Source organism: Platichthys flesus, chromosome 7, assembly GCF_949316205.1.
Source record: "Platichthys flesus chromosome 7, fPlaFle2.1, whole genome shotgun sequence".
NCBI lineage: Eukaryota > Metazoa > Chordata > Actinopteri > Pleuronectiformes > Pleuronectidae > Platichthys > Platichthys flesus.
The window spans coordinates 19,344,401-19,919,656 of NC_084951.1; the positions used below are offsets into that span (position 1 = coordinate 19,344,401).

At 42.4% G+C, this 575,256-nt stretch overlaps 28 protein-coding genes, 2 long non-coding RNA genes and 1 pseudogene across 60 annotated transcripts; 16 read left to right on the forward strand and 15 right to left on the reverse strand.

Annotated features, from left to right (window-relative positions):
- The first annotated feature begins 4,702 nt into the window (after nt 1-4,702).
- Nucleotides 4,703-66,633, forward strand: LOC133957365 (metabotropic glutamate receptor 7-like). 2 transcript variants are annotated; one of them, XM_062392908.1, is made up of 10 exons: nt 4,703-6,113; nt 28,421-28,637; nt 34,260-34,395; nt 35,031-35,185; nt 39,667-39,804; nt 41,715-41,915; nt 48,715-48,854; nt 52,605-53,540; nt 62,253-62,505; nt 65,533-66,633. In XM_062392908.1, exons 1-10 carry the CDS (start codon nt 5,610-5,612, stop codon nt 65,580-65,582), a joined length of 2,730 nt encoding a protein of 909 aa, XP_062248892.1. In that variant the 5' UTR covers nt 4,703-5,609; the 3' UTR covers nt 65,583-66,633. The 2 variants fall into 2 exon arrangements, with proteins under 2 accessions (XP_062248892.1, XP_062248891.1); XM_062392907.1 differs by having other exon boundaries at nt 65,631-66,633.
- Nucleotides 66,634-76,941: 10,308 nt separating this feature from the next.
- On the reverse strand, nt 76,942-89,370 carry LOC133956700 (dystroglycan 1-like). The gene is made up of 3 exons (XM_062391963.1): nt 89,073-89,370; nt 82,453-83,021; nt 76,942-80,916 (listed from the first exon to the last, which is right to left on the reverse strand). The coding sequence occupies exons 2-3, from the start codon at nt 82,873-82,875 to the stop codon at nt 78,622-78,624; spliced, it is 2,718 nt and encodes a 905-aa protein (XP_062247947.1). The 5' UTR covers nt 82,876-83,021; nt 89,073-89,370; the 3' UTR covers nt 76,942-78,621.
- Nucleotides 89,371-103,372: 14,002 nt separating this feature from the next.
- Nucleotides 103,373-134,618, forward strand: LOC133957284 (poly(rC)-binding protein 4-like). Of its 5 annotated transcripts, none has more exons than XM_062392784.1 (14): nt 103,373-103,544; nt 114,875-115,064; nt 115,256-115,279; nt 116,593-116,625; nt 118,401-118,517; nt 121,961-122,092; nt 123,647-123,775; nt 124,962-125,036; nt 126,289-126,360; nt 128,372-128,428; nt 128,538-128,613; nt 129,140-129,189; nt 132,552-132,721; nt 133,629-134,618. In XM_062392784.1, exons 2-14 carry the CDS (start codon nt 114,957-114,959, stop codon nt 133,963-133,965), a joined length of 1,380 nt encoding a protein of 459 aa, XP_062248768.1. In that variant the 5' UTR covers nt 103,373-103,544; nt 114,875-114,956; the 3' UTR covers nt 133,966-134,618. The 5 variants fall into 5 exon arrangements, with proteins under 5 accessions (XP_062248768.1, XP_062248767.1, XP_062248769.1 ...); XM_062392783.1 differs by having other exon boundaries at nt 128,387-128,428; nt 128,538-128,634; XM_062392785.1 differs by having other exon boundaries at nt 128,387-128,428.
- A 2,262-nt stretch (nt 134,619-136,880) lies between these two features.
- Nucleotides 136,881-180,680, reverse strand: LOC133957123 (dedicator of cytokinesis protein 3-like). Its single transcript, XM_062392565.1, has 54 exons — nt 180,584-180,680; nt 174,940-175,023; nt 174,035-174,075; nt 171,409-171,464; nt 169,199-169,295; nt 167,648-167,796; nt 166,014-166,098; nt 164,684-164,725; nt 163,473-163,627; nt 163,226-163,307; nt 163,068-163,128; nt 162,811-162,958; nt 161,801-161,889; nt 159,620-159,745; nt 158,151-158,275; nt 157,840-158,002; nt 157,592-157,698; nt 156,491-156,662; nt 156,296-156,393; nt 155,812-155,895; nt 155,600-155,700; nt 155,427-155,508; nt 154,864-155,034; nt 154,359-154,551; nt 154,101-154,228; nt 153,772-153,918; nt 153,574-153,672; nt 153,391-153,485; nt 153,123-153,198; nt 152,867-152,967; nt 152,713-152,771; nt 152,091-152,239; nt 151,864-151,949; nt 151,729-151,755; nt 151,521-151,616; nt 151,379-151,439; nt 151,174-151,267; nt 148,389-148,537; nt 146,554-146,640; nt 146,217-146,321; nt 145,134-145,275; nt 144,556-144,722; nt 143,357-143,443; nt 143,047-143,226; nt 142,829-142,912; nt 142,617-142,733; nt 142,312-142,454; nt 142,074-142,209; nt 141,441-141,522; nt 141,119-141,234; nt 140,957-141,041; nt 140,753-140,875; nt 140,549-140,631; nt 136,881-139,732 (listed from the first exon to the last, which is right to left on the reverse strand). The coding sequence occupies exons 1-54, from the start codon at nt 180,678-180,680 to the stop codon at nt 139,124-139,126; spliced, it is 6,321 nt and encodes a 2,106-aa protein (XP_062248549.1). The 3' UTR covers nt 136,881-139,123.
- Nucleotides 180,681-185,893: 5,213 nt separating this feature from the next.
- Nucleotides 185,894-199,629, reverse strand: LOC133957230 (DDB1- and CUL4-associated factor 1-like). Its single transcript, XM_062392705.1, has 25 exons — nt 199,436-199,629; nt 198,401-198,521; nt 198,230-198,306; nt 198,072-198,145; nt 197,845-197,958; nt 196,938-197,075; nt 196,163-196,759; nt 195,485-195,586; nt 195,225-195,383; nt 194,732-194,911; nt 194,342-194,551; nt 194,041-194,210; nt 193,794-193,918; nt 193,137-193,372; nt 191,264-192,339; nt 190,979-191,177; nt 190,665-190,747; nt 190,072-190,156; nt 189,748-189,981; nt 189,167-189,260; nt 188,678-188,782; nt 188,417-188,490; nt 188,194-188,289; nt 187,854-188,100; nt 185,894-187,236 (listed from the first exon to the last, which is right to left on the reverse strand). The coding sequence occupies exons 2-25, from the start codon at nt 198,511-198,513 to the stop codon at nt 187,184-187,186; spliced, it is 4,641 nt and encodes a 1,546-aa protein (XP_062248689.1). The 5' UTR covers nt 198,514-198,521; nt 199,436-199,629; the 3' UTR covers nt 185,894-187,183.
- A 54-nt stretch (nt 199,630-199,683) lies between these two features.
- Nucleotides 199,684-205,635, reverse strand: ssuh2rs1 (ssu-2 homolog, related sequence 1). Of its 3 annotated transcripts, none has more exons than XM_062392706.1 (14): nt 205,427-205,635; nt 205,301-205,323; nt 205,133-205,194; nt 204,492-204,614; nt 202,840-202,915; nt 202,551-202,680; nt 202,363-202,423; nt 202,001-202,122; nt 201,847-201,909; nt 201,668-201,750; nt 201,490-201,582; nt 201,207-201,312; nt 200,524-200,631; nt 199,684-200,410 (listed from the first exon to the last, which is right to left on the reverse strand). In XM_062392706.1, the coding sequence occupies exons 2-14, from the start codon at nt 205,321-205,323 to the stop codon at nt 200,270-200,272; spliced, it is 1,191 nt and encodes a 396-aa protein (XP_062248690.1). In that variant the 5' UTR covers nt 205,427-205,635; the 3' UTR covers nt 199,684-200,269. The 3 variants fall into 3 exon arrangements, with proteins under 3 accessions (XP_062248690.1, XP_062248691.1, XP_062248692.1); XM_062392707.1 differs by having other exon boundaries at nt 205,410-205,635; XM_062392708.1 differs by lacking the exons at nt 205,133-205,194; nt 205,301-205,323; nt 205,427-205,635 and adding an exon at nt 204,824-205,070.
- Nucleotides 205,636-205,786: 151 nt separating this feature from the next.
- Nucleotides 205,787-208,831, forward strand: rpl32 (ribosomal protein L32). Its single transcript, XM_062392709.1, has 4 exons — nt 205,787-205,925; nt 206,566-206,666; nt 206,785-206,966; nt 208,667-208,831. The coding sequence occupies exons 2-4, from the start codon at nt 206,571-206,573 to the stop codon at nt 208,794-208,796; spliced, it is 408 nt and encodes a 135-aa protein (XP_062248693.1). The 5' UTR covers nt 205,787-205,925; nt 206,566-206,570; the 3' UTR covers nt 208,797-208,831.
- A 4,788-nt stretch (nt 208,832-213,619) lies between these two features.
- On the forward strand, nt 213,620-242,351 carry LOC133957299 (glutamate receptor-interacting protein 2-like). Of its 2 annotated transcripts, none has more exons than XM_062392807.1 (24): nt 213,620-214,112; nt 217,416-217,496; nt 218,222-218,357; nt 220,791-220,936; nt 222,532-222,615; nt 222,715-222,790; nt 223,590-223,735; nt 224,685-224,832; nt 224,907-225,076; nt 228,585-228,713; nt 228,922-229,083; nt 229,785-229,971; nt 231,897-232,042; nt 232,144-232,224; nt 232,582-232,645; nt 233,049-233,194; nt 233,816-233,960; nt 234,211-234,350; nt 234,871-235,053; nt 235,146-235,305; nt 237,505-237,619; nt 237,935-238,165; nt 238,965-239,111; nt 240,313-242,351. In XM_062392807.1, the coding sequence occupies exons 1-24, from the start codon at nt 214,073-214,075 to the stop codon at nt 240,508-240,510; spliced, it is 3,261 nt and encodes a 1,086-aa protein (XP_062248791.1). In that variant the 5' UTR covers nt 213,620-214,072; the 3' UTR covers nt 240,511-242,351. The 2 variants fall into 2 exon arrangements, with proteins under 2 accessions (XP_062248791.1, XP_062248792.1); XM_062392808.1 differs by having other exon boundaries at nt 213,623-214,112; nt 237,935-238,162.
- Nucleotides 242,352-243,256: 905 nt separating this feature from the next.
- LOC133956267 (sodium- and chloride-dependent taurine transporter-like) lies at nt 243,257-259,546 on the reverse strand. The gene is made up of 14 exons (XM_062391181.1): nt 259,369-259,546; nt 257,013-257,242; nt 256,774-256,908; nt 254,415-254,649; nt 253,389-253,521; nt 252,636-252,770; nt 251,741-251,844; nt 251,476-251,600; nt 249,893-250,005; nt 248,765-248,902; nt 248,237-248,339; nt 246,457-246,557; nt 246,139-246,309; nt 243,257-244,989 (listed from the first exon to the last, which is right to left on the reverse strand). Exons 1-14 carry the CDS (start codon nt 259,377-259,379, stop codon nt 244,837-244,839), a joined length of 1,887 nt encoding a protein of 628 aa, XP_062247165.1. The 5' UTR covers nt 259,380-259,546; the 3' UTR covers nt 243,257-244,836.
- A 10,393-nt stretch (nt 259,547-269,939) lies between these two features.
- Nucleotides 269,940-275,884, reverse strand: abtb1 (ankyrin repeat and BTB (POZ) domain containing 1). The gene is made up of 12 exons (XM_062392140.1): nt 275,625-275,884; nt 274,441-274,503; nt 274,302-274,357; nt 274,066-274,210; nt 273,735-273,894; nt 273,566-273,611; nt 273,031-273,147; nt 272,750-272,862; nt 272,562-272,660; nt 272,311-272,478; nt 271,734-271,934; nt 269,940-271,325 (listed from the first exon to the last, which is right to left on the reverse strand). The coding sequence occupies exons 1-12, from the start codon at nt 275,678-275,680 to the stop codon at nt 271,119-271,121; spliced, it is 1,431 nt and encodes a 476-aa protein (XP_062248124.1). The 5' UTR covers nt 275,681-275,884; the 3' UTR covers nt 269,940-271,118.
- Nucleotides 275,885-277,589: 1,705 nt separating this feature from the next.
- Nucleotides 277,590-281,313, reverse strand: LOC133956822 (deoxyribonuclease-1-like). The gene is made up of 10 exons (XM_062392150.1): nt 281,225-281,313; nt 281,049-281,130; nt 280,651-280,739; nt 280,464-280,550; nt 280,269-280,381; nt 279,911-280,023; nt 279,023-279,180; nt 278,789-278,885; nt 278,566-278,692; nt 277,590-277,768 (listed from the first exon to the last, which is right to left on the reverse strand). Exons 2-10 carry the CDS (start codon nt 281,127-281,129, stop codon nt 277,647-277,649), a joined length of 987 nt encoding a protein of 328 aa, XP_062248134.1. The 5' UTR covers nt 281,130; nt 281,225-281,313; the 3' UTR covers nt 277,590-277,646.
- A 1,483-nt stretch (nt 281,314-282,796) lies between these two features.
- Nucleotides 282,797-286,231, forward strand: LOC133956349 (keratin, type II cytoskeletal 8-like; annotated as a pseudogene).
- Nucleotides 286,232-286,802: 571 nt separating this feature from the next.
- Nucleotides 286,803-291,646, forward strand: si:ch73-233m11.2 (NACHT, LRR and PYD domains-containing protein 3). Of its 2 annotated transcripts, XM_062391312.1 has the most exons (9): nt 286,803-287,025; nt 287,510-289,093; nt 289,179-289,340; nt 289,445-289,618; nt 289,732-289,905; nt 290,302-290,475; nt 290,581-290,754; nt 290,840-291,007; nt 291,476-291,646. In XM_062391312.1, exons 2-9 carry the CDS (start codon nt 287,517-287,519, stop codon nt 291,543-291,545), a joined length of 2,673 nt encoding a protein of 890 aa, XP_062247296.1. In that variant the 5' UTR covers nt 286,803-287,025; nt 287,510-287,516; the 3' UTR covers nt 291,546-291,646. The 2 variants fall into 2 exon arrangements, with proteins under 2 accessions (XP_062247296.1, XP_062247295.1); XM_062391311.1 differs by having other exon boundaries at nt 290,302-290,754.
- Nucleotides 291,095-300,231, reverse strand: LOC133956350 (ceramide synthase 5-like). Its single transcript, XM_062391313.1, has 10 exons — nt 299,740-300,231; nt 297,416-297,518; nt 297,067-297,197; nt 296,877-296,934; nt 295,404-295,454; nt 295,161-295,253; nt 294,525-294,653; nt 293,580-293,686; nt 292,966-293,122; nt 291,095-292,586 (listed from the first exon to the last, which is right to left on the reverse strand). The coding sequence occupies exons 1-10, from the start codon at nt 299,913-299,915 to the stop codon at nt 292,443-292,445; spliced, it is 1,149 nt and encodes a 382-aa protein (XP_062247297.1). The 5' UTR covers nt 299,916-300,231; the 3' UTR covers nt 291,095-292,442.
- A 3,607-nt stretch (nt 300,232-303,838) lies between these two features.
- Nucleotides 303,839-306,996, forward strand: LOC133956351 (uncharacterized). The gene is made up of 4 exons (XR_009921136.1): nt 303,839-303,974; nt 304,132-304,199; nt 305,587-305,719; nt 306,570-306,996. It is a non-coding gene; the product is annotated as an uncharacterized LOC133956351 (long non-coding RNA).
- A 1,691-nt stretch (nt 306,997-308,687) lies between these two features.
- abhd6b (abhydrolase domain containing 6, acylglycerol lipase b) lies at nt 308,688-314,650 on the forward strand. 2 transcript variants are annotated; one of them, XM_062391768.1, is made up of 10 exons: nt 308,688-308,836; nt 309,727-309,812; nt 310,086-310,212; nt 310,621-310,777; nt 311,319-311,432; nt 311,542-311,674; nt 312,621-312,778; nt 312,926-312,980; nt 313,075-313,175; nt 314,278-314,650. In XM_062391768.1, exons 3-10 carry the CDS (start codon nt 310,088-310,090, stop codon nt 314,455-314,457), a joined length of 1,023 nt encoding a protein of 340 aa, XP_062247752.1. In that variant the 5' UTR covers nt 308,688-308,836; nt 309,727-309,812; nt 310,086-310,087; the 3' UTR covers nt 314,458-314,650. The 2 variants fall into 2 exon arrangements, with proteins under 2 accessions (XP_062247752.1, XP_062247751.1); XM_062391767.1 differs by lacking the exon at nt 309,727-309,812.
- A 112-nt stretch (nt 314,651-314,762) lies between these two features.
- kctd6b (potassium channel tetramerization domain containing 6b) lies at nt 314,763-318,891 on the forward strand. Its single transcript, XM_062391770.1, has 3 exons — nt 314,763-314,898; nt 316,817-316,918; nt 317,459-318,891. Exons 2-3 carry the CDS (start codon nt 316,892-316,894, stop codon nt 318,143-318,145), a joined length of 714 nt encoding a protein of 237 aa, XP_062247754.1. The 5' UTR covers nt 314,763-314,898; nt 316,817-316,891; the 3' UTR covers nt 318,146-318,891.
- Nucleotides 318,892-319,616: 725 nt separating this feature from the next.
- On the forward strand, nt 319,617-322,547 carry LOC133956598 (ubiquinol-cytochrome c reductase complex assembly factor 5). Its single transcript, XM_062391771.1, has 2 exons — nt 319,617-319,966; nt 321,923-322,547. Exons 1-2 carry the CDS (start codon nt 319,813-319,815, stop codon nt 322,012-322,014), a joined length of 246 nt encoding a protein of 81 aa, XP_062247755.1. The 5' UTR covers nt 319,617-319,812; the 3' UTR covers nt 322,015-322,547.
- ognb (osteoglycin, paralog b) lies at nt 322,212-325,511 on the reverse strand. The gene is made up of 7 exons (XM_062391769.1): nt 325,417-325,511; nt 324,015-324,204; nt 323,851-323,926; nt 323,410-323,574; nt 323,119-323,321; nt 322,920-323,012; nt 322,212-322,821 (listed from the first exon to the last, which is right to left on the reverse strand). Exons 2-7 carry the CDS (start codon nt 324,111-324,113, stop codon nt 322,654-322,656), a joined length of 804 nt encoding a protein of 267 aa, XP_062247753.1. The 5' UTR covers nt 324,114-324,204; nt 325,417-325,511; the 3' UTR covers nt 322,212-322,653.
- A 901-nt stretch (nt 325,512-326,412) lies between these two features.
- On the forward strand, nt 326,413-330,730 carry LOC133956472 (14-3-3 protein beta/alpha-1-like). Of its 2 annotated transcripts, none has more exons than XM_062391540.1 (6): nt 326,413-326,571; nt 327,678-327,979; nt 328,103-328,226; nt 328,406-328,569; nt 328,721-328,816; nt 328,909-330,730. In XM_062391540.1, the coding sequence occupies exons 2-6, from the start codon at nt 327,686-327,688 to the stop codon at nt 328,963-328,965; spliced, it is 735 nt and encodes a 244-aa protein (XP_062247524.1). In that variant the 5' UTR covers nt 326,413-326,571; nt 327,678-327,685; the 3' UTR covers nt 328,966-330,730. The 2 variants fall into 2 exon arrangements, with proteins under 2 accessions (XP_062247524.1, XP_062247525.1); XM_062391541.1 differs by having other exon boundaries at nt 326,415-326,571; nt 327,683-327,979.
- A 189-nt stretch (nt 330,731-330,919) lies between these two features.
- pabpc1l (poly(A) binding protein, cytoplasmic 1-like) lies at nt 330,920-341,770 on the forward strand. Of its 4 annotated transcripts, XM_062391537.1 has the most exons (17): nt 330,920-331,047; nt 333,792-333,996; nt 335,503-335,696; nt 336,007-336,122; nt 336,275-336,358; nt 336,679-336,818; nt 336,902-336,996; nt 337,495-337,632; nt 338,105-338,200; nt 338,605-338,865; nt 339,366-339,453; nt 339,540-339,659; nt 339,751-339,887; nt 340,529-340,637; nt 340,736-340,866; nt 341,143-341,218; nt 341,641-341,764. In XM_062391537.1, exons 2-16 carry the CDS (start codon nt 333,804-333,806, stop codon nt 341,203-341,205), a joined length of 1,965 nt encoding a protein of 654 aa, XP_062247521.1. In that variant the 5' UTR covers nt 330,920-331,047; nt 333,792-333,803; the 3' UTR covers nt 341,206-341,218; nt 341,641-341,764. The 4 variants fall into 4 exon arrangements, with proteins under 4 accessions (XP_062247521.1, XP_062247520.1, XP_062247523.1 ...); XM_062391536.1 differs by having other exon boundaries at nt 341,143-341,767; XM_062391539.1 differs by lacking the exon at nt 339,540-339,659 and having other exon boundaries at nt 341,143-341,770.
- A 750-nt stretch (nt 341,771-342,520) lies between these two features.
- rbm39b (RNA binding motif protein 39b) lies at nt 342,521-352,147 on the reverse strand. 6 transcript variants are annotated; one of them, XM_062391295.1, is made up of 17 exons: nt 351,882-352,093; nt 351,153-351,220; nt 350,494-350,551; nt 348,921-348,970; nt 348,637-348,828; nt 347,685-347,738; nt 345,788-345,853; nt 345,573-345,690; nt 345,333-345,485; nt 344,867-345,004; nt 344,711-344,776; nt 344,425-344,629; nt 344,014-344,100; nt 343,846-343,942; nt 343,395-343,500; nt 343,151-343,229; nt 342,521-343,044 (listed from the first exon to the last, which is right to left on the reverse strand). In XM_062391295.1, exons 3-17 carry the CDS (start codon nt 350,542-350,544, stop codon nt 342,944-342,946), a joined length of 1,563 nt encoding a protein of 520 aa, XP_062247279.1. In that variant the 5' UTR covers nt 350,545-350,551; nt 351,153-351,220; nt 351,882-352,093; the 3' UTR covers nt 342,521-342,943. The 6 variants fall into 6 exon arrangements, with proteins under 6 accessions (XP_062247279.1, XP_062247281.1, XP_062247280.1 ...); XM_062391297.1 differs by having other exon boundaries at nt 352,021-352,078; XM_062391296.1 differs by lacking the exon at nt 351,153-351,220 and having other exon boundaries at nt 352,021-352,147.
- An 874-nt stretch (nt 352,148-353,021) lies between these two features.
- On the reverse strand, nt 353,022-388,386 carry LOC133956607 (solute carrier family 12 member 5-like). The gene is made up of 26 exons (XM_062391799.1): nt 388,278-388,386; nt 370,283-370,386; nt 370,043-370,183; nt 368,746-368,892; nt 367,343-367,397; nt 367,011-367,141; nt 366,450-366,697; nt 365,795-366,006; nt 365,544-365,711; nt 365,115-365,213; nt 364,941-364,998; nt 364,429-364,603; nt 363,821-363,939; nt 363,594-363,692; nt 363,002-363,121; nt 362,724-362,828; nt 361,975-362,143; nt 361,662-361,857; nt 361,138-361,307; nt 360,846-360,977; nt 360,568-360,675; nt 360,262-360,378; nt 359,409-359,620; nt 359,155-359,169; nt 358,954-359,071; nt 353,022-354,729 (listed from the first exon to the last, which is right to left on the reverse strand). The coding sequence occupies exons 1-26, from the start codon at nt 388,330-388,332 to the stop codon at nt 353,431-353,433; spliced, it is 4,572 nt and encodes a 1,523-aa protein (XP_062247783.1). The 5' UTR covers nt 388,333-388,386; the 3' UTR covers nt 353,022-353,430.
- Nucleotides 363,815-366,765, forward strand: LOC133956608 (uncharacterized). The gene is made up of 3 exons (XR_009921164.1): nt 363,815-364,578; nt 365,093-365,691; nt 365,798-366,765. It is a non-coding gene; the product is annotated as an uncharacterized LOC133956608 (long non-coding RNA).
- A 12,164-nt stretch (nt 388,387-400,550) lies between the features above and the next one.
- Nucleotides 400,551-410,514, reverse strand: eif2d (eukaryotic translation initiation factor 2D). Its single transcript, XM_062392448.1, has 15 exons — nt 410,283-410,514; nt 408,709-408,899; nt 408,537-408,620; nt 408,352-408,442; nt 408,165-408,272; nt 406,694-406,971; nt 406,274-406,391; nt 406,106-406,151; nt 405,908-406,014; nt 405,647-405,805; nt 404,792-404,881; nt 403,263-403,358; nt 402,151-402,271; nt 400,808-400,982; nt 400,551-400,721 (listed from the first exon to the last, which is right to left on the reverse strand). The coding sequence occupies exons 1-15, from the start codon at nt 410,336-410,338 to the stop codon at nt 400,651-400,653; spliced, it is 1,791 nt and encodes a 596-aa protein (XP_062248432.1). The 5' UTR covers nt 410,339-410,514; the 3' UTR covers nt 400,551-400,650.
- Nucleotides 410,515-415,842: 5,328 nt separating this feature from the next.
- On the forward strand, nt 415,843-418,162 carry LOC133957142 (fibromodulin-like). Its single transcript, XM_062392583.1, has 2 exons — nt 415,843-416,731; nt 418,011-418,162. Exons 1-2 carry the CDS (start codon nt 415,843-415,845, stop codon nt 418,160-418,162), a joined length of 1,041 nt encoding a protein of 346 aa, XP_062248567.1.
- Nucleotides 418,163-420,231: 2,069 nt separating this feature from the next.
- csf1b (colony stimulating factor 1b (macrophage)) lies at nt 420,232-428,965 on the reverse strand. 6 transcript variants are annotated; one of them, XM_062391121.1, is made up of 9 exons: nt 428,746-428,965; nt 424,830-424,949; nt 424,681-424,743; nt 424,408-424,578; nt 424,031-424,229; nt 423,803-423,939; nt 420,953-420,993; nt 420,824-420,861; nt 420,242-420,692 (listed from the first exon to the last, which is right to left on the reverse strand). In XM_062391121.1, the coding sequence occupies exons 1-8, from the start codon at nt 428,914-428,916 to the stop codon at nt 420,825-420,827; spliced, it is 939 nt and encodes a 312-aa protein (XP_062247105.1). In that variant the 5' UTR covers nt 428,917-428,965; the 3' UTR covers nt 420,242-420,692; nt 420,824. The 6 variants fall into 6 exon arrangements, with proteins under 6 accessions (XP_062247108.1, XP_062247109.1, XP_062247105.1 ...); XM_062391122.1 differs by having other exon boundaries at nt 420,243-420,692; nt 420,824-420,858; XM_062391126.1 differs by lacking the exon at nt 428,746-428,965 and adding an exon at nt 426,933-427,060 and having other exon boundaries at nt 420,249-420,692.
- A 4,067-nt stretch (nt 428,966-433,032) lies between these two features.
- Nucleotides 433,033-437,771, reverse strand: ren (renin). Its single transcript, XM_062391103.1, has 9 exons — nt 437,496-437,771; nt 436,958-437,108; nt 436,386-436,509; nt 435,496-435,614; nt 435,190-435,386; nt 434,573-434,695; nt 434,320-434,461; nt 434,122-434,220; nt 433,033-433,569 (listed from the first exon to the last, which is right to left on the reverse strand). The coding sequence occupies exons 1-9, from the start codon at nt 437,567-437,569 to the stop codon at nt 433,408-433,410; spliced, it is 1,191 nt and encodes a 396-aa protein (XP_062247087.1). The 5' UTR covers nt 437,570-437,771; the 3' UTR covers nt 433,033-433,407.
- Nucleotides 437,772-450,806: 13,035 nt separating this feature from the next.
- LOC133957246 (membrane-associated guanylate kinase, WW and PDZ domain-containing protein 1-like) lies at nt 450,807-537,854 on the forward strand. 7 transcript variants are annotated; one of them, XM_062392725.1, is made up of 24 exons: nt 450,807-451,589; nt 476,485-476,601; nt 501,048-501,167; nt 503,027-503,215; nt 504,400-504,622; nt 504,922-504,969; nt 505,231-505,313; nt 505,924-505,962; nt 508,022-508,079; nt 508,216-508,340; nt 509,863-509,982; nt 510,435-510,620; nt 510,860-511,471; nt 519,039-519,073; nt 522,058-522,313; nt 524,877-524,968; nt 525,618-525,813; nt 525,910-526,212; nt 528,601-528,804; nt 530,830-530,917; nt 531,008-531,065; nt 532,341-532,484; nt 532,693-532,831; nt 534,343-537,854. In XM_062392725.1, exons 1-24 carry the CDS (start codon nt 451,292-451,294, stop codon nt 535,452-535,454), a joined length of 4,845 nt encoding a protein of 1,614 aa, XP_062248709.1. In that variant the 5' UTR covers nt 450,807-451,291; the 3' UTR covers nt 535,455-537,854. The 7 variants fall into 7 exon arrangements, with proteins under 7 accessions (XP_062248709.1, XP_062248711.1, XP_062248710.1 ...); XM_062392727.1 differs by having other exon boundaries at nt 528,637-528,804; XM_062392726.1 differs by having other exon boundaries at nt 508,216-508,322.
- A 1,502-nt stretch (nt 537,855-539,356) lies between these two features.
- LOC133957249 (rhodopsin) lies at nt 539,357-540,851 on the reverse strand. The gene has a single exon (XM_062392733.1). It carries the CDS (start codon nt 540,754-540,756, stop codon nt 539,698-539,700), a length of 1,059 nt encoding a protein of 352 aa, XP_062248717.1. The 5' UTR covers nt 540,757-540,851; the 3' UTR covers nt 539,357-539,697.
- A 2,721-nt stretch (nt 540,852-543,572) lies between these two features.
- LOC133957248 (kinesin-like protein KIF3A) lies at nt 543,573-545,684 on the forward strand. The gene has a single exon (XM_062392732.1). It carries the CDS (start codon nt 543,573-543,575, stop codon nt 545,682-545,684), a length of 2,112 nt encoding a protein of 703 aa, XP_062248716.1.
- Nucleotides 545,685-575,256: the final 29,572 nt, after the last annotated feature.

Genomic DNA, 575,256 nt, shown 5'->3' on the forward strand with positions numbered 1-575,256 from the left:
TTTCTGTCAGGCAACTCGTCAAACCTACACGTGTTTGGCGTCTAGGCTCTGACTTCATCACTCCTTCAGACATGATTACATAGATATAATGAGAGTGAGTATTTATAACACCCCCCTCGGAGCCTACAGGCGGATGCTGGGGTGGTGCAGGGGTCGAATCGACCGGCGGCAATACTGACGCGGTAGCAGCAGGGGGGGCCGAGCGAAGGGAGTGACGGGAAATGTTTGCCGCTTAAATAGAGGGTGTCAGGGTGTCGTAAATTGTGGAGAATGAGACACATCACATAATCTGAGCGGTGAGGTGGGGAGTGAAGCAGATCAGCAGCGCAGCTCGGGTCGCCTGCCTGAACTAGCTTGCAAGCATTCGCTCTGTATAATTTGTTGGTTTGTGAGTTTGTTTGCGCTGCTGGTTGTCACATTTAGTTACAGTGTTCATGCTTCATCAAACTCACGTTCACCTGCTGGAGCTACCGGCGCCAAGGAGGTTATGCTTTTACCGCTGTCCATTTGTCTGTTGTTTCTGCAAGATCACACAGAAACTGCTGGTCGGTAAAGAACCTGTTATATATAAGTGCAGATCAGGCTTTAGGGGCTCTAACATTGCGAAAAAATTGTGTTTTTTCAACAAGATTTATTCTTGGTTATCGACAAAAAAAAAAAATGGAACTGATATCTGTGTCTGTGTGGGATTTGCTGCTGTGGGAAAAAACAGGGGGATGTTAGGTCTTGACGGAATAGTTGCTCTTCTAAGCTCCATTCAAGTTTCATGTCGTATACAAACATGAGAGTAGTATCAATCTTTCAGAACGCTGTGCAAAATAAGGGAATCAACATAGTTCCTGAAATGTCAAACTGTTCCTTTTACCTACACTCGGTTCCCTTAACATACGCTGAAGCTTGCCCGAGAGTAATTTGTCATTATTTTATGTGTAGTCCTGGAATAATTCAGGGGCTACTTAATGAGTTTTATATCTCCATTAAATTCTCCATTGGTTACTCACTTGTTTTCGCGTAACTGTTCTTGTATCCCACTGAAAAACGTCAGAGAACTAGAAATACCATTCCTTTATTGGAGCTAACACTAATGAAAGGTGAACTGGTCATCTGCACCTGTCTCTTCATCCTCACACAGACGTGTCACATCACTGCCGCCCACACATGAGGCACACACACACACACACACACACACACACACACGTGCGCGCGCGCCGAGAGGCAATGCTATGAGTCATTCCCAGAGGCTGTGGATAAAATCTCGTCCATCACAATGCACCATGAAGACACTTGCGATAGAATCATCCACGCCGGTCCAGAGCGGCTCAGCCGGTCGGCTAATTAACAGACACCAGGCGTGAGGCTCTTGCTATCCCAATCAAATTGGGAGCTAAAGTCCTCCTGGCTGGCTATCGCAGCTGCACCCACTTATCACAAGGATCCATTGGACCGTGTGGCCAGCTATCACAACAGAGGCCCCGGTCACACACTAATGGGGTCTCGGGAAGATTCCAGGACTGTGGGGGTGGGAGGTCAGCACCTTTGGAGCCATTACTGCCACATACCATGTAGACCCTCTGATCATTATCGCCACGCGGCTGGTTCCCAATCAGGAGCAGGTACCTGACACATCTGCGAGACACAGGAACAGCGGCAGCCGTAGGTTGACCTTCTTGGAGTTCTACTTTATCACATACGTTTTTCTTTTTTTGCTTATCTCAAAGGCCACACGCTCACATGTCCTCCTGATGCAGATTTGCCGTCGTATAACCGGTGAGTTTCAGAGATGCTCCAGGGACAAATCCTCCCGTTACTATGTGCTATTCGCTCAACTTATGTATTCCACAGGTCACTTGTGCATTATCCGTCTATCTTTCACATTTAAGGTTGGGAATGGTGACTAGGCTCACGGCAGCAGCTTTAGAGAGACATAATTAGAAGTGAGCAGGTATGACAGATGGATTAGGGTCATAATTGAAAGTGTGGTGAGTCTATCGTCCGGGCTGCGGTGCACCTGCATCGTCTTTGGAAATAAACAGCAGCAGAGGCAAGAATTTGTCGTCTCTCTCTTACAGCATGCCTGTGGAATTACAACACACAGGGTTTTTTTCTCCTCGCAGGAGCTGATGCTGCTTACAGTGATACAGAAAACCATAGATAGCCTGGTTTTATTATTCCAAAAGCAGATGGTACAAAATGAGACATGGGGTCCCAGCAGCTCAGTGACCTTCATGTTGCTAATCTAACATTGCCCCAACATTGATCTAACATTAACACCTCACCCCTCGCCGAATATGCATGACTCCAAACAGGCTGGTCGCTTCTGTGCTTTCGTACAAATCACCCCGACATGCAATTACCTCCTGCTCCGGAGTTATTCCTTTCCTGTGTATACGATGGGCCCCTCTCATTTGAGTCTGGGAATTAAAGAGGTTTCTAGGTTAATTAATGTGACGGACAGACCCCAATTGTGCCTCGTGTCAGCCCAAAAGGAAACCTTATTGCCTCTTGTCCTGAAGGTTGACTTTTTATTGTTCTTTGATTTGTCATTCTCTAAAGGAGCAGGCAGTGCCAGCCCTGTAATTGACTCGGAGAAGACTGCATCGAGCGGACATGCTACTGAAGGCTTGAAACCAAAGCTGTGGTTTCTCGTAGGAGCCCGGAAAATGTGTCGAGTAATTTTGTGCACCTCTGCCTTATGGAAACCATGGCTGTATTTGTTTGGTCAGCTATACTTCAAACCTACACCACATACAGGATACATTCTCACTCCTCCTTGCTTGTTGCTTCCCACTTCATCTCATGATGAAATTGAATTGGAATTTATCCCAGTGTGTGCGTGTGTGTGTGTGTGTGTGTGTGTGCGTGTGTGTGCACCCAATCCCATTGACAGTGTGTCTGCGTGAAAGTGAGGAACGAGGGAAAGAGAAGATCCAAACCGAAACGAAGCGTAATCTCGGTCTAGATCACACCACCACCCCCGGGGGAGAAGCCCCTTCTTCCTGGGGTTAGTCAGTGAATTAAATCGCAGTGAGGGCCCCATTTTTCAAAAGTAACCTTTCCATTGACAGTGTAAGTGGGAGTCAGGCGCTCAACGTGGAGTCCAGGCAGTGGAATTAGTGTCGTGCGTTGCGACACCAGTCTCTCAGGGTGTCATTTGTGGGGACTATTGCTGCATTTTTCCATTGCCTGCCTGCCTGTCTCAGTGTGCACAGAGTGGAGGAGGCCATCTGCCCACCTCCCCTTTCACGTTCCTCATTTCTCCCTTCAGCAGTCTCTTCCTAGCAGTTCCCACACAGTTTCCTTTAATGTATTTTTGGTGCATCTCATAAATTCCACAGCATGTGCACGCAGAACCATATTATCACCCTCGGATTTTTGGACATGCATGATTTCCCGATTGGAAGACATTCCTGCCATCGGTGCGGCGGATGGCGATAAACACGCTACATGGCAGGACTAGGCTGGAATTAATTTCTATGCAACTTAATTAGAAATTTGTCCATCCAAGTTTGTGATGTCAATAGGACACAATTCAATAAGCGGCACATTGCCCTTTCTAATCTTTTAATTGAACAGAAATTAATGAAACGGACATGTTCATAAAATTGAATTCCGTTCCTCATATTTTACCGATAAAGGAACTCTCTGATCAAGCGGCTTCACTGATTTATCCTATATCGTCCCTTCGCTGTTTCCTGTTACACACGATTTCCCATAGTGCCGCTGTAATTTTTCAACTCTGGCAGCCCTGCGGAGACTATTGTTATGGTGGCTGGTCCAGTCAGTTCTTTAGGTTACTTGGAAATGAAGGCGAAATGAATTATGTATCTACAGAGTGCTCAGCGGGCACCTCCTCTCACACTGTCAGCCTCCAAATGAACACAGCAGTCACTCATTCAGAGCCTGACCATCACTTCATTCTTAAAAAATGACAATTTGCTTTAAATCATCTCCCTGTTCAAAAAATTATATAAAATGATTGCCACAAATTGGCAAGTGAGTCCCTGGCTGGTGCGTGCACACGAAAACGAATTATCATAATCTGCTTGTTTGTAAACGCACCATCTGTGCAGTTAAATAGTTTGGTGATGATAGTGTTATGTTAAGAAGATGTGAGGGCTCCTTGCTGCTAAAGATGTGGTTAATTATCACCAGTTCGTGTGCCAGTATGTTGCCTGCATAGTGTGTGTGTGTGTGTGTTTGTGTGTGTCTGTGTGCGTGCGTGCACAGGATGAATCAGGAGTGTCTTCTGAAGAAGGGTTGCCTGGGAGACCAGCCTGGACCCCTACAAACGTGTCTGTGCTGCTCTCCTCCCCCTCTCCTCCCCCTCTCCTCCCCTCGCTTCCGTTTTTTTTAAAGGTGCATCAGTGATGGATCCAAAACAATTTAAGGAAAAAGGCACTTTTTAGTCGTCGGGTGCAGGTTCTTAATATACCTCCAGCCACTGATCTCCGTTTCATGCCTTCCACCGTCAGCGTTAGAAGAAGAAAAAAAACGCTGTTAGACTTTGTGAGTGCGTTTGCGCGTGTGTGTGCGTGCGTGTGCGCGTTTGATGGGGGAATAAAGGAGGGGATGGGAAACAGCGAGAGAGGGAGAGAGAGAGAGAGAGAGAGATTATATGGAGGCTGAGACGCAGCGCGCAGAGAAGAACAATTGTCTTATTTAAGTCCGTAAGTGCATGTGTTCGTCTTGTTTACCTTCTCGCTCGCACTGACGTGTGAAGACACTAAAGCTCCAACTTCCTGAAAATCCCGAAGTGATGCTACTTTTGTTGTTTTTCATTTTTTCTCTCCACCCAGCCAGCTGAGTGACGTCTCGCAAGGAGAAAGGGGGCTGAAAACTCGGCGCACGCAGTGAATCCCTCGCTGTGACTCATTCATTTTGTATAAACGCGACCGGTTGCGGAGACCGATAGAGCCCCGGCTGTAATGAGCTGGATCTCCTCCGTGCAGGCGTCTCAGTGAAGGCACGCTGCAGCTCCTCGCGGTATAGACGCGTTTTCTTTCCCCTTCTCTCCATCCATTTTTTCCGTGAGACCGTGGAGATGATATGCGCCCCTGGGAGACGAACACCACAGCCGAGCGAGCCATCCCTGCGCTCCCGTGGAGTTGGTCTGAGCGAGGAGAATGTCTCCCACTTCTGCTGGTTCTAACATCTAAGTGCTGGATTTGAGAGAAATCTGCTTTTTGAAACCACTACGCGTTAATCGTTAGGTTTCTGCCGCTCCGGGCTGTGAAGATATGCCAGTTATTAGCGGAGGCTTCGCTGTGTTTCAATAAGGCGCTTTGGTTTCGGCGTAAACGGACAAAATTAGGCCAGTTCTTCCGCGGCGGCTGTTCGTGCTCCTTCACTGATATTTTTATTTCTCATGGATGTTTCCTTCCTTATCGCGAAGGGACTGATTTCACCGTCTCTATTCAACAAGCTGCACTCGCGCCTGGCTGCAAAGCGATGGGCGCAGTTCGTCTGAGCCATCCACAGCGTCTTGGTTCCCCAGCTCCGCTTGTTGAATCTCCTCCCTGGTGACAGGAATGGGTTCGTATTAACAAAACTTAACTCTGGTTCTATCATCGGCGGATTGCAGACCCCATCCTTCCCTTAAAAAGTTCGCCATGGCTCGTCCCGGGGTGTGCGTGAAGCTGAGCACCGTGTGGAGAGCGCTTTGGCTCATCGGGACCGTGGTGGATTTCGCGCTGCCACAGGAGACTTACGCGCCGCATTCAATTCGGACTGAGGGCCACCTGACCCTCGGCGGACTCTTCCCGGTGCACGCCCGCGGGGCCGACGGCACACCGTGCGGGGACCTCAAGAAGGAGAACGGCATCCAGCGGCTTGAGGCCATGATGTACGCTTTGGACCAAATCAACCAGGACGATCAACTCCTACCCAACATTACCTTAGGCGCCCGGGTGCTGGACACTTGTTCGAGGGATACCTACGCGCTGGAGCAGTCTTTAACTTTCGTCCAAGCCCTGATCACGAAGGACACCTCCGACGTCAGGTGCACCAACGGGGAACCACCGGTGTTCGTGAAGCCTGAAAAAGTGGTGGGAGTCATCGGCGCCTCTGCGAGTTCAGTATCGATTATGGTCGCCAACATCCTACGCCTCTTCCAGGTAAAGTCTTTGAGCGTGTGCAATACTTTTCGCGTGGACACTGAGGATAGTCTTATAGCTGAAAAATGTTTTTTCGTGATCTATAATCAGCTTTAATGGGAAGCGAGTGACAGTGATGCGCCTCCTCACTGCTTCCAGTAACGGGAGGCAGAATAATGGGGATGCCAAGTGGTAAACCACCCAAAACCTTTTCTTAAATAGAAGAAGATTGTTGCTACAATAAACACAAATCTGCTGTTCGAGCCGATAACATGCATTTATTTTAACTTTTTTTCCATTTTTAATTCATATTACGCAATGGCAAATCCTCACAAAGAATTCTCTCCATGTAAATAAATGGAAACAAGAGGATTGCAAGGGCATTTCTTTTTATGTTACCCTCTTATAGTCTATGTGGATGAGACGGCTGAATGTGCTGCTGCGTGTTCCCGGTGGTGCTGAAAGAACAGCTCCCGTCTGTTCCAGCCTCACTCTGGAGTCTGGATGAGTGGGCACAGGCAGCCTGACACAATCACACCCAAACTCCACAAACCCCTCCTGAGAATAACAGGCCTTTTCCGTGTGATTGCACATGATTATATGAGCCTCCTACATGGCAAGACTGCAGGCATTTTATGAATTGTTTGGAACCTGAAAGCCGGGATTTATGGACTCGTTGGCTTGTTTTTTTATCTACGGGGTTCCCATGGTGCAATGAGGTGCTTTCAAACTGTCTGCGCCCTAATTGAGCTCGATGACTGCAAAGTAAATGAAATGAATCTGCACCACTAATTTCAAAATGAGTTAGCTCAGGGTTTATGGGAAAACACATCTCTATTCCTGTTGGCTGCGAGTCAACTAATGGAGTCGGCCCACTGCTGGCGCTGCAGTGGAATGGGAAACGCAGCAGGGTACCAGTGCAACAGATTAATTATTTATCGTGCATCTCCATAGCAAAATATCTATTAACTTGAAAATGTGGACACTTTTGCAAACATACACACTCCCCATCCGTTTGACTCGTGTGAAGAGAGCGGTGTTCGGTGGAGGAGGGTTACCTGAGCTGGAGCATCGGTGTTGATGCCAAAGCTTTGTGTTTGCAGATTGTAACTCGCCATCAAGTCATTTTGTTTCAGTTCAATCAGACAAACCATGGGCCTGGCTCCAAGGAGCTGTTCAAATGCCACTGTAAAACCTAAAAAATATTTAACATGCTTTTAGGAACCATCCCCAATGACTCCATTGGCCCCATTGGCTCTACAGACTGAGGGCCTTGACTGCAACCCTCAGCCTGCCTGTGGTTCTTCTTTATTCTTTGAAGACTGAGTTTAAATATTTAATTCTTTTATCATACCAAGTTAGTAAAAGCCTCCAGTCATGCTTTGAAGCATCCTCACCATACACTCCTAAGTTTGTTTCAGAATGCTTGTGTTGTAATTCTTCCTTTTTCAGGGCAAGCATGTGAAATTGGGAGGGTTTAACGGGAGAAAAAAACATCTTGTAATGCCCACTTCTCTTGCCTCCTCACAACAGGTGTAGCAGGATTTCTGTGAGTGTCAAGCTGTGGGAGTGGAGGTGTAGTCCATGTGTGATGTTGCACTGCAGCTCAGACTTTTTTAATCAAGCGTGAGGATTGTGTGGACTGACAGCGGTTGTCATGCGGCTCTGTCCATCACTCTGTGTTTCTTCGCGTTTCTTCTGATGCCAGGAAAGTGGATTAATCACCACGGCCAAATCTGCACACTCCAGGAAAGAAAAATTCGGTCTACCTCTGAATCTGTTTGCCCTTCAGCACACTCGTTTTTCTCCCTCCTCTGGTCCCAGTTGTGATGATAGGACGGATAATAACGATGATCAATTAAACATGAAGCAGCGTGATACTGTATAATCAATACATACCAGGAGTGAAAGCTCCCTGCCCATTTACTCTCATTAGTCTAACAGCATTTGATTAGTGTGTGGTCGCAATTACAAGTCTCTGAGATTGCTTTGAACTGCAATCCATCAAGTATCAAATGATTCCAGTCAAAAGTGTCAAAAGCTTGAGAGAACACCTGTTCAGGGATAATCAAAGAACCAAAGCTGATTTTTTTTTTTCTCCAATCAAAGTGAAAGAAACATCAAATGGGCTCAGTGCAGTGTTCAGCATCATGTCTTAGCTGATTCAAATTAGGATTGATTATTGGACACGCTGCATAACTAAGCAGTCTAATGAACTTTGCATTCATTCTTGTCCACTTGAAGCCTGCGGACAGTGACCTCTCCCTGAGCTCTCCTCCCACCTACTTGTCGCTTTGTTCTCCGTGAAGCTCATCAGGTCATTTTCTGTTCCACCCCTGTGATAAATGAATCATCTGGGAGGCTAAATAGTGATTGTAGATTTTATAGCCAGACGCTAAATATCATGGCTGTCTATTCAGGACATGAGTAGCTGCTCAACTGTTAATGCTGGGAAATTGACATGAGGGATAGATTTTTCTGAGGACCCGGGAGGGTTGATCAATACAGTTGCCATGGTGAGGCCGATTTGCTGCTAAGATGTTTTTATTTCACTGCCTTTCATGCTGTGTTGGAAATGAGAGGCAACAATGCCACAGGAGGAAAAAAAAAAATCAATCAGCCAAACTTTTGGATTGTTACCAGGAGCTATGATGTCTTGCGACTTTTGAAAAATCGTCCGATCCTTTGCCCTCTGCACCCGGCCGTGCTCGGGGAGAACAACGCTGCACCAGAGCAGACAGGGCAACTTTATCCATTTGTAAGTCCTGGCCTCTTGAATGAATCATGAAATAGATTTTTATCCAGATGACATTTACATCAGGGAATGCAGCTTGCTATCCTCTGTCACATCTCTTCTAAGACCAAGACAAAACTTTGTTTTGAATGCAGGTGAGCTCCGTCTCGCCCCCCTGTCTGGTGCAGCAGGCCCTTCAGATGAGCTGTCTAAGTGAGGCATTGACGTTGTCGGCCCTCATAGCCCTGACAGGCTCCGGCCGGATTTTTATCTTCTTTTCTTTCACAGAATCATATCTGTGATTGATTTGAAGGAGATTGAAGCCTTGCAGTGTGATCTGCGCAGCTGACACTGGTAAAGAGGGACACCAGAGGACTGTGTGCGTGTGTGTCTTACATAACAAGCTCTGAAAGTGACACCAAATGTCAGAGGTTAAATATGTTTTTTTTCTTCATACACGGTTGTCATTTGTTCACAGTTGTCATATGTACACAGATGCAGGAAGCGGCACAGCTCAATTAGTCACATCTCTGGTACTGTATTTAGCCCAATCGCAAGAGATATCACAGCTGTCAAGTATGCAGCATATGAGGAACTACAAACACACACTCTCCATGTACAAAGAGCTCCATTACTACTGCTGAAGGAAACTGTCTCATGGTTATTTCATGATCCACATCAGTGATGTTGGTTGTTGCATTTTCGCTCCATCATTTACTAATTGACTTTTATTCAGAGTGCGACTCTGTACATAATAACTTCATGAAAGAACGTTATACCAGTTTCTAAACCAACTTACTAAAAATGTTCACTCCCTTCCCTAAAAACGTTAAAAAGCTTAAACCAAACATTTCATGTTTTTGATCTTTTGTCCATGTTTAGAAACATGTTCTTATTACACAACAATCTTCACACGAAAAAAGACCCACACAAACACTGCTTTGTTGAGATAATAAAAGATTATTATAATTATCTACTATAGTAGTAGATATTAGTTAATAGTCCCCAGTTCTTTTATTCCTAAAGGACATGGCAACATTTTACCATAACTGGTCTTTCTCCGGTGGGGGTGAGGGTGTGTGGGCTGAGGTTTATTAATGGATTAGCTGTGTTGGCATGTCATGCATCATCTGTGAATGTGGTCATTCATAATAACACTATACATGTAGGGACAATGCTGCATATTATTGAAATCCAGGGAATGATCTCTTAATACCCACATCAATCATATGAACATAAGTGAACAGAGGTCGACTCCCCGAATAGTTAACATATGTAGGTGCTTTCTGTATGTGTATTTTTTTTCTTCTGTCGTTAATAATTCCCTGTTCGCACACAACAAAATGGCTGACCGTCTTTAAAGCGTTATTGAGTCATCAGTTACACTCACACATTCATGCAGATTTTATAGAAATGCTACTGATCATCATTCTCAGTCCTCGGGAATGAGAGCCTGCTGGTTTTCATTCCAGCCATTTAATCAGACGCTGACTTATGGCCCCGTCAGACCAAAATTGGCAAGGTGACATTTACACGGTTTCAAGGAGCAGGTGGGACAGGATATATTGTGGGCAGAGTTACAAGCACAACCAGCAGGTGTTAGCATGGATAAGAAGCTAACAATAGCATTCCACAAGTTGATCAGTTTCCACCGATTTATCAATGACATTATACTCTGCTCTGTCTTTCTTCATCAGGGTCCTTGTCCTTTCCAGCCACACAGCATGAACCCTCTTCTGCCGCTTGGGTTCTGTGAGCATGCAGTTATACAAACAAGGATGCAAACAATCAATAGGTACTTAAGGGGAGGTCAATCCCCCCTGCTCTATCCAATTGGCTGGATATCGTTGAATCACGATCATTTCGCAGGTCACAGTTGAATCAGATTAAGCTGTGCGAGAAGCCGACAAGGTGAGACTTCCAAATGATGGGGAGCTAATTTATGACGTTGGATCTGTGATGAAGGGGGGGGGGGGGGTGTATTTACCTGAATTTATCAGGCTGAACAGAATGGCAGCAGGGCAGAGTTTAAAGACCAAACAGCTGCTGATCTAGTGAGGGGAGGAAATGCATAGGTTTCACGGTAGAAACGTATGGAGACAAAACTAAATAAATAAGAATAGACTGACAGGGCGGCGCAGTGCAGTGATTACCACGGTCACAGCAAGAAGGTTCTGCGTTCAAATCCCGGCCAGGGGCGTCTCTGCGTGGAGTTTGCCAGTTCTCATCGTGTCTGTGTGGGCTTGTTCCAAATACTCCGGCTTCCTCCCTTAGCCTACTTCAAAGACATGTGGAATTGGGTTATGTTAATTCTAATTTGTGTGTAGGTGTAAATGTTAGGGGTCATTTGTCTCTATGTTATGTTGGTCCTGTGACCTGTCGAGGGTGTACTCCACCTCCGTCCCAATCTTGACTATGGTCGGCTCCATCTCCCCCATGACCCTCAAACGTAAGCAGTATAGATAATGAATGGAAAACTAGAATGGCAGTAAATGGAGCGTATGCCACTGCCAAGGCCACCAGTCCCTTTAAATTCAATCAAGCAGCAGCAAATGGCACACACTCTTCGACATCAACATGACAGATCCTCTTCCCATCAAGATCCTTTCAGTATTTCCTGGGAAATCTGGGAAATTGTCAAAAGATATACACAAAGCTCCTGGAGCTGCCCCAACATTTAATTGGTTCTTTTTGGCCCGTGTACCAACCTTCAAGCAAGTTTCGTGGAAATCCGTCCGGTAGTATTTGTGTAATCCTGCAGATACACAAACAGACAAACAGACAGGAGTGAAAGCATAACCTCCTTGGCAGAGGTAACCGCATAAAACCGGAGCAGGAACTGTGCTCCAGTAATTAATCTGATAACCACACAAAGAAATGTTTGCTTCACTCTGATTCCCCAAATGTCCCTTCATTTAGCCTTTTAGGTAGAAACAGTGTTGTGAAGGAGCGCTGTTGCCCTCAGCATTCAGGGGAGTAGGTGCAGTCTATATACACACACGCAAACACAATGCAGTGTGAGCCGCTGATGCAATATTAATAAAATGAATAAAATATCCCTGTGTCAACCAAGTTGTCATTGGTGCTGACATTGGGTCATTAGGTCAGCTGCATGCCACGGGGAGAATATGAGAAACCATGCACGCCTGATATTAAGGTCTTGGCTATTCCCACAGGCCTTGGGGGGATGGTGCACTTGATTATTCAGCTACATAATAACATGCTATATGAATAAATGTTTCTCAATGGAACGAGGGCTGGTAAACTCTCATTTGTGTTCCGACATATTCGAGTTTGTAGCCTTGTAATGATTCTATCGTAGCTGGTAAATATTGATTCAGCTTGTGTAATGCAGGGCCATCCCTCATTAATGCTAGGGGTGTGGGGTCTTAGCTTGACGATTGTGGCAGCTTGACTCTCCCACTCGGGTTATTACACACATTTTCTCCTTTTGCATCAGAGGGGGAGGAGGGCACCTGCTTAACAGCTTAGCTCCGCTCACAGTGAGGTCACACCGGCATTCCTTCAAAGTGTATTGTCAGTGTGGCTGTTAAAATGTGGCCAGAATAGCGCTCTTAGACTTTGCTGGACGTTTTCTGGGGTTTATCTGGGCGAGCAGAGTGAGCAGGAGAAGCAGAAACCCCATTACATCCGATCCTCTTACAGAGATGAGTGGAGAATCATGAGCAGGTCTCTGCTGGCTGCAGGTCTTAACTCATTCATCTTACAATCCCATTTTTAAAGGGGTCAGTGTTGTGAAGTGTGATCCATGCAACATTATGGACAGAGCCTGGATCCCGAAGTTACTCAACCATAGTGGACTTCTGCACCGTTGAACTTAATAACATTCAAGCCGCTCTTTCACAGCAGAAGATCTCGTAAGGGCTCAAAATGTTTTCATAGATCGATGAGAAATTTGCCTTTTAAATTTGATCTGTTTTGTACCATTGGCAAACACAGTTTCTCCTTTCCTGGTAAATGAGTCAAGTGAATTTGTTAGAAGGCTGCTTTTAGAGCTGCCAGTGAGAGTGTCTGCCGCTTCAAAAGGAGGAGGATGCCGCATGGCTCCTCTTAGACCTGGGTTCTGTGCTTTGTTCTCGGTTTGATTGCTTTCTTGCCATTTTCCACATCCCGCTCGGGAATCACAAGGCACCTCAGAAATTACACTGCACTTCACACTAATCCTGTGGATCTACTTCTCACGGTGAATTCCCTCTCAACACATAAAATAAAGTGTTGCCCCTGTTTTCTTCTGTCTGCTTCCTTTTTCCTTGAAGTCCAGCATATTTGAAGTTCTCCTTCTCAACATTGATAAGCAGTATGATACACACGTTTGGAACACATTAAAATGTATTTCCTCAGATGTTAATAATGTTATCAACATTTGCGTAGACGGTGTAGTAACAGATAATTGGAAGGAGAAGTAAAATGCAAATAGCCTAATTATGTAAACTATGTCTTCATAGATATTACTAACTAATCTCAATTGTCAGGGACTCACCAAAATCATTAGGATTCATCCTCTGGAGATCATGAACGTCCAAATATTTCTAGTTTCATGGCAAAACATCCAATAGTGGTTCAAATGTCCGGACCAAAGATAGTCTGGACCAAAGCGGTGGATCGACAAAAAAAACATGTTGAAGTTCAGCACATATTCTGTGTCTAGATCCCACTCACGCAAGAGCAAACTGGGCCAATGCATGATACAGTAGCCCACATCCTCAGTCTGTGGCAACCGCTAGATTCCTCATGGAACACGACCTTGGCACGTCTCTCTCTCTAATGATCTGTGGATGCACTTTTAGATCAAGTACCCTCGAGCTGCAGAAATGCTCTTATCCGGTTTCCATCCTACCAAGGCTAAACTGGCCAAGGATTTACCCCAACATCAACCTGACTCGGAGTACACACTCGCCAGCTGTCTAATACGTCATTTTTAACATGCTTCGCTTTATGCACTTGTGGTTTTGCAATAATAAACACCCAGAGTGACGCACTCAATATCGACCCGATCCTGTAACTGCTATATTCAGCATATGTCTCGAAGATTGATTGTCCCTCAGACATATGTAATGTGTTTGCCTTCTCTAAGTCATTGGCCTGACGTCTAATATTTTACTCCAGAGGAGTTCAAAACTTCCGTCTCATGACAGATGGATCCGCTGGAGAAAAAAAAATCCACCTTGAGCAGTGATAAGGATTAGTCTCTGAAAGTCGAGATGCTTTTTCCTGATTTACTTTGATGATCTAACCAAAGTCAAGAGATACCACTTGACTTAAGTCTCAACGGCACAACTTGTATTAAACGCTGGATGTTAGTACTTCTATATGTTTGTTTGCCGAGCAATATTTAATCTGTGTTTGTTTGTTTTGTGCTTATTGTCTTCTTGGTTGTCTCCTGCTTCTCATTTTCTAAATTAGATTTCAGCGAGAGGAGTTTTGGGTAAGGAGGGAGGTGGTAGGATTCGCTATATGAAAGTTCTGAATGTGTGGTTTGTCCACCGCATACTGAACACAACGCAACAATCCCTCAAAGAACTTTGTGCAGTCGTCTGTCCACTTTCATAGGGACAGGAGGTGCTTTTGTCACATGGCAGTCTCGCTGTCCCTGGAGTCCGGTGGCACGAGGCTGTGGTTGGGCTGCATGCCCATGTGAGGGCCCTAATGTAGATAGGGCATGCCACTGAAGAGCAGCAAGAAATAGACACAGTCACTGCATGCCAGCTTGAGCTGCAAGAGACGGAAGAGAAAACACAACAGTCCCTCTGCTCCAGTGTCTGTGGTTTCTCAGTTACGTCGAGTGGTATCCAACCATGCAGATACAGTCCTGTTTCGTTTTATGTGCCCTGCTTTTGACGATATTTCTGAAAACAAATTGGCACTTGATCCGGTTGAGAGTATGTTTTTTTTTTTATTTTCACCTTCATTGCACTGGAGTTGTGACAGGAATCTTAGAGGCGCATAGTGCGGCAAGTAGCAATAAAATGACACAGTTAAATGGCACTCAGAGGGGGAACCCCCAAGGCCCAACACTCCCATTCATTCGATCTGGATTTTTATTTGGATCTGCACCAAATTACACACGCATTTATACATCAGTCCCCTAACTATCCCTGATATCTTTGGTCATCTAGATCCATCAATTATTCTTAAAAAATCAATACAAACGTTGAAAAAAGAGCGTCTATCTCATAATGTTAAACAAAAATAGAAGAATTTCCTGGTTCTGCTCTCTAATCTTTCGGCTTCCCTTTCATTAGTTTTTGCATAGTCCCGCTAGCATACATAGACAAAATATAACCACCTTGGTTGATGTTTAAAAAAGAACTTCCGTTACAACCACAAATTCTGCAAAAATAGGGCTGCAAGTAAAGGTGCAGCACTATTGTCCACTAAACCACAGTCCAGTGCAGTAGAACATGTTTTTACAGTTACAATCCTCATAATGCAGAAGATCTGGTCTTGTGAATGTTAAAATATGTGTAATAGGATGTAAATATTATTTATGCTATGCTAATGTGGAATAAATCATAGTATTTGACTGTTACTTGTAACAAGCTGGAGCGAGTTTTGAAAAACATGTATTTTGAAGAGTTATTTACTCAATAACAAAAACATGTATTATAATATTTTATCAGCGTTAATGTTGTGTTTGCATAATTGTATATTACATTTTTTTTTTACAATCCCTTGCCAATGTCGGAAATCTAAGCCTAATTTAACTGTGTGCGTGTGTGTGTGTCCATATCTCTACAGACAAGTGATTTATAAGAAATGTTAAATTCACTGTCTGTGCGTGTGTGCGTCCAATGCATTTCTACATGTCTCAGTGATGTCCTGGCCCAGTGTGCACTCTCACAGCATTTATATAATAAACTGTCATCAGGATTCCCCGACTGTCCTTCAGTCGTGTTATTGTGGCAGGGACTGGGGGTGCAGCAGCCCGGTTGCTAACAACAGATATTAATATATTGACATTATATCGGCCTGACCAATCTGGACCTTTAGAGGGTTACAGAATTATTAGAGCGCCACACAGGCTTTGGGTTGTTACGCTCAAATACCTGTTGATTTTTACATGGCACGTTGTGGAACTTGGAATTTCATTAGATCCATTTTGTCATATTTTTGGTGAGTGAGTTTTTCCTCCTCGTCTGGCTGGATGTGCAGTGGTGTGTGAGTGTGTGCGTCTGTGTGTTCTGTTGAGCTTGAAAAGTATACTGTGCAGCGGGAGCCAGAGCATCCTTACAAAATCTGTTGAAAGGATTACTGTTTTCAGATGCAAATCCCGTAGGATTCCAAGTGCTCTCCGAAACGCCTCCAAGTGACAGTTCCATTGATTTGGGGGAAGACCTCAATCACCACTGACATTTTACAAATTAGGGAAGCTCTCTCCTTTCAAACGAGGCTGCTTAAACGACAATTGACTACCGGGCGAGAGCTATTGATGACAGACTATAGTGTTTTTTAACTGCCTCATCAGAGCTGGAGCGTACACATGTGGCCCAGAGAAAGGCTACGCAGATCAATAGCATGTCATTTGTCAATAGAAGATGCATAGAGGTGTAATTCGCTCTCTACGTGGAGGTCGAAGGCCAATCGGATGGGATATTTGCAAGTAGATTTACTCGGGCTTCTGGAAATAAAATCCATCCATTTGCTGCAGCTGCCAGTCAAACCTTTATCTCCCCGCACTGCTGCGAGTAGAGAAAATAAATTACATTACTTTTGTACAATCTTGATCAAAAACCTCCATCAGTTTTGTTCAGTTTTCATACTGCGGCTGATGGTTGTCTTGTCAGAAACCTGCATATGCCCTGATCACATTGTTGGGACAGAAATACGTTTGAATAATCACATTATGGGATTTCAGCCCCCCCCCCCCCCCCCCGAGGTTTACCAGCACATTTCAGGTGAACGTTGGGCAGGAAGTGGTTACGACTCGGCTAGATTCGAGACTGTCCTCCCAAGAAAAAGGAAAGCATTGCTAATTCCAGCGAATGCCCCAGAACAACAACTGTTTGCAGTTAAGCAGTAAACCTCTGTAGCAGCTGCCGTAATTATCACACTTGTCCTTTGGAAGTAGGGCGGTGTTGTTATAGAGCAACAAGGAGCAGAGAGCAGGGAGGTCGATGCGGTTGAGTGAAAACACGGTGATGTTGTCCTGTCAACTGTGGCATCGGCTCACAAAACACTCGCACTGTATGTGCTGTTCCAAGGGGGGCAGTTACAAAACGACATATGCTGCAGATTGATTTGAAGGTCTTGTTGGCTGAGGCCGCAGGTAATAAATGTTAGTCCACATTAGTGTTTGCATGTTCCCTTTATTGCATTAATCATTTACCCTTCCTCTAGGGACAGATGAGCTGGTCCCCACAAGGTAGTTTCTTGTGTTGGTTTCCTGTAAGGAGGGGAAAGAGTTGAGGTTAGCATTGTGGTTGTGGCTGTGGTTAATCTAACGTGTGTATGTCTGTCTACACTGTCACATAATGCGGACTTCATTATGGGGCCAGAAAGTCTCCATAACGTAAAGGTTAGGTTAGGTGTTAGAGAAGCAGTAGTTCTTGTTAAGGTTAGAGAAAATGCTGGTGTCTAAGTAGAAAAGATATTTGTGTCTGTTAACATGACCCCTGTGTCAAGAGATTATTGAGTCATAAATTATTGCCAAGTCTTGGGGAGCAGTATGACAGATTGCACGTTGCTTCTTGAACAATCAGTGTTTGTCGTCTTTTACAACGCGCTTGTCATCACTGGAAAGGGAGTGCATGTGCGACTGACTTCCAGAGCCTCCTGGTTTCCCCCTGTAATCCTTTGAGGAAACATTAAAAGGCGGGAGGAGCCACAGCTTAATGAACCTTTCCTCTGTTTCACAGTTCCAACATGCGACACCGAGAACATCCTTCCTCCTTGGCAGAGCACTGTCAGCTGAGCTCAATGTCACAGAGATGAAGAAAGATCAGACATGCTAGTCTCCCTGTTCGGATGTTATGAGGCGTTCCCAGATGTGGTGTAGGTTCTGGTCCACGATGACACACAACATGAGAATAGGCTGATATTGTGTAGTCTGACCCCCACAGAGTCTACAGGAAATGAATGTGTTTCAATGTAATGTCCTAAGAAGTCATGGAAGCGTGTTAGTGTGAAACCCTCAGGGTGGTGATAATCCTGCCCTCTCAGTGCTCAAGCAATTTTCCAGTTACTGTGCACATTTGGAAACACGCTTTCGTATTTAGAGAAACCCTCCACAGAGAACCGTCCATGAGACAGACGTGGTTTTGAACAAACAACAAATGAACCTAAAGTCAAGAACTAAATGAGCACTCACTCTATGGGTCATACTGCCACTGGCTTGGAACAGCCTGTTTACCACAAGACTTTGATGTGTTTATATGAAGTGAGTCACCTGACCTGTGATTATGTGTTTTTACATCCCGGACATATGCAGCTCACATAATACTATCTTGCTTCAGTACTGTATTCACGGGTTTAGCTTCAGTAATAGTGCTACAGGGGAATTTTCCTTCTCTGAACCCTGTCATCATTTCTTTTATGTTTTATGTATTTGGATTACTCTCTGAAATACTTCTGCTGTCGAGAGCTATGGGTTCTTGAAAACAAGCTGGGGATTTAAATCTCCTTTAAATTCAAAAGTATTTCAACGCGTTTCATCAATGTTTTTTTTTCTCGTGGATGATCAATGAACCGAGACGTATAAAAGCCTTGTTTTCTGATCTTTTATATATATATATATATATATTAAGGGTGTTGTTGTGTTTGTGTTTACTTCAGTTCCTCTGACAGATAGTGTTATTAGCAGAGATGAGATGCAGGAGGTGTGTTGAGAAAGATGCCTGGTAGTGCTCCTGTTGAAAATAAAGATAACCCTTCAGTAGTCGTGTGTGACAGTTCCATTGTATTTGAGTATGGCCCATTCCTGTTACAGCTGGTTAACTTGTCTGAGGGTAATTGTCTGATCTGGTGTCTGTTGCGCATCTCTGATTCTGCCTCTGAAAAACATGTCAATGCGCTGCCTTCTGACACTTTGTCTCACTGCGAGTGGAAGTTATGTGAAATGTGCGTGTCACAAAAACACATTCCCCATAAATCTTCCCGGTCCATTAGTCGAGACACTTGCTTTGATGAATCATAATCTCGGTGAGAATGAGAGTCTGTTTACACAGAATAGCTCCATCCAAGAGACTGTGTCCAGTTTCTCCAGAGTTGGCAGGTTATTCAGTGCGGCACTGGAAAAAGCTTCTTGTGCTCGATAAGTGGACAATTGCCCATTGTTCTGGCTGTGCAGCGGAGCCAGTGTGTTGCTGAGAGGACTACCAGATCAGAGGCCAAGTGATGCACCACACCAGCAGCACAGAGCAGAACAGAGAGCCCATGGCAGGCCAGGTCACGATAGGACAAAGGATCATTCTCATCAGAGAGAGCCGCAGGGTGGATGGCAGACGTTCGGAGACTTTAATAAGTCTCCGAAATTCTGCAGCAGTCACCCCACTATGTAGCAGCAAAGAGAATGGCCCATGTCTATGTCCGTGACAAATTTCATGGCGATCCATCAAATGGTTGTCAACATATTTTAGTCGTGAGCAAAGAAATGACAGACGGACATTGCCATCCACAGATCAACGCTAGCGATCGTGACTAAATAGCAGATTTGAAAACAACAATTTTTTTTAAAACTAATAGAATCAGGAAAGCTTCAGCTGTCGCTTTTAGAGAATTTTTCCACTTTCTATTCTGTTGCCTCGAGCAGCCAAGTAATTATAAATGCAGCAGTCAGAATTTTAACCAGGAAGGGACCATCCAGGCTTAATGTTGGCTTCACATCCTTGTTTACAAGATTTAAAGTTAAACCTCTGATCAGAACATTTATTTCAACATGAATCACAGTGAGATCCTCAGGCTGTTGCGCCTGTCCCCTGTCGTCTAGACAGAGGAGGTTAGGAGACTGTGCTTTTGCCATTAAAGGACCCAGAGACTGCAGAGTAGAAGGGCTTTAATGCCCTGAAGTGAGCCTCCCATGCTGTGGCTACACTTCCACTGAAAAACACTACCAATGGAATACATAGGGTTAAAAAATGGGGACCAATTAGAGTCCAAGATCTTTCTGTCAACTCACAGTTGTCTCTTTAAACAATTTTGTAGCAATGTTTTGAACGTTTAATCCGTTTCTGCATTTTTTTATAATATTTTTTCTGTCGTTTGCTTTTCCACTTCAATTTAATTAGTTCTCTTGTGACTGTTTTTCTGGGTTTTTAAAGTTCCTTTTATAGATTTTATTGTTGTTATCTCAGTTTTTGCAAAGTCACCAAGTATGAATATTTTACTTTGAATGTCAGTTTAAAAAGCTAATTCTGCTTATTTCCTGTAACAGATTACTATTGCTGGAGCGTTTATTAATCTGCCCATTCTTGTTCATCTTCCCTGACACAGGTCCAGACGTGCTGAGGCTGGATTTTGGTGTGTGTAGTGAAAAGCAGGTGTGGCTGTTAGGATAACACTGAAAGAGTTCCAAGGCATCATCGCAGGCGACACCGACTGAGAAAATGACATTCTGCTCTGTGCCAAACCAGTACATGCGGTATATCCGGTACATATATCTCCAGTCGGTGGGGCTCAGTCCCAGTAACAGAAGGAATAGGATATCTGTGATATTTTCCACTGCTGTGATCAGTGTGTAATTACATGGCCCTGCTAAAGAATTCTTTGTGAGGAGCAGACAGAGAGGAGAGATAAGATTGAAGAGCCTCACCCTCATTGTCTGCACTATTAGGGGAGAAATGGGCCTGGAGATGATGCTCTGTTGAGTCAGAGGAGAGAGAGCTATGCAGGGAGAGATGGGGGGGGGGGGGGGGGTAGTACAGAGGGAATCATTGGGATGCAGGTCAGAGTGTTGCAGGTGCACTACTGACAATGAATGTGTCAGGCCCTGCTTGCTCCAGGTGTAGGTTGGAAAAAAACACGCACCTATGCTCGCTCCGTGGTGAATGATGTGTCGGGGCCATATTAGGGTTGGACGGTGTAATGAGGCAGAGCTTGTATAGAACAATACCTGCAGCTTAAACGAGAACATTTGTATTCCGATGGCTCTCGTGAACGAGTGCTCTTGTCCTAGGTATAATATGCATGCAGATTTCAGTTTGGGTTTATTGATATTTCATATTTCTCCGAGAAAAAGTAAAGTTTCCATCCAGGCTGCAAGGAGCGCCGTAGAGATAACAAAGCTGTGTCCAGTGCACTTTGCAGTCAGGAAAAATCAATGCAGCCATCTGTAATGTGAGACCCTGTGGATATGAAGGCATATATTTGATAACACTTAGTCATAAACCCGCAGGCTGAGTTTTATTCTTACTGTGAGTTGAGCTTCTGTCGCACCTGGAGAGAGCACACAGCAGCGGCTCGACGATAAGGGATGTTGGACTGAACTCCATTGTTCTCTGCTCTGTCTTGTGCGAAGCCTGAATCGGAGGTTACAATGGAATGACTTTGTGTGTTGCCGCGTGTGGGCTCCAATTGCAACATGTAATCTACACCTTTACACCACTGGGTGCAGACTCTCCAGTGAAGCTTTGAGACCTGTTGGGAAACGCTTTTTACTTTGAAATGCCGATAGAGTTGGAATAGCAGTCTGTTTAGCAGATGGAAAGATGGAGGTCGGTCGGGTTCCCTTTGTGAGCTATCCACACTTTCCTCCCACGCTTCGGCTCTACTCGACTGTGTGGCTCTCCTGGTCAAATATCTGATTTGTGAGTCATACCTAGCCTCTATACCCATGGAGAAACATGCTGGTTGTCTTAAAATACACTCTGGCAGTGCAGCCATGCAAGAGCTCAGGCCCAGCACAGAGGACTGGGGCCGCCCAGGGGACTGGCATGGAGCGAACAGGAGAGACGGAGGGTGAGGGAATCGACGGGGAAAAAAGAGGAGTGGGTGGAAAGAAGGAGACGGTGGAAGGTCGCGTTAGATAAAGGATTATGAAAGCCTAACTTTCTGTCATGCAACAGCAAGGCTAGTTCAGCGGTGTGGGCAAGTCTAGAGGGAGGTGTTTGTGATTCCTGCAGCAAGAAAGCTGCAAAATACAGTGAGCATCCAGAGAAGGTAAGTTTGTGGTAGGAGTGTGATGGGAGGCCAGCTTTGGTAAGGTGGAGAGGGAGAAAGTACAGTAGGTGCTTGGTGGAAGGAGAATCAAACAAATATCTGATCTCAGTCAAATACCAGGTTGAGGATAACAATGTCAGCTTGGGTTATATTTACCACCAGAGCTACTGGGAGCTACAAGGTTGCCGTTGAAGGTTGGCTGAACAAAGCACAAGGTCTCTGTCACTGGAGACTGATCCTGTGTCTTATGTTGTGGTAGTTACAGCTAAAGCACAAAATTATTGAGCATATGTTTTGTCTCGTCTGATAATTCAAGTCAGCAGTGAGTTTCTCATTATGTACGAGTGACCATGATGTTTAAGCTGCACAAGCTGTTTAATCCACGACTGTGTTGATTCTAGTGATGAGCAAACTGAATTATCACACAACTCTGCAGTTTCCCCTTTAATAGACAAAGTATTTCAGTGTCTTTAAGCAAACTTTACCATTTGTCATTAGCCAGTGGCAGATGAACACACTGGAACATTTCAGCAGCTCCAGCACCAGATGTTTTCTCAGGACTTGGTGGGAAACAGAGCTAACGGAGCACTCACACGCACATGTTGGAGGCTTCGACAGCGCCGCGGCTCATTCACTTTAAATGGGGAGATGTTATGCATGGCCAAACAGCATTGTGGTTCCGTGGCTTAATTTTGCTTTTGCTGCGTAAGATAGAAGTTCCGAAAAAGCTCAACTTTTCACAGTGCACGCATCAGCCAATCAAATGCCCAAGAGCAGGCCAAGCCAATCACCTCATGCAAATGGAAATACAGGGCCAGCCTGACATCAAACATCAAAATGAGGATGGGGAGAGGAGGCAGAGGCTGCTGCCTACTTCCCTATAGCATTGCATGGACAGCTGGCATGGCTATGTTGGCATGAAAGCCAGCTATGTGATTGGTTGTCTGTGTTAAATACAGCAACGTGCACATGTGAGTATTAAAAGAAGTTTTGATGGGATGTATGTTGCAATATCAAGCTTTTATTGCTACAAGTGGATATCATAGAGAAATTCTTGGTTTGGAGATATGTTCATATGAATATTTTTGCATTGGCAGTGAACGCTTGAGGCTCATCATTTATTAAAACACTGTCAATTTTGAAGGGTGAGTGTTGACGTGAAAAATAGGGACAAAATTGGGGGGGGGGGGGGGGGGGAAACACTGAGGACATGGAGGAGGGGAGTGTTGGCTGGCCTTCACGCAAACGACTGAGGGCAGATTGTCTCGACTTGGGGGGAAATTGGCAGCCCGAGGACCCCTGTGGGCAGGAAGTGTCTGCTGATCATCTGTGTGGGCGTGTCTGCATGCAGATAGAGGACGGCGAGGGAGGGATGGAGAGAGACACTCTGGAAGATGGGACTCACTTTTGTCTCTTCAACGGGCCCGGAGCACACTGACGGGGGCGGGGAGGACGGGGGCGCGAGGCAGAAAGTCACAGGTTGCGTGAGGCCACAATGATGAAACGCAGCCTTGACAAAAGGAGAGGTTGAGTGAGAGACACAGACGGGCAGGAAGAGAGAGGGGGAGAGAGTGACAGAGAGAGGGAGGGAAAGCTGTCGGTCTCCGCCGCCCTTCCTCCCCGCCTCCTCTGCTGTGCTGTGCTCTGGTGAAGAGAGATTACCAAAGCCCAGCCCGAGGTAGCATGTATAGACACAGTCATTACCTCTGCCCTACTAACACACGGCACTGCTGTGTGAATGCAAACCGATGCCTGTGTGACCCCCGCTCGTCCCTGCTAGATTTGCGCAGCCTTGATTTAGCAGGAACGGTGTAAAACTTGATAACAGCTCAATATTTTTACAGGGCCTGTTTATCATACTGATTCTTTTTTTGTTTGTGAGATATTGACCGTTGCTGTTTTACAACACCAGGCACCGGAGCTACAAATAAATCTTTTGAACGGGGGACCCTTCCGGCAGAAAATATTTATTCCACTGTGGTTGGGGGTGTGTAGTGTTTTGCAATCGCTTTCAAAATGGCTCCTCAGCCGGAACATAGGATCATATTTAGAGTTTGAGTGTACGTGTCGTTGTGCTGGTGTCACAAGGACAATCTGTGCGTTGGCGTCCGGCCCCTGGCAGCGTGGGGTTTGAGTCGGGTCTGTCAGAACCCGCTGTCATGTCCGCCGTCCCCCTCGGAGATTCTTGCAAACAGACCAGCCGAGCCTGACTGATGTCAAGATATACTTAGAAGCTAATCATGCAGCAAATAGAGGCACAGGGATTCCTGCAACAGGAACTGCCTGGCTGCCCTCGCTCCAGTTAGAGCCGCTCATGGGAAACTTTTCCACTCTGCCACTCACAGCTACTTCTCAGCTGTGTTTTTGAGTGCTGTTCATTAATCGATACCAAAGCCAGTCCGGACAAGTCTCTGGATTTTCCATGCCTCATGTTTTGACACTAATGGTGTCTAGTCAGTGCTGCCTTTTGTAGATACAAGATCTGTGTTTGAAAGATGGCTTTTGTGTTTTGTCATAGGTTTTTTTCTTCCGTGTAGACGGCCTGCCTTTTAATATCTGCAGACTACTTTCTTCTCCGATGGCAAGGATAGATGGTGGCCATTACCCCGACCGAGAGTCGTGTGGTGCCATATGCTGCCTGCTTTTCCTCCAAAAACATTTCTTTCTGCATCAGCCGTGAGAGAGTGGGGACGGAGCCGCCGCGGCACAGCAAGCTGCATCTGCACCACCGGCTCTCAGCTCGTCAGAGTCGTTTCCTTCACATCAGCAGAGCAGGACGGCTGAAGCACAAACATTTCACTCTCTCGCCCCTCTCTCTCCGCGCCTACCCCCGGTGCTCGTGGGCAGCTGCATGTGAAAATGCGACGGAAAGGCCAACGCACTCTAATTAACTTCAGCTGGCATTCCGTGTGTGAACGTGTCTAACCTTTGCACAACCTTGCTAAGTCACCTCTTCTCCTAAAACCCAGGTTGAAAATCTCATTTAATGTCAGTAAACAGATTGCCCCCCCCCCCCCCCCCGGAACCCTCCACCGCTTCCTCCCACCCGGCCTCCCTTTCGTCATCTTCTTTTTTCTTCTTCTTCTTCTTCTTCTCAAAACCCCCTTTAGACTTCACCAGCAGATTCTTATTCAGGGCGGCCGCAGCACTTTGCGGTGGTAAATCAATAAAACAGTGTCCCCTATAACAGACCTCTGTGTTTTCCTCCCATCGATCCTGTCAGCCAAGATACATTCAAGAGCAGGCCAGTGCGATTACCCTCAGCAATCCGAACTTTGATCTATACTGCAGATGACAGGTGCCAGACATCAGCTTTGGGTAATTGTGATACTGAATGGGGGCATTGTTAACCACTCTTTCTTGGCCTGCATTCAGTCGCCCGGGATCGGTCTGCGGTCCTCGTAGCCGTCGTCTATGCCGGCCGCTCGCAGGCATCACTGTCACACTTTCACCTCGCTAACGCCGGAGCATAATCATGTTGTTGTGTGTGATGCCCTGGTTCACATGTAAGAGCTTCAAATGAAATGATGTTGTGCAAACAGAGTCGGGTGTAACTGAGAGGAAGGCAAATTCCTCATACGTCAGGATTAAGAGAAAATAATCCCCTATTCATTCACATTCTAATCGAATTATTTACAGAAAAATAATTGAAAAATCCTGATAAGAACATCTTGGCTTATTATCTCTGTTTTATCAGCTGCTGTGAAGACGTTCATATCTGCTGCGATTTGTAGCAACAAGGGCTTAATCGCTATTTATATATGGGCATCAATCGTCAAACTGTGACCAAAGTGTAAAAGTTCAACTTTGTTGCTTGAAATCTCACTGAGGAATTGTCACTTTCAGAAAGACTTGACTTCACCCATTTATTTCATAATGAAGGTTGAATCACTAAGTTGCATTCAACTTCATTTATCGTCCATTAGCTCTCAGGGGGGTGAACAAACTCCACAAAGATGTTAGATTGTAATCAGCGTCAGTTAGTCTGCAGCTCCCTGTGTCGTGATTCCAGCAGGTCTAATCCCCCCCCCCCCCCCCCCCCCCTCACCTCTGCATTTTCTTAATCAAGGTTTCGATCAAGCCCCTTTTGTTACCTGGAGATCGAAGTGGTAATTAAAAAAGCAAAAGGCTGTAAATGTGGATGTTTGCTCGGCCAGCTGTGGACTCCTGGGGAATTGGGAGGATTGGGGAAATTATATCGGCAGGGTACCAGCCTGGGACAAAGTGAAAAGACATCGCTGTCTTAAATGTGTCCCGCAGCAGAAAGCTCCAGTGAGACAAATGTTCTATCAGCTTTCTGTCACAGCTGGGGCTGAAGAAGACGGGACTTGATCCAGCAAACGTATATATCACCCTTTGACGCCATAGTGTTACTGTAGCAGCTCTGTTAGGATAGATCCGGCATCAAATTCTCCAAACAGATGCTTTACTTTTTGGAAAGAAGGCTCTTTTTCAAATTCAAATCTCCGGAGCTGTTGCTTTCCCATTACTTTGCTCTGCTCCCTCCACGACCCGGTGGGCTCGGCCTAGGCGGCGCTGGAGTGATTCACCTCCGTGACATCGCCGTCTCGCTCCCACGTGGGAATTTGTCTAATTGCAACACTGATTTTGCACTCGCTGATTTTGCGTTTAGAGTTTTGTCTTAATTTTTTGTTGAGGTGAAACAGTTGAGTCATCTTGAGTTCAACCACCTGCTTTGCGCCTCAATTTGTCCGCTTTGTGCAGTTGACCCCTTTTGAGTTGTGGGTCAAAGCTCTAACTCACCCTCTGTGAGTTGAAGCAATCCCATCAGCGTGCCGCGGCGTCCTCATTCCTGTGTTTCCCCAGCGCCCGCCTGCTTTTGATCACTCTAACAGAAATGGATGGCATTCATACAGTGCTCAGATTAGGCTGTTTGATGAGGTGCAGCGCTGGGTTCAAGAGAAATAGATGCATGGCCCTGCATGTGCATCCACTTGTCCAGCAGGAGGTGGACATTTTGATCCGAGAAATACCACCGTGTGTGATTGCTCGTTTCAAAACCACTGATGATGAGATGCTCAGGACTTGATCAGGCGGCAATGTGCAATCAATTGAATTGATGCTGGGCTTTTGATGATTACCTCCTGAGACGTTACCGCCTACACTTACTTTCCTGAGTTCCTCTGCTTGGGTTAAACCAGACGGAGGGTGCGCTCAGGGAGAAAGTGAAGTGAATCTTCACCTTTCACCGTTTTTTTGTGAATGTGACCCAACTGCCCCCCAGCAGTGAATGTCCTGCACCAGCTGTACAGATGTTAGCCGTGAGCTAGCCTGCAACAGGCACACGGCGACTGTGTCTGTGTCGTTCTGCTCGGCATCAATTCGCCAGAGACTCCTCGTTATTTCTGTAATTTCCCTTCCTGCGTTTCTCCTCTTTCCTCTCGTGTTTATGAAACGGAATGATAAAGCCATTCGAGACATGCAGATCTCTCTGTGAAGTTGAAACACGCAGACGCGTTTTTGCAGCAATTTGCGACACCCGCGGTGAATTTGCATCTAATCACATCTTTCTATTCCCTTTTGTAGGCAAATTCCAGCGCCTCCAAAAGTCACTTCACACTCTGCGTGAACACTCAGTCGTCTGCATTGTCTCTAAGCGACTGTGTTTGGGCACAGAGGTGATTTGAGCTCAATTTGCATACTGGCATGTTGACATCTTAGTTTACCAATTAGCACTAAACACCAAAGTACATCTCATTATTCAGTCATAACCCAAAAAGTATTGGACACATTTTGATGTGATGATGACGCTTAATACATGCAATCAAGGGATCACAAAACACAAATGAACAGATCAACTTTGACCTCCATAGAGTTTTGCCGCTAGCTTGGCTGCAATTTCAAATGTGAAAGGGTAAGTGCAACACCTGAGGTCTATTAAGGAGTCTGTTGAACATTAGGAAAAGAGACTGTGTTGCATCTTTCTGCGGAGCCTGCTTGATCAAACCTTTCCGTCTTTTCCTCATGAGCTATCCGACTGTTTGGTTGATTGAACGCGGCGGTTGTGAGCTGATCGTGATAATTAAGTGTGATTACGCTGCTTTCCGTTAGAAGGGGAACATTGTGTGCAACTGCAAGTTAACATGCACAACCTCGCCTCCCAAGATCCACACAGAGACCTAAGATGTCCAAAAATCCACATGAGGAAAAAAAGAATAATCAAGGTCTACTTTCTATCCCTTTCCGTAGCCTTCAAGTTCATCCAATGGTCATCCTCGGTTCATGGACTTTTCTCAGTTGCTGCACAGATAGATTCGTTTTAAAGGGGAAAGGTTGGACACTCAAATAAAATGGTGAACAGCGCATCTCAGTGTGTAAGGAGGGATTTTGTGCTGGCTATACAAAAATGTGTTTTTTTATCAGAACAGTCACCATAGCAACCAAATGGGACCACAGTAACACCAACACACCAGAGAATGTTTTTTCCAAGTCTCCCTAATGCCGCCTCTTCTCTTCCAAGATCCCGCAGATCAGCTACGCGTCCACGGCCCCGGAGCTGAGTGACGACAGGCGCTATGACTTCTTCTCGCGGGTGGTTCCCCCAGACTCGTTCCAGGCCCAGGCTATGGTGGACATCATCCGAGCCCTGGGGTGGACGTACGTCTCCACCATTGCCTCCGAGGGCAGCTACGGAGAAAAGGGAATAGAGGCCTTCACACAACTCTCCAAAGAAGCAGGTGAGGACGTCATGGTCACCAAAAAAGCTCTAATACTTTAAAAACAAAATTTCAATCAATTTATTTATTTTTTAAACATGAACTTGCATTTTTTGACCCGGAGAAAGTTCAGTGTTCATTTTCACCGTGAAATCGCTTTTCGCTGGATGAATTATTGATCTGTTTGGCAGCTTCTGCCTTGGTTCCCCAGTGAGTTGTGGAGTGTTACTGGAAATGTAGACAGAGAAACAGCTTGTTGCGAAGATGCCACATCACAATAACGAGCATTTTCTATACCAGAGTCCTGTTTTTTTTTTGTTTTTTTTTAATGTAAGCATTTTAGCTTTATTTTGCTAGGTGCAACCTCAGAAGTGGGATTGTCTCAAGTTTTCTAATGTAGTCTCTTTGGCCTACGGAGTGGGGAGCACGTTCTGGCAACTAGTCAAGTGGGAGAGATTTGTTTTACACTCTGCTTTCCTGCTTCACCCAGCCTCATTTTTTATTCTCGCTAGTGAGAGTGCAGGGCTCTAAGGACGTTAATGATGGTCCGTCAGCTTTACGGGCAGTCAGTTCAAACCTCTCTGTTCCAGCCGTGTGTGGGTGTAGGTGTGTGTGAGACGCAGCGGGGATCTGCATCTTACATATTTAGTCTGTTTGAGAAAAGAACCCCGGCTTCTCTGCTGAATATCTCTGGACATTTTTTCCCGAGAAAACCATGTGATTAAAACAGACGGAGAGAGAGAGAGCCTGTATGGTCTGGGAAGCAAGCAATTAGAATCTTGTTTGTTGGGTCGCGTAATGTAACATTAATGTTGATAGTTTAAAGTAGCAGTGATCTTTGCCCGGGCCCTAGCAGTTCAATAGTTATGTTCAGATGTGTCTTTGGAGAGGTTGTAAGGACCTTGAAGAGTACTTCCAGTGCAGCAGAGATTTGCATGCAGACAGGAAGTCGCAGTTTCGCCTGCAACTGGGCTGAAAATTGTGCACATGCTTGACTCAACTGCTTTTTCCACATTGATGCCATTGTTGACATGTGGTGGTACATGAGAACCGGGAGTCGGTCAGGACAGATTTCAGCAATCACACTGGATGATTGCAAGAGGGTGTTTAGTGCACAGAGGTCGGCCATAGCCATGTTCAAGACCCCAATTCAAGTGTCCGTCCTTTGGAGAGAATGCTTCCCGGGGTTTTGAAAAATAACCCTCCATTATCCTTGATAGCACAATCCATGCAACAAGTATTTGGCTGCTTCTCACCTTCCCCCCCTTTTCGGGATCCCAATCCATTTCCTATAAATCTGCGGGGACTGATCGCTGTCTCTTCTAATAGACTAATGTGCGGCAACCTCTCAAATGAGGAAAGCTAATGATATCCCACAGGCACCGATCAGAAGTCCAGCCTGCATGAATATTTTATCTGTGTGCACATTCATGTCCACCGTGATCACTCGTTAAAACCTTAAGATGCGGTTTGTGGTGGCGTAATTTGCATTGAGACAGAGAGAGAGAGACAGAGAGAGAGAGACAGAGACAGAGACAGAGAGACAGACAGAGAGAGACAGACAGAGACAGAGAGACAGACAGAGATAGAGAGAGAGAGAGAGAGAGAGAGAGAGAGAGAGAGAGAGAGAGAGAGACAGAGAGAGAGAGAGACAGAGACAGAGACAAAGACAGAGAGAGAGAGAGAGAATGAAGCTCGTATGGGAACAAATAAATAGACGCCCTGCTTTAAGGCTCATATTGGAAGTTTCGTTTCATCTCATATCCTGAGATAAAGGCAGTTTCCTCCAGCTGGTTTTCTCAGATACATTTCCCACTTTTTTTAAGTAAACATTATGACTCCTGAATAGCTATGAGGGAAATGGAATCATAAGCCACTGTTGTTGTTGACTCATCCTGTTGCTTCCGAGCTGCAGTCACTTTTTGAAATATTTTGTATTCATACACAAATGGGAATTAAACCCTCTACAGGAAAGCTTCCGGTACCCAAGCCATCTTATCGTTAATAAACACATTAATTATGTAACAGGGAGACTATACATTCACAGGATTCACTCAGAGGCAGCCGGGCCGCACCAGAACTGACTGAGATGGATTGAATTCAAGAGGCAAATATCTTAGTGAATATGGAAAGGGAATGTCTAGAAAAGTGTGTTATAGGTAAATGTATTAAACATGCATCATTTTTAATAAATTGCTAAGCTGCAGAGTGACACTTTCGTGTGGATGTTGTTGCAGCATCCCGGACACTTGATCAATGAGACCTTGAGACGGGTTTTCGTGGCAGCCTTGTTTGGTTGCAGTGAAATGTCAGATGCATTAGTAGGATTCTCGCTTCACCACTTCAAGGAGAGCCTTCCAGAGGACTAATGCAATATGGCTGCCCATTACCCCAAGCTGAGACCAGAGTGATGGTCAGCCTGTATTGATCTCTCCTGTTTTTTCGCCATTCTTTTGTTCGCTCTGCATTCTCTCTCCCCTGTTTAGGCACCGTTCCATTGCGCACCTCCATCCTGGCTGCAGGTGAAGCTGGCAGAGATTAATCGTGTTTGTATTTTTCTGTGTCTGTCTGGACCCACTGCAGAACGATTGAGTTCAGTTTTCCCATTTGATAAAAAGACTTGCATTTGAGGAAAACCTCCCACAGAATATCCCCGCGGAATTGATTGCAGCGAGTTGCCAACATGATGCTTGCTTACATCAGATCTGAGCCGCGCGAGGGGAAAAAAATATCCAGTTAAAGTAAACCACTCATTTTTGAGCAGGAGGTATGGACAGAGGGACGAGCTCGGTGCATCGGAAAATGGCGTAAAATACACCATTACATGATCCCTCAACATCTGACAAGTCCCAGAACAGCAGTGCGAAGGAATGCAGGGCACACAGATGCCAGCTGCGTGTCAGTGCGTTTTGATGTTCTCCCACGTGTTCGGGGGGGGGGAGACCGAAGGGAGCAGGTCTGCCTTTTGACTGTCAAGGTGATAAATATAATTGCAGTGTTGTGGGTCCCCCTCGAGATTTTGGGTTTGCGGGCTTTAGAGTGGGCGGGAGGGGAGACCAATCCAGAGCTTCTAAAATTAAAGGCTTTTGTATTTCACTAAGCTAAATTGCAATGTTAGATTTCTCGCCCTGCAGTGCATTTTCAGAACCAAGGGCACAGAGGATGAATAATTAAAGCAGTTAATGCAGTCCATGACCTATGGCACTTAGACAGATAAGTGGAGGACTTCCAAGACCTGAGGAATTTAACCATCCTGATCATTAAGCTGCCATTGATATATTAATCAAATATGGAGCAGAGGGCAGAGGTTAACGATGTATTTACATTTTGTATCATGTTGTTGAATCATCAGGTAAATTAACAGGGTTAGACCGGCACGTCCTTACTTCTGGCGTCAGCAGAAATCTGTTATTTTCAGGGCTTGAGATGGTTTTTCAAAAAACATCATCCTCACTTTTGTCTCACTGTCTCTAAGTGACAGCTGGACAGTGCAGAGTTACTGTAGAAAACTTTAACAAGTGGTCATAAAACACTCTTTTCTCCCAGAGCCTGGCATTTATCTGTCCCGAATCTCCAAGCCAAGACAGACACGCGGCTCCTCTTTAAATCCGCAGTTCGAATCGAGGACTCTTTCAAGTCCTCACATCGCCTTCCAGTGGCAGGTGAGGCCAGCTCGGCCCACAGCACAATGCACTGTAAGCACACGACACAGTACTTGCGTTTTCCATCTTGCCGGCCCCTTGAACTAAAGGACCGTCTGACCATCTGACTGACTGACTGACGGTGGAGGCATTCTGCAGGCGTTCAATAATTTAGCCACCACTGCACAACCACCGGTCCGCAGCCTTTAGGGCAGTGGAGAGCCGGCAGCACGTTCAGCTCTGGTGCTCTTTTTTCCTCTGTAGATGAAATCTGCTCCAAGCGCTTCTTATCTTCATCAGCGGCTTGTGTGGTCGCTCCCTCTGTTATTAACTGTTGTGACGTACAATACATCTCTGTTCAAGACTTGTACCATTGTAACTCCTCACACAAGGTTTATGTCATAATGGAGATAATGGAAATAATACATTTTTCTTCTTGTGTGTGTGTGTATGTGTATGTGAGTTATACCTATTTGCCGACATACTGTTCCCCCTAGAGCTGAAAGCTGCTGCTCATCCACCAGAATCAGATGTTAAACAGTGGAAGTGCAGTGTCATAAAGTGGGATTTATGGCTGAAATCAACTGAAATCTCTGCTCTGAATCTGAGCTCCAGTGTCATCCCTTGGAGACCTGACAATGTAGGCCGCACAAATGAAACCGAGCACGTCTCCCTTTAACAGGATGCCACAAACACCCTGAGCAACAGCCAGACCATTGGCAGCGTCTCCATTTTTAACGTGTGGTCCATTTAAGCAGGATAACACCAGCCATCCCAGGGTGTTTTTCTTGCATCAACAAACATCACTAATCCTGCCTGCTGATAAAAGAAGAGTGTATAGTTAAGATGCGGTTCAGGAATCCTTGTTTTGCTATATTCTGCCTTTAGAAATGCCACAGTAAACTGTGACTGGAGATGTGTGATCTGGCAGCTAAAAGCTGTTTATATCAAAGTAATGAGCCTGAGGAGAACGGCAATTAGGAGATCCCTTCCATTCCTCTGTCTACTAGGGGAAATTCAAACTGAAAGGTTATTGGGTAGGCTATTAAAATGCTTGAGTGGGAGAAATATAATTGGGTTTTTGGTGGAAAGTTTTGTTGTTGACTCAGGACACAGGCTGCTGCCTCGGGTCCAGGCCTACAGTAGTTAGGATGTTCTCTCACACAGGTGATCGGATCTGTTTATCCAAAGCACTTTAAAGGTTAGCGCGTACTTAGCGAGTGTAATTACCGAGCGGAGCAAAACTTTTTTTATTAATATTTTGCCTCTCGACCTGATAATGAGCTACTGAATATAACCCAAAGGACAACAATGGCTAACAATTTACAGACTCTCAATTATATACCAAGCTTAATACAGTACGTAGCAAATATTTAGCAACGCATGGAAACGGTCGGTACCCTTCATCCTGTTGAAACTCATTAGTGGTGACCTGTCTGAGAATGATTTATTGTCAGTATTAATTTCCTCTTTGTTTGCTATCGCCAGCTGTGCTATCTGATTAGCCCAGGGTCCAGCAAGAGATGTTTGATAATGACTTTAAATGAAAAGTCAATGAAAAGCCGCTGGATTTCCACCAATCCATAATATCAAATCTGTAGCTTTACGTCCCTGTTGGTGTGGATTATTGGATTTGCCATAGCAGATATGTTTATGACTCCCTCACTCTGTGAAATGATGCTGGTGCTCAGTCGGGAGGCGCAGTCGGAGTGTTGTGTTGCATGCTGCTGTGGTTTGTCGATCATTGCCAAAATGTAAATATATACACTGTAAGACTCTCGTTTAGACTGTACAGCGAGCATGACGGCTTCTTTAGAACCTCGCTATTGTGTTCATATACGTTTTTGCGTTTCCATATGGGGGAAATTTCCATAAGAATAAAATCAGCCATTATGACCTCAGGCTTTGTGTGTGTGTGTGTGCGTGTGCGTGCGTATCTGTGAGTGAACGGGAGAGATCATCCCAGAGGCCTAATCATTTCTTGCTCTTTCCCCATTAAAAGGTGGGATCTGCGTCGCCCAGTCTTTGAAAATACCCCACAACCCCAAGCTGGAGGATTACGACAAAGCCATCCAACAACTGCTGGAGACGCAGCACTCGCGGGCAGTCGTCATCTTTGCCAGTGAAGAAGACATACGGTGAGGAGCGCAGTGCATTGTGCCTTCATCCATGGCGCTCAGGCGTGTTGATCACTTGCCATGTTGGGGCCTTTAATCTCCGAGTCGCGGCTCCTGAAGTCAGGCTAGAGGCAGAGATTTACCACGCGCACAGGATGTCTGCTACACAAATACACCTCCAACAACACAAACAGCAGCGCGCCTCGGAGGAAAAGAGGGAATAGAGATCGCAACAAAGCAGCAGAGATATTGTTTCATTTACAATGCCCTGTGGGGAATGTTTATGTAAAGAATCACAGAATCAAACATTTAGTACCTATGAAGTCAGAATGAAGGATCTAGAAGGGGATACTTCAGTATAAGAAAAAAAAAGGTAAAGACAAGAAAGGGACACGGAGATCAATGACTATAACTCAAACGTCCTATTGTTTTTAAAAAAGATAGCATCTTTCATCAGCACAAAACAAAACGTAAACCAGTTCACGCTAAATAACAAAATAATTTGCCTCCTTGATTTTTCACCTTCGATGTGAAGACTGAATGAGGAGCGGTAAATGACAGAGCTGTAATGTCCAAGCCGCTCCTTAGAGCCAGCTGTTCCTTTGCGTGATGGGCACTAGATTGTTCCCTCCTAATGCACACGGATGTCCTTGCAGGGGGGTTCTCAATGCCACCAAGAGGGCCAATCAGGTGGGCCATTTCCTGTGGATCGGATCCGACAGCTGGGGAGCGAAGAGCAGTCCCATCCACCAGCTTGAAGATGTGGCGGTGGGAGCAGTCACTATACTGCCCAAGCGCTCCTCCATTAGAGGTACACACACACACACACACACACACACACACACACACTCACACATTTATTGTTTGTCAGTAGGATTATGCAAAATCTACGGAATGGATTTCCACAAAAGTCGATGGAAGGGCGGGATGTGGGCCATAAAACAACTCTTTATATTTTGGCGCAGACCCAGTCATTTCATTCTCATTTTCTTTAACAATTCAATTCAGCGCCAAATCATAATATACATTATCTCAAGGCACTTCTCAGAGAAGGTCAAGACCCTAAAAGTTATAGATAAACCCAACAGGTCCCACAATGAGCAGCAGATTGCCGACTGTGGAGAGAAAACAACTCCCTCATTAACTGGGAGAAACCTCCTGCAGAACCAGACTCGATGTGGGCGGCCATCTGCCTTCGACCAGTTGGGGTGAGCGGAGAAAAATGAGGAGACGGGAGGAAGAGAGGGGGAGAGAGGGACCAGGAACAGTTGTGCACCATCAGGCTAACTCTGCAAAATGAGTTTGTTTTTTTTCACCACAAATTTCTCAGAGAATAATTTATTGAAATCGATGAAAGAATGGGTTAGGGTTAGGGGACTGATATGTTTGCAATTTGGTGCAGATGCAAACAAACTTCCCGATCTATAGAATTTGAATTAAAATTTCTTGAGGGAATGTTGGGCCTTGGCAGAGGTTTGGCCTTCTACTATTATATCGTCTAGTAATAATCACAGTAATGCACTTTATTCATATAGCATTTTCAAAGTTACAAAGTGCTTCACAAGCAAGACAACAAACACTTTAATTATGCCTAAAACTGTGACTTTATCGATTACATTTACATATTAAATTTAAATAGAATTGTACATTACATATACACTCACTGCAGGGGGTCACATTTAATGAAGTGTTTTACCTCATGTGGAGTGTCATGGGGATTAATCAAATAAGAGTAAGAATGATTTTATTCAATGAATTGTGTGCTTAATGCATGAGCTATATATAAATGCAAGCACCATTTGTGTTTGTTTTATTGTGAAAGTACGGTTGCTGGATTCATAGACACGAAGTTAGGATGTAAACTTTTATGGTGAAAAGGTTCCGTAAAAAATAAACTAGCTGCGGCCGGGAGCGACACGGTTGTTTACCGTTGCAGACTGGACGCGTAAATCAGTCTCTTGTTGACGCTCGTAAAGTGGTTCTATGGAGAAGGAGCAACCAAGGAAGTTAAGATAAAGGATAGACCCAATGTAAGAACAATATAGCCACAATAATAAGTTTAACTTTATGTAATTAAATCACTCTTAAGTTATTTGGTTTATTCAGACTAACTCAACATGATGGAAAACACTTTATTAAATGTGACCCTTTACATTGAACTTGGGAAGAAGTTACATGGAAATTAAATTTGTAATTGTAAAACATGAAGTCCAAATTATTTCTTATGTGAATCAAAGGACAGAGATCCAATTCATAAGCACTGCAGATAAAATCAAGAAAAGCCTTCTGGTAAAAGTACATTCTGAGGTTCTGAGGTCCTTCTACCAGGAGAGTATTGGTGTATTCGTTCATAATTATTGCATACTATAAACTGCAGTCCACTACATATACCGAATGATTTTATTGGTACAAATATGTTTTTTTCTGCCTTGTTGCTTTTGTTTTTGTTAAAAACAGTTTTTCAAGAACAACCCACAACCTGTATTAGGTCTAATACAAAGCTCCTGCAGTAACTCCGACCTGATGACGGCTCTAATGCTGCTGTTTCAGAGAGGGGTTGATTCTGTGTGAGTGAAACAGTCGGATCGTTGTGGACAATTCAGTTTGTGGTGCTGTTGAGCTGCATTGTAAAGAAATGTGTTTCTGTTGTTTCGCCAAACATCCCCGATATAAATGGGAGAGTGAAATAAACAGAGACACCTATCCGTATAATGCAATAGAATTCAATAACGGCACAAACTACATCCTCCCTGTTGCCTATTGAAACCTCCAGCAGGTACGGGGGAACTTAAGCATTCATTTAAAGTTGTGCTTCTGGCCTCTAAGCAAATCTTTGATCGATAGTCACTTTCCTTTTAGCTCAGTCTTTGGTCTTTACTGACTCCTGAGATAAATATCTGGTTCTTTAGCTGCTAAATGCTCCCCGATGTTCACCAGCTGCTCTCTAAGTGTGTCTGTCTGCCATTTGATGCTGAGCAGGTAGTTTACAGTGAGTGTTTAGAGCTTTTTGTGAAAAAAAAACAAAATAAATAGATAAAGCAGCCCGATGCAGCTTGAGATGATGCTAATGAAAGAGGTGAGTGAATCAGCAGGAGGGGGGAGTAAACGATAAAGTTTCAGGAATTAAAAACCAAAACAATGAGCTCAGAGACAATGAAACGAGCCGAGGGGAACCGGAGAGAAGGACAATCATTTTCACTGGATTAATGAGCGATCCCTTTTACATTCAATTCAAGTAGAACCATTAATACAAAACATTATTAGTACCGCTTGAAGAACAGAATTTAGATTTGGTCCCTGACTCACCCATGAAGCCATATAAAACTGTTTTCAGACATGAACTTCCTGGAAAATGACCGGAAAATTGAGGTTTGCCTTTCACGTTAGAATAACAAAGGTGGTCGTTTTCGGATGAGACAAGTTCACAAATTCCGCTGCGGGAATTTACTTTTTTGTTGACAGCCCATGGACACTGACATTGGTCCTTGTTCTCAATCCCCCTTGTCAAACTCAAAGTTGTCATCTTCATATGCGTCTTTACGCACATCAAACCGGTTTTTGAATGTAATCTTTTTCAGATTGGCCTCTGTTGACCATTAGAAACACGCCCTCTCGCTCTCTGTGAATTTTCGGGACATTTTCCAGCTGTATTCTCCATTCTCACCTGCAGGGCTCACTCGCACATGTTCTGGATATTTTACAATCCTGTGCAATTCACATTCAGCCCCTCCGGATCGTTTCAGGAAAACATGATCTGGAGTTCAGTGTATGTCTGAAAGAAAGTAATTGTATTATCTAGAGAACACATCATAGATACACTGTGCTGTGCAGCAACCTGTGCTAGACGATGCATTTCACAGATGACATTTTATTCTCACTTCTTTACCCTCCATCTCATCTATTCCTCAGATAGCGACAACGACCTTTTAACATTATTGTTTGTTGTACACGACCAGACTCAAATCCGTTTGGATAATATTAGCTATTTTAACATTAAATGCTGAACCAGTGAATGTCACATGCACATCGATCAGCGTGGGCTTATTTGCTTTACAAGTTGAAACTCTCTGAATCTCTCAAACTGCGTGAAACAATTGGCATCACTGATCTCTGCATCGTTACGGAAAGAAACACAATATAAAACGTCTATAGCTGGAATCCTCTTTGCCCTTTCGATCATTTCCCGAACAATTCACGTCGATAAACTCCAAATGAAATACCATTACTGCTTGTTTTTATGTGCTTAGGAGGTGGATTTCTCTCTAAAGCTGCAGCATAAATAGTCCAGCCGCAAGAAAAAAGGAAGACGATGGGGAAATTATGCTGCTAATTATACGCCGCATTTGCCAGGACATGTACAAATTCACCACACAAATAGAACGTTCCCAGCAGGAACCACCTTATTTAATGTTCTGTCCAGTGTCACAGGCCTAATAACCATTCATCACTTCAATTGAGCAAATTTATAAGTCTGCGTTTTTAGAAGCTTTGCTTAATTAGGGGAGGTCTAGCCAGGACGACTGTACACTCTGGCGGCAGCGAGGAAAATTATTAATCCACCATGCATCACTGATGGTCGTTTGAAAGGAAAATAGGCTGAGTCATTCAGCTCTGATTAGCCATTATCACCTCTCTACCCACGGCTCAGCTGAAAAGGACGGCGTGAGAGAGAGTGGAGACGTGGACAGAGCAACTTTAAAATGTGAAATTCATAATTTAAAGACGTAATAAAGACACTGCACCGTGAATCTCGCACTGACGTTTACTGCCCTGACCCACATTGGGTGGGGAAGTTGCACAAACAAGAGAGAAAAATCCAGAACGCAGGCTTTCTTTTCTTTCTGCTTTGTCCCAGCAACTTATCTCTCGTTGAGCTAATGCATCATACAGGCACCTAAGCCCTGTTAGGCTCATATATCATTACTTCAATCCAATTCCCTTGTAATGGATTTTATGAATTGAAGAAAACCTGTTCAGAACCTACAGGACCTCACAGCCCGAGGCAACAGGCTGTGGCACCACTTACAATCCCTGCGTTATTTATTATGCATCCTGTTTTTTAATTAACGTAATTTCCTAGATGAAAGGAGTGATTAAAGTTCCATGGGGCTCGAGAGGAAGAGGAACCACCGTGGTCAAATTGTGATGAAGAAGCGCTTGCTGGTGTACTTCCAACACCTAGCGGCCCCGCACCACGCCGCCGCCACACTGCTGCGCCTCGTTTCCTCCAGGTTTGAATTGGTTGATAATTGGTCCGGATCTTAGCCATTCTCCTGCTTCCTCTCTTCCCAGGGTTTGATGAATACTTTACGGCGCTCACCCTGGAGAACAATCGCAGGAACGTGTGGTTTGCTGAGTTCTGGGAAGAAAACTTTGACTGCAGGCTCCTCAGCGCCTCGAAGAGAGAGGACACCAGCCGCAAGTGCACAGGTACACGTGTTCTGACATTAGCAAATTAGGAAACATGTCTGTAAAACACTGAAGGATGATCATTTCACTCTCCTGAATCATGCTCAGGTGAACTTGACCTTTTGTTCGTGTTAGAAGGTGCAGATAGACTGTAGGGGTTTGAATTCAAACTCTCTGGTCTGTGGATCAGCCAGGAAGTCTAACGCCAGGTGTTTCTACCCAGCGGGTGCAGGACAGGCAGAGTTTATTATTAGAATAATAATGCACCACGTGGTCTTAGTCATAGTACAGTTACAGACCGTCTGCTCCTGTGGCTAATGTCCTGTATCTCTAGAATCCCATTTTCTCTCTATATTCCCCCTTAACCCAGTCACCTTGACAGCTCAGCACAGTCATGACGCGTGTATTAACTGCACTGCGCCACAGTGGACTTCACTGAGGCTGGAAATTACAGGAAGGGAAACTAAGTAAATGCTGTCCATGCCCCGTGTTCTGCTTTATTGCCACCATTATGGTAGCATTAATGACAGAGCTGCTGATAACATTCTGTCATGTTCCTATTACTTAAACTGTGGCTGCCAGCGCTGTGACAGGCATTGCGCTGCGTCTATCATCTACGCGGATGATGCCTGTGATTTGGGATGCTGTATTGATCTTGCTTTCATATGTGACGACGGTAATAACAGGGTGACACAAATTACTGTTTGCTGAGGGATTTTGTTTCCTTTATCGTCTTTTTGTTTTGCATCTTTCGTCATGCATCAAGGAGCGAGGACGGTCGACCCGCTTCGTGTGCCCCACAAACCCTCTGTAAAAATGAATATTAATGTCTGTTATCTTTTCTCCGGTTGCTCCGAAGACGACTGCACCACTCAGTCAGTTCATTCTCTCTTTAATTCATTTTAACATCTAGAGTCAAGCTCGGTATTAACGAATGTTCAATACAAACCGAAGGCTTTCTCATCGACACACTGTCTCTTGAGCAGAGAGCACTCTATGCGCAGCTCAAAAAGGTAAAAAGGTTACGTGTGGGCTGAAATGTGTGTTAAGTTCTGAGAAATTGGCGGAAATGTCAGCACAGATTGCCTTTGACCCTCTCCAGTTTATGCAAGTCTCCCACATCATCATATGTGTCTTATTATCATAATACCCTCCTCCACTCGGCTTGTAAATTACGACCGGCTATCACCGGAGAGAAAATAGTCTTTTAGTATTCACCGTAATTCTCTTTATGTTTATGATGCAGCTCTGTTATCCGGGAGCTTGAATAGTATGATTATCTTGATGATGATGATGATTATCATTAAAATTAGCAGTAGTATTTTTGTTGTGATTATTTCCATTCACCCTTTGAAACACAGCTTTTATCTACCCTGAGTGTAAAATGACTAATTTCGGTTGGTAACAAAAACAAAAATCCAGCAGCGGTGGCACATTATGTATTCAAGCAGTGTCTCAGCAGCACGAGGCGAAAACCTTTAGAGCAGCCCGTGAAAGAGCAGGAGACTGGGAGGAGGATATAAAAGAGCAGGAAGCCACTGTAGCAGAGCATGTTACTAAAGTTCACGGTGATCTTCATCACCTTGCAGATGGGACAAATGACGTACATTCTTAGCAACCTATTACTTTGTAATACACCACAGTAATTCAATCCGAAATCTGCTCTGTTTGCCACAAACACATTTTCTCACAGTTCAGCCTGATATTTTTCCACCTCGGGATAAAATGTGTTTTCTTATTTTCCGTGCCACGTCGTCCCTTAAGGTGTTATTCCTTCCAAATCTAAATTCAAAGCAAACGGTGAATGGGGGACGAGAAACAACACAAGCGAGCAGGAGATGATGGGGCGTGCTGGGAGAATGTAATGTCTAGTGGCTCGTGGTTTATTTGGTTGTTACTCATCCCTCTTTCATTTTTTTCCTCTCCCTCAGGCCAGGAGCGCATCGGGATCAACTCCAGGTTCGAGCAGGAAGGGAAGGTGCAGTTTGTGATTGACGCGGTGTACGCCATGGCCCACGCGCTCCACAACATGCAGAGGGACTTGTGTCCTGATCATCTTGGCATTTGTCCACAAATGGAGACTGCGGAGGGGAAGACGCTGCTGAAGTACATACGCAACACCAGCTTCAACGGTGAGTGACGCGCGCTGGAAAGATTCCTACAGAGAGCACGGATCATAACAGGGAAACGGTTTTTGTTTTTCAGTTCTGGAGACAATTCATAGCTCATGCTGACTATAGTAAGTGAGATCAAATTAGATCACTTGCTGCTTATCATAGCTGCAGATGATTTATCTTCTGTGGTTTCCTTCGAACAGTATGTTTCAAGCTCTATCGTGTGGCTTCAGAACAATCGAGCATACTGTGCTAATGGATGAACCAGCGATAACATAATATGAGATCTGTCTTTGCAATGCTACGGATTCTCTCAGTGCATGAGTGTAAATGAGCTTATACATCCACTAGATCATTAAAGGAAACAACTCATGTGAGAAGATGGATGTCATTCTCTAAACTGTACAGCAGATATGCAGCAGGAGCCGGCAGCCAGTTAGCAGAGCTATTTAAACATTAATAACCATCCATTATCCATAGCACTTATCCCGTGAGGGTCACAGGGAGAGCTGAAGCCAATCGTAGCGGGCATTGGACGGACGTCAGGTTACACAATGGGCAGGCCGCCATTGTATCACAAAGCCAACATACAGACACAAACAATCATTCATACTTAATATTCACACCTACGGTCAGTTAAGAGTCTCTAATTAACCTAATCGCAATCTGCACGGCTGTGGACTGTGGGAGTCAAAGACCGGAATACCTGCGGACACCTCACTCAGGCCCGGGGAGAACATGTGGGAACCTCTTTGTTGTTAAACCATGCATGCTGCACCAAAACATGTTTTTTAATCTGTTAAAAAAAAAGTGTGGTTATGGTTTTACGGACTACTCTGCCAATAGTTGCTGCTCCTACGTGTGACCCGCTGTGAAATGGAAAATTGCTTTAACCCTTTAGTTTCTCAATAGACTAAACAGACAAGATGCAATGTGTCGGTTAATTCGGTTAAGAGGTGCGAGTGAGCAACAGCTTTTTAACTTTTTGGAAAGAGCCAAGGCTAGCTCTTTTCCTGCTGTTTCCAGTCTTGATGACGAGCTAAGCGAATCGTCTTCTAGCTTTAACAAACTACTTACCAGACAGACTTGGCAAATAGAGCAAATAGGAATAATTGAAATACCAAACTATCTTTAACTGCTACGTTGTCTGAGAACATTGTGGCTCAAAGGTGCTGCGTGTTCATATCTCTCTCCAATGTCAAGATCAAATATATCTTTCAGAAAAACTAAATAAAGGACATAAAAGCCAGAGTCATCCTGGACTATAAAAATTGGGCAATGAATTCCTACTTTACCACCTCCTCTGTGATATGCATCATATGCAGTCGCTTGTGGGCTGACTACAATTTACATTAGCATTTAGATTCATTTATAGTTAAAAGCACCACAATGTTTTCTTGATCTATGCAATATTTTCTGTGATATATTATGGGTCTACCAGTACTTGAACCTCTACATAATTCCGCCCTGTGAACAAAGTGATGTGGATGACACTTAACAATTAACGGCAAGTAGCTATAAATGACAAATACTCCGGAATGCAGGAGTGGAGGGCGAGAGCCAAATGGGAGCTGGGGTTTAAAACCAGAGAAACTTTGGTCTTTACAAATATGCTGGTATGTATGTCAGCCAGTGATCATTAGAGCCTCCTCTGAAGTGCATCGTGTCTTCACAAAATGTTCCAGATAAGATTCTGCTGTTTAAAATCAGAAATCCGTGTAATCTTCTCAGGAAACTGTCCTACTTTGAGAGGTAGACCCGGCTCACTTCGGGCTTTAAAAAACACTGATGTAATTGAATGGATCGTGTGGGAAATGTAAACTTGTTTGGACATATCGTTCTAATGAACCCCTTACTATCCAGCTCTATTGTTTCTTTTCATTGTCTGTTTCTTAGATCAATTATGTGTACACTTCCGACATGGTTTCTCACGTATATAATCTGAACTACAGGGTCCCAGTGGCTGAAAACCATCGGGGAGAAGACAAATCTTGGTTCGTTGCCAGGTTAAATAAATGGCTGAAGAACATAATAACACAGACGGACTTTTCAAAAAGATTCCACCATGAAGAATATTAAACTAAACTAATTGTGGGGCAGAAGAGATCGAGTCGTTTTTCTCTTGAACCCACAATTCATCTCAGGGATTCGAAAATGTCCTTTCTATTCTGATGATAAATTAGGATTTAATTTCACTCCATTATTCAGTCAGAGATGGTTCACGTTAACGGATTTCTGTTTGACAGGTGGAGATGTTTTGTTTTGCCCAAACCGATCGGTGCCAGCCAGGTCCCCTCAACACCCGTTTCAGGCTGTAGAGGTAGTGGCTTGTTGTCACATCACACAATACGAGCCGTGCTTGACCAGTTAAAGCTAAAAATAGACATTAACAATACCGTTGCAGAAGCGGTATCTCTCCTTAGATCTGATCTCAGAGCTGCAGTCTTTCTCATAAAGGATCAGATATTGGCTCTTTGCAGTCATCTCTGAACATAGGGCTTTTTGTTTGCATTCATGTGTTTTCTTTTAACTGAGGAACGTGTGTTGCTCTTCGATATTTACGCACTTGCCGTATTTGAATCACAGTTTTATTCCAGAGGGCCTAATCCCTTTATGTCCATTCATAATTCTACCTACAAAGCTCTGATTTCCAATATTTTTTTTTTTTTTTTTTTCTGCCAAACAACAACAGACCGACTTGAAAAAAACATCAAAAGATGTTGGCAGGGATTCAAAGGTCTGGAGTCAGCCTTTGAAATTCCTACAAGCATTATATATAAGACAAGGCTCAAATCCCAATAAAACACCATATGCATTCATTTCTTGAAAGACTTTCTCACTGCTCTTCTTTTCCTATGGCAACCATTAGTTCCTCCCTTAATCTAAAGACATGCAAACTGGGGTTATGTTATTTGGAGACCTTAGATTGTCCGTAGATTTGAATGTAATCGTTTGTTTCTGAATCTTGGCTGTGCGATACAGTAGCAACAGCCATCTGGTGAAACCTTTTTAGTTTAGCTGCGTGAGATGTTTAAACCAAAAGAAACCTTTTGTTTTAAACAACAAAAAAAGGTCGGGGGAAGGTTATTATAAATATATAAGTTGTCTTATGGTTTCTTTTGAAACTGTCTGTAGATGTAGAGCCCCTGAGACCTTCAGGGAGACTGTTGCACAGTTTTGGGGGTGTAATCAACAAACGCTGCCTCGCCACGACTTTTAGTTTTGACGTCAGGAACGATCAAAAGGTTTTTTTCCAGTCGGAGGATATCAGGGACCGTGCAGGCACACATTTTTTAAGCATGTCTGCAAGGTTCGATGGGGGAAAGCCTTCCAGTGATTCAAGAACTGGTATAAGAATTAAACAAATATATATTCTGTGACTGACAGGCAAACAGTGGACACAGATTAAAATTGGAGTGATGTGGGCTCTTTATCTGTTTAGTTTTTTTTTAAGAACGGTTGGATGGTTTTTAAAAGCCCTAAATCAAGCTAATGTGACTTTAACAGGAGTCATAACAGCAGAAGTAAATGGTGCATTGAGGACGCTCAGTTGTATATTAAGTGTATCAAAATGAACTACTGAAATAAAGGAACATCCAGAGCAGTGATGCTTTTTAAAATAGTTTGAGAATAACACTGTGTCTGTGGCACTGAGGAATCACATATACTGTCAAGCTACACTCGGCCACACAAACACTAATGCTGTTATCATTCCTCATTAACTTATTAATGGAATTTGTTGTAAGAAAAAAGGAATAAGATATCACTCGACCTGTTTTGGCATAATTTAAGTTTAAAAAGTGTGTTAAGGATCTTGGTCCATTAAACGTTTGAGTTCTAGTGTCGTGCATCTCATATTCCTTTTGTTTTGTGTACAGTCGAGGCATCGTAAGAGTTACACTTTATAATTATCCATGCACAAAAATGTGTGAAAGCGACTTCCCAGTGAGCTAAGAGCTAAAGACATGCCCGGCTTTGTCTAATGCGGTCGCTATGGCAGCAGTGCAGAGTTCCAGAAGGCAAGAAGCCCACCGGTTTTAAGGTGGAACTAAAGGAAGCAAATATATGCAATCGTTTGAGCCGTGCTAAAAAGTCCAAGGACACCTTAACTAGGTGCAGATTCATGCATGGGACCGGGAAGCCGCTGTTCGATCTCATAACCATCTGGGCTCCTGTTGACTTTTCTGCAGGTTTTCGGCATCTGCAAAGGATTTAGCAGGACTGTGGTTCTGACAAAGGCGACTCATTTCACCTGAGTCAAACAATAAGATCTCCACCTCCTGCATCTCCTCTTCCTCTTGTCCTGTCTTGCCATTGTGTTCTCTGGCGTTTTTTACCGGCGGGTGAGTGTTGCTCTCCTGCAGCTCCGTCAGGCATATCTCGCTGGCCCTTTATTGCATTTCGACTGGAACCACGCACATTATCCTGTGTACGCGCCACCGCTAATGTGTGATTGAGAGTGAAGGAGTGTAGGCCTCCTTTGTTGATCCCCCCACTGTGCCGGAGTCACAGAGCTGAGGAGTGAGAGGCAGGAAAAAAAAAGGAAAAGAGGGGAGAATAATGATGCGAGAGAAACACAGCAGTGGATCCCCGGTCCACCCACACCGCTCAGCGCAGCAGCCGTGCACTTTTGTTCGGTCTTAGTTCAGAGCCACATGCAAATCCATAAATCTGTCATCTTAGACGGCGGCCTCACGAAGGTGTCTACACAGACAATTTTGTTCCCCCGAAAATAGCCAACGGAAACTAGGAAGGAATTTCTAATGCCTTTTTTTTATCTGCACACGCACAGACAGAGCACTTAATTATTTGCTCTAAAACTGAAGAGCGTCAAGTGCCCAATCACTCGTGTCACTTAACTGAGCAACTGTGTGTGTTTTTTGTTATTTGTGTAAGCCCGTTATATTTTCTTGCTGGGGGCATGGAGTAAGAATAGTAACCCCGCCACGGTTATTGCCTCCATGAGTCAATACCTTGTCAACATCTTTTTGCGGTGTGTCAACAAGTCGGTCGTGTGTTTGGTGGAAGCAGAAGTGACAGGAAGGTGAATGCCAGCCGCCAAGCTTTAGTTTGGTTTTCATTAGGTTTTTTCACCATCGGCTCCACAGGGGGCTTCAAAAGGATAACTGCTACGGCTAATTAATTATTGAACAGTTTCGTACGAACAGTTGAAATCATTTGGAACACTTGTCCAGCTTCATCCTCTGTGCTGACACATGGTTTTTCAATGAAATAGTCACCGGCTTTTAAATGAAAAGACAGATGGTTCAAATGACTCCAGCGGTGCCATTTCTGTATTGTTAATGTGGAATATGTGTGCTGCTACTTTGCATAACAGCAGATAGTGAGGGATGTGTGGCTCCGCATCATCATGGAAATGGCTGCTTTAAGTCTTATCGGCTGTCTTCACAATAGTGTCACAGAGTCAGGGAAAAAAATAATTTGGTTGCTTGTATTGAGCGTTTTATTAAATTGGCCTCACTGGCCTGTGAAGGGTTTTTTTCCCTGGCTAGTTCTGCTTTTCCTGTTTCACAAGTCTTTGCCTTGAAACTTTTGTACAATGTTCAATGACAAATGTCCTTGGAAAGAAAAAAAAATGCAGGGAGATGAAATTCCCTCCTGGCTTTTAAAAATAAGGAAAAAAGGTTCAGTGGCCTTCCATCCGAAAGCCACGAGCTCTGTTCTAGATACAAAAGTGTTTTGGACGTATGCTGCTGCTCCCTTCTCTCCACTTTTTATAGCCAGAGCTATTAAAGTACTTAATTCCCATGCTAAGTGTTATCAGACTCCCCCCGTCCCATTTCAAAAATGGTATCTCCATTCGGGCTGATGAACTACTGTATTCGGTGCCAAGGTGAATAGACTTGCAGCATCTTTTTTTTCTTTCTCTTGCAGCATTGTGCGACGGTAGAAATGACCTCATCCACCATTCAGCACTCATGTATAAAATACAGCACAACCATTGTTCCCATTAATGCCTTTCAACATCCACTGCTGCGAGGGAGAGCTCATGTTGAGTGACATCTGCATTAAAACGCCGCCTCGCACTCACTCCCCAGCCAAGAGGACTGTTTGATTGAATTAACCTGCACACATCCACACATATTAGTGGAGGCACTGCTGAGGATTGAGAGCTCCCACAGCTTCACATTAAAACAAAACTCTATCACTATTTTATTCCTTTTTATCACTATCTTACCTCATGCGTGTGTTTCAGGTGTCTGCGGCCCTCTCCGAGCTAATTAGTGAAATCTTCGGGGCTCTGCTTGACACAGGCTGCTCCACGCTGAGAGCAGATGGGAACCACATGATGCTCTGGCTGACCTGTTTATCCTCGCCACGTCTCCTGTTGTTGTCCACTGCGTGACTGAAACGCGCCGCTCTTAACCCAAGGAGCTGCGCGCTCATTGTAAACAGCGGCCAATGTCGGATTTCAAAGCGCAGCTGAGAGTCCACGTGTCCGACCGTGTTTGGAATGTAAAAAATATTATCCCCCTGTCACCCGTGTGCAGCCACGGTGATGCATAGGAAGCAGGTGAGGGAAGCGTTATGTTGGTCAGTGGGGAGCCCGATTCCCTGCCCCAGATTATCATGAAGGTTCGACATGTAGGTCACGATGTGTGGAGGAGCAGACGCACACACACTGAGATCCTTCTTGTTGTCCACATGTTGGCTGCCACGCAACCTAAAGGCAAGGGGTTAAAAGGTCATGTTTCTCCTCATATAACAGGTGATGTCTCACCCTGTGAAACCAGCGTCTAACACCTCTCTCTCTCTTCTGCTGTCCTTTTGTGTCCTTCTCTCCTGCTACGCACAGGCAGCGCCGGCACCTCTGTTGTGTTTAATAAGAATGGCGATGCTCCGGGACGCTATGACCTGTTCCAGTTCCAGGTGACCAACTCCTCCATCCCGGAGTACAAGATGGTAGGACAGTGGGTGGAGACGCTCCAGCTCAGGGTAAGACACTTCTCTGACACCAGGAGCCCAAATCATGTAAAATGGTGTTTGTATGCTTGTGTCTAAACAGGGTATCCACATTCAGTGATGCAAAATATTCACTTGAAGCCACTTGATGTGTTTTCCAAAATTGAAATTTCTTACGTGACAAGGAGGTGCATATTCTTTGCATCTCAAATGCGGAGAGCACTCAGCTGCAGACTGGCCTTACTTACATTCTAATTGATGCATATTAGATGCAGAAAATTAATCTGTTTGTGCAATTTAGCAAGAAAAACAAAGTGTTTGCACTTTACCCAGCAGACAACTCTTCACAAATCCAGCAGGTGTAGTGTTGTCCTCCGGCAGTTAACATGTTCTAACACACAAGACTCGTTGATGTGCAGCCTGCTTACGCACTCGAATGGTGAATCAAATCACATGTCCCTGCATAGAGTTACTTTAAGACTTTATTTCACAAATTAAGTGTTTATAGTTGTACTTGAAACACATTTTTTTTTCAGAGGTTATTAGCGTCCAAACAGCTGCTTTAAAGAAGAGAAAAACACGCAATTAAACCCACAATAGATTTTCAGCTCGGATTGTGGAGAAGGATAAAAGGCAGTAATTATAGTGTGATGCGTGTTGTGTGCTATTAATCTGGTTCTACCTGTAAATGGATTGTTGGAGCAGAACAACAACCTCAGACAGGATTTGATTTGAGGGTCCCAAGATTAGAAAGAAGAAAGCAAGAAAGAAAAGAATGCAGTGAGGCTTTGCTCTCACTAGGTTGATGGAGATCACGCTTCTCCCACTTGCATAGGTTGGAGGACCGACGGGGAAGGAGAGTGGGAGGAAGAGAAAAAGAACATGTTTTTAACCCAAGTGTCAGTCTATATATGATCAGTCTTTGGCAGCAGAGAGCAGCTGAAGATGTGGACTCTGTTAGAAATCGAAGCCTAAATACACTTCTCCGGTGTCACGGTTGGTGCTCGGCAGCTTTTACTGCGGGTTTCCCTGTACTGTACGCGATGAAACTCAAAATCTATGATCCAAAAATTGAAATTTAAAGTGCACCCCAGAGTGAAAGATAAATCATATGGAAGGCTCTAGGTACTCCAAGGATTTTAATATAAAAATAAGTGAAAATGTAATTTCACTTTTTGACATTTCCAAATGATAGGCGTGGAACCCATGGGGTAACAGAATGGATAAGTCGTTTTTCATTTCACGGAATCCCTAAGTATCTTTGATTCACCTGTTAAAAAAATACTTTTACTACCATATTAGTGGTTGGGGCAGCGCTAACTTAAAATTACACATATTCTATGAGAGAATGACACCTGAGCTGGAAGTTTTTTATGTTTTTCAATGGAACTCAGATTATAATAAATGAAAAAACATGACATTTACATACAGATGAGGTAACATTTGCATAATAGTGGCCCGGATCAGAAGAATTACGTTCAGTCGGAGGGATTTGATAGCGCAGGTGGAACAATGTCTGCTGCTGTAGTTTAGTGCTTCATTCTGTTTAAGTGTGATTACAAACCAATCGCTGTTACAACACAATTATATTCCGATGCAGTAGACATTACCTTGTTCACTAACACATGAAGAGAAATCTAATTTAAAGGTTACCCCGGAACGAGCATCCTCGCGTGCTCCGCCACCGTCCATAAAGCACCGTATTAGACCATCCCAGCTCGCCGAGGCCCAAATTAACTGTAAAATTATCAGCTACGGCTAAAACCCAAATGGAAACTACGGCAGCCCTATACGAGTGCAAGGTGTCAAAAAAAAAAATCCTGCTTCTGGTCTCCATGGAAACAGAGCGTTTGGTCTCATTACAGTTTCCACACTGTGTGTAATCGGGAGGTTTTCCAGAGAGCAGCATTTATTGTCCAAATAACAAATGGCACCTTCATGCCCCCAGATAAATGGCAGATGATAATCTACACAGACACCCACAGAGACAACGCATTTGTCATGAAGGGGTGGGTGGGTGTGTGTGTGTGTGTGTGTTTGTGTGTGTGTGTGTGTGTATGTGTGTGTTTGCTGCATACCTGCACTTTTTGTATCTGCAATTATAGGAGGCTGTCACATTTTTTAGAAGGCTATTCTAGTTTTGTCCTGAACTGCACTCGTGTTATACGTGATGTTATTTTTTCGTACCTGGAGAAGTGATATCTACCGATGTTTTCTGATAACGAGGTATGGGTCTTGCAGGGGATTTTGTGCAGGACTATTTCTTGGAGTCTCACTGGAGTCAAGCTGTCATCACAGCATTGCCAGGCAATCAGCAGTCAGTTTCTATCTTTGATCACATGAGCGATAACAGTCAGTTACTAGTATGTCCACACATACTTCCACTGGGGTCGGACAGTCTGAGTTTAAATTCAATCCAACTGCACCAGATTTGGGACATTCCCTGATTTTGATTCCCAAACTATGCCTGTTTTTGTCAGTCAGGCTCTATGAATTATTCCATGGGGAAGTTTAGAAAAATGCTGCAGTTTTAAAGTCGGCCCCCTGTTCTGGATTTGCACCAAAATATATATTCGGCTCTTCCCTGACCCATATCACACCCGTGCAGTTTAATGCAAATCTGTGCCGTTGTTTTTGTGCAATCTGTCTGACAAACAAACGAAAATAGGAAGGTACAGGGGTGAAGACCTGACCTGAGCAGAGCTAATCAGGTGTTTGATTTACCTCTCCTCTTATTTCCAGTCTTTATGTTAAGCTAAGTTCGCTGTCTCCTGTCGGTGGCCATTCCCTTCACATCAAGGTGTAATGTAACATGAAGTCCCGCTGTTGTGACTTTAATGCAGGTATTAATGCACCTTGTAATTGTTTGATATCAGCAGCTTTAGAGGACCATCAAAATATGTTTAATAAGTTTACCAGTACTCAGCTGATTTCTATATTTTAATGATTTTATTTACCCTGGTGTAATCACTGATACTGTATATTGGTGTGAAACTGCCTAAACCATGCATCTTTAATCTCCTGGTGCTTTAAGAGTCATGGATCAGGACACGTTCATAATAAATCAAAGGATCGGCTCCGAGCCTCATGAAAGCTTTTTCTAACTCCTTTCCAGAATATGCAAAAGCCCTAAAAAATTCAATTTCTTCACGGCTTTTTTGGGCCGGGTTGTACATTAAAACTACAGTTTGAGCTTAAATCATGAAACAGCTCGGGGTGTTTTTGGTTCGGGGATCCAGATCGTTCTTCAGTGCATCTGTATGCTGCACTTTTTTAGTTTGATGGCAGGATCATAAATAGGAACAGCTCTGCGAAATCCAAATGAGGCATTTTGCAATCCCAAATCCCATTCTCTCTCCTTCTCATCACGTATTTCATACCTCACTGGCTCCTGTATTAAAACATAATGTCTTTTGCATTTCACATTTCTTTATTTTTATTTCACCGAACAACGGAAAGCTGCGTTGCCATGGGGATTTCAATTACTTCCCAGTATTTGGGAGAGGCAATCCCTCGAAGAAATTGGCAGGAGAGATGTTGCACTGTATTAGGTTAATCGTTTTTTTGACTACTTTGAATTCTTTTTGCTCTTTTGATTGCGTTGCTCCTTGTTTTTGCAAAGAAGGCAATAGTAATATTAATTAGTGGCCACTTAATAGGCTTTGTAGGAGCAACAAAAGTATTCCTCCCGATCCACAAGGGTTGCTTATCTCTACTGGTAACTCTGGTGGATCTGCCTGTTCCTAACTTTTCTTCTCTTGCTGTGTCATCTCTCTCTCCCAGCTGGAGGAGCTTCAGTGGCCAGATGGGGAGCAGGATGTGCCCATCTCCGTGTGCAGCCTGCCCTGCAAGACTGGAGAGAGGAAAAAGAGGGTAAAGGGCATGCCGTGCTGCTGGCACTGTGAGCTCTGTGATGGTTACCAGTACCAGTACGACGAGACCTCCTGCAGACTGTGTTCCTATAACATGAGGCCCAACCCCAACAGAACCGCCTGCCAGCCCATCCCCATCGTCAAGCTGGAGTGGCACTCACCCTGGGCGATAATCCCCGTCTTCCTGGCCATGCTTGGAATCATCGCCACCATCTTCGTCATGGCGACATTCGTGCGCTACAACGAAACCCCCATCGTGCGGGCATCGGGCCGGGAGCTGAGCTACGTGCTGCTGACGGGCATCTTCCTGTGTTACATCATCACCTTCCTCATGATCGCCAAGCCCGACGTGGCCGTGTGCGCCTTCAGGAGGATCTTCCTGGGCCTGGGCATGTGCATCAGCTACGCCGCGCTGCTCACCAAGACCAACCGCATCTACCGCATCTTCGAGCAGGGCAAGCAGACGGTGACGGCCCCGCGGTTCATCAGTCCCACCTCCCAGATTGCCATCACTTCCAGTCTGATCTGTGTGCAGCTGCTCGGCGTGCTGGTGTGGTTCGCCGTGGACCCGCCGAACACCATCGTCGATTACGATGAGCAGAAAACCATTAACCCCAAGCTGGCCCGCGGCGTGCTGAAGTGTGACATCACAGACCTTCAGATCATTTGTTCACTGGGCTACAGCATCCTGCTGATGGTGACCTGCACCATCTACGCCATCAAGACACGGGACGTACCGGAAGACTTCAACGAAGCCAAGCCCATCGGCTTCACCATGTACACCACTTGTATAGTGTGGCTGGCCTTCATCCCAATTTTCTTTGGCACAGCCCAGTCGGCAGAGAAGGTGAGTCATTTTCCCTCTTCGCTTCCCCCCCCCCCCCCCCCCCCCCCCTCCGTCACCACCCTTCTCTTTGTCTGTCTCTCCCTCCTCTCACAAATTTCCCTTTCATTCCTCCAGCCCTGTTTTTTATCTTGTCCAAACACATGCAGACTGAAATGGAAACACAATCAGAACATAAAGAGGGCACACAAACACACACGCATCTGCACTTATTGGTTCAATTTCTTTTTTTGATTTCCTATTCACGTGATGCAAAGAAACCCACACTGGGACATCTCAGACAAAAATAGGTATCTAACAGTAAAAACGGAGGGGGGTGCCCCGCAGATCCAGATGCCATTATCTCAGCTCTCACGCGTGAAGCTCATCATATAGCATCAAGCCTTATTCTGTGGAGGGGGGAAAAGCGGGTTGAGGAGGTGGAGGAAGAGGAGGGTGAGGAGATGAAGGAGGAGGAAGCCAGGCAGGAACGGGGGGGAGGGGTTGTAAATAGAAGTTTGATTCAACACATTCCGTCTCCTGACAGCTGCGCTCCACTCAACAAAGCGTTTGACATTGGGTGCTCCTGGAGTTGATTGAGAATACGACACTTTGACCTTCTGTGCTAGTCATTGCTTATCTCACCAGCGCTGGGCAGAATACAGATGCATTCATCTGCCGGACTCATAAGTTGCGCGTGCTGCATGGCAGGCCGAGTGTACCAGACGGCGCGGCGGGGGGGAGTTTTCCACTGACGGGACATCGATGCTGACAGGAAAGTGTTACTCCTAACCTTTTGAGAGGCACCGCGTTCAATATCCCTCCTGCCCGGCCTCTGCCTGAGATGGATCAGAAACTGATTTTCCTCATCTCGGGTTTGCCGCTGATTTCACAGATGAATTACACCCTCAGCAGCGATTAGGAGTTCATTATGTTACTCCGGGTGACGAGCAAGCAGTAATGTGTTTATGTTTCCCCTTTATGCAGTTAACTCTTTCCTCACGCCGGCTCCTGCACTCGCGCTCACCTCCAGCTCACACCGCATTTTCCTGCTGTAATGGCCTTTGCGGGTGCATTTCTCCACACTCCCCAGCCACTGCTGGTGCGAAGTGCCTTTGCATGTCTTCATAACATCCTCGTGCAAAAGCTGCAGTGTGGTTAAGGTGAAGTGAGGCCAGGTTATCCATCATCTCCGCTTGTTTATGCTGAGGCTCTCAGCACACATTGCTCACATCTGTTCCTGCTACAACCGTATTTACTGGGGAACAAAACTCCGTCATGAATACTTCAGTAAAGTAATGGCACAAAATACACATTTATAGGAGAGTCGTGTCATTAGGTGATAAATAGCATTGATGTTGTATGTTTTTGTTTTGCAGGCTCGCACATGAATAAACTACTGGAAGCTAAATGTGATCGTTTAGACTATATCCTCATTTAACGTTCTTTGCCCTATTGGGTTTTATGTGCAGATGTGGCTCAACACCCACACAGATTGGAGTAATCTCTCTCACTGCAGGTTGTCCAATATCAAAAGACACTGAGATGATGTGATGCCAGTTTCCAATTATAATAAAAGAGAAAAGCGGCGCGTGCGGCCTCATGTTGTTTTGTTACATTCTGCTGCAGTGGAAGTTGTGCGTTTCTTTTAACTCAGCACCATTAAATGCCCTTATTTTCCACACCTGTGCCTCCCTCCCTCTGGTTTGCTCATTCAAACTCATGTTGAGGGAAACGGTGTGGAAATGGTAGCAAAAGATCACAGAGCAACCCCCCCCCCCCCCGCCCGTCTGCCTCATCTGCACCTGCGTGTGCTCAGTCAGCTACTCAACACTCTCAAGTTAATGACTGTGAGAGTCACCAGCATCAAAATTCATGTGTCCTCGGGCCAAGAGATCAAATCCGTTATGAAAACAAACTGCAGGCCTGCGAGTCACTACAATCACACTCGGAAACAATCACCCACCAGAGACATCTGCAAAATGCTCGAACGTGTTGTACATACACAAACGTTGTGAATCTCCTGGATATTCCACAGTTTAACCATAACCTTTGTTTTAAATAACTATAATACAACCAATTAGATCCAACTGAGATGAAGAAAATAAAAAAGGAATTCATGTCAAGTGCATATCTCTACTGCATTGTTTATTCTCAAATAGTCAAATAAAATATTTCGTGCACATTTTGTTTTGGTTGCTGGATTATCGGAACAGGACTTTGGAAAGATGTTTGTGTGTCTGAAAAACACCGACCCACCTACTAGCTCCTGGTAAAGGACTTTATTTGCCGCAGTGACTTTTTGAAAATGTCCTCAGTCTTCTGATAGATACAGAGTCTCCATCTTAAATACCCACAATCCACAAATATTGAACAAAATACATCAACCAGGGTTATTCATAAAAAAAGTCAGGGTAACACCACAGTCAGTATTACAACCTTCAATAGGAAGGATAGCTGTAGAGAAACATGCAGGACTCATGATGGAGGAGGTAAAATCCCAGAAAAAGTCTAACATCTAATATAATAAGTCTTTTGCTTTAACCTCCAAGGGCTGGAGTGCCCATTGTGAACATCCTCAAAATGTCATGCTTAAGGGCACAGACTTGAATATCTCCCCCTCGGCCAATATCAATACCAACATCGATTAGCCTGCTCACGTTGGTGGACCAATGTATCAGTGACACTAATGTAAAGGAACTAGGAAATACATCTAAAGGAAACTGTAAATGAAAATGAGAACCAGCAAACAGAACAATCTATAATACAATGAAGCACTTTCCCTGAGGCTTCGAAACTTTAAAGTAAAACACCCACACGAGTCACTCTTTAAAAGAGAACACCATGTCACGAAAACTCACACAATATACAATGAAACACAATAAATAAATAAAATTGACGTACATTTCTGGAAACCACTTAGGCTCTTGTAGAGACGCCTCGTGCACCGCATGAACTTCTCAAAGATGGACCATCCTGCCAAGAATCATTAGCAATGACAAGCTCGACTTGCCGAACCGTTCTCACTCCATCTTTCAGGTTAAACTGAAATTGCAGCTTATAATCCTCTTGTCTCGCTGCAAACAACTGCTCTTGACAGGAGCTCGACCTGACACTTCCTGCCGAGATGTGGAGTCTTTTAAAAGTAGTGGGAGATTTCCAGGCCGATCAGTTTTATGCTTGAAACCTTCGGCGGATTGCACCAGAGGCAAACTGCAGGCAAGAACTAATCTAAGTCAAATTGATCAAGTGTAGTGCAGAGACAGACAGGTTGCCATTTCTATGTAATCGATGTAGAACATTGGTCATGATGAAGAACATCCCATGACATCCCATGACCAGCTTCTTCTTCTTCTTCTTTTTTACCAAGCAGGAGAAAGCGTGACATCCCTGTTTTAAACGCCTCAGCTGCAAAGTGGAAGTTGTGATAACATGCTGTAGTTTTCAGTTGTGGTTTACAGAATTCGACAAGGCTGAAAATCTGTCGTGCAGAAAGCAGCCGCCCTTTTTATTTCTAGCTTTGCCATGTTCTAGTGCTGGGTCCCTTGTAAACCTGCCTGTTGGGAATGAGCTGTTGGCTTTGCTGGTTGCGGCTTCGTCTCTGCGACTGTGAAAGCGAGCTGCGGTTATTTAATTGTACACGTGCGTTGCTATGAGCACTCTGTGGCCGTTATCAACAACGTCGCTTACTTTAATTAGTCGAACGCTGCTACCACAGAGCCTGTTTGTTTTAAATTCATTAATATTGAATGGGTCGCGTGTCCAGATCCCATCAAATTCAATACTGCTCTTCCTCTGGCTCTGAACAATACACACGCAAGGTGTGAAGCCGACAGGATGAACAGTGACCTCAGGGAATGCGAGCCATAGACAGACAGACGGAGATTTCAGGAATAATTTGATAGAAAGGCTTATATGAAATGCAAAACTATAATCAAAAATATTGTTTTTTATTGTAATTAGTTCATCAATTTGCATACACAATTTGAAAATAAAAAATGTTAAATAAACAAGTTCGATGTGCAGGCTGAGGCATGATGCTTGGTTGGTCTGGGAATCTTCCTCTAAAAGGTGAGACAGCAAAGTGTAACCAACAACTCCATAATAATAATAATAAACTTTTATATTTCTATCTGACCAGAAATAATGGGATTCAAATGTATGCCTGCTGGAAGTACTGCTCCTGGCAGAACAGTGGTGGATCGGGGGGGGGGGGGGGGGGGGGGGGGGGGGATTATATGTCCAACATTAATGCACAAGTCCTGATTCACTAAGAGGCGGTGGACTAGTGGCAGAAGGTTGGACTGTGGACAGAAAATCCGACGGTGGTCTCTGGTTCTAATCCACAGTGTGACAACAAAAACAACATACCTGGACGGACAACACCTGGACAACACCTGGATCTGTTCCACACTGTCAAAGTGCCTACCACACCCCACTGTCTAAGTGCCCCTGAGCAAGGCACCTTACTGCCCTAACACCTGCTCCCTGGGGCGGCGTGCATGGCTGCCCACTGCTCTGTGTGTCCTCCTCTGTGTTCCCCTCTTGCATGTCGTGTGTGTGCATGTGTGTGGGACAATGAATGTATCTTATCTTATAAGGTTCACATTTTTGTAACGCCTTGTCTACTTTTGGCAAATTTTTTTTCAGGCACTTCGTAAGCACACATAAATTAGACACTTTTTATTATTTAAATTTACTAATTGACTTTATTGTTTGTAGGTGATGTATTGGCAGGTCAGGGGTCAGGGTTTGGGCCTGCCCCCCCCCCCCCCCCCCGTATCTGCCCTATGACAGGATCACTGTTGCAACCCTTTATTGTTTTCCTTGTCTGGAAAAAAATAAAGCATGACATTGTGAGGTCATTGCATCTTGCAGACACAGTATGCGTTCCCCTCTGCGCCAACACTAGGTCAGCCACAAAATTACTATGTTTTCTTCAAACCAGTATCGATGGAGCTCTCCTAACCTCTGACTGCAAGGCCCTGACCAGTATCGAGTTGTTTCCTCCTCTACGGTGCTTGCTTGATAAACTTGGGCCCATGAGCGTCAGCACAGGCAGAGCAGGTTTTGTGTCGCACAGCCTCTTTCTCTGCCAATGTTGAAGCCAAGAAATGGGGATCACCCGTGTAGAGTCCAAGTAAGACCCTCCACACACAGAGCTGTGTCTCCACTCGGGGGTTTGCCTGCAAAAAAAGCCAGACAGAGTTATTCATGACACGAGCCGGGGCGAGAAAGTAGGCCGCCCAAAACAACAAGAGACACGCAGGTAGTCGAGAGGAGACTTCAAATACTCTGGATCCATTATTGAAGGCGTTCTGTAATGGGGCAGAGAGCATCCTAATCGGCGCTTACACAATCAAGTCCTTCTCCGTGTGCATTTATACTAACCATCCTCAACTGAACTATACCCAACTAAATTGCTTTTGCAGTAAGTATATCCCTTGTGGGCGTAATTATGAGAATTATCCTCAACAGCTTTTTGTCTAATGGAAACACACGCCGCTTGTTGTGGCTGGCTGTTGCCGTTCGTCTTGTCAATGAGATGTAAAAAAATCTCCAAATCAGACGTTTGATTCCTGATGAGGACGTGAATAAATCATCAACGCCGGCTATAAATAGAGGGTTGCCAAGCAGTGGTGAAAATGACTTCATGTATTTATTTATGTTAAAGCAACAGAAATGAATTATGAATGTTCTGTGACAAGCTAAACATTCCAGTGGTGGGTGAGAGGGGCTACGAATTTGGGTCAAGCTCATGGAGAGGCAGAAGAGACAGGAAGAGAGAGATCTTTAGTTTGGTTTGTGTGTGTGTGTGTGTGTGTGTGTGTGTATGTGTGTGCCTGTCTTTGTCTCGCTTCATTAGAGGGAGCCTATATACCGACACGTATTTATTTGTGTGTTTGTGTTTGTTTGTGATATATCTTGAGCAAGCACCTAATGCTCACTGTGCGTTTGCTCAGTTCTCCTGCGTGGTCAATAAATCAGCTGCGATAGGGTCAGCATTGCAGTCGAACGCATCAGAATCTCATTAGAAGCGTTTTCCAGTCGTGTGTTTAGCTGCTCGCACCCATCTCTGAAGTGTTGCTATGGATACCAAACAGGTTACCAACCAGCAGACATGGAAGCACAGCGCCGGGCTGAGATCCTCCGGTGATTATATTTTGATACCCTGTTGTACTTCTTGCAATACTTTGATCACTTGCCCCAATATCGAATTGGTGAAAGAGACTCCAAGACTCTCGGAGAAGGGACGGCGTCTCTGCCCCCCCCCCCCCCTGCTCAGAGCGCCGTGGCTCCGAGTGCACCGAGAGCATTGTGAAATTCATACAGTTATTAATGCATGGTGCACCAGCCAGATGACTGCCTGTGATGCTGCTCTCTCCACAGCTAGCGGGGAGGGGATGGAGAGAGAGAGGAGGAGGCAGTGGAGTGTATTGGCATGTTGATGATATCAGGCAGGCGGGTGATTGGTGGAGATCGGAAGACAAAGGCATGACTGGCATGTAAATGACTCTTGTATGAGAGAAATTACCATTAGTCGTGATGTTTACCAGGGAAAAACTCTATGCAAATGGTGACATTTCCTCCTCTCTGTGAATCGGTGAGCGGTTTGCTGCTCTGCAGATACTCCGTGGAGCCTAATGTGCTTACGCCTGTATCCTCTCCCCGTCCACATTACCAGTGGCTGACTGGAAGGCTGCATATAAGTGACATCTGATGCTTTCAAGTGCAGTAGATTAGTGAGAAGCCTTGGCTGACGTGCTCTTGAAACTGTAATGTCCTCTCTTGAAGGGATCCTTCTCATCAAAGACCCTTAAATCAAATAACAGGGTCTCATGTGTCTCCTGAATGACTGACTTCACTACCTCATTGTGAAATCATTACCTTTTTAATGAAGTCACTATAGGATGCCCTTGTTAACCTGAATCATAGCGGCTTACATAAGCGCACAATTACATTTTAACAATTATGTAACCTCTGAAAAGGGATGTCATGAAAAGAGAATGTACGAGTGTGAGGCTCACATGAATGGTTATCTTATGAATGATCTTACCACTTAGCGCGGTGAGAGCCTTTCACAGGCGGCACTCCAATGGTTCCAGAGCTGCGAAACAAAATAACAAACGCAGACCTGCCGTCTACTGCAGACACAGTGCTTAGTCCTTTATTGTGTTCTGCGGTAAAGTGGGCCCAGCTACAGGAACCGTGAGAGGAGGAGTGAGATGCTCAGAGGCTGCAGATTGCGGCGGTCACACATGAGACAGTCAGAAGCAAGCCTCAAGTCTTAATCGACAAGTCTCAAGCAAGTGCATGTAACTGTAGACAGAAAATAAAGTCACGTCACCGATGATTTACTCCTGTTCTCACATTTAAATTCATTAAAACATTTTATATGGAGCAGAAACTAAAAAAGTCCGGCTATGTGTTCACAATATTTGCGTTAATAATGCAAGTTAGACGGCAGTATGTGAAACTAATAGTCACCGTTTGTGACCCGACCCGACCGACCAGGTTATGTCAGATGGACATTGTGTGAACTGTTTAAACCTCACGTTAGCACTGCAGCTAACTCCCCAGCTGAAAAGACACATATCTGTATCTGTGGGTGTTACAGTGGTGGATTAAGGTGGATTTGGTGGGAGCCATGTCACTGATTTTTCAGCTGCAGACCTTGCAAACCAAGGTCAGCTCCTGACTGCTGTCATCCACACCCTAATAACATAATCCTTAAAATCCAAATCTCAAAATGTTCGGACTTTATACCTCCTACATGAAAGCTTCCCCGTGCATTGGCCCTGCAGGTCTTCGGTAGGTTGTTAGGTTTGCACACATTGCACCACAAATCAACATGTGTGTCAAAAACAAAATGTAATAAAAAATGTAATTGTTTAATAAAAAACAAACACAACCTGTGTTAAATCAAATCCAACATCATTAATGTTATGACTCGTGTCCTCTGGGCTGACAAATGCTTGAGCGGTGAAATAAAACAAGTGATGTTAAGGTAGAACAGAGGTGACAGCAGTCAGGGTCAGTGGATGAGGGGTCCGGGCACACAGTGTTGGAGCGAAGAGGCCACGCGAGGACATTTCCAAGTCACGGTGATGCTTCCGCTCTTGTCATTAATACGCTTGAACCGTCTTTGACTTGAGTGAGTTGCTGCAGGTCAGGCTTTAATAAATGCTGCTGGATTATGTTGCTGTGCGCATGGATGCTTCTGTCCCCACAGCTACACACAGCAAGTCTACAGACCACCGAGTAACTGACGATAGTGTCACATCGTTAAAAACAGGCATTTCTGTTATTTAATGAAACTAGCGGATCTTACCAGGAAGTTTAACATTGTGCTCGTAAATCAAACAAAGATATCTGGTGATGACGCCAGCTCCTGCGTCCAGGGATGTTTCCTTCTCCAGGTTTGGAAAAAGGACGAGCAACGGCCGTTTTTCACTGGAGGCTCGTATCGTGTTAACAGGCAGTGGTTATTATTAGGTGTTGCCTCATTGCTGTGCTCACCAGTGTGACTGTTCTGTAATTGGCTGCGGATGTTTAGCCATCATAGCTGTCTTGTCCCTCTTTTTTATCGATTAGAATTTAAATGCACATCCACATTTTAAACCCATTTATTAAAAGACGTCAAATTTAAGTTTGTGCCTCAAGGAACTTTTCAAGTTGTTCCTGCTCGTCCAGTCCGCACTAAAATCTCTTTTACCTGTCTGTGCTTTGTTCCAGCTCTACATCCAGACCACCACCCTGACCATCTCCATGAACCTCAGTGCCTCGGTAGCACTGGGCATGCTCTACATGCCCAAGGTGTACATCATTATCTTCCACCCCGAGATGAACGTGCAGAAGAGGAAGCGTAGCTTCAAGGCTGTGGTCACAGCTGCCACCATGTCCTCACGTCTGTCCCAGAAGCCGAGCGAGAGGCCCAACGGAGAGGCCAAGACGGAGCTGTGTGAGAACCCCGCTGCTGACCCCATGAGTAAGTGGCCCAGTGAGACCACGGCACCGCCTCGGAGCCACGTACAGATGCACCACGAGCCGTGTTCACCCAAGCTTATATTAGATCACAATGTTTAAAAGATGACTTCTGGTCAGAATGGATTTCAAACAAAAGCTATACGCTCCTTCGTGGTTTATTATTAATGAAAGTATTCAGATATTTAACAGTAGCAAATCACTATAATATAAGTCGCTATGAAAACACTTTAAGTGCTCATTATTAAACCATGACTGGTCCCGTTCTGAGAACAGTCTCTCACTATATTGTCATTATTTGTCTAGAGACACATATTAATAAACACTTAAACTTGCTTAAAAGGACATGATACAGCAGTTTGTTATAAACCCCATGTGCCTCTACACCACTGATTCATTCAAAATAGGTGATCTTAAGTATCGTATCTGCACAATAAAAGTTTCTATTGGTTATAAATGTTAATTTCCCAGGGAGAGCGAATGAGATGTCTCCACATGCGGTCTCTTATCTTTCTCATATATCCTTTCTCGACTAGAGAGACCTATTCCAGCAGTTTAATTGGGTGGCTGCTTGGGTAAAAAAAAAAAGTATGTATAATGTTCCACAGAATGGACGGAGTCATCTTGTCTCCTGATAAACGGTTCGACCTTTAGCTTGGTGCACGGCAGAGAGAATGAGACAAGATGGGGGACTTGCTCTGTGAAGAGATTTGAAGAAGCAGGGCTTTGTCACCAGGAATAGAGGCAGATAATCTGTGTGTTACTCACACCACCCTTCATCTGAAACAGTAAGCATGATCCAGTTAGCACAGATAATGCTGGGTATTAGTGGATGAGTGGGGTAGCCTACACACCTTCCCAGTTCGGTGATGGGAAACACCAAACTCTACAAACTGGCAAAGTGCAGCCACTGTATTTGAACCCAGTGTTGCCATGGAGGCTCTAAGCTGCTCTCTTGTTGTCAGGATGGAGACGGGGATGATTGACAGATCATGCAAATCTGACATCACAGGCTCCAAAGGTCTCGTCTCCTGCAACGCCTCTAATCACAGAGAGTGATCATGGCACCCACAGGTGCAGCCGCCCCTCTGCCCCTCTCCCCTCTCTGAGTGATGCCTGTGAGATGACAGATCTTCCCGGGAATTTCTCCAAACAACCAACAGTTGTCACGCTCATCTGTCATGAGCCGAAAGAGCTTGTGGGTGTGTGTCTGTGTGTGTGTGTGTGTGTGTGTGTGTGTGTGTGTGCGCGCGTGTGTCCAACTGTGACAGCTCGTGTGTGCGTGCGCTTTGCAACGCGTGTATCGGCGTGTGACTGAATGTGTGAGTTACGCACATTCAGTCGGAGAGATGATGCAAGTGTATCCGGGGACTGGGAACACATCCTCGCCAGTGACACACGCGGCTCATCCAGCACCTACACATTCCGCATGGAGGGCGAAACCCAAACATCTGTCACGGGGAGGCACATCAGAAGTCCCCGAGCGGGGCATGCGGGCTCCCCCCCAAAGTGCAGCGCGTCATGTGCTCTGTGCGTCTCTCACCTTCTGTCTCTCCCTACATGGACGAGTCTTATCGCCTCGTCGCTGCTCCCGGTGCACTCTCTCTCCCCCCCTTCTTTTTTAGCAGCAGTGGAAGTGACATTTATTAATGCCGGATTTATGTGCATGACCGACCCGGAACCTGAACTGTGCCATGACCGTCCCTGGAGACTGTCCGTCAAATCCTGTACACATCAGGGAGCCAGACCCCCCCCCCCCCCCCCCCTCTCTCCTTTCAGGGCCCGTCAGCGCCGGACCGGACCACTGGGAGAGATTTATAGGATTAGGAGCGTTAACGGTTCTGCTGATTTCTGGTTTGTATTGATACAGTGTAATGTCGCCATGATTACGCCTGTCAGGCAGGGGGATTTCTGCTGTCCCGTTCTTCTCCGACGTAAAACGAAATTAACCGGCACACGTGGAAGCTCCCATTCCTTCCAGTAATAATGCATTCATCCACAAACCAGTGCCGGGGCGAGAAGAACCTAACAAACATGAATAATCAACAGTGTGAAAGGCTCAGAGGAAGGAGCAGGTAGATCGGAGACGAGTCCACACGCACAGACACAAACGGAAACCACCTCCATCAAAGTGACGGCTCCTCCTGAAGAGCGTTTGTGGTTCACCCGCAAGAGTCTGTCGTACATTTCCCTAATGTTTTATTCATCACTCTTTCTGGCCGAGACTACACAATGCAGCTGTAAAGAAACGGTGGGACTTTAATTGCACAGCCCACGGGAGTTGGTCGGCATAGCGACATTAAAGCAGCGGAAAGTGAATTTATAGCAACGCCTGTGATTAAGAAAATGCATAGTGCCCTGCGTGTGCGACTGTGGAAATACACATTCTTCCACTCGCTGACTACATCTTCATTCATCTTATCCCGGTTTTGCCCACCGCAGCGTCACACACACCGACCAAATATCAACACAATCCAGATAAATAACCCTAACGCCAGTGAACTCAAGCCCTCAAACAGCCGTTTAAAGAAGTCACGAGGAGCCAGAGGGACGCGCGCTTACAAAAGAATTCCCTCGCCCTAAAGGTTTGAGACTCAAATTGGTTTTCACAACGCCAGATATAACGAGAGGACAAACACACACACACACACACACACTCGGCACCTAGGCTCTCTGCCACGTTCAGATATGTTTCCATGGCAATGCAGACTGGGATCACATTGCATGCCCTAGCATTTGTTCGGTGCCCACTTGTGTGGTGTTTGTGTGTTTTTTATCACGAGTTGCCATCTGAAAATAGATTATCAGGCTTTACACGGGGGCACTGAGAGCTGGGTAAATACACCGGGACGCGGACCCACTGCACACAGCTGGTGATAAGACGGCCGCGGCCTCGTAGGATGAGTCCCCCGAAGCGTTTTGTTTATTTGATCTGCTCACAATTTCTTTCTTTCTTTCGTTTGTTTTTCTCTCAAAGTAAATCTTAATCTTTTTTCCCTTTTTTGCTTTTTTTTCCATACTCTCTCCTCAGGTCAGGCAACCAAGAAAACATATGTGAGTTACAACAACCTCAGGATCTGACCTGCTTGCAAATCAATGCAGTTTGTCCTTTTATCTGTGATTGAAAAGGGGAAGGGAGCGGTGGCGGGACAGAGGAAGACAGACAGAGACGGGAGAGACAGCGCAGGCATCCCAGCACCTGCAGTACCTATGCACTCCAGGCCTGTGGATAGCATCCAACCTTCATCCAGACATGATACATGAGTCCGGGCGGAAACTAGCACAGCTGGAGGCCGGTGTGTTGTTGGGCCTCCGGAAACCTAACTGTAGTTGTTAAGCTTGTGTTGTGGCCCCCTTCTCTCTGACAGAGAACAACTTGCCTGCTAAAAGGGGGTCACGGTGACAGAGGACAGACACAAAAAAAATAAATAAAAGAAAACAGTAAAAAAAAATATACAGCGGATCTGCTTATGAGATATTTTCTTTTGAAATGTCATTAAAGCCATATTCTCTTGGGGTTCCCATTATCAGATTTCTGTTCTGTATTGTTTCTGAGTGATTTTCTTCTGTGCCTCTTTTTCCTTGGAGTTAATTTGACGACCTTGAAACAGCAAGCTCTGCCACACACAGTATTTTTGTTTTAACCAAAATCAACTCCAACAATGTTAGAGTGATGGGCATTGTAAGTATATTTTTTTTGTAAATATTTGAGAGTATTTTCATGTTTGGAGTACAAAAAACTAGATATCCAGTCTTTGTTCAATTGGATTGGGATGGTAATGACAAAGCACCACAAAGTGTTCACTTTGCATGTGCCAATGTGTGTCTGTTATATTTGATGTAAACAAAAGAATGAAAAAAAAAAAAGAGTGAAATAAATTCTGAAACTGACGATGAGCTTCAGCATCCTCCTGCTGTGTTTTCTTGACCAGGACTGAGCTGCAGAATATGGCTTTGATCTGTTGGTGACCCCCCCCCCCCCCCCTTGTCCCGATCTGCAAGCATGTTTGTTTTACATAGTTTCGTACATTATTGGGTGACATTATTAACAGAGCAACCATGCAAGTATGTTGTGATATCTGTCAAATTATGAACATGTAATAAAAAAATCATTTTGTTATCTTTTCTACAATGAAGCCTGACATCAGATCACAGTTCTTTCTGTGCATGTGTGAGTCCCCTGTAAGTGTGTGTGTGTGTGTTGGTGTATGTTTGTGTTTCATATGGCGTTGTTTACACTGGCCTATGAATAAGAACAATTAATCACTGTGCTGTTGACGGGTTTCTGTGAACCGATGTGAATGTCATGTGCTCGTCCACTGCCCCCCCCCCCATGACGGGGCACATTAGCGAGCTCGCTGTCACGCAGAGACGAGACCCCAGCGACAGGAGGGGACGTCCGCTCGCCCCCCCTGCGCTCCCTCCATCTCATCCCCGCTGCTTCTCCCCTCCACGTCTCACCACCGATCCCCCCACATTAATAATACAACATGTCAGATCAATTTGTCCTGCTGATGACCGGGCCTTTACGAGCTAACCGTTCGTCTTCCCCGCGCCTGCCTGCGAGCATAATGTTTGTGTTTTCGACATTGATTATTATATGAAAAACATGAATAGAGCACTCATAAGGGGGACTCCTGTTTCCACAGCCGGTAAGCCTCTCCCTCCAGGCTGGCACATGATATATGACTGAGAGGTGCTGATTCCTCTTTTCTGTCTGTGTGTGTTTTGGGTTTTTTTTCCGGGGGGGGAATAGAGGGATAGAGATCCTTTCCCACACAGGTTTTCTGTTGTTTCTCTTTCCGTTTGTTTGGCATATCTCTCCGCTCCTGTGGGACCAGATGGTCTTTACTTCTCACACACACAGTCTGTCATTTTCTGTTGCACGCGGCCAAGAAAAATCCCACTTATGCCCAATTAAGACTAGCCTCTCCCCCACCAAATTAATTGGCTGTGTCAGTGTCTGTGTAAGTAATCAGCTGGGGCTGAATAGAGTTTGGATATGCAGCTCAGCAAAAAAGAACAGAAATGGTAAATGGCTTGAGCTATTGCATTCTAGATCTTTGGAAATAAAGAAACTTTGAAATGCAGGAAAATATTTAAAGGTGCAGTGTGTAGAATTCAGTGACATCCAGTGGTGACGTTGAAGGTTGAAGCTGAACACCCCTCACCCTCTACTTCAAGACAATGAAAGAAAACCTGGGGTAGCCTCCAGTTGTAATAAAAACTCAAAAGGTGTTAAGTTTGTCCAGCCTGGGCTCCTGTAAAAAACATGGCGGTAGTATTAAATGCCCCTTTCCATGAAAAAAATAAAATAACAATGCATACAATGAAGATGAAACACACTGGCGAAAACATCACTAGGATTATTTTATATTCAAATTCTGTAAATAGATCCCTTTCACCTAAATCCCAGACACTGAACCTTTACAAAATCGGAGCTGGGCTGCTTCCGGAGGAAGGTTTCTCTCCTTGGGTAGCGTGAGGTTTGGTTTCCTCCGGGTCCCCCCTCCCATGGCAGCAGCGTGAGGAGCCCACCTGCTCCGTGTGCACCTGTTCTCCAGGCTGCACCTCCCTGGGAGAAGTCGACAGCGGCAAACATCAAAGGGATGAAACTAATCTTGGTGGACGGCGAGCTCCACCGGGACATGAATGTTTCAAACTCCGACGACTGTCACTCCCGGATTTTTACGCATGTGGAACATTTGAAACTGAACAATAGAGTTTATGGACTTTGGAAGAATAAATATGATTGAACGCTGTGCATGCTTTTACCGGGAGATCTGACTCTCGAAAGCTGTCTAGTTACAAAGTTGTCAAAACTGTCGGCACCGTGTACGAATTACAAGTCTGCATGACCCAGTTCAGATGACAAGGTGACACCGCTGCTCTATTAAACGCACATTTCACTTTGCGCCTCATGTGAAATGTGTAAGTGGCAGCATCGAAAGTCTCTGGGTGTTTTTTTTCAGGGGGGGGGGGTATTTTACGCTGTCTGAGTTTTCATGTCACTTCGGTCCAGCTCCGCCTCTGAGGGAAGCCTTCTTTATCTTGTCAGAACTCCTGATGCGCTCTTTCACAGACAATTTACTGATGCCGCCTCTAGATTAGCTCTGTTTCAAGGCTCCTGGGCCCCGGGCTCTCCTATCTCTCCATAAATGTCCAATTATCCAACTCCAGCCAGAGTGAAACCTTATCTGCTTCCTGTCAGTGACCAACTGAGGCCTGATGTAATGCGGGCTGGATGGAGACACTCTTCACTCTTCTTATTCCCCCCCCCCCCTCAGTTGCATCTCGTCCTCACAAACCTCCTCACGGGGTCTTCCTCTTTATCCGGAGTCTTCCCTGCCTCTCCTCTGTTCTCGGCAAACAAGGCCAGTTACTGTTACCAGCACAGTGACACTGGGATTTTCATAATTAGCCGCACAATAGGACAGAGAGTGATTAGATGTGACTCAAACCTTCCTCCTTCTCACAGGCCCTAATTATCACCCAGAGGGAGCTCCCATGCAAATCTCACTGATGTATCTCCACAGCGTTTGTATGAGTTGTTGTTGTTTTCTAAGAGGGGACCCGAGAATCAGGTCCTATGTTTCTGAGCGTATGAATTAGTTGGGGGTCACTCGGTGCCACTTCACGGAGCTACTTCTGGCTCCGGCGCGCTCAGGCTGCACCGTGTGTTTGTGTCACGGCTTTATTGCATTTTTAATCGGCGGAAGAGACCAGGCATCATTCTCATCACATTAGTGTCTCCTGGTGTTTACTCCTCTCTCTCTCTCCCTCTGCCTGCATCGCACCATCTTTTCTCCCGGGGGGGGGGGGGGGGGAGTCGGGTGGGTGGAGAGAATACATTATAAATTTGCTCACTTGACAGTGGCTGGAGATATGGATTCTGACAGTACACAATTAGCTCAGTCACCTCCTTTATCTCTGCTCATCTTCGGGGCTGGGGCATTTCCAATGTGTTGCCTCTACTGTAATTACTGTTCTACCTCTCACTGTCTACCCCCCCCCCCCCTCTTATCTCGTCCACATCCGAGTTTCAATTCCATCTCCCCTCCAGTTAATGACTGTTTGAAAATTACAAATCTGACTTTCTTTGTGGATTTAATTGACTGTTGTGTTATTAAGACGGTGGAGTGAGAAATGAAGGCACCGCTCCCCTGAATTCGCAGCCGAGTAGGTTTGCTAATCTGCTCTCTCCCCCCCCCCCCCCCCTCCCCTTGGAGAAAAGTGCTGGCGTACATCCTGCTACTTTGCTGCATGTTTGTTGTGATTCGGCTGCGTGAACCTTTAGAAGCTCATGTAAAATAAAGAAGTGGGTTTTTTTTAGCGTGGTATCGCAGCTCAGGTTCGCGACACCAACAAAAGCCAGCAGCATTTGAACCGAGGCAGATCATCTGTGGCTTAAACAGGAGCTGACAGAGATAAGTGCGGGCTGGCTGTGGAATTTGACTCGAGAGCTAAGCCCTTTTCAAGGAGCAACGGCATAAACAATGCATTTCCTCCTCCCACACAGATCACTGTTATTTCAAAGAAAAGTAAATCCCTCAGAGAAACTAATTCTGAAAATGGAAATGAATAGTCGGGGAGGACTGATAGAAATTCACATCAAACAAAGATGAGGTGACATCGAGAACCCCGAAAGGTGCAGAGAACAAATCCCCTTCCTGCTTTTTGTATGTCTCCGAGTAGATTAGGAGGAAACAAATGTATCTACCTCGTGGCCTCTTTAAAACTGATCCCAATTCTGCCCCTTAATTCCCTCGCAGGAATCCACCTCTGAAAGCCGAGTGGCTGGGGTCGGACTCTGGGCATTGTGTGGGACAATGTGACAATGTGCAGTCAAATGATTATGAATCAATTCAAAGCGTGAATTATAGTCTTTCCTCGCAAAACTACATCGCTGAATATTCTGTGTCTCATTTTTCAGTTGGCGCTGGAGTGTGGAGCGCTCTCCATTTGATTAAACTCTACCCAAAGGCGGCATCAATTATGTATCTTCACAATGGAGTTAATGGACTGCAATAACAGCTGAAGATGACTGGACTAAATTTCCACATGACATGGCAGAGAGAGAAATCTCACTTCGGTAATGTAGCCCTCCTCAACAGCTTGTCTGAAACGATAAAAGAGCTCCCCCGCTCCGGGCCCGCTGAATAAAATCACATTTTCTTTTGTTAATTCCGTTGTTAATCTGTAAACATTCTGCCCTGTGACAGATCTATCTCCTGCAGGAGTTTGCTATGGAGCTCACGTCCGCCCCCTGTGCACGTTGTAAATGTACCTGCGTGTGCACTGAATTCATTTATGTGTGTGTGTATGTCTCAGCTCAGCTTGCGACCCATCTAGCTTGTGATCCCACTTCTGTGATTCCGGACTCTGGGGTTTCAATCCCACGAGTGGACCCTCGCCGAGAACAGAAGGGGCCTCGGCGAGCCCCGGCTCCAGAGCCACTGACCCATCTGGTCATCGGGCCGGCAGGGAGCACGCGGGGCGCCGAGACCAAAGCTCTGCGCTAACACGAGACTGGCAGATCACACGGCGCCGGCAAAGGAGAGAAACGCTGCACCGCGAGCGCCCACCGAGCAGCCCTCATGTTTTATTCTCAGATCTTGTCTGTTGTCTGAGCTGCAAGTAATGACAGAGGAAAGAGTTTCCAGATCAACGCAGGCCACGGAGAGGGATGAGGTGCACGGTGCGTGAAGTGACAGAGCTCCCGCTGCTGCGTTGTGTATAATTTAGAAGAAAAACAACATGTTGATTCAGCTGTGATCTCTGCGCGTCAGGCAGCAGTTGTTTTTAGACATTGCGGAGCGCGGGGGGGGGGGGGGGGGGGGATCGAGCCTGACCTCAGAACCGCTGCTTCCTCTCTGCACTCAAATGCGCGGCCATGTAAATGTTTCTGATAACCTCTCACAGGGCGAGTGTCTCTGGCGCCAGCAGCGAGCCTCGGCTACGGATGCTGCTCACACCATTAACTCCAGTGCATGCAGCCGGTACAAGGAAGCATCTGTCATGTTTTCTCCTCTAGTTGGATATGATCCCCACCCCCCCCCCCTGCCTCTGAAAATCCACAGCAGGCTCACGAATGGGCCTCCTCTCCTCGACTGAAGACGGAGATTTCCAACCCCAGCTCGGGACTGGATCCAATTTGTGAGATAAGAGGGAAAATGCAATTAGTCTAAATCTGTGACTGAATGATGAGAGCTATTCTGACTTATCTCTCTTTCCAATTACGACTGAGGCTCGCAGCGAGTCCGCACATTTTATTTTTAACAGGGACCAACACTCGCCCGCTGATGACCGGTAACAAACAGGCAGACGTCAGTCACATGTTGTGATTCACATTCAGGTTGGGAGCTGAGTTCAACTCAAATATCTCACGACGGGATCTCAGGGTCCACGCAGGCACAGCTCCTGATAAATGTTCGTGGCTGTATTTTGTTTACCACAGCTCAAGGCCACTTGTTCCTTTGTCTATGAAAGATATGATGATCTCATGTAAAGGTTATTAATCAGCAGCCGGGCCTCAGTGTGATGCTACTGCCATCTACTGATGCTGCAGCGATCGTCTGCCTCCCTCTGCCTCGTCGTGCCTCGGCGCCCCGCTTCTCCCACTGTCTGTCTCCCAATGTAAGATCTGCACGACCACCACCGCAGGATGACAACATGTACTTCTGAACAGACTTCCTGTTCGGCGCTCGGGGGCAAACAAGCTCACAGTGTCTGCACTGTATTCAGATGAAGCATTCGGATGAACTTGCTTCGTTCTTTCACAAGATGGAGCTGCAGTCATTGGCAGTGGGAGGACGAGCTGCGGCCTGAGATGAGATGAGCTTCATCAGGGAGAGAGTCAGTGCTGCACTAACACACACTACACAACTTGCTTTTATCACCAAGGAAGACAAAGCATTCAGTGACAATCATTTCCTTGATAATAGCTTCAACAGACTGTCTTCAAACCTGAAAAGCCTTGAACCTTTCCATGCTCCAAAAGATCCTGTATTCTTAGAGTTCTTCATACAATCATACAAAACTCTACACAACATCTTCTTTTGACTCAGAAAATCCTTTTAAACAAAAAAAACTGAAGGACACTCAGTTGGGAGCAGAAATCGGCCAAGGTCCATCATTCCCCTTCTGAAACCAAATTAGAATTTTAGATTTCTATTTGGATCGGCTCCAATTTTCGAATATCAGTCGGCTGAACATGCCTGGTTGTTTTTCAGGATCCATGAATTTGTCTCTGAGAACAAACTATTTTGCATTTGTTGAGAAAAGCAAACTAAAAAATTCCGTTTTCCACCCCAGATTCAGATTCAAAATGATTTTCTTTTCTTGGGTTATGCCAACCCCTCCAAAAAATAGCATAAAATTTGCCTGTGTAGCTTTTTCATAATCCTGCTGACAGACAAATGAAATAGCTGAAAAATAACCTTGACATAAAAATCCACATTGAGAGTCAAATAAAAAACAAACTGCAATTTTTACTCACAGCATCGAACCAGTTCAAAATAAAATAAGGATCCCACTTCAGAGTCAGTGTTGTATTACACAGGACACACCCGACCTGATGTGACCTCGGGGATCACAGGTCACGTCCATGAGTTGATTCCTTATTCAAGGTTTATCTTAAACCACCTGAGAAAAACAAATGATCTTTTCTCTCTTTAGGAAAAGGAGGGAGAGACAGTGGACATCTGCTGAAACGCTGCTCTGTGATATCTTTCTTTTCCCACCTTCACAAAATGATTTACCGACTATTCACTTTCTTTTTTTAGGGGCAACCACCAGGTAATTATCCAGTTTATCCCCGAACACCAGACTCCACACTAATAAATGATCCAACGGTTTTGTGCCCAGCTTCTTCTCAACAGGGAAGGAGATGATACAGCAGAAAACCAACGAGACTGAGGATGATATTTTCGGAGTGAAACATAAACAGAACTGTGTGAAGTCCCATGAAACCCTGTTCCGCTGCTTTAAAGGGCCGATCGTTTCATTCCAAATTACAGGCAGTAGTTTTATAACGATGGCAAATCCGTTGGCTTGGTGTTGAGCAGCTCAACAAGCCAGTCAGAGTCATGTGGTTTTCCACTTCATGATTATTATCACATCAGCAGACATGTGTTTGTGTTTGATCCTGTTCAGTAAATATTACCCTGAGAACATGTGATATTGGAATAATCCCAAAAAAGGATTTTCCAACTGGGGTAAATCAATGTGAGCAGCATCTTCACGTGGAACAACTCGGAAAGTCATCGAGGATTTTGGAGCCAAACAGACGAACGTCCAACCCGACTCTTTTTGTTGTTATGTAAATGTTACACACAGTTTGTTCACAGCGTCCATGTGTCTTCCACAATTGGACTCAAAGCACATCACAGTGGAACTAACAACTTCACCTGACACAGGATCAACATGCTTCATATCAGGATAAATGAAACCGGCTTCAATTTGATTCATTTCCTGTTCATGCTTATCCATTAGAATCTGTATTGTTGACCTCCAGTTGAACTGTAACAACACATTCTTTATGATCAAATGTGATAAAATTAAATATATATACAGCCCTTGCTTCTCTGACAATAGGATAAATCATCCCTTATCATCATGGATTATTTTTTATCATCGTGCTTTCAGCTTAATGGAAACAAAGGGACACATTTCCTGGGCTTCGGGGATCTAATGAGGCTTATTACTGACTGGTCCGTGTCGTGTGGTGCTGCCCACCATCACACAGCGGAACACGTCCCCGCCTCCTCCAGCTCAGCGCTGCACACAAGGACTCGTTCCTTTCTTCATTTCTCAATCGAGACAAATACATTTGTGTCCATGAAACTGAGCGGAGCAAATAAGGATCCTCCTGTTAACACTGGGAGTTCGGCATGGCGCGGCCACAGGCTTAATTAGAGGTGGTTAGGACCACAGGATCTTAAAACACACTTATAAAACAGTGGTTTAGATTAGTGCTCCGACCGAAACAACAGGTGCCTCGTAAACACCGGCTATCTGAAGCACTTTTCAAACAATCATACAGCGCAACGTTCATTCATCTGCACTTTTTAAACTGCCGTCATCTCCCTTCAGTGGTTTCATGTGCGGTGATACAAGCGACCACAACAGGAGGCTTTCAACCACATCAACAACTTATAGGTCACTCCTTCCTATAGGTTCTCATGAGGTTATACATTTTTCATCACATACATTAACATTAATTCCCAGTCCATTATTTATGAGTGCACACAGGAGGTTGATGAAGAAAGAGACTGGCAGGGCATGAAATAGCCTCGGCTCCACATCTTGATACACCCACATTATCCCTCCTACTGGCTGCTGCTATCGATTAGCTCCAGTCCATTTGTAGATTCAAGCTACTCAACTGCTGAGATGAACCTTCAAGGAGTATTAATAGAAAGCAAAGCCCCGAGTTCAGGAGATGTGCTTTGAGAGAAATACAGTGGGTTGTGTACTTGTTTCAAGTCCTGGTGTACAAGCTGCAGTTCATTGATCCACCGAGGCATTAAAGAAGTCATTAAAAATACAGGTGACCCGGTGCATTTGAACAAGTTGGAGTGTGTCAATACTATCAAATCTTTTTTTTTTTTACAAGTTTGCAATCGTCCTTGACTCTGTTCTTTATTCCAACGTTCTTTATTATGCTCTCAGTCGCAATATCAAAGGATGTTACGCGTGTCCCTCAGAGACCAGCACCCCCCCCCCCATCCCATCAAGTCCATCATGTGCCAAAGGATCAAAACATCCAACCAGTGCATTTTCAGAAGCTCAGTGTCAAACAGAGAGCGTCAGAGGTCATTATTCCTGCAGCTGTATGTTTCCAGATGTCTTATTGAAAACAAACCATGTGTAATGAAGAGTAGATAAAAAAATAAATAAATTAAACCTTCAATCTCTGCCACCGAATATTATATTCCCACATGAAAATTGTTGAATTCCCATCATCACCTTTATCTATTTGGTAACTTTCAGAAACAGCTGTCGCAAAGTGAAGCTTGGCTGTTTTGAAAGGTGCTGCATGAAGTTATTATTCTAAATAGATGTTAAAAAAAAGAGCAAATCCTTATAACTATCAATTAGCATAGTAGCTTCAAAATGACTTACAGAATTAGTTGATTCTAAACTTTTATTTTAATAAGAATAATTGTTGAAGCTCCATTAAAATTGGGATATTAAAGCCGGATAATCTAAAAGTCGGATTTAATTTCCATTCCTTCTTGAACAATGTTCTGCTTCTAAAACCTACTGTGGGCGACACAGTGATTATATTTTGATGTAATGTACTGAATGTCTCTTTGCACTGCACAACATATATTAAAATAAGAAACAATGTTCAACAAGGGATGACATTTCAGTTTGTATATCGATGCACAAAATGAGTTCTGTTAATAACCCTGCAGCTACAAGTCCAATGTTACTAATATCGGCTGTGAAGGAGTCAGTCGCCCACACTTAGACGATTGTTGCCTGATTGATAAATGACTCTTTTACTCAAATTGCAACACAACCTCATAATTACCAATTATGTGGAGTGATAAATTGGACTGGTGGGACTGGAGCAAATGAGATCGGGACAAAACGTAATTATAGCACCGGCATTAAAAAATACTTTTTCAGTTTCAGTCCCTGCAGTAAATTCATCAGAAGTATATACAACCACTGTGGACACATGATTGGTGTGAGCTTTGTTCAGGAGCTAAGAATAAGACGGATGTTTTTCCCTTTCAAGAAGATCAGTCAGGAGACCACCAGGGGTTTTGAGTGTTTTTGTCTGGATGGTACAAAAGGGAGAATATTTGGATGAATTCATAAAACATTGTTCATTATTGACAGAAAACTTTCCCGGCAGTTGAGGGATTTCTCTCTACGACATCACAAGCATAAGGTCTCGTTTTGCAATTTGCTCTGAAAATGTTCATTTGTCTGCAACGAGCGGTCCAATGGAAATGTTTGACCTCTCCTGAGTAAGTCATCATCACACCAGCTCAGTGCTGAAAGAATTTAAGGGCAGCTATTAGTCACTGTTATTGATATTTCTCCAGAATGAAAACAAAAAAACAAAAAAAAAGCCCTGCCCACATGAAATGATGCCACAGAGAGGGAGCGCTTCTCTTAAAATATCACAGTGTCTCGCAAGGGCAGCCTGCTGTGTCTCTGCTTTATTACAACAAAGAGGGTTATAGCCAAAACGCAGCCGACCATTCCAGCCAAATGGGGCTTTTTTCTCCCGACTGTGTCAAGACTATATTTTTTAAGCAAGATTACAAAAATGCCACACAGGTCTCTTGCTATGATTCGCTGCTGTAGATTTACAGATGAGGAATAAATCTAGAAAGCAGAGAGTGGCTGGACATCTCAGAAAGTCACGGCTTTGAGTCTGAGCTGCCGACCGTGAAAACACAACATACTGACCTCACTGTATTTTGCGTCCTACTTACCTGACGTGTTTTTTATTTTAAACTGTACATACAACACAGTAAATCCACTTGCTCCCACAGAAATGAACGGTACACCATCTTTGAGGCTTTACAAATAGTATTACATTTTATTAATATATTTTCATAAAACAAGTTTAAGACTGTATCAAAAACTCAGTAAAAACATTAGATCTTTAACCATTTTTCTTATGGTGATATCAGATATGAAATGTACATAATTCACATATTGTTGTTGTTTCTTTGTTGCCCATCATATTGAGATAATGCATTTTTTTTGTTTGTTGTGATGGGTAAGTAAACGTTCTTTTTGTACTGTCACAAACTATAAAGTATTTTTCATGATTGTGATCATAAATCTAAACATACAATTAAAAAATAAAATAATTTCCCACGCTGGCCCTCCCCTTCCCTTCCCCTCGACTAGGTTTACTGATAAAACACTAACATTATGGAGTTGTTTAATTTCACAGGCACACAATTATGTACATCCCCACATCCCCATGCCTCATCTGAGCCGACAACAAGCAGAGCACTCAACTGAGCAGTGCAACCCCTAGAGGCAGAGCAGTGATATTACAGTACTCTTGGCCACCCACCCCACACACACCCATACAACCAATTCAATATAAGACAGTGGTTGACAATTCTCACCTCGCTGTGGACCACAGAATTCCATTGGCCCGTTCATTATTGTTGTAGCGACCCTAAAAGGATTGCCCTGTGACCACAGACGTCACCTTGGCAATAGCAAAACCAGTCATCTCACAAGCAGATTCAGTAGCACATTGAGAAAAAGAAAAAAAAAGTTATTTGTCTTGTAACATAATTAGGCTACCTCCCCAACCGGCATGATCCGTGTAATGTCCTTTGTGATCAATCTCCAGAGGAATCTCAGTCATGTGGCGAGTTCAAGGATACAAAAAGATATTTTCTTCTCTTTTTGGACTACCACCTAAGTGTGTTAATTCTGTGCAAGACACATAGTGCAAGGTTTAACAAGAATTTGCATAAGTGCAATGTTTGCATGTTATTATCGAGAGGGAGCAAAGCATAAACCAGAACACAGAACGATCAAGAAGAAGAAACAAACTGATTCTTGTGTAAATTAAGTGTTTCATGCTTTCAGTTTGGCTTTTTGTATTTCATTCCCCTCTAGAAATAACAGGTGCAAAATCTTAGTAAACCTAGCTGAAGGACAGATAGAGTGATATAGAACATATAAAGATTAACGTTGTGAGGGAGAGCCTCGAGCCTGTTGTCATGGTGACATCTGCTCAAAGGCCCCATGGGCTTCAGTCTTTCCTGCTTCTTCATTATTTTCTATACAATAGAAATAGTACGTCATTGAAGATAAAACTGACTCTTCTTGGCAAAAAAGAGACAAAAAAAGAATATGCAAGAAGTCAAAAGCAGATTTGAAGGAAAAAAAAAGAGAGAGTGCTGGCGATTACAAACTGTTCCCCTTCCATTTGTCCTGTGCCAGTAGTAGAATTTGAGAGATACAGTGTTTTTATCCATGATGGTCGAATATATGGGTATGGTTGCCTGCTCCTCTACAAAGTCAAAGCCATTTCATTGAACATTAAAGTTGCTCCTGCAGTAGTTTTCAACAAGCATCCTCACGTTGCACCTGCTTTCCAAACTGAAAGCTCCAGTGTGCGTTAGGGAGGCACATAAGGAGGTGGTGACCTGTACGATGTCATGTTCTTGGGGCGAGAGCCTTTTCCCTCTATGGGGACAGTGAAAGGTGGTGGGGGCATATAGGGAGGGGCATTAGGGTCATCATCTTGATAAACAGAATACTCCTCTAGCAGGTCCTGGTTAAGAAGGGTACAGTGGGGGCCAGCCATGTTAGGGTACTCTGGAGGGGGAAGTGGGGGCTTTTCCTCCTGAAGGATAAGGGGGATGCTGGAAGACGGGGGTGACTTGGAATCATCTAACTCATCTGCAAATATGATAGGGACTCCTTTCTTGATGAAAGTGGCCTGCTCCTCTATGGTCATCTTCCCTCTGCGCTTCTTCCGATAGCAGACCATAGCAATGATCCCGGCTATGAGCAGTAGAGCTGCTACTACTACAGCTGGAATAACAGTGTGCAGGTAAACATCATCACTGCTCCTACGACCTGTCCCAGGTGAAGGCGAGGCTGTAGGAAGGACAGGCATTGGCACCTCTCCTGGTGGAATGAATATGTAGCTGTGACATTTATTAGAACCACGAATGGAAATGTTGATGGGTTTGAAGTCGGGCTCCATGGCTTTGACGAAGGCCAGTTTAGGTGTACCTTGGGGATCAGAGATCCTGTTGCTCAAAACTGTTATCTGGTCCTTTGGGCAAGGACTCTGCTGCAGACTGTTATTGGTCCATTCAACCACAATGGAGCCCTTTGTGATGCTCCGCAGGGTCACTGTACTGCTATTGCGATCACCAAGGGCATAGGCCAACTTTTTAGCCAACAGAATCTTCTTCTGAACATCATTGTTTAAAGTTTTGGGGTCACCATGAAAACGAGCAGCAAACACAACTGATGGTTTATCATTCGTGGACCATCGGTTGACTTGAACCTCAAATGCATCCATGATGCTCTTCCCACCCTTATCAGTAGCCAACATAAAGTACTCATGTTTCCCCTCATGCTGCTCTTCTGGAAGCCCATACAAAAGCTGAATAGTGCTGTTGAATTGGATCCAAGATGTTTCGCTCACTCCTTCTTTTGGGGTCTTCTTCAAAGTCAAACGCAGCTTATCAGTAGTACCATCCTCCTTGTCAAAGAAGGTATCGGGAGGAATCTTAACCTCAAAGTAGGTGCCAACCCATGCATTCACCTGATCAATGGCATTACGGATGTCTGGGGTTTGATTCACGTCTGGTGGCAAAGGAGGAGGAGTGGTGGTTTTGCGCGGTTTAGCTGTGGTAGGACCTGGAGTGGAAGATTTTGCTTTCTTGGGTTTCCTTGTGGAAGAGGGTTTGGTTTTTTTGGTGGTGCTTGGGGTTGTTGGCACAGCAGTGGCCTCTACAATTGTAGGCCTGGTCATGGTTGGCTGGATAGGGATGGTGCTTGTAGTTCCTATTACTCTTGTGGGTTGGGGGACGCCAAGAGCAGGTGTGTGAGCAATCTGATCCCTGAGCCTCATTGTAGGCTTCACTGGAAGCGGCAAAGGGCCTCGGACAGGCGGAGCCGAATATTCTGTTGCTGGGGCAATAGAGGGCGAAGTCGGGGTGGGAACAACACGTATAGGGGGCTCTGGGTGGGAAGTTGGAGGAAGCAGGGAGGGCACTGGTGTAGGAGTATTGTTCAATTGGCGTCTGACCCGTTTCACTCCATGGGGCTTTTTGTTCACAATGTGCCAGCCAACCACTGGGTACCCCAGCCTGGCTGACATGGTCCCATCTTTTGCTGAGGATTGGACACTGCTAATATCAGGGATGCTGCCCTGGTCGAGGGCACATCCAAGCTTCCATGACAGAAGAGCCCCATTCTCCACAACCTTCTTAGCATTCCCTGGACCAGCCATGAAAGCAGACATGTCAAATAAGCGGTTGTTAACAACAGGGACCACCCTCATGTGCTCCAGGGGCACGTGTGAGAATTTTCTCATGATGCGCAGTAAGTTGGCCCTCTGTTCAGAAACCATCTTTGTCAAATCAGCATCCAAGATGACGGTGAGGACAGTGACAGGTTCCTCAGAGCCACAGGTGAAAGGCTGGAGGCCACTGCTGTCAGACTGTAGCGTAAGCAGGGCTGGTTCAGTGTCTGCCCTTTCTTCTGGGTAGACTTCAACTGAGAAGACTGTACTGGGGAACACTTGGCTGCCAGTCTTCTCGGTTATTTCCTCTCCAGACACCAAGATATGATACACACCTTTATCCTGCTCCAGGGCCAAACCTCTCAGGAAGCAGCTTTCTTTGTCCCAATATAACCAGGTGGGTAAATTCTCCTTTCCCGTTTCAGTGAGCTACAAGAGGGAAAAACCATATCATCAATACCATTTTACACTATAGAGAAACCTCTGAGATAAACGTAAGTACTGAACTGCAAAACTCATTACTAACTTTAAGTGATGATCATATCAGAAAATGAACATAAAAAGTTCCCAGGACCCAAGTAATGACTGAAAAGTGCTTACTCAGTCAGACTAGGAGCTTAAGTTTTATTATCATTTATGAGAGAAGGAAATCTTTGAAGTATAAACTGGGAGATGTTTGGTTTTATTTGATGCACAATTAAAGTGACTCCATGATCAAAGATATAATTCTGTATTCAGTTCAGAGTTTCATATTGACCAAGTTGGCTGTTAAACAGCAACTATAAAATTCTCACAGATGAATGTTAAACATTCAAAATATGTAGAGCAAAAGCGGAAAAGCTTTCAATACCTCTACAACCTCAACCCCCCCCCAGTTCCATTCAGTTGATCAAATCGTGCCAAATGTGAACAGGAAGCAGAGTGAGCTGCTATTCATAATAACCACTATGTGAGTCATCACTCTTTATTTTGAGTTATTACTGTATGACAGGATATCATTCTCCATCACCACTTGGGCCAATAATAATCTCATCTCATTCAAAAGTCTGACTGGAACAAATTGCACCACAGGCAGCTTCAACCAGCAGTGATACAGCGATCAAATCTGACTGGAGGGAAACATAAAGTATATCATGTATTTCTAAAATGACAAAACATCACATGTCTACACATGTGAACAAAATAGTCCCTGTGGAGACATAAATCTACAACAAGTAATGTAATAGTGAACTTGAGTTCACATAAAATTGCCTTATCTTTCATGATACAATTGAGTATAAAGTAGCTGAGGCCAAAATAACGTGTTATTCAATTCAAATTAAATTCTGTACAGAATTGTCTTAAAACTACTGTAAAAGAATTAGGCTCAGCTTTTAGTCATTTTATTTAGCATTAACATCCAAGGAGGAATACATTTTAGAGTGTATAAACGTAAACCATGGACCTTGTACTGTGTTGTGTACAGTAATGTACACTAATTGACTGATTCATTGTGATCTCATTGAAATTGAAGGTTCAGTGTGTAAAATGTAGGTGTTGGGGATCTAATGGCAGAAACTTAATATAAAATAATCCTAGCGGATATTTGATCATCTAAATTATATGAATTGTAGTTGTCTTTACCCTAGAACAGGCCAATTATATTTATTTACAACGGGAGAGGGTCATTTCTATATTTTTACAGCAGTCCAAACTGGACAAACTAAAACGTACGAGTTTTTAATAAAACTGGAGGCTTCCAAATGTTCTCTTTCATGTTTCATGCGGGAGGATGAGGTGAGGGTTATTCAGCTGCAAAATGGAACTTCATCTTCAAATGTCACTAATTTCTTCACACTGAACCTTTATTAAGATGTTTACATGCAATAATTTGTAAATTTCCACAAAATCTCCCAGAGAAGATCAACAATGGATGAATTTCGACATGGAGTGTTTCTTTTTATGTTGAATCTTCAGTGTACTTACATGGACATTACAGCTTGCATTGGCAGGCCCGGTTGGAACCTTCAATTGGAACACCTGGCCCACGATTGCAGAGGAGTCAGGTATGCCAGTGTGCACTCCCCCATTCTTTGCAGCGGTGTCTGGGATAGCTGAAGGTGGCCCTTCACCCATATATGATGAAGCAGCCTGGAGCTCAGCGAGCACAGAGGACTGCATAGAGGCCTCCAACTCGAAAGGTATCATCTCCACCACTGTCTCTCGCTGTTCTTGCAGAGCGCCCTGGGCCATGGTGACTAGAAGCCCCAGCACCAGGGGGATAGTCCTGCATGAAGGAAGCCCGCTCCTCCAAGCATCCCCTTGGCCCATGTCTCTCCTTTTAATGTGCATAGCAACAGGGCTTTTGGCCGCCCAACAGATGTCTATGAACAACTGACAAGGCCACATGCACTGAGTCAGTCTGATGATAAACTGATGAGTCAGATTCCTTAGTTATTGGCTAAGCTCACAGCTGTATTTTCCTTCTTTGTTGTCCTTGGTGATCCATGAATGTATCTCCGCCAGCCTGTTACACAGCCATATCAGCCAGCTACCTGAGAAAAGAATACAAGACAAATGTCAGTGTGCAAAAGACAAAATCATCAGTGGAACTCAAACATGCTTACACTGTAAACTATATCCCGCTCTCAACAGATCTCCCAAACACAAACCTATTAACACAAGTGTTTGTTGCTTCTTAGAACGGCATCTTGCGTGTTCAACACAAGCCTGAAAGGATTCATTAGTATCCTACACACACCTTCAGTAATGACACAAATTGACAATGATTTATAGGTCATCTCAATCTGAGATTCATGTTCGAAATTAAAATGTATGGCTCATTACATGGCAAATTCCACAGAGTGTCTATTACACATGAAATAATGAATGAGTCAACAGCAGATTGATCGTAGTATTTGTCTTTCCACGACAATTTTTAACTGAAACAATATGTGGAAGTAACTCTAATGTACTTTTTTTGAAGAACAGGTTCTCCTACTGATACAGTATTCACTTATCTGTCTTTGTATTTTGAGTCACAGTCTTTTCATGAGATGTACGAGTGTCAAAGGTTATTTGTAAGTTTTAATTAGATGCCCTGAGGGTTGGAACCAGAGCCTCTGTTGTGCTGACCCAGCCAACCCCAATCCTGTAGCACTCACAAACGGACAGAGGGGAACAGATAAGCGCCGGGAACCCTAATGCCTGACTGGCACATGGCTCCTAACGTCTGTGCTGTGTTAGAAGAAAGTATTTTATACCATTTCCTCTAATAATTTGTCTAATATTGTTTTATGCAGTTTGTGCTCAGCTTCCGCTAACCCTATGACTCATGACTAATGAATGATCAAGAAATTACCATTAAAATATTGCTGCACTGCAATGGGACAGTCATCTCGTACAAACCATCAGTCTCATTGTTTGAGGCTAATCTATCAAATTTAATAAGCGGAATAAAAGTCAGTGATTCTTTAAATCAGCCGAGTTGCAAACCATGTCTTGTAGTTCAATCCTCTCACTCACCCAGTGAGACAATTAAATACATTTTGGCCAAACCTGAATTACATTAAAAGAAAGAGCCATTCCAATCAAATACTAAAATTAAAACTATCACTGCTGATGTGATATATTATATTTACAATATTAGTTTAAATATGTTCTTACATGAGTAATAATATTAACAAAAATAGTACTAATAAAAATAATCTAACAAACGTGGACATAAACAGCGTTTGTGTTCTGAGTTAGTTTTTACTATCTGAGCCATTTCTAAACACCTGTACAACCCATTTAAAAAGACTTGTTTGCAATGTATTCTAACAGTGCCCTATTAAACACATGAGTGCCCGTATTTACCCTGCTGAATGGGGCAGAAAGATTTTCAATACAAAACACTTCAGATCTGTGGGAACTGGCTGTGAGTCCTCAGTCTGTGGATAGACCTCTTGGTGTCAAAGTAAAACTAAATAAAGAAAACACATAAAATTGATCAGAAAATCCCTTAATCTTTTTAGGAACACATTACATATAAAACATTAGGCGTAAATCACATGTATTCAATAGTCAACCACACAGCCTGTTGTATTTGTATGTCACTTTTAGAACTGAAAAGATGCTAATACATCAAAAGTTTCTTTTAATTCTACCAAGGCAACTAAAAATCAAGTGCCTGTACCAACTATGAATTGTGTAGTTGCAATTTTCAACTTTCTGACAAATTAAATATCAGCCTTTTGTTAACCTGCCAATAATCTTAACATTAAAATCTATTTCTGCTTGAATTTGAGCCGAGTCCGTCTCCTTAACTCTGCTTTTCTTTATTATTCAACTGCAAGGAGCTCACATCTCATTTCACTGCTATTGACACAGACCAACCCACTGCTTTTGCATTTAGAAATGCATGACTCATCACTGGACAAAAACCTGTAAAGATAACAGAGGCAGCAAATGTGTACTATATATTTGCTGGTCACATTTTATTTCTATCAGATGGTCTACTTTTGGTGACTAATAAAAACAGGCTATTAAAAGCAGGACAAAAGAACTCTAACTATATCGTGAAATTATGTCTTCAGTGGAAATGATGGTGATCTACTGTGGGTATATATTGTCTACAGAAGGGGACTGTTGTGACTAGACTGCCAGCTGGGACAACTAAAACATACAATCATTTCACATCTGCAGGGATCCTGTAGCCTCCATCACCATTTTGTCTAGTTGCTGAACCAAAGTCTCAAAGAAAGGAAAATCTGTGACAATCAGGTAAAGAGAGTCCTGAGTCATCTCTCACCTCACCCATTAACCAGGTTGAGACATGCACCTTATCTGTGATCTTTATCTACTCAGTCACTTAGAGGGTTAAACCTACACCCCGTGACCTTCTCCCCAGTCCACCTCCTCCTGAATCTGTAAATCTCCAAAAGATCAAAAACACACTAGAATGTCACTCAGTAAAGTGCATATCTCTGCCAAGGCCCCAGAAACGACATTTAAATCTACCCAATCCATATTTTTATTTGGATTCAAACCTAATTAGACAAACTCATTATGTAATGGTGCCTTAAATATCTTTTTTATCAAGATTCCATTAATTATTGAGTTGGAAATCTTTAAAGATGTTAAACAAAGCAATCCCTGACCACGTGTAAGAAAGATATACAAGAAACTACCTGGATCTGTTAAATTAATCCTCACTAAAATGTTATGGGTTCTTTTTTGGCCAATGCTTCCAACTAGTTTTGTGGTAATCCGTACTAAAGACAAACCAACGCAGATGAAAACGTAACCTCCTTCACAGACATTAATTGTGCAATGAAACATCTCACTTGGTGCATTATTAAAAATATTAGGTCCGCAAAGACAAACTTTGTTTCGTTTCCACAGTATGCTGTCCCAGATATTATTGAGATAAATTATATTATTGTCATCATCTTGAAACCATGTTATACAACTGATATAATTATATTTTAGCATAATCATGCAAGTGCAACCTTTCACAGAGCAATGAACCTTTAATTGTTGAATGTTCAGTCTGACATTTGAATAAAAATTATAAATAGCTACATATCCTGAATAAATAAAACATAAATAAAATAAACCACACACACAATCGAATCAATAAATAAAATGGACTCTCTGGCTCTGCTAGCATAAATTACTCTTAAATAAATATTAAACATTTGGCAATGGAATATATATGTGGCCAGCTCGGTAAACAGGACGATTATGCTTTAGATGAGCCTTAAGGTTTGTACTGTATTAGGTTATTACTCTACAAATCGAATACAGTGTGTGTGTGTGTTTGTGCTCGTCTCTGTTTGTTAGTAATCAATGGTGTTGGACCATGAATCTAGATCGTTCCAGTCACTTTAACCCCGTTGTCCTGGCTGTGTATGTCTTGTGGTGTGTGTAGCAGTTCAAAATGTTGCCCTATGACATGGTCAAAACCAACTGCTTCCAATGTGCGACCAAAAGCTTTGCCGTGGTGGCTAAGATTTTGGCGTGGCGACCCGCAATGAAAACGTTTTACCAGCGGTGAGCTGCGTAACAATGAATCTTGAACACATGGTTCGATAAGAAAAAAACGATCAAAGGCAAATCTTCAATGACTTACAATGTCAGCCGAGTGTAAACGTATCGCTTGATTCAGCCAACCTTTGGTGTTCATATGTAAAACACAAGAATTTACATGAAAATAGATTTAGCCCATAAGCTTAATTTAATAAAGATTTGAGCACTACACTTCACCTCGGGCTGTTGCCATGCAAGAAAAAGAAAAAAAAAACATCTGAGCATCAAAGTAATCTCTTCACAATGTGGCCTAGATTTTATCACGTTCTCATTTAAAAGTGTGAGTAATTCAGAATTCAATTCAAACGGCTCATTATGGAATATGAAACGTTTTCATACGCTGACTTGCAGTGTTTTAGCACGCCGTTCTAATGAGCAACTAACACTATTAAAACGAAACGTGCACAACAGGTTGCAATTGAGATTGGTAAATCTTAACAGTAAGAAAGAGGTGGTTATTTGAGGAAACAACGGGTAACTGAAACAGGACTCGACAAGATTAGATATCAAGCTGTGTTGCCTGTAGTTCAGCAGATTGACCTTGAGAAGCTGGAGCAAAACGTGCTAGTTTGAGGTGTGTGACTCTATAAATCCATGATTCAGCTCAGACGTTGATCTCTGACTAAAGGGTTGGTCCAAATATTCCATTCATTGAAGTTAGGGTAATGTTTCATTATCCTGTCTCACAATACGACCACGGTTTGAGTCCCTGTCTGAGACCTGTTACACCCTCATTCATTATTCTTCATCACAATCACTCTGCCTGTAAAATTATCCGGGAACACGCCTCACTTTCAAAGACATTCATGTGGGTCAGAGATGTAGTAATTGTGCCTCATTGTTATCGTATTGATCATTTCTTTAAACAGAATTTCTTCATTCTGGGGACATGAGTATAATAAGATGAGTGTATTTTCCAACTGTTTAAACTTTAAACACAACCTCAACGTTTCTATGACAGGACCTTTTTGTATATATCACATTGTACTTTTTGTAATAGTACAATGAAAGTGGCTTGAGTGTGGGTGAGTTCTGCCCGTTACACTCTGAGGTCTGCACTACTAGGGGGACAAAACCATTTACAACCACAGTATCCATGTTTCCTGCAATTCAACTGTAGTTAAAGCTTGAAAACCATCAAAAATAATTAGGACACCGATGCACAGTGGCACTCGGGGGCCGATTGAATTGACGTACCACATCCAGCAGCCTCTGGCTAGTGCATGAGCTGAATAACAAACACATCCACAAGACAAGCTTGCTGTGCAATTGGATGTTTCCCTTGTGTTGCCCTCCGCGAAGTGATGAAACATGTGGGGAGGGAACACAAAATGGGCCTTGGCCGAGTTGAAGTGTAACCTAGCGTGATGACCACAGAGCCAGGTCGTTTAGCCACCGCCATGTGCTGTCAAACCCCCAGTGTGGAAGTCAACAAATCATTTCCGTTTGTTTTTCTATGAATTGAGAGGAGCGTGAGGCAACAGTACAGTTTCCAAGCATGAAAACAAAAAGGCGGCGATAACTCTCTGTTCTGCTGAGCTTCTCGACAACTTATCGGATGTTCATCTCGCTTCCCTGTGAACCGGATCAGTTCCTGCTACTAAACACAAAAACCCCCATGTAATTACCAGCTCGTTACACAAGGTGAAGATAAACCCACTGGATCTACTGCAACGTCTAACACGTTGGGGAATCCAGGCTAACATTAGGTTAGGCTACATCCATCCTGCGAGATGAACAATTACCAAATCGTGTGTGTTATTACAATACATCCCAATTCGCTGTGATGGAATACAAAACACAGACATTACTGTTATAATCAAACGTGTCAGTGGTTAAAGATGTTATGTCCCAGTAGCCCGCTTAGTCCTGCAGCTAGCATTAGCTAACAAAAAAAAACAACCTTAGCTACCGGGCCCCGCTTCACTTGCCCCCGTTTCTGCCGGACTCGGTAGACGAGGCCCTTGGAAGTGTTAACAGCACCTTCGACGTTCCACCTTGATAAACCACCCAGCTGCCCGCACTGGTAAACCGTCTTACTGGTGGAAGTATCGCCCCAAAGACTGCGCACAGACATCCGCCTTGTTAAGTGGCTGCGTTAAGTGGTTTGTCCTGCGTCCGTGTGGTTAGCGCAGAGGTGCACCTGTTTTTATTCTAGGCGGAAACCACAAACCAGACCCACCGCTCCGGCGCCTGGCTCTTCCAAAAAACACTGCGGCTAACGTTGGCTGATCCCCGGCTACACCCGCCCGGTACAGCCGAAGCCGTAACCTCCACACACCGTAACGGTTAACGTGAGTCAGCTCCAACCGCTGCCCGAACGTGGAGCATCAAAGGCGGGTGGGGAGAAGGAAAAAAAGGACCGAGCGGGGCTAGCCGACAAGCTAACGTGCTAGGAGCGAGCGCCCGATGACAAATATAGCCGCGGTTACCTGTCCTGCGTGGATGGTGTGGGAATAATGAGCGGAGTTAGCGAAGGTGACGTGGGTGCCATCTTCAAGAGGAGAGCGACAGAAGCCACCATTCAAACTGACCTTGTTGTGGAGCTAACGTTAGCTAACTCGCGCCGTAATGTCTCCTCTTGTGCCCGGGGAGCGCCGCGGAGACTTTCCCAAACGCCATGAAAACCAGCGCGTTTCCCCCGCACCGCCGCAGAGAGATGAGCAGCAGCAGCAGCGTCGGTGAGCCCCGGTGAAGGGAAGGTGTTACTCCTAAGATTTGTTAAATCACAGCAGCAGGTCCACCGCTGTGTGTACTGTAATTATGTCGGCAGCTACCCCTCCCTGCCCCGGCTGCCTGTGTCCTCCTCACCGACAGGTCCACAAGTTGAGCCCGGTCCTGTGTGACTCCGCCTCCCGTTGGTTTGGAGACATGCAGGTGAAAATATAACACTGGTGAGTTCACTGACATCAACTGGGATGGAACTGACATCAACTGGGTTAGAACTGATTATTAACTGGGTTCGAACTGACATCAACTGGGTTAGAACTGATCATTAACTGGGATAGAACTGACATTAACTGGGTTAGAACTGATCATTAACTGGATTATAACTGATCATTAACTGGGATAGAGCTGACATTAACTGGGATAGAACTGACATTAACTGGGATAGAACTGACATTAACTGGGTTAGAACTGATCACTAACTGGGTTATTACTGATCCATAACTGGGTTATTACTGATGGATGCTTTTAATACAGCACCACACCTCACTCTAACCACAGGACAGGAATTCCCCCGACTTAGATTGAGGTTTAGTCTTCATCTGAGAGATCCGGAGTAAATCACAATCGTGCTCATAATTATAGCAACTTCAGCAGCTTTCAAAACAGTCATTTACAAGTGATTCACAAAGAGGACGGATAGAAATCAAGAATACAAAACAGCGGAAACAAGAAGCAAATCGGCCCAGTGTCTCTGTGGAGATCCTCAGTCTTCCAGGTACTTGGTTGAGGCCAGTTGACCTGTTTTATTTAGCACTTAGAAAACCCAATTTAATTTAAAAACATAATTTGTGCCGGCAAAAGGATAAAAGGAACATAAGTAATAGCATAAAAAAAGGTAAAGGCTGGAGTCTAGAGATTGAACACATTTTGTCTAGATGACAAAAAACAAAGTTGCCTCTCTCCCCCCCAGCAATGAGACTTCTTCACCATATCTCTAAGAACACTCAACACCATTCAGTAGCAGTGTGTGTCCCTTGCAAGCTTATACATTTAGGACCTTGAAGTCGTTGCCATGATTTATTCGTTTCCATGCTGTAAAAATGAAACAGAATACTTCTGTAAACGCTGTGGCTGTGGGAAAGTCGCCGTGGGCATGTTTGTTTTATGTGGGACACTCTGATGTTACTTTATTCATTTTAAAAGGACAAAACAAACATCTTGACAATAGAATAGACGGAGAAATGCATAATATTTAATATCCTCGCTTCCTCTCTCTCTCTCTGAGATATTGCATGGCGACTATCAGCCAACAGGAAAGGCCTGGACCTTCACGGCTTATCTCCTGCCATTACAGATTACTTATGGTTGTATTTTCTTTCATAATAGAGTGAGCATTGAATGAAAGGTAAATCCATTCATTATTTGTAAAAATGCAGCGCAAAGATTTACTGTCACAGATATAATCATGACATATCACATTTGACAAGTTAAAGCTGGTAGTTGTTTCTTAAGTGCCGGCCTTTCTCAAAGGACAGTTTAATAAAGATTCATTGTATATCATTTAAATGTCAGTTTTTTTTTTTATTGAGCCCTTCACCGTAAGCATATCTGGAAAGACTTTAGAGAGAATCATCCTACACATAATAAAAACCACAGAATGAAATGATGCAGCAAAGGGAGTTTTACCCAGCAAAGGATGCATAGTGGTGCATTTTAAAGACATAAATGCTGTGAACTTAAGCTATAACTCAAAACTTATATAGTATAAACCTGCAGAGCCTCTTCTGTTTCATTCAAATGTATCTCAGTGATAAAGTTTAAAATGCCAATGTACTGCCTTGGGTGTTCTATTTGAGAGTATCGAAAATAAAATACATTCCTGATTTGATCCCTCTGTACTTCACAGCATTACCATAGGATCGTATAGCTGTAGATTGTATTTGCGTGTAAAAGCTGTGTGTCAATGTTTTCTCAAGTCACGAAGTTGAGACAACACTTTTCACAGTCTAAAGGTTATATTTGTCCAAAGAGCCGTATTGAAATGATTAACAACACAAAAGACTCTTTCTGTGTTTGTGCAGGTGCAAAAAGATGTCAGCATTTACACTAATCGTTGAAATATCTCTGTACCGCCCCATATCTACATTTAGGATTCTTTGTTAATACAAAAGTCGCACGTTGATTTTAGCATCGATGGAGAAAACCAAACTCCAGAGGAAACAAATAGATGAAGATCATATTGTAGTGGAGCTGCTGGGTTTCTCTCTAATATATTGATATAATACATCTGTAAAGTGCATTAAGAAATTTTGTGTAATAATTTGAATTGAGAATCAAGACATCGTGGGATTTGATCGATGAGGCATGTAGTGTAGTTTGGCACAGAAGGATTATCATACCCAACACACCATGTTGCACACAGTTTCCCAAAAAATGTGACTTGCATCAGTGCATTCAGAGAAACACTTGACTGCTGAGTGAAGGCATCTGTGATAATAGTCACAAGACTCACAAGCATGTGGTTGTTTAAAAATGTAAGGGTTCAAACACCAGAGGATGAAGAGCTGTCAGATCAAGTTAACTTAGTTAATGTCCAATCCATGTTTTCATATATTAACTCTTTACAATCTTTACAAAAAAAGATAGTATTCAACACTGTTCCTGTTTGTTACTTCACTTATTGTTGTTGCAACCTGGAGAAGTCAGTACTGGTTTGGGGCTCTGTGGGCCAGTCATTTAAACCACTTCCTGCACTCCAGCATTCTGCACTGCAGAGGATTTCTCTTCCCCTTGACGACTTCCTACCTTCCTCTTTTAAGGTGAAACGGATACATACAAAGAAGCAGCTTTTTCATTGTTCAGATTTCTTTGAGCTTTCATGAATGACTGGTTATATTAGCCTGTATTATTATGGGTTTAAATAGGCCAAGAGCTCTATTGGGAACTATACTTTAAAGAGCAGGGAAATGTTTAAAAAAAGAGGAACATCTCAGAGACTGACAGCCAGAGTGGAAGAAGCAGCGCAGAAAAAAAGCTCTGCATGAAACAGCAATCACAGATTGCATTATACTGTCAAATAAAGCTGCCAAATAAAACAGAGGCAATGGCTGTTCTTATCACTCGCTTTTGCCAACAACTGATTAGCTGTCGTTTACCCCGCTGACAATATTTGCGTGAAATATGTAGTGCCATCTATGTGATGCTATCGTTGCACATTAACATAAACTGTACACTGTATGAATATCTTGGAGCGAGAATGAACTTGATGTTGATGGCAACAAAGAAAGGGCCGTCATATACTAATAAAACCCTTGGCAAGCCTGATTAGGATTTTAAGATAGAGAAACAGAGTCTGTCTCTAGCAGTTCATAGACCTGTCAATCATCGGAATCACTCTGACTGGTTCACCCCTGCAAGGCAACAGTAAGAGGAAAGCATGTGCACTCACTGTCTGCATGTAGACATCTAGAGAAGAGATTGTTTGATGAATAATAAAGTTATGTTATATTCCAAGCAAACCCTTGCATGTAATGGAATTCCTTATGATTTTTCCTAATGTGAAATAATTATGTGTTCATAAAAATGTATTATCTCAGAGATAATACATTGATGTTCAGTAGATACATTTTTTAAATACCTGATTTTATTTACACATTACATGCCCGCAGAGTAATGAGAATCTTTCTCATGATTATATTACGCCTCTTAATTTTCTCTAAATGTAATGAATACATCGGCGGAACAGACACATGTTAATGATATCATGTCCGCTGAGAAGAATACACGCATTTCCCCACAGTTGCTGTTCTCTCTTCCTGTTTTTTACCCTCGAGGCATATCATGGATGAGGGATTTCCATTGGAAATGCATCACCCGGCTCTCATTTCGTCAAAAAGACACATACACAAAAACACCTGGAGCTTTACTAGACCATGATAGCCCCACCGCAGAGGGGCTTTCATGTGATTGCACATATCAATCTGACTCTTGATGTGTGAGCACGGGGCGAGAAAGAGAGCGGATTAGGAATCAGCTGACTCCCCACATTTTCTTCCAAGTGACTTATTAGAGGGGTTATTCTGAGCAGACTGTTGGACCACTAAGGGGTTTGACTGAGTAGTGAGACCCTGAATGGAGCCAATCTCCTCTCCCTCACAACGCTATATTACTTCAGACAGCCCTTCTCGGCTTTACTCGGTAACAAACGGAAAGACCCGTTTCTGCTTTTTCTACGCTGCGCTCGGAGATCTCTCTTTTTCTCAGAGATCTCTCTTTTTCAACACAATTCCTGTCACGGTCATAATTTAAAATATCTGCCCTATAATACCTTTTTTTTGTTCCTGTTGTGGAAATAGAGCAGGCTATAGTATTTTGCAGGAGCATTTGATCATGATCAACATTGTCACACTGTAAAGACTGTTTCATCAACACACTATTTACCTGTTAGGTTTTGTTTTTCGGTCTGCAGTGGGTGTCTCCTTGATAATAGAGCAGGAAGAGTGAGGATTTCCTTCGGGCACAGTTTCTATAGACCAGAGTGCAGCTCTTGTTTGTTCCTGCCCTCTGGTTCTCTCTTCTCACAGCTCCGCCAAATAAGGTTTTCCAAGAGGTTCCATCGTCACTTGAACATGTTGACTCCGAAAACGATTGTTGGCGAGCCCCTGGTCGAAAAGTAATGATTTACCGAATATTACGTCTTATTGAAATGCAAATTGGGACTTGTAGTTTCATCTTGTCTTATTTATATGTACGTTTCTCACTGTAATTTAATCCCGTCGGAGACTTGCTGAGGCAATTTAGCTGATAATTCACAAATTGCACTGCATAATTAATCCAACCTCAGAGACCCCAAAGGCAATTACAGTGGATTCTTCATTAGCATTTCTGTACGTTCGACCAGTGGCAGATGAGGCTACTCCATTACATAGTAAACACACAACTCTCATTGAGGCCACATGATAAATGAAAGTCTGAGGGAAAAGCCCCTAGTGGCTTATGTTAGGGGGTAACAGTTTTTGTTATCAGAGAAACAGTCCTAATGACACTGAAACGCATCAAGAGGACATCAGCAACTACAGAGATCAGCAAGTAGCGTGGCCACAGGCTGACCCCAGTGAGGAGCAGAAATCAAATCAGAACTCAGATGAGTGATTAGCACTCTATTGAAGCCCCTAAATGTGGAAGGCAACTCTTCAGCAATCACCTGAAATAACTTTAACCCAATCAAACGTTGTCGTAACCTGATTGCACTTTTCTTAACTGGATTCCGAATTACTCTCTCGCACGTTAAAACTATAACCAAAGGTTGAGAAAATGTAATAATCAGTCTAATGGCTTCGACTAACAAACACTTAAGTTTAGTTATGGCCGTAATTCTGTGTGGAAGTGACATGAATTCATTAAATCAAGTGATTGGTGAGATTACAATCACGATACTGTGGACATGTTTAGCCATGCTAGTGGCTAGCATCGTGTCAGTCATTATTCACTCACATTATGTTACACTTTTCATAAATCAGAATGACTTTGGTCATGACTTCACTTTTAACGGCCAATGTCAAGTTTGAAACTGTCCAATATTTGTGGTTTGTCACTAAAATGACATTCCTGAGCTGAAATTTGTGATTAGAGTCAATTAGGAAATGTTAGGATGCCATCACACAAACAAAAGATGGGCAACTTGGTAAACATTATACCTGCTGAACATTACAATGTGAGTTTTGAGTGTGTTAGCATTTAGCTTCAAAGCACCAAGTACAGCCCCAAAGAGCTGCTATCATGGCTGTTGACTCTAAATCTTTTTTATTTTTCCCTTCAGGTAACCTTAGATGTCAGATTTACCCCCAGTGTGCGGCTCATATATCTGGGAAAGTCCAATCCCTGCACAAAGTGACAAGCCTGTTCAGCGTAACCCGATTCGCGTCCTCTTCTGTTACCCCTCTGGTCTAGATAATCATCACCTTCCTGTGTTTTCGGTCCTCTGCAGGCTGAGAGATTTATTAACCAGCAAGACTGTGTAAGGTCTCAGGAATGTGCTCTAGTTTCGTCCATTGGACCGGACAGTGACTGGCCCTCACGCCTAACGTGGCCGGCAGCTCTGTCTAAGTAGTCTGCATGGGCCGCCAAGTTTGCGCTGGAGCCCTTCTGCTTGATAACTGGCTGAGGCCCTGGGCTGAGGGAGGTTGGAAATGGGGAGAAAGTTTGGAAAACCTAACGTTTGGGTCCCAGGTGTGCACTTAACACCGCCTATCAATTCCGGCCCCGGGTGAGACTACAAGCCAGATGAAATCATGAGACCGAGATTGAGGGTGCCTCATTGCCTGGCTGTCCACATGGTAACACAGCAGACTGAGATGGATTGAGTTAACAGCTTCTGGAATCACAGCCACACATCCAGGTGACATGTGGGAGAGTGTGAATTAAATATAGACTCTGGGGTCGAATCACTCGTAATCCCATGTTTGTCGTAGCCACAATACAAAACAACCAGGTGGAAAAAACCGCAGCATTCTGGGAGAAGGAACAGCAGCGTCTGAAGCTGCCTATTATGTCTCTCGCCATATCCACCCACTGCTTGGTCCAAGGCTGCCTGTGCTGCTTAGCTCCTGCACAGGGACTCTCTGTTATACAGCAGAGTTCTCTGTGCACGGAGCGTGGTGCTCATGCCAAAGCCCTGTTATTCAAATCCGTCGGCACTGTCTCATTTAACAGATAAGAAGCTAATCTACAGGGTGGGCAGGAGATAGACCCACAAGTACAAGGCCCCTCTTGTTGTTCACTCGCCATTCTCCACATTCCTGGAATCTGTACAGACATGTGCAGACAAACAAAACCTTGAGGACCTTTTCCTTCTTTTTCCCCTCAAGCTCAAACGTGCACGTATAGAATGTAAATCCCAATGTATTTGAAAACACGTATCCACTATGATTATTATCTTTTCTTTTGTATGTTGTCCATAGACCTTCTGTTTATATTGCAGCTCCAACCAGAAGGATAATGATTGTGCAAAAAAATTTGTATTTAATGAGTTAATCAGTGTTCAGCATGAGAATGTTGGTGCCACTAAGCCTCTGACTATAATTTCTCACTATTTATTGTATGGATGCTTTATAGACCTGATAAAAAATAATCTGTGGTCTAAGTATGCCCATAAACCTAAAGTCTGTTTGCTCCTGAATAGGCCGCCAGTCTTTTCTCTACTATCGACACAGGCACTTTGGGTTTAGGCAGTACTATACTATTTTCCATAAACAACCCAAATAATGCTTTTACTTTGAGAATTATACACTTGTTGTTTTTCTATTATAAAAACCTTTTTAAGTTCACAAATGAGAAAACTCTTGAATATTAAATGCAAGCAACTCTGCAATTGCATGCTTCCTTATTAAAATAATGTAAAACTAAGTTTAAGGGCCTACCTGATGACAGATAGTGCAGATGACCTGCTAGTATTTAACAGCACTTAAAGCTCTTACATACATTGATACAAAGAAATGTCGCGTCTCACCAAGGTATTAGAGGTTTAATACTTGATCCCCTGCTCATACTGTTCATTAGATAACAGGAGAACATTACTGCTAATCTAGTTAGCTTTCATAATGCGCCCCGCATAATAAGGCCTGGGACAACATGGGTTAATAACTAATGAATAAACAATGGTTTCAATAATTAAAGCCCAGGGCATAGAAACAGGCACAAACTGGCACGCTAACCAGCTCGCTCACAGCATGGCTCTTGTAAATTGTGTTTGTCCTTTTTTGGCATAGTTACAAACATTTCGGCCTTTATCCTTTATGGCAGCCCTTTATCGCTACAAATCATGTGCTCTGCTGTTGGCCTGACAAAACCTGTGTATATGAGGAGCTCGTAATTAAGCTGCTGTAGTGTAAAACAACATATCCATAAGTAAATATTAGTGATCATTCTTTTGAATGTTGTTCAGCCCAAATAACTTTTTTTTTAGCCAAAGTTCTTGAAGAAAAAGTGGTTGGTGTTGTGTTCATGTACAGTATTGTGCTTGTGCATAGATCTCATTACCTGTTTCAGTGCACTTTCAAGATCAGAAGCTGTTTGAAGTTGTTTTTCATACCTGATACATGAGACTGGGCAGATAACCCTGTCTCTGACGCTGCACTCAAGAGCTTTGATGTCCTGGGACAGCAGGTTATCTTCAAGCTATGGAAAAAGTTATTTCACACTTTTCTGTTTGAATTTATAGATTCAATACAAATGACAATCTGCTCCGTTCTATGTTATGAGCTCCATTTTATCCAGTGCTCCTTCTCTGACACTCCATTCCTTCAGCGTTGACTGACATCACCATCCTTGTGCACAAGGCAGTTTCAGGGTGTTGCAACAGGATTGGCAAAGCAGACAATGCCCTTGGTCCCCAAGCTGAGAGGGGGCCCCAGAGAATACCTCATTACACTTCACCAATGACAATTCTGTGAGAACCCCCTCGAATTCATGATCAGCTATGTACAGGCCACTACAACAACCCTGAGGTTGGATACCCCCAATAAGGCCCCTTGCCATGAGTTTTCTTACAACAGCTTTGCAATTTATTTAGTAATAGTTTGATTTGGTACAAACAAGCCCCCTCCATCTCCCTTCTGTCTTGGGACCCCAAGGTTCCTTCAAACACTCCTGGACAGCTGCAGTTGAGAGTCTTGTCTGTTATTCCCTGATGGTGGGACCAGCCACCGAATGCTATCGGAGCAGTCGTGCCCGCTCTGTTTTCAAGAATCTCTTGAAAGCTCATCTCTCCTAAGAGCACCGAAAGTGCACTTACCGTGCACTTCTATACCCCATCTCCTACTATTATTGGATCTAGACTCTCATTGAACAGATTTAGCTGTTCATACTTAGGTCTACACATAGGCTCCAGTGTCGTTCCTCAGTTATAAGTTCCTCTTTATAAGTGTTGGCCCAAATGAGCAAAGGTAAAAGTACATTTCATCAAACTGATCATTTATTCCGATAATTTCCAGTTTCATTTTGAGTTATTCTTCCCTCTCTCTTGCACCTCTTTGAAAGTCAGAACTTCTCACACCTTTCACCATACTTATCAGATTGAGTTCCTGCCTACAGGCTGTTTCCCACCGCAACACAGGAACCACACTGTCGTAATGTTGCCTACCTTGCATATTTGTTCACCTGCTGATGACACAGGATCCTTTGGCCTGTCCCAGACATAGCCGGGAGGATCACTTCCTCTCACATCTGGCATGATGTCATCCTCTACCTTTTAAAACCTGCTTTTTAAATCAGATACTGATTTCAGGGAGCTACAACCAGCACCTAGCTGTGTTGGTTCTCATTGAGACATTCACAAGTTTCATGTTCGGCTTTGCTGCATGATTGTAATAATGGAAAAGCGGAAACCTGCATGAAATCTTAATTTTTTTTATTGATTCAGTTATAAGTGGAACACGGTTTTGAACAAAGCTTAATTTATATGGGTGCAGGAGGAGACTCATTAGTATCAGATGAAAGAGAAATGTAGTTATGATCTTTCTCTTCAATTAAAGTATGGAGGGCATTAAAGTATTGCCTCCACGAGCCTTTTAAACATTGTTTTTTAAGGTCCTGTCCTGAAGATGTTCTTTATCATAAAGGGGTGTCATGGGGAAATGTTCAGTTTTAAATCTAAGGGCAAAGGCGATAACACTTAAAACAATGTCACGGCAGCTCTTTGGAGATTGCTTTTAAAACTTTAAAAGATATATAGCTGTTTTATCATCTGTGGTGCAGTTACATATCACTCTTGAACACCACATATACCACGGTGAAAGTGTAGAGAATTCTCTGCACTTTTATCGTGTTACATAAATCTGGAATATGAAATTATTATTTGTTTGCAGCAGTTTAAATGTGCTTATTCATCCCAAAGCCATGTTTGTGAAGTCTGAAGCGAGCGAACAAGCTTTGTTCAAGGACACGTCGGTGAGAGCTGAGAAGAGTGAGTATTCATAATTCACTCTCCAGCCCACATTTCACTGACCAATGCTGAGACGTGACCTTTCACCTCACTGCCTCTGTAACAACTAGGCCAGCACTGCTCCTTACAAGATGATGTAAGGACTTAAGTAGATTACATCGCCATGTTGACATATTTAATCTTTTCATATATTTGTCCATGTCACGTAATTACTTGACTGTTTTCAGCCACCAATGCTCTCTAGTGGAAGATATTCTCAGATCTTTTTCATCAGCAATACTCAGAGCCAAAGAGCCAAAGTTAGTTGTGAGGACATTTTTTATTTTATTGTGAGGCAAATAGTTGAAGATGACTCTGATAAATTAAGGTTAAGGTTACTTTATTTGAACCCATAGGTAGATTTGTTTTGCAGGAATAATACAATTCCATATATGCACCATAATATCTTTACTGCATTAATGAAAATATCTCTATTGGTATTGGTTTTACACCTAAAATCTAGTGATTATCTTGAATGACCATGTCAGAGGACTCACTGACTCACTGACTTACTGAAAAAACTGAACACAGCGGAAAGATATTAGTTTTTTGTATTCCTCTTCTTTCTTTAATTCAGTAGAGTTTAAAAGCTGCTTGTGTTAAAATGTCATTTAACTTCTATTTAATTAAATCTTTTTTATTTACTGTCTCCAGAGTACGTTTATAAAAATGTTTTTGTCTAATGTGTATTGCATGATGAATTTCATTAACCAAAGTTTGATTGATGGGAAAAGAAGCAGGTAGAAATTAAATCTGATTATAATCCATTTATATTGAACATAAATATGAAATCAGCTTGTCGGCCTCTGTGCTGAGCGTTATTTTCCTTGAAGTATATACAAAACAACACTTGCTGACCAAGGTAAACATAATCCTGTTTAATACTAAGTCTTCTATTAGTATTCCAACTCCAGTCTGTTTCTATCCAATGTCTCCTTTGCCTCCAATGTTGTAATTAATATACTTGCTTCAAAGCAAAGCCTTAAATCTTCAAAGAAGGATATATGGAAATGTGCTTTCTAATATACATCACCACTCAGCATCTAAATGCAAATCATTGTCACGGTGGCAAACACTAAATAGGACTTCATTGCTCGAGAGCATTTTATTTATGGGACTGTTTCGGTCTTTAAAGGTACGGCAGACACGGAAACACCTGTAGCGTCTGCGGCTCATATCGTGCAAAGCATGAAAGAATTTATTTTGGAGTTTTCACTGGAACTCGCTTTCATGTTTAATGAGCAAACATTAAAAAAAGAAAAAAAGAGGAACGTCAATTGCTCATTGTTTGACAGGGAATGAAAGATGTTTTCAGCTTTCAAGAAGATCAAGCTCCTGCAGGAGTTCCTTTAATGAAAGGCGAGCCCAACTTTGAGCTCTGGCATGTGGAAGCAGACAAAAGCAAAAAGTGGCTCGACCCCCCCCCCCCACCCAACTACGTGTCTTCAATCACCATTTGTCAAGACACACTTCTTTAAAAAATGCTATGAAATCCAACGCAGAGAATGTTAAACTATGTTTATTTGTGCATGAGAGGAGTGGAGAGAAGAACAGAGACATTCCACAACTGAGTAATTGTAGCTTCTGCCCCGCTGTCGTCTCTCGTTGTTTCAGAGCCATTTAGCATGAGAGCTACTTGTTAAGCTTATATGCTCCCAGACAAGCAGGGATGATGTACATTGTGTTTGCCAAAGCGAATTGGGAGTCTTTATATTGTGGCTGATTTCATCGCAAACAACGCTTTTGTGAATTTGACATCACTATCTAATTCCCTGCTCTATTGGATTTTCTAAATGATGATATTGCAGTGAAAATGCATGCAGGCAGTTCAGGCTGAGCCAAAGTAAATTGGAATTTATTCAAATACAAATCCCCCATGTGTGTGGTTCAGGCACTGAAAAGTGTATCCATCCCATTAAATTCAACCTAAATTTACATGTGAATCTCTGTGATTCATCTGCATTGCTTTGTACGGATGCAATCACAATTCCCTCTCCTGTCATGGCTGCGTCAAATCCAACTGTGCACCTTGGCTGTTTCGAAGCCACATTACTGTGACTGATGGCTGTTTGCAGCGGGTCTCGGGCCCACACCCCTTATGGTGGTTGCACTTCTTTTTTTTTTCATAACAAAGTGCCCTGTCCCTGCAAGATGGATTTTAAATCACACAGCACCTCCTGCTGTTTGAAACGCAACATGTCACTCTTGTCAGTGGGCCAGGTGGACCACAGCGTGTTACTCAGGAAAGCTTTTACACGGATAAGTGCTTGATTCATACGGTGCTATTATCTAGAAGCTATAGATCTGCAGTGGTTGATATATTATAAAATATGACGGCATATAATTCTGCAATTGCTTCCTTCACTGTGATGTGTCCCTGCCAAAACATTTGAGACGTATGATTATTTGAAGGTCTAATGGGACTTTATTCACCCGGTTCTGGGTAAGAGTTGTAATCACGCCTGGTATTTCCTTCTCTTTTATCTCAATAAGTGACTCTGAGAGTGTTCAAATTGAACAGCTCGCCGACTCATAACTTTTATCATACATTTAGGAAATAAAGGGCTAAAAGCCTTAAACAGTGTGAATATACCTTCTGATAATATCCGCTTCTATTCCGAGAGCTGATCTTTCCTCACTTTAGACTCTCTGTCCTGTTTTGCGAGGACAAAACGTCACCATCAGAGAGACAAAGCCACAAAGCACAACTGAGGATGATAAAAATGTCCAGTGACGATGAACGAAGTGTGTTTTAGTTTGAATTATAAACACAACCTCACGTCGGTCCCCCTATTTTTACTCTTTTATGTGAACGAGAGGCGCCCGAGAAACAACTGAGCTAATTTGTGAAATTGATGGAGATGTCACGCTCAAATTATACGTCCACCCAGGAGCAATGGGAGCTATCGACATGTCTTCCTCTGAAGTCTTTAAGTTGATGAATTATTTTGTCAAGTGGAAATTCATTACAGGAGCGTTTTGCTTACAATCTAAATATCACTGGGTCCCAGACATGCTGTTTGTCTCACAAATGACAAATGTTAAAAAGCATCTGCCAAATGCTATGGATAACTGGTCTTTGAAATGTTAACTGTGATGATGATGATGATGATGATGATGATGATTATTATTAGTAGTAGTAGTATTAGTTGTAGTACTTGTGATATATTAGTGGAATCCGATCTTGATGGTGGATCATGATCTTGCTGGTTGCTGCCCATAGACTGTGATTGCAGCAGGACTGTTTGATACACAGTATTTCTCCTCAGATACTTGACCATTACTGACAATAATCCTTCAATTCATTGACCTTCAGTTATCCTTCAAAATGTTAACCCTTATCAATGCTGCTAAAGCCTTTATCTTGATAATTTTCTCCTTTACACTTGACATCTATTGCACTTCTGTCCGTCCTGGGAGAAGGATCCCTCACATGTGGCTCTCTCTGAGGTTTCTTACTCTTGTTGAGGGTTAGGGGCAGAGGATGTCACACCATGTTAAAGCCCTATGAGAAAAATTGTAATTTGTGAATATGGGCTATATAAATAGAATTTGATTGATTGATTGATTATTGATGATCCAGAGCCTGTGCAGGTATAGAAGATGGATGGATAGTTGCATTGTTCTGCTTTGCTCAGCAATGAAAAACTGTGTCGTTTGGGGAAAACAATGCAACACCACGATTAATACGCAAGATGGCGCTGCCTGAGAGAAAGTAAACTGACGATCTCACAGGAAAAACTTCAAAAGAAAATGTCAAGGGCATCAGGCTCACATCTGCTCCAAGTTTAATTAAGACAATGAATCACGTCTCCGGTTTAAATTCAGTTTAAGACTCATAGGAGGCTTATAGCTGCCTAAACCCTGAGATAAAAGGTGTGACTTCTCCCTGAGCGTCGTGAATGTCTCAGCTAAACAATCCAGTTGACACAATACCGCATATTTATGATCTACAAGCTCCTGGATGTGCACATGTGTCCTGCAGCGCACGGTGCTCTCTCCCGCACCGGAGGCATGAACGCAGCTGGGCCACGGGATTTATTTTACCCAGCGAGCACTCGTCCGTCTCCCACGGGCTGCCTCGGTTAACGGTGAGCAGGGTGGTCGCTGCGTGCATGTGCACCCCCCCCCCCCCCCAATCCTCCCTCATCACTCTATCTCTCTCCCCCCTACCCCCCCTCTCTGTGTGCGCGTGTCTCCTCCTCCCCTGCACTCCAGGCTGCTGACACACCGGGAGGACAGTGCGCACCACACACCCGCGTCACTGGACTCTACATGGATGCGAAGCCCGGTCAACGCAGATACATGGGGATACTTTAGCGGGAGCTTCAGCCTGAGACCTTGTGCATGAGAACTGGTGAGTGGCTCCGATTGTTTCTGGACTGCGTGTTCCCAATTCTCCCAACTTGAAACAGCTCGTATCTGGCGGGTGACGGGTCCTGACAGCTCGCGACCGTCAAAACGCAGTGTTACAATCCTCCACTATGTTATTAACTATATTTAAGGAATAAAAGGCTCAATCGGGTCTTTTAACCAGTGGGATCCTTGGCTCTCTGGATCACCATAGTGTGTCACGGTTTAACTTGGACGCGCTCACATGAGTAGATTAGATTAAATAATCTGCTATGTTCACGCGCCGGAGCCGAACTAACGGGGCCATAAACTAACCGGGCTGTTAAAACCCATCATATGGCAGAAAGTCGCCAGATGAGCAGGGGACAACAATGAGACCGAGGAGACAATTGGTCTCTTGTGTGTATGTGCGTGTGTGTGTGTGTGTGTGTTTTTTTTACGATAATGAAAGTGGACCCCGTTGGCCGGGCCAGCCCTGAACACAAAGATCATTCTCAACAAGATACTGTGGGCGCCTGCTTGGTGCTGAGGCAGCGAGTGTGTGTGTGACAGCAACATTATTCACCAGGATGCCTAATTGCATTAGTCTTACAGTGGGGGTGGGGGTGGGGGGGTCTTGATGAGCTGACCCAAATGAAATCAAAAGTCAGTGCAGATGTTGTTGGGTTGGTCGCTGTTTCTTATTTATTTTTTCCACAATTAGATTTAAGATGTCAGTAACGTACAGTTAGCCTCCATTAGCGTTAGTCCCGCTGCTTGTACGGTTTCCAGATTGCTTAATTGCTGGACTCAATAAACAGCCAGTGGCTTATTTTTCATTCAGCATAGATGGGCAAAACCGACTTGTTATCATATTATTCCTTCATACTCTGGGTGCTACAAATTCATCTTGAGATTTCCTTTCAGATTTTTTAAATTGCTAAAAGAAATCGAGCCTGTTTTTGTTGCTTTAATCTATTTTGCACGGTGTGGGTTCAACAGGCCCGTATAAAATTCATCTTCAGACTTGTAAGTACAACACAGTCGATAAAAAAAAACGTCAGGCGATTGATTGATTAAGGAAATCCAGGGTCTCGCTGCCCTGAGGAGAAGCTCGTGAATCTTGCATGTGCACCTCCACTCTGCATCTGCTCAAACTAAAATGGGACAGAACAGGCACCCGATTGGAGAATTGTTGTCAGTTAGGGAGCAACGGCGTGATTATTTTCCTGATTTATCTTCACAGCAGGCACATAACGGATATCAATAAGGAATAGGATTGTATTATGTCTCTTTGAGTGTGTGTAGTGAGGGGGGAGGTGGGGGGCATCTGCTTGAGTGCAAAAAAAACCCACTGTCTGTTCTTGAAAAAGGGAAAAGGGAATGGCTCGTACGATTTGGCTGATTCGAGAGGCACACGTAGCTTTTAGTGGGACTCCGGGGGGCACAATAACAGACCATCATGCATTGCTGACTCTCTGTCCAAATGCAATTCCTTAATGCACTCTGAGAGTCGGAGATCTAATAAGAAGTGGAAGAGCATCTTCAATAATGAAACCCCACCTGCATCCCTGCTGCAGACCGAGGGCTGGGGCTGAGAGGCTTCATAAATAACAGAAGCCAGACCTGACACGTGCTGCTCCGACATCTGCGAACCGCCAATATAATCCCTCTCATCTACCAAGGTGCTGTTCTTGCAGACCGAAGGGGGGGGAGGGAAATCGGCACAATGCTAAGTCTTAGTGTGCAGTCATCAAGTAAATGCAGCCCAGTTGAGTGGCTTCACTCTATTAAACCGTTCTGCAGAGAGAGATCGTGGATATTCAATCAACTTTTACAGCTTCTCGAGATAATTCGACAACACAGTGGAGCGTGACTGTTCATTCCAAACATCTTCATTTGTACACACCTTTTATTTGATTTTCTTAAGTCACGTCAACTTCGTATTTAGTCTCGAATCATTTCTATTCTGACTTAACACCTGGAGTAGCTTATGGTGCGTTTGGGCTTTACATTTTATGAGGCAACTCAGCATCCCCATCATTACTCAGACATTCATTTAGATGTTGTTGTCACAGGAGCGCTGTTGTGAAACAAATTAATTTCCTCTCCAATATTTGAGATAACCCCCCTTGTAGCAATTAACCTGCATTTGGGTAATTAACCTGTGCTTGTCACCATCTAATAACTCCAGACCCTTGAGGCTTAGCTCCCATACCTTCCCCCGTTATTTGCTGTGCTCGTTACCCTTTGTTTTACCATGAAGTAGGCCATGTCGTGCAAGAAAGTCATGGACCATGGATCACATGAACGCCTCTATGCAAATAAACAGCGTAGATTTCCTTTTGTTTTGGACTTTCTGGCTCTGCAATGAAGGGGGCCTTTCTTCTAGAACAGAGTGTGACCCGCCCCGTCGTTCTTAAGACTGCTTTAGTGGTTGACAGAGCCGCGGGCTGTCCCTGCTATGAAAAGATGGCACTGTGTTGAGCTCCGGAGATTGACCCAACAAGCCTCATGACTCTGCTGTTGTGCCTCTACAAAGAGTCTCATGAGCGTGATTTATTTAGTTCAGAAGTTACCCTGAAAGAGCGGCTTTCATTCCTCCTATACTGTACGGCGAGCGGAGAGCGCCTCAAGAAACGAGGATAGGTGTATGCTAAGTACGCCACTCCAGTGAGCAAGTGCTGTATATCAGGCGAATAAGCTAAAAGTCTGCCTTCGTGCATGTAATCCGCTTTGCTGCACACTACGCTTAATGGAGGGTTTTTTCTTTCAATTGGCCATCTGCATCTGTTTGTGTGTGCGTGCGTATGTGTGTGTGCGTGTGTGTGTGTGTGTGGTGTGACCAAGGAGGAGAGATGCTTTTTATCCCCCTGCCCTCCCTCAGCTGCTGAGTGCCTGAAATATTTAACAGGGACTGCACTATTTTTGGGTTTGTGTTCAGTTTGTTGTGGGGCTTATGTAATGTGTAGTTTCAGCTCGGCGTGCACAGTGACACTGCTCACCCAACAGCACACCATTGGCTCGGCTATAGGTTATGCTGTGAACAGTACGATTTTGCAGCAATCCTCTACGCCGCCATAAAGAATATTGTACAGTCAAATCGTAGAGATGGTCTCCTGCAGCATCTGTGCGCTGACTAATTTAATCTCCATGTTTTTTACCCGGTGCCTTGTGCCTCGAGGAGGGGGCAGGGGCAATCCACATCTTCTTGGGTTACTTGTTTCTCTGAAATATTGATCATCTCCCCTTTCCTCTTTTCTCCGACTGCATGTCCCCATCTGTCCCTCTTTCTCTCCCCATTTGTCTCCCATCTTTATCTCCTTCCTCTCCCTCTCTTTCTCTCCCTCCGAGGTGTCAGATTCTCTGACTCATGCCCTGGTGTGGAGGATGGGAGGAAAGCAGGGATGAAAGAGAAGAGAGGAAAAGTCATTTTGCAGATAGAGAGTGTGACCTTCATCCAGGGAGAGGGCTGGGATAAAAGCTGGAGTTAATACCCTGCCAAAGTGTATTCTCCACCATGCCAAAAAAAACCATTCAGAGTGATATATGGTCCCTAATAGAAGCTCTCTAATAAGGAGAAGCGTACCATTGTAAGTCAAGGCAAAGCAAATGACCAGAAAATTCCAGCGTTGAATCCAGAGGGACAAACACTCTGGTGAAGTCCAACTGTATAATCGAATGAAAACAGGATGTGACATTCGGACCCAGTGAGTTAATTCATTAAAATTAGTGCAAGAGACCTAAAATATGGTTTACAGCTGAGATTGAGCTGCAGTAATTAGATGGTTGATTAGATGGTGTTTTGCTTTAGGGAATTATAAAAAAAAAATCTTTATGGTGTTTGCTTCTTAAATATGATGATTATCTTATTTTCTTTTAATATGAATAGTATTTAAAATATCTTCAGGCTTTGGACAGATGCGTGGAGATAAAACAAGGAATTAGGAGGCATCACACATGTCTGGTAAATTATAAAGATGACTATATCACAGTCTATGGGCTCTCCCACTTCTAAATGAAGCTAGTGTAAATCCCGGCTCGGGCTGTGTCACTTTGTGTCTGGAACCAGCAGCCTCTCGAGAGAAGGTAACTGTCGGCTCAGAAACACGGCCCTGCACGCTTCATTATCTGTATGTTTGTGTTGTTTTATCCTCAGCGGCAATAATGACAAGGAGGAAGGAACTTGGTTTTACCTAATGAGGAGACAGGCTCCTTTGTGTAAACAACACTCGATCAATGTATGGCTCTCACAGGGTGGCCATGTTCTTTCAAAGGTGTTCTTAAGAATAACCACCGAGCCCGAACTAACGTAGTACCAGTCTGACAGTCACAGACACTGAGGGCTTAGGATAGGCCGCCATAATAGAGTGTCAATTACCCTGCCGTTCATTAATTACCGGATTCACTGGTTAATATGCAGACTCTGACTCAGGAGGTGATCTGTGTCGATGCGGCGCAGACGGATCGAGTCGCGGATTGTGAGTCGCTGTAACAACACGAAGCCCCGGAAGTATTGATTGTCACTGTGAGATATGACAGGATTTGCTAAAAAGATGCAGTTTTCTGGTGTCAGTTATTTGTAAATGTTGTTGCTCCGGAGCGGTCACCGCTCTGTTAAAAGAAGGGCATGTGTTGATTATATATTCTGCCTCTGTGTGTTGATAAGAGACTTTTATTTCTGATCTAGTCAAAAAAAAAGCATGGTTTGGGCATGAGGGAGAATTTTGTCACAAACAAGAAGCTCATTTACTGAGCGACATGGAAGAGCTCCAATTTCCTCACGTCAGCCAGTCAGCCCAAACCGCTGTTGAAGATGCTTTTAAATCCCTGCGACAGTCATTTTGTCACAGCAGTTTGAATTAGAAAACTTCCATTGCAACCTTTTGGCAGATTTGCTCGTTGCGGTCTGCAGGAAAATCTTGTAGTTCTACCGGTCTACTTTTTAAACGCCACAGAGTATGGATTAAAAAAAGCACTCAGGCTAATCTGATCAGCCCACATTTGGGTGCAGTGGCTGCAGTGAAGGCTGGCCTCCTCTTCTGCTGCAGGGAAGCCGAGCTGGCTCCAGGAGCAGCGAGCAGCCCCCAGGTTCTGATAACCTTCTCTGGGGCCCCGAGGTTGACCGGCGGCTCGCGTTGTAGGCCGAGACACAGTTGTGTTCTAACACAACATAAAGCCGGGGGGGGCTGATAGGGAGAGGACAGCCCCCCCCCCCCCCTGCGCTGAGGCCTGACCCCTCCCATTATATGTGACACAGCTGAGAGAGACATGCTGAGAGATGAAACACTGCTCCTTAATTTCAAGCCTCTCCTGTTTCACAGCCTAAGCCCCCCCCCCCTCTTCTTCTCTCTATCATTTCGTTCGAGATATTTTAGAAATACAGAAACCATTTCATCTAATCAAATGTTTATTAATTGGGATCTTTTCTTAAGTATAACACAGACAGGAAAACATCAACTTATTATGTTATGGTTATGATGGTTCTCTTATAAAAAAAAGTTATCTTTCTTTTCTCTGTGGATCAAAGTGGGTGTGATTCGGGGACGTCTTGTGCACATATTCCAAATTTATGATATTTAAAAGAAAATGATGACCGTTGTCAGCACTGTGTGAGGAAGAGGATTCACTAAAGCTTTGAATGACACTGAGAAATACTCGAGATTTGAAACCCAGTGTTCAGGAGCTCAAACAGTCCAGTTGGCTGTAGCTGCAGCTGACAGTAAGATACATGAACATCTAAGAGGAGGTTTAAAGCAGACTTAATTTACTGGATCTCATTTATCTTTTATCTGTTCTTCTGTCAAGTATACTTACTCCTCTAAAATGACCTCTCTCTCTTTCTCCCTCCCGCTATCGTTCCATCTATCCGTCCATCTATTGATCAGACTCTAGCTCTTTCTAAAATAGGATTTACTACTTGTTTACTTGCGAACCTCTGTCAAGTGGAACATGGAACCATCAGGGATTGAGAGCGCCCTGTCTGTTTGGATTCAGCCACGTTTGTACGTCACTTTCAACAAATGAATGCACGAGAGGTTAATGTCGTCTACACGTTCTCCTCTCTGACGTTTTAATATTTCTCTGCCGCTCATGAAGCTAATCCAAACATTCAGCTCCTCTTTGATTATTTCATTCATCTGGAATTGAGTTCATTTAATCAAGGAGCCTTTTCAGGGTCGTGTTAATATGCAGTCGTTAGCCTCGACGTCTTCCTTTATCTAGAGCTCCTACACACTCGCTCATGTACAGGATGTAGTCAGCCTCATACACGACATGTGTTTCTCTCTGTACCCTTGTGTGCCTTACTGTGGAATTGTGTGTGCCCGTGTTTTTTCCCCGGGCGTCTATTTTAAGTTTGGAGGAGAGTGACTGATCACTAGCGGAGAGGAATCTAGAGGTTTTACTTTTCCTATTTGTTCTCAAAGTCATTTTTTTCCTTCAGCAGACGACACTCTCATTGTGTCGTCATGTCGTCTAAGTTTGTCCGTGACGGAGAACTGGAGATTGTCGTGTGGCGCTTCTCAGCAGATCAAAGTCTGTCCACACAGTGTGTGAATTGCTGCCTTCTTTCATCCCAGCAGCTGTATGTGGGTTTGTGCGTTCTTTGTTTTGGTGCAGAGAGACATGGGAATGTGGCTTCATGCGTGTGTGTGTGTGTGTCTGTGTGTGTGTGTAGGGTTGCATGTGTGAATGGTCTCTCACCTCTCGCCCTCGCTGTGCGCGTGTACACACGTCGACACCCTCTCAGTTATGGCTCCATAGGGTGTGCGCCCCCCCCCCCCGAGGACCACCCCATCCCCGCCAACTCTGTGGGTTTATCGAGCAGACACTCAATCCCCCGGCCCTCTGGATGTGCCCGTATGCAGAGGGGAGCCCTGTTTTCCTCCTCCACCATGGAGACCAGGCGTGCCCTCATTCCTTCCTCATTTTCCTCTAAGCTGGTTCAGAGCCCGTCTGCTTGCTGGTTCTGTTGGGGACACAGTTGTCTCAGAACAGGTGTCCAGTCCTCCAGACAAGCAGGATGAACAGCATCCTTTTCATCTCGACAGTCTCGCCGAGTAGATGCTTCTGAAAACAGGGCCAGGGGAAAAAAAATAATAATACTGCTGGCGGCTGTCGAGGGATGTATGCTGACTGCTTTTATCCATCACATCTTTGATGCCCGCCTCATGGAAGTCAAAATGTACTTCTGGATATATTAAAGGGTATTTTTTATTTCATTGTTTGTTTGGGACTTTTTTCTATAACTGCCAGAATTATAATTATCAGAGCCAGTAAGGGAGATATTTGTGGGTTGTAAATTATTCATGCCATCACATGTTATTTTATAGTTTTATGTATATTTTGAAAAGTGTATTATAAGTTGGCAGTGCTAAACCAAAGTATGGATATATATATAAGGTAGTACTCTTACTTTGATTGTTAGAATAGCAATAGATTTTTTAATCACAGTAAAAAATAAATTGGATGTTGTAAAGGATAAGTGTCATTTGGGTAAATGATAAATGAAGGAACACAGCCCAGTTATTTATCGGGGCAATATTTTATAATAAATAGTCAATAACTTAATCAAATTGCATGACAATTTAACACTCCATTATTCAATTCACGTGCATCTTCATCACCTCGGTTATTAATTTAGAAGCCTGATCATTATGTTGTGTTATTTCCACCCTTGAGGTATTTTCCTTAAATGATAAATGGCAATTTTAAGGTTAAAGGATGAATAATGTGAATATGAATAAACTGTTTTCTATTTTCATCATATCACAGCTTAAGGAAAAGTCAACACGTCACCAAAGTCACATGGATTTATCTTCTGGGGACAATAAACATTTTGTGGAAATCCAATGGGCCGGTGTTAGATTATTTCACTGTAAAATGTTGACTTCCTGCTGCTACTACAGGAAAAGTCAGTAGATCACCTGGGGGATCATGAATATCTCTACATAATATTCATTGCAATCCATCCAATAATTTTTTGACATATTCTAGTAAAAGGCATAAATGTCAACCTGGTGTTGGTACTAGACAAAACGTGGTGGATCAACCAACAGCCTGACACACACAACCCAAGAGCAACTGCTGCTTTGTAAGGCAAACAACTAAATATAACATTAATTCACAGGCTGCCCTTTGTAAGCATCTGACACAATGAACAGACCAACTCTGTAGTTCAGCTTTGACCTAGTACACACTGTGCAGACAGAGATCATCATTAACAATTCAGGTGGATTCACTCACAGCATCATCGTCAGAGTAATTTATACAGTCTGGCAAAATAACATGTTTTGATTGGTTGTTGATATATTTTGCCGAAGATGTCACCATGTTTCCAGATCTCAGTAAATCTCATGATAGACCTGATCTCTAATTGTGCCAAAAGTCTTGTTTAAGTTGGAATAGAGCAGATTTACCATTTACCATTTGCCTTTTTTTTTTTTACATCAGCTGTGTATTAACAGACTGAGAGGAGCCATGGCTCTGTGGTCATTTGCTTCAGTGTCATTTGATTAACACAAAGTCGAGCTTATTATAGTTTATATAAATATGAATACAAGCAGTGACTCACAACAGGGGCCCCTGTACACTGGGTTCAGTCAGGCAGAGCAGGACCAAGGTGAACAGTCAATGATAGAGGAGCAGGACAGGAGATGGGCTCTGTGCCTCTCCCCTGGTCCGACTGTATTCTGGCAGCCCGGCGCTGCAGTCCGCCCCACGCTAATTCCCTGTTCTGTGTAACCAGGTCTGATTTAGAACAGAGGGGCTCTGTTCATCCTGGAACGCTGCTGCTTGGGATTCTGGAAATGAGGAGTTCAGAGGCTCACCACCCTCACACAAACGCAGAGCACATGCCTTGTTATCAACCCACAGAGCAGCGCATAATGATCCCTCAAACCATTAACTCCTAATGCAATAAAGTGCTAACATTTTAGCCCTGCCCTTCAGTGCTTAAACATAATGAAGTTAGCCCACGGGTTGTACAAATGTGCTCGGTGATATGCATCGATCAAGCTTAAAGTCATGATTACTTGGCCCCGCGTCTGAGGCTGACAGCGGGCGAAATGTTCCAGTTTCCCTGTTCATCTCCAGTCAACCCCCTGGTCTTTGTTTGATATTTATGGAAGTCGTATGGAAATCAGTTTCTAAATGATAGTTTTTTTTTTTTAAACAATACCAATGAGCATCCCTTCCATAAGAGTATAGGGGGAGAGTTTGGTTTACGACAATCTAATGCAGCAAAATGACACCATGCTCCACTTACTGCCACGTTTTGACAGACTGCCATGTCAAACTGTGTCACAGCCATGGAGGGAATACAGAACCCAACCAGGCAGTGAAGCTCTTAAAGCAGTGAGCATGCGAGCGTCTGAACGTGGCTTTGAAAGCACCCAGTGCATAAATAAGTCAGCGAAGCAGCAGTGGCCTTGTGCACTGAGCGAAAGCATTAAGCCCACCCACAATAAGTCCCATACGAATTGGAATCTTGTAAAATAATACCAATTTATTAAACATGAAATGCTCACATGGCTCAACAGAGATGCAAACAGCATGCAGATTTCTATAAAACACACACACACACACACACACACACACACACACACACAGGCGGTGTCTGTAGCACAGGGCTGGTATACAGTGGCTCTGTAGGCTGGTTGGAATTCACTTGGCAGACAAACAAGTGGCCTTGATGAGTCAAAGTAGGGAGAATAATTTGTTTCTGTGTTGTTTTCTCAAAGCGAGTGGTCAACATGATTTATGGCAGTAAAGAATTCCACAGTTTTCACCCAAATAATTGAAAAGCAGCTTTAAAAACATTTTAATGACGCATTTAAATGAGAACTGGCATAATTATATGATTCTTAGTTTAGTGGTTTCTGGAAATTGTACGCATTCCTCAATTAGCTAAGCAGTGGTGGGAGAAGAACTCAGATGTATAGAAAAGCTTTGTTGTGATGAGGTCTGCATAATGTAACTGAGATACAAATACAACAGTGTAAGTATCAAGTGAAAAAGTACTCGGAATGGCCCCTCAGATTAAAATGTATTGAATTATAGTTATTGCTCTATCAGTGTGTACATCACTTAAATGTTGCAGCTGTTGAGATGTGGCTTGTTCTGACTTCAGTTTATTATAATGCATCATATTATTTGTGGATTTTGTATCAATAATCTGATGTTTGCAAAGTAGCTGAAAGTATCAAATACATGTAAACTGTACACGACTTGAATACATTTACTGACTTAATTCCTACCTCCACATCAGCTACTTTTAACTATCACACATTGATCTATCTTCTTCCTCACTGACAAATGTAAGGCAAAACCCTAATGGTTCACATTATACTGAGATGGTGAGCAGCTGGCTGACACACACGTTCATCATACTGCATGTCACACAACTGACACGTACGTAGCTTCCACCACGTTGTTATTCTGGGATCATTACAGATGCTCTTCATTTGCTGTCGCTCTATAAATTCTGATCTGTCACCTCAGAAAAAAATAAAAATTCTCCAGCTGACCGAGCTGGAGCAGATAACACCAGGTCCCCGGAGAAACTCCAACACTTTCCAATGATACTAAAACTTTTTCAGATTGAATTTGATTAACTTTGCATGGAGCTCATGCCGCGCTCGTCTGAAAGGAAAATTCCTTTTCTCTTGTCTTTTTTTTCCGAGTCCAATTTCAAGAATCGCTCCTCTCGCTGGGAGAGAAACTGCTCGTCGGTTAATGAAGACACAGACAGTGTGTTAGTCATCAATGGCCGCCCGCAGTCTGTCAGGACCCCCGAGCTCTGATGAGCTGCAACACTGCTGACACTGCTGGTGCTTATGGTCAATATCCTGCACACACAATGCTCCTCATTACGACTTTGTCATGAATCACCATCAATATTACATCGACTGCAACTAATGAAGAAGTTGCTCCCAGAGAAGTTGGGCTCATCGCCGCCTGAAATGTCTTTGATGGCATGAACGTTTTTATTTTTTTTATATTTCATTTTTTTAATCTGTCCTCTCTTCGGCTGAACATCTTTCATCTCCGGGAAATTATCATTCAGTCAACAGTGCAGTTAAATACAGAGCAAGCGGGTGGTTTCCGAGAACTAAACTAGAACACAGCCATTAGTTCTAATAGTGGTACATGGTGTTCAGTGAATAATGATGTTGCTTGATAAGGGAGTCCCGTGCGACTCTATGAGATACATCGTGATTGTAAGCCGAGCGTGAACGCACATGTTTATGACTTTCTTCGTGTTTTATGATCCTGAGCAAATTCCTTTGAAATACAGTTTATTTCAACCTAAGTTTTTCTCCCTCTCTCTCTCTCTCTCTCTCTCTCTCTCAGAGCAGCACCGAAGAACCTTGAAGAGCCAGAGATCGAGCGCTGGCCTTCGTTTGACAGTGTGACCAGCGAGTGAGCCTTGTTCATGCGTCTTCCTGCATGCCACTCCCACATCGCTATGAACTGTGAGCAGGACTTCGCAGACGGGGGCTTGGGAGTGACCCTCACACTACGACTGCTCATGCATGGAAAGGTACAAGCCATCTGCTCGCATTGTTTATGAATGAGTGCCCACTGTAGCTCTCTGGGCCATTTTTTTGCACATTTGTTACAGCTTTATGATCAATAGAGATGATGAATTATGAAAGGTTATTATCAAGATTAAATGCTTTTTTTACTATTTTCAATTGAAAAAATTAATACTTTAATCTTTTTGTCTTTTAGGAGGTTGGCAGCATCATAGGAAAGGTGAGATGTCCTCTTTTCTTTCTATTATACAAAATACTGCATATATTTAATATATTATATATTTTTTATATATATATTAATCATAAACACAGATGAATAATCCTTATTGAAGTCAGGTAGATGTATTAAAATGCTACACCTGTGTCAGATATGCAAATCTACACGTAATATCCATCGAGCAAAGCCACCAATCTTATATATGTGAATTCATAATGAGCCGTTGTAAAATAATTTCCCTCTCTGTCTTGAAACCAACGCAGAGCACAAAGCCCTCTTGTTCTGAACGTCCCCATCCTAAATGTAATTGCCCTAAAACCAACCCTCTTAAGACCACCACCCCCCCCCCCCACACCAATAATGCAACACAGTAATCCATCAAACAAAAACATTAGTGCATTGACTGCAAGCCTCCTGTTGAAACCGAGCTCCAAAGACATATTACCGTCGGCCCCTCGTGGGCACTCTCAGCGTCTGCTAGGAAGGGCCCTGCTGCACTGTGTTCACTGGAAAAACAACACATACAGCACACATCAATAAAAGAAAGAATAGATGAAAACAAAATGCGTAAAGAGCGCTGGAGAGAAAGACATCACAATGGATGCTTCGACGTGCGAGAGAAATCAAAATATCTCGGAGGAAATTGAGAATAAAAGTAAAGAGGGAGGAGGAGAGAGATGAGTTTGGCTCACGCCGAGCAGCTCGACGGAGGGAGGCACTTGATCTGCAGCACTTCCACTAATAACTTGCCACTCCACCCTCCGAGCATTCCTTTCTTCCTATCTCAAACCTCTCATCTCTTTCCCATCAATAGAGGGCCGACACCAGACCACAAATAATAAGTTTTCCTACAGCGTCACATAAATAACGGTGCAGCCCAGGGTGTTGGATGATACTGGTTTTGATGCTCCTGAAAGTGAGTGTCAGTGGGTGCATGAAGGCAGGAAACGAAGGGTGCTGAAGCTTGGGGGTGGACGTTAGCCAAAAGAAAAATGGTGCAAGCCCAACCAGAGCTGGGACACAAGTCTGACAAAATGCTCTTTCGTCTCACACACTGAATAAACAGCCATTACCGGGCAGGTGATGTATCTTTTTTCCGACAGCGGTGCAGAGGCCACCGCCGCCATGTATCGCAAATTGAAACTCTAGTGCAAACTCCCTGTGATGAATTCTAATCAGACGCGGGTTTGTATTAGCAGGTTTCACTCGGAATTCAAGGACACTGATGCGATTGTAGTTTTCAAATGGCGCGCTTCTTCGGCGTTTGATTCTGATCGAAGCTGTCCTTAAAGCTGTCCTTCATCTTTCTTTTTCAGAAAGGAGAGACTGTGAAACGAATACGAGAAGAGGTAGGTCAATTTGTGCATTTGCCGTATGAGCCTGTTCTCACTGACCCCAGAGTCAGTGTGTTGAGCTGAGTGTGTGTGTCAGCAGCCGTTCAGATGAAGTAAGCCCATTTTGCTCACTATCATTTTCTTCAAGCAGGTCAATCTGAAGAGAAAACCATTATTTAATTTCAAGGGCTCATTTTGAAACTGTTCAGGATTTGTTTCAGATGCGTGTGTTAATAATAAAGCTGTGGGAGGAAGCTGCTAATAAAGCCTGTTTGGGAGTTTTTGAGCATACAGGACTTGAACATTGTCCAAATTGCCTTTTGGGCAATAACAGCACCTTTTCAATTTAAATCCTCTCTCTCAATCAGTCCCCTCGCTGCTCTCTCTCCAACTCCCTCTCTCTTCAAACAACTTCCCCTTTTCTCCGTCCTCCCCTCTTTAAAAATCTCAAGGGTGCAGCTAAACTAATGCCGCTTGGTTAACTCTTTGTAAAAAAAGAAAAGTAATTTGGCTGACACTGTGGCGGCACATTTGATTCTTTCGCTGGCTGCTAAGGTTTAATGTTGTACTTTATGAGGCAGAAGGATAAACAGGGGAATAGTGAGGTCATGGGACAATGCAGCCCCACAGAGCTGCTGGATAAACCACTCACCCATGATAGTCATCCATCCATTCATCCAGTCAGCCTGCCAGTTTTGGCCTTTGTTACTTCCCAACTGCATGAGCCTTATCCTGTCAGTCCGTCCCCAGGGCTTACAGCTACAGTGGGAGCATGACGCACTGGAAAGACTGGAGAAAATGGCCTGGAGGTCAGAGTGCTGTCCTGTTTCTGCTCACGTGAATTTAACTCAAACACAAGGGCACAAAATGGAGGGAGAGGAGCGCAAGTATAGGAGCTCTGTCGTCTGAGGGCAATGCTCCGAGGAGAAACTTTATTAGATTTACAGAGATACAGAAATGTGCTGTTTGGCTGTCAGCCTCGCCTCCTTTACTTTCAGGTCACTTGACTTTCCTAACTGTGGGTGTGCCCTGCAGCTTCTGTGCCGCTGGAAACCCAATGCACAGGAAGGTCAAAGGGATGGTTTGAGATTTTGGGAAATGTGCTTATTTGGTTTCCTGCTGAGAGTCAGATGAGAAGATGATTCTCATCTTTATGCGGAATATGAAGCTGCAGTTATTTTAGCTTATAGCTCAAAATAAAGACTGGCACGAAGAATGACACTCAATAGACCTCATATCTCAATGCTTAAAAATTCCCTTGAATTCAATTAAGCTGTAAGAAATTCACACACTCATAGGTACCAGTCCAGTAAATATGCCAGACTATTTACATCAAGAAACATTAATTATTCTCTGGGGAAAACACCCTATTTTGCAACGTTAGGGATGGTGATAACACATTTCTGGATGTGGCCCTTTGGCTTGATCTGCTCCACAATTAACAGGTTATTTCCTTGGGTCATCCCCCCACCCCTCCAAAAAATGTCATGGAGCTTAGAAAATCAAAACATTAAAAATACCAAATATCCGCTAACATGGGATACCAGGAAACTACTCACAGGAAATTAGTTATCCAGCGCAAAACTCCCTGAGCAACCATCAATGATTTTCTATAGTTTCTATCCAGATACAACTTGTTCATTAGTGAGCCTTGTAGCTGCTGGTAGATGTGGTACCAGATGGTGTCCGGCCATTACGTGAGGTCAGGATGTTGGGTCTGTGACAATGTTAAAAAGGGCTTATCCCAAAGTGTTCCTTTTAAAGTGATGTGATGACCTCTGTCCCCACAGAGCAGCGCTCGGGTCAACATCTCAGAGGGATCCTGTCCTGAGAGGATCATCACCATCACCGGCTCCACAGACAGCGTCTTCAGAGCTTTCACCATGATCACATTTAAACTGGAGGAGGTAAGTGTCTCATACTCATTTCCATCGCAAGCTCATGTGCTCGTCTCCTCTCAAACAAGCCACCATGTCAGTGCTCCAATCCACACAAGGTCCTTCTGTGTCTGACAAAGTTTCTTATATATAGACGAATAATCTATCAGGATACAAGGAGACACAATAAGTTGCTTGTGAGAGATGGAAAAAGAAAAGTGCAGGAAGCAATTTCACCACCAGTATGGTAAAAAACATATCCGGAGCTTCAACATCTCATCATTAGCACGATCCACTTTACTGCTATCGATTAGCTCTGAAGTGAAGTGATGGAAGGAAAACATTTGAAGTTTAGGAAGTGGACGGACTTGTCTGGCTCGTCTGGTTGTTTGTCTTCTTGCGTTTTCACATTCAGTAAATGCCTTTATGCTTTTTACTGTGCTGCACGTGCTCAATCCACTCGGCGCATAGGACACGAATTTCCATCCGCTAATGAGAAGGATTCGTACATGTTTTCATGGTATTTTAATGAGTTACAGATGACGGGATCCACTTGCTATTAATCCCCATGTTGACTGTCCATCACTGTGCTAATTAATACGGTGGAGAGAGGGGCGCCCTCGCTCTGGTTTAGCATCACAGCCGACCCCGCCGGGGAGGAAACAGGTGCTCCCTGCTCAGGTCGACAGCCCTCGGTAAACACACTCTGGCTGGGAGCGCGGTGCGGTGTTAATAAAAGACGTTTTCACACTCACCTCTTTTCAACCCTGAAACTTCACTGCGTCTCCATGGCGACCGCGTTCGGCCTCCACGTTAGTTGAATGATTGTTTGTCTGACGCCTTTTAATTAAAAACAAACGGGAGTGATCTGCTTTTCGGCCACTGAGTATCAGGCGCAGAATTTGTTTGTGTCTCGATAGTTTATGATTGCACGGCAACACCGGCTCAGTTGTGTTGTCTTTGTTTCTCATGTATATAAACAAAGTAGAGATCTGTTAACACAAGACACGCACTACAGTATTATGTGTGTGTTTTGTTCCCAGGTGTCGAGGCACTGCATGCATAAAAGCCCCATAATCTCTCCATATCTGCATCCTTATCCCACCAGAAACACAATATGCTCCGGGGATTTAAGATCACCAACTCGTTTCGCAAGAGTGGTGCTCGTGTAACGCGCTGTGTTATTTCTGCCAGTTTGCCGGGAGTCTATTTTCCCTGTGAGTGAACAGGAGAATAGGGGTGGGGGGGATGTTCGCAGTTGTTAAGATGTGGTTTATATTTTTAGATCAAATCGAGAAAGTCTTCTGATTGTACAGACAAGCGGCGTGCTCCTCTCCTAATGAGACGAGACGTCAGAGAGCCTGATCCGCCTCACTAAATATAGACACGGAGCAGAGAGGCACAGGAGCCACGTCAGAATGTGCTTTTCAAATTTAACGTTATTGGAAAAAATGATACGGCTCCCGTCATAAGTAAAATCCACTGAGGCTGCACACATCCACGCCGTCACCTCTTAAGGCAAACTCTGCTCATTTTACTGCAGACTGGCCCCTTAACGCAAACCTGAAAAACAAAAACATCATTCCGTGACACATTTATTGAGTGCTGAACTCTGACGGGAAGAGAGACAGGGTGATGGATTTACATTTCAAAGGTTCACAGAGACACTGTTCATTAATTAGAAGCTCAATCTCCGCCCACAGCAGCCGGCAGACGTCTGCTACCTGCTCAGTAAAAAAACTGTTCAACACTCTAGAAATCAGAAGGTTCCTTGTCAAAACACCTAATTAACACATTCTAGATAAAATGGACATATTCTATACCTATTCTTTTTACAGGTTGTTATTAAAATCTGACGTAAATATGTTGATTTAATCTTTATAAATCTTGGCATAGATATTTAAGGTTCTATGCCTTTAAAATAAAGTATAATTAGAGAGATACTCTATCACAATAAGCCTCTTGAAAGGGTTTGTCCAGTATGACAGCTTAAAGGAATAGTTTTATGAAAAATCTGGAAAAAGATGCAGGCTTAAGCATAAGATTTTATACTTCATTTCATTTTTTTATTATTTAGCAGGATTTTTGTTATTTAGAAAGATTGCCTAGAAACTACATGTACCAGGGAATGTGGTGGAAGGATGCAGTATGGGTTAGGAAAGAATAAATACAGTTTGAATACGGATCTGGATCAGGAATTGTTTAAGTTTCTTTAACATTGTGAGATAAGCATGTTTTTCAACATTTTCGTTCCCTCTGAGATTTATTTATGGATCTTGATGAAAAAAAATCTTGCCTGTTTTGGAGAGATATCTGAATCCAAATCAAAATCTGGATCAAGTGAATTTAAATGTGGTTTCATAAGGGGACTGTTGGGCCTTGGTAGAGGTGTGTGCTCTGCTGAGGGCTGTTCTAGTTTCTAGATGCTATACATGTGGGGTTAGATTGGTTTGAGATTATTACATTTTTTTTTTTTTAAATTATGTTAAATTGCATAAGTTTCTTAAATTGCAGTGTATTCATCCTTCAGTGCCACCATGTTATGAGCTTTCTTGCTGATTTAAATGAGAAGATCGATACTGCACTCGTATCTGTTCATTAAATCTAAGTTACAGCTTAAAGGTTAAAAAAACTGCAATGTTCTCTTTTTACTATGGATGGAATAAATGGAGAATAATCTCGACATATCTTCACAAAGCATGGAAGTGATCAGTGTAAACTTTAAATTCTACAAATAAGAGAAGACGAGATGAGATATAAAAAGATAAACGTCTTCATTAGGGTTCATTTCTGAATATCTCTAGAGAGAAATCTCAAGGCGAGCAGGTCCTGTGTGCTGACAGCAGGAATAACATGGAGACACTGTGCCCGAGCTCAGCTTTATGTTGCAAAGTGAAAAGCTCAGAGAGAGGTTTGCTCACCGCTCGTATTGCACTTAATGTTCTCCCTTTCATGCAGAATTCAGCATTTTCATAAAGAATAATTGAAAAGACTTTTTCAGATCCCACACTGAATATACATCAGTGACCGGCCTCCTGTGGTCGTCTGTGGACTCTCAATGCACCGACTCAAACAGCATTACTCTGCTCTGGGCCCAAAACCCCACCTGCTGTTTCTATGAATCAAGATCCCCTTTGAACTGGGACTGATATCAATCGCTGTAGAAACTGCCTTCCATCCATCCATCCATCCATCTATCTATCTATCTATCTATCTATCTATCTATCTATCTATCTATCTATCTATCTATCTATCTATCTATCTATCTATCTAGCTATCCTTGTATCTATCTATCCTTCTATCCATCCATCTATCCATCCATCTATCTATCCATCCATCTATGTGGTGCATCCCCCCATTTCCACTTTGACCCCTGCTATTTGATCCTCTCCTCTGGGGCGCCCTCTCCTTCTGCCGCTCCTCTTTTTCATTCCTGCCGACTCTCACCAATCTTCTCTTGTACCCCCCCTCAGGACCTCACTGCACTGGTAGCCAACGGCACCATCAGCTCCAAGCCACCAGTCACCCTGCGGCTGGTCATCCCTGCCAGCCAGTGTGGCTCTCTCATCGGGAAGGGAGGGGCCAAGATAAAGGAAATCAGGGAGGTGAGCATCCAGAACACAAATCGACAACATCTGCCAGATTGGTCGAACACTGAAATATGAGGAGAACAAATCTGCAGGGATAAAGCTGCAGCGTGGAGAGATATTAGATGCGCTTATTGAGAATCACTACAGCTAGAGTTCAAGTATATATATTTTTTGAGGCAGGAAATGTTGGGATCAAGTTAGTTAACACAAGAGCTACAAGCTAAGCACGTATGTAAAACATTAGAATAACTGAATTTGCTTAAAATTGAAAAATACAGTTGCACTCACATTATTAGTAATTTGGTTTAGGAAATTTAAAAAAAGTACGTTGCAAGCTACATTTTAAAACATCAACAAGTCAGCAGCTCTGTGAGGCTGCGATGCTTTGAGCTAAATGCTAAAATCCTCATGCTCACACTGACAATGCTATTCTGACTTCCTGCTATTTCCTTTACTCAAATATTCACCATCTTTGTCTGTATCGCCTATTCCACCACCTCCCAGATTTGTTAACCAATCAATGCTCTTCATTTCATTCTCACACTAAACATCCAGAGGGGATAGTCTTTTATTGTTGACACAAAACCATTGGATAGTTTTTTCACTTCACTAAGATCTAACGAGATTCATCATAAGAGACACAAATAAACATGAGAACACGATTGGAGTCGGCTGAGGCTGATGGGAATATCATTCGTTTTGCAGGTATTTATTTATAAATGAGAATTAATCCTGGAAAACCCAAATTTAATTTTTCACAACATTTAAAAAAACTAACAAATAACAATAGGAGATAACGATTTGAGGCAGATACCATGTGTCTTCACTGAGGTCAGTGTCTGACTAAAATTGGATTTAGGCCATTAAGGCAGGAAATTAGTGAGACAACGCAGCCAAGATAAATCACTTCAGCAGCAGTGGCAGCTTTGAAAGGGAAAAACAACTCCTGACTACATTTAGGCTCAGTTGCAACATTAGGATTAAATTCATCAGATCTGTTGCCAGAGACGTATGACGCAGTTACTCTAGCTCCGTGCCGCTCTACAAATAGAGCCTCTCGTTTTAGCCTTTACCTTCAGCAGCATGATTTTATGAGCTCAGAAGGATTTTCTCATGATGTTCGAGGTCCCAGATTAGTATCAGTTGCAGCTTTTCTTTTGTGTGTTTTGTTTCCACGGACACATGTTCCCATTGCAGAGGCACTTTTGTAATATGTGCAGTTCAGCATTGGCCTCCAGAAATCCTTTGTTAGCGGCATCAGCACATGCAGATGAATTTACCCACCTCGCCTGCAGACGTGCTGAATTCGGGACGTGTCAGCTGAAAATGAACAGAATCACATTTTCTTTTTCGCGGGTGACTTTTCACTTATCTCTAACCTGACAGGACTTGACGTTTAACACGTACCACGGGGCAGACCTGTCTCCTTCAGAATAGAAAAAATAAAGAAGCCAGCAGGGAGGCTTGGGAATAATAAAGGCAGGATAATCACACCTTGTCTTATCTCCAGAATCAAACTAATCTCTCTTTTTTTTGTTTTAACCCCCCCTCACCCCCCATCCTTTGCAGAGCACCGGGGCTCAGATACAGGTGGCAGGGGATTTACTGCCCAACTCCACTGAGCGAGGGGTGACGATATCTGGGAATCAGGACTCAGTAATCCAGTGTGTCAAGCTCATCTGCACAGTAATCCTGGAGGTAGGAAGCATTCAATTCCTCTCTTTACTTCAAATACTCACACCTATAGCTGACATCCTGTCAGAGCGCTGCTGCATTAAAGGTAATAACTGCTTTCGACGTTCATGTTTTTATCTTTTACCAACATGCACTTATTTTCTATTCCGCTGCAGCAGCCTGTAAATTCATTTTTAGCCGCCTTATGTAACGTGACCAACCGCGAGGTTGCATAGAAGTCAACGAGATCCTGCAGCGTTATCCTCCACCAGAACAAAGGAAGCGTTTTTTCTTTATTGTTTTGACCTTCTGTTATGCAATCTGCCGTCGGGGAAAAATATGATGAAGTCAGAGGAGCGGTCGGCCAATCGGAGCTCGGTATTTTTGGAGAAACCCAAACCAACCTGCAGCAGAATCTGTCCACCTTAAGACAACAGCTCTCCTGAGAGAAGGGAGGAGGAGATGAGATTAAAAAAAACAGCCCCAAGGACAGTTTGTGCCTTTGTGTTCATGGATGTGCACAAGTCCTTTTTGTTTTTGCATTGCAGCTGGACCTGACTGACTAATTGCCAGCTTGATCCAGTTTTCCAAGGCTTTCTTCAAAGGCTTGCGAGTTTCATTAGGATTCTGCGCCAGAGGCTTCTTGCTTTTGGCTCGGAGATTTAAATTATGCAAAGTTATACAAAGAATTTACTGTGTCTGTTCCAGCAGGAAAGATGCTCTACATTTTGAACCCCGAAACGCTATTACCAAAGCTAGAGTTAGTCGATAAGATACCCACGGTCGCGTACAGCACACAATCTCCTCTGTGCTTATTGGTGTTTAAGGAATTTTATCTTAAAATGTGTCCTGGTCTGCGGATGCTTGATCTACCTAAAGGGCAAACCACTGCCGATCCTTAAGGTCTGATACAAACTGAAGCTCCGAGCTATCATCCCCAAAGACATCTCCCCTCACTGCTTCAATTATTTAATGAATGATTAGTTTAATTACAACAATAAAAAACAAGGAAGGGAAAGATGTCAGTGGCATTAGCAGTTTACTTCAACAATCATTTTTTACTGTAGCAGTGAGTTTAACAACATTTGACCCCACAAGGCTTAATATTTTAATGTTTTAGAAAAAGAAAAAAAACGTTTTCATGTTCATGAAATTAACAATGAACATTAATTACAACCTCTAACCCCTTATTCTGTTCCTGATTCTTCAGTCTCCACCGAAGGGGGCCACCATCCCCTATCGACCGAGCCCCTCACCAGGAGCCCTCCTCATCGCAGGGAACCAGGTAAATTAATGAGATTTTAGGTTCAGCGTCTTGAATGCCAAAAAGAAGAAGCCATTAGTTCATCAGATGTCGTGTTTTCATCCCTGTTGATCGGAACAAGAACCGGTTAAAACACATGATTTTACCCGAGAGTGAATGACGATTGTTGGCATTCCCATTGCAGACAATAATCCAGATGTTAGTGGGTTTTCGACCAGTTGGAAAAAGGGCTTTTCAGACTGTAGGGTGAGGCCCCCTGTAGGATCATAACAGCTTAACAGGGGGTTGGGAGTTCGGGGGGGGCAGAATGGGACAAATTTGACCTGCTGGAATTCAGATTCATGCCTCATGCGCCATGACTGCCTGTTGAAAATGTTATGGTAACCCTAATCCTATTTTTGTAGATATATTTTTGTCCCTCACTGAATTGGTGCAGCGACTGGCAGCTTAAACATTTGAGAACCACTGGATTAGTGTTTGGAGGTGACACCCTGACCTTCACAACTTACATAAAGGTCCAAATGGTGATTCGAGAGGCATCTGAGGAGGCACTGTCAATAATCAAATCTCTCCTCGGAGTCATGGCGAACCCGTGTGATGAAACAAGACTCGTGTAGGTGCTCCTCGGTGGGGGATCGGGTTATTTGTGTGTGTGTGTGGTTGTGTTAGTGTGTGTGTGGGTGGGAGAGAGAGAGAGAGGCTGGGGTTGAGTGCTATAGTTCCCTCTGTTTGAGAGGGGACAGATATCCAGCCTCCTATGGAGCAGGTCAAAAGATTAGCAAGTGAGACTGGAGACCTGCCGTCTCCTCTGGCTGCAGCAGCACCCAGATACTCTGCATAGCTGTCAGCGGTCCTGACAGTGTTTGTGCTGCCTCAGACTCGGGTCCATGTCTGGAATGGCCTTCTTGTTTTGTGTTGTTGTTGATATTCCTCATAATAGGCTATCAAATTGAACCTGGGGCGAGTTCCTGGTCACCGGGAGAAGGCGGCACGGGGATCAGGGATGTTTGTGCAATTTGTCAGAGGGGAAAATGAAGTGGAATGGGAAAGGGCCTGCAGATGAGTCATAGCCGGTAAGCTTGTTAGGTGTGTTAAAGTGTCAGAAAATGCAGCTCGGACCAAATTTGATCTGTAGTGACGCCCTGAGAAAGACGACATTGGAGGTTTTCATTTATTATGTTCACGTCAAGCTGATCATGGAAGGTTTTAGCTGATTAATACACATAAATGAAGTACATATTTCATTCTCTCCTGTGTTTCTGTGTGTCTGTAGGTGTTTGAGGCGTCAGAATATGCCCCCCACCCTATGTACTCAGTCGCCCAAGGGGGCCTGGACCTCCAGCAGGTAACTGAAAATAATTAGTCATGTTAACTCCATGTTCTTCTCTGTCTTCATTGTTCTGACACCGGCCCCTCTAAACGTCCTGAGTTTTCAGGGCTGTGAGGATTTGAGTGGCGAGTGAGAGCAGGCGGTCGTGTGGCGTGTCCAAATATACACAGTCCATCATCTGGCATGAGGCATTAGCAACAACAGCTGAGCGTAAGCTGCGGCTATTGTTCTAGCCTGTCGTAAGATCTATAACCTCGCCCGAAACACGACGCCATCACACCGCCACCGCCGCCGCAGCTCTATCCACTCTGTTTTAGTCCTGTCTCGCTGTGCACCAGAAACATTTGGGCTTCAGGAAAATTCCTCCCATGACAGCAATAGCCGACGCTGTCATGCTATCAGAATGGACACAGCAGCGTCTGTTAAATCAGCCTGAGATTACAAAGGGAATGTAATTCTAGATAACGATATGTAAATAGTTCCAAACCTGGAGATCACCCAAGCCTGTAAAAAGAGCTGGATGGATTTTTGCTGCTTATTGTTGTTGTTTGTGTGTTTTCCTTTTGCAAAAAAAATGCTCTAATGCAGTGAGACAAGAGCTGAGCCCCCCCCCCCCCCCCCCCCCCCACACACACTTTACGACCCTACAGGATGCTGGTAATAGTAGCCAGACTGTTGGCGTCAGGCAGACCCGAGTTAGGCTAAGTGCTGTCTGCTCAAACCAATGAGTGTAACGACGGAGGGCTGCACAGACTCCACCCTCACTCATTACTGTGGATAGATATTAGGATTTCACTTCATTAAATCATAAACCATGTTTTTTTTGTGGAGAATAAAAATATTTTAGGGAGCTTTTTACATTATGAGCAGGAAGACGGCAGGATATCACAAATAATCTTGTACAGCGCACAACAAGAATACATTCTATTACAAAATCGGGTTTGCATAATAACCTTAATAAGGAAATGCTCATTTGCCCCCCAAAAAATGTCCTCTGGTTTTCAGACACAGTTTTTTAGTTTTTAGACGTCTGTTGGAGCCTTGATACGTCAACTGACAGGAATGACATTTTATTTAAGGTTTCTCTCAACAATGAAAAATGACCGTTTAACACAGGAGACTCTTTAATAGCTCCAAAAACACACTTCACCTTTTTTCATCAAGCCTAATACTTATAATTTCAATTTTAAGAGAACCGTTCTTGAACAGTTTACGCTGATGACAGGTATCATTAGTGCTGCTGTAGAAAAAGATGCTGTACTTCGGATTTAAATGTATATCCAGGGAGTGAAAGCTGTCAATATGGAGAATAAACATTTTGGTTTTACAAAAATTCTTTACAGTATTATGTATTATTATATAAATAGGCAAATAACTTGATGTTATAGCAATGATTAAATTCTCATTTATGTATTTTCTCAACTTCACCAAAAGAAGCAGCAGTTTGTTGTTAAACGGGAAATCACCACTTCGGTCCTTTTGAACATATTTAGATTTTAACCAGCTAAGAAGGGATACAATTTAAATACGCTATTAATAGTTTGACAAGCACAGCAGTGGAGTCTGGCTATAAGCCCCTCTTAAACATATGGGTTAAAATAAAATCTAACAGTGTCGGATCCTGAGGATGTTCCACAAACCTTTTCCACAGGAGCCGATCAACCGGTCCCACCGTCACATTGAGGTCTGTGTGGAATTAAAAGTAACAGGGACTGAGACGTTGAATCATTTATTTTTTATCGATGCTGTGACAGAATTCCACTGACGCTTTGGGCGAAAGGCAGAAACCTGATACATGAATTTCCCAACTGCGGCAAATTAAAACCATAACTATGACACAGACGTCTGTGCACATGAGAAAATATGGTTATTCTTTGTCTGTATGCGTTTGGGGCTGAACTATAAAAACTGATTTAACTTATTCTGGAAAAGAAAAGCAGGTATCGACAGTGAAGCACTTCCATTAAGAGGCTGCCGATTTATTGCCTACGTGTAATGTTTTATCGCTTTAATTTGCCTAATGCAGGACGCTCTCTTCCAGGCCTACACTTTGCAAAACCAATACGGCATTCCACACTCAGAGGTACGACCACGTGCAGATATGTTATAATTCAATATTAAATTAATGCTTTATACTTTATACAATGAGCTGACACAAAAGTTTTTTTCTCTTTGTTTTTTTTTTTTACCAGCTGGCCAAGCTACATCAGCTGTCAATGCAGCAAGGCCTGAGTCCTATGGCCCAGCCGGCTTCGAATATCATACCCGGTATGTACGGGAGTAGTATCAGTAAGTATTTGCTCTAACTTGTAAAGTTCATGGTTATATTTAAAAATGCTTGACGGTAAATTATCAAACTGGAACACTGTCTTTGCGTTGCTGCTCTATCTATACCTTGTCAAAGATGTGCTACCTGCCTTCAGATGTGAGATATAGCGCTCGCTGTCATGAGCGGCTCTGATTATGGGATGGTGTCACTGAGGCAGGAGTAGAAGAGGCTCTATAGCCTTCTCGTATCTGCCGGTCTTCGAGCGAAGCTATTACATGAAATGATACGTTCCACAGAGTCGCAGAACTGGGAGAAAAGAAAAGAGTGAGAGCTGTGTTAAACATCAGTCCGTCAAAACGGAAATTACTGTAACAGCTTCACTGTATCTGGCAGTTCTCCACTGAAGGTTTTTTTTTTCTCCCAGTGTGACAGCGGCAGATTGTGTGGCCTCCCTAAGTAAAGGAGAGGGAGAGATATCTGACTTGTCCGTTTCATTCGGTTGTTGCTTGTGTTTTCTCTTCTCAGGGATGGACACGAACTCTCACACGTCTCAGGAGCTGCTTATCCCCAATGACGTAAGAAAAAAAGGAACTCATAACTTGAGAGTTTTCTGTCTTTATGATGTTGGTCTGGTCCCAAGTGAGCGGCGAGAAAAACAACGGGAACGTGTCGGCGCTCATCTCGCACGTACACCGCATCTCTGCAGCAGGTGACTCCGGATGCAGATGCTGCAAAGTCATCTGCCGCGACTTCAAAAGAGACGAGAGACATGTTGGCAACCCGCTCATTACCCTCATTACTCTGACCTCCGACTCACCCAAGGTTAAAGGGATTTTGAGCTGATATGGATCCTTTTTGCATCATTGTCTGGGCTGCAGTTGCAGTGCCTCCGAGTGAGTCCCATGAGTGCTCAGTAAATCCTCTCATGTTCCCTGACCTACTTAGAGGCTGTCTGCTGTCAAAACAGCCAATAAGAAAACAGACAAAGATCCTTTCCCTCTTCACTTAGCCGTCCCCAGGGTTTGGTGAAACGCCGTCGCACTCCGAGGGCAGAAAGCGTAGATTCACTTCTTCACAATAAAGTCAGAGCTCATTTCCCTTCACATGATCTCTGTGATGTTACCACATGGTGAGCGTCTGTTTATTAATCGCAGTAATTCCCCCTCTTTTTGAATTTCATTTAGGCATATAATAACCAAAGCTCACTTATGAAGCCAAATTCACAACGAAGCTATTTGTAATTTATGATTTCATTTTGCCGCAGCTTTGATATCTGGTGTAATAACCGAACCACAATCCTTCAAAAGAGCGACATGCTGAAGACTCAGACGAATCACAGATACTGCAGCTGTTTTCCTGTATTCATGTGAACAAAGGGACACAACATAACTAACAAAGCGTTCCTTAAGCTCATTAAATCCTTCTGAAGATTTAACTTTTCAAAATGTAACTGTTTAAACATGCTCGGTAATTTCTCCAAACAGCCGGGCATTGTAGTCTTCAGCAGACGCTACTCAACCAGGAACTGATTGTGCATTTGTCTGGGACTATTTCCAACTGCGGAGGGATACGCACTCAAAGTATTTATTGCAGCAAGATAGTATTCATGGGAGTGACTCAGAAATACTCTACAGCGGCCATGTTGGGTGGTAAAGGAGCATCATTCGGTTTCTGAACATTTTAGAGGCTTGTGTCACAGAGGATTGAACGACAACATATCAGGGCTGAGCTTCATACTCAATACCATCAGTTCATTGTTGTCATGGGATTTGTGAACGATAAGAACAAATAGAACGATGTAGGCCAAACACAGTGTGACTCCAAATGTGTAGTTTGTATTTCTCTTTTAGTTATAGCTGCGAAGACAAAACATTAATGTCTCTTTGCTTTCCATTATAAATAAGACAAAAGCACAAGTGTTGATTACTCAAGGCTTCACTCAGCTCTACAGGATATATCCGCCACAACCGCTCAACATTTCTTAAATGCCCGAAGGCTTTTTTTTCTCCTCCAAGTAAAGCCCCACATGGCGAGTGGCACAATGCATCAGAGGAATGAGGGAGTCCAGTGCTGTACGTGACAGGGACAGCTGTAAGCTCCGGCCATTGTTCCACAGGAGATGACTTGTAGCCATGACTGAGCCTCCTCAGCCCTCCACCCCCCCTCAGGCTGGCCACACTCAACCACTGTACAATCCCGCTCTGTGCTCATACTCACACACACGTACACAGACACACACACACACACACACACACACACACACACACACACACACACACAAATACACACAAAGATGCATTGAGAAACTGCTTATACCCAGTCAGCAGGATGTACTCTAATACTGCGCAAGGAAGATTTAGCCAGAAGAAAAATGGCTGCGCCCTCAGTATCCCATCCTTCTTCCTGTGTCCTTTCAAATGACTGCCTCAGCAGGAACTCAACAATATGTAGGCCACTAACAGTTGACGACCAGCCGCACCGTGCAGTGTTACCGTTATTGGAATGCTTAGGAAGGAATAATCACTCTGGGCGAGCGCACGCCCGGTGTCTCCTGTATCATTTATTTAGCTCTCGTGGCATTTTCAAAGTGTTGTTTCAGGTTGTTTGTGTTGTTTTTTAGGTTGTTCACACAGGAATGCTTTTGAATGAGGTCATGCTCGCCAAAGTGGGCGAGGGGTTGACAGCTGGTATCTATTGACAGCTGGTGTAAAAGGCCAGAGGCCAGTGGGGAGTCTTGGTCCCAGTGGGATAGAGACGTTATCAGTGATTCGAGGGGCTGTCCTGGCCATTGTCTCATGAGATGCGAGTTGCTCGTTGGGCTTCAAGCTGTCTCCCACCCAACACACACACACACTCACACACACACACACACACACACATACCACAAACATACTGAGACGCACCTCTACCCCACCCCCAGAATAAACTGCGGAGCCAATAATAGCCAGGCGGACCAACCAGGTCGCGGTGTGACAAATCAGACATTGTAGAACAGGCTGCTTACTTCTCAGGAAAGGAATGTGAAATGCAGGGACAAGCGCAGCAAGAACACTGTGTGCGTTATTGTGTGTTTGTGTGTGTGTGTTCGCATGCGCCTTGTGTATTTCTACCTCCATGTCAGCTGCTGTTAAGCTGCCAATACACACAAACTAACAGTACTTAATCACTGTCTGTCCTGTTCACTATATATCTGGCAGTGGAACCATGTCGCTGAGCCCTGACACCCTGCACTTGAGCTAATACGCAGCCTCCAGCTCTCGGCCTGTTAAATATCTATTGTCACTTATAGCCGAGGGTCCGGGTTGGTTAATAGAAGCAGAGAAAAAGTGATAATGTATGTGGGTATGCAATAAAAACTTGTGTCTCTGTCTAATCTCCTCTCGGTATCGGGAGAACGCCGCAGCCAATGGGACTGTACGTTATATATTTGAGTTATTTTCCCATTAGGTTTTCCATTAGCGCAGAGATGCATCTGGCTGGCGTGTGTTTGGGAAGTGATTTGTTTGGGAAGTCATCACCACACCAAGGAATCAATAACCTTTTAGCCACTCAGATTAATGACAGGCAAATGTGCCGTCTCTCGTCTCTTTTACCGGTGCACACGCAGTAGCAATTAAGGGAGACTCTGGGGGGAAAAGTGCTTTTGACATGCATGATGGATGACCAATCAACTGCAGACAAACACTCTTACTGCAATATTTGAAGTGGTCTGCATGAAGTCCGCTCGACTACACGCCCTTTTTTTTTTATTGGTTGTAGTGTTTTTTTTTAGGCCCTTATCAGAATCCCTTCCATCAGCCTAACAGATCCAGCTCTGATAAAAAGCTCAATTCAGTCAAATGATTAATTGAAGCCCCCGCTCTCAAAGCGTTTCCTCTGCTCCTTCGATGTTTCAGTCAAACTGACCGATCTCCCCTCACCTCTGTTCTCCCTGCAGCTGATCGGCTCCATCATTGGCCGTCAGGGCACCAAGATCAACGAGATCCGGCAGGTGTCAGGAGCGCAGATCAAGATCGGCAGCCAGCTGGACGGGACAAGTGACCGCCATGTCACTATCACAGGAACACCGGTCAACATCAACCTGGCCCAGTACCTCATTACCTCCTGGTGAGACCCAGCAGCACGTACAGCCGTCTAACAAGTCAACACAGGGAGACGTGGTTTCTCAGGGTCAAAGGTCGTGCTATGATATGACAAGCAGTAATGAGGCTTTGTTCTTGAGCAGCCGTTAATTGGCCTTTTGGGAATAAGTCAACTTGTGGTTGTATTGTGCAGTTTGGAATTCAGTATTTGCAGTGCGGCTCTGAATATACATTTTCTTTGTCCTTATTTTTTATAAATCCTTCCAAAGTATCAAGAATATTGTGCAACACAAGACGAGACTTTGCAGTAGCTCTATTTAGGACCTTGAGTTGAGAACTGGTAACTGTTCTCCACTCCACATTGTCAGGCAATGGTGCTAAACCAGAGATTCTATCTTTTTTTAACTTTATCTCTTCTCCTCTTATCCTGTCGCCTATATATCCAACTAACAACACCGTTTTTTGACTTTCTGATTGTTAATCTTCAAAACCCAAACATCACTGACCACAATAGAACTCTCAACAAGAACATTAATCAACTTTACAGTAAACGGAAATCGACTGCACCTCCGCCCAGGCCCAACAGTCCCCATAAACTCTACACATATTAACTGCTGATTACCCTATAGCCTTATTTGTTGCCATACAGACGCCGAATCACCATCATGAAGATTCATTCATTATTTTGGGGGAAATCAGTGAAAATGTCATAAAAACACCTCAGTCAAATATCTGGATTAACGTCTGTCCCTCCACAAAATCCATTCAGTAGTTATTGTGTGTTTCAGTCAACAAAGTAGTTCCCCTTTAATAATTTTCCACAACCTCCCCTCAGTGTTGCAGCAACAGTATAATCCACTAATCTTCATTTTCTTCCCCGTCTCTGTGTCCTCCTCCCTCCCCCCCTTCTCCTCCTATCTCTGCCCTCATAGTTTAGAGACAGCCAAATCCACAGCCCAGGCAGCCACCATGGCATCTCCGGTCGACCTCAACATGGCCTTCACCCAGCCAGCCTCCCCAGCTGCCTCCCCCACACCCACCATGGCCACGATGGGCGGCCTGACCCCGGCTCATATGCTGGGCGCCCCGTACGGAGGCATGCCCCTGTCCGGCCTGCTGGGGGTGAAGTCCATCCCCTATCTGACTCTGTCCAGCCCTGCCCCCAACCCTGCAGCACCCTCCCACACCACCCTGGCCGCCTACACCGCCAAAATCTCCTCCGCCAACTGCATCAAAAAGCCAGAGAGACAGAAGTTCGCTCCCTACTGATGAAGCCTCTGTGTTTTCTCCAGTCCGCAGAGACGGACGAAGGACGGCCGAGCTGTGTTCTTCCACAAAGACGCCTGATGTAGCCATATCCGCCGGCAGAGATGCTCTTGACTTTTATTCTGTGATGCACCAACAGAGAAGAGACCAATGGAGATGTGGACAAAGCTATTAAAACAGTTATTTACGGTTATAGATAATTTGTGAGTTTCCCATGAATTGATGGAGTGCTTCCATCGTCACCTCATCCCTGATATTGATCACACACACACACACACACACTCAAAAAAAAATAAAAATAAAGGGCTGGAACCTCACCTGAGAGACACATGTTTAAATGACATGTGTCTCTCAGGTTAGATAATCAGCTTTGAGTATTTATCCTTCAATAAATTTGTATATTATACTCAGATGACAAATGCTCTACTGTACGATGCTTTTATACAATGTCTATGTTTGCCTCATAAAGTTTTTAAGAAAATTTGTAAATGTCTTGGGGTTGGGTGGGGATTTTTTTTTAAATAATCTGTGCTATGGTACTGTACTATACTGTTCAGTGTTCAGTTCATTTTGTTGGATTTTCTTTTGAATGAGCGACTTGATTAACTATTATTTATTAGTATTGTTTCCTTTATTAAAAGTCTTTGTTTCCTGACGTGGTGGATGCATCGTCTCCAAGTTCATGTCTTTATTATTCTGCTTCTTGCATCACAGGGATTTAACACTAAAATCTCAAATCAGTGATAAGTGTAGCAGGACACACACACATTCAGGAGGACACAGCCTTAACTGCCAGGTTATTTTGGTTTCCCCTCCAAACACTGTCTGGATGACAGCTTCTCATTCGGGGTTGCCAGAATTTATGAGAGCTGCTTTTCCCCTCCCTGTGCTCCCGTGCCCCGAACAATAACTGCAGAATGAGCCGGTGCAACTCTGGAAGAGACAGAAGCTCTGCCCACATGCCGAGCAATAATGCACCGACATGCCAGTGAGTGTTGCACAAACAAGAGGAGATACTGAATCACATGCTGCTCTGTGTGGAGAGCACATTGTTATATACTGACATCAATCCCTTTCACGTCCCTCAGGACAAAACACAAGCTTTCCGAGGAAGAATCTGAAAAAGACGCTAATAGAGAGAGAGAGAGAGAGAGAGAGAGATGGAAAAAATGAGAAGAGCCATAGTGATGCTGCAAAAATCTAAATTCAGGATCTGCATCAGCATGCAGCGCAGCAGCATCATCACCCTCTGGAGAGGCAGGTCGGATCCTTTCATCCCAGCTCTTCTGGTTTTTTTTTTGTTTTTTTTTTTATTCCTGTGACGGCATCATGGATATGCAACTCGCAGAGAGGCTCGTCCTCATCGGTGCCAAAGACGTTCACTTCCAGAGGCGAGCAGACACAGCCTACGCCTGCAATGTGTTATTCAGCTAAAGTCTTCCACAGCATGGAAATCTTGATTTTCTTTTGGCATTTTCTATGTGTCTATCTCTGTACTGGCCTTTGGACATGTCCGTCTGTCTCTCTGTCTATCTCGGTCTGACATATCGCTTTAGTTTGATTTTGTTCATTGCTTTTTTTGGTTCTCTTCTTTCCATACATCCCTCTTCTCATGATCACCATGAACTAAAGCTCTTTCCAAACATTAGAATCTAGTGAATCTAGTCTCATCAGGTCACTTGTGCCATCTGTAGGCCGCACATCCTTTACTCAGTCACTATGTTCATGATATATGAGGAAAGATGTGTTCATTCTGCTGCTGTATTTATTTGAAAACAAGCTTCTGAGGGTTTTCTTTCATGATTCGCATAAATAAAACTTAATCTCCAGTCGCACATCAGATGAGATATACACAAACACATGGATTTGCATTCGAATATCAAAGTGCGATGTCAGTGACAGAGTGGAGCTTGAGTTGGTGCAGAGCAGGGACCCGAGCTGTCACTGCAGCTGACGAGTTTGTCTCCTCTTTTCATGTGCGGTGGAGCCGCTGGGATTGTGTGTCATGTTACACACACACACACACACACACACACACACACAAACACACAATATTCCTTTTGTGTCTGTTATGTGCTTGTGAAGATAAATATATCTCAAACTGGAATGTTTTGAAAAATAATCATAATTTTTTGTCTGTCTATAGTTTTTTTTCAAGATACTTATTTATTTTTACCTTTTTAGGTTTATTTTATCCTTAACCTGCTCTATACCTTATTCTAAAAATAACCTTGAAACCAAGTTTAAACCTTTAAAAAGCTCCGTGAAGCTGTGACGACATAACAAATGGTTTGGAACAAAAAGTGCTCTTCACAACCACAGAAAGGCGTAGGTACGACACTGACATAATGCATTCCACATTACCTAAACCATCACAACTAAGTGCTTTACCCTCACCCTAACCTCAACCCTAACCCTAAAACCTAGTCTTACCTCTCAAAAAAGGCCTTTGAATTTGTGAGGACCAATCAAAATGTCCTCACGATGATGGTTTTGAACCAAAACTGGCCTCATAACAATGGATAGACACAAACACACTTTATATTTGTGAGGTACAGTCATTGTATTGAATTCATTCCCTACCTCTTACCTTAACCATGCCAATTAAATGCCTTATGCTAACCCATATCCTGGTTCTAATCTAAACCTATATTAACCTGGATAACCTGAAACATTTGAAGGTGGGTCACAGTCAAAATGTCCTCAACCAATAAAGCAAAGGTACACACGCACACACACCCACACACGCACGCACACGCACACACACGCACACAAACACACACACACAGATAACGCAATTTCCCCACTTTGGTATCACAGTCTTGTAATTCCATGACGGAGAGCGCCCTCTACTGCCGCCGCCGCACACTGCTCCACCAATCACAGCCCAGCAAAGGTAAGGAGGAGGGAGTTCGAGCTGATAAAAGATTGTCTTTAATGTTTGGCATTGTTAATGAATTCCATACCACAGCAGTTATGGGAGTAGGAAAACCACTTTTACAACCAAACACTGTTTGATCATGCTAACACCATATGTACAGGAAAGCACATTGAAAAGTGTATAAAGTATTTATATGAGAAGACTCAAAGTCAAGAACGGTGGAGACAGCCACAGTCTAATGGATTTGTCCTTTTTCAAACACTGATTATAGATATTTATCAATTACATTGATCTCTGGAGTACATGTATATACACAAAACAATGATAAACCTTTTTGGGGTGTCTGCAATAATTCTCAAAAATATTTCACAATACTGCCGTATGTACAATAACAGAATTTACATTGAAAACTCTATTGTACGCATTTTTTGAGCATCACTTCAGTCACCAGTTACCCTCAGTGCCATCAAGCTCACAAGAGATACTCACATACTGTATATATCTAAGCTCAGGTTCATCTCCATACAAAGTACAGCTGCAGTACCTGGGCCTTCTGTCTCGGTCTGAAATATGTTCACACAACTGATGATCTCACATACAAAAATAGATTGTTGTCTAGTCAGCTGACAACTTGATGTACAGTAACACAAAGCATCCACCTGCAAAAAAAAAGAAAACAAAAAAACAACCAGGAAAACAAGTAATTGTTAAAATATTAGCTATATCCTTCCACCCTCAGTCCGTCTCAATAAACAGCGCTGTTCCTCTGCTCCACGTCACGTGAACCTCCCTCTGAGTCCGGGCCTCAACGTTCTTCTTAAACACGTCATCAATTTTTTCGCACATCGAGAAAGAGCCGCAGGCAGAATAAGAAATATCAGCGCAACGAACCGAACGACAATCTGAAAACCAAAGCGGGATGAAACCATACGAAAACATCACTACTGTAGGTCGACATCTTTTTTTTCCCCCTTCAGGAGGTACAGCGGACAGGATGAGAAGGAGAGCAGGCCGGTCGCTAAATGAACTCCTCACAGTCTGGATGAGGGGGGTCATACTGCATTTGAGTGCACTTAAGGCAGGTAGGCAATTCCAACGCTGTCTGGGTGGGCCCCTCCGCCGGCCACTCAGCGGGCCAGGCTCCAGACAGTGTCATCAGATGCCAGTGCGACTGTCCAGGCTCAGCCCTCACTGCTTAGCATGGTCTGACAACCAGACAGGGAAGGAGAAGATGGAAGGGAAATGAAGAGAGAGAGAGTCCAGCAGGTTGAGGTGTGAAGTGGAGAGTCCTCGTAGGACATGCCTGTCTTTGTCCTCCCCTCCCCATCAGTCCGCGTTGACGCTCTCATCCCCCCCTCAAGATATCATTGTCACACAAAAGAGACAAATAGAGACTTCTTCAACATAGACTCAACTTAAAGCACTTAAAACGAAAAACCAGGATTGCAGCTTGTGCAATTACGAATAGAACATCTCATCTGAATACATTCACGTAGGTTTCCTGTACACGCGGTACGGACAGGAAATGGTCAGTCTGCCGCCGACTGGAGTTCGTATCCCTTGAGAAGCCGGTCCATGAGGAGAGAGTCCAACCCTGGAGACCTGCTGTGTGTGACAGCCCAGCAGCAACACGTATTACAGTGCGCCATTTGATATGATTCACTATTAAGGAGCACTTAACAGTGTTTTGAAAAACAAAATGGACTTAAGCCTTTGAAAACACCATAATGTAGCAAATTTATCAAAATAAGAATGTCGTATATATGAAGCATTTAAAGCGGAGGAGTCACTTCACTGTGAATAATAACCTGTCGTCGTGAAAATGACATGAAAAGCGGAAATCGAGGGAGTTCAGAGCTTATACTGCACCTGGTTGGTTCTGATCGTCATATTTCACAAAACTGTTGCTGTATTATTTCTCAAATGAAAACAAAAAAACATGCTCACAGACGAGTTGTACAGTCGTGTACAATCAATATCAATGTTTGAACAAAGTTGATCTGTCTCGTTCAGCGGATCGTTTTCTTCAGATCACTTGTGAGAGGCCCGCAGGGAGCAGTGGTCGAGCCTCAAACCTCAAACTCCAGGTTCACTCCTTCGTTTTTTTCTTTCTGTCACTTGCACTGGAGTTAAAACACAGAGCGAGAAGCGTTGACTGAACACACAGATTCATGGTGGACTCTTTTCTGTAACTGCTCCTTTAACCCAGTGCAGGTGAAGAGAGAAAAAAGACAAGGAGTTAAAGGCTCTGACTGACATCAAAGTGGAGCCTCCTCCTCATCACTGCGTCTCCTCGTGCTCCTCGCTGATGCACTGCTCCCAGGCGTGTTTGCCCAGGTCCTCTCTGTGGCCGTGGGGCGAGTGGAAGATCCTGCGGGGCAGCGGGATGGGCTGGGGGGGCAGCTCCTCCTCCGGGATGCAGCCCTCCCTCAGGTAGGGCTTGGGCGGCACAGCTGGGGGCTGAGGCCGGCGGTAAGGGATGTGGTGAGGGCCGTGGGGGGGCGCGTGGTGGTGAGGCGGCGGCCCGTGGGAGTGGCTGTCCATCCCCGGGTGGGCGTGAGCGTGAGGGTGTGGGTGGTTGTGCGGGTGAGAGGAAGGGCTGCGGTAGTGGAAGGGGCGCACCTGGTCCACGGAGTCGATCTCTGGCCCGCCGTAGTGGATGTGCAGGTAGGGGGAGGCCAGGTACTCGTCAGGCGGGGACCACAGGTGGCTGGGAAGAGGCTCCAGGGCATCGTTCCTGATGGGGCCAGGGTCCGGATACTGACCCCCGTAGTTACTCTCACTCAGGGAGGAGACGCCGCTGCTGGCGCTGCCTGACAGGGTGGAGTTACTGCCCCCCAGAGCTGACTGAGGGCTGGTGGGGGAGCCGGGGATCGGGTGCAGAGGAGACTGGCGACAGAGATAAAGAGACAGTGAGCATCATGGGGGTCTTTATTTTGAGCTACAGTCGAGGCAGAGACTCCGACAACCTGAATTTCAACCTGACTCACGCTGCCTTCACATGCTGTCAGAAATATTGGAATTATTTTCAAGTAAAAGAAGATAGAGAGTCGGCAGCTGCTTCATCGTTCATGCTTCAAACATTGAAAATTGCTTTGTAATTATGACTTGGCTGATGTCGACACTCAATCACAGGCACTTTGGGATGAGTCGTTTAACTTGAAATGGTGTATATATAATAAATCAACTGTAAATGAAGACAAAGTGCTGATAATTTGAGAAAGAGGAGCAAGGAGAAACGAGAAGAAGAAGGAAATCGATTAAGGAGAAATACAGAGAGAGCCAGTTTGGCTGTTAACGAAATTCAGTCCAGACATTAAAATTAAAACACGAACACAGCTAAAAAAATAAATAAATCTAAAAAGCAGTTGATGAGATCGACTTTTCAACAATGCCTCCACAAAACTGACGAAGCAACTCCTATGTGGAATATATTGAAAACAAAAAAGTTGCTAAATAGAAGTTTTATTTTTGATCTTGTCCATCATGATGTCAAAACTAGGATTATCTGAATTGTACGCTTTTAAAGTGTTAATGAACCCTAAACATATTTGAAATAAATTTTAGATTACTGAAAATAATAACTAAATTAATAAAATTACACTTACTTAAAATATATATCAGAATTTAGATATTTATTTTGAGCAACCACCTGACATAATACAATTTGGTAAATTCCAATTTAACAAGACGTTTCTCACGCACCTTTCGTAGAGAGCGGACAGGCAGGGCGGGGGGGGGCTCGCTGTTCTGGTGGTGGTACGCATCACAGTGCATCAGGAAGTGTCCTGCAAGAAGACCTCAAAGTCAAACGAGCGAAGACAAGATCTCAAAGCCTGTTTGAATACTTGGTTTGAAATGAAAGTACATGTTCTGAACCCTGACGATTAAGTGAAAAGATGAAAGTACCCGGTGGGAAGGACCTGGGTGGGACAGGGGGCATGATTACCCCTCCAGTAGATCCTGGCATGTAGGACATCTGCTCCCTGTTCTCTCCATCTAGACTCCAGCTGCTGGGAGCATTGGGAAAGACTGGAGGGGGAACATACAAGTAGGTCAACACATACTGTGATATTTAGATCTGTTTTTAACACGTGTGTGGGTGTGTGCTACCTTTCTCTGGCAGGTTCATGTGAGGATCAGCACACGGCTTACAGGGGCTGACTTGCTGAAGTAAGGCACGCTGCATGTGGTTGTTCTGAGAAAATAAAGAAGAGAGTTAATAATCCAAAGCAGATTGAATATTTTAAGGGCCAATCTGTACAGTTCTCTCACCTGTCCGTTCTCGGCCATGTTGAAGTACATGGCGTTGTTGACCCTCTCGCGATGAGACGGCAACAGTATCATCACCTCTCGGTTGTGTTTGGCCTTATCTGGTAAAGATGGAGAGCCTGGATGGAGAAGAGGTGATGGATGATTCATGAGAAATGTGTGGAGGATCTTTTTTAATTTGTGCTCCCCTTGACTTCCCTTATTGGTAAAACATGCAAGAAGAAATATAATATACGCAGACACATAAATATTGTTGTTGGTCCCAATGATCATTTCAGTTTCTGTCTCCGGGTCCAGTGTGACTCTGTGCAGCTGCGTTACTCACCTCTGGCACTCGAGGGAGCCGAGTTAATAATCTGAGAAGAGTTGGAGCGGATGGAGCTCAGGCTGGAGGAGGAGGGGCTCGGCTGCAAAACAGAACATATGCTAAATATAACAAGAGACATTAAGGCGCTGAGCTGGAAAACAAATCATCTTCCTATCTTTCTTATTTCATCTAACAGACAGAAAACTAGAGGTAAAACGTCCTGTACATCACAAAAGCAGCATTAACAACAAGGTAACAGAGCATTTTGGCAAATTTCTTGGAAACTTTCTTTATAATTTTCGCAATCTTAATCAATATTTACCTGATTGTTATAATATGCTCTAAGTGCATTATTAATTATATACTCATTAAACCAATACTACATAGTTTTGTAGTGTAGCACTCACAAGTTTCACCAAGACCCTTAATACTAAATACTGTGAATTCCATAGTAATTTAAAGATAAATACCAGATATTATTTTAGGAAATAAAAAGGAAAGTTTCCTGATTATCGGATGGAAAATATAGCATAAACCATATAAATCAAGTAATATACAATAACTTATATCTTAATGTTTTTTACAAATGCCGGTTTTAACGTTAGTGTTGCTTTACATAATACCCATGTGTGTGTGTGTTTCAGGCCTGACCTGCATGTGTAGCGCCTCCTCTGGGTGCTCCCCCATCAGGCCGTCAGTCATCATGCCGAGGGTTCCTGCCTCACTGGACGTGTGAGACGACAGGGAGGACGAGGAGTGACGGATCGAGCCCTGGAGGTTCAGAGGGCTGTGGACAGAGGCAATGTCAGAAACAACATTTATCACTGCTGCAGGGGCGGTTGAGGTTCGGGGCCTTCGTTTCAGATGTGCGTCTCTGCGTGGGACTGACCTGTGTCTGTGTATGAGACGCACGCTCTCAGGGCTCATGTGGCTGTGGGAGGAGAGGCTGCTTCGAGAAGAGCTGACCCCTTGACAGCCTGCGGGGCCAAATCGATCCACGCTGGGCACACCCTGCTGGGACCCAACCATATACTGCTCTGAATAACCACACTGCTCACACATGCATTAAAGCACTTGCATGTGAACACACGGCAACCCTCGCATCATCACATCTTCTGCAAACAGTTTTATGAACATGAGCAAGGATTGAAAACTAAACCGAAAAATGTAAAACCTCCAACCACAAGTACTCACATGGTGTAAACCTGTTCTCATCATGTGGAACTGATCCACCAGCTTTTTGTGCAGGGGACGCATTTCAGGATGCACCAGCTTCTCGTGAACCGCCAGTCCCACTCCCAGAATGTGCACCTGTCATGAAGTCAGATAGATATTCACTCTGTTATCGAGTGCGTCTGTTAAACCGGGGCTTCGCCGTATCATGAATGTGAAAAGCCGAGTCTGACCTGCTCTTGCATCAGATCCTTCAGATGTGTGATCCTCTCCGTGTCCTCTGGGTGACTGCTGATGTAGTCCTTGTCAAAGAACGCCTGGTGTAGGAGAGGGTGAGTCAAAGGATGACGACCACAGATTCCTAATTTCTGCAGCTTTCACCGCCTCCCTCCCTCCCTCCCTCTCTCCCTCCCTCCCTCCCTCTCTCCCTCCCTCTGCCCTGTGACAGTACCTCCTGATATCTGGCGATGCCTCCATTGACAGCGGCATCTATGACCCCGTTGAGGCACATGCTGAGCGGGTTGATGTTACCGTGATGCTGCCTGTGTTGGTACTGGCTGATCAGCGTCCGCAGCTCCTGGGTCTTATTCTCCACCACATAAATGGCGTTCTCCAGAGGGCTCACCTCCACCTGGACGGAAATACACATATTCACCCACAGCATTGAGAAAAGGGAAGAAAGTGTGTGTGTGTATGTAAATTACATGTTAAAGAGAAAAGTTTATGTGCAGGGTAAGATGATAGAATAAATAACTCCTCACCACTTCTCTCCTTTCCACCTCCGCCCAGCGGGAGATCCCAGGCAGAGGACGCGAGAGAATCAGGGTGGTTCTCTCGATCCACAGACTCTGTTGAAGAACCACATGGTGCAGTTTACTGTCAACCACATCCGGCAGTATCATGAAAATGGAGTCGAGTGAAGATCTGACTGTGTCCAACAGTCCCTAATAATAACCAGAGCCGGGCAAAGAGATAACTCAGTGCTGTAGCGTCACACGCAGTTCACTGGAGAGTTAAAGTTCTGAGGTGGTTTGATTCCTAATGTGGGTCAGTATGTCAGAGGAAAGTAAAGCTCCTGTCTGGTCCAAGTCTCTGATGCCCTGCTGGTTGAATGAGTTTTTTTTTTTTCGGTTGGCTGTGGTCACGCTAGAAAAACTGGGTGGGGGGAGCAGAACAATGGAGGAGCACACTGACGGTGAATGTTACTCTGAAACAAACAAGTCTGTACATTCACAAACAGGAGAAGAATCCACAACAAGAACTGTTTTATCATTGAAATTAAATAAAATGATTCGACAGCTTTAAGTCTTATAAAAATATAATAAATAAATAATTGTAGCGTGAATATCATTGTTGGATTTGGGAGAATATATAAAATGACAATAACGATGTAAAGATTTTAACATATTAGGGAATTTACCAGCTGGAGAGGATTTAATGGAACAAAGTCAATAAAGTCTGGAACATAATGGGGACATATGTGATAATGACATGACTTAACAGATGATGTTTAGTGGACCTGATGCGGCTGTGACTGAAAAACATCTCAATCCCATGACAGTCGGTGGGCTGCTCATGTTGCCAGGCAACTGTCAAACCCACATATTCCTGATGAAGCTGTTTTTTTAGCGTCTAACAAAAAAAATGCAGAGACATTTTCTTTACCAATTTCAACTTTTCCTATTTAGTCATAAGGCTTTCAACTTACAGACAAATACTTAAGATTTACAGAATTTAGATTTTAGAGGCATTTCTGCCTAAAAGCTGAATGTCCTCCACTGTGTCCACCAGGGGGTGTTACACCTGCTTACTAGAAAAACAAATCACTGCTTGAATCAGCAGCAGTTTTTTGACAGTTTGGTCAACGTTGAAAATGTTTTCTATTTTTACATTTTAATTTTAAAGTGTCGAAACTGTGAAGCAGCCGTGGACTGAAGGTGGCGCTGCCGGCTCACCGTACCCTGAATTCATTCTCTCGGTCCTTGGGCCCCTTGTGGAAAGGTCTGTCGTAGTGAAAACGACAGACGTTGTTTATGCGGTAGAAGCTCTTGATCCTCTCCGGCACACGCTCCAGCTGAGGCACATCAGAGATGTCTGACACTGGAGTGACCGCGTAGATCTGCAAATCTAGAAAGAGAGAGTCAAGGAAGCGACAGAGAGACGAGGACGGACGTTCACAGGAAAGGCTGACAGTGTCACTTTCTGAATTTGGAAATCAAAGTCTAAATTACAATCCATAAGAACTGTACCCAATTATCTTTCATAAATTCTAATGGGGGCTTATAAGAAATGAATTAAGCAAATCAATCATTAACCAAAACCAAGTAATCATAACATCTATATACTGAAGCTTAAATATAATTATGTTGCGTCAGGTGTAAATTGGTTAAACTGCAAAATTTTCTTCTCAAATGTGCAGATTAGCAGTTTTCTGCTAATGTCTTAAAAGCCTAAATATACAATAATAAACATTATATGGAATAATACATTATAAACAAGCAAATAAAACAACTAGCCACAGTGACACAAGAAGGATACACTGAGCATCGCTCTGCAGGATGGTGTCGTCGGGTTGGTTGGGATGCTGCATGGCAATGGCTTGTGGGAACTCTCCCAGCATCCTCTGCTGGAAGTCCTCGAGCCGCTCATAGTCATAACCACGACACACAAACTCCTTATTCTGCAGAGAGGAGAAGATAACCAGTGGATGTAGACAAGATGGACAGTGACAGGCAAGAGTCGGCAGAGATAAATATAAATCACAACAGTATAGAGAAATAATTCTGATTTAAACTAAAATTCAGTAACTGGCAAAACCTTGGGAACAAATAATGTAGATGTTTCCTGACGTCTTCATCACTTTTAACTGTTTCCCAACGACTTGCACTTTTCTAAAATACTGTATAAATGTGTCTCCATAACTGTGCGAGCTGAGCTTTCAGTCCCACAAGGTCTGAGGAGTTTTGCCAAAAATAGGACGCTGCAAATCTCCAGAGAGTTTTTAAGTTAAGAAACAGCGGTTTTTAGTCTGACCAGGATGAAACAGGAAGCCGGTGAGGGGACCATAAAAGTCTTTATGTGGTTTAAATCTTTTCATCAATTTTGATTTGTAGCAGCTGCATTTTTCACCGCTACACAGTGGAAACAGCATGTTGTTGTGATCCTGTTCAGATTAGATAAATACATAAGTTGGAACGTTAGCATCGGACTGTGTTAGAAATGGTTGAACAGACGTGGAGGAAGCTTCTCTGATGCTGTTGATGTGTTTGTTGAATGTAAGAGTGGAGAGAAATTGCGGATTATTTGAATTTTGTAACATTGTCACCCTTTTAATAATGAATAGATGGCGATGAAAATAAAATCAGGCCCATTTAGGGGACTGATCTTAACGAGTGTGTGTAATTCAGCGTGAATTGGAAGGGACTGTTGGGCGTTGGGCTGAGGCCGGAGCTCTACTGAGTGCCACTCTCGTCTTTTACATCAATTTCCCATCCAGGCTGTCTGTCCTGAACAAGCTGCCGCAGCCGAAGCGTGACTGAGCAGTGAGGCTGCGGCTGCTTCAGCAGAATCCAAACTGTGTCAGGACAGAGAAGAGGAAGACGAGCTTTGCGGAAGTCTTACCCTGAGGAAGAAAGGAAACTTCCTGCCGTAGAAACCCATTCGGAAAAACTCGGGTTCAATCCTCTGCTGTTCGATGATGTTGTCGTAGTAGGCGGCCTCCATTTTCTGTCACAGAAGGAGAAATGCGCAGAAGAGTCACCGTGAGTAATGACTCAGTCACACACGTCGCTGAATTCTCTGCAATTTCTGGTGAGCGTGGGCGTGCGCAGGTAAACAGGACATTGTGTTAGACGCAATAAACACACACACACACTCACACACACACACAGACACACACACAGAGGATGCTTGCTCGATAATAACGGCAGGAAGAGGAAGCGTGCAAGACTTCACTGACCCGAATCCAGCTGAGGCTCTGATAATCGTATAAAGTCTCGTACTGGAAAGCGAGCTCCCGGCAGAGAGAGATTCCATATTCCCAGCACTGCACAGTCACATACAAATGAGATAAAGAGCAAATGGAAGAAATCAGTGGAGATGAATGTATCATTCGCTATCAAGACAAATTGTTATTCAAAAGGTAAAGTTTAGAGAACTTGAAAAACTTTGGCATTAAATGGTCCAAAAAAATACACATTTCCCTTAATTTCATCCATGTTAGAGCCTCTACTTTCTATATCTGTCTTTAGTAGGATTCAAATTAGGATAGACATGTTTACAGTGAACAGTGGGATCAATGCACAGAAGCCAATATCAAGTCTATGATGGGATGTGAGGCTCCTTTTTCTTTCCAAGAGGTCGTGTGTGGATTAACATGCAACTATATTTATGGCATAAAAACACTATTAACACAAGATGGGTTGAATTTCTGACTCAGTTAATCTTTATCTTTCATGGAAATGTAATTCAAAGGGTTAATATGACATAAGGAGGAAAGACCTCTCCGCTCTCATATGAGTTAGTTGTTTCACTGATCCTGCTGCAGTGCAACCTACTGCACCAGGTGGTATTGAGTCTCAACATCGGGGGAGACATTTGGTACTTTTAATTTGTGGCCAGTGTGCACAAACTCTAGCCTTTCACGTGTCAGTGAAAGTCCCCTCCGGACGACAGAGAACAGAGACCAGTCCACTAATGTAATTTAGTGGATGAGAGCCAGGAGGAGGCAAATCACATTTTATTCAACTGACCGTTATAGTATAGTAGTGTGGGTGAAACCTACATGTTAGTATCATGATACTCAGTGTTTGAATTGGAACAAAAAGGTATTTTAGAGTTCAGGAGGTACTCGGAAGCAGTACGATTATTTCTGGTTAACACTTTCATTATCATGGAAAAGACACTGCTGAATTTTACAGGAGTAGATTCATTTTAAGCTGCTTCACATCATTACATGTATCTGCTTTACTGTGATTCCCAACTAACAAAAGATCTACTTGCAAAATATGATGCATCAATAAAGATTTTTCAACTCAACAGTATATAAAGAGTTTAAAATAATTAGTAAAACATGGAATAACAGTCTCTAAAATGTGGGAGAGTAAATGTAAAAAGCTACCATGTTATTTTTACAGTACCTTTTTACCTAAATTACTGTATTTTAAACCTATATTTTCACACAGTGCTATTGTCACTTGTACTTAAGTTACGGTTCTAGAGTATTTATTACCCCATTGTGAAATTTTTTGTTCAATTTAGTAAATGAATCATCACAACAAAGATACAATCAAATTCACTGGGGACTTGAAAAATGTTTGGAGATAGATTAGAACTTGAAGGAACATTATACATAACACCACAGGCTTCTGTTTCTGTGCCAGTGTTAATGAGAGCAAAATGTAATTATCTTAGGAACAGCTGCAACAAACAGCTACTGGAATATTATTTAAATATGTATTTTTTAAAAAGCTGTAAAACTTCATTTCTGTTGTGTAGTATTTAGCACAAAGCTCCTATAAATGTACCCTCACTTATGTCTGGATCCAGTAAAGGTTTGTTCTCCAGTGTTTGCTAAGAACTGTTGGGTTTTCCCTGTTTCTCAACCTTACCATTTCAAATGCCTGGAAAAATAAATGCTGTGATTTGATGCTATACCAATAAAACTGTATAGAATTGAAAGATAAGTTTAGATGCACTGAAGCCAAACACAGGTCAGACACTGTCAGCCTTTAACACTGGTTTAAGTGAGTAAAAACAGGAGAGAGAGGTGAAGCTACAGAACAATTCACTTGCCTTGCCCTTGTTGAAGTAGTGGAGGATTTTACGACTCAGGTTCTCCTTGCGCTGCCACTCGCTCTGACAGGGATAGTGGAGGAAATCCCTCAGGGGCCGGTCCTCCCACTGCAGCAGCTCCCAGTACAGTAGCAGAGTGAACGCTGCCTCTGTGGCAGGGAGGGCAGAGAGGGCACAGCAGGTCAAAGGTCAGCACACTGACAGCGTCTCCTCCTGCTCGCCTGCTCTCTAGCAAAGCTGCAGATGTTGATCCTGTTTTACACAATCTGACCGCAGTGATGAACTGATACCTCCCAGACATTGCGGGTCCAGATGGTGTGTGTGACACAAAGTGCAGTCAGTGGCACAAGCACAAGATGTTTGTGTGTATTGTCGACCAGAGGTGCAAAGAGCACCTGGATCCCTGTAATCACCTTCACTCTCCTTGTTTCTCTCACTTGTTGTGGCACAACCCTCAAATGTGAAAATATGTCTTTTCATTCTGTCACAATTTAATATGAACAGTATTTGTTGTTGCTTTCACGCAGTTATCGAATGTGTTGAGGGTGTGAGTTATGCAGACAACAGAGAGGGTAGAAGATATTCTATGTCTTCTGTGCAGTGAGCAAACCAGACTGAACCAGGACGTGTTCCCAGCAAACGACTATGAAACCGTCAAAGCAGTTACTGGGAAATTATCAAAAGGAATAATCGACCAGCCTGTTGAACGACAGAGCTTCTCCATGATGACATCATCCTTAGAAATCTCGAATGTTAAAGACCAAATGATTATTGGTTAATAAAATAAACCAGCAGATCAATAAACAATGAAAGTAATAAGTAGCTGCAGCCCTGAACTGATCAATACAACAACATGAATCCATTGCCTTCACAACCTAAAACCAGAAGATACATTTCCCTTTCCGAAGATGAATGATGAGAATCTATGTTTTTGGCAGACAGGGATTCACAGAGAATCCACATGTGCGATCACAGCCAACTCTGCACAACACTGAAATGTGATTTCTGTATTTCGCCAGCTGCCTTTTGTTTATTTTACAAAAGTGATGGATAAGGTTGGACTCAATTAGTCATATTTGGCTGCAATTACATGCGCACAATAAAAACCACCACTGTCAGTAATGAGGATGAAGCTGAAACACTTAAGAGTTATTTACATGATTACACAGATTGTCAAGCTCCTCTGATTTCTTGTTTACATGATTGAAAGTCACATTAAGTAAAATCTGCTTTAACCTCAATCCATAGAACAAATGTGATTTCAATCTCAGACATACAAGACACATATAAAACAACTGGTGCCTGTGGAGACTATGAAGCCATAATGTCATGTCTTATTTATCTTTACCCGTCAATGCCAGACATCTACCTTTAAAACGTGTCTCTACCCTGGACTGTATATAGAGATGGACGAAATGACTGCTGACCCAAAGTAAATCTAAAACATCTGGATCATCACCTGGTAGAGGGTCATAGATCCTGCCTCCTCCATGTATGTGTATGGGACATAGACCAAATTCAGAATATATGTAAAATAGAGTTTTACAATACGTGTATTATAGTGGTTTCTGTTATTTTAGGCAGTTAATATCACACTGATGTTCTTTCAGGATCTCGCTACATCCCTGATCGCTACTGTGAAGACTCCAAATGCACAAGATGGCAGCGTTCGTATATCCAGGGTATTTAAGTTTAATTTCTGACTGGAGAGAAGAACTGGAGATGCGTCATCTATATTTAAATATAGTGCTAAAGTCTTTCTGTGGGATAATTAGCTTCCACACATCGGCGATCATGATAGGATTTTCTTATCCATAATCGTTCATATTTGAGGCTGATCAAGAAATCCAGTCAACTGTGGTTTTGGTTTCACCAGTTTTCAAAGGATGCTGCCCCCAGACTCAGTCCTTGGTCTGCTCAGGCTTATTTAGGATTATTTACAGAAAACGGTTCACTGAACAAAAGAGGGTCTGGGTCCTGCTGCTATCACCTGTAAGGCTCTGCACACACACACACATACACACACACACACACACACACACACACACACACACACACACGCACACACGCACTGTTAGTCACTCTTGTTATTTATACCTCAGGTTAAAGGCGGATGGAGCGATGAGAAGTATGTGAGGTTACTGATCTCCATTTTAGCCATAAAAGTTAATGATAAAGATTTGTCCTGCCCTGACAGGAGCATGAAAATTAACTGACAGAGATGTTGAACAAATACATTTACACACACACACACACACATACACACACACACACACACACACACGTACATACACACACACACACACACACACACACAATCCTGAAGAGTGGATTTAACCCCAGGGAAATTCTTTCGTGAGTGGCGTGGCTAAAAGCTTGCGGGTCATGTCAGCAGCGTGGGTAGAGTTGCAATCGTTAAATGGATGATTGTCATTAACCTTCACTGCGCTCGCACACACACTAGGACAGAGCAGCAGCCCTCCTTCTCTGCTGCTGTACAGCCATGAAACAAGACTACAAATGAAGAGTGTTTCCCAAAATGAGCCGTCGGCCCCACACCTCCCTCCAACTGACTGGAGAGCCTGATGAATTTAAATGTCAAAGTTCAGTAAAACTGAATTCTGCATGAAGCAAAATCAGCAGATCAAATCATAGAAGACATCCAATCATCTAAGATAAGTCAAATCAATGCCAGACCAAAAGTGTCTTTGTAAAAACCTGTATTCAGCCAACAAAGACTGAACCACGTCACACCACAGAAACCAGCACCTGGCCTCTCTGTTACCTGTGAAGTCCTCTGCCTGAAGATGCAGGTCACACAGCTTGTGGATGTAACGGATGTACATGTCCTCCTTGTTCACCTCCGACTTGTAGAAGTTCTGGAGGTGAATGAAAATATAACAAAAAGGAAACGTCAAACTCTCAGTCCTTGAATTTTTTACTCTTAGAAATGTGTCCTTCAAATCCAGACCCTCTCAGTAATGTGTTACCATGAGGTTGACAGAGCCACCGATTTTCTTGTTCTCCATCTCATCTCCTTTCATGCAGTCCCTGAACATAAAGATTCAGGATTCTCATTGTTCTGCAACACAAACTAGTCTGTTTATCATGCGTGATATAATCTCAGCGCACCTGTAATCCAGCAATCGCTCCACGAGTCGTGTGACTGATGTGACGAACGAGATCCCCGTCTCTCTCCAGGTCTCCTGCTCTATCTTCTCCAGCAGGCTGCACAGAAAATACAGTGAGGCGTTCTTACTCAAGATAAGCAGCAAGGCAAGTAAATAGACATGAATCAGGACGTCTCCTGGCCTTGGCCGTGGAAGGCGTCACACCTCACCTCGGATAAGGGCCGAACAACATGGTCCTGGGGTGTGCAAAGCCAGACAACAAAGAGAAGTGTGTTAGGATAGCATGAGAGCAGCTTCACTCTGAATATCACTCCACAGGCCGAATAAACAGGTTTGATGCTCACAAAAGGCTGAAGAGCTCTCTGTGGTTATCATCGCCTTTCCCATCTGACACCATGCTGTCCAGCTTATCCATCAGCTCCGCTTCCACCTACACACACGTTAACACATTCAGACGAAAAAAGGAAGAAGATGATTACAGTGCGTGGCAAAAAGCCGTCCATTTATATCAGCTTCCATCACAGCCCCAGTGCACAGTCTGCATTAGGTGACAGGAAAACGTCCCAATGACCTGTTTGAAGTTGCCGTTTTTCCTCTGCTCCCAGTCCATCATGTCGTGGAAAATTGGGATCATGATATTTCGGACCTCAGTTTGAGGGACGAGGGTGACCCCCAGGAAGGGCCCCATCATTCCCGGGATGAAGTGGGGCTTATTGTCACCTGGAGGGCGAGAGAGAGAGAGCGAGAGAGAGAGAGGGGGGGGGGGGGGGAGAGAGAGAGTGAGATTCATGTTCATGTGAGCAACTGTTGGGGCTGATTTCATTAAAGGTTCAGTGTGTAAGATTTAGGTAAAAGGTATCTATTGGCAGAATTAAAATCTAAAACAATCCTAGTGATCATTTCACCTGTGTGTTGTTTCCTTTAGTGTAGAATGGGCCATCTATATTTAAATACTTTGTATTAACATCAGGAGCGGGTCCTCTCTACGGAGGCTGCCATGTTTTCTTACAGAAGCCCAGACTGGACAAACTAGAACAAATCAAAGGCTACCACAGGTTCAACATGCAGTTTCACCACTAGAGGTCACTAAGTTCTACTGTCTGAACCTTTAAGATCTAAATGCAGGCAGCGAAATATATACGTTAGTGGCACGTTGGGGGGTGCACTGTTTTACTTGAAGAAAGATGACCCACCTAATTTTTGCCACATGCTGAAGAGCTCATACGCCATCATCACTCTCATATCTCCGTGCCTAGAAAGAAGACAGTGGATAAACAAGTGTTAAAGAGTTAAATCAATGACAGAACCAGAGTCATAAAAGATGGTAAGTGTTTGGTAGTTTCTCACTTGTCGAGGACTTTCTTTCTCTTAGCCGGGCCGAGCGCCTCTAGCTGCAGACTGGGCTGATTGATGTACAGCACAGTGAGACTGAAAAAGGAGTTCCACACCTGACACACACACCACAGGAAGAAGCAACAATTAGTTGTCATTGTTAAATTGAACAAATCCCATGTGTTTCAAGTGAGAAATATTGAATATTTTGAGGTTTTGTAGAGTAGTGAGTTCCCCAAAACGCCGGCCCCCCCGCTGTCGGAGCACCCACCTTGAAATCAAAATCGGCCTCTGAGAAGTTCTTGTGCAGCGCCGGAGACAGGAACTGTGTTGTCACTACGATGATTCTGCAGAAGGCAAACATCACACCGTCAGCTTACCAAACGAGGCAGCGGCCAAAAATAGATGAAACAATTTGCAACACGAGCGTCACCTTCAGAGCAGGATTATCTGAGGAGAGTCTGATCTAATAGTTGGCTGTGCATCCTTACCATCTCTGGGACAATGACAGTGGGACAGAGGAGGAAAAGCAGACTCACTGACTGGTTAGAAGCCTCATGACGCTCCAGTCCCGGGGGAAGATAGTCAGTTTCATCAGGTTGCGAAACACACAGAAGATCTTCAACAGGAACTCCTGCGTGAATATATTAACGCTGTTTACGCAGTCTAGATCTATGTAGTAAAGAGGCCTCAGAAAACTGCTCTGCTTTGAGGTTTCTCACCTTCAGCTCCTCCTTGCTGTGAAAGTTGTTCAGTAGATGGTGAAAGTGGAGCTCTGTCATTTGTCGGAGCAGAGAGAGAAGACAGGAAACATACTCCCCCTGTGCGAGAGACAGACAAGGGTAACCACATTTTTAAAAATCACGAAATCCGACTTGTTTTGAGTGCACATTGAAGAGGAGCATGGAGCGGAAGCTTACGGTTATTTCGGCAGTGCACTGCGGACAGCGTTGTCCTCTGGACGTCTCCACAGAGTGAGACTTGCTCATGATGGACAGCAGAGTCTGCAGCAGCACGTCCAGGAGGCTCTCCACCATCATCTCCACCTCCTCCTGAACTGAAGAGTCCTGAGTGACAGAGCACCGGGAAGCAGAGAAACACTGAGTCAACAACTGAGATGTAAACATGCTGCTTCATGGAAAGACTCCGGTCTGTTCAAGCTACAGATGTATCACTGTAATTAGAAATAACAGTTTGTAGTCATCACATGGGGTTTTCAGTCCGATGTGTAAAACAGAATGTACTTTACCATAGAGCTGGTCTTGATTATAGAGAAGATGCTGGTGAGGATACCAGAGCAGATGAGCAGCTCCCTCTGCTGGCGCAGATGCAGGTGGATGTGATGCAGAACCACCGGCAGCAAAATACTACGAGACTCTGAATAAAAAGAGAAAGCATGAAAAATATAATGCTGCACACACAACCATATACAGACAAATATACACATGGCTGCTGTGGTAACTTCAGAGAATAACAAAGACTTTGTTACCCTTCATATTTATCTCACCGGGGAAGAAGAAGAGGCGGCTCTCGACTGTACGAGCTATGGACTGCAGTTTGACTACATCCATAGACTGGCCAATGTCCACTGTGCTGGGCATGCTCCCCAGGGTGCCCCGGACATATTCTGCCACCTCCTGAACAGTGAACATCTGCAGCAGCTCATCAAAGATATCAGGGAAACTGTTCAGCAGCGCCGCCTGAGGGCGAGAACAAGGTGAGAAGAGTTTAGCGTATGTTATACATGCATACATAAAAACATCAATGATAAACACACTGTCATGAGAGAATATCTCTCATGACAGGATGGGGCAACAGGAGGGTCGGGGGATTAAAGCGTCAATCACCAAATGCACAGAACAAAAAGGTGGAACAAGTCACAAGAACGAAATGAGAAACAAGTTAATAAAATAATAAAGCAATGAAACTCAAACTGTGAAGATGAATAAATGAAAAATAAAAACATTTATGAAAGAAACGAAAGAGAGACAGGCGACATTCATCTGTCTGACCTGCGTGAAGACCAGGTTCTCTGAGCTGCGGCTGTCAAGACTCAGGACGAAGCGGATGGACTGGAAGAGCTCCTGGATGCTCGCCCTGAACTGCTCCTCCTCCATCCCGCAGGTCGCCCTCGAGTACAGGATGCGAGACTGGACGATGAACTTGAACAGATACTCCAGAGCCTGAGGGAGACACGCAGTCAGCCGAGGTTCACGTCACGTGGGAGGAAATGAGAAGCTCCGTAACATAGAATAACTACTGAGTACTCAATCGTATTGTGACTGGAAATCAATGCATTAATGAAACATTTCCAATTTTCAGGTATTGAAACAGAAAAAACGTGTAAACGTGCATGTATCAATACCTGCAGAAGGTTCCTATGACTTCCTTTCATTAGCCTTTCTCTCTGCAGTGAATTCACTACTCACATTACTCCTTATCAGCCCTTCTCTTTATCCTTATTGACCACGTCCATATGTCTTATACTAATTAATCCCAGTAGAAGGAGCCAAGACACTTGTGTTATTCTGTCTTTCAGAAACCAAACCAGACAGCAGACTGTGTGAGTCTTTACCCTCATGGCTTCCTGGATGTGGTCCTGCCGGACGACCTCGGCCGAGCGGTCCATGTACCACTTCAGACATCGAACCAGCTCTCTGCAGAGACGATGGCAGTCAAGATCACATGCAACGCTGTGGGTGTGTATTTGAATTGTCATGTTTACCGAGATGAATCAAGTAAATGTACTTGTATGCTAGAGCTCCAGCAAAGTGGTTTTGGATGTAGGCATCCATGACAGGTCTGAAGTGGTAGAAACGGCTGTCCCTGAGTAAGTTGATGATGAACACCTGAACACACACACACACACACGTAAATGGAGATGTTATGTCTGTTTCCTCTGCTTCAAGTCACATTCAATTATTCAATTGGAGTTGTGTGCGTTTTATTAAATTCCCTACCAGTGACTGGAAAACCAGTGGCCCGTATTTATCTGTGTTGTCATCTAAAAGACAGAAGAGTGTATCCAGGACATCTCGCAAGAACTGTGAGGAGAAAACCAAAGACAACACTTAGAACAACCATCACATTAAAGGCCCTGCTGAGCACCAGAATAGAAACAAAGGGTAGCCCCCTTCATCCAAAACAAACGCGGCAATAAGTCCTGAAATAATAATGTGGCTTCTTCTGTCTCACACACTAACAGATGTTTTATTCTGAATATTTATGAAAAAAAGTCAGCATGCATCGTCATTCTAAGATTTAAACCTTTAAATACCTCATCGCGTCAACACGTAGATAATATTATCGTTACTATTATTATATCATCTATAATCCATAAAGTCAGTTTTATGTTTTTGTGGTCAAGGAAGCTACAGAGACAATATATTCTTTACATCCTGCACATCATTAGATAAATGTTAACCATGATCTGAAGAAAGCGACCTTGACAATCTCCTCGCCGCTGATCTGACGCAGTCGACCGAGGATGTCCAAAACCCGGTCCGGATGGGCCTTCCAGTTCAGAAGAGCCAAGAGGTCGACTGGAAACAGAAATCACACAGAGTTCAGTACCAAATGAAAAGAGTGATGAGAACATGTATGAAAAGGACTCTAGCATATGAGATTAGATGAGATCACCATTTTGTGTGAGTTTGGTGGAGCAGAGGATGGTGGAGACGCAGAGGGCCTCTTTGGGGCTCCTCTGGAAGGGCAGGTTGGCCGGCAGGTTGGGGCAGCTGTTGAAGTCCTCCTTACAGCAGGGCAGGCTCAGATACAGACCCTGGTTACTGAAGGTGGCGTTTTCATCACACTAGTGGGTCGGACACAGGAGGTTTAGAGATCGTTCATTAAGGCCTTGGAGACTGTTACATATCATCACACACGTCATTGGACAAAGTGTTGGTGGATGAGTGGCCTTCAGATACAGCAGGGTGTCAGTGATGTTGGTTTATAATGTCTGGCCTGAGAGCACAGACACATTTCATTGGCTCCTCCATCTTGCAGCAGTTATGTAATTGTAGGAAAATCGTGTTGTGCTGCTTCTGACCAATGACAAAACCAGAAATGCATATTTTATAATTATTGCCCATTGTTGGTGATTGGAGGTTTCTGATCGTGGGTTTTTGGAACGTTGTGATCTGATAAACAACTGCTTATGTTTTCAGAAACCTGGATTAGGCCCGATACCAGTTTGGAGTGGTATCGAGTGAAATGCACACAATGTTCAGAAAGGAACTCCTTAAACACTCACAATGAAATCGATATATATGAATGTGTCAACCCTAAAGCTGTGGTCAATTTTAAATTTGATGGTATATAATGCTTAAAACACCGTTACCATTATACCAAATCACAGTGTTTTAAGACCATGGAGGGCTGATCCGTGATCACATAGCAGCTCCAGCTTTTGATGATTGAGAGCAGGAAAAAAACACACATTTCATCACGCTGTCAAAATCTGACAAGACTCTGAAAACATGTTATGAAGCTGTCTCCCAGGACGGGACGCTCCATCAACACAGAAACACCCCCCCCCACCTACACCACCGCAGCTAGCCCATCATCTATTTTTATTGAAAACCTAAAAACACACAGGTCAAAGATAAAGGCAAACCAAAAGTTGTCTTCGTCTCACACTCCCAGCGCGAGTGTGTGTGCGTGCGTGTGTGTGTGTGTTTGTGTGTGTGTGTGTGTGTGTTTGTGTGTGTGTGAGTGTGTGTGTGTGAAACCCGCGCATACCTTGTACACATACAGCTCGTGGCTCTCATCTGACAGCGTGGTCCCATCCTCCCTCATCAGAGGCGTGAAGGCAAAACCAAACAGTTTTTTCTCCCCTTTGTCTTTAGCTGAAAGAAAGCACATCATAGTATCATGCATCATCACTGCGCACACACCACACACTCGCACGGCTCGGAGCCTCATCCAGTCTCTCCTGATAAACTCGTGTGCTGAGGGATGACTGCCACTGGGCCGCATTACTGACTCACTGGAGCAGTGTCGGAACTCGAAGCGTAGGTGGGACCCTCTGAAGCGGTCTATGGGAATGGGCAGCTTGACCATCTCGCTCCAGCGAGGGCTGTTGTTGTGGTAGAGGACGAAGGAGCGGTACTCGCTGGTGCTGGGCTCCCCGCTGCCCAAACTGATGCAGTCCTGAAAAGAGGAGAAAAGAGGTTAGTTTCTAACGACGTGAGCGGTTGATCAAATGAACGCGTGTGAAGGATGGGAGGAACAGTACACGCATCGTGAGTCATGCATGGGTGATATGGGACAGAACGACTGGTGTGCACGTGTGTCATACTTTGAGCGTGTCGCCGTCAGCATAGAGCACGTAGAGCGTGACTTCGATGTTCTTCTGGACGCTCTTGCCGCCTCTTTCAAACTCTCCACGCTCAAGGGTCAGATAGAGGTCATTGCGCGTGTCTCCTATGACAATTAACACAATAACAAAGTCAAATCTCTGGTTCTGCTGCGACCGTTTCACTCTTCATTCAAGTGTCCCTTATTGGCTCGACAATGTTATAGAAGTACATGGAGTAACCCCCCCCCCTCTGCCCCCTCAGCTTGAGGTTCAATTTGAAAGACACCAGCAGGACATCTCAGAGAATTCATGGGACGATGATTACAATCATGTCTCCTACCAGGCGATGTTAATAAGTACATGTCAGCCTCTGCTCCACAGACGGACTGCGAGTGGTCAACATAAATTAAGCTGCTGTGCAGAGTCAGATGTGCAAGAACACATTGTTGTTCCCGTCAGTGAGATATGACCCCGCTGAGCTGTAACACACTGCAGCTCCTGACTGCAGCAGCACCTTGTTTTGTGAGGTCAGTTTTTAATGGAATAAATATCAGTGGCAACGGGGCAGGAAGATATTGCAGTTATTTATAAAATCAGATTATGGTTATTTATATCCAAGTCATTTCCTTGGGGACAGATGAGTCACAAGGAGTGATACTGGGAGGTATTTCAGGCAAGGTGGAAGGAGAGGAGAGGAGAGGAGAGGAGAGGAGAGGAGAGGAGAGGAGAGGAGGGGAGAGGAGAGGAGAGGAGAGGAGAGGAGGGGAGAGGAGAGGAGAGGAGAGGAGCATACATTCTCAGTAAATACATAGTGAAATATAAGCTGATGAAATATACCAATATAAATTAACTGTCCCTCCTATTCTCTTTTTGAAAACCTTTTTTTAAATATTTTACTGTTGTGTATGTGTGTCTATTCTAATAAATGCATGTACCATAGTAATGTATCCATCCTCAGAGTCAACCCCTCAAAACGTTACCAGACAGATCTCAGGGGCTGTGAGATCATTAATGAGGTCAGAATTAAGAAAGATCTCATTTCTCCTCACAGAAGAAATTCCAGACTTAATCTTTGGTTGTTGTGTAAAACACTGAAACTATATAACCTCTTTGAGCCTGAAACTTGAGTTGTACATTAACTATCTCACATTTGGACTGTACATTGTGTACATTGTGTACATTGTGTACATCGTGTACATCTTGTGCTGTGAAACCGACCATGTCCTCGTCACCACAGCCCACTCTGCTCTCCTGCAGCCCTTTAAGGCCATTTCCTGCTGTTTCACTCTTTTACCCCCTAGATCTCACTCGTCCCACCTCCTTCTTTTCCATGCCTCGTTCATTTGCACCCTGAGTACCCAGATCCTTTCATTTGCTTCTCATTCATCCAGAGCAAGTGGCCTTTCATCTCCACCTCCTCCCTGAACCTCTCCATCCCCATTAGCACCCACTGGTCTTTGCCTCCTTACCTGGCAGGATGACGTCTGGGAAACCCAGCTTGCGTGTGAGTGCCAGGGCCCTGCTGAACACAGCCTGGTTCTCCCGTCTGATCTGCTCCAGCTCGCCCCGCAGCAACTGCAGGGAAATGATGAGGCCTAGGGGCAGGTGGTGGTGGTGGGAGTTAATGTGTGTGTGTATGTTTGTGTGTGTGTGTGTAAATGGGGGAGAGGCCAGATGAGGAGGTGTGGGGTTGTGGGAGGAAAGTGGAATTGAAGGAAAGACAGCAAGAGACAAAAATGGAGGGAGGGAGTAGAAGGGAGGGACAGAGGGGTATTTAAGAGACATTAGTCAGAATGTGGGGGAGGAGAAGACAAGACAAGAGAGAGGATGGAGAGACGTGGTCAGAGCCAGGGAGAACAGAGAGAGGGAGGAGAAATTGTGTTGTGGAATTACACAAAGAAACAAAGAGAAACACGGCGGCTGCACAAATCCTGTGACAGATTTTGTGTGAGGCATGAGTCATCCTTTAAACAGTGAGTCGCTCATGAGACGAGAAGTAACAGTGAATTGGAAGAGTTCAGCTAAACAGTGAGTCCAGTTTGTTAACTCCTGCTCTGAGAGATTGTTTCATACCTAAGATGTGAAGTGACCTGCACTGATCTGACTTCTAAGATTGAATGTTTCTTTCTTCACGCTATCACAATTGTATTTAACAGGGGTGGGCAATATTGAAACAATCACCTGTGCTGTTACGTGCTTCAAAGTGATCTAAAATTGACTTTAACTGCAGAACCATTTAATAAATTTACAATATTTGGAAGGGAGTTTATGTTTTTGGATGGACATGTTATCCATATTGACTTTTAGAGTAAATATCAGTAGTCAATTAGCTGTTAGATAATCAACGATAAAATAACAACTTACGTTCCCTGTTGTTTCAACAGATTTCCACGAAAAACACAAACTTAACATGTTGGGACTGAATAAGAGAAATAGTGATCAGGAAAAACACTTATTAAAACAATTAAAAACTTTAAAAAAATCTATTAACAGAGTTTGTCAAAGCGGGGATCATGAGGAATTCACACTATTGATTTGGCCACGTTTCAGTTCAGTGAGTGGGACGTAGACGCAGTCTGAGCTCCGTTCCAGCACTGAACGATTTAGTGAATACATCTTTTAAATGACCTGATTCTACTGATCCGGGGCCGTGACTGAAGAGAACTCACGTCACCAAAGAGCCTGGGCGCCTCAGGCCTCACCACGCTCATGTAAACCAGAATCCTAGTGGACTCTGAGACTGTTGGCCAGTTGGAGCTTCTTCATGTGATCCTGCTGCCTGCGGACTTGGAGCGACTTGCCGCAGCAGCTTGGTAAATAATTAATTAAATGTTTTGGATTTTGTTTTAAATACTTCATTACACAAATCTCCTGCTGTCATAAACAAGCAACACAACATATAGGTTAGAACAACCTATATGTTGTGTTGCTTGTGTATTCAGTTTTAATATGAAGGTAAATAAACCTCATCTGCTTTTAGGGTATTATTAGTTAAAAGAATTCACTCAATATGCACTTGTTTGGCTCCTTTAAAAAAAAGGGGCTAATCTGTTGAATCCAAAATTTATTATTTTACCTATAAATGAAATATTTTAGACAAATGGATACCTCAGTAAAAACACTAAATCAATAATCATGTAATGTCATATTTAGCCCTGGTCAGAGTGAAAAGTACTGTTAAATAGTAAGGGATGTTTAATGGCTCTTTATAAAGTCATGGTTCACACATATTATAAAAAACCTTTTGTCTCTGTTAAGTGGTTTTTATAAAGATGTGCTCACTGAGCACATCTTTCCCCTGAACAACTTCTTGGAAACAGTTAATATGAAAAATAAATGAATAGTTTATAAAAACTGGCGATAGCGTGTTCTGTCGATTATTCACGGTAAGTGGGACAAAGCAGAGAAACGCTGCTGAAGAATTTATTTCAAATGTGATTTCTCACAGTTTTGCACATCAGAAGTGACGTTTTGATCCAGCTCTAATCGTGGAGTTGTGTTTCTCAAAATCTGGGGCAAATTCTACGAATGCTTATTTTATGATGACTGCACACCTCGCTTCTGAATACATAAATATCTTTGTGAGTTCAACCAGAGAAAAAGTGACTTTATAACTTTAATTAATAGATCTACAGAGACAACAAATTTACCATAGTTGGTGCTGGGAGCCGAGTACTTGGTGTTGGACTTGCGTATGATGTTCTCATGTATCTGGTACCACTCGTTCTCATTGTTACACCTGGAGAGAAAAGACAGGAGGGAGCAGGGCTGTAGCGACGCACCCATTAGTGGCTCCAGATGGAGGGATGGGGTTTCTGTGCATGGGGACTATATGAACAGCATGTGTCCCAGAGCCGATTTCCTCCTGGAGAAAAGTAGCAGCAGGGGGAGGTGCTATCAAGCAACACATTAGCCCAAATGCACTGCACACTAAGCAAACCTGACAGCCAGCCCTCTACCAGCCTTTTTCATTACTGTGGGCCCGTAGGCCCCTGGGAAAGGCATGGGGAAATGCACGGGCTGGAGCCTTATAGGAGCCGACAGTTTGGAGGCAGCTCACAACTGAATCACTGCTTGCTCTTCAAAGGGAAGAGCTCTGCGCCTCAGCAGAGAAATACAATAAAAAAGACAGCTTTCTATTCCAGGAATCTAGATTTCACACCGAGATAAAGTTTATACTTCTTCACAAGAAAAACGTCATATAACAGGATGGGAGTGTATGAATGACCTCTGACCCCTAGCGAACACCGAGGAGGACACACCGGGAGACACTCTAGCTGGTGACTGGCAAGAGAAAACGCTGAGCTTGTTGTTATTTTCCTTTGTCCTCTAACTTTGCTCAATTATCCGTGTGTCATCGCTCTCAGTCTCTTCCTCTCTCCTTCTGCGTCTCCTTCCTTTCCCTGGGTCGGCCGGTGGATAAGAGTGGCTCTCTGTGGCGAGGCCTAACAGAAGCAGCCGGATTCACAACACGCCAAGTGTCCTATCTCAGGCCCGGGGCGAGCAACTATTGATTTTCAAGAGGACACTTCATTATCATTCTGGTGGAAACACAGCCGGCATCAACACTGAGGCACTAGGTTATCATGCACAACATTTGCACAATATTTACACCTAATCCAGAGGAAAGAGGAGGACGAGGAGCTTCACTCATACTCACGTATAAACTTTGAGCACAAAGTCCTTCTCCTCCTTGAGGTCTGTGATGGTGTGGAACACATCGCTCATGGCGAGAACAGCGCAGCCATAGGGTCGTCTGTACTGCACATGGGGGGGGCCTTTCTTTGAGTCGTTCAGCAGCATGCGACCTGGACACAACAAGGAGAAGATGATGCAAGGAGGGAAACACGGATTATAACAATAAAAAAATCTCTCCCATTAAAAATAAGGAATGTGACACGAAGCTAGTTTATTTACCAGTTCTTACGACGTGTGCAACGATGTACAGGTCCTTCTTCAAATCTTTACTACTCAGGTCCTGAAGAGAGAAGATGGGATGTTAAACGTCAGCAGAAGAAATAAATATTTGAATATTTGTATTCACAGGGATAAGGGGGGGGGGGGGGGGGCGTTACCGTGAAAAGAGCACACAGACGATCAACCTTCTCCGGATTCTTTGGTCCGCCATTTTTGTTCAGTTTCACCATAAACTTCTCACTGCAAAGGAAACCGGGAGTCGGTCAGCTACAGAATCAACAGACAGTGAGTAGATATATGTGTGTGTGTGTCTGTGTGTGTGTGTGTGTCAGTGTGTGTCAGTGTGCGTGTCTGTGTGTACCATCCAAGGCCGTTATATGCCTTCACTGACATTCCTGCACGCACCTGATCTGTTTGGCCTCGCGCGTGTCGTACAGAGAGAAGAAGACGTCGGCGTCCTCGCTGATGCTGTTGTAGGTGAAGCTCTTCAGGTTGATGAAGAGGTGGTGCGACACGGGGACACGGCAACCGTCGCCATGGCGCTGTCTCGTGCTGTCGCCCTGGGAACGCACAAGACAGTGACCGCTAAGTAGACGGGTCCCAACGGAGGAGGAGTCCAAGCAACTGCTCTTCTGTTCATGGATAAAGTTTTTTTTACAGATCAATGATGGGGTGAATCATTCAGGAGTACATGTTCTATACTTTATTACATCCTGTCCATTGTAGAACACAGTGTTTACTGAAGACCGACATACAGGGTGCGGTCCAGATAGAGAAAACATGAATGAACAATTCTGAATTCCTATGATCTATGACTACTGAAGGCTTAGTATTACAAAATAAACCATTAGAGGTGAGGTGAGGTATAATATAACATTTCTGGTAAAACTTTGCCCCAGTAAAGACTCAACTGAATTCACATTTATTGCCCAACATGTTGTCATTGATTGTTATCTGTGACGTATATGATCGTATTCAAGGACAGATATATCTTTCCCTATTAGTATATCATTAATTATTTATCGTGCTATTATGTTATGTTATTTATTTATATAGGAAAAAAGGCTAATATCTCAATGTACAATATAACTGATATCTTGTTGTTTTAGATTTTCACAATTACATTTGATAAAATCTTTAACTTCCATCGAGGGGCCAAACATTGCCCACTTCTGCTTCACATCTTTCTCTCAGTATAAATAAGATCAGTTCGGCCTCTATGAGAAATCTATAATAATTAAGATAATTATAACTATGGCAGAAATTCAAAAATGTTCCACTTCTTAATGAAGTCAAAAAACAACAGGTCCTTAAACCGGTGTTCTAAAACAAATACAATTCAGTGGACACTTCAATTCAAAGTGACTTAAGCACCATTCCTGCATACTTTGGGGCATATGTGGTCCCAGTGGGAATCAACCTTCACTTCCTGGCAGCGTTGCTGTGAGCTTCTTATGGAACTTGGCACAGACGCCTTGTAATTTTAATTTTAACCCTACATGCTCTTATAGGTCACCAGGATTACAGCCAACCAGCAGCTACGAGTCTGAGGGGGGTGGTATGTTTGGGGAAATGATAGATGAAGAGACAGAAGAAGAGCTTTGAAAAGACTGTACCTGATTTGTGCTTTGCTGACCACAGTGTCTGCTGGATACGTGCTAAAAAGGAGTGAAGTTCAAAAGAGAAGATGTCAGATCAGTCCTCTTCCCACACAGACCTGAACCTATTTACCTCAGAGCAGCTTCAGACACACGCTACCACAGTAAGGGCCTCAGCTGAAGATTCAAATTGGACAGAAATCTCACCTACGTACATGCAGAGTGTCGGCACTACTGTTCCCACATGAGGCAAAATGTGAGCGTGTGGGAGAGGAGAGGACAAAGCCGCTGGCGCCCACACACACCTCTCTGCTCAGCAGCCTGAAAGAACGCCTCTACTCCCCTACCTGAGGAGGTGCCAAGACCCCGTGCCCTGCCAAAAAAACCAGCTCACTTTCACCGACAGAGTCAGGCGGCTTCTTGCCAAGGCAGAGCTACGCTGTTGTTTCTGGACAGAGCAGTTAGTGCACCGACACCGTGTGTGTGCAAAGCTGAGGAACATGACGGGATAATGGGAGGCTGCAGGGCCTGTGGAACATGTTTTGATCAGCATATGGAGGGAGCTTCAGCAGCTAACCCTGAAAGGATCCCCCTGCTAGATAACCATCTCCAGCAGAATTACATTACATTTCATAACATCTGTGCTGTAATCACGTGCTTCTAAAATTAGATCTGCCTCTGAAAGTCTCCCCTGTGTCCCTGGACAGGTTTGGAAGTCCAACACCGCTGCAGCCAAAGAACATTCGAGACATTATTTATTCATGGGAATGTATCTCTAGTCTGTTTGGGGGGGGGGGGGGACTAAAATGTTATGTTAAGTTATCGAAAAAAAGAAACAATATATAATTCATTCGTATGTATTTACCCCCTGCCTCACCTGGCCCTGTCACTTTGCATTACGTCTGCAGTGCGAGCCAGCGATCGGGGCTGGTGGGAGTCACGTGGACGCAAGGGAAGGGACACACTCAATATGGCGGTACGATAAGCATAAAGAACAGGTCACATGAGGCGGCTGCAGCAGCTGCATCGTGCTCCATCTCTTGTGAGTCACCTTCTTATGGATGGTTTGATAATCGGTGCGGTCACACATCCCTACACATCCAGCAACACTTTCTTATATGTAAATCCGCTCGGTGCGATGGAAACAGAGGCACAGCGGGTAAGAAAAGCTCATAAAAGCAGCGTGAGTCATGGCTACTGATGAGTGTTAGCATGTGCTGGGGATTAGTTATGCATTTTTAATCATATGAACATGTTTCGCTTTATTAATTTAATCTATTTAATAATTCAGGTTAGGAATTTGTACAGCATGCACTTTTTTTTTTAAATATAATGTTATCCACCGTACCAGCTTGTGTAGTTCAGATACGCTGATCTGATCTGGATCCACCATCTCAAACTCCTTTCTGGGAACAAGGTCTAAACCAAGGTGCCTGTGAAAGAGGGTTCAGGAGAGAAGGAAGAAAGATATTAGAGTTTAAAAAGTCAAACAATGTCACATTATACAATTTATGGTGAAAAGTGAAAGTTTCAGATATCGGATGTTTATCTAAAAAACATTAAAATCTTTAAAAACCTCCTTTTAAAACCACTTTTCAGAACATTTCCTTTACATTACTTTGTCATAACTCTGAGGTATTTGTACTTTATCTGAGTATTTATTCTACATGCTACTTTATACTATAACAGTATATTTAAGAAGGAATAATGTTCTGTTTACTGATAGTGAGTGGTTGGACATTAGGGATATGAGCCTGTGTACTGGGCTGGTGCAGTTATGGTCTGTGCTGGTTGCAAAACAATGGTTCATGTCCAAGAAACAGTGGTAGCGGATGGTTAATAATAGTTAACATTAGCATATTTTCTTAAACTATTTTTAAATGTTTGAATACTTATAGATTTCATAGCAACAGGATTTAAAGTTGTTAAGCTTCACCTCAGAAAAGTAGAGGAGTCAAAATGTCCCAACTTCCTGCCTTAACAGCTCAACTTCTATTTATACAATAAATTGAACTGCATAATGTATCAGTTTTCTACAAACTCTGTGAATATTTAAACAGGAGACTCTTAATTGTTGCTACGTCATTGTGCCCGAGGGACACTTTTAGATTCAATGTGTGCATCGTTTTATTCCAGCTTCTTTGCCAGACACGTTTGGCATCATTGGGAATAGTGGGATTCTTCAGTGGAACGAGGATTCATGGGTTTGAACAGGGATGTGCGGCTCAGTGTGGGATTGAAAGAGTTAAGTACAGTGCTGCAGTAAATATACTTGGCATCCATGTACCACTGATTCATGCTGTACTAGTATATATATATATAACCTTTTAGTTAAACCAAATTGTTCAGCCTGAAGTCACTTAGTTCTCTCAGGGCTGCGGTGACCATGAAATCACATCTCTGCAGCTTTCGGGTCAGTGTGCACCACAGACCCCTGACAGGCTGAACACAGTGTCTCAGGCTCTACTTCTAAATGTTCTCAACATTAAAACATACTGTTCAATCGTGAAACACACACTGTGACGCTGAGCGACCCTGTGAGGGAGCTCAGAGTGAACATGCAAGTGTTTTTATGTGCGATTGTGCAATGAATCTTATGTTAAATTGACAGATGGCCCGTCCACATGAAGTTCCTCCTCCGCCGAGCTGGAGCCCTCACATCTTTATCTCTGATATGGATGCCTGTCTGTGCTCAGTTGGATGGAGTCTGAAACTGGCAACCGTAGGAATACAGCTTTACAGTTCCTCCAGGGGGATGTGCGTTGACTTTAAGCTGCTTGAAATTCACTCATCTGCTAAATGACCATAAAATTACATCATAGAGGATGCTATTATGCACCCACTCAGCCGGCATTGTAGATCTCTCCAGTGCCAAGGAAATATTGTATTCTTTGGTGGCCATTGGTTAAAGACAAATGTTTGTTGTGGAGCAGTCCATCCCGGTCTCTTGATGCAGTGCGTTCAGTCTCAAGCGTTACTCACTCGTTGCCCCAGTCAAGCCGCACTGTGATGTGCCGCTTGATCTCACGAGTCTGGTCCTGGGCGAGATGACCCTGGATCAGCTGCCGTCGCAGGTCGACGAGCTCGTTCATCACATGACGGAGCTTATGGAACAGATCCACCTTGTGTTTCTGTTGAAGCAGCCAAAAGAGACTTAGCCAGGATATGTTATGTGCTATAACTGTGGCATTTGTGTTAAGACTGATACTGAAAATCATCCCAGAATTCACCTCACACTGTGTAATATTACAGTTGAACAAGGAAAAATATTGCATGTGCATAGTATGTAAGTGTTTTTCTGACCAAACAACTCCTGCAGCACAAAGAAGAACAACATGTTAACTCCTCTCCCTGGTAAGTGTGCTTTGACCTCCTCACGGTAATGAATTTCATCAGCGTTTCTCACAGACTAAGGACAACACTTTTCTGCCTAATAGGACAGGCCCACATTACCTCCCAGGTTTGCTTGCATAAATGGAAAGATTAAGCACCGCCACAGTGCCCGTGCAAATTTAATGAGGACAACAGCACATGTTCTCAGCGGCTGGTTGCTGCAGAAAAACAAAGGTTTTTGTCAGCGTTGATGAGCCCGTTTGGACGACTATTCCACAGGGCTCATTGTGTACATTACAACGGCTCCACAGTTCTGCTTAGGCCATCGTTCCCTGCAGTCGCACCATGAATTCTAATTGGCAACAATCAGGTGAAATGCATCAACATCTAGCCAATACCAGAACCCCTGTTATCGTGGATGCGACTGCGGCAACATGGCCCATATCACACAGGGGGTGAGCACCAAAACAAGCACTGCTAAATCAGCACTTCACATTAGTCAGGCTTCAGAAGAAGTTACATCACCACACCAATGCCTCCGGGCTCCTTGGTTGCTCAGAGCATGAGCAGTCCTCAGTGAGAGGTTATGTAAAAAGAAACTTGCTGCCAGCTCTGCAACGTAGCCACTCGGCTCCAAACTCCAAACCCTACCGACCACTTCCGCCTGCGCCCTCGACACTTAGCGGGATTAAGGACGCCTTAAGTTTCCAGTAATCACGTTTGCCCGGCAAGTAAAGGCTGACTGGAGGTGGTGGATTTGAAGATGATGCAGAAAACGACGAGAGGCAGGCCAGGATCAATCAATGGCTGAATGACACAGCATGAAATCGCATATGACAGGTCTGCGGGCCATTATCCGTGCCCGGCCACCGTTTCTGTCCCCACGTAGATCGTATAAGAAAATGTAGGGTGAGATTCGGAATGACGTGCTGTGGGGAAAAATCTATAGGAAGTGTCAAAGCATGATTGGGTTAAATCTCCGGCTATTCCCCACTCCTGAGTGCGGAAAAGAAAAACATACTCTAGAAAGCTGAGTCCATCAAACCCCCTCAGGAGGATACAAATGAAACAATGAGAGATGCGATTTCTTCTCGCAAAAAGCTGTTTTTCTCTCAACTCCCTCGGACATCTTGCTAATGTCGAATCCGCTCTCACATTTATTTCAGCTTAGTGTCTTGTTCTGATGTAAGTGCTACTGACCACGTAGAGCTGCTTCCACAAGACCCCCCATTCCTGCAGAGTGGAGGTGGTCTCTGTGATGATCGGGTCCTCGAGGGGCACCACCGTCTCGCACAACCTGCAGTGGACAGAAAAGCATGAATATGAGCGCGCACAAGGACACACACGCACACATACAGATGTCAGTGTGGAATCCACATTATGATTTTCAAAACATGCACATTGTGAATTTTCAGGAAATTCAGTTAAGGAAAAAGACAATGACAGACATTTGTATTCTAGTTGAACACTATGACCTGCTTAAAAAAGACTGAGAGTATTGTGCCTGGAGATTCAACTAAAATGTGACGTATCTAAGTATTGTTGGTTGATATTAATAGCAACAACAGTTTAATCCTCACAACAGCGCCCTCTGTGGCCATGCTTCAATGTGGCCACAGATATGATGTGTTATTGACATGTTGTCTTTTTTGCTGACTTGCTCAAACTACCCTCACCACTTGGCAAAAGAAGGTGTTTCAGAGGTAACACCTTCTTTAGTTTAACCTTAGGGGTCAGTTCAGCATGGAAACTCAGTGAATACCTGTTGTTAAAGTTAAGCTTGATTGTTAAACTATAATGTCACAATATTTTTATTAACATATGTTAAATACAGAAGATGTAAAATGTGACCCCTGTTCCATTTGTGTGTTTGTTTTTAAGCAGGATCAAGCAAAAACAATTGAACCAATTTCCATGACACTTGGTGGAAGGATGGAGTTTGGGTCAGTAAAAATAACCCATCACATTTTGGTGCGGATCTGGAAAATCAAGGGGGCAGATCCAGGAATTAGTTTTTCCCACTTTCTTTAACATCATGGGATAGGACTGTTTACTCAGAGAATAATTTATTGATTTCAATGAAAAATGTTGGCATATCTAGGGTATTGATGTTTATAAATGTGTGCAATGTAAAATAAAAAACTAAAATCTAGTGAATTTAAATTTGTTTTCATAAGGGAACTTTTGGCAGAGGTATGTGATCGCCTGAGTCCCATTCTAGTGAGGAGTACTTTTGCTCAATTAAAGTTAAACTAGATTAAATTTGAAGCAAGCATACAAAACAACATGAATGCAGGTCACTGCTTCAGAACAACTTTATAAGAAATCTTAAAAGGAACTATAGAAATGATATTCTCTCTGGCTGCACTTAGAAACCGGGGTAGGAGCTCTCTGGTAAAAACCACCACACACTTCCTTCCTGTGTGACCACTTTCCTAGAGAAACATTACACCAAAGGTTAGATCTCTAGTGAGACTTTGCACTTTGCTCAATAAGCTCGGTCCTACGCTGCAAAGAGTGAACGCTGAAAATGTATCAGTGAAACATCTCCATTACACTGTGAGTCGGGGTGATTGTCTGTGGCGAGGAAGCTCTGGGAGAACTTCAGAGATGCAGTAGGTGTCTCACCTCATTAACTCTGTGAGACAGCAAAGCAGATTTCACAAAGTGCAACTCCCAGTGCGAGTGAGTATAATAATGTAAATTTCCAAGTCTGCACTTTTAATTGTTTGAGTGCAAACAAGAGTGCTCCTGCTATGTGGTGAATCAACTGGAGGGTGGTGATACAACAGCCAAGTCCCAGTCCGCACCGAGCCACAGATCCCAGCCTGCAGATTTTACTTCAATGAGTTTAGGCTGATAAAGAGCTCTGCTGTCTGTCTGTGTCTCCGTCTTTAATCTGTTCTCTGCAGACATGGACATCCTTTCTGACAGCGACTGCAAGTGGCCACTGTGCCTTTACATGTACATGCAATATCCATGTCAATATAAAGTTCTAAGTTTTCCCTTTGTTTTAAGAAGTGGCTGGGTGATATGGCTATGGAGGAGATAAGGTCCTCATTAGACAAATTTGGGGTCCTTTTATTGATAATGGCATAACAGCAAATTTACTCCACTTCAACTGAATAGTGTATGTTGAGTGACGCCCCCTTTTGAGTGTAGCCTAAGCTTTTAACCCATTCAGGCACTTCAGGCTGCAAACGTCTCTCTCTGACAAAACAAAAGTTACGATTTGCACTCCTTTTCTCGAATATGTGGGTTTTTTTTCTAATCACTCTTTGTAAACAATGCTTTTTTCTGTTTATGTTCGAATTAATGAAAAATAACAAAAGCTGCATCAGCAGTGAGCTCTTAATTCTGATACTGCAAAAGCTCAAATAAACAGAAACACACTTTGTCGTGCAACTCACCCTCTGTTGGTCACTGTGGATTTCTTCAAGTGGACATAGCTGACTGGGAAAATCCCCTGTGGACAGAGGAAGGAGCAGAGTTGTTAGCAAGTGTGACAGGATGCTGTCTTTAATTCTCCCGCAACAGAAGTGCATGGTTATGTTTGTGTTATTAACCAAATCGTGACGTGCAGGAGCCCTATTGTGGCTCGGCTTAGCCCGGGAAGGGCACGAGAGACCGAGCGATGCCAACTGCCAACCTTGCAGTTCATCTTTCTAATTCTAATCTGCCAGATGTAAGGAATTGGCCACGGTGAACACAACTAATTCTCCCAGCACAGAGAGAGTATGGGGGCGAATGGCTGTGGGCAGTCAGAGAACATAACAAAATGGAGGGGTGTTAGCGAGAACTGTAAATAGCAGATGAGAGTAGAGAAGGACAGCGTGTGGCCACTAACACCTACATTTACCAGGACTGGACAGATTTCTGCTTTCTTAAAAACCTTTCTGCAGCATCACAGAACACTTCAGCTCCTGACATTTCTGTTTAAAGCAGAGTCCACATATAGAAGAGCAGAAATTACCTGCTGCTCTCATGCTTCTAATAATATATCTGGTATCCTGCTACACTCTGTTTGTTCCGCGGGTGGACGGACGTGACATCTTCGCTCTCTCTCTTTGTACCGTGACTCTGCAGCCTGCTCTGCCACAGGTTTCTAATTGATGACGCATATCATATACATTCCATACTGAAAAATATGGGAGGAAAAGATTTGTCAGTCAGATTTAAAAACCATTTACTGCAGTGCAGGTTATTGATCTCTTGTCAGGAGTGATGCTGTTGTGTTGTTCAGAGTTCTGCACCTACTGTATGTTCTCCTCTGACTGGGCATGATGCACAGGATCCATCACAGTGATACTGGATGAACAAACTCTGTGCTGAGACATTTATTGGATTTTATATTTTTATATCTCTAGTCTCTACTCTTGTTCAGTTTTCACTTTTTTTTATAAATACACTTCTGCTGTACTATAATTTTACAGGCTATGCTAGCCTAACGCACAACTTTGTGTAGCTTCAGTTACTTATCTTTAAATCTGTATTTATAATCGACTTCGATCCTCTGCCCGGGGTACTTGAGTCTTTCAATCACCCTTATAATTAAAAGATCTGTAACCCTAACGCTGTTTATACAATATCTCCATGAGCACAAGCTTCTTTACAGGGACAGCTTTGTAGTAGCTCTGGTGGCGAGACTATAATCTCAGTGCAGTGAACTTACTATTGACTATAGTATGTATCTATCTATCTATCTATCTATCTATCTATCTATCTATCTATCTATCTATCTATCTATATATCTATGTATCTATCTATCTATCTATCTATCTATCTATCTATCTATCTATCTATCTATCTATCTATCTATCTATCTTCCATCCGTCCAACCATCTATATAGATTTAAGAAAATAAAGACTTCTCTATGCTTCAATCAAAAACATTGCATCCTAATGTTTTTTATTTATGTCCTGCAGCAGGCAAGTATTTAATGTTACAAATTACATCTAAACTACCATAAAAACCTTGTTTTGGAATAATGACTGGTTTTCAAATTACTAATTGCACCATCTGCTGGCAGAAAAGAAAACAAAATTTGATCTCAAACTCTGCACAGGAGGGAAAACAGGGCAGCAGTAAATGATAAATGGACTGAATTTATGTGGCTCTTTTCTGGTCTGAATGACCACTCAGAGCGCTTTACAGGTCACATGCAGCCATTCACACACACATTAAATGCAGCGCTTTTTCCATCACACTGCCAACACAGCCATCAGGCGCAATTTAGGGCTCAGTATCTTTCCCAGAGACACTTGCATGCAGACTGGAGGAGCCGCGGATCAAACCACCGCTCTTTTGGTTAGTGGATCACCCGCTCTACCTCCTGAGCCACAGCCACCCACGATACTAGTAATACTGCACATCTTTAAAGTTTCATATTGGAATTTAAAAGGAAAATGATGGGGTGCTCATACCAAGGTGCGATGAACAATTCAAATCATATACGCTGTATTTGTTTTCACTGTTGTAATCCTTTTTGGGGATAGCATTATATTTAGTGCCACTGTACTAAGAAGTCAGAATATCATGGTTAAAACGGTGCCTTTGTTAAAGCACCTCTGGAAATACAGGTCAGCAGATTTCTATTTTTGTCTGTTCAAAGCTCTGCTCAATAAGTTAATCGGTCATTAAGCTCTTTGCTGTCAAGACAGAGTTATTTCGGGGATGCAAGTCTCTCACATCATATTATCATTCATAAAAACGCTGTGGTGTTTGATAAAAGCTTGGGATTCAGATTGCCATTTACAGATGTTCTGCTTCCACTTCATTTGACGAATGAGCTTAAGTGAAACAATGGGTGGCTAAATATTATTTTAGCTGTCAGGAAAAACATTTAAAAAGTGTTAACTAATAAGAGGAGCTTCAGTCATGTTACATTTCATATCAAAATTGTTTTTCTCTGTGTCACTCATGCTTCAAATACAAAGAAATAGAGTCAGAATACATACATCTCTATGTGGCCTATAGGAATTATCACAGTGTAAATCCAGTATCTATATATACAATAAATGTAATATTATAATTACCTTGATGGAAGGCTTCTTGGTGGCAAAGCCTCTGTACCAACCTAAAGGAAGATCAGAATACACATCAGTAAACCTGTTATGAAACACATTCTTGTATGCAGTATGGGACATTACACCATTTTGCTGTGGTTCATGGTTCTATGGTTTACCAATCAGCTTTAAACAAATGCTACATTTTATTATCTGCAGTTCTAATATGATTTTATCACAATGTACAACAAAACATGTGTAATTATTCATGTTGACCTGTTACATCACTAAGCTTAATACAAAATTATTTAAATTATTTTTTGCCTGTATTTTTAAATCAGCACTTTATTATCAGACACTCAGAGACTTCATGATTTCCTGACTCAGAGAACTTTAAATGTTTATTAGCACTTCTGCCATTAAATGTGTCGTACACATGGTACTGTCCAATGACCATCTGTAGATGTTTTAATACATGTAATGCGTAATTATTTACTGGTTTTAATAACCATGGCTAGCTGGCTAACGTAACCTTTGTTCCTGTGCACCATGAGCTCGGGTTATCGGGTGTGACGTCGTTCCAAGGGCCGAGCTCTGGGGTGTCATCGAACGCAGCATAGCATATTTTTTGAAGCCCTCTCAAGTCTAGCAACAAATTGACTGAGAAAGACGCCTACGAAATCCTTCATATACCAATTTGCCATATAAGTTGTCTAATTTAAATACTGATGCTAACAGGGCTAGAATAAACCTGACACTAACCATCATGTTTATGCTTAAACTGAAGAATAAAGACTTTTCTTATGTTCTGAAAAACTTGCATTTTCCCCACTTGTGTTCAACCTGATCACCTGCAGTAAAGACCTGTGATTATTTACAAGCCATCACAATAACTGTGCCATATGACGTGTGTGCAGAGATGTGCCTGTCATTACCTTCGCTCTTCTCCAGAATCTGGACAGTTTCCCCAATCTCCAGGACCAGGGCCTGACATATTGAGGACCGGAAGTTGCAGATCACTGTGAGGAGAAGGAGGAAAGAGGGAAACAGATAAAGAGACAGCCGCCATGAAGAAACACTTGACCTCATTGTAGTTATAAGTCCTGACATCACAGATAACCATCTGTGTTTGCACCGTGTGACCTGTGATCAAACGAGGTGCAGCCTCCACGCTGTCGTGTCTCCTCACAGAACGTGCTTTGGGGTTGAACCAGGCCTGTTTCTGCAGCTTCTTTTTTAATAAGCTGTTTAATACAAACATCTAAACACAGTATCATGCAGGAACCACTGCTTAGTGAACTGTAAACAAGCTCCCACCCTGAAGTGGGAAGTCATTTTAATAGGCAATTAATTCTTAAGCGGCCTGATTTTTGCGTTAAGTTAATTGAACTGTCTCCCAAAGTAAAGCTCACGCGGGCTGCTAAGTAGTGTGGCTTAACGCTGCCTTGTCATAGGCCGTTATTAGCGCAGACCTTCTTTGCCATCTGCTTTTGCAGCATCATGCAATCTTTGACCGTACACAGAAAAACATGTGACTCTGCCCCTGACTGGGAACCTGATCGGGGATAGATGCCACAGTGAAGGCCGTCGCAGCAGGATATCAAGATTCAAGATTCAAGGTCTTTATCGTCATCACACTCAGGTACGGTGAAATGGTGCATCCCCTGGAACCTCCTTTCTAATCTATGCAGCACTGCAGTTTGCTGCGTGATATACAGAGTGCAATCCTCGGTAAGGACAGATTCTTCTAATAATGACAGGGCTCCACTGACTGTTCTAAAAAACCTACAAATGGTGGCCCTTCAAGGAGGGCTTGGTGTGAATCATTATGCTAATGAACTAGCCAGGGGACCCAGTGAGGGGGAGGAAGAGGAGGAGGGGCTTGGGCTGTATGAGGGGAACGAGTGCTCAGTTCCTGTGCTCGGGTAGCTATGGCAACAGATCATCTACAAACTGGAGGGCTTTCTTCACTGGAGCTGCTGCAGGGATCGAGGCGTTTTTAAAATGGCAAGCTTACGGATGCTGCGCGGCACTAGAGTTCAAGTCAAGCATATTTCAGTACATATTAGAGGGACAGAGACAGCTAGTCCTAAAGAGCCGGCTCGTCACCTTTTCCAGTCGGCCTCGGTGACTTCTACCTGCCAGGGCTAAGTATTTCCTATTTGAGAGACCTATTCTATAATGGCCTCTATTTCATTTGAATAGCAAAAACCCCGAACTCCTGCCGGATGAAAACTCTTCCGTGGAGGCCACGTCAGAGCAAGATGAGATTGTCATGTTCACGAGGGACGGGCGCATCACACAGGCTCATATTTTCATAGTCCTCCCTCACAAAAACCTCCAGGCTGTGCAAACACTATTTCTTTGGGCCTAAAAGCTGCAGAGCATTAGCATATCCTCAAAAACAAAACCGACGAAATTCACCTTTGGACTTCAACATGCTGAACGTAGGATGCTGGAAGGACTGACAGGACGGGCAGCGAGAGAAGTGCTGGCAAAAGCAAAGGTTTCTACTCAGCGGCGGATCGGATCCAGACTGTCCCTCCATTCAGTGGAAGTCTGCACAGTCATTATTGTGTAACCAGGTACTGAGAGGAATGTTTGCCTCCCTTTCTTTAGAATTACGGGGTTTGAGCGTAGGAGGAGACTCCCACTGCTCCACACTGTTCCTCACTTTCCCATCGGTCATAACTCAAACCCTCCTATGCAGTCATATAATGAAAGCCTGGGAGTTGAAAACTGATATTCACCCAGGTACAATGCTTTCTAATCAATGGATAATCAAAGGTTTGATGAGTCAGATCTTTTACATTAGTCATATAGAGTCATCCCTCGAAAAGCTACAGAAATGTTAAGGTGAAATGGCAATGTAAAGTAAAACAAGACGACTCTAAATGCTTTAGATTTAATTAACTAAACAAACTCATAATAATAAGATGTTCATGATGTGTTATCAAGAAGCAAATATAAAGTTAGACATTTTCCTCTCCCTGTCCAGTTGTGTTCTTCTGATATTAACCAAAAAGCCTGAAAATGGTCTTTCAAGAATCCATTTTCTCTGCGTTGGCGTGAAGTGAGAACACAGGACAGATAATAATCTTGGGTTATTTCTTCCAATGAGTTACAATATGTTAGCCATTAATTTGACCTTATGTGATGTCACACTGGTCTTACATATTACTGAGAATCAAAGGGGGAGAAATCACAGTGTGTGTATCATGCATCGCTGTTTAATACAAACAGACTCAAAAAATTTAGTAAAATGAGTTTAAATTATTTAGACAGCCTCCACGAGAATTATTATCGCTCCTTATTATCCCTTTGTTTGCTTAGAATATGTTCAAGTCACATTTATTATGCATCTGCTCCAGTTTTAACTTCAGTCCAACATATTCAGGCCGGAAAAGATCATCTCACTCTGAATTCTGAGCGACCTTTAAGGTTCTTTTTTTGTGTCGGAACTTTGACCCGTTCCTGTTTTGAGGGAGATTTGTTTTTTCTTTAATAAAAATCGATTTTTTTTCCTTTTATACAATAGAGCAAGTGAAGCTAATAACTCAGTGTACACACTGACATGCTGTCACCTCTTGAAAAATGGTTACTTCCAAATGTAATATAGTGAAGATTAAAACAGAACAATAATTGCACATACAGGGAGTAAATGTACAATGACCCACAGGGGAGGAACATGCTGCAGAGAAGGCAAAGAGGTCATCAAATACCTGCTACTGCAACAGTAAACATGGTTATAGATTCTAAATGTTCTACTGTTTGTCTTTCTTCAAAAACACAGCGTGCTAATTGCACCGCTGCGGGAACATTTGATTTAAAAGGACACTGTGCTCGTCTGAACTGCAGCAATGAATGGACTTGATTTTCTGGAGCTTTTCTTTAGTCCTTTTACTTCCAGTCTAAATCAAAACTGGTTCAGCTGAAGCTGAACTGCTGACTGAAGGCTTCCTTAAACCTCTCCAGTAATGCATTATGAGCACAGAGACCGTGGAGGCCCTGCTTCCCCGGCTTGAATACAGTCCTGTCCCAGATCTAGCAAACATTAAAATTTACCCGACGGTCTTTGGGCTTCACCCTCTGAGTCATGGCGTTTAGCACGACTTGAATTCACACTCACTTTCTGGGACACATTACAGCACGGAAGTCCTGCTAACTTCAGGAATTCTGCCACACAGGCGGGGGGAGGGGGGGCATTCCACCATATCTGATCTCAAATCAGTGTCACGGTAGCCGAGGCATGCCCAACTGCAGTGCTCTGAGATGATGAACTTATCGTGAAGCACTTTTCGGTTTTGTCAGTTAAGCCACAGAAAGCTACAGTCGTACACAGATTTGTGATCCGGTGCCATGGATCTAAAAGGTGATCACCAAAGTGAAACTGTGCAGCTTCCATTGGGAGATTTCATGAGGGGTTAGAATCGTGTCCAAATTTGTAGGGAAAAGCTACTTTAGGCCAAATTAATCTCTCTAATCCTGCTCTCAGCTGAACATTAGTTCCATCCTTTGTTCTGCTATGAACGTACAGTATTTGGTCCCTTTCAGATAATGGTGGCCTCGTCAGCACGACTATTTCATGTGGTGCTACAGTTTGTGTGTGAGCCATGAGGCCATGAGCCATCTGATTCATTTCACTCTGTCTCATGTGGGCAGGTACTGACTTATAGTCACAGCTCAGCCCAATTCAAGTGTAAAGAAATACTGTGAGTGCTGCTGCTTGAATGAGAGAAATCCATGAGTGACTCATTTGCAAATGAGTAAAAATACAGGTCGAACTTATAGAACCAAAATGTTAACGGAAAACTGTGATGATTATCATGAATATATATGAATATATAATGAATCTGTGTCATATCTGTGCTCGAAAAATTGCATTTAATCAATTTGCATTTAAATTGTTTCTTATGTTTTGTTTTTAGACTGCTTCTGATTGATTGCATTACATTTTCCATGTCTAACTTGTAAAGCACCACATGACTGTGTTTTGAAATGTACTATATCAAAATGTATTATATATTTGATGCTCTATTAGTCATTTATCGATTGAATTTCCAAATATCTGCAATATATTTGCTTATACTTCATGGCATAATGACTATCAGCATCTGGGTACGTAAATTATTAGTTTAACAAAATAATTATTAGCACAACAGTACATGCAATGCCGGCCTTTGCTGCCACTCTACTAGTGATTTACAAACTAATATTATCATTATTTCCAGCATAAACACAACAAAGAACAAAATAATGAATAGGCAGCGATTCTAAGAAAGGCATTAACGTTTCATGAGGTGGTCTCCTACTGTTTCCTGTTTAGACGGAGCTCATTAAGATAACCCAGGAGGGGGAACGGGAAAGAGAAAACAGAAAGGAAAGGCCCCGGCTGGCTGATGACAGACCACAGCTCTGTTTCCTATCGGTGTTATGGTAACACTGGTGAGAGACAATTTACGGGCAATGACAAGAAGAATGATAAATGTGCAAAATGGTGCAACTGGACTCACAGCCGAGGCAGGAGAAGCGATGATAACAGACATGCGGGGATTCAACTTGGCAGAACAGCAGCGTGGGCTTCATCCACAATGATGCTGGGGAAATATTCAACATAAGGGTCGACCACACTAATTATTTTTTTTTTTTTATGGGGGATGGGGGGGGGGGAGACTTTTACAAGGTACAGTGTGTTCTGTGTGTAGGTTCACACACAGACCGGCTCCTGCGTTTCAGCACCGCGGACAGCGCCGGGTCACTTCACACCGACTGATGCAGAGGCTGCGCCGAACTGTTGCTTCATCACACACACACACACAACCACACGCACACTCACGCACGCACACACATGCACACTCACTGCTATGAGAGAGCCGCAGTGATTCTATGATGGATGCTCAGATGAACCTCACAGCAGAAGTGGCGACATTAAATGCGATCATGACACATGTGAGGCCTCCAAACAAAGTGAGGCTGTGGGCGTGTGCATGTATGTGTAGATGTGTGTGTGTGTGTGTGTGTGTGTGTGTGTGCGTGGTTGTGTCGTGTGCACCTCAGCACGAGTATAGCCCGCAACTAACAAGCTGTATCTAGACATGACTCATTCCCCAGATGAAAACCTTCTAGTAGAATCCTACGCTATAGACTTTTTTTATTTCTACAGTGGATCTCAGCAGTCAGGTTATAATCATACATGACACATATCCCTTGTCATTGGACACTATGCAGTGCCCCCCCCCCCCCCCCCCACCTAATGAAATGCAAATATGATTGGACATGGAACAGTTGATCTGTGTGCACGTTTCCCTCCTAATCAAAGGTCAAAGTGCACACAGTCAGGGGGCGTGCACGGTGGGGCCCAGTCATTGCAGCAGTGGATGCAGCCCTCTGGTCCACAGGTCCTGTTTCACTCCAGCCTACACCTGTTGGAGGTACGCAGTCACGACGCCCCCTCGTGGTTTTGAACACGAACGGCATTTTTACCCCCCACCCCCCACCTCATTTTCTCTCCCACTCGCCGCCCCTCCACATATGAGAGGAAAAAAGGACTCCAATGCTACACTGACGCATTCTTTTTACCACAAAACTGAGCACGAAGCCGCGGTGAAGCACCGCCTGCGTCCGTGTGGATGGGGTCTCGGAGGGTGGTGGGCTGGATGCTGGAGCCCATCACCATCCCACGCAATTCCCCCCCCCCCCCCCCCCCACCTGCCATACATCCACTGGCCCGCGTATATCAGCCATTATAAGTGTTTGCCATTGGGGTGTGATGGCCATAATAACAAAGGGGGGAGGAAAATCAGATGAGGAGATGTCGATGAAGAGGATGGAGCGGCTTCCTCACGCACGAGCTGCCATCCGAACGATTAAAGTCAATTATAAATAGAAAGCGAACGACGCACATGAACAATAATGGCCCCAGAGGAAGAGATATACTGACTCACCAACTCCGATCTTCTCCTCTTCTGTAGGTATCCACATATTTGGTTATTTCCCCTCCAGTAGATCGAGCCACATTATGTCGATATGGTGCTGATGCTGCTGCTGGAGAGAAAAAACACAGGAGGGCTGAAGGCTAGAGGCGATCCAGGCTGAACACACACACTCTACATGTCTCTGTGTCCTGAGGAGTGTGTGTGTGTGTGAGGGAGGAAAAGGACAGAGAGTGAAGCCTCGATGTCTCCTCTGTGTTATGTCCCGGCGTGTGTCTCCAGTCTGATGCAGTCTCTGTGTCCACCTCATGCAACGCGCACAATTACGCACGCACGCATGCACGCACACGGTGAGAGCGGGTTCCTGCTCCCCCCCTCCTCAAAAAAAAAAGGGACAAGAGGTGCTATTGGAGCTATCCGATATTATCTCTTCTTCCGGAGCTTATTTATTTCATTTCTTCGTTTTCCCCTCTTTACATCCTTTTTTGTCCTTCTTCCTCCACCTCCACCTCCTCCTCCTCAGCCGGTCGCGCGCAGCTCCAGCTGATCCACGCTATTTGGCCGCTCGTGCAGCGCGAGTGCGGCTCGATCCGCGGGTAATTAGCGGGTAATAGGTCGTGGTGCTGCTCCGCGATGTGAAGTGTCGAGCGGCCGCTGCAAGAAAACACGGAGGGAGCTGCAACACACCGAAAGATGCGCCATCTTCATGCTCGTCACATGACACGTTTTGTCAACACTGATGTGTCAAACATTCGAAAATATATGCCTCCTCCTCCTCCTCCTTCTCCTCCTCCTCTCTCTGCATCAATCTCAAACACAACCTGCATTATTTCCCCTCTCCCTCTATAGGGAGCTGGACTGTGGCTGCATGGTGAACAGGCCTTTTCTCTGATTCTGTGTGATGCTCTGGGAGCCAGGAAGCCATGAAGTGTTTTACCGATCAGATCAGGTCCATGTGGGGGAAGCTCCTCCTGGTTGAGTCATTTCAGAGAAACAGACCCACTATACACCAGTGGTGCTTTGTCATAGTGCAGTCATGCCCCCCCACACATCATATGCAAACAGTTCCCAATAGAAGTCAATTTCCCCTTTGTACTTGACTGATAGGTCCAAGACCTCCAACAACACTTTGCTGCTAATGTTTAAACTAAAGTGAAATATTTAGTTCAGATTTGTGCACAGAGTAACAAGTGGATTTATGGCACACTATTTGATTATGAAGAGGGTTGTGCAGTTGAAATAGTCTGTGGGGTGATGCTCATATGACACACACCCTGTAGCTGTGTAGCTTTAAGCTTGTGGAGGCACAGACTGCAGAAATCCACCATTATGGTTCTGATTGTCAGTGAAGCTGAATGGTATAATCTTATAGCACAGAACATACTCATCAAACAGTCTAATATTTGTGTGAATGTTTCAGGAACACGGTGGATGTTTTAGCTTGAAAATGCTCTCATCCAGATGTTGATTTTCACTTTTTACAGTGTTGTGCATGACCGAACGCAAAAGAACACGCTCATTGAACACGTTCACTTTTGTATACGCCAACTCATCAGCCAAAGAGAGCCTGGCATCCCACAAAACCATACAGCCATTGGCCTAGAACTGTCACGTGCCCCACCCTTACCTGTTCACTGACCCTCGGGACATTTCAATACTTTCTCCTCAGGAGAGAAGCTGTCTAAATGGAATGCTTTCACCATGTCGTTGCTCAGTGCCCATAAAATGTCCGCGATTAGCCTAACCGAAACCAACTAACTAGACTTCGCACTACGTTTACCCATCACTCATGGCACACATGCAACGTATTCCAAGTGTTTTCTTCTCTGGCCAGTGTCTCGGCTCCGAACCACACAACTTGGTAGAAGGAAGCTTCATGGATCAGAGATCTGTTGAGCCGCATAGTGAATGAATCTGGAATCTTCTCTCAAAAAATATCCCCCCCAACTGGCCAAAAATATAAAAGTAACTTTTAAGTAAGGCTGTCAAATATATGTAGTAAGGTAGAAAATATTTTCTCTGAAGTGTTTATCAAAAGCAGCATAAAATGACACCAACACACACACGTCCATCGACTTGTTCTGCTTAGTTCCGTAGGGCGACAATCTGCTGAAATGGCCTAGTGGCAAAGTGATCAGTGTCCAGAAAGAGCAACCTGGGTTTGAATCCTACTCCTACCCATTTTCAAGCAGACAATATGTTAAACTCTTAATATTGGCAGGACTTCTCCTATTAATTGCAAAATGTCTTACACTATGTTAATTTTAATTAATTAAATATAAAAACAGGGATAAATTTAATTAAAAAAAAAAAAAAAAAAAAAATGCGAGCGCAATTCCTGCGCAGTAAGCTTCTGCGCAGAATGTGCGCAATGGGCCTCTGCGCTGAATGTGCGCAATGGGCTTCTGCGCAGAATGTGCGCAGTAGGCTTCTGCGCAGGATGTGCGCATGCAGTTTTTTTTTTTCCCCCATTTCATTTAATTAAAAAATATATATATTTCATTTAATTTAAATTTTTTATATTTAATTTTATATTTAAATTTTACATTTCATCCTCATTACTTCTCCGTGCTGGGTCAGGAGTAAATGATGCTGGTCTTCACAGGTGACTGACCTACGCAAGCCTGTAGCCGCCACACCCCCACAGGAGATAATGTGCCTGTGTGTGTGGTTGCGGCGCTTCCTGGTTCTTCCCGGCACTACGCTGCCGGTGCGAACAGCCCAAGTATTTAACATGGGCGAGGAAAGGAGGCGGACCGCTTTTCGCAGCGCTTCTACCTCCGGTGCGTCCCCGGGGTAAGAGGATGATGGTGTGACGTAAATCTATTGTTTTACATTGCAAGTGTCACGTCGTGATAAATCAATGTCCGGACCGCTCCGTGAATAAGGAGGAGGAGATGTTTCTTTACTTGGAATGCGGCCACTTCATTTCTCGGATATACAGCAGGAGCAACACTCGCATCCCCTCTAGCTGGTCCGTCACTTCTCCTTAATAAACACACTTTTAGCGTATTTTCCCACAATACCCTGGTGCACTACGTCACACACTACAAACTTTCCTTAAAGGGGCAGGCCATACCTGCGACACAACAGCTCTCGGTCTCATATACAGAGGGAAAGAGAAAGCAGAGACGCAGACTCAGCAACTTCATCCGAGATCCGATGCACCTTATTATTATCTGAGGGATTTGTACACGCAGTGATAAAGATTCCAACAGTAAAGGCAAGGGGTAGTGATGAATAAGGTTTTCTTTAACAAGTTAAGTCTTTCATTCTCAGTTTCCACCTTAAAACTATGAAAAGAACTGAACTATGAACTACTTCCGAATTTAAATGGTGAACTATGAACGTGAACTATTCATGTTTACTTGTATGAACTGAACTTTGAACTAGTATATGAGGTGTGTGAACACTGACTTTTTAACACTACTTCACTGTGCAAAGACGACACATAATGTGTTTAAACATGCAATATATATAATTTACACACCCCAAGAACTTTCTCATGCATAGTAATCATGACTGTAATAAAACAAAGACGAATTATTCTGTAAATATTGAGTTTCCAGTGAGTCTGATGTAGTGTGGGAGGGAGGGAGGGAGGGAGGGCAGTATTCAGTGGGGTAATTTCTCTCCATCACAGCGACTCTGTGACTGACTCCCATCTGTCTCTTGCTTCAAGTGGAACACTGTGGGCGGTGTACAAATCACATACATAAAGCTGGCGGCTCGTGGAGCATTTTATAAGCGAAATACATATGCATCACTGCTAATAAATATCGGGGGGGAAAAAGGTCGATATAGGAAACTTGCAGAGAAGGTGCTCAAGTGACACAACTGCATGTTAATGCAAAAACAAAGCAAAGGGGATTATCCAGAATTATTACGTAATATTTTTCAGAGAATACTGATGTACTTTTTATTTGCAGTGGCTCCATTCAGCTCCTGCTCTGATGCGGCAGCACTGTGAGGACGAGACACTGTTTCCATTGCAAACAGGGATGGTCCAATACAGGAAGAGCTCTTCTCCAGCACTCCCAAAGCCAGCAGACACACAGGAGCAGCCAAGGAGGTAATAAGAAGCATGTCCCACCATCTCATCCATCACCTGCCTTCGCACAAACACACACATTCTTATCTCTTTATTCTCCCAAGGATCATACGTTTCACACACTAAATGCTCCTCGCACACATGGACACACACGTGTGCCTCTGCTTGCAGGCGCACACACAAACGGCAAATTTAAGACTCATTTGATCCCTGTTTAAGTGGCTCTGGTGACTATTTTAATGTGTTATGTTATTAACTGTTGGGGAGGTCACAGGGAAATTTAGTGGCAAATCCCTGCATGCATAATCCAGCAATCAAGAGACATGATGAAGTAATGCCACTTCATGGAAATGCACATGTAGAAACAATTAAAGGGCATTACAGGCTCAAAGATCCAATTACTCGCATGCAAAACATGTAGCATGCGATATATCACCTCTGTATTATTAAATGTAGACTGTCCCTTGAATAACTCTGTTAAATAATTTAGTTTAAAATGGAAATATTGGCCTATTTCTAGGGATCCAAACAGACAATTGGAATAAATGGATCAAATGTATGACCTGATCTTCAAGCAGAGTTCATGCCACTTTACTTTATACTGACATTGGTCTTCACTGTTTTACAGATGTTTCACATTCATTTAAGATGCTTGGACCCCAGCCCATGTGAAAATATATAAACACTTACAAGCAGACACACATCAATAAAACTATATAAATGATGTATATGTGGACATATAAATAAATACAGTAAGTATGATCACATTTGTCTTGTTTAGTTTTCTTGGCACCAGTTTCAACACACGTTTTATTTTTCTCCCTTTTCAAAATCTCTGCTGTCACAGCTTATCAGCCATCAACTGACCCTCGAGCATCGCTCACACGTCATTAAGTAAGCACACAATTTATTTTGCAACTTTATTATAGTAAAAATACTTTCGATACATACAAGATGTACATAAATTGTCTCAAGAAACTCAACACAAGTCTCCAAATGGAAAAGAAAACAGGCAAACTTATTAGATACCAATCAAAACCGTGAGAAAAGTCATGAAATGTTTGCACTGCTTTCAGAAAGTGTGCAAGTGAAGGCATCTGTTTTCACAATGTTGAAGTACGAAGCCTCCCGTCAGTCAATCAGAGGGAACGCACGTGAATATGTTTTTTTTGTATCTCCTGTTTTTCAATGATTCAAGTTCTTTTTAAAGATTGATTTAGATCCAATGAATGAAGCTTATCATGTTCTCAGTCCTGAACCAAAGACATTGAGATATATCCTCAGTTTTTGAACATAAAACTAAGTTTAACTGAGCCTGTGCCATCAACATCAACTGAGCCCAAATGAAGGCACGGCTCAGTAAAGGTGAGTGAGCTAACAAAAAAGGTAGGGCACTGCACAACCCCGTGTCTGTCATGTGCGGACAGTGGGCCGATGTAACAGTTTGGTTTCGATGTCCACACTAGTTATGGTGTCTTCAGCGATTCAACAGCACCGAGCTGATTTATCTATTTACACAATGAAATAAGGAGGCAACGTCAGACATGGCACTGCTGTGTGTGGCAATTTGGTCGTCGGTTTATGGTGAGAGTCAAACCTGAAAGTGGGATTTGAAGCTTGATGAACCATCAGCAACATGTTTGTGCATCACATTAGCTGCCTAACTCGGCACTTCAGTAAGTCCTTGGGATTATTCCAGGTGTGGTGAAATACAAGCATGGTAAAACGGACAAGTATTGTATCCTCTGTTCAACAGTTGCAGGCCCACAGCCCAGCAATGGAAGTTGTTTCCCCCACAAAACACTAATCTGTGGCCAACCAGAGGCTCACAGAGTGTGTTAATCAATATCAAATAAAGAAGCTCATTAGAGAGCCGCTAATGTGATCAAATATAAAACTTTTCTTCACTGCAGCTACACACTGGCTTTTCCAATCACCATCAAGCCCACTTTTGTTTTATAAAACTATATCATATACAATCATTTCTTTTGGCCAGCACTTATTGGATTTCCTTGGTCCTGTCACTCCCAAAGTGTGCAGACACTTACAGTTACAAACTGGCAGGTCTCCAGATTATCTCCCACCTCATTGGCTGATATTCTCTTTTTGGCGCCTCCTGTTCCGCAACTCAAATGTCTGTGAAGCAGAAGTCTTGACATGTTGTCCGGCTCCTCTTTCCCAGACGCTGAAGTCTCCTCACTGGTTCAGGGATAACATGATGTCATCCTCAAGGTCAGAGGTGTCAGAGTCTGTTTGAGGGACAGACAGATATACAGATTTAGAAGCGTAAGGGACACAGATGTGGCGCTGGAGATGTCAGAGGGTGAAGAGGAAAAACAAAAACAAAAAAACAGCTCCGGCATAATGTTAACCTGATGCAGCAGATTAAAGCTCTTTTCAAATTTTCATGTGTTCAAATGTCAAATCCCGGTCAAAACGCTTTGATGACATATCAGGTTTTCTGTTAAAAGTAGAAAAGTTTTAAGTGAATTAATGTTTTTTCCTTTTTCGGGGTAAATTTAAAGCTACCCATTTTATTTTGCTATATATTTTACTCTAAATTATAAAAATGTATCACATTTATCACAAATAGATTGTAAGGATTTTTCGCATTTGTGAGTCAAAATTACTTCTTATATGATTAACCCTAAAAAATCTTTAACAGGTAGCTGTGAATTAACTTGTATTTTTGCAGGTTAGCTTGAATGACCCTTCCTCCACACACAACACAATCACCAGGACAATTAAAAAACTAAATTACACAATTACAGAATAACCGAGGGCAAAAACAGCCATGTTAAAATAATAGATCAATAGAACTCGATGTAGCGAAGCCAACAAGTAGCTAACGTGACGTGCTACTCACCATTGTCGCCATCCAGATCAACATCATTGTCAGAGTCATCGTCGTCATTGTCCTCGCCGTCCTCTTCGAGAAGATGAGCCACCTCGTCATCAGAGGGAGAAAATTCCTCATTCCCATCATCCTCCTCTTCATCATCCTCGTCTTCTCCGCCGTTCTCGTTCTCTAGCTCAGCGATAAGGGGGTCGGTGTCCATATCATCGTCCGAGTCGTCGTCATCGTCATCGTCTTCCTCCTGATCATCATCCTCCTGGTCCACAAATTACCAAAAAATATTATTATCAAAAATATTATTATTATATAAATTATTATTATTATCAAAAATAAAACAATAAAGTACGACCTGATCCTCCTCGTCCTCCTCCTCTTCCTCTGCAAGTCTCTGGCGGCCAACTTCATACAGCCTGCACACTGTGTCTGTGTTAAATGAGTCTTGGTTCTAGGAGACAGATATAAAAGCAGAATAGAGGAGAATATGAAATCCTGCATAATATTTACAGATACAGACATAATGTAACCTCTCACAAATGTACTTGCATCTTTAAGCCATAATGATAAGAATTTACCTCAATCACAGCTAAGTAGCAATCTTTTGTGTCTGTGCAAAGGTCAAAGATATTCCTTTTGACATCAATAGTGGCTGAGAGGAGAGAAAAGAACGTGTTAGGACTCAATATACAATATAAAAGGCAACGTATTACAGAAATGAAATTATCACCAGCTATAACAGGGCATAATATTAAAGGTAACAAAGTGAAACATTTAATTATCTTAAGACTTTTTGGAAAAATCAATTGAAGTGTATCAAGAGCAGAAAGCCTGATTACCGATTGGTTTGTAGTCTGTGGCATTAAAAGTCCTGAAGGATGAACCGAACGGACTTTTCATCTGCATTTCCATCATGTTGTCCTCGTCATCAGCCTGTAGCATTGCTGCAAAAACAGAGAGCCACAGAGGAGTGGGGGAGAGAAAATAAAAACTGTGCAAAGCGAGCTGGTGAGCCGGGGTTCTGGCTCCGGAGAGATTAAAGTGGTGTTTGCGCGATCAGAGCCGTCACGCCACGCCCCTTTTCTCTCCCTGTGAGGCAGCGTGAACCAGCTGGTTTTGTCTTTTGCCAGTCCAACACTGTTCCCTCTGCCCATATGGCTCGATGTGACAGTGGAATCGGGCACGCACACGCATACAGTCTCAAAATGCACACACACACGCTCCATAATTACACAACTTCACACACTTCTACTGACTGTAAAAATGAGTTGTAGGCTCGATGCCAAAAAGCGTTTTATTTCGCATCATGCAGCGGTGTCCTTATTTACCTCCATAGATGTTGGTGCCGTTGTTGTTGAAGACTATTCTGCACTGGTCCAGAGCAGGAACAGTGTGGAGGAGGTGGAAGGTCCGCAGGTCCCACTAAAACTCCAGTTAAGGTTTTGTATCAACTAAATAGGCCACAAACTTAATTAGCCAGTGATTAAAACCGTCCCCTGAGAGGTAAAAAATGTATTTTCATTGCAATACATATTTAATGGTTAGCAGTGAAGTAAAAGCTCAATAGTCGTCCAATAATTGAAGGGACAACAAATTCAATCACTGATACAAGCTTTCTTTTTTAACATCCCGAATGCAATCACTCTTAGCAAATAACTTTAGCAATTTATTTAGCAATAAATTAAATCATCAAATGACTACTCTTGCAACTGCAGACTTTATATTTAGAGGACTAAAAGATCCATGTTTTTACCGCTAATGCTACAGTACTCAATGCACTGACTCACATATTTTAATGAGGCCAATTACATTTTATTAAGAGATAAGGGATGATTTGGGGTTTAATTTACTCCCCAGTCGACAGGTATGTCTCTAACTGTACTGAATCCTCATCAAGTGTCAAGGATACGATTTCCGTGTTGATGATGACCTCCAGGCTGTTGGGATGGAACACGCCGCTGATGTTCATGTTGAACTTGTCAAACTTGTGGATGGCCTGAGCCGTGCGCACATCCCACAGCACGCCGTCGTTCAGCACCAGGTCGTCCGTGGGGTTGAAGGTGGCACAGTTCCTCTTGTAGTTGTTAGCCAGGTCTGGGTTGTTGAGAGTCAGCAGTACCTGTCCCGTCTGGATGTCGTAGATCTGACGAAGAGAAGAGATTCAGTTGAGCGTTTACCATTACACTTCAACTTCCAGTATTCAATGATGTTAAAGAAATGCTGTCATACGTACTCGTGCTATATGCTCCTTAGTTCCAATGACGCGATCTTGTGACTGTTTACTGAACTCCACGTAATGGTCACCGAGAAAGGAATGTCTGGAGACAACGAGAGCAACATTTAATCGAAAACACAGAGTCAAGTATGTGTGGAAAATCCGAATAGTTAAAAATGTAACTGCTTAAAGTAACGGTACAACAAATCACTCCATCGGCTGAGTCTCGGTAGTGCCTTGGTTAAAGTGTGCGGATGAATGAAGCAAAGTGCTTGTGTTCCATGAAGTGAAGACTGCGGCCCTCAGGCTGTTAGCGTGCATAATTAAAAAGCATGTCATCTCTTTTTGGCAGCTCCCTGTTTTGACAGCAAAAAAAGCTGCTTAACCATTGGACAGAGAAGACCTCATAAATGGAGGCAGTGGAATTACAGACTAGTTCCTAACTGAACTCCCGATCGATTGTCCGTGGTGAGAGAGCTGCCATGTGGTCGGGGCTTTCCGGGTAATTTTACGCTCTAAATAACTCAAGAAATATTTTATTCACGATTTTTACGTAAAATAATTTAGCTGGTGAAATTATGAGTTCAGACTCATGTGAAAACATCACTTACTTCATGATGAACACTGATTTCATGCCCCACAGTGCAGACAGGGGGTAACTCCAAGAGGCCGACGTTAAGAGCAGAGAGCCATCCTAAAAATACAAATACGACTGTTGAAAATTTTGTTTGAAATAATATTGTGCCCAACATGGATTTTCCCCAAAAAACAATTCTCAGACAAAGATCCCAGTTAAATAACAGTTGGAAAAACACACTTTAAAGTAGACCGCCAAATATATCACATACACAAGATTTCGCACAGCAACTGGAACTACCAGCCAGAATGTGAAACAGATGATGTATTGGTAGCTGGACATACTGACCCGGGAGGGCTCCAGGTGAGTGATGGCTGAACTGTGACAGCTGTAGCTGGCTTCCTCCTGGCCTGTAAACACATTGTAGAGTTTGAGCTGCCCTGTGCAGGTCCCGAGCATCAGGAACCGTTCGCGAGCGGAGAAGGCACAACACATGAATCCACTCTCATCCTCATCAGCCTCCCTGAACACGGAGATGGGACGGAACCTAGACAAAAAGAAATAAAGGATGAAGGAAAAAAAAAAACAATTGTAGAGGAAACAGTAAAGCCCAAAAGGGAATTGGAAACCTACCTGCTGAAGATGAGATGTCTGTCAAAGCAGCCTCCATCTACTCCTCCATATTTAGGATATATGACTCTCCTTGTGTGTCGGGAAGTAAAGTTAATTGGTGCTTGGCGTCTCTGTTTGGGCTCGGGGCACTGATGGGGTGTAAAGAGAGAGAAAGGCGGGCACGTTGCGACGGGGTTTTTACAGCGTGCGTGCTGCTCCCTCAGGTACTCTGTGATGATGCCGTCTAATGCAGGGGGGGAAGGCAAGAGCCTGTCCAACTGCTTCTTCATGGCTGGACTCTGGCTGAAGGCCCCATGGTCAGACTTCTGCCTAAGAACACGTGTTTTCTTGCAGTTCACCACAGGGCAGGATGCCTGTCGCTCACGAGAGAAAACGATTCGGCCGATCAGTGGGTTTCCATTGCTACATAGGGGGACAGACAGAGAGGGGAAAGCAGTTGTTGAGGACCCAGCGGATTGTGATGTTGAAGGCCGTGTTTGTGGATGGCTGGTCCCGGGGGTGGATGAAAGAGAAGGATGGTTTGCGATTCTTGAGCCGACACCATTGGCCAGCCGTGGTGTGCGGGGGAGAGTGGCAACAGGAGTGGTAGGTGGAGGGGGAGCAACCGAAGGGAAAGCAGAAGTAGAAAGTGAAGTAAGAGACAGACACGCCATCGGGAGTTCTGCCTCTTTGGTAAGAATGGTGGCTGTGTCATGAAGTCCTTTGGCCACAAGGTGGTTCCTAATAAGCAACAGCAGCTCTTTCTCAGGGAAAGTGATCCTGGACTGGGCGACCACACTGGCCCTCTGCAGCCAAGCCAGTGACACGTCTGTTCCGATCATCAGCGGTTTCCCAGAGATCCTTTCTATCAGCTCAGCTGCAAACTTACAGAACTTGACGTGCTCGCTGCGTTTGTCCTGAAGCAAAGGCTCCTTCATGAGCTGCTGGATGTGTCCGCTGCTGAACAAAGGCAGCTTGCTGATAATCTGTCTGACGGAGCTGGAGCGAGACAGACCCACCAGAGCCTTACAGGCTAGAGCTCGGATCTGATCTGCATCTGTAATGGGCATCTTCACTGTCAGCAGGGACAACAGGACCTGCAGGACAGGCGCAGAATGCAGGTTAAAAAAAAACAACGGCAGACAGAACTGAGGGAATGTTTGTAATTATTTTTAACAGAAAGCTCCTAAATCATTAAGCTGACCCAGTTGTGACTAAAAAGCACCCATCATGAGAGGTGGACAAATACCTTTAAAGGTAAGGAAATGAGCGGCAGTGATTTCTCTGCTCTCACTTTTATCCTTGGAAAGTGCAAATGAGAAACCTGACATCAAGTATAAAAATTAAAACCAGTTAAAACTACTAAAATGGAATGTATTGCATTATACTGACAGGTGTTTGTATCATTTTTTTCTACTCCATTGATATAAATGGGTGTTTGTTAAATTCCAGAAACAAATCTCTGTAGGATGCAACACATTTCAAAAACATCACAAACTTCCTACTCTAAATTAACTGTGTACTCCATTCAACACGTCTCTAATTCTTACATTTTTATTGCAAGCTGAGGACACCCATTCTTCTCCCTTCTTGTAAATTAGGAAGTTATACTGTTTCCTTTTTTAATTCCGTAATGTTCAAACTACATCTTGTAACACTGAGCTTGACATGTCCTTATGCGTAGGTCAGAGCCTTGCATTGGATATCTTGGTGTTTTCATGTGTGTGTAGATCCCGTCCAGTTACTGCTGCGGCCCCTAACAGCTTCCTAACAGGTGCACAAATCTACCTCATATGTTTTGGCCGCTGGGACAAGTTCAGACACAGTTTGACTGAACCAAGCCAATTGAGTGAAAATCAAGCATGCTTCAGTGACTGGTATAATTTAACTCTACCTTGATGCCATTGTTGGACTGCACCACGTTCCACATCTTGGTGAGCACACTCTCGCTCGCTTTGGTCTGCTGGGGCTGACGGCGGCGGGGGGTGCCTGCAATGAACTTGCCTATGCTGGACATGCGTTTGTCTGGAGCACAGACGCAGTTGATGACAACCTGCAAAGCCGACTTCTGAATCTCGGCATCATTCACAAATACCTCTCCCTCCGCCACTGCCAAGACGATACTGATTCCTGAAAGAGCAAAATCCAAAAATGAAATGAAAAACCTTGCAGAAAAATAAAACCTTTAGTTTTGCCATCACTCAGCAGAGCTGGGCACAGTTTTATTAAATGAACAAAAATATAGAGGGGTCGTAATATTTTTTATTTTTATTGTGCTGTTGAAAATTGAACCTAATGTTCACACCATGAAAGAAGTATTCTAATGGGTTTATTGAACTCACGTCAGCACTTCAGAAACATTTATAATAATTGCCCGGTGCTTGTTTTAATGACTCTTGGCTTAGGACAGGTGATTTTACACCGTTTCAGATCAAATAGAAAACACTGCAGACCAATTCGATTTTAAGCTGACCCTTTACGAAAAAATACACATATCCTCAAATGTCGCACTATAAGTAAAGTGTATTCATAGTTAAGGGATAACACCTACCTACGGTGGAAACAGAGGATCCTCCTTCATCAAGCACAGCAACAGCCTGAGACAACAACAGCTGGGTCTTTGGAACAACTGTTAGAATACTTAGGATGTCGAGGGCATAACGAACTGTATCACTCCTACAGGGAGAAGGAAATCATAAAACAATAAGTATCACAATGTTGTTAATCACTCTCTCAGTCTGGAGGTGGGAAATGATAAAAGATGTAAACAGGATGTGAAAGGACAACCATATCGTTACCTGCCATAGTAGGTCCTCCAGTCACAGGCAATGGAAATGAGTTGTAGGAGGAGCTGAACACACGACAGCTTGTGGAAGACCTCAGCCGGTTCCCAGTAAAGTCGCAGTGGTCCGTACTCTATCAGAAACTCCATCATTTCCACCACCTGCTCACGAGTATAGCTGACCGCCTGGGACACAGACGAGAACACAAATGGTTACTGATAAAGAGAGCACTTCACCTAATATCTGAAAAATACATTAAGAAATCAAGTGTCCAGTAATGTCAGGCTCAGATATCGTTTGACCTCTGTGTGTGTACCTTGTAGTATGGCTGAGAGTGAATGGGGGCACCCCCCTCCGTGCGCTGCAGGGATTGCTTAACCTGCTCCACCTTGATTGCCAGATGGGCCTCAAAGTACCTGCGCAGGGCCATGCAGGTGTGCTTGGCCGTCTGCCTGCTGGAGAAAATCTCATCATCACTCAGCAGCACTCCCTGGTCCTCAAGGTTCAGGATCTCCAGTGTGCTAATCTGAAAAAAATCAGTTAGACATCATTTGTTGGTACACAATCAGCATCTGTTACATCTTGATATGACAGCGACTGCTCGGTTTAGCAGTTCTCGAAACACACAGTATTTTCGATGAATGATACACATGGTTAGTTTTACATGGTTGGGATCGCGAGAAGGCAGCTGCTGGTTTGTACTTACCAGATTGACAAGGCGCCGGAGCCCGTCCTGCCTGTCGAAAAGTTCCAGGACGGCACGGAAAGAAAAGGAGATGGAAAAGAACATTGTGGCATGGCAGCAGCCGGATGCATGCGAGCACTCCAGCAGCCACAGCGTGTAACCAACCACATCGGACAGGATGGAGTGGGGCAACATGCACACCTTGAGAGGACAAGATACAGCAGTGAATACAAATGGGAACAGTTTCTGAATCCAGGAGATACTGATAAAATGAAACATAATTTTCATTAAATACAGAGCTACAGGGGATTTTGAAAATAAATATAATGGCCAAAAAAGGTAGAGGAATCTGTAGTTTATTACAAACAAATGCCGATATAGTTTTACTTTTTTTTTTTTACTGCTATAAACACACAACACTACACTATCTTTGTCATATGCACCAAAACCGAACAATGTGGTTGGCACATTTTATAAATATATTGTATTTGTGCCGTGTGTGTCTGTTCTGTACCCTCTCCATTGCATCCTGGTTATAGGCGAGGTAATAGAGACACAGAGACACTCCGGTGGCAGACATAGACGGCCGGGGGATTTCCAGCAACTTCTGAACTCCTCCGTGAGCCACAAACTCAGCAGCAAACTTCTTGTGCAGCAGCAAAGATGCCAGGTACTGAGAGAGGGGAGGGGAGAAGAGAGACAAGTCAAGAGAGCGTGACCTTGTGTTTCAGCACTTTGTGGGGGGAGGGGTCAACTACATGAGAGTGCGTTTACCTTGAGAGCCTCAAAGGTGAGCTGCACATCATTGGTCTGCTTTAGATCCATATAGTGCACGAGTAGCTCGCGAGCTCCAATCTGCATGAACACTGCCAACAGCTGCAGAATAGAGGATGAGGAGGAGGAGGAGAAGGCATGAAGAGCACATCATTGATGTCACTGTCACTTTTGGCTTATTGCTACAATATATTGCTCAACTAAAAATAATGCCTCCTAAGAACATGTCCTGTATAAACTGAGCATGAGGTGTCCCTTCCAAGCTGACTTTTTGTTATGTCACAACAGAATCATTATTAAAGAAGACTGACATCTGCTGGTAAGTCTGTGACAACACAAGGACACACATACACAACCTATGGTGATAAGCTAAATATGATGCAAAATGCCATTATACTATGGCTGCAACAAAAGATCATTTAATTTGATCCATCTGCCAATTGTTTTTTATATGTATTTTTATAAAATGGTAAAAATGAGTGATATCATTTCTTTAGTCCAAGACCGAAATTTTGTGTTTGCTTCAATATATGACAAAGCAAATCATCAGGTCCTCACATTTGAGAAACAACAAACCAAAAATATTAATTGTTTTTCAAAATAGATGATTGTCAACTTATCAATTAATTGACTACTTGTTGCAGTTCTAAATGAGCCAGCTGAGGTCAATAGACCCACCTCCTGATACTCCCCCAGAGGAGTGAGATACTGCAGGATGAGCCTCTGCTCGATCTCTGGGGTCAGGGGGTACAGATGGTAGTTGTTCCCTATCACCCAGGGGCTCATTTCGGACCAGCTGCTGTTGGAGAGCTCGTTGAAGTTCCTCTCCGGATCTGGCAAAGAGAAATTCAGCTTCTGTTTTGTGGTCCTGCCAAACTCCCTGTCTGCCTTTCGTTTTAGGTAACTGCTGCCATCAGAAATGCCAGGGTGTAACAGTGAACTTGGGGCCGACATGGGCTTCATCATGGTTTTGACAGCGGAGTTGGCATGGCTGTTGGCCTTCTGAGGGAAGTTGAGACGGAACGAAAGTTCGTTTTCAGGCTCAATGGCCGAGAAGGGAATTTCTCCATCCCCCTCGGGCCCTGTCCCCTCCCTTTCAGCTCCGTTTCTGCCCAGCATGAAGGGCTTCTCTTCAAAGCCTCCATCGACAGTCTCCTCATCTAAAGGTAGCAGAGGCTCACTCAAACTCTTCCTGGGGCTGGGCCGTTTGATTTCCCTTTTGTTCTCAGCATCCTTATCCTGAAGCTCACGTAACCGATGCAGCATCAAAGGCACCTGTCGAAACAGAGCATGGACAATTAAAAGTTAATCGACAGCTGCGACTTCACACCACCTACTGATGATGAGCAAATAGTTCTAATGCTTGTTGAAATAGAATTGTATTGGCTGTTGTAGTATGTTGTCCACCACTATGTACTTTCTGACATTTGACAAAGGAGAATCCCGGACTCACCAAAACAGAGTTCTCCTCCCTGTAGTTGGCTGCAATGTCCTGATTCTCCATGGCACCAGCCAACAGGCCTGTGGCATAGATTCTGAGGGGCTGCTCTGCCTCCTGGGCCCACGTAAAAAGACGCTCAACAATACCCTCCTGAAAATCACAAACACAGTTCAAAGGTCAATTATATTTAAAAACAAGAATAGGAACAAATTACTCATCGGGGAAAAAAAATATACTGGCCCACTTCTATATTGTGCTTCCTTTAAAAAATGTATAAGGGCATCAAAAAATATTTTACAAGCATGGTTCTAAATAGAAAGTTACATTTAAAACAATATTTCAGTTAGAAAATAATCAGGTATCAATATCTACAAATTTCAGTTTACACGGTGGTCAAAGTGTCACAAAGTTTGCAGGTTGGACTGTGACTCCACAAACAAATATGAAAGCTGTTCAGTTATCTTGATTTGATGGGATTGTCAAGTCCTGTGACTCAGTGATGATGCGGCTTCAGTTCTTTACCTTATACAACTAATATTGTTTTTGGGATTGCCACTTCGGCCTATTCCCTTTGCCCCTCCTGCATTTTAATCTTCTTTAATACAGGGGACAGCACCAGAAATATCTTTCTGAAAACTCTTGAAGCTTCCTGTTCACTGTAGTACGTGTGATTTTATTAAATACCAGCCTGCTACACATGAATGAGTAATGTTGCCAGTAGAGGTCAGGACATAAAATATACTACATTACATATTTTCCTTACGTGCATTTAAACACTGATATGGACATGTTGGATATGTATTTGGAAAACTATAACAATACAGGCTACCATAATAACTGAAATAAAGGAAACACGTTGTTTGGGCATAAAAGAAAAGAGAAAAAAAAGGGTTTAATAATTAAGTCAGGAATATTGTACCTTTTCTTGAAAGACCACTGCTGTCTCCAGTCCAGGCATGATGTTCTGAAGCAGACGACAAGCTGCTGCATTGAGGGGAAATTCTCTGCTGGTCATCACATAGCTATTCACCAGCTGTAAAGAGAAGAAATTTGGAAAAACATTGATTAAAAAAAATTAATCACCTTCTGACTCAGACGCTAAGAATGGCTCTACGTGTTGCACAACAAGTTTCAGTTCACTCTTACTGCGTTCATGAAGTCATCATTCTTGAACAAGATCTTGAGAAGGTGTCCCAACACACATTCTGGATCAGCTCTCCCTAGTGGCCAAGAGGGAAATGTCAGACACATTCATAACATTTCATTTTCCAGGGCTCTTGGCTAAATGTGTTTCGTGTTCATACCAGGATGTCGATCATCAAAAGGATCTGGGTCTGCTTTGTGGTACTCCTCTGTCTCATTCTCCACAAGCTCGGAGATTCTAGAAGGTACAGCAAAGGAACACATTTAGATGTCTGAGTGACTCCTCAGCTCAGCCCAGTGACACCACAATTACAAGCAGCAGGAATCCTTACTTTGTGAGGATGCTAACCAGCTCCTGGGTGCTGCCTTGTTGTTCTCTCTCCCACTGTTCCAGTAGAGCAGTCAGCTCTGCCTTGGAGTCTACGCTGGCAGATGCTGACGCCATAGCGTTGCCTGTCAGGATGGCATACACATAATATAGATTACTATTGAAACCAGATTCCTTTAATCAGGTCAAATTACAAATGCTAAACTCTAAAAATATCCAACAGTAAGTACAAGTTCTGCTACGTAAATCTTTCTTAAATAAAATCATTTAAGCGTCATCAGGAAAAAGTGCTTAAAGTGTTAAAATGCAAAAAAAAAAAGGCAAATGTGACTGATCTAAAAACTCAAAACTGTGCTTAATTGCAACACTACTGTACCATATACTGTAATGTTCTTACTTACATGAAACCTCAGAATAATATGGACTCTACAGTCCCCTCTCCACACTCATCTACAACTCACAGGGGCTGGAACAAACTCTGCTGCAGCACCTCATCATGCAATCACATGCAATTCTGTTCGTTACGATCGAGGGAACAAAATACAGAGATTTGCTCCAAAAGCTTCACAAACATCCGAGCAGGTGCAGCCTCTCTCCGGGGACTTTAACTGTCAAACACTGTCACTCTCAGTTAGCATTTAGCACGTAGCTCGAACTTCCTCATGCCCTTCTCTGGTTCTGTTTGGGAGCTTCACTCTGGGCTCCGACACTTCCCGTCCCCCTGCAACGACTCACAGGAGAGACTCGCAGCTTCGGGCAGCAGCAGCAGCAGCAAACTCTCACAGAGCCTGTTGCGATGTTGCTCCAGCTCCACTCTGGCTAAACAGGGAAAGCTAAACTACTTGGCTTCGCTACCGACGCTAGTGACGGTTCCCGTGCTTCAGACCACCGAGCAGTTCGGACATGTTCACATTCACTGTGTGAGACTCAAATCACTGTCGCACCAGCACCAAACCTGCCCCTACATGAAGCCAGGCGCTGGGGATGCTAGCTAGCAGCATAACAGGGAAGCTTGGCTACGTTGAGCTAGCATGCTAACCTCGTTGCTCCGCTCAGGCTCTTCCCCGCTTTCTCCCAAAATTGACCGAGACTGGCGTCCACCGGTGTCGGTCCGACCTCCGTGGCTCCTCGGTGGCTCCTTGTGGATCCGCGTGTCACAGCCGCAGCTTCATTTGCTTTATTACAGCTTCGTGCTCACGCTTTATTATCATTATGGCGAACACGTTCCATACGTCATTTAGCCAGCGACGGTCGACGTTTTATGACGCAACGACTCAGGAGCAAAACAATTGTCAAGGCACGTTTATTGAAAAATTATGAATCAGTGCATAGAAGTTACATTTTGTTTTGTTTTATTGTATTTTAAGATCCTTAACATTGAATTCATATAAAAATAATTAATGTTGCAAAGACAGCAAACGGATTTGGTTAAATGCAGATTTGGTTAAATATCAAGCAAATAATATACTGTATGAAATATCTGCTTTTACTGATTATAAATCACTGATATCAGATAAAAGTACAAAAGTGTCAGGTATCAGGGGATGTGGTTTAGATCAGTAAACATGATTCTCTGTGATGCAAATACAAATGGCACATAACAAACATGAATTCTTGACATTAGATGTTGTCATGATTAGTCAGAGGCAAATTGAGTTTCAGTGTAGATTGCTTGGTCAAACAGCTACAAGAGTTCTGCTATTTTATTATAGCTCATCAATAAAATACCTCTATGACAAACTTAAACAAAGTTGTGACTGCTCACATGTCAGGGAACGCTCCATTAATCCATAGAATTAAACTGTGAGTAACATATTTAGAAGTCTGTTTGCTTGGAAAGTGAGCGCCTTCATACACAGCCACTGCAGTCACATCACATTACACTACAGCAGCAGGTGGCAGGATAGTTGTCTGCACTAACTCTAAACTCGTTCCCGTAAACAAAGTAGATGTTTGAATTTGCTTTCCACATGTAGGTCACCTTGGTGACGGGGATCAGCTCGATGGTATGACGCTGCAAACGAGAAAAGACGATATGAGCATGTTACACACACAGAAGTAAGTTGATCAGAAGATTTGTCCAATCCAAACTAAATGTTTAGCATCACGTGAAAATATTGTAAATACCTGTTGTAGAATACGTGACGTCGCAGAGAACTTGCCCTGGTGTTCATGGATAAGGCGCTGCGAAGCATTCACCACTGCTGGGTCTGGGAAGCCCATCACTGGGTATACCTGCACCGGGGATCAGAAAAATATAAGTGCTTCGTCATTATTCATGTTTAAATCCCAATGAATATGGTTGACAGATCATTCCAGATGACAAACATTTGAGCATTTATTGTGAGGACTGCACAGAGTGAGTATTAGACCCAACGCCAGCAACAATACAACAATGCTGCAAAGTAGAAGCAGCAGATATGCAGCAGCAACTTCCTTCCTCCATCAGTGTCACACACAGGACGTGTTCAGCCACAGTGCTTTCAGTAGACCACCCATTATGTCACGGTGTTGAGAGCACAACACACAATCAAACTGAAGGAAATAGACTTGAAGCAATTACCCTCGAAAAGCACCAGTGTACCAAGTTATGTGAGCTGTGAAAATTGCTTTATTGATTAGATAATGACTGAAACACATTCTGTGTGGAAAGTGTGTGAGCCTGTTTGAGCAGATGTATAGATGCAGGTGAACTGAAGACACCAGTACAAATTCCTCACAAAAATCTAGGTAATGTGTTTGTTCTATGTGTTTTACACTCCCCCACCTTTATCTTGTGCCTCCTGTAAAAGTAGGAAACAATATTTTACCATATACTGAGTGTCTCTGAACATCTCCTTCCCAGACACTGTGCTGAGGTTGTTCACCTGCAGTCCGCTCAACTGTTCAACAACATAGTTGTCACAGTTGTTGATCCTGAATGCATATAATAGAAAAAAATAGATTATCCAGTTGAATTTTAGAACTTTTAAACATGGATTAACAGTATAAAATAATCATAAATGTTGATGAGCTCAGGATCATTAGGAAAATCCACCCATTGCTTTATTATCTCATATTCTTCACAGATAAACCATAAGAAGGTAACCGCACCATTTCACAGTGAGCTTGATGTAGACCAGAAGCTGTTGTTTTCCTTGACACACTTCACATATCTTTGCTCCTTGCCCCCCACAGTGGCTGCAGCTGTAACAGAACAATTGTTAATAACTACCTGTATGTTATAGAGGAAGCACAATGTAACGTTCCGAAATCTCAGGGTGATTCTTACTTGTCCCTTCCTCTTCCGTTGCAGTGGTGGCATCGGTCTTCTCCGCTCCGGAAACCAGACCCATTGCACACCCAACAAACTTTCTGACAGGAGCAAGAAAAAAAATCACATGATCATGTGATTGTCCAAAAACAGGTAGTGTAGTAACCTTTGCTGTGGTTGGTTGGTGGATGACTTACATTACCAGCACCGGCACAGTCTTTGCAAGGTTTTCGCCCCATTCCAACACAAGCGTGGCAGGCCTGTAGATGAAATGTTGCTTATCAGGAAAGAAAATCTCTAAACACAAGGACAGGGTGTTTTTCTTCTCCAGAGACTCCAGTTATTGTTTACCTTGGTAGATGAAGTGTAGGGAACCTTGATGACCTGTTTGTCATCCAGAAAATAACTTGGGGTTTTAGCCGGAACATCCCAAGGCCCTGGAGGTGGTTGGGCGTAGGCATCCACTGGCTGCCCTAAATAAAACCACATATCAGATCGTCACTGAGGAGTCAAACTAAATGTCTGACGGACATCAGAAAGAGTATTGAAATGATTTAAAATACTGATAACCATCAAGTACTTAATGATTATCAGTATTTCAAAGTATTGTCTAACATGTTATCATCAGAAAAATAAAATCAACATATTACTGTAAAATAAAAAAGGATGGTTAGTTACAGATCCAGAGCAGAAAATTCTCAAGGTGCCAGTACCTTTATATGGCTCATGACTCCACTCTGTAGACCTTGTTTCAGTAAAGGTTTCAAGACGATACTATAACAAAGCCGGAGTGTAGAAAACACGCATGATTTAACAATCTACTTTCATTTCTTTGCTTATTATCCATAACTATCATACAATTCAATAGTTCCCAACCACACATGAACAGACGTTGTCCCACCCTGTATGTATTGAATGCGTCCATGCTGGTGATCACACCATTCTTGGCCGGTGATGAACTGTAGCAGCACTTGCTGGAGGCATACAGGATGAATGCCTCACGAGCAGTGTCTTCAGTTATCGACGGGATACTGTGAGGAGTAAAAGAACGACATACAGAAAGTCCTCAAGTCTCCGTTTTTAAGAGGAGGTGATTCCCCCCAGCACACTGAGCTTGAATTTCATTATCATGGGAAATTTTCTCAAATATTCAGGTAATATTGAAAGAGAGGGAATAGTGTGAGACTTACTTCCAGTTTGGTTGTTCAGGTCCAGGCTCAGGTGCAGGTACTGGGTAAGCAGGCATTGGAGGGGGCAGAAATCCACCTACAGCACATTTTGAAAGTTTTAGTAGTGTTTCATTTATCATTATCAGAGCAATCATTTATTTTGCATTCAGTATATACTTAGTGACAACTTTACCTGGTCCATATTTAGATCTAAAACAACAGTTTGGCCTTAAATTCTAACTTTACTGTGACAATACTGTTCAGGGAGGTATTCATTTACCTTTATGATTATTATTGAAGTGAGCAGAGGTGTTGAACTGGACTCTGTTAGAGGTGTTTCTAATAGTATGTGTGTACATACCCTATAAACAAACACTCAGGGAATACTATATTACAACACATCCTTGTTATCCAGTAAAACACCACCACTGAATATGACTCCAGTAAAAAAACACACTCTCAGGGGGTTGAAATGAAAAACAGGCCATTATAGGCGTTGTAAAGGCATATCATGTGACAGAACTGTTGTATCTGGATTGCTTGGGTCAAATGAAGGGACAGAAGACACTGAGACAGACTCAATCAACAGAACCGTGGTAACGTTCACCAAGATGTTGACCAGGAACAACCTGCGTGACAAGTGAAAACTGTGCAACATCAGGGGAACTTGTGTTTTAGAGTCAAAGAGTGATGACATTACATATGGATTTGCGTTCTTACTGCACTTTGGTAAAAACCTAACGATAAAAGCCACCATACTTTTCCGTTAGAGCTCATAAAGCTTGTGCACAATAAGAGGTGTAACTAATAAAGTGACCAGTCAATCAACAAGCTCATCTGATGACCTGAGGCAAACCAAGAACCATTTATCTGAGAAAAAGTTATTTAAATGTAATATTTATCTAGGATAAATTTATTTAGATTTAAATTTCAGGGTAAAAGTGATTTAGATTAGCTAATTATATGCATCAAAATATCCTGTTTTACCAACATCTGTAAGAAATCACGGAAACCCTAAACGGACATGGGACTTAATTGTAGTTGTTATCATGAAAACTGGATAAAACCTTGTCATCTCAAGATAAGTCTACATAAAGCCTATCATTACAGGAACTGTCCCATTCAGTGCATCAAAGTCAGATGAGCAAGAGCTTGATAACCACATTATATTATTCTTTCAGGTACCCAAACACCTACATTCATTTAGTTTTCTTACAAACAAAATCTAATTTAGGATAAAGCACAAAGCAAATGCAGAAATAGGCTTACCCATATACATGAGTTGTCAAGTCATCCATCAGTTGTGATTGACAACAATGCTAGATCGTGATCTCAAATTAATTATCCCGTTATCTCGAGAAAACAAGTTAATTATCTTGTTATCACAAGATAACAACTCAAATTTACTCTAGGGACAGAGTAAATATAAAGTATGATTCCATGTCCGTTCAGGGCTTCTGTATGAAATGAATATATATTTACCAACTTAATGGATGAATTTGATTTAGATTTACCAATTATCTGCTTATGAAAGCTCATTTAGATGTCCTAATAATCTGAGTGAAATTGATTTGGATTCACTAAATGAAAAACCTTATTCCAGTTTATGTTCGAGCACATAGTTGTGACCTCCTCTGTGTCACTGAGGATGTCAGAGGTGCAGCTCACAGTACCTCCTCCCGACACTGTTCCCTCATAGCCCGGCATGCTGTCGAACATGCTGGCCGGTGGAGCGCTGGGTCCCTCGGCGTTGGCTGCTGCGGCGGCTCCCGCTGCTGCGGGTGGGGCGAACATTGCTGTAAGAAACCAGAAGAACAGGTTCAGTCGTTTCAACAAACCTAGACGTTCGAAAAAGCTAGATTCCATTAAAGCTTTATTCATAGTGACACAGACGATCATCCAAAAACACAGTGTGACTCCACTCTGCCCTTCTCGAGGAATCCATCTGACATATGAAGCTCAGTAGACATAAAACGATAAGACGGAAGGAGAAAAAGAGACTTACCCTGCCCCTCTGTGTTCGTGTACATTCTCGGAGGTTGTACAGTAACGGTGTGAAACCAAATACTCGCTATCTCAACTTAGATCTGGTAAAACTTCAAGTCCTGCGGGTAATAGTCGCGGCTCGCCGAGCTCGCGCGGCTTCAAAACTCAAATAACCTGGAGATCCACCGTGACGTCACTCTAAGGTGTGCGCCGTACGGAAGTGTGTTATTATCACACTAATGCGTGATTATTTTTTTTTAAACAGTTCATTATCAGCTATTTGTTTTAAACTCAGTGTCAAATGACATATGGAGCTTCCATGTCTTACCGGGTACTGCTGTAGCCGGGGCATAACCGGGGTTGGCTACTCCGTAGTTTCGGTTTTGCTGGCTGGAAAAAAGTAACGGGGAAACGAAAGTTAACTCCTGTGAGCTGGGATTGTGCTGGGGACAGAGTGCCTAAGCAAGTGTACTGTGAAAAGAGTGAAGACACTCACTTCGCAAGGGGCTGATACTCCATCTGTAACACAACAAGTCAAAGACACAAATAAACAAGTCATAGGTGCTCAGCCACCGTCATGTGCCAACAAATAAAACACCTACTACCTTCAATCACTACACACCCTGACTTCCTGTGGCTTCCAGTCAGCTGACTCCTCTTCTCTGACAGCTCGATAAAGTGAATAAAACTTCCCCTCTGTTAGAGTCAACAGGTATTCGAGGTCAATCCGATCCCTCCGACAGAAAGCCCCCTCTGCCACTTATCATCGATTCCCCCTCATATGTGCAGGAAGTGCGCATGAACCGCAGTAAACAAATGCGAGAGTTCGGCTTCCAGATGTTTGTGCGCAGCTTTTTTTTTATATACCTGACGTCACATTTGATACACATTAAAAGTTTCGTGTTGTTTCACTTCATACGCTTTTAAGGAAAAAATATATACATTCCACTTGGGAACAGTGGCTGTAGAAAAAGAATAAAAAAATAAAGTCCACATAAACTGGGCTAACGCGCTCCAAAGGAAGGAGAACTACGCTACCCATAAGTCTTTGCAGCACTCGCGGAAGTCCTTTTTCTTCCTTTCCGCCGTTGCAGAGGTCCTTTTCGGATTCGCATCGGCTGGTGAGTTCACGCAATCTATGATAATCCGAGCGATTTGGGCTTTTAGTTGATCATCCTGCTGTGACTCGTGCATCAAACACGTTATTCACACACATGTCGCATTATATCGACAGTTCTGCTAGTTTAGTTCCATGATTTTGACGTGTGAGGCGCCGCTGCTGCTAAAGCTGCTGCTAATGCTATCACCGTGACATGGTGCTGTCGCAGTCAGTGGACGCTGACACGTGAGCTTTGAGGAATACATAACTACCGGTTTCAAACATGGGATCCATGTGAATTATTTAAAATGACCCAGTCGGAAACAAACTGCTGGAGCTGTGGCTGCTGGAAGTAGAGCAGCAAGGCTAACTAGCTAGCCGAACACGATAGCCAATAGCTAGCTAACGCTGGTAATCACGTTTACGTCCATGCCAACTCAACACGTTGGTTTATTGCTGCTGGTCAGACACTTAATAAGTTTAGGTCAATTTAACTTGACAATACATAACTTGCAATAGCCCCCATAGCTCATCTTAATTGATGTGTTTGCTAGTAAACAGCTAATCATTCATTTGCAGCAACGCACGTTGTGTTACAGTTACAACTCTGAAGTTGACATATCTTAACGTGATCTTAACTTGATTCTGTTTCCCCTCACCAGTCACCATGCCAGCCCTCAGGCCCCTCACGAAGCCTAAGATCGTCAAAAAGCGAACCAAGAAGTTCATTCGCCATCAGTCTGATAGATATGTCAAGATTGCGGTAAGTTTTTTTTAAATATATATCTCACACAAGGTGCGAGGCAGATTGACTATTGCGTTAACCTTCTAGGATTGATACACAGGGAATTTATCTGTGCTTTTTCAACCTATCTCCACAGAAAAACTGGCGTAAGCCCAGGGGTATTGACAACAGGGTCCGCAGGCGGTTCAAGGGCCAGATGTTGATGCCCAACATCGGTTATGGTAGCAACAAGAAGACCAAGTACATGCTGCCCAGTGGCTTCAAGAAGTTCCTGATCCACAACATCAAGGAACTCGAGGTCCTGATGATGAGCAACAAGTAAGTAGTGGGAGCACACCCAGTAACATCATGTGGTTTATTAGTGTCAGACTTGCACATGGATGGTTCTGTCTGCAGGGTTTGAGATGCCTGCAAAGATTTTTACTCTCGCTTCATTTTAATAGAGTTGAAGAGTTTTGTTGATGGTATTAATATTGAAGGTAACATATACACCCATTATTTCTATAGTTACGAATCATACCTCTTAAGTAATATCCCTGGCAAAAGTTATCCTCTTGTGCAGCAGCTATTTAATGTGGAACAATGATATGCAACTATTTGTTTGACAGCAGATGAAGCAGCAGCTTTGAACATTAGTTTCTTTTATTGCAATTCAGATGCTTGTTCATTGCATTAACTGTCCATGTCAAGCTGTCTAGTTTTTATAGAAAACATGCAATTCACACTTTCACGTTTCAAGTTAATTGGATCAAGAAAATGACTTAACATTTAGTTAACATAACTTTGAAGTGGCAGCAAAAGTCTAACAGATTTAATAAAACAAAGCTAATGAGAGGAATGACATGTTTAGAAACCCTATGGACAAACTGAGTAAAGTCATTCCTGAATGGCGACTGATGTTTTCTTTCTTTTAACTGTCCCGAGGTTCAACTTTGGCCTTTTAATCAAAGGGAGATAAATACAGTACTGCATGTTAGTGCCTGTAGAGCAGAGATTCCAAGTGTAGTCCTTGAGGTTGCTAACACTTGTGTATACACCTAGATACTTTGGGGCTTACAGTCTGCTCTTTGGGTATTTATAAAATCAGAAAGTTCAAAAAATCAGTAGCAGACAGGTTGAGGCGAGTTGCTACTTTCATCACATTTCAAATCACAGTAGTCGCCTCATCCTGGTAATTTGAGGAAAGAAAGTACAAAACAGCTTTTACAATTTTGATCCCAATTGATGATTGAATGACCTGAGTTTGACTGACTGACCTACAAAGTTATGACCATCACCATAGTCAAGCTATTTTCAGAGCAGGATTGAGCTGCTGTTCGGAGTAATGATCATTTCTAACTGCATGTTAAAAGATTTCAACAGAGCAGGTAAAACAGCATACCTTGCAGTCAGCACAAGGCCACTGGAGCCAGTAGACCGTGCAATGTAAACCAGGTCTTGAGTCTTTATGGAAACAATTTGCGAAAACTCGCAGAACGAGCTTTAAAGGTAAAATAATTGAGAAGATTTGAATCTTTCTCTCTCAAGGCAGATGTTTGACAATTTTAGATGTCGGTCACTATTGAGTAAATGCATCTATGAAAATGCCATTTTGATTTATGAACCAATCTGACCTGGATTTAGTGCCTGATTATGTGAGACAAGTTGAAATTTCAGCTGTTAAACATTTCTAGCTTTTTTTGAGTGCCCACTTGTAAAATGATTATTCGGACAAGTGTGAAAGTCAGACAGGCTGTTAATGGTAGAAATGTTTAAAGTGTGTTTTTAAAGCATAAACCCCACAACACTAAGGATGTGCTGAGGACATTCTCCATCGTTCTATGGTTAAGCTTCTAAAACAGGACGATATTTATATTAAATTGTTGTTTATTAATAATTACACTACTGTATTAGCCAGCTGTAAATTTGGTTGTTCTAAGAATATGGACTTGAACCCTCAGCACCTCACCGCCTTTACATTTCATCACATTCAGTAACAGTGATCGATAACTAAAACTGTATTTCTTAACCTTTTCTAGGACTCACGCCGCTGAGATCGCCCACAACGTCTCCTCCAAGAACAGGAAGACGATTGTGGAGAGAGCAGCTCAGCTGGCCATCAAGATCACCAACCCCAACGCCAGGCTCAGGAGCGAGGAGAACGAATAAACTGGTTATTAACAATAAATGTGTAAAAATGGAAATCGGCTCATGGATCTTTTTTTTCCTGACGATGATTTGCTTTAGTACAGAAATGGATTTTTATGAGCGTCTGCAAATCTTTCCAATTGTGTCTCATTTGTGTGGATAAAAGTAAGGCAATCTGGGCACATGCATGTGTCATTTTAAATTGTACACCTACAATGTCGAACGAACAGCTTTTTTCCTTGACATCAAAACTAGTTTTGTTCTGTTTTTTACATTTTTTACTGGTTTACTGAAATCTAATTTCAAAAAGAAACATGAACATCCATTGAAGTAGACATGGAGTTATTTATAGTTTTTATGGGCTGTGATATTTCCATGACCAGCTAATTTTGCTTGTTGCACACGTGTCAAAATGGTGAAGAAATGTTGGTGAAGGCCACAGCTGGTACTATTCTCCCCGGGGTAAACGGGTTCTTCCTCAACTCATTCCAGTTGACTGGATGCTGAAGCAGAACAAAAGGGGCAAGATGCCTGAAGAAGAGAATTGAACCATATTATAAATGGGAAGAGTATTCATAAATTAAGTTGAAATTCTGTTCTGCCTCCAAGATTTGCTCTAGGGCTGGTTATGTAAAAGGACATGCTTTGTACAGGTTGGGGGGCTTTTTGCTGTCAAAGAACATTCTTGACGGAAGTTCTGTTAAATTTAACAAAGTTGGACAAGTCGTTGCTTCAATAGCTGGGGGGCGGGGGGGGGGGGTGTAATATATTACATAAATTAAAAAAAATATGTAATCATATGATATAACGATACGGCTTAAAGATGTCTGTAACGTGGGAGTAGAAGAACACAGGGAAACATGGGAGCAATGAGATGAAATACTTGTTCTTATACAATGCTCATTAGCTATTAATTTGCCTGAATAATTATAATCCTGTGCCTGTCAGTGCTCGGGCCCTTATACCTTAAAACGAATTGTTTCTAATTAGCTTTTCTTGAGTCATATGTTGAATTGTGTTGAATTACTGAAGCACCTCCCCTTTCTCCTTTGTCACCAGTTCGCACACTTCTATCCCACTGGATCTTATTCCCATATAAACAATATATCCCAGACAACAGGCAAGATGCCAGTTCGCAGTCGCCTCCGATGTTTTTGACCAAGTCAGTTTGTCACCATGTATCTGCGTGTTGAGACCAACCCTCCGCTGACCTCTAATTGCTTAACTTGTTATATCAATAATTGAAATTGGACATCATCAAAAGCAATTGTGTTGAAATGGCCAGCTCAGAATATACATTGTTGTGTTCGGTGCCGACTCCCTGCAGAGAAAGTTTCCATTGCATTCTGGCAGGCAAGCTGTGCCCCACAGCCCTGAGCCCTCTGCCATCTGTTCATGTAAAACCTGACATTGCCAGAGATGCAAAAATATAACATTTATTAGCCAGTCAGCTTGTGGCTGTTTGGGTGTGGCAGAGTATTACCAATAGTGTCTGGTGGAAAAAAAGAGGCATTGTTGGATCTGAGTGTTTCCTCTGTTTGTGGAGTGGGTTCAGAGGACTCACCTGAGAGGACTGGAAGTTCTCCAGAGAGGGAGGAGAACATGAGAACAGCAGGACAGGCAGAGGCTGCAGAGTCTGAGAGAGGGTGAGGGGACAGAATCCATTTATTTCCTTGTCACTGGTCATAAAATGAACATGTCAGCACGGCTAGTGTTTGGAAAGGGACACCTCTCTCCCAAGCAGCTCTCCTTTGCCTTCCCTCAGACTGATTCCCTGAGGAAAGGCAGCCGGTCCTCTGGGGGAAAGAAGAGGATGTTCTCCTTTTCTCTCAGATGTCGCCTAGGCATCATCAGAGGACGAGGTAAGGTAAAACCTTTGGGAATTCAAGCCCCAGTTTTCAGAAATGGTAATCTTTGTTGAGAAAGAAGTGTAAAACTTGAAGATAACATATCTGTTTATTACTTTTGGTAGGGGAATTTGTTGTGTTACAGCAGCAAAGGGAATTCCGAAATGGAAGATGCAATATGAATACAAGGCAAATCTGAAAAATAAGGGCAATACAAAGTGTTTATAATGCACTAACTACAGATAAAAGCAGCATACGTGTATAGTAATGCATTTGTCATATAACTCCAGTTTACAAATGGCAATATATTAAAATCCAGTTGAAATAATTTCTGTAATAATATAAAATTTGAAAGTATCAATAAACACTTAAATATGTGAGTACAACTTTATTATGCTGTGTTATGTGTGCGTTATGTTTTTTTGTTGCTTGTAAATGCTAAATTGGGGGAATACTACAATTTCACCAATAAGAATTTGTCGAACAAAAAGACTTGACTTCAACAACCTTATACATTAATAAATAAAGAATAAAATAATAAAGAGTCGCCAGATGATGTCTGATGTCATTTTAAAAAGAGTAAACGTGTGTGTATGTTTGCAGCAGACCTACTTTTACTAAAATCTGACCTTTAAGGTTAAAAATAAAGTGCGGGGATGTGTCACACAGCCGTGTCCTCAGGCTGTTTGTTTTCTAGGGGACACACACTGATCTGTGCTGGCTGACAACCGAGTTAGTCAGTTTGCTTTTTCAGATTTTTGACATGCAACTAGAGCTGATCACCTCTAGGTGGCAGTGTGGTCAGTTTGGTGGATGAGGTTGTAGTTTGTATCACTGACGATATAATTCCTGCCATGTATAATAATAACATGTATGGCTGAGGGGTAGAGCGGTCGTCGTCCAACCTGAAGGTCGGCAGTTCAATCCCCAATCTTCCCCATCTGCATGCCGAAGTGTCCTTGGGCAAGATGCTGAGCCCTGAATTGCCCATCATAGAAGAACAAAGTGCTGCTAACAGATGAATGTGTGTGTGAATGGGTGAACGTAAAACTGTACTGTAAAGCGCTTTGAGTGGTCATCAAGACTAGAAAAGCGTTATATAAATACAAAACCATTTACCATGTAAAACACAACGATTTCTTAAATAATCTAGATGAAAAATCCGCAATCAATTGCAATCTAATAATGCAAAAACACATTATTCTCTTTTTGGGAGTTCTGAAATTCATGTTTTTTTTTTTTCCAGAATCTCTGTCTCACTGCAACGATTCTACTTTCCTGATCAAATGATCACATTATCCCCCCCTCTGCATCAATAATGTGGATTTCCAGTGTTGAGGAAGTGCAGCTAGTCGATTTTTATTACAGCCCAACACTTGCCACCCTGTTCCCTGAGGTTTTTATCAGTCCAGCACACTGCTCCGTCTCCCGGAGCTCTTTATTCTGCTGGAAATTAATTAGTCTCGCTCTGAAAGACTACACTCACTCACATTGTAAATGGAGTATTAAGGACAAAAGTCTCTGAGGAAATTATCCACACCGAGGTGCATTGTGTCCACTTACTAATTAGGCTTCATGCAACAGCAGGTAGAAACATGGGAATGTTTGTTTTGAAATAACTTGACACATCTATAATATTGGCAATTGTAGAATACAGCCTCTAATTTCACATTGAGAATCCCAGAATTTTTTTGTATCGTATATTGGTTGTATTTTGGAGGTCTGTTTGGTTTTGCTGGTATTGATTTCCCTGCTTCCACAGTTCGGACCATCATAGTGTTGCCCCGCATTTTCTTCACAAACAATGCAGATGAAGGATCGGCCAGTGAGGCTGGAGGAAGCCATTTGTTGTTGTGGGTATTGGCTGCAGTGGGAGGCGAGGAAGTGGCAGGCGTCGAGGCGCTTGTGCACGACACATGTTCAGACAGGTGTGGCCATGGGTCAGTCTGCACAGCCATTAGTCCGTCTGTGTTTGGGTGGAGGTGTCTCAAAGGGCCCTAGGATTAGCACTGGGTCGTTTCAACCTCCTGATGGGGAAACAAGGGATGTCGAGCCTTGGATGACGTACATTGGATTTTCACACAGTTGCCACAATTCTAATCATTGCTTTTTATATATTTATAGATTCATGCATATCATTCATCATTTTATTTTTGTCCACATAAGGACAATCTGAAACCACAGCCCTCAACTGCACAGCATTGTGAATGTATTTCAGCTGTTAGGCGTGTTCTCAAACAGCTGCAAGGGAATTTTCATTTGCTGTCGAGTGTGTGTGTGTGGAGGGGGGTGTGAGAAAGACGAGAGAGAGAGTGAGAGTGAGAGAGAGATACTAGCATAGTATGGATACACGCTCTGTGATACGGGTGCAGCCTGTGTGAGAGAAGATGACACTGTTAAAGGCTCAGTCTGACAATGCATGTGGTGTTAATTGTGTCGAGAGTTGAGTGTGTTCAGTTTTTTCAAGTCTAATCTCAGTGTATTTGTGTGTCTGTGTGCGCACATGTCTATCTATAGTTATGAGGGCCAATTATGGTTTAATACCATCATTATGAGGACTTTTGGACTTATTTCTTTCTTTTTGAGGGTTAATGTTTGGGTAAGGGGCTAGGGACTGTATTATTCCAATGAGAGTCCTCGAAACTATAGAGAGACAAGTGTATGGGAGTGTGTGGTTCGGTTGGTGGGGTATTCTGTTTGACTTCGTGGGAAATGGATAAAGTGTGTGTGTGTGTGTGTGTGTGTGTGTGTGTGTGTGTGTGTGTGTGTGTGTGTGTGTGTGTGGTGCATGTGTTTGTGTGTGTGCGTGTGTGTGCACGCTGGGGGAGGGAGTCACTGTCATGTGCGCCTGCTTCACTGAACCCCTCTGGCAGAGTGAGGGAGAGAGAGAGAGAGAGAGAGAGAGAGAGAGAGAGGAAACGAGCAAACACACTCACTCCAGCTCTGTATGAGAGAGCAGGGTTATGTGTGAGCTCATGTGTGTATGAGCGAGGGATGATAAATGCTCTGGAAAAAGGACGAGTGATTAGTCTGAATAGCTCAAAAGCAGAACCCCAGCAAGATGGCAAGACCATTTCTCTCCATGCTTTGGATTTCGTAGACAGAGTTTAAGCAGATGCATATTTTTGAGCTCTCAGAGGAATTATCCAATCTTTTTTGCAAGCAACTTTAAATAGGGAAGGGATCTAGAGACCATCTGAGATCACGATTTGCCCTCTGGAGCTCCAGACTTCACCGGGCTTTCACACAGGGACAAGGGTCAAACCAATACTGGACTGGAGACAGAATGACGAGAATGAAGAAGGTATCTCTGTTTTATCCGAGCGGCTGAGACTCGTGGGTCTCACGGGTCGCCTGGTTCTTTCTTTAGTGGATCCTGGGCTCTCTGTGCACCACTGAAGATCAGCAGGGTTACTTCCTGGGGGTGACTGTGCTGACTGAACCGCAGCCATGCTGTGTGGTCTGAGGAGGGACTCCAAGAACAGCACTGGTAAGAGAAGCGCACGTCGGTCCTTGCGGTGCAGAGTGAGTGAGGTGTCAGCTGGTGTGGTGTAGTGGAGGATTTTATCGCCGGAGGGGGCGAGTGATCACCTAGATCATTTCCTCACCTGTAAACAGCTGCTTGTGTCTGAAATGAATTCATCTGATGCTCCTTCAGACATAACAGGTTGATTAAATTCCAATATGTTAAATTATTCTTATTAACTAGATTTGGGGGTATTTGTTTATTTGTTTGAGTTGTTTCAATGTTTGCATAATGGCAGTGATGGATCATAGGAGATTTAAATGTCACTGACCTCAGCCACCAGCGCTCGGTCATGTGTATTCGGGGCAGATATAGCAACACAAACTGGGTCTGGCAGGCCCCGGTTTATAAATAAAGTTTTACTTTCCCAAAATAGCATTATGATTTCAATGTCATTGTCAGCGCTGCCCCCCATATTTAACCTACATTCTGATTGGATATGACAGGGATGGCGCACGCTGCCCCGGAATTAAGTCAGGAGTTAATTAACTCACCACATATTCATGCAAGAGTGTAGGGTTTAATTTGTGTCCTTTATATTAGCTGGTTAATCACGTCCTCAAGCCAAAAACTAACTTCCTCTTCAAAGAGAAAGGTCTTTTCATTTCAGTTGCTGGATGAATTTTTCGGGCTTTTTATTAATCAGCTCCATCCTGATCATTACCCAGGGCACCAGGGTGAATTGGCTGTCGTAAACTGGAGGATGATGTCTGGGGGATTGCCTGATGGTACAGTAGTGTTCAGTCACGTGCACTGCATCGGCTCTGTGTAACCCAGAGCTAATGTTGCCTTTTGACTGCAATGACAGCTGCTGGACTGTCAGGGCCCTCAGGGGCCCGCGTGGGTACGAGGCTTTTGCTCAGCCCAACGTGTTTGTGATGTGTCACTCGCTTTGTGTGTGTGTGCGTTTGTGCCTCACAGCTACTGGACAGGATTATTTGTGCAAGGATGTGTGCGTAAATAGTGAGAATTGTGTGAAATACCATATTACGCATATGTACTGTATTTATCACTAAAATATGCAAGTCCAGTGAAGATATTTCTGCAGCGGAGGTCTGACTCATGCAGCCGCGTGCAAGAGAAGGCTGGATTTTCTTCATTACGCCTCATATCCAGAGTTTGCCCAAAGGTTTCAGGTCAGGGAAGGTTTGACGTAAGATCTGCCTCTGAGCTGTCGGAAGGTGTCTTCTTCTTCAGCTGGACACACATGGCGAGTTGATGTGGACAGAGAGGAGACAGGGGGTTGACTGTCATCCCCCAGTCCCGTCTCTACAGATCAGCTCAGGTCAAAGAGAAAGACAAGGACATGTTTGAGTAACTGAAATGAGGTTTTTCATGTCAAATGGAAAAACATTCTGAGAAGTTACCTTGAAAACAATTACAGACTCCGATCCCTCATTTGATATATTTTATAGGCCTTAAGTATACAAGGAAAGATGAAATTAACAAATATTATTATTATTTAGTCATATCTTGGTGGAGTTTACAAAGGAAGTGTAATGTAATGTGGACGTTAACTTGAGACCACTTAAGTCAGTATTTCTTTACATTTCTGCAAATTAGCAATAAAAGTTTGCAGAATTTGCTACTAGTAATTCCTGTTTCCAATTAACCCATGAATGTACAGATTGGATTATTTTAATATAAGAAAACTAACATAATGACTCTCAATCAAATCTATCTCTCATATCTACGCCTGGAGCATCATTTTCACTAATTCCTGATCAGACGTTTATTTGGATGTACGTCAGAGTTCATGATATCGTTGGTTGAAGTCAATTACACTCAATCTTAAATATACAATATATATTTATATAATATATATAAATAAATATATATATAGCATTTCTTTGTGGTCAGATTTGACTGAGTATCTCAATAGCTTCTGTGAGCTGTGTGTCACAGTCGCTGCTGCTGTGTGTTTCAGGCTTTCCATTGTTTGAGAATGAGTATGGAGGCCTGGCTCATAGTTTGAATACCTCTGGTTCAAAGGTTACACTATTTCTGAAAAAGCTGTTAGGAAACCAAGATTTTAGTGTCTGCACTATTGACACAGTAACTGGACACCAGAAGGAAGAGGGGTACTCAGAGAGCGCATACCTCCACCATGGCTAACTCCTTATCTCACCTTGTTGGAGAGAGTAAAAAAAATAATTCCTGGATCTGCCCGTCTATCCATATACATTAAATAGGTTCTTCCTTGGGTCTTATCCCACCCGTTCACAAAATGTCATAGGCATCGGTGGAGTCGTTTTTGAGTAATCCTGCTTAAAACAAATAAACGGCAGTGAAAACACTAGATCAAAAACAAAACAACATTTAAATAAAATTTCAAATCCTGATTTTTTTTCTTACAGAACCATGAATAGTTCTCTGAAAAAACTACAAACATACTTTTTGCTTAATCATGCCAGCTAACTAGCTAGCTATCAAACAAACATAACCTCCTTGGTAGAGAAGCTCGAGCCCTGAAGTGTTCGGCAGTAACATGCACCCTCCGCTCTTAAAAAGAGGACTTGCCAGTTCTTCCTTAAGTTTGCAATATACCGATCAGTCGGTGCTGGAGAGCTGAAAAGGTAATCCACAGTGGACAGGATTAGAGAAGTGCCAAGTCAGTTTTCTCATCACTGTGCCTGCTGACATGCCTCTGCGGCTGCATTCATGTTCAGATGGCCGTGCAGTGGCTCCGCTAATCTGTGGCCAGCCCAGTGCTGCGTCAGAAATGAAATAAAAAACACTCACACATTTCCCACCCGAAGAGCAGATTGAACATTCCCAGCTTTCTGTAGCAGCTGCTTTAAATGACATGAAAATGATAATTTTCTCCCTGTGCACAAGCAGTCCATTAGCCGCATGCTGTTCATTCAGGAGAGTTTCCATGCTTTAGTGCTGCATACATTGAGATCTCTGAAATTATGTTCTTGTGTTAAATTAATGGTTTTCAAGGGTCTTTGCTGCAGACGGAGAGGAGCTATTTTAAACCCTCGACCCTTTTCTAGGGGATTTTGGTGGAAACAAAGTGGAGCTGCAGGTTCCTGAGTTCAGGCTGATATAGTCTCATCTTCCTGGCAGACAAATGTGGTTGCTGGCTCAAGGGATGTTCGCTCCCAGAGCCCCCATGTTACCCAGGGTGCAGTTCAAGGCAATAACTTGTCATGATGTGCAAAGCCCGGTTGTGTCTTTTCAGTCTTCTGCTGCAGAGTTTCTCTATACAGTGTAACTACAGTTTCCCAACAGCACCTATATACCTCACTGCTGTCTCCTCAGATGAAGGACCATATTCGAAGGGGAGCAAGGAGTCCGGGGGACCTGACCAATCACATTTGTCCAGGAGGCGCAGCCTTTCAGGTACGATCCAGTCAAACCGGACTTCACATCATGTTGTTCTCTGTCTTTTGTCTGATTCATACTACTGCACCTAACCTGTGTCCTCACAAAGAGAAAGAGTCTGACTGGGATTTTTGACTTTGTGCATGCAGAGTCGTGCGTCTGCTGCATTTTGTGTAATGTTGTGTTGTTTTGAATGCTTACGTAAGGTGAAAAAACCGCTGGTGTGGCACACCTGTCACTGGTACTAAACCACACTTGGTAGACTTCACGTAGAGGGATCTGAGAGCTCAGCACAATGTGGACGACAAGACAGAATGAGTCCTCTGATGACAACATATAACCACATAATTCCACCAGAGCACATGAAGAATTTTCAATCACTTACGAAAAAACAATTGGCCTTCAATGTATGACCTAATGAGTAATTAAGTAGTGATGTAATGCTCAACTGGTGTACTGTTTGAAAACATGCATTGATTTCAGTATTAAGTTAAACACCACAAAAGGACTCATCTCCCTCGTCCTCCTGCTGTTGAAGCCGTCGCACAGAATCACTCACACTGAGAGATTTGAAGGGACAAGGAAAAGACAGCAAAGTGAGAGAATAACGTCTGCGGTTATGTGTCAGCGAGAGATTCAGGAGGGAAAGATGATGAAGAGTCTTTCCCTGCCTCTGAGACGGGGCGATTCGGTCAAGCAGATGCTAATGCCGAATGCGGATCTGTGCCCGTGTCTGTCAGCAGAGGAGTACCGAGGAGTGACCACGGTGGACCTGATGAAAAGGGAAGGCAGCAGCCTCGGCCTCACCATCTCCGGAGGGTCTGATAAGGACGGCAAGCCCAGAGTGTCAAACCTACGGCCAGGTGGGCTAGCTGCCAGGTGAGATCTCTGCCCTGTGATGTGATCTAAACCTGGCAACCACACCGAGCTGTGTCACACGTCACAAACTAGCACGTGTTACAAAGTCACACCAGTCCCCCCAGTAAAACCCCAACAGGGGCCTGGTTTTAAGTAAGGTCTCGGCGAAACAATGATTTTCGAGGGGGTATCTTTTCTTTAATATATAATACTTAACAATTCTTCAGTGAAATTTCTAAAAACAACCTATGTATTTGACTTGTGTTCTTACGTAATTCAAAATGTTTCCAAAAATGTTCAAACCAGAGATATTCCCAATTTGTATTCAAGGTTACGGGACGTTTCATTTTTGTTTCCTTGTCTCTGCTTCTGGGGCGAACAGCGTATGAAGAAGGAAAACACACACTGCTAGCCATTCAGCCAGTTAGCCAGTTAGCCAGTTAGCCAGTTAGCCAGTTAGCCAGCTGGCCAGTTAGCCAGTTGGACAGTAGGCCAGTTAGCCAGTTGGCCAGTAAGCCAGTTCTTTCCGCCAACTGTTTGTATCGGCCTCTCCTAATGGATCAGGTAGATTTTCATTGCCGATGGTCGTGAAGTCAACGACCCCCTTGATCCCACTAAGCTTCTGAATGTCACCAAACAAGTCTTCATTATTAGCGTTTTGATTGAGAGACCCCTAGTGGTCAAATTGACTTAGCCTGTCAAGCACTTAATTCACAGCATGGTGGTGAGTCTTTTATGGGTTTGCTCTTCATATTCTGACTTTACCCATCAACAACATGAAAAGAAAAGTAGCAGACGACTTGCGTTTCATGATGATTAAGCAGTGTGTGACTGAAAACACACACACACACACACACGCATTTTAAGAATGACACACACCTTCTGAAGATTTCCTGGCCAAGTATGCCATCGCCTGTCAGGTCCATGGAGGTTTAAAGACAGACACTGTGCTAATTCTTCCCAGCAGCTTGTCTTCACACAGCCGACTTCCTGCTTGTGTGGAAGTGCTCGCTAATTTACTGGGTGGAGGGAGAGGGGGGGGGGGGGACGGGCAGAGAGACGTTGTGTGATGAGGCCGGAGCAGGATGACAGGCCCGCTCCGGCCCTGCTGGTCGAGACGCCTGTCTGTCTGTCTACTGTCAGTGCTGATTGGCAGCAGTAGCCCAAAGGTGAGCGGGCTGAGCGGGGCAGAACATCCATTTAATTAATTAGCTCTCCAATGAGCAGTGACTCTGAATGTCAGATGTGAGACACCATGTACACTCATCTCTGAAGACGGGAGGCTTTCAGCTGTCGCACACACACATCGCTCGACACAGCTGCCTCTGTGTGTCGGTCCACATACCACAAAATGGTTTATAATTACACTACCGCAACGGATTAACGCAACAAATCATGATTGCCTGTGTTGACATTCAACGTATCGTTATTTCGGAATCAGTTTTTTCTTTCTGCTTCACCCACCGCCCCTTGAGATTGTGCAGTGAATAAACAGCTTGTGATCAGATTTAATGGCTTCATCTCATCACATCATGATTAGATCACGTAAAGAGGACATTTGTTGCCAAAATGGGCTGTTGGGCTGATATAGTTGGGCCTGACTGTGACAAACAAGTGGCTTATAAAGACTAAAGACCAAAACAATGAGCTGAAAATGAAGCGTAACGTTAGTGCGGTGGAAGAAGGCTGAAGTGGTGTCTGTAGAAAATGATTGGCACTAGCTGTTTGAGACACGTTTGAGACGTTTACTCACATGGCGACGCTGGAGCCGGTGACGTTTTCTGCCACATCTTCCTCCACCAGCCCAACCTCAAGGTTGTCTCCACCCCTGCCCGGTTGTTTCTAGGTCGGTTTGTATGTTTGCTTCTTGACAGATAAGTCAGATCCAGACCAGGGGGCAATTCCAGGAAGTTAGTTTTTAACTTTCAGTAACACTGCAAGAAGGCTAATTTTTGCCATTTTCTTCAATTTCCTAAAGAATGATATTTCTCGATGCAAAAATCCAGCACATTTAGAGGACTAATATCTATGAGTGTGTGTGTGCAGATTGATTAAACACAAGGGGACCTATTGGCCTTAGTGGAGATGTGTGCTCTACTGAACAATATTATCTTCATGTATGTGATCATTAATATGGAGATTAGCAGAATATGTGAATATCAGCAGAATCTTCATCGCTGCTCGTATTCCTCTTAAACAGCAGAGCAAGTTCCTGCTTCAATAATTGGTCAATTTATTGATGCGAAAAAAATAATCCTTGATAATTATGAGTTGGTTGATCATTACAAGCCACATCTGTTATATTACAGATGTTTGCAGTTTTAAGATGTTAAACCTGACTATAATAGCAGGTACTAATTCAGAATTGAGCTGAATGTATTTAAATCACCAACAAGCCTGCAAGGACAGAAACCAGCAGAGTGAATGTGTGACTGTGTCCGTCTCTCTCCACAGGAGCGACCAGCTGAATGTAGGAGACTACATCAAGTCAGTGAACGGCATCAACCTGTCAAAGCTCCGCCACGATGAGATCATCAGCCTGCTGAAGAACATCGGGGAGCGAGTCGTGCTGGAGGTGGAGTACGAGCTGCCCCCGTTCGGTGGGTGCAGTCAGTGCCGGAAACATTATATTGGATTTTGAAATGCACAAAGATAAGATTAAGGTTCCTAATCAGCAAGATTATATAACTTTGGTTTATAATCTACATTTAACATTTAACCTTCAGATGACGCAAAGTTCTCCCCCTTGGAGCAAAGTTAAAGACACCAGGTTTTCAGGTATCACTTCAAACCAGCGTCTCTCCAGGTCTCTGCGCTCTGATAACAAAAAATAAAAACTGGGAGAGACAGAAGCATCAGCATGACAGTGTTCTCTCTACATCCCTCCAGAAATGGTGAACATAGTTATATCATCACTGGTTGTAACCCACATTGAATATTATTCTGTTTTTTTTAGCTGCAGCCAGAAGGAGGGATGCAGAAAATATGCAAAAAGAGCTGCTGGACTTGCTTTAAACTGTTCTTATCTCTCTAGCATTAATAAAAAGCTTTCCAGATGATGGTCCTATCCGTCTGGGTAAATCAGACTTCACTTAGTATCCTGGTGTTTATTAGAAAAATACATCTTCTTATGTGAATACACCACCTAAAATGTTTTGCTAGAACTGGTATGAAGGGTCAATTGTCATCCAGGAACTGAAACATACTATTTAAAAGCTCTATTTAAATACAGAGCTGTGTTGTAATAACATCTAACGGTGTCTGTTAATGAATAGAGCTTGTCTCAAATTACATGGGTTGATTAATGGATCCCAGGAAGATGAGAAAGTCTATCATGGCAGCTGAATAGGGTCCTTTTCACAAGAACTATGAACATGCCACTGAAATACGAACCTTTGTTCTCTTGTTTTTTTCGGTTGTGTTCCATATTATTTACCCCCTTGAAAACAAGATGATACATCTCAATGGGTTTATCCAATGAAAATAAAGGACAGAATATTTAGCTGAGGGACCAAATTGTAAAATATTTAATAAATTCAGACCTGGACATCTAGATGAACGAGGCCACTGCCTCTCCAAAAGCACTGATGTCAACATGTTGGCATTTTTTTTCTGTATTCTTGTGTTGCTCAGCTGATGTAAAATCCTCCCTCAGCAAAACACATGCATCTAAGTCACGTCAATTTATTCTCAGAGCACACTTATAACAACATATGTAAAGCAGCTCAAGTGTTTTGCAGAGATGAGAATCACAGTTGAACACACACGTACAATTAATGACATCTAGCTCACATGAAATTTAGTTTTTTAGCATTAGCATGTTTTGACCCCCAGTTGTAACCTGAAATCATCTTTGAAATTGTTGTTCCTTTATTTTATTTAGTCTCAGTTTAACCGCCACATCTCGACTTCTTTTAAGATGCAGATCACCAAGTCAATACTTATCGTGTTTCCCAGATCAGGGCATTGGCCTCAGACGCAGAGATGCTCCCCAGGGGCCGCACCGTGTCCACTGCTCTCTGCGTCAATAACATGGAGCAAATGCTGAGAATTCATTTCTCCACTGAGATCAATTAAACACATTTTCTCAAGGTTTCGTTCACTCTCTTGTTTCAACACACAACACAGAGAACTCCAACTTTCCAAACTTACAAGCTTTGTAGTAATACTTGTTTATTTTCCTCTTTACTCTCAGTCCATTCCCCTGCAGGAGTCTTAACCAAATCCATAGAGGTGTGTTTACACAAGGAGGGAAACAGCTTTGGGTTTGTCATGAGAGGTACGTGCGTGGTGAAATAGTTGTTATGAACAATTCAGTCAGAACAGTAAGCTTTTTTATCATTGCAATGATTTATTTATTTGAGTTCTGGATTTTCAGGAGGCTTCCATGAAGACTGGCGCAGGTCTCGTCCACTGGTGTGCACCTACGTCAGACCAGGGGGTCCTGCTGACAGGTAAGGACGTATATACATTTACATACATAGAGATTTATATATACACAGCTAGCGATTGAAATGTCTGTTGCAACACAGAGAGTCGGGCAGCAGAGGCATTGACAAGCAAAGGGAGAGATGGGAAATCTTTGCAGCTTGAATAGACCAGATTGGGAGGGTGTGTATGAGAGAGGATTGTGGAGAGTGAGCTGCTTGAACTAGCTCCCTGGAATAGAGTGTGTGTGTGTGTGTGCCTGCACAAGTGTGGCAATTTAGGCTATTTATATGGCTTGTATCCATTTTATCTCTTGATCATGCATGAATGAGCCTATTCAAATTATAGCCCCTGTGCATGCATGTGTGTTTCCGTATTGTGTGTATTTGGATGTATAGATGAATGTAAATGCATTTCGCTAATTGCTTTATATTTAAGAATTACTTCAGCTTTAAACAACAATACATTTACGTGTGCACATTAATGTGGCCTGTGTATTAGTGTGTTCTCGGGCCCCTGCATGAAATTGTGGCTGCGACACATATAGCGTATGTTATCTTCCAAGCAGAAAGGGCAGTGCTCATCCCGAGGCTAACGCAGAGCTGCACGTCCCCATGAAAAGTGCGAGGATCAAAACAGTGGAGCAGACATAATTCAACATCAAAGACTTTTATGGCCGTTTATCTTGTTTATCCTTCATCTCACCTGGGAGGAAACTCTCATGTGGAACTCTCGAATGATTCACTGTGACCGGTGCTTCAAACGCCTGTATGGTCAACCGTGTCCTGTGCCTCTCTCTCTTTCTCCCTCTGTGTGTTTCTCCAGAGAGGCCACCTTGAAGGCCGGGGACCGAGTATTGAGCATAGACGGGATGCCTTTAAACAGAGAGAAGCACGCTGACGCTTTGACCATGCTGATGCAGAGCGGCCAGGAAGCTCTGTTCCTGATTGAGTATGACGTCTCTGTCATGGGTGAGCACACAAACACAGGGAATATGTGGAGGCATCGTAGGGCAGCGTTGCTCTGAGGGTAAATAATGTGGCCGTTTGGCTGTGTGGATGCGGGGGAGTGTCGGTGCTGGGAGACGCCACCAGGGGACTCACTCTGGACCCGAGAGCACACTTCAGAAGAGAAAGGGTATGGGTGAGATCGTGGGCTTTATTATAATGTCCCTCTCCTCTCCTGAATTACAGCAGGTTTAATCTCTGTTTGTTCCAGAAAGTAAATATTTATTTTCTGTCATTGCAGGGCTTGACTATTATTTTTCAGGCAGACTACTTCCAGGAACATTCGTTTACATGGATGTTTTTTAAGGAGATAAAAAAAAAAGGTTTATTAAATCTTTGCATTAAAGTGACACTTCAGTGATTTATTGTTGCACTTGCAAAGAAGTTGGGTTGTGAAGTTGTAAAGTTTGGAGATTCATTCTGAATAGTTATTAAACATTTAAGCAGCAGAGTCGGAGATAGTCATTAAGTTTTAGTTCCTCGGGTTATCCTCCAGTTCCACTAATGCTGCTTGTCACCGTCTTTTTTATTAATCAGGGAAACTCCCTCATCCCCAGATTCTTACAAAGGCTTTCTGTTTAGAAATGTGTTTTATATATATATTACATTATTTATGGTAATGTCCAAAGAAAGAATGTTAAGTCATAAAAACAGAAAATGTTTAGTAATCCATCCATGTTATACCAGATTATTGAAAATGTGAAACCATTGAGTGGTTGTGATGGTTGGGTGTAATATTCTGAATGTGAGAAAATGATTCATATAATGTCCTTAGAAAACTATTCAGGATTTGAGAATTGAATTTATTTATAATGCAATGGTAATGTGAAGCTGACCACAGTATTGTGATGATTGTGTGAAGCTCCGACACAATCTTGGCCTCTATCACTTCTGTGTGTATTATCCCTTTCAGAGGCGGTGCAGCAAGCCTCGGGCCCTCTGCTGGTGGAGATAGTGAAGGGTCCCTCTGCCAGCCTGGGGATCAGCCTCACCACAACGATATACAGGAGCAAACAAGTCATTATCATCGACAAGATCAAGGCAGCGAGCGTGGTGGAGAGGTGAAGCCAGCCCCCTGTGTGGTACTGTTCCACAGGCCTCTCCTGGCTCAGTCTGACTAATGTCTCACTGTCAGGTGCGGGGCGCTGCATGCCGGGGACATCCTCCTGTCCATCGATGGGACCAGCACGGAGCACTGCCACCTGATGGAGGCCACACAGCTTCTCGCCAGCACCTCAGATGTCGTCAAACTAGAGATTCTCCCGGCGAGTCAGAGCAGACTTCCTGTCAGGCCACAAGACACAGGTACTGGGTGTCCTGCAGCCGACACCGAAACACAGCGTGAGACATTACATCATGTGACACGAGCTGTCACAGAGAGTGCCAGTTCCATTTTGTGGAAGCATCATTTCCAGAGCTCAAGATGACATCTTCACATGACAAGCTTCTGTCTGACCACATAAAAAAAAACCCACTACATTTAGATTTATTACTTTACAGTACGGTTATTTAAAATGTGAACCAAAGATACTTTTCTTTTCTAAACTTGGATATAGATAGATAGATAGATAGATAGATAGATAGATAGATAGATAGATAGATAGATAGATAGATAGATAGATAGATAGATAGACAGACAGACAGACAGACAGACAGACAGACAGACAGACAGACAGACAGACAGACAGACAGATGGATACACTCATTGGATGGATCATTGTCTGTCCCATAGTGACAGGGCTCAACAATACATTTCACATTTGAAAACACACATTACATTTTTAACAGCAAGGCCAAACAATTCACACAGTTCACATTTGAAACAAAAAACATACCACACATCTTGAAAATCTTAAACTGCAGTGTCTGTTTTATAAATATACAACGTAAGAGCACAATGTTGACTAATTGTTGGAATTAATTGTTTTACCACTACATCATTTATATCTTTTGATGTAGTTGTGTAGCTGCGTGACTTAAAGGCATAAAGAGCAACGGCCTCCCACATGCCCTCTTCCATGTTAATCAGCCACTGTGTGTGCGTATGTGTGTGCATGCTGCCAGCCACAATCCCCCTGCCGACGCACTTGACCTCTTATGCATACCAAGAAGATTCCCACACATGCAGATACACACACACACACGCATACGTTCCCCATTTGGATATCATGTTCGTGCCATGTTCTGCAGACCTATTTGTGGGTCAGCAGCTGAAGGAGCTACTTAACATGCGAGCATGGGAGAAATCATACGACATGACAAAGGGAAATAAGCTGCAGTTTAATGGGATGATGGAATCCTCCTCTCTAATATCTTTCTTTATCCCCGTCTTTGTGTATTTGCCTGGTCCAGCCCGAAGGCGAATCTTCCAACTGCCTTTGACACTTATTTTCCATATGTGCCTAATCAGTTTCTGAGATTAGCAAAGAGTGAAATCCTCCAGGGTTGGAGGGAGTGCTAAAACCAAAGTGAAAATGTACTCATTTAGATTAAAATAATTCTGCTAAGATAAATAATATTGTAATGCTGTAAATTGCACTCATAAATCCGTAGCAATCAATAAACTACTATTATTTGTCAATTCCAATGGACAACAATTACTCTTAAAGTGCGTACTATTAGAAAATCAAATCAGAACTAATCAACACAGTATTGTCATTCTTATTTCTCATCCACTGACATTCAAATCCTCTGGACTGGACTTTCCAATAGATTTTTAATCTGTACATATTTGTTACGATATTTTGACATGTATAAGTAATATAACATTTTAAGTGATTGATTAAAAGTTTCCTCCATGCCCAGAGATAAAGATAAAGATATATAAATACTCTTCAGGACATCTCGGTGAAATACTTGAACTGTATGGGCTCATGTTGACTATTGAACCGTCTCCATTCAAAGCAGCACATGCGTCATTTCTCTTTAACAGTTCAGTCGTGAATCTTTAGAAATTGAAATTCAATCGTCACGAGGAGACGATCTTTTTTTTTACACTTTCCTCCTCGGGACAAGACGCGATTATAAGATGCAATTTGTCTAATCTCCTCAGGGGATTTAATAAGACTGATATGGCCACTGAGAGATTAAGAGTTAATGTTTCCTACCACCAGCACAGACTGAAAACACCATTTCTTGGAGAGCCTCCCCTAGGTGGGCTTAGTGTAAGCCGGCAGAGCCACAGCTTTACAGGTTTGACTGAGTCCAATGGAAACTGGTTCTCTGGAGAAGGGCCCGAGGTTCTCCTGCATGTATTCTGAGTATATACAGTCCGATTTAACCCGGTCCCCTCAATGTGGACAACATCCCAGGCACTACTGTAGTCCCCAGCAAATCACCCCCCCCCCCCCCCCACCCACCCACCAAGTCTGCGTGTGCGAGTTGTCATCAGCGATTAGACCCCTGCAAATGAAGCAGCAAGGATTACTGTCACATGCAACACTCAGTGACACATTTAGCTGCGTGAATCCGCAAAGGGGAGTTAATTATTGAGGTGTGTGTGTCTCGTAGGAACGTCAGCTTCCCTTCGGATACTTCATAGATGCTGTTTGAGCGAATGCACAGGATTTGACATGAGGGATGAGATGCCGTCTAAAATTAAAGGGATAGTTCACCCGAAAAAGAAAATTCACTCATTATCTACTCACCCACTATGCCGATGGAAGGAGTGGGTGAAGTGTTTGTGTCCCTTAAACACTTTAGGAGTCTCAGTGGTAGACAGCGTAGCAGCCAAATCCAAAACAGTTGAAGTAAATGGTGACAGATTCTTCAAACGTCCATACTGCTCCTGTGGTGTCATCCAAGTGTCTGTAAGCCCTGACGTTCAGATTTGACTTGAAACTGCGTGATTTACACCATTTTTAAGCCTAAGTGATCCACATGTGAATGTGGTTCCAGAGGAAGATATCTGAGGACATTTAGTTTCAAGTCAAATTTGAATGTTGGGGCTTGCGGACACTTGGATGACAACACAGAAGCAGTATGGAGCCATTTTATGTTTTTTTTTAAAATATTTTTAGTTTTTTACATTTGAAAATATTGTACTTAAATTGTATTAAATTTGGCTGGCACGCTGGCAAGCTGTTTACCCCCCACTCCATCGGAATAGTGACGAGTAGATAATGAGTGAATATTCATTTTTGGGTGAACTATCCCTTTAACAACAATCTCTGATCTGTCTTTGGTTCACAGCAGGAAACATTAGCAGTTATGCTAAAAGGAGAAAAATAACCCCTACGTTCATATGAATCAAGTAAAAGATCAAATCTCAGCACATTTAGAGCAAATCATTTTGATTGGCCCTGCTGCAGACACTCACCCTGCATCATCAACCATCAAGCATTCAGCTGTGACCAATCAAGGTGCAGGCACATGCGTCGGAGCAGAGTTCCTCTCTCTGTCATCATGCCCAGAGATCAACTCTCTCAAACTGTTTTCGCACCTTTGGGCTCTTTGGAAAATGAAATGATAAAAATGATCTCCAATCTGCACTCGGCTTTGTGGAAGCTTGCTAGAAAAAGTAAGACTTGTTCTTTTCTTCTTCTTCTTCCCATTCAGCTCCGAGTGTCTAACTGATTCTCAGATGCTCATCAAAATACATTTACACAACAGGATTACATCTAGTGCACCGTGACGACAACATTAAATATCAATTACTCTGCTCCCCATCAGCCTCCAGGCTCTGTGTGGTGTGGTGCAAATTTAGACGGCGAATGAAAGCGTGATTTCATGGGTAGTATTTAGAAAAATGTGTGCGGCTGGATGTAGACGAGGGGATCTGGTCTTACTTAATGGATTTCTTTTGCCGCTGCAGTCAAAGTCCAGAAGAGCAACCATCACCACTGGGACCAAAGCAGCAACTACTGCCATCCCCCACACGCCACCCACAGCAAGACATGGAGCAGCCCCAGCCACCCACACAACCAGCAAGACCACTGCAAATGTAAGTTATCACTTGTGACAGCAATGCTACTGGCGAGACACCAAAGCAGGAGCCTTTTCTCTCCTGCACGTTTGTTCCATCTTATCCCTCCAACACTGTTACCTCATCTCTTTTGTTGCATGTTCCCAGGACTGTATGCTGCTGCTGCTGCTGCTGTGATTAAAGCTGTCATGTGGTGTAAGCTCACTGTACCAATGTCTCCTCGCAGCTCTGGTGAGTGGGGGCTTCTCCCCGTCCTCCACTGCCACCTCAGGCTTCAGCAGCCAGGGCAGCAACACACTGCCCTGCTCCGTCCCTCAGATGGCGCCCAACAGCCCCCGCAGCACCACCAGCAAGAGGAGGAACAGGAAGAAGGACCACAAGAGCTCACGTATGACAAAACCACCTTTTCTTTTATTCCACATTAAAGGGTCACTTCAAGCAAATGACAAAGAAACAAATACATTTTTTATTAAATGGCAATTTACTGCACAGAGTGTTGGATTTTATCTCCTCAAGTTTGACATATTTTTATCAAACCAAACCTGATGTTTCTATTGTCTCTGTACTTTTGGCTGCCCAGTTTATATCAAAGAGCATAGACTGAATAACAGAAACACCTCAGCCACAAAGTGCCTCCTCCAGAACAGTTTTGATACAAACATTATATCCTCCATGGCGGTGAGATTTACTGCAGGAATGCAGCCTACCTCAAATCTCAGACTTTAAAATGCAGCCTATAGGTTTAGAATCTATATCAGACTTTGAGTTTTAAAATGTTTTCTGTGATTTGAGTGTGCTGACCCGTCAAGTGTTGCTGCAGAGCTGTTGAAACACCTTTTCTGTCTCCTGCTTCTCCACCACACTGCGTGAACACATGTGACTGATCACTGACGTAGAACATGACTGACGTACACTCTGATCCGTGACTCATTTCCATGTTGTCTCTGTGGGTGAACGTCTCTTCCCCTAACCCCCCTGACTTTTATTCTGTGGCTGACAATCCTTCTCGTGCTCCATTTATCTGCCACGTCTCCACCACTATCTCTGTCTGATGTGCCCCCCCCCCTCCGTTCTCTGCCTCTCCCTCAGTGTCTCTGGCGTCCAGCTCTGTCGGCCCGGGGGGGCAGATTTTCCACGTGGAAACCGGCGAGGTCTTCCTGAGGGGGGATCCGCTCACAGGTTTCGGGCTCCAGCTGCAGGGGGGTGTCTTTGCCACAGAGACCCTGTCCGCTCCCCCAGTCATCCGCTTTATTGAGCCCGACAGCCCGGCCGAGAGGTAGCAAGCTCTAACACCTAACCAGTAAACACACAGAGAGTCACCTTGAACCAGAGGACTGCTGATCATTCAGCTCTGCAATCAAACATGTGTTTAAAGAAAGTCTGATTATAGCCTGGTGTAGGAGAGTTGCATTTATCTCATGCTGGGTCTGGACACACATAACGGATGTTAGGGGTCATACTTACACAAAGCTATATTCTTCATATATATTCTTTTCATTTTTAACACAGACATTCGTTATCCCCAGAGAATGAGGCAAGTTTGGTGATTCTCTGACTTTAATCTAGCTCCACTACAGTTATAGTTGAATATGACCTGAGAGTTACCGTTGTTGCAGCCTATTGACCCGCATCGATCAATTTAATCCTTGTAATATATATTTTTTAAGCTACAATAATCAGGTACAACTATTTGGCAGAGTTTCTGTCGTGATAAAAATAGTTTTTGAGTCTGTTGACCTGGGCTGTTGTATATTTGTGGCTGTTGATATCTTGTACATTACATAATGTTAACTTTACATTAGGTTTCATGCATGTTAATAATTTGACCCTCAGAAATATATAATGCAGTTTGATAAAAGCACAACTCGACAATGAGCTTTTTTTAATGAGCTCAACATGAACTCAGTCATTTTGACACATGTTCCCTCTCAATGATCAGAGCCTCGGGGAAACAACATGGTTCATAATCTACTTCAGTGTTTTCTGACAAATGAAATTACCTAGAGACAGACAGAGAGAGAGAGCGAGGAGGGTAAACCTGAGGCTTGTGGGGCCTCGGAGGGTCGGAGGGCGGCTGCTGACTATATATACATGTATTGACATCATATACATCGGTCCACACATGCATATATGTGGACCGATGTTTTCTGCAATCTGTTCACATCACACATCACTCATTCTATGACATACTATGACAGTTGAAAATAATCTTTGCATTTTAACTCGAGAAATTCTCAAAAATATTAAAACGAATGGCATCACAAAATGTTCAAGAAAGAAAGACAGATGCTGTAAGCGCTCCCTGATCCGGATAAACAACAAAATGAAACGGGGCTCTTCACTGACCCATTATTAAACATCCTTCCACCAAGTTTAATGCTATTCTGTCTGCTAGTATTTGTGCAATACAGCTAAATAACTGACAAAACAAACTAGCCTCCACCTATTGTTTCATGTCGACACAGCTGATCTATGAATCAGAGTCGTACTAATTCTGGAGGTAGATATTGATTCTTTTCATCTCAAGACATCAACAGAAAATCATCAGGATGGTTATTTCAGTTTTGAGTGTTTCTGACACATTAAGATCAGCAGTATTAGATCCATGTGTATATATTGGTGTGTTGTATATCGATCGACTCTACGTGTTTCAGTCTGATTACCACACAGCTCTGATCAGGCCAGCGCGTAGTATCTGTCCTTGTCTGGACGATTTAATGACGGTGTCTGTGCCGGCAGCACTGGGCCTTCTCCCCGGGGTCTGGTAACACAATGAGTCCAGCGGCGGGTTGGACAGGAGTGAGTCAAGTACAGCACCCGACCCTGATGCTGGCGTCTCAGCCTCCACCCAAGGTTAATGAGCAGCGGTCGTCGGTGAATTAATGTCAGTTGACAGTGCTTCTGCGTTTGCCCTCACAAACAGGGGTAGGATCAAATGTGTGATGTGTGTCTGACTCTATGTGTCTGTCTGAGGTTGTGTTGCAGGTTCACATGAGGTCAGTTTGAAAAGTGTGTAATTCAAGCCCAGAGGCTGTACTCTGTTTAGATGGTATTTATGATGCAGTGTTAAATTTAAGTATAGTCTCAAATCCAAAACCTTCTTCTGACACGAGTGTACAAAGACTCACTGAAAATCTGTCGTCCTACAGTAGGTTATCCAACAATTAAAACCTTTCTATTGTTTTGTGTGTCTGTGTGAAGGTGTGGGCTGCTGCAGGTTGGAGACAGACTCTTGTCCATCAACGGGATCCCAACTGAAGACGGCACTTTGGAGGAAGCTCATCAGCTGCTCAGAGACTCAGCTCTGGCCAATAAGGTCACAGTGGACGTTGAGTTTGACGTGGCAGGTATCCTCCAGCCGGGGTCCTCCATTTAAACCTGGTTCATTTCGTGGACTCTTGTTTATTTGTGCGTTCCTGACAAAATCTTTACCCTGTACCTCCCGTAGAGTCGGTGGTTCCCAGCAGTGGCACTTTCCATGTGAAACTACCCAAGAGGAGAGGAGTGGAGCTGGGCATCACCATCAGTGGTGAGTTTGTTGGCAAGAAAGTGTACACCAGGGGGCAGTGCTGCTCAACAATGCCACACGGACCTGCGTACTGTAAACCTCCGTTGAACCATTGGCTGTGATCCATAAAATTCAGGGTTGCAAATGCATGAGGGCGCATAGCTCATTAACTCCGAATAATAATGGCCTGTACCAGCATTCATCGTGACCCTTTCTGCACTAACTAGTTCAGGAGAAAGACAAAAACAGGAGGCCAAGAAAGAGCAGAGCAGCAAAGAGAAAATTAAGTTGATTCATTTAAAGTATTTGCTCACAGTTACAGTGTTGTTTTTTTTCATCACATGACATGTGACATTTTTCTTTCCTCTTTTTTTCCAGCGAGTAAGAAACCTGGCAAACCCCTCATCATCTCCGACATCAGAAAAGGAAGTATAGCACACAGGTAAGTCCTGTCCACAAAGAAGTCAATTGCATTTTCTAGTAAATACAAAAATAGTCAGTTGGCTTCAGTTCAGATGCTGGTCACAGAAGGAAGCTGTTATTTTCTGAACGCTTCAGGGTGAACAAGGCCCATGAGGGGTTATTCATGGGTGATAAAAAAATAGTTTTGTGAATCCATTGTGTAATACTAGCCTAATTGGATTGAGCAATCATAACTGGATCAGTAGGGCAGAGCAGCTGAATTTCAGCAGGGCTCTGTGTTGATTTGGTTGAGGCTGAGGTTGGGGTCGACCCCAAGGATCCCACCGAGACACCAGGCTAATAGGATTCCCACCGTGAGTCAGGAGCTGCAGCTCTCTGGTCCCAGTTAATAGTTGTGATCCTCTCGCTCTTGTGTCTGGCAGAACAGGCACCCTGGAGCCCGGGGACAGGCTGCTGGCCATCGACAGCGTGCGGCTGGAGAACTGCACCATGGAGGACGCCATGCACGTCCTTCAGCAGGCCGAGGACATGGTCAAGCTGCGGATCCAGAAGGACGAGGACAACATTGGTACATTAATCACCTAAAACACACATCATGGTATTTTGGGGTTCATTTAAACATTTAGAAAAATGGTGATTTCAAGTTAAAAATCATAGAAAATAAGAAAATCCAACAGATATCCACATCCATTTAGTATTCTTTTAAAAAAAAAACGCTTCATTGACCAATATTACTATACAGATTATTATTCTGTCTACTCACTAATCATTTTATCAACTGTTGGTTTCAGCTTTACAATAAAAAACTATAGTTACAATAAGCTCCATCGTGACCAGCTACCACAGTCAAATGCTGTTTATGCATCAGTTTTCACAATCGTTTTTCTCTTGGAGTGCTTTAGGTATTTTTTGCTCAAATACTTTAATTCAAATCTAATGTACTTCAGTAAATATAAACTATTGTTGTGATACTTTCACCTACAGGTGTGCACAGAGTCCTGCCACTACAAGTATATTTGTCATAGATCATTTAAAACAGTTCAGTGAAACTAAGGAGAAAATGTTTTGGACTTAGGTACCTACTGTATTTTTCCACTTTTAAATAGTTTTGTTTCTTCTTAGTGTTCTTTATGTTTGATATAATCTTGACTCTTATGGATGATTTTAACTGTTTCTCCATGTGCTACAGATGAGTTGGAGATGTCCGGCTCTATAATCTACACAGTCGAGCTGAAGAGGTACAATGGACCACTGGGCATCACGATTTCTGGCACAGAGGAACCCTTCGACCCCATCGTCATTTCTGGCCTCACTAAGAAAGGCCTGGCAGAGAGGTGAGGGGGGGGTAGGATAAAGATGTTGACACTTACATTAAACAGAGGCTGGTCAAATCTGTGGTGACTCACTTTGGAACCACTTTCTTTAACGTAAGCGAGACAGTAAACAATGGCTGTCTGGTCTTTGCCTGTGACAAGAAGCCTCTTTGTGTCCGTCTCAGTCAGCACATTGGCAGCCTGACAGGTCTTCTGGCCCAGCCTGTCGGTACCGTCTGGTAAACTCTAGTATCTCTGTCTCCTCCTGCAGGACCGGGGCCATCCACATAGGGGACCGAGTCCTGGCCATCAATGGGGTCAGTCTGAAGGGAAAGCCACTGAGCGAGGCCATCCACCACCTGCAGATGGCCGGGGAGTCCGTCACCCTCAAGATCAAGAAACAAGCAGACAGTATGTTTGGTGTTTTATTTCAAATTACAAAATTATTGGGATAAAAACGAGACATTTTGAAAAACAATATTGGATTAAGAAGTGCAGATAGATTGATAAGCGACACATGACAAACTAATATTCACTTTTCTTTTTCATGTTGTGTGCACCATGGCCAAAAACATTATTTGAATGGCCGGTGGCCATTTGCAATGAAAAGTCCATTGCTTAAACTCTTTTATATAAGTGAATCACCTTCTTATATTCTATACCTTCCCTTTACTGATCCTACATTTCCTAGCACAAAATAAACTTGACTATAAAAAGCACTTTTAGTAACAAACGGGAGGGGAAAGAGGAGGAGTTATTAAATGAGACAGAAGACAATGTAGACACAAATATCAATCAGGAAAAAAAGATTGTAAATTAGAAAACATGCTATAAACCATATATTTATTATGCTTTTATAAAGTTTTATTTATGTCAGAGAGTGTCATTTCGTCCGTGTGTCATCTTGACCTGAGTCAGTGTTTGTTCTCAGAGTCTGATGGTCGACAGCCTCTGGACAGAGAAGCTGGGTTTCTCAGTGATCCAGAGGACGAACTGATGGACTCCCATAAGATGAGTAAACACTCCGAGGTCTATTCTGCCACTGTTCCCAGTATAGACTCTGCCATGAGCTCCTGGGACAGCTCTGGGTGCGATGCGGGGTACAGCAGCCAAGGTGAGGCCCACTTGGATGGTCTCTGCCTAAAAATGACCCGTTTCCCTTCATCAATTTAGATCGGTGGCGTTTTCTCGTGTTCCCATTTCCAGGTACATATCTTCACAAAGCCTCCGATATATTGCTCAATCCCAATGACTGGAGGCGCACTCCGCTCAGGAGCCACACAAGTTCAAGCTCTGCGGGGTTAGTCCACCACTCGGCACTGTATGACGGGAGGTTCAGTGAGGATGAGTGGGACAAGATACCAGGGTGAGTGCAGTTTCATTCCTGTCAACAACTTGTCTGATGTCAGTGCAGCTTTTATTTCACAGCAAAAAAACATGTTTAATTTAAATCATTGTGTATAAACAGTGGTGGAAAACTGTACTTTGGTAAAGATTTGGCTTATGTATTTTCAGTTTATGCAACTCTAGACTAATATTCCACATTTCAGATGGAAATATTGTACTTTTTACTCAACTATACTTATCCGAGTGCCAGTCATTGCTTTTCCTATTCTGATATGAATACATCTCCATCTATGTTTCAATTATGACCAAAAACAATATATATGAACTAATAAGATTAAATGGTTAAATATATATGTATTGTCTTTGTCCATATTGAATATATCATTCAAGCATTTCACAGTGTAGGTTGGAAAAAATATGTGAACCCCTTGGAGTCAGGAGGTGGTTTGAAGTTTGAGTCCAACCAATAAATCCAGATCGTGGGTTACAGCTTCTTTAATCTATAAAATGAAAACATTCTGAGATTAATCTGCTGATGTGAACCAATTACCTCAGGAGACCTTTGATTAAGAACTCTTAATCTTCATAAAACTGGAAAGGGTTGAAAACCAATGTCAAAGGGTTTAGATATTCATAGTTCAATTAGGCAGTAGAGGATGTCCCTTTGCACCAACAGTTCTCCAAATAGGCCTGATTCATGAACGACCCTTTCTCGCTTCTTTCTCAGCCCATTTCCCATCTTTCCTGGGAATCTGTTGTAGGTTGTGTGTAAACCTGTAGAGAGGGGTGCAAACATTATCTTGTGCAGCGGAGGTGACAGAGTGTCTTTAAATAGAGACGACTTGTTACTCTCCCTTGAGGCGGGCACCCAGCTAAGATGGCTCCGACAACAAAACCCAGATGCTCCGTGAGGTAAAGACGGAGGAATCATGGGAGCAGTTTGACGTCACAGTTTGAGTCCAACCTGTGCTAATCATGGTGCTTGGTTGCATGAAGCATGGCCTTGACAGCGGGAGAGGAAACATGCTGTGCCTTTCAAAAAGAACAGAAGAAGACGTGACTTGAAGTTCGCCAAAGCACAGCTTGACTCTTTACAGCCCTTCTGGGACCAATGAAGTAAATATTTTACAGAAGTAATTTAAAAGAAATGATTTCCCCCTCCTGATGTCCGAGTTCAGAATTGAACCCAGCAGAACTTCTGAGGAGTGATTTCAAGAAAAATTCCCCCTGAGCATTTGTGCAGCTCTGATCTACAGCTCCCAGAAATACTGGTCTGAGATCATTGCAGCTGAAGTAGGTTCAACCAATTTTAAGGACTCACTTATTTTTTCCACCAGCACTGTAGATGATTGAGCGTGTTCCATAATAAGCCTATAATTGTTTGTGTGTTTATGTTCTTAAGAACATTGTGTTAATACAGAAATCGGGGTACATACTGTATATGAAAAAAGACTGGATTTGTCACAGGAGTCATTCTACTGCAGAATGAGTACTTTTATTTTGGATTCAAGTGTATTTAGCTGTTAATACTTCTGCACCTTAACTTTGAATGCAGTACTTACTTTAATAGCTTAGATTATTATGTGGTGTATCATTGCTTTTATTCTGAAGATCTGAGTACTATTTCCACCACTGTGCACAAGTCAAAGCTTCTTTCCTTCACCTTTTGACTTTTCAAATTCACTGACATAAGCAAACTGCACTTGTCTGAGCCACTGTCTCTTCATTTTGTATTGTATGCTTTCATATTTGTGCTCTTCCAAACTGTCCTCTTTTCTGTTTTCTCAGGTATTCTCTCTCTCATCTGCTTTACTAACTGCCCACGAGCTCTTTGGTGTTTTCACATAGACACATCTTTTTCCGTCACACCTTGTCCACAACCAAAACCCCTCAAACATCAGGCTTATGTCTCTCCCCATTTCAATTATTTTTCTCCCCCTGAACTCTTCCGTCACATGTTCTCACTTTTCTGTATTTTTTTTTGGGGGGGGTGCAACTTTTGTAAACCTGAACTCTTTTAAGAGCTTTATCTAATCTAGCGGACTCCAAGGGAGAGAATTTACAATAAACCCTCACTGTTGGTCCTGTGAGATTTTCAAAGGGACTCTTCAGCGTGCGGCCCGAAAAAAACAGCATCTCCCATGCTGCCTTTGTACGCAGTACCGGCCTCCAGACTGCAGGGCTGCTCTCACCTTCTGGTTCCTGCATTGTCATATAGATTCGTCAGCCCTCCTCGTTTCCATGGCACCCTAAACCATGAGGACAGCTTCTGGTCCCAGGCTCTGCAGGACCTCGAGACCTGCGGCCAATCGGAGATTCTCAGGGAGCTGGAGGTACGCTCACCCCTCCTTCTCTTGCTTCCTCTCCTCCTCCATCTGCTTCGTCCTCATGACCAGTGTCGACCTAAATGATCATGCCAGAGGAAGCTTTATAATAATCACCAGAGTGTAATCTGTTATTAAATCTGACAAGGCCAGGCACTCGCTGCCGAACTGACCGAGGAAGGGTTTGTGCAAAGCGTCTGCCTCTAATCACATTGTGTGCAACACAGTAGAGATTATGCTTGTGTTTGTACTTACATTTTTTATTTTTTGGTCTTTTATAGTGCATGATGATATAATAATCCGTTTCATTTCGTGCTCTTTCAGGCATCCATGACAGGTAGTGCACTTAGCCTATACCTAGAGGAGACCAAGACCAATGAAGACTTGATGTTTCAGTCTGAGTTTAGCCCCATTAAAAGGGAGGGAATCAACCACACTGAGTCAAAGACTAAAAGTATCCTGAACACATCGACTGGAGCCAGAGATGCCGCAGCCAGGGGCAGAGGGGACCTCTGTGACGGTTTGTCCAGTACCACTCTGGCACTACACAAGGTAGTTTGTGTTCACTCTAACATCTCCCATCAGAACAAACGTGAATAAGTGTAACGTGTCCCTCTTCAACATGAAGGTTTGACACCTTATCTCTAGAAACCCACTACACATGGGTATGTGTAGTGTGATGTGAAAATTTTCTGGTTTCCATTCTTAAGTTCGACCAATAACATTTGAGCAGACTTTATAGAAGCATCTCACTATAAAGAGTATCTTGGCCTGGATATCTGCTGTCTACACCGGAAACCCTAAAACATTGGCTGTTGCCCTCTTTTCTTATTCCCTTGTACTTGCATGTAGCTAACGTATGCATTCTATTGAAACCTCATACTCTCTGTACAATATACTGCTAATGTAATCTGCAAGATGTGATCCGAGGCTTGATCAAAACACCCATATCATTATTGACTGATCACTCAACTGCTCTCACAGCTTAATGAACAAGGTACAAACAACAGCGTCCCCAGGGAATCTGTCCATTATAAAGTTTAGACCTGCGTGCCTCCTCCACTTGACTCACTCCTGCTTTCAGTTCATTATAACTGGACCCAGTGGATGCCTGGCCAGTCAGGACCTGCACCGTGTGTATGACAAAAGCATGCAACACCCATACTATATCTCACCCTGTGACATGCACAAGGTGAGACGCACAGATGTGAAGTTTGTGCATCCATTATCCTTGACTTTTACATGATCTCTACAGATGTCAATGTTTGCCCATTCCCTCATATGTCTCTAGATATTTATGAATATGTGCTATGCGATGTAATCTCTGTAACTCTAAGGTCCTGTGTGTTTGCAGGTGACCGTAAGGAAAGACCTGGAGAGCCATGACTTCGGTTTCAGTGTGTCTGACGGGCTCCTGGAGAAAGGGGTGTTCGTCAACATGATCCGTCCTGAAGGCCCAGCTGATCAGGCGGGTGTAAAGCCTTTCGACCGCATTCTTCAGGTACTGTTCTCGCCTTAGACAGTATATAAGGATGGACAACATGAAAGTACCCCAGAAGTGAAACTAAAGCATCTCGATCGCCATCTGGTGGCTGGCTAACTCATAAACCCTGCTTCCTCCACGTTAGTGGCTGGGACATTGATCAAAGTACTGAGGTTCAATGTGTAAAATTTAGGTGAAAGGGATCTATTAGCAGAAACTGAATATAAAATAATCCTTGTGATGTTTTCAGTAGTGTGTTTCATCTAAATTTTACAAATTGATGTTTCTTTACCCTTGAATGGGAATATATTTAAATTCTGTATTTTACAAAGGGAGTGGGTCCTCTCTACGAACCTTTCAAAAGCTAAAAATAGTTCTAAAAAAAAAAAAAATGGTTCTGATTGCACTAATGTGATTTAATTATTGATTTTTGGGGGGTTATTTTGGTTTTAAGGGTTAGGGTAAGCCCCTAGCACATTTCTGGAAAGAGGGAGAATGTGGACATGTGTCGTCCATCTTTAAATACATCCTACGATTTTTGCCCATAGACTTAATCTTTAAACAATAGTTTGACATATTGGGAAAATGGTCTGTATGCTACTTGCTAAGACAGATGAGAGGATCATTACCACTCGCATAAGTGTTTTTTCAGTATGAAGCTGGATGTCATTAGCTTAGCATAAAGACTGAAAATGGCACAATGGCTAGTTTGGTTCTGTGCACTTGTAGCACTCAATAATTTGCTCTATAAATAGTCTATAAATGCTAAATTAAAGGGGCCAGCTTGTTATCTTGGTTTAGCATATATACCTACAACTATAGGTTCTGTGCACTTCTAAATCTCACTACTTAGCTTATCTCATGAATGCTCAGAAATTGCTGAATAAAAGGCACCAGCTGGTTAGCTTTGTCTAGCTTAAAAAATGGAAGCTGAGGTGACGGCTAGATAAAGATTTCCATTTTAGCATAAGGACTTAAGAAAGATTATTGTGATATTTCCAAGCAAACAGCAGATTGGAAAAGGAATAATCTTCTACACAACCACAATCTACTCACCGCAGTTTTGGATTCAACAGATGAGATAACGGATAATTGGATGAAGTGGTTCTGGCAGATTTGATTTGCTCAACTAGACCTCTCCTGTCTCAAAATGTCAAACTACTCATGTGAATGTAAGAGCACGTTCAACGTTGAGTTTTCATTGGCTCTGATCTTCCAGGTGAACCGTGTGAGAACCAGGGACTTGGACTGTTGTCTTACCGTGCCCCTAATTATGGAGGCTGGAGACAGCCTGGACTTGGTCATTAGCAGGAATCCCCTGGCAGCCGCCGACACCGGGCTGCCTGACGACTGTGACGAACCCTCAAACTCACTGTTCTGCTTTCACGAACACATGACCAGCAGCATCGCCCTGTGATCGCAGAGAAAAGACACCAGTCCTGGGACACGCACACCAAACACATCACGCACAGTTTAGTTTGTCACATTGTACCTCTCAGAGAGACCTTCACACTCATGTTCCGCTCGCAGAGCATCCTCTCACATGCACAAACACAAACCGCCACTCTCCAGCCCCTGAAAGCATTTGTCGCTCACACAGCTACAAGTGCATGTTGTTCACTGTTCTCGGTTTTATGCACCGTTCCTTGGAGGCTCTGAATCTCCCCACCTCCCTTCCTCCCCCACAACACCAGAGGCAAAGCCGCATGTAGAGTTACATAACAGGGGTCTCATGGCTTCTGACGGAGCCAGGATGACTTCACAGACACACACACACAAACACACACACACCTCCGGTCTGGAGAGAGAGTCAAAGGCCGCACGCACATAACCCCAGCATAAATTTACCTTCCTTTCCTGTAATGGGATTCATGTTGTGATTCAAAGAACAAGAATCCAGTTGTGCAAAGCAGATTTTTTTTTCTTTCTTTATGTTGAACACAAAAGACTCCCATGCAATGCTCTATATGCACAGAACACACACAAGCCAACCCACACATAGATGGGCGGTGGGGGTGGACTGAGTTATTTCCGCCATGTCTTGGCTCACTGCCCCTGTTTCCAGTCTCTCCTCCACACTGCCCCCCCCCCCACACACACACACACACACACACACAAACACACACACACCCACACAGAAGGGACAGTAGCTCCAAATAGACGGAAAGCTACCAGATACTTTCCAAGTATCATGAACTATAATTTACACCCCTTATATCTTAATACCACAAATGCTTTTACACTCTCACCTTCCTGTTTTGAAGTGGAATATCCCTTAACAAATAGGTAGTTTTTTTTTTTGGTTACTTTATTTTTTAATCCATACACAAAGTTTACGAAGATCGTTTTGCACGTATGCAAGTTTCTTTTCAACACTGCATTTGCATACACAGCCCACGGTTTCATCCAAAAGTTCACTTTCACTTTTTCACGTTTCACTGTGAGTCTGAGTTTCTGTTTGTGGCAGCTGAATATTTTTTTTCAGCAGTTCGAGGTCTATCACAGATTTTTCCTCAAATTAATCACATCCTTTACCGGAACAGAGGATGAAATGCCTTTTACATTTTCAGTGATAAATGATTTCACCCTACATCTGATTGGGTTTATCATCAGTGGGATTTGTTTGTGCCATACCAGTATCTATAAGCATGTTAAGCATGCATAAGTAGCTCTTCCTCCTGACATAAAAAGACAAACACTGGATTAATCTCTGCACCAACTGGATTTCTGTGCGAGTGCTTTCCCCTTTTTTCTTATCATGAAATTGTGTTTTTTACAAAGCATAGGTGTAAAAAATCTAGTGTGTCGATCAAGCTGCCTCTTTGGAAATTAATACTAATTTTAGTATCATGTCTTGCCTGATGTGAACTTGTGAGATCATTGGAGACTGGTTCATCCTTTTCCAAATCTTATTTCTGAATCAAGTCTTTTACTAAATATCATGTACTGAGGTCGATTTTTGAGATTTATATTAATTTTATTGTATTGTATCTTTTTATTTTTACTGTATGATGGTATGCAGTGCTATATTTTTATTGATCGTACATGCGCATATGTTGTAGTGTCTTCATTTAAGCTGTGATACTGAATGTGGCTGCACATTTCTTCGGGTTGATTTCCACATCCTCCCTGAATATGTCAGGAATCTGTTAGAAAGAACTTGAAAGATTAATTGGATAATATTTTATTTTTGTTATTTAATTTATTATAAACTAAGAAATGTATTCCTTTTTATGGAAATAAAATTATGAAACCTTAGATATTTTTTTTTCTCAGCTGTCTCAACAGTGTGTTTAATTTAATCAGTGATGATTCACACTGAACCAGGAAATGTGTCAACTCTTAACAGGTGGAATGCCAAGTTTTTTCGGGTGATTTTAATTTGACTGCTCAACTGAACTGTCCAGACTAATACATCTCAAATACTGGAAGGATTGTAATGAAATATTATTTAGAATGTTTCTCCTAAGGAGGATCACATTAGCGTCTGATTTGTTCTTTAAATGCCTAAATTCAAATCTTTGGGGGTTCAGTGATTCCCAAATAAACCAGTCTCCCCCTTTTGTGAGTGAGACGTCAATGCAGTTCCCACCTGCTAGGGGGGGTGTACGACTAATGGTGGGATGGACACCATGAAATTTAGGACAAGTGTCAACGAGTTGTCAAAGGGGAATGGAGGGAGGTGGGAGTCGGGGGGAATGGGTGGCCTTCAAAGGAAATAAATATTATAAATAAAGAGCTCTATTTCAGGAGTGGAATCGAAACGTGCTGTGATTCACACAAGTGGAACTTCCTGAAAATAGATTGATGAAGGTTGTAAGTGGCATCAAGGTCTAATGAAAAGTTTGCAGTCCAAGACTCATTAAAATGATTCCTGGCAGTGAACAAACTATGCAACAACTTATTAAACAACTGCAGCCTCTGTGGCTGTGCACGCATGTATTGAATTTAAGCGCCGCAGTGATATGCCCTGCAGGAGTGACATTGAGCCGGATGTCTGTGAAGACCGGTAAGATGACACTGCACTGAAATTCAGTCTCTTCAATTATCTGTACATGCATGCAAACACAGGAAGGAAAAGAAAACAGCCAGTTATTCAATTCCCATGTGAATTTATGAGAGACATATTTAGAGAAAAAGAAAAAATCAATCAGACAAATGGATCCAAAGAAAAAAAGACGTTTATTTATAATCTCTATAGAATGATGCAATATGCATCTCAAAGGGGACAACTGTGAGACAAAATTACTTCGGTACACATGAATTTCCAAGCACAAGATTTCCATGGACAAAGCAACACGGTACTGTGATGAATCTTGCAGATGCTTAAGGATAACAACTCATTCGGACATTACATATAACTGTTTAGGCTGTTTCAGTGATAAGCATAACATTTACCTTAAATTTGATGCATTTTGAAGGAGCAGAGAATGTCATTACTTCATAGAATATTGGACACTGAAAAAAATATTCTTGGCTCACACTGTAATCAATATTTGAAGGTGATATTGCTGAGTTTTAAGTAGGCTCATTGATGGTGTAATATGATGTACAGTATAAAATTGTTACAAAAAGGCATATGTGAATTACATACAATTCAACTTCTACAAACAAACGTCTACAGTGAACGTTAGACACTAATCCAGTGGTATTTCTGATATTGAAATAGGGAGAGTCAGTCTGTTAAGAAAATAAATGTTATTAATTTAAGTGCTGTTCTCACAGGCCCTACTACTAATGATGAGTCAGAAAATTTGACTTTAGATTTCTACTCTATTTTGTCATTGTCTTATCATTGGGACAACTAGATACTGTATATCAAAGTTTACAATATCAAAAAGTTAGAAGTTAAAAATATATCCTCCTGTAATGTGCTGCAAAGGCATCTGCAATACCTTGCAACAAAACAACAAATACTACATTAAAGGTGAAACGACATATAAAGTGCAAAGAGAGGTTTCAATAAATGCACTGGGACTGACTATAATAGTCACACAGGCAGTGTACAAATACTCTAAAAATGCCACTTTCCATTTCTCCTTTTTTCTTCCTTATCCGATTTTTCCTTATTTATTATTTTGTCTTGGTAATTTTTGAGGATGTATCTTCTTATGAATGCATTTATCACAGTATTTGGCAAAGGCCTTGTTGAACTGGAAGGATGTCAAGCAAAAATTCAATCTATGCCACGCATGTTTCCATTGAACATGTTATGGATATATACTCTAAGAGCTGTGGCTGGTTTGCTTCTGCCGCAAGCAGAGGTACATTCATTTTCACTGTGGGATACACAACAACAGTAATAGATTAGAAGTTAGCTTGGGCAGCGAGGGCTGCCACGATCAAGTCAGAGTGTTAAAACATTTTCTTACATTTACATGGTTAATAACTTGTTTAGGTTAGTTAATTTATGAGAAGAGAGAATTCCATCATTTCTTCTTATACAAAAATAAAATAAAATTCCTCATCTCTCTAGAAATCAACAGAAAGGTGGTAAACACTGAATAAGTTCTACCTCAAAATACTGCCTAAACTGAGATCAGTGCCAACTACAGCGACAACAAGTGTAACATCGACAATATTGATATAGTAAAAAATAAAAACAATAATAACTCTCCTCAAAGAAATCAATCCGGAGTTTCTCTAAAGTGAATATATGGACAATGTAAACCTTCCATGATCAAAGTTAGCAAATATGATAACGTGGAAAGCACAACAATCGTGTTCCTCTCACAGAGAGCGCTCACATCATTGTTTCTACAATGGTGTGGGTGGGCTTGATCAAGCCATTGTTCCCGTTGGGGTCCAGGGGCTGTGTCAGCTCGCTGCCCTTCAAGTTGTACTCTTTTGGGCGAGAGCTCACACCGGACTTCGGGGCTGCCACTGCTTTTATCCTCTGAGGGAAGGAGATCAGGTTAGACAGGCATCAGTAACCAGTGTTACACAAGAGGCGGTTTAGGGCTCAGAGCCATTTTAAATGTCCGACATCGTAATTGAACATATATCAATTCTGTGTCAACGATTCATAACGAACGTCACGTGAGTATTTTATTGAAAGAATAGTTGAATGAGAGAATTCATCTGTCTTTCGCCAAGATGTCACTTGATACCACTTTTCCTATCTGTTGCCACATGCAGATTAGCATAGCTTAGCATAGAAATGAGAAGCAAGAGTAGCCAGCTAGTTTGGTTGCTAGATGCTAAAGTAGCATGCATTGCCAAGTAGCATGACAAAATCGGTACTACACTCGTTAGTATGCTAAATGGGAAGCTACAGCTAGCAGCAGATTAGCTTAGCATAAAAAGATGCACTGGGAGTAAAAGTTAGCCTGGCGGCCTGGCAACCTCATGACTGGTGACCGCTGGTGTTAGCACAGCGACTTATTAGAATGCAGACTGACAACATTGATCAAATAACTATAAGTAGGTGTAATAGAAATGTTAAACCTGCTAATTTGCAAGTCTATGAATCACAGAATGTGTCAGCTCAAAATTATTTTCTTATCTGTTTGCATAGATGACAGGTTGACCTGACTCCCTACCAGCTGTTTCCTCTCACTGAGCTATGTCCCCTTGTTAAATGATATTTCCGTGCACACTAGATGTTGAGTAACGTTATCCCAAATTAACGTCTGACATCAAAGCAGCCTCTCTTTGCTTTCTGGGAGTGCTGCGGTTACATTCATTACAGTGCTGGTTAAAGTTAAAGGGAATTATACAGTGCAGAGAAAGCTCAACGCACTGAAAATTAAGAAAACACATACAACGCGGGCCAATATAGAATAGCACTGCAAATGGGGAAGTGTTTCCAAGAGACCCAAACAAGTGATGAACCTTCATGTAGTTAAGTGCTTTGTGAAGTTCCATAGCCACTGACGATTAGCAGACCTCAATAACTTCAAAGCATTGAACTACAGCCAGGTTCATCACTTTTTTGGTTCCCCTGGAAACATTGTCATTTTCGCTATTTGCATCTCATCTAATTCCAGACAACAAAGCAAACATAAAGAGCATATTTTCCAAAAAAAGGGTTGTGTCGGCTAACCTCGATCAGGGATCCCTCAGACTGCAAGATCTTGATGACCATCACCAACGGGATGCAGATCATGGATGACAGGGCCAAGAACCAGCCCACACCGATGGCCCAGTCAGGGTACTCATACACCTTGTTATACTTCAAGGGCTTGTACTTCACCAGGGAGAAGACAAAGCAGCCCTATAGGAATCAAACACACACGTTGCTTTTAGTTCTTCGGTCGCACAGCTCCCTGTGGCCTTGAAGGTAACGTCGACATTTGTCACTTTTCATCATCAACAGTATCTCTGATCCCTTTGACACAATAGACCGACTCTGATCTCTCACCATGCATAGGACAGGAGTGATTACGGTCCAGCTCCACTTCATCCATGGGTTTGGTCTGTAGCCAATCATATCCTCAACTGCATCGTAGAAGTTATCAGCTCCTGTCAGACACAAAGACACAAAAACATGAGAGCTCACATAATCAAAGTGTGTCAGTGTAATGAATATTGTAGATAGGTTATCATCACCGTACTGTACTCATGTTATTGTTTGCTGTCACAGAACAACCTTTTATAACTACCAATGGAAATTAGAAAGTTTATGAACACTTTATCTCTATTGTCTGCCATAAATTGCAGCATATATTCCACCTGGGTCATGTCCCATTACAAGATAAACATACTGAGCTTTATCAGTTAAAACTAGGATACTAGGTCAATATTGACGCTTCCTGTGTTGATTGCGATAATAATGTGCTTTATTGCTTTGTTTACTAGGGAGTGTGCTGTGGTTTACACTAGACTGATATCCCTGATAAAGCCTGTTTGTACATGTTAACAATATTGTCTATCAATACCGATGAGACAATGTTTTCATTGTTGGTCTGTTTGTCTGTCTTTCAGCCAGAAAAATAGTCAACCGATTTTCTTGAAACTTAGAAGGAAGAATGGGCAAGGGTACGACCCGTTACAATTTGGCATGGATCCGGACAAAGGGGTGGATCCAGAACATTTTATAATTTTCTTGAACTCAATGTTTTCGGACATTTTACCTGATTTACGAGTGAATCATTTTTTTATCCTGATAAAAGAAATCAGCCAAATTTAGGGAACAGATTTCTACGTTTGTGTAATTTAGTGAGGCTTAATTTTTCTGGGTTTGTACCCTCATGGTTGAATGCACTTATTGTAAGTTGCTTTGGATGAAAGCGTCAGCTTAATGAAATGTATTGTAACGAATTGAAGGAGACTGTAGGGCTGAGGCAGATGTATGCGCTTTATTGTCTTTAAAGGAGAAAATCCTCTTTTTTGTTTAGCCTAAAATTGTGTATATGCTCTAAATTAGTTTTAAACTCAAATCAAGCAGATTTGATTGACAAGGATCTGGAAATAAAGACAAATACGTTTGAACAAGTGAGAAGAGCAGAGAGAGTAACCAAAGTACATGAATTTGATATGTAAAAATATCCATAGCTACTCCAACTTTGGCAGAAAATGTGCAAGTAGTACTCTCACAGTAAGAAATCTTGCACTTCCTTAGATCTGATCTTACGCTACCTTGAGGGATCCCAACCCTGAAGTTTGCGAACTAATGGTGTAGAACATACCCAACCAAAAAGTGAGAGGGGCTACTGTTGTGCATGATTTAACCACAATGTCATTAACAGAGGCAGTCAGTGGAAAACATTTGGAATAATAGGGCCTTTCAGTGTGTACCCTATAAATACCGTGGCTGCTGAATGATGTCGGATGATGATTCATTGTTATTTGAATGATATGGCTTCTCGCAAAATAGTAACATGTTGATCTTAGTTGTTTATTACTGGAGGGCTTGATTCAGTTTAAATAAGGGTTCCTCTTATTAGACTCAATGTTCTTCCTTCATGATGATAGGTGTAATGTGTAGGGGGAGAACCAAGGCTATCCAATCACCCCCCAGGATTAACACCCCACTCGCCACAACCCTGATGGCAGTTAGACTTATTTAGTGCTGAGCCCCAATGGACACCTTTAATTACCCCCATAGAACTCATTCGTGCTTTAATTCAACTCACTGTAATTACTTCAAGAAAACAGACACGCACAACAGAAATCTATCACATAGATTTGTTTCCACTTACCATAAACCCAGGCTACAGCAATGCATTCAAAGAATGCAACCCACAAAAGGCACACACCACTGGCTGCATAGTAATCAAAGAGTTGAAACACATACATGCCACCCTGGAAGAGGAAAAGACAGAAAACAACATAAATTATCCTTCTGATGTGTATGGAGAGAAAGAGAATCACAGAGATAGATGGGGACATTGAAGCAGAGGGGGCAGGCGGGGGGTGTTGAAAGCAGTGTACAAGGATGCTGGCACTTGACCAATAGAGGCAGAGTTCAACAGGTGCTGCGACGTCATTGAAGCACGGTTAACTGCTAAATGGAAAACGGCATTCCAGCTCGCTCCATTCAGACACACAGGACCGGGTGGTGACTGCCACAGGGAGCCATATTTGGTCGCAAAAGCGCAGCGGCCCGGCGAGCAAGTGGAAAGTCTGTTATCTCTGCTGCAGAGCCGAATGCACAGGGTCTCTTTTCCTTTTCTAAACACGGTGGAGCAGCAGAGGAAGCTCAGCGAGGAGCCCGCTGGTGAACTTACTTTCGTTACCATGGCGAGTCCCAGGAGATAGCTCATGAAACACATCCCAGCTATAAAGATCTCCCGTCGGTAACCCTTCCTGAGGAGGGATGGATACAGATCCACAATAGAGGTGATCTGTCCTTCCACTTCGACAAACTGGGGAGGCAAAAGCGACTGGTTACTTCTCAGAGGACAAAGAATAACTAAACAACCAGTGTCTCTTTTTATGCAGAGCTCTATAAATGAGATGTTTTAAACAAGTCTTATTTCTGTAACACTTGTTTACTGTTATTTATAAACCAAGATACAACAGAAACAAAATAACAGTGAATCAACGTCTTTGTCTCTGCTGTGCCTCCTCATAAGCTACATAATGTCATAACATTATGAATTTGCTCCAATTTATCAAGTGGCTTTATGCTCCGAGGGCAGGCCCTCTTTTTTTGCATGAGGACCGAACAAAACCCCCTTACATAACAGTGCCGTAAGTGTGTGTGTGTGTGTGAGCCATGTTAACAATATGTAGCATTCAGGGCTACAAATCGGCATGAAATTTATGGTTGAGCAAAGCACCCACACACGCAAACACATGCATGCCCGCTCGCATGCCGTCACAGGCCACATTTCTAAATAGCTGCACTTGCATGACTATTTACATGTGCTCAAATTTAGAGCATTGACCTGATCTTGCATTTGGCTGAGATGAGTAGCTGGCCATTTGCAGGACTGAGATAGCACAAGACTAGAATTACACATGGATGCAGGAAATGTGATACAGCCAAATAATCACTCTGGTGCACACTTGGGTTTTGTCTACTTAGATTATCTTGTCTCAATCAAAGATCTGACCCCTATCATAGCCAGGTAATGGCTTGCGAGCTATAATGATGACTCCTTCTGATATAGTGTTTGACAAACAGATTCTAAAACCTTAATTTGTGGCTTTACAAAGCATGAGAAGGGGCCTTAGACCTTACACCTTGCATTACTCCGCTGTCAGATATCGGATTTCTTCAAGACATTAGATATGGATCAGAGAGACACTAAATGTGTTTTACACATTGATATTTGGCAGGGGCCATCTAACCTATACCAAACAGCTACGCTGCATTTAGCCTAACAGCAGATTTTTGTGAACATACCGACCTGGCTGTCAAGGCCCAGCAGCAGCAGCATGATAAAGAAGAGGATGGCCCAGAGGGTTGGCATCGGCATCATTGACACAGCTTTGGGGTAGGCGATGAAGGCCAAGCCGGGACCTGGAAGCAGAACAGAGTGGGGATGGGGAGAAGGGGGCAGAGGACAGAATTAACATTTCTATCTGATTTCAGCTTGGCCAACATATGGTAAGGGGATCTGAAAAAATCATGTAATTCTCAGCTGAGCTAGAGACGCTGACAAGGAAATGCGATCCAATTTGGCCCTCAGTTGAGGTAAGATAAATTTAACGGGATTGAGTGTTGTGATTATTTGGTTGCAGGGTTTTCTGACTCTACAGTTGTCTTGCGTGTACGTAGCTGCAGGACAAATATAAACAACTACACTGTCCACTCTTTTACTCAGGACATACTAGATACCTGCCAACAGTATTGTCAATAAAATAAGCAGAACACTATTTATTAGGCTCTTTTGATGCTTTACATGTTATGTATTCTTCTGCACAGCTACATCATTTATTTCCTGCACTGGTGTATCATCCATTTTTTACATTAGATCATCTTTATATATATATATATATATACATGCAATTGCTACTATCTGTAAGATGTTAAACTGTATTATCTAGTACTGGTGCTAACTGTGTTCCATCAATGCAGTTGAGGATTTTAACAAAACAATGAACTGGTTCAACGGGGTTATATTAAAGCAAGATACACAAAGTCAACAATCACAAAGACTAATCCCTCAATTAGGGAGTTTAGCAATAAAATTCAAATAAATAGTTTCTGGGATTTCATATACTAAGGAATACGTATGCACAATCTATGTGTTTATGTCTCACATAGAGTCTACACACATGTACGTCTATGTCCATCACAGAGTCACCGTCATTGTCATTGGTTTCACATCATTATATTCAATCAGTTGAAATATTCAGTCTTACAGATAGCAAAGGTTTGATTTTAAAAGAAGAGAGCAGGCATGCTGAAATAAGACGCATCTCCTTCAAAGTCCACATGAGAAGCAGAAGCAGAACCGGTGGCGTCCACCTCGCTCAGGAGATCCACAGCTTGTTAAAGGAACAGAGCACACACAGTAGAGTACATACAGGAGGGTGCCAATCGTCTCAGCAATGTCCCCTGGTCAAAAAGACGTAAAGTAATCTACATGACGTAAGCCGGTTGGATGTGGCACGTGAGGACACCGGGTGCAATTGAGCGCATGTAGATAATGATGATGGAGCAGAACCACAGTTCGTTCTGTGGCTTAAACACGCAGCACTTGACCAATCGATGTAACCTGGCCTCCAAAGGGGAGAACAAACCGTATTTCCCGCTGAATTAACAATTCTGTTTCTTGGAAGGCTTTTTTTTATCTTTTCCAAGGAGTGTGCAGTGGCCGATACCTCTACATTTCAGCATCAGGATTTCCTGCGACTTAATTCTTTATATTTTTTCTATCATTTAAAATATGTTGCCATTGTAAGGCTTCCAATTGTCTGTCTTTCTTTTTTCCGCAGCAGCAGCAGCACCCACCGTTACTGCTACTGACACCTTCGACCCTCGTACCTGACTCTGCCACATCGGCAATGTCCACCCCTTGTTCTTGTGCCATGAAGCCCAGGACGGAAAATATTGCGAAGCCAGACACAAAACTGGTTCCGCTGTTGAGGCCTCCCAGCAGCAAACAGTCCCTATGTCACACATATGTCGAGGAGGTTGTTAATGAACACAGGTGGAACCGAAGTTCCCATTTTCTTTTCACGCAACCATCTCTGACACGAGTTGCTGTCACTACTACACTCCCACTCATCCCAGCGGAAACGCAGCTCACCTGTAGCAGTTGTATCTGTATTTGTTGTAGCTCCCCAGTGACGTCATGGCTCCCAGGCAAATGGCGTAGGAGAAGAAAATCTGGGTTCCCGCATCAATCCACACCTGAGGAGACAGAGGAAGAGGTGCACCGACTTTAATCTGTTATTATAACAGGTGTGGACTCGGTTTTGAGACGACTGGTATCACTCTCATGAAGATGGCGGATGTTGTTGGTTGCTTTCTGTCTTTATGCTAAAATAATCTAGCTGGCTGCAGGTTACAGCTTCATATTTAGCATGAAAGTTCCATCTAGGTCTCAGCAACACACTAAAGGCCGGCGCATGGTTCTGCAACTGCGTCTGCGGCTTTTCATTCAGTTGTGTGGATGGACTCGTTTTAATTCATGGTTCTTCAAGGGTTGTGTGTGTTGCAAAGCAATTCACCGCCAGAACACTAGGTGGAGTAACATTTTTTGCCGAAGACGACCTTATATAGACGCCTTCTTTGTGTGTGGCAGTCATCTTCGACTGTTTATTTACGCCACTGCTACTCCTCATAGCCTTTTTCTGGCGGACAAATTTGTCCCTGATCTTTCTCCACAGCTTCATACACTCGTCGACCTGCAAACCGACGTTAGCCGTTTGCGGGTCCTTGTATTCCGTCAATGACGGGTTATACAAGTGGTCATACTTTCCGATCTCTTCTACCAAACGCTCTTCTCTCTGGTCCAAATTCGTTCTTCTAAACAAAACGTAACAAAACAAGCACGCAAGGGGCTCTTGCGCTTGCGGGTCCCTGAAAACGCTGAAGCATGCATCGGCCTTAAGTAAACATGTTTTTCAAGATGTTTAATTTCCCTTTATCCCCTGTGGAAAGAAATGTTACAAAAAAAAAAAAATGGTTTTAAATTGTACCTCTGGATCTTGGAGTCGGGTCAAGTTGGGGTAAAGGTAAAATTTGATTCCTTCACTTGCCCCAGGCAGAGTCACACCACGGATCAACAGCACAATTAACATCACGAATGGGAAAGTCGCTGTTATGTACACCACCTAGACAGGACACAGGAATTATTACTAACAATGCAGGACAATAACAGGTATAGACTTAGGACACATCAACCTTGAGATACAATGGAATAAGCTCTAGCTTTAAAATAAACACGACTTCCCTAAGTTTTTTTCCTCGACTCTTACTCATCAAAGGAGTTTGAGCACATGAAACTACAAGTGTAAATGCACCCAAGATGCACTGGGGGTGGGTTGCGATCCGGTCAGCCAAAAAACCTCTAAAGTCAACTATTTCCCATTCACCTTTATTGCCATTTTAAATGTAACAACTGAGCATTTGCATTTTCCTTTATATTATCATATGTATCAGTGTGAAAGTACTTGTGCTCATTAGCAATAATGAGTACAGAAGAACACAAACTGAGACGCAGCAGCGGTTTCTGTCCAGCCAACAGAAACACACTTAGAGCTGAGGAGCGACACAAAGTCTGGCCAAGAAACGACCTCCAGGGCTGCGCTGACACTTGTGTCTCCACATCAACTAAATCAAGCTTGTTTCTAAAACTGTGGCTTTTGTCACTGACTCGTTGGGGTAGAAAAGTAAAAGGCCATACAGCTTCCAGGCAACACAATAAGTAAAGTATACACTTCCTCACTCACTTTCCCAGTGGACTTGACTCCTTTCCAGATGCAGAAGAAGCAGATAATCCAAACTGCCAGGAGACACAGGGCCAGGTCCCACTTTACGGATCCAATGTCCTCGATCCCAGAGGAGATGCTCAGGACATTGCGTCTACAGACGACACAGAGGCGATAGTTAATAGTTGTTTGAGGGATTTGAAACATAATAAAGTTATCTTGCACATTTTTAAACACTCAAAGACAGAAGTCACGTAATAACTCTAAATCATGAGCACAAGAGTATGATTAAGAGGGTAAGGAGTAGAATTCTGTGAAATGAAACAGGCGCATGACTTGGCCTTCCATTGGAGTTCTGCTACTTGTCCAGAGTCTGAGGACACTTCAAAGTTTAGAAGATTATCTGAAAAACTTTGTAGTCGAACCCTTGATGCACCATGAATACTTCTAACTTAGTGCTAATTGTTGTGATGAATTACCTTCAAATTCAAAATGGTAAAAAGGGCCATGAAAACCATTGCACTTCAGTTTAGTCTGACCAACTCTGATATGCATGTAGCACATGAAAGATTAAGATTAAGATCAAGATTTGTTTATTTATACCAAACACATGCACAGACATGCACAACACACTCATGCAATGGTAGGTAAATTTATCCTCTGCATTTGACCCATCTGGTGCAGGACACACAGAGCAGTGAGCGACCATGTATGGCGCTCGAGGAGCAGATGTTGGGGGAGTAAGGTGCCTTGCTCAGGGGCACTAGATAGGGTAGGGAGAATTCTCTTGGATTTTTGGACAGATCAATCCAGGTTCGTCTTTTGTTGTCGAACCAGAGACGAACCAGAGACCTTCTCTGCCCATAGTCCAAGTTTCTGCCACTAGACCACCGCCTCTCCCAGACAGTACAGACAAAGTTTATAATAAACTGGCAGACATTTAATATTCTAAAGTAAACTGTGCAAGTGAGATGAGACGACAGTGGGTTACGTGCATGTTCTCATGTGTGCATGTGTGGGTTAGGCGTGCCGTCCGTGAATACTCACTCCCAAAACTCTGTGACGGGGGAGGTGAAGTTGGTGATGTTGGCTGCCAACCAAAGGGTCTTGTTCTTGCGGACCGTGTCCTCCACACAGAACTCTGTGTTCCAGGGCTGCTTGCATTTTGCCCAGGGAAGCTCCGGCTGAAAGCAGTGAAACAGGTAGTAGAGACCCCAGGCCAAGATCACAATGTAGTAGACGTTCAGGAGGGATACGATGACAACAGAGGCGTAGCCAATACCTGGGAAGAAAGAGAGGTTGGAAATCCACATTAGCTCTATCAACTCAGCTGAGCATTTTTATTTCTGCTCTTTTAAAAAGACATTTTACAAATGAGCTTTTGTTTGTGTCATGAGATAAGCTGCTTTGATAAATACGCTGAACTTTATTCTCCTGACATTATCCTAAGAGGGTGTAAGTGAGAACGTAAATCACAGAGTCAGAGGCTCTGGAGTTTTATCCGGCCAGCCCCCTCATGAAAACCCAGGATTGAGTCAATTTCCAATTCACGGCAAGTTGAGCACATTGATGATGTTTCTAGCAACAGACGCAGGACTGAAAAAAAGTATAAGCTTTTGGCAATAAGGGGTCAATGTGCTGTAAACAAAAACACATGATCTCCAAAGCAGGATTTATAGTCCTGCCTCACATGATCTGCCCAGGAGCCACCCCCTGGACATTTTCTGGAGTTCATGTCAGAAAATGTCCCCAGGGGACAGGCCTACAACATTTTCTCTGGTCTTCAAAATGTCCCTTCCAGCGGCAACTGACTCGAAACTCACATTATTCATATTTAAAGTGTAATGTGATGCATTGTTGCAAAAATGTATCTCCTCATCCTGCTGCAATGAAGAAGACTTATACTCCTGGGCGTGTCGGTGCAGTAGGACATCACTGATGGGTGTGGTTGCATGAGTAATACAGAGTACTCTATGATGCAGCACATTATTAAGTAACTCTTTAAACAATTTGACTTCTAATGGGGGATAAGGCTGCTGAGCAAACTCCAAACAACTAACTCATAATGAACTTACCCGTCTACATTACCAACTGTTGTTATGTTCTTAGTGTTGGGCTATTTTTAGATGACTTTGCCATGAATCTGGACGCAGAAATCCCCGGTACTCTTCCTCGGCTTCAGAGTATTTATACACTCATCATCTCTATCGCCCCCACCTCCTCATTCCCACATACCGAATGCAAACAGATAGACAACTCATTTCTATGACTTGCGTGTGCGCGCGTGTGCGTGAAGTCCACAGTGTGTTTGTGTCTGCCGGGTAAAGTCATGAATTCACAATGTGATAAAAACTCAAGGAGGTGGGAGGAACAATGGGGGTCTTGTGAGTCGCCCGTTTTGTGGCCACTTGTGGACTTTCACTCCCGTGTCAGACGCCAGATGGACGGGCAGCAGCCTCAGCGTTTCTTGAATAGCGGAGAGCCCATCTGCAGCTGCTGGAGATCCGGTGCCGCACAGTTTCCTCCCTTTTCATGTAACGCTGCCCATGTGAACATGAGTAAAGGCGTCACGGCAGCTGCCGAGCTTGCTCAGTTCGACAGCTGTTGGGGCTGCACCTCGGAGGAATGACGGGCCCTGGGGTGTCTCAGAGGAATCTTATGGTGAGAGAACCCCACCCTTTGACAACTCGGTCACAGAGGACATTTATAATATAAAAGAAAACGAGTTGATCCACACTGCAGCTCCATGTCAACAAAGACCATCACAGAAACGTCATGCAGACATGTTGCTAACACTGTCCCCATTGCTCGGCAACTTGACTTATTTATGTATTTATTTATTGCTTTTGGTTTCCTGGTAACAAAGACCTCAACAAAACCATTACGCACCAGTCTTCCATCCAAAGATGACTGCATGTGCTCTTTGTATTTTTTTGATATTTAATGTAATAAGGTTCTATTAAATCTATGTATTTATACTTATTTATATAAATGTACATGTGTGTGCAGGTATGTACAGTATGTAAACCCTGTATGTGAGGCTGACCTCTGCAGTTACAAATTACTTATAACATTCATTCTCCCTGATTGTCCGTGTTGCTGTGCTTTCGTTGTTCAGCTCCTGCTTCATTTTGCTGTTAAACGTTGTTTACACAAAATAAACCACTCGAAGGAAGTAAAACTGTTCTAATTACCTGGGGTGTTGGCCTTAGCACAACACAAAATCTGACCTGTTGAGTACTTGACTGAAACAGGAAGACAACCAGGGCTCAACTCTTGTTCCAGCAAATTAGGCTTTTACTCGGCAATGAATATTAGATGATTTTGTCAGGGGATATTTATACTTCGATAAACAGCCTTTTTTTCTGTCTGTGAATCTATGCAGTGTTTATGTGTTTGGACTGACCAGTGAAGATGGGGCAGATCTTGCCCCAGCAGGTGATGCCTCCCTCAGAAGTGTACTGGCCCAGTGCGACCTCCAGGAAGAAGACAGGCAGGCCGCCTCCAAACAGGAAGATGGTGTAAGGAATGAGAAACGCACCTGGAGAAGGGAAACAGGAATCAGCTCTGAGTAATTCTAGAGCTGCAGGGATGTCATCGCAACATGCTTTTAGCTCTGGCGTTTGTCGTCAAGCTTTTGCTTACCTCCACCATTTTTATAGCAAAGATAAGGAAACCGCCAGACGTTTCCCAATCCGACGAAGCCTCCGGCCACAGACAGGACAAAGTCGAGCTTACTTGACCACTTCTCCCTCTGAGGAACCTTGCCCTCTGCCTCGTCCTCGGGCCGCGTGCCCGGGCTCTTTCCCGGCGAAGGTTTCAGGGTGTCCTTATGGAAGTCCTTCAAGCATTGGAGCTTCTCTTTTTGTGCCATGCTGTGGACGGCGGATGGGGAAAAGGACACATTGATGGAGAGAGAGAGAGAGAGAGAGAGAGAGAGAGAGAGAGAGAGAGAGAGAGAGAGAGAGAGAGAGATGAGACAGAGGTGAGAGGGATAAGACGCAGATAGAGAGGAGCATTAGGGAGATAATGCTGTCTCCTGATTGCGTTACAGCTTGCGTACATGATATACAGCACTATGCAGCTAATCTTGCTAATGTGAAACATTGCTGCATTGAGGTCATTCAGATTGGATCGATAGAAACATGGAGCAAAATGAAGTTAGAAAATTAAAATTATATGCAAATGTATGCAAAGGGGACTCGTGATAAAAGACCAGCCCAGTCACACCCAGTTTTTGCATTTCACAGTTTTTCAGGGGCAAACAGACAAGGAGAAAACCCAATGTGTTTATCTATCAGCCTCAATCAACCATTCCGTTTCTAGATAAGTAAAAACTTCCATATACGATGTATCATGTGTTTTAGTTTTGTATTCATGCGGCACAGCGAGTAGTGTGACGCTTCACCCTCATGGTGGATTTTTCTGCTCAGAGGGGGGCACATTGTCACTGGAGGAAGAGGAAGGGAATGTTTGGACACACTGCCGAGACCTCGCCTGAACCTGGGGCAATGTTTTTCTTTTCGCTTTCTCTTATGCTACTGTATCAGCAACAGGTCAGCTCTCCGTAATCCAAATTTAGAGGGGGAGGGGTTACATATCCCCTTTGCATTCCCTAAGCACTGGCCCCACACAGGAAGATGCTACAGCTTTAAGTTCCCGGAGTGTTTACACTGTAAACTGTCTTTCCAAGAAAGACAGGATTTCTTATTACCGGCTGAGGTGTCCTGTATCCCCCGCTTGAGCCAAAAAGAAACCCTAATAGGACGGGATAAACTATGTGTCAGGAGTGACTGTGACTTAAGCTCCCAGGCTGGGACACCATATGGAACATGGGAGGGGACAATGAGAAGGCTCGAATGAATCATACCCTCTAAGATTAGTAATAATACAAGAGGAAAAGATTAATTTTTTAAAAGAGAAGTTGGCAGAGCGACTTCAAATACTCCCCCTCAACTCTTGTGGGCCAATGGAAGGAGAAGAAAAGTCAGACGGCCTTGTTCATTGAAGCTCAGATGAAAGAACATTTTGTACGGAAAAGTTTCGACCCTGAAAATATTACAACCTTTGCTGAAAACACTGTGGGAAAACTGTGGAACGTGAAAGAAGCAGAAGGCGGTGAACGAACGTCAGGATGGCAACTTGAGACTTTACATTAAAAGAGTGATGATGATCATAATAACATCCACCTCTCAGGAGCGGCCTGGTACACGAAGAGACCTCTAGCATTCCTACTGGGAACTGTGCGTTTCCTCACTTAATTAACGCTTCAACAGCAAGCCTTGCATCCCTTAGAGAGAGAGAGAGAGAGAGAGAGAGAGAGAGAGAGAGAGAGAGAGAGAGAGAGAGAGTGTGTGTGTGTGTGTGTGTGTGTGTGTGTGTCCGTCCCATCGTTTTCTAGATTTTTTTTTTTTCTCTTCCTGTTATGCATGACAAGTCAACATGAACCGCTTTCCATTCCAAACCTACTTACGTAACTGGATCAGTAGTTGCCCACTCGGTTTCTCATCCTGTTTCAATCGCTCTCTCTCTCTCTCTCTCTCTCTCTCTCTCTCTCTCTCTCTCTCTCTCTCTCTCTCTCTCTCTCTCTATCCCTCTTTCCGTGCACTCCTCTCTCTCTCTCACCTGGTTGCCTGCTGTCACGAGCCCGTCAGATAACGCCAAAACGCAAACTGTCCCTGAGAATAAATCCAGACGCGCACTTCACCTGAAATCCCCTCATAATAAAAACAAATAACGCAAGATGCGCAACTGAAAGCGGTTCCAAACCCGGTTCGCTCTGATTAACACACTCGCTGGGCTTCCTCTTCTCATTCAACCTTTTCAACGAGCAGACTGAAATCGTAAACACACCAACTAACGGGTTATTCTTAAGCAAACGAATGCAACAAAGAAATAAATATAAATTGAAAACAGACCCCACAAAGAAAGTGCGTACAAACTAAAGGGCAATAGCAAATCAAGTTTCTTTTTCCAGCAAAGCAAATGAGAGTAAACTTACATTTCCTTCATGGCTGCGTCTGTGTGTAATGTTCCTCTCGCTCAGCTGTCACCATTCCACTGTACTGAAAGTCTTTATGCAGACACGGGTCACCAGGAGTGGAGCTGACAGCAGGACCCGCCCCTTGACTGTAAGACAATTAAATCCAAAGTGGAGATTGGACGCAGCCTCGCAGTGACTGACAACTCAGGTACCAACGTGAGAGACTGTAAATTTCCACTTCCAACTACTGCACACACACATAACCGTACACACACACACACACACACACACACACACACACACACACACACACACACAGACACACACACACACACACACACAGCCCAGTGGTGGTGGGGGACGATTGTGTCACACCCACACACTCACCCTCTTTATTCATGTTGGAGACACAGAGGACAAGTCAGGGGAAGAGAAAAGGAGAGCTGTGCTTGGTCTTGAATAATGATCTGATCTTATTATGAATATGCAATACAGTTTCATAACCAGTTCCCTCCAGAACATCGCCATGCCACTTCCGAGTAGCTTCGAGTGAAAACTGTCTTTATTCATGGGTGTGTGTGCTGTGGTCAGGCTGAATGACTGTCCTCCAGTCTGGTTTGTTATGGGAAATGTAAACCAGTACACTATCAGCATATAACAAGGCCTAATAAGGGAATATGTCTCCTCTGTGTCCTTCGTCCGCGTTCTGTTTGGTTTCCCCTCATAGGGTTTATAATATTAAACATCAGCTGATGATGAGACGCGCCCACACACACATGTTGTGAGGAGCAGTGTGTGTTTGTGACTGTGTTGTACCTCAAAACCAAAAAACTTCAACCAAATGATAAAAAGTATAAAAACAATATATGTAAAAAGGTTTAGATTACTTATAGATTACTCATTTCTCAAACACCAAAACATTAAGCGGGAAAATAAATATTTTCTTATTCTTTCTTATTCTTCTTCAATCAGTTGTAGATTGACAGCTAAACAGGCGCAGCTACACGTCAGGTTTTTACCCTGCTGAGAGGGCGGATTGGGGTTATGAAAGGACACATGTCAATTAATCATACACTGGATGGGGCAGCGACAGGAAAACTAGGTTAAGTATGTGCCAGTAAGCAAATGGTATAAGCTGTAAACGTCTTAGTCCATCAGACCTACTGCAGCAGACTCTCTTCTATAAAGTGCATAACACACATTCATTGACTCATCCACTCATCCACTCATTCATCCAGTGGTTGACTTGCAGATATGTGACAGTGAACGTGCACCTAGACCATACAGGAGAAAAGTAAACACACTTTTTGCCCCAAACATTGTATATCTCTGCAAAGTACGAGATGTACCTGAACGCATCATAGCAGCCCTCCAAAAATGAACAAACAGAATCAAGGCACATGTTCTTATCAGTTATAAACACAGGAAACAGGGTTCAAAGACCAAACTGCTTTTGCTTTTTATAACCTAACAGCATTTGTTGTTGATTTTTGTTAAAGCGAACTTAAAACTCATGATTCAGCTTTATCTTTCGCAGAAAAAGTAAAAGAAATAACACGTGTGATCTGATTGATTTACATGTTGATTTATGTTCACCTGCAACATTTGATATTTGATATACAAAGTTTGTTCGATTAGAATAATATACACCTTTAGGATCTGACAAAATTGACCTTTTTTTTGCCTCCAAAACATGATTTAATTTCATAATGTTCATGAAACATGCAGATGGTTGCTCTAGGCTCAAACAAATAACAGATGAAGTGAGTCCTACTGTTTTTATCCACTTTCAACTTCAATATTCGGTTCGTCCACCTTTTGCAGCAATTACAGCAGCACATCTCTCTGGCATAGTGTCTGTCCAGTTTATTTTCCAACTCGCCCCAAATTTGCTCTATGGGGTTCAGGTCCGGACTTTGAGGGGGCCAGTCCATCATTTTCAATGTTTCAGCAGATTCCTTCTGTCGCAGGTAGTTCCGGCAATAGTTAGAAGAATGTTTAGGGTCATTGTCCTCTTTGAAAATAAATCCAGGCCCAATAAGACAACTCCCAGATGGTACTCCGTGCCTCACCAGAATGTTGTGGTGTACTTTCTTATCCATTGTGCCATCAATTTTCACTAAGTCACCTGTTCCTGAGGCTGAAATGGCACCCCACACCATAATATTACCCCCTACGTGTTTAACTGTTGGCAAGACACACTCATTTTTATATCTTTCCCCCACCCTCAGGTGAGAATACACTCTTCACTTTTTGCCAAACTGTTCAAACTTGGACTCATCAGTCCACAACACTTTATACCAATCTTCCTTTGTCCATTTATTGTGTTCTTTTGCAAATTTCTGGCGTTTCACTCTATTTGTCTGTCTCAGTAATGGTTTCTTTGCTGCTATTCTGCCAACAAGTCCTTCTTCTCCCAGTTTCCGTCGCACAGTTCTTGAAGACACTGTTGCACCATCAGTCATTGTGGTGTTGATCTCATCTCATCTTTTCTCTACCTCTCTCCTTTCGGTTCTGGTGTGAATTGGTGTCATCATGGCGGTCTAAAGTGTACTTTACAGTGCTTGGACTGCATCTCAAGTCCTTGGCTGTGCGGCATTAACTCCAGCGAACCTTAAAAAAGGGCCTTAATTCGAGTCCATTGCTCACTCATTATCCTTGTTTTTTGTAAGGAAAATTACCTAAATATCCTTATGATGGCTCTATTCTATGGTTTATAGAGCATGATTGATGACTTGTAGATTTTTAAATCATTTAATGGGTATTTTAATGGCAAATTCAACAAAAACAAATGAAATCTCTTAAATATGCCATGTTCTAATAATTTTGGGCACCACTGTATATTTTTTAAACATTCATTATTTCTGAGGCACACTTTATAATGGTTTTATGAGGTGTAATTAGTAGATTTATTAATGGTTAATACATTTAGATGAATAATTGGTAAATATTACTTCTTTGTGGCCAGATTGCGAATTGGTTCTTATTTAATGATTTATATCGCTGATAACTGTATTATTACTTGCTAAGTTACTTGGCCTTAACGTTTAAACCGACTTGGCAATATACTTGATTGTGATTTTACAGGTTACAGTCATGTCACAGGTGTAACAACAGAGAGAAACAACTTAACAAGTTAACATAGATTCTACATCAGTAAATTTAGTAGTGCAGAGTATTTCTTCATTAACAGAAGAGCCAGAAACAGCCCTGGAGGATTTTCTCTATAGAAAAGAAATGGAAACGATGTTGCCCTTCTTCTGACTGGCTACAGAAACTGTGACGGACAGATGGTTCATCCATTCATTCTACAAACAGTTTCCAAGGAAGTCATCCATATATGTCTGTGTAACAAACCATCTGACGCTTGAGGTTAGCAGACTTTAGCATGTAGCTAAAAACTCTATTCTTTTTAATGCCTCACTGAGCTGTAAGATAAGGCCAGGGGATTTGAATAATAAAGCATCTGTCATACACAGAGGAAGATTCGAGCTGCTGAAATAAAATGTCAAAAAGGTCTTACCAGTCAAAGTGGTTTTTAGTTTCTAATAATAGCGTAAAACACAAATACATTTAACATAAAATATTTACATGCAGGCTACTGGAGTAGACAAGACTGCAGTTCACTCTAGCGTCTTAATCCAGAGCATCAGCCAAGCAGATGGCACCACCACATGTTTGTCTATTGCAGGAAAGTGTCTCTTCAATTAAGACAAATTATTATGTTCTTATTTAAATATTCTAAATAAATCATCATGACCTCTGATTAGTTAGATAAGATGAACTTTATAATGGATTCAAAGCCAGGAAGAGAAAGCAAGTAATCTTTAAAATGATCAAACCAAGGGAGCTGTTTTTATACTGAAATAGAAATGAAGCATTGCATTGTACAATTTTATTTCAGAAATAAACTCAAATCAGGAGTCCAGGAACAAGTTCAGTGGTTTTTGCTCCTTATTTTTATGCTGTGCATGGGTTTTACCCGGTTCCGTGATGGGTTCTTCTGCAGAGAACAAAAACTCTGTCAAGTGCTTTCCTGATGCCTGAGGTGAAATGGCCAGGAAGCAGGAAAGTGAGTGAAAGAAATCGGAAGTTTGGAAGCTCACTGTTTGTAACTGTGCAAAAAACATCCTTGAATCTAAAGTAGCTGAACACACACAGAGGAGAAAGAGCTTTGTATCGAATTGTATTAGTAGGAAAGAAAAACATAGAAGCAAAGTCATGTTTCTAACTGTTACTGTGGATTTACCATTCGTCTTTACAACTCTTAAGAGGAGACTTATTCATGTGTTTTTATTATTGTTTCACAACTCAGACATAACACTGTTGTAAAACCTTGAAATGAAACCTTGACCCACCATTTAGAGAAACGAGGAGTACATCCTGCTGTGTTTGATGCATCGTGAGGATCAATGTCTCTGTGCAGGCCTGACAATGGGATGTATTAAACCCACTGAGGCTGCATCCCCCCCCCCCCCCCCCACACACACACACACCCCTTACATGGAGCACATACCTCCACCAAGACCCAATAGTCTCCTTAAATTCAAGGACACATTATGTTATCCCAGCTGCACATTGTTGGTGGTTACAGGTTTGTAGCCATTGTTACTGGATAGCAACTGAAAAACAACTACCCCCCCAAAAAAAAATCTTGCAATGTTAATGAAAGTGAACAAAAAGACCTGGATCTGCTCTTTTGTCCTGGATTCTTTTTAGGTCTCAATCCACCAGGTTTTGAGGCTGCTAACAAATAAACAAACGGAGAGGAGCAAACATCTAACTTGCTCTGGAGGTAACAAGGAAACATAAACATCGTCAATTCAACAGAGAAATGTTTTTATATGTTTCTTTGTCATTGTTTGGATCTGTGTTGGTAATATACTCTATATAATATATGAAAGATATTAAATCAATAACATTTTGCAAAATACAAATGATATTAGAACTCCACCCACTTAGATTTTTAGCTTGTTTTTGTTTTTTTAAACAGAGCCTCAGCAGACACTAAACTCCAAGGTCACGACGTTTCATCCTCACAGCAGCTTTAATGAATCCACACCCTCAGACGTCTGTCTGAATATTTCTACTGAAGAGTTCTGGACCAGTGGTTGTTGTCCTGGATGGATTTAGCCGTTCTTTTGTTAGAGGTCTGTCTAAGGACAGACCAGTCACATGGTGACACTGTAATCCTGTCTCACATGCAGACGCTGTTTGTATATCTCTGCAGAGCTTGATCTGTTTTCTACTGGCAACCTTGTGACTCACCTTGAGCACAGCATTAAATTGTGCTCTACACAAACAATCAAAGAAGATAAGACACACGATGAAGGGTGATAGAAAAACTCAGACAATTACATGATAAATAAAACCATTAAGATTACCTGTGCTGCAGCCTGGGATGCCGCCATGATCTGTGTAAGCACGGGCCGGATATATTTACTCAGCTTTCTCAGAGGGCCTGCTGTCTTTGTCAAAGCTGACTAATAAGACCACTGCTCACTCGCTTGTCTGCGTCCCGGCCGATAATACTTCAAGGGAGCGTATAAGGCTTAATCCCATATTACCGTGCTTATGTTAAGTGTAAGCATCTGACTCTCACACACGTCCAAGAGGAAAGAGGAGCCTCTATGCAGTGAGGGGAGATAAACCCAATCGTGGTTGATAAGCTTCAGCGGCAGTGTCTAAGAATCTGTGTAGGCATACCCGGCCTGGTATTTACATGACAGGACATGGAAATGCTGGCTGCTGAGACCCTTCTGGTCTCAAGACAACCCTGTAAACAGATCTTCTTGGCCTGAACCTGTTGTTTAATTTATTGCGTGTATTGTCTTAACTGTGCCATTTCCCAGCCAGCCATTCTGACGTAATCTCTGGCTGGGACACGACTGCACCGACTCCAAGTCCTACGACGATGAAATTTAAGCACAGGCTTTCTGTGATGCCAAAATAAATCCAAGATGCTCTACATCTATATGTCTTGTAGCACTAATGTAGTAAATTAGCATTGCAATATTGTTATTTTGAAGGTGTTCATTTATGGAAATATAAAGTGGGGAATACAATAGAGTGGGGAGGGAGAGACAACACTTTTCAGGTCAGTCTCTGGCTAAGCAAGGGCTTACCTCTCTCTTTCTCTCTCTCTCTCTCTTTGGTGGTAATCCCCAACTAATTGCAAATTAGGATATTGGCAGTGACAGCAGCAGTGGGTTATGTCTTCCGTCGCCTGGAAGGACGCAGCAGTTGTCGGCGCCATCACGTCCTCAATGTGCATGTCTGTCCCTCACAGAATACAACGCAGTAATGTTCAACACCTTAAACACAGATGTCAGAGGTGAAACTGTAGACTGTGTGGTAGAAGTACACTGAAAGATATGCTAAGCACTAGATAATTTGCGTTACTCCGGTGTGAATGTTTCTTTTATATCATTTTTTATTTATATTAAACATTACTGAATTTCTCAGTTTGTGACCAATCAGTTCTCTGTACTTCTTTGTCCCCTTCCTTTTTTATTTCCCAGTTGCTCCGATTCTTGCTACAACAGCTTCCACATTCAAATGATCAAGAAATCTTCGGTTCTTTTAACTGTTTAACTGAGCAAGTTGCAATTTAAGTTACTTGCAAGTCAAACAAAAGCTTTGTACTCAGAATCCTCCGGATCTTAAAGATGCATTGTGTTTGGCATGATGCTCAACTTGAATCAATGCCAATTTCATCCACTATAAAACAGAGAAACTCAAGTTGAAAAAATAAAATATAAACTAACATTACAACAACAACACTTCCTGTCCATCAGCTGCAGCTTCGTCGACTGCTCCAAACATAGTGAATCCTACATGTGAACATTATGGTCCGCCATAGATCACCTAACGTGAGTTATAGTGCAATTTAAGAAACCACCAAAAGTCAGCGAGAGGACCTTAGAGTTGACAGGAGAAAAAAGAGACTGTGGGAAGAGAATCTGGGACTATACTTACACTTTTATTGTGAAAGAATCCTTCTGATCTTTTTTGCTGGGTCTAACCAACTCCCAGGCTAATAATAACTTTACAGATTTTTACTGGTTGAGGGAATGTGCAGAAAACAGCTCTACCTCCATTTGTCTGGTATGTCAACCCTGTATGAAGGGACAGATGTCACAGTGAAGTCTTAGTGAGTCAGACAGAACTGACTGTGAGTCAAGGGATCATAACCTTTTCCGCCCTGGAAATTGTCATCGGAAAATCTTTTTTTTTGCTGACTTTGCTGGACACATGACCAGTAATATGAGTCATGACTGGGACAGAGAAATTCAAATATATTAGCTTGAGTACTAGTCAGTGTTTTTTTTGGCTTCAGGCTGATTGGAGGATATTGTTGATGCCAAAATATGATGCCATTACTTTGAAAGGGAAATTATTTGAAATGCCAAACAAAAGTGTCCAAATAAGTTTTCGATGAACAGACACAAGTCACATGATTGTCTGATTATCTGATGTCACTGATGAGATGGTTTTTTCATTCCATATAACATCTGATTCGCCTAAATCAGATAAACTGTGTCAAATCAGCTGACGAATGACCATTAACATCTTATACAACAACTGGTAGGTCATGTGAGAACTTTTATTAGTGAAAACCAAAACGTTCAGCCTATATATACTGCTGAGGGTCGTGGGCGGCGTTGGGGCTAATCCCACCTGACACTGAGCAGGAGACGGGGGTCACCCAGGACAGGTCGCAAGGTCACCAGTGTCAGTTTAAAGACTCGAATTAACCAGGACCCAATCTGTGTCGAATTACTGTGAGAAAAACAACATCTTCCCAATGCAGATACAGGGACAACATCTCTTCTCCACTCTTGATGAACCCGGGAATCGCAATAAAACCCCAGTGCTAACCACTGACCAACCGCCCTCCTATTGGAAGATTGCATAACAGAGGAAGGACTCCAGCTTGGTACATGATATGTGCTGCACCAGATGAGCTACCTGATTATCCCAAGACTGAGTGGAACATTTGACCCGATGGTGGCACTAGATGCGGGGATCACTAAAGCAAGAACAAAACATCCAACGATTGAAGCAATATTAAAAGAAATCCATGAAATTGTGGTCAGGCGTTTTAAGTGGACAGCCCTTTAAAGTGGGATTTCACTGACAAAAGGCTGCTTTCGACAAACTCCACACTCCCAGTCTTCAGGTCTCACCCTCGCCTGCTCGGACATGGAGCCAGTGTGAAGGCAAACAGGAACCAACTGGTGTCGGTTCCACGTGCAAACACCGTCTCCATGGGAATTGAATAAAATGACAAGAAATATAAGATCTTCCTGCGCACGGCGTAAATAATCATTTGTCTCGTCTGAAACCCAATAAACTGGAGTTTCCCAGCCAAGACCAAAACCTTTCTGAGTTACCCAGCAACAACCGTAAAACATTTGTAAAGGGAGCTTGCTGGGGTAATAACTAATTGTGCTGTTTACTCTTGTCTTTTTTCTACATGTAGGCCTTCAAGAAGTTAGGCCGGAGGCCAGGGGTTTTGTTGTTGTCTAACGGATGGCCTCAGTGTTTCGGCTCTTTAATGTGTTCTAACAGCAGCTCTGCAACACAGTGGGTTCCCGCTGGGATTTGAGCTTACGTGCTATTCAGAAACCTCAGGGCACCAGTAAGGTGACATACAGCTTTGTCTTTGCCTCAGAGACTCTTAGAAATGGGAGTGATAGAGTCCAAAGGGGGGCCAGTTATAAACTGTACAGCGAGCACAGTGACGCAGTAACGTATACACTTGTTTAAATCACCGCAGTGACAGTGCCTCGACATGTTCTGACCTTGTGAACCTGTGATGGACGAGTGATGTGAAAAACGGACAACTGTCAAACGGCCCCTTTCAGGAACTGTTCCCATGAGTTCAGAGCTCAAGATGAAGGATTTAGTTGTTTTCCACTAGGCATGAAAAGATGTGGTTCCTCCACGAGGCAGCTGCTGTGTGACAGGCCCCCCACTGACCATAAACTGAGAAGTGGCGCCATCTTTAGGTGGCTTCCTCCTAAACAGTGGATCACACAGCTGTACCTGTATTTTATTTCAATGAAAGAACTAAAAACATACCTCTTCCGACTATACCTTGTATAAAAATAAATAGATAAAGTACTAAAAATTTTTGAAATGAACAATTTAGTAGCACTTTGTAGTTTTGCTTTATTTTTTGAAGAAATTGTACTTTCTTGATTCTTGTTGTTAGGGTTAGTACCCTCGGGGGTTGAATGCACTTATTGTAAGTAGCTTTGGATGAAAGCGTCAGCTAAATGTAATGTAAGGTAATAGAAAAAATACAGAAGATGAAGATGAATAAGAGACATCATACATTACCCTAACCCTAACTATCCAAACTAAATGCCTAACCCTAACCTAAAAGCAAGTCTTAACCCTTAAACAGTCCACTGAAAAATTGAGAATCAGTCAAAATGTCCTCACTCTGTGGGTTGTAGGCTCAAAACGGTCCTCAAAAGATACCTGTATATTTGGTTAAATGGTCTGACTTTACACACCCTGGCAGCTGTAGGACCTTTCTTTGTAAAATATGAAACTGTTGAGTTTCACCCACAGTAACAGTCTAACTCATCTATCTAGCATTTGTATGCAGTTTGTGTGTGTGAAAGCTCGCAACTCCTCGTTGGGACTGTCATATGTGGCTGGTCTGTAATAATTAATGACAATATGGAAAGAAAAAAAACATTTATAACATTTATGTACGGTGTCTTCAGAAGAGGCATTGCATTCACTGCCCCCTGCTGGATGAGCTGTCACATTCTCTCACTTATCTTATTTCAGGAGTACAGTTTGGCTGGTGCAGATCAACATTTGTACGAGGGGGAAGGACGTTTCTCTCTCTCTCTCCTTCTCTCTCTCTCTCTTCAGTCCTGGTGGCAGCAGCAGAGAAAATCACCTCAAGAGGATCCAGTTATTGTTTACTGGTTTTTCTTCTCTGGGGCTGCAGTGGTCCAGGGTTTGTAGTTATATTTCTGTTAGGTTTAGTTTTAGTTTTTTAGTTTTGGCCACATAATCAGACCACTGTTTATCTTGTCTTAATGTTGGATGTGTTTGTTAATTAGTTATAAATTCATGTTCTTTTGGACCCTTTCTCTCGGACTCTTATTTTATGGTCAACCTCCCTGTGATGAGCTGCTTTTTCTGATCGTACAAGTACATAAATTAACATAAGTATGTCATTATACCTGCTTAAGACTTCATTATAGTGACCAACAAATGTTTAATTTAATGTTTGTACAATATAGGGCTTATTACTGTTATAAGGTGGGGTTGTCAGTAAGGCTGAGGTTGATGAGGATATCATTAGTGCAGGTATTTGGTAACCAAGTGAAGGAAAAGAAAGAGATTTGATCTGAAGATTGCACTAGATGACAAATGAAAGGGGGATTACTATTCCTCCAAGGGATACTAACATCTGCACCAAAATGCATGGACATCACATACTAATAGTTGTTAAGATACGTCTGGCTTGAAAAAGAACAACACGATGAATTCAAATTAAGTCCCAGTGACATACTTCAAAATTCATGGAGATATATTGAATAACACACAAGTCGTGCTCACTGTACCACGTTTAATTTCAAAAAATCAAAAGCTGTTATCTATCCACTTTTCTAACAGCAGGCACATCAGGACGTTTTCAAAACAAACCTTTAAATATTTTGCCGTGTCGATGGTAAATCTAACGTGCAAACAGTAGAGCAACAGCTTCATTTTCTCGTGGACGCACTGGGTAAGAAAGGTATGCTGTGATACAGTGCTGCGGGAATTAGATTCATTGTTTTAAATGTACACAAAGTGCAAGAGTGTATCGAGGGGAAGGAGTTAATGTAAGTGTTCACACTTGAGGAATGTCATCGTCTGAATAGTGAGGTGAACTAAAGCCACTAAATCCAGTCAAACAGAAAAAAAAAGCTGCAGTTCATCTTCACTGCTGCTGTGCAGGAAGTAAAACATCAGAAAACCATATTCTCTGCAACTTGAACATAAAAGCTGAACTAAAACATATTTTCAGGATAAATGAAGTCAACGGTTACTTCTACCGACTCGACCAAAGTCCAACAAAACATCCCAGAATGTCCGTGAACAGACTTCAGCCTGCCAGCTCCCTAAGAACAAAACTCTGAGCTGCAGTTTCACAAGTTTTCAACAACGTCCTCAACACAGAGTCCAGACATGTACTAGGTTTTGACCTAGGTACCAATAGTCCTCAAGTGTAAGACAGTGCATGGCATGGACTCAATCTGCTTTCAGTTGCTGTCAAAGTAAAATTACAGACTTCAAGCGCCAATGCTGAACTTCATTGGGGACAAACCACATTTAAAAAAACGCTAAATAAGCTGCTATTCGGGTAGCTACAAATGATGTGTAAAGTAAATTCATGCATTTGCTATACAATGACAATCCGCTGTAAAAACGTAATAAACCACTTCCTCAAAACTGCAAACTTGAGAACAGGTTAATACATTACTCTATACCTAATATATTTCCCCCCCCCACACACACATGGTATAACGTTTAAACAAACTGAAAACAGTCAACATACAAATCTGCCGCTAATCATCTCAACCAGCTCCCACCTAAATATACGCTCTGTAAAATATACTGTAAATGAAATAAAACCTACAAACATACAGAAACATATGTTTTCTTTTCATCTCATTGTTTTGGTTCCTGGCTTCAGACAAGCCCACTGTAAGCCCCCTGCCGAAGCATGCACCTCGAGAACCTCAAACAGTTCAACAGTCAATGTTAATGCTGGACAGCAGCTCCTCTAAGGCCTCCAGCTTCTGGTTGGCCTCCTCGATGGCGCTGTATGTCTGCACGTTGCTTGTAATGTGGTAGCGGATTTCATCCACCAGGGGGACGGAGTCGGTCTCGTGACGCTCGTCAAGCGATGCTGCGTCCTCTTTGATGATCTCCGCAAACTCAGGCTGCTCCACCAGCTGCAAAAGACCGAGACGACAAGTGTGAGTTTAAAACTGGGATCTCACAAACAACTCCTCATGCTCACAGCTACAGTCCTGAATTACCCCAACCCCGATTTGCTTGTATTTGGACTGTGAGAGGAAGTCGCAGTACCCAGAGAAAACCCACGCAGACATAAGAAGAACATACAAACTCCACAGAGAAATACTTCTGCTAAAGCTAAAATTTCCACACAGTATATCCTGTTGAACCTGTACAAAACCCACATGCTAAAATGACCACTTGTTTAACAAGGAGATATGAACTGAACTAAGCATTCTTGACCAGACATATTAACTTCTCCCCTGCATCCAGCCTTAGTACCAAGCTAATAACCGACAGGCTTTGGCTTCATATTGATTGGAGACGCAGAGACCAACACCTACCCGCTCAATGATCTTGGCCATGAACACAGTGCATTGATCCTCCAGCCGGGAGAGACGGAAAAGCTTGGCCGTCCTCAACACGTACAGGACGTTGTCTTCACATATGGTCATACCGAGCGTCTTCCCACACAGACGCTTCAGCCCCGTCAGCAGATACATGTCAGCCACAAACAGCACGTCCAACACGTTCTCCGTGGTCAGCTGGACACGGAGAACAGATCAGGGGTCAAACAACGATGTGCATTAGAAATAGAATACTGTTGTTGTATAAGGAGGAGAGAAAAAAACTCTGTCATGTCATTGATTAAACATAGAAATGTTATTAGATTTATGATGCACCCTATAAAATCAAGAATCCAATGTTATGCACTTATTAATTCCACTTAACCATATGTGTGAAATTACAAATATAAATATATCACATCTTCAACAGAATTTCCCAGAACATATATAACAAAAATTTCTTATAACAGTGGACAAGATGTAGAAGATGGATGAATTTACCTGCAGTTTAATTTAGATAAATTGTTTACACAAACTAACGACTACAAACGTCAGACTGATGCGGGTCACCTACCTCTGTGGTATTACTGTAGATGTAATACATGACATGGATAAAGACTTCATGGGAGATGTTGTGTAAAGTGATCACTGGAGTGCTGGGCAGCGACTGCAACTGCCCTCCCTCACTGAAGTGATCCTGCAGTACGGCTTTAAAGTAGTCGCTGCGCCCAGAGAAAAACACCTAGTGACAAAAACACACACACAATAAATATATAATGTTCTTCTTTTGTTTTAAGTGAGAAAGTGGTTGTTTTGATTTTGTACCTTATGACACAAGAAATCGTAACCATCCACTCTGAAGCAAACGTCGGGATAAGTAGGGAAGAGGTCGACTCTGTTGAATGGAAGTTCTCCAAATCCAACCTAGAGAGGATCAACAAAAAAAAGCTTGTTCAGACTGTCTCACAAATATAGTGTGACCATATTCTTATTCTTTGCTAAAGTGTCCTTACTCTTAGTTCAGTGGGCAGAGCACAGTCTGCTAACTGAGCCATCTCCTCCGCGAGCTGACAGCTCTGAGACTCCACAGTCAGGACCTTCACACAGATTCCTGGCTTGTTGGACACTGGAAAAAAACACGGACACACGTCATGCAGGCGGAGAAGATTATTTCATGCTTCTGAAAAAAATGGTCATGAGTTTACTAAGTGTCCGGGTACACTGAAGCTATTTGAAATAGCTTGAGATGTGTCACAGTGATAACACACAACGAGTAAAACGAGTACAGTCTTACCAAAGTCATACACGTGTTTACATTGACTATCCAGCTCCTCTATGAAATCTGTCATCTTGCACTGTTTAGCAATTCGTCTGCACTCCTCCACGAGGCTTATGTCGATATCCATTACTCCTGTAATAGAGGAGAAAAAACAACAAACATTTTTACAAGTTCAAAATGGCAGCAGGAACTTGTCTTGATCTGTTTGTTGTCGTTTTAGATTTTGTGCATTTGGCCTTTTTTGCTTTTTAAAAGGTGACGATCGGGTAAAATGGGAACCAACTCATTAAAAAACGCTCCACAGAGCATCTAATGGTCAGACGCTCTATAGGTTCCAGCTGTAGCTTGAAGCCTGTTGCAGCCACTATAGTTTTAACTGGTGTTGAAAAAGAAACTGAGGAATCTACGTCATTTAGGCAAAATTCAAACAGAGCTTTCTCACTAACTCGGCATGGTTACACTTTGTTTTTCACACATGCAAAATAGGACAGGCTTAATTTTCAAACAAAACGGTGACGCCTGAACATTTTCCGCTCTTAAACACACCAACCTGTGTAGAAATATTGCAGTATGGCTCCAAAGGCTGCAGGGTTGATCTGGAATCAAAAACAGCCTTCATGCATTTTGATAGATACAATATGACATTATTGCATAGTGTAAAAGACATAAAAGTGTAACAGCTGCACAGAGGGAATCAAAGAGAAAATATATTTAACTACCAAAGGGTGTTTGAGAGTTATCAAGTTCTTATCTCTCCATTTGCTCTCAAACATTTCAGTGAAGTACTCGGAGCGTGCGCTGAGGACACAGCGGTGGGCCTGAAATGTCTGACCATGAACCAGGAACTTGACATCACTGTGTTGGCCCTGCTCCAGTAACCTGAGAGCAAAAACAAAACACACAAATGTTTGGATTACATCAATGCACTCGGTGTGGGCCTACAGGAGTACGTACAAGCTATAAAAGGTAGTATTCTGTGCTTCTGATACAACTGAGGAAATTGAACAGCTCTGTAGAGAAGGTGGATCATTTCCATGCTCAGACACTTACATGTGCAGGAAGTAGTTGAAATCATCCCGCTGCATAGTGCGGGTACTGACACACTTGTAATCTTTGAGCTGGCGTCGAACTGAGTCACTCAGGGAGCCGTACATGCACCTCTCACCATCAAATGTGTTGGCTTCACACTTGGCACCTGAAGAAAAAAAAATATCTGATGACACAAAACATCGCGGAAAAAATCACGGGAAAGTAGTTTCAGTCTTTTTGTGTTTAAGTAGCCTCACCATTAGCCAACAGGTACTCGACCAGCTCCTCATGACCACAGAGGCAGGCGTAATACCTAGAGAATAAACATGTCCACATTTCAACATAGGATAATGATGTCATGTTGAGATGTGACTACTCGCCGACAATTGTACTTACAGCGGGGTACTGTCCCATTTATCTCTTACATTGAGCTCCACGTCTCTTTGTTCAACGAGGTATCTGAAAGAGAGAAGAAAAAGTAGAAGTATGTAGTGGTGGAAGTTACAGTGGTTTCAAAATGTATGTTTTACGTTATTATATATATTTTACATACATGATATTGTTAAAATAGCTGTATAACTGCAACCATTATGTTTGTCAATATACACGTAGAATACATTCACTGAAAGTGATATTTTGCATGGAAATGCAAAATATCCTAGACCTGTCAGAGTTTGAGAAAGGCCCCACATTTACTAGCCCTGCATTCCACTTAAACTGACTAAACTAATTACTGGTCTCCTGATATTTAGCAGGACATACCAGTGTGTCCTCGAGCAGAGTTAGGGTCTCTTGAACCTTCTTTCTTTAACTAAACACAGACCAACTTTGTACTATCTTTGTTATCTATCGGGTTCGGGTAAAAGTAATCTCTAATAATAATGATAATAATAAGCGCTTGTTAAGGTCGCTAATGACCAACTACTAAATCAAGAGAGAGATGAGTGCTCGACTTCAGTTCTAACAGCTTAAGTTCTGCCTGTGCTGTTGTTGATCTTGTACACCATCAAGACAATTGGGTAGGAATCAAGGGCAGTGCTTTAACCTTACTATGGTCCTAACCCTCCCTCAGAACCTTCTCAGTCACTCGGCTCAGCTCAGCTGAGATGTGCTGTTCCTCAGGGCTCTGTCCTTGCCCCCTTTTGTTTGGCTAGGCCATCAACAATTCATTTTGTATGCAGATGACCCCCAGTCGTATAACAGTCTACCAAATCTCACAACTTCCCCTCTGACACTAAATCCTGCACATCCTCCTATTTCCTTAGATAATAATAATTGTAGTAGTTGTTCTTAGTTGTTATTATGACCAAGCTGACAGCCAGAACCCGATTTGCACCAGGAACCTGAGGAGCTGACCTACAAACGTTGGCTTGAGTTACCAGCTGGGTCATCAGAGCTAATGTTAGCAGGCTGGACTCAGCTCCTTGTTTACATCAGATTCATGCAGCTGAGGGAACTATATCTGAACAAGCTAGCAGCAAAGACACGTCATGTAAATGCAGTTAGCATTTAGCTAACACACACTGACACACACAGTCACACACGCACATACACTTACATCAACAACATCGTTTGATTACCTGACTCTAAAAATGTCGCCCTTTCTGCAGCTGCTAAACAGATCGTACACATCCATGGTCTCCTCGGTGTTTTGGCGGCTCTGTGATGCATTGAAACGGCCTGTCTACCGGACAGGGGAGCGACGGGTTGCTGGAAGCCTCCGGGTTTGCAGGCTCAACGCTGGGGAAGTTGTGAGAGATGTCACACCGTCCTGCACTGTTGTTTACAAGCTGCTCGGATCCTCGGTGTCATGGAGGTGTTTTTGTTTTTCTCTCTCCCGTCTGGTGGGCGAGGGCCCGCTCCTACGCTGCGTCTGATTGGCCAGTGCCCGTTGACTTCCGTGTTTGGGTCCAGAAGAGCTGTGATTGGTTGAGGAGAGCACATCCTTGTCTGGTTAAGCCAATCAGAGGCAGGGTAGGGGCGGGTCTTGTTGCTACAATTCCCTTCGATGTGCAGAAGATGTTTAAACTGGTTCTGTCGACTTTCCTGCAACGTACAACATAAACCCTGAATTATCTATCACCATCATCCCTACCCACAACATGTCACTGGAACGAAACCTTGCTCTTGAAGTTCCTCCTTTAATTAGCTTTTCTATTCTGGCTCAGTAAATCCTCCTCTCAGTGGTTTCCCTGTGTACACGACTGTAATGTGACCTTTTGCTTCAGTTCATGTGAGCAGTGTAAACATCCTGCCTGACGGGGTGAGGAGCTGCAGCTCTGCCATCACCAGTAAAAACCAAATCAAAGAGGATGTTGAAAGCTGCTCAGCACTGACCCGGAGCTCTGCCCTTTTCATTTGTTGATAGTCTTTGGACAAGCACACGCTTGTGTTGTGCTGTTGTGTTTGTGTTACATCATGCGTAGTCTTGTGTGTTGTCTTTCTGTTCTGACCTGTCAAGCGGCTGCAGATGTGAACTGTCTTTAATCATAATCTGGTACAGTGATATTAATGTTTTGAGCAAAACAAGGAATAAAACAAAGAATTATAATTCATCGGCAGGTCTTTGTGTTGAATCTTAAAACACTTAAAGGGATGTGTTGCAGAATTTCATTATATTTCGTTGAAATATGGATGTTGATGTTTCTGATCTTAATCAGATTTTTCAATTGAAAATAGCACACATAACACAGATGAACACAAATGTGTCATAATAAAACCATAACTGACTTTTTGTAATATACATAAAGAAAACTTATTAAACAAGAAAGTAAAATTAAAGAATAGAAAAACATACAAGCAAAAAGAGTGGATGAAAAAGAAAAGGATTCTGTGTTGTGGCTTTTCAGGCCCATCAACCAGCTCCTCGTTAAACAGCTTCAGTTCCTTTTGCTACTCTTGTTTTGACCTGTCACTCAACGCCTGAGGATGTTTTTTCAAAATCACTAGCATGTTTCGACATTCAGGTTTTTCAGAATAGGGAAAATTCAGTGCTTGCACAGAATAGTCACAAGACACTGTTTCATAACTTATTCTGTAGGAGGTTTCAGCCTCTATTACATTTATCATTACAAAACTTGTCTGCGCACTGTCTGAATGTGGTCTCTCTCATGAGAATTTTTTGTATTCCTGTGTTGCATTTTTTATTTATGAATTTCTTGCAGGAAGACTGTGAATGACCGGCCTGGAGATTCTACGACTAACCTTAAAGTATTTGAAGTTGCTCCCAATATGCTATAATATTTGTGTGTCATACCATGTTATCACACAGGTCTACAAACTATTAGTAACAAAGGTTAGTCTTGCATTTCACAAGCTACTGTGTACTTCATTCATAATTCGGACCATGCTGTTTGTCGTTAAAAACTTCACTTCCTTCTAAAAAAAACGCAAGATGAGAGATTACCCAGACACACAAAGGGATCACACAAAATGGCCAAATACCAGATGACCAGAAAATTCGTTGTATACCAACCAGACCAGTTTCCTACCAGTAATTTAACTCATTAAAAACCATTAAAGGCAAAGAAATGTGAAACAAAACATTATTAATTTATTTCAAAATGAAAAAATGGTAACTCAAAGAATTTCAGATCTCTTATTCATTCCTCTAATCCCATTTTGGAAAATTTCTGTTTTAATATGGAAATCTGAAGTTGAAGTTTTATTCGTTCCAGCATGAGGTTTTCCTTCTGCAGTCTCAGCACATCAACCTGCAACGTCTCTGCAAGGAGAGGAACACACACAAAACGACACAACTGATTATTTCACAGACACAACAATGTCACATAATTCCCTACTTAAATAAGTGTGGAAAGGGAGGTTAAACATACACAGGCAGCGTGGCAGGTCAGTGCGCATGCGCAACTTCAACACCAGATGTCACTATATTCTACACATTGAACCTTTAAAGGTTGATAATATGACGTCGGTGAAGAATTCAATGAATTTCTTTTACAATTATTTATCATTTCCCCATTCATTTAAGATAGAATGTAAAAAAACTGAAACTGCGCTGCCTGGCGGAGACAAACAACCGCAAGGTGGTAAATCTCGTGACTTTATATGATGGATTAGATTCATCATGAGTCAATATGAGGGCTCCACATGTGAGCTGGATCAGCCCGACAATCATGAGGATTTTCTGTACATGCTCCAGAATCAATGCTAGAAGTAACTTCTAACAGTGTAATTTATTGTGCAAGAAGAAACACATGTTGCCAAAAAATACATTTCTGCCAAAAAGTTTATGTGTTCCTCTTTGTTTGTCTGTTAGGTTGAAAGGTTTACACAAAAAGTACTTGACAGGTTAACTTGAAATTGCTGCGGAAGGATGTGTTACAAGGTGAGAACCCATAATTTTTGCCTCTTTCTTTGACATAGAACAATTCAACAGCCTTTCACAGAGGCAACACCTCACTACAGATGTCAAGTACATGTAGCTCAACCCTCGTCTCATTTCGCTCCATGTCTGCAGAGGAAAGAATGTCAGAATGAGTAAATTACAGTGTTGCTCGTTACCTTTGACGGTTCTGTTGAGAGATGCATTCTGGGTATCGACTATGTCACCTCTGTGGCCAGTCATCGAGAGAGGTAAAGCGATATGTAGATCTACCTCAACCGGGTAGTGATCGCTCACTCTCAGGGCCTGATGATGATACATATCCCTAATCAGTGATATCACCAAGAAACAGGAAAGTAATAGAGGTGCATAACTTGTTCGATTATGAAAACATAAACTTACCTTTTCCTCTGTCATATCAAACTCTTTGTGGAAATTGAACGGCTTTGCGGAATTCGGCACAATTGCAGCCAGCATGTCTTCACCATACACTACAATCCTGTTAGAGAAATATGTATATAATCGTATTAATTCTGACAATACACAGTACGTACATTTTTCTTCCATTCTGAGATAATTATGCACTACTCTTTAAATCAAACATCTTTTCTTATAAGCTTTACAATGTCCACCTGCCTGTCGTAGGTGTGATCAGTTGACATATTCGCAGTGGTGTCAACATCATCGCCGATCAGCCAGTGGAACTTCTTGTCACTGCGAATGCGGATCTCCTTCATTTCTTTACGTGTGACATACGCGCCATCTGCATTGAAGTCCCCCAGGATCATTATGTTCTAAAGGAAATCAACAACAGTTAATGTTCAATGGTCTATTTTTGCATTTGCATTCATGTGCAGTACTTTCTCTATGCGAGGGGGAAGACTGGGATCGAACCGCCTACTAAGAGGATGGCCGCTGTCTCTCCTGAGCCACAGCCGCCCCTAATTATTACATGTCATTTGGCCGACGCTTTTGTCCAAAGCGACTTACAATTATTACACTCAACATTTATGAGGGGCCATTTAGGGGTTCATTATCTTGCCAAGGACACTTCGGCATGCAGATGGGGAAAAGTTGGATTTGAACCAGCAAGAACCACCACTCTACCACCTAGGCCACACCGCCCCCTAATCATTTCATAATAACTAGAAGGGCATTCAGTGGAGAGCATCCCTCTGCCAAGGCCCAACATTTGTCTTAAATTGAACCAATAAGCCTGGGGAAAATGGTGCAATTGTAAAGAAAAAACACCATGTATGATAAAATGCGCCATTCTTTGCGATCTGTGCCAACATCAGATATCAGGTATTAGAACTTCCTGTATCCTTCAGTTGTGACATAAGAACACACAGAAATCCCATCAGAAGTGAGGACAGCAATATAGTGCATTTATGTCACGCAACTAGTATGATCATCTGATAAATGATAGAAGTACATTTATTTATGAATATAATTTTAGTGTGTCCCCTGAACACATTAATGCACTGCTTTGAGGTGGATCAATGATGCTTCGTTGTAACTCACATCAGTTTTCCACTTTTCTTTAACTGCCAGGACAACCTCGTACAGCTCATCCAGCTCTTTCTCCGAGTCCATGGGTTTGGTGTGGACCGGGATCAGCACTATGTCCTCTAGCACTGGAGGACATAATGCACAGGACAAATGTTGGTCTCCACCGACATGTCCCATCATGACAAAACCTCTGACGTAACTCTGACTGTCTAAACTTGATCAACTTGCTGCTGGCTTTTATTCTCATGTCTAACTAGATCCCATCACAAACACAAACGTGACTCAGACACACCGCAGACGTCACAGCAGCAATCTGTCTACAGCAACGCAACACTTAAACACGGATAAAGCGACTCCCTGTTAAACTGACCTGTGTTGTGTGGTTTGAAGTGGAGAATGTACGGCTCCCTGGCAAAGGCATCCATGTCGTTGACCTGGTTGTCTTCATATTGATAGCAGTCAATCAAGTTGACCACATCATCCCTTCCAGTGGGAGAAGATTTGTTTTAGTTTAAATGGTTACACTTAAGGAGTCTTATCGTCAAGTAAAAAGATTTGAACTCACCTGAAGAGAAACAAAAATTGCTCCTTGTATCGGGTCCTTCCCAGGCGGGTGCTGAGCTGATGGGAGTAGTGATGGCTTGTGTTGACCCTGACGTGAGATAAGCATACAGCACACACAGTAAACACCGAAATCAACCGTGTTTGCTTCATTCAGAGATTAAAAAAGATAAATAAAAAAATCAACCCACCTGTTCAGCTCTTTCAGGAGCAGTTTGACAGAATCTCCGCTCGCGTCCGTAACCTCCAGAATGAGGATGATGTCATATCGAGACACAATCTAAAACAAACAATGCCAGAGGTAAGTACAAGTCTGAAGGTACTAGGAAGCAAGTGACACATTTCAGTCTTAAATGTGAAATCATGAGGAAACAGATTGACCCTTTGGGGATATTTTTTTTTCTGTAGCACAGCCTCTCACACCAATAACAGCTAATAAATTAACTTTGTTCTTTGTTCGTCACACTTCCTCTTTAAAGCTCTTTGGCTGTCTTCCAAAACTAAACCATTGTTACTATTATTAGTACATTTTATTGCCCAATAAATCACCTCCTCACAATTAACCACAACCAATGAAAACACGTTTTACCTTAACCAGAGTCGACAGCACATCTGGATCGGAGACCTTCGCCTGTCCAAACCTCTGCACGTTGAATGAAGCTATCTTCATGCTTAACATGGAAAAAAAACTGTTTTAAAACAGAGTCAAAGAAAAACCATTTACATTACTAATTATTGCTTTACATTAATGTAGTTTTTACCCACCTCCAATAATGTATTGATGCTGTTCGTCAGTGGCACACCAACTCCAGAATGGACCGAGTGAGAAACGTTTTCATGTGTAGTTGTTATTCTAAAGGAGGGTGATGATTGCGTCAACGGTCGGAAAAGGGGAGCGAGTCCGTTTCTAAAGAAAGCAAAGAGAGGACGGACCAGTTTTATGTTGACAGCCGGCTGACAACAACAGTGGCTCTTGACATTGCACTTAACATAGAATTACTCTACGACTCTACTTCCTCTTATATGATCTTAATTGTTGTTATATCATCCGAAAAAAATCTAATCTACAACATTTCACAAAACACAAAGTATTCTTATATTATATATTATTTGTTTTATGTTTGGACACATTTTGTTGGATATCTTGTGTATCCTTGTAGTTTAGGTGAATCATCTTTCGTGGGCGTAGTTTTCATGACGGACCTGTGATCCGTGTGCAATTTAAATCATCTCAAACTTCTTGTTTTTCCTGCTTCTGATGGGATTTTAAATGTTAGCTAGTCTGTGTGTCTGTGTCTGTGAGGATTTTTATGGAACAGTACTCTAAAGCAGGAGGGGGGGGGGCTAGGAGCAGTTTAGGGCAGATATTAGGCCTTCACACAAATGATTTATAATAACCTTTGCTGCTTTGTTTTAATCTTGAAGTTAGCTAGAAATGTGTGTGCGTCACAATGCTGGTCAGTCTCACACCTGTCTTGATAAAAGGTCTGATAAGTTCTGGGTACAGACAGAATGGCGTTGTTTTGGTTTTGAGAATGCAAACGATTACACAAACAGACGATACTAACATAGAGCAGGAACACAATATTCTTTACTCCAATGAGCAATAACATTGACCAACAAGGGGTCAGCTGTGGCAAGGCTTGTCATGAAGTGAATATTTTACCCAGCAACCATCAGAGGAGGAGCGAAAAGGATCTGCTCATCACTTCCTGATTCCAATGCCAAGAAGGTGGCCTACGCCTGAGCCCCATTGAGGAAGAACTAAGTCTCGACTCCCATTCATAATGGACCAATCAAATTATACCTTCTGTTATAAAATATTACAAGCGCCGTCTGTTTGAGGCGACTCGTGACTGCCCAGTGCCACTAGAGGGCCGGGTAGTGTGTTGGGTGCCCATTGCTTTGCTGTAACTTTTAATACCTTTTCATTGCTTCTTAATAAATACTTGTTTGAACCAAACCGAGAGCGGCTCTTTTCATATTTAGGATAAACGAACATGCAATGACACTTCCTTTACATTTCAGCACCACTTTACACCAAACTGAAATCTTTTTGGACATAAAGCCAATATAAATATTTAAGTAATTTACATTAATAACTTTTGCCACATTTCAATATAGTAAAAAGCAGACTTTTCTTTCTAATGTTGTAGCTCATGTCATGGAGAACGCCTTGAATCCAGCATGAGAGTACAAACAAAGCATCCGTCAGAGACGGGTAGAGGGGAGAACAGGTATGCGTCCGACAGGTTGGACCACATTGGGGGAGCCACATAACTTCCCTATCAAGCCACACCTAGTCCTGCCTATAAAGTAACTCCCAAAAGATAAGAGATGCACAACCGAGATCGACCACTGCCCGCCATCTTCATCTTCCCCATCAGAGAGCTCTCCACAGAAGCCCCACCATGAGTCTGAGGAGAAACCCCACCAACCGCCCAGGAGGGCACTCCAAGGGCTTCAGCAGCATGTCCATGGGGTCCTACTCCTTCAACAGGATGAGCACCGGCACCGATCAGAGGGCCCCGATCACAGCTGTGACTGTCAACAGGAGCCTGCTCGCCCCACTGAACCTGGAAATCGACCCCACCATCCAGGTTGTCCGCACCCAGGAGAAAGAGCAGATCAAGACCCTCAACAACCGCTTCGTCTCATTCATTGACAAGGTGAGAATCAGGTTTGCAGATAAATGATCACAGAGAGATTTTGGTTTGTGTTGTCCCAATATATTTGAGGCCCAGTTTTATGTTGTGGGTCCTTACTTCCCGTGTCACAGGTGAGATTCCTTGAGCAGCAGAACAAAATGCTGGAAACCAAGTGGCAGCTGCTGCAGAAACAGACAACCGCCTCCTCTAACATCGAGCCCATGCTGAGGTCCTTCATCAGCTCCCTGGAGAGACAGCTGGAGGGCGTCAGCCATGAAAAACTAAGGCTTGACAACGAGAACCTTGTCATGCACAAAAGTGTTGATGACTATAAGACGAGGTAGGACAGAAGCACATATTGTTGAGTAAGTAAACACGAAGTGTGAAGACGTGCAGGGGAGATATGACCTGTGGCGTGTTTCAGGTACGAGGAGGAAATCAACAAGAGGAATGATGCTGAGAACGATTTTGTCATTATCAAAAAGGTAAAGAATGCAATCATGGTTGCTATGATTGATGTTACTCAGTGTGTGCATGTTTAATGCTGATGAATATTTAAAGATTCATTCATCTCTAATGCATGAAATGGACCTGTGTCTTTCATAAAGTCATGCACTAAAGCAGAGGTTGTATGTTTTCCCTGACTACCTGCAGGATGTGGATTCAGGTTATCTGTCTCAGGTGGACCTGAGCGACAGGTTGTCTTCTATCCAGGATGAGCACGTCTTCCTCAGGGCGCTGTATGATACGGTACATAACCATTCACTGGAAAATGCTTTCAAAATTTCATACAGTATTCAAAAAGGAAAACGTGTAAACTACACGTGTTGTACTCTGGAGTATGTCTCCTCATTGCTGCTGTGTCTGTTGTTTGATAAAAGGAGCTGAGTGAGCTACAGGAGAGCCTGAGGACGACCTCTGTGGTGGTGCAGATGGACAACTCCCGCGGCCTGAACATGGATCAGATCGTAGCTGATGTTAGGGCTCAGTACGAGGACATGGCCGCCCGCAGTCGTGAGGAGGCTGAGAGCTGGTACAAGAACAAGGTGAAATACTAAAGTATACGACCCTAAAACAATTAAAACACCGCTACTAATGTCAGGCAATTTTGTGGCAAAACAGGTTTCTCTTGAAAAGTTTAAATAAATGAGGGGCGTCAGTATTTAAGTCAAGCTCATAAATCTACATCACAAGGGACTCTCTTGTCAAACATGATAATGGACTAACATCTTTCTTCCTGTTTGGTACCAGTTTGACCAGATGACTGCAGAGTCGGATAAGTATAGCAATGAAATGCAAAGCAGCAAAGGAGAAATATCTGGACTCACCCGAATGATCAGCCGCCTGCAGAATGAGATCCAGAATGTGAAGGCACAGGTGAGTGACGTGTTGAAAGTCAAAGGCAGCTGAAAAAACACACACTTCGCCACACGTTAAAAACAGTTTCTTCTGATCAATGTTGTAAATGTTTTCTTGATGTGTTCAGCTACACACGGCATCATGCTGATAATCAGCAAAGAACTATGACATGGAGCAAAAGCAGAATTTACCAAAAATCACACACTTTAAGAAATACTATGTTAATTTCTCTATAATTAAAACAATGAAAGATATAAGTTCAGTAGGATGGCAGAAAAAAATGATCCAGAAATGTATGAGTCACACAGGATCTATTAGTATAGTTGTTCTGTTGAAATTTGTCTGACTGGCATGCTGTATAAATACTTAAGTTACTCCTTACATTATGAAATCGTATATGGCTTACTTGAAGCCTCTAAATGTTTCGGTCTATGTGTCACAATCCACATTAACAAAGGTGCATGACACAGTGGAATGGTCTTTGAAAGGAATGATTGACAGAGTAATCACCGTGTATCCCTGCATGTTATTTTTCAGTGTGTCAATCTGGAGGGCCAGGTCTCTGAGGCAGAGCAGCGCGGGGAGGACGCCGTGCTGGATGCCAAGGCTCGCATCAGGGACCTGGAGCTGGCTCTGCAGAGGGCCAAACACGACATGGCTCGCCAGCTGAGAGATTACCAGGAGCTCATGAATGTCAAGCTGAGCCTGGACATAGAGATCTCCACCTACAGGAAGCTGCTGGAGGGAGAGGAGGACAGGTGGGTGGCTCGGGTAGACCTCAGATCACAGTCTAATGCAGGCGTTTCTGGAAAAGAGTCTCAAAAGGATGTGTTCGGCTCAAGCTTGGCATGGTCTTGCTCCCTTTTTTATTAAGGCGATAATAACTTCCTTTGCTCCAAACTTTAATCTACGATCTTCAAAGGATTTTGCCAGCAAGGTCCCTGAGGCTTTGGAATTCTTTGTCTGAGGAGATTAGACTTGCCGGCACTTGAACTGTTTTTGAAATCATTGCTTAAATCATGGTTGCTTGAAAAACCTTTAAATTAATTGTAAAATTTAATTTCATGTTTTGAATTGTTTCATTCTGTCCTGTCTTACGTCCATGTATTTTGGAAAGCACTTTGTAACCTTGTTTAGATGGTGCTACAGAAATAAATAAATAATTATTTTAATTATTATTATTATTATACAGTCAGAATCTTCCGCTCAGATTGTGCTTCTGTATTGTATTTGACATGTGATATATTGAAATTGACGTCTGCTTACATGTGATCACATCCTTCAGCCTTAATGATGGAGATACTCTTGAATAATAACACGTATATGTATTAAATTGGTGAACTTGACCTTGGAAAGACTTTCGCTCACAGTGTATTTCTTCCTCTCTCACTTACAGACTTGGACAGGATACTATTGTCAAAATCCAACAAGTGCCAAGCCAATGTAAGTACTGTGCTTTACAGCTGCAGCTCACTCCATTATCACCAATAATCAGATCAGAATGACCTCATTTCCTGTTTGTATTTGCTTTGTCCAGCCTCCCAGGTTTACAGCCAGCCGCGGCGAAGGTCAAGTCCCGTCCTCATCAAGACAGTGGAGACCCATGACATAACATATAATAAAGAAAACGGAGAGTATTAACCTGCTGAACCACCGTGGCAACATAACTCCCCCTTTACAGTAACCTGCTATAATCCCACTGCACATATGAGCCAAATGTGTTCCTTGTCATGTTTGATGTCACATGTTGTGTTTGAAATAAAGATGTGTTCAGCTCTACGTTCGTGTCCTATTTTCTTTTTGTCCTTCGTAGTTTAGAGGTATTGGTATTGTTTTATATTTATATTTATATTTATATTTATATTTATATTTATATTTATTATTATTATTAATAAACTTGGAGGGTGTGGGGTTAATTGTAATTATATCTTCTTATTACCAATCTGGATCATACTATGCAAATAAAGTTGTCAGATAAATATAGTGGCGCAAAAAGATTTACTCATCTACTCAAGTGAGGTACATTATCATTTTCAAAGAATATAAAACGATAATAACACTGATTATTGGATTATTACTATGGAAGATGTGTATGACCAAAATGTACTAATATGATAAAAACAACTTGTTAGAAATGTTAAATTCATTGCCTATTATTTATACATTTTTATTCTATTCATTATTTGTATATTATTATTATTTATAATCATAGTGTGACTTTGTGACGTTTGTAAGCTATTCAATGTTGAATAAAGTTTTTTGAAAGAGTAAAAAATTAATATATTCAATGGGGCGTTTCCCACAGTTTTTTCTGTTATAACTTGATTCATCAAACTGCGGTTGACTCTGAAGTTCGTGTTGTTTGAACCATGGACTGTTCATTAAGGGTTGGGACCAGGCTCCTGCGGATGTAAACCACACTTTACTTCCTGTTCTGACTCAGTCGTGGTTTAATGTTCAGGAAGCTGCAGATCATCATATCTCCACCATTTTAAACTCTTTATAAACCGTCTGTGTTCAAACCAGTTTCCATCGTTGACCAGCGACGCTTCGTTCGAGGTAACTTTACATTTAACTTCACTGTTAAAACAAGTTGAGCATCGTATCTGTGTTTGAAAACACGAGGCGAAACCGCTTTAAAAAGAGGGAAGTTTATTACTCGGCATTAATAATCTACCTGCGGACATGTTGTCTGTCTCACCCACAGTCACTTGTTCTGTCTGTCTGTCTGTCTCTCTCTGTCTGTCTGTCTGTCTGTCTCTCTCTCTCTCTCTCTCTCTCTCTCTCTCTCTCTCTCATATCCTAACTCTGTCTGTCTCTCTCTCTCTCACCCTCTCTCTCTGCCTGTCTGACTCTGACTGTCTGTCTCTTTCTTTCTGTCCATCTGTTTGCCCGTTTCTCTCTCTCTCTCTCTCTCTCTCTCTCTCTCTCTCTCTCTCTCTGTCCCTCTGTCTGTCGCTCTCTGTCCATAGAGGTCCCTGTCTGTTTTACTTCCTCTATCTATCTATCATATCGTATTATATGTTTCCTTGTTTCTCCGTAGTGACACGATGGACAAAGAGGCTGTGCTGACTCATGTCCTGATGCAGAGACGAACTCCGTCCCTTCTTGGAGGAGAGCAGCCAGTCAGTGTGCTGAGCAGCAGCAGATATGTATCCCAGAGGACAGACAGAGAGGTGGAGGACCAGCTGGCCTCCCTCGATCACACCATCCTCTCGGCTCTGTCTAGTGAAGTCAAGACCGTGCTCCTGGTGGGTGGAGAAGGATCCGGCAAAACCACTGCTCTGGAGAAGCTGGTTGTGGCCTGGGCCAAAGGAGAACACCTTCAGAACTTTACCTGTGTTTTATACTTCGGGCTGAGGGAGATTAGGTCTCTTAAAGACGAGCTGTCCCTGGAGACTTTACTGCAGCACCATCACAGTCCCGTTCCCTCTGAGTCCACGCAGCTCGTTCTGCAGAAGCCTGAGGATGTGCTGTTTGTTTTCGATGATCTGGATCAATACAAACTTTCCCTGGACGCCTCCGTCCACACCCTCTGCTCTGACCCCCGCCAGGCAGTGTCGCTGTCCTGCCTGATATCCAGTCTGCTTCATGGATCACTGCTGAGGGGAGCCGCCTTTGTTGTGACGACCCGGCCAACAGGACACCTGAAGTTTCTGAGCGGCACCAGGGTGAAGGTTCCTGGGTTTTCAAAGCTCCAAAGAGAGACTTACTTCAAAGGGTTCTTCACTGACCCGGCTGCAGCTAACAAAGCACTACTGCACATGGAGCGGACGCTGGGTTTTTATGATTTCTGCACTTCCCCTAGATTCTGTTGGACAGTTTGTTCTATTTACAAAACTCTGATGGATGCTGGAGCAAGACTGCCTGACACTTTGACTCAGCTGTATGTAGATATCCTGGTTCACCTGATGCAGGCGCTCTCGCTGAAGGAGGCCTGCAACAGAGAGCTGGTGCAGGCCCTCGGTGTGATGGCCTCTCATTGTTCCGCCAGCCAGAATTCAAGCTGCACCAAAGAGGAACTCCACTCCTTTGGTTTTCAGAAAATACTCTGCTCCGTTGGTGCTTTCTTGCACGTAGATGGTGACCTGGAGTCAGATGCGTGTGTTTTCTCTTTCACCTCCCCGCTGATGCAGGAGTTCCTCTTGGCCGTGTCTTTCTTTCTGGACACATCGGCGTCTGAGGGCGTGGCGAAGATGTTGGAAAAGTACAAAGGTCACGCAAAGTTTCTAGATCTCTTCTTGTCGGGGCTCTCGGAGCCGGATCAGCACAGACCCCTGGAGATCCTGCTGGGGGGGTTTAACTCGGATCGTATCTTGGATTTTAAGAGTTGGTTTAAAAGCAGCTCAGAGGAAACACTGAAGGGATGTTACAAGGACAGGCACCATCGATGCTTCCATCTACTCCATCAAGCCCAAAATCTGAGTTTGGTGAAAGAGATCATCTCCCCGTCAGAACGTAGAGGCATCAGCTATGGCGACTTGAGCCTCCAGGACTGTGTCGCCCTGAACTACGTCTGGTCTTGTCTCGGTGAGATGAAGCTGTTGAATCTGTACAGTACGAGGGATTTGACAGAAGAGAAGGCAGAAGTCCTGGCTCCAGCTATGAGCTTATCACATAAGATACAGTAAGTCATGGTAAAAACTCATATATTCTGGCATCATTTAGTTCACATGTCATCATATGTAACATGAGGCCCTTGGGTCCCTCAGGTTGTCAAACAGCACCTTGAGTACCGGGGCCGTCTCTCACCTGGCGTCAGCTCTCAGCAGAGGACGCACCGAGGAGCTGGATCTCAATCACACCAGCCTCGCAGGTGAAAAGTTCAAAGTGCTCTGTGCGGGACTCCGAGACTGCAAGCTGCACACTTTAACGTAAGGTTTAATGTAAGCTTATCTAATAACAAAGGTTTCTCAACAGCCCAAAATATCTGTCAAATGAATACACTCTGGGAAATTTTGCTCCTTCTTTTGCCCAGACTTCTGGGATGCGAACTGACTGAGGCGAGCTGTGAAGATCTGATGTCTGTGCTGACCTCAGGCTCCTCTCAGCTGCGTGTGTTAGATATGATGTTTAATCAGATCGGTGACCTGGGCTTCACGAAACTGTGCAAAGCGCTGCACAGTCCTCAATGCTCACTGCAACAGCTCCAGTAGGTGCTTTCAAAGTGTTGTATTATATTCAAACTGTAAAATTTTGTCAGCACCGTCTGTTTATGTCCGACACATTGATCTGAAAAACAACTTTATTGTTTTTTATTAAAAGGCTACGAAGCTGCGAGTTGACTGCAGTATCCATGGAGCCTTTATCGGCAGCTTTGTGCTCTGGAACATCCGAGCTGAGGAAAGTGGACCTGACAACGAACACTATCGGTGACGGTGGAGTGGAGGCTTTGTGCAAGTCGCTGCAGCACCCACATTGTAAACTCCAGAGCCTCAAGTGAGTCTGTGCTACGAGATGACAAATCTGCCGTCAGTGTGTCTCCTGGGATGTTTCGCATCACTGCCTGTTGATTGTACGCCTCGCTAACCAGTACAGTTTCATTCTGCATTCCTCACCTTGAGTTCACCGTGACCTGTGAAATCAAATCAGTTCATCTTCGAGTCCAAGTGACAACTGGTTAACACTAGGAGAGGTGCAGGCAGCTTGGAGATATCATGTTCAAGAGGTCTAAAACATGTTTTATGAGGCCATTGTTACCTTGCCCTTGATCGCCAAGTCTACTGGTCAGCCACTAGTTTTCTCTGTTAAACAGAGAGTGAGACCCTGACCTTCTTCTGTGATGAGTTCATTAATTTACACGTCCTGACTTTGAATAAATCTTTCCCTGTCCAGTTTGATTGATACCGAGCTGACCGGTGTGTGCTGTCCTCATTTGAGGGAGACCTTGATGTCAGAGCACTGCTCTCTGTTAGAGCTGGATCTGTCAGTGAATGATTTGGGCCAAGAGGGGGCGCTGTTGCTCTGCCAAGCCCTGAGTCGTCCTGGATGTCCAGTGGAGAAACTGGGGTTGAGTCACAATCTTGATTTTCAGTGCCACAAATCAAAGAACCATCTTTCACAAATATCTGGTGAAATTCAGATAACATTCATTCTATGTGCTCCACCCTGCAGGTTGACACGCTGTGAGTTAACGCAGAGGGTCTTTAAGGAACTGGGCTCGTTTCTGAGAAGTGGAACTTCTCTACTGAAGTCCCTGAAAGTGGGTTTAAATAAAGTCGGAGATCAAGGGGTTAAACATCTTTGGGATGCTGTTGCACATCCAGGCTGTCTGCTGGAAGAACTGGAGTGAGTACACAGACACTCTCCTTAGATCACTTTGAACACCACATTTCAGTTAGCACTGCATGAGAATCCTCCTCCTCTGTCACAGTGTTGAAATGACAGATTTGACGGACGCCTGTGTTGAAGACCTGTGTGCTGCTGTAAGAGCCAGTAAGACTCTGAAGACCCTGGAGCTGAGAAACAACTCCCTGACGGATGCGTCCGTCCCGGCCCTCGTCCAAGTCATGGAGGACAGCTGCAACATGCAGGAGATGAAGTAAGTCGGATTTTCCTCAGCTTAATTAGAAACTAGAAGAGATCATGTACATCTGCCACAGCCCAACAGTCCCCTAAGGAAACCACATTTAAATTCACTGGATTTTTATTTGAATCCTTAGCAAATTTCAAACACTCATAAATATCAGTCACATAAACATGTGTTTTTTTCCATCAAGAACCATGAATTATTCAGAGAAATCAGAGGAAATGTTTAACGTCCAATCTCACAATGTTATATTGATAAGAAACAAGTCCTGGATTCTCCTCATGATCCGAACCAACACCACAATTTAATGGATTCATCTCTGACCCTTCTACCACAAACACAAACAAACAAATGCAGACAAAACAAGACATAACCACAAGAAGTTACTACTGCCAGCAAGTTAAATACAGTCTTTAAGCCCAGAAAAAAAATCTTTAAACAAGAATCTAACAACCTCATTTTGTTTTCTGACTCTTTCAGCCTGAAGTACAACGACTTTTCAGAGGACGTTTTCGAGATGATGGAGGAGTGCGGTAGAATAAGATACTGACGAAGACGGACTATTCCATCTATTCTCCACCGGTGCTACAGGCTCACATATTGTAATGCTGATTGATGCTTTTATTACAGCTGAAGCACTGGGGCTGAGAATCGGTTGCTTGTCTGTGTCTTATTTTATCTTATCCGTCCATCCATCAATTATCTATACTCATAATCTGCGTGTCTTCTGACTGAGCGGGGGAAGTGGGAGAAACCCCACACAGACAAAGGAAGACACACAGCACTGGTCGAACCGGAATTCGAACCAGGAATCTGTGAGGCAACCCCTCTCTGTGGCGTCGGTGAAAGTTAATATCTTTATGTTCTGACATTGTGGTTGCTTTTCTGACATTTTATAGCCCAATTGATTAGTCAACAATAATGACATTTAATCAAAACGCACTAATCAATAGTTAACATTACACATTGTGGCTGTCATTTCACCGTCGAGCGAAGTCCTTCAACACATTCATTTGATGCAGTGATAGTTTATTAAGACAGCTTTGGCATTTTAAAGAGATATTTCTTGGCTTCATTAAGACAGACACACTATTGCGTGATTTTGATTTACAGCTATAAAATATATTTGACCAAATTCATAAATGAAATCTGTCTCTGTATAAAACCAAGTATCAGACGCTTGCTGCAGTTTCTAACTTTGAGAAAACACACACACACAGCGAGGTGCAGACAGACCACACAGATGTCTCCGTCTGCCTCTGTCACCACAAAGCAGGAGTAAACCTCACACAGTGTAAACCTGACACAGGGATACCGTGCAAAATCCGGTCTGTATCCAGTCCTCTCCATTTGAAAAAAAAGAAGGTCAAGTGAGGAGGGTGGGCCTCACAAGCACACGGAGCATGAGTGAAAGCCACACTGGAAGTAAATATCCTCCTCCTGGTGCTCAGTGGTCATGAGCTCCTCCGTTAAGGTTCCCAGTGTGACTGCTGCCCTTTGTGTTCAGGGTCTCTGACGGACTTTTACTGCAACTGGAATTACTCTCTTCTTCTGAGCTGCTGTCGACGTCACTGCGGTCATCTTTTGACACCTGTAAAATAAAAACATGCGAGTGTCTTACTGACAATCGGATTTGTGAAGAAAGTTACAATACAACTAAAATGTCTACGACCACAACTTTGAAAATGACGAGATGTGAGATTGCAGATTTCTGGACTTTGCTTTTCATGCAGTTCTTGCATGAAAATAGCTTTAGGGAGGTAGTGGGCATTTGCACTCAAAGTTTCAACCTGAGGATACTGTTAAATGAATCAGGTTACTACAGTTATTCATTCTCTCAGGACGATGATTTATTTGTCAATCCAGTTAAGTCTGGCCCAAAGTAAAAGGAGCCCCTGACAGACCACAATGCTGCCCTGTAGCGATCAAGGCTAAACGTGATCCTGCAAGGATAAGAATCCCAGACTAACCTTTCCCTTGAATATGGCTTTGATGGCAATACGAGCGATGAGGTAGAACCAGATGATGTGAAGAGCCTGCAGGACCAGCAGCAACCCGTTGAACAGCCACCAGGACTGGTAGGGCCCGCCGATCTCCCAGCTCTCAAACAGAACACTGTTAACAATCCTACAACAAACACAGACAAACAAACAGGTTACTAGAGCCTTCAATATATTATTATTATTATTATGGTTTAAAATACATCATCCCTCCCGTTGGACAGTTTGATCTTGGTAGCAGAACTTTAAGTTACATATAGTTTTAAATCTCAGCTTCTTTCTGTGCAATCTATTTCAGGATATTAATATCACCTCAAGTTGTTTAACCTTGTTTTAAACATTTAAACATTTGTTTTATTTTATAAATGTAATATTCACTTCTTATGCAAAAAAACAGTCATTCTTTTGGTTGTAAATTTTAAGTAGTAGCCTTCAAAGGGCACCTGGATAATGAGTGATCGATCTTTTTTATTCTGGGTTAATTCTTTTTGGGCTTGCACAGAATAATGGGAGTGGTAACAGATTATGAAACTAACCAACTGTAACACGGCCGGTTATCTGGTATGCTTTTGTGTGTGTCTCACCAGAAAGGATAGATGACAAGTCGAGTGATGAAGAAAACTATGCTGAACGTCACAAACAGGCCATCACATAGCCTCTGGTACTTGGCATAGTTAGCCAGCTTGGCTGCCTTGGGAAATAAAGAAGACTTTAATGAATCACACTGATAGAGTATCAAACCAATATCTCCAAGTTGCAGTAAACAGTATTCATAGACAGTATATATATATATATATATTCACATTCAGGCTATATTCATTGCTGTTTCTTCGTTGGTTGTTACTGACTTGGTGGAAGGGTGGGATGTGGGCCAAAGAAAGAACCCATCAAGTTTTAGTGTTGATTCAATTAAGGGGGCGGATTCAAGATTTTTTTCTTTCTTTAACATTGCAAGATAGGGCGTCAGCTTGGCAGAGACATGCTCTCTCTTAGTGCCCTTCTAGTTATGGATGTGCTATCTTGTCAGACTGGTACCAGAGGTAGCTCACAACACAGTTATTTAATTTACATGCTCACAACTGTAAGCACCTACATTTTGTAAAACATCTCAGAACCCCCCAAAATTTGCCTCATGGAGCAACTTAAAGCAAAACTGAAATGGCATTCAGTAGAGTGCATAACCGTGCCAACACTCCCTTTATGAAACCACATTTAAATGAACTAGATCTGAATTTCTAAACTAAAATAAACAATCATAATTATAAGTCCCCTAAACTAAACATGCCCGATTTTTGGTTTCATCAAGGGCCATGAATCATTCTGTGAGTAACCAAGGAAAATGTTGAGAAACGCCCTCATCTCTCACGGAAAATCCTGAATCCACCTCAAACATGAACAGATTCTTCCTCACGTCATGCCCCAGCCCTCTGCAAAATGTAATGGCAATTGGTTGTGCAGGTTGTGTAATCCTGCTTACTAACTAAGAGCAGACAAAATCACACGAATATATCCTTTACTGAGTGCTTTACCTCAAGGAAGATGTCGGATGCATCATGCACACACATGACCAAAGTACCAGCTCTTAGCATGTTGTTGGCATAGGAGAAGGTGATGAGGATTATGGTGGCCATGTGGTGGACAAGCATGATCATGAAATCCTGTCGTCGATGAAGTGAAGGGGGATGACAGAAAGGAAAAAGGATGTTAAAGGGACGCATTCAGCCACTGGACATGAGCAAACTCATAAAAACACCTGCAGCTAAATGAGCAATGAGACGAAGCTGGTTGCAGAATCCTCCTCACTCGTTGTTTTTTGTTCTTTCAATAAGAATATCACAACTGAAAGACATTGTGTCGATACTGGTACGACACATCGCTGTTAAACCATGTGTAAGTCGTATCTTTACGGCACTGCAGCATTTCATCGTTTAACCTGTTCTGTCAGAGCACACCATCACGGCTCTATTCTCATGCATAAAGCCGGGAGCAGGAACTGGTCTGACAGTTTGTAAATACTCTGTCAAAGGAATTTAAAAAAAAGGGGAAGCGAAACAAAGGTAACAAGAAAAACTGGTGAATCTGCTCTGAAAGGAGGTGAATCGGGCATTCAGCCGAGCTCCTGTGAGGCCGCACAATAGAGTTGTGTTTAGCCGATGTTGCCTCACCTTGCGTTTTATGTCTGTGAACTGGGAAAACATCAGTGACCAATAGAAAGCCAGCTCAGCTATATAGTGGGTGTACTGTCCAGGGCTCAGCACCTACAGGGGGGGTTGGAAAAAAAGAGAAAATACAGCTTAAACAAATATGTATTTGCGCTGATATGCACACATCATGGCATTGAACTGGTTGGTGATAGTATTGACAGATGATTATAATGATTGTTGAGTTGATTAAAAAAAGAAACAAACCTGAAAAGGAAACTTGTGCCAGCATATTCTGGTATTCCACATCCATGGCGACTGGGAAAAAAATAGATAAATATGTGAGATTTGAGGACAAGTTATATATAACACAGCAATGATCAGGTGCTCATATTAATATAGGTTACATGATATTATAATTCCTTAATTTCATTCTGGCTCTACTGAACTCTATTCTAGGCGTCCTTCCTGTGTAAGGGATGACAGTTCTTGGTTTTTGTTAAAATGTAACATTCTGTTTATCTGGATGTGCTGACTGAGTTTAATGTTTAAGCACCAAATTCCCTCTATGTTACAATCCCTCAATGAATCTCTACATGATAAACAGACAGTGTTGACCAACTTCAAAACAAACAACTTTGTCTGCTGAAAGCTTGTTTTTGCTTGAGCTAAAGTTTTTGCACGGAAAGCGGACTTTGGATTTTCACTTTCAAAGGCCAAACATTTTTACCTGAAGAAATTTTAATCAGCAAAAGATAAGGTAAACTAATGTGTTTCCATCCACCACTGTTATGCGATTATAAGGGAATAAAACCCATCCAGATGATCAGGTGAAAGTACTGTTTCTCTAGTTGTGTGCCATTAAACCATTGCAGAAGAAGAAGACCTAGTACTAGTGAGCGCTAGTTCAAGTTTCTCTACTGTGGAAAACTGGCAAAAAAAAACACGAAATGCACTTTGTAGCCAATACTTCCACTTCAGCTACGGGTACAAATGTTTTCATGATATTTGTTTGCCTATTTGATAATATCTCTCGAGCGCCTTGAGGGAATTTTTTCAAATTTGGTACAAACTTTCACTTGGACTCACTGACGAACTGATCGTTATTTGATTGTCAAAGGTTCTCGCTGACCTTGTGTTCTTGATCTATCTGGAGCACCTATCGTAACTTTCTTTTCATCTAGTACAAACATTCACTTGGACTCAAGGAAGAAGGCATTCGAATTTTGGAGGTCAGAGGTTAACGTCACTGTGACCTTTCACACCCATTTGTTGCAGCGTGAAAGCATTATCTTAATAACACCCTCATTGGCACAAATATTCACTTAGACTCACGGAACAGGATATCTCAAGTCTGCCCTGAGAGAACCTCATCAACCTTTGACCAGTTGTCACCTGAATTTCAAGATTAACAGATAAGATTTCCTTGGTCAAAAGTCACCATAACCTGAATGGTATGTAGAATGAAACTGCACTGGTTGGCTAAGGTATACAACCGCAAGGAGGACAGTCAGTTTTTCCTGAGATCAATACCCCAATTTAAAAAACACACATAAATGCAGGTGGATGGAAACAATAACTGTAGGTGCTTTAGGACGCCTGATTTAGAATTGACTTGAAAAATTGTGAAGCTCTCCTTCAAGCCTGTCTCACATACAGTGTGCTTAGTACATGTCCACCTTTCAATATAATGTCATATGGTACAAAAAAAATAACATAATATGCAAATTCTCAACTCACCACCCACAAATGGCGAATGGAATAGATAAAAATTCCCAAGTAAAATGTAAATCTCCACCTGTCATTAAAGAAAAGAGATGAACTGGTTAAACAGAGCAGTTATATATTAACCTTTCATAAATAGTTTGTTCACTCATAAACTCCATTCGTACGACTCAGCAGTTTAGTGGGAACCTTTGGAAGAACCTACATGCTCTCACAGAACTTTGTCTGCGTACTGGGCCGGTCTTGGCTCCGGCGGATGCGAAACCATCGCTGTATTTTCCGTACATCCCAGTCCAGCTGCTTGGACAGACCCTCCAGTTGCCTTGAGTCTGGTTTCTAAGGGGGACAACACATGGGAATTACAAATGACTTGCTTTCCGGAGCCTCTACTTGTAACACCACAATAGCAGTAGATATTCCTGTCCCACAACTGCGAGGTATTTAATGAACACGTCAGTATGCCTGTGGTGCTGTGATCCTAAGCAGTAACACCAGTGTTGCAGTGTGCAGAGGAGCTTTTAATGGACTACAGGACAAACGTGGGCCTTATGTACCGTTTTGGACAGATACAGCCTCTCCAGGGCAGCGTTGGGCAGAGCTTGTCGAGGCACTCCCGCCTGAATCTGAAGTATGTGGGCACAGGGCTTGGCCACCAGCCTGTAAACACACAGACAGAGGCAAAAAAAAGAAAAAGGAAAGGGAGAAAAGAGAGAGAGGGTGGGGGCAGGGAGGGGACAGAGATGTTGCGGGAGTGAGACATTTGGGGAAGGAGGGAGTCAGAGAGAGAAGTTTAATACTTTCAGAAACAGATGGACGATAAAACAAGATTTGCCAACAGTCATGAAGCGTAGAGCTTTCGCAGTTGAACCTACAAAGTTATGTTTCACATGTATGTGTGAGTATATCTGTGAGTGTGTGTGTGTCCTGATGGGAGGGAAAGCTAGCACAATAGAGGCTACAGCGCGGAGACAGGCCAGCGCAAGAAAGCTGGAATCCTGGGGAATGTAGCACCTAGACTAAACAACATGATGACCTGTCATGTGAGCAGATGGGAGACAGAGATGGGAGTTCTGCCTCTAACTAAAATAGTGATGTGTGTCACATGATCATCTGGCTGAGTTAACCGGTTTTCAAGCTCCATCTCTGAGCCATTTATTACATCTCAATCTAACAACCCCCCACTTATCTGGAGGAGCTTCCACAACATGGAAACCCGCTGAATGAATAGAGGCACACACTGCGCTCAGGGCCTTCCCCCGGCAGCGCTGATTTTCCTGCTGAAATGAAGCTGCTCTTTACACGACTTGTATTGGCTCAGTTGCCGTTGCACCACAGACCGTTTTTTTAAAACTCCATAAAATAACACAAGGAATTTTGACTGTGCAATTATTATATGTCAATTCCTTACTTTTCCTCTTTAGCTGTTTATGAAAAAAACTGTCATTGCTGAGGGAGGTAAACATGCGCCATAAGCCAGAGGAGTTGTTTTCATGTCATCACCAACAGTGTTAAATAAGAGGCTGAGACAAAACCAAGAATGATCTACGAATCATTTTCTCATCTTAAAAGAGACAGAAACAGGTTATACGAGGAGACAAACTGAACTATCCACAACAATTTGTTTAAAGGGATTTTTGCCTTATTTCATTTCAACTATATTTGTGTATTTGTCAAAAATAGCAAACTGAAGGATTTTAGATAAAGATGCATAACAAGACCATAGAGATATTGTTCTTTCTGGTGTTCAGATAGTTATATATTTTAAAGTATATATCCTCATATAGATATGATTACCTGCGATGAACAACATTAGAGTTGTTATATTCATATATATAAATATACATTTTCTTTATGATCAACAGTTTCCAAGAGAGCCTGAACCTCTCACCTGTGCTCTCACACAGAGCTTGTTCTTCACGTGTTGCATTAAATCATTACATTGTATAACCTCATATAGAAATTATTAACTGCACTTAAGAACCTTTGACTTGCTATACTTTGAGTTTTGTTATATTCGACAGTTCCCCAAAGAGAAAGAGAACCTCTCACCTGTGCACTCACAGAGTTTGGTATTTCTAACATCTAGATAGTTTTCAATTTGTCTGATCTATCAAATATTGTGTTGATTAAAACTACGACACTACCTGTGCTCACCTAAGAACCTGCAAGGGGTCAAGATTAGAGCTGTTATCTTCAGATAAGATAAGATCATTTTATTGTCCCTTCACTGGTACAGTGACTTTCTGTTCGAAGCCATCCAGTAGATGCCCATTAGAATAGAATAAAGAAGAACGCATACAAGATAAAATACGATATTATAATATTGAACACTTTATTTATATTGTTAAAGGGGTGTTCTCTCTTTTCCTGTACGATCCACATTGTGCACATGAGCCTGAACCTCTCACCTGTGGCTCTCACCCACGCAGTTTGTGGACTCTCGTGTCCAGATAGTATTAAATTAGTATTACATTTGACTGATCTATCAAAGATCGTGTGTTTATTTAAACTACGACAGTATTAAATCCTCATATAGAACTGATTATCTGCAATTAACAACATTTGACTTGTTCAACAGTTTCCCATAGAGCCTGAACCTCTCACCTGTGCTCTCACGCAGTTTGCTGCCTGTGGCGTCCAGGTACATTTCAAAATGTGACCGATCTATCAAAGATCATGTTTATTAAAACTATATCAGTGTTTATCCTAATAAAGGGAACCGGCTAGGGTCTACTTCAGAGCCGCTGTGTTCATTCTGTTGTAGCGTCTTTTTCCTCATCTCCTTTATGATCAACAGATGCAACATGACCCGCTCGCACAGTCGGCGGACCCGCGGAGGAATAAACTTCCGTAACATTTCGTCCCGGCGGTGTTTTACCTCTCGAACAGCAGCCTCAGGAGAAACACCCCGGCAGACAGAGGCAGGGCGTACAGGACGTCTCCCGCCCGGGGATACTCCTCACCAGGTGGGGGATGTTCCAGGTCCGCCCATGTAACATTTTCGGGAAGCCAGAATCTATCGCTCCAAAACCAGGCCGAGAAAGAGGAAGTCATCGGGGGAACAGGAGAGCACCAGCAGCACCAGCAGAAGCAGAAGCAGACGCGTGTAACAAACAAAAAAAAAACACACAACCAGCGGGGTAGCGCAAAGCGGACCGATTTAACTGTCGCACATCTGCTGTGTTGACTTCACTGATATTAAACTTTGGCAGCGGCGTCCCCACCTCCTCGCTGCGACACGACAGGAACCGAGCATCGCCTCTGGTGAACTAAACCGGCCGGATCACTCGCCTCCTACGTAGGGCTGAACGGCGACACCCACCGCACTGATTAGGCAACTTTCAATAAAGTTTTTCCACTCGAGCCTCCCACACACTGACGGGCTGCTGTCTCCCACAGACAAGCTGCAGGGCCGCGCGTGTCTGCGGCGTGTAGACGGCACCGTGAGGAAGTGGAGCTAACTTCAGATAACGTGACTGCCACACCCTCCGATTCACAATTAGCCAGGGCTAGTTAGCCGCTACAGCCAATTAACGCTGTAAGTGTTATCCCTTGAGACTCATCACTAAATGCACCTCAACAGTTAACTCCTGTCAGTTCGCTATAATAACCCAAATCAATATAACACTTCTTCAATAAGCTATCTTTAGCTTATATGACAACCACACTTCCAATTAACCATTACCCAGGGCTAGTTAGCCGCCACATCCAATTAACGCTGTAAGTCTTATCCCTTGAGACTCATCACTAAATGCAATGTTAACAGTTAACTCCTGTTAGTTCGCTATTAATAACCAAAATCAATAATGACACTTCTCTAATAAGCTATCTTTAACCTATATGAGAACCACACTTCCGATTTACCATTAGCCAGGGTTAGTTAGCCACTACAGCCAATTAATACTATAACTTTTAATTCACCATTAAATGCACCTTAACGTGATTTCAGGTAAGAGTAAACTATTTTCAGTTTGCTATAAATAATCAAACCCAATAAAAGAAAACTTTTCTTATAAGCTAACTTTAGCTAACATGACAATTACACCTCCGATTCACGATTAGTTAGCCCTGATAGCCAATTAACGCTAGCACAAACTCATTTCAAAGTTGTTTGGTGATTACAGCACACGGAAGCTTTTTTCTAACAGTTAAATCACACCTAACTCTGAAACTCGCCATTAAATGCATCTAATGTGATTTCATGTAACGACCAATGTCAGTTTGCCATAAACAACCAAATTCTATAAAAACACTTAACTTAAGCTAACTTAAGCGATCTAACATTAGTTTCTGGTTGAACTTACAAGATAGAAGTCAAGTAAGTCTGGTTTACTCAAGGTGTTATCTGAATTTGGGTCTGGAATAATAAAACCATTCATTCCATTCATAATGACCATCCACAACAAACAAATGTATGTGTTATTTAACAGTCCTTCTAAACTGTCTGTACCATCTGGTTTTTATTTGTTTTAAATATGAATTGTGTGTGTTGAGCCCTTTCGAAGAAGCCAAACCTTTTGAGCAAACAAGATATTAAAATAAGCCTTTCTTCAAATATATGTGTACAATTTCTGCAATTAATCCTAGTTTTCGTGAAGGTTGGATACACCAAAATGATCATAAAGTAAAACAAATTCTGCTAAAACATAAAACAGGTTCATTATAACCTTCGTGAAGGGAGGATCTATAGCATGTTACATTATATTGCATTTGTCTTCATGTAGATTTAAACCCACCGATATTTAATAGGTTTGCACATTTAGGAGAAGACCTGTAAATAATCGTAGTAACCTTAACTGCTGCTGTTGTTGTAAATATTACAATAACCTTTGTTGTGGGGCTTTACAAAGATGGTATTTTTCAGGGTAAAAAAAGAGTAAAGGGTTTGTTATTGCCTCAAAATGTCAATGATTTGCAACATAAGATCTTAAACTTTTGCTCCATTACTAACTTGCCCAACTAAGGTTAAAGTCTCATACTTAAGAAGTCTATGGTGGCCACACAGACAAATCCAGACTCGTATCAATATGTTCCTGAATGTTACATTTTACACTTTATGTCCTGAGGTAACTACTTTAGCATGAGTTTTTTTGTTTATTTTTTTTGTCCCAAATAAAAAATCGCATTGTTGAGGAATTGGATATTTCGTGAGATAGTTGTTCAACCATAGAAGTCATCGGCTGTTTCACCAGAACATGCATCACAATGATTTGTATTTGTGCACTCAAATCATCAACTTAACATTAGAGTAGAGCGAAACAAGCTAGCATAAGAAAAGGCATGAGACTGTGAAATCTGTTTCAATAGCGTGAGTGTATTGTATTCGAAGGATTTGTATTGCCCTTTTGGGCTTTTTCAGGGCCTAGACATGCTCAAATTCTTACCAAAGTTTGCAGGAAATTCAAAACCCCAAAAAGTAATTGTATTCTGGAGTAATTTGAAATGGGCGTGGCAAAATGGCTAAACAGCGCCATCTAAGGAAAAGCCCCTCAGTGAGCTTTCACCGATCTTCATAAAAATCGTAGCCCAGGTGTATCATGACTAGACAAAAAAAAAAGTATAACGGTGCAATGAGAAAAAACGCAACAGGAAGCCCGCCATGTTGGATTTAGTGGCCATTTTGGAAGTCATCCCAAAAATGTCTTTGATGTACTTGTCCCAGGGTTTTCATCATATCAACTTCTAATGGACATAAGTGTCATCACAACAAAATGCAGATATAAACTACCTTGAATTTCAAGTTTTCATCCCAGTCTGATCGCGGCATGGCGTAAAAGTTTGATTAAAACACGATGTTCTGTATCTCAGACATACATGGTGCAATCGACTCCAAACTAAACATGTAAGACAAGAGTCTCGGCCTGAAGACATCTACTCAGAAATTATGAATTAAAATCGCCCCCTGGTGGCAACAGGAAATGTCCTGTTTTTGGAGACTCTTACACTTGGAAGAATTCCTCCTCATCACTGACTGCAACCCGTCAGTGATGTCAAACTGTGTCAAAATTGTCTCAAGACATTGATAATGGCATAAGATTACTGTGACTATTCGTCAAACGCCATATTAGTGGCATGGTGTCAAAGTTCATAAATTCACCGTTAAACACAAAAGTTTCTTTAACTTCAGTGTTCATGGTTCAGTCTCCCTCAAAATACATTCTCGTAACAACAGCTGCCCCTTAAAGATATTTAAATGGTTTTAAGGAATGTATGACAAATAACTCAGAATCAGAATGTATTTATTGCCAAGTAGGTTTACACCTACCTGGAATTTGCTCTGGTTGTTGTTGCATACAATGGACATAAAAACATAAAAACAATAAATACTACACACATAAGAAAAAAAAAACAATATATAAAATAAATATATAATGATAAAAGATATAAAAAGTAAAAGGTCAACTTCTGTGAATGTCATCTTAACAAGATGGAGATATAAACTACCTCAGTATATATGATTTCATCAAACGGTGTGACCGTGGCGTGGTGTGACTTTTTTTGATGATTCGCCAAAAAAGGGATTTATTAAAACTCTTCTGTGCATTGTTCATTCAGCTTCAAAACTCATTCACACATTCACATGCCTGCCCTCTTTAGAACCATATCAATATTGACTCATCATTACAGGGCCACCAGAGAGGCGGTGGTCTAGTGGCAGAAACTTGGACTATGGGCAGAGAAGGTCTCTGGTTCGTGTGTCCTGCACCAGATGGGTTAAAAGCAGAGATTACATTTCCCTACCTGCATGAGTGTGCCTTTGCATGTCTGTGCATGTGTTTGGGACTAATAAATGCATCTTAATCTTAATCTTAATCTGCTGGCTACAGGAAGTGACATGTTTTAAACTTTGATGAACTGCTCTTGGCTGCTTTACAATATACAGCTCAAATGATATATACAAGTTAAAATTAACAAAAGAGCATCTGCTCAAAGAATGCACCATTAAATAAAACCCCTTCTTTTTTTCACAGCCGGTGAACATGCGGACGCTCAGGGAAGGTGTAATGAGCAACAGAAAAAATGTGCTTCCTTCTGGGCTGAGAAGGAGGAACTCTCCAAGTCTAGCCTGAAAGACAAGACCAACCAGCAGCAGTTGGAGAAGGAACTTGCCAGGTCAGTTAGCAGCATAACCAATTCAGCTGCACCCTCCACATTTGTGTATCATTTGCTTAACTCTGCTCCTTTGCTATACAGTATATCAAACACTTTGCTGTTTGTCATCCTCCACCTATTGAACTCTGTTGTTTTGTTTCTCTGTTCCCGTGCTCAGAATGCTGAACTGAGCAACAGCCTCAAAGCCCTAGAGAGATCCATGGCTACATGGCTCTGTAGAGAGAGGTATGCTCTCAAAATATAAAGACATCCACCTGAGTGAGCATCTCATAATAACGTCCAAGAATCACACTGGTTAGGCTGGAGATTATGTCCGCCTCGAACCTGACCCTCACTGTTGCCGCTGTCCGTGCCTGGATGCCTTTCACTATCATGTTTCAATCGTGCCACTTACTGGAGACAGAATGACTCACACTTCACCTGCACTTTCAGCACATAAATGCAGCCCCAAGAGATGTTTCAGGCCTTGAGTCTTACTTTATTCCATTTGAACATGCAAGCACATGATTGTGTATAGATCTGTGAGTTAGGTCAAAACAATCCTGAGCACACAGTAGCATTGTGGCTTATACACTGCCAGAGGACTGCAGCTTCTGCTGACCAGGCTTTTTTACAAAGAAAGCTACCAATGTTGACAAGGTGTTAAAGTATTAATGAAACTTCCCACACGCACTCTCAGTTAAGGGGTGTCAGTTTCTCCTTTGAGAGGAAATGAAGTTGGACTCTATTGACAGGGAGCCATACAATGAAGTTAAATTGTGTACTTTTTTTTTACAATTTGAGTTTCTGATTCACCATAGTGAAATATGAACAGGCTGATAAAGAAATTTTATGTTTTTTCTTTGACGTTTGCCCAAAGATTAAATGAATATATTTATTCTCCAGTAAATCGATTTAAAACTGACACTTCAAACTGTAACTTTTCTCCTTTTGTCTTTTCGATAGGTGTTGAATAACTGCTGAATCGGCTCAGCCAGAACACATTATACCATATCATACCTTTGCTCAAAAGCCTTTACGTGGTATGAAACAGCCCCATGTGAAATCCAAAGCATTTTGGACCCTTTAAAACCTTCTTCTTAAAGTCCATCTAGGCCACTGGCTACTATTTTACTGCAGAGCCTCAATGTTGCTCTAGTAATTTATTTACCTGTATACATTAATGAATATTTTAGTTGAGCTTACACCGGTTTCATTGTCTCAGTACTTTCAATGTTAAGTTCCAAATGGTAGACATTTCAGGCTTTAGGTTATTTTCCTCTACGCTCGCATGACTACAAGAAAGACAGGAGATCTCTGTAGTAGCATTTAATACTGACATTTTGTAATTCAGTTGTCTTTCATATGCCTAAAAGTGTTTCTAATTTTGTGTCACTGGGTATTTTGGGCCAGTTAGGGCTGATTTCCTATTAGAAACAACGGATAAATACAAACACAGTTTCTCACTGATGTAGTTACCCAGACCAGAGATCTTCTGGTGGTTATATTGCTAGAATAAAACAAAGTGATTGGCTGTTGTTTTGTAGTTAGTTAAACTTGTTTAGTTTTTGGTTTTACTAAAACTCTACTACGACTATAATTAGTTCAACTTTTGGTGTTTTTCTTTGTACAGCTCGATGGGACTAAAACTAAGCTGTCGGACCTGACGGAAAACTATGAGAATACCGATCAGGAGACTTAGACGCTTACAGAAACTTAAGTCATGCAAAGCCAACATGAAGAAGCTTCAGGAGAAAAGATCAAAGGTGAGTGACTATCTAGCACTCAGCAGAAAGGAGAAGACCTTCTTTTTCGCATAACAAAAAAACACATTACTTTTAAACGTATGAAGAGTTTTACAAATCGTAGAAATATGTGAACATCTCCAGTTGTATTGGTTTTGGGAGCATTGTGTCTAATTTAGCAACCACAGTAAACTGAACATATTTTCTATTTGTTAAAATGTCTTCAGGTTTACACCTTCTCCCTTCTACTCATTCACTGTCGATGACTGCTTTTAGACAGCGAGATTTATATAAACACCACAGACACAGACTACTGACTCAGGGTTTATTAATAAAGCTACAACGCCCAACTAAAGTATGTCCCATTTCAGTTGATTACTATAATATCCCTTCCCTTCTTTAGACATCCTTATTGATGCCTGCATAAGCCATAGTCATCAGCCTTTTCCTGGCTTTGCTGTAATGGTGCTTCGGTGCATTGTGGTAGTAAGGTACACTCCTGTCGAGTCGGCCTACATCTTTCATTCTCATCAGTGTCTTTTAGCTCATTGCATGAATTAATCAGGTTTTCCCCGTTTCCCAGAATGCCCTCCTCTGGGGAAATGAATGTCTCAGATATCTAACCTCTCTGATCATACAGTTCCAACATCTGACATCTGTTTGTCTTGTCTGGATGCCTTAACGCTTAACAACTGTTTCTCTCTTGAATGGGCGTATCTTTATCTGAAAGAGCCGTTTATAACTCACATCCTCTGTGCACTGCATTGATCTCAATTGCAAGCTCCCTCTGTCAAAGCTTTTGCTGTCCTCGGATGTGCGGTTTCATGTGGTGAGGCTCATGTTTCCATTTCTGTCTCACCGCTTGTTTCAGAGAGCGTGGATGACCTGGGTGCTGGCGGTCGCTGTGGTTGTAACGGGAGTGACTGCTGCTGCACTCTTCAGAACCTGAGGGCAACTCGCTGGAGCACACACACAAGTGAATCCAGCCAGCCCACCCCCCACGAGGCCCTCCGGTGGTCGAAATCCGTCTCGAATTCCGTCTCTGGCTGTGTGTTGGAGAGCACCGTGGCATGCATCACTGCCACATCAAAGCTTGTCTGCAGCAAAACTGAAAAACTTGCCCCTCATCATATCTGCACTATTAATTAGGAGGGCTCCTACGCAACACTGTTTGATCCTTTAATGAATGTTAAGAGACTCTACACAATTAATTTATTCTGATTATACATGATGATATTTTTCTGAGTCTGAACCTACCTAAATGTAACACATCTCTGTAATTGTCAGAATATTAAATATGATCACAATAACGCAGCCCCTAATTGAGTGCATGATGACTGCCTTGGTTACTGTACATAAGAATATTTAATTGGATGGTTTTTGGTGCATAATGTATGTTAATTTAGAATTTGTTTTATTCTGAGATAGTCTGATAGGTATATATTTAACCATTATGAGAGGACTGGAGAAGCAAGTAATTAATATTATCTTCCTTCATGGAGTCAGTTCAAGAGCTACCTTATGCTTTTTACAAATTGTAGAAATATTATAAATATATTTTAAATACATGTTGATAGTTCCTTTACTTAGAACATTTATGTGTTTCTGCACCATTTGTCAGCATAATGCTTCAGACATTTAATGAATTGTGCAACTAAGTATTGTGATGAGGATTGTAGGATATAAGGGACTAATGGGGACGATATCTTTTCCTCTGCTGCTTCAATTTCGACTGTCCTGTTTTAGAAATCTGTCTCTTGTGAGACCTCAACTCTATATAAGTGCTACAGTAAATTAATGGAGTATCTCTGTAAGTGAGTGGAGTTGTGACACATAGTATCACACAAGCACAGTTTGACCCTCTAATTTAATGTGACTGCTGTGGTGGCTTGTAACTCTACAGGAAGATTACAGGGTTAAACAGTGAGAGCAGTTCCACCCTATAAGCGGGCCGACCACCACACTGATACTAAAGCTCTGGAGGAGGATGCACTTTATTTCCCAACAGGATGAGATGTTACAGAATTTACAATTGTGCAATATCCTCACGGTCATAGCTTTAAAAGAAATTGCTGTGTCTGTAGGGATGAGCAGTCACCACCTGATCCACATTTGTGTGTTGCTTTATTGGCTCGATCACTTCTGCTTTGCTGTCTTTGCTGAGTCATCGTACCCACCATCATGACAAAGACCAAAGTGTCTTGGGATTCTCGATCAGACAACCCAGGGGATTGACTGTGCGTGTGGCCTGCAGGCCGACCGAGGGCTGCCCCTATACTAGGATGAGAATCGTTCCCATGAAAAGGCGAGGCTCTCTGCAGGGTTGTCGTGTCCATTTGTTCTGCTCTAGTGTGTATGTAGGTCATTGGTAGTGGACCAGAGATGCAGCAGAATGGCAGCCGTGCACTGCATTAGAAGGAATTTGCATACTGTGTAATCCTGAGCTTCATATAGCTCTAATATACATTCTGACTAATGCTCAAGTCGTACACTATCATACTGAGAAGAGTTCAGCGAATTTCCTACATCACAACATGAGGAGAAGCTTACAATGCTTTCAGCAGACCTCTATTTCATTAAATAGAAATATGTAGCTCAAATGTTGAAAAGACTTAACTCTGTCTTTCTATTTTTTGTTCGCATATCAAAATATTAAGTTAGGCTTTTTTTTAAACAGCTGTATACCGAATGATTAATTATTATTTCACTTGTTTTTCTGTTCATAGTTGCGCTACAGGTTTCCAGTAGTATATATCTTCATGTATCAAATGAATTGGTCTCCACTTGCGAAAAAAACTGGTTTGTACATTACCAGTCATTTGGATATTACATAACACAACAACATCCAAAGGATCAGCTGAGTTAATATCACCTCTGGAGGGCAGTCTGTTCATGTGAGGCTCCACCAGTGCATCAGCAAGGTTACTTCCCCTCAGTCAAGGAAACCTCCTTAATGTGTCAATTGGCAACACCTGCTTCAAACCTCCATCATCAACTGAGAAGGCTTGGATGACATCTCAATGCCTGCACATGTCATGGCAACCAGGGGTCTCTGCCAGAAGCCCTCTGATCCTCACTGCTGACTGCAACAAACCTGGGACACTCACTCACAGCCTGCCTCCATCATGACACCCAGTGGTAAGTTTTGGACCTCAAGCTTGACTTTGAGAACAGATGTGGAGGAGAGAGTGAGACAGGGATCTTAAAGTCAGAGGGTGATACATGGCGGTGAGAAAGAGTTCAGTGAGACTCAATGTTAAACCGAGCTCTTTCATCTACTTATACAGAGCTGTATTTATAGAGCAGGCCGATTCTTTATTTTAAGGGTGTAAGATTTGAAAAACCGGCAGGTCTTTTGAGAATCTTTCAGTGGTACCTCAACATTACAGCATTATCGTCATTATAGTCATACTCACTAATAATATTCTTGTCTGAAATACAGATTTCCCTAAATATGAGCTCCTCTTTACACATCAAACATATACAGAACTATTCAGAAACCAACACTGCCTTTGTCACAAAGAGTTGGAAGCAACGTTTACCAAGATCAAAAACTCCAAGTTCATAAAGACAAACTAATGTAAAAACTTTTGTCATTGTGCTGCTATAGACTAGGACTGCAACTCATTACCACCTAATCTCATGGTTATTTATCCAAATAGTTGATTAATTATTAGGCCTAATAATATATTTGCACAAGATATTCTACTCTCTTGTTTTGATGGGGTTAGGGTTAAGTTCAAAGAATTTATTTATATACTACATCTCCTGGGATTTATCAAATGTAAAGATGATTCCTGACAGGTTTGACCGCATAGCGCCCGACCAGAAGCAGAGCCTGGGCTGTACGTTCACTTTAAAGGATTGATCGAGTTCTCTAGTGGCCCAGTTCTCCCTGATGATGAGTAAAAATCAATGGGTTTATCCAGAGCAAACATAATGTGTCGGGACTAACTGCACTCCCAAGGGTCAGTTTTATTTTAAATTTCTGAAAGATAAATGGACTAATAACACTATCTGTACTTCAGTGATACCTGCGATCAAATGTATCTGCCGGCTGTTGATCTAATCCGAATCCCAGTTGAACCACAGAGGAGGAGGACAAAATAATCAGGTAAGTAAATTTGTACGGCATGTTGTGGATAAAATAAATAAGTTATATAAAATGTGCACAAATATGCATCTCTGTTATATTTGTAAAATGATTTAATGTACTGCGTATACGCATTTTCAAAAAATGTCTCCTGTCTGTCTATAATCTGTAAGTTATTCTTTTAATTCTCAACCAAACATTGTCTGGATGTTGGCTGCTGACTTTTCTCCTCCCCTGACATTTCCTCTTCATGCTGTGTGTTGCATGTGCTCATGCTCTTTCTATGTGAGGCAGCCATGGCAGCTGATCTAGATGTGGCGAACCTGTTTGTCATAGCTGGGGCAACACTGGCGATTCCCATTCTGGCCTTCATCGCCTCCTTCCTTCTCTGGCCCTCGGCTCTCATCAAAGTCTATTACTGGTAATGTAAATTATTGTGTTGTCCCGTCCTCCCCTGTATGTTTGTTACTACCGGTGATATTTGTCCAGAGCACGAAAGAAATGCAAGAAACGATAGTTCTCCTGAGAATGGGTTACATTTGTTTACCGGGAAATGATTTCATTGCATGAAGACTGACTAGTAAAAATGTGAGCCTGTCATTTGAAAAGGTTATTGTGACCTTTTTGAGCGTATGGTGTGAGAATCTAAATATCAAGTCAGGTCATTTGTATTATTAAGAGCCAAGAAATCATGAATTGGCCTCACATGAAACGTATAACTGCAACCAAAAAAATTACATCCGAACCCGTCATCATTTGGCCCAGATTTGACTTGCAGTGGAGTTGTGCCTCTGCGTGTCTGCTCAGATGTGTCTCTGCTCCTCCGCAGGTACTGGAGGAGGACGCTTGGCCTGCAGGTTCGCTACGCCGACTGTGGCGGGTATCGCTTCTGTTTCTCTTGCAGAGGGAAGCCTGGGATGAGACCTTCCATTTTGATGCTGCATGGCTTCTCTGCTCACAAAGACACGTGGCTCACTCTGGTCAAGGTCAGGGAAATACTCAACATTTGCAGCTATGGATTAATGACGCTACTAGTCAGCTGATTTACCCTGTGCATCATTATTATAGTTCTTTTGAGGAGGTGGAAACTATGTGAAAGATGCACCTAGCAATAAACCCTGACCGTACTGAAATGTGATGCTCCCCTCAGCTCTTCAGAGTCTTAGCTCATTATTTAGCTGTCTGGTCCATTTATATTCACTCTCACTGCTATAGAGCTGTTTTTGACCAGAGCAGGCAGACTGACACAGTCAGAGACTATAATGCACTAGAACATTTAGCAGCTAAGGAGTTGGCGGGGACCAAAAACCGAGCTAAAAGGAAGTGAATATTTCACTCAACGTTCACCACATGGCAATGAACAGGATCCCAATCATATTAAACTAAAACCTGATGATATGCCATTGCTCTCCAGGTGGATAAAAGGATAAGTACATTACAGGTTTAAATTTCAGGAATACGTATTCCGTTGCTAATGAGATTTAAATTATTAGAGTATTTATCACATGGTTTCTTCTACTGCTCTAGTATCTACCGAAACATCTGCATCTTGTGTGTGTGGACATGCCTGGCCATGAGGGAACATCACGCACCAACACAGAGGATTACTCGATCCAGGGACAGGTCAGAAGGATCCATCAGGTACATTGATAAAACTACTGAATCTAATACTGTGTATATGTATATATGTATTCATCAGGTCACTAAATCATTTCACTGTAAATGTTTTTCTGTCCCTCATTCTTTTCAGTTTGTGGAAACTATTCGCTTGAGCAGAAAACCTTTCCATCTGGTGGGGACATCCATGGGGGGAAACGTAGCTGGAGTTTACGCAGCTTGCTACCCCTCAGAAATCTGTAGCATGACTCTCATTTGCCCAGACGGTAAGTCACAGTGTGTGGGTTTGGTTGTGTGTAGAAAGTGTATGTAAGTGTGTAAGGACTGCATGTTCACTGTATGACAAGCCCCAAGGTTTTAAGTGTGTGTGTGTGTGTGTGTGTGTGTGTGTGTGTGTGTGTGTGTGTGTGTGTGTGTGTGTGTGTGTGTGTGTGTGTGTGTGTGTGTGTGTGTGTGTGTGTGTGTGTGTGTGTGTGTGTGTGTGTGTGTGTGTGTGTGTGTGTGTGTGTGTGTGTGTGTGTGTGTGTGTGTGTGTGTGAGATGTTTAATGGTTTATCTCGGATTGGGCTTGGAGTCCCAAAATGTATATTTATAAAAAGTTGAGGGTTAGGGTTAACCATGTTGTCAGAGAACTCCCCCCCCCCCCAGGCTACAGTATAATGGCAGCTGAAGGAGCATCTCTTTGTTTAATGCAAAACAACGACAATACCACAAAAAACATAAATCATATGAGAGGAGGATTCATTAGCAGTTTTAGCTACCTGTACCTAATAAACTGCTAACTGAGTGTATAATGTGTTTTAAAGGGTTTTGGTCATTTAATTAAATTTGATCATTTTAAATTGCTTTAAGGTTGTGTTTATTGACCAGGTGTTTCCTCTCAGGGTTGTTGGCCTCTTTGGGGTGTTTGGCGCACATAGACTTGTTAAGTGCTGAGGTCATTTCAAACTCTGAAACAGTGTTGAAAGAGGGATTAGTCATGTCATCATAAATGGAGTTCATTTTATTTTATTGTACCTTTTATTGTATTGCTGGCTCATCTAAAGACAGGCCTTGTAAGTTAGCTTTGAGTATACATGCATAGCTGTATTTCATTGCAGCAGTAACTCACACCATATATACTAGTACACTTACTTCAAATTTATTTCACTTTTCTTTGTGAGCTTAACATTTTGTTTCATCTTTCTAAAAACTGTTCTTGTTTTCCTGCAGGTATCAGACATCCCTGTGAGACCAAGTTTGACAATCACCTGCAGGACCTGGAGCACAGCAATTACACATTAAATATCCCGCTGATCCCAACTACACCCGAAGAGATGGAGGACATGTTCAGACTCTGCTCCCATGTTCGCTTTAAAATCCCTCAGCAGGTCAGGTCCAGACTTGTAGCTGGCAGAAGCACATTCATCATATTTGATAATCAAACAGTGTTTAGGATCAGCAAAAAGTAATATACACCCTTACTTTTTAAATGTGACTGCATCATGTGGTTGTTTAAATTTGTTTTCATTGTTTAGATTCTTCAAGGGTTGGTAGACGTTCGGCAGCCGCACAACACATTTTACCAGGATGGTTAGTTCACTTTGCCATGAGACACTTTAAGATGTCCAATGTTTAAGCATCCATCCAACTTCCCGGTCATTTTTTTCTTCTTTTTTGTCATTAGTATTTATGGTGATTGTTGGTGAGGAGTCGAGATACGCCTTACACGATAACCTGCATCTGATCGCTGCACCTTTACAAGTGATATGGGGGAAGAAAGACCAGGTAATTATGTCAAGTGGTGCAGGAGATACATGTGGGCTGTGTACATGTGTAGTCTCCATGTTGGCTTGACCTTTTCATACATCAGTACCTGTAGATATATTGAATCAGCACGGTAAGACATCGATCAGTGGTTCAGGTTCCACCTCATCACTGATGAAGTTTTAGGGACATTTTTTAGAAAGTCTGCAAAATCTGCAATCTGTTTATTTCAGCCTCTTTTCTCAAGTTTTTACTCTGAAGAACCTCACAGCTTTGAGGTCTCCATTACTTCCAGGCCACGAGACAGAAGTCATCTGACCCATGTTCTGAGAGAGGCTTACAGCACTTCATGTAAAAACACAGCCTAATAAGATTATACTGATCTTTCACCCTATCCTTTGAACAACTGAGCTACATTTGTGTCAAACCACTGTTACACATGCCTGCTTCAACATAGAAGGAGCATAACACAATTTGAAAGCACAATCCAAACGCAACTGAAAACAAAGGTTTGGCCCAGCTACATTCTAAAACTGACTTGACGTAATGTTTGTCAGATTTTACTGTCCAATGTACTGTTTAATAGTAATTTCAAGATAAATCCTCACTTAGATTTGTGGATGATGATTTCTATAACAAAAACCAATGAGGCAAATTCAGTTTTTTTTTTCTTCCTGGGTACTGAGAACTACTTCTTCCCTTCCTACTACACCCTTGATGCTGTTCCACTGATAAAGTGACTCAGCTAAGCTTATACAAATAGAGAGGTGATTGCCTACTACATGCTTTAGATTCTGAACTAATCTCAAGAATCACATGGATGTGTATCAACTTGTAACCTGAGGGCGGTGGCTCAGGATTCTCTATCTGCTCAGTTAATGTCGCACAAGAGAAGTCTCATGCTTTCAGTGCACAAGTATGATAGTTATTAGGGCCGGGCAATAAAACATATAACAATGTCCAGAAATACTGATAGAGTTGAAAACCTCAACTTTTTCTCAGGAGCAGAAATCAGTCCTTCAACTTAAAATAAATGTGTTATATTGACAGTGAGAATTACTGCTGAATGGTATTACATTTGTATCCTGATATAATGTTGGGCACTAACCCTGCATCTCTCCAGGTGGTGGATGTCTCTGGGGCTGCGGTCATCGCCGACGTGTTGCCTGGGTGCAGGGTGGACCTGCTGGAGAACTGTGGCCACTCGGTGGTGATGGAGAGGCCGTGTCGGACCGCCAAGCTCCTCCTGGAGTTCATCATCCTGCAGCAGGGGGCCAGGGGGGGCGCGAAGAAATCCACCTGAACTAAAGACTTTAAATCATTCACCTCCTGCCGCACCGTGTGCTCCTCATACGTGACGTGCATGCACACACATCCCTGGACACTTTGATAACAAACACACTTAAGCAGTTATCCAGCTCCACAGTTTCTCAGATGCTGAAATAAATCGTTTTTTGTGTGTGATGAAAACCTGACAATGACAATAAAGAGCTCATGCATGTAGCAGTGTGTGAATGGATGTGTTCATGCGGGGGGGGGGGGGCTGCAGCCGGACCTCCTCCTCCTCTTTCTCCTCTTCATCCCCCTCCTCCTGGTGTGCGCACTCTTGCTGCAGCCCGGAGTCGAGCACATCTGCCCGGTGCGACCACCGGTGAACATCCCTCCCCTGAACCACAGCGTTACACGCACCGAGGCTCGCTGCTGCCGGGGAAGGAGAAGTCGAGTGTTCCCCAGGAGAAGCCAGGTGAGGCTCGGTCTTCAGTTTAACGGCTGCTTCTCTTCCAGTTTGTCTAATGAACACCCCGGCGTTAACCTCCGGAGGAGCAGCAGCAGCTAACGTTAGCCACTTTAGCATGCTAGCTAGCAGAGTAAGTAGCCATCGAGCTAGCAGGCGTAGGATAAGCATTTGGAGTGTGGTGCTAACGTTGTGTGAAAAGCTGCTAACCTCAGTGCACACATGCTGAACACATGCATCAAATGCATTTGGTTGCTTTTGTTGTAACAGCTCGTTTGTTCACTAAATAAATAGAAATACACCGACCCCGGATGCTGATCACCGTTAGCTGTCACACACAAATTAGCTGCCTTCAGTGGAAACATGTGAGTTCGCTTTCACTTCCTCTGCAGAGTTTATGATTTCAGTCTCGATCAGTAAACTCTGTCACGTTCAAAAGCCAAAGTTTTCATTTTCACCCAAGGAATCGAAAGTTGACCGGAACAGAGATAATGGATCATTTGAGTCTGTTGCATCATTCTGTTTTACACGTACACCTTTCCTACAAAATAAAACCAACAGGTCTGTATATACTGTCCATTATATAAATGCACACCTGGCATAAGATCCACGTACCTTGTGTCTATACAAGCATCATGTACATAAGGATCAATACTTGAACCAGCAACTTTGCACTCTGCTCAATAGGGATCGACTGCCCTCGTATAAGTAACCTCTAGGTTATCGACCCATATTTGTGTGAGCATCAGCACCACTGCACTGCCGTCCTCAGGTCGTAATGAGTAGTTAAACGTTGTCCACCCATGCACATTTAGTTTCGTGGTGCTGTTGTGCATGCTCGAACTCTATTGCACATAGTGGTCACGCTTATCTTGCTAGTTTCTAGTAGTTTGTTTGTATGTCAAATTCCTGTATAGAAACTAGTGTGTGTACTCATACATGGCAAATAAAGTTGTTTCACAGAACGAACAACAATTATAGTTCCACACACACGTTTCTACAGCTATCTTAAGGCCGAATTATATTTGTGTTGCACGGACGCACGCATGCACTCAAGACACGCAACACGCCATTTTCATGCCCTCTGCAGGCTTGCGTGCGTCCGCCAATTTTTCTAACTATGCGACAAAACGACGCGAGCCTCACGCAGCCCGCAAGGCTTGTGATTGGTCTTATTACTACATCCCGTCCGGAGTCTAGTTTCCGTATTCATGCCCCACAATACGCGGAAATCACGGAAAATTTAGAAGAACGAATATGGACCAAATAGATGAGCACTTGGCAGAAGAGATCCGAAAGTATGACCACTTGTATAACCCGTCACTGACTGGCCGATTTGTCCGCCAGAAAAAGGCTATGAGGAGCCGGAGTGGCGATGTAAATAAACATTCGACGAAGAAGAAGACGTCTCTTCTTTGTCGTTACTCGTTACTCCGCCTAGTGTTCTGGCGGTGAACTGCGTTGCAACACGCGCAACACGTGAGTGAAGCATAAACCAAAACGAGTCCGTCGATGCAGCTGCGTGGCCTTCCGCGGTTGCAGTCGCAGGGCTATAATTCAGCCTTGAGTCAGAACACTCATAGCATGATGCATTCCCTAGCGGCTAGGGAATTCATCAGGGCCTAGCCCCTTACCCTAACCCTCACCATCCAAATGAAATGCCTAACCCCAACCCATAACCTAACTCTAAAAGTCTTAAACCCCAAACAGTCCCTTAAATGGGGGTCACAAAGTGAGGACTGACCAAAATGCCCTCCGTTGGTGGTAAACTCAAACTGGTCCTCACAAAGATAGCTGTACAAACACACACACAGAGAGCTGCTGCATGCTCTTATCGGCACTGCAGAACATGAGATGTGACCGTGTCCCTCACTAACTGAATAACTTTGTTACAGCTCATGTTAATGTGATTTTGTTTTTCCCACAGGAAAAATTGAAGTTACCCAAACCATATCCGTTCCCTGTCTATTTTGGCTCTGACCAAGTGGGTATTGTTCTACAAATGGATAATGGAGACTGGGGCCATAGGGTAAGAGATTGGTAGAAGGGAAGTAATGTTAAACTAGCCCAAACTAGAGCAGTCCAAAACAACGATGCCGCAATAAATGCTTAGATTTAGTTTGAATTGGCTTTAACTTTTTTTTGGCTTTAACCTATTTATTTTGGAAAAAAGACATGGCTGATCCAGAACTAACCAAGTACAACCCACTGAAACAGAAATTCAAGGATGAGGTGTTCATTAGGAATGAAGGAAGAAATAAAGGGACAATATAGGATATCCTGATCAATGGGCTTATCCTTCATTACCCACACCAATACATTTATAAAAGTATATATTTTACATTCTTTGAAACTGCGGCAAATTTTCCTGACCATTTCCTCACAAACTGTGGAAAAGCTCATCACACATTAAACGTTCATTTTGAACTGAAAGGTAAAACTTGACTCCTATGATATTAACAGCGACTTTTACATTTAGTTATAACAATGAATCAAATTGCGTGCAAATGTCGATCTAGTTAAACAAAGACATGATCCTCAACTTGTCCTCTGCTCCTTTCTGTCCCAGATGACTTCTCCTGTTACTCTGAATGTGGGAGGCTGCCTCTACACCACCAGTCTATCCACCCTGCAGCGCTATCCAGACTCCATGCTGGGCGCCATGTTCAGGGGAGATTTCCCCACCACTCGCGATTCCAACGGGAACTATTTTATTGATCGGGATGGAACACTTTTCCGATACATCCTGAACTTCCTGCGGACGTCCGAGCTCACCCTCCCGGTGGATTTCGCAGAGACAGACCTCTTGAGGAAGGAGGCGGACTTCTACCAGATCGAACCCTTGATTCAGTGCCTTAGCGATCCCAAGCCGCTCTACCCTCCCGACATCTTCGAGCAGGTTGTAGAGCTCTCCAGCACTCGGAAACTGTCAAAATACTCGAACCCTGTGGCTGTTATCATCACGCAGTTAACGATTACTACGAAGGTTCATGCCTTGCTAGAAGGCATTGTCAACAACTTCACCAAGTGGAACAAACACATGATGGACACCCGAGACTGTCAGGTGTCGTTCACTTTCGGACCATGTGACTATCATCAAGAGGTGTCATTACGGGTTCTCCTCATGGACTACATTATGAAACAAGGCTTCACCATCAGGAACACGCGTGTGCATCACATGAGCGAGCGTGCAAACGAGAACACAGTGGAGCATCACTGGACTTTCTGTAGACCAGCTCAAAAAGTTGAAGACTGACTTAAAGCACATAAAGCACTTGTCTTTTTTTATTCTGCATAAATCATAGACAAAACAAGTTTCAGTATGACTAATAATAATTTTAAACTATTTAGTTCTACAGTGCACACTCTTCAAACTCCAGACAGTGAGAATAAGAAACAGCCAATCTGTGAAATAATGTGTTACTGAGACATGTATGAAATTCCTTGCAACATACATTTCTTGAGGTTACGAAACAATTTTATAAAGCAATGCGATCATAATTGTATTAATTTAGATACTATGCATTATACCCCAATCATGCCAAAAAAAATGTGGCTACATTGTTTTATTTTCTAGGGGTAATTTTTTATTTTAAAGTGACTACAAAACCTGCGTCTGTGTAATAAAGTAATTGTGATCATGTAGCCATGAATGTAAATTTATACCCCGATCTCGGAGAAGATTAAGTCCAAAAGAAAAGATTTTAAATCTGTCAGTCATAAGTTAAGTCCTGTCACGTGTTTACTTTTTTAACTTGATAATAATAAAGTATAATTATCTTTAGCCCAGTGTCTTTCTGGACGGTTGACAATAGATATTAGTCCCTTAGCTCTTTATTATCTGGAGTACGGTAGTGTTTCTGAAGACCCCAGCAGTTGTTGCATGTGTGTCTTGTATTTGTTGTGTGTGCTTTGCAGTACAATGTCTGTTGTTACACTTTAGAGTTCAAGTCAACACTATATGTTTGGTCATCTTTTGAAAATAAAACCATTTGTATATTTGTCAGTTATTACATTTTTGTCTTGTGGTTGAACATTTCACTGTGTTTCTGTAGAATTTAGCACAAGAGCTTTGGTCTTATATGACCTGTGGCACCTGTTGGGCGACGTTCGAGTCAAAGGTGGCAGTTAATGTCTTCAAAAACATGCTGGACTAAAGAAAATCTTTGTAATTGGTGGTTGAATATTTAATTGGGTGAGAATAATGTCTTTGTGGAGGCACTTATTATAACTCTGACTTTGTGTGTGTGTTTTGTATGCCAGTGCATCCCTAGGGCAATATTTGATTTCCACCCAGTGACCTACTTTATAAATTATTTATTGAATTTAAGAAGAGAAGGCAGTAGAAAAGAGGTGAGTTTTCCAATCATTCATTATTGTGTTAATTAGGTTGAAATACATGGAATAATGCAGAACATTTTGGGAAAAGTATAACTGTACTATGAATACGCTGCATTTACTTGATGCAGGCATACAACTGAATACACCCATATATTACACATATCCCATGGCAGTAGAGTAAATATGAATATATATATTGTATTATCGTGTAACATCAAACATGTAGTCTTGAGATCATGATCTGCATCTAAACACCACCCCCCTCCTTCCCCCACACACTCGCCTTCATTCGTGGTTTAAACGATGCGGCCTGAACGCAGCATTGGGAGTGGTGCGTTCGTTTAACCTTCGAATTCCGCGCTGCCAACACTTCTGCTCATAGGTTCTGCTCCACACTCCAGCTCACTCCGCTCATCCGCTTTACGCCGGATGCCTCGGCGAGTGCGCCCCGTCACGTCCGTCTCTCATAACACATGTGAAGGACAAACAGAGGGTCCACGCTGTCCTGTACTCTCACTAACTCACATGTTTGATCAACGGGTTTGATCTGTTTCCCCACGTGTAGCATGTCCCTAGGCCAGGATGCTTCGTAAGAGTCAAACACTCAAGTACTTCCTCAGCCTGGTTCCGGGTAAACGTCGCCTCGGGACGTACAGGTTCCTCCCCGTCTTCTTCTGCATCGGAGGAGTCATGGAGTGGATCATGATCAACGTGCGGATCGGAAGAGAAACGTTCTGTGAGTGAAGCATGAGCCGAATTTTTCAGTGTTGAAATCCCTTTATCCAGGTATCCGGCTAGCGTGTTGTTAGCATGTTAGCCTCTGTGTTTACCTGTGTCTGTGGAATACAAACACATGAGTTCACCAGAACGTGTCAAGTTGTCACCTGATCAGCATCTTACACGTCCAGCCCCGCCATGTCGGGTCAAATGTTACATGTCTGCCAACCTGCTCATCTTCACTTCACATTTAAGCTAATCTCGCCATGTTCTACAGTGAAGATGTCACCATGGACGGATTGACCTCCGTGGCTGCCACGGGGCCTAACACCTGGCTTTGGGCCCCTAACCCCTCCCCAGTTCATGTTAAATTATTATAATAGATTCATATAAACCATTAAATTAATTGGTAACCCCTTTTGCCTGTGTATTCATTATTATTATAACTACGCAAATTACTTATTTTAAACAAAACTTGACAAATTGGAGGAGTTTTATTAAAACAATATTAGGACAACACAAGACTAGATTCTAACAGGTTAGTTGGAAGTCCAGCCTTGTTTGTAGATATATGTTGTATACTTAATATATTTACTAGCCTGCTCTAGATTTTTTTGGTTTTATGACTGTGAAACAGATTTATATTATTTCATTGTTGTAAATCTTTGTGGTATTAGACAGTCTTGAAGAGTATTAACCAGGTCAATGTGCATTAACTCTTTTATGTCGAACAGGTCAGTGAGAATTAGACCATATATCGGTATCAAAAAGTATGCTCAACAATATGTAACTCAAATGTAGTATTAAAGAGCAGTTATTGAGTAAATTAACCTTTTATGTCCTCTTTATCACTTTGTTGACATATGTCTGCAGTTAACCAGAGTGACTCAAAAGACTGAAAAGGAAAAAGAACCCTTGTTTTTTTCTTCTCTCACTGACCAAACCCATATTGCATTTTTCCAGATGTGCTCAAACCTGCCATTTCTGCAGAACTGAGAGTGCTCACAGTTCTCTTCTATTATAAAATGAGAAGAAAAACAAGCCTGCACATTTTCTCCTATTTTAGGTCATGTAGGGATACAGAGAGATGTTTTCCTCTGCCGAAAGCAGACATGTGACAGCAGGAGAACGCACAAATGGAACAGAAAAAAAAACACTTTAAATGGAATTTGGTACTGAAGTTTGTTACATGGCAGTTTGAATTGTCATATGTTGAACAAATTTAACTGATGATGGCTCAGGGCTTTTGGAATACGCCTTGACAGAGATAAAAGCAACCTGGAACTGGCTGATCTAAACGAAATACAGTCATTATTACTGTCATAGTGTTTTAATTACGTTCTTTTATCTATTGTTAGAAGCCAGAACAGCTGCGGTGGGAAAAATGGGTCTGTTTTGGCTCATTCAGGGCACCTGAACAAAACCAAAAGAACAGAACCACTTTTCATTTTATTATTAACATCTGTATTTTTGAGTGATGGAAAAAATAGTTGGATTCTTTACTCGAGTACAAATACTGTTTTGAATTTTCAGTCCTTTCTTAACTCTTTGCTTTTTGATGGGATATTGGATAGCTTGAGCAAATGGATTAAAACAACTGGCAAAATCACTATTCGTTGATATATGAAATTAAAAACTAGCAATTTTAATCTTAAAAGTAAATAGTAACTGAAACTGTCAGAGGAGAACGTACAATTATCAGAGAGTATTTCTCTCCGAAATGTAGTAGGGGTTTAAAGTAGCATAAAATGGAAATTCTCAAGTACCAGCATGCCGAAACTGTAAAATGTAATTGAGTAAATGTGCTTAGTTGCTATTCAACACGTTTATTAGTTTGATATGTCAAACTGCGGTTATTATGATTAAGGCACGGATGTCACACATCAGCCATTCAGTGTATTCCAATATAGCCTTTTTAGATCTACAATACAGAAATCTTCAACTCGGCCTCTTAAATGTATTTTTCTCTTGCCAGACGATGTCTACCGAAGAAAACAATCCGAACGGGGGTACCAGCAGAAGGTAGCAGATGGACTGATTGTTGTCGATGAACCTGCAACCAAGTGAACATCAGTCGGATTGAAGTGGACTAAACTTGTTGTTAAAGGAAATATACTTGGACTCTGGTTTATTACAACAACCGTATCACAGTTAGAAGCTGTCAGAAAGACGCTGATGATCTCTTCCAACATGCAGCTTTTATTGTTTATATCTTTGGTTTAAGAAACAGCAACACATAAAAGCTGAAAAAAACAACAACATAATCACAAAAAACGTCTCATTTATTCATAACAACCACAACCAGATCTCAGTATTGGTTTGTCAGTGAATCTGTAAAAAATGTTGCTTAACACCTGCCAAGTCAGCAAAGTCTCAGCCAAATTGTAACAGAATGGAAAGCTAATAATGTGTTTATTGCCATCTTGGAATGATTTTGCATGTGTCTTACACTGGAAGAAAACACTGATAAGAAACACAAACACAAGCTCTGTCTTCCCTTCTGTTCAATACTTTCGTCATTTCTGTCGTATTCTACAAAAAAGTTGCATCATCTTGAGCTGTATTGTAAATTTGAGTAAATAAAATGTAACTTAAGAACAGTATTTTGTTCGTGGTATTCTTACTAAGCGTCTGTCTGCATCAGTTTATATAGATCAACCTCCCTCACCCCCTCTAAATTTTAAAAGAAATCATGCTTTGTTCATTTCAGTTCCATCCAACAGGGAGGTGCTGCAGACAGATGAAGCTGTTGGGGTGCTGCGACAGCTTCAGTGGGTTCCCGTCCAGTCTCACCTGGTCCAAGTTGCGGCGGATGTAGTGACTGGTGTTACCTTTGCAGAATGTTTCATCTGTCATTGTTGAGATCTTGTTGTTCTGCAGGAGATCAACCCAAGGACACAAAGTTATGGCTCCACTGACTCCCATAAGAATTAGAATTTGCTGTTATTTCACTGAATTGCGGATGGACTTACGTGCAGGTGCACGACATGAAGAGACTCTGGAAGTTGGGGCACTGCCGTCAGTTCATTGTTTCCAAGGTAAAGATATGTCAATCTGGTGAGTTTCTGCAACAACAAACAGATCCAGAGTCTTAGATCAGGCCATTTTAACAATAATCCAAAGTGCAAAATGTCTTACTTTAGCAAGAGATGATTTAAATCGCTCACTCACTTTAAAAGCTGTTGCCTTTACACCCTGGGTTTTAAGCTTGTTGAAGTTGGCATTAAATGACACTAGCTTGTTGGGAAGTATTGGAAGTTTGGTGAGTTTATTGTCTGTGAGAGTGAGCTCCTCAAGATTGAGAAGTTTGGAAAAAGCTCCATCTTCTATGTCAGCGATGAGATTCCCAGTTAGATCAATTACTTTTAATGTGGCTGAAACAGACAAACAAAAGGACAGAGAGCTTGCAAGATGATATTCACAGTCCAAAAATCTGTAGAATATTATAACAATTTTATCCACCCATGTCTGCAAAGTCTCGATTGCGAAGTTTTGTGATTTTGTTGAAGCGTGCGTAGAGATATGTTGTTTCCTTGGGCAGTGCTGGGACAGATGACATTTCAGGAGACACATCCTCACAGTAAACAGATCCAGTCAGGCAAACGCACAGTAGACACGTCGGTAACTCTGAAAAGATCACATTTCTTATTTCAAATCACATTGTCTTTATTTTTCACGATTTCTTTCTATTTGTTCTTTGAATAAGTTGACTAATTGGTCCCAGCCATGTGACTGGGCAGCTGAAAACGCTCCACATTCAGTTGAGCAAAGGACACTTGATCGGCCCCATTATTACATAATAGCAACATCCACACAAATGTTGGAGAATGTCTCAGTTAGTGTTGCATAAGCTGCTTTGAAACTGTTGTTGAAAACTTATTAATCAGTTGAAATAAAACCTACCATCAGCTTTTGGACCTGCTGGGTCAGTGTCTGAGTCCTGAGGGAAGGCATAGTCAGGATACTTCATCATTTCTCGCTGCAAAAAGAAGAATTCGTCCTCATAACCGCTTCTCTCAACTCACGACACTTATGCATTTCTATATGCAAGAATTTTAGTTTTTTACCTCAGGTTTTCTCGCTTCCATGTATTCATGTTGTGCTGCAGCGGACAGTATCCATGGGATCATAACAGATGTGAAAATTAAAGTCCTTAATTGCATCATGGTGTCTTGGAGGGAGAAGAGAGCGCTGTCTGCTAGACTGAGTTCTGAGTTACATGTGAGCAGGAGAAGTTTCCATCCAGCTTTTATTCAGCTGCCAGTGAGAAAAGGAAACAGACTTTAACTCAATACATGCTGCGTTTGTCTCCCTCTCAGTGTTTGTAATGACACCTAAGAAAATAATGCTTTAATTTTTTTTCTTTCGCAGCAAACACAGTAAATCGCATGGAGCACAGAGTTATTATTAAAATATTTGTAGAGGGAAATCACCAAGTAAACTTAAAGAAAGCTGTTTTCAAATGTTAGCGTCAGTGACAAAAGAATGTTTTACTGGAAATACAGAGGGCGCAGGTTCAAGTTACTGGTATAAAATGAATTGCCAAAGCAAGCACTGAACTGGAGACCAACTATTTAGAATTTGTCTGCTTTTCAACTTAAAACTTCATGTCACATAACAACTTATTAGTTCAATACGCTCTGTCCTTTCAGGAGATCGCTCACTTTCCCAAGAAGGAACCGACATTTAAAGGCTGCTGGAATCTTTTCATTCAGCTTGTATATTAATTTTTCCACCATGTAATTTCTAAATATATATGAAGAATATTTTTCATTTCTGAAATTAGATGGTTATTTTACACTTCAAGCAGCTCGACAGATGTTCTCTTAAACAAAAGGATCATCTAACATAGTTTTGTTAGTTAAACTACCAAAAATGCAAAGTTACTTTTTCCTATTTCAGGCTTGAGTTAACATTATATGGGTGGTGCCCACACGTCTCACCTGGCTTTAAAGCAGACTATTAAAGCTAAACTGCATGCAGGGAAAGGTCAGTTAAGGTCACTCACTGAGATTATGGCAGACTTTTGCATAACAATGAACCAATCAGATGGCCAATCTCCCATCCCCTTTACAACCAGATGGCAGCTTGTTATCATAATGGTGGATTTACCAGCTAAAGATAGAACTTTCCTGCAGATGAAATGGATCTGCTTGTGTGCAAAGTGAAAGCATGCAAGTGTGTGTAATAAGCAGTTAGGCTCATGTTGCTGTCTTGATAACGTAACCTTAAAATAACAGTAAAATACGGCGCTGTTGACTTCAGGCCCTGATTTCTTTGTTCAAAAGTGCAATCGCTTTCCACCTCCTCAAGATAGAGATGCACTAACAATACTTCTGACCACATGGCAGAAACTTGGACTATGGGCAGAGCAGGTCTCTGGTTCGTCTCTGGTTCGACTCCACGGAGAAACAACAAAAAGACGAACCTGGATTGATCTGTCCAAAAATTCAAGAAGATTCTCCCTACCCTGTCTGGTGCCCCTGAGCAAGGCACCTTACTCCCCCAACATCTGCTCCCCGGGCGCTGTACATGGTCGCTCACTGCTCTGTGTGTCCTGCACCAGATGGGTTAAAAGCAGAGGGTTAAATTTCCCTACCTGCATGAGTGTGCTTCTGCATGTCTGTGCTTGTGTTTGGGACTAATAAATGCATCTTAATCTTATTTTAATCTTAATCTCATGTTAAAATGGGCCTACGGGCATTTGCTTGACAAGTAAATATCAACTGCATTGTGTTTTGTCCTGCGTGTGTTTATAATCAATATATTGATGAATTGTATCACAGCACTCCAGTGAAGATTTTTTTCCAAACTTAATGTTAATATACAGATGGCAACTGATAAAAGATTGCAGCAGTGCCCCTGTGCAAGCTCCAGAGGTGCTGTTAACCTTGACCTTTAACTGTGATGTGCAGGATGGAAAGCCAATCCAGGTTTAAACTTAAACATGGATACAGCATTGTGCATTAATACAGCATAATTATTAAGCTGTAATCAAATAATAATAATCAAAAAAATAATTTAACTGAGATTAAATAGCTATGTATTAATAGAAATTAACCCTTGTAAGTCTACCAATATGTTTAAAACATGTTCAAATGTTCCCAGTGTGAAAGCTGATGTACTAGAAGATGTTTAATCTACAGCTGTCTTTTCAAAACATCTGGATGATGAATGAAAACATCCCTTCATTTGTGTTATTCGCTTTAGGAGAATCCACAGACCTCAATCTGTTTACATCAATGATTTTTTACATCTGACTGTGATATAACCCATCGGAGTTGGATACATCAAGTCAGGATCTTCATTCATACTCTTTTGCTGAGCAGCCGATGGGAGACATTTAAAAAGGGGGCTTTTATAAACGTGCTGGTGTGTCCCTGTTAAATCAGACTGGGTGTGTAGATGCACGGTGTTTTTTTGTGGAGCTGTGATCGTCGTGTAGTTTCAGATACGAGCTGAGGGCAGATGTGCGGTGAGAGAAGAGGAAACAGAAGTGCCCGTGTAACGGAAGTGGTACTGCCCTGAACGAGACGCTGACCTAACGGAGGACGGAGGCTGAATCGTCCACAGAGAGGAGAATAAAAGCAGGAGCTTAAAAAAAAAGAAAAAGTCGTAAATATTGTGAGTATAACGACCCCGCGGGCACGAATAGCGATTCTTCACCCGTGGCTCCGCGGCAGAGGAGCCATTTCATCGCGTCCGGTTGAATCCCGAGCGCGAAGCCATCGCGCTAACCGAGCGGTGCTAGCTTGATTTGTGAAAGGCTGGCCGTGCTAGTCCGCTGGTTCGCGGTAGCATTCGCTGCTAGCTTAGCGCTGGGATTCCGTGACACTTTGTTCCGACAGGCTCGAGAGCCTGGGCGAGCCGCGGCGCAGCTCCCGAAAATGAATTAAACGCCACATTAATGCACCTCTGCGCCATATTCCCCCCTCGTTTGGTTATCAACAGCAAGTTGCGCTCGTTGCCTGCGTTCCAACCGTGCTTCTGTTCGGTGGAAAGGCCGCTGGCTAGGCCAGCACCGTTACCGTTAGATAGCGACAACCACACAGAAGACGACGGTGGCTCCAGTCGCTGCTAGCCGCTCCGTTATCACGAACACGACAGATTAGCTCCGGTAACAATGTCCAGCCCTGTTAAGACGTTGAGATATAATGGGAATAAAACCAGCGATGCATCACATTGGTTGTAGTTAATGAAACCGACGCTAGCATCGCTGAGCTAAATGTCACCCCAGCATCAGGGGAGGGCATTAAAATCTGACCCGGGAAAGGCTAGGTCTGGTGCAGCAAGTGTCGCCTGAGACGGCGCTGGAAGAGCCAGCACTCTTATGTAATAATACAGGATAACAGGTGGAACCAGTGATCGGTGAACTGGATTCTTCCCCATGACGATCAAATATTTTAATCAATAATGATATTCAGGAGACAGGATTTGAGAGCCATGACTAGCTAGCTGCTAACCTTAGCTAGTGATATGTATGGTTGACCCACTTGCCAATGGGCCCAGTTCGCAATGCCTCACTTTCCATTGAATCCCGGGGTTTCTTCCTATTAAAGATGTGGTTTAAAGCCAAAATCAAATCGGTTTATAACACACTTCAGAGTATTTGTAAAGGTGTTATTAATGTATAATTTAAAGGACGTTGTGATACATGCATCATTGTCTGTTGATTAAATGCATGCATGCATACATACATGACTTCTAATGCTTTGTTTTCTTTTATCAAGTCTAGAAGATGGATAAGAGCGACCTGGTGCAGAAGGCCAAGCTTGCTGAGCAGGCTGAGCGCTATGATGACATGGCCGCAGCCATGAAGTCGGTGACGGAGCAAGGTGGGGATCTGTCAAACGAGGATCGCAACCTTCTCTCGGTTGCCTACAAGAATGTGGTAGGAGCACGCCGCTCATCCTGGCGCGTCATCTCCAGCATCGAGCAGAAGACCGAGGGCAATGACAAAAAACAGCAGATGGCACGTGAATACCGGGAGAAGATTGAAGCCGAGCTGCAGGAAATCTGCCACGATGTGCTCGTAAGGGTTTCTGATTTCTTCGGTGTTCGAAAACAGTCTAATTCTTATATTTGTGATGACAGTACACCTGTGATCTTAAGCCTGAATATCACTAAACTAGAAACATGTCTATGTTGTTTTCAGGGCCTGCTTGACAACTTCCTTATTGCCAATGCCCAATCTGCTGAAAGCAAGGTGTTCTACCTGAAAATGAAAGGCGACTATTACAGATACCTGTCTGAGGTTGCATCTGGCGATGCTAAGAAGGGTAAGTGAAGACAGAATCTATATGATGTTTTTGTTAACAATTATGTGTGCAGTGACCTTTCTTCAGTTTATCTTTGCATCTTTTTTGTATTTTGAAACCAGAGAAAACAATAAGATACCAATATAGAATGTATTGGAAATGATGACATTGATTTTTTTGTTGATGTTTTCTGCCCACAGATACGGTGGACAATTCCCAGCAGGCCTACCAGCAAGCTTTTGACATTAGCAAGGGGGAGATGCAGCCAACACACCCTATTAGGCTTGGCCTGGCCCTTAACTTCTCAGTCTTCTACTATGAAATCCTCAACAACCCGGACAAGGCCTGCAGCTTGGCTAAGACGGTATGAAGCAGTAAAGCATCGCAAATTGCAAAAATATTCCATTACTTGGCCACAATGGAAGCTTATTTCGAGCGTTTATTGTCGAACAGGTTTAAAAGAATGTTTCCAGACGATACAAGTTTAATTAACAAGTGGAATTTCTGAATTTCAGGCATTTGATGAAGCCATTGCTGAACTTGACACTTTGAACGAGGATTCCTACAAAGACAGTACCCTGATCATGCAACTACTAAGGGACAACCTGACCGTGAGTTTTAAACCTCATGCTTTTTTAAAACTTCTCTATCTTGATGTGTTTATTCAAAGCAAATCGTAACGTTGTACTCTCTCCTTTTCTAGCTGTGGACATCAGAAAACCAGGCAGATGAGGGAGAGACTGGAGATGGGGAAAACTAATGGAATTGCACTGTTAATCCACCTACACTCTTATCTTAAACACAGACAGCTTATATACATCCCCCTCCACTCCATCAGCCCCTCCCACTTCTGTATGACAAGCAGCCTGAATTGATCCTGACCAACTAGTTTACCCCTCTCAGTTCACTGTGAGGTGACAGGGTAATTTTCAGTTGTTAGCAGATTCAGTCACTTTGTGGAAACATGTCGTATTGATTAGTGAGTCCATGTTGCTGTTGTTTTTGTCGGCTTTGTGTGTAAGTCTGTATGTAGTGAATGACCGAGTGTGAAAGGATGCGAACGACTGCGTATGATCTAGGGGGGCGGGGGTGTTGTGAATTCTAATCGTCCTTCCAAATTCCTTTGTCCCAACTAGTTTGTTGTGCATTTCTCATCCCTTTTCTTTTTTTTGTGTTACTTTTCTTATTGGTGATCCTCATGATATTTACAGGTTTTATTGTATGGTAATTGAACTGGCAGTTGATTTCCACCAAACACTGTGATGGTAGACGTTTCCATTTGCTTCTCAACCCCCTAAAAGACGGTTTTGTGTTTGAATTTCCAGACACAGCTACAATCCTGTATTCAATAACTGCAATTCTGCTGTGGGCTCATACAGAAAGGAGGCAGGCTGTATTGTGACACTGACATCTTGGTGTAATGCTTCTTGATCTTGTTCACAAATTTCACAGTTTCAAAGTTCCAAGGGCCCTTAAATTGTCATTATTAGATCCGTTCAGACATAAGACATTCCACATAATTAGGCTTTTAAAAAGGCAGTGATCCTTTTTATGTTTTTTTATTTAGTTTTTTTAAACAAGTACGGATTGTCATTGTAGTTTCACTGTTCAGGTGCTGCTTGATCTCAGTACAATGAAAGATGTTTGTGCGTAAATGTGGTTCCATGTATTTTGCAGGATTGACTATCATCTGTATGTAAAACCTAAAGTAACCTTTTTATTGATGTTAATTGAAAATGTCTTACCACACTGTATCAACCCTGCTTGCAAAATATTCCTCTTAAAGCGTTTGCTTTATCCCCCAAAAAATTGTTGTGCCTGGCTTTCTCTTGCAGCCTCTATTTTTATTAGGTGTCAGCATCTGCTTGATGTTTTTAAGAAATCACAAAAGAGAATGAGTTAGACTAGACTAGCTTTTAAACTGGTTGACGTCAATCTCATTTTTTTTTTTTTAAACCAGGTGCATCACTCTGCTGTTAAAGGTAGTCGGTGTGTACAATCACCTCAGAAATAAGGTTTCACATTTTGATGGTGCGATTTGGAAAGAAGTTCAGTGTCACAATACCATTTTATCACCACTACATTCCACATATTGTAGTTGAAGACACCATTCCATTCTATAGCTGACAGTCTCTTTACTCTGACAATGCTCCAATTAATTGAAATAATCTTCTGTTGGGGAACAAAAAAAAGTCAATTTATTATTATGCTTGACAAAAATGCAGTTAGTGAATGTGGAACGAAGCCTGTCTGTATATCAGGTATCTACTTGCTTTGTTTTTACTGACAAGTCTTATGGCTAAAAATTTGCTTCTGTAACAGTCTATTACCCAGTGCACACACGTGGTTGTGAAAATTTTTAGATTAGTTCTGAAAAGCAATGATGACATGGAGATAAACAATGGTTGGTGTAATTCTAGCTTTGTGTTTATGTATCTTTAAAACCATTCTAGTTTCACTATACATGTAAGAAATAGGAAAAGTGTCAAAGACCATTCAGTGAAATAAAGTTTCGTTTAAGATAACGGGGAAATTACGTCTGCATTTTTATTCAAAAGAAACATTTGATTTAAAGAGATGACAAGATAATTAAACCCGCAAAGAAAGCGACATGAATAACGTGGTAGTTCTGGCCCTGCGAGGACTAGTTTTCATCGCGGATTGACGCGCGAGAGATTCTCTGCCCGGTCACAGTTGAATTGAAACGAGGATGCGCGGAGGAGCGCGGCCGCAGGTGTTCCACGGTCATAATTGACAAACGTCTGGCACCTGTTGGAGGTGAAGCTGCGGCTCTGAGACTCGAACTGCTCCAAAGACATTTCTCTCCATTACTTAGAAAGACGTAAGTAACGTTTCTCCACATTCACGCTCAGACTCTGAAGATCCACTGGGTCTGGAATTCCGGCGCTTCACGTGATTCTCCACGAGCGCTTGACCCGCGAAGGGATTTAACCCAACTTCAGCTAGCGCTCGTTAGCTGTTGCGGGAAACGAAAAAATTAGCCCGTTTCGAGTTTTTGAGCTAGCTCGCACTAGCCAGATGCTAATTATATTAACTGTTAAAGCTATGAAACCAGTTAACATCAGTTGAGATGGACTTTATTGATGCTGCGTTGGGGAAATTCACTTGTTTCAACAGTAGATGGTAAAAATGTGATTGACCAGATGACTCAAAGTATTAAAAAACAACGGGCAATAAAAATCAAATAAGGAAGTTCTTGAGTGAAATGCAATATCACAGGATGATTGTATACCAGAGGTGTGGACTCGAGTCACATGACTTGGACTCGAGTCATGAATTTGATGACTTTAGACTCGACTTGACAAACTGTAAAGAGACTTGCAACTCGACTTGGACTTCAACATCAATGACTCGTGACTTCACTTGGACTTGAGCCGTTTGACTTGATAAGACTTGCTCTTTTCCCCAAAACACAAAGATTCAAAAGTATGTTATTAAGGAGCGCTCTGTATCTTTCATCGTGTTTGTGTGCGTCTGTATGTGCTGCGCCGCCGCTCCCAAAACGCGCACTACGCGCTGTGCGTCGGGCACCAAGTCCTGAGGGGGCACCAAAAAAAAAGCAACTGAAAAATTAGCATAGTTATAATAATTATGTAGCCGAGCGTTTGGTTGTATCATAAGTCCGGCTTCAGCCGACAAAGGACACGAGAGCAGGTCATGCGCTCGGGACAGCACACCCGTTTATTCTCCGTTCATTTTACAACTTCACTCATCACAGCACCCACTTCCTTTAAAACCCCCTTTCAAAATAAGTCACTACCAACAACCTACTTAAAACCGGAAATACAAATCAACCCTCAACAATAACGTCATTAAATAAATTAGCTTACAATTATAATGCCGATATTATTTCAGTATAGAAATATTAGGTACCTTTTAGACATGTATATCACAAAAAAGGCAGAACAAGAGATATATTAAATTGCTCAAAAAAAGTTAAAGAAGATTGACTATTCTTGTTTGTACTTATTGATGATTATTTAACGTAATCATAGAGGAGTTATGCTTAGGGCACCAAAATGGCTCGCAGCGGCAATTGGTGGAATCATACTACTTATGACACATAAGTGCACAAATGACTGACAGACTTTTGGCCAATGTGGTCTTTTGCAAATGCAATGCAGCATAGGGCCCTGACATATAAAAAGCACAACCCTGTTCATTGTTATGTTCAAGTATTTGTTATGTTTCTCACATGTACAAACACACAGACAATATGACGTGAGATAAACACAGGACAGGACAATGTTGTTAGCACTTTTGTACAAATAATTACAGTTGCACTTGTTTTTTCAAATGTGTTCATTCTGTAGGAGTGGTTTAAAATGAAGAATATTCTTGCAAAATATGAGTTAAATGTTAAAAATTACTGGTTAATAGTGCAATAGGGAAGTGCAATGTTGGCACAATTTTTTTTCTGTAATTTCAATTGCACTTATTTTAATAAATAAATACAGATTTTAAAAGCATGCATGATCTGTGTAAATATATTATTACTCAGTGATCAAAAGGACTCAAAGACCTGAAACTCAAACTGCAGGACTTGGACTTGACTTGAGACTTGTCAGTTTTGACTTTGGACTTGACTCGGGACTTGCCTGTCTTGACTTGGGACTTGACTCAGAACTTGAGGGCAAAGACTTAAGACTTACTTGGGACTTGCAAAAAAATGACTTGGTCCCACCTCTGTTGTATACAGTATTTGTACATTGTATCTAAAGAAATAAATGTATCTGCATATAGACCGACATCAGTGTGTATTATACAATATATGGTTTAATTTCCCAGTAGTGTACTATATGGCAAAATGTTTTACTACTTTGAGATTGTGTTGGGTCTCTTTATTATTGGAGTTGGGATATGAGTGTCAACAAAGTGTATATATAAGTATTCATTAATGTAAGTTTCACAGATTTGAAATAAGGAAACAGGGATGTATGAAACTCTTCACAACAGTAAGTGGAACAGAATCTGGACAATTCATTTTGGCATTTAATTAACCTATTAGTTTTTTTTATTACATGAAGATCCTCCTTAACAAAACATACACACAGTGCCGTTTATTTGGTTAACCTGTCTTAAACTTATTGTGCAATGCCAAGATTAATAATTTTTAGAGAGGTGCTGATTTAATTCAATGGACATTTTGTTGAATGTTTGTGGTGCTGTTTAACTCTTACGCAGAGATGTACCTTCATTAATATAAATGGGCTGGACTAAGTGAACTGATTGAGTAAATAGTTAAATCTAATCTACATTTGATTTTTCTCTATGACAAAATATAAGTCCATCAGGGACTCAATTTTATATGTGTAATGTGTGGTACCAAAAGGCGATCTGCATATTTTTAGTCTGGAGGTACAGTTGCGCCATCCCCCTGTATTTAAAACGTTTAATTCTCTGCTCCTATGATGAAGCACGTTTTTAGTTTCACTTTCGCGTCAGAAACAACCATGAAGAGAAAACTGTTCTGTCAACAACAAATTAAATTAAAGTGTAAAAGCCACAATGTTCTCGTAAGGGTAAAAATTATGCATATAACTGTTTTTCTTATCTATTGTTTAGCTGATACCCAAGATGAACGGCAGTGGACCAGCGTATCCCCTCGCCTCTTTGTATGTAGGGGACTTGCACCCTGATGTTACAGAGGCGATGCTCTACCAGAAATTTTCTCCGGCTGGACCCATCATGTCCATTCGTGTTTGCCGAGACATCATCACCCGCAGATCTCTGGGATATTCCTATATAAACTTCCAGCAGCCAGCTGATGGTAAAGTAGCTGTTTCACCCAAATCCACTTTAATCAGTTCAACTTTATCCCTTTTTATCACTGGAATGGTTGAACTTCACAGTTGCACTTATACACTCGTTGGGTACTTGTCATTGGGTTTTCTCTGGCCTAATATTTACTCAATGAGCACTTAATTTGAACATCATATAATTCCTGCAGATTTGTCAGTTGCACATCCATGCTGCCAATTTCGTGGTCTACCACCTCCCAAAGGTTTTCTTTTGGTTTTAGATTGGGTTGACTGCAGCGAAAACAAATTTTCATGTTCCATAAAACAGTTGAGACATGGTGCACCATCATGTTGCTGTTAGAAGATGGTAAATCATAATAATTAAGTTATGTACACCAATTTTCAAATAAACTGCGCAATTTAGACATAGATTGTTACTAAGATAACATTCCCCACACTGTTGCCACTAGCACCAGCCTGGACTGTTTACACAGCAGGGGTCGATGGATTTTTACCATTGACGCCAAATTCCCTTGACTCATATCATCAGTATTCATCAGCAGAAAGCAAGAACTATCACGCCCCAGGGTAAGTTAACCGTCCAGTTTGGTCACCCTGTGGTCACTGCAGCCTCAGATCTGTGTTCTGCTGCCCATCAGCCTTAAGGTCCAACATGTGTGGCTGTCTGAGATGTTTTTAACGAGTAGTTCATTGAGATATATTTATCTTTATATCAAACCAGTCTGGTGTTCTCGTCTGATCTCGCAAACAAGGCCTTTCTGCCCACGGAACTGCTGATCACAAGATTTCTTCTTTTTTTGGTTGCATATAAACTGATGTACATTGCAGTTGCTCTTTCTTTTCATTCAGAAGCCTTTCTCAATACAATCGTTTAGCTTCGCTACTGTTGTACAGCAACACCATGTCCGACAGGAGAGACTGATGAAGAAGGGTGTATCACCCTCATGTCATCATGGCTAACGTGGGATGAAGGAAAATAACATGGATGAACTAGTGGCTGTAGTGAGGAAACAGAATGACTTCATGAATGTTGTTTCACAGAGATATGGCAAACAGAAGATGACTCAGTTCTCATTAAGCTTTGGGTGGACAGGATGGAACTTTTTCCATTGTACTTTTTACTTTTATTCGTAATGTAATGTTTTCCCTCTGACTGTGCAATGTGAAACAACGCATGTCCCTATTAAGAAAAACATGAGGCTGTTGAATGTGGACTGGTACGTGGTTCTGTAACATCAGCATTTAATATCAATATTTTATTGTTTAGTTCAAACAGTGCACCTGTTACTATCTGAGTATTCCAGAAAAAAGACTTGCTTGGTTTCTGACCATTACATTGGACAGTTTTTAAATCGAACCAGCAATGTCAACACATATTTACTACTTAATGAACTTCTACCTCATTTGAAGCATGAGTTCAATCCTACCCGACAAGAAAAAAAACATGGTTATAATATATTTTCTCATTAAAAGGTGTCTATGGTAATAAGATGTTTAACTAATTTTCTTTTTAGCGGAGTGTGCCCTCGATACAATGAACTATGACGTCATCAAGGGTCGGCCAATCCGGATAATGTGGTCTCAGCGTGACCCAGGACTCAGGAAGTCCGGTGTGGGCAACATCTTTATCAAGAACATGGACGAGTCTATTGACAACAAGGCACTGTATGACACCTTCTCAGCCTTTGGCAATATTTTGTCGTGCAAGGTAAGTGGCTACTGTAGCTTGGCCCTCTTCAGTGTGCAGTGATGTCACAATGAAATGTGTATATTAGGGTAGGGTCTGTGTGGTTTTAGTCTGTTAGGACATTTACATTTATGTTGATCAGTAAATCCAAGTGCAGTGAGCCTTTTTCAGAAAGAATATCTTACCAATGTCAATACAATTTGTTATTATTCCTAATAAAAGCAACACCACTGACTTATCACCCAGTTGTATAAACAACTCTTGGTCCAAAACTCAAATGCAAGTATCATTTATTTTTTTAAAGCTATGACTAATTTTTTTGTCTTTGTAGGTTGTTTGTGATGAAAATGGCTCAAAAGGCTACGGCTTTGTTCACTTTGAAACTCACGAGGCTGCACACAGGGCCATTGACACCATGAATGGGATGCTGCTGAATGATAGGAAAGTGTGAGTGAACAAAAAACTTTGATTATTACCTGTTTTTCAGTGGCTTCTCAAGTAAGTTCAGGCAAAGAGCAGCACAGAAAATGTGTTTATAACTATATGAACTGATATGAATGCTTATCACATCTCAGACTTTTTCTGTGTGTTTTGCTCAGTCAAAAGAAAGGTAGTCTTCAGTTGGAAGCTGGCTTTGTGATTCCAACGGTCAATTTCCTGGGAGAAAAAAGTCAGTTGACTAGGTCAGTGAATGCGTAGGATCTATGCCAAACATTGCACGTAGCATAATCATCAGAAATATAGATACAGATTATCTTAATTTCATTCATGATGGAAAAAAAACAAAGCTTTTTTGTCCTTAAATGTTATCGTGTGCCAACAATATTTATTTGTAACTTATTTCTTAGTTGTGTTGATGCTGTGTTGCTGATAATTGACTGTCCAGTGTGATTGTGATGCTGTGTGCTAAAGCAAAGACAAATTTCCATACTGTGAACAATCAGGTTTTTAACTTATTATTAATTTATTGTCCCATGGTTCATGGGATTGATTCGGTCCACAGGTTTGTTGGCCACTTCAAGTCTCGTAAGGAAAGAGAGGTTGAGTTTGGCACCAAAGCTATGAAGTTCACCAATGTCTACATCAAAAACTTTGGTGAAGACTACAGTGAGGAGAAACTCAAGGGAGTCTTCTCTGCATTTGGTATGAAATCCTATTTTGTTTTTCCTATTAAGATGCTTTGTCTTGATCAACTTATAGTGAATTTCCATACATTTCTCTCATAGGGAGGACTCTGAGTGTGAGGGTGATGAAGGACGAGAGGGGGCGTTCACGAGGATTTGGTTTTGTTAACTTTGCAAACCACGATGATGCTCGGAAGGTAGTGTGCCATGTGTGCGTCCATCTGAAGTAGATACCTACCAGCAGTTCCTGTCAATTTACAGAGATGTTTATGTTGTTGTCTTTTTAACAGCTTTATATGCGAATTGCTTTATTTCATTGCATTGTGCAAAAATAACATCACTTCCTACAGCTCTATGAAATGCTACACAATACATTTTGTTTTTCAACACTTGAATGTGCAGTTGTACTCCCCAATTGTTGTTTTTTCTGGACCATTTATGTGGCCCAGTACTCATGATTGGATTCATTCTTTCTTGACTTGATTACTTCTTCTGAAAAAACCTGTGATGTCGACTGTCCTGATTTATCTCCTGGCCGTTTGTTTTGTGCTGATAATACATACATGCATAGATACATACTAGGGAGCCGAGTTAAGTCTCTTTTTAAATTCAGTTTAAAGTATTGTCACAAAATGTGTGATCTTTAAATTGCAGCAAAGGTAAATGTAACATTGATGCTCTTCTCGGTTTCACAGGCAGTTGATGATATGAATGGAAAGGAGCTCAATGGAAAGAACATCTATGTGGGGCGGGCTCAGAAGCGTCTGGAACGCCAGGGAGAGCTCAAGCGCAAGTTTGACCAGATCAAGCAGGACCGCATCCAGCGCTACCAGGTACTGCTGAATTCTTTAAAAATGGAAATTGTCATTGGATGACTCCTTGATGACTTTCATTGTTAATGTTCTTACAACTCAAGAGTTTGATATTAGAAGGAATTTAAAGGTTCAGTTATGTTTACAATGGAGGCCTCAGTTTGTTAAACAAGACAAGTTCAGCTGACTACAGATGTTCTTTTACAACAAGGCCCTGTTAACAGTAACAATTTGGTGGCTACTAAAACATCCAATCACTAATAAATTGAGTACAAATTGTAACCAATAACTTTGTTTAGGCACAGATCCAACCAGCAGTCAGGGATTTCTCTGCTAAACACTGAAGTTTCCAGTACACATCACATCAATTAATCAAACAATTTTTTCATCCAAAAATGCTCGATAAGTTTGGATTTGATCCTCTGCCAGCAGCTTGACAAACAAAATTTTTGGGAAGAACAAATGTTACACTTGTCACGCTTTCTGTCTCCAGGGGGTGAATCTGTATGTGAAGAACCTGAATGACACCATAGATGATGAGAGACTGCGTAAGGAGTTTGCCCCTTACGGCACCATCACCAGTGCCAAGGTATTGTAATAGTGTGGGTGTGGTGTTGCATCTATGAATCAATCAATCCTTTGAGGGTTGCGGGTGGATGGAGCCAACCACAGCTGACCACTGGTCAGGTCACTAGTCCATCAGAGGGCTGACACATTGAGACAAATTTGCACAATTAATTATATCCTGAAGTAAAAACCTTACTATTGGAAGTTGTTATTTGCCCTCTGTACGAGAACTCCCTTTTGTATCATCATTGCAAAACAAACTAACATTTAACCACTCCAACATTATAATTAAATGACAATGCTTGACCGCAGATCCGTCTTGGATTTTAAAAATACAAATGATTATGATAACACATCCGAAGTAGGTTTAGATCCGGTTCTTTAGTGCCAATTATCTCTGAATTTCAGCCTCTTTGCTTCTTGCAGGTGATGACAGACGGTTCGCAGAGCAAGGGTTTCGGTTTCGTCTGTTTCTCTTCACCTGAGGAAGCAACCAAAGCTGTGACAGAAATGAACGGGAGAATTGTTGCAACCAAGCCGCTGTATGTGGCTCTGGCTCAGCGGAGAGAGGAGCGCAAAGCAATCCTTACCAACAAGTACATGCAGAGACTCGCCACCCTGAGGACCATGCCAAGTCCCATCATCGACTCATACCACCAGACCGGATACTACATGACTGTACCACAGGTATGTTTGTTACAGCAGTGACAAAGGAGAGGGAGTTTTATTGTAATTAGCCATTCCTAGTCAGTGTTTGAACATGTTTGTCGACTAAATCTCATCTCGTTGATTTATACTGCAAAAATGTGTATATTTCACTGCAGTGATAAATGCAATGTCTCAATTTACATTTTTGCCGACAAAATAGAATTAGTAGAAACAAGGACCGTGGCAGTAGGGAAGTTGAGGGGCCTGCATTATCCCCTACTGGCAAGAGTTGTAACAACAAGGGAGAAAATTAGTCTCCTCTTGTATTATTTCCTTTCAGCCTTTTCTTTTTCACAAAACGTTTTGAACTCGCCCACACTCCTTTAAAGCCACTTGGCATCATCTTCTTTCTGTTAGCATGTAATTGCATTTTCATTTAAATTTGTTCAGTTTTGTCGAAAGACACAAATATTCATTGTGGTTTAGAGATCGAGCTGGATGTTGATGCCATGCATTCTAAACTGATTCTTATCTCGTAGCTTCCTACTCGCTCCTTCTATAACCACAACGTCGTCAGCAACATGAGGCCGGTACCTCGCTGGACCGGACAACCACCAAGACCACAGGGTGAGTGGACGCTTTGTGTTGTGCTCACATAGATAAATGTGGTTATGAGGTCGGTAGGTATATATAAATATTGCCCATGCTTTTAGGCCCATACTCAACCCAGTTTGTTGGTAATTCGGTTCCCCGGCGTGGATCGCCAACCATTGCTACAGTCAGACAGGCTTCCACCCAGGCTCCACGTGTTGTCAGTTCTTCACAGAAGACAAGTACGTACCTGGATCAAACATGATAAGGGCTATTCTATTAAAATGTGTCATGTCGCTGGTGGTTTGTGACATATGTAATATCTCTCTTAAGATAACATTGGGACCCAGACTGGAGGAGGACGCACAGACACGGCTGGTGTGATCAGAAACAACCAGTACAAGTATTCGTCTGTTGTGAGGAGCCCTCAGCAGGTCATCACTGTACCTGCTCCAATGACAAGAATCCAGGTCAGTAGTATGAACTACATTGGGTTGCATGCTATAGATGTATGTCCGCTGGTTGGCAGCCTTCTTACATGTTACTACTGCTGCGGCTTCAGGACCTTTTCCAGTAAAAACACTGACCTGTTCAGGACCAGTAGACCTGACAGGGACTAAAGGTCCTCATGAGGCGAAAAACATCTTTTGTGAGGTTAAGGTCCACAATGAATGGAGTTCATTGCAGTGTTCTAACTAGGACATCTTGGCAAATGTGCTTGTATGTGTGTCCACTACTTTGATGGTTTAAATGTTCCTAATTTTCAGTGTTTGTGTAAAACCATCCATAACTGTCTTCTACCACTTTTAACAACTGAACCAAATTAAAAAAAGTTTATCAGTCCCGTTAAGAGTGTAAAAGAGGTCATACAAAGTCCTTCTGACATTTCTTATACTTGGAAATTTCTGTTTGAGAATGATGCAAATCATAAAGATTTTAAATTATCCCTCACAAAATAGCATACCTAAAATGTTGAAACTTAATGCCAATAATAGAGTAAATTAATAATTCTGTTGCACTGTATGTATTCAAACTGAAAAACTAATTATCCTCATATGCTGACCTAAATGAAACAAAGTACCTGCATTTACAGAAAGTGTGTTTGTTCCAGGTGATTCCTGCCCCAGTGATGGAGCCACTGGTGCATGTTCCAGGCCATGAGCCACTCACCGCCTCCATGCTGGCTGCAGCTCAACCAATGGACCAGAAACAGCTCCTTGGTCTGCCATCATTCAGTTCTACATCTTTCAAAATGTTTTATGTAGATTGAAGCGATTGATGCATTGAGGTTGCTGCTCCTCTTTGCTGTGACACACAGGTGAGCGATTGTATCCAATGATCCATGCCCTTCACTCCAGCTTGGCTGGGAAGATTACAGGGATGCTACTGGAGATCGACAACTCAGAGCTGCTGCACATGCTGGAGTCGCCCGAGTCTTTGCACTCCAAGGTACGACCGTGGTCATTTCTGCAGTCTAGTTGATGTCCCGCTATCAGTTAGTGTAGTGAAAACCAAAGATGAGTCGGTTTTTCTTTATTGAAGGTGATAAAACAAATGGTGTAATTTAAACAATCACCACACGAAGCATCGACAAACAGCTCTCAAATTGAGGCCAATTGCAGGAGTTGCTCAGTGGCCAGACCAGAGAGAAATGGAATGGAGGACCATGATTGGACCTCAACTGTATGTCCCATTGTTTTGTTTTTTTCCCCCTCTTTCGTGCAGGTGGATGAGGCGATAGCAGTCCTTCAGGCTCACCAGGCAAAAGAATGTTCTCCAAAGAAGTGAAGAGCCCGTACAGGTCAGCGACTTTTCAGCTGCAAGAGGTGTACATTTTTTTCCCAGCAAGTTTTGTTTATTTATTTGATGTAATAAAAAAGGGTTAAACATCATGACTGACAGCTGAGACCAACTCACGATTGGTTGAGCGTGTGTATCATCTCAGTTCTGCGGCTCCACACCACGATCACTACTGCAAAATGGCAGCACCCGTTCCTTGGATATGGTTTCATCTTGATCCATTATGCTTGTACTCAGGGGAGCAGTATTAACATGTACTGCCATTGATCTGTGGTGAAATGTATTTAAAATGTAATGCTCCCAACACTGGCGAAGACTTCAGCTGTACTTGTAAGGTTCAGTTTGATAGTTCGGAGAATCCCGCACCACTCTTAGTGTTGGACATTATTATCTGAAAAGTCTTAACCATGTCATTTTTTCCAGATTTCAACGACTCTGAGGAGGAAACAGAATCAGTATAATTGTTAAAAAAAAGAAGAAATTGTAATAAGTCTAAAGAGCAATTTGGTTGTTGCTATATCTTTTGTTGTAAGATAAAGTTTACAGAATATGCATTAAACCCAGTCTTGTGTCATTTGTTTAACACAAACGTTCAATGGTCCACCTCAGGTATGTACATTTGCGAGTCTACCTATTGCAAAACTTTGACGGCAAATGTTTTTGTGCCACTTGTCCATATTAGTTTTGTAGTGCTGTGAAGCTGCAATGGGCTTGTTGCTGAATTGTCACGTCTGTTAGGATGGGGTCAGAAGACCATGATATCACTGAGATTGGCATAGTAGGGTGTGGCCAGTAATATCCATTGTTACATGAATACTGAGAACCTGTTTAGTTTCCAATGAAGATTAACTGGTTTGGCAAATACACACCTGATTAACCACCAGACCTGGATCACCTTGGCGAATAACTTTTTTATAAAAATAATAAATTACCGGCTTGTGCTAATGTTTGAATTCTGCAGGACATAAATCCAGACTTCGTAGATACTTGATAGAATCTGTATTGAAATGCTATTTTCATCGTGCTTGTTCTGGTGACAGCAAATCAGAACAAGGCTCACTTCAGTAGCAAAGAGCTGAAACGGTAAAAATGTTTCTGACCAGCAGAGTGACATTCGTTTTTCATGACTGGTTAAAGGTGTAAAACAGAACTCTTAACTTAGACAAATCTCAAGACGTTTTATGGTAAATTAAATTTATTACTGGAAAAAAAAGAAAATGTTTGCATTCAGGGAAACAGTGGGTCCTTTAAAAGATTTATATTTGATTCTGGAATTGACAAACTCCCAAAAAGGAGACGGATGAAAAGTCAAATTTGCCAAGTTTATTGGGAGCCTTCATACAAAAAATGAAATTATGGCTGTAAAAAGGTACAAAGGATTATTGTTGACATTAATATACTTTTGGCATTTAAGGCCTATTAACCCAACACATTTTGTGACTCTGCAATTTTAAATCTAAAACTGGATTTAAACAAGCAGATAAGACGGTAATATTTAAAAACATACAGACCAATAGATACCTGCAGATTACTTCTCAGTGATAGTTACAACACAAACCCACAAAAACTTTGAAAAGCAACTAAAAAAAACAACCTAGTTTTCAATGTTGAACTTGAGGCAACTTTTATTAAACACAGCCAACTAACTTCGATGCGTCTGTTTCAATGACAGCTCCATGAATGCAAACAAATGTATTTACACTGCTCTTCAGAAGCATGTCTCTGACTATCGACGAGTCGGCATTAGAAGCTGCTTTGCCGTTACCGAATCAGGGAAAAGGTTGTGGTAGGTGGGTAGGGGGACGTAGGCAGCCGTTATCATTTTGCCTGGAAGGGAAAGAAAATAGAGAAGTGGTTACAACCTAAAGAAAACACCACATTTTGTGAATTTTCTTTTTTCAGTGAACTATACTTTTAAGGATTCAAGACATACCTGCAAACCAGCGTCCATGAAGTGCATTTACGGTTGCCATCGCTGCTGGTATCGAGGGACACTTCACATACACATTACCCTGTGTGAACAGAAAATAGATTCCTACAACAACCCTTTACATTTCAGCATAGCAAGATTTTGAAATCGAAGATGGAGAAGTATCCTCTATATACAAACAACTAAGTACGGACATGAGTCAAATCTTCTATTTGGACGATGTAACATTTTGTGTGCTTCAACCTACTTGAGTCGAGTTCTTATCCACATAAATGTGAACTATTCCTCCGTGTTTGTTGCACTCCTCAATCACATCGTCTTGGATCTCAGTGGCCCAGGTGGGATCGTTTTCCCTGGAAAACAAGTCAGATGTTAATATCAAGCAAATCTTAAAATGATCTTGACATGTCAATGATTGAAAGAGTTCATTAATACTGACCAGGAAAGATGGTCCAGTTCTCATTCTGTGTAACAACTATTACTTCACCTGAAGATAATGAGGCCTTTTTTGTTCGTGTCAGGCAAAGTGTGAAATACCAAGCTGTAGTACAGGGTCAATACTAAGGAAGTGTGTTGTAAGTTGTTGGTATGGCCTGCACTAATGCACAAAGACCCACATTCACAATCTGGCCACTGGAGGAGACACATGATTATCATGACAAAAAACATGAGCCCATCTAACAAGATAAAATGCTTACGCTTGTGGGTTGAACAGGTTGGACAGCTGGAGGCAGTGTGTGGCCAGCGGCTGGGAGGGGAGGTTCAAGGCTTGGCTCTGAGCTGGAGTTGGGACAGCTACAACGATTAACAATTATTTGAAACAAGTCTATTGATAACTAAGAATGGTCAATCCTCTAACGTCTTACATTGTTGAGAAGACATGTTTCCAAACGGTATGGACCCAGTCATCTGCAGAGCCTGCTGAGCAGCGGGGGGGATCTTTAGACCAGTTCCTGAGGAGGGAGACAAATACATTTGTTTTTGCATAAGTGTAAATTCGAAGATTAAATCAGACGCTTGCTTCATAATACTGACAGTCTGTGGCATTTTGGGAAACTGGCACAAGTTAGACGACAAAATCAATATAAATTTCCTCTGCTGTTTTCTAACTGGTGGCCCCCCCCAAAAAGAATTTGAAAACAAAGTTGACTATTGTTTGTTTCATCCAAGTAAAAAATGCAAGGCCCCACCCTCTACTAAGGTCAAAAGGAATTGTTTGTACCGCAACTTAAAAAAATAAGAAGTATTATAAGTATTTCTTGCTCCTTAAAACAAACCTTCTGCTAGTCGAGCCATTAGCTGTAAACGCCCGGTGGTGCCCAGGTCGATGCCGGTCCTCTCCAGTTCGTCGTTGTCCAGGAAGGAACTGGCCGTCGAGGAGTCCGAGCGCTCCGTTACATGCCCCACCTTCATCGGACGCCCGGCCAGCTCGAAGCCGTTCAGCTGCTCCAGGGCCTTTTTCGCACATTCTGCATCTGCAAACTTCAGAAGACAAAGTGGGGAGTGTGAAAATCTGCTACAGACTCTACAGCACTGTAAATAAAACACAGAGGCCTTGTTTACCGATATGAAGCCATATCCTTTGGATCGTCCAGTCTCACTGTCCATCATGAGCTGGATTCCTTCAATCTGTGAAAACAAAAAAACCCAAGATTGAAACAAATGAATATGCACAGAAATTTGGAGATTCTAAAATCTTAACATAAATTAGTTCTTGACCTTTCCAAAGGGCTCAAAGATCCCTCGGAGCATTTCTTCAGTGATGTTGAAATGCAGCGAGCCCACGTACAGCCGCATCGGTCCTGAACTGCCCTTCTGTAAATTGTTAGCAGCCGCTGCAGCTCGGTTTTTCTCTGCCTGTAATTACACATGGAAACTGAAGCATGAGTCTGTGAATTCAATATGTCAAACATTAGGATCTGCAATGTAGAAATACCCAATTTATTCCAAATGCATGTAAACTGAGCTGAATTAATTATGATCTTAAGGCTGGTGAACAAAATACTTGTTTTAAAGCTCTTCACTGCATTTCTAGCAATTTACAAACAATTCATGTCTTCCTGAGTTCCGTTGTGTGCTGATATTCAAACTGGTCTATGTATCAGATGGAGTCTTTTTCTAATGTAGAGCCCTCCATGGTAAGTCCCACTGGATGAAGGGGTTACAATGAGGTCAGGACACCCACCTGAGAGGCCTGGACAATGATGGGAACTCCTAAAAGCCTCTGGCCAGTCAGTCCGATGGCCAGAGGCACAGAAGAGGTGTCCACAAACTCGATGTACGCGATGCCCTTTGACCTCCTGGAGTTTCTGTCTGAGATCATTCTCACGTCTCTGACCTACAGAGAGAAACCGTGATGGTTTAAGAAATATTTCTACAGAGTGACTTTCTGGATATATTCACAAAAACAAGAAAATAGACAGACTTTTCCGACAGCTGAGAAAAAGTCTTCCAGGTCCCGAGCTCTGATTCTGGCAGCGAGCTGCATACAGAAAACTGTGCGTGCATCCCGCTCCTCAGGTGTTAGATTGTCAATTGGTTGCCTGAAAGGACAAAATCATGAAACTTGTTAAAAACTTGAAGGAAACAGACTAATTCTTCAGGAATATTCTCAATCCATCCAACTTTTAAATAACAAACCTGTGGGTCTTTTGATTTTCTTGATAATCACGCATCTGAGCTACATCAAACTTGCTGGTGGTATTGCTGAGGACCAAAGTAGATGCAGGATCAACCATGAACTATTAACTACACTTGTTTCTATGGCAACTATATTTTAAGACAACACTTTGACAGGACACTTGGTGACATCAAATGTCACAGCCCAGCTTGCTGGGCAAAGATCTAGAGATAATAGGTGAAATAAAAATGTATATAGCACTTTTCAGTACAAGTACAAAAAAGTGCTCTACAACAAACAGTAACAGTCACAAAGAGTAATTTGTATCATTTGTAATAATAATTATAAAGAAAAGGTTAAGAAGTCAAACACATGCTCTAAAGATTGTTAATATTAGTCGTAGGAGGACAGATAAAACAGGTCACTGATTCTAATCTTCGCAAAAACACCATCTTCCTGCAAAACACGATTTTACAGCCTCATTAATGTGAGGGTCGAAGCCCAGGTTTTAGTCAAAGACCACAACCAGATTTCTTGCTGCAGACTTAGTAAATAGTACTTGTGCATCAAGGTTTGCCGTGCTATCATCCCTGCTGGAGGTGGGACCAAAGACAACAGCATTGGATTTAATGGTTTACTTAGATAAAGTGGTTATCTATCTTGCTATCCAGTGTTTTATTTATGTTTGAGAGTCCATTAGGACTGATTGGAATGTGGAGCTGTGTCTCATCAGCATAGCAGTGAATGTGGACCTTATGTTTGCTGAAGATGTTGCCATGGGGGCACATATAGATGGAAAAATAGAATAGGACCTGGGATTGAACCTTGTGGGACACCATACCAAAAGGTTTGAGGTGAGGAGGGTTGGGTTTAGGGTTAAGATCAGTCTGACTCTGGTTCTGATTGGGGCAACTGAATCCAATGCTGCCAGGCAGAGGTCATTAAAGGAGCTCCCAAGATGTTCAGCGTCAGGTATGTCGAGGGGGAGGAGAATGCATTTAAAAATTTGCCAGCTGTTGAATTAATAATGCAAACGCAAATGGGGTCCGGTTTAGTTTTGGGGATGTAAAACTAATTCAAGCGATTTGAAGAGGTAAAGAAATTCCCCTGCAAGAGAATTTGCACAACATATAAATATTATAATCACCAATATTGCAGATCCTGTCATATTTAGGCAGAAGTGGAGAGAGTAGATCTGAGTATTCAGAAGAGCTGATCTGATTCCCTGCTGTGTGGAAGTCACTGACAGACTGTGGTGACTGAAGGGGACAATGTGACGAGAGAGCAACCTCAGACTTGGATGAAGGATTCTCTCCCAGTTCAGGGCAGGGAAGAGATCCAGATCTGGGCAAACAGGCGCTGTTTTAAAAAAATGATCTAGAGAGGGAAGAGGTGGCCGGATGTACCAGAGTCAACAGACAAGTCGGTGAAGCTGTGGGAAAGATTAAGTTAAGGTGGTGAAGTAGCCTCAACCCGAGCCCATCCCACCCGCTGACTACGAGACCTCAGCCCAAGAGGACTGGTGGTTTGGAGTAGAGCAGGATTAAAGCCGAGGACAGGTGGCAGGGTCTCAGAGAACTGTGTCAGGGATGTTTGCCTTGAGTATTTTGTGTAGCTTAAGACAGAGTCTCTGCTCCACAGTTCATTCAAAGCCGCAGGATTTCCTTGTTAAGGTCAGCAATCTTTTTATTTGCTTTCTGAAATGAGGCACAGTCGCAAGTCACAGATTGCATGATGTTGGTTAGAATGGCTTCGGGGCAAAGGTAGTTGAAGTTATGCTAGCGAGAGTAGGAAGCCTGTGTGCAAGACTTGATTGAAAGGGTTTTATTGGCAGAAATCTTACAAAAACTACTTATGTAAAGTGTGTATCACCTAAATAATCTATATAATTATATAAAATGTGAATATTCATCTTACCTGATGGGACTCTTTTCCTTTTTGAACGGGCTCCGACTTTTGGAACGTTTGCGACTGTAATAAAAAGATTAGAATAAGTACGTCTGTGGGCAAATTCTAACAACAAAAGTATTCAAAAACTGACAACTGCTGCAGACTAACTGGGAAACTAACATTCACGTTATTTCTTGCTCCAGCTGAAGGAGAAAATTTAGCCCATTTTATAAATATACACACATGATTTTCGAAAGCAGTGAACTGTGCAAAAGTTATGGTTCTCTTCTAATAATCTTCTTTTGGTATCAGAGTATGTAAACTTTCTTTCAGGTCCTAGATTCTTAATTAAGAATCTTAGGACCTAACCTTCCCTTAGGTCACTTCCATCTATATACAGATTTACAGGGATGTTTGTCTGGACCACTGACTGTTCCAAAGCTTCCTCTTGTGTTGGTTACAGTAGTTAATATAGGATTCCCTTGTCAGTTTAGTTGTCGAAGCCAGCCTCTTCTGTTTCACTGATTATTGTTCTTGACTGACTGCTTGACATCGGCCTCCTGCATTGATGGTATTTAAAAAGCTAGTATTCTTCCCTCTGCCTGTTCCATGTTTCCAGTGCTACTGGCAGCCACACACCCCAAAGCAGAACATTTCGACCCACTTGCTCAACAGCTGGCAGGGGAGGACGGGGGTGGGGTATTTACTATGTTCTAACTTAGTAGGGGTGCCTTGCTTTTGCACATGCCACAAATACTTGGGTTTGTGTAAAAAGGAGAACGACTGCATTGTGGTTGATGCCTCCATCAACCTGTTAGGTTGCAATTTACATCCACGTCAGCCAGATTCAGAATCTATGTAGTTAAGACTTTGAAGAAATTAATTAAAATGTATTATGGGAAGTTTGTTACATTTAACACATCTACCCAGCAAAGTGGCAAATGGGTGTATACATCAGTATATTTAAAGTGTCACATACATGGGGCTCTTTCGTGCTCTGTAACGCCCAGATCGTTCCTTGCTCCGGGAGCCGCTGCGATGTCGCTCTCTGCTGCGGCTTCGTTTTCTTTCTCGGCTCCGGCTCCTCTTCTTACCCTTCTTTTTGTCTTTGCTTCTGCTTCTTCTTTTCTTAGTGCCCGGGCTCCGGCTCTTACTTCTGCTCCTCCGTTTCCTGTGAGAGGACCCGTTAAACCCACTCTACTGAAGTGCAACAACAGGTATGAATCAAACTGAGCTTGTGTAGTTCTGTGAAATAAAACTTACTTTTTATTCTGGTCGTCATGGCCATTTGCATGAGAGGACTTGATCTCATCCTAAGCAAGGTTGATAGAAGAAGATCATGAGGACGTAGATGCAACATTTCAAGTCGTCAAGGTAAAGGGGATGGGTAGGGACAAGAGAAAATGCAGAATATATTCAATTAATAATAATAATACAAAAAACTTCCTACTGTCATATCTAGACAGTGTCCCTCCACCACCCCAATAGCTTCCCATCCCACCAGTTTTTCTCTAAACAAGGCTGCTTAGTACTTAATGCAACTAAGCAAGAGATAAGGGGAGGGTGTCCAACATATTAGTTGAGTTCAGGAAGTTGTCAGGTCATCTCCAACATTCCCTTTCTATTAGGTCGTACCAGTGCCACAATTTGTGCCTAATCAAGTGACCACATATGGCCCACGGGCCACTAAAAGAGATCCTGTGTGGTTGATGTCAGTCCAGTGATCTTCACCCATTTTCGTTCTTGGACTGTAAGAGCTCGATGCCACCTCTGTCACACATCTTGCCCTGAAGCAAACAGGGATTCACACTTCTTAGTAATATTGACGCCCAAGAAAATAAATTAATGAAAAAAAAATGTATATTAAAAATCCATCAATTCAGCCACTTGTTACACTACCAATGTATTTGAATTATGAAATAATACTCTTAACCTTGAGACTTAAGGAATTATCAACTACGTAAAAGTAATTCAGTTCATAATAAAATTATGCTAAATAGAATAATCATTCTAGTAATATATCTGTGAAGTAGTGTAGCATGCAAAAAGAAAAATCAAGATGCTTAATCACAATACATTTGACTAAGGCAAGGAGGCAGTATTCATATTTACAAGCAAGAGGAAGTGATGCATGTTGCTTCGATGTGTAATTATGACATGGTTACTTTGTACAGTGAAAAGAGCAATCTCATTTTCAAACATACTGTTGTCAAACCACAGGTATTAACATAAAACTTACAGTTTGAAACAGTTTTAATAATAAAACCTGATCTAACACATTTTATGATTCTTGCTTAAGACTTTTTGGTGACAGTTGAATTACCTTTTCTTGTTGTTGCCGTACACTGCAGGACTTTTTCCCCCCCTCTTCGGGATAATAATTTAAATCTGACTGTAAATGCCTGTACATCCAAAGCCAATATTCGAATGCAGATAGTAAACCTGAATACTGCCTCCTTAAGTTAAAGATGGGCGTATCAACCATTGGCATTCACCTTGTTGAAACCGAATAGGGATTGGATGTTCTAGGTTGAATCTCTTTTAGTCCTAAGGTGAACCACAGTACATCAGTATATGCACAATAACTACCTTCCTTTTTTTCACAGTTCACAGTGGAATCAAAGATGAATTCATGGGAGTAGAGGTGAGATATCATTAGGGAAGTCTATAAAGAGAGATAGATGTGGATTTATTTATATTCTGTATTGCGTTTTAAATACTCAATCACACACCACACAACATTCAAGTAAACTTTGTCACAGTAGCAGATATAAAAAGGAGTCTAGAGTTAAACATAACAGTGAAACAGTCCTTATCTCTGCAGTCCTGTACCCACCTTTCTGTATGGAGCCTCCAGCATGGCCTCAACGTCAAAATCATCAGCCATGATGAGCCTGTGGAAGGGAAGCAACAAAAAACCTCTATTAACGAGTGATCACGCTGACGCAAAAATGGTTTTGTTACAGTTGGTCACAAGTTTTCTTCCCAATAGAATAACTGGCCACTATTTGGATAATTCACCATAGAATTCATATGCAATCGTAACTGTTTATTTAACTGTTTTATTTAGACTCATGTAATAGAAGGTTCTATTTTCAATGGTTGAAACCAAGCAGGCGGGTTGTGGACCCTGCCTTTCACAACAGGAAACTTTATCAGTCTTTTTTATCACTTTTCAGGGAAAAAACTATTGATCAACCTAGATTAAATTTGCAACCCTATATGCTTAACAGCTGATAGCTCCAATACTTTCCTTCTGACAATTAACACTAGTATATACGTTTAACCAACATGCATTTAAAAGCTAGAATTTAAAATGTCCCTAGATTTGTTTTTAAAAAGCAAATCAGATGTTACCCAGGAGCTGAAACCAATAACTCCATTGATAGATGGTAGACTCTATGGCCTCATCACAATTTAGGGCTGAAACTTATACCTGATTTCAAAATCGATATATCTAAAACATATTCTGTGGATGAATAGTTAAGTTCGTACCGTGTCAGAGAAATACCCACATCTCACCGTTTCTCAGACAGATTTGACCTCTGCAGACAATATTTTGTCTACCAAAAACAAAAAAATATTCAATTTACAGGTATATATATATATAACAAATAATAATCATGAGAAATCATTTGACGTTTAAATGTAGGAAACGTGCAGTGTCAACATGTAGCTCCAACTGCTACTTAAATCAATGATTAACAGAGTTCAAAAGCATTTGGTGTCGGTGGTCATGTCGTCGCAGGACAGATGAAGATCAGCATTAGATTAAAAAAAGCCCAAACAGGAAATAAAACGACGTGGTTCAAGCTGTTCATTACTAATCACACACATCAGCAGATGTCGTATCAACTCGACTCTGTGTCCCAATTGAACATATCAGCGTCAACGAAACTCACAGAGCCGTAAGTGGTGGGGGGAATCAGAGAAGATAAACATGCGTTACAGTCGACACATAGCTAAATGCTAACTAGCCTCATCGCTCGCTTCAGCGCTAGCTCTATTCTGGGATTCTGATCGTGACTTTGCGGGCGTGTTTGACTCGAGTGGAAGGACACATGTGATTAATCGTGAATACGTGGGCCACGCGTGTCCGGTCAGACCCACTGCGACATGTCCGCAGTCAAACATTTTGACGCTCACTCGGGGGACAAACGGAACTTGTGAGGCTGCCCAATATGGCGGCAACGAGCTAGCTGCGTTAGCAAACATCGACGTTACCGTTTGAAATGGACGAACTGAGGTCCCACAGTCAAAATGTCGCAGGTGTGGCGCCTCGGAAGAGACTCGTCTCGACGGCTCCGTGTCGGCAGGTCGCACAGAGCGCGGATGAAATGTGATTTATTCGGAGTTATGTAACCTTTTGTCGGAGGCAGGTCGCGGCCTGGGATCAGATCGTTTTCTCTCCTCGTCTGCTTCCTCCTTTCCTCGTCCACTTCTTCTTCTTCTGGGAGCTGGTTTGGCGCAGCTACGGTGCTTGGCCTTGCCGCACCGCCCCCTGGTGGATCTGAGAGGGAATGCACTTGAATATATCCATATTTCCCCGTTTTCCCACTTTTACTTTACTCCATCACACTGCGGAGAGAAATAAGACCCTCTGAAAGTTTCACTACCCTCTCTTGTCATGTTCAGTTTTGATGATGAAGTTTTTATTTTATTTTCCTTAATTGATTATTCTCCATTGAATAGTATCTGTGTCTTTTTTGTACTTTGCTCCAATTGCTGTTTTTTGGGTTTGTGCATGAAGTATAACTCATCAACAGCTTTGAGAACTTCGCTTTAGGGGGGTTTTGGATTTCATGGTCTTTGTGTACAGGTGCAAATGGATGTTGACGGGCCTGATGTTATTTTTTGATACCAAATGTATTAGCAAATGTTGTTTTAATATGAACCAGAGCGGTTGTCTTCCTTACTTTTTCCTTTTTTCAAGTGCTGGGTCATCTCAGGAAAAGTTACGGCAAAGTGCCAAGGTACAGAGACAAAGTTCAGCTTTAATGTCATTTTAAATCCTGGGAAAGGAGTTCTAAAAATGTGTTGAACAGAAATTCAAGCACAGTATTGTTTTGATATTGTATTTCACGGTGTGGTGCACTTATGAGCTGAGGCCTGTGTATATTTTGATACAGGGTTTCTAAACATACTTAATTTTACGGTGAACATTTTATGTAAATCAAATTCAAGTTGTAAAACAAGGCTTACCTCCTTTTGGCAGTAGGTGGTGCCATCACTTCATACAGACTTATAGATCTGTTCAGGTCAAAAACACTTGTTTCTCAGATCGCATACATCTTTCCCCTTTGAGACACTCTAAGATCCTTTCTAATCCTTTGAGGACCCTGTGTGTGTGTGTGTGTGTGTGCGTGTGTGTGTGTGTGTGTGTGTGTGTGTGTGTGTGTGTGTGTGTGAACCTGTGACTGTATGAGGGATATCGTTTATCATTAGATTTTTGGTTCATTGCTGTATACGTTTTGATATAAACTCGAAAATTCAATAGAAATATGGTTAGGAAAACGAATCTTTGCAGTCATTATTTTCCCTTTTCCTTTCTTACTTTATAAACAAACATACATTTTGTATTTCTACATCACTTTCACACACATGGGTCAAACATGACCCAAACAGTATGTTTTCACTGGGGAACACCTACCATTCATTTCATCATCGCATTTTATCATTATTGTCCATGATCACTAGTGTAACTTATGTACAATGCAATGGATGTAAACATTTGATTAATAGTCACTATAATACACAGATTCATTGATGACACTCAGGCAGTAGAATCCTCAGTGATGGTTTTGTGTTTGAGTCTAAGCGGCGCATGGTAGTCGGGAGGAACATCAAAGAACAGCTTATCATCGAAACACAAATCATCCGATGGAGGAGCGAGGAGCGGCAGTTTTAAGATGAAGCCTGTGAGGATGCCTCCCAGTGCTGACAGTCCTATGGTGGAGAACACAGCTGCGACCTGGAACAGAGCCTGTTCCCGGGCAGTCCTCCCCAGACCGGGCCGCAAACCGGGGATCAACATCTGCAGCTCTTGCAGTTTGGGGTCGCCCTCCACTGGGGCTCTGTGGGTGAAGATTTCATAAAAACTGGGGCCGTAGACTTCCTCATTAGCCGCCAGTATAGCGCATATCCCTGCAGCACAGGATATGAGTCCTGTAAGGCCGTGCAAGTTGTGTATTCCACATTGATCCTGGATCCTGAAGTGCTTTGCAAGGAAGGGGCTCAAGTACTTGTAGCCCAGCATGCATGCAGTACAGCCCAGTATACCCAGAGCATATGCAGCTGCAGGTGAAATCATCATATCCACAGTCGCCCCGACTGTCACACCTCCGGCCAGCGTGACGTTCTGAACATCAGACATGGTGATCTTACCATTTTTGTTCAACATCGCAGAGAGAGCGAAGGCCGTGAGCGTGGAGGCGCTGAGGCCGATGAAGGTGTGGAGGATGGCTCTGTGCTGGTCGTCTCCTTTCAGGGTCAACGCTGAGTTGAAGGAGGGCCAGAACACCCAGAGGAATAGGGTCCCCAACACAGACAGGATGTCAGACTGATAGCTGGTGTTCTCCTTGTCATGGCCTTCGTTCAGGTGAGGCCTGTAGAGAACAAAGGTGACACCCAGGCCAAAATAACAGGCAAAGAGGTGAATGAGAATAGATCCTCCCGCATCATTAATCTTGATGTACTTCAGCACGGCCCATTCTGTGGCTGCAAACACTGGCACTTCCAGCAGAGCCATGACCAGCAGCTGCAAAGGACTGGTCTTACCCAGCACTGCCCCGAAAGATATCAACACCACGGCACAGGCAAACTCTGCGTATATCAGGTTGATCACTCCGAGGTGTATCTTGCCATCGTGGCTAAACTGGAAGAACCCCTGCACCAGGATGGCCCACTGGATGGCAAAAGTGGCCGTGAGGAAGTTGAAAACCAACCCTCCGAAGCCATACAGGCGGAAAAACGCCATCAGGCACCCGAAGCCGAGGAATATCATGACCTGGATGTCCGTAAAGAGAGGGTAGTCCTTGTACACTGCGTTGTCCATGGGGTTAGTCAGGTTGTTCTGAAACCTGGCATCTGCATGCTCATCGTAGTTGACAAAGGCAGCGTACAAGACAACAATGACCACCTCCATGACAAAGACAAAGGCAGGTAGCTTCACGCGGAGGTTGGTCGACCGTGTCTTCATCCTGACGGCTCTGTGGAACAAATGACACAAATTTTCCTCTCAGTCTGGATACTCTCTGATTAGATAAGACAGGTAAAAGGCAGCGGTCAAGTCTGCTCCCTCTCTCAAACAAACACAAGCACTCTTCCTCTCAGAGAGAACCATTGCTGAATGGACTTTGACCGCTGTAGTAAGACATGCAGCAGTTCGGATACATCAGCGGTTACTCATTATGGAACAGCACAATAAAGCAAGTACAATACATCTGTAAAGCTCATTTCATGTGACACAAAGTATAGAAGACTGTAGAATCAATAATGTTGAGATAGTGATAAACCAAACGATGCATTCACCACAACAAGAGTCCTCTAAGGAAGTTCAATGCACATACACATACAAAAACAGGTATTATAAGGATTTACGTATCATGTGAACTTCTGCACTGGTTTTTAAACCTGATGACATCGTGTGCCTGTGAGGAATCATTGTGCAAGAAAATTGTTGAGCAACAAAAAGACCTTTGATTCTCTCAGTCAGTGCAGCACGTTTCGTCCAGATCGATCACTTCGACTGAAAACCTGAAAAACAAGTAGGATACCACAGCTGGTCTCTTTCAATAAATACCAGCAGCTTCTAATATCAGGGGATGCATGTTGTTAGCCCTGTGACACTGATGAGCAATTATATTATGTCTTAAGGGTAAAACTGTTATTTATGTCATGTTAAACTAGTTTTATTTGGGAACAGATTTTAGTTTGTGTCCTCAGGATTTGGGTTTAAGATGCTTAAGATGCATTTATTAGTCCCAAACACATGCACAGACATGCAAAGGCACACTTATGCAGGTAGGGAAATGTATCCTCTGCTTTTGACCCATCTGGTGCAGGACACACAGAGCAGTGAGCAACCATGTACGGCGCTCAGGGAGCAGATGTTGGGGGAGTAAGGTGCCTTGCTCAGGGGCAAGACAGGGTAGGGAGACTCTTGGATTTTAGGACAGATTAATCCAGGTTTGTCTTTTGTTGTATCTCCGTGGAGTCGAACCAGAGACGAACCAGAGACCTTCTCTGCCCATAGTCCAAGTTTCTGCCACTAGACCACCACCTCTCCATTAATCTAGGAAATGTCCATTAATCTTCCAGGAAATCTTGAAACCACAGGACCTGTGAAATGTTACCAGTGAATCTATAATCAGACACTAAAAGAAAAGACAACACACGGTTATTGTTGTATTAAAATGATTTATTGCATTTTGGTGCTGACTTATAAAGTGGCTTTTTGTTAAACCATTACTTGTGCATGATTGCATAAGACATGGTGGAACATAAAACCAACATTACAATTTCAAAGACAAAGTGCCTATTTTATCTCTATAAAAGATGTATTGACTCACATATTACACTTAACCTCTAGACCTACAATCACACATCTATTTACAAAGGTCCCGTCTTTACTTGATATTCAGCTGTATAGTGTCCTCTCATCAACAAGTGTGCCTATAATGTGGGTTCACACACACATGCAAACAATCACACACAGCATGTAATCTGGGGGATGTAGTCACAACTCTCTGTTGGAGCTGGTTTAAAAACGGTGACTTCTGCAGATTAATGTTCCTGCAGAATTAAACATTGTCCTATGAAACAGAAATACAATTTGGGATTCTTGGTTTTCAGGTACCTTTTGTGAACCTTGTCAAGCTCTGTATATATAAACTACAGCATAAAAAAACTACACATAGACATTAAATGTGCTGGACAACAGAACACGTACACGTCTTATGGTTCCCTGTAAAACATAGTGAAGGTAAATTATTACATTTTTGCCAGACAGTGAGGCTTTACTGCAACAACAGGCCAAGGAGAAGATGCAAACATATATAACACAACAGTATGAGTGCATGTTTGGATTAAAAATTCAATCATACAAAAGTCAACACTTTGTCTCCCTATGGATATCATATGTTCTAAAGTACAGTGAGCCAACTTACATGTGCATGAATTAATGTTCTAAAGTTACAGATAGACACTATACATTCATTGTATATCACACTCAAATACACACAATAAGGGATTCCTCTAAGATTCTATTAGTAGACATCGTTGTATTTTCTGCTTGTGGAGAACTCTTTCACAATAAATTTTTAATAATAAAAATAAATAAAAGTTTATCTTATCCATACCCTTAACCCTTAGTGACATATAGAAGATGTGTAAAACACAATAAATTATATTTTAGCAACAGCGAAGCCTATAGATTTCTTACAACAGGTTCATAAAATAAATTACGTCTTTAAATATAGTTTGAGCTCTTTAAAATTGATCTAAAATCTGTTTATTTTCATTTAAAAGTTTTTATCAAAAATATTGTCGCATTATATATTGGCACATTTTGTGTGAAAATAATCACAAAGCTTCACAAGTTTAAAAAGTTGTGGAGATAATTATTCCCCCTGAACCCAATAAGGGATTTAAAGACTTTTGTGATTAAATGCTGATCTCCTGTGACATTAAATGCATATCTCTGGACACACTAGGAAACATGGCTACACAACTGTGCAACTCTGAAGGTAATACACAACAAATAAGGGAATGTGCAGTTTATAACGAATCCAGCACTGAGCTCTGAGTCTGATCGATAGATGAAGTCCAACATAAGATCATTTTAATCTCTAATCGTTTTGGTTTTAATTCCTGTCTCTGCAACAAGAGAGTGATGCTGACAAATAAACAAACAGATAGATCTCTCATAATCCAAAACGCTGGACCCTATACAGTTACTTAACGTGAATATATTACATGAACAGATGAAAAAACTCATCTGATCTTTTTCCAAAATGAATTAGCATCCTTTTTAACACTATGATTACTTGTGTGCTTCGAACCATACAGTTAAATACAAAAACAGTCCAGGACAAAGACAGACATGGTTAGATGAACAAATACATAAATAACATCAATAATAAATAACAACAAAGAAATACAAAGAAAAAACATTCCTCATTAACAAATGGCCGCGAAACAAAAGCAAGAGGATGGAACAATGATTTAAACATGTCAGAATGTTTATAAACCATACATTTTCTGCATTTTGTTTTCCAAGACTAAAGTTTTTTATTTATATGAATAGTTAGTAGTTGCTTATGTGTATCTACTGATCGTTAGCTTTACTTTATGCAATTACTCTGTTTCATATTAACAGTTTAATTTGAGGAAATAGATTATTATTTTAAATGCTTGTATGTATGTTGGTCCCATATATCCCAATCAAATAAACATTTCAACTGTGTGAATTTTCATTTTAAAAGCATCAAAATTAAATGCTGTTTTCAAGCTGGTGAGCCAAGAACCGGAAAAACTATTAACTGTGTATCCTGATAAAAATGAACACAGCTCAGTCCACATGAGTAGATGTAAACACTGAAGTGTGAGGAAAACAGTATGTGGCAGCAGACTGGACGAGTGTGGAGAGTTTTCCTGGAACGATGGAGACGGAGGAGCGGGCAGAGTCCGTGCAGGGGTTTGTAAAGGCCCTCTAGGAGTAGATGGTGATGACCTCACGTCCACCTCCACGCACAAGGAGGACCCGATTGAGACCCTCAGTAAGAACCTCCAGGAACTCCATGTCTGAGAGACATAGTGAAGGAATCGTTTTTTAACTTGCACACAATATGTTATTACAACGTGGAGTTTCAACAATAGTGTTTCCCAAACCTTTTACTCTGACGTACCATCACAGGGGCTGAGATGAAGAGTATTCAGCTGCAACATGCAACTTCATCACTAGATGTCACTAAATTCCACAAAATGAACCTTTGACACTATCAAGTATATAGGTGGAGGTTGTTGAAATATTTGTTTAATCAGGCAAGGTTACTTTGGACAAATATGCATTTGTTGAGTCTCATGCTACTGAAGTGCTTTAATGTTAATATACAAAAACCTGTTCTGTCCTCATCTTTATAATACCAGTTTTTCTGCGACTTATTCCGATATTGGTTTTGTTGTTTTTATTGTGTTCGTGTTGTGAGTTTTTTATGCAGCAAAAATAATTTCCGGATCTGACGACACAAAGGTTAATGAAAGAGAGCAGGTGCAGGATACAGTTCTCGTTGCCCACACGGTTCTTCGGTGGCCCGGGCATGTTGAGCAGGACGAGTTTCGCCTCCTTGGACTTCTTCGTGATGACCTCATTGAGCCGCATTGCTGTGTGCATGCGTCTCACATCCGTCTGGTTCCTGATGGAAGAAATATCAGGTCACCCTTTGGTTTATAAATCAGTGTGTCTGCTACTGAAGCCACTAAAAATGTGGATACTTACAGGTGCTCCCATTCCCTGAAGCAGCATGTTTGGTGGAGAATAACAATAATATTACATATGGGTCATGTGCTCGTAGGAAGCTGCAGTTGTTTGTGGTTCAGGTTCAAAGTTTTGTTTGTCACATGCACAGGAACACAACGTATCCCCTCTCACTTTGGAACATGGGTCGATAGGCACAAATATTTACCACTGACCCGTGTACTTGTGTGTAGGTCATGTGTCTTGTGTGCTCACTGTGCAGCAGTTTGACTTACGGCTTCATGTTGAAGAGGTCCCTTCCTGACTCTGGGTTCGCTGCTGGTTGGTTCCTCCCCTTGTCCGCAGCCTTGTTGTCAGTCCAAGGGGCAGCCCCCCCTGCAGGTGACATGGGGCTTGTGGGGCTCGTTGGGCTTGTGGGGCTGGTCGGCGTTGAGGCGTTCCTGCTGTGGATCAGCTGGACCTGTTTTGAGTTGGAGACAGCCACAGACTGAGACAAAGACACCATGACATGACAGCGTGACAGGGTGAGAGAGAGGAAAGAGACACCTGTCAGTAAAGATGGAAGTGTGGAAGGCGGTCGGCAGTGGGAAATCACAGAGAGGCCACTGGGAAGAGTGAAGCATTGCTGTGATGGCCATTTTGTGATTAGACAAACCATGTCACATCTCAAAAAATAATAAAAAAGTTTCTGCCCAAGCTGGAGCACAGAGAAACATCAGGTGCAACAGGACGGATGTAGTCCAAATAAACAGGTTAATGCCCTAATATAAGGATGAATAATGGGATAAATATCATGTCATATTTCAAACTGAAAAAACTGAAAGCTTAAAATCAAATAAATAAGGTTTCGCAAGATGAAAAAAATATAAAAATGATGTTTCAGAGATTTTTAATTCTAGTTCAGCCTCTCCAAACATTGCACAAACTTTCAAAACTAAGTTCAAAACATGCAAAACCTTCTTTTTTGGGGGTGAAACAAGAGATTAAAAAAAAAAACGGACGTCACGTCTTCACTTCCTCTCTGGCTGAGGGTCTGTTGATGCACGGTGAATGTTTCAAACACAGTTTCAACCTTTTTTCGGTTTTAAATTGGGACATGATATTCATCCCACACGAAGGCAGCGTTACCTCCTCTTCAGGTTTCTCTGCCAGGCTGGTTCCCTCCTCAGTGCTGTGCTGGGAATGTAACTTCGGCTGGTTTTTACGTCGGATGGAGCCACGGGATGAATCCGTTATGCTCTGGATCTAAAGTTGTGAGAAAAAAAAGAAGAAGAAAGAAGCGGAGGAGATTTAATTTGTAATTTCCCTGTGGAAAACAAGTCCAGACACAACCACCTTATTGTGAAGGGGATTCCCAGCTCCAGAGCAGAGACAGTGATAATTACAAGTCTAAAATAACATCATGTTGTTAACTAATGATTAATTCTTGCTTACCTCTCTCTCCTTCTCATTCTTGGTCAGATGCATTTGTTTGAGGATCTGTGACCGTTGCTCCATCACCAGTGTCTTCTCATAGGTGTAGGCCGAGATGTCGCCCTCAAGCTTAAAAGTGGAAAAACATGTTAAAACATATCAGGTGTTGGAAAAAAAGAAAACATGGTTGTACAGATGAAAGTAGATTTTATATAAATTAAAAAGTATTAAATTAAAAATATGGTAGAATCCTCTCCTGTCTTTGTGATGGCAGACAATGTGTCAGACGAGGGTCTCACCATCTCCACCACCTCCACCTCAGCCTCGATACGCAGGTGATACAGGAAGGTGATGAGGTCTTTCTTCATCTGGATACTGTTGTCATCCATCTGAGCGACTGTGAAAATGCGCATCTTGCACTTCCTCCAAACCTTCGACACAAAACGGGAACAGTCACGGACAAAATGTTCTCACTGCTCTCTTTTACCCTCCGTGTCTTTCTGAACTCGTGTAGATAATTTGCGAAAAAGTTTCATCAGTCATGTGAAATCTTCTCAGACAGAGAAATTCTTTTTGAGTCTTGTTTCCCACCTTGTGTTGGCGCAGCAGGAAGGGCAGGAGCATGAGCATGCCTCCGTCGTGGACGATCCACCACACATCGATGTGGCCCTCGGTGAAGCGCTCTCCGTTGGACGGGTAGCTGGAGATGTTCTTAGGAACCAACAAGGCCAGACTGGCTACAGTTGTCTCTCTGACCACCTCTGAAACATGACAAGACAATTGATTTGTGAAAAATAGCATCTGGGAAAAATAACTCCTGCAGTTTATTCAACTCTCAACAAGGGTTAAAGAAAAAGTTTAGTTAAAAGAATCTTATGATCTAAACTGAGAGAATCTTACAAATATTTTCAATAGAGCGTCAGTGGAAGATTCATGGAAGCTAGATGATAGATCTAAGGGATAAAACTAGTTTGTTGCTCGGTTCTTTTACGAAGAAACCCCTTCCAGTGAGACATGCTCAATAATCGTTCAGGTTAGTGATTCACTTCTTCTAATATCAAAATCAGATGTTGACCGGCTGAAGAGAGCAATCGCTCAACAATCAACAGATTTACCAATAAAGTTCCTGAATTGCTGGTGGTACTCGGGCTGCTTCCAGTAGCGGGGCCAGCTGACCATTACTGTGTTGTGCTTCAGGCCTCCCAGTCCTCCGATCTGGATCAGGTGGGACGTCCCGTCTCGCAGGTTGGAGGAGATGACCACCTGGGAGAAACCCTTCACTTTCTCCGTCTCCATCAGCTTACGCAGAGACTGTAGAGACACAAAGTGAGTGAGCGTGTGATGAAAACACTGGTCATTATGGAACTGGCTGTGTGGTGAACAAGGGGTAGTGTGTGTGTGTTGAGGATGAAGGAAAACTGTTCGAACCTGGTCGGCCCTCTGAGACTCAGTGTAGTTGTCGAGGAAGGTCCCATGAACTGAGGTACCAACGATCGTCAGACCTTTTCCCGCTTTCAGCTGATTGGCCAGAGACAGGAGACGAGGCTGCTCTACATTCTGCTCGGCGTCAACACTCAACAGAACCAGGATCTGAGGTCTGACAATAAAAAATAATAGAGCAGCAGGTCAGTGAAACAAGAGATTAAAAAATATCTCAAAATATGACTTTACAGCCGAATTGAAACCACAGCAGTGGCTGTCTGGCTCAGTGTGATGTCATTTCATGCAAAGTTTGTTAGGCTCCATCCAAAAGAAATTTAGTAGAAATTATGCAAAATCACATCACCAAACAACAATTACATGTCATTTAGCTGACACTTTTATCCAAAGCAACTTACATTTATTTTAGAACACTCATCATTTTATGAGGGGCCATCTAGGGGTTCAGTATCTTGCCAAGGACACTTACGCATGCAGATGGGATAGAGTGGGATTCGAACCTGCAACCTTCTTGTTGCAGAGCACCCGCTCTATCCCCTAGGCCACGCTCTCCCCAATATGAAAGTTCCAATAAATAAGGAACACTAATTCTCCCTCTTGGCGTCTGAGTTTTCCCCCCAAAGTAGAACTGAAGACAAGCGATCGTCGGGGGATGATAGGTGTTTATAAGATGATAAGATGAATTGAGTTGAACTTAAAGTGTGAGTGTTAAACTGTAGAAGATGGAGCTGACCCACCTCCAGTTCTTGGTGTGTGGTGGTCCCTCCTCCAGCCTCATGAGAGCGAAGCGAGCGGCGCTAAGCGAGATGCCACGTATCCCATCACCCCACTCCTTCTCAGCTCTGATACACAACACAATCGGGGTTAGTGTGTGATATACCATATGAAAACTACAAATACATTAATATTATACAAATAAAACAACAGAAAAATTGTAGTTGTCAAAAACTGAAAAACAGAGTGAAAATGTAGCTTTTACAATCGTACGTCCAATGCTGTCGTGATGATGACTTACCCGCGGAACTCAATGTATTTGTAGATGCAGGAGGCGATGACCATGGCAATAATGGCGTAAAACCAGGAGCAGATGAACATCAGCGACAGGCACAAACTCATACCCAGGAAAGACAGAGCCCTGTGGGGGGGGGGGGGGGGGGGGTGGGGGGGGGGGGGGGCAGGATGTCACACGTCCAGTCAAACTGTGAGTTTTTCTTTCAGCTTCATTCTGCTGGCTGCTGCACATCGATGACACCAGCTTGTAGACAGGAATTTTATGAGATGTGTACAGCAGTTCTTGAAAGTCCAGCCAGCCAGGCTTCAGCTGCCGACGGTGATTCACGTGCAGCACAAGCATCATCGGCAAATTTAATCTTACCGCTGTTCCTAAAAGCTGATGCTGCAAATTTTTACCTGTTGAAATTTGTATGATATGCAAGCTGGGTGGTTTGTCTTCTAGCAAGAAGTTAAAGCCTGAAATTGAACTCTGCAAAACATTGCTCTGTTAATATCTGGAAAATGCATCATCATATGTGTGAGATCTTCTCTGATGCTCCTCTGACGTTTTCCCTGTGTGTATCGAGTGTCGTTAAACACTGACACAAACTCACCAGTGGTAGAACTTGAAGCGCGGCCTCCAGTTTGGCGTCCTCAGCAATGTCTGCAGCGCACATGCCAAGTTGACGAACATGTAGCACATCAAGAAGAACCTATAGGAAGAGAGGGAGAAAGGATGACGAGAAAATAGAAAGAAAGAAACACAGTCAGATGGCTGATCTACAGTGTGTGTGTGTGTGTGTGTGTGTGTTCGGGAATGAATGTATAGCGATGAACTTACATGGAGAGGATGGGTGCGACTGAATCCAGGGAGGCGATGATGATGCCAATCTCACAGATGCTGGCTGTGAGCAGGAGGGCCCAGGTGGGCTCTCCATTTTCTTTGCCATGGCCAAACACCTGCAGCAGCATCAAATCATATCCAACTTTATTGGTATTATTTACATTTTCGATTTGGGCCATGCATATAATGTGCCAGAACACATGGACAAACACAGAATGTCATTGATTTGTTGAATACACTGGAGACTGTTTTCTCCAAGCTAAACGTAGCCTCAAGTGAACAAATAAAGCCTCTAGCTAAGGCTGATGCAACATATGATTGAGAAATATACTTCTGTTTTATAGGCAGACATGTTTTTAATGTTACCGAACCATTCTTCTTCAAACCTGAATAAAAGATTAGTTTTAAGAAAATAAAACATTCCTGTTAATTCACAAAATGTATCATCCACCTTCAAAATCAAATGAAACTCTACAGTCCATTGAGTAATGCATGATCTACTCTTTATAAACATATCTATTCTCTCCCGTTTAATAATAATGTTTGTTTCTGCAGCTCAGGGCGACAAATTTCTGCTTTTATAGATGAATCTGAACTCTACTCACTCTGAGAAATGGGATGATGCCGTCCCTTGAGATGGCCTGCAGCAGACGTGGAGCTCCCGTCAGACTCTGGAGTCCAGCTCCGCACGTGGAAAAGAAGGAGCCAATCACAATGACCCACGGAGACGGCCACGCCAGCGTACCAATCACCAGGTTACCGCTGACCCCTTCACCAAACCTGTGTAGTGAAATTAACAGTAAACAACTGACAAACCCACTGCCAGTAATTTACTGTTAATCTACACAAACAATATTTTTAAATGTTGCTATTAAAACTGGGCTAATTTCATAACCAAGTAGCGTAACAAATAATCATTCATCACAATAAATGCTAAATTAAACTCTCAATAAAAAACAGAGGAGTAAAAAGTACAATATTTACTTCTGAATTGTAGTGAAATATAAGTAAAGTGCATCTGAAGTAATGTACAATGGAAAAACTCAAGTACAAGAAGTCATGTATTGGCCTATGCTTCAATATATTTAACGAACTTGTTAAACAATTGAATACTTACTTATCCCTGAGGACAACTCCTTCTATACAGGCACCAAACAGCACCACACTGGATATGTCTGGCATTAACATTGTTAAGGAATACGTTGTGATAACATGAAAAAGTCAAAGTGCTCAACCATTATTTTCTGAGGCTCACAGTTTCTTTCTAAGGTCTGGGCTCGGTGAAGGATACACACAGTAGAAGTGGTGGTGATGGCTGCGATGGTGCCGATGGGAATCGACTTCTGAGCATCACGCAGGTCGCCGGAGCGGTTGGAGCCGGCCATGATGCCTGAGAGCGTAGGGACATGAATCATCAGGAGGCTCTTAGCTTTTGATTTATTTTTGTCTTTGAAGAATAAACCCTGAGGAACTCTTATTCCACCGTTGAGAACCCAAACGTTTCATGCTTTGCTCTGGGGACTCAGAGCAACAGCTGCTCAACATTAAAAAAGAACGATGAGGTGTCAGAGGTGAGAGGGTCGGTCGTAAAAGATGGAGCGAGGCCGCTCTGGAATTTATCAACTGTCAAACTTTAGATTTAGGGGGAAAGGAAGCTGCAATCTGCAACTTTACCTGCAGATGTCACCAAATCCTTTCAGAGGGCCTGTGTGATGCTAACCTGTGACAGATGGGAAGTATATCCCCACCAGCAGGGTGAAGAAGCTACTGATGTCAGCCAGGACGTAGCGGTTCGAGGTGGTGGTGGGACTGTCCGGATCCGCATCTGAGACAAGGCCGCGCTTTTCCAGGAAAACCCCTTTTTCTAGGTAGTTACCAAACAGGTTTTCTGAAAGGGAGAAAGAGAGCATCTGATCCTTTTGCCACATTGACGAGGATCATGGGTAACTGTCATTTGTGTTGATCTCTTACCAGCCAGGATGCCGCTCGTGACCCCCGGGATGCCCTGTATCTCGGTGACGTTGTTGTTGAGGAAGTATTCATCACACGTGGCATTGAGGGAGTCGGAATCACAGAAGGACCTCCACAGTTTGGTGGTGAAAGTTTCATTGTCAATTTCAATGACCTTTGCACACACGTCGTATCCTTTGGAGAGAAGGGTTCGATTCCCCAGCAGGCAGACGCTGCAAAGAAAGTCAACAAAAGCATCCTTGACATAACGCTGTTAAGTAGATGATGGAGAAGTTTTTCCCTTAGTACAGCGTTTACTACATCGAGCAAATGGACATTAAGATTTATTTATCCCAAACACATGCACAGACACACTCATGCAATTGTAGGGAAATGTAACCTCTGCTTTTGACCCATCTGGTGCAGGACACACAGAGCAGTGTGCAACCATATACTGCGCCCGGGGAGCAGATGTTGGGGGAGTAAGGTGCCTTGCTCAGGGGCACTAGACAGGGTAGGGAGAATCTTCTTGGATTTTTGGACAGATCAATCCAGGTTCGTCTTTTTGTTTTTTCTCCGTGGAGTCGAACCAGAGACCTTTTCTGCCCATAGTCCACCGCCTCTCCCCAAAACCAAGAAAAGCTAAAAATCTTGACCAGTGAATCAAGTCACTTACGGGAAGACAGGGGGGTTGATGGCGGTCTTGATGACTCCAGCGTAAACAGACAGGATGGAGAGGATGACACAGGCCAGGAAGACCAGTGCCAACTTGTTCACATATTTCACCCCGACAAACACCACCAGCGACATGAAGCTCAGGACGATGGTGCCGTACACCCGCATGTTGTTGAGGAGTGCCGCCTCCGCCTCCGCCCCCTCCAGACCCTCAATCTGGAAGATGGCTGCCTGAGGAATGATATAAATCTGAGAGGATGGAAGATGGAGGGATGAAGGTGGAAGGAGGAGATGTAGAGGGAAAAAGACGAGATGGTGTGGAGCATGGTCGAAAAGAGTGGAAATTATAATGATGGAATATTAAAACACCGTAAACTGGTGCTATTGAATGGTTCTATGTTTGGTCTCTAAAGTAAAACTGTAAAGTTTTGAATCTTGGGTCCAGTAGGCTGATAGATTCCTTCACAGTGAGAAATGAATTGGTCACGTAAGTATTGTTCTGTTAAAAAAAACGATACCCATCAAGCCCAACGTGTGTTATTTGATAATTAAGGCGACTTACCAGCAGAATTTCGATGCAGCCAAGGATGTACATGGCACCTGCGAAAGTCGTCCCCAAGTAGAAGCAGATCCCAACAGCTCCACCGAACTCAGGCCCCAGTGAGCGAGAGATCATGTAATATGAACCTCCAGCTATGAGACACACATAGACACACAGGAGTCACCGTTCTGAACTGTTCTGTCACACACACACACACACACACACACACACACACACACACACACACAGACACACACACACACACACACACATACACACACACACACACACACACACACACACACACACACACACACACACACACACACACACACACTCAGACGTCAACTCACCTGGTACAACTCCATTTGTGGCGATGGCACTCATGGAGATGGCTGTGAGCATGGTCTGAGAAAACAAGGGTTACAGGAGCGTGAGATGCTACAGGTGGACGTTAACTAAAATCCAACATGGCTGACGGCAAGACCTCGATGATCCGAGGGAGTGAGCGGAGAGTAAACATCCAGCAGCACCAGAGTCTGACTCAGCGGGTCACCACCAACTGCTCATCACCGTGATGACTACGGCTGGTTAGACACATTCTGTCATGTCATGTTATACTGTCTGCTGCAGCTGGAGGTAAAAAGGAACTGATTACTTTTACTGGCTTATTTCAAGGTACCTGCACAGAGTGGAGGAGGAAGTACTCCATTATTTTACTACTAGAAGTAAAAGTACAAATAAATAGAAAAATGGAAAATTAATAGGACAACATTAACTCTTATTATTGAGTACATCTTGGTTATTGTATTATGCAGTCTAATGTCACCTGCCAGCTCTGATTGGATCACTGATCAAATTCCCTTTTGTCTATTTTGATATTAGAAATAATATGAACATGTAAAACAATGCAGTGTAAAAAGGTGTCGGAGTAGAAAGTACAGATATTTGCTGACATATGTAATAAAAGCGATACCTGAAAAGAAACCTACTTAAGTACAGTACAGATACATGACCAGTATTCTTCAGTACAGTAACAAAGTAAACACAATTTGGGTCATCCCATTACTACCTGCACTCAAGTACTTCCATATACTCAAATACATTAGTTTTCAAAGGGATCTGATTTTTGCCAGATGGTCGACCACTGAAAAATCTTTTGAACTAATGGATGGATGGATTGAACATTTTTGCAGAAGTTTCCTCAGCTGCCCCAATGAGCTTCACATGTCTGAAGACACCATCGACAGCTGGATGGACCCATTACACTATTTATGTCTGGCTGAACTGGGATAAGTAAAACCCCTGACTTTTCATCTCGCACCATAATAAAAGAATAACGAGATTCACATCAATCTTATATATATCATGAACGATTGATATTCCTTTGAAAAATGTTTATACATGGATGCGGACTGAGCAGCATGTGATATATTCCATGATGGGAATAAGGCAGTGGTGCAGTGTTAGTGGGTTTATTGGCGATCTGCCTCATGCCGGGATTTACTATGTCACCTTCAGCATCTGTGCAATTCTAATTATGAGTGTACCACCTGTTCAACAGTACAGTTCAACAGCCTGTGGTTTAATCACGCACTATCCCCATGTGCCGAGGCACCAGTTTACATTGAAATAATCTTGCAGATGGAATATTTGTGTTTTAAATATTTGAAATGTAACATCTGTTTTCGGAGCGAACAGGGGTCGAGTTGCACAACCAACGGACGACAGCAGGGAAATGAGCACTTTTACTCACTGTGGAGCAACACATAAAGACGATTATGAAGGAGCCGAAGACGCCTCCAACCCCGACCATCCAGGTCATCCGTAGGAAAAGGATCACCCCAAAGATGTTCTGGATGCACGGCAAGTACACCCCCATCAGAGTGCCAAGCTGTGGAGCCTGGAAAACACAACACGTCAAACCTGGGAAATAATGAGTTTCCCATTGAGCTCATTATAATAAAGGGGTCAACTCGGGTCATTTGTACTTTGTGGTTAAAATTCATGACATTCCGTTCAAGTCTTTCATTAGGAACAAACAGTTTTATCATTTTAAAACACAAAGAGTCTTCTTTGAGTGATCTCTGTGATAAAAGTATGTACTTTCCTCAATTGTCTCTGTGTCTCTCAGTAAATCTGCTTGTAGCTTTAATATGGAAATGATTTGCTTTGAGGTGCTGGATCAGTTAATAAAGGTATGTGTGTGACTGGCAGCAAACTCAAACTTTCTCTTGTATTAAATATCTACACACATCGTTCCATTTATTACGCACTTTAAAAAAAGTATCTACCAACAATAAAAGCTAAAGCCTGGCATCTGATTTTGAAAAAGATGAACGCCTCTTTTAATAATTCATTCATCGCTGCACTTGGTGACAGCTGCGGCCAGGATATGTAATCATAAACTGTTTGTATCAATAACAAAAAGTGAAGGTGACATGAAGAAACCATCAAGTCCCTGTTTGTCCTTCAGACACATTGAGGGGTTGCCGTTGAAAGGTGACTCGGTCTGACCCTCACTCTGCAAGACAAGTGTCCTCTGACTGACAGGTCACTGAGGTCTCATTTGTGTTCAAATACACAAAACAAATCTTGATGCTATGCATGATTCATCTGTTGGTTATTATTTGAAATGTAATATTGATCAATAAGTTAGATTTTAAATTTACCCCAATTAAGTTTGCTACTCTCACTCTGAGCAAATTCATGATTTCACTGATTCTATTTAAGTATTAATAATATATTTTAAAGTTCCTTAGAATAGAGTGTATATTTAACCTCAACATGCAGAGGAGGAGGAAGAACGTCTTTCAGACCTGAGTAGTGTCTGCATTCCAACTCCATACAGCCTCAACTTGATCAATAATGCAGATTGTCATTATCTATTCCCCTTGTGATCTTTCTGCATGATTTTGCTTTCTGCTTTTGTCTTAATACGATAATTGATTTGATGAAAACTGATCACTCTCCTCTCCTAATAAATAGCACATGTAACCTCTGGGTCAAACCACTGCAGTTTGAGAGTCGCACTGTTTCACACAATACTTTACCTTGACAGGTTTTTTGGATGGACGTGCCCCCTCCTCATTGTACTCTTCTTCTTCATGCTCTTTGCTTCCTGTTGGCAGATTGGAGTAATTGGCCAGACTGCCCAGCAGAGAGGAGACCATTGGACTGGTATCCATCTCCTCCTGTAACACACATACGCAGAAAAACACAGTGATGACAACAGTAGAAGGTGGTGTCACACTGGTACGCCAGCATATTTGTCTATTTGTTACTGCGCCCACCTCAAACAGAGCCATGTTCTTGCCGTCATACTGCTGGCTCTTCTCCGCATCGCTGGCTGCGCTGCTGTTGATGAAAGGACTGTTCTCTTTGGGGTTACCATCACCTGAAACACCAAAGACACCAACCAGCAGATTCAGAGCTGACTCTTCTTCTCTGACAGCAACTCACACACACACACACACACACATACACATGCACACACTATGGTGACTGTGGAGAGGAAAAAACACTTTCTTTTTAGGTTTACAGCTGTTAGTATATCATGTTGTACATTTGGTCTTTTTTGGGGCTGAATAATTCATTGGTAGCAGACGATTGACTGATTTACTCTGAGTTTGTGCTTTAACCAGGATATTTATTGAGGGACTAAAAAAAATACAGCTTTTGTTCCAATTTGACCCAATCACATTTTTCAAATGAGAAATGACAATGTGCTGTCTGTGTTTTGAATACAAGTCTGACAAGTCTGACAGAATTCTGAGCATTTAGGAACTCTTTCATCACTGTGACAAATCCCTTTACCTCAGAAACAACAAGAGCCCTGCAGAATAATGAATGCATAAATGTGTCTCCTCTTATATCTTGGAGTGCAGTAACATTTAGCCTGTTATAGAAAAAAGCAACATGAGGTGGCGACCTGTTGCGCCAGCTGTTTCAAAGCAGTACAGTTTAGTTGAAGATTCCAATTGCCATAAGGTGCAGAACTATTATACAAATTATCTCTAAAGCAAAGGGAGTCAAATGGCAGCTAAACCGCTTTCACACAGCAGATAATCCTTTAAACGACTGACCGGCCTCAAAAAGAGACATTGCCTGTCAAATTAGATTAGAAAACCTTTCATTTTTATGTCGTTTTGAGTTTGCATTGGACTGTTGGAAATTCTTCAAGACCAAAGTTCATTCATTTTATTAAAGAAAACACTAGTAGTCCTATTTGAGTTGCAGTTTGACAGCTGCAGTGTATGATTGCATCTGATACGCAGTAAGATTGATCCCAGACGGGAGAACTGACAGTAATGGACATAGCTGTCTTATACCTGTTTTGATGAGTCAACTTTAACATTGAGACCGACAGCAGGACTTTTATTTCTACTCTGAGATATGACCCAGATTATGACGAAGCACCACCTGAGTGTTCTGTAATCCATCCTGGTTTTTACATCTGCATTTAAAGCTCATTTCTGCTCTTGGCTTAGAGGGAAATCAGCTTTTAAAAATTGCAATTTCACCATGTTACATTAAAGCTGTGTGTGTGTTTCACTCTGTGCAAGTTTCCGGAAATATGTCAAACATATTTTCTGTACAAGAAGTTCATATTCTCTCATGGGACGTACAAGCCCCCCCCCCCCCCCTAATCAGAACCATATTTACAACAGACCCGTAATGTTAACAGAGTAATCAACCATTTACAGGCTGGACCATAACAAACATCAGTTGTGTGTTTCTGTCCTGGAAACCACACCTCCCTCATCTGCCTTCAGTGCAGACTCCAGGTGGAACCAGCCAGAGCCCTCACTCAAAAGAAAACCATGAAGGGCAGAGTTGTTTAAAGTTAAGATACGCTTTTTTGCCTCTTTGTAGGAACGGTGGGGGCCTTTAGCATGTCTGTGTCGGGGCTGCCCCTTTGTCCTCATGATTTTCTAACCTCAGTATGAAGTCTGTCAGTATTACATTAGGTCTAATTTCCATATTTTCACCACTGTGCACATGGTTTCAGCTGAGATCTTTGTTGACAGCAAGTGGTCAAAAATATGCTACATATTCTTATGTTCAAAGAAAGAACGGCATAAATTATGAACATCTGGAGCAAAGCTGGAAGTCAGGTGATGTTATAAAGCCATGGTCTGCAGAGAAAGGAGGTTGGAGGTGAAAACATATGACTATAACAGAGATGATTACTCAAGTACAGTTGAATATACAGATACAACAATCTTTCCCTGACCTTGACAGTGTTTATTATTGTAACCACGATGCAAACAACAATGAAGTATTCATTTTAACACAAACCACCATGTTTCCCAAAACATAACGTTTTCTGTTTAACCCTCAACCAAACAATAACCCCAGTGTCGACACATCATACAACCAGGAGACACTTTTTTGGATGACACAGACAGTTGGTGTTCTCTTGCTGATTGAGGCGTCAAAATCAACAATATTTCCAGACAAAAAAACACATTGTTTCAAGATTAAAATTAACTAAATTCAATATAGGAGAAAAAAGTTTCACCAGAGCTGAAGAGTGAGGAAAATAAAGTTTCCATTGCCTTTCCATTCACAGAGGCATGATGAAGTTCAGTTCTCTGCAAAACAAGAATCTTTTTTTTACACCCAAACAACCAACTGTCCAGAAGCCATAGGCTAAGTGGTTCTTGTGCTAACATAAGGTGACCACATGCAAAGGGATGATATTACTCTTCCAGGAAGAGAGGCCTTCTGGCACAGAACATGTGGAGACGTTCAACTTGCTGCACAGTAGTGATCGTGCATAAGTAAACAACTGTCTAGTGTCACTTCATCCAATTAAACCAGCTCTTTACTGCCCTCTTCTTAAATCCTCCTGCCCTGAGGGGAAAGGGGCCGAGGTCTCAGCTGTTTAAAACTATTGCTTCTTCAGCATGTTGTGGTGTGGGCCAAGGAAGAACCAATCAAATTTTCGATCAAGGATTTGTCCACAGAATATTAAGGGGACTGTTTGGCCTTGGCGGATGTATGCATTGTACTGAGTGACATTCCAGGTCCAAAAATCACACCGCTGTGCTGCATCTCTTGAACCTCCTGGGAATGTTGTGTTTAGACCACAAATTACAGGAACCAAACATTGTGCATCACATTGTATATTCTAATAACTTTCCAAAGCTAACACATATAGAACAGGCCTTGGTGTTACCCTCCCCAACTTCAAGTGTTGTGCATGAACGAACGCAAAAGAACGATGTAGCCTAACCTAAACCAACTAACTCGACTTCGCACTACGTAACCCATCACTCATGGCACACATGTGCAGACCAAACCAGCAACGTATTCCAAGTGTTTTCTTCTCTGGTCAGTGTCTCGGCTCCGAACCGCAGTTGGGAGCTCAGCTCACTGGTCACGGCCGGCCCTGGCAATGTTGGTGCCTTAGGCGAGAGTTCAAATTGGCGCCCCCCAACATACAAACGCAACTGTCAAACAGATGCACACACAGGCAGACAAATTTGTAAGCTATAAAAAACAATAAAAATATATAATAAAAAATATCAAAAGAGTCCTGTACTGATAGCATATCATGTCATGTCGACACAAATAAACATTAATGATGTCCACAATCGGGGTGATTCTTACATCTATATTGTTCTTTCTTCTCCCTCTCTACTTTGCGGTGCTTTCTGAATTGTGCACCTGATAATTTAATCTTTTTTTGATTCATCTTTGACTCTAACTGCAGTCTATCACTGCAGCATGTACGTCAGGGACACACCTGAGGAGGAACCGCAAATTCTGTGCGAGCCGCCGCCTGACTTTTCACACAGATAAGATATTAAGATATGTTTATTTATACCAAACACATAGACAGACATGCACAACACACTCATGCAATGGTAGGTACATTTAATCTCTGCATTTAACCCATCTGTGTGCAGGACACACAGCGCAATGAGCGACCATGTACAGCGCTCGGGGAGCAGATGTTGGGGGAGTAAGGTGCCTTGCTCATGGGAAATAGACAGGGTAGGGAGACTCTTGGATTTTTGGACAGATCAATACAGGTTCGTCTTTTGTTGTCTCTCCCTGGAATCGAACCAGAGACCTTCTCTGCCCATAGTCTAAGTTTCTGCCAATAGACCACCACCTCTCCTAGGGAGCCATCCAGGAGGATGTTTTAGATGCTGGCTTCCCTGTCCACGGAGCCACAGGTGGTGACATCAGCAAATGTCCCTACTATGCTGCCAAAATGAGTAGGTTTTTAAAGTATGTTAAATCATCCAGTTTCTTAAAGCCAAAAATATAAAAGTAACTTTTAAGTAAGGCTGTCAAATATATGTAGTAAAGTAGAAAATATTTTCTCTGAAGTGTTTATCGAAAGCAGCATAAAATGACACGAAGACACACACACACAGGATAATTTGACCATCTTCTTAGTGTGCTTAGAAGATGGTCACCATGAGTGTTCATCCTCCATGAAGGACCCGGATTTAAATCCCACGCTTTCTCATCTTCAAGCTGGCAATAAACTGAACTCTTTAAATGGGCAGGATTTCTCCTATTAATTGCAAAATATCTTACACTATGTAAATTTGAATTAATTAAATATAAAAACAGGAAAAAATGTAATGTGCCCGCACAATTCTGCATGATGTGCGAAGGATGTGCACAGTGGGCCTCTGCGCAATAAATGCTCGCAGTTTGATGGTGATGTTGAATATTGCAACCAACCCTATGCCAGAAGGTTATGCAGATTGGTGAAAGGTCCTCTCTAGCGCCACAGTTTGGTTTGTCTACCTTATAAACATGACAGCACAACATGGATGGGGACCCGCCCCTAATATAGATATAAAGGGCTCATTCTAAGGTAAGAAAAACACAATAATTCTTAGTTTCAGGTGATTATGCACATATAAATTCATAATATGAAACATTTAAGTCCGTTTTGACCCCTAGATCCTAGAAACTTTATTTTACCCGTTCAAGCGAGAGGAGAAAATGAACAGAACAGCTCTCAATATCGATAATGGAGACACATTTTGATAGCAAGTGTACATGGAGTCTCAGAGACAGAGGTTGTCTGACCTGAGGTTGTGTACTTCTGGTCAATGAAACTCGTCACCATGATATCATTACTAAATAGTAATCAGCAGTCATGCACTCTGAAGTCCCACAGTTCACTTCTCTGAACAGTACCAGTGAGCCGCTCACACAGTGAAGTGGATGGATATGGCCGACCTCCATATTTTGTGATTGCGAACAAAGCTATTGCAAATCTTAAAAACTGAGTTGGATGAAATACTTTTTGACTTGAACAGTAAATAATCCAGGACACTATCCATCACCTGAGCTCACTTTAAGAACACAATGTTTCTCTTCTAAGACCTTCAGACCTTCAAACGGCAAAAAAGACAAACAGCAACGTATCTGCAGTCTGCAGACCTTCACCTGGAAAAAACCTGGTCAGCAACAGGCTCATTTCAGTGCTCACAAATAAACTAAATTCAGCCTGTCAAATACACAAACCGAAACCAACCATATTTGCCAGTAATTGGTTGAAATGATATAACAGGGCCCTTTACATCTTATAAAAACTTATTTACAAGATAAAAGAGAGTTCTAATAGTGTTCGCCATGGCTCTGTCCAGGTTAGAAACAGATCCTGGACCCAGATCTGCTAAAACATTTCACAGGTTCTGCTTTGCGTCATGTTCCATCATTGAAATCGATTTAGAAGCTTTTGAGTAATCCTGCTGACAGACAGACAAACCAACACATAAATGGCAATGAAAACATTGGCAGAGGTAATCAGTCCCACATGACATAATGTCTGTCCTCTTACGTCACGACAGGTCCGCAAGTCCCTCCCAGCTCCGTGGTTGTCTGACTCGGTGCGTGCCGTCAGAGCCACTATGCGATCATCAGAAAGGAAATGGCGGAAATCTAAACACCTGGACGACCTGCTATCTTATCAGTCTCTTCTCTCCTCTTTTTCTGCCTCCATTTCCACAGCCAAAAGCACTTTTTACCAAACTGCAATTCAAGCCTCATTTTCTAATCCCAAAAAACTCTTCTCCATCTTTTCCAACCTCCTCAACCCTCCCAGTCCCCCTCCTCCTTCCTCTCTTCTACCAAGCCACTTTGTCAACTACTTTACCAAAAAGATAGATGACATACGCTCTTCATTTTCTGATCCTCCTTCTATAACCACACTTCCAACAACTTCATCTTCATCCCCTTCGCTCTCCTCTTTCACCCCCCTGTCTCCCAATCAAGTTCTGACCTTGGTAACCTCCGCCCGCCCGACCACCTGCCCCCTTGACCCCATCCCTTCTCACATTCTCCAGTCTATTGCCCCTGACCTTCTTCCTTTTCTTACCCATCTAATCAACACTTCCCTGTCAACTGGCTGTTTTCCTAATTCTCTGAAGGAGGCAAGAGTAAATCCTCTCCTGAAGAAACCCACCCTGGACCCGTCTGAAGTAAATAACTACAGACCTGTCTCTCTCCTTCCCTTTGTTTCCAAAATTCTTGAGCGTGCTATCTTTAATCAACTTTCCTCCTATCTTAACCACAATAATCTTCTTGACCCTCACCAGTCTGGTTTCAAGGCAGGTCACTCAACTGAGACTGCCCTCCTTGCTGTCTCTCAGCAGCTTCACACTGCTAGAGCAGCCTCTCTCTCCTCTGTCCTCATCCTTCTAGACCTCTCTGCTGCATTCAACACAGTGAACCACCAGATCCTTATTTCCTCCCTTCAGGACCTCGGTGTCTCAGGCTCTGCTCTATCCCTGCTCTCTTCCTACCTCAATGAACGCACTTATAGGGTAACTTGGAGAGGGTCTGTGTCTGAACCTTGTCCTCTCACTACTGGGGTAGTTCTGTCCTAGGTCCTCTCCTCTTCTCTTTGTACACCAACTCCCTCGGCTCTGTCATTCACTCGCACGGCTTTTCCTACCATAGCTATGCCGATGACACCCAACTAATCCTGTCTTTTCCCCGATCAGAAACACAGGTAGCAGCACGAATCACTGCCTGTCTGACCGACATCTCTCAGTGGATGTCTCAACACCACCTGAAGATTAACCTTGACAAAACTGAACTTCTTTTCCTTACAGGGAAAGACTCTCCCATCCACGACCTGACTATTAACTTTGACAACTCTGTGTTAACCCCCACTCAGACGGCTAGGAACCTGGGCGTAACACTCGACAGCCAACTCTCCCTTACTGCCAACATTTCTGCAACAACACGGTCCTGTAGATTCATGCTGTACAACATCAGGAGAATACGCCCCCTTCTCACTCAGAAGGCGGTGCAGGTTCTGGTCCAGGCTTTGGTCATCTCACGTCTAGATTACTGTAACTCGCTCCTGGCAGGTCTACCTGCTACTGCCATCCGACCTTTGCAGCTCATCCAGAATGCAGCAGCTCGACTGGTTTTCAACCAACCTAAATTCATTCACACTACTCCTCTCCTCCGCTCCCTTCACTGGTTACCAGTGGCTGCTCGCATCCGGTTCAAAACACTGGTACTTGCGTACCATGTTGTGAACGGATCCGGTCCAGTCTACATCCAGGACATGGTCAAACGTTACACCCCACCCTGTTCACTCCGCTCTGCTTCGGCCAATCAGCTCGTTGCTCCCTCACTGCGAGCTAAACGCTCATCAAAAACACGACTGTTTTCCGTCCTGGCTCCTAAATGGTGGAATGAGCTCCCCATTGACATCCGGACATCAGAAAGTCTACACATCTTCCGCCGAAAACTAAAAACATACCTCTTCCGACTTTACCTTGAATAAAAAAAAAAAATAAAAAAAAAACTAACAACTTTTTGAAACCAACACTTTAGTAGCACTTAAATGGCACTTACTTATAGCACTTTGTAGTTTTGCTTTATTTGAAGAAATTGTTTTTTCTTGATTCTTGTCGTCCTTGGTATGTACCCTCGGGTTTGAATGCACTTATTGTAAGTCGCTTTGGATAAAAGCGTCAGATAAATGAAATGTAATGTAATGTAATGTTAATCCTATAGCCTTTAAAAGGTAAAATAAGGCACCAATGGCATTTAAAGCATGCTGAAGACAAACGATCTACTACCCCTTCAACTGTCTGGGATCTCAGTTGAGTGTATACATTCACCAAGGCCCAACAGTCCCCTTAAATTCAATCACGCTGCACCAAATTGTACACACACAGAAATGAGTTCCCTCATGTACCTAAATTCTTCAAGAATCCATGAATTATTCCCTAGTAAATCAGTAAAAAAATATGAAAAATGTCAATGTTAAAGAAAGAGTTAAAAAGTATTGTGATCCCCACCTAAATCGGGAGCCACAACCAAGTTGAGTTGGTTCTTCCCAGATCCATACCGCATCCATCCACCTAGTATCGTGGAAGTAGTTTTTGTGTCATCCTGCTAAATATCCAAAAAACACCCAAACATAAACATACCTCGTTGGCTGATAATGTTTTTGGGAGATCTCTGTGTCGCGTTAGCCCGACCAAAAAAACAGACAAACACATGCAAATATCTTAGAAAGAAGAAATGTTCCAAATGTACCCCTCATGGTCTCTGGACACAAATAATTTTTAACAACAGATAACATTTCTCTCTGTTACTGTTTGAGCCTCTGGATCTACAGTTTTGACCGTTTTATAAGAAGCAATGGACCCAGAAGGATGGAGGTCGGATCTTGTTTGTACTGATGCCACCGCAGCAGGCAGACCTGTGAAAGGCAGAGGGCGGTGCAGATTTGTAACCTTGATGTGACATGGCTATTACAAAATGGACAGTTTATACCGGCTTTTAAAAGCTTAATAGGACGTGGGCTCAAGGGAATTATGCAGCAGCTTAATGGAGGCCACAAAGACAGGCAGAAATTAACTCTAGCAAGTGAGAGCGCTGCCCCATCAGTGGCACTGCAAACTCAGAATTACATCCACCACATACCTCATCATTTTTCACCTCGCCTGCTGCAAATGAGGAATTAAAGCTAATTCCATGAAGTAATTTGTCTAATTTAAATCTGTCTCCTCTCTCCGCCTGCAGTCTGCCTGGCTGCGTCTCTGTCTCTCTGGCTCTCACTGTGAAATTTGACAGAGAATGACTGAAGGATGAATTAACGAGGATATTGTATTTTCTCCAGCAGGGGAAACATTAAACGACGAATTATGTTGTCACATGGAACGGTAAAGTCATAAATATCCAGTGTGTAAATACGAGTGGTTATGAATTTGAAACAGAGCAGTCACATCTAGCCACTGGCTGCACGGCTCTGGGGATGTGGATCTGTCTGTGAATCCGCCAAGAAATAAATACCTCAACAACTACTGGATGGAGACATTCACATTTCCCAGAGATTTATTGGATGACCCACGACAGCGTACAAGGGTCATTTTACATTCAGAGCCTGGAAAGAGGTTGTAAATTGTTCATTGACAATCCAGCGGATAATTGTTAGAACAGTTAAGCCAGGACTAAAGAAGGGAACTGAACAACCAACCATAGCTTTTCCATAGGCAATACAAAATGTGTAATTGGTCTTTTTTGAAGTTGATGAATGTTCCTCTTAAAGAACAGTCTCCTAAAGAAAGCACATCGCCTCCCTGACCACGGCCCCAGCCCTGCGCTCAATAAGTGAAATAACACGCACCAGTCCCTCGCCTTCATTGTTTAACTCAGGGGTTAAGCGGGTTAAAATGTCACTATGCCTTCGATGTTGCCTGCAGACACTTCAGGGCTTTAATTCTATTCACTCGTGCTGTCAGTGATAAGATAAGGAGGATGGATGGGAGCGGGTAAACTTTATCTGTATCTATCTGTTTAAACTTTATCTATGAAAGGACCGCCGCTCTAATCTGACAAGATGCTATTGACAGACTGATTACAGCTAATGCCAGACTCTGAGGGAGTCAATGAGTCACAGGCTGCTGATAGGTCTGACATGTACTCAGCTGAGATGTGCGGGGCTGATTCACATAGGCACTGACTCAATGCTTTCATTTAAAGTAGGGATGTTGTGCCTGGCACCAGTGTTCACACTTTATATGTTTAGGTCCAATTTGGTTCATTGCTCAGATTTTAAACTAAGATGAACCTAACAAATAATGTCTCCTGTTTTTAAAACGGCTCTATCTGCAGCTGGACCTCCCGTAAGAGTCACCTGCTATATTCTATATGTTAGAGGCATTTCGACCCTTTCTTCACCTTGTGTTCATGTTTTTCCCCTTAACACTTGTCTGCTGTTTGTCACTTGAACATCTGTAATACCTGCCCCCCCCCGACAATACTCCTGTGAATCATCCACACCTTTTCAAAATTCAATAATTTTAGTGGCATTTCCACCATTTCTTCGTCTTGTGCTAGTGTGTTTCCCCTTAAAGCCTGAAACATGCTTCTGCGTTTTCACGGGCCCGTAAGCGCAAGAGCCCTTCCGGGGCCCTTATGTGCTTATGTATCCCTCCTTACGTGCTGACGGGTGTCGACCCCCTTTTCTAAAATTTACGGCAAAGCTCCGCAAGCTTACTCAGCCCGCAAGGCTGTGATTGGTCTGCTCTACATCCCTTCTGGAGCTGCATTTCCGGTTTCATGCCCCATAATACCGGCAGAAATCACGGAAGATTTAGAAGAACGAATATGGACCAAATAGAAGAGCATTGGCAGAATATATCCGATAGTATGATAGCTTGTATAACCTGTCATTGACTGGCGGATTTGTCCGCCAGAAAAAGGCTACGAGGAGCCGCAGTGGCTATGTAAATAAACAATCGACGAAGAAGAAAGAAGGCGTCTCTAATGTCGTCTCGACAAAAAGCATTACTCCGCCTAGTGTTCTGGCGCGGAATTGCTTTTAAGACGCGCAACGGTTGGGGAAGCATGAATGAAAACGAGTCTTGCGCCACAGCGGCGTGAAAAGACGCAGACGCAGTCGCAGAAGCATGTTTCAGGCTTAACACTTGTCTGCTGTTTGTCACTTGAACATCTGTCATACCTGCCCCCCCGCCCCCCCCCCCGCCGGCACTCGAGTGAAGTGGTGCTGTGGTTATGACCCCACACCGCTAAGTAATGACGGGTTCCTGTCTGCCTGCGCCTCAGGCTCATCACCTGCCATATCCAATCATTGTTCATTGCTTGAGTCCAAAGACTAAAATTGATCAACTATAGAACGGAAAAAGATAACTTTTACAGTTTCAGGGGAGCGTTGCAGCCAGATCAAACACAATTGAAGTAAATGGTGACAGATTCTCAGTATTTTTAAAAAACAGGAAGCCTTATTATCGAAAGCAGCCAGACATATAAGTAATTTATAAAAGTATCTGCTCCATTGGCCGGCCGACGGTGGATGAGAATGTTGGTCTGTTAGTCATTGCCCCACTTTTGATCAAGACCAAAGTTTCTCAACAACTATTCATGTGGGTCTATGTATAAACTCTTCAACAGATCATTCAAGTAAAAAAAAAGCTGCCACAGAAAAGCCATACCAGCCTCAGCAATTCCAGATGTGAGACTTTTCCGTGTTTAAAGAAACAAAATAAAAGCATCAATTCGCACATCTGCTGCCCCAACACATACGAGTGTGATTACCAAAGAGAACAGCTTTCAGTTACTGCCGGAAATTCCGGGCAGCTAATGAGACCACTCTGTTCCTGTTAGTTAACATGTTTTTAAATGAGCAGAGGCTGGATGTGTTGAGGAGGTGCAATGTGATAAACAATTAACACAACATCCAACTCAAAATAGCCCAAACTCAGTGCAGGTGGTGTGTAAACACAGAGGGTCAGTTTGCCACAGCTCAATTAAACATTTCTTTTGTAATCTGATTATCCGTTTGTTGGATCCACTGCAGCGTTTCCAATAGCCGGGAGAAAAATGTCCTAATGCTGCAGTAGAGTCACACCCACTTAAGACTATAACAGTTTTTTACTTTAGACTGTTAGGTGGCAGCCTTGTTGGTAGGTCTTGTTACTGAGCCAGGACCTGTATAATTCTATGAGCTTGCTGAAGCTATTTAGCATTCAGATAAGTGAGGTATGCATCTTCAAATTTAACTCACTTGTTTCCACAAATGAAAAACTGTTTATTTAAATATGTAATAAAAGTCTTTGGCCACCTAGTGTCAGTAGAAACAAGCTGTGAACCATAGATTGTTTATGTTAAGATGTACTGCAAGACTGCTGGCCTAAAGTGAAGCCAAAATGTCTCGATCAAAACCTGGTGGCTGGCTGCAGTACTGTTCATAAAACCTGCCTCCTCAATGTTAGTGATCATACGTGGTCCAAGTTTAAAAATCAATTGGCAGGTTCATTTCTGGATAGTGGGAAGAAGAAGAGATGCATCGTCCATCTTTATAAACATGTCTAAGTGTTAAACCCATAATTACGAGTTATGAACTAAATCTTTCATTGAATATGGTGTACTTGTTAGCAAGTATTTGTATTTTTACAGGTTCAGCAGTATTGATTTAGAGTCCTGTTTCTGTCAACCTAAACAATATAAACATATAAATCCAATCATTAGGGTCTCTTTAGGCCGGCGCATGGTTCTGCACCTACGGCTGCGCCTTTTCACGCAGTTGTGTCGACGGACTCCTTTTAATTTATGGTTCTCCGAGGATTACACGTGTTGTAAAGCAATTCAACGCCAGAACACTAGGTGGAGTAACTTTTTTTGTCGAAGACGACCTTAGAGAGGACTTCTTCATGTGTGGCAGTCGTTGACTACTGTTTATTTACCAATAAATAAACAGTCACTGCTGCTCCTCATAACCTTTTTCTGGCAGACTCCGGGAGGGATGTAGTTAGCAGACCAATCACAGCCCTGCGGGCTGCGTGAGGGTTGCGTAGCTTTGTCGTTGGTTATAAAAATTGGGCGACGCACGCAAGAAGGGGTACGCAAGCATGCAAGGGGCTCTTGCGCTTGCGTGTCCATGCGTGTCTCTGAAAACGCAGAAGCCTGCACCGGCCTTTAGAGAGAAATATAATTTGACTGATATATGCTTGAACTATATTCACCAGCTGTGTCTGTCTGTCATCTTAAACTGAGCAGCTGCTGTACAAAGTTCTCTTTAGACGTTTCCAACCAGGCGAGAGGGAACCAAAGCAGTAAGTCTGTCAGCCAGAAAGCTCAACAGTGACCAGAAACTTGATATGAGCTCAGTAATGCCGAGTGGAAATTACAGATTTGTGTGATATTTATTTTTGTCATGCCATATTTCCTAGTGACCAACACAAATATAGCAGGCAGGAAATCGTTCACATCCCTCTTAGAATTAACAAATCAGGCGTGACCCGCTCTCACAGCAATGTTCCAATTTACATCATCACATCTCCCAGGGACGTGCACTGTCAGCAAAAAGCAATAAATGCACTGATAGATGGTTGTAGCTTATGTTGAAATTCAAGAAACATGTGTGGAAAGCTTTTTTTGGATGGTCTTGATAAACTGATGCTTGAATATAGAAATAATGAACAAGGAAACAATTTAGCTAACTCTGTTTGTCATCATCTTACGTAGCGGAGGAAGGACAAATTTGGAGCACCCCCTTGAATTTGGATAGCCGTGTCACACTGCTGTGATGCAATCGGTATTCAAATGCAGCCTCCTAAGGATGCAGCCCGCAAAGACACAGCTACAGCCCCTCCAGAGAATGTCCAGAGGATCTCCAGAGTTCAGTGCATGTCTGAAAGCAGCTTTAGTGTGTTTTTGTTCCTGCCTGCCAGCATCGTCAACTTGTCTGCTTGTAAACCTACCTGTTTCACATCCCCTGAACCACATCATCCTGTCTTTACATTCAGGTCCTTTCCTTGTGTTCCTGGCCTCGTTGTAACATCATGTCCAGCAGGTTATTAACAGAGTTTATCTGAAGTGCTGAAGAGATGTGAGGGAGGTGGTTGTACTTCACGATAACATGCATGCATTAACCACATTGAATTTGATCAATCGGTTAAAATGTGCACAAGATGTCAAGACCTAATCCAACTTCCCCACTTTGACCTTCTCATCCTCTGTGGATTAAAGTCAGTGTTGTCACACACTCTTCCTTCAATGCTCAGTAATTGAAGAGCCAGGGACAATACGTCAGAGGATTACTGACATTCACTAACATGGTTTGTCTGCTCTGAGCCAGTTTATTAAAGCTGTGCATCAGCTGAGGATACATCAGTGAAATTACCAAGAAGCAGTAATATTCAAAAATCCTTTATAGGGGCAGCTTTGCATAATGCAGCGCTGCAATGAGATAATACCTGACACACAGATATGTGACTGCTCAGGTCAACTTCAGCTCAGTCAAACCTATAAAGACAAAGCACCATCTGGACAAACACTTCCTGCCACTAACCAGGAAGAAGGACACAATATCCTGGTTATAAATTGCCTTCTTGCTTATTTGGAGCTAGACTACGTTGCAATAAACATAACCTGACAGCAAGCTCCACCAATCACAGATGTTGATTTTACACCTCAGGATTGTGGGGAGCATTTCTCCTTGACATAAGGGATAAAACATGATTTTTATTAAACGTAGGTTGATATCATATCATATTATTTGTGACTTCCACAGGAGCATGTACAGCCTCGTAGCTCGTGGGATACCTATGGTTACAATGTTATAGCTCCAGAAGGTTGTAGATCACCTCCTCGACATTAAACAGCTGCTCCATCATTCTATCCCCAGAAGTTGGCAACCTGGCTGTCATTCTCGACCCTTTCCAATCCCACATCAAATCTGTCACCAAATCTGCTTTCTTTCAGCTCAAAAACATTTCCAGACTCCGGCCTACACTCGCTGACTCTGTGGCAGAAACCCTCATTCATCCTTTCATCACTTTCCACCTGGATTACTCTCCTTGAACACCACCTGCTCGCTGAGGCCTTGGGCCTCAGTTAACGCTCCACCCTGCTATTAGTGCTGTTTATATCTATCCTGTTCTGTGCAAATTAGCCTCTTTGGGTCTCTTGAGAGATGCTATATAAATTCAAGCTGTTATTATTATAATAATATCAGAAAATTAAAATCCGCAACAATGCTGTTGAGGTTTATTAAGGAAGGAATGTAATCAACAAAGGGAAACAGGACAAAGACAGGCCGTAAAGTAAGAGAAACACACGAGGAGATATGTTTCAAAATAAACGAAAAAAAGGAAGTAATGAACTCAAAGTGCAAAGATGTAAATAAAAAAAACAAACACAAGGAAGATATAGGATGCCCCTCCTGCCCTTTGTAACTCAACTGCAGCCGGCTGAGCTGGATCTAATCTGCTGGCTAGATGAGGCCCCCTCATCCTCATGAATCTGAATCGATTTGTTGGATTGTCAAAACGATAGAAAACCTATCAGGGAAACTGAAGCAGTTATTTAAAAGTTAAGCATCTCAGTATGTTTGGAATATTTTACAATGGGAATTTTGCTTCAGTGGTCAATTTTCTTTTCTTTATATATGTCATTTTGCTTATTTTTTTTGTTGTTATGCTCTTACTGTTTAAGTCATTTTGCATGTTAGAACAGCATCATTGTAGAAGACCGTCCGCCCCAAGGCATCAACCGATCAAATCAAGGACAGGTTACAATTAGAAGCATCTGTTGCTCTGTGAACGAACCTCTAAAATAAACAGTGGTGAAAATTATGCTTTTTTTATGTACATTTGTCTTCATTCATCGTCTTTAGTTTCATAAAAAAACCTGTGCTTTTATAGAACTGCGAGCCATAAATCTGCAACTACCAGCTACAGCTCAGATGTAAACTCTGTAAAATATGGAGTAGCTTTTACTGATTAACCCCATTGGTCAGTATTAAGTGTGTGTTTTTTCCAGTCTCAGCCTGTATCAGCTGCAGCCTCACATTTCTGTTCTCCTGAGACAGGGGTGTCGTCCCACTGCCTCAAGTATTGGCATGTTGAGGTTTCTGAAACGGTTTTCTGGTTATCGGAGTTATCACAATCTTTCTGTCAACTCCAATCAGCCTGACCATCCTCCTCTGAACTGCATCATCCCTGAACTCCTGCTTGTTGTTTGCACACCATTCTGAGTAAAAACCTTAGAGACGTGTGAAATTGGGAAACAGTTACAGAAATTGTCAAACCAGCTGTATGGCTCCAGCAACCGTTCATCCAACGTCACATTTGTTCCCCATTCTGATGTTTGACATGAACAATAACTGACCTGTATCTGCATCATTTGTTGAAATGCACTGCTGCCCCGTGATTGGTTAACCTGTAGGTAAACAGGTGTTCTTATGAAAGTGCTCTTTAAGCTCACATTTACCACGCACCTACAGGTAAGTCAGACCTTTGGATGTCGAAGTCCCTGTAAGTAAGACCAGGCCAGAATTCTACAATTCAATCAAGCTTCACCAAATTTCACAATCTCATAAATATCAATTCCCTAAATGTCTCACATTGTTAAAACATGTGAAAAAAGAAAATGGACCAAAATTGAATGGGTTCTCCCCAGACCCATACTAAATCCATCCGTTGAGTTGTTCTTGTGAAGTCTTGCTTACAAACAAACAAACATAACTAACAAACAGATGGACGGGGGGCATTTTTTAAATGCAAAAAAATATTTATTTAATCACCATTAAAATACGATAAAACCTTCTTAAAAGCTTTCTTCCAACAGGTTATTCCAGGCTAGCTTCTTTTATTGCTCAATCCCACCAGAGCGCATCAGTACATTGTTGGTTTCTGGACCCTACTCATGGAAACACTACAGCTTCATTCCTTCCTCATCATCATTAAGACCACACAGCACTGATTTGTACACACACCCTATTATTTCTGCCTATGCATTCCCCCCAATCACTGATTACTTCCCCCTGAAAAGACGTGAATGTGTCACTGCTCTGGTTGAATGACGAACAGCTCTCGAAGAGTAGGGGAGGGTCGCTGCTGCCTGAATTTTCTACTCACTATAATGTTACTGTTCTCATGATCCAATTTTCTGCCCTAATCCCTTTAAACAACAGGCCGAGGGAGGAATGCCAATACAATACAACAGAGAAGAGGAAAGTCCTCCGGCAACAGAAGAAGTTTTTGTCATGCAGTTACACATTAGACTTGGCTGTACATGTGTGGATTTCCGAATGGATCATATTCTGAGATATGTAACCCCAAAAAGAAATCCACATAATCGACTTACGATTATGCGGATATCCGAATTTTCATATGTGTTCACAAATGGAATTCTAATATTGTTACCGGAATGACACTCAGAGATCAAAGACTTACAATAAGGCCCAACAGTCCCTGTGTGATCCACATGGGTTCACTAGATCCAGAATTTTTTATTTGGATTAGAACCAAACTGCTTATCCCTCCTAACAGAGCACATTTAACAATGTTATGGTTCTTTCCTGACCTATACGACACGAAAATGGGCAGGAGGTCCCATCTTTCTTTTTTTTCCCTCTTTTTTAGTTATGAATTTTGAGCTCATGTAATCATTGTAAAATTTCAAAAAAAGATAACTTGAATTAAAAAACTCTCTGGTCCAATTTATTGTAGCTTTTGCATTTTCATGCCATATTAAAATGTGCATGTTCAGAAAAACACATTTCAAAAGTATCAGAAACCTTTGAGAATTTTCCTAAAAAACTCATGTTACCATTTGTTATGTAAAGTCACAAACGCAAAGTTCCCTGAAAATTATGAAACATTATAAGATGTAGATTTTACCCCTGGGTAAGATTTTCTTTATGGGGGGAAGGACATGAATGAGTTTTATAATGCTTTGTCTGGGCTGCACTCACTCCGCTGTTTAACCTTGTTGTTGCATGCAGAGAGTGTTGGTGACATTGTGGATATGAATCCTCCGGCACAGGATGAACCACTGACAGACCGAGCACCTTCTGGAAAAGCCAAACTCCTCCATCACTTGAAAAACCACCTCATTTTTTCCAAACCACCAGTGACATCTCTGAACTGGAGGGTGAAATACAGATATCTGGGAGGTGCAGTGGGTGAGAGCTGAAGCAGTGGTGATGTGGATCAAACAGATCCGTCGCTGGAGCCCATCCACCTGTTTCCAATCTCACAACATATGGAGCATTCATATTTGAGTGTAACCCAAACCCTAACCCTGAAAGAGTTTTCAGATCCAAGAGTTTCCTCCGCTTATCTCTGCCTTTCAAATGCAGATGCAATTTTTCAAGGATGAATCACTTGTCTCTACATCAATAATATGACATAATCTTGTTGCCCTAACTTTCCCATACTCCTACGTGTGCGCTCACATGCTTTCACTTCCTCTGCAAAGTGATGCCTCACGCTCCTCTCTCATCAGCCCGTGGCAGGCTTCGTCACTCACCCTGGCTGTTGGGTCCCCCCTCTCCCTCCTCGCAGTCTGTTATGTTGTTCAGCATCCTCTCTCCTCCTCGGACAGTGCACACGGAGCACGGCTCTTTCTCAGAGAAAAAAATGAGAAAAGCTCCTGTTGGGCTGGAGCCAGCAACCAGACAGACTTTGCTTTTGCTTCCTGATGCCTCTCTCCTCTTCCTTTCCCAATCTAAAAAAAAAGCAGAATCCTATTTCCTATTTGTCTGCTGTGTGATTCCCTCCGTCTCTCTGCGGGAGGAGGATGGAGAGACAGAGAGCGGCTGCAGGGGAGAGCTGATGATGGTGCTCACTGTCACTCACATGCACGGTCTCAGTCCCTGTGCACCACTCACCCCCCTGTCAGTTTAAGCCCGATGACTATATTCATCATGTATTCAGAAGGTATTATCCCTCTCCTCCTCCCTCCCTCCCTCCCTCCCTCCCTCTCTCTCTCTCTCCCTCATGCATGTTCATCTTCATCATCCATCTCATCATGAGAGAGGGATGGATGGAGAGGGATTGAGAGACAGATGAAAATATGCTGCCTCCTGAGAATAAACATCTCTTTTGATGTTCTTTTCAGACAGAAGATGAGATTCCATTTCATTACTGTGTATTCATCCCTCTTTTGTTATTTTCCCCCTGCGATGCTTTTTTCTTTTATATTTTATCTGCACGGCCATGGCCCATTATCTGTGAAAGGCCTCTAGGCTGCGCTTGTATAACTTGCAAGCAAGCGCACACACACTCTTCTTTTAATTCAAATTAAATGACTGCTGATAGATTGCGAGAGAAAAAGATTAATGAGAATAAATAGAGTGAGGTAGAGCTGTTTAATTGGGAGAAGGGGACAAATTAGTGATGAGTAAAGGGAGAAGAGAGGAAATGATGAGGTGATTATGAAAAAGTTACATAAAGAGACGTTTAGGTGGCTTTAAAAGAGAGGAAAACGTTGGGCCCATGCATCTTACATTCTTGTGTGTTGTGTGTATCATCCCATACTGAAGTTTAGAGAGCCTCACTAATCCACACCACCTGCCTAGTGATAAAATGGCATGGCCAAAAAAACAACTGGCATTTAATAGTAAAAGAAAAGAGGAGGGAAAAAGGCTTTTTTTCAAATAAACACACGTTAATCATAAAAACATCTGTGAAAAATGGACGTGCTGGCTGTAGGTGAAATATTTGAATGCAGATACCCTTCTATTAAATGCTGTACACTTGTTAACAAAGAGTCCAAAGTCCCAGTAAATATTCCAAAGTCCAAACAAAATAGTCCAAAGTCCCAGTAAAGGGTCCAAAGACCCAACAAAGAGTCCAAAAGTTAAATAAGTCCCTTCAGAGTCCATTAGAGGTTCAGGTCATGAAAGGAAGATGAGGAAGGAGAAAGTCGTACGAACACAGACATGGAGAATTGTGCAGATGTGTCAAGAGTTTGAATCTGGCAGATGGTTACAGAGGGAGTGATGCTATTTTATTATCATGGGAGGATTTCAGACTATAATCTATCATTTAATACTGAGACCGAGGCAGATTCAACAGACGACACACGAGGAAGATAAACAGCCTGCTAAACATGAAATAATTGATTTTCATGAGGTGGATAAAGGCGAAGATCAGGATTATCGTCACCACAAAGTAAAGCTTCAACAATGCGTGTCTCGTTAATTCCTTTCAGTGCTCGGACAAGCTCACAAATCTCACTCTCCCTTGGCCTCAGTCACTTCAGATGTTTTGTACATCAATCAATCAAATTTTATTTGTATAGCCCATATTCACAAATCACAATTCGTCTCATGGGGCTTTAAGATGGTGTGACATCCTCGGGCCTTAACCCTCAGCAAGAGTAAGGAAAAACTACAAAATACGTAGAAATCTCAGAGAGAGCCACATGTGAGGGATCCCTCTCCCAGGACGGCCAGAAGCGCGGACTCCAACATGTAGACAGACACAGACGCACCCGAGCACAAGTATAAATGCTCTCAATGTTGTAGGCCCCTTGCAAAGGTGACTCCTCAGGTTCTGTGTCGATCCTTCACGAAGGTATGAACCAGCTTTAACTGTGTGGAAAGAAAGGGCACAATTTCCAGGAATGAGGGTCTGAGGAATCCAACCTGCAACAACTATAGTTATTAAGAAAATACACACATTCACATTTTGTTTGTGTACATGCCCCCAGCTCCTCATGAGAAAGTCCCTAAATTCTCACTGTCTCAACTCTTAAGACAGGCTTCAGGAAGTTGTATAAAAATACTACTTTGAAGCATAACAATGTCACTGAACTATCATAACATGTGTTTTTATTTGTAACTCCATAACCATAACATCTATAAACAGACAATACACTAGAAATTACACTTTAACTTTAGAGTGATCTTTGTTGTTTATAATTTAAACAAGAGTGTTGTTTCCAGTGGTGGACGGACTCATCAAACGATTAATTGAGTAAAATTACAAATAAAAAGACAAGAGAATGTATTTAACTAAAAGTAAAAACACCACATGAACCTTTCTACTTGGGTAATAAGTATTTGCTCTAAAAGATACTTGAAGTATTATAAGTAAAAGCACTTACAGATTGTAACCTATATTCCAAAATGCCACAGCCTACTACATCTTTGTTGTTACTAGATTATAAAAGAATGCCTCAGATGCCTTAAATCCCCTAGCATAGTTACAAAGTAAATGGTCTTTTTTATATTCCGCCACTGGTCATTTCATTTGTGAGTATATCTGTTGATGTTGCTGAAAAAGAGAAGGTACACTATAAATAATAATCTATTCCTAATTTCTACAAGTGACCGACAACTTCTCTGAGGAGGTCGTAATGTGTCAATGGTGTTGTGTCCCCCAAGTGGCAAAATATCTGTTGACAAAAGTTGAAGCAGGGCGCTCACTTTTTCTCTCCGTCCCTACAAAGCTCTGTTATGCACCGTGCAGTGTCTGCATCATATACTCTCTATAGCATGAACATGTGGTATGCGTGTGGCCTAACTCACCATTTCCCTGCCCTGTCAGTGAGAGTGGGCTGTTGGCTGGGTTCTGATTGGCAGAGGGCCTGAGAGCCATCTTCATCCGGGCCAAGCGGCTTTAGCTCTTAACCCAGGAACACCTCCCTCCCTCCCTCCCTCACTCCACCCCGCCTGTCTGCCTGCTGCTGCTGCACTTGTGGCTCTGGATACTTGAATCAACAAACTCAGTCACACCGACAGTACGTTGGCGTGAAGACAGCATTCCACATCACACGCTACACACACACCTGTACATTATGCCTTCGACTATGAAAGCGCAGAATGCACTTGCATGGGCCCAGACGCAAACACACAGCGCAGGGAACTTTCAGTTGCTCTAATCCTGCAGATTAAGGCCATGGAGCGATGGGCTGAAATCCACATTTCCTTTCTCATGATCAAGCACAGGGCCTGGTGCTCACCGCCCTTTATTCAGGTCCTGCAGCGGCTGAGCACCACGCTGACGTCGAACCCCTGTCACACCTATTTAGGTAAAAAAACTTCACACAAAGAAATAAAAAAACTGATCAGGTTCAGTAATCAGTTGTGATGGGAATATTGGTTTTTGACAGTTTTATTTTTAAAATGTCCTCCTCAGGGTAAATTTTCATTTCATATTGCTTTGCAATATTGTCTTTTATCCTGCGTAATGGAGTCAGTGTGTGGGGGGGGGGGGGGGGTCATCATATGTAAATGATGACTATATAGTACTTTAAGTAGGAACAAATCTTATCTTATCTCGTGTCAAAAAGCATTTGCTCATACAAAGTACATTTGTGTGTCTGCATAATGTTTCCTTGATCGCCTCCTTCAGCCGCTTGGAAACCACCTGATGTCAAAATAAGGCGTGTTGTATTTACTGACCTATTTTCAAACCCATATGCCTGTGTCCATCACAGTATAGCACAAAGACGGCCCCGGCTGAAGGTGCTGTAGTTGATAGAGTGCAACATGCAAAATTCCCTTAATATCTTCGTCATTATTGGCAACGCCATCCTGGGAGATTTAAGATTTACGAGTGATAGGGGGCTCTTGGAGCAGTGGGGAGGAGGGGTGAGATTGAGCTCGGAATTTGTCATCAAGCTGGACTCAGCCAGGAAACCCAAAAGGCCGAAATGATCTGTGGTCCTGTCTGCCAAACCATCTGTCTGTCGTCGCCCGCAGTTATCACCAGTATACGGCCCTCCACACGTCCTCCCATACAAACTCTAAAGCTCTTGAGGCACAGCGGCTGTCAGAGGAGGCTCTGTCATGCTTTTTTCAGAGGGCTAATGATTGATGATGCATTTGTGTGGCGTTGGAACAATCAGAGAAATGTGTTGAAAACTTTGAGGATTTATTTGAATGTAATAAATGTAGGTCATTTTACGTGTTAACTGATACATTGTTCTTCTGTCTTTAGTGCTTCCTTTTATTTTTTGTATTTATTGATCCTTTCTTATTATAACTTTATTGTATTATTGTATTCCCTTGTTATTGATTGCTTTGGTAAACATTGTTCTCTAAATCCAAATGTTTAAGTCTTTTTTAATCTCCTATGTCCTGTCTATCACCTTTAAAGCATTTAGAATTCTATTGGATTTGTTTGAGATTTATAAATAAGGTTTGATTAAGTGATTTAGAACAATACTGGAATTACTTGGGAAGTTGAGTGGTTTTGGTGAACGAATAATAGAGTTGTTGGAATATGTCATACAAAAGTAAATATTGCCAAAACTCAATTTATTATATTGTATTGTGTTTTAACAGTATGTTTCTACTAATGTAGATTGGTTTTGAAAAGTTATTTTTAAGCAAAATCCCTAATTTAGTTCAGTTAAATAATTATTCAGTTATCAATATTTCTTCAATATCTATTTGTTTAAATTCTCAGAGTGAATACATTTCAGAAATGTCCTTTTGTCAAGCATCCATATTTTCCTATTGCACTTCAAAAGCAGAAGACAGAGGAATTTCCCATCTGGACCGAATTGGAGCATGAGGAGCGTATGAAGGTAACGACAGTAAAACAGTTTTTTTTTTTTAAATAATCTTCAGTGTGAAACCTCCTTGTTTTATGTTTAGTTATGGTCGTGGAAAAAACATGTCTGCATACAGAGAAGTTTTTCACACGCAGTTAGTGAGAAGACAAATGTTGAGTTGCCTCAGATCAGATGAAACCTTGGCTGTGTCACTGGTCATGGATATTAACCCTCAGTATACTGATTCTCACTGCAGAGCTGATTCTGGCTGTGTGACTTATAACACACGAATAAACCCGAAAAAGAAACTAAAACATTGATGCAGTCACTATGCATTTCCGATTGCACTTCGACAATAGTGTTTTTTACTCCCTCTGTCTGGACAGGTTGCACTTACGTCCCCCCTCATCCCTCCTCGTCCTCATCAAGGGATGAGATCTTCATTCCCACATGGTATTTATTCCAACACATGGAATCTGGAGTATCCTCCAGATTCCATGTGTTGTTCATCTTCTCTGCTCCCATGGCTGAAGCATTTATGGGTTTATGGTGTTCTCCTCTGACTGACCCCAGTTAACCTGATTTGGCTTCTGGCAGGTTTACATTTGAATGATAGCAGACATGTTCATTGTGTAATCCCAGCTGTCCAGGAAAAGCATGTGAAAACATTTTACATTTCCTATATGATGGATGACTGCTATTAGAAAAAACAATCACAGGATTTCCACATATAAATACAAAATTTAACCGCACAGCAATTATGGGATGATAAAGGAATCCATTGCACCACTATCTTGAATTAGATCTTACTTACTGAGTAGGACTTGGATGGGAAACAACTGTTGAGAGAAGACCGAACACAGGCCACATCTGGAACCAATCAATAAATCCACTCGTATGCTGTAGAGCGCCAGATAGGTAGTTAGCTGGTGGATATTAATATGGATACAATTAGTATTCAAGGAACTGTGTAAATACTTTTTTTCTCATCACTTTATTTTTTCCGTGGCAGAGAAACCTGAAGAAACCGAAGAAATTCGACTTCACCTTTGAACTCTAACAAAGTGTGGCAAGTCTACAGTGAAAGAAAAATGGCCTATCTGCGGTTACGTGGCAGGATTTATGTTCCGTTTGTCTCTTACACTTCAGTGAAAAGGACTCCTGCAGTTTTTCATCTCTGTTTTTAGAGTTTAAGTAGAAACAGACAACGCAAGGCGGCCTTGAGGGAACTGTTGTGTTTGGCCCACGGCTCCACATCAGAGGGACCACAGGGCAACACGGGAGATAATATTTACATTACATTGTATTACATGTCTACGTGGGTGGATGGTGCTACATGTCCTCAAATAATCTTACATTGATCCCAGATTGAGCCACATCGGCCACCACAAGATAAAAATCAGGCCCTAAAACTATCCCACACTGATGCGCCTTCGTCATGAATTTATCTTACTTGATATTTTTGGGTCTCTAATCAAAGTGGTTAAGCACTTTGGTCGGGGAAAATGTCAAATGGTGTAATCCTTTCATGCAGCGCAATCCTCTCAGCATGATGATGCGCTGTGGCCTGTCTGATGGATCAGCGACTGGCAGCAGCTTCTCCCGACTGAAACTCAGAGGGCTCAGCCTAATTTGTGCCATGGGTCAATAACATGAATTAGCCGTTGGAGTCATTTGTCGCTGTGAATTAATTAAATAACATGTTCAGTTATACAGCTACATTTTGGGATGACAGTTTTATACGATCCTTTTAGATGCTGAAACTGATTTTATAGAAAAGTAAATATTAAGATACAACTATAAATTAGCTTAGCACAAAGACTGGATACGGATGGAAACTGCTAGCATGACTGTTCAAAGGTTGAAGCACCTCTAAACATGTCATATTTACACTTTATTAAACAAACATGAAACTAGTGAGCTTTAAAGCCTTAAACTTATGCTTTACTTTTTCTTATACTTATACCATACTCATACTGCCAGGCTAAATGCTTCCCTGTCAATCATGCTGCATTTTAGCTTCTTCTTTATCTGAGTGGAATCAATCTTCTCATCTAACTCTCAGCAAAGAGGAAATGCAATGTCAAACTCCTTTATCCTTTTACTTTAAGTTATATTTGCATACGATCTCAATTTACTTTGATCACAACATTTTGAGTGACATTTGCTGAATGACAATAATTTCCATATCAGTTCGTTTTTTTATTTTATATTAATTTATCCTTAATAGCAGAATAGACAAGCATACATTATAGTACAAACTTATATCTAACCGTACATTTCTGAAGTACTGCTCTTGACTTTTGTCTTTTAATACCAATAATTACAGTATGTATGAGGGACTCCACAACTTTTGAGAGGCGGTGGTCTAGTGATAGAAACTTGGACTATGGGCAGAGAAGGTCTCTGGTTCGTCTCTGGTTCGACTCCACGGAGAGACAACAAAAAGACAAACCTGGATTGATCTGTCCAAAAATCCAAGAGTCTCCCTAACCTGTCTAGTGCCCCTGAGCAAGGCATCTTACTCCCCCAACATCTGCTCCCCGAGCGCCGTACATGGTCGCTCACTGCTCTGTGTGTCCTGCACCAGATGGGTCAAAAGCAGAGGTTAAATTTCCCTACCTGCATGAGTGTGCCTTTGCATGTCTGTGCATGTGTCTGGGACTAATAAATGCATCTTAATCTTAATCTAAATCTATCTGACGGCTTTCGTTACTTTGTAAACAAGAACCTGACATTATATACTAGTTAACAGTAGAGTAATATATGATATTGAAAACCTCTTTTTTTTCATTGCTACTTTCGCTTTTAAAACATTAGTAACTGTTCTTATTATGCCATTACTTAGGTAACATTTTCAATTCAGGATTTATTTTAGATTTTGTGGGGCTTTGGTTCTTTCACCTAAAAGCTCAAAGAAGATCCCTTTGACCTCATGGTAAACTACGGCCTCGGATATTCCTCCTGTGATCTCTTTTTTGTATTTCATGGCTTCCAGACGAACTTGACTGCAGTTCACAGAGGTTTCATTTCTGTTCAGGCCTTATGAAAGTAACCCCTGGAGTTACACCAGTTCTCTATTTTGATTTGTTCTTGCTGTGCTAACTGGTGACCAACAGAGGGTGACACAGACTGTGTCCACTATTTCCCAGGCTAATGTTGGCTTATTATTTGCACCTTTATATTTTCTTATATGTCAGCACATTGCATATATGTGGTACATATTATACTTCCGTTTCTTCTTGTGTTAACTATTCAAGGTTTTAGGGTTTTGTGTTGTTTTTTTTGGTCCCGTTTGAAATCTGCCTCCTGTGAATTTCTGCCTTGAGGTTTTCATTGTTGTGCTGTAATTTATATTTAGACACTCAATCGTCCGGGAAGACGAATGAGATTTTAGAATTGTTGGACCCTAGTTAACTGTTTGTTGGTAAAATAATAAATAAGAGATCTGTGTTGTTTCATTAAAAACTAGAAAGACCTGCAAAGACAAGTTGTGCGACAAAAATGTCATCTCCAAAAGGTAATCATTTAATGCATATGTTTAATTTTAAGAAGGATACTGGTGTACTCATTTATATGAACCACATTAGTTCTGCTGGTGGATTATCTGACACTAGCAAAAAAACACAGATGCGGCAGATTAATATTTTCTGTAAATATATCTAAAGCATTTTGCTCTTCTCATCCTCTCAGCTGTAAACTGGTCTGGCAGTGACGACCTCAGTGAAGCATAAGAAGCATTGCCACACGCTGGTTATGCAATCGGGTCAAGTCTAAATTGAAACTGATGCAACTGGGAAAAAAAAGCCCATAAAAACATAATCTCGTGTTTAACATGCAACAGTCAATTCAAAATAAGAGCCTCGTTATTTCAAGGGATATTTAGTTTTCTTGAGGGTCATAAATACATGGGGAGTGGCTTTAAATTACAGGAGGCAATTGGTGAGCCAATTAAACAAATTTCCACATAATTGAAATTGAAAAGGCTGCAAAATAATGTGTGCGAGCGCATTTGAATCAGGAATCGACAGCAGGCTTTACTGTAACAGAAAAGGTGAACGAGAGATTATCTCCCACAACAAAATGACGCCATAAACACCAACATCCCTCACCGACAGCTGGGCCAGTGCCAAATACAGATTTCAGAAATGTTTATAAACATCTTTCCTAATGACTGGCTTAAAGGTCTTACGCAACCCCGGCACCACAATGTAATCACAGTCATGTTTCAGTGCAGTGTTGCTGTCAGAGTATCAGAAAACTAAGATGCGTCCTCAGTGGAACCCCCCCGCTGCACACTGAGCTGACGGGGCCAGATCGCTGTGGGCAGCCTGGGAAGGAGCCAGTCAATGTGAGTTATAAGATGACCCTCCGTGCAGCCACAGACATGAAATCCAGATGAGCCGCCAAACTCTTCCAACAGCTCATCATGAAAACCTGGTTTCCATGGCAACAGGAAATCAAGTCTAACATTGGCAACCAGAACACATGTCTGAAGGTGTCTGAGCTCTCTGTTCTTTCAGCGCTTTTCTTTCTTTTTTGTCCTGTTGCCTCACGCACACTCTCTGCTGTGAAACCCTCAACTGTTAAATAATCAAAAGTCAGTATTATTTCATAGGAATAGAAAGAACCGCAAAAAATATGCATAACATCTACAAAGTCATGCAAAAACCTTCTCAAAAGTTGCAAAACAGCCGCAAAGGCGTGCAAAACGTCTACGCAAGAGATGCAAGAGACACAAAGGAATGTGAATGACACCGATGTGTAGTTTGTGGTTGATGTGTGTCCCTGCAGTCTCTGTGTCTTAAGCGTCAGGGGCCTCTTACAGGTGCTCATGGACCATTGCAGCATAAATTGTCTGTGAGTCTTGTGATATCACAATGTATCATATGGATACCCCATAAATTAATCCCAACTCAGTGGGACTGGCAGAGCTGTTGGCTCAATTTATGCCAAGTGACTTAACTATTTAATAACTGATTATTTGCGTTAATATAACTGCGGTGAAGCCTGAGTTTGTGTTTTCTAAAGGTTCACTCTCTGTCGTAGAGAAGAGTGAATTATTTAATTTCAGTCAGAACCAGTTGCCTGTTGCAAATACATTGATTTAGGACAATAACTGAGTAACCCTTCAGGGCCATAGGTATTTACCCCAAAACTAATTTAAAATTGGAAGAGATACAAGAAGAGAACTAGAATAAACCCGAACAAACCCTAAATGAAACTAAATGAAGAAAAAAAGTAAATAGTGGATCCCTTCACAAAAACTTGAAGGGTTTTCTTTTCGTCATGCCCCATATTGATATTTGTTTCGATTCAGATCTTCTCTCATGGGGTAACATGAGAGGAGATCTGAGTCCATACAAATAAAGAAGATACAGTTGAATTGACCTGAAAGCACAGGCTAAAGATTAAAGTGACAAAAACTGAAGTGAGGGGACATTCATCCACCCATCTGTCCCGAAGGAACTATATATAAATTTCTGTTACCTTAGGAAAACAGCAGATTGGCAAAAATTGCCTCTTCTCCCACCACAGAAACATCCTCACAAACACTTCAAACATGATAAAGACTTTGAAAGCAAATTTGCAGATGGAAAACTACATCGCTCGCCACAACATAGCTGAGGTTGTATAATTGCAGCTTTACTTAAAAGTTGAGTCAATCACTGAGAAAAAAACTGAGCACAAACCTGACAAAAACAACCAAAATCAACTGAGGATTGAGAACAAATTCTGTGAGGAGCATGAAATGGCCTTTGTTGTGGTGGAACGCTAGAGTTTTAAAGTCTTAAGGATACTGGCCAGCTTTGTTTCTTTTCTTTTATTGTATCCACATTTCTTTATGTTTAGTTCTGTGCTTTTCACACATAAAAACGAAATATTCTTAAATGTGCTGGTTTATAAGTTGACTTTATAAGTTGAAACCGGGCTGTCAGTTCCCCGCTGACTGGTAGTGAACATGACCTGGAAGTTGCTTGGTGGGAGCACTTTACCCGACCAGTTGACCTTATCACGAACACAGTGGAGCTCTTGTACCAGGGCTAAGACCCTCAACTGCATCACTTCCTGCTGCGAACATGGACAAACTGACGCAGAACTGAGGCACCACACTGGGTCTCGTGTTAATGCACAGACCGTGACCCTCTGTTTCCCTGCAGGGCAACTTTGATGCCTTTCATTTCCTTGCTCTCTCTACTGTTACGTGTTTAAAAGAGGCCTGAAAAGCCCCCAAATTACTTTCTGAATGTAATAAATGAATATGGAATTATGGAAATGTTTGAAATTTATAAAATATTGTGAATTTCCTTTTCTTTTTATTTAACTTATCTGTGCTGATGAAACTCCCCTCAAATAGGGGTGGAAATAACTCACAATACAGTATCACAGCTCACGATAATAACAATATCACCATACAGCGATTCTTATTATAAATGATTCTAAACATAATTGACATATTGCAAGACAATCATATGACGATACCTGGTGCTATTTGTCTAACTGAAGAATACAAAATGCCCCTTGAATGGTAAAGTGAAGGATTGGCATTCCCGTGATAAACGCTACTGTGAGAAGCCATGTAACTCCGGTCAAAGTCAAATTGAGAGGGGGAATCTGTTAAGCACGCCATATTTTGTAGAATAAAATAGCAATATTTGGCACCGGCATATCGATAACCAGATCTCACGAATCACTACAACGACATATTGCAGCATCAATATTTTTTCCCACCCCTCCTCTCATATGTATTTATAATTGAAAATACAAAACTGTGTTTGGCACAGCAGAAGAAATGTTTCACATGGAGTTCCCATATATTTATTAAATCATGGTGATTTGTTTTTCATCACTCCACTGCCTATGATTGGTTCATCTTTTCCAATGATCCACTTGTTGTTGTTAACTTGTTTGGCCATTGCTTGTTATTGTGTCATTATCACTTATTTTAGTCTCATATGACTGATATTAGTTGTTATTTTTACCTTTTATGAGTTTAGTTGTTATAACCTCACTGTAGTTTACACTGGTTGGTACTTTCTGTACTGAGAAGAACTGGATTTACATTGGGATTAATAAATTGTGTTATCTGATAATAAGTATCTAATAATATCTATGATATCAGTGTTTGATCTCTTAACAGATTAAAAGTTTGAACATGGAAATCTAAAAGTGTTTTCTCCTCTCATCATCAGAGATGGACCTTCTTACACAGTATTGATCTGGTTTGGTTAAACTGTCACTTTACTCTGAAATCCTCTTGGGGGCATATCAAAAGTATGAAACAGTAACAACTTCGTTTACCAACCCTAAGAAGGCAACAGGTAATTTATTCAATTTTGGATTTTGGTGTTGTTGTGGTTACATACAAACAGCTTTAAAGACAGTGGAGATGTTACTTCTTCTGTCCGCCTTTCACAGCTTTGTCTAGTCCTTGGATGTACTTGCGAGGAATTTGATAGTGATCTGGAATTGGAATATTAGATTAGACAAACTAAAGCAATTAAAACAATCAAGTGTTAAAGATATTTAAGTATAATTAAGTTTCAAACCTAAGAGCAAACTGCCAACTTTGTGAATCTGGTTGCCTTGGATCTGGACGAGGACTTTATCTTTGGCCCCTGGAATGGGCTGTAAGACGGAGCTGGCCTGGACTCTGCGCTGCAAAGCAGTGGCCACAGCTGCAGGATCCAACTGGTACACTTCCAGGTTCTTTATTAGAGTCACCTAGAGATAGCATGTGAGAATAATTACAGCTAGAATAATAAATAAGTCACAGAGAACTGATCACTCAGCTTGTAATAGTCATTTTACCCCAACATACCTAGGACCTCCTACTTCATGATGTGGAGGTTCCCAATTACTTAAATTAGTGGTACCTTGCCAAATCCTATAGTTCCGCTCCAAAAATTTGAATTTGTTATTCTCTGTGGGTTCTCTAAGCTTCAGTAATTCCTGTTTATCACAAAATTAGGTTGAACTTCCAAGAAACTCCTATTCTTGTAAATAGTTGTTTCTGTTCGTTTCCAGCAAATTCAATCAATCCCATCCTTTTCATTCATAGCTTATTTTGAGACAAAATCTCTGGAAAAAGACTGAAAACAAACCCTTCAAGACTATGAGCACTTCTACAGACTTCAGCAAACTGCTCTTAAGGTTTTATCCAAGAGATTTTGACAAGTAGAGGCGGAAAGAAGAAAAAACACTGCTTATTATCAAGTGTTTCGACTAAGCAAGATCACAGGTCATGGTTTGACGCTTTGTTATGTTATGTGTTTAACAGCCATAGAAGGGGCGCATCCAGATTCCATGCAGTTTTGGAAACATGGTGAAAACGGCGGCCACTGTTTGTTTTTTTGCTTTGAGATGTCTGGATTTCAGTTGATCATCATCCACAACTACGTCCTCAGTAAATATGTGGAAACAGCTTATGCTGTCAGGTATTCTGGCTGTGGCTGGTGGTAAAGTGGTGCCACTTAGCTGTCAAGTTAAAGCCTTCGAGGTAAATGTCGAATGGGTTTAATAAAAGTTTTTTTTTTTTTTTTTTAAGATTTCTGTGGGGATGACAACGTCAGTCTGTCACAAAAAAACAGATTTTAACTCAACAACTTTTGGATGGATTGACTAGACATCTTTAACAGACATTCATTTTCCCCAGAGGTTGAACCCTAATGATTTTGGTGACCCCCTGACTTCCGAAGGTTGACCTGAAATATCTGTGCAACAAACCGTTGGATAGACATGTAAGATATGAAATAAATTCATGTTCCCTAAATGATCAATTGTAATAACTTTGGGAATCCCTTAAATTGTCATCTGACGTCAACATCAGGTCAATATGGTCACTATGAGAATGTTAGAATACTACAGATAGATAAATATCTCAAATTGTCACCTTCTTATTGGCGCCTCGAGATGCCACAGAGATGTCTATGGGCTCAATGTGGCCCTTCTTCACAATGGGCCTTTGTCCAGGGAACACAACCTCATAGCACTCCTGCATTCTTCCAATCGTCCTGTGAAAATGAGATTAGATCCTTTTAATCAGCACCAAATGGGGCAGGGACGTTTTTTTCACATTGAGTTTGCCTTTGAAAATGGCCATTATTAAAACCAAACATTAAACTATTAACCAGACAGCATCCGCACGGTTTTGGTTTACTTTTGTTTGAAAGGGGGGGACGGGGGTCCGTTTTACATAATGTTGCTGTCAATATGACTATGAACAGATCTTATCCATTGCTGTGGTTCGTGTGAGTCACTCATGAAAATCAGGCGAGATGCCAAGTGTTAGGAAGAGGCGTGTTTAATGTAACACTGACACAAGTCTTTGTAGGAGCTCTAACCTGATAACATGGGCACAGTAATAAAAACCTTAGATGTTCTGCGACCCAAACCCTAAAAGCAGTTTCATCATGACGACTAGACCAAAATTTAGTGAAGTTAAGTTTGCTAGCAGGTCTGGTTCCGGTTACACTATAAAACAATATACAACTACTTAGGCTATAGTTTTCAAATTCCATATGCACACTGCCTTTGAATGAGTGAGGGGGTTTTGTCCGGTACCCAAGAAAACTACTCATGTAAATTTAAACTGAATTTCATATTTCTTTCATCCACATTCAGAAAGTGTGAGGCAATATGGTTTGTTGTTGAGATGATTACTGAGCATTGGAGTAACTAGGACTTCCCTGAAAACAGCTTTACTAGATCACATAATATAAATATGAGGCTTTCCTCAATTTGCTCTCTAGTCTTTGTTATAAACAATCTGTCCTGGCCGAGCCAATCTCAGGTCTCATGTCTCCATGTATGTTCTAGTCCATAATGTGTTTTTACTTAAACAGATTGGGTCATTCAGAATCAGCAGCTGCCTCCACCTGCCCCCTTCAAAGTGTATCAGCATGAAGACTCAAGTTGGTATAATGGATGATGGTATTGGCAAAAAAATATTGTACTATACATGGTCTATTGAGAAATCATATAAGAAATCAAATAAGTATTAACCTGCTAAAAAGGTCATCCCACTTGAGAGAATCTACCTCCTGGTACTCTGATTTCTCCAGCAGGCAGTCACACAAAATCGGGTTTATGGTCACGTAACTGTAAGAGGGGAGAAGAGGATTGAAGCTATTTGTTCTGGAAAAAACAAAAAACAAAAACACACAAAACACAGCATGCAGTTGATGGATGGCACTCAAAAGGAAACATACTGCCTTTTTAAGCTTTGCAAGGTCCATTACATTGGTTACTTAATTTCCCCCACCACTTATTATCACATCGTTTCGCATTAGATGATGCATAAACTTTTATCATCTAAAAAGGAAACATGAGCTTAAGAGAAGGCAGGGAGCGCTGCATGTTTCAGACTCATCCAACTGGAGTTCTTTACTGAAGTAGTACAATAGTAAAGTAGGACAAAAAAATTCTTAAAGGGACAGTTCACGCAATAACTCCTTTATCTTCTTAATCTTAATGCAGCAGTAACTTGGAGGAGAAAAACATGGTGTTAATGATGTCATTTTGAGTCGAAGTTGAATGTTGGAGAACCCAGGCAGCAGCTGAGGTCATTTGCAGAAGAATTTAATGAAGACTTGATGCATCAAGGAGACAAGAAGGTGTAATAATATACAAACGTCCAACAGAGTAAAATGAGCAATTGTCAGCCCCAAGTCTGAAGATGTCTCCCACAGCATCTAAGTATATCTCCCTCTACTTCACCCATTCCAACAGCACATCGATGAAAGGCTAGGATTGCTGTCACTCTATATCTTACATGTAGGTGTTTGCTTTCTATTGGATAGTTAAGCCGAAAGAGCGGATAATTAAATCACATTGTGTCCTTGCGTCTGGCCACCGGTGAAATACGCATAAGATCTAGAGTTGGTGCCTCTCTGTCTGGGGCATCTGAATTAGATATGAAGCCCCTAAGCGTAGACACTACACTGTACTATTGGTTTGCCATGTATCTATAACCTGACCTCGGGTATAACTTGGAGAGATAATATCAAGTGGCCTATACAGTTATATTGAGGATGGTCAAAAATTCCTGAACAGTTAGATAATGAGTGACTTTAGATTTAATTGTTTCTTATCAGCTCTGTGGCTTCATTGCAGTCTGACAAACAAATACGAATAAATTCCTATTGTTTCGTCTGGATACTGGGTGCCTTTAATCAGTTTTTTCCACGGCTGTCTGCATTATTTAAGAAAAATTTGTTGTCTGCCCCATCTCAGAGTCACATGTAAGCATTTAAGCCAGTTATAACAACATCACATGGCCAAGGGTCATCTCTGTCCTTCTACCACTGCATCCAGTCATGGAAAAACTGTCAGGGTGGATATATTTAGAGTGTTGTTCGATTACGCTGAAAATGGAGTCTGTCAGCTGATAGACACAAAGAGGTTGATTAAGAGATGGCAAACCATTACATTATTGTTAAAAAACACCCTTATGGGCAAATAAGAGATACAACTAAAGCATGAGCTCTACCAAACTGTCATACTGTTCTTTTCAAACACAAGAATGTACTCACTTTTGATTAACTTCATCCACCAGTTCATTCTTCTTCACATACTCTGTGATAAAACCTCTCACTTCAGCAGGCTGCAGGATTGTTCCTTTCCTATTGGGAATTGGTAAAAATAATAAATATTAGGAATCTATGTAGATATTTTCAGCTCAAGTTTTTAAATATGTTTGTAAAGCAACTGAATTCTACACCAACTGAAAAATAAAGGCATAATTGGGAAAGATACCTTTATTTATTTATTTATCAGTGCCCAGTTTCACTAAACATATCTTTTCTTGCATGAGGTCACCGTGACAAAACATATGTTACCAGCTTGGTAAACAGGTTGATTATGATTAGTTGTGATGAGCTTTTAGGTTTGTATTGTGTTAGCTTGACGCAGCAAGCAAAGGGTTGGATGGGAAATGTCCTCTGCTTAAATAGACGGCCTTATAAGGTGGGTGTGTATTATAGATGATTGTGGAGATTTAGGTATGTAACATGATGTGCGTCACATGATTGGAGCAGTGCAGCTCGAGCTGGCTACCTGAACGAGCTAGCAGGCGTCGCTCCATATATGAAGAATTTAGTCTCATGACACTGCAGCTGTCAGTCGTGCTGTAAAATGACTTGAAGGAGCTCTGAGACTGCAAACCTCCGCCAAGGCTAACGCCCTTTCTCACCATGTCAACAAAAAGTGAAGAAAAAACAACAACGTGGATCCGCCCATTTATTCGGATCCACTCCAAAATGTGATGGGTTTTTCCCTAGGACATGCCCCACCCCTCCACAAAATGTCATGGAAATTGGTTGTGTAGTTTTTGCTATAAAACTTGACACTGCTATATACCTTACACTCCCGCACAGACAGACACACACCTCTTGTTTACATCCAGAAAGAGAGGCTCCAGCCGGGCAGACACAGAGTACAGGGTTGTAATCTCAGGAGGATGGTATGGAGTTTCTCCTTCCCCTTCATGCTGCGCTGGAGCCGCTTCACCCTCATCTGTCTCAACGGGGACCCTGAAGAAACGCAGCCTAACACAAAAGGGAAAGCACAGGCCTGCTCAATCTGAATGTGAGAGGTGGTGAGTTTGAATCTGAACCAAAAATGTCAAAGATGAGGCAATCTCGACTCACTCTGGATTTTTCCAGTCCACCTCGACAATGCTCTCCACGCCCTTAGACAGTTCTTTCATTCGCACAAGTTTGTGCTGCTGCTGCATGGCCTGAAGAAACTTGGACAACTGTGGGAAGAAAAAATGAAAAGCTGCTCTTTGAAGAAGGGATAAATGAATCTATATATATAAATGTCCGATTCTCGACATATGAGTATACCTTTTTATAGCTGGATTTCTTGATATCAAGTTGTTTTCCTCTTGGGCTGAAATAATACAAGATATTTTAGTACTAAATTGTATTCCTCCTGAACACTTGTTATAGAAGATATTATGTCACTCTTTTACACAGTGGCACTTTCAAGCCACTGGCCTGTCTGTACTTTACCAGCAGGAGAACATGTGGTTGCGGAGAAATGTACTGGTCAGCAAAGGGAGGTCTGACTTCTTCACCTTGCTCTTCAGTGCATGGAGAAAACACTGCACCAGCAGGGCGTCCATAATCTCTGTGAAATCAGTGTATGATCTGGGTCAAATCCTTCTTCTCTATCAACAAGATCCAATTTTTCCACATCAGAAAATCCTATTCTCCAGTTGAATCAACAAAACAAAACCATATGGTCACATTTGGAGCCCTCAAGCCTGCCCTGCAACCACCTAGTGGTGAATGTGTGAAACTTTGATTTGAATCTGGGATAACAGGACTTTAGATGTTGTGTCAAGTGCTTAGAAACCAAAAACCAAACTGTGAAACACTTTTAAATGGCATGATTATTCATGTGATGGGAGATGTGGCTGAATGTTGTACCTTGTGGCGTTCTCTGGTCATCGTGATTCTCCTCCTCTTCCTCATTACCCTTTTCACCCTTCTCTTCCTCCTGCTCAGCCAGGCTCAGCTCCTCGGTAGCAGAGCAGATTTGACCTGTGACTGATTCGCCAGGATTCTCTTCCTCCTCAACATATTTCTCACCCTCCTCCTCTTCTTCCTCCTCTTCTACCTTAGACGTACATTCTTCTCCATTCTGCCCTTGTCCTTTGCTCTCGGTATCCGGTAAAGAAGGTGGACCTGACTTGTCTCCAAACGCCCTAGAAAAGGATTTCAGCAGACATCATGTGCAAAGTTTACTCCAATGTAGGGCTGCACAATCAATCCTGGTAATGTGATCATGATTTTTTTCTTTTACATTTAAGCTCATATCAATTTAGAGAAAGACTGAACATAATGAAAAATTATTCTTACTATTGATGTCAAACTCTTTTGATATTAATATAAAAGCAATATTCCAACTCTCTGGGAATTGTTTTTATGAGTGATGATATACTGTTGGGGGATATAATCTGGGAAGGAATATTACACCACCGGAGGGATTTTTGGATTTTTTTTCTCATTTATTTTGGCGCAGATCCGGACAAAGGGGTCAGATCCAGCATTTTTTTTTCTTTACGAGTGGGAGATTTTTTTTTCCCAGGGAATAATTCAAGGAGCTTGATAAATCTTTCAAAAGGGACTTTTGACCATTGGTGGTGATATGGCTCCACTGAGTGCCGATTTAGTTTCGACTGTATTCAGTTATTCAGGGAATGTCTTTCCACAGGTCACACAAGTCCTTCACTACAAACAGACAGTTCACTGTCTCTGTCTGGGATAGCTGTGAAGATACTGATAAGAAAGACGACCATAACAAATATCCTATGTTTCTGTATCTCATGGTCTCTCTTAGTGGGAGAGAGGTACATGGGATCTACAACACAAGTTAGGGGAACCTGAGTTAGTGTTGAGGATTACAGGCCTAACCGAATCTTCACAGATGCACGGACAAGGTGCGATACCATGAGCAACAGCTTTAATGTTGACATGTATAAGGTATGACGGTGATTTGGGTTACATGCACCAGGAAGGATTCCTTCCTGCTACTATTGCTAATCTCTTCTCCTCAGTAGAGTAGCATCAATAAATACATCTGGCTTAGATATCATCGTTGTCTGATATTTCTTCTAGCAGCTCACACACTGTCATGGATGTAGTCACATAAAAAAATCAGTTACAAAATGAGGGGAGCATATAAAAGAAAGATGCCTCCCACCCTCATTTTCTTTAGGACCACGATTTTTTTTAAATACAAACCAAAGACCAATGATATGAAAGAAATCTACATGATGTATTGACATAGACATGCATATCTCACATAGAAAACTTAACAAAATTAAATAAAATGAGAATATTTCCCAAAATGCCAAATGACTGGAAACGTTCAGTTTGGCTCATAGAAGCTACTCACCAGAGATTATCCATGTATGTGTGGATAACACACACTCCTCTTCCCTTCATACCTGAGCCGTACATATCTGCACTGGACAATGCAGCTGTGCCGACTGCAACCGGAGCTCTACAATCAGCCGGGAGAACAGTGTCACACTTAACTTCTTTTAGGCACAAGTGTTTATGGATCTTTTACTATCACTTACATATTGTTCACTGATGCGACACCACAGCAGTCGCCCCGTTTGACATGTGGGAGTCCACTTGAAGGCACCACTACACCTGGCAGCATGAGATCTTTTGGGGAAACACAGTATTTGTTACTTAGGTCAATCAAACTGTTCAGCTTCAAACATATGATGAGCTCTTGATCTCAGAAAAAGAAGCATACCTGCCCCTCCAATCAACTTCTGAATTACAGGTGACCATGTCTTGAACGTTGGCAGGAGAACAGGGTAGCGCCAGAGAACATACACTGAAAAATATTAGTTACAATATGGTTATCAATGTAAGTCACTTTGTAAGAACTCAGTCAGGTCTGTGTAATTAAATAGCTTTGGCACCTGTAGGATAAAGTCGTTTCTCCACTTCGAAGAACAGTGGATTTTTGTGAAGAACATAAAGTGTCACAGCATCTCCTTTATGTGCATAAACTTTCACTACATTTAATTCCTCTTTGTTGGGGACCAGCTCTGACAGCTCATCAGCAGAGAGTGAAGGGAAGGATGCAGATATGTCGGCTTTCAGCTTCCGCCTAAAGACAGAGACAATAAAAACAAATCTTGTTCAGTTAGATTAGCAATGTCTACCGGTGCAAATATTATTAAGCATATTATACATATTTTAAGTAATATTTTGAATAGTTTATTCAATAATCATTTTTGCTTTCACTCTTCCTCAATCTTAACCGCCAATGAAACTGCTGAAAATTAGAGTGCATGTTCTGAGGTGTGCATTACTTACAATGTAAAGCTCACAATTGCATATTTCTTATAATATATTATGTATGAGCCTGTGAAATCTTTGAGTTATCTTCTCCTGCCTTCTATAAATCTTGAAGGGTCTGTGAAGCAGCTGCCCAACTTCGCTGAGACAGATCCATCATGTAACTACAGTCACCAATACGGAGTGATATTTTAGCCAAAACCTGTTTTTCATCCTGCATCAAAAACAAGTAATTAATCAATTACCTAATTTATCAAATAAAAGGATGATCAAATGATAGTTTGAATATTTGTTTTCAAGCAGAGCAACTAAATTATTTAATGGCTCCAGGTTCTCAATCATCAATTACATCAAGATTTATATTTTCAATCAGTTGAGATCAATCATTATAATGATAAATGTCACATTATTATTTCTTTTAAGATTAAAGACTGATGTTTTTGATTTTAAAATCGTCTTGATTAATCAGTTAATCAGTGGTGCACATTATCTCCTCAGTTTGCTCCCACCATGCATTAGCATTATATCAACATATATTGGACTTATAAAACTATAAATGAACATCATTAATAGTGTTTTATTACCCAGACCTTTGTTACACATTATTAAAATGATTAGTTTGAAGTCATAAACAACATATTTAAAGTGAGAACATGCTGCTGTCGGACAAATAATTTTAAATATATTCAACAGATTTATTAATAATAAAATACAAGAATTTGCTGCAGCAACAAGGAAGAAAAGAAAATTTGACATTTTCAAACGCAATAACAATGTAAGTGTTTCAGAAGATCCTTCTGTGAGAATCTATTGACCGATGGTGACTTTGTGGTTTTGATGTAGAAGAGTAAAATCACTGTATTTCATTAAAGCATGACCTGAATCACCAAACTACTAAGATAAACAGTCCTGAGCTGAAGACACTGACCAGGATCAAGTCTTTCAGTCCAGATGCTGAGTCTAACAGGTAATTCAAAACAGTCAAACACAACCAGACAACAAGACACACACACACACAGAGCTGAAATCACATGGGACCAACATAAGCAGGTCTCTGGAAACGTCACTTCTTATATTCCATCGGCATTTTGATTTAAGTCAGTTTTAAATGAAACGGCCACAAACAACAACACGAGGGAGTGAATGGGTGAGAGTGGGAAGTGAACGTGTGTTCGTTCTGAGTGTCTGTCACCTGTCCGATCCTTTAATGACGGTGTTGGACTTGACTCGGAACGGTTTGGAAAACATCCTCTCATGAATTACACATGTCCGCCTCTGATGACTTGGGATCTGTTGTCAACGAACCAGGACACGTGACCTGAAACGACGTCTCTAGTCAGGAAACACCGACTGACACATTTCTAATTCTGACTGTTTACTAACCAGCGGCTCCTCGCTGAGTGAGACTGTCCGACGCTTATTTATGTCCGATGTGAAACTGCACCACGGCAGCAAGACGCAACGTCAGTTCCGCGGGACGATTGAAACCAACAGATAATTGTGATTATCTGTTTCCGTATTGTCACCGGCACAAATGCACTGGACGTTTTTTAAACGGGAAGGAAACTATTTGCTGTTGCGTTTTCCTAACTGCTCTTGTGTTTTTTCCAGAGTTTTTGGGATGGTAGACATGCCAGATACCCAAATTAACATGTAGAAGCACAACAAGTGGAATTTTCATAATATGTCCCCTTTAAATTGATGTATAACAATGATCTCATGATACTTCAGGGTAAAATATTCACAGGGGCACTTTGTGAGAATTTATACAGTGCAACAATCGTAGTTGTATTTGAGTACAGTACCTGAATACTGCCTCCATCACTGCTCAAACACCAAACATTTTAAAACTGCACCAAGAACAGGGTTAGATTTCCAAACGTTGCTTTACAGTGTCTAGAGGGTCAACCTCTCAGCATTTAAGTAAAAGCAGACACCTTTTTTTTACACCAAGATTTTATGTATATATGCAGGTTTAAATGAAAGCAAAGAGGTTACAAATTAGGAATTTAGCAAGAGGCCAGAGTAAGAAGCCCATATAAATGATCCTGGCATGTGTGCATTTGATGTTCTTGTTTAAATTGAGCAAAGTGTAAAGCATAATGAGTCCAGTGTGTTGTAAGGGTGAACTAAACTCAATGTGCTTGTTTTCTTCAACAATATTTCTAACTGGAAAGATTTGAAAGAGAATAAATCTGTATTTTATGGATTCGGAGCTCAAACAATCATGTCAGATTTTCCAGTAGTGGATCATGTCATGAGCATAAAACAGCCGCTCAGCTTCTTTGTTTCGTTTTTTACATTTGTTGCATCGACATTGGTTAAACTCATACTGCTGCATTGATTTAAACGTTGCTGCCACATGCAGTGTGGGATGGCGTCATCTCTTGTACACGATTGGCCAGTGGATTTCATACTAAATGAGACAAGAAGTATTGAAGAACTTTTCCACTGTTATGTGATACATTTTCCTTCCAGCTATCATGGTTTCCACTTACGGTATGTCTTTTCACTAAGTCAGAAACTTTCCTAAACTTCTCAGCCTAAGCCTGTACGCTCCTATTTGTGGCTAGATTTTTTACATATAAAGCCAAATTCACTACAATCAAAAACCCAATAACGTCTATGAACATTGTAAAAGTTTTATGTTGTCCTCTCCGGATTATTAACATCCTGCAATGACAGCACCGGGAGCTCAGCTGTCACTGTGTCTTTCCAAATGATATCAGAGTTCACAGTCTGCTCTGGGACACACTGCTGCATGTTCAGCTGTTAACTTTTAGTTTTGCCATGATTAAAACTCAACAAGTAGCTTAGAACCATTTTAAGTTTCTTTGTATGACACCTCAATGTTTGGTATTTTTGCTTAAAATGAATAAAATAATAATTTGATTGACCAAATCGTGGCACATCATAGTTTCTCTGTCTGTGTGTAGATTTTTCTGGGTGAATGGTATCGTGCATCTACTCCATTCAGAACATTCCTTTTTATTGTTGATGTTCCCTCTCACTACATGTACATGTTGGTAATATGAAAAAGATTTCCGTTAAAGCCTTTGAAACCTCGGTTTTCAAGATATTGTGCAGTAACCAGGATTTCAGTCTGGCTGCTGCTGATTAAAACCTTTGTGCAATAAGCTTGCCTGCATTTTGTCACATTCTCAAAGGCTGACAAAGAAATCAGTGAAAAAGCTCAGAAGGCATCAAGCTGAGCTGAAGGTTAACAGATGGCTGTCTCTTATCTTTAAATTTAGAAAATATGCTTTTCATAGACTCTGGTTTCTCTTTCTCGTCTCGGGACAGTCTGCGTCCTCCTCTTATTCTGAGTTTCAGTCAGTAGTTAAAAATAAATAATTATACTGTATCACTCCACTGCATTCCTCTGGAATTGATCAGTCACTCCTAAAGCGCCTTTGATGTGTATCCAGAGCAACTGTTCTGCTCCGTGCATCTGGAGTGAAGGCCCCTCATCACAGTCAGAGCTGAGAGCTTCCAGAAATCAGAGAAGGGGACATGTGCTGAGGATGGAGTCACATGCATACACAGCAGAGGTTAGATTTCTGCTCCAGGCTTTGTAAACTATACATTTTCCAGCAGTCAAGGCCTTTGTTCACTTGTTTCCATTGAAAGTGTTGACTGTAAAGTGCTCTGGATCACAGTCTGGCATGACTCTATCCATAAACCCTTTCCTGCCTTATCTCACAGATGATGTAGCAACTGGGAAATACATTCATAATAAAAGTAGAGTACAAACTGCTTCCCAGGCACAACAGTCCTGATAAATTCAATCAAGCCAGAATAAATTGCACGAACGCTGAATATGCTTTCATCAAGATCCATGCATTATTGGGAAATCAGTAAAAAAAGACAAAAAATATCTAACAAAGTTAAAGAAATTGGGGGGGAAATATCCTGGATCCCCTCTATTAGACATTCGTATTCTGGATTCTGTCTTTCTTGGCCCATGTGCCATTCTTTTGTTTTTGGGTAATCCTGCATAAATGAGAAGGATTTTGATTCCTGCTTTGGATTTTACAGGGATCCAGTGCAGAAAAGTTAACAAAGATGAAAAAATAACCTGTCATCATCTGTTTAGAGTCTAAAGACTCTCTGTTGACATCATAGATTGTGACACTTTGACTCAAACTTACCTTTGTTTTCGGATTCTATATCAAGTCAAAGTCAATTTTATTCAACAATCATTTCTAATATATACAAGACATAGACGGGATTGAAATGCTGTTTGTCTCTGATCCTCAATGCAAACATAAAGGTAGACAAAACATATATACGCAACATTATGAGTACTGAAACATAGTTCATAGTACAACATAATCTGCGGTCATGGCATGAGATTAGTGCAAAGCGGAATAGTGAAAAATACTTCATGGAAAGAAATGTAATGATGTTAAGATTTATCTGTAAACCAGATGTCATCTTCCCCTTGAACGTCCTGTTTAAGATTTATGTGAAGGAATATTATAATCAAATTATTCAAGGAGGGAATCACCTTGTTCCCACTTTGTCCCCATCATAGATTTGTATTACTAAGAGAGGAAATGGCCTCTCATTGTGATTGAGTGGTGTGTTGGCAAATAGTGCAGTCTTCAAAAGTGATAGAGTGTGTTGACTTCCTTCCCTGAATCTTGTGTGAAAGGCTCTGGGGAGTTTTGTATTGTATTAGTTAGTATAAGTTGCACTTTGAGGAATGAAGGTCCAAAACCAGGTGTGCATAAATCTAGAATGAAGTGGGAGTCAGATCTCAATGTTACAATTGACGAACAATTTTGGACAGAACTATGTCAAAACAGCTTGTCAACTATTATCAATGCCTGCTACAGATTGATTAACTATAATATTCTACATCAATTATATCTTACCCCAGAAAAATTACACTCATTCAAATCTAACCTGTCCGAAATGTGCTTTAGATGTGATACTGAAGTTGGTTCCTTTTTGCATTGTACCTGGCTGTTTATGAAAGTTAGGCCTTTCTGGCATGATATCTGCTCCACTTTAACCAGGATCACGGGAGTAGATTTTCCAGTGGACCCTGAATTTTGTTTATTGGGGAACTTAACAAGTATTCGCTGTTCTCTAACCAATACACAACTCAAATTCATTGAAGTTGCTCTATGTGTGGCTAAGAAGTGCATTGCAGTGTCATGGAAGTCTGACTCCCCTCTTCTTATTGACAGGTGGTCTGTTGAGATGAATAGTTGCATCCCCCTGGAAAAAAGTACTTATTGTCTCAGAAAGCGATATAACACCTTTTTGAAAATTTGGCAGCCATATTTAGATTATATTGGTACATCTCTTACACCAAACACTCAATGACTTAATGTAGTTGTTTGTATTGACCTTGAACACTGACCATTTGTTTTATTTTTTGTATCTTATTTTATTTTTATTTATTTGTATATTTATTTTTAAGGGGGGCGGGGGGCATTTTGTTATTTTTTGTCCTTTGTTGTGTCTCTATACTGTTAGTATATTGATATGTTTGTTTGTACACATTAAAATATAAAACTGAAAATAAAATATTTAAAAAAAAAAAAGTTGCACTTTGAGGATGGGGAAACTTCCCTTTTAATGCACGTCAACTGAGTGTGGATTTTCAAGCAGCGGAGGGATGAAAACAAATTCCAGTCATGAACCAAGGAAGCAAGGAGTCGCATCTGTCTATGCTCAGGTTCCTCCTCTCAAATGAGCTGTAATGTTTGGTGTATCTATGATTAAGGTGCATTATCCACTGACTTGTGCCTCCACAAAGACAGGGAGTCGACTGGGTAAGAATGACTATAAACCCTGTAACTCTCCCTCCAATTTTGCTGCTACGCTGGCGGTCATGAATGTCAAGGCCCATGCTGAGGTCAATCCGCAGAAGGATAATGGCTCTCGTCTGTCTACAGGCGCCAGCACAAACACATGTTAACTTTCTCCACAGCCTGAACACTGTAATTGACAAAAGAAGTGACTACCCGGAGTGAGCAGGAACAGAGAGAGCAGAGAAAAACATGGGATGTGTAAGACGAATGACTGTGAACAAATAACAGGGTTTGACATACTTTTACATGTCGAAACATACAGCGCTTGATAGTGTTGGTTGTTGTCCAAAATCATGCCGCAACATAAGCACTAAATTTCCCATTAAAACCAAGCGCCAACACAGCGCTAATTACAATGTCTTACCTGGTTTGTTAAATTTTCTATATCATAACCCCCACCTGCAGCATAACATCCTCACCACCACAATAAACAGCATGCCAGACTCCGAGCGGCTGTGTTAATGATAAGGCACGACATGGGGAGGGGAAACCAAGGTCGTTAAAAAGCAGATGTCTGTACTTGCTCACAGATGGGACTGATATTGACATGGCTGGAGGTGATACGTTGTTGTGTACATTCGACATGCAAGGGAAAAATCTATGTGCCCTAATGAGACAGGGTTTCGGGAACTGCTACTGTGGGGAGAGGAGGGAATATTTACAACATATTCTGCTCAGTCTGAGACGGACGCAGGCGACGTGAGCAAGGAAGGAAGCATCGTCTCTGATCGACCCCGCGGCAGGTATGCTGTGGCGACTTTATCTTTGAAGGGTTACATTATTTATGTAGTGTACTGCAGCGTTAGTTGCAAAAAATATTTATCAGTATTTATCAGCAGTTACAGATAAGGGAATGGGTAATCAGGAAATACCTACATTCAATACTATACATTCAATTTTTGTCTATTGTATCCATTAGTGATCATGCAGGGAGTGGCGCTCCTCCTCTTGATAGGAATCGTGGATCTGACCATATGCCAGCATAACAGCCAGTTCCACTGGCTCTCTCATCTGCGAGGGCGGCGTCGGCACGCCAGCTGGCAGGCCGACCAGGTGGACTGCCCCCTGGAGTGCGACTGCCCCACAACCTATTTCACTGCTATGTACTGTCACAACCGTAACCTACAGCATGTTCCCTACGTACCCTCACACATAAAGTATGTCTACCTGCAGCACAACCGGATCACTGGCATCCAGGATGGGGTGTTTGACAACGCTACCAACTTGGTCTGGGTCGTGCTGTTTAACAACCAGCTCAACTCAGACAAGATTGGCAACAACGTCTTCAGCAAGCTCAAGAACCTGGACCGGTTGCTCCTGGATAACAATGAACTCACCCATGTGCCACCCAACTTGCCCAAGTCCATCACAGACCTGCGGCTCTGTCATAACAAGATCTCAAAAATCCTTCCTAAATCGTTTGAGGGGATGGTCAACCTCACCTCTCTTCAGCTCCAAGCAAATGTCATAGAGGACGTTCGAGGTGTGTTCAAGGGGCTGAAGTCTCTGACTTTGCTGGACATGAGGAAAAACAAACTGAGGAAAATCCCTGACAAACTCCCTGAGAGGCTGCAACAGCTCTACCTGGAGTTTAACAGCATAGAGAGTGTGCCCGAAGGCTTCTTGACCCTGTGTCCCACACTGCAGTATGTCCGGTTGGCGCATAACAAGCTGACCGATAAAGGACTTCCATCCAATGTCTTCAACATCAGCACGCTGACTGAGCTCGACCTGTCCTTCAATAAACTGGAGAAGATCCCTGTTGTCAGCAGGAACCTAGAGAACCTTTATTTGCAAGCCAATAAAATCAAAGGTATGGACACATCTTGGTCAAACAGTATGTTCACATAATTGACATGTAACAGTAGATGGGAAGTACACTTTTAGCTGTGATAACTGCAGTGTTTTTACTACTGCTTTTTAAAAATCAAAATGAATTTTAATTGAGGTGTCAGGGTTAGTATTGTATTGTATTGATAGTATTGTGTAGTATTGTAGCGTTAATGCATTTGCAGCAGGTTTCACAAAAAGTACGAGAAATTTTGAATCATATACAAATCAGCGGCAGATCCAGGGGTGGGGGCAGGAGGGGCTGGAAAAAGCTGTAATCTGATTGGTCCCTGAAGTGCCCATGTCCTGTCGCTGGTACATATTAAAAATATTAACAATTAATATAATAATTTGTTAGGAATTTTTGAGTAACAAAATGTGCTTTAACAATGAACAAAATAGTATAAAAAACACTGAATGGCTTAAATGTGCACCGTGCTGAATGAGGAAATGTGCATGAATGTCGGCCATATAATTAGCCCCTCTTTTTAAATTGTGGCCCCTTAATGGCAAACCTAAGTTAGCTCAACATGCCCACCCTCCACTGGTTTAATCCACTCCAGTTGCTCGTCTGATACACTGAACTGAAACACAGGCAGTTTACCCACATTGTTTCGGTCTGCCTTGGTTCAACAGCACCATTTAATTGCATTTGTAATGTCCTCCAGCTTCAAACCCTATCTGGTCGTTTTCAACTTCCTAAAACTTCATGTGTTTCTGTCCTCTCCTTTTTTTAAGTTGGATTTGGTGCAGCAAGGGCCACGCCCCGACGATGATGCAACACCGCACATTACTTCCGGGGTCTTGGCTTAACATGCAGCGAAGTGGAAAACGTTAGGCGACAATGACAGCAGGACTTTGAGAAAACATAAATCTTCTAGATGTCGCCCTTTACTCTGACATAGAACTTTTAGACACACACTTTTCTTCTCATACACAATGCAAACACAAAAACCAAATGTTCACAGTAAAACAAAATAAGGGACAATAAATAATGCAGATAAAACAAAGTACAAGAAGAGACTTTTTTTATTGGTATTGCTCCACGTACATCAGAAAAGTTGTAATAAAGCAGTGTGAGAGTCGCGGCTTGCCTTTTGGCCCAGACATACTCGGAAGTCCCAGGAGGAATCCAATGGACTGCTCATCTTTGTTAAAGTTGGCTCGCTTTGATAACCCTCTCGACGTGACTCACAGAATGACCCACTGTGAGACAGCACGTAGCCTCCCTTTTTTATTTCTCTCCTTTGTGTGTCTTCCAGAGTTCTCCCTTCGCAGCTTCTGCAGTGCAATCGACATGACAACCTTCTCCAGGCTGAGAGTGCTGCGCCTTGATGCCAATGAGATCAGTGCCAGAGACATTCCTGCTGAAGCGGCCTACTGTTTGCGGCGAGTCGCCTCTATTGACGTGTAGAGCTTCCCGATGTCTTTCCCTTGGTCAAGGGTGTTGGTCCTCCCGTCACACTCTGACGTCCTGTCACCTGCCACCATGGTTACCCACTGTCCACCTACGTCAAAACATTCTTGGAATAACGCGTTGTGAAATTGTTATGAGAGCTACTATTATTATTCCAAATGATTAAATAGTTCCAGTATTAGTCAACAGGAAATACCACAGCTGTATAATCATGTATCCAGATGACAGGCATATGGATGAGAGAGAGAGAGAGAGAGAGAGAGAGAGAGAGAGAGAGAGAGAGAGAGAGAGAGGGAGAGAGAGAGAGAGTGAGAGATGACTAACATACTTTAAACAAACTAATCATATTATCGCAACCAGTATTCTGGCTAAATATTACAGTATATATAAATTAGTATAACTAAGTTGTAGCTGAGGACGAATTATGCTTGCGTCACATCGAGTAAAGAGTAACTTGTATAAAATTACACGTCAACAGCATTAAGCGTGAGATTCAGTTTTGATCTTTGCCTCCACCATGTGGCACAAGGTGATAAAACAGTATTATTTTGTTGGGCAAGGTCACATTCTTTAATATACAATCGGTGCACACTTAATGATTCTACTGTTCGATAACATTTTCCATATGAAGTGTCTTTGTCTTTAACTGCTTCTCATGGGTTCCAAATTAATCTGTTCAAGATGTTAGATCACTAGATCGATTGCCATCTATAGTTGTTTATCTAATGTTTTCAGAATCTGACTTGAAGCCAGTAAAGATACAATTATTAACCTTCTAACTGACATGATTCAATGTATATCCACTGAGAAAACCATGAATTATTAAAAAGTTTGGTAATGCGATTCTTTAATCTGAGGGGAAAAAAGTTTCCATCTGTTACCGTAACGTTTGACACCACACGTTTTTAGAATTGAAGACATGTTTCTCCTCTGATTTAAAGATAAAAGAGAGAGAGGTGGGAGAGAGAGAGAGCGGGAGAGAGGGAGCAGCCCTCTTGACAGTCCTAACTGGTCTTGGGCAGTTCCCACATATTTATTGTTGGGGACAACTTGCCTTTTCATCTTCATCAGCTGCCTTTAATCCTCTGCAGAAAGACACTAAATTGAATTATAGAAATACTTTCCTTGTTTTGTAATGGAGCCCTGACTTGGCATGAATAATGGATGGCTGCCAGTGAAACACTGGTTTGCACACTGATAAGCAGTAGCCTGTGAAATTAAGTGTGTTATACTGTAGATCATGTTATATTGCAGGCTGTTCATGGTTCTGCAGAGGTTGGGGGGGGGGGGGGGGGGCAGGGCTGTCAGCATGTTTTTTCTCTTCTGCTTTACGCGGATTCTTCAAAAACAAAATAGGGGCCAGCACATATGTACATGATTACATGTGGGAATATTTTGACAGGATTTACTGATGTGGCCCATTCTGAGACAAGTACAAATGTTTAGTTCTTTGGGACTTTGTCCAATTTTCCTCAAAGTCAAACATTATGCAATTTATTATTATAAAACATTAAGGATGGATCATCATTGAATAAAACATGAGTAGAAGACACGACAGCATTACGGAATACGCATGCTACAATCTCCTCTCTGTGTTATCTTGTTATTTACCACTTCCATGTGGCAACGAATACAGGTAATGCATGCATTTGGGTAAAACTGTGGTAGCATGTTATTCCCACCAAGTCATATCATCCCCAGTGTGCACTGGTGTGTAACTATCAAATCGTTTCTCCACCTCTCTGCCAGTAACAACAGCTCAGTGTGTTTTACTAATAACACAATATTCTTGTTTTGAAACTACTCGGATTGTTTTATAATAACACAGGATTTACAAATCTTTAGCCTTAACATTTACTACTTGGCGACTTGGTGATGACCAGCAGGGTGGGCTGACAAGAGGGGGAACTGTCGTGCTTTCGGAAGCGGCAGGAAAGAGATGATAAAGCATTTTTGAAACCTCATAAAGTATTAAGTCAAACAGGGTGTAGGCTATAAATCAAACCTTGAAGGAAGCCATTACCTTTGCTTCACATGTGAGTTCCCTGTGTTTGTGTCCTCTGCTCAGTCACCAATCAACCATACACTTTAACTGGTTTCAAAGTCGTGGATAATGAATACACTAGTAGCTGGACGGCAATGCATTTAGGATCTGGATGGTAAGTTTTTATTATCAATATGGTCATGGAATAGAGTCAAACTAATAAATAACTTGTGGACATTTTTGGCAAACAACATTACAAACAGTTGGTTAAGTGGCAGCAAATCGAGACATTATTCAACATTCATGAGTAGTGTAAAAATAAAACTTTTGTGAACTGCAAATGATAACGCATAAACATAATATACATAGCATATTAATCCAAATAAGGTCCAACTTTGCTTTCAGTCAAAGCGAAGCCTCAGATTAAATAGGTGAGCGTGATATATTACACACAATACTGACATGACAACTTGTTTGTGATGGATAAAATGTACAGCTTCACAAGTGTTCCGTCTGCCGCTGCAGTGATGTGCCGTGTGTCACCTGAGGAGAGAGAAAAACATTGAAATAGAGGGAATGCTCCACGTCGAGGCGAAGACAGATGATGTGTGCTGTGCCAACTCCGGCTGTTTAACTGACCAGAGCATTTTGATGTGGGTGAGAAGGATACTCACATTATTGTGGCTCCATCTCTATGTCCTGCAGGTCTCTGCTTGAACCCAGATGACAAACACATGCATTAGGACGACAATAAACATGGGCAGACCAGTCATTTTTTATTGTAATGAGCCCTGTGCTCCTACCTTTGGTTTGTGTATCTTGATCTGTGAGGGTTGTGGGTTCTCTGTTTTGGAAAGAAAATCAAATCCAATGAAAGCATGGACAAATAGGGTGAGTAACAAAATAAATTGAAATTTGAACTAACAGAGGAATGCGACTGACAGAGGGTTGGGTGCAAAGATTGAGACAAAAATAAACTATTTTTAATTTAATTAAATCATAATTGAGTTGAAGATATTGAGCACATAACTGGACAGGGCAGTGCACAGTACTGCTGCACAAAGGTTGCAGTTGGCTAATTCAATGTTTTTTTTCCTCTACCATTACAACTTTTATAAAGACTTCTGGAATCCATCGAGTCCAGGCTGCTCAACAGCCTGTTTTCTACTTGACTGAGTGAACCACAACTTTTTACAGCCACCTTTCAAATTAAAGACAGTTAAAAATTTCGCAGCCAAAGGATAGATTATTTTAATTCTTTTTTAAAGCGTTTGGCATTGTGATGTTCATGTTACATTGCCCCAGCCCTGTATAGAAAAGCAGAGCTAGATATTTACAGGGTTGCACTTAAGGATTCTGACTCATAGCTTTTTGCTGGAGGCAAACTGAGCAGAAAGAAACGGATTGTTTGGCTCTGGAGATTAAGAAAGCGCTGTAAATTTAACCCTGTTTTGACCTTCATGAAGTTACAGCCTTGCCTCCACCACTGTCATCAGTAAAGCTTATTCAACATATCAACACTGGTATACTGTCCAAAAGATGTGCAGATTGAAGGAGCTTACATGTTGAACGTCTGCCTTTGCACCAGACAATAGATTAATTTACAAGGAATACTTTGAATAAGCCCAACTCCTTCTTTCATGTCAGAAACTGTAATAGACCTGCATGGACATTATTTATGTTTGCTAATGAAGGCCTCATGGTCCCAGGGCAAATACAACAGTTGACACAAACACAGATTTTGTAGGCTCTGGGATTATTCACAGACATGGCTCTGTTGCAAGTAACCAACATGTAATTTCTAATGATGTGTGTTCCCTCACACCGCATTTGAAGCCCCTGCACCTCTCTTTAGTCACACATTCTCACTGCGCACACAGATGATGTTAATTTAAGTCAGAAAAGGTTTAGTGCCGTGGCTTCGAGGGCCAACGTTAAGCCACACGCACCCTGTGGCAAAACGCGGGAGAGGCAGGAGGTAGACTAAAGCTTTGCTCTGCTGTGTCACCGAATGGAATCAGTTAAACAGGAAAACAAGGAACCAAGACCTCCCAAAGGAGAGGCCAGTTCCAGCTGCACTCACAAGCTGCTCAGTCAACTCTGAACAAGACAGGATCAATTTATGGCAGGGAGCAACGCAATTCTCCAATGTCATTTACATAAATCAAATGCAAAATTTGGCATCCATAGCCCCAAAAATCACTGATTTCCAATGTTCCTGTCTACAATGTTAACCCTGTATAACTGTTTACCAATGTTGAAATATTGATAAGATTATTATGTTAATACAACCTTAAACAACCTTTTGTGCAGCAAGTTGGTCCAACAATTTTCTTTTTCATCTAAATATTTCTCGTTTGTCACTGATTACCTATGTTAGGTTTTGCCAAAATTGGTTTGTCTGCCAACAAATTAAAATATCTGTCTGAGGTCTGATTCAATCAAAGCTAAAAGTCTTTAAGAAGCCAGCTCCTGATTGACTATGGATTCATGCATTTAGGGGCACTACATCCCCATTCCCTGTGATCCTGCAGTGGATTAGGCCGAAAAACAAACCCCCAAACAATAACTTTACTGTGAGAAATCATCCAATACTGACTTAAAGAGCCACTCAGACAGAAGAATTTGTTTGAAATTAACCCACCACTCGTGTGAGGCTCTTATGTGATTATATGCTAATGCTCTTTCAGTTCTAGAGTAATGTAATAAATGAGAACCCTGGCTCCCATGTGATCAAAATCATCCTGCCATTCAACATAATGTGATATTTGCGAAAGAACAAACATTTCAACATTCAGACTCACTCAGCCCCAAACTGCAGGAGCTGTTACTGCGAGCTCTGTGTACATTCTCGACGGTACCAAAGTTGCGTACCGGAGTTAACACATGCATGACGTGAATATTAGGCATTAGCAATACTTTGCTCCATCAAAGCGGTGACCTCAGATTTACTCAGATTTACTGCAAGCCTTTTTCTGCGACAAATCAATTCTCAAAATATATCTAGGTCTAGATCAAATGCAGCTCATTGAACTTACCAAATTGAACAGTAAAGCCACAGAACAACGTTGTTTACTATCACACCAGACTCTTAGATTTCTCCTCAAAAAAACTAAACCATTCACATTTCTTTACAACTTTCATTAGCCATGAAGACGGAGCTCTTTCCTATGTGGCCACATTTGATAAGTCCCTCAGATAAAATGTAAAGGGAGCTTGCCATAACCAAGGCTGGGTTGTAATTAAAGACATTTGTGTTGTCTGCTTTTTCTCCCCCTTTGAAACACAGTTGCTTTGGCAGACCTGCTTTTGCTCTCCAGATATGTATGTTTTTACCAGGATTACTGCATCTACGACTGTTTCATTGCCTTCATTTTATGGGGTAGTTTAGCTGTTATTACACCTTTGTCTGCTTTCTTGTTTTAATGCAATATAAAAGCACTGTGGTTGCCGCATCAGTCATTTATGAAATAAATTACAGTTTTTTTAATCTCCAATAAAGTTGAGGTCATACTATGGGTTTATAAATAAAGACAAATAGGGGGAGCTGGTACATGGCTGCCAAGACCTACTTTTTCGCAGTATGACTGGAATGCTTAACTTTATTAGGGCACATGTGATGTGGGGTATTAACAAATCAGAATCACCAGTACCTTTTGTGAGATGAGACAATAGAGCGTGAGTATGAATAGCAGTCCGCCGCAAATGGAGGCAATGATGAAGCAAAGCTTGTACAGGTCTTTGACCGGTCTTCTCTGAGAGGCCTTCACTGACTTCCTACCATAACTGTCTGTAGAAAAGAACAGGAAATCTGTGATCTCAATAGCTCCAGACATCTGCATAATTCATCAAAGGATTTTCCAGTAGATTGAGATTCCCACCTGTAAAATGTGCGGGTGACTCTGTGAATAGCTCTGTGGTAGAGCCAAAGGTTTCTGTGTATTCGTGCTGGCATCTCCAGTCCACTGGTGCGTTGCTGGTTGTGATCAGCTCCCAGTAAACAGACAGCACCTCCGAAGCCCTCTGCAGCGCCTCTGAAGGAGACTCTCTGTACAGCGTTTCAAAACTCTCTGGCTTATCCTGTTGTAAATTCCAAGAAACATACCTTAAATATTTTCACAAGTATTGCATATTTATCATCTCATGCTGGGTAGTTTCTCATATCACATTTGTATTTAATGTTTTATGTTTATTAAAATGTATTCCTTCACCCAAATTAAATGGGCTACAAGTACAACAAATAAAAACATATACTCACTTCGACCTCTTCATTAATCTGTGGCACACATTTCTGAGAATAGATGTTGAGGATGAGCGCTCTCAGGGACTGAACGTAGCCATCATTGACTGACCCCCGGTTATATTTGAAGTGGGTGGTGAGAAGCTCCAGGATCCATGGTAAAGCAGCTTTTACAAAGCAACATTTGCTCTGTATAAAAATCACACCACAAGGTAATTAACATAAAACCACACAGCAATTATTGGAAAGTTTTAATTGTAGGGAAACCATAATAAACAAATGTTACCTTACCAAACTTCTCCGTTCTATGAATGTGTAGGTTATCGAACAACCACTTCTCAACTGGTTATCCATCTGCAGAAACAACAAAGATTTTATAGTGGGATTGATGTTTCTGCTTTTGTTTCAACAGCTGTTTCTGATGTTGTTTCAACACATACCAGGTTCCTGACTGTAAGCAGGTGCTCCCTAGTGATGGAGTGTCTGCATGGACCAGGGACCTCAGCCATATTCAGAGGGAAGCTCAGGAACATAAGCACACACAGACACTTTACCTGCAACTGAAACAATCATACATTATCTTTAAATTGAGCTGTCCAAGGGGGGTTTGACACAAATGTGTACATTCAATACAAATATCCCATTAGAAGTACTCAGACATCAATCAAGTAGATAATGAATCATAATGTCAAGAGTCAATGATTTTAAGATCAAAGTGCAGACACATGTGAAGGAAGGCAGGTGCTTTTAATAAAATAAAACCAGTTCTTCGTGAAGGTGGCTAGAACACAAAGAAGAACAAGCAGGTGGGCAAACAAATAATGTTTGAATTTTTGCTGCTACAATATAAGAAGACATGTCAATATTTCATGAACAAATGCAGGAAACCTAAAAAAAAATGGACAAAGAGTGAAAGGGAACTCAGGGGCCTCTATTCTCTAGTAATGGGAAGACAATAGGATTTAGGTGACAAGGAGTTGGCCAGGCAGCCAATCATAGAGCGGGGGGGGGGGGGCACAGAAGCCACACAAGGACTGAAAGTTTAAATAAAGCTGGAAATAATAAACAGGGGCCAGTGAACAGGGCGAAGAGAAATATGTCAGGGAATTCAGTGGAACAGCAGGAGGACTGGGGATGGAATAAGAGACCTCAGGTTGCAAGATGAGGGTACAGAGCAGAGGACCGTCAGTAGATGGCCCAGAGGCCAGAAAACAGGATGAACTTCTCAGACCGATGAAGGCAGGACCTCCCTGAAGGTTAAACATGAGGCTGACAGGGAACACAGATACTCAGTCAAGGACCAGCAGGAGTCTAGTTCTGCCTCACTAAAGAACAGTGTGAACACCAATGAGACTGGTGGTCCGGAATGGCAGCTGGCAATAGAGGATTCATCCCCAGGTTGGTGCAGGCTGGATTGCAGAGCTTGGTGGGGTTAAAAGGATATGCATCTGATGCCCAGATGTCTGGCTGCTTGTCAGCAGGGGCTGTCCACTTGAGATCAGGAGCTGGTAGCTGAAGATCTGGCGCAGGTGTTGACTCGGCTACTTTCGGGAACAAGGATTAGGTTAAGTAAGGATCCATTAACTGGAAACCAGAGGCTGGTGTAACCATACCACCAACTGGTGATCGGGAGTTGTCGTCAACTGGGATCAGGATCAAGCTTAGTTTTCGCTAATACAGGATCGTACTTTTTAGGAGCTCTGATCCCCAGATGTCTTGGGAAGAAGATCTTCAGGGTCAGGAAGTTGGACATCTTGGAAGCAGGGACAGACAGGTGAATAACTGGCCCAGAAGAAGAACTAGGTCATATGCTAGCCAACTTCTGTAAAGATTGGAGGCTAGTTGAATGGAAGGCTGGCTGTAGGCCAGTATGCTGATGGCTAGCAGAATGAAGGCTAGTAGGTTGAGGTGAAGACATAAGGCCGGCATGCTGGTGGTTATCATCCCGAAGGCAAGCAGACCTGTGGCTAGCCAACTGGAATGCAAAGTGGAGACTAGCATCTTACTGAGTTATATCCAGTTTTGGAAATAGGATTCTTGGGGGCCTGGGACTAGCCAATAGGATCCAGGCTGCAGGTTAGATGGCTCAAAAGCTGTTAGCAGGTCAGCAGACAATGGAACAGGCTAATGGCTAACAGACTGAAGTCTAGCTGGAGCACTGGCTGTAGGATACATGATTGGAAGCAGGCTGGTGGCTTGTCAGGTGGAAGAACGAGGCGCGGCTAGCAAACACGAGACTGGCACGCTGAAATCAAGACAGCTGAGACTCAGGGATGTTCCTTAAGCCATTCAGACAATTAATTCACAGCTTTCTGGACACGTTGCATGCCAATGTCAGTGCTACTTCACGGTCCTCCTTACTCAGCCCCCTCCTCCCCTCACCATGACGTGGTTTGTAGAGTGTAACACAAATCTTTAAGCTCTATAAAATAAAGCGCCTGCTACTGTGAAGATTTTAGGTCTTGACCCAAGTGCAGTCCCCACACACATGATGGCAGACAGCATGCAGTGACAATACTATTAATATGAGAAAAGTGGTTCACGTGACGATGAAAACAGCAGAAGAACAAGCAGGCATGCAAAAAGTCAGGACGTCCAATCTCTGGCTATCAAAACCTCAGGTCGCAAAACACATGGGGAAGAAGTCAGGAACAAATGCAGGAAACCAAAGAGACAAACTGACAAGGAGTGAAGGGAATCCAGAGCTTTAAATACCCTAGGGGAAGACAATAGGACACAGGTGAAACTAATTAGGGCGGGGCAGACCATTACAGAGGCGGGGAAAAATAACAAAGACAGGAAGTAAATAACAACAGATGTGCAAAGAAAGTAATTTCAAAATAAAAGGGGAAATAGAAACAGAATCCAGCCATGAAGTCACTCAAAGAGAAGATTGTGACACACAAAATAGACAAAGATAGTCTCAAGCATCAATTCAACCAGGGCAATGTTTAGAGACGATCTTGGCATCCTGACCTCAACCATGACAACATGAATGTAATCCACATAGCAGTGTCGCTCTGATTCAGCAATTCCTTCCAAACTGTGATATATTCCCTTCGTAGGAGAGCTTTCTTCCTTTATTTCCTCTTATAAGTTATTTTAAAAGGAAAAACAAGTTCAAAGTAAACCGGAGTGGAGTTTCCTCTTGTTTAGCTCCGTAACAGAAGGTATTTCAGCAATTTGTGCATTTCCGTCCAAGATTCTAGTGGTCCATGTCATGGGAAAAGATAGAAACAATGCTCTCTCTCCACCCCTGCACATCCATTGTGCATAACATTTCTGTTTCTTAACCCCGGGTCCTTACAAAGTATCGGGTTTCGGATTGAGTCTAACGTGTACAGCGCCTCTTTCCTGCGATATTACTAGTGACAGATGTTTAAATGTGCCTGACCTCAGTGGAACCCAGCCTGGTGTAAGATCAATTCCACTTATGGTCAAATAGTGCCCTCTACCATGGAAATTCGGCCAGAGAGAGCAACATGCGTAGACTCCTCCTGTAGCCAACGATGCCTGCTACCAAGCACCTTTTGGCATCTGTAACAGTAAAATGGCTCCTGATGAAACCTAATCCTTCTACTCAGGATTTAAAACATGGTGATAAGCACATGTTCCTCACACTGTGGGCAATATGTCTGCACTGGAAGTTATTCCTTCACAATTAACTCCTTGAATCACCTAACCTGAGTTAGAGGCAGCTTTTACAGCTAACAGCCCAGACAGATCCCAGTGAAACACTAAGTTGAAGTGTTAAAAAAGATTTATCTGCTGCCTCGTCGACCTTGGCGTTATATAAAGACAAAAAAGGACAGTTCAAAGCCGCTAGAGACGTGAAGAACTATTTTCATATTTTGTCGTGTGTTCCTCCTGTAAGGCTGAGATGGATGGTTTAACTCTTTACTCTACGTTCCCCGTAGTTTGTGTGTCACGATTTACCATGAATCTAAGTTGTTCAGTCTGTGCATGCAGGCTGATTGCCAAGATCCGAACGAGAGGAAAAACATCTTGTGCCAATATGTGTTTTAACTCACTATTCATGCTATATTGGTGAACTGAAAGACTATCATGCCGGCCACAATTTTTATTTAATGACTAAAGATGACACATAATCAAGTTAATGTAACCTAATAAAACTATTGATGTGACTGGTATGTGGCAAATGCAGGAGCACATGATGCATATGTCACCTATCACATGAGTTGTTTTCTCTATGCTGCTATGATATCTATGTAGGTCAGCCATCTGCAGGATCATACATCAAACTTCAAACTCCGACCAACACTTGCATGCCCTTTACTTGTCAGGCAGCGAACTTTGACTTTTTATCGCATTAGTTATAAAAAAATTCTCACCTACCTTCGCTTTGCTCTGAATCAGGGTTGACACAAAGATGGTCATCTGGTACGTGTTTGACAATGGAAAACACCAGACTCCTCTGTCACACACATTGAAGCAAAGAGATCCTTGTCGTATATTCAATTCCGCTCCACAGAAAGGAATTAGCTGGTAAATCTGACACTTCGTCATGTGGCGCTGTTCTTCAAAGCATTGCCTGATGTGCTCCTCCAGCACAGAGTGAGTTCAAACCAAGACTAACTGTCTCAGCTGACGGACAGCCCTTTTTAAAGACCTCCCTTCTGTCCTCTGTTTGACAAGATACGGTGTGCTGATCTCTGCAAATGTGTTATAACAAATAGTTTTTTAGGCAATAGATTAACGGGATAATTCATTTTTTATTTAACATGTCGGGCAAGAGACGTAACAAATACTTATTTTTTTTTCGAAAAAAGGACCTTTGAATAAAATGATTTATTAGAGCTTGAATATGGTGGTGGTAACATCTGTTGTTATTCTTGTATCTCTATTACTTGATGCCACGTCCTTTTGAAATGCGATTCCTCACATGAGCTCTCAGAAAAACTATTGTGATTAGGGGCCATGCACTTTCCCTTTATTCTGAATAATAACTGCTGTGATTGACTGGACCAACTTGAGTCAAGGCGAGCAAGAAAAATAAGATGCACGGAACCCTCAAGGATACGATGTGTTGTCGGACGCATGCGCCTCGCTTTATTCCCTGATATATAGTGTTTGTATCGATGTCACGTTGCACAAAAAGAAAGCTGGGTCTATTTGGACAGGGGGCGTGCACTAGTATTTCTAAGAACTGACCTAACCCAACATATAGAGGGATAGACATACACAGTCACATACATGTCTTTGTGAGGTATTTTTTATGGGGAATTCTTCTCGTAATAGATGTGCGGACTCCCATCAGGCCTGGCATCAATTAAGACAGGAAGCGACTTCTTACCCTTTGTATTCTGAACACATTCCTACTCTTGACATCACTAACTCAAGAATCGTAATCATTAATTGGTGTCATACTGTGGAATGTAGGTTTTTTTCACTTTAGAATTGAATCAGTGGTAGGAAATTGAAACTGGGCACATGCATTCAAGAACAGTACTGACCCGATTCTCAAAAAATATTGATGATCTAATAATATGTAATGCATTGCTGGAAATTAGTTCATCAAATAACATTAAGGGCAACAAACAATGAGCTCAATCTCAATCCGCAGAAACACTCCAATGCTGCTCACATGTTACAGCCTCAACGATAACTATATATAATATATTTATTCTATTTATATATTATTTATTTACTATTTACAAAATGTATTTATTAGAAATGATTTGATATTTGCAGAAATGCATTCACGTATGTATAGATACTCTGGAATTTAAAAGCTGGAATAAAAGGGGCACAAACTGTAAAAAGACCTGAAGTTGCCATTAACTGAAATGTTACACTAATATACTATCATGTCTTTTTTATAAATATATTTAGCTGATAATACTTTTGCAACATCTGTCCTTGAATGAGGGAGTTTTTTTTTGATCAAAGATTGAAGATAAAAATGAAGGACATTAGAGCTTCACAAAAGGGAAGCCGAATCATCCTTTATCACCCCCTTGTGGCTGGCTGCAGTATAGGTTGTGAATTCTGCTCAACCATGTTAGTATATGAGACATGCAAGTATGTGATTGAATGATTTCTTTATGAAGGATGGTTTTAGGTACTAAGTAGTACATGTATGTCCAGTAAGATTGTTTTTAAGTAGTCACTGGGTGAAATATCAAGATTGACACCTGAGACTCACTTGTGATTGGTTGCTTGTAATGATGATACCTTGATACCGCAGCTCCACACCACAATAACGACTGTGGAGACTCAGAATGGTGGCGCCTGTAGCCAGGATGTTTTGCTTTCATTTTTGTACAACCGGAGGAAGAGGAGACGCGTGGTCTGTCTTTATAAACTATCTATGGTCTGGACCTAGGTGACCTGTTGTGATAAATTGGGAGGGAGCCTGTGGTGGATGTAAGATGTTCATAATGGAGATACTGTTTGGCTGATCTCTGTAGTTTTGGACATGAGTGAGACGCTCTAACCATCTGCTAGTTCCAGATTCATTTTGAATCGGACAAAGGGTGGCATTGATTTTCTCATCGGGCTCAGGATAAGAAAGTGAATAAATTTACAGCAGGGTATTTCCCAAAATGCACAAATGTATGAAAATGAAATATGTAATATGCACTGTATGGTTGGTAGTGTCATCACTAGGCCTGGGCATCTGAGGCTACAGCACTTGAATGTACATAAAAAAGCTCTGGGTGTATTCATCTCTCACTCTGATCTTGCATTAAAGCCTGTGAAAATAATCGACCATTGATCAAAAGTGCAAGTATGTTCTGAGTCTGCTCTGCATCACGATACTTGGCACATGGGGGCATTTTAAGTGAGCATGAAAGAGAAAGTGAGTTTTGTAATTTTAGGCATGGTGGTAGCTATCCAACAATTCTACTGAGGCAACACCTGAAACCATGAATTGAAGCCTTTTTGTTAAATAATAAAAGATGAAGTTAATGTGGCGCAGGAAAAGGACGAGTCATCTCCTGTTGTTGTAGATGAGTCAGGAGAATAAACCATTGAAGAAGAAGCATCTTCAGCCAGTTTGTCTGACTCAGTGGCTCTGGGACATTTCTGTCACAAGATACTCATCAAAGCTATTTTTAAAGATTCCCAATGTAAACTTTCAAATATGATTATAGCAGATGGATTAGATATACTCTGAAAGGTTCCATACAGAGCTTTGAGAGAGCCGGACCCCTTTCTTGTATTATGAAATCATACAAAGCCCACTACAGGAGGAAGATTAGATGGCAACATAAATATGATTATAGCTGCGGTGTCTAAATAACCTTAGCTGAATGATTCCAGGATAAACTAAAGCGCAATCGATATAGATAAGTGCTTCTGGAGAGGTGAGGAGGAGGAGGGTACGAGATAAAACAGAACAGACACGGAGTCAACACACTTTGTTTTTGTTCAAATGTATCACAGTTGAAAATGAGCCCCTGACACGCGCGCATGCACAAATGAAGCAGAAGCTAAGAGGCCGTGCAGTGTTGGTTAATGTTCAAATCTGAATTGGTGACATGCAATCAGGCATATGACTGATTCATCAACATCACCGCTGTTTGAAAAGATACGTCTTTTTAGGCGGTCAGCAGTGTTTCCAGATCCCAGCCTCTCCTCTGCTGACATTTTGAAACTGTAGCCTTGTAGAAGTACAGAGAGGAAAAAGCTCTCATGTCCTTTACTGACTGATTTCTTTAATAAAGAATATAGTAAGCTACACAGAGTCCCCCAGCTTGAAATGATAAATAAGTACATCAATGATATAAACATAAAAGCCATTTGTTGTAGCAGTATGTTAAAACAACAGCCAGTTTCAGTTTGTGGTTTTGTTAAGCAACAGGGTGCGACTGTTCCAGAGTCAAAGCACGAATTCTGCTTGTCAGAAAACATAAGTAATATATCTTATGAGACATCTGCATCAGGTCAGTGTATTAACGACCAGCAAGATAGATAAAATCCAAAGCAGACAATTCATGGAAGTGCAAGCAAGGAACCATGACATCCCCACCATCATTTTACTGCAGCACGAGATGGCTTTCCTGTGAAGAGGAGACAAAAAGGATCTGACAATAACATCTGAGGAATATGCTTTTATTGTTTTGTTATCTCTGTTTCCAACTTAGTAAGAAGATCACGTCTTTGTTGTTTACTCCTGACGAGGTTCAGTATTCAGAGGCTTTTCCGTCGAGATTCACTAGAAATAACTCTGCCACGGAAACTGAAAATATCATGTGTCAGAGATCACAAGCTGCACATAAAACATGAAAAGGGGTGATTGAATCAGGGAAATGTAATTGTGGCATTTTATCAGCCACTCGCTCCCGATGTTACTGTTGGTTCCTGAAGATAAAGTTACTTTGGGTAAAATTAACTTTGGCTGTAGAAAGGTGAGGTTTCACGTTACACTGTGCAACACACGTGACTCTGACTCTGTGCAAAGGTTTTTTCCAATTGTTTTACCTTTTTAACTGAAAGTGTAAATGTTTATGCACCGTCATTCACCAACAATGACAAATGTTTATATGAATGCTCTGGTGCGGCAGCTTAAACCTGCTGGAGCAATCTGCTTTCAACTTCAGCCTGGACTTTCACATGGTCACAATTGCATTCGACAGACTTGGAAGGAAACAATGCAGTCTTTAATGGAGTCAGATGTGAATTGGTTTGAGATCCCAGTAAACAAGTTTATTCTTGTCACGTCAGTACAATACAGATATGCATTTCTACCTTCGCTGTGTGTTGACAATCAGCAGATTCACACACATTTGCTGGTTAAACGCTTATAAATAAAGACAGAAGGTGTTCAGTGCAACTGGTACAAATGACTGTGTAGAAGGAGAGCAGGGCTTGCAAGTAATGTGAGGATAATGATTTCCTTTGTGAGCACGCTTTTCCATTTTCATAAAACAGATTTATTTTGATTATGGCAATGCAGAGGAAGAGAGAACTGGAAGTAATAATAAAACATCGGGAGATAGCAGCAAAAATTGGGGAGAAGAAAAACAGGCACTACTTATAATTAACTTCCTGTCAGACTGCGGTAGCAAAGCCTATCCGATTGTTGTGACGGTCAAACTCAGTGTAGTAGCGGGCAATGAAGTTGGCCCCCAGGATCCAGATGGGACCTGTAGGGGGCGGCACATCCAGGCCCCTGAATGTGACGGTGCAGACATCCCCCTCTATCTGTGATTGCTGGTGACACGAAGAACAATTATTATATGATTAGCAAAAACAGGATTAACATTCACAGACGTGAAAGAAATATCCAGGTAAATAAAAACTGCGATAACAAAACACTTTCACAGCCAACATTGGGCTTGAGCAGGTACAGACGATTTATCAGGAAAATGTGCTGAAAATATTAAAAATGAAAATACTTGCCAAATACACATGTCCCCTTTCAGTGAGTTTAATTGTGGAGCCCGGGATACTTATATTAGATTTGTATCTTGCGCCATTCACCAGGTCTAATGAGCCATGTAACTGAAAACATCTGTGCGAGGTGCAGAGCATCTAAGGCTCATATTCTTTTAAGGTGATCATATGGTTGGTTTGTAAAAAAGAACCCATCAATTGTAGCTGTCCTATGAATATGCAGTAAAATGTAAATTTGTCCATCTTGAATGCAGAAGAGTGTCAAGAAAAAATAAAGTGGCAATATCTAATGTGAAGAACGTGAAAATGCATTGTAACATTTCACCACTGCATCGTTCAAAAAAATGATTCTGTATTGGTCATGCTTACCCACAAGATGTAATCCTCCTGAGTGAGTGAGTACTCCTGACCTCCCAGGTGGAAAGTGACACTGGGCAGCGTCTTTACAATGTCGCAGTCGATTTTGTACTGATGAACAACACAGAGCAATTGGAAATGACGGGTACTGATTTTGATTACAGCCAAACGTTTTTTGTGGGGAACCATGTTGCATGTGTAAAAACTTACCCCACTTTCATCCAGCTGTGCTCCGATGGTTTTCATCAGCACAGACACAGAGGAGGCCGGGCCCGTTATGTAGGAGGATCCAGTGTCGATTACAGCTGTGCAGCCCTCTGCACAAAACTTCATCTCCGTCCCCACAGACACACTGACAGGATGAGAAGAGATGTCGAAAATAAAACAATAAAACAGGCATTTCCCACAAACTCATGCACACACACACACACACACACACACACACACTAAGTGAAGTTCTTACCCTTTCATGGTGATTTCCCATTTGCCCATCTCCCTCGTGTGCATGTAGTTGAAGTTTCCTGTGTAGTAGTCTGGGTCTGTGCCGCCGAGGACCAGCTCTCCACCGGGGGAGTGTTTTGGGTCCCTGAAAACATTCAATAAATCACCCTTCAAGCCCACTTTTACTTTTGCTCACACTCACTGTTGATTCTAAAGCTGTGACTTTCATGAACATGCTCCTCCAGCTAAAGGTCCTGCATCCTCTCACTATTTTGATGCTTCCCACGGGAAAGGAAAAAATCATCTTTTTTTCTCAGTTTCCTCTGCACATAAATGAGCATATTAAATCCATATGATTAAAAGATGTGTTAGGAAATAGACATCCATTTTTCTGTTTTCTCAAAACACCCATTAGTCCCTCCAAGATCCAGATAACTCTTTATTACAACGGTCTACCACTAGGATCAAAAACTAAACTTTACAAAGGCTCAGACAACTCCCCTACTCCCCCTAAAGTCTATGTTTTCTCACCAATAACTTTTTATGTCTATTATTTCTTAAATGAAAACCATCTTCTCTCATCTGCGATTCCATACAAAACAGAAACTAGAGGAGCAGAGTTGCCTCATTTCAGCCCACCTGCTGTAGTAGACAGAGAAGACCTCCTCCTTTAGGACATGCTGAGACATGATGCGATCAAACACAGGCGTGATGCCATCGATGGCCGTGTTGGGGTAACCCATCCCCAGGACTCCGTCAAACTTGGCGAAGATGAAGGGCATGGCAGACAGAGAGGTGGCCTCAGCAAACACCTGCACCACAGGAATCCCTCCGACCTACAGGAGAGAAAGCAGCAGGGGTTCAAAAGTTTAACGTTCAAGAAAAGTTCAAGCAGGTCTGAAGAGGACCCGCCTCTGTTTCACAAGTCATCGATTTCAAACTCACCACAACCACGTCTTCGCTCAGGAATCCCTTGATATTCCCTGCGGCATACTGGATGGAAAATCCGGTTCCATTCTCAACATAGGTCCAGGACTTAGAGGCATCGTACTGGTTGTGAGTAACTAAAAGTTCAAAATTCATTTTAGTCATAAAGCCACCATATATATGGAAACTTTATTGAACAATGTCTTCTTCAACATCACATTTACATGAAAATAAAATCTTGTTTACTTTTTTTATACCTGCATTAACAGATGCATTGACCACTTGAGGGCAGCAGAAACAAATTGTGAACACAACAATGCTGTAACTTAACACTAGTAACTTAACTTTCTTATTGATTATAAAAATAATAAGATTTATTTGTAAAGAAATGTTTTAACAAAATTACAAAGTGCTTTACCCAAGGATAAAACACAAATCAAAAATCAAAACAAAGTAAAAGTAAATAAAATTGTGATTACAATTTATTGACTGATTTAAGTAAGTTATTCCAGAGTTTGGGGGCCTGTGCTATAATAGCTTCATTATAGCGGACCAGAAGTAGATGTATTGATACACCAGCATTTTGGAAGAAGCATAATCATTCAGCTGGAGTCATGTCTCTGGCTCATTAACAAATATAAGTCAAACTTTCCCTCTCTTTTTTTTTGTTGCTGTTTTTGTTCTCTACTAAATCCTGAGGGAAACATCAGTGTCCAGTGGGTTTTTAGCTGAAAACAGCTGCCTGCTGTGTCTGAAACTTAATCTGTGAGCAGCAGTGAGCAGCAGAGACAGGCACCCGTGACAGTAACATAAACATTACAATAACAAAACAACAACAAAAGTATATATATTTATATATATATTCTAACTTCAGGTGATTGTGCTTGTGTGTTCAAATAGACACTTACAACATGCAGTGGAGAAAGGCGAGCAGCTGTGTGATGGCACCCACAGGTTGGCTGAGCCTGTGTCAAATACTACGTTGAACAGCTGGGCCGGAGAGCCGATACTGATTTCCCCAAAGTATTGTGTCTGTTGGGAATAAACAAAAAAAAATTGTATGATATCATTTCTGACTTTCCTAAACCAAAGAACTCTTAATGCTGTTCAAAACCTCTTTTCACTCTGCGATAATTCACATTTGTAGCTTGAGGGTGTGTAATAAGTCACTGAGGGAGTAACTGAATAGTTTGAAGCGCTAATTCAAAGGCAGCCGGTTCTGCTGCTTTACTCTTTGAGAAGTTTTGAGTCCAATCCAAGAGAGCTGATGAATCCTCTTGGTTGAGTCGCCACTTCAACCTTCAAAAACAAAGTCTGTTTTTGTCTTCAAGAGTAAAACCTCAAATCCAGCTGTTTTTGACTAGGCACAACTAGATTTCCTATTATCTGCGAGCCTCAGAATCTTCTAAGTTCAAAAACATTCACAATAACTTTTAAATAAGACATGCAGCACGATTTAAAACACCCAAAAGTGTCTCACGTCCAAGTAGTTGGTTAGAGGTGTGGGAACAGTCCCGTTGTTGTCGCTGTCTACTGTGCTCTTCTGGGTCAACTCAGTCAACACCTGCTCTGCAGAGATACCCATCTCCCACAGAGTCTCTCTGATGGACGGCAGCTTCTTCAGGGTGACTCTGGAGAGGGGTGGGCAGCAGAACACATCTCAGGCAACTTTAACAAATTCCATCCCAAGGAGGAGCTGATTACTGAAGAAATGCTAAGGCGGATATATACAGTGTGTCTGGTCATCGTCTCAGTAAAGCATTTAATAAAGCACATAGTGCTTTTCTGTCAGTGCCTGGACTGAAAAATAAACCAAGACACATGTTTTGCCAACACTGAAAACATTAGCTTTTAAAATGAACAATTAAAATACACTTTCCAGTCCACAATTGTTTTGCTGTTTGCTTTTACTACTTTGCTGTAGCATGTTTACTCCTAAGCACTTGCAATTAAACAGTAAAAGTTTTCCCGGTATATATGTGTTCAGTCTTTAAGGTAAAGGTAAAAGCATTTCTTACCTTCTTAAAGCTCGGCCCGTGGTCACAGTCAATAATACGGCAACCAAACATATCCAGTAATTCAGCAGTGCCATGGTATCGGTGTAGGCTCAATATTACAGCTCAGAGATAAATGCTGTATATGCTCCGTTGACTATTTAATCGTAGTTAATGAAAGCTGCTACTTTCTGTCTGTGCTGGCTGGCCCCTCCACCCTTTTTTATATCATGTCCTCTTCACCATGCTGTCCCCATGGGCCACTGACTCTGGCTGGGAGCAAGCCTTGAGGTGATCACTTGAAAACAACCTCGGCTCCCCGCCACCCACCCACCCTTCTAACTCTCTGCCTTGGTCACACAACCCCTACTGTGATAAACAGGGCCCAGTGAGAGGTCTGAACTTTGACCCCTGGAACACCGAGGAGACAGAAAGCAGGGGTGCAGGGCTCCTGAGATTGCTGACATTGGTAGGTCGGACACCTTGTCCACGGTGCTGTGAGAACCTTTGGAGCTGGGAAATGAAAGATGCTCTGAGCTGTCTGGGAAGATTAGCTGGATGATGTTTACTGAACTCAGTTACACGTCATTTCAGAGCCCGGCTGCTGATGCGGGTCCTGCCCCACAAACATGTACTTTAAGACTTAATATCTTTTTAGAAATAAAAAGGAGAACATGTTCAAATGTTGACGGTTGTTACCAATTTGTTTTTACTGTTGATAACATTCAGTCCATATCTCTTTTTCCCACAGTCATTAATTACCTTCCCATCAAGGAGGTTATGTTTTCATTGCTGTCTGTCTGTTTGCCTTACTTGCCTCCTTCCTTTTTTTCTATCTGTCTGTCTGTCTGTCTGTCTGTCTGTCTGTATGTCTACTGAATCACTTTCCATCTTTCCAGGAAGATGTGGGGTGTGACCCAAAAAGGAACCCATTCAATTTTGCAGCAGATGCGGATAAAAACAAGGATCAGAAAATGTTTTTTTTAGGTCTCTCTGTGAGGTATGTGCACCCTGCGAGCGTCCCTTTACTTTTCCTGTAGAACATACAGGTTTTTACAACTCTCTGTTTACTCTACGTTGTCTGAAGACTCCTCATGTGAAAGTCACAGCAGCTCCTGCATCACTTTAGTATTAATTTTCATATAAACAGGCATAGAGGGAAGAAAAACACACATCTGTAGGCTCAGTTCAAGGGTTTTGGAGATCTTTGGCAGGAGACAGGGGCCCACGACACAGGAGATTGGCCGTATGTTGTATTTTCACACTCTATCTCTCGCTGCAATGCTCCGAATCGATGAGGCCGAACATCCAATCGTCCTTGGTTAGTTCTCACCGCTTTTCAAACTGCAGGGAGTATTGCCCCAGTATCTGACCTGTCAGACTAGGATTGTACTTGTTTGCGTTAGTACTGTACCGACCACCCAGTCGAGCCAGGAAATATGTGGGGGTCTAGATCAGGCACAACCTCAGACAACCATGGCAGAGGTCAGAAGTAAAACGCTGAGATTCCCCCTGTGGGCAGGGCTTCCAGAAAATGATAGCGTGGTTCCACACAGCTTATAAAGGCAGTGATGACTTACAACAACACTGTGTTGCAGCAAGTTAGACAGGTAATTTAAGGTCTTTATGATTTATAAGTGGTAGTTATGTTTTTTTTTGTTGTGTGGAACTTTTCACATTGACTAGCTTTTTCTAATGTTTTTTAACTACACTTTCCTTTAATGTGGCTTTAATCAGTATTTAAAGAGTGTATCAAATGACGGTGTGATTATATCAAAAGGCATCGCTCATAGTGATGAACAGAACAGCAAGTTACAGCTCATTAAACAACAATGTTATTGTTCTGGTTCCTCTAATCGCCTTAAAGTCACAAGCTGCAGCTTTTGTCAACAAACTATCCACTGAAGCATGTCTCCATACAGCAGAAGGACACCCCCGTCTGTTTGAGCAAGATTACAAAAGAACAGCAGAACGGATCTCTATTAAACTTAGTGGAAGGATGGGGCATGGGCTAAGGAAAAATATCAATATCAATCTTTGACACGGATATGTACCAAGGAATTTTTATTTCTTTAACACCGAGATTAGGCTTTTAAAAAATATTTTAATAGATTTTTCAGATCTTGATGAAAAAACAGGCAGGTTTAGGAGACATAACAATAAATAAAAATATGGATTCCAGGGAATTTTACATGTGGTTTCATATAGGGGCAGTAAGACCTTGGTGGGGGTATGCGCTCTCCTTGGTGCCACTATTAAATAATTTTTCTAACTGGTTATCCAGGTTGTGGACAGGTTAATGTGTTTTCACTCAAAGCAGCGTCCTGCTGCTGCTGGAAATGAGACGAGACAAGCAAATCAAACAGTGAGCTGCCTGAAGGTTGCTCAACAGCCCTTAGAAATACATTTTCATATGAGGATTAATCAGTAAGCGCGACTCCCAGTTATTTGATTCATGATGAGTCATTTTGCAATCTGATGATTATGAGGTGTGTATACCTGTCTTATCTGTTATTCAATTAGCTCTTCTCTTTTGACAAGACCTTTAAGGGACAATCTCACAGACATCTGACCCTTGACCTGCTTGGCTTCGTGGATATCCACAAGTCTCTTTCCCACACTGTCTTGTGAGACACATGCGTCACTCCTGACTGGCCTCCCACCTCTTCTGCTTGTCCATTCCAATGGCTGGCCTGGGAAATGTTAAACGGTCCCCTGGAAGATGATTTGTTTTAACTTTAATGTTTTTCAGTGTCATTCATATTGCCTTGAAGGCCCACTCGTCAAGTTAATGGTCATCAGCTGTACTCACATCATCAGAAGTATATGGCCACTATGAACTTTCTTTATCAGAAAACAAATTACAGCCAAGAAACATGTATTTATGAACGATGAGGTTGTTGTAAAAGATGTAACAGACGTTCTGCTGACAGACACATATCAGAGGCAGAATTCACGTAAGAGGATCTTGTCAGCTATCTATCATGATAAGAAAGACATCTAGCAGAGCAGTGGGTGTTTGCAGGAAATGAGAGACAAGGGAAGTCATCACTCAAGCAAACAATCAAGTGTGGCTCCAAAAACTCAACTCAACTCTTTAAAACCTGACCTGATATGAGCCTGAAATGTTTGGCTCTCTACTCGCTTACTTTCATTCTCTAGACAGTTTCTTCTTACAATGAAATGCACGAAAAGCAGAGAACAGTAATTTGGTTTCACAAATTTTATGCTCAGTCATGTTTTAGAATGTGAAGCCAATGAGCTTCCAATTAGGACGGGACTGTGATTCCATCTGCAAACAATATGTATGCAAATGCGTGGGATAGTCTTCTCAAGAGGTAAAACCAGGAATTTGAGACCAAACAAGGCAGGGAAATATGTTTGATTCAAACTGTATTGTAATTGTTTCAATAGGAATGTTTGGTTTTATTATTATCATTTATCTAGATTTTCTCTTTTCCTTATTTTCCTCTTTGTTTCGTCTCGTGTTCCCCTATTAAGTTGGGGAGTAAACATGCTGTATAACTTATGGCCAGCAGGGTGCAGCATTGGAATAAAAACACGATATGTGTGTGTGTGTGTGTGTGTGTGTATGTGTGTGTGTGTGTGTTTTGTTTCCTGTACTCATCACTTTGTGAGGACCGTTCGAGGCACAGACCTTACAAAGTGAGGACATTTTAGGAAAGTGAGGGCACTTGACTAAATGGATCTTTCAAAGGGCTGGGGTTGAGACTTGGTTTTAGGGTTAGGATTAAGTTTAGGTTAGGGTTGGGGTAGGGGTAAGAGTTAGCATTCGGCATTTAGTTTGGATGGTTAAGATTAGGGTAAGGGGCCAAGTAATGCATTATGCCAATGACTGTCCTCACTAAGATAGAATTTCAAACGTTTGTGTGTCGGTTGGTCAGTCTGTGTGAGAGAGAGAGAGAGAGAGAGAGAGAGAGAGAGAGAGAGAGAGAGAGAGAGAGAGAGAGAGGAAGTCATATCTATCTTAAGAGTCAGAACAGAAAGAGGCACAGGAGTAAATCCTGCTTAGTTAAAATAATAAGCCTGAGAGATTTTTAAAAGTAACAGACCGTCGTATGCACATTTCCAGTATCATAAGAGTCCATTAAATGTTCATAAAAGAACTTTTGCCTATGCTTTTCTGTAAGAATGGTTACAATAGGAGTATCGAAGCATGAATTTACAACTGACATATATGTATTCATATTAAATGTACCAGGCTCCAACACCTCTTGGGATTCATGCCACGAGGAATTGAGGCTGTAATGAGAGCAAACTCACTATTTGTAAAGTGGACCTCATTCACTGCTCAGGGAGATAATGTGATATCAAATATGTAGAAGCATAAAAGGTCTTCCTCAGTCATTTTACTGTTAGCATTAAGCCCATAATTAGCATTAGAACAATAAAAAAAAAAGTAGATTAAGACTCATAGAAATCCCGAATATTAAAAACAAAACTGAAATCTAATGAATAAATAGGTTTCTTTTACACTGCAGAACCTTTCTGTTGCTATTTTAAAGCACAGGTTAATAACATTAAACTGAACCTTTATGCACAAGACCAGGATCCTGAAACTGAGACTTTTCTGTTGTGTGTTCAAATGTCTTCTGTGAAAAGTGTCTGTTTAAGACTGACATATTTTCAAACAGGTAATTGAGCACAGTAAGAACAAATCAAGGAAGTGTGGAGGTACAAATTTGTGTGGTGTAATTCAATCCTGGACTTCAATGCGGGGACCGGCCTGAAGGGGGGGCTTGCTCAGGTTGGGTCAGGAGGTCAGAAAAAATCGAAAGAAAACATGTGAACACTCTATGTGCAACAAATTAAGGTTAACTTGTGAATGTGTCAAAAACCTGACTCAGCCATATGTTTTCCAGTTCCGTTTCAAAGTGAGTGTATGTGCGGCCTGTGTCTTATCTGGGAGATATAACAATGTGGAAGTCTGTGGTTTGAGTCCTGTGAAGATGCACTTTGATTCTCAGGGAGCTCCATGTGTTCAGACAAAAAACATCTGGCGAACACATGAGAAACCATGGCCACTGCACTTGTTTTTCTGCTCAGCGTCTGCCACACAGTAACGTGTGCCAATCCATCACCTGGACCCATGAATATTTAACAGCGACAGCCTCGTTAATGAACGTGTGGGTCACCTACTATTAAGCAGCTCTGATGGGGTTTGAAGCGGGTAGGGGTATTTCAACTCCTTCCATACCATGGATTGTTATTGAGAGTTGTGACTCTGAAGAAAAACATCACAGTTGAACTTTAAGGAACAAATTGGACACAGTTTGCAGGAAGCTTCGGTTTCTTTCCGTTTTTTAATCTTATTCTTTCAAATCAGACTTCTCGACTCCATTTAAAGAGTCAAAATTGTTGTGTCAACCTCGATCACATGACAGGATTGTGCACACAGGATATCCTCATTAAAAAAAATTATCCTCCTCTAATTGCAGAGTTTTGTGACTTCCTGGATAACACCCACCCACCAAACATCCTCTTTGTGGTGAACACAATTATTGGCTGATTGATCTCTGAAGAAAAACAATGGAAATTTATACTTTTGTTGTGATCTGTGTTGTTGTGTTGTTCTTTGTTTTGTTTTGTAATAAGCACTTGTGCTCTGTATTGCATTACCTATTGTCTTTCCCAAAGCCTCAACCAAGCATGTTCTGAAAGGCCTGAAGCAACAACAGCACCTCTGTGAGGATTGTTATTTTCATAACATAATTAAAAAAAAACTGCTGGATGAATGAAATACAAACACAACTTTGTTAGATTTAGATCCTAAGTCATGGGAAAATATAAATAAATAAACAGTGATGCCAAAGCCTGCCCCCTGGTGTCTAGTTGCTGTATATGTCATAAATGAGCCCTCCTCCATGTTAATGGATTGGAAAAAGTTAGATGGGATCTGATATTTTAGATGGGTTGTTTGTTCAAGTGTTAATTTGTGCTTGACCAGGATGGCTGGTGGAGAAAGAATGATGAAGAGATAAAGAAAAAATTAAAAGAGATTGGAAAATGATAAAGATAGATAAAAAGATCATTCTGAGTCGGTCTAACATGTAGCCTATAAATAAACAGAAATATAAAGAAATACATTAAACACAATTCATTCTACCTTATCCAATTCAATAAAGCTAATCTGAATATTTCCTCGTCAATAACAAACATTGTTTGTTAATGGGGACAATATAAAGGTGGAATAAGTTCTGTATGTTGTGTAAGCTCTTGCATGAATACAGACATGATTACAGCATTATGAAGAAGACTCTCACGTTAGCTGAGAGCAAAACCTCAAGATCAGTTTAAAAGAAAATGATTCATATCAGTTATGCTCTTCACATCTTTTGAGAGCTTTTCATCCTATTAAATGTTTGGTCTACTTTTAGCTCAAAGACAATAACGTTGCTTTCAACCAGGTTTGCTGATTATTATAATTTGTTTCTCTTCTCGGCCTTCTGTTGATGCAATTCAGCTTTTGTGGGTATTTTTCATATTCTCTTTCTCCCTCTCCTAAATGAATGAATGTTTTAAGAAGAAAAAATCACATTACTTTTCCCAAGTAGCCTGTTTTTACCCTCATACTGGTTTTGTTGCTAGATGGAGCGCTAATGGAGTGCTTATGCTGATTATAACAGCTTAGATCTGCATAGGAAATGTTCATTATAATTAATACAATTGGAGAAAGTTACAGAGAGAAATTAAAATCTTTTTGCCAGAAAGCCTTGAGGGGTTTTCTTATTTGACATGGTGTCCGCTGAGATTTGTCACAGTTTGCCCGATGGCCAGTCTGACTGCCTTGCACCCACAGTCGCCTGGCTGCTAAATTTCTCTGCATCGTCAACAAGAGATTATCACATAGAGCTTTGTTTGTGTGTAACACTACTACTTATACTTTATGGCTGTTGGACATAAACAAAAATAGTTGACAAGTTGGATCCTGTATTTTATTGAAGGCAGTTGTTCCGTTATAAGCTGTTGAACACAAACATCATGTGTGAGGAAAGTGTGAGGAAATCTAAAGTCTCGAAGCTCTGCAGTGATAACAAGTAGAGGTGGGAGACAGTTTTGTTATCTCATTGGGAGAACTATATTTTAGCCAAGCATGAGGTCTGGTAGTGATGTGAATCTTGTGGCTGCTAATAAAATACATCAGGGGCAAGATCTGCTCTTGTGTGTTGGCGCGGCAGCAGGGAATGTGTTTGTGTGAACACCAGTGGTGGAAAAAGTGCACACACATAAAAGTAGAAGTACATAACACCACATGCTAAAAATTGTTTAGACACGAATTACACAAAGTCCTTTCTGGGGCCTTTTCACATGACATGGTCTGTTATCAAAATCTTACTTAAGTTAAAAAGTTAAATCGGATAAAAAAACATATTGTCTGTAACGACACAAAGAAGTAGTTATAATGATACACTTTGGTCCAATTGTACATGGTTGAGCAGTATAATCTTTATTTTATCATATTATCCATGATGCAAAACAAACACACCACTGGTGTATTACTGTTTCAGATACAGGCTTTTCCTCAGCATGATAAACCAAGTAATTTCTCTTGTAAAATTGAAAAATACTTTTGTTTTTCTCCCCACTGAATTGATTTAGGGCTAACCGTGCTTGGAAAGGGGAAGTTGTATTTGTTTAAGGTCAGATCTGACCGAAAACTTCACATTTGATTAGCGTCCCGCCCTGAAAACATTTACATAAAATATTTGGTCATAGCGGTTCGATCATCACTATTTGCAGCTTTAATTAAAGTTCTAGTGGTTGTATCCCACCTAACAACTTTAGGTGGGAATCACAGTGGGAAGTGATGGTAGGCCGACACCTCGGGCTCCGTGGATGCATAAGCAGCACATGAATGTTTCAGAAGGCCCATTTTATCAGGTTAAAGCGTCAGCAGTTCCTGCAAGAGACCCGAGACCTGTTTCTCCCTGTTTCTCCAGGGTCCCACCTATTTGCTCCACATGCAAAATCGACAGTGAATTTTTCAAGTCGTCATGTAATCATTAGTTAGTATAAAACTTTGACTTAGTAAAGCATCATTTCCTACCTGAGCAACCTATCACTGCTGCACACGCATGTGTTATGAACATTTAATGACGCACAGAAAAACACGCTGGGAATTTGCAGGAATAAGTAACTTTGCCTTTTTGAATTCTCACTGATGTGCTCTTCCCGACTAAAAGTCCACACAGCCCATGTTCGCTCTATTGCTGCAATGTTCTCTGTGCCTGAATAATTCAATATTGCTCAGTGTCTGCTCCCGTTGTGTGCTGCATGGTTAAAAACCAGTGAAGGGGAAGGCTCAATGCATGGGGACAGGCCGTGTTTTCTGTGCCCGCAGCCAAGCGTGTGTCTTATGTAAGGGGGGGGGGGGGGGGGGGGCAGGATATAACAGCATCCACATCCATGAAAACTCCCGTCGCTTTGTCATGATGTGTCTGTCCCATCTCCACTCTCACTCCCTGTGTGCTACAGCCTCACTCGTGCCCTAATTTTTAATGAGCAGTCCTCTGTTGTGACGTGACATTTTCTGTCATTCTCTAGTTGTTCTGAGGCTCTGTTTGAGTCAGCCTGCGTTCCCGTATCTGCCTTCAGCTCTGTATCTTCATCTCTTTGGTTCCCACCCCCACACTCTCCTTGGTCTTCTTTAACAGGCAGACATTTTGAAAGAACATCTGGAGGAGCACTTTCTTTTCTTTTTTGTATATTGCATTTCTGTTTTTTCCATCATGTGTTCCTGCTACATTAAAATTTCAGGTGAGCAAATGTTGTTTGTGTAAGCACAATATAAATACATGCACTCGTTGTAATGTAGCTGCAGCTCACTGCGGATTTGAACCTTGTATCCTCTGAGACATGTGAGGATTCAGATGGTAACGTCTGCATTATTTGACAAACCGCCCGTGTACACAAGAGTCTCTCAAGATTCCACTCCACACAAACACTGTGCCCCCTGGTATTTCTCTGGATTGCACTTAATCCATTTTTATGTCCATATTATCCCAGCTTGGAATTATTTCTCAACTTTCTCACAGTTGTTGCTCAATACATTGGATGAAAGACATTTCATCTATAACAGCATAAACTACTAATAAAGAACTAAACTCTGCTGTTAATTGTGTGGCACAAATCTCATGTCATTGAGGTTAACTGCCCAGTATACACACTGCAGACCGACCTGACTTCACATTATCAATAACTTTAAAGGGATGGTTCACCCAAAACTGAAAGATCACTCATTATCTACTCAACACTATGCCAATGGAGGGGTGAAGTGTTTGAATCCACAAAACACTTTTGGACTTTCATGGGTAAACAAGCGTTGCAGCCAAATCCAATCCAATTGAAGAAAATGGTGACCACTTCTTTAAAATGTAATAATACAGGAAAAATTCAGAAAATGCCTCCATACTGGTCCTTTGGTGCCATACAAGTGTCCGGCAGCACAGAGATTTCAATCTGACTCGAAGCGGCATTATTTACATTGAGTTTTTAGCGTCAATGTCCTCAGATATCCTCCTAGTTACTGCTGCAACTCTCATGAATATCGGGATAGTTGCAGTTCTACACTTGCTTGTATGTCCCTATGTTTGGGTATGACCCTGAAGGAAAAAAAAAACAGCTGGTGTGTCGGAACTTCATTGTCATGGTAAGAGTAATAAATACAGAGTTAAGGTCGCAGAGTGGTCACAGATTGGCTAGTTTGGCACAAACACTAGTTAATTCAGAATAGAACGTGGTTTGGGTTGAAATAACTACAAGGAGACAAGGGCTTGTGTTTGTGGTTTGGTCATGGATGAAGGAAACATCACTGACCATCAGTTTTGAACAGGGAAATAACTGTGAGCACCTGCATGAAAGTCAACTCATCCATCATTGTAACATGGACTTTATCACATTATATACTACATCACCTGACTTCCTCTTTTGCTCCATGTATACATTTCATATATAGAGGTCACACAATAAAAAAAACATAAACATAGGTCTCTTAGGAGCTGGTGGAGAAAAAACATGACAAGCAGTTTTTTCTTTTTATCTTTTTCATAGCCTACATTAATTACGAAAATAAGAATTACATAGGAGCTGAACAGTTACAGGTAATGTACAGGAATACTGTTATTATCTATAACTATTAACTCTACCAATGTTGATCACTTTTCAGAGCTGCAGCCTCAATTTTGTTTAAAATGAAAGGCATAGCAAATCCTCTGGAATGCGCCAATGAATGACCTGCATTTTTCTTCAGAACATTTTCACATAATTCCAAATAATGATTATGAATTGATTTAAAAGTTGGGACCCTCCTCTCTACTGTCCCTAGTGTAAACATTTTGTCAGTGCAGCTCAGTGATAAGAGGGAGTTTAAGATTGGATAAATATTTTACTAATTCATCAGTGGGTAAATCAGTCTGTCTTGGGATGCCAGACTCCTATGGAGCAAAAGTCTTTTCACTGCCACTGCCACTGGAGAAATAAAGAAGAACCAGGAAAATTAAAACAATCTTTAAGATTTTGTGGATGTGTCAGTATGTGTGTGTGTGATGGGTTTCAATGGGACACCTTGAGTCTTCCAAGCATTGTGTATCTTCGATGTCACAAGCAAGAGCTTCGATGCAGTATCTTTCACCGTCTGACCGCCACAACAGATCAATACAATGTTTGACCTGCTGGTTAATATTTAATTACTGTGCATTGATTGTGGACTCACGGCATTCCCAGGGTTTGAGCGACCGATTACTGTCGCTCATAAAAGCAAACACGGTCTCGGTTACATAACGTTGGGGCCTTTGCAGTCATTATTCCAGCAGTTGTTGCCACAGGCTCACCTGTATGTACCACTCAATGTCAGGCTTTTCTCATTAGTCTCAATACAATGAGCCTGTAAACAACGTGTCACTGTTTATTCTCTATTATTGTAATAGAAACTCAAACAAGTTGTTAAATGGTGTTTAGTCAGTGATGATGTCTGTCTACATGTTCAAAAGGACAAATAATCTGCAGATGATTATAATTCTTAATGTTTATAATTTTTTTTAATGATTTTAAGGATAAACGGGCAGATTATTTTTCTTTAGGTTCTGACATTAAGCTTTATTATTGGGTGCATGGGTTTAAGAGACAAGAAATGAATACACCGACAAAAGGTAAAGTTTCTATGACTTTGGCGTAACCTAAATTGCCGTCAGTCTGGTCATCGAGACTAGAAAAGCGTTGTATAAATACAGATGCCTTTACCAAAGTAAGCGGGACAGGAAATAGCGTGTACAGGGTTTTAAGAATAAACCGCAGCAGCTAGAATGGCTAGTGAGATAACAACATTGGGTGAGAGGCGGGGTGTATCCTGAAAAGGTCGCCAGCGTATCACAGGGCCAACAAAATGAGACAAACAACCTTCACTCTCACAATAACATCAATGGTACATTTAGAGTCTTCAATGAACGTTATCCCAATCTGGACATTTTTGGACTGTGGGAGAAGCCGGTGCACACGGGGAGAACACAGGGAAAACACACAAACTCCAAACAAAAAGACCCGGGCCGTATTCGAACAGTGAGCCTTCTTGCTAACCTCTGTACCATAGCTGTCCGTAAAGTTGTAAATATACAGCTTGTTATCGAACACTTCACGTTATCCTCTGTCAATGTCCTTACACTACCTCCTGCTTGTATCATGTTGCCATGACGTTATAAAACAAGAACATATGTAAACAATCAATATTTGCTGATCGGGAGATCAATAGTACCCCCTCTCTCTAACCAGCCGGACACTGGAGAGCTCTGAGATTTCACGGGCCAAAGATAAATCAGATAGAACTATTAGTCGGTTCAGTGGTGGGCTGATATTTTCAAGTCCAACTTTACAAGAGAAGTTTATGAGAGTAGTCAGACACTTACTTTCTTTTTCATCCATGTCCACTGGACCATTTCAGATTTATGTGGAGTTTTCAGATGGCTCTTTGATCTCAGGGCTGTCTGTTAAAAACAATGTTCACCTCACTGGTCAGAGCACATCAGCGCCCTGGATGTGTGTCAAGTTCCCTGGCCCACAGCTGTTACCTCTCCATTGAGACCGCCATGGACCATGTGACCAGCAGAGTAAATGATAGAGTGTCATGTATGTCATTTTCACCATATTCAAACAGACTGCACAACAAAAACAGAAAAACACAACCATTATTCAGCTGTTTGAGGCAAATAATTTCCATATGAAGAGCAGGAGAGTTAAAAGAGACAAACTGAACACTTCAAGCACTCAGGGCTGAGATGAAATGGGATGGAAAGCTGCCTTTCATGCTCTGCTATCCAGGCCACTGGCCTTGCAGCCTGTGGTAAAGTGCCAGATACTGTAGTTTATCTGAAAATGCAGAAACCCTGCAGTGCCTCGTGGTTCTCGTCTGGTCCATCCCCACTTTGTCCAAACTGAAGAGGACGGCCCATATGTTTGCATATTGTAGATAATGTTACGGTTAAACATTGACAGATACTCTTTTGTCTATAAGTGAAATTGGTTTGTCTTCTTTTTGATCTACAATGTTTTACATTTTCAGCAGCCTTATCTACTCCCACACTTGAAAACCAGTCATGGAAGTTGACTTAACAATATTTACAATATGGTACTCCTGGTTAAACTAAAAATATAAAAAGTACAATGTTCCCTAAGATATGATATAAATAAAATTATGTCTGTCTTCGTATTTTTTTAAGGTGTGGTACTTTTACTAAAGTTAAGTTATGTATACTTTAACAACTACAAAAACCCCTCATCAGAGAACAGTAGAAAACAGGGAGACAGGGAATAGCTGAGTTTACCAGGCCACAAATCATTAAATTCATCCCTGTCTCTATACTATTAAAACTACTAGTTCTACGTCAAAGAAGTCTGAATGGAGGACCAGTGTGTTTTTAACTTCTGTTGAACAAAATCCAAGCAAATGTAGAAAATGTAAAAAAAAAATTGAATTAAAATTTCAATTTTAGGTGTGTTTTCTCTCATCGATCAACCTTCCTGTAAAGGTAAAGGCTTCTGGGGAGTCACCAGCTGTTTGGACCAATAAACCGGAGACAATACACAGTTCCCTCTGAATGCGTGTCAATTATTTTTGGATATAGATACATGCTGGAGGCTCTTCGGGGGGGATTAAACGCACGGAGATCGCTGTGTAATCCGGTTGGAAACGCGTGCAGGCCGGCGGGTGGGGAGGAGCCTTGAGACCCGGGACATGTGGGGGGGGGGGGGTCGGCAGGGTTTCCCCTCATGGAGCAGCAGCAGGACGCATGCGCTCCTCTCCACCGCCGTGTCTCCATCCACCCACAGCGCAGGAGCGGAGGATGAACTTGTCGCGTTACCTGTTTAAAGGCGCCGCCGGCCGGGAGCGCTCAGCCTAACCTGCTCCCCGGATACGTGGACGCTGACACTTTTGTCTTTCTCTCGGAAAGTTGCAAAAAGAGGGTATTTCACGCGGAGGGAGGATGACGCACAAGTAGAAGATCATTGGGGAAAAGAAGCGGGTAATCTGAGCGGATTACAGGGAGGAATCAGAGCGTGTGTTGTTGGTGAAGATGCGGAAACAAGAGGAGAAGCGACAACAATCTGTATTTTGACCCGTCGGGACACCCAGACGCGCAGGGAGCGCAGCCAGCATGCCTCGGCTCAGGAGCAGGATGAAGACAACCCAGTTCGTTGGAGACACTTGCGCCCAAACACCCTGAAGTTTCCTGGACTGCTGTGCTATGCCTCGGCCGACTTCTGCCACACCATTCCGCGGGACTGACGGGTTTGGCTGGACCTGAGTCGCCATGTCAAAAGTCATTCAGAAGAAGAACCACTGGATTACCAAAGTGCGCGAGTGCGCGGTTGTGCGGGACGCGTGCGGGGAGCTGAGCGTGGAGCTGCGCGGCGGAGCGGAGAATGGAGAGTTCCCGCACATCGGGCCGCTCCGGGAGGATGCGCTGGATTATCAAGAGGGTAAACTGTGCGAGGGTGAGCTGCTGCTGGAGGTGGAGGGGCTGCCGGTGTCTGGATTACCCCTGTATGACATTTTAACTGTGATGAAGTGCTGCCAAGGTCCCGTCCGATTCAGGACTGTGCGTCAAGGTAAGAGACACAGGGAGTGAGAGAGAGTCACCACCATGTGTTTGTGACAGAGAGAGACACACACACACACCCTACAAATGACTTCAGTAAACATTACATTGACTTACATTGATTTATTCGATACTTCATCTAACCTTAACCATATTTACTACTTGTCTAACCCTGCACCTAAACTTAACCTACAATTTAAAATGTATTATCACATCAAAATGGAATAATTTATGTTGTAGACTTGCTTTTTGTCGCAATAATAACATGTCCCCCTAGTGCGACTCTGTAAACATATTTAGGTCCCTTCATCTAGTTATACCTGGACTTCACATACACAGTCCTGTCTCCCTTACATGACTTTAGAGGACATTACTATGACTTCCATAGATTTCCAGAAGACTTGTTTCCACCTTACTCAAGGTTACTACTTTCCTAACCCTAAACGTAACCCTAACTTTGGCCTAAACTTAGAACTTGTCTTTACCTTTTTTATTTATTGATTTGCCTAACAGGGAGTAGCTTTTTGTGCCCATAAGGAAGACAAGTCCCCACAATGTGACTGTGTGAACAGATTCATGTCCCAGTCAACGTGGGTAATATGAGGAGTAATACTTGGACCACATACAAACACACACACACAAACACACACACACACACACACACACACACACACACACACACACACACACACACACACACACATGTGTAAAGTTTTTGCAGCTATCCTTAGACCCCAAAGACATTGTATTGGTTTCCGTTCATTCTGGACAGCCGAAACGGAACCTTAACCATGACCAGTTCACGTCTAACCCAAACCTTAACCTAACATCACTTCAAATCTTACCCCTAACCCTAACCAGGACCTATGATACTAAATTTGTCCTCATTGGGACTATAGGTATTACTGGTCCCTTTGAGGACTACTGGACCTGATTATGGTCCTAATGAGGTGACAAATACAAGTATACACACATGCACATTAAGAGTTTAGAAATCCCACTGGAAGTTGTTTCATAATCACCATGTGGCCTACTGTTATAAGCACACAACAAAATGTTGATTTATATGAAGTAGGGCAGCAGAGCAGTGCTACTGCTGCTGCTGCTCAGATTGTCTCCACAACAGCCTAGAGTTTTCGCAGCTTTGACGTGAAGCTGCTCTGACAGTCCTCCTGCCCTCGTTGCTAAAGACACTGTGGGTCAAACCTGCAGGATCACAGATTAGGCCACTTATTCATCTCTGAGGCTTCATCCATAGCATAGAAAGTCTGCTGTGACATGTAAAGAACTACATTTCATACCTGCTGCAACAATTACTTTTAATTGTTATTTAGATTGATAATTAATTCATTATTTTATACATTTTTCAAGCGTAAGGGCCAAATATTGTTAACTGATAGAATTGGATTTATGCTGTTGTTGAGTCCAAACATTGGGATTGGTATTTTTCTCTTTTTGGACAAAATATTTATAAAGAAAATTCAAATAATCGTAAGTTGTGTCTCTAGGTTTAATACTTTACTGTCTCAGCACAAGATTGAAAGTCATCTATCACCTTACATTAGGGGCGGACAATTGTTAATTTTATGTCCTGGTTAATCTTGAAGACATCCACTGTCACTAAGCAAGTTTATAGAGACCGTGACATTTTATGACATTTACAGTCTACCAGTCTACCATAACAACATGGATCCACTCTACAGTCACTAGCCAACAGTATGATTGGCTGGGCTGATTGGCTCAATTTCATCACATGCTTCATTCATAGAGTCTCTGTCATGCTTGACATATTCTATGGTGGTAGAGGAGCCGGGGTGGAAATAGGACGTGTTGTAGTAGATGGACTCTTCCCAGTCAGATATTTGTCAGAGCATCTGTAAACTCTGTAGACTGTCAGGCAACTCCAGGGAAAACACTGCAAACCTGCTCAACCACCTTGAAAAGTAACAACATAAAAAAGTTGAAATACAATCAACAAAGTACAATAAAAGCAGCAAACAATGGAACAAGGTGACATGACGTGGTCACAGTCTATGTCAGTAAGGATATTGGGATTGGGATGCTATGGACAATGTGGGTTTTAATAGACACTATAAATGCATGATCTGATCTGCCTGTGTGTTTAATTAAATATTCCATAATGGTGCAAATTAAGACCATAGGCTGGTTCCAGCCTGGATATAAACTGGGAAGAAAGATCCCAATTCGGATTGAGGATGGTGATTGTCCCTTTAAAAAGATCATCATATGATATTTTGGAAAGATTGTTCACTATTATTGTATTTGGGTTATCAGCTGCCCAGCTGATAGTCTCCCATCTGCTGTTTAAATGTCGACAATGATTCTTTCAAGGGCTGCAAGTAACATTTATTGTCATTATCAAGAATCTGTTGATAATTTTGGTCTATGAAATCCAAGGGGATTTCCTCAGATGTCTTCTTTTTATCTTTCTAACAGCCCCAAACCTAAAGCTGTTCAATTTAAATAATAAATCCCACTTATTATTCAAGGAGCTATAACCTGAGCATTTTGTGTAATTTTTCACAATCTTTACTTATCAACTGAAAAGATTTATTGCTTGATCACCAGATTGTTTCAGCTCCACTCGCATCTGAAAATGAATGTATTGTTTATTGTAAACCGAGGACAACATTGTGTGAGAGAGTGGAACACCACTCATGGGCAGATGGGGTTGTTTGTGGACATGCTCCCTTCGTGTCGGATGAGCTTGACCCACTGTCCACAGTCTGCTGCATATGCATCTGTCCATGAGACAGGCCAGAGGGAGCGGAACAGGGCCACACATTCAAACCTATTCTCTTTTGATCTCTGAGTATCATGCATGGCTTTGTTGTTTGCTTCTCTGGCCAAATCTGAACGTTCTTTGAGAGACACTTGTCTCACTCTTCTTTCATTCCCTCACTCATACACTGACACAATGTCAGACAAAGCTTCCCTTGCCACTTCTCTGGGGAAATCATTAACAGCCTTATATAACCATGGTTTAGGTCAAGGGTAGCACCATGGCGTTTCTGGTCTACTGTATGTCCGTTAATGGCTGTCAACGCTTGACCTGTGAAGCCGAAGTCTCGACCCCTGGGACAGGAGCTCAGCACTGCTCGCTGCTTTGTTTGCAGAGCAGGCATTTGTTTGACATAATCAGACCGGGCTGGCACCACAGGGAGATTCTTTAATATCCACAAACGGTTTTCTAATTAATCTGAGCTCTAATGGAGGATGGTTTGTACTTTTAAATTCTTCTGCAACTCTCGCGTAGACATTAAGGGCAACATGAGTTGACTTCATTGCTCCGTCATTATATAGCGTCTTGCTTGAGGCAGCACATTTTCCTTGTCTCTAATTAAAGGAGAGGGGTATTCTCTGACATCTGAGTTGCTCACAAAACCTTCATTGTGCCCCACAGTCTGTTGGGCTCCGATGCACAACTGGCCCGGAACAGTGATCCAGGCCGTCCCGGACCAGACGACAGTTTGGAGGGATTGATCGGACCTCTCTCCTTTCCTCTAGAAAGAGCTGTGGGTCTTATTACAGGAGACCACATCGCCTCTGTAGCGCTGTGGAAACCCTATCAGTGTGCGCAGGTAGCGAGGTCACTGCTGCGTTGTACTACAGCGCCCACAGGTGTGTTTCTCCAACTGAGGAATGTAGAAAGAAAAGAACACCTGAATGAAATCTGAGCATTCCTCAGAGACGGTGAAACATTACCCTCCTGTGGTTTTGGCTTTTTATTAAGCTCTTCAAATAACACTTCAAACTGGGATGGAATGAAAGGGATTCAAGAGCTTTTTATTTAATCAGCAAAAATATAATGACTGTGTATGTTTTTCTGTTTAAATCCCATTGGCCTGGTGGAGAATACACATTACTGGGTGGTTCGCTTTATCTAGGGGTTTTTCAAAGTTTTACCCAATAGACAGTCTTCACAGTTTGAAAACCAAAGAACATGTTTACAAAGTGCACATTACAGACAAATATACAGAGTGATTGTGCAATATACTCTCATTTTCTACCTTCCAATAGACAGTGTTTACTTCATATTTCATCACATCAATGATTCGTTGTTTGCAGAGGCCCAGGTGAATCATGAAGGGATCTATGTTTGGCATCATTTGAGGTTAAAGTTCAGAGAGGAAGGACTTTGACGCATCTGTTTAGTGCTTATCTTTTATGAGCAGTTGAATTTAGCCCGTGGATGAACGTATTTGTCATCATTCTCTTGTCATGGCTACATTTGGTGAACACCTGACAACAGTGATGTCCCTGCTAAAGGTTGTGCGTGAGTGTGCACTGATGAGTCAAGAAACAGCTGTGAATTAGTTTTACAAATTCTTCATGCCTCTCCTGTTTTTTAATCTTTGAAGTGAACCACTACCCCCGCCAGCACCCAAAGGCTCTGGAGGTTTATGGTGCCGTGATCACGGGTGGGTTCAGCCGGGGGTCTGTCTGATCTCCAGGACAAATGGCCTGTGGTCGCCTTAGATCTTTGCATTCAGTTGAACTCAGCCAGAGCAAATGCAGGCTGTTGGATGCCTGAAATTCCTGAGACGTAGGGGCCAGGAGTTCACTGGTACACCCTGATCACCCTGATGAAACAGCAAAACCTTTATACCCCAATATCTGTGGTTTTTCACTTACTTTCTCCCAGCTCACTCCTCAGAGAGAGGGTGGGATAGTTATTTGGGAGACCATCTGTTTAGTCATTCAAACCTTCAGGATAGTAAGTATCTGTCCTGGGTAAGTCTCCCTGAGCCCAACTCAGAGTGGACCAACTTCAGGTTCACTAATAATCGACCCCACACTGGGGCGGAGGCAGCAAAGCAAAAAGCAAATCAAAGAGCTTTTATCCTGGAGACAAGATAGAGGAAATGGAGTCATATATTAATCTGTTCATTTAAGGCGGCCACAAATTTGTGCAAGAAAACAAACTGTAGTAATGATGCTGCTATTGGGGACACCTATACGTGACTGCAGGAGTAACGGTTGACACTCGTTAAATGCTTCTTTTCACAGTGTGAATAACGATTTTTCAAGAAAGGCTTGTCATGGCGATTCAATGACGCTTTCATTTGCTGCTCGATTAAAATAAGATATTCCGCTGGATTTAAAAAAACATTTTATGGTTATTTTGCAAGATTTTAAACATAAATTTACGAGTGATACACCCGCAAAATTCACCATGTTTATTAACATTGTCCGTTTGTTAAGCATTTGGGAAACTCATCTACCTCTCTGTTTTTAAGGGTATCCGGAAAAGGAAGGGTTAGGGCCAAGTGGTAGGGCTAAGGGGTGAATTGGGACGGTGCATTAGTGTGTTTACCTACTTTGGTGACCCTGATGACCCTGTCAACACCATGAGTGATGGCTGTTGTCATGATCAATGATGTTGGTTATGTGGATGCATCATCCTAGCTCTAACCAACTGTTGTTTAATGTGTGTGTCGACACTACTTCCGTGGGTCCTCAACAAAACATACAAGAAGTTCGAAGTTGTAAAGACAATCGAAAGGACAGGTGGACAGACAGACATAGGGAGACTCCTCCATATTTTAGTTGGATGTGAGGACTTTGCAGACAATCATCTCTTCTGTGATGTGCTTGTCTCAGAAAGTCTCAAACAATTGCTCAAGTGTAAGGAGTTTGTCAGATTTCTTTAAGTGTGATTAAATTAGTAATTTCCCTGAAAGGTTTGTCTAAGGATTGTGACATGAATCCTGCGACTATTTCTCTTTCTTTTCTGTGTAGGGTCCGCTTTCTCCTTTTCCTCCGGTTCCCAGCATCACTTTATGAGCACTGGGTGTATTTGGGGAAGCAGTAAGGCCTTCTGTATCACAGACAGATACGTGGATGTTATAAAAATTAGTCCAAATAGCTGCTTGTGAATATGGAGGTTCAGACTATTAGTTTGACCTTCATAAAGTTAGTTCCAATTAATGCTATCAATGGCAGCAAACCCGGGAAGAGGCTCTGCTGCCACATACAATATGACATTATATACACATTTAGGTGTGCAACTTTCTGAGGATACATATTGTTCTGAGACTTTCCCCCAGGTGGTGGAACAATGAAGTTGAACTGAAACAAAGGAGACAGGAGTTTATTGTGTGTCAGCTGGGATTGGCTCCAGCTCCCCTCCCCCCTCCCCTCATAACATAAATGGTACAGATAACGGATGGCTGGATGGATTGAATAAAACAAATATGTTGCGGAAAGTTCGGCACAAGTCGGCAATCGTCCTGCAACTCTCTCCGTGCAATTATTTTCATATTTTGCTTCAAACCGTGTGCGTGTGTGTGTGTGCGTTTGTGACTGGAGGCTTGATGTGTTTGTGCATTATTTAATTGGGGCAGAAAACAGGTGTTACCCCAGAGGGAGGCAAGAAGTCTCATATGACCCTTTGTGTCCATAAAAACACGCAAATGTTGTCTTCAGCTGAGTTTCAGCTGAAGCATCCGAGTGCAGTCAGATTGTGTATTTGTCACAGTAATAACCTCAACTTGAAATTAATGCTGCAGCTGATAAAAGAGGATAAATCCATGTTTGTACAGTAGGTTCATTAAGAGAAACTTCTCCACATCATGTGAGTGACATTCTCAGTAACACAGAGAGCCCTCGGGTTTCTGAACTAGTGTGTTGTAGTTTAAATGATTGAAAAACTCACTGTTCCTAATAACAATGTGCATTTCCTGATTATATCCATTATAATTTTGCAATTAAAGTTAAATGTTTCTATTAAGCAGATACAACTTTCCTCAGTTTTCCATCATGTCCCTTTTCCTTTTTTCTTTCCCTCACCTTTTCTGAGCCACCCCTTCTTTCATAAGGTTTTTGTTATCAGTGTTAGGTAAGGCTGTAAAATGGTGGTTGTCATTGAACTCATCACATGTTGAGAAACTGCTTTTGTGACTCAAATAGATAAATTACAATGAGATGGTATAACAATGTAATTGTTGGTATAAATATGATTTCCAATGGGAAACAAACCAAAACTAGAAATGTAAACAGGCAAAGACCTGAAAATGTTAACTGCTCTAATGCATTAACATCAGTTTATGCACAGTATCAGATTTTTAAGTTGTAACAGGGAATTAAATCAAATGTGTGGTACATCTTTAACATTTAAATTGTGTTATGTAAACTCCAGGAAACCTTCATATGGTTATTCCTGTTTTATAAATGATCTGCATATTACTGAATATTTTTATTCTATCGAACAAACAGCTCTCAGGCTTCTTAGCTCAGTGATACCACCAAAACAACAAAAATTACCCTCTTTGATGTATGACAATAATAACACACAGATGTGTTTAGGTATCATATACTGTTTATTACATTATGTGTGTCATCTCTAACTAGCTCTCACATGTTTTGACTAAAATGTCAATTGATCAAAAATAAATTGACATTAAGGTGTGTTTTCATCTGGATGGGCAGAAACCGAGACTTTAGAAATAACAATGCAGACACCTTCCTGATCTCGTCTTATCAGTTACGATGTATCTTGATTTTTCATTTTCCTTTGCCAGAGGAAAACAAACTCTGACTACAAAATAATGAATTATTAGCATCGCCGGCCTTGTTGTGTGATTGATATTATATTCAATTCTTTTGATTATATATGTATATCCGTCCATTCAGCAAAATCGTAACTAAATGGCTTACTTTACTGAGAGGTCAAGATAGCATGCGATAGGTCGAGCTGCCAGTAAGCGCCCTCTACTGGATCACAAAGCAAACTAATTTAGATGGTTTCATTATCTTCTGGACTGTATATTTTGAATTTTAACTTCTATTAGATATAATTACAGTTTGAATATACTATTTCTGCAGCCAGGTGATGGTTTCTTTTAGATCTGTTATGTCATCAATCTTTAAATATTGTCAGCTGTTGTGCAGTTCATTTCTATATTTTATGCTCCAAAGCACAGGAGGTGAGAATCTGCCACAATTTCATGCCCAGTGTACGTGAATGGTCCTCTGGTGTGTGTTTTCTGATTGATTTCCCTTTTCTGCAAGATTATGATGGTTTGAATCAGGTGATCCAGGAAAACAAAAACAGAGAGATACAGCTTTAAGAGCTCATAGGATTCTATCGCTCACTCAGTCTCTCAATGATGTACTTAAACGCATGGGCAGTGACCTACGCTCTCACACATGCTACTACTAAGTCACACACACACACACACACACACACACGATCTATGCAAGAGATTCTCGTATAGTGGAGATAAATTGACCTTTAAGCTGTGCTCCCACTAGATTCACACATCTGGAAGGGATTAGGCACCATTACAGGCCTTGATTTATACACATGAATCATAGTTCTGCTTTTAGTCGGGTTCTGTAGTTTTGTTGTGGTTTTTAGCCTCTGTAATTGCACCTTCCCTCGGATGCAAATAACATACAGTGTGAGAAACGCTCTAATTTTCCCAAAGCTCCTCTTTCATCAAGCGAGTTTTCAGAAAACTGGACAAGAGACTTCAGAAATATTTCTATAAATTAATCATCTGTGCTCAGTTCATAGTTTGTTAAAAAAAATGCTGCTTCTCTTATAGCATTACTGTCATCATATAAACCTTGTTGTTTTGTTTAGCAGAGGGAGGGGAAAGGTTTGCAGATGATCCTTAGAGGATTTCTCCTGCAGCTGATCTCTCTATCCCTCCCCTCCTCCTCGTCTGTCAATCTCCAGAGATTCAGGTTGTTCATAAGCTCTTGAGGCTGACCCAACACTGTTCGGTTTACCAGTGTATAAAACGCTTTATGCACTATCATCGGATATCCTTACACTAATGTTCACACTGCTCTGTAATCTGGACGATCACAAGACCAGTAATCATTTTTAAAAGCAGCAGAAAAGACAAATAATATATGTTTAAAAAGTTAGTTCTTTAGTAATTTAAACCTTCACTTTACCCTGGATGTTCTGCAGTGATGGCTGCACCAGATATGAAGCACTGAAGACTTTCTGTTGGCACAACACCGCTTGTTAATATTTGATGGGTTTCATGGTTAGTGATCTGATGGGGTGCAAGATTAACTTGTACCACATTAGACCTGGAACGTTCCTCTAATGTCTCTTCTACAGGCACTGATGATTTAGATCAATAAATGTAATTTATATGATTTATATTTAGTCAGATTTTCAGTCAGTGTCATTGAAATGTGGAACTAAAGCTTGTGTTCACCTACATATATGAACACCACGTGCAAACTGTCTTTTTATATTTTTTACGAGTGGATTTCATTATATTTCTCCAAAACAACGACCATTGTTTTCTGAGTTTTTCTTCACTTCCTGTGTTCCATGGGCTGGTCGCTGGAGGGTCGGCCGCCCTCTGATGAAGTAGAGCATGTTGGATCATAGTTACATTGATATGAGTTGGCAGGGAAGTAGCACAACAAACATTTATTCAGGCAAAACACCTGGTACCCGTGGTGACTGGAATGCAGAGATGTTTCAGGTGAGGCTGTTGTCAATAAAGATAAAATCCCATTAACAGAGCCCTCTAGTGGTATAATTGTGTATCAATATGATGATGCATACAAGGGACTGAGAAGGGTCTGTTTTGGGTAGTAGCATTCTAATATAAATATAAAAAACTTTGATTTGCATGAATTTATGATAAATATGCAAATTATAATATTTCCGAATTATAGTGTAAAATAATCAAATTAAACAGTGTTCCAATTGACTGTTGTGGTTTTTGGGGTCGATTGATTGTTGAATGAGTTACATTTAGAGATGTTTTTATTCAAAAGTTGAAAGGAAGTGACTCGTTAACTCAATCATGATGTGAATATCATATTTCAGGTGTAAAACTCTGTTTGAGCAACACTGATCATTATTTGAAGCCACACCCAGGGCCTTCATTACCGTAATCCTAAATTAACTTGAAACAGATTGGAACTTTTATGAGCATAAAAACATAAATATGTTTATAGTCGTATTGTTTTAGAAGTATCTGCCTACAGCTGGTTTTGTTGGCACAGACTCTACCAAAAAAGTCCCTGTTCTCAAAGTTACAACTAATCCCAAACACATACACAGAAGCTAGAGTCACAAAACAGACACAACTTTGATCTCTGAGCTTCAGAGCAACCCGACTGCTTATCCCACGATCTTGTTCTTCCCAGAGTCTTTTACCCTGGAAAAGGTGAAAAGGTTCAGTCACACCAGAGGACAGACAACTTCAAACAGGTGGAGAGGAGCCTCCGTAGGTTCAAACAGCTTCATGAGCTCCTGTGTGTTCGTGGGTTTGTCGCAGCATCCACATTATGTCATGCATTCCCAATCGTATATCTGCAACCTGTGGCAGATGGACGTCTAAATCAAAGGAGCTTTGCAGGAACTGGCCTCCTCAGTATCTGATATTCTCATCACTGTCGGGAAGTCTGATGACTGTTCCGGCTGAGGTGGTTTGAGTTGGTCACAGTAGCAAAGAAGAAAGCTGAACCAATGTAGGTGGTGAGTGTTGTACAGGAAGCCTATCTGTTCTGATGTGTATCCTCCTGCAGCTTCCTACAGGTCATAAAAAAACATGACAGGAAAGTTTTAAGACGGAACAACAGCTTTTTTCATTTTTCCTCTCTAAGTTTTACTTTTCTGAAAGTATGTGGATTGGTTTGGTCTTTACTGGTTATGTGCCACATTTTTCTATTCCGTAAACAGTCAAATTGCTTATTTAATAGATATGAACCAGTAAAAAAAGAGTTAAGTTGTTTTTTTCTCTGTGTGTGGAGAAAATGACTTGACTGAATGACTGAAAACGAGTGGGCTCATCTTACAACAGTTTTGAATGATTGATTTCTTGTGAACAAATAATCATGAACCAAATAATTTGATAATACTGCTTTGTGCAAATTCCTGCGGAGCAGCTTGAAAACATCTTTTCTATTAAAAGAAAACAATGTTTCATGAATTATTCCGTCATTGTCAAATTCTGCTTGTGGACAAAAAAAGTCTGTTATTGCAGGTTTGAAAGATAATAAATATAAATGATTAATTAATATATTAAAGCAGTGCAGATCCTCCTATAGAGATTAAATCTTTATCCAATAGTTTGATACATCTGCTCTGTCCGCTACAGAAGTCATGTCTAACTTTCCGGATATAGTGATAGAACAAATCAAACCAGCCTTCTTGCCTCCAAGTATCAAATCACTTGCTGCTTTTCCTCCAGCTGCATGCTGATGTTACATATGGCTGAGTGTATTTAATCAGTAAACCTTCGCTGCCTACATCTGCATCAAAATGAAAAGCAGAGGCAGAGGTGTATTTTTAAAACACTCATCAGGCAGTGAAGGTAAAAGGTAAGCATGTTTCTCTGCTGGGGCTGAGAGCTATAACAGATATTGTATTGTCCAACTCAAACACAGTGAAGATTTGTTCTGTTAGCGTCCGGGACTGTTTGCAAGCTTCCCTCTGTCCGGGGGAGGGAGTGACCTTGGGCTGCAGCTGTTCGTCAGTAGTTGGCAGCATCTGTGCTGTGCTGAGGGGTGAGGTGAGGTGGTGGTGTGTGGGGGGGGGGGGGATGCACAGAGTGGAGACATATTTGGTGCTAAAGGCAGGTCAGGCTGGGTTTGGTAGAGGACTACATTTTAGGTTGGCTGTAACATAATGGAACACTGGATGTCAATTTAGCACTGTGAGAAAAGTTGATGCATGTGTTTTGCAATTGTTCAATGCATGTTGGGGTTAGGGTCACTGGAAACGTGTGATAAGCTGGGATTGGCTCCAAACAAGAGTTATAGAAAATTAATAGAACAGATGGATCGATATCGGAACTAGATAATCATTTGTAGGTTTGTTGGTCCTTGGTGGAGGTATGTGCTCTACTGAGGGCCATTATGTGAATAAATGAACTTGCTTACAGTTATTGAAAGAGACGATCCATAGAGACTACAGAGGAAACACAAACAGCATTTCTGGTGGGCTGTGGGACACCAGCATTAACCTGCTCACATGTGATCTCCTGGTTAGTGTTGTTTTTTGGGTCAAGTTGTTGGTCTAACTGGTGACAGGCCTATGTTTGGTTCTTTAAACTGTAATTTGAGCTTTTGTGTGCTGTTGATTTGCGCTGGTATTTAAAGGGGGTCTTGCTGGAGACGAGCCTATGATGTTTTTTTTTTACTGGTTTGCTTATGCTGCTATTTATTCAGGGGCCTTGACTGGGGGCGACGGATTATCGTGGTGAAACACAACCATAAAGCTTTCTCACTGACACTTCCTGCACGATTTTACCAGGAAACGCTTAAAAAAGGCACAAGGTCTTTACTATGTTTGCCTTAAACTGACTCACATCCTTCCTTCTCATTGACCTTGAACTCAGCTCTGGCTTTAATATGCCTGGGTAAGCCTTGGAAATTGTCCAGTTCTATTCATCGCCTCTCTAGCTCCAGTGGCTTTCTTGTTATTAGTATGAAGGACCTGGGAAGGAAGGAGTTACTTCTATTTACTGTTCATAGGACTTCAATGGAGCAATAGTAGCCACACGATCTGGAGGAAAAGGAGACTGAGGAACCATATTAAAACCATATTTGACCAGTTGACTGTTGATGTTGTGCCCTCAGATCCATTTATAAATTATCCTAATTCAAAGCAATATCTTGTTTCCTGCTATGATCATAAATCTCATAATGATTGAGCTTGAGAGGACGAGGACTCGACATGTAATGTTCCATCAAACACAATGAATCAGCGGCTCGTTAAAGAACTCAGATACGTGGACAAAGCAATTCACTTTCTTTAACATTTGAGATTGTTGTGAGTTTCACAACATTTTCATTGATTTCTCAGAAATCAATAAATGGATCCTGATGATAGAAAATTAAGGGACTGATATTTATGAGTGTTTGCAGTTTCAAATATAAAGAAAGATCTAGTTAATTTAAATGTGGATTAATAGAGGACAGTTTGACCTTGGTGGAGGGGCACTACTCACTATCATTTTAGTATTAGGTGTTTCTTATCAATTAATCTTGGTCTTTTTCAGGAATTGAAACTACTGTTAATCATCTTCTAGAAAATGTTCTTCAAAATTAAAATACATGAAGTAGGACCCACACTTCTGTTTTCACTCTTTGATAACTTAATTACTGATTACGAAAACAACATAATGGTGAAAGTATACTATTTGTCATATTGGTTTGAAGCACAAACTTTTTCCAAGGTCTTTTCATCTTCTCGCCACTCACTGCTCCATCTCATCATCCAGTTACTTCCTGTTCCTCCCTCCTGTTTCTCGCTCTGTCGCCATCATCGGTTGGTTATCTTGATCCGTCCTTCCATCTCAAATGTCTGGCCTTCATATCTGTGTTCGGAGCTTTCCAGCTGTAAAGGAGAATCTGTGACTTCTCACAGTCTGAGTGTCAGATATCGGAATGGTTTGATGGTGAGTGAGTGGTTTCTGAGGGAAGCACAATGTGCGACTTGAGACTAATGTTGCGCACACACGCACTCACACACACACACACATGCACGCACACACACACACACACACACACACACACACACACACACACACACACACACACGCACACACACATACATACCCACCTTTAATCTGTGGCAGTTTGACCACTGTAGGCAGAGATGGGTCATGTCAGTACGTTAATGAATGCATTAGTTTGTTTCTTCACTGAGCAAAATGTGGCGCTTTAAGACACAACATGGTTCATGTCACATAAAATCTGCTCTTGACATCACAGTGAACATTTGCATGAAAAGTAGTCATCTTTTTGGTATTTCCTCTTCATCACTGCACCTCTGGCTGGCTCTAGATAGATTTTATTTTTGTAAAGCTTGTTTTTAAGTTGGAGTCTGTCCATTTCTTGATGTTTTTACAGCGCTGACAATAATGGACAGACTCTTCTGTTGTCTCGACCATCTGTTATATTATCACCCATGAGGATAGTTGACGAATCACGTTGCATCACCCAGACCCGGACGCTTTAGTCTAGGAAACAGAGGCTCATATCACAGTGTCAGTTGCTGCTCTTGGATTTACTATTTGATTGACTGGTCGTTGAAAGGTATTTTTAACTATAGCTTGGAATAATGTTTTTTGTTAACTTAGACCAAGCCTGAAAAACCCACTGGCTCACCTGCTGGTTCATTTCTGACTCGGCTCTTTGATACATGTCCTCCCCTGTTCTCCCTCCAAATGTCACGCTAGTGCTGTCCTATTAATAAAGACAAAATGCCCCCAAATAACTTTACACTTAGAATGAGCCTTTTAGATCTTGACCTTTTAACGTGGATTTGAATCCGCCGTAACCTTTTCTACCACGAGCCTATATACGATGTACCCCCCCTCGTCAGCTCAGATTGGCTCCAGCCCCCTGTGACCCTTAAAAGAAAAACAGTTTAGCGGTAAAATGGGTTAATGGACAGATATCTACCTGAGTTTGCCACATCATAACAACAAGGATGGCAGTCGAGATCCAAGGCCTCTCTTTAATCTTATCTCCACAGCTGTCAGCCTGCTGTGTGTGTGTGTGTGTTAACCTGTACTTGTATATTTGTGAGGACCATTTTGAGCATAGACCTTACAAAGTAAGGACATTTTGTCCGGTCTTCAGTTTTTCAAAGGCTTGTTTGAGGGTTAAGACTTGTTTTTAAGGTTAGGGTAAGAGTTGGGTTTAGGTTTGGGTGGAAACGGTTAAGTATTTAGTTGTGATGGTTAAGGTTAGGGTAAGAGGCTGGCAAGTGAGTTATACTTATGAGTGTCCTCACTAAGACAGAAGTACAACAATGTGTGTGTTTGTTGGTTTGAAAACAGTTTTCTTTATCCTTCGTTTAAAAATTGTAATTCTTTGTGATGTTGCCTCAGGTTTTTAAAAAGCGTGCTTCCTCTCAGGACACTGGTTGCTGCCTCTGCTTGGTAACTAACTTGAGAAAGTCACATGACATATTCATTTAATGAATCTCCTTCTGCAGCGTCTTGTCTGTCAAATATCTCCCGACACACAGCTCTGTAGATCGGATGGAGAGCCCCCCGGTTAAAACAGCTATTTTTGCAAAAGTGGCTGTTCCATATCTTAATTAATGTTAGCAGAGAGCTCAGATATATATTTAGGTCACTGGATGTCCCGTCTCCTGTCCTCCACCAACTGCACCGGTTTGTTTGTGGGCCACATCAAGAAACTCCTTCAATTACAGCCCTCAAGGTACAAATTAGTGGTTATTGCACTCGCTGAGAAGGCGTCTCTCTTTCCACTCCTTCATCCAGATGCATGTAAACTATAATTTAAGCCTAATGGGATAATTTCTTGTCTTGTGTTTTATTGTGAGTTTCATCATATTAGCCGCCTGGTGATGACACACTCGTCCCTGTGCCATTAAGCGTTCAAGTCTGCTGCAGCAGTGGATGGAGGGAGGGAAGGAAGGACGGAGGGAGGGAAGGAAGATGGAGGATGTGTTTCTCATCTCCGTCTCATTGCCCATGGTCATCGGCTCCTGTGAACGAGGGGACTTTAATGACAGAGGGGCCCTTTGTATCAGGCAGGCAATGACATTTAACAGAGGCAACCAGTTAGAACTGATGGCATGTTCACACCGCAGCAGCTTGATGCTGTCCGTGAGCGACAGGGAGCATTCAGCCGCTCGATGCTCCCCTGTTTTTACATGTGTTCCTCACGGGAGGGAAATTGCCACATTGGAGATGTTAAAATAGCTTTGTGAGCACTTTTTTATAGAAACCTGGCACAAAGAAGTGTTTTTCCTCCAGTTTAAAAATGAGCCCAGGGGATAAAAATAGAGATCCTGCCATCTGGAGTTTTGCCTTGTTTCAGTATTTGACAGGAATCATGTTTAGTCTATGTGGAAGTATGTTTGGGCACAGGCAGAGTGGGGGGATGGTGCCCACATCGTTCAAAACTATCCCTCCTCTCAACTCTCTCCGTCAAGTTTTCACTCTTTTATTCTTCCATTGCACCAGTCTTTCGTGCTGTTGTTTCTCGACCCTGGCTCGGGTTTTCTTCCTCCATCCTTTGGCCTGCTCAGCTCGTAACACAGAGCAGAGGGAGCGGAAGGCCTAAGTTCCTGTGGTTATATTTAGCAATGAACAGATGCAGTGCACTGGAGCGGAACACACCGCCTCTGCTGCTACTGTGTGATTGTGTGTGTGTGTGTGTGTGTGTGTGTGTGTGTGTGTGTGTAGTTGTCTTTGTCTGTGACTCTTCCTTCCGACCAGTTCTCCCATCATGCACTGCTGACTCTGACTCAGCAGCACAGGACCGGAGAACTGGGTCAGAACATAAATCATCCGTATGTCTCAGCACGTTCAGTCATCAAAACCTGACGCTCTGTCCCAAAACGATGTTTGTGTTCATACAAGACCTGTTGAAAGTTCTTTATAGCCTCCTTTGTATGGCAATAACAAAATCATACTGCTAATTGATTTTTCAATTAACAGGGAATCAATCAATAATTATGTTGATAACTAATTGAATTTGAATACTGTTTCAAGCTGGTGTTACTTGTTCTGAAATGATCATTTCTCTGGCAGCTGATTTCCAGCCATAGTTAAATAAAATGTCTGGTTACCCACAAGGCCGATAAAAGCATTCGCCAAATTAAAAAGATGTGCTACGTGATAAGCTTCCTGGATCTTCTCAGCAGTAATGTGGAGAAGATGTGAGATGTAGTATTGGGCTACAAAAACATATGTTTGATTGAATGAGGCACTCACAGTAAGTCCGTTATTAAATGTGAATAAAGTGAAAAAGGATGTAAGGAATCCTGTGTTGCGGAGCAGGATGGTGTCATTCGGAGCATCTGTCTGCTTTCTCCACGCTCCCTGGACCGAATGAGAGAAGTTGGAACACCATGAAAGCTGCTGTGGGTGGGGCTGGTTATGGAGGTAGTAATTATAGAAGACGGAGGCAGAGGAGCGGTCCAAAGCTCCATGGCTGACCTCTCTGTGATTGTTGTTTTTTCCTCTCCACCCCTGCCCCTCTGATTGCAGGGCCCATGGCAGGCAGCTATAAGACGACAAACATGTGCAGATTGAAGGAGCAAAATACAGTTACATTTATATATGTGGCCCCTGCTTCTGAGTGTGTTAATAGTCATTAAAAGAAAGCAAGTGGTTCCCATACTTAACATCATTATCATCTCTTCTTCTGTATCGGCTGTCGTGAACTCTCTCAGCCAGGATAATGGCTTCGTAATAGCTGGAGATTGCGGATATATTTTCACACCGGTCGAGCAGAGAGGAGCCCATCACAGAGAGCCGGGGAGCTTGATCAGTGTTGTCTCAGACGGCTCCTCCTTACCTCTGCTGGATAATGTAGAGTTAAATGCTCTCAAGTGTAACTGGAGAGTCCTGTGTTGACTGACGGGATGTCCTGAGACCCACAGGAAGCCGCTGAAACAATGGAATTTACTGTTTAAGAAGCAGCATATCCAGTTCCTACTCGGTGGTCATTATTTGGAATTGGTCAGAGGAAATACAATATTATTTGTCCTGTGGAGGAAATGCCTTCTCTTTGTGTTTGTGTTGAGCTCTGCAGTGTTGTCGGCTTCGGATGGTTGTGGAGGCTGAAGACTGATAGGTATTAGCTGCATTCGGGTGATTTGCGGATTAAGAAGATTTCTGAGTAGAGATGAAACCGTAATTGCTCTAATCAGTGTGCGACTTTGTGTCTGTAATTGTGTTGTGTCGCTCCTGTTGTGCCAGAGCTCACAAGGATGCAGACAAGAGTGGTGCCTCGTTAATCTGAATGTGATAACAGACCGGCCAGTCACCCAAATGACCCTTCACGCAGATTTTAAAGAGGAATTCCTTTTATACTACTGAATACTACATTAAGTTATAATGGTAAAGGAATTACTAAACATGTTGGGAAATGTTCTTATTCACTTTCTTGCTGAGAGTTAGGTGAGAAAATTGATGCCACTCCTGTGTGGAGGTATCAAAATTAAAATACCTCAAAAGCTCATTAATTAACAGGTTTCTGAATCAGTCTATACAAAAACAAGATAACAGTTTCACTTACACTAATAGGAGAAAAGTACTCATGATAAAAATGACAGATTTTTTTCGGGCCTGGAACAGAAACTGCTTCATACCACACTCTGTGTCCGTTGCGTATAAGAGTCGTCATGGTCTCTCACAGTGAACGTCCTTTTAAATTGTCCTGCTCTAATCTAACATCTGCTCACTTGGACTTTCTCCAGACATTTTGAGAGGGGGCTGGGATGAAAAACTCAGTAGCTGACTCTGACATTTACGCTCTTAAATAAAGTCCCTTTAGATAACTGCAGTCGAATGTGGGCAGTTCAATCATATGTCTGAAAGCAGCATAGTGAGCATGGATTCTGTGAGTCACGCTCGCCTCCTCCTAGAGTTGTCAGTCTTGAACATAGTCTGTATGTGCCACGCTGTGTATAGAATAGCTTAGCAATTCTTTCAATAGCTATCCAGTTGCTGGCTTCATGTTTAACAGACAGATATGAGAGTGGTATCTGTCTCCTAGCCGAATGTGAAAGTAAATTCCCCCACAATGTGAGACTGTTCCTTTAAAGCCAGTCGTATCATTTGCCTTGACACTGAAGAGAGTCACCTCAGCCCAGCAGCCTCGGCTTGGGAGGGCATCTTGTCTCGCACCGTAATCCTCTCTGTCATCACTACAGGTGCTGTTTAATATGATGTGTGTATGTGTGTCTATACGTGCGTGTGCAACCGTGCATGTGTCTTCCAATGGCTGCAGGAGTCTGTTCTCCTGGACCCAAAGTAACAGCAACCTGTCTGTCATCTAACCCTTAATTTTTGACAGCAGAAACCTACAGGGGAGATAGAGAGACTGACCGCAGCCAAAGACAGGTTGGATTCACGTGTGTGAACCACTGTTGCACTGACGTGATGCATGCATGCAACGTTTTGGCATCTTTAGTTGAAAAACAAGAATAAGTTGCAAAACAAGAATTTAAATTCCAGTTTCCATTCTCAATCGTACAATACATCTTATCTTAATGTGTATTTTGGTTTCAGTAATTAGTCGTTTAAACGCGGCAGAGTGTTTACTGTGTCACATTATCTCAGGTAGTGGTTATAATTTAAGGATTTATAAACCGGCACCTGTGGTCTGTATCTGGAAGGAAAACAGTTGTGTTGATATTTTCACTGAACACATGATAACAGATTTATTTGTAATAGCATAGTCACCGTGTTTGTGTTTGTTATCAAAGATGATGACTCCCAGATGGTTTGAGGTGCATTTCAGTGCTAGAAGAGATAATGACCCACAGTCAAAGCATCAAAAGGAATACAAAATCTATTTTTTAAATGTTATTATTATTCGTGCACAGGAGGCAGCATTTTAATACTACAGCTGGTAGATATGAGGATGTTTGTTAAATCTTAATCTAACAAGGAACCAGTCATTCCAGCTGTCAACTAAACAAAGTGAAAAGAGTAAAAAGTATGAAGCTACATGAAAGCACAGAATGTTCCCGGTTCGAATTCCATCTTTCTGTGCGGACTTTGCTTAATCTCCCAGTGTTTAAGTGGGTTTTCTCAGGTTACTCCGGATTCCTCCCACAGTCCAGAGACATGCAGATTGGGGTTTGGTTGATGGGACACTCCTAAACGTCCATAGAGTGTGAATGGTTGTTTTTTCTCTGTGTGTTGGCCCTGCGCTGCTCTGGCGACCTGTCCAGGCTGTAACCTGCCTCTTACCTAGTGTCGGCTGGGACTGGATCCAGCTCCCTGTGTTACCCTCAAAAGATAAGCAGTGTGGATAAGAGATGAGTGGATGGAATTTAAGGACAATGCATAAGTCAATCATCTTAGTTAATTTACACCACAGTCAGTATCTGATATTACAAGGTATTTTTAATCTAATTCAAAATGCTGCACTTGGGATCAGGAATCAAATCTTTGAAGTCACATTCATGTCTTGTCCTTTTTTTTCCCTCCAATACTTATGCTGCAGCTCCGCCAGTGGGGGGCAGCAGCGCACAGTGACTGCACGTGGCTCATCTCATTCACTAATGGCTGGAGCTCAGGGTTGCCAAGGTAACTGCCCTGCATGGAGCAGACTTATTGGTGGGGATGCTCCGAGATACAGAGGGCAGTGTGGAGCCAGAGGGCGGGAGCGGAATCCCAATCAGCAGCTGAACACACACACACACACACATACACACCCACACACACACACACACAGACGCTGACATTTTCCTTGACTCAACGTTCATTCTCTGCAAGCTGTTGATTTTATTTGTCGGGATTGCACATACAAATAATAAATAATAATAATAATGATTTAAAAAAACAAATCACAACTGCTGTTTGCATGTGTAGCACTGCTGTTTTGCAATGATAACCACCTGGCATGTGTGTTTTCACAGGCATGATTGACTCGCGGTGATGGCAGCTGCTATGTGGCACTATAGGCTGCAGCTGCTCTGCACAGTGTCGTGCTGATGTTTCAGTCACAGCCGCATGTTTGTGCTCTCTTGTGAATAGACCGTGATATTTTAATGCACAGTTTTTTTAAAGATACCACTTAAACCTGGACCTTTTTACCACGCTGCAAGAAATAAAATTTCATCCAAAACTTTTTAAAAAATGACATCAGGGAGACATCATGCTGTGCTGTCATGCTCACAGATATATATATATGAGAATGTGTGAATCAGTCTCCTTAGATGTTTGAGAGCACACCCCCCACCCCCACTCCCAAAATGAGACAGGGATGCATAACTAGATTTAAGGTTATGTAATGGTGACTAGAGGCATGGAGGATGTGTATAATCCACTCTTATTTGGGTTAAACCCATCTCTCTCACTCACTCTCTATCTGTAAGAGGACAGGGGCCTTTCCCCTCCGCCTCATCCAAGGCTGAAAATCACAGATCACTTGTCACTCAGTCTTTTACCAGTCGACTCCCCAAACATCTCAGCTCCCAGGAAACGTCTCTCAGTGCTGTCAGGTCTCTGGTGTCTCGGGATCTCCCCCCATGGAGTGATTGCATTGTTTGGAGACTCAACAAAATCCTTTCTCCAACTGCTCAAAGAGACATCGTCATTTAGCACAACGTCTTTATTTAAGATAACGATTATTGACTCAGTCGATGAAATGTTTTAATTGTTTGACCAATGGTCCAAACCAAGAGTATTATAGGACACTAAGATATCCCTCCAGTTCTCACATTTAAGACACTGTTGGTTTGTGAAATTTTTGCTTAAATTATGAGTTAAAATAATTGTTACAGATTCATTGAGCCTGAGGATCTTAACAGTTACCTTAAAGGAGACATGTTACGCATTTTCAGTTTTCTCTAGTGTGTTATAGAAAGAAACACAGCTTTCTAGGCAGTGGCTGACAAGAGCAGCTGCAGCACTTGACAGTATGAGGGAAGTTGTGTGTTTTCTGAACATTAGAGCACAACAACCTTTGCCAGTAATATCACAAATAAAAATAATGAGCTTCTAGAATGGCTGTGGACACGTTGAATACCAGGAGGGTTTCTACTGGTGCAAAAAAAAAAATCTCAAATCAAAGGTTTGAGATTTCAATTCATCCATTATCTCTACCGCTTATCCTATGATGGCTGTGGGCGAGCTAGGACCAGTCGACATTGGGACGAGGGGTGGGTTCACACTGGACAGGTCACATTATGATAAACAAACATTCACAATCACATTCACAACCACAGGCAATAAAGGGTTCACCAATTAAACCGGCCATGCAGTTAAAAGGTTTTTACATTTTTTGGGATTATTTGATGATCTTGTAGCAAACATATCAGCATTAATACATTGATACCGATGGACTGATTTCCCTGTGCTATAAAACAGCATTTTAGTCTTCACATGTGGTGTCTTTAGTATTCAAATCAAATTCATGCCTGTAAAAAAATAACCCATTATGAAATATATATATATTTTTGTAAAAAATATCAAGCCCTCCCAGATTATATTTAGAAGAGACAGCTGTGGATTAGCACACAATGTGTGTATAATAATGTCCTGCACATTACCAGGGAGAACCTGATTGTACACATACGATTGTGACTGGGATACAAGACAAGGATCTGCATACAGCACACACGTTCAACTGAACAATTCAGCTTGTCATGGAACCATTCATCGTGTTTATTGTTCGATAATCTGCAGTGCTGTGGTTGCAGAGCCCAGATAATATCGTCTGTTTTCTCACCACATCTGGTTGTTTTTTGTGCTGATAAACCACTCCAAATGAACCATGGAAAAAAACACCATTGTCTCAAACTCCATGGAGAATATGAGTTTAAGTACATTAAATTAACAGGGACATTTTCTGAGGCTGTCTTCAAAATGTATCACATCAAACTGTGAATTTGCTGCCTGTCTGTATGAGGAACAGAATAAATAGAAATAGATATCAGTATTTTCTTCTGTTTTACATGTAGAAAACCACAAACAGCCCCATAACTTCTTCTTATTTGTTTAGTGAAACAGCATCCATGATTAAATATCCAGTGTAATCCTGGTGAACGTCCTATGAAGCCTTCAAACACACACCTGCCACAGTGGTGTGATTGTAATCTCTGATCCATGCAGCTTAAATCCTCATAAATGTTGAATATTTGATGACTTTCCCATTGATGGAGCAGGAAGCCTGGGCAGCCTACCTTCCGCTCACTGCACGTACCCACAGGAGGCTGTTGTTCCTGACAGTGCTCCTTATCTCAGGGAAAGCATCTGAGCCAGCAAAGCTGACACGACAGTGAACGCCAACACTAATGTGCGATCGCACGATCCAATCATAATTTATTTCTGATGAGGCATTTAGAATGAGCTATTTATATCAATCAGAATGCATGTATGTAAAGTGTGTGTGGGTGGGTGTGTTCAAATGTCAAGTCAAGTCAGTTTTATTTGTATAGCACCGAGTTGTCTCAGGGCACATATCACACTCTTTAGAATATTATTGACAGGGAAACTACAATCTCCCTTGAGTACTCTGCGATGATAACGAGGAACAACTCCCTTTGAACAGGTAGAAACCTCGAACAGCATCCGGCTCCTCGTGTGTGGTCGTCTGTCTCGACCGGTTGTGTTGAAAGACAGCGAGGAAAAAGAGAACGAGAGGGAAGGAGACAGAGAAAGAAGGAAACAGCAGAGAGAGAGCGAGAGAGAGAGAGAGAGCTGTTGTATCTCTTTTACAGTCTGACTGGTGCTCGCCTAGCAGGGACCGTAATGATGGTCGTCAGCAATGGCTGGTTGCTAGGTAACAATTACCTGACTGTGCTTTGCTTGCAACGAATAACACAGTGGTGTATGTGTGTGTGTGTGTGGGGGGGGGGGGGTAGTGTGTGTGTGTGTTGTGTGTGTTTGTATATGTGGAGAGAGAGAGGGAAACGGAAAAATACAGCAAAGTAGACAACGACCAAGTGTCTCCACTTCTGGGGAGAAAATACCCCACATCAGGTTCATAGTTGTGATAATATTAGCTCAGCTGTGTTTCTGAATTGGAATTACACCTTAAATTTATATTATTATAATTATTATTATGCCAGATGATTTAGTGACCATCGAGCCATACATCAGGGAACATGACTATTCCCCTGCTTTGAGATCATTTTCACTTTATCGGCTGCTACACTGATACCTTCACTCAGTTTTAGTCATATTACAAAAGCTAGACATGCTCAATCTGCTTGTTTCCCTTTTATTAACGAACCATTCAGTACTTCATATCAGCCGACTGACCCTGTCATCCTGAAGCCCAGAGCCAGGAGAAACTCCTCTGCTCCTCCAGAGGCCGACAGGAGGCCGTGGCACCTCCCTTCAGAAGTGCCTGCCAGCGCCCCCAGACATGCATGATATATTTGGAGATCATTAAATGGTCCTAAATGAGACCCTGGCGTGAGAGCGGGCTCCGGCCATCTGGCCCCATTGTGAACGCCTGAGCTCTGTTCAAACCCAGCCAGCAGCATCAGCACCTCTGATTGGCCGGAGGCTGAGTAAGCCTGGGTTTTCTGGCCAATCAGATACTCGTTTAATCAATTAGCCAAACCTCCCTCGACCTCTAAATTTCTCTCTAAATGAACCTTCCTGTTATCTCCCCTCTCCTCTCCTCACAGCGTTGATACAGTTTATTTCTTCTAATGATCTGATGAAATAAAAGCAGCTGGATATTGAATCCAGTAGGTTGAGAGTCACAACGTTTGATTCAGATGGTGAAAAATATTAATTGTGATGTGAGCGGCGTGGCTGGTCAGTCTGCTTCTTGGTTCCTCCTCCCATGATTCCATGCTGCCTTAAGACGTCATCAAACACAGCTTTTTATTGAGACCCCTCCCAAAGTTTCATATTATAGGTTAAAGTATGTTTTATGACAAATAGATGATGTAGGTAACTTCCTTCTTTCTTTTATATTTCTAGCATGAGAACTAGGAAATAGTGTGTAGGACTGTTGGCCCTTGGCAGAGGCATGTGTTCTAATTGGTGTCGATGACGCTTCTAAAAAAGGGGAATACATTACCTCCTGCTTCTGTCTGCTGCACCAGCCTTCACCTGAATCCTTGAGGAGGATGTATTGCTGTCGTGAATGTGTCTGAGCAGAGAATCTCCCGCTGCGTTGTGCATATGTGAAAGGCAAACCATGGAGAAAGTCTGGACCCGCTTCTCCAGAAATCCTCCACAGGACATTTCTGAAAAACAACAATAGATTTTATTTATCAATTAATTAATTAACTACGGATCTAATGTCCTTTTTAAATTTTCTTAGAAAGATTAGCATGGCCTTTCTCCTTTAGTATCGATAGAAATGTTATGACCTTTCATGACCTTGCTTTAGGTCACCATGTACGTAAACAGCAAAGAGACGACTTTGTTTTCTTTACATGGAGTTTTATTCACCTGAGCTGTTTGTGTCCGCCTCTTGTTTTCCAGGTAACAAGCTCAACAAGGACCTGAAGCACTACCTGAGCTTGAGGTTTCAAAAGTCTTCGCCCGACCATGAGCTGCAGAAGACCATCCGAGCCAATCTCTATCGCCATGCTGTGCCTTGTGAGTAGAGCTGTCACGATAATCATAAACTGGATGCTTGAATTGGGACATCTGGCTCAAGAGTGATGTCCTTAACTGCTCCAGAGCATCATTTCCTTATCTTAGATGCAGTGACCCACTTTCATTTGGCTCCTGTCTCATTTGTTTTGTCTCCATTTAATCTCATCCTTCTATTTCACTCAGTCACAATAATTCTGTTTCTGAATCTGACAAACGAGAAGAGAAACACACGCAACGAGCAGTTCACACCAGCGCCATCTCTCATAGGGCATTTTGTGTTTACTGCCCATTAAAGCCACTCGTGTCAGAGCACCGTTTTTGCAGCTGTCAATGAAATATACAAAAAGTGTGGCTCAGGCCAAGCACCCTGCACCGTGCCAGACTCCACAGCTGGGCTCAGTTACGTCACAAACCGTTGGGTCTGCGGTAGGGTGACACAGTCCAGCGCTGCTGTGTTCATTTGTGTACTGTTCTCATATCATGTTGTTTCTTTTGTTTTTTTAAATCATTTTTTGCTTGAGTTGTGATGACCAGAAAGCTTGAGGGGGAAAGTGTTTCAACAAAACTAGAGAGTGGTTTTTGCTCGCTTCCCCCTTCCCCGAGGTATTGTTTTGATTACCACACATATGCTTAGACATGATTGAATCAGCCAAGGTTGGGATCACATCATTATTCATTTAAAAAGCCACATCCTCCTGTGTGACTGTGTGTTTGTTTCCATGTGTTTGCATCGCAATGCTGCCTGATAAATTGTGGCTTCTGGAAAAGATTGATGTCTGTTATTTTTCCTCGCTCTTGCCTTTTCCACTTCTGCCTCTCGGTCTCTGGCTGTCTGTCATCCTGCGCTGGACCATGTGACCCGTAAATCCGCCTCTCTTAGCCTCCCCTGGTGCCCTGCCCGGGATTATGATGTTCTGATATATTGAAAATAGATTCCTGCCTGATTATGTGATGAACATGTCGGGCTCTCACAGAGATCAAAGGACGATGGGGAGGCCTCTGTGTGCAGAGGATTGACAGTAATGTCATTAAAGTTGAATATAGGCTAAATATAAACGCTAAATATATTTTGCCACTGATGGTTTTATAGGGCCGTCAGCGGCTTCACCAGATGATTAAATGGGTTGCAATTTATTTTTTCGTACTTCTCACAAATTTTTACGATGAAAAACTGGAGACATTCAGCCCCTAAAGCCTCTAATATGATGAAATGTAGATAATAAAATGTACATGCTGCATTTATTGCCTCCTCAGGTCTCTAAAATCTTTAATATAATTAACGCACAGAATCTTATCACCTATTCAGGACTAAGAAAATACTGAATTAAGTAAAGCACGCCTCTAAAAGTCCTTCACATCAAAGACCCACAAGGGTCACAAGCAGCCATTGCTTTTTCTTACAGGGTCAGAAGGCCAAATGCCACATAAGGAATGCTGAGTTGACAGTATTTAGTGTGACCCTTTGAGCCGTCTTAAACAATAACAGAATAATCTATGATCCAATCTGTTTCTGACTTGTTGTAAAATATAAACGGAAATCTGAAAAGTTTACCATAAATGGACTGGTGTGAGCTGTTAGATTGGAATTGTGAAGGCTTACTTTTGCCTCAAATGAAGAAAGACAATAACGATGTTCAGTGAATTGCTGAAGTTAGGTTAGCCTTTCAGAAGAGGAACAATGTGCAGCTTCAGGACTTGTTTCTTTCCGTTGATCTCAACAAAACAAAGTCTCATTATTTTCTGATCTGTGCTCTTTCATTTGGCTTTGCTGCAACTACAAAGAAGTTCCTCATGCGATAATGATTTAGACTCTTGTGTAATGCTTTTTCTCATCTGCAAGCATGAGGGGGTCTGTCAAGATAAATTGTATCATTTGATGTACAACTTTTGGACTCCACGCGGGCCTGGAGAAGTGCACGCCACTTCACAGCGGCAATAACTGCACCTGCACACATCCACATGCATTCCAAAGTAAGAAGCGCCCTTGGTGTGTGCAGCTGTCCATGTGTGCACCTGCAGTAATGACCAGTAATGAGGGAGTAAACACCAACATCCACATTCTGATTTGCAGGAAAACATTTGGCATTTTTAGCTGATTGAAAGTTAGCAATTTGGGATTAGCCAAATGCAACAATCACATATTAAACAGTAGCTGTGTCATCGACGGATGTGATTTAGAGACTCCAGTTGCGCGAGTACAAAAATAATAAGTACCAGTAGATGGTTTTTAGAGTTGTCTATGACGCTACTAGACAATGAATTAAGTTTCCTCCATCTGGACCGGCTCGTCCTTTCAGTGCTGTTTTGATGTCAGTGCAGAATAATGATATAATAATGGAATAAATGGAACATTGACGTGGAGCATTCAGCAAAATTAATACTATCAATTTTATTATTTTGAATTAATTTAGTTTCTAGTGAAAATTTGTCTGACTCTAGAAGATTAAGTTGTAATGCAGTATTTTTACGGTTTGATATTGATACCTCTCCTCCGCTTCTGTTTCTCAGCTAACCAATGCACACACAGGTGAACACCGAGCTGAGTGTTTCCTCAGTGCTATTCCTGGTGCGTGGTTGAAAAGTGACTCACAGCACAAATGTGTAGACCACTTGAAACACCTGAGCAGGTCACTGCTGAAATGAGGCATCAGCTGCAGACACGTAACAATGAAATATACTCCGTCAATGTTCCATGCTGCACGTTGTGTGAGGCATGATGGAAGAGTTGTTGTTGAGTGGCAGTCACGTGAGCACATCCATGCAAGGAGAGCTGCCCCAGATGATTCATTCATTTTAAAATGTTCCTCTTGTTCGGAATTGTGTTCTCAAAATAAAAAAATCCAGTGTCTTTAGATCGAGCTTCATTAAATGACAACACAATGGACTCTACCCACTCTGGTTATACAGACGAATCATTAAAAGAGGATGCTTGCGTTATTCAATATTTTTCTTTCTGTCAAAAAATCAAAATAGCAAAACTAATTTAATTTATGTGAAATTTTCCATTAAGACTTGATCTCTTATGAGCCACAAGCTCACTGATTCCTGATGAGAATGTACATTTTTTGGGTCACAATTATATAACTTAACTTGTTTAAAAGCTGAATAATTTTCTCGCACAAATTTTTTTTTCCAGCTGAAATTTCTCAAACAGAAATAAAAGAATTCGGGACTATTTCAGACATGATTTTGTAACATAAGGGAGTATTAACAGAAACAAAGTGTGATTCACTTAAAACTAGTACAACAAACTAAAAAACACACACACATTGATATTTTTTCAAAATATCAAAAAACGTCATGTCTCCCTAAAAAAGTGTGTGTGGGGGGAGGACTCCGGATCCGCCCCTTTGTGCAGATCTTTACCAAAATATAATGGTTTCTTCTCATATCTAATCTTTCCAGCAAGTCGTGGAAATCTGTTCATTTATTTTTTGCGTTATCCTGCGAACAATCAAACTAAATATTCTGACAAACCAAGTGTGCGGTAAAACGTCTAGTTTTTTTGTGTGTAATGCTGCTAGCTCACAGAAACACAGCAAATATACTGATGAAAACATAACTTCCACAGCGGAGGTGATAAAATAAAGTACCAATGTCATGACGAGTGTATCACAGGCTTTACACAGATAATACATTATGAAAAGTTTTTGTTTAGTTTTGGTCTTTAAAAACGAAATATCTGTGTTTGAGGTTTTTCTAGCAATTTTTAAGTGACGTTGCAAATTTGTTTGCTGCCTATTATACCCGATAAGGACTTTTTAAAGCATCCACATGGTGCGTGACACAGTACTGAAATGTTGATATCACCCCCCCCCCCTCCTTTCTCCCCCTCTTTCTTCCTGCCCATGCCTCTCTCCCTCTCTTTCTCTCTGACCTACTCTCGTCGCCACCTCCTGTTTATTGTCTCTCGGCCTCTCACACACATGCAAATATTTTCTTGGCATGACAAGGCAGAATGACAAAAGCAGTCAAATAGCCACACTTCTGGGCCCTCTGTTTCCTTTGTCCGTGCCTCCTCCCCCTCTCCTGAGCACATGTGTTGCTCTCTCTAAACCCTGTGTGTGACTCGAACAGGTGTCTCTCCCTCCACCACAGGCCGAGGTGGGGTTTCTCTCTGGCTCTCTGGTTTTGGACGTGTGTGTGTGTGTATGTGTGTGTGTGTGTTTATTGGAATAGCACCACCCCCCACTCCTCCTGTCAAATCCACCCTTCTCCCCTCTACTCCATCGGACCGCTGCCACAGATGCCCATTGTTATCATGTGCAGCAAATGTCACAATTGATAGAGCAGTCGCTCTCTCGTGGGATTCATTTCCCTCTCACGTCTACAGCTGCTGCTCTGGGATGAGGGTTATCTCGGCGTCATCCCAGCGTTTGAGCCAAAGCGCGAACCAGCCCACCCCACCTGATCTCCCCCCTCCCTCCCTCCCTCCACCTCACTCCCTCTCTTTCTCTCCCTGCTCCCTCTTGCTCTCTCGCTCCTTCTCTCACCATCGTTCTCTCTTCACTTTAAATCCTCCAGTGAGTGTCAGCGTCCCTGTGGCTCAGCGGTGGCGGCTGCCTTCCTGTCTCTCGCTGTCACACTCTAGCTGCTCCCACCGTCTCTCTGCCTCTGCTGCTCTCACCCTCCATCTCCTCCTCTCTCTCTCTCTCTTTCTTGCTCTCTCTCTCTCTCTCTCTTGCTCCCTCCCCTCCTCGCTGTCCTTCACTCCCTTGCTTCCTTGTTTTCCACTCCACTGCCGATCTCGGGGAAAATCATTGTTGGAGACAAATTTCTCTGTTTGCCGCTCACACAAAGAAAGGGATTACGGCTTGATTTGCTGGCTACAGGCACGCTCTGCATCCAGGCAAGTGGCAGCTCCTTATTTTCTCCTTGTGCCCTCCTTCTCCCATTTTTTTTCCCACTCTCATCGCCATCCGCCATCCAAAGCCTGTGATGTATGCATGGCAGCGTGTGTGTGTATGTGTGTGTGTGTGTGTGTGTGTGTGTGTGTGTGTGTGTATGGATGATGCTGTGTATATAGGCTAAGGGAATCAGGGAAGGTGGGGGTAGGGGTGGGAATTGTGTGAGGGAAATAGAGGGGCAGGCTCACTCGGAGCAGGCACGGCCAACCCAGAGGGACAGATGGCCAGTAGCCTTGGTGCTTTTTCCTCTTTGGTTTTCTAATTCACCCTGCAGGCTTTGTGTAAGGCCCACTAGTACACAGACCTTCTTTTCAAGCATCAAGTGATGGCTGCTCTCCTGAGCTACAAGGGGTGGTGGGTGGGGGGGTGTATTTGTGTATATGCGTGTATATGTGTGTATATTTGTGTGTGTGTGTGTGTCTGTGTGTGTTTGTGTGTGTGCGTGTGAATGAGTGAGAAAAATGGACAATGTATAGGGAAGGAGGAGGAGAGGAAGGAGGAGGAAGAGGAGGGGGTTGCTGTAGAGGCAGAGCAGGTTTTTAAGGGGAGGTTAGGATAGGAGAGAAGAGGACAAGAGATGAGATGGGAGTGGGGGGGGGGGGGGGGGGGGGGGGGTCACAAGCCTCAAATGCATGGAGGTCAGGTCCAGATGCTGCTCAAACAAAAGGGTTTCTCTGAGGGGGAACGGCAGGGGGAAGCGTGGCACTCGCCATTGTGTGTGTCGCTGCATTGCAGGGTGCTGCCGGGGAGCCTCATGCTAATGACGGCCATTCATTCTTGCAACGGTTGAGTGGGCCCCAGCTTCTGTTTGCCTTCTTTGCACATATGCAAGGTTCATATTTTGTTAATGTGACCAAATATCTGCTGCGCCAACGCACGATTCGCTGTGAAAACGCCGAAGGGGTGGGAAAAAAGGACGGCCTCCCAGCTCATCGAGGAAGCTGGTCAAACATGTGTTTATGCATAGTAATGATGTGTGAAGACAGGTGCAGCATGGGTGTTTGTATGTGTGTTTACATGGGCTATGTGTACGTTGTGAACGTTTGTGTTGTCATATTAATGGCCATATTTAGCACATTTTACACTAGCAGGCATCATCTGTTCCCATTGAAACAAATCACATTGCACACACAGGCCAGAAGAACTGCTCATCTTCCTTCCTCTTTTATCATCAGTGTGATTAGCAAGTGGGAGGAATCTGGCACCGGAGGCTGTGGTCTCTGACGTCGCTTTTGTTATTGACAATCTCCTCCAGGCCCATTTCAAAGGCATCTTACGGTACATTATCCAGAAGACACCGTAGCATTAACACAACCTCTGGTTCTGTATCTGCACCTGCAGAACAACAGACTGCACCCTCAGCCTGTTCTGACATTCACTTAATCAATGCTGATCGGCAACCACTGTGATCACGAGCATCCAGTGTAGCTCACAGTAATGCTCTTGCCATTCAAACTACTCGTATACACGGTTCCTCGGCTGTGTAAGACAATGGGCCTTTGATCGGGTGAATATTCTGGTAATGAACGATGCGATGACAGGATCACCAGTCACTCGGCTCAACTTAAAGTGATCAGTCTATGATTAATGAGCCTCTATCTCGTCCGACAACAGCAGAAACGTTTCATGAAGTCGTTTCTGTACGAATGTTGGTGAGATCAGGCCCGAGCGCTCCTTCGTCCACACAGCAGCTTTGTTTACAGCCTGATGGAACAAAAACAGAGCTCGGGATTGTCGATGGAAGCAGGTGTGAGCTCTTTTCACCGTTTGCAGTTTGACGATCACATTTAAGGCAGCTAGCTCAGTGTGTCTCGTCTCTGCTGTTGTCGGCGGAGAGTGGCGATGATAACCCTGTTTTTGAGGTCAGGGAACTGAATCGTGCTAATTCACTGACTGGACAAAGATTCTCTGTTATGATCATGAAGTCTTTTGAAGACTAATCTGTGTGTGAGAGTCTTGTGATGATTTGGATGTGACTCTACTGTAGCTCCAGAATGTGTGTGTGTGTGTGTGTGTGTGTGTGTGTGTTAGCCTTGATGCCTCCGAGCAGTGAGCGTGATGATGGCAGATTGATATAAAGGCGGAGATGTTCCACACAGAAAGTGAAAAAGATTAAAACCTTTGTGTTCATGTGGCTGCGCATATGTTTCCACCATCTTTACTCCGGCCGATAAGCTCCTCTTATACTGGTCATTATTTGTCACCAAGGAAGTTGTGTTTTCATCTGGGTTTGTTTTTTTTCTTAGTCAGCATGACTACCGGACCAATTTCCCACGAACCTTGACAATAGACTGCTGTATGGAACAGGAAACAACCTAGAACATTTTGGGGAGGATCCAGAATTTTTATCGTTTACGTTTTCAACAATTTATCAGGGAATAATTCATGGATCTAGAGGGAAAAACTCTCACATATTTAGGGGACTAATATCTATGAGAGTGTGCAACTTGGTGCAGCTTGATTGAATTTAAGGATACTTCTGAGTTCTCGACAGTTCCCATTTAAGCAATTCCTGCAGGTACTTCAGGAATTAGTGAGGGAGATTTAAGGTTTTTGCTGTTTGTTTGAATATTTGATTGTCAGGATGACACTGTAAGACTGTAAATGATGAATGACATGATTGTTTGAACCATTATGTCAATGTAGGTGATCCCTTAAGAAACCATTTAAGATTTGGGTAAATTTCCTGTTGCTTACGTGCTGTGAGTTCGATGAGAGTTTCATGTATGTGCTACACATTTGAAGCAGGAGGCAGCAGATTGATCTATTTTAGCATAAAAACAGATTTTCTGAAGACTTATATTATATCTCAACTATTTTTGGACATGCTTGCAACAAAGCATATTTCTCCAGCTCCCAAACTTTCACCTTAAAAACAGAGTTAGTGTGAGTTCATTGAGAGGGTGGCTGAGTCCGGACCATGTGGATCCACACAGAAAGTGGCAGTCCTCATCCCTCAGGGCAGCTCCTGGGCTTTTGTGGTCAGGTTTCCTGGGTAACGGTCCATGTCCATGCAGGTACAGGCCTGCGCTGCCAGGTACAAGCTTTCCTTTGCTCCGCCAGTGGACTCCTAATGAAGTCCAGGCCCTCCGATCCAATCAAAGCATAGTAAACAAATTCAACCTGTGGCCAACTCCGCACAATCTAATCCCACACCGAGAACGCTAACCATCAACTGTCACACTTAAACCTCTGCACCGGTCTATTTATACCTTTTCACCGAGCACGATGGTGTATCTCCGTCCTATCTTGACTTCTTACCCTCGTCCTCTTCAGGCTGGCCTCTTCGCCCTTAACCCATCGTTCACCCCTGACGACGTTTTCTCAGTCACGAGATCTGAATGAAGCTTAGTGTTTATCAGGAGAGACCATGTGTTAGGTAATGACAACAGTCTATATTTATGGCTCAGATAGCAGGAGAAGGAAAAAGGACGAGGAGAAAGACGGAGGGAAAGGAGAGAACGAGTGAGAGAGGGAGGGAGGCAGTGGGCGGGAATATGCGGGGGCTGTGGGGCTGCAGCCATTGGCCTCAGACAGGAACTGGAGTGTGAATAGCTCACATTGGCTTAGCCACTAAGCTGGGCTGGACCTCTAATTTGCTCTGCTTGTGGAGCTTTGAAGAAAAACGGCAGCTGCCTACTAGCTGCCTGCCTGAATGAGTTCACAAGCCGGGAGGTAGCAGTCACTCACTCACTCACTCACAGACAACTGGATGATCCATGGACGGTTTGGATGGAAGAGGGAGGGCAGAATACAGCCTGCTGGGATTTATCTTTTTGAATATTTCTGTGGAATAACGTGCGGAGGGTAAAGCAGCAGCAGCAGCAGCAGCGGCGGCGGCGGTGGCGGTGTAGAGGTAATTCTGTGACATTTGCTTCATGTCCTGGGAGTGATGCCCCGGCTTCCGGGATTATATTGGAAGAGATGTGGGTTGGGGAAATAGATGGATACATGCAGAGGCAGAAATACAGAGGCAGGTGTATTTATTATTTGATTTGATTTGAGACTGTGGGAATCAGTGCGTGTGCTGATGTGCTGATGTGCTGATATTGATAAGCTGTGATGTGTTTTACCATGTGTCTGTGACGATGGCGGATCTGTGTGTGCACAAATATGCATGTTTGTCTGTCTGAGGTGGTGTTTGGTGAGGGGCTGAATCTAAACACTAATCTGTTGACACATTCGCCGGCTGTTAGAGGACATTATTACCAGTGTCTGCCATTGGCTCGTGCTACCTCATCTTAGGCTTCATCTTTTTTCTATCTTGCCTTCATTTTTATATCTTTAGGCACCCCCTATCCTCATGCACCAGCTCCCTAGCTTCACTCCTTAAAATAACGCTCCCCTCTCCTTCCTTCACCTGTCCTCCTCTGTGCTTTCTTGTAGGTGAAAGACAAACAAAACCCCCTGCCGTCTTTTGTGTGATTTTCACAAGATTCCCAGCTTTTCATGCTTCAGATTGTGTGTGTGCTTTCCCACAATTCATTTTAAGCGCCCCCCCCCCCCCCCCCCGCCCTTACTCCCCCCCCCCATTATTGAAAGGGGAGAGACTGGGAGGGAGCCGGGGGAACAGCAGGAGAATAGTGGCTGGGACTCAGCTGTGAGGAGTGTTGTGGCGCGAGCTGAAAGAATGGCCTGTTGTGTTGGGCAGCAGCAGTATTGTGTGTCTGGCCTCTCTCTCCCTCTGTGTCCCTCTCCTCTTTAATGGGTAACTCCATCATCCCTTCATTCAAACAATCACAGCGAGGAACCCGCTTTACGCATTTAAAAAGATAAAATAAAATAGGCTCTTTAATACAGAAAGCTCTCCTGAATGCATTTTTTTGTTGCTATAGTTCCAATAAAATTATCTAACACAATTTTTTCATGTAACAAATGTAGATCCAAAAAACGCACATTTGGACTTAGAGAACATACCACTGCCAACAGTCCCCTTGAAATGCATCAAACTGCACCAAACAGATGTGAAATTGTCAAATATCTCTTAATGTTTAAAAAAGTGATACAATAATATGTGGATCTGCCCCCTGATAAGGTTCTGCACACAATGTAATGGCTTCTTCCCTGACCTATATTACATCCTTCCAGGAAGTTTTGTGTATAAACTACTTTGTGTTTTTGTGAAATGACGCTAAATAACAAACAAACACAGATAAAAACCTTATTTCCTCGAGGCAGGTAATTAATCAATTATTCAGTTTTTTGACCGAATTAATTATCAGTAATTTCTTGTATATAACTATGAGATTTTTGTGTTATGCTGCAGTTATACTACTCTGGTCGTTTTGGAGCTTGCTCTGTTAAATCACGGGTTTTGACTACTGTTTGCATGTGGGCATGGTTTTGCATGTGTGCGTCATCTTCGGAGGCAAGAGGAGGCATTAAAGGTCTTCGCTGAAGCTTCCTCCAACCCCAGGGCAGTTAATTGAACCTAAAACAGCACGGCGTGCTCCTAGCAGCACCTCTGCCTCTGATAGGATCTGGAGTGGAGCTGCTATTTGCTTAATCATTAATCTGAGGGCCTCCGCTACATTGATTCTCTCCCCGTTCCCCTTCATAAATCATTATAGGGCAGCAATCCCTTTAATGGGGGGTTGGTGGAAGTGCTGATTGAACACAGCCACGGCACTCAGGATGTAATACTCACCTTGGTTCTCCAGTTCAGATGATCGGCACCGAAGGAAGCAGGTCGAGCATCTGGGCAGTATTAGAAGTCCAGCCATGACTGTGAAGATGATGTGAAACACGCCTCAGTTACAAAGAGCTCAACACCTGTTCCTAAGAAGTTCATTGTGATATTCTGTATTTGTCCTATTAGCATCTTTTGCTGACACCGTAATGGAAGCAAATGGTCATCTAACCGTAGGTTGTGGTTGAGACACTCCCATCATCTGACCAGTGTATTAAGGGACTACTTGTGTAGACGAGGCCTTAAAGTGCTGTCTCAATCAATGCTGCTGCGGTAATTGGCTTAGAGGCCCATGAGAGTTCCCTGCTAACTCCCTGTGTGACTGTTTGCTTACTCTGCCCCTCCTCTCCACCGTCCGCTCTGAGACCTGTACGTAATTTCTGCTCACGTCACCCCTCAGCCTCTGTTTTCATAACACACACACTTCTCCATCCACACCGAGCTTGTGTTTGTCCTGGGAACATGGCGCGATTCGTGCTGCAGATCCTGCTTTGGATGTTGTGAAGGAAACAGAATTAGCAAAGCACTAGCCTACGGGTAAGCTTGGTTTTTTTTTTATAAAGGTGACGTTCGATGTGACAAGGAAACCGAAACTATTTTCATTATTTAGAAACCGTTAGAGCCTTGTTTGGAGTTTGTCTCTTAAAAGAGGCCTTTTTTCTGCTCAGTTTACATTCCCGCAATCGGGTTAATCTTGCTCTCTGGTCAGTTGGAAGTTGCTTGTTCTCGTGTGACCCCCCCCCCCCCCCCCCCCAAACCCAGTCACGCATCACCAGCAGGGGTTAAAAACAGCAGATGTTTGGCTGAAGCGGTGTGTGTGTGTGTGTGTGTGTGTGTGTCTACGAGTCTGTGTTAGACAATGAGTGGAAGCTCCCCAGACCATCAACAGCAGGAAGGCGATTGAGGGTATCAAATGTCACCAGAGTGCTGTCAGGCCCACTGTCTATTGTTAATACACAGAGGAGGATGTTTTTTCACCTGTCGTGGGGGGCTGTAAGGGTGTGTGTGGGTGTGTGCATATGTAGGACGGTATTTCTGAGTCCATAGAAATGCAGAAAAACGTCTTTTACAGTCATTATATAGTGGCCTGATGAAAATCATCTTATGTCTCCGATGACAAAGATGTGAACAGTCAAATGGAGTGTGATGTCATGCTGGTGTGGATGGAATGGATGGTGTTCAGGTCGTCTTGGCCTCAGGGGCCAGTGAACCAAAGTAAACCAGTGGTCAGAGCGGAACAGGGAAGAGAGGCTGCGGAGGGTGAGGACATATATAAATAAATATATAACTTTTCACGTGTGTTCCGCAGAAAACATACTGAGAGTCAGGTTTAAGAGCCATGAAGTCCAGGCTAGTGTTATTGTTTGTTACAGGATAATTGGTAAATCTATTAGGATTGTGCGGTTCACACTTCTAAAGCTGCTCAAAGGATCAAATGTGAAAAAATAACAACTCATGCATTGATTATTCTAATATGTTGATTAGTGTTTGCCTTTTTCCTCGTAGGGAGTTAGCCTGCTAGCATTTGAAACAAAGTACAGCCAAGGCTGATGGGAATGTATTAGTAAAAAAATAATGATGGGGTCACTTTGGCGAGTCAGGGGGTCACTATTACAGACGTACGTTACTCAGACTTCATCGCAATGCATCTAGTCCTTCTGTCCTTCGATTTTCTCAACAACCACTCATCCAATTAACTTTGAGCTTTGTGTGTAACTAAAGGAAGTGCAGTGTCGACTGTGAAGTTTTTAGGTTGTTACTTGATATGACTATTACTACACTCTACAAGGGCACTGCAGCACCCAGAACATTTACGGCATGAACATGTAGGGTTTTATTTTCAATATGTAATGTAGTTTTATTCTGTTTTTCATTTGCAAACCAAGTCATTTGTGCATTTTAAGGTAGATTGTATTCTGTATTGTTTTTGAAACCATATTGATACATCCAAAATATGTCATATAGATTTGATGATAAATAAAACTGCATGTACGATCAACGCTTTAGCTTCTAACAACATATTTTGAACAGCCATTACTATTTTATCAAACCACAATTGTCAGCATCATACGGGTATATACAGGGACAGTGCATATTGATAACATTGCTGAAAATATGCTTGAGTAATGCTAATATTGTCATCCCTGGGCAGGAAACAGATAAAAAGCATCAGTTTTAAGAAGGAAAAGCACAGAAAGCACAAACAACAACCACAAGCAGTGGAAATATGCTAATGGAAACAAAGCCCTGCACTATTGGGACAAGCGTGATCACTCCTAACACAAAATCAACATGACAGCACATTCAACAAATAGCATGACAGCAGTCAACAAATACACAAATCAAGACAAACAAGCAACATGAAAACACATCTTTCTTCTTGTGTTCACAAGTTTTACACAACCAGGCCTCTGTGAATGAATGGTAGTTTGTGTAGTTTCCCATGTGTTCCTGAGGGGCTCCGACAAAAAAATGCAGATGGGTCAAAAATACTGTGTCTTCTAGGAGAACGACAAAATGAAGACACAGTCAGTTGGTGCTTGACATGTTGGCAAATACTAAAAGTTATGACGATACATTCAATAGCAATTTCAAGGCAGCCCATCCAGTCTATCTGAGTCAGGACCAAAGAGAAGAACCAACCAGCTATGGAGAACAGCTAAAAACAACAATGTAAATATAGCGTCACTTAAAGACCTATTCAATGTAATCTTAGATTCCGCAGCACATCACGCTACATGTGGCTCTCTCTCTGTCAGGCTTGAGCCCCTTTTAGACAATACAAACCTTCACTCTGCCACATGAATGAAATATTTAGTCGGCCTCCACAGATAACAGCTTCACTCTCATGCTCGCATCGGCCAACCAGTGCAACTTCATTTCATGTTAAAAAATGACAACTATTTAATCCTATTTTTTTTACAGTGCACAGTAAAGCAACAGCCAAGTAAAAAACCCTTTTATGGATTTTCCTTGACCTTTGTGCCTATACTCGTTTAAGTGAATGTATGTTAGCTCAGTATTAGTGATGATAAAATGCCAAACGATGTGGAGCGATATAGGGATTTTTGGCTGTGAAAGCAGTGGAAGTTGAGCCTTGTGCGTTGTAAAAGATTGAGTAGCCAGATGGCCTTAGAATCTGCTTTTCTCTGTAGCTATATACAATGGCCCCTGAATGTTTTTCCACTAGTGTACACTCTCATTCCCAGAATGCAGCAGCATGAGCCTTCAGAAACATTCGAAGGGTGCAAACTCTTCTGTGCTGGTTTCAATAAGGTCAAGAACTAAAAAATGGTTTATTATTTACTATTTAATTTGCATGTTTTATACAAGTACCGGTAGACATAATTTCATGGCAAAACTTGATTATACAGAAAGACATATCAATCTAGTTATTACCTTGGTATATAAGCACCTGCTCCCTGCTCTACACACTGAACTCTCATGAGATTATCTGGATGGGTCGTATGGAAGAACATGTCCGAGTCAATTTCTGTGGCCTTTTTCCAGAGTTTTTCGAACGACGCCGGTTTTGTTGTGCTGTAAACAAAAACATTAATTTTTCCGTTACGTCCTGCAGTCTCCTACCTGCTACACCTCCCCTCACCTGAATGCTCTGGACATTTGTTGTTGTTTTGAATGTCTTACAAGAGAATCTCCCGCTTCTCGTGTGAAAGCAAAATGCAGAGAATATCTGGACCCAATTGTGCAGACGTGTGGAGTTCATGTCTGCAGAAAAAGCAGAGGAAGATGAAGCTAGCCGGTCATAATTGTTGCTCAGAGACAATGGTCATCTCAGTTTTATTTGTATGTTTTGCTGTTTTCTGTGGCACATCACTGTGAAAGCTTTTCCACACTCCATATTGCAGATTCAGAATCAGCTTTAATGGCCATGTATGCGTACACATACAAGGAAATTATCTCCTGTTTTTCCGTTGATCTCAACGTACAGATGACAAATAGTGCAATCATGCAGAGTGCAGAGATGCTGGAATAAATATGGGAAAGATTGTCACAGAAGATAAATATCAGAAAGATTGTCACAGTTCATATCAAGACAACCATGATTCATGCACTGTACGCAGCGCGCTAACAGCAAGGTGATAACGCTCCTCCTCGGAAACACCAAGGTCTGTAATTAATGACTTAGGAGAGGTGGGGTGCTCCTGCAGTTTACGATGCGTGCTCAGTTGCAGTGAGTGAGTGGCCCAGTATGAGGAGGAAAGATGTGGGTCATAGCATGCTCTCAAACAGGCCACTTCAGGGACACATGTCCCCTGCTCTGGAGCTTTTTATGAACAGCCAGCGAGGACAGAAACTGGCTTCCACAACCTGCTATTTATAGTCTACATGCTATATATGTGTGTGTGTTTACACTCTCGCTCTCTCCTTGATCTGCCACTCGGATTGTGAGTGTGTGTCAGTGTTGATGCTCGTAGAAGCAACCGTGTGTGTATTTACTGTAAATTTCAAGACATATACAGATTGTAGCTTAATCGAGAGCAGAGTTCAGTGAGAAGAACAACTCTACTCTTACGTTTGTCTCACAAAATACTGAAGCTCTGTTTACCACTTCATTTATGAACAAAAAACACACATTGAACAGGGAAATGCGATGTTAATCAACTCTTATCTTGGCCCTTATCGCTTCATGGAAGGGACATCGAATTTGCCTTGCATTTTTAATGCTGCAACCTTTATTTATTTTACTATCAATCAATATCTGGAATATTTCTTTGATGTGTTCATTGTTCATTGTGAATTCTGTCAAATATTCTCAAATCACATCTTTTTTTCTAGTAATTCAGCAAAAGGCCAAATGCATTGTTGTTTTTAGCCTATTATAGTCTATAATAGCCAGTGCAGCTTGGACAGACCAGTGCATTTTCAATGTGTTTGTGTGTGAGGTGATTGAAAGAAAGAGAGAATGAAAGACTGACGACAGGGGAAAGAAGTGTCCGACCAAACTGACCTCATTTGATTTTAAAACAGTGAAAAAATACAATGAAAAGTGTAATGGTAGAGGGTCGGAGGACGTCAGCTGAGAGGGTCGTCCTTCAATTTGGCCCGGGACATTTCTGTGTTCACAAGGCTAAACGAAGGAGGGGACATGTGTCCCAGGCCTCCTCCCAACGGGGTCGGAGTGTGCGTTCACACCTGTTCTCTGATTGGATCACCAAAGATGTTCATGCCAGGTCTGAACCGGACCACAGAGACAATGTCGATGATGTGGCGGGGACGAGGACAGACCTGCCCAGACTCCTTTATCCCTTTAGCGCTGCTTCGATCAATACCTGCCTCACACACACATGCATCCGAGCACACACCTAACTTCATCTCTGTGAGAAAGAGAGTGAGATGCTCCTCACTCGATAACACGATGCCTAGACATGATGAAAGTGGAGATGTGAGAACCAGCACAGAGTGTGCTTCACCAAAAGTAGAGGTGTGTGTGTGTGTTTCCGTAGTGTGGTCGTGTTTTTCAGATGGCAAAAGTGCAAGCAGTTTGTTGTGCCAGGGATTTCACATGCCCATTAAGTGATTATTTTTGCCATTGTCTATGTGTCATGTGTTTTTTTAACGCCCTTGTCCTCTTTCACTCTTTCCAGCTTTCTCCTTTGTGCTGTTTTCCACCATTTGGTAGATATGCGCCCTGTCACAGCAGCTCTGTACATCCTCCCCTCTCAGCCCTGTGCCTGCAGACTGGTGCTGCCAAAGGACATTGTTGTTAAAGAAAATAACTGCACATGATTCGATGGTCTGTGTTTGGTTTCTGGACTCGCCAAAGTCGCAGGGAAACATTTGTGCTGTGGTGGTCACTCTAGTACCATTCATCAATTCTGCTTTTTCCATGAGCAAGAAGAGAGAAATGGAGAAATTAAACTTCCCTGTGGTTTGAAATGAAGATGAAAGCAGAGGAGGAATTAATGCTGAGACATAGATCGAGCAAAGTGGGAAAACTAAGACACAAAAAAAATGGTGGGAGGAACACAAGCTGCTTACAAACTTTTGCTGGGCGGACAGTTCGAATTTTATTTATTCATCGCACAATAAAAGTTAAAGGGTAAAAAAAGGGAGCCGTGGGCGAATGGTGGTTTCTTCTACTACTACTCTTCTCCTCTTTGCCTTAAAGCCATATTGTGCCAAATTATTGATGCATTCCAGTTGACTGACTTACAACATTACAGTCAATACCACCAGAAAGATGGAAAGGAGAGCAAAATCTCTGACAGTAGAAACATATCTGCTTCGTCATGGTATCAGCATTTTACCAAACCTACAGTTTACTATGAAAGTCGAGCCGAATATATATGTTTGACAACAGCATGATGACTTTATCGCTGATGACATTCTTAAAAGAGCTTGAGCAGGATAGTGTGTTGAGAACTGATACAGGTTACAAAACACAGAGCATCAAATCACTCACAGCGGATCTGTTTATTTAAAGTTTATTTTCCTCTAAATCGCGGCAGAGGAAGGAGAACATGTGGTTTTCACTAATGGTGGCTTGATTTCCATGTTTCCTGTCAGAGGGGCACACACATTTTGTATATTTTAGCGGTAAACAATCATTTCCATTGTACAATTACCATGTTTGATTTGGGACAACACTGCTTTTGTTCTGTCTTCCTTTATCATGTTAGGATATAGTGGATGTTTTTTTTACAGTTTTGGTTTCAGTTTCAGAATCGTTCCAGCACAAGTATTGGTTGATTTAATTGAATTCTTTTATTGTGATGATTTTCTATGATCAAGGCTGTGAGTCTTTAGAAGTATTGAACACAACGTCTCTCATTTTCCTCCTTTCATGTGGCCACAGGGATATAATGACTTGGACTGAGCTTCTCATGCATATGGAGTGTTTGATGGAATATGCTTACTTGTGTTTGAAGTAATAGTTACTAGTTACTACTACTACTACTAGTTACTAGTTTCTAAACACCAAAAGTGTTTTGTGGATTCAAACACTTCACCCACCCCTCCATCGGCATTCGGGTGAGAAGAAAATGAGTGAATTTTCATATTATGGTGAACTATCCCTTTAATGTGTGTGCGTGTGTGAGAGAGATAGAGAGAGCGGAGCCCCGAGGACCTAAGCTAATAAAGCGGCTTTGTGCTGCTCTGTAATGAAATAAATAAATCAGAGGATGAGAAACACAGAGAAATGTCAAAATATTTTTGGTTGCTTATGAAATAGTTAGAGCACATCAGCTGACGAGGCGGTCGTGTCCTCTCACTTAGAGACGTCCACTTGATCGAATCACCTGAAACGGATCCGAGCCAGGCCTCGCTCTGTCAATAATCTGCATTACTTCATTATAAAGTAACCTATCGCACTTTCTCTCTGCAGCCAGCCTATCATTTATAACACGTTAAGCCAGTCAAAAAAAAAAACAGTTTACACTTTAGGTGAGGACATGACTCTCATCACAGGTCAGGTGGGTGAAGGTATTAAAAAAAAACTTTGACCTGCACATCACTACAGCCTGTAAGCTTTGGATCCTCATAAAATCAGCACAGAGTCGTTCACAAAAAGCTTCTGTTTAATATGTCCATGAGCATTATTGAGAAAATAAACTCGTATCGTCTTTGCGCTAAATATGACGCTAACCTTAGCTTATAATTCATTTATGCTAAGCTAAGCTATCCTTGCAAGGGAACCTGCTTGCATGGATACCCAAAATCCATCTACCAGCTGCTCACTTGTCAACCCATCATATCTTGTGAAGTGTAAAAAAGACCAGTTGTGGTTTTACAGGAATGTTTGTGGGGGGAAAGATAAGATTAAAATAAAAGACAAGATAAGATCAAACTTTATTGATCCACACACTGGGAAAAGTCGGTTGTTAAAGTGGCAGCAAAGTCAATATGAGGTAGACAAGAGAATAGAATTGTATAAAAGAAAAAAATAATACACAACAAATAAAAATGCAAGTTTCTACATTATAAACACTCTGTAGAAGTGGTTTGTATAGAAATGTTATTGAGCACAGGATGACTGCACAAGCAGGTAAAAACAGTTTGCGCATAAGTATAACAAGTTTTTACTTAAAACAAACGAAATGAACTTCACCATTTTAATCAGTGAGCTTTAGCAGTGCTGATGGGTGACCTCTGTTAGCTTCTGACACAGCCAGACTAGCTGTTTCCCATCGTGTCCAGTCTCTGTGCTAAGCTAAGCTGACTGCTTACCGTCTCCTGGCTGTATAGCTTCATATTTAGTGGACACACTTGATAGTAGAATCGCTCTTCCATTGTAACTCTGCAGGGAAGCAAATGTATCAGTTGGCTATTCACTGCTGTTATGTAATAACATAAGAACAGGGATGAATAATTTATCTTAGTATCAGTAAATGGCATGATAAACAGAGGAGTAAATATTATGTGCGACTGTGAAACTCTGTTCATCATGCTTTACTAAATGTGTGGAAGAGAAGATGCTCCATCTTTCCTTATCTGTAATGAGCCATGATAAAAACCCATCACGCTCTCTGTCTGTTATTTGCTGTGTTTGTTTTATGGACAGGACACTTTACATCAGTAGATGTGAATAAATATCTCCTGTGTCTAACGGTATTACTTAAAGGAGAGGTTAGGAATGTAATCCTGTTCAACAGCTCCAATATACTATTTGATTTTCGTTTTTTAACTCCACCAAGCAGGATATGTTTCCCTCCCTGTTTGTTGGTTTATTTGTTTGTTTGGTTTTAGCAGGATTACACAAAATCTACTGAACAGATTTCCACGAAACTTGGTAGAAGGACATGGGCCAAGAAGGAACATACCAAATTTTGGGGAGGATCTGGATCTGAAACTTTTACATTGCGTGAAAGGGCTTTTATCCCCTAATTTCCCAGTGAGTCATGCATTGATCCTAGAATAAAGAATCAGACATATGTCGGGGACCACAATGCTGTTTGGCTTTCTGCGTTTGCATTGATAGAGAGATTAACACATATTTATACTGTCTTGTGTGCTCTTTGTTTGGGTGGTATTCAAAGACATCTCCGAATCTGCTTGTGTTACATTTTTCCCATTCATACAGGCAAAGGCTGGTTTCTCACAGTGAAAGAATGAGCCCATTGACGATTGTCAGTGGAAGTTAGTTCATCAGATCCGGGGTCAGTGCAGAGTATCACCCAGTCATGTATCTCTGGACTGAGAAAATAGTAAGCCTGGCCTCACAGTTACTGTCGTACACAGAGAGAATTCAGACGGTCTCCGCTGTGAGTCGGGCTGCTGCGTATTCAAGAAGAATCTACTCCTAAAACTTAACTGACTTCTTAGGTTAATTTGTACTGACATTTCTAAAAAGACACTGGTCTGGAAAATGACAACTAAGCAACAGTGAAGAGTATTTCATTCTCAAATGGACCTATACTCATAAAAAATGATATTCCATAACATAGAAGATTTTCTGTGGACTAGGGGTAGGTAATATTTTAGTACATATACCAGGATTCATTTCTGCTGTCATATCACCCATTCCCCCTTCCCCTTCCATCTTTCTTTAGCAGAAACTAACATTTGAATTTGTTCCACAAGACAGTAACTAAGGCACAGAATAACTGAGGAAGGGGCCTGGCTTGTGGAGGATTTCCACTGGTGACACTATGGGTATAAGGGTTTATGCCAAAGGTGACTCTGTGATAGCGTCTCTATGATGTTGTGTTGAAGGTAATTATGCAGCAAACCAATTTCCTTGGAGAAATTAGGTCTCTGACTGTCAGCCTTTCCTTCAATATCTCTGGGTGTAATTGTGGACATCGTTATGATCAATAGTCATTTTCCAGTAAGATTCCGCTGGTGTTATTATAACTCATCTTAGCACTGAATGAGTGGGAATCCATTTCTGTGACCTCATCAACTTGTCATGATATGGTGAGCGATGACAAACTGTTCGCTTGCAACAAGAGTAATGTCCTCCTGCTCTGAAAATATTTAATAAGTATTTGAGGTCTTTGCAGGACAAGTCCATATTCGTTGCATGCATCTGTCATCATATAAAAATCATCACACACAGAAACCTTACACACTGAGTCTGAAGCTTTTTTTATAATAGTTTTCTTTTAAAAAATTCATAGAAGTTTTGTCGAGAAATGAGGACGATTTTGTGGTCAGCTCACTTATTGGAAAACCTTTTGTGGTCAGTACTTACCATCTCAAATTCCAATCTGTTCAGCATTCACCTGCCATAATTTATTTTCAAAAAACTGCGCCGCCATTTTGGATGAAGATGGTTAGTGGCCATGAGCGCTCAACTCTCTGGAACGCCTTTCAAAAGTGCAAAAAATGCAGCAAATCTGTTCTGAAACTTTAATAACGATGAAAGTTTGTCTGTGTGTAAACATGATCGACACAACGTGATGTCATGTTAAATTTAACCATTGTGCGAACATTTTTGACCAAAAATATCGACTTTACACTGTGCAAGAAATCAAACAGTTGAAAAGTATCAGAAACTCAAATTGTCCAGTGAAAAACGTTGCAGTATTATTAATCATAGGGGTTAAAAGATCAGAGTATTTATAGAAATATATACTGATCATTTGATGACGATGTAATGTAAGATGAAAGATTTGAGCTAATGAAGCCGTGTTCAGTCGTCTTTACTCTGTAATACAGCCACACTAGAATTAGTCATCCTATCACTGCCCTTCACTGTGGGGAATAGCCTGGAATAACAACTCCATTCCCTGCTCAGTAGACATCGTCATTAGAGCACACTGAGCCTCAGTAACATCTCCCATCCTGGGACCACCCAGTCCTCTGACTCAAACTTCACTTTCATCTCATCTCAGTCCACTGAGGTGAATACAAAGCAGCGCTCTTGTTCTGCGTCACTGCTGTACACAGTCAGTTAGATGATTTATAATGTTTCTTGCTTCATGTGAGCGACTTGTTTGTGTCTCTCGGTCTGAGCACTACATGCTGTCATGTAAATTGCCTCTTGCTTATCAATTTATCTGGAGTATAATTTCTAAAATGGCAGGAAGAGCAGCGATGGGGGGAGTCAGTGTTGCTGTGCACTGACTGCAACACTGACTCCCTTATCAGGCGTTTGTGGGCTGGATTGCACCTTGAGGGATGGAGTGTGAGCTTGCATATTGGAGACGTTCAGGTAAACACTTGAACATGAAAGAATCTTGCATTCAACATGAGCTATGGAATTTGTTTGGAGTAGAACATGGGGATGATGTTTAAGTGTTGGAAGAGTGAAAAATTGCATTCCTACATCAAAAAGACGAAACTTTACAACAAATGAAAACGTCCTAGCTGTGTAGCATTGCTGGTGGCACAGATCAAGTGAAGACAGTGTCTGGTGGTTCGGCCTTTTACCACCACTTGGTACACACTGAATTATCTTCCTATTGAACAATTGACAACAATGAATTGCTACCACATAGAAAAAGATAATGAAGCCTTAATATCCTGGTACGGGTGCCGCCATCTTTTGCTTTTATAGTAATTTGGACCCAGAGTATTCGCCGTTAGATCGTATGTGATTGATTTGAAAGACTTGACAACTGTTGGTTAAAAATGCCTTTCAAATTCAACTAAACATTAATTTTCCTATCAGTATCACTTTCAATTACATTATCTGACTTTTATCTCTCAGGAAGGGTTCATAGCAGAAGCCTCCATGTGTCCAGAGTCAGACTGACTCTAACTCAGTTAAACCGGGTCAGGTGGGGTCTCGTTGCAGTGCATGTGCATTTGTAGACATGGTGTGTGTGTCCATGGTTACAAATGGACCTGAGTGTATATGGTATTGACTCTGATCACGTTGTGTATCACAATCACCACGAGAGGAAAAAGTGGGTTGTTAGGTTGGAGATAAAGTTCAGAGATCAGCAGAGCTTCGTTCTGAAAAGGAAACTAAAAGGAGACTTACATTTTAGTTTTTAGGGAAATCAGCAGCCTACAGGTTTTATGTTATTAAATCAAAGTTTTATAAGTGATTTGATTCATGTAGAATGAATAGGTCCGATTGTGTCTGTCGCCCAGCTGGCTACAGAACGTTGTATTGTTTGTGCAGAAGGTGGAAACACTTTCAAGTGAATTATTGTTATTATTGTTATTAGCAGACTACGTAGTAGTATTCTTATCTCTGACATCGATTTGGATGTGTGATACAATATGTAACACTTATTAACCCTATATTTTACATTATCTAAAATGTTTCCAACAATGTTCCAACTCAGAGGAATCCACACTTTTATTCAGGAAGATGGGACTTTTCTATTTGGTTTTGTTATAATTGCATCATATCCACTTTAGCTGTGTCTCTGTCTGTCTCTGCTAAATCTTCTGAGGAAGGAAAAACACACTGCCAGCCAGTTAGCCAGTGTTTTTCCTTCCTCTGTTTCTAATGGTCACGATTATTTGTCGCTGTTTGCTGCGTCTTTTGTCTCAAAGCTCTTCCATGATCACACACTGTTTAACGACATCAACAAACCAGGTGTTTTGTTTCGGTTTGCTTTGATTGAGAGAGGCAGAAGTTGCATATTGTAAATTTAACATTCTAGGTTAATGCAGTAGTGAGTATATGTATGTCATCAACTCTCCATGATGCCCCCGCCCTCTTCTTTAGAAGATTTGTTTCTTTAATCCCTGAATCCAGTGTCAGGAAGATGTGGGGGGAGGAAGTTTCTGATGCTGTGCAGCCATCGGTTTTGACAGAGGGGTCTGGCAGCTTAAAGTCTTTCTACGAGGTCGACATCATTTTTTTTTTCTTTCCCAGCAGAAAGTGTTTGGCATACAGTGGTTTGTAGGTGTGTGCCTGCATGTGGACGCTCCTGTCCTGCTCACAGATGGTTTACAACTTCCATCCACCATCTGCTCCGTCATCTCATCTCCTCTTTGTAAGGAAAGATACACAATAGCTGCTGTCTCCTTTTGTCTGAGGTCATCTTCCTCCACCAAAGTGTTCTCACTACAAAGAAAAAAATGCAGCTTGGCCGCTAATCATTGACTCCAAAGAGGGATCAGGCTCAGGGCACTCAGACCAGCGGGGGAAATGATGATGGTTTTTTTTTTCAGGAGACCAAAGTGTTGATTCAAACCTCTAATGTGCAATTCTCCGAGTAGTGTGTGAATTATATAGCGTTTCAGTGTCTCGTGTCTTCTCTGGTTTCACAATACAGAGGGGTCTGTCTCGGTCTATATTGCCTCAGACTCAAAAGCTTTTATTGTGCTACAGTTACACCTCACGACACCTTGGAATGCAGAGAGTGTAGCTGTAAAGCACCGCGGTCGTAACAGGAACAATGCAGCCTGAATATTCAATACCAGTTTAAGCAATACGACTGTAATAGTATTTAGTTTGTTACGTTTGCAATTTTACTGTTCCACGCTCCCCGTGAAGGAGCGGGTGAATTGATGAGCGTATCAGTGCATCGGTAAAGGTGACCTTTATCTTCTGACTTAGCAGGCAGCGGTTTCCCGTGAGGCGGAGAGAGGCGGCTCAAGATGTGAGCCCCAATTTAATTTCCTGACACGATATTTGCAGCCACTCGCCAGCCACTGTAATACCAATCACCGCTCTGAATTACAATCACAGCCTCTTGATTTCATAACTCTCTCATTTCCTGCTTTGAAAGCTCTTCCTTGTGACTGCTCATCATCTCAAAAAGCTGAATGAACGCTGCGATGTTGACGGCATTTTAAGTCTGGTGACAGCATCTCAGCGTGGAAGCTGAGAAAGAGAATATTGAGCGTGTTGTCAGGCCAGGAGGGGGAGAAAAAATAATCCGATTTTTACCTTTAGTCAACTGTAAGCACACAACATGAATTTCAAACAGTTTTCCGCAGCCTCTTGAATTTCTTTTTCTTTCTCCTTATTTTAGGTACAACCCGCCCCCCTCGAGAAGGAGAGGTCCCAGGGGTGGATTACAACTTCCTGTCTGTGGAGGACTTCCTAGAACTGGAGGAGAGTGGCACACTACTGGAAGTAGGAACGTATGAAGGTGAGGGTGACGGGATCATTACTGACGCTCCATGCGACTCGTGATAGCGCAGGTGTCCTGATTCACCACAGACACAATAAGCGTAGCAGCAATCAGCCTTTATTTCTCCCTACATGCAGGACTGTGCACACGGTTGATTCCGATTAGACTGTACATGATGGGGGGAGATGCATCCAGGAGACAGCAGGTCACTCCACATTTGCCCCTCTCACTCTGATAAGGACAGTGCTGTGCAGTGCTCAAGTCTCAGACTTACACAAACCTGTGTGTCAACCTGTTCCCGTGTGTGCTCTTGCGCTGTGTGTTCGTTTTGGAGTCAGTGTGTGATGCGGGGGCTCTGTCTGATTTGTGTGTGTGCATGGCAGAGAATGTTGCGACACTAATCTGCTTGGCACCGGTTCTGCTGTGTGTTGGCACGGTTCTCTCGTTCACACGGACAATGTCAAATACCTGTCCACGGGAGTCTGCTGCCGCCCAGACACCCGGAGGAAGTCTGATCTATTGGTTCATAGACATATTTGGATTTAATGGATAAATCATTAAGTTGGAGACATCTTTCATTATATGGAATTTTTTATATGTAATTTTCTCATCGATTTTGTTCGGCCATGAAATGGTAAATGGTCCGGTATTTTTACTAAAGCTTTTAATGATCACTTGATGCATTTTACAGCACAATTCACCAAATCACACACAAATTCATACAGTGCATCTATTTGCACCACATTCATTATCACACTTCGATCACGCACAGTCATCAGGGGCCATTTGGCGTTCAGTATCTTGCCAAAGGACAAGTAGGCACGCAGAATGTGAAAGACTGGGATCAAACTGTCTAGTAAGTGGGCGACCTGATCTACCACCTGAGCCACAGTCGCCCTGGAATAGAGTTGACAGGGGAATGAGGCGAGATGACATTTAATTTAATTCAAACTGGTTAAGGAATCATTTGTCGTTGTCGGGGAAATGTTTCATAAAAATGAAGCTATTTCTGGTTAGTTTAGCTTTTCATAAAGTCTGGAAAATAATCCTCTACCTACCAGAACCCCTTAAGATGCTCACGCTACGTCAACTGGTTGCTAACTGTAGCTTTATATTTAGTGTGCGGATTACCCCACGTCTTGCCCTAATATCAACTGGGATTTGCTCCAGCACCACCCCCCACCTCCAAGACCCTCAAAGGATAAGCAGTATGAATGGATGGATGGACAATAGATTGGTATTGATGTTCTCATGTAATATTTTCCACACAACTAGAGGAGAACATTACTGCTCCTGGACAAAAGTGATAGAACTGTGTTCATAACCAGCAGAATAGGCACAAGTAGTTGCCCAATTTTCCACCAGTCCTTTCATATTGCCATATAATGGAACGCTAGACCACCAGGGCCTCTCTCCCATCTCATATTGACAAGGATTACATTGAAACAGGATTTCTACAATGCCAGAACAAAACTTGATAGATTCTCTGTTTGCACAACTGACAAATAAACACCAGTTTCAGCGAGAAGAAGCTGCTAAAACAAGCCAAGTGCTGTGGGGACCAGCCCACTTGGTTTTGCTCAGGATGCTTTTCAGAGTCCAGACAATACAGCTCTGCGGCCTCAAACACAAACTAGAACCATTTTGCTTTTCCCCACCAGCTGCTCATGTCTGTGATGTGTAGTCACACTGTGATCCAGCTTTATGTCTTTTCCTCTCAGCGAAGGAAGATTAGGAGTTTTCATAGATCCTCCGCCTGCTATCTCCCTGTCCCTCACTCTGCCTGCTCTCTATCCCCAGCTTCCCCTCTCCCTGTCTCCTTCTCCCTCCTTCTGTGTCTCTCTCTCAAGCATGCTAATGTCCTTCTTGTTGCCTAGGTAACTATTATGGGACCCCCAAGCCACCAAGGCAGCCCATCATTGGGACAGTGATTCTCAGTGATGCAGGCTCCCAGCAGTCCACCCCAAAGCGCACCAAGTCCTACAATGACATGCAAAACGCCCGAGTAGTGCCGGCTGACGACGACGATGACGACCAGGCCACGGAAATGAACAACAGTTTTACAGGTGAGGGCGTCGCAGCTCCTGCTCCTCTCTCTCTCTCTCTCTCTCTCTCTCTCTCTCTCTCTCTCTCTCTCTCTCTCTCTCTCTCTCTCTCTCTCTCTCTCTCTCTCTCTCTCTCTGTTCGCTGAAGTTTCTGCATCTGCAGCGTTCTTTGTCTCTCCGCATGTCGAGTATTCTCCATCTGTGCCCTGTTTGTTCTCGAGTGGATGCTTGCTTGGGAGTTTCAGTGTGTCGAAGGTTAGGAATACGGAAGGAGAGAGAGAGGGAATGTGTGCATGTTTACGATCCTCTCCTCTTTCGTACGGTGTCTGCCGGTTACATCATGTCTTTGTGATGCTGATTCCTCTCTCTGTGAGCCTCCAACACCGCCATCTGCCTGTGAGGAGGGGCGTAGTGGGGGAAGAAGTGGATTACAGGCTTCACTCACGAGATGCATCATTCTCTTTTCATTGCCTAAACCATTCAACTCCTCTCTCCTGTCGGTCTCTTCACATACATGTTTTTCTTTCTCTTCTCTTATTTAGTTGATCAAATCCCTCCCTTTCACATGGTCATGTTGGTTGAGGTTTTGATATATCTGCCTCTTCAAAGAATTGCCATCTGCAAATATGATTTCCAAAATATAAGATACAAAAATAGACGACCTGTGTGTCACGTCCTTTCCTCTCTTCTTTGAGATAGGTGGTGGGTTTTTTCTTCTTTCTGCTGTGAATCTATGCCCTCTCTGTGTCCCTCCGACAGGCTGCCAGAGCATTGAATTAGCATTTGATCAAGCCTGAAAGGCCCACGGAAGTGGTGGAGGACACTGGGCTAGAGTGGGGGAGCGAGGGGGAATGGGGGGTTGGGACTGCAAGCTTTACAAGAGAGGGGCTTATGGGTGGAGAGGTAAAAGAGGGTGGGGGTCAAAAAGAGTTTGGGAAAGACTCTGGTTGATAGAATTAGCATTTTCCTGGGGCCCTTTCAGTACACTAAATATGGGCGGGGGTAATATGCACGAATAGGGGGAAGGGGAAGTGCTGTGAGTCTGCCATTGTTAAAGTTGCATGTCTGTTCTTTTCATTCTTTTCTTGCATGAACGAGACATAAACTGTGTTTTTCTGTTGTTGTTGTTTTTTCCGTGTCGTGCTTGTTGTGGTACCCAGGATCCTTAGTGCGTAGTCTCTTCCCCTCTCCTTTGTTGTGCACAGGTAACCCTAACGATCAGGACGAGAGCCGCGGCGGCATCCTCCGGCCGTACCCCGCACGTGACAATGCTCCATCCTGTGGTCTGAACAATGCGGCCACCTCCACTGCAGACAGCGGGCAGCAGACCCTCGCAGAGCCGCAGGTCTCTCCAGAAGAACCGCTGGGGCCGCTGCCTGAGAACTGGGAGATGGCCTACACCGAGAACGGAGAGCTGTACTTCATAGAGTATGTATCGACAACCTGCAATATTCAACACACAAACTCCTAGCACTGCCCGTGTAAGCATTTCTCACCACAGCTCATACCATAGTTGATGTTTTCCGTATTTTACCTGCACTATTATCCCTTTTGTTCGTCCAGTGGCTTGTCTTCCCCCCCATGATTTGGTTTTTAGGCCTCCCCAAGCCAACCTGCCCAACCCCCTGGGTCGCACTGCTTTCCTGTTAATCCCTGCATGTCCCGATCTCTAAAGGAGATCACATCCTGATCACCTGACTACCTCCACCTCTCTGTCCTCTCTGCAGCACGGCAAAGACACACCAACCGGACATGGCTGTGTATTTTCAGAGCTTGTATGTTCATTTCTGCTATCACTGAATTACAGTATGTTCTTGTGTAACATTAGATGTTTATTGCTGATATCCTGCCTGTGTCGCTCTGTTATCCTAATTTTCCTCTCTGCAGCAGATGCCCTCTATCCTCTGTAAACTTGCTGATGCAGTTTACTTTCTAATTCTTATTTATGCATATGTGGTTCACTGCATTGCTTTTATATGTCTGGTTGGTCGGCCTCCCTGTTGAATTGTTCTGTTGTGTTGTTTGTTTCGCCTCAGCCACAACACAAAGACGACGTCGTGGCTGGATCCTCGGTGTAGAGACAAAGCCTCCAGGCCTCTGGAAGAGTGTGAAGACGATGGTAAGCTGCTACTCGTCATTTACACAATAAAAGTGTGCATTCACACGTATGTGTAGTGGTTCAGGAATCAGCAGGTGGTGATTGAGGTGTCAGACACCCTCTTCATGTGAATTAAGTGGTGACAAATTTCCTATTTCACCAACAGTGAATTTAAAAGAGGTTTGATCACAGTTTGCGTTTGGTTTTGATTGTGTGATTTGTTGATTTTCGCTGCGTATTCTACATTTTCCTGCAAAACCCTTAAAACAGCTGTCGGAAAAACGACTCAACTCTCAAATAATTCGGACATGCTTGAGAATTTACAAATGACAGTTGACGACTTCTGATTTCTGGCACAAATTGAAAAATTGCACCATCAAGTGGTGAATTTTTTGGTGGCACACTGCACCTCTCTTCATAGCTCAAAGCATTGTTGTTTTTTAGATGTTTCGTCTTGATATCAGTTCTGAAACTAAGGGATTTCTGTTTCCCTCCCTTTTCTCTGCATTGTCACTTCATCCTCTATTTGCTCTAAATTCCTCCATCCCCCGAACCACCTCTCTCCTCTGCTATCCGTCCCTTTTCCACTCTTCATTCTGTTTTCTGTTTCAACTTTGCTTTCACCTTGGAGAAGAAGGGATACATACGGAGGACCTGGAAGGTGATCTAGGTAAGATTCAAACAATGAAGATTCTGCAGTGAATTCTTAGTTAAGAGCTTCAGTAAGATTTCGTCTGGTCCTACTATTTGATTCAGTCAGTGGGCTGCGGTAGAAAGTTGTTTGATTTCGTTTGGGGGAAGGAGAGGTGGGCAACTCACTTCTGCCTCACTGCAGCACCACAGGGTTCCCAGGTCAGCCAGGGCCTTCTGTGCTAGGAGTTTGGATGTTCTCCCCATGTTTGCTTAAAGACACATTTAAGACTTTAATCTGCAATAAGGTGACGTGATAAACGTTTATCACATCTGCAGAAAGCTGTGATGCATATTGACAGTTGGTGGTATGCTTCCATAGCCATCACTTCTGAAGGAGAACACAGCAGAACTATGCATGCTTCATAAAAACAACAGAAGAACGCGCTGAAAACTCTTCAAATTTCAAAACATGAAAGATTGGATTTAATGTTTTTTGTCTGGAGATGGTAACGAAAACCATCTGAGGGAAAACTGACCAACATAAATGTCTTTGTCGTGTCATAAGTGATTTTAATGTCTTTTGGCAGTTGGCTTCATCACGTCTTACTCTGCTCACCAAATGTCTCCCTCTAGAATTTCAGCTGGTGATTGAGCCTCACAACATGAATGGCTCACATCTATTACTGTGGGATATACTGTATGTGGTCTGGGTGTATGTTGTTGATCAAAGCACTGCCTTAAGTTCTAACATCCAAACCAAAGGTTGAGCCTTTGGGGATTTGTGGATAATTTGATTTCCTTTTGATGTAACAAAAACAATATCCGAGTCAATGGTCATAGCGTGACTTGCGGGAATTGCTGTCTACAATTCACGAAAACACATCTGGAATATTTTATGCTGAGGACTTAAGCTGATAGATCTACTTGAATGTGGCTTCACAGACTGTCAAATGGCTCTGCTGTAGATTCTCGTCCCATATGCAGGTAGTGCAAACAACCCCCGTAATGGAATGAGCCCTCAGACTTGAACAAGGTCTTGGATGTCTGGCTGTGAGCCTTTATTATGGCTGGCTGCTCAGATTCAGACACTCTGTGATTATTGATTGTGAAATCCAGTCGTGCGTGATAGTGTTTACTGGACTTGGGAGGTGCCCACAGTAACACGAGCATGTAATGTCTTTGTCCGGATCAAATACAGTCGGGTGGAGATCGGAGATGCCAATGTCTTAATGGGAATGTGTCAGTTTAATAGGCCTGATTTGTCTATCAATTCCAAGTTGTTAGAGTGTGTGTGCTTGTGTGTGTGTTTGTGTGAATAACATTATAGTAATATTTAGGAAAATAATTACAATGTGCAGACAAATCCAGATGTTAACACTTTTTGTGTGTTGTCAACCTGTCGACTAAACATGTCTGACTTATTGACTCAATTTTTAAATGTGTGCATTCGGAAAAAAGTTAAAAAGAGATTTGGGCTTGAAATATTTTTTAAGTTTTGTGATATACAGACGTTTTTAAGGAAGCCTTTACCAGTCTGTACTTCTAAAACCACAACAGATAAGACTACAAACGCTCTTAGTAGAGCACATACGCCCACCAATGCCCAACAGTCACCTTAATTTGAATCACAGAAATCAGTTCTAAAGGTACCAGATTAAAAAGAAAATCCAGAGCCATGAATTGTTCCCTGGCACATTAGTGATAGTATCGAAAGTTAAATGTTAAAGAAGGTGATAAGAAATTCTGGGAAGAGGCTCCTTTATTCTAATCCATGCCAAGATTTGATGGGTTGTTGCTTCACCCATTTTACATCCATTCACCAAATCTGCTGGAAATATGCTCTGAAAATGTGGGAAAATTCTTCTGATTGATAGAATTTAAATCAGCAATATGCAAACAACAGTCAAAATCATTATTTTGAAGCTTCTATCGCTAAAATAAAAGACACTAGATTGGAGAAAATGTGACATTATATAATTTATCATACTGTGTGTACTCTAAGTATAGAACTACAACTATATTTGCTGCACTGATGGAGTCAAGCTAATCACACTAACACCCTGAACACTACCAATGAACTACCTTCTTTATTTCAGAGCTGCCTCCAGGATGGGAGAGAATAGACGACCCAGTGTACGGAGTGTATTATGTAGAGTAAGTTTCTCCAACTCAAGGACAGTGTCACAAATCTTACGTCTGTATTTAGACAACATTTGCCTGTTTTTACTGCAAAGACTGAACATTTATTTTTCCCCTGTCACCTTGTTTTCCTTCCCTCTGTCGGTCTCAGCCACATAAACAGGAAGACACAGTATGAGAACCCAGTAGTGGAGACGCGGCGTCGGAAACTCCTCGAGCAGCAGCAGCCGCAGCAGCCGCAGCCGCAGCCTCCAGAAGGTGAGCGGTATATTCGAGGTTCGTTTCCTGCCCTGGCACGGCACCATTTCTTTCTTTCTTCATGTCTGTGAGTGTCATGTCCTTCTAGTTTGTCCAGTGCTCTCCAGGGATTGGGCCCAGGCTGTTGTTTTTCTCTCTGTTGACTTCAACTCTGTTGGAGTCAAATTTTTTATTCTAATGCAAACTATTTTTCGAACAAGATATAGCTGGCCCAAGCCCTGGTGTCGTCTTTGGTGTTTAGATTTGATTTTGACATGATTTAAAACCATAAATGCTATTTATCATTCTGTATGTGATCATTTAATTTGCCTTTACATGAAACTATAAGAGATTTTTACTGAGATATCCAGAAGTTTTCCGCCTTTGAGGCTTGGATAGTTGCAGGGAATGAGTGAGAGATATAAGGAATATAAGGAGTGCGTAAGGTGAAAGGAACAGGTGCATGCTGGTCCTCTGGAGAACAGCTGAGTTATTGTAGATTTGCCAGGCGTTTTTTGTGGCAGCTGACCGTATTGATCAGCAGTTGGAGCTGCAGCATCGGCTGTGACACACAGCTGATGGAGGCAACTACAGTAAGTTACTTTAAAACATTTGACGCTTGACAGATGTGACTTACATCAAAAATCGAACTCATTCTTAGAGTCATTGCAGTGGAACCCGAACACAGACATGATGCACATATGTTTACATCCAGTATAACCCAGAGTCTCATAGGATGTCTCTAATCTTTACTATAGATGAATTAATATATCTTCTCAGATTGTTGAAGAAGACCTGGCTCTTATACATCTAGAACTCATCTGGAAATAATCACGTATTAGTGATTTTTAGGTAAAAAAGAAATCCCATAATGAATGTCAGTAGATAAATGGGTACAAAACAGGAACTGTTCATTTCTGAGTCGGTATAGTAATGTCCCCTGAATCCCTAAATGTAAAGACATACAGTACAGTCTAGAGAAACCAGGCTCCAGATGTGGCCCACAGCTAACTGACGCCATGGCAACATGATCAAAAACATTTCGAAAAGATTGGGGTAGGGTTTGGTCACGGTGGTTGGGCTACTTGTTATGCTCCACATACCTGTAATCAGGGAAAACATCCGGCTTTTATCAGTCTGCAAAATTGCAGACAGACCTGCACTCTAGTCTTCATCGCCTGCATGGAAAGTGTAGTTCCAAAGCTTAAAAAATCCCAATTCAAGCAGACAAACAATATTAAAAGTGCCAAAATCGATTGATATGAACTTTTTGCATGTTGTATTATCAATAGTACAAACCCTGTGTGCAATATCTGCAGTACACGCACAATAGTATAAGTACAATACTTACAATACTAGTACAATACAATTCAAAAACACGATAAGAAAAAATATGTAAATGACTGAGGCAGTATTAACAATGTTTGCTCCACGCTCTGTGTATGTACATGTGTTGCTGTTAAGTGTCTATGTGTGTGCATTTGTGTGGCATGTAACTACAAGTTTGTGTTGAGTTTGTGGATTAATGTGTAAATGTGTGTTTGTGTATGTGTGTGTACAGAATGGATTGAGGAACACTCAGCAGCGGTTCCTTTGGCAAACTACGCTCCAAACCACCTGGAGACCTACAGGGACCCACAGGTCCCACCATCACTACCTCCCGGCCCTTCAGGAGCCAAACGTAAATGTTTACACTCATAAATATATTATGTATATATACACACACACACACACACACACCTCACCACATCTGCCTGAATTTTCTATCATGTGCTTCTAACGTAGGCTCCACATATGTCAGATGAATAATGTTTATGTTAACAACATCTACGTTGGATAAAATACTCACGGAATATTTTCTTCTATATTCTAACGTGTGAATACGACACTGATATTTTTAAGAACAACTATATGAAAAAGTAAATGCATGAAGGTGAAAGATGTTGTTGGACACATGTCAAACTGTTCAAGCTGCATTTGCCTCCATAAACACTTCTAATTACTATTCAATCAACAGTTTGACAGCCAGTGTAAGTGGTGCTGTGACTAACATTTTAAGAATGAGTTTCCACCATATTATGGTTTGAATGTCGTATATATAGACAAAAACAAGCACAATATTTATTTCTGCAGGAGGGAAACCTTTCTTCACACGAAACCCAGCTGAGCTGAAAGGAATCTTCATCAACACGAAGCTGAGGAAGAGTCGCCGTGGCTTCGGCTTCACTGTGGTCGGAGGTGATGAGCCAGACGAGTTTCTACAGATCAAAAGTTTGGTGCTGGACGGGCCTGCTGCTGTGGATGGCAAGATGGAGACAGGTGCGGTACATAACCACCGTCCACAGGGGGCACTGTTTTCATGTCAACAACAGACACTGTGGTGTTCTGAGGACACACTACGTCCATTTTCTATGAAACTTCACCAGTGCACATCAGTGACAACAAATAACACCAACAGTGTAACATAATTTTTACCAAATAGACAAAGATAAAACTACTTTTAATAGAAATTAACTATAAATCACTGCAGTACTAACAGATCAATTTCCCTGCTGCAGGTGATGTGATTGTCAGTGTGAATGACACCATCGTGCTGGGATACACCCACGCTCAGGTGGTGAAGATCTTCCAATCCATACCTATCGGCTCCATGGTGGACCTGGCCTTATGCCGTGGCTACCCGCTACCCTTTGACCCCGATGACCCCAACACCAGCCTGGTGACCTCAGTGGCAATCGTGGACAAGGAGCCTATCATCGTCAACGGACAGGAGGCGTTTGACTCACAATCCAACCTGGTTGGACCCGATAACTGCATGAGGGAGCTGCGGTCGCACAGCCCCTCGGCTGAGCTGGCATCTAACGGGTCACACAGCTACTCTAGCGAAGTGCACAACCTGGCGTCGTCCATAGCCACCCAGCCCGAGCTGATCACCATCCATATGGAAAAGGGAGACAAAGGATTTGGCTTCACCATTGCCGACAGTCTGACGGGCGGAGGACAGAGGGTCAAGCAGATAGTGGACTATCCGCGCTGCCGTGGCCTTAAGGAGGGGGACATTCTGATGGAGGTCAACAAGAGGAATGTCCAAAATATGAGCCACAACCAGGTGGTGGACCTGCTGAGCAAATGTCCCAGAGGCAGCGAGGTCACCATGCTGGTGCAAAGAGGTATGTGTTGCATCTTGATGTTGGATATGTAACAACAGATGTGGATAAATAGAAAGAACTGAAGTTTTGACATGAAAGTGATTAAGGGCACAAAAAAACAGCTCAGCTGTAACAGCTGGCCCAGGTAGAGTGACAAAATGTGAGAGCAGCAGAGAAAGTGAGGCAGAGGCCGGGAAGCAGGTTGAAACCACTCGGACTGGATGGGATGAAATGAAGAGATGTACAGGAATGATGATCTGTGCTCGTTAGGCTGCCAGAGGGTGTGTGTGGGAGGGAGTGGGAGGCTGCATAAAGAGGCCAGAAGGATGAATGAGAGAGGAAGGGAGGAGGAGCACATTAGGTCAGGGACTTGTATACGTTCTGAATGCAGATGCTGCTCAATAAGATCCCAGAGACGCTGTCAGTATCTGTGTTTGCTATTGTCCTTTGTAGCCAATATGATAATTTAGGGAATCGGGAAGGTTGTGGCTATTCAATATCTCTGAAAGTTGTGTTTTATTTTTCTTTGGAATAAATAAGTGAGAGGACATTAGGGCCTGTGAACATGAAAACAGGAAGAGCAGAGTGTTCTGGTTTTGTTTAGAATACTGAGTTTTCAGTTGGCTTATACTCTGCTGTTCCTATATGTGCTATTGTAGACACACGTAATCAAACGCTGCTATTTATTGCCTGGATTCTCATCCCTCTCACTTCTACATGGTTCCTGCTCCTAGATCGGTGGCCTGGAGTGACCCAGAGATAAATGTTTTTCTCAGTAAAATGTCAAAAAAGACAAATTGTTTATTTTCCGTGTAGACGCTGAATGACATTCTACGTTCTCATTTGTGCTCGGCCCTTCTCGTTGTTAAACTGCTGTCCACGCAGGCTGACCTGCAGCTCTGATAGTGGCAGGTTGAAATACGCAACCCCACATCAATTATGCCCTCTAATGAGTTGACCTTGTGCACTGCTGCTGGAGTAACGCTGCTGTATTGTGTTAAATGTCAGCATCATTATGGAGCCTCTGTGTAAGAGTGTGTGTGTCCTCGCGTGTGTGAGATGAGATGCAGAGTGGTATATCTGCTACCAGAGACTGGAGGTAGATTACAAAGAAAGCAAGAGCAGGGCAGAGAAGAAATAAAGGAGAGGATGAGAGGAGAGGAGACTACAGGAAGTCACAGGGGCAGACAGAGCGATGGACTGCAGCGTTTCCTTTGATACCAGTCATAAATGAGTGGTCAGGTTATGAGGGACATAAACTACACACACACTCACACACAGGCAGCCATCGGGTTAATATTAATTTGAATTAGGGTCCAATGACTGACTTGAGTCTGAATAAGCATTCGAGCTATCGTTGGCAGCGGAGGTTTGACAACCCACCTCAGAGATGTAGGTTAAGATATTATGTAAGTTCTCAGTTTCTCAGTTTGTGGAGCACTTTGTAAACTTGTTTTGGAAAAGTGCTACATAAATACAGTATTTTCTATTATAAGAAATTTGCCTTGGATAAATAAATGACAACAAAAACTACGAATATAACCAAACAACAAATACATAATTCCAATCAGGGAACTGAGGCTACTTAAAGATCTAACTTTTGTTAATAGTTTGATGGATTAAGGAAATAATGACTTCTATTCAGCCTGTTCAGCCTGTTCAGTCTGTTCAGTTGAGCCTGTGGTACTCAGGAAGCTGATTTGAATCTGATATTCTTAAAATAAGACACGAGACGGGTCGGAGGTATAATAACCTGCCAGTGATAACATTCTTCTAAAATACGTAGCTTGACAACTTGACATTTGACTTCGAATGAATAGTAATTAGCACTGTTACCTCACAGAAAGAAGGTTCCCGGTTCGAATCCCACTCCCGCCTGGGTCGCTTTGTGCGGAGTTTGCATGTTCTTCCTGTGTTTGCGTTGCTCTTGTCCGGGTACTACGGCTCCAGTACCAATACATGATTGGGTTTGGGTTAATTGGAGACTCCAGCTTCCCCCTTTTGTAGATGGATACATCCTAAACATAATCATCATTGGCGTCAGCTCTACCTTATAATAAAAGTTTTTGAAAAGACTAGGATTTGTGCTTTGCTCGGCTGCTTTCTGTCTCATAATGATGCAGTGACCTTTGCAGTGGTCGCTAGCAGCTATTGGGCACAGTCATTCACAAACAATGATTATAGGAGCAAAGAGGAGCGAGGTAAGGCAGATAAGAGGAGAGTGTGGAGGACGAGAAATAGGAGCATGTTTTGAGAAAGTGGCGGATTAGAGAAAAAGAGTGTGAGATTTGCTCAACAGCACAGGAAGTTCAGCGAGGGGAGCATATGAGAGGATTGGTTTAGATGAGTATCGTAGGAAGAGAGGAGGAGGAGGAGGAACCAGGTGGACTTCTGCAGGATGAGAAGATGCTTTAATCTGCTCATCTGTGACTCATCAGTGTACGCAGAATGACTCAAAGTCAGCACAGTCACTTATTATACGAGGGCACAAAGAACAAGGTCAAACAAACAGCATCACTATCATTTACTGCAATGTTTTTTTACTTTTCTGTGTGACTGTGTGACGTTAACTGTCTTGTGTCACAAAAGTTGCATTCATGCAAAATGATCTGTGTTAAGATTACAGATACAACGCTCGGCCACAAACCTATAACCAGTGATCACTTTGAGTTCTGTGTGTAATTCCTGTTGTTTTAGTGATGAATTGATTCAGATTGTTGTGTTATCTTGACAAACTGAGCAAATCCTTTGCAAAGTACGCCCGTTCGATTATCTCTTAAGCCCCTTTTCCTCTTGTCAAAAGTTCACTAACGCCCACTAACATCTGGCCATTGTCTGCAATGGGAATGGATACGTTCCCGGGTCAAATGACTCCGCAAAAGATGCAGGTTTATCGGCTCCAGCCCTGATTGGCACCGATGGAAACATGACATTCGGTGCATTTGTGACATCAAACATGAAAAACCAGGAGGGAAAAAAAGAAAGGCAAACTCCTCTGGGAAAGGAGTAAATCCCCTGTTTACTTTCGTTTAAATAACCTGCATATACCTGCAAATCCTGATGTAAAACAGGCACAATTATGCAAGAGTTTACTGAATAGTGTCACAGTGGTTGCTTCACAACAAGAAGGCTCCTATTTCTCTTTGTGTGGAATTTGAATGTTCTGCCGCGTACTCTGGCTTCCTCCCACAGGGCAAAGACATTCCAATAGGGGTTTTCTATATGTTGGCCCTGTGATGCACTGGGGACAGGGTCCAATGTCAGCTGTCATCTGTTGCAGGACTCCCACGACCCGGACAAGCAGTATAGATAATGGATGGATGGATGGATTTTTAGAGGTCTGTGGAGCATTTAGCAGTTACCTCAATGCTCTCTGCAATGGCAGAAGAATCTCAAATCAACGCAACCACATTTGTGGCTCTTTTAATGGCGGACAAATGATCTCTCTAGTTTCAATTTGTGGTAATTTAAAAGCTACAAGTGGGGGGAATAGCAACATGTAATTTGGGCAACAGAAATAAAGGAGATGTAGAGTAGGTCGTTGTGGTAATGAAAGAAGTAGCTGCTAAAGGGCTGTGAAGTGACAAAGAAGAGGTTTTCAGTTTGCAGAGCACCTGCACTCTAAGGTATTTGCATGTGTGAATATGTATGTGTTAAAAAATAGAGTATTACCTCATCTCTAGTCTAAGATATGTTACTTTCCAATAAAATTTTAAAGATAACATCTGGTGTTCTCAAACACAGTATCCGCTCCTGTAAAGGAGGCCAGCAATGACTCCTCCATCTTGTCTCCCCATCGTTGTTGCCATGACAATCGTGCACAGTGTTCCTGTCCCCTGAGAGAAAGAGGAGAGAAAATGAAAAGACAGAGGGGAGGGAAATAAAATATAGAGGAAATGAAGGTGGAGGAATGGAATTTGATGGTAACAGACACGCCATGGAAGAGAGAGAGAATATCACTAAGAGATGAAGAGAGAGAGAGAGAGTGAGAGAGCAGCCAGATAATAGGACGATCTTGTAAGTAGAGCAAGGGCAAATATTTACAGGTTTGGCTCGACAGAGTGGAGCATTACTCATGTTGCACACCTTCTGACAATATATAGAAAACCTGGAGGAAGGACCATTCAGTCCCCATGTGTGGGCTCTTCACAGACCCACCAAGGCCACAGTTTAAATGGCGTACAGGAACACAGGGCCATTCACTGAGCAGCAATGCTCAGATTGAAAAGCTCCCGTTTTTTCCAGTGCTTTTGCTTCCGGATGTAAGGCTCTGTTCTGACCTGGCACTGACTTCAGTCACAGGTGATCCGATCTTCGAGTACAGGTGTGAACGCCAAGGGCACATTTAAAGAGCCGCTCCGAGCACATTGGAGGTGGTCTCTCCCGCATGTGTCCACGTTCTGTCGGCTGTGTGAATGCAAATGTGTCAGATTGCTGGACCGCCCACTCAGCTGACGTCCTCTGACCCACTGCAGTTTAACAATGAAGACATTTTACAAATCTTTGTGTTTCCTATGCAGACATAGATTTATTTCTGGCCGCCCGACACAAATAAATCAACAACCACTATATTGATTTTCTATTTATTTTAATTTTTTTACAATTTCAAATGGGTAAAATCGTATTTCATTGAGGAGCTGCTTGAAGCCCATTGATTCACTCGGCCTCTGCTTGTCCTGGACTTGCTCTCTTTCTCTCTCACACACATACACACACACAGACAGGCTTGTTTGTGTTAACAAGTAAGGCTAAGAAAAACAATGCCTCTGGTCCTTGCTGTTGCTTTGTAGCCACGTGATGGGCATGTGCTCATACTTTTCATTACATCCACCAAGGAGTTTCTGTCCCTTTATTTTTTGGTATCTTTGCTTGTTTGTGTCTAAGCAAGATTACACAAAAACTATCCAAAAACTATCCATAAAATCAAGAACCCATAGATATTGGTGCACATCTGGATTCAGGGGCAGATGCAGGAATTGTGTTCTATTTTTTTTTAGCATTGCAAGCTTTTCTTGATATTTTCACCTTCTTCCAAGGATACAAATTAATAGATCTTCTCACATTTAACAAACTGATATCTATATGAGTTTTAAACTTGATGCAGCTCGATCAACGGCAGCTTTTACTTCACCTCCTATTTGTTTACTTCCAATCTCATTTCAATGATAATGGCTTCAGCTCTATTTGTTTTGGTGGAAGTTTGCCTCAATAATAACAAAATCCGGCCTTTTAAACCACTATTGCATTCTCAGTGATCAGTTCAGTCTTAAAATGGAGTAGTTCTGTTGTATAATGCTGTAAAATTCCGTGTGTGCAAAACTCCCCTCCTGTGTACAAATGAAAGCTTGCGTCCTTGCACACCTGCCTCTGCTGATATTAAACATGTATAGTATGCATATGTACTGTTTATCATTTATAGATGCTCCTGCAGAGCTGCGTGTGTGCAGGAACATGGGATTCCCATATTTCTTCCGCCGAGCTTCTTCCACTCATGAATGTTACAGCCTGCCAGATTCGATTAACGCTGAGTTGTACCTATACATCAAGTTTAGCAGATTTAAAATCTGCATCATGAATTTAGATATGTGTCCCCACCACGCAGCATGTAAATCAGCTGTACTAGCTGACAAAAGCTGGAGTGGATTAATGCAGAGTCGGGGTCAAACTACACCAATTTCCTGAAACGTAATTCCCCTTCAGTTCTGCACTCCCCAATTTATTTACCATATGGCCATAGTTTAATTCAATTTCTGTCCGTTTAATGGGAATTACGTTGACCTCGTTGACAGTTTGAAGATATTTCAGAGGTTGTTTCAAAGTGAGAGGTCGCTATTGGCGTTCCTCACTTTGTAATTTAGGGCTCCAGGGCCACATGACCTGCTGTTGTAATGGCAAACAGTTATTATTGACATCTCACCTTATGATGTGTGTCCTTCTTTGGTTCACACAAACACACACACACACACACACACACACACACACACACACACACACACACACACACACACACTCAAATAAAAACATTCATCAGCACGTGTGCAGCTGAGACATTCCACACGCTCCAGTAGCTGACACCCTGTAATCTGAGGGAGAGAGCGAGGCGGGGGGCAGAGAGGATAAATTATGAATTGTATAGAGATGGGGGCTGTGCTGCAACAGAGAATTTTAACATTTAATGATTTTTTTGCCAATGCAGCAGAAAGAGCCCTAAGATGGATGCGTGCATGTTGTTGTATGTGTTAATGTCGCTGGAGCCTTCCATTAATACTCTCAATAGGGTTTGCCCTGTGCATGCTGGGTAGGAAATAATGTTTCCTTCAGTCCCCAAAGCAGAAAAGAAGAAGAATGAGGCTGCAATGGATCAGAGGTTGGGAATTAACATAACTGTAGTGTACCACCGATGCCACTGCCGCTGCTGCTCCTCACTCCACATATTTAACAAAGTCGACTGCTGCCACTCTATACAGAACTACCTCATTGCCTTGGCAACTGCAAGACTTTTTCCCGATCCTGCCTTCGCGCAATCATTTGTCTATTTTTTGTCTCAACATATGCTGCGTGTCTAAGCGGCAGGAAAAGGAGCTTCAGGAAGGGAAAGGGAATTTTCTTGGAAAGCGATGCATCCTCTTGGTGTGTGCGGTAAATAACCAGCTCGAGTTTGAGTAGTTCGGTGTTTGAGGACAGTGAAACCAACACAATGAATGGATTTGTGACCGATGTGGTGAAACAGGCGGTTGAGTTGGGAAACATAGATTATTCCCCACACTGGTGTGAATCCTCTCCCCTGACTACTGCCTCCAAGTATTAATATTTCATTAGCACAAATGAGATTGATCTTCCTGGTGACTCTCTTCAGTGCATTAACTGGTATAAAAAGAGAGCGGGACATGGGGACAGATAGAGGGAGAACAAGGGATGGTGTGTGGAAGAAGAAGAGGAGGGGGAGGGAACAAGGGTAAAAAAAGAGAGCGAGAGAGAGAGCGAAGAACTCGGTGTAAGCCTTGAGCAAAGCAGAGGAGTGGAGAGGAGAGGAAACAGCTCTGTAGTTACTTAGAGTGTGTGCATAGTCAGGCAGAAGCTCAGGCGTTCTTTTGATATGAAGCTCAAGCAGCCGAGCTCCCTGTCACTTAGTAGGAGTTGAGATTCAGCCCTGTTGGAAACATCTGGCAAGCGGACTGAGGAGAGGAATGGGGGGGTGGGGGGACCTGTAGCTTGGACCAGCAGTCGGGGGGCTGCTGCAGCATCATTCAGCCCGTCTAATGCAGATAGATCAGTGGCCGCTCCTCTAATAGCGCGGGTGAGAGTGGCGAGTGGAGCAGGATAGATCACAGTGGGAGGAGATCACTTAGATTAGCGAGCAGCCGAGTGCAGCGTGTTGCTCAGAGAAAGAAGGTAACAGAGAGTAGGAGAGGCGAAGGAGGAGGAGGAGGAGGAGAGAGAGAGACAGCAGGGCCAGTTGCTTTCTGCTCTGTAGCAGGAAACTGTGGATCCATCCTTTTGGCCCCAGAGAGTTTTTGATCAGAGGGGACCAGGCAGGGGCACTGCAGGACATTAATGCTTTCTCTGTCTCTCTGCCGATGTTTTGCAGGAGTGGTGCCAGCCAAGAGGAGTCCAAAGCTGGTGGTGAGTACTATGTGCCTCATCTCTTTAATGTGTGTGTGTGTTCATGCATGTTAAACGAGCGCTATTTAAAGAACAAAAGGGATATGATGTCTAAGTCTTGCTCTACTGCTCTGCAGCCATGAGCTTCAGAAACCGTTTCCACTTTGTTCTGCTGCCATGATTCCTCGTTTACTTGTTTTCACTGTCCTTCACTTTAACTTTCACCACATGTTTCTTTCTTTCATTGTTCCCCTTGTCTTGTCCTGCCTCTGAAATCTCTTTGTGTTGTATCCATTCTCTCTCTTTCTCTCTCCATCCCTCCACTCCTGCCATGCTGCCATCCTGTGACTGATTAAGCATAGCCGAGGCAGAGCAGTGTAACAGTGGCCGGCTGTTGGAGAAAGGGATGATGATGAGAGAGGGGAGGTCCAGTGTGGAGCTGCTTGTCTTACAGCTGTGAATCACTACGGTAGCCCACAGATACAGAGAACACACAGAGGCTAAGAGACGGGGAGAAGGGCGCGATGATGACAGAGGGGGCTGCAAGTGAAGAAGAAGGAGAACGCTAGAGGAGATATCGCAACAGATTGCAATGTGACTCGAAGTTGTGATGCATAAGAGGGGGGCGGGGAGCGAGGGGAGGAACAAACAGCTCTGTGAGCAGTGCAGGGGTCTCTCTCAGGGGGCAAGACACGCAGTCAGGAGTTTAAAGAGCAACCGCCTCCACATTTCTACAGCTCATCTCAACCTGATAAAAAAATCAATGCAGCTTCAGAGGAGAATCAGGTGCAGCTTTAAATGACTGTCACCCCGTTTCACCCCCGGAGAGTCGGTGAGTTATAGTGAGAAAGCAGAAGGACGTTCCCTTCTAAAACTCCTGTGTCTCTCAATCAGCATTAAAATCCCTCCCCTCAGATGGCTGGATATTAGGATTAGGATTAGTTTGAAACGGTTTCAGTCAGAGCTGTGGGTGTCACCTATTCAGGTCACATGGCACGGGGGAGGGAGGAGGGGTGGGCGCTGTAAGGGGGTCGGGAGGGAACCAACAGAGGCCTTGCCTGACTGTCACTTTGGATTAGTTATCCACTGAGGAAAAGCTACTTTTCCCCCCTCTGTGTTATGTCAGTGAAATGTCACGCTGCATGCAACTTCATGTCAACCCAGAACAACCATTTTGCCTCCAGTTCAGAATCTGAATAGATGCTCACAGTAAACTCCCACATACTAGAGAGACTGTGCTGTCTCCGTCCATTAAGTGCGGCTCCAGTGATCAGATTTTACGTGGCTCTTATCTTCATTAAGAACTCTGCTGGAATATTTGACCCTTCATCTCGTTCAGTGAGAAAGTGCAAGAGGGCGCCAGGACTTCTCCACCGTTTCATGCGCTAGGTTATTATTCATATCAGACAGAGATAGATTCAGTTGCTGTATGCACTTTCTCACTGTCAGTAATTACATTTTGTCAGTAAGGCTCATTTTTCATGAAAGGATTTATAAAGTGCATCTGCCAATAACAACGTGGTAATCAAAATCAATACAATTACAAAGGTTACAGAAAATCGTCACGTTCCCAGCAGCACAATAACCAGCCATTAAAAAAAATAAAAACTCCTGGTTTTAAAACAACACAAGTGGCATCAGTAGTGGGTGTGTGTTGGTTAAGTCACCATTCACAACGAAATATGATTCAGGAAGTTGACATTTCAACAAAACCTTGAAGTTTGAAAGTTGTTACATTGGCAATTATTTTATCTTTTGTTGCAACAACCACAAAGTAAAAAGCTACAAGCAAAACTGTGTCTACACATGTTTCAACTGTAATGACATCTTTGAATTTAAATTGAACAGTCTATCAACGCATCAGAGTGTTTGACGTAAGTTTCTTTGTGGTCCAGTTTGACTTGTTGCATTAGCTGTAAATAAAATTCAAATAAAATTTATAAGCTATAAAAATAAAAAATCAGGGAGGCGACCAGTGATCCGATTATCAAAACAACCAAAACATTTGTGAAGCAGTGTGTAGAAGTTTGTTTGATTCTTAACCGTAGATCGCTAAGGAAAGCGAAACCAAAGGATAACAAATCTGAGGATTCACCACAAGAAGGAGAGAAGAGCGCATCATCGCCTGAGGTGGCCCTCATCCATATGCTATCAGGGTTTATAGGTGTTTAACGACATTTTGGCTAATCTCCATAAACAGCTATCTGAAAATGAATGCAGCCAACTTTAAAAGCAGAAAGCCGAGACTTATTGGTCCATGAGTTCCACTTCTTTTGCTCTCCACACAAACTATTTTACCTGTGGGAAACCAAAGCGTGATTGGTCAAACTAGAAATAGAAAACAAAAGACTTCGTGCCCCAAAGTCCTGTCTCACCTACAGACTCTGTCTATTCACGATACGTTAACAGAGATCAAGCGTTTCACAGCTTGAAACAGAATCATTGAAATGAATGATCGGGCTTTTTCAGTCTGAACTAAAGTCACGAACACTGAATATTTTCAGTGCCAAACTCTTTTAGTTTTTTTCAAATTGACAATTAATACAGCTAATTATTTTTACTAATAATAATATTGAGATTCTTAAATTTCAGGCCAGATTTGACACATTTCAGCCTCAACTATGAGACCGACCTTGATTCTGTTTCAAAAGATTCACAGGATTCATGAAGGCTGAATCTCTATTCGATCAAATTCCCTCACATTTCCAACTGTCTTTGTCTGGAAACCATGGAAACCAAATTATTTCTCTTCACACTCCAGCAGATGTTTAAGAGAAAGATAGTGAGAGATTTTCTACTGCAATGTCTAAAAAAGATGACCTTGGTCGCTTTCTCTTTCTTTTTGTCCTCTATCAACACTTTTCTCACTCGCCTCTTTCTCCCCTATGTCGTCCTTATCACCACCTCGCTTTTCACTCTCTCTCTCGCTGCCATCTGCCTCCATCCTCTGCTCATGTCCGCCTCCATCACTCACACACCTGACTCTCTGCTTTTTGACCACCCAGCACCAGTTAGAGAGGAAAGACAGCCAGAGCAGCTCCCAGCACAGTGTGTGCAGCCATCGCAGCACCCACACCGATTCCCCAAGCCACCCACCCTCTGCCATGCCGAGCGAGTCCGTGGGTCCCACTCCTGCTGCCCCCACCCAGCCTCTGCCAGGCCTGCCCCCTCTGGACCCCACAGATGGCACCCTCACCCTGCAGAAGAAGCCAGACCCCTTTAAGATCTGGGCGCAGTCCAGGAGCATGTATGAGAGCCGACGTGAGTAGAATTCGGTCCGGTCTTATTTATGTAAAATTGCTGAGATGAGTTTGAAAGAAGGTGTGAATGTTGCCTGAGATCATCTGTCATGGGACGAGTAGCTAAAGATAAAAAAGTAAAATGAAGCTCTCAGTTGTGGAATGACGCCCAAATACCTGAAGCTGTATCACATTATTTTGTGTATGGATTTCTATAAAAAGGCTTTTTATTCATTTTCTTTGGGTTATACACAAAAAACCTGTTCCATAGCATCCTCTTCTTTACTTTTTGTACTGTATGAAATGTCTATTGCGGGATTTTGGGATTAGACTTAGATGTCAAGGAAAGGTTATTTTAACAGACAACTGTTTTCTAAACTACTGTATTATATCCACTGACTAAATCATCATACTCTTTTGATGAAATGAAGACATGTTAACATCTCTGATGACTTGGCTTGGAGAATATCAGCAAATTGAATTCTTAATTCGTCCAGAGTTCAGTGTTCACTATTCAGTATGATGACCAGAGGCCAGATCTCTCTGTGTTTGTTTGTATTTGTTAAAAAATTGTGTGTGCTTACTGAGTCACAGCTGATCCAGTGACAAAAGATGCCTTTAAGAGGAAAGTCTCCTTGAAAACATACATGATGTCTCTGATGATTCGTGTGTGTGTGTGTGTGTGTGTGTGTGTGGGTGTCTGCTTTTGATGTCATTTGGGGACAGGGTCTGCACAGTAATGATTGTGGTGTATCGAGGTCCTGGTACCGTTGCTTAACCAATCTTGAGTCTGTCTCAGCTGTCAATCATGACGCCCTGGGACATTGCCTGGTCAATGTCACAGGGCGCTGTCATTCATCTTTATGTACAATCTATAGCTGTGTTTGAACTCAGGGGCTGCATCCTTCAGAGGATGGGGGCTTTGTGGGCTGGGTAGACCATGAAGGCTGAACCCTAAAGAGGTGGTCTTGTCAACAGAGGATTTCCTTGATCGATGTCACGAGATGTGGCAGAAGCAAAACCGCTTGTCTCACACTGAAAAACAGAACAAAAATAAACTGGAACACCAGACATTAGAAAGCCTGCATAAAACTTCTCAATATTATTTATCTGCTGTAGCCTATTCTTGCATTACTCTGCATGCTAAACCCCTGTGAGGATGTCAAACCACTTCTGTTTCTAATGGAAGAATCTCTGAGAAAGAGGATGGATCCTCCGAAATAACAGGTTAACTCTCGTCTTCAGACTGAAATACAGTTCTCCTCTCCTGTACTCATACTGCCAGTGATATTAAAGATGAGGTCTGCATATACTGTAAAATACATCCCTGTGTTGTGAAATATTGCAGTGTGTTTGTAAAGGGGCGATGTCGACGGTAGGACTGCTGTGTTAGCTCGTCGCACACTTGTGATTGTTGCCAGCTCGACATGCGAGTCGTGCACATGCCGCACATTTGCAGTGCTGGTTAATAATCATGGCTGCCTGTGGAATCTAGGGCTGCTTATGATTAAATATTAACAGGGCCCGGAGAGGGCTGATTTAAGCTGCGGCTGATTGGTATATCTGGTTGATAACCCTGGAGGAGCTGCAGCCCCTTTTCTGGAGTCATCGGGGGAGGAGGGCGAGACACAATGAAACAGAATAGGGAGAGAGACAAAGAAATGAAGCCCAGATTCTGTGTCTGTATTTTATGTCTATTCAGACAGGCTCCCACATACAAGGACGCACTCTTGAATTCAAGAGTAGGTCCATCCATGCGTCAGTGCAGCAGGAAGTGTGTGTCAGTGGCAGGACAGTGTAACTGAGACGTGAGCTTCCTTCAGCGCGTCGTGTCACCTGTCGCTTGATGCACCAAACGTCCTTCTGTCAGTTTACTTTGATCACAACTCCATAGACACGGGTCAGCGGACGGTTAATTACCAGTCTAGCCGCTGCAGCTTAAATCACACTGAGTGAGTTATCGAGGGAACCGCGAAACTGAAGCTAATGGGTTCGACTGCTGGCCTTGTGTGGCAGCCGTGTAGACAGCAGGCAGTGCAGGGAAAAATGGCCTGTGCCTCCGGTGCGTACTGGCCCCCCTGGGCGCAACAGACCGGCACCAAATTGCCTGTGTCCTCCTCCACAGCCTGCTTTGTCCATGGTGAGATGTAAACGAGTAGGTAGTTTTGTGTTTGATTAGAAAGATTCAAAAAATTATTGCTTGTGTGAAAATGTTGGTAAATTAAGAGCAATAGTGGAGACTGACATTGATTAACTCTTTATACTGCAGGTCCCTGAGTATGACATGTTCACAGCATGAGACTCCACAGCCTCATTTGTCGTCTACACAAGAGAACAAGCAGCTCAACGAGGCAGGACTGAGGAGGAGGAAGAAGCAGCTTCTGGCGTTGCCTCCTCTTATACTGACGCTAATAGAAAAGCACCGTACTGATCAGCAATAACACGACTAGACAGGGATTTATTACAATTAGACAACTTGACCTAACACGTTGATTGGAGAACACGCATTCGGTGATGCTAATCGGTCAATCATGTCTTTGGGCAGTTTGGGATCGTCCTCTCACTGTTTCTCTTTCCTATTTCAGTGCCCGATTGCCAGGAGCAGGACATTTTCCTTTGGCGGAAGGATACAGGCTTTGGCTTTCGCATCCTGGGAGGAAATGAGCCCGGGGAGCCTGTAAGTATCCCTCCACATTCATACTATTGCTGTTCCCTGAACGCTCCATCCTTTTCCTCCCGCTCTCACAGTGTGTTGATGGTCTTGTCCATCTTTCCTTCTCCTCGTGCTTCTGTCTGTGGATTAGCCTGTCAACCATCACTCTCCCTCTAACTGGAGTTGTAGTCCCCAGAGGATCATATAGACAGCTTGTTAAAAAAGTCAAAGGCCGTGCACACCAATCCTTCTGGTTGCATGCCATATTTGTCTTAAAAGAAGGGAGCAAGAGGGGGAGAGGAAGACAGCAATTGAGGAATAGAGGGAAACAAAATGGAAGCAGGCTGCAGGTCCACCCCACAGGAGTTGGTACTTGTTGTTTGTGCCAGAGTAGTTGTGCGCTTGTTTCTATCGGAGCCGAGTGTGCACTCCCACACGATGCCTAAAGCACACCAGCTTCTGTATGGCCGCAATAGGCTGTACTTGCCTTCTTGAATACCTTTAATTTATGCACTGATTCATTGCACTCTTTTAGCTGATGGATTAATTTACTTTATTTGATTTACTGCAGCTTAGCCACAGTATCATAATCATGATGCTAGATGATGTGACAAAAGCATTGTTCAACCTAAAGCTCAAATAACATGCATTGTGTGGGCGTTGGCTTTTCCAGATCTACATAGGGCACATCGTGAAGTACGGGGCTGCAGATGAAGACGGGCGGCTGCGGTCGGGTGATGAGCTCATCTGTGTGGACGGCACGGCGGTGGTGGGCAAGTCTCACCAGCTGGTGGTGCAACTGATGCAGCAGGCTGCCAAACAGGGCCATGTCAACCTCACAGTCAGACGCAAGTCCCCTGGATACGGAGGTGAAGAGAATTTTACATAAAACTTTTCTGCGTGTAGGCGGGCCAAGAAATACACTGTAACACTCGTCTAACAACTCTCCTCCTCCTCCTCTCCAGTTTCAAAAGGAGAGGGTGACGTACCTCCATCACCAGCTTCCTCCCACCACAGCAGCACCCAGGCACCTAGTCTGACGGAGGGCAAGCGGACCCCCCAGGGGAGCCAGAACTCCCTCAACACCGTCAGCTCAGGCAGCGGGTCTACCAGCGGCATAGGCAGCGGCGGTGGAGGGGGCAGCGGGAGTGCAGTGGTGCCCGCCTCTCTACAGCCGTACGACGTGGAGATCCAGCGTGGAGAGAACGAGGGCTTTGGTTTCGTCATTGTGTCGTCTGTTTCCAGGCCTGACGCCGGCACAACGTTTGGTAAGGGAGGCGGACCGAGCTGCAGCTAGTGGAGATTGACAGGGATTTCTATCCAGTGTTACATGGGGATTTATTTTGTTTACTATGGGCTGACTTTGTTAGGCTTCAAAGAATAGCATGGCTTGAGTTAGACTTTAATCGGACTCAACAGCTGGATTGTCTCAAGGGCTCTAATCTGGGTTGGTGCATGTTACATGAAAATAATTTTTCTGATGATCATTATTTTTCTCTGCAATTCATTTACTCTCTTATTGTGAAGAGCAGGAACTGACAACAAGGTCCACATCCGATGAGATGTACCCAGCATCTGTCAATCGCGTCTAACATTTGCTGGTGATCGCTAAATACTTGCTGGTGGTTGACCACCCTCAAACATACAAGAGATATTCACCATCTTATCTTACATTCTAAAACATGAAAGTAACCCTCAGACTCAAGCCACAGGGACCATGAATGCACCTCTGTGTGAAATGACTGATGCCATCTCCTGGCAGAGTGTCAGTACAGTGTTTTTACAGTCACTCCTCATTGACTCCACTCCACTTTAAGAATAGCAGGCAAGTGACGTTTGGCAGGAGTACGCCACAAACCGAGGTCACACACCTACCGTCACAAGCTCAGGGATAAAGAAATCTCTTCATGTGCTGAGCTCAGCCCCTCGGGATCAGGCTGGCTGCAGCTTTATCACAAACACCATCATCACAGATTCATGCCTCGCAGCTGCCCACAACAATTCATTCAGCATGTAATTGGAGTCTACTCGGCAAAGAATATATCTGTCTATACCATTTACGCATCAAGGAAAATAGCAGAATTGCATGTATTAAAGCTGCTCTGGCACTGATGAGGAGTTGTAGATGTTGTTCTGGAGCAAATTTGGCATTAACCTCCGAGTGATGAATTCCAAACATCAATGTCATGTCAAGGTCCCTCGTATAGTTGGTCTTTATGATGATGCACTGTGGCGTGTCACGAAAATGGATGAAACGTTAGCCATGCTAACTGCCAAGTGAAAATCTCATTGATCCCATGGGCAAATGGTGTTGCTCTGCAAAATAAAATGCAAGAAAGGATGTATTATTCATAGTGACGCCAGTGGCGGTGTTAGTCAACAACCACATCAAAAGGTCTTCCAGTCTTTTAAGGTTTCTGTTTCTGCTGCTGCCTCTCTGCGCTCCCTGCTCCGCTCCGTCACTGTTCGTCACAGGAGGAGGAGATGAATGGACTTTCAGCTTTTACGAGCTGATCTGGGATCTAGCATCCTGCCATCACTCGCCTAATGTATAATGACCATGTGGGACATGAGCTGAAATCTGACTGAGGAATGTGTGTTGAAAACAAAAACAAATGCAAGGTTCAGAGGATTTTTCCAGGAGCACAAGATTGTTTTTTAATTGTGAGAAAAAGAAAGCATTCTCTGCTGATTCGATCTCCCACACACAGTGGATACACAAACCACTTTGCTCCAGTCCAGCGGGGCCCATCCCCCTCTCATCCCTCCCTGTAATGACCTGGGGTTGGTGTTTGGTTTAGCAGCTTTGGTATTAAATCTTGGGGACTTGCCACACCCAGTAAATGATTCACATCTCATCATTTATATAGTGACTGGATACAAGTGCATTTATTTCAATCAAGGCAGAGACATAATGTAATTGTTGCGGTACCAGATGGAGGGGGAAGAGCGAGTAGGAGCAGGGGGGGGGGGGGGGGGGGGGTCTGACAAGGATGGTGGGCGTGGAGAGCTCGGATCCCAAGGGTCTGTTCAGGGCTGCTGTGCTAACAAGAACTGTAGTATTGAACTGTCATTCAGGTGCAGGATGTATGTTTTGTAGCACTCGCATTGACCACAAACATCTCGTCTCCTGTTTACACAGACCGGTCATTTTACCTGAACATCTTAAACTGCTGCGACGGCTGTGTGTTGTCCGATCCCTGGCAGGGAGGGGTGTTTTTTGGGATCAATCAGGATGCAGGGACCAGTGTATTGATAGGCCGTCAAGTGTTAACCTCAGTGGACCTTGAGTGGTGGCATATGATTCACAGTCCATTGATTAACACGTCACACGATGGGGGCAGAGGACATCTTTGCATTCCCAAGGTTTTGATAATATATAGTTTTTCCTCCTCTCTGAGTCACTTGTGTTTTGCATGTGCCCAGAATGTTAGGATACGATGTGCATACAATTTATTGGTTTTCCATGGGTGAATTGAGATTTGGTGATTTTGCAATTAACCTTCCTTCTTCCCTTCTCCTTCTCTCTCCATGTTTTCTTTCCGTCCTTTCCTTTTAATCAATTGAAATCAAACAATCCCACAAATCAATTTGTCAAACCACCATCACACCTTATTTCTGACACATGTAATCAAACATATTGGTTCAAACAAAAGCTGGAAATGCTTGTGTGGCCATGCCTCACAAAATAGGACGCATCATCGAGGGCAGCCCGGCGGACCGCTGCGGGAAGCTGAAAGTCGGGGACCGAATACTATCTGTCAACTGCTGCTCCATCACCAACAAGTCGCACTCGGACATCGTGAACCTGATCAAGGAAGCCGGAAACACAGTCTCGCTCAGGATCATCCCCGGTGATGGTAAGGCTTTTGGCTTCTAGCCTCACATGGCTCTTTCATAATGTAGCATGATGTGACTTATTCATGGATACAGTGGGAAGAAAAGGGCACTGCTGCTCTTCACAGGCAAGAGCACTTTTCATCAGGGTGTGAACCCTGAGAGTGAGTCACTGAGTAGGAGTGAGATGAAGTTGCCCCCAGAACCTAATGCAGAGCTTCCACGAGAACTCTTTCTCCTCTCTCTCGCTTTCACTGTGCTCTTTGTTTATTTTCTTTGCCGGATATTTTGCCATTTGCAATATTTTGTCAGTCTGAAAGGATTAAAAGCACTGCACACATTTAATCATGTGCTTCCTGTTTGTGTTAATCTCCTCAGCTTAGTTTAGGAAAGGAAATAGAGCTGCATAATACTTCAGCACAAGCGGGGCCCTATAGAAGCTTTTAAAAGACTAAATAAAAGTGCACTTCCATTTAATGTATGCAATTACTGTCATTATTAATTATTAAATGGCATTGAGTCATGTTTTTTGGGGGATAATTATCAATACTTTGGTGACAAGTCAAGGCTCTAAAGTTAAACATTTCTGATGGTATTTATATTTCCACATCACCATAACTGCCAAAGATACTGCAGCTCTCGAAGGTATTGAAGATGTGATTCTTCTGTGTCTGACAATGGCAGTATTAAACCCTCTACGTTTTCTAGTTAGATGTCAAACGTGAAATAAATAAGAAGGCCTCAGTTGTACCATGCAACGTTCGTTGGAAAGATCAGGCTGTACCTGACTCCGTATTCCACTTAATCTCTGGGCCAGCTCATGGTTTATGGTTCTCATCTCTTGCTCTGCCCAGTGCCTCCCGTCCTGCACAGTGGAACCCTTACAGATTACCCAGAATGCCGCAGTGACTGCATGTGCAGCAATCTGTTTTTTGATATGGTATTTAATTTAGTAATGAGAATCATTATTCTAATCCAGTCAAATTTCAGTTGTTATGACATCCCTACCCTTTCAAAATCAAATCACAACAGTATTTCAGTGTTGTCCAGCAGAACAAAGCCTGGATCTGCCGACAGTAATTTTCAGTGTCAAAATGATAAAGAATCACAACAGTCTATTAAAGTTTTAGGGCATGACTCAAAGGTTTAGTGTCAGTGATGGCAGCATATATTAAATTAATGAAATGTCATCGCTGTTTTTAATCAGGGATTTTAGATCCTTTGTAGTTCATGACCCAAAGCTCCTCAGCTTGTTTAAAATAAGGTTAAGTGTGTTAAGTGTTGAGCTGAGCTGAGGCACTGGTCAACCAATGACAAAACTGAGCAGAGCAATGCAGCAACATCCTCCACAGAGGCAGAACATATTGCTTAATTAAGACTGGAGGTGAGAGAGGTGGGGACAAACTCATACACGCACATGTTCACTAGCCCACTGGCTTGTGCATGCAAATCCACAATGTAAGGGACCCTAGTAGAAAACAAAGGCATGGCCTTATAAAATGGGAAGGGTGTAATTTATTACTCTAAGTTATTCTCATTTCAGATGCTTCAAAAGACGTGTGCATTTTCTAGCAATGAGGGGAAAGTGAGAAAAAAGTCATGGACGAATGAGTCAGGCTGACGTTTCCTGCTAAACAGGGACAGAGCTGTAGCTTTGCCAGTGTCAGTGGAAACGAACGTGTCCTGCAGTGTTCTTGCTGGTGAGAAGATGGAATTAGAGAACAGCAAGACAAGACAGTTGTCCTTGTTTTTGTTGTATTCTGGTATTGCAAATGAAACAATGATGCAAGTCGTGAGTTTTTATTTGATATCCTTTACTGCTGTTCTTTTGGTTTGTTTGTTTGTGCAGCCCGTGTTGTTCATGAGCAAATGGCAAATGACAACATCACAGGCAGTTAGCATCAGGTTGAAAACAGTAGCCTGTGGGTGGTTCATGCGACTCTTCTGGACAGTAACGTTTTTCTCCTCTGAGTAGGTTTTTTGAAAACACTGCTACGGGCAAATTAATTCAACAAACAACTTATATATTTTTTGTTTTTTCTCTTCAGAATCTTCCAATGCTTCTCTGCTGACTAATGCTGAGAAGATAGCTACCATCACCACCACACACACACCTCAACAGTCCACAGAGTTACGGTAGGTGATCGCATTACTTTCATTTTTTCTTAAATTTGCACAAATCCATCTTGCTGTCGAGGATATATTCATTGATCTTTGTTTTTATAGGAATAACTCCAAGTCGAAAGGAGCTCCTCCTCCTCCACCCACACAAAATCAGACACAGGTAAGAAAACATGTTTTCACTCCACAGCTATTAAGCGTCTGGGTTTTTGTCACCAATACATCACTCACAGTGAATAAAACGGATCTTAGCAAAAACCTCTTTTGAGTTGCCAGATAATCGTGCACATGTTCAGTCTCTCCCAGAAGGCATTTTCCTCCCAGAAGAGTTGTTCATGAATAGTGGCGTCATTGGACATACTAAGAATAAATTCTTTACAATAATGTACATCCAGAGTGTCGAAGGGCGAAAGCAAGTATCCTCCAGTGAGGCACCGGATGCCTAACTGCTCTGAATGAACACACAACGTCCATTATATAGCGCGAGCAGTCAATAGAAAAGCACTGTGTAAATACAGTCCATTTATCGTGTCATTTACCATATGTGTTGGGAAAGCTACACTTGTGCAGCCTGACCCAGTTTCGGGAAAATATCCATTGTGATAGCATCGTAGTAGATTTACAACTGAGATAATCGAGTATCTAGCAGAAGAAAAATAAGCAAAAAACTACAAATAATAATCTGTCACGGATTAAGTCTTCATTGTTGTCGCTTCCATAAATTCATTTGTGTTTGTTTCTTTGTCAGCAAGATTACACAACTGCTCAACAAATTTTCAAAAAAAGGGGTGTGGCATGAATCAAGAAACAACCCGTTCATAGTTTTTCTTAAAATTGTGAATTTCTTTTTTTTACATATTTGTTAATTTCTCAGAGAATAATTTATGGACCGATATTAATGAATGTGTGATATTAGTGCAGATCCATCCTAAACTGTGCTATATGTACATATAGATCTCTTCCACAAAAATAACCCTAACCCTCCCATGCACAGAAATAGCAGAAATTTTCTCATTCCTCACTTGAATTGACCTCTTTTGTTGACCTTATAATTTTCTTCACAATCAGTAAAATCTGACTTTCAAATTGGGTAGTGTAAAGCTTTGCACCTGTAAGACACAGAGAAAACGATTTTGGGGGAGAACCTGTTTCTCTTGGGAGGGAACATTTGTTAATTGCGGTGAGTTTTGGTCCAGCCCTTGTGTTGCCCTTGCTTAGTGATCTGTACCCTGCTCACAGCGTCTTGTGGCATGAATTATTCATGCATTCCAAAGTATTGTACCGCCATTGACATTTTGTGATGTTTTGTGGGACATGGTTTGATTAGTCCTGACGTTTTGGACTCACCTTTTGACTCTGCTGCACCCAGGATTGATCGATCCTGCCCCTTGGTCACTCTCTGCGACTTTTTCTTTATCTCTTCTTCTCTGCCTCACAGGATGCCGAGTTCTATTCTGTCGACCTGGAGCGGGACAGCAAAGGGTTCGGCTTCAGCCTGAGAGGCGGACGGGAGTACAGCATGGACCTGTATGTGTTGAGACTAGCCGAGGATGGGGCTGCTGTCAGAAACGGCAAGATGAGGGTATGAAACAGTTTGTGACCACAGGGACTTTTTCCCCCTGAAATTCAACTCCTCTATAAATCAATATTGAATAAAATGCAACAAATCAGAAATGCTGCAGTGACTGCGGCCTGCCTTTGTGGGGCAGTATAGGTTAATTTCTTTACACACTGTGAGTGAAATATTACCATCCGGCTTTTGATAATAACCGGGCCTCTCTTTGGTTTAGGTGGGAGATGAGATCCTGGAGATAAACGGTGAGAGCACAAAGAACATGAAGCATTCACGTGCCATTGAACTGATCAAGAACGGGGGTCGGAGGGCGCGGCTAGTCCTCAAGCGGGGAGATGGATCTGTACCTGAATATGGTAGGTTAACACGCCGCAAATTATTTTCTCTGCTTGCTGTAAATAAACTGCTAATGTCAGCACTGGAGTCCTATTAATGTTGCTGCTGTTAACTCCGTAGACGAGAATAAAGTTTCTCATCTGCTTAGCGCACTGCAGAGAAACCTCTTTTTTTTAAACCTGATTTTCATGAATGTTATAACTGTAAATAATTAATATATAACACACAGACACTTTCATACATGATTTAATGTAAACTGCCTGCCCTGGTTTCAGCACAAGACTTTCATAGATTATTGTTTAATGAAGAAGTAGTCGCCACCAAAGCTCCTCCATTGAGTTATACTCTTTAGGATTTGTATGTTTAAAAGATAGATTGTTACGCTCACAGTTTGAGTCACATTGTTGTATTTCTCTTTTATATTTTCTGGCTTATGTGCGTTTTAACTTAACTTGACACTTGAATCCCTCCTAGGTTTTTTTTTTTAAATATTATATCAAGTGATTGTTTTCTTGTCTTTCACAACAATCATCTTCTTCTCTGGATTAAGCTGCACTATAAATCGGCCTCTTGTCTGTTTTATTTGTCTTCTCCTCTCTTCCTCCTGCTTTCTCAATGAATCTCTTCTTGTTGCTGGGCTCTTCCTCCTCTCTCCAGCGATGATGGCTCCTCATCTCGCTGTTGGTACAATGAGGAATGACAAGATGGGAGAGCCCTGTTTCTACCTAATGGGCCAAAATCAGACCACGGTTTGTAGCCAAAAGTCTGTCCCAGTCCCCTCCCTCTCACTACCGTCTTTTTATTTTCCTTTCGGTTTTACCCACCCGTCCTTCCAGCTCATCCCTACCTGCATCCCACTTTGTGTGTTTGCGCGTGGGCGTGTTTTTTACGTTGTGTACCTGCTTTACGTCTTGCTATGCCTTAATTGAACTGAAGTAACTTTTGTGAATCAATACACAAGCAAATCGTCTCCCTTACGCCAGTGTCAGTCCAGATATTTTCAAAGGGAGAAATTTAACGCCTCCGCTTGCCACATGCTGCTGTCAAAGCAACGTGTCAAACACACTTGTTTTTGTTTTACTTTTGGTTTATTCCTCCCAATGATGCCCATTGCGTTGATCACCATGTTGTCTTGAATGATTTCCCAGGTGCCTGCTGTGTCACTGATAACCCCTGCCCTACACTTGCCAATGAGTTGCACCTGCTGTTGTTGTTGCTGACATCACCTTGTGTTTCAACCTGCAGCCCTGTAGAGACACCATATTTATGTGTACTGGTGTATAGCAGAATACCATACACACATTTTTATTTGTTACTGGAGATATTATGAAAGAGCACATGACTGCATGATTTCCATAAATCTCTGCATTGACCTGCTGTCACGTCAATGCAAAAACTCATCTGACCCAAATTGAAAGTCATGTCTGCGGTATACAATAAACCTCATTTTATTATTGGTTTTCCGCAAGCACGGTCCTCATGTAAGGTTTTTCTAGTCAACAAGATTCTCCTCCTTTTTCCTCTCCTGCAGACGGCAGCAGTGACGGGCACCCTCCCTCACCCGGGGCACAAAACACTCCGGAAGTGAGAACGCTGCCACCCAACAGCCGATATCACACCTCATTGGAGTCAAGCTTTCCACCAGACCTTCACAAACCATCACGCCAGGAGGAGGCTGCGCGTGGCCGAAACGGGGACAGGGACAGGAACAGGGATAGGGCTGGGTCAGATCAGATGGACTACCAAGGCCGGGAATTAAACCCCCACCATCATCACACCTGGAATAACAATCACAGTCAAAGTACCCCCACACAACAGTCTCCAGACAACAGTAACAGCAGTAGAAGTGGCAACAAAAAGAGCAGAGGCCGCAAAGTCAAAAAGTCAGAGTCGGAGAGCGGCATCTCTAAACTCCTTAAGACTCTGAGGAAAGACAGCTCGGGGAAGAAGGCTGCAGCTGCCGAGAAACTGAGGGGGCGTGAGCTCTCAAGCAGCAGTTCTACTTTGGATGGGAGGCTTCGCATGCAGCGCCGCGGCTCCCTTGACCGCTCACAAACCCAAAAGCTCAACTCGTCTCCCGATCGCCGGCGGGCCAAGTCGATGGACCGCAGGGCCGAGCGAGCACATCGGGATCGTACACCTGAGAGGGATAACGATGACGGAGGGTTCCTCGCAGTCACTCCTGAACGCAAGTTATATGAGCGGAGGCTCCTCAAGGACTCACAAATGGCTGGGCGAGTCAGGGAAGCCACAACACCCGAGCGCACCAACAACTACGGGGATTCCTTGTCTCTGTCCAGGGGTCGCACAAACGAAAGAACCACGAAGAACGGGAACCTCTTGAGGGACTCTTCCTCTGAAAGGGCGGAGGAGACATGTCTATTGAACGGGACACCAGAGAGACGATACCGGATGGAGCGGGACTCTTCCCCTGACAGCACCTACAGCAGGGATGAACTGAACTATGCAGCAGCCCCAAGACTGAAGGACTACTACAGCATGATGAAGAACAACACTCCAAACAAAAATGCTGCCTACAACAACACAGGCCATAACAATAACGCAGTAGGCCGCAGCCCAAACCAGCTCCCTGAGCCCAAGAGAAGGCTGTACACAGAAAGCTCCAAAGACCTCAGCATCTAGAGCAGAGATCCCCCTCGCCACTCTCTCCTCTGTCTGGGCAAACTATGTACCATACACTGGAATTTTACTTCTGAGGATACTAACTCTTGTGCTTTATTTCGGTCCACTGATGTATTGATTTAATTTGATTGATTTCACTACTTATGATCCCATCCAGAGATTCCTAAAACAGCAGGAGTACAATCCTTCTCTCAGTTCCTACTGGTTGTTTTGTCATTGTTATAGTTATTTTGAACATAACAGAGGTTGTTGTACTATGGTAAAGGTATTGTATGTGCCTGCATATGAAATCAGTGATATTGCTTTTTGTAGGCATTGCTGAATCTAAATATTTGTTCCCTCAGAGTTATGAAACATGCTTCCAGTTGTGGTAACTTCTAACTACTAAACTCGTTTTTAACTTGTTTTGTAGATATTTTTTTCCATTCCTGAATTACTTTACTGAAAAAACTATAGCACAAGACACTGATGGTTCACAAGAACCATGAAAATCAGGTTGGACTTGGAGGCAAATATGAAATTGTAATATCTGGTGGTGAAACTAGAGTGATAATTATAGAAATAATATATGACCTTTTGCTCACTATTTATTTTTAATTTGGCATTTATCTTGAGCAACCTTCATTAAACCATTAAAGGGCCAAGGTAGAATTATACACTGTACTTGGGAAAGCATGCTGTACCTTTTACTTGTGTTGCACCCATGACATGTGTGGCAGCTCTGCCTAAATACACCCACACACAATTCTGAAATTAGAAAAGTAAATCAGACAACTGATGTGAAAATGAATTACTCGCGTTGAGTAGGATTATAAAAACAACGCAAATATTCTGGTTCTTTGTTCTTTGGTGTTTAAAGAAGGAACCTGACTCACTTTCACCTACAGGCAAATTTGCTCTGGTAGATTCTCCATTGTGGGAAAATTAGATATATCTAAATTTGTTGCTCATCTTACTTTCAATTAAGTACTTTAGATGAGTCTGCATTATGCCACAACACCAGCCTGAAGCTGCCATAAAATAATATTATTCAAATATGCCAAAAAAAGAAAAAGAGGTTTAAAACCTCTGCACACATTTGATCCAGCCACACAGGTATTTTCTGATTAGACCTATTCTCAGAAACACGTGGGTTTGACTGACAGTTCCACTCTCCTGTTAATTTTGTAGCACCCTTTTGGGCGGGATGACTTGTCGGCGTGGTATGATAATTGTTGTTGGTACTTTTTGTGACATCATAAATTTCCACCGTCTTTCAATGCATTTTCCACCAGCGAGAGTAGTTGAAAACAACTCTGTGGATGTGCAGAGGTTTTAAAACAAACCAATGTGTAAATTATCCCTGTGCAAGCTGCATGTGTAAATTAAAGTGTAGTTTAACCACTTTATTTGGTAAGTCTGAGTGAGAATAATCGATAAGGAACATGCACTGTAATCCCACAGTAATTGTTAGCCCTGTCCTCATGTTGATGATTTGTGCACCGACCACCTCCTGGGTCCTGGCACAAAGAGCTGATGTATTGTATGTTGTGTTGGTAACAAATGGAGAGTCCTGGTGCAGGAGGCGACCAATCTGCCATGCTGAGCCATGCTGTCACGCCACTGGAGTCGAACTGCTGCTTTATAATGTGTTTTGTGTGTATTCTCTGTTTTATGTTTCATTAAAGAACTGAAAATATATTGGATAAACCACAACAAATGAATTGTTTGATCACTGTTGTTGCCATGGTACTGTATTTAACAAGAAAAGTCAAAAAAAAAAGGAAATACATCATCATAACCATCAACAGTAAAGAATTTTCCAATGTAACTATTAGGAACCCGTAAATAAAATAAAATGTTGCCTTTTTCTTGTACAAAAGAGAAATTTATGAAAAACCTCAGCAGTGAGGAATGTGATATTGTGTTTATATCTCTGAAATGGACCTGATGATTTATGGGAAATGTGTTGATTTACTCTGGATCAGGTATGTAAAGACATTTTAAAATGAAAACCTGTCTTTGGTCAATCAGAAACTGTTTGATGGTTTGAATCTCTCTCGATGGTTAGCCTGCCTTTGTATTATAAAGCACTTGTATGCAGTCTGTGTTCTTCAAGCATTATTTCTTGCAATTAGCTCCAGACATAATGCTGTCTCTGTGTTGATAAAAGCAGTACATGTTTATGGGCCAATTATTTTTTTTTTTATAAAACTATGCATATACAGTATAGATACTACATTGTTCATAGCTTTATTTGACCCATGAAGCTATACATAACATTAGTCTAAGTACAAGTAGATGTGGACTTATCCAGCTTCTTTCCTTGAGATGGATTACAATGTATATGTAGCTATCAAAAGAAGTCTGTGAATGCTATTTTTATTATCAAATAAAGTTTTCCATACAAATTCAAAAGGATTTCATATTTCTCCGCAGATGTTTTTTGTTCAGTTTTGCGTCAGAAGACTTTGTTCACTCAGATCAAATGACTCTTGTATGTCAGTTGTGGTCACGCTACATTTTACAACACAGTTTTAGCCCTTCATTGAAGCCTTAAGGAAAACGTACTACATTTTGAAGTGACAGTAAGTTGGAATATGGGCTCAGATGTGCTGCCTTCCTCACCTAATTTGAAATCGTATTTCATCTTACTTGAACAACACATAATGATGAAGTATAGTTGTGAAAGCTCAGCTACCTCCCTTCCATTGTGTCCTCCGTGAGATTAAAAACACTGAATTTGCATGTTTTCAATCATTAAAAGTTACTCAAGTACTGCCACAAGACTCTGTCACCTCCAATGATACAGTCTAATATATATAAAAAAAAAATCAAGTCATTACACACTATAAAAAAAACGCCCTTTTTAATGGGGATATTTTGTTTTCTAAACTTATGATCTTTACTATCATTTATTTACAAAAAGGTAAATTGTATAACTACCTTCGCTAAATTAAAGCACAGAGTGATTGATCTGTTTTTTATTTGTTTAGCTCTCTGACATCAGTCAATCATCAGGAGTCTGACATCAGTCAATGAGAGCTCTGAGAGCATTTCCGTATTCAGGTTGCTATAGCTACACATTGAGTCATTATGAGAGAGATCTTGAGGTATTTGTTTTTCTTCAAGTCTGGAAAACTAAACATCTGAAAACAGAGAAGTAGGAATCAGTTTGTCATTTCTGTTGCATACTTACTATAGAGCCATTACAACTCCTTTGAACTCCTATCACAACTCTGTTTTACAATATTGCCATCTATCATCGGCTTCCCCTGATCGGTGCCCACATGGGGGGAGTTACTCTTTGACATATGTATTAATAAATGCTAAAATCTGCTTAAATTTAATGTTCATTTACTACATGTTAGTATGCTATATATTACCAATTCTTCCTTTATTTAGGTCTATCTCTGTATTTTACCTGGTATGATGAAGGTAATTAGTGCAGGCGAGGACTGTTTCCTTTCCATAACCTTTTGCATCACCTTGGTGATACAGATTGGTTTTATCCAGTAAGTCCCATGTCTGTGTTAACCTTTAAATAATGTGATTAATATTTGTCATAAGATAAAGCTGGATGTTGAGTCACATGTATTATTCACCCCTGACTAACAATGTCATAATCTCATTGCTAGGCCAAGCTCTAAATCCAAGGTGACCTGCGTTTGAAATAAGATTATAGTAGCAATAGAGTACCACTATGAATGAAACTCACGCTGTTCAAGTTTTTTGTACCATTCTCTGTGTATCTGCCTGAAAGTAGAAAGGGGGTTGTCCCTACAATATCTCAAATATAGAAATTGACTCAAGACATGAATGCGTTCTGAATAGGTCATTCACATTAATTCATATGATTAAAAAAAGACAGTCATATGTATTGCCCCACCAGAATTGTAAGTAAAACATAAACAAAATGACTTATTTGCCAAGTGCGATTTATTTTACGTTGCCTTGATTACATGCCTCTACATTCAAAAATAAGCCAATATCATAGGATGGGAATCCAACTGTAAAAGATAACATTTTTCCCCTTTACTCTCAGGAAAAGGAAATCATAGATTGATAAGTTGGATATTCTGTACATACAGGAACTCTGTAATGGGCTGACCTTTCCTGATACTGTCTTTAGGTTGAACCCACTTGTTCAGAAAAATACAAAAAGGAAGTTATTTCTGTAGACATTAGCCTTCAGTCGTTTCCCTGGGGGAGCAGAAGTCTTCTTCTTGGATATTGGATCATGGAGCCTTTGTAGATGGCCCTTTTATGCTGGTGAGACAGAGCTAGAGGAGGCAGAAGAGGCCTCGGTCTTGGTACTGGACGCTCCCTCCTCCTCCTCGAAGGGATTCTTCCCACAGCACAAGGTGGTGATCATGCAGTGACGGAACTGTTTGTTCATGCAGATGTAGATCAATGGGTTGTAGATGGCAGAGCTCTTGGCAAAGAAGGCGGGGACGGTCATAAAAAGAGGTCCGAACTCAGAGCCCTGATTTAGGAAGATATACCAGGCCACACCTGCATAGGGACACCAGCATACCAGGTAACCAATAACCATGATCACGACCATGCGGGTGACTTCCCTCTCAGCCCTTTGGGTGGACTCTGACTCCTGCTGGGCAGCAGCAGCCTCTTTGACAGCACAGAGCAGACGGCCATAGCAAAAAAACACAATAGTCATTGGAATGAGGAAGTGGCAGATGAACATGTAGATCACAAAGGATTCATTGTTGAAACCTTCTGCACGTGTGTAGTAGTCCACTCCACATGAGCACTGCATGCCCTCAGGGATGTAACGAGACCAGCCAACAAGAGGGGGTACAGCACAAGCAGAGGCTGCAAACCAGGTGAAGGCCAAACCCATGATGGCATGGTTTTCTCCGAAGCGAAAGTTGCTGATTGGCTTGCAGACAACCATCCACCTTTCAACAGCCAGAACAACAAGTGACCACAGGGAAATTTCACCTCCGAGGGTTGCAAAGAATCCTTCTAGGTTGCAGCCAAGACGACCTAGAACGAAGTAGCCATGCATAGAGGTGTACATCGTTGTGGTGAATCCTCCAAACACCATGAAGAGGTCAGCCACCGCAAGGTTCAGCAGGATGTAGTTTAGAGGGGTTCGCAGCTTCTTGTGTTCGAGGGTAACGTAGAGAGTGAGGAAGTTGACGGGAAAACCAACGAGGATGAGCAGGAACATATAGGCACCCAGGGCAGCATAAGCTGCTGGGTTGACAAGGTAATACTGAGGGTACTCATAAGGACTCCGGACAATGCCGGTAGTATTTTGCATGGGGACATAAAAATATGGTCCCTCTGTGCCGTTCATGGTTGCGGCTTGCGGTTTGCGATCAGCCCTTCAGTGGTGTTTCTTCTGGCTGTGGAGGAGAGTAATGGAGGCGGACCTTGCTACGAATGGAGCCAGGGGGCCCCAGCCTGGCTTTTAAAAAGGCACACCTTGGATTATCACTTTCCAAATCCGTCAGCACAAAGTGATTTAGGCCACAGTTAATATCTAATCCAGCCACCTATGCAAACATAACTGATCACTCATCAAGATATTAAGGTTACACCTGCTCACCTGCTTTATCATGTAGCTGTACAACAACTTATATTAAAACAATACTACAACATGCTTAATTAAAAATATCTATCTTGAACACTGAATTTTAAAGCTACCATTAAAGGCAACTGCTTTTGTGCAGAGCTCAGATGTGTCAAAATGTTTGTGCAAGTCTACTAAAGGCCAAAAACATGCAATGATTCATTGTTTGTCTTTTAGTAATTGTAGTATCTAAATATTTCTTTAGTCGGCTGGTGGAAAGTGTTCATTGTGTTTCCACTGCTGGCACCATCTCAAACCCACAACCCTGGAAAAAGCAACAGTTTAATTCATGAATTAACTTTGTCATCCCACACTCTTACATTGTATATCTAACCATATCATAAAGTGTATATTTCATGTTGAAAATAAATTGATCCCAACGTCATCAGTTCGTCCCAAAGTAATCAGGTTTTACTCAAATTCTGATACAAAATACATATGCAAAGACTTGGGGTATTTTAGACACTGTAGTGTGTATAGTCCCAGGTAGGTGCATTATAAAGAATGTACAGGTATGTAGATTATAGGTTTCAATAGAGTGGATCTAATGGACCATCTTAGCTGTTGGTAAAAAGCTCAGCACTTTCCTAATGGGTGTTGTATTAAAGAGATTTGTGGCTTAAGGACACGCCACTCTCACCGGCCTGTACTGGATTTAATATCTCAGAGGGTCAATACCACACAGGAGGATGTTGCTGTCCTCAGAAGCACTCTTATTTTCTGTTCCATTTTTTAGTTAGAAATAAGTTAATGAAAGGACAGTGCATCAAAATAGTCCAACTGCATAACTGCTTGACACAACTTGAATGTGTTTTTTCAAAATCTGGCTTTACTGATGTTTAAGGTGGTATTTTTTCATTATAATAGCAACATTGTCTAATTTATGATGGATTTATAATCTTAACATTAATCTCAGATTGACCTTGTCAAGCAAATTCCAAGGGTGGGCCTCTGATTGACATATGCCCCTCCCTTTTATGTTACACCTGTGACATAATTTGTGTCCATATTGGGCATATGGCCAAAAATACTCCTATTGGATTTCAAAAAACTTAAATACTTGTAGCCCTTCTTGGACCATTCAATGTCCCTCCCTTTGCATTTGTGATAATCTGCTGGGTAAATTAAGGTTGTTTATATTATTTTTAAAGATAGAATTGTGAAGTAAAAAAGGCAACATTCTGTGTTTTCCGCTTCTCATATGTGGAGAATGTGAGAAAATGTGAGGATTTTCAGTTTTTTATTAGTCATAGCATCATCAGGTTATTACATTTTTGGTCAAACATACCAGATATTTAAAGGTTAAAGTTATTATGGTTGACATGTTTTCAACATTGTTTGACATTTTTTTAGATTCAACAAATTGAACAATTAATTGATTATTCAATTAATTATTTTTCTTAGGCTGGATAATAAATGCATTTTAATGACAGGTGCAAATGAAGTTCAGCACGAAAACAAGGAAGCTGGAACCAACTAATACTTGATATTTAATATATTTGATTTTCTTGAGTAAACTGTGCTCTCTAGTGGAAAATAAATGGTATTGAATATGTGACCAATATGACAATTTACAGAATGAAAACATCATTGTGTTTAAATGTATTTATTTATTTAACTAGGATGTTCATTGTTCACAAAAACTGTATCTCATTCACTTTCAGTGAATTTAACCTACTGCTCACCAATTTAACCTACTGCTCTATCTCATTCACTGAAAGTGAATGAGATAGAGCACTGAAAGTTAATGAGATAGAGCAGTAGGTTAAATTTATAATATCTATTAAATTAAAAGGGAGTGATTATAAAGCTGGTTTGGTGTGTAGATATAAAATTGTTAAGACAGGTAATTGGTGAGGTTGCATAAATTATCCAACAAAGAAAATATTATCCAATATTGTTCCTGAAGTTGTTAGTGAAAGCTGTATGAAAGGTATTAACTTAAAATGTATATATATGGGTTAGGGTTAGGGTTTTAGTTTATGAGCTATACATAATATACTGTACACACTGCAGTGCAAATGTGTCAGGTATAGCTGTTTAGATATCATCCATGATATAGGACCATCATTCATTCATGTCTTAAAGAGCTGACTCCAGTGACCAGAATAAGAGAGTTCCACAACAAATGTTAACGGGTCAACATAGCCCCTATATCAACACCATGGTATCAGTTTGGGATTACATGCAGCCACAGAAGTCTGTGATAAGGCCAGAGTCCATAGAGTTGTGTGGCAAGTTCTTTAATATTTATATATTTAAAAAATATTTATAGTTTCAAAATATTCAGCTTTTTCTGGGGTAGTGAAATCGCACAAGGATCTAGTGACGTGGTCACATGCCTCCTCATGACAACTCAAGACAATTGATAGTGGCGTGACTTTGATCTTTGTATTGTGGCACCATAACATACCTTTAATCTGTGCTATAACACATTTCTTTGATAACTGGACACTACGCTGGCATGTACATTCTTTGGATAACCTTGTGTCCAATGAAGATCAAAACACTTATTATGATCTCCTCTGAGCAGTCTCACCATGGCGAGTAATAAGCTTGAGAAACATGACAAGCAGGAGGTCAGTGATAATGTCAAGGTGGTGGTAAGATGTCGTCCCCTCAACCAGAAAGAGAAAATGATGACCCACAAACAGGTCATCGTGGTGGATGAGATCCATGGAACCATAACAGTCAACAAGCTGGAGAATCCTAATAAGCCCCCAAAGACCTTCACCTTTGACACTGTGTTTGGACCAGACAGCAAACAGCTTGATGTCTACAATCTCACAGCCCGCCCCATCATCGACTCAGTATTTGAGGGTTACAACGGCACAATTTTTGCGTATGGGCAAACTGGCACAGGGAAAACCTTCACCATGGAGGGAGTGAGAGCAGTGCCAGAGCTAAGAGAGATTATCCCAAACTCTTTTGCCCATATTTTTGGTCACATTGCCAAGGCACAGGGGGATACCAGGTTTTTGGTCCGTGTTTCATATCTAGAGATCTACAACGAGAAAGTGAGGGACTTGCTGGGCAAGGATCAGATGCAGAGGCTTGAGGTGAAAGAAAGGCCAGATGTTGGCGTGTATATCAAAGATCTATCTTCATATGTTGTAAACATTGCAGACGACATGGACAGGATTATGACAATGGGACACAAGAACCGGTCTGTCGGTGCCACAAACATGAATGAACAAAGCTCACGTTCTCATGCTATCTACACCATCACCATTGAGTGCAGTGAGAAGGGTGTTGATGGAAATCAGCATATGCACATGGGAAAACTTAATTTAGTTGACCTAGCAGGTTCAGAAAGACAGGGCAAGACTGGAGCCACGGGTCAGCGTTTAAAGGAAGCAGCAAAGATCAATCTCTCCCTCTCAACACTTGGTAACGTAATCTCTGCCCTGGTGGATGGCAAGAGCAAACACATTCCCTACAGGAACTCCAAACTGACCCGGGTACTGCAGGATTCACTCGGAGGAAATTCGAAGACCATGATGTGTGCAAATATAGGCCCTGCAGACTATAACTACGATGAGACCATCAGTACCTTGCGCTACACCAATAGGGCTAAAAACATCAAGAACAAAGCCAGGATCAATGAAGATCCTAAGGATGCACTGCTACGCAAGTTTCAGAAGGAGATTGAGGACCTGAAGAAGAAACTACAGGAGGTTGAAGAGATCTTAGGTTCTGAGGGGAGTGGATCAAATGAGATGGATGAAGGTTATGATGAAGGAGGGAGGGCAGGAGGGGTATTCAGGAGAGGAGGCAGGAAGAAGCTTTCTCCAGAGAAGATGGTGGAGATGCTCGCAAAGATCGAAAATGAGAGAAAAGCCCTGGAATCCAAGCTGGACATGGAGGAGGAGGAGAGAAACAAGGCAAAGGCAGAGCTGGAGAAGAGAGGGAAGGACCTGCTTAAAGCCCAGCACGAGCATCAATTTCTGCTTGAGAAACTCTCAGCTTTAGAGAAGAAGGTGATTGTGGGTGGGGTGGACCTATTGGCCAAGGCTGAAGAGCAAGAAAAACTTTTGCAGGAGTCCAACAATGAACTTGATGAACGTCGCAGGAGGGCCCAGCAGCTTCGGAGGGAGCTGGAGGAGAAAGAACAAGAACGCCTGGACATAGAAGAGAAATACACAAATCTGCAGGAGGAGGCTCAAGGAAAGACCAGGAAATTGAAGAAAGTATGGACCATGGTGGTGGCTGCTCAATCCGAAATGGCAGACCTACATCAAGAAAATCACAGAGAGGTTGATGGCCTCCTGGAGAACATCATCCAGCTCAGCCGAGAACTCTGGCTCGAGATGCTCATTATAGACAAAGTTATTCCCCAGGAATACCAGGAGATGATAGAGAATCATACTCACTGGAATGAAGACATTGGAGAGTGGCAGCTGAAATGTGTGGCATTCACTGGCAACAATATGAGAAAACTGACTCCTGCTCCAGATAAAAAAGAAAAAGATCAGATTCAGGTGGATCTGTCTCATGTGTATTTGGCCTATACAGAGGAGAGCATAAAGCAGTCACTGATGAAACTAGAGAGGCCCAGAACCTCTAATAGTAGCAAGAGTGGTCCACCAAAGACTGATCGAAAGAAAAGAACTGCAAACTCAGACGCTCTGCTCGAATCCCTTCTGAAGTAAAGTTCAGAAGTTAGTGTTGAACATAGTTTTGGTTCTAGTCCAGGCTCTTGTAATCTCACGCCTAGACTGCTGCAACAACCTGCTGGCTGGTCTACCTGCTAATGCCATCGAACCTCTGCAGCTCATCCAGAATGCAGCATCTCGACTGGATCTTCAACCTACCTAAGTTCACTAAAAATATGCTGCAACACTAATCAGGCCCAGTCTGCATCCAGGACATGGTTAAACCTTGAACCCCAGCCATCCACTCCGCTCTGCATTTACCAATCGGCTTGCTGCTCCCTCACTGCGAGTAACAGCTGGCCACTCAACAAAATCATGACTGTTTGCTGTCCTGGCTCCCAAATTGTGGAACGAGATCCCCATTGACATCAGGACAACAGAAGGTCTACACATCTTCTGCTGCAAGCTAAAAACAAATCTCTTCCGACAACACTCTGGACATGGTCAAATAACCATTGTTAACATTGGTGTTTATATTAATGCCATACAGATTAAGTCTTAACTTCAGTTATACTGATTTCTTGTTTTGTAACAAACTTTATGAGATCAAATTTAAGCGAATGATTATTCTCTGCTCTACTCCTAACCACAAGTCCCCTTGGGCTGAGGTCATAGTCTGCGGGCTCTATAGGGGCTCTGGTGAGGCTATCTCACCACCCCCACTTAATCATCTCAAACGTTTCAACGCCTTATCTAATGACTCTCTGGTACATCCAGCAGATCAGTCTGCAGCACTTGATCTCCCATCTCAGTATCACTCCTGACACCGCTTTTGGCATAATGACCTGTTCCAAGTATGAGTTTGCTCGCTCCTCACATAGCTCACCTGGACAATCATTCCCACCTCACTCCTAAAAGAAGTAATCAGTACTATTGGGCCTAGCCTTCTTAGACTTATTAATTGCTCCCTATCTTCTGGCTGTGTTCCTGATCATTTTTTAGAAAGCCAACATTCAGCCTTTACTATACTGAAAAAGCCAAATCTTGACCAAATTTCCCACAGAATTATCTGCCAATTTCAACCCCCCCCCTTAATATCCGGGATTCTTAATAAGGTGGAACTAATCAAACTTTTAGCTGTGTGTGAAAATTATATAATTTTTTTCGCAAATGTCTTAAAATTACAAAAGATTTATTGATGTCTGCCAATTGATTCATACTACTGCATTTGACACCATTTAACATAAAATTCTCATCAACAGTCCTGTGTCACATAGACAATATACTAACAGTGCCTCAGCATATCTGTAAGTCTTATCTTTCAGATAAAGAAAATTATGTTTCCATTCGAAAAAAAATTATTCTCAACTCCGCTGATGTGCGGGGTGCCACAAGCTTGGATTCTTAGTTCCATCCTATTTTCTCTGTACATGCTCCCGTTAAGAAATGCATCAGCCATTTTAAAAGATATCCATTATTCCTATGCTGATGGAACCCAAACCATTCTTTTAACTCTTTGATTCACAAGTTACCCCTTCTAATGCACAACATGTGTAAAAATTACCCGTATTCTTTTCCTATGCTATTTCATGTATGGCTGTGTCTTTGCTATATCTTTGAAATCAATTTATTTCATCATTTAATATACATTCAATTTAACATTATATTAAAGTATTCATTAAATATCTTGTTTTTGATTACCACATTAACAAGTTATTATTTCCATTTTTCCAGTCTTACTTCATAAACAAACATGCATTGTGATGCTAATGACCTAGACTATGTTCCACAGGATCAAGCTGGAGTTCTGGGGGTGTTTTGGAATCAGACTCTCCTAAATAAAGTGTGGCTTCTTTGGTGACATAGAGGAGATCTCTGAAGAAGAAAGTCAAGTTGTGGCCTAGGGCAGCGGTCCATAACCTTTTTGGGCTACGGACCAGTTGGATGTCAGACAATATTTTCAGGGACCGGCCTTTAAGGTGTGGCTAAGGGCCTAACTACGGAGGCCCTCTGGTACGGCCTCTGGTTACATAGGTCGATTTTTTTTTTATTTAACGAAATTAACGAATTGTCAATACGCAGCCTCAAATTAATTTTTGCATGGCTACATATTAACAATACGTGGACACAAATCACTGCTTATAATAATAATAACTAATATTTCGAACGAATCACAATATAATAATTTAACAAATTAACGAGATGATGGCCGTGCAAGTCTTGCTGGTTAGTTACCAGCAAGACATAGTCGGACGGATACCAAAGCTCCATTACACACTCGATGCGCCTCTGTGCGCTTTGGAGAGGTTTTGGAAGCGTCTTTACGCATATTAACCCTTGTATGGTGTTCATGTTTTTGTTGCTCAGCCAATGTTTGCGGGTCTGGTGGACCCACTGCATTATCAGGTCTTAAAATCAATACAAGATTCAAGATTCAAGATTCAAGATTCAAGATTCAAGATTCAAGATTCAAGATTCAAGATTCTAGATTTTTATTATCAAATGCACAACAATAACATTAAGCAGTCGCTGGCAGTGAAATGCTTGAGTCACAGGCTCTCTTCTAGCAATGCTCAAGTAATTGCAACCTAAAAAATAAAATAGAAATAGTATAAAATAGAATAAAATAGAATATCAACATTTAAAATAGAAAATAAAGTATATATATCTAAATATATTTAAAAACAGCTGAAGAGAAAATAAAACAACAATAGTGAAATTTGTGCAATGGTGCAAATATGGAAATCGTCACGGTGCTAGTTTGGTGGAGTTATTGCAGTTCAGAGGAGTTTAAAAGTCTTATGGCCTGGGGGATGAATCTGTCTCTGAGCCTGGTGGTGCGGGCCCGGATGCTGCGGTACCGTCGGCCAGACGGCAGCAGGCAAACATTTTTATGGCTGGGGTGAAAGGGGTCTTTAATAATTTGGCTGCTCTTCTTCCTGCACCGCTGGGTGTAGAGGTCGTCTATGGATGGTAGCGCCGTCCTGGTGATGTGCTGGGCAGACTTCACCACCGGCACAGGGCGGTGCAGCTGCCATACCAGGCGGTGATGCAGCCAGTCAGGATGCTCTCTATGGTGCACCTGTAGGAGTTGCAGAGAATCCTGTCATCCATGTGGAGCTTCCGCAGCCTGCGGAGGAAGAAAAGTCGCTGCCTGGCCGTTTTCCTGATGGAGTCTGTGTGATGGGTCAGTGATGGGATAGTGTGAGAATATTTTTTTGAATGTTTCCGCAAGACAGGGGGCAAAATGTGCAGGAATGTGGGAGGAGAAGTGCTTAAAATGTACAATTTCTTCACTTTTCTTACCCCTGGGTCCAGTGGACCCGAACACCACATATGCAATGTAATTGTGTAGGGGGGGTGAACCGTGTACAGTCATAGAAAATATGTTCTTTTATATGTTCATCCCAGAAAATTGGCAAAGGCCAATGCGTGTGAAAAAATTATTAATCGCATACTTTTTTCTTTTAGCAAACATTGAAAACGGTTCCTCCAGACCCGAATACCACACAAGGGTTAATAGTTTCTTAATATATTATCAATATATTATTTGTAATATATAAAGCTCTCTTAACAACAGCATCACGATACAATAAAATATCGTGATGCAGACTTCAAAGATGAACAAAACGAATTATGCACATTGGCATGTACAGTGTGTGCAGGCTCAGTGCTTAAATGTCACCGGACGGAGAATGAGGGTGTTAAAATCCTGAAATTTAACCACGAAAATCAGGTGTAAACAATAATTTAATGTGGCTGATAAATACAACAAATTAAAATGTTATTCGAGTAAAGTTAAAGTTAAAGTAGCTTTATTGTCAATTTCTTAACATGTTCAGAACATACAAGGAATCGATACAACGTTTCCCACTCTCCCACAGTGAAACATATAAAGTGCACAGGCACAACAGATAATACAAGACATTTCCTAATACTAAGTAAACATACGGAATTTTTTAAGTACAGCAGCATAAGGTTCTCTAAAAGTGTAAACGTAGTGATTAAAGTGATAAAGTGCAACCAGTACAAGAGACAGTTTGTTGCTGAAGTAAACATACAGATTTTTTTGTACAGCAGCATAAGGTTCTCTAACGTTTAAACGTAGTGATTAAGTGATAAGGGCAAACAGTACAAGAAGTACAAGAGACAGTTTGTTGCAGAGTCCTGAGTGTTTTTAGGTTTTTGGGGGGGGATTTAAGCCTCCAGTCAGACTAGAGGATATGGCTGGGGGGAGTGAGGGGAGAGAATTTAGCTTCCTAACAGCTTGGTGTATGAAACTATTTCCGAGTCAGGTGGTGCTGCAACGGAGGCTCCTGTACCTTCTTCCATAGGGTAGGAGGCTGAACAGACCGTGTGCGGGATGGCTGGTGTCACTCACGATCGAGGTGGCTTTCCGGGTTAGGCGGTTGGTGTAAGTGTCTTGCAAGGAAGGGAGTGCAAGACACTTAGACCCGGAAAGCCACCTCGATCGTGAGTGACACCAGCCACACCGCGAGTAGAATTAAAACTGGGGTATTTTCTAAATATAATAATAATAAATGTGAAACTGATGGGTATTCTTATGCAACTTTATTAGCAGCGTCCTCGTAACATGGCAGTGGTGTGGTGGTGGAGTGCGTGCGAGTTGAGAGCGGTGGCGGTAAATGAGCGGTTTGTGCAATTTGATCTCTTTATTGATAATTTATAGATATATAGTTTATTGTTGGTTAAGGTGTTGTTGGTGTTGCGGTATACACGGAGCAGGTTTTAGGTGGTGTGTGTGTTTGTGTGAGTGTTTGCAGTCGGCCGCGGGCCAGCTTGCTAAACGCCATGGACCTCGCCAGGTTAACCCGGAAGCACGGCATTAAGATCGCCCCGGCGTTCCCGTGCTCCGTGGTGGAGTGTAGTCTGGCCGTGGTGAGGGTGGTCGGCAACAGCAGCGTGAAATCCGCTGCGAGGATGAACAGCGTAGATAAGGTGAACACAGTGGTGGCGAACGGGATTGAAGTGAAAGATACGTTCATGTCTGTTCTGCCTCTCGCTACACCGGCGGTAAAAGTGACTCTGTCTAACGTCCCTCCGTTCATTAGAGATGAGACGTTGTTAAGAGAACTAGCGAGACACAGTAAGATAGTGTCTCAGGTAAAAAAAGTGTCCTCAGGATGCAAGTCCCCACTGTTAAAACACGTGGTGTCCCACAGAAGACATCTGTTAATGATACTTAATAACAGGACTGAGGATCTGAACCTGGTGTTCAAGATCAGAGTGGAGGAGTTTGACTACGTGATTTTTGTGGCGTCAAAAAATATTAAGTGTTTCAGCTGTGGGAAAGAAGGACACCAAGCAAAAGGGTGTCCTTAGAAAAATAAGACAGCTGACACTCAGGAACAACAGGAGGGGACAGGGGGGGTTCAGCAGGAGAGGCAGGTGAGTGAGGAGGGACAGTAGGGGACAAGTGGAGTCCAACAGGAGAATCAGGTGAGTGAGGAGGGGACAGGGGGAGTCCCAGGGGAAGGTCAGGTGAATGAGGGGGGGGCAGGGGACATCCCAAAGGAGGGTCAGTTGAATGAGGAGGGGACAGGGTAGGTCCCAAAGGAGGGTCCGGTGAGTGAGGAGTGGACAGTGGAGATCCCAGAGGAGGGTCCGGTGAGTGAGGAGGGGGGGGGGGGGCAACTCCAACAGGCAGTTCAGGGAGGTGAGGGGGAACAGAAGGAGACAGGCAAAGTAAGTGATATTGACATGGAGAGAGACGAGGAGGTGCTTAAAGTTCCTCCTCTAAAAAGAAAGACCAGGAGCGACAGTGGAACCTCCAAAGCTAAGAAAAAGACAGTGAAGAAAGGAGGGAGAGGAGCAGCAGAGTCTGAGTCCAGCATGGACACTGCTGACAGTGAATCCTCCGACATCAGGACAGGAAGCCAGAAAAACTCAAGAAGCTACGGTGTGGGAAAGATGAAAGTGTTTCTCCAAAAAACAAAGAACATGAAGGGATTGAAAGTACAGGATTACTTCTCTGATAAAAATAAGTTTTCAAACTCTGCCAGGCTGCACATGAGCAGCAAAGGCAGAGGAGGTTTCACTGACCAGGAGATATATAGACTAACAGAAAAACAATGATGATGAAAATGATGAATAAAGTATATCCTGATTACCAATCAGTCCGTTTTTTTTGTGGGTTTTTTATATTTTTCAATATGAGTCTTTTAAACATCAGATCGTTGAACATAAATGGAGCCAGAGACGTTGTGAAGAGATCTCTGATGTCCCAGCAATTAAAACTGAAAGGAACTGAAGTGATGTTTTTACAAGAAACACACAGTGACCCAAAAAATGAGAATGACTAGAAAAGAGAGTGGGAGGGGCAGGTTGTCCTGAGCCACCTAAGCACAACCAGTGAGGGGTTGGGCATCATCTTCTCCATCGTCTATAGAAGTGGAAGAGGTGGTGGAGGGCAGACTACTGGTGGTGAGGGCAAAGGTCGAGCAGCTTTATTTTGTTTTTATGAAAGTTTATGCTCCGGTCTCAGGACCCGACAGAGACTGTTTTTTAAAGGTTTTAGACACGGCGTTAAGCAGAGTAAAAATTAAGGACTTTTTATTTTTAGGAGGAGATTTTAATTGTACAGAAGAGGATGTTTTAGACAGGAACCAACTGGATCCCCACAGAGCATCACAGAGTGCACTGAGGCAGCTGCTGCAGGCCCATGATCTGTGTGATGTGTGGAGAAGAATGAATGAAAATAAGATACAATACAACTGGACTCATTGCAGAGGGAATCTCATTTCCATGGCAAGTTTTGGACCGGTTTTATTGTTTGTAACACAATTTTAGCATCTTCAGAAAGTGCAGTATACTCCCAGTTGGTTTTACAGATCACGCGCTGGTTGTGTGCAACGTTTTTATCTCTAAGTTAAAGTCTAGAAGCGCATACTGGCATTTTGACACGTCTCTTTTATTTGATGCACATTTTAAGGATGTTTTTACGTTTTTTGGAGCGGTTTTAAAGAAAGAAGAATGATTTTATTTTTTAAAGCTGTGGTGGGACTGTGGTAAGTTTGAGATAAAGCAGCTCTGTCAACAGTATACCCTAAATGTTACAAGAGACACAACCAGATCTATGGAGGATCTAGAGTCGGAAATTGTGGTGGGGCTGAATTTAATAGATTCCACTGGAAATCAAGATCATAGTAAAGATCTCAAGTCTAAAAAATCTGCTCTCACAGCCCTACTGGGCACGAAGGCTCAGGGGTCGCTGGTCAGGTCACGGTTCCAGACGGCAGCGCTAATGGATGCACCGACTAAATTCTTCTTTGGATTAGAAAAGAAGAATGGACAAAGCAGAATCATCCACTGCGATCTCCTGAAGGAAAATAACTCAGCGACAGCAAGGAGATCCGAAAGAGACCCGCAAGTTTTTATAAAGACCTGTATAAAACTGAACTTAATTAATAAATATCCAATAAAATATAAGTTTAAGTTCATGAAATTAATACTCAGGTACTCAGCTGAATTATTTTTCAAAGGGGGTACATCACTGAAAAAAGATTGAGAACCACTGCTCTAGATGATCATCTCCAAGATTACTTATCGACTCTTTAAAGTCACAAATGTCAAAACAAATGAATTATGTACCATTTGAATGTCTATCAGGAGCAGGACGTATTCATGCTTGATGATAAGGAAGTGGACGTTCGATAGCTGACAAAATGTCTGACTCTGCCCTTGAGGTTCAAGGTCAGGAATATCTTCATGTCACTGTTACTTGTCTTAAGTGAATGATACTGCATTTCAGTATTATGACCCTTCTTGTTCCATTCTTGCAGAATAATGACTTAGCATTCATACAAATGACCCATTTTTGTGTTTCTGTTTGCAGGTGCCAGGGTGATCACTTCCAGGTGTTCAGAGACATATACTTCAAACAGTTAAGCTTGAATCAGCAAAGCATTTCAGTAGCACATCATTCACACTGCCTTTTAAGATGTAAATGCCTTTTATAGATGCATGTGAACCATAATACCAGATGCATCATAAGCATAAAATTCTACTATTTTCAAGAATTAATGAAATAAAGCATTATGGTTTCTTACTTTAATTGTCATTAAATATATATAAGGGGAAGAACTGAAAGTCAAGACCTGCTGAGTTTTGCTACTCTCTTCAGGAAGTTAAATTTAGTACACTTTTGCACAGATCTGGGGGTCAGTGTAGATTCAATTTATCTTTTATTACAGACGTTTTCAGACATGAACTACATGGACTCTATTGTTTGGAGCATGCATAAGGCAGGATATGATCTATAGATTCTGCTGCAGGGATCAAATGTTTTTCATTACAGCCTATCGATGCCGGTGTTGGCCATTATCTCCTAAAGCTCTAGAATCTCGTCTTTCCAAGTTGACATCTTTCTCAGCGTCTCCTTGTGTAAAACACTTCTTTTTCATCTGAATAATCAGTGTTCTCCTTGTTTTTTTAAGTTTTTCATTTGTCCAATGTAAGAAACGTCATCAACAACCTTCCCACTTGTTGTGAATTTCTAGACAATATCATGCTGTATTCTCACTCGATCCCAGTTGAGATTTCATAGTTTTTACCAGGGGCGCCACGTTTTTTGATTTTCACCAACAGAGAGAAGCGCATATGTCACGTGTCCCCAGCCTCCTGATTCTCAATTTAGTGGTATTCATACGAGTTCTAGTGCATAACTTTCAGTAGCATTTCATATGAAATTATGATGGACCAGCCTGACAGGATAGCTGAAAACAAGGGAAAAGAGTTGACTGGAGGGGATAGACCCCACTGGGGCTGGCATGGTTTAGCTACCCATGCAGGCAGTATCCAACACGATTGGTATTTGGTGAAAACCACTAATGGTCAGGAAAGCAATAAAAGCTTAAATACCCCCAGAGTTGGCAAGAGTGGGGGCGGAAGACGACTCACTAACAGAACACACGGCTAATGACCCTGGAATTGAACAACAAAGAGTAGGGCAAGCACAACCCAAGAAGCTAACACAGCAAAATAATCTGCCAAGAAGCTCCAGGTTTGTCCCTGTGGCTGGAGGAAAATAACATCGGCAAAGGGCCTAAAAATACACCATGGAGACGACTTGCTTGATTGAAACCTTCGCATAGATATGATGTCGGAAATGGCAACAGAGTTTTTATGTGCTGTTTTGGCGATCTCAGGGTATTCTGCTGTGACTTTAATCTCGAATATACTTTTAAGGCCGCCGCCATTTGCGCTCTCCAGCAACTGATCTTCTTCTTGCACAGACATGCTGGATTCACCTGGTTTGTTAACAAAAGGGTCCGACAAATACCGTGTGGGTTTGTGTTTTGCGAAAAAGTCACGGGACCGACACAAGCGTCTTGACAATGCGTAAAGCATGAGTCATAACGGAGAGGATCCGGTTATTTTTCAGTGTAAAACACAGTTATGTGTAAAATGCAGAATATGTTTATCAGTGACATCATTGATTACCACATGTAGAAGTGAACTGTATGTTTGCAATAGTAGTAGTAGATTTGACGTTGGCTAATTATTAATAATCATGAAATATGATTATTAAAATAAAAATTATTTATTACAAATAATTGCAAATTATAAAGCTATTAATTAAGAATAGTAAAATAATTACTTAGAAATGATACGGTTATCCATTAATAATAGTTAAATAATTATCGAAAACAATAAAATTATCAATTAAGAATAATACGATCTGTAATCAGTGCTTATCGTCGCGGGGCACCACCCTGTTTACAGAGACCAACGAGTCAATCTTTAAATATCAGTCTCAAGTGATAAAATATAAAAGTTAAATTAAAAATCTCAATATTTAATATTAATGATTATATAATGAACAATGAAGGGTTTTAAGTTCGAGCACAGGCTATAGTAATCCAGCTGTATTCACATACATATGCACAAATAATCACAGAAATACAAATACTTTAATTACAAAAGTATTTATTAAAAGGGAAATAAAGTTAATGTTATTCAATGATTCTTCATTTAACAAACTCCAATATTTCAAAGATGACAGCAGCAGCACTTCTCACAATTGTCACACATGTAATCTATGTGTGTGTGTGTGTGTGTGTAAGAAAGAGAAGGGGGAGTGGCTATGGCGTAATGACGAGGTTACGTGGTGACGTCGTCTGACCGAAATCAAGATGTTACATTCAAGGTCATTTCAAGATGGAGGTTTATGACCCCGGTGACGACATGAGGTCGAAGACAAGATTGCGGCCAGTCACATATGTTACACTAAATAATTTTCAGACTGGTTCTGGCGCCAAACGGCGTCGAGATGAATTTAGGCTCTTTTAGTCAAGATTTATCCATGTAACATGAAATGTATGAAGTGGAAGTCGGGACGTGTATAAAGGCAGGTTTTGGAGAAAAGAGAGAGAGAGAGAAAAATACATCAGAAACGTCGTCTGAGACAAGCTACAGTGACTTCACCACTCAGTACACAAATTGGAGTTGTGTACCGATCTTTTAACCGGTTAACGCTGGGTTCACACTGGTCGCGGAAGCGACGCCGAAGCGAGGCGTAAGCGCAGCGCCAAGCCTCTGGTTCCCATCCACTCCCATGTTAAATCGTTGCTGAACAGTGCTGGTGTGCTGAACACACCGGACGCTGAAGCGTAGCGTTGCGCCGCGGCTGCCTCGCGCCGTGCAGCGAGCGTATCGCGACAGGAAATACACTGAAAAATGATTTTAAACGATATTGACGACATATTTTAAATGATATGAATGATCAAATATGCATCCCATACTTTGTATTCACCTTCTGTTGTCCAGGAGTTTTAATTTTACCACTTTTAACGACCACATTATTAAATGTCCCCCTCTGCCCATGCACTACAGCTACACAAGCAGCGAAAAAGATAAAGAGAGAGAGAGGGGTTGCTACGTATTCTCCACATAGGTTTGAGTGGAGAAAACATATGATCCTCGGAACATGTTGTATAAAGACAACATCAAGAAAGACAAATGTTTGGACGCTGTTGCTTAATGTTGGAGCAACAAGTAAGTATATGCTTGAAAAAAATTATTAAATGCCGTTTTTACTGCAGGCTGATAACAGCGGCGATCGGCCTTGCTACCGCGCCCAGTGTGAACAGCCAAGCGCTGGCGCGCTAGGGATTAGCGCTCACGCCCACCGACGGCTTCCGCGTCCGGTGTGAACCCGGCGTAAGTCTCTGCAAACTTAGTCGGACGATAAATAAAATGACACGCTAAGTATTTAAACTAGTCTCTGCCCAGACAATAAAGCCTCTTACTGTGACCCCCGCGGTGTTGCGTGCGCGTGGCGCGCAGATTTTCCGGAAGTCTAGCGAATCTCGTGGCCGCTCAAGCTCGGTCGCTAGTTCCTCTGTGGCAGCAGGCGTTGTGCTGGGCCGGATAGAGCGAATTTCTCTTCCTATTGGAACGGAATTAAACGTTGTTCGTCTTCTTCGACGGGATTCTGCTTCGTCCTTCTGCGACAGAATCATGCTTTGTCCTGCAGGGATTAACAGCTGTGGCATAGCTCAGGGGATCGGGAAAAGAAAGTCTGTGATGCTTGGCCTGCCGAGTGAGCTTCCTGTTGCTGCCTTTTCAAGTTAAAAAACAAAAATAGTCTTTCAAAGTAAGCTTCAACTTAAGATAAAAGAAAATGAAAGAAATAAAATGAAATAACTCTGGTTGCCCCCTTTAGCAGTTAGAACATCTGGAAGACCCGGAGGGGTCCTGGTTGAAGTCTTCAGCAGGGAAAATGTCGAAGATTTTTTATGTCTCAGCGGTTTTATTCTACCTGAGAGGTCCTTTCCCCATGGAGCGCTACCGGACATTTTCATCCGGCATTGTATTACACTACAGGAAGTGCTGGGGGCAGTAGCGCTTCCATTGTCTATATGCACCAAGGCATAGAAGAAGAACGATTAGGAATCATGGCGGAGCAGAGTGTGGAACAGCCGAAACAAGCTAGACCGAGAGCTTCAAAAGTCTGGGAATATTTTACCAGCAAACCAAATACAAAAGTACAATGCAGCATCTGAAAGACGGCGTTAGCATTTCATAGCAGCACCACGGCAATGCATGAACATTTGAAACGGAAGCATCCTGGAGCCACCACGTCGTGTCCTCCTGACGGGTAAGTTTAAGTTAACTTCCTAAGTAACGTTAGCCTTGTTAACTTATCGTAAGGTTTACGCTTACATGTTGGAAAACAGAACATCTCATGGAGGATGCATGCTAACGCTATTTCAGTTATGTTAAGTGCAATGTAGTAAAGCAGCGAGTTATCAGAGTAGCCTGTCTTTTTGTTAGTTTTGAATAGGGTTGCAAAACTCCGGGAATATTCAAAGTCGGAACAGCTGGAAATGTGTTCTTAAACCACCAAAGTGTTCTTAGCTGCGCTGTACATTTTCTCATACTCCTGAATAAGCAAATATAAACATATACAAACTGCGAAATTGCAATGTTAGTGTATTGCTTTGATTTTTTTTTAAATTTCAAAAATAATTTCATATCAACACAATTAAGAGAGATCTGCTCTTGCATAATACAAAACTATGATACTATAGCCTACAACGTGATAATTAAAGCTTCTTTTTTTTCCTCCATCTCTTTTAGTACTAAGCAAAGGCGTGTGGACGAGTTTGTCCTGAAGAGAGGCTCATGCACCCCTCAGATGGCAGGAGTCTTGACCGAGAGCATCCTCAACATGCTTGTCAATGATATGAGACCTCTGTCAATCGTGGAGGATGAGGGCTTTAAGCAGATGGTCAACACATTCCATCTAGGTTACACCTTACCTTCCAGAACTCATTTTACAAAGCTCATGGAGCAAAAGTATGAAGCTACACTTGTCAGGGTTAAATATGCTCTGAAAGCGACTGAGAACAAGATTGCCCTCACAACTGATGCTTGGACCAGTGTAGCAACAGAGGCATATCTTGGTGTAGCAGGATGGGCCTTTAATTAGTGCTGCAGTACCGGCCTATCACGGTTGGTTGCGCTGCCTATAAAGGTGAGTGGTTGTGCAATGGGAGCCCTCTTGCCTTGGAGCTACAGACTGCCCCGCCTCCTGTGATCACCGCACCTGGCCGCCTCACCTGATCGCCTTTTCAGCTGGGTCGTGCAGCTCGCCGTTGTTTGGTATGTAGTAGTTGTTTGCATCTGTGTACCTTCTAAACTTTGCACAATTCCTCAACATTGGCTTCCATCCCTCAGGCAGTTAATTGGCCGGGTCTTCCTTCTCCCGTATCGGCCCCAATTGTAGGGCATGCAAGTGTTTTCCTCCTCTGCCGGTTGCAGCGGGGAGCGATCAGCTGATCGATCGCGTTGCACGTAATTGTGCTGCTCGACGCAAGTGATCCCCTTCCTCCCCTTTGATGTTCATTCAACTCCTGACGTGTTGACGTGTGTGTGGGCGGTTTCTGCCAGCACGTTTCCCCCCCCTCTTCACGCTGCTGTTTGCCGGCTGCTGTTTTGCCCACTGGCTTATATAGCCAACACATCCATCCTACTCTGCATCTCCTACTGTGCTGTACCTGCCACCGAGTATGGTGACTGCTGCCTCATCCTCAGTCTCATCTTAATCTATTCAGTTAACCGACTTCTAACTGATCTTATTGATGATATTATTTGTGTTTTGTGGTTTGCTTTGCATGTTTTTGGTTTAATTCGTTTTCAGTCTCATCTTAATCTATTCAGTTAACCGTCTTCTAACTGATCTTATTGATATTATTTGTGTTTTGTGGTTTGCTTTGCATGTTTTTGGTTTAATTCGTTTTCTTAGTTATTTTGGTTTGGCTTAATTGCTTTACCTATTTATTTGGATTTATCAGTTTGGATAAATCTCCATTACTTTTGATTTAATTTCTCTGTTAGTTTTCTTTTGTTTGCATTTATTGAGTTTGTTTAAGTTGAACATATTTTATTGCGAAGTCATGTTTAAAGATTATATATATTAATTAAAAGGAATTGAAATTGTATGCTGGACCCAGTCTCAAGCTTTCATTAGTAATGAACTTGTGTGCTTTAACTTTAAGGTTAATCTAACTCTCCAGGTGAAATTCCTGGGGTGGCGTTACTGGCAACTTGTTACTAGTTCAACTAATACTTCATCTTATTGGTCCCTCAAACGTCGAATGCCACATTGGCATCACATGTCACTTCATAATTGATGACTGGGAGCTCACTAGCTTCTGCTCACAACCATGCCACTTGAAGGTAGACACACTGGAGCCAACATTGCTGCATGGATTGAGCAGGCTGTGGAAAGATTTGAGATCCCTACAAGCAGAATCGTGGCAGTTGCTCATGACAATGGTTCGAATGTTGTGCTGGCTGCAAACATCTTGAATGAAGAACATGGGTGGATGTCTGTCCGCTGCGCAGGCCACACTTTGCAGTTAGTTATAAATCATGCGCTGAAAAACCCTCAGGTCAGCAAAGCACTTGGAGCTGCGAGCTGTCTCGTTGAGTGCTTTAAAAGAAGTGAACTGGCTGCAAGCAAGCTGAAAATGAAGCAGAAACAAATGGGGACTGCTGAACACAAACTTGTACAAGATGTCAGTACCAGGTGGAACAGCACCTATCATATGATTAGTCGCCTACTGGAACAGAGGTGGCCAGTCACTGCAACCCTTTCTGACCCAGCAGTAACACAGAGAGGGAGACAATACCTAGACCACAAAAGCGATCAGTGGACCCTACTAGAAGAACTGGCCCAAGCTCTCCAGGCCTTTGAATGTGCCACTGTGTACTTGAGTGGTGAGAGTTATGTGAAAGTCTCTGCACTGCCTCCTCTGGTCAAAGGGCTTCTGAAGTCCACCCAAACTGTTTATGATACAGCTCCTGTGCAGGCCTTCCAGGCAGCTGCTTCAGGGGAAACCACTGCACGGTGGTCAGGAGACCTTCACAGAAGACATCCAAAGCAAACAGATCATTGCTGCTGCACTTGACCCACGATTTAGAAAACTGAAATTCCTTACACCAGAGGAGAGGTTCAATGTTCAGAATAAAGTACAAGCTCTGGCACTAAAGCCCATGGATGGGAGTACTGTGAACCAGCTCACCAGTGGGAACCAAGATGCCACAGCATCAGCTAACAAGGGATCTCCAAATAAGAGGACGGATTCACTGCTTGGATCAGACTCAATGGACAGTGACAATGACAACAATGAAGAGGACGCGCAAAACCAAATGATCAGTAATGAAGTGCTGATGTACTTTGGAGAACAGACTCTCTCCAAAACAGAAAGTCCCCTGTCTTGGTGGAAGTTGATTGAGGCAATGTTTCCAGCTCTTGAATCACTAGCCAAATCATTCTTGTGTATTCCAGCTACTTCTACTCCCTCTGAGCGGCTCTTCTCAGCAGCTGGGAACATTGCCTCCAAGAAGAGAGCCAGCCTCACTCCAGAGCATGTCAATATGCTCACGTTTCTACATTGCAATTTTAAACATGTATAAATTGTGTGTTCCCCTGAAGTTATTTTCAAACCCTTACTTGCACTAACTTTTTTACTTTTGGACTTTGAATGTCAGTTTATTTTTGAGTTATTTTGCACTTGCAGGGGCTTGATTGCTATTTAAGTTACTTTTAAAACTTTATTTTGCCCTTTCTCTCAATTTTAAAAGCATATTTGCACTTTAATTTGTATTACAATTTGGTTTATTATGATGTTTACATGTTTACACAACATGTTACTAAAATTGCATGTCAATATGCTCACGTTTCTCCATTGCAATTTGAAACATGTATAAATTGTGTGTTCCCCTGAAGTTATTTTGAATTACTTTCAAACCCTTACTTGCACTAACTTTTGGACTTTGAATGTCAGTTTATTTTTTAGTTATTTTGCACTTGCAGAGGCTTGATTGCTGTTTCGAGTTACTTTTAAAACTTTATTTGCACTTTCTCTCTTATTTTAAAAGCATATTTTGCACTTTAATTTGTATTACAATTTTATTTATTTATTTAAGTTATTATGATTTAAACAACTTGTTACTAAAATACATTTTAAGTTCAAATTCCAACATTTTGAGTCATTATTTTAATATGCTATGGGAAATAATCGTGAGATTAGTCGATTTATCGAAAAAGTAGTCGATAGACTAACCGATTACCAAAATAATCGTTAGTTGCAGCCCTACTGGAAAGTCAGAGCTGGACCCCAGTGGGAGGGGCTTGGACCTCACTGGGCGTCTACAGACCCATCAGGGGTTCCCATGGTCCTGCGGGGGGCTTGAAACCTGAGGGGGCTTCTCTCTCTCTCTCTCTCTCTCTCTCTCTCTCTCTCTCTTTAGTAGTGACATCACACAAGGGCCTGGTGACATCACATTCCTTTGATAAACATTTTAGCTTTACAGCAAAGCAGTTCCACAGTGTACTATTCAAAGGAAAGTTTTAGGCAAGTTCACTGAAGGAAAAGCAAAGCAAATCATCAGCTACACATTTGAAAGGCAAGATCCTTTACTTGGGGATCATCATAGAGTTTTCTGAGGTACTAGGAAACATTTTCAGCTTCATTCAGCAAATAATATCGTCAGGTACATATTTATGTAGCAGACTGACCTCCTGCCAGCATATTCAGTACTGTGCAGTTTAACGGTTTGTAAAACTCTGGGATAATTCATATCTTGTTTCTCTCCGTCTTTCAGTCATGCGTCGTACGAGTGCCCGCCTGAGAGCCAGTGGCTACTACGACACAAATAAGGAATCAGATGCGCATTGTCTGTCAAATATATCCTACCGCGAGAACCCTGTCAAGTATGTAACACTTTGTGTGTGTGTGTCAAGCTTGAATTCAACATTTGTCTATTCTCTAATGCAAATTTCTTCAACTGTGCGTGTGTGTGTGTGTTGTCTATTTTTAAAGGGTTTCCAAGAAGAGGGATGGGAACTACTTTAATCTGCCCCACGGGGCCAAGAGTGCTACTCAAGCAATCAGCTACACTCCACCCAGCCCTGCAGCCCAGCCACCCATCCTTGCAGCCCAGTCTTATGGTTAGATAAATTGCGAACTTGTGCGAAGTGTTTTTATTTTTATTTTCTTGATTTAAAAAGTGACAATTTCCTGCAACAAAGTATTGTAAAGTTCAGTCTTGCATCTAGCTCAACCAGTAATCCTTTGGTGCTTTTTTGTAATTAGTATATTGTTTACATCTTCAAGAAACTTGAAGATGTAAATGTATGTTGTAATTCACAAAAAGAAAGTCAAAGGCTGAAAAAATTAAGACAATTTTTTTTAACATGTTTTTGTCTCTATCTAGTCAATTATCCTGCATTGGCACCATATGACACCACGCGATTGCACTCAAGGTACTTGATGCCTGAGGGCCCATCCAGCAGGCCGCCCATTAAAAATAATGCCAGTACAACCAGGAGTACCAGGACTGCCAGCACAATAAGGAATTCCCGCTATACCTGCATTTACAGAATTATCAACGGTACCAGCAAAAAGGGTTCAGCTCGAAGTTCTGGATACATCAGAGCAATCAGCAGTGCCTTATTTTTTCCGATGAGTGAGTGTCAAAATTATGCCATATTGCTGCATGTTCACATGAACAACTATCACTTGACATAAGTTTGTGTTTTCACAATCACTGCATGCCTTGGCTCCAGATGAACAAAACCTAAAAATAAATGTGTCTTCTTTGTCCTAACGTGAACAATTCAGTTAGCAGTCGCATGAAGAAGACCTGTGGACTGCTTTTCCTTTTCATACTCATATCACTATGTAAGTGGCATTGACATTTTACAAGTTTCAAGTTTGCAGGTCATCTGGCAAGGAGACTACTTGCTATTCTCTCAGACCTCTGGAGCTCTAAGAACTGTGCCCCCTTATTTTCTCCAGGTGTTTGGCTACTCTTTCCCGTGTTGACCCATTTTGTGGCATTCAAACTGCTAAAGTTTCTACCTCATCAACCCAACACCCATCTTGATGCTGCTGAGGAGGTAGGACTCAACTGCAGATCACCTACATGTCTCTCACTGTGTATTTGTGTTTATAATTTCTATTTAGCTTCTGAGGAATTCAGATTCTCAAACTATACCCTTGTGTAAATCATGCATTTCTTCATTTAGATTTTCCTATATCCTTGAACAATATAGAATTGCTCTGGTAGAGTAGTCCCTAATCCAGATTTGAGACTCTGACTCTGGGTTGTGCCTAATATCCTTAGTGAAACATAATCCCTGTTTCTTCTGTATATTTTTACAATTACACACCACTGCCAGTACTGACGAATTCTGCAAGTCTACACCTAAAACACAATTTCCTTTGAAAAATTGAAAAAAATGTCTTTGGTCCAAGTTAGTTGCGTCCATGTGATTTAACCGGAAATAAATTATACAGGATCCAAGTTCTTGCTTAGAAACTAGTTAGGAAGCAAAAAGTAGCCAAAATGCACTCTCACCATATCTTTCTCCCTCAGATCAAGGAGCGGAAGAATCTCGACATGCAGGACTTGATCGGGTTGATATCAAGCCTTGGTGTCAGGATCAAAGCTATAATTAAAGATACAGTAACAGTGCTGCTAGAGACCTCTGCAAACGACAGACACACACAGGCATTAATCTTTAGTTATTGTTTACTTCAAAGCTGCTGTTGTGTTTCTTTGAGAGGGTGTGACTTAAATGTGACTGCAACTTTCTTGTTGCTTTACCAGGGGGTCAAACCACCGGCTCCTTCAGCGACCAACAACCAACTCACCCCAGAGATCCAACAGGCCATGGAGAAGTGGCTCAATTACCACATCAAGGTAGATGGAGAGATCCTCTAGAGGATCATCTCCAAGATAACTTATCGACTTGTTAAACTCACAAAGGTCAATACAAATTAATTATATACCATTTGAATGTCTATCAGGAGCAGGACGTATTCATGCTTGATGACAAAGGAAGTGGACATTCGATAGCTGACAAAATGGCAAACTTTGCCCTTGAGGTTCAAGGTCAGGACTATATCCATTTCACTGTTACTTTCTTACGTGAATGATACTGCATTTCAGATTTAGTCATCAGCATAACATATCAGTTATAATTATCACTTTTGTAAGCTCAGTATGACCCTTCTTGTACCATTCTTGCAGAACGATGACTCAGCATTCATACAAATGACCCATTTTTGTGTTTCTGTTTGCAGGCGCCAGGGTGATCTCTTCCAGGTGTTCAGAGACATATCGTGGTAGTAGGGAGTTTTTAACCCTGTTTGGTTTCACGATTTTGACTGTCAATGTGAGCCCACGGACAGTTATTCAGGTATAATGAATGATCACCGGCCACCGTGTATTCTTTATATCTTCTGTGGGGCTGGGTATTGTTCACTGCAAGTCGGTGACTATTAGTTTCATACAAGGAGAAATTATTTCCTAATTGCATCTCCTCTCTCCACAGGGTCTGGCACCACTGCTCCCAGGGAGGTGTTGGTCATTCCCTGGTGCCCAGGGAACTCTTGCCATCACTCTTTCTCATCCTGTCAAGATAATGCATGTGACAGTGGACCACATCTCACGCTACAACTCACCCAGTGGCAGCATCAAGGCCGCACCCAAAAACTTTGAGCTCTATGTGAGTGCTCCCAATACTGCTAGTTGAAATCCAGTATAATAGGCACTGCAGACGTATAACTCTGTGTTTAAACCTGGGAGAAAATGGTGAGTCTCATACAATAATCGCATCTCTAATGTATTATTTCTCTCCCAGGGAATGAGAGACATCTCAGAGAAGACAACTCTTCTTGGAACATTCACGTACAATCAGAGTGGCGAGTCCATGCAGACTTTTAAGCTGCCTGTAAGTGCAAATGATCAAATCTATACAGACAATGACACCATGAAAAAGAAATGTAGAACATGACCTAACTTCTTCTGTTCTATATAACAAGTCTAGGCCTGAACATAGTACATGGCTTGTTCTTGTTATGTCTGAAATGTTAGATTGCAGTAACGTTCATGTCTGTTTGATTCTATCTTTTTATCCCACTCTATCCCAATTGATTTCTGTCTTCTATGTTTCTCACCATTTCCTCTTTTCTCCTCTGCCCTGGTACCAGAACCCAACTGACGACATCTATCGTGGTGTGGAGATGCATGTCCTCAGTAACTGGGGAAAAGCTGAATATACATGTCTTTACCGCTTCCGCGTGCATGGGAAGATCGCCTCCACATGAACTGTATGTTCATGAACTGTCTCTCTCAGTTCCTCTCTCTGTTTTTTGTTTTTTTCAACTCAAATCAGTTTTTCTTTTTATTAATAATTTTAGCGCAACTTTCTACTTCCACCAATTTGAACTTTCAGTTATACAGTTCTTTTCAAACTATTCTACTTTTTAGAATAGAGAACAAGATGGTGAATATCCCACCTACATTTGAAGGGTTAGGGCTAGGGTATGCTGAGGCTAAGGGTAAATCTGACTGGCTACTGGTTTGTATGGTAGCACTATGAAAGCCATGTGGCCTGCTCAGTGGGTCAGACATCATTACCTCTATTCCCTTTTAAGCTAAACACTGAATGTCCCCTGTGATTTCTAACGTTCTATTTAATGCCTACCATCAGTTTGTGTTATTGGATGTAAGCGAATGTTAGGGAGATGTCTTCAGTTGTGTACTTACCTAATTCAGTTCATATTCAGCTGTGTTCAATTTATTGTCTGCTATACTTCATATGGTTTAGCTTGAATCAGCAAAGCATTTCAGTACCTCATCATTCACACTGCCTTTTAAGATGTAAATGCATTTTATAGATGCATGTGAACCATAATACCAGATGCATCATAAGCATACAATTCTACTATTTTCAAGAATTAATGAAATAAAGCATTATGGTTTCTTACTTTAATTGTCATTAAATATATATATAAGGGGAAGAACTGAAAGTCAAGACCTGCTGAGTTTTACTGCCCTCTTCAGGAAGTTAAATTTAGTACACTTTTGCACAGATCTGGGGGTCAGTGTAGATTCAATTTATCTTTTATTACAGACGTTTTCAGACATGAACTACATGGACTCTATTGTTTGGAGCATGCATAAGGCAGGATATAATCTATAGATTCTGCTGCAGGGATCAAATGTTTTTCATTACAGCCTATCGATGCCGGTGTTGGCCATTATCTCCTAAAGCTCTAGAATCTCGTCTTTCCAAGTTGACATCTTTCTCAGCGTCTCCTTGTGTAAAACACTTCTTTTTCATCTGAACAATCAGTGTTCTCCTTGTTTTTTAAGTTTTTCATTTGTCCCATGTAAGAAACGTCATCAACACGCTCCCCACTTGCTGTGAATTTCTAGACAATATCATGCTGTATTCTCACTCGACCCCACTTGAGATTTCATAGTTTTTACCAGGGGCGCCACGTTTTTTGATTTTCCCCAAAAGAGAGAAGCACATATGTCACCCGCCCCAGCCTCCTGACTCACAATTTAGTGGTATTCATACGAATTCTAGTGCATTACTTTCAGTAGCATTTCCTATGAAATTATGATGGACCAGCCTGACAGGATAGCTGAAAACAAGGGAAAAGAGTTGACTGGAGGGGATAGACCCCACTGGGGCTGGCATGGTTTAGCTACCCATGCAGGCAGTATCCAATACGATTGGTATTTGGAGATAACTACTAATGGTCAGGAAAGCAGTAAAAGCTTAAATACCCCCAGAGTTGGCAAGAGTGGGGGCGGAAGACGACTCACTAACAGAACACACGGCTAATGACCCTGGACTGGACAAGCACAACGCAAGAAGCTAACACAGCAATATAATCTGCCAAGAAGCTCCAGGTGTGTCCCTGTGGCTGGAGGAAAATAACATTGGCAAAGGGCCTAAAAATACACCATGGAGACGACGTGCTTGATCGAAAGAGATCAAGTCAATCAAGTCAGTCAGACTGGACTAAGCCCCCCCTGTATCTGAGGAAGCACAGAGGCAGTTGCAGAACAGGGTATAGAGCCCACCCCATCCTAAAGTAATGAATCATGTTTTTTTTGTTGGTTTCTGGTATTTTATTGTGCATTTCTTAGACTAAGCAGGAAGCCAATGTTATTTTTGTGTTCCTTTCTCCATTAAATACCAAACTAAAAATGGACAGTATTGAATCCACCTTGAGTTCATAGATGCCTCCTACAAGGGCCTCACTTATGAATAATACACCAAGATGAATAATGTATGACTTTCTCCTACGAGAAATGTAAAGACGCACAGGAGATATGTTGTTCCTGCCTAGAATCTGGAGGGAGAACTTTTCAAAATGTTATCAACCGCACACAAGAATACTGACTTTACATTTTACCGAGGAAAAAAGGACTGTATATTTTACTGTCAATGTTGCCGACGTTTTCTAGCATTGGAGCATTAACTCTTCAGCCCTGGTATCAGGAGGGTAAGAATGCTTTCAAGTCGCTGGGGTAGTACGTAGTTGCCAATCCTGGATACTTTAAGACGGGAGTAATGAGTCTCAATTGGGTATAATCGGTTATAACATGTGTTTTGAAAAGATGTGACTTTATTTTCCAAAAAGCCGTGGCATCACTGTCTGATAATTTTTTTATTTTACTGTGAAGATGTCTGTGTTTAGAGGACAAATGTGTGGGCTGAGTGTGATGCTCTCTCACTCTGCCCACAGGAAGTCTCTTGCTGAGTGACCGGTAGAGAGGAGGGAACGCTGTGACCAGGACATGGCACCTTCCACACCACCAGCTCCCACATACATTTCACACACAGTTATATTTCATCAGGCCTGCAAGGGCGAAAAATAAGTCCAGCTGTTGTTGAGGATCTTAAGAGTTTCAGTGTCCAAACAGTCGAAACTGTGTCACATACACTTTGAAGAATGTAAACATGGTTTTGACTCATCAATTATTTGTTGTGGCTGATAAAATGTCAGAAAATATCGCCTGTTGTGATTTTCCACAGCTGAAGGAAGCTCTTGTTTTGTCAGACCAACAAACACCAAAAGAAATTCACTTTACTATCATGTATGTTAAGGAAGTCCAATAGTTTAGAAGCTGGAACATAACAATTCTCACATTTGCAAAGATGCAATCAGCAAATCTTTTTGTTTTATTGGGTGTGTAGAGATGCGAGTGAGATAGTTTCCCTTGTGTTTAGTGTATAGATCTGCACCTATGATTAATTCATGATCAATTTGAAAATAATTTTTTACAAAACATAAAAACAAAACTTTCCAGCCCGGAACACAGCATCTTCAAAACTAGGAATCTAGAATCAGATACTTTTCACATTTTCGCATCATGTCTATTGTTTTAAAGGAAAGAAACAATATGAAAAAATGTCTGTTGATTATTTGCATGTGAACTTATGAATCCATCAATTTACAATTTGCTTTAAGTTTAGTCAACAGAATGAGTAGACTTTCTAATGGGTGAGGACCCATGTGAAGGATAGAGAGGTCGTATGACAGATACTGAAACAGAAGGGAGACAGCTGAATGGCGCAAATGAATAATCATTTGTCAAAATTACATTCATTATTTCAGTGCTAATTTCCCCCTTAGTCAACTGGTACACAGATAGTAAATACATATCTTTATTTAGTTATTCTATAGGCCCATGTTTATGTATACTTTAATGAAAAAATTCAACATACCACTACAAAAAATAGAAAATGAGACATATATTTACCCACAACATGAGGAATCACTGCTTGCACTTTAAAGAAAAAAAAAACATAATTTTATAAATAAGTCAAAGCTTCACATAAAAGCCATTTCACTAAAAATCTCTTACGCTGCACATGGTGTTTTCACCAGCAGTAGGAGCTGTTAACCTTCTGCTTGACAGAAGTGTCCACATTCTGCAGTCTGCTTTATCACTGATTCTCCAGCAATCGACTGGAGCAACATTTGCCTAGTGTTGCTGATTTAGTAATATAATATCACTTAATTCACGTACAGAGGGCCATATAAGTAAGAGTGGAATTTCTCAAATGTTTTCAGACTGTAGATCAGGTGGACCCCTCACACCAGACACACACCCTGTGACAACAAAAGACTTCTATTAATAAGTAGCATTCGAGCACATTCACTCACCTTATGGTGAAGAGAACATGAGGTCAGAGTTGTTGTTACAGCTTCATTCACCTGCACGATATCAGAGAATACTGCATCCACACCATCCACTCTCAACTGAATAAATCAGGTATCGGAGCAATCGTCAGACTGTGGTACACCAGACATCTGAAATGTATATGTGCTTGGACCTAAATAATTTCTTTTAAAATATATATTTGTATTGTGAGTCAAAAACAAAAGCCTCCACTGCCATCTGACGGGGTGATTTATTTTTTCCTTCTGTTCAGTCAGAAGTCTCTTTTTTTCTGTCACTGTCCGACAATTTAACCTTGATTTCCCCCCCTCCTCTCCTTCCCTCTCTCTTTATGTCTTCTGAGTTCACACACACACTCACAACACCACACAACATTTTGTCCGTGTTGACTTTTTATATGACTCCTTCTTACTGCCCATTGTTCATGTTTGACAACTGCAACAAAATTAGCAGTTTTTGGCATGATTCATCATCTTTCAATCGAATGGTTGCTAAGGTGATGAATCCATGGTGTATGTGCTGAGTGGTGAAATCATGCAGAGTGTGTGGAGAGCGATGTCCTCTGTTTCACACACACACACACACACACACACACACACACACACACACACACACAAACACACACATATGCAATGGGAGCAGGACTAAACCACCGGGCTGAATTTTATGTTTTAGGATTTGGAGAAAGAAGCCCCAGTTGCTTGATGTTATAACTCTGTGAACAAATGTCACCCTCAGCAGCACACATGCAGACGCGCCTGCACGCACACACACATACACACGCACACACAGACACACAACACCTCCTACGCTCTCATCTGCACATGATCACACAACAACCGCTTCAAAGCCACACATTCATCAGTCCTCTCTAAACTCCCTTTATCAGATCTCATCATTCTCATGCTAAACAGCCACACAGACTTTGAGATGGTAAACTAGACTTTGGCGCTTAGTAATGTTAAACACCTGTGTTAGGCATGATGCCAGTGTGTGTTGGTTTTTTGTTGTTCTGTCGGGCTTGTGAGGACAAATGTTTTTCTCCTAGGCTTTTTGTGAGCTGTCAAAGGGCCACTGTCCATTGTGAATCTTTTTGCAAAGTGTAGAGCACACATAGCCAAACAGGGACCAACATCAAGTTTGTCTGATGACCGCACTAATGCCAGACTAGTCATGATCAATGTGCCAAAATCATCCCAGAAGGGCTGAGACTAGTCCAAAGTTACTAAATGGATTGAATTCTATGTCCAAATCATTCAGAGTCCACATCTACTGACACCTGCTACCAACCTCAAAATATAAATATCCAAATCTGCAACATATCCAACGCTCATTTGGTGCTAAACTGCCGAACACATCTGAGTGCACCAATGCTCAGAGAAGTCCCATCTCAACCAGAAAGTACAGACCAAGTGCTACTGGAGTTTTATCATTATTATAATTATTGTATGGACAACTCAGAGTAGTTTAATAGTGATTTATTAGCCAATTGTCATTTTAACATTAACATTTTCATAGGGAATGATTAGCAGCTTGATCAACAGAAAATTAATTGGAAAACCAATTTTTATAATCAGTGTATTGCTTCAGTGATTCTATAATTTAGTTTCTTCTTCACCTAAAAAACAACATTTAGTTTTGCCATTAAATGAAAGTCTTTGTTGGTTAACAAAACAAGACATTTGAAAATTCACTCTGAGAAATATAATGGGCATCATTTCTACTTATTTATGTTTAATCGACAAATAGTAGCAAAAACAAATAGCAGATGATGGAAAAAATATAAACCTATCTGTTGACATAAATATATTGATCTGCACTCTGCTAATTATCAGTCAACAGATGGTTCTAGCTGCAGTACAGGTCATAAATCCCTACATGTTAGTGGATGGGACATGAGCCAGAGTAAAAAGTATGCATTTTTCCTACTCGTACACGTCATTGACAAGATAATTTTAAATTCAAGACAAAATTCATGTTCATGCATGACTGTTCGAACAGCTCGCCACTACTCGTTTCAATTTTCCACCCCTAAATTATCTTTGTCAAACCAGCATGCTTGTACGTTTTGAAGGCATTAATCATTAATGCAGCGTGAATAGTGGAAAGTGGGTGAAGATGAAAACATTTAACCATGATATGCATCAGTGGAGCTGCCTCCCCAAATTTGTCAAGCGTGTCTCCAATTTAGAGGAAGAGAAGGGGAGATAGGGTTTCAAACATGTCAGAGAATTAACACAATCTCCAATTATAGCTTTCATTTCCTTAATGAGAGGGAGGGACCAGAGCAGACAAGGGGACGGATCAGCAGATGATGGATTGGGCCTCTGAAAGGTGTGACTGGGAATAAGAATACACACAGGCTTTAAACCCCATCTTCATGGTAACCTGATTTGACTCCTTTAAAGCAGACATGCAATCCATCACCTTGGTTTATGAATAAGTAGGAAGCATTGTCCTGTTGTCATAAGTGAAAATCAAGTGTGTCACTGTTCTCAACAGCAGAGGCAACATGAGAGAGGATCAAACCCACATTTCCCATCAAGAGGATTTTGTGTTTTGCCAACTCACGGCAATGATTTTGGTCAAAAATCTAAATGGCATAAAATCTATAATTACTGACATTTGTGGCCCAACAGGTTTTTGTAGAATATATTCAGCTGTGGATGCAAATTGAATATGAAGAACATATGACTTGGGGTGTAGGGAGGCCAGCCATTCAAATTCCTTTATTTTTTTTAACAATAAATTATAGTGCCAACATTGGGCCCATTGCAATCATATATCATGGAAAGCATTTGCACACGATCACAGGAAATTGAGCAATGGTGGTGGCAATGCTGGCCACACCAACATATGCCAACCAATGTGGCACTTCAGGTTTCGGTTAATACTTGCCCCCTGATTAAGTTCACCTTTTTGAGGTAGTGGGCTTGCTTTGGAAGGTCTATTCCTAAACACAGACTGAAAATATCTGCCAAGATCTATAATGATTGGACAAATCATTTATGGCCAATTTCCCAAGCTGTGCCACTTTTTTTGGTGAATATCTTGACACATGCAAAACATGATATCAACAATGCTGGTATAATGATGATCTACAGACAATTTAGGAGGAGTTACCAAAAAATGTGATCGTCAAAATCCATCATGGAGAGTTTTGGAGAGAAGATTGAGTTGGACATGTTTGTCAACTTTCAAGTCAATTGGACCTGTGTGTAAGAGCTGTGGCCTTTCCAAAATGGTGTATTTGAGCCTTAATTACAGCGCTACCATCTGGTTGATTGGACTAATTTTTATTGGGAAGCGTTTCTACATCGTTTCCAATCATTGAATTGTGGTTCATGTTTCCAGCTCATTCTAGCTGATGTCAGTTTGAGCCGTGGTGAAAGACTTCCTCTTCAGGGCTTGAACCCTTAAAAAATTATAACAATAATAATGAAAATAACAAGTAGTTGCAGCGCCACTTAAATTAGGTCAATTTAATGGTCTACGCAAAGCGGTCGGCTCAAGCTCGGCTGGTCATTACTGCTTGTGTGTGTACAGGCCAACCTCCTGTTCCATATTTTGGTTTCTTATTAATCATACATTTCTTACCTTGTGCATTATGTATATAAAATCTCTCGGGGATACATGTCTGCTGAGTTCTGTTCGGTTGCGTGTGCATTTTCTGGTGCTTGAATCCTATGGAGTGTACTTTCTTTCCATCAGATACAAATATAAAGCCATTTGTCGCTATATGAATGGTCCAGTCTTCTTTGATGCAAATGGCTCTGAATTATTTATTCTTACCATGTGTTGACAGCGGACGCAGCGAAATAAGAGAACCAAATATGACGGACGAAGAATGAAAACAGAGAAGGGATGTTTACATTTAGTTAACTGGTTTGAACAGGAGAAAAAGAGAAAAGGAGGCGCTAATCCTGCATTAGCCACATGACAGATTAACATATCCAACAATGAAAGGAATAGCCACTGCACAAACAAACGCACACACGTAGAGTTGCTTGAATTCCCCTCCCCGCCTTTGAAGATGCTTATTATTTCCAACAAGGATGGATGTATATTTCTTCTTTCTGCTGCATAAAAAACAATATGCCTTATAGAACGCTTCACATGTTTGTGAGTGGTGGCTCATAAAAGCTGGATCAGATGAATATTTATTGTTTATGTGTTTGCATCTGCTTGTGTGTTTGTGGATGTGTGTGAAGTGAGAGAATGTCTCTATAGTCTGAAATGAAAGCTGCACAGCATCTTGTGATGTCTGTCATGATTACCACCGTGAAAAGGTTTAAGCCGGCTATTTTGGACACAATACATAAAACAATGCAGTGTACACATTCACTCTCACTCCCTCACGTACAAACACACGCGTGTGCCTCTTATGTCTCAACTCACTCACTCAATGGCACAGCCCATATTAGATAATTCCTGTAAAAGAATGTTTCCAAAATATATAAGGCAATCAGTAATCCCAGCAAGCTTAGAATAGAACTGAATAACCCAATTGGAAACATGATTTTACCAGTTGCGTAAGTGCTGGTACTTGTGTATACCCAGTGATAACTGCTGTCCCTTAACATTGCTCTCCATTCTTGTTCTTTCTGCTGCGACACACTTTAATCTTCGCACTGTTGTATGTGTTTGATTCTTGTCGAGGACGCTGTTGGCACAACACCTCGCCAAATCTATGTGCTCATCCAGGAGCTCTGCACTGTCTGCTCCTCAGTTTCTAACAGATCATGGTCAAACAGTGCCCTCATGTCTGCTGAGCTCAGTATCTTACAGCCCCAGACTCCCAGTTTAATATTCCACACACCCAACATATGAGCGCTTACCAGAAACACGGCCTTGGGCACTGGCCTTGTTCCGGCCTTATCCCGGCTTTCATGGTGCGTGCAACAACCAACAGTGGGTTTATGAGCTATGTCCAAAGAATAAAAGTCTTTTCATTCAACTGAACAAGAACCAAAGACAAAATAACTGATTTTTACTGGCTCATGCGGCTCCAAAGTGTTTGGCAGAGTAACACTGCAATAATGTAATAAATCATAAAAGCAGCATAACAATCCCTGTGCTCCTAAAACTGTTTTCTCATACTAGCTATCTTCGCTGCCTGTCAGATTCATATGACATACTTAATTACCTTCAGTGGATATTTCAGAATTACATGTTTATCCTTTTTCATTGAATAATTTTCTTTTTAGAAAAGTATCTGAAAGGATTATCTCAATTTAAACCATTCCCTGTGGTGGCAGCCAGCTGGTGTGGTAGTATAATCCTTTTGACGCAGCAAAAGTGTTTCCAACACAACTTATTTCACTCTTTTGAAAAAATCACTTGTTTGTAATCACTAGTCACACCGAAAAAGTCAAAGGAGCATCTCTGTGAATAGCTAGTGTTCAGCCAGCATCTGAAGCCAGCATCAGTCAAATGAAGCATTTACTTATTGTCCGCATGTAAACTACGGCCCCAGATAAGATCTGTTCCACTTCCCAGTATCTGGGTCACATTCTATGTTGAGATTCTGAGGATGAAGTTATAACGTAACAAGGATAAAGTCACAATCGAAAATTTTATGAGATGGAACATCATA

Bases quoted from the DNA above. Each gene is read 5' to 3' on its own strand.
- LOC133957365 (XM_062392907.1), top strand. From the start codon at position 5,610: ATGGCTCGTCCCGGGGTGTGCGTGAAGCTGAGCACCGTGTGGAGAGCG. The intron at 28,638-34,259 runs GTGAGGACGTCA...CCCCATTAAAAG, and splicing joins ACAACTCTCCAAAGAAGCAG to GTGGGATCTGCGTCGCCCAG. The intron at 34,396-35,030 runs GTGAGGAGCGCA...ATGTCCTTGCAG, and splicing joins GCCAGTGAAGAAGACATACG to GGGGGTTCTCAATGCCACCA.
- LOC133956700 (XM_062391963.1), bottom strand. From the start codon at position 82,875: ATGTGGCCTTGTCAGTTGTTCATAGACATCTGTTGGGCGGCCAAAAGC. The intron at 80,917-82,452 runs GTAAGTACACTG...TCCCTCTTGTAG, and splicing joins ATGCAAGCTGTAATGTCCAT to CTCACTGAAACGGGAAAGGA.
- LOC133957284 (XM_062392781.1), top strand. From the start codon at position 114,957: ATGCGTCTTCCTGCATGCCACTCCCACATCGCTATGAACTGTGAGCAG. The intron at 115,065-115,255 runs GTACAAGCCATC...TTTGTCTTTTAG, and splicing joins GACTGCTCATGCATGGAAAG to GAGGTTGGCAGCATCATAGG. The intron at 132,722-133,628 runs GTGAGACCCAGC...CTGCCCTCATAG, and splicing joins CAGTACCTCATTACCTCCTG to TTTAGAGACAGCCAAATCCA.
- LOC133957123 (XM_062392565.1), bottom strand. From the start codon at position 180,680: ATGGTGATGGGCTCCAGCATCCAGCCCACCACCCTCCGAGACCCCATC. The intron at 143,227-143,356 runs GTGAGGAGTTAT...ATTTCCGTCCAG, and splicing joins AGGTGGAAAGGAGAGAAGTG to GTGGAGGTGAGCCCTCTGGA. The intron at 142,210-142,311 runs GTCAGTCCCACG...CTCTGTCCACAG, and splicing joins CGTCTCATACACAGACACAG to CCCTCTGAACCTCCAGGGCT.
- LOC133957230 (XM_062392705.1), bottom strand. From the start codon at position 198,513: ATGGCGTCAGCATCTGCCAGCGTAGACTCCAAGGCAGAGCTGACTGCT. The intron at 194,211-194,341 runs GTACACACACAG...TCTGTGTCCCAG, and splicing joins ACTCTCAGCCATACTACAAG to GCGGTCAGCTATACTCGTGA. The intron at 188,101-188,193 runs GTCGTACTTTAT...TTTGTGGACCAG, and splicing joins AGGAGGACGAGGAGGATCAG to GAGGATGATGATCAGGAGGA.
- ssuh2rs1 (XM_062392706.1), bottom strand. From the start codon at position 205,323: ATGGAGTATCAGCCCCTTGCGAA. The intron at 202,681-202,839 runs GTAAGTCTCACA...TACTCCTCACAG, and splicing joins CCTGAACAACCAAACTGGAA to TATCCCGTCGATAACTGAAG. The intron at 200,632-201,206 runs GTAAAATATTGT...TCCCCGGTGCAG, and splicing joins TCAGAGACACTCAGTATATG to GTATACCCAGTGATGGGCTT.
- rpl32 (XM_062392709.1), top strand. From the start codon at position 206,571: ATGCCAGCCCTCAGGCCCCTCACGAAGCCTAAGATCGTCAAAAAGCGA. The intron at 206,667-206,784 runs GTAAGTTTTTTT...CTATCTCCACAG, and splicing joins ATAGATATGTCAAGATTGCG to AAAAACTGGCGTAAGCCCAG. The intron at 206,967-208,666 runs GTAAGTAGTGGG...AACCTTTTCTAG, and splicing joins GTCCTGATGATGAGCAACAA to GACTCACGCCGCTGAGATCG.
- LOC133957299 (XM_062392807.1), top strand. From the start codon at position 214,073: ATGCTGTGTGGTCTGAGGAGGGACTCCAAGAACAGCACTG. The intron at 218,358-220,790 runs GTGAGATCTCTG...CTCTCTCCACAG, and splicing joins CCAGGTGGGCTAGCTGCCAG to GAGCGACCAGCTGAATGTAG. The intron at 229,972-231,896 runs GTAGCAAGCTCT...GTCTGTGTGAAG, and splicing joins CCCGACAGCCCGGCCGAGAG to GTGTGGGCTGCTGCAGGTTG.
- LOC133956267 (XM_062391181.1), bottom strand. The intron at 254,650-256,773 runs GTCAGTCCAAAC...CTTTCTTCCCAG, and splicing joins GATCTGCCCCATCTTCACTG to GTATTGGCTACGCCTCTGTT. The intron at 250,006-251,475 runs GTACGAGGGTCG...TTCTGCTTCCAG, and splicing joins TGCCGATGTGGCAGAGTCAG to GTCCCGGCTTGGCCTTCATC.
- abtb1 (XM_062392140.1), bottom strand. From the start codon at position 275,680: ATGGATGTGTACGATCTGTTTAGCAGCTGCAGAAAGGGCGACATTTTT. The intron at 273,895-274,065 runs GTAAGTGTCTGA...TTTTGCTCTCAG, and splicing joins TTCAACTACTTCCTGCACAT to GTTACTGGAGCAGGGCCAAC. The intron at 272,863-273,030 runs GTAAGACTGTAC...GTTTTTTTCCAG, and splicing joins TAAACACGTGTATGACTTTG to TGTCCAACAAGCCAGGAATC.
- LOC133956822 (XM_062392150.1), bottom strand. From the start codon at position 281,129: ATGAAGATAGCTTCATTCAACGTGCAGAGGTTTGGACAGGCGAAGGTC. The intron at 280,551-280,650 runs GTGGGTTGATTT...ATCTCACGTCAG, and splicing joins CTCCTGAAAGAGCTGAACAG to GGTCAACACAAGCCATCACT. The intron at 277,769-278,565 runs GTAACGAGCAAC...CTCTCCTTGCAG, and splicing joins TCTCAACAGAACCGTCAAAG to AGACGTTGCAGGTTGATGTG.
- si:ch73-233m11.2 (XM_062391311.1), top strand. From the start codon at position 287,517: ATGGACAAAGAGGCTGTGCTGACTCATGTCCTGATGCAGAGACGAACT. The intron at 289,341-289,444 runs GTAAGGTTTAAT...TCTTTTGCCCAG, and splicing joins TGCAAGCTGCACACTTTAAC to ACTTCTGGGATGCGAACTGA. The intron at 291,008-291,475 runs GTAAGTCGGATT...TGACTCTTTCAG, and splicing joins TGCAACATGCAGGAGATGAA to CCTGAAGTACAACGACTTTT.
- LOC133956350 (XM_062391313.1), bottom strand. From the start codon at position 299,915: ATGACTTCCTCTTTCTCGGCCTGGTTTTGGAGCGATAGATTCTGGCTT. The intron at 297,198-297,415 runs GTACATAAGGCC...TGTCCCCCTTAG, and splicing joins GGCTGTATCTGTCCAAAACG to AAACCAGACTCAAGGCAACT. The intron at 293,123-293,579 runs GTGAGACACACA...TGTTTGTTGTAG, and splicing joins CTTGTCATCTATCCTTTCTG to GATTGTTAACAGTGTTCTGT.
- abhd6b (XM_062391767.1), top strand. The intron at 310,213-310,620 runs GTAATGTAAATT...GCTCCTCCGCAG, and splicing joins CTCATCAAAGTCTATTACTG to GTACTGGAGGAGGACGCTTG. The intron at 311,433-311,541 runs GTACATTGATAA...CATTCTTTTCAG, and splicing joins AGGTCAGAAGGATCCATCAG to TTTGTGGAAACTATTCGCTT.
- kctd6b (XM_062391770.1), top strand. From the start codon at position 316,892: ATGGATAATGGAGACTGGGGCCATAGG. The intron at 316,919-317,458 runs GTAAGAGATTGG...TTTCTGTCCCAG, and splicing joins ATGGAGACTGGGGCCATAGG to ATGACTTCTCCTGTTACTCT.
- LOC133956598 (XM_062391771.1), top strand. From the start codon at position 319,813: ATGCTTCGTAAGAGTCAAACACTCAAGTACTTCCTCAGCCTGGTTCCG. The intron at 319,967-321,922 runs GTGAGTGAAGCA...TTCTCTTGCCAG, and splicing joins GATCGGAAGAGAAACGTTCT to ACGATGTCTACCGAAGAAAA.
- ognb (XM_062391769.1), bottom strand. From the start codon at position 324,113: ATGATGCAATTAAGGACTTTAATTTTCACATCTGTTATGATCCCATGG. The intron at 323,575-323,850 runs GTAGGTTTTATT...TGATCTTTTCAG, and splicing joins AGCAGGTCCAAAAGCTGATG to AGTTACCGACGTGTCTACTG. The intron at 322,822-322,919 runs GTAAGTCCATCC...GATCTCCTGCAG, and splicing joins TTCATGTCGTGCACCTGCAC to AACAACAAGATCTCAACAAT.
- LOC133956472 (XM_062391540.1), top strand. From the start codon at position 327,686: ATGGATAAGAGCGACCTGGTGCAGAAGGCCAAGCTTGCTGAGCAGGCT. The intron at 327,980-328,102 runs GTAAGGGTTTCT...TGTTGTTTTCAG, and splicing joins AAATCTGCCACGATGTGCTC to GGCCTGCTTGACAACTTCCT. The intron at 328,817-328,908 runs GTGAGTTTTAAA...CTCCTTTTCTAG, and splicing joins TACTAAGGGACAACCTGACC to CTGTGGACATCAGAAAACCA.
- pabpc1l (XM_062391536.1), top strand. From the start codon at position 333,804: ATGAACGGCAGTGGACCAGCGTATCCCCTCGCCTCTTTGTATGTAGGG. The intron at 337,633-338,104 runs GTACTGCTGAAT...TTCTGTCTCCAG, and splicing joins ACCGCATCCAGCGCTACCAG to GGGGTGAATCTGTATGTGAA. The intron at 339,660-339,750 runs GTACGTACCTGG...ATCTCTCTTAAG, and splicing joins CAGTTCTTCACAGAAGACAA to ATAACATTGGGACCCAGACT.
- rbm39b (XM_062391296.1), bottom strand. From the start codon at position 350,544: ATGGCTGATGATTTTGACGTTGAGGCCATGCTGGAGGCTCCATACAGA. The intron at 345,486-345,572 runs GTCTGTCTATTT...TTCTCTCTGTAG, and splicing joins TTTTCTCAGCTGTCGGAAAA to GTCAGAGACGTGAGAATGAT. The intron at 343,045-343,150 runs GTATGTCTTGAA...TTTCCCTTCCAG, and splicing joins TCATGGACGCTGGTTTGCAG to GCAAAATGATAACGGCTGCC.
- LOC133956607 (XM_062391799.1), bottom strand. From the start codon at position 388,332: ATGCTGAACAACATAACAGACTGCGAGGAGGGAGAGGGGGGACCCAAC. The intron at 368,893-370,042 runs GTAAAGTATTGT...TGTGTTTTCCAG, and splicing joins CATCCAAAAAACCTGTCAAG to GCTCCACAGCTTGGCACTCT. The intron at 362,144-362,723 runs GTGGGTCAGCTC...TTTTATTGTCAG, and splicing joins CCACACACCAAGAACTGGAG to ACCTCAGATCCTGGTTCTGT.
- eif2d (XM_062392448.1), bottom strand. From the start codon at position 410,338: ATGTTTTCCAAACCGTTCCGAGTCAAGTCCAACACCGTCATTAAAGGA. The intron at 408,621-408,708 runs GTGCCAAAGCTA...AATATTTTTCAG, and splicing joins GAAACGACTTTATCCTACAG to TGTATGTTCTCTGGCGCTAC. The intron at 406,152-406,273 runs GTAAAGTACAGA...GTATTATTTCAG, and splicing joins AACCACATGTTCTCCTGCTG to CCCAAGAGGAAAACAACTTG.
- LOC133957142 (XM_062392583.1), top strand. From the start codon at position 415,843: ATGCAGGGAGTGGCGCTCCTCCTCTTGATAGGAATCGTGGATCTGACC. The intron at 416,732-418,010 runs GTATGGACACAT...TGTGTCTTCCAG, and splicing joins GCAAGCCAATAAAATCAAAG to AGTTCTCCCTTCGCAGCTTC.
- csf1b (XM_062391121.1), bottom strand. From the start codon at position 428,916: ATGACGAAGTGTCAGATTTACCAGCTAATTCCTTTCTGTGGAGCGGAA. The intron at 423,940-424,030 runs GTGGGAATCTCA...TCTTTTCTACAG, and splicing joins GTCACCCGCACATTTTACAG to ACAGTTATGGTAGGAAGTCA. The intron at 420,994-423,802 runs GTACTGGTGATT...TTTCCAAAACAG, and splicing joins ATTGTCTCATCTCACAAAAG to AGAACCCACAACCCTCACAG.
- ren (XM_062391103.1), bottom strand. From the start codon at position 437,569: ATGGCACTGCTGAATTACTGGATATGTTTGGTTGCCGTATTATTGACT. The intron at 434,221-434,319 runs GTAAGTTTTTAC...GTTGTTCATCAG, and splicing joins CACAGCTGGATGAAAGTGGG to TACAAAATCGACTGCGACAT. The intron at 433,570-434,121 runs GTAAGCATGACC...TCGTGTCACCAG, and splicing joins AGGAGGATTACATCTTGTGG to CAATCACAGATAGAGGGGGA.
- LOC133957246 (XM_062392725.1), top strand. From the start codon at position 451,292: ATGTCAAAAGTCATTCAGAAGAAGAACCACTGGATTACCAAAGTGCGC. The intron at 476,602-501,047 runs GTGAGTAGAGCT...TCCTTATTTTAG, and splicing joins CTATCGCCATGCTGTGCCTT to GTACAACCCGCCCCCCTCGA. The intron at 522,314-524,876 runs GTGAGTAGAATT...TTCCTATTTCAG, and splicing joins GAGCATGTATGAGAGCCGAC to TGCCCGATTGCCAGGAGCAG.
- LOC133957249 (XM_062392733.1), bottom strand. From the start codon at position 540,756: ATGAACGGCACAGAGGGACCATATTTTTATGTCCCCATGCAAAATACT.
- LOC133957248 (XM_062392732.1), top strand. From the start codon at position 543,573: ATGGCGAGTAATAAGCTTGAGAAACATGACAAGCAGGAGGTCAGTGAT.